A 481,793-nucleotide genomic window follows, 5' to 3' on the forward strand; every position below is an offset into this window, starting at 1 on the left:
TAGATCACAGATAGAGTGCTAAGTACCATTCTGATCTTTATAACTGGAAATATGTGAAAACACCAGAGAGGAGATTTTCATGAATGTTGCCTTTTCTCTCTGGAGTATTATTGTTATGAGGCAGGATGGGGTCAAGGAAAGAGAGTTGACGTTGAGACCCTGTTTCCACCAATCTTTCCATCACCACGCACAAGAAGCGACAAGACAGACACCATTGTATGCAGATACCGAGAAGTATGTTCAGCTCTGGCAGAACAACTAATCTTGTGTGTGGACTCAATAAGAAGAAGATGAGGCAGGATTAAGTAGACCTAGCATTGTTTTGTCTTGGAACAATGGTGCTGAAGAGAGGTTTGATATGTATTTAGCTATGAGGCTTACGTGAACAGTAAGGACCCACATCCTTCATCTGAAAAGACAATCCTGAGGACGCATATATTTAAAGTAGTATTCAAGGTATTTGCTGCCTGATAGTAGTAAAACTTTAACACATTTAAAGTACCTGGATGAGTACTTGTTTCATAACCTTCAAAGCAACAGGCCGAGCTAAGATACGGAAATGACTAGGTATTTATGGACCCTCAACACTAAAAGGCAGATGCCCTTCATTCTGCCACCAAATCTCAAGGATTCTATTTAATTTATTTCTGAAGATTATACACAACACATCTTCTGTTCATCCAGATCTGGTTTACATTAACTCAAGGCCAATGTTCAACAAGTCAAAGCCTTACACAAATCCCTGCTCCATTGCCAATATGATCAGGAGTGGAACAGAATTATATTGTAAAATATGACTATCTTTATTCTATGCCATGTAAGAAAATCATGTAAGAACAAGTTGTTCCAGAAGGGAAATCGATTGTTTGTCCATGTAATTAATGAGAAAAAGTTATAAGAGAAGCACTTAATATTATTTTTTTTATTTACTTTATTTGTTTCCTCAGTTTAGCATTGATCTGATACTCAAGTTTCCTTTGGTTGGATAATAATTGCCTGTACATCCATGACATTGGTACTTGTCAGGCCTGTCATGATTAGATCTGCTCCTTTGTTGAACTTGCTGAAGAAAGTAAAAGAATCATTGTTATTTAAGAAATCTTCGACATTGAGCCCTTCACTGAAAGCATTTTCAACCATTTCAGTGTAAGCGAATCCTCCAGCTGCTTCGGTAGGTCCATCTTGTCCATCGGTCCCACCACTGAGAAAAACAATTTCATGTTTTGCAAAGGGATCGCGCGGAGTCATTGACTTTGCTTGGTGCAGTTCCACAGCCACACGCAAGGCCATCTCCTGATTTCGACCCCCTTTCCCTCTGCCCCGAAGCTGAACTGTAGTTTCACCTCCTGCCAAAAGGCAGAGTGGTTTTCCAGAGCTCAGCGCGTTCTCCAAGAGCTCCAAGCAGCTGTCCAAACGAAAATCAGGGAGCTGCAGGCTTCCAATGATCTGCAGCATCTCATCTTTCAGACTGCTTGCCTGTGCACATTGTGAACCATGCACTGCCAGAACTGAACACAGGTATCTGATCAAAAGACTGAACAGTCTAGCCACAGTTGTGACATCTCCACTCACTCCAGTAGACAGAATAGAGGTAATGTAACCTAAGCTCTCAGATTTACATTTAGCTTCCTCCAAGGCAATTGCATTTGATCCCACAATAAAATTAAAAACATGAGCATAATCTTGGATTTCCTCTTGGTGCATTCTTGTGCTAGGTTGAGAAAGAACTTCTTTCACATTTTCTGGCATGGATGATACCAAGTTATATTTTGACAAAATTTTACAACTATCTTCCTTACTTTGCAAGTTAGGTAGGGTTGGGCCACTGGCTATGAACTCCAAATTGTCTCCAATGATATCGGATAGAATAAGGCTCACCACCTGTCAAACAAAGAATCATGAAGATATAAGGTGCTGGTTTACCAAAAAAGACACAGTGTTGAAGTAACTCAGCAGGTCAGGTAGCATCTGTGGAGAACATGGATAAGTGATTGATTGAAAATATTATCTTCTACAGAAAACTTGACTGTGTCCTGAAGGAGGAAATTTCTAAAAAAAAAGGTTAAAGCTGGCAATAGTGATAATGAAGATTTCTGGGCATAAGTCTCTGTGTACTACAAAGCTTTAGAATGGTTGGAATTCTAAAACTTTAATCAGAACTTTAAACTTTTTATACGTATTGACGAAGAGCAAAGTGACTTGCCTGCCCAGTACGGAGGAGAACGTTAGTCTCTAGACCTCTGTTTTGAATTCCTGAAAGAAGTTAACCAGGTCAATTCCCAGGATGGTGGGACTGACATATGATGAAAGAATGGGTCGACTGGGCTTATATTCACTGGAATTTAGAAGGATGAGAGGGAATTAACAGAAACATATACAATTCTTAAGGGATTGGACAGGTTAGATGCAGGTAAAATTTTCCCGATGTTGGGGGAGTCCAGAACAGGGGTCACAGTTTAAGAATAAGGGGTAGGCTACTTAGGACTGCGATGAGGAAAAACTTTTCCACCATGAGTTGTGAATTGTGGAATTCGCTGCCTCGAGGCAGTGGAGGCCAATTCACTGGCTTAGATATAGCTCTCAGGGCTAATGAAATCAAGCGATATGGGGGGAAAATGGTGCTGATTTTGGATGATCAGCCATGATCATATTAAACAGCGGTGCTCGCTCGAAGGGTCAAATGGCCTACTCCTGCACTTATTTTCTATGTTTCTAAGTGGGGAGTGGAAAGGCCTAGATATGGCCTGTAGATGTGTGAAGATGTTTCAAGTAGTGGGTGAGTCTAGGGCCACAGGGCACAGCCTCAGAATAAAAGGAAGTACCTTTAGATTGGGGACGAAGAAGAATTTATTTAGCCAGAGGGAATCTTTGGAATTCATTACAACAGACGGCTGTGAAGGCCAATAGATTGGGTATTTTTATAATGGAGATTAATTAGTACAGAGGCATCAAAGGGTATGGGGAGAAGGCAGGAGAATGGGGTTGAGAGGGTATAATAGGTCAGCCATGATCGGATGGTCGGGCACACTTGAGGGGTGGAATGGCCTAATTCTACTCCTATGTCTTATGATCATGAACTTTTTGCCCCCCACATTGTACGCAGCTCATTTTCTTAGGCCATTGACAGAAGATTGAATGTTGGGAGACAGCGGTGTTATGGTACAAACCCATCCAAAGGTTTATAATCAATTAACCTGAAATAGGAGAACAGGAAACAGAAGGATACAGACCTGTGCAGGATAGGCAGCTCTGGCCAAACCTCCACCCTTCAGCAGAGAGAGTGACTTGCGAACTGTGTTGAGTTCCTGAATAGTTGCGCCTTTGGAAGCAAGTTGTTTTGTCAGATACAGTTTCTCCTCCAAAGTGACAGGGGGGATAGGCGCCGGCAATAAAGCAGATCCCCCTCCTAAAGAAACCACATTTACAGATTATTTGGACCATTATGTAGCCTATAGCCAACTACTACTGCATAGCAAGATGAGCAAAGCACAATATTCATACAATTTAGGTTAGACATTGAAATTAAAAAAAAAACTACTGGACTTGTAAGCTCAAAGAGTAGGAAGTTGTAGTCACTGAAACGTGTGAGCTGCGCTGTAATTAAGGGTTTAGAATTAGGTTTTGGTTTATTTTTGTCATGGGTGTACAGTGAAAAACGTTGTTTGTGTGCTATCCAACTAATCATACACAAGTACAACAGTGCAAAGAGAAATATATCAGTGCAGCATATAGTGTTAGAACATAATAACATTAAGTTACAGCGAAAATGCTGATAAAAAAAATGCGATGAAGTTTGTTGGAAGATTAGGACTACATCCTAGTTGATGGGAGGACTGTTCAGAAGTCTGACAACAGTGCAGAAAAAGCTGTTCCTGATTCTGTCTGGTGGTACGTGCTTTCAGGCTTTCGTTTCTGCCTGACAGGAGATGGGGAAGAGGGAATGATCAGGGTGAATATCGTCTTTATTCTTCTTAAACTCCTTAAACACATGGTCTTTAATTATGTTGGCTGCTTTCCTGAGACAGAGTGAATTGTTTTTGGATGGAGGGGGTGGAGGCTGTTTTTGTAACGGACACCATTATTGTGCTTTCTTTCTCCAGAGAAGGTGCAAGGGTTCCCATAGCTGGTCAGTTTGTAATAAACTCCTGATAAGGTGTTCCTGATAAGGTCATCATTTGCGATTCTGGATTGAGTAGTTTGGAGGGCGGTTTTCTTATTTTCTTTTGTCTGCAATTTTTCAAAGTTGCAGTGTGAACGATTTGATGAAACACAATACTGTATTCTTTACCTGAGATAAGCACAAGTAACAAATCGTTTTCAGTAAGTCCTTCTGCTAAGTGATGGATCCTTTTTGCTGCCTTCAAAGCATTGTCATCAGGAAGATTATGTTGGGCTCCTTCCTGTACCTGTATCTTTGTCTGAGGTCTTAAAAGCATCTCCCTGTTGGTTTTTCAAAAATGAGGCAGTTAAAAAATGGAGACAATCTGGAATGCGTGACCAAGTTTGCTACTTGTCCATATATTTTGCAAAAGGTATACTTTGCAATGCAAACCTTTCTTGAATTGTTTCACTTCTCTACTGAATACATCTCCTGTTTTTAGAGCTTCAATTACTTCTTGCCCTCCATCACTCTGCATATTTTAGTGCCTACAATTGGTCTGTGCCAGTCCAAATTAACAATGAAGACCCCACAAGTTATGACTAAACTGAACCAAATCTGATGTGGAAGAAATTTACAGCACAGGTGGAAATTAATTGGTCCATTGTACTCTTGCTCTGTAGGCTAATCCACATTTCACAGAATAGTCCATAGCTCTGCAGATATGGATTCACGTCTCAAGGGATTCTGCCTCCATTGCCCTTGCAAGCAGTAGAGTGGATTATTTTCCTCAACTCCCCTCTGGAAGGACGCCCTTGGAAAGATGAAGAGAAATTTCTTCAGTCAGAGGGTGGTGAACCTATGGAATTAATTACCGCAGAAGGAAGTGTGGGCCAGGTCAAGTTATTTTGAAGACAGGGATTGACAGATTCTTGATTTGTACAGGTGTTAGGGGTAATGGGGAGAAGGCAGGAGAATGGGGTTGAGAGGGAAAGATAGGTCAGTCATGATTGAATGGCGGAGTAGACTTGATGGGCTGAATCGCCTAATTCTGCTTCTATAACTTATGAACACCGGTCAATATCGGTGGTCAATTGTAGCACGTCAACTGCATTCATATTTGGAATGGAATTGAAATACAAAATTAGACTCGGTACCATTTGATACATTCACTATTATTCTTCATCACACTGTACAAAGCTTGCAATTGCAACAGAATATTAATTGCTTATGTTTTGCTACTGTATGTTAATGCATTTATACTATTTGAAAGTTATGATTACATTTCACCATCTTTTCAGGCAGCAAATTCCAAATCACAATGACTGGAACCATAAAAAAAATGTAAATTAGTCGCAGAAATATGAAGTTTTGCGATTGTTTTAATGTGCGCTTAATGTTGTATCATTCTTTTAAACTACCTTTGCACCCATTGTCTAGTGGAAAAGGAGTCTAAATGATGGACCTTTATGTAGCTCCCTTCAGGACTTTATTGTAGCTCCCTTCAGGACTTTATTGTAGCTTCCTACAGCACCGTGTTACAGTATATAACACAAATGGTGTTAATGTTGTATAGACTCCTTAAGCACGGTGACTCCCCTTTTATGATCCTGTCACTAATTTGAATACTAAGATACAGCCTGGAAATAGGCCCTTTTCTTATCCCATCTCAGTCTAGCTAAATTGAATGACAGGATATAGCTTAATTTGAACCCTACAAACCCGCACGTTCTTTGGGACGTGGAAGGAAACCCGAGTACCCAGAGGAAACGCTCATGGTCACACAGAGAATGTAAAAACTCCACACAGACAGCACCCAAGGTCAGGATCAAACCCGGGCCTCTGGCCATGTGAGGCAGCAGATCTACCAGCTGCTCCACTGTACCACTCTAAGTGATTAGAAATTAGTAATTAAAATTGAGAAAATCACATTTTACTGTGAGTGCATTTAATTAGATTACAAATTAACCAGTGCAGGCATGTTCAATATCCAAGCATCCTTTTGCGTGACATCCCTTTTTGGACCTCTTGGGGAAGGGATATAAGAACTGATGGTTAGCACAAAAAAATATACGTGATAATTTTCCGTTTCTTACTCTTTCCCAGCCAGCCGAAGAACCTTCTGAATTCCAAGAGGAACACTGATCACTCCTTGGACCAAGTGGTCTCCCAGTATCTGTTCCACAGCAGCTGCCATTCCCATCACAGCCTTCCCAAATCCAGCAACATGGACATTATTATGGATTGGGAAAGACTGCTTTTTTATCAGCAGCCTATTTCCTTCCATGCTAATATTATTCTTGATTATGTTTTGAGGCAGAACGCTATTGATTGCAGTTCGAAATATCTCCAGACACTTCTGCTTCAGGGTCAATTCTCTGTTGATTACAGAAGCACTCATTTTAAATATTTTCGGTTGCCAGTTCTTGGAAATGAGTTGATGATTGGAACGAAGCCACAGGTATCTTCTAAATGAACAGACCATCCTTATTAATGAAGCACATTTATTCCTTGGAATGGTTTCATCCTGCCAGAAAACGGATGTGGATTAGAAACAATTCATATTAAACACAGATTGCTTCCACTATATCTCATTATGTAACTATAAGTGTTGTTTATACCGGTCGCCAGACATAGTTGTATCTGTAATCCCTCATATGCTGAGTCAGGATGGTGTATAATTGGCGTTAACCTAGAGGATGGTCTAAATTCTGGAACTCAATGTCATTCTTCGGGTACCTTCACCACTACACTGCTATGAGAAGATGGGTCATTACCTTCTCAAGGGCAATAATCAATAGCTAATAAATACCAGGCTTGCAAATAATACCCCATTTCCAAACAATTAATTTAAAAAAATTGCAAAGTACAGCATTCAGCCAAACTGGTCTTCATTAAGGTGAGCTCACCACATCTTTATAACCATCCCTCAAATCAGCATTACATTTACCACATGATCCTGTTTTTTTTATCGCCTCCAGTTGTCAACTCCCCTCCACCTCCCTCCCTTCCTCGTTCAATCTGAAGAAGGGTCCCGACCCAAAACCTCATCTATCCATTTTCTCCAGAAATGCTGCCTGACCCACTGATGGTGGTATACCACTATCTGTGGTATAAATCAGCATCTGCCGTCCCTTCCGATTATCGTTTTTCTTCACTTGTTTAATTAGCTTTGTCTTAAATATATTTATCCACTATGGTACCCTCAGTTAAAGGAAACTTCTACTAATATCAGAGGAAAGTTGACTTGATTTGTTGCATCAAATAAAATTTAGAAGAGCAATAGGTTTATGTAGGGTTGTGCTCAGGAATTTAAATTTGACTGTTTCTGGAAGGCCTGTTACTGCATATATGTTGTACATATAAAGCAAGTGTGAGTATTTTTCATCTGCTTAATAATTACAATGCCAGGTTGGAGGAGAAATGGAGGCTGAGCATGCCTATGCTGCCCTCACCCCTACATTGCACATCAATGTTTAAAACAAAGGAGAGAAACGCAATGAAAATAGACTCACATAAGCTACAAGATAGGTTGACAGATCGGAAAGATTAGTAAGGGTGTCATGGATTATGGGGAGAAGGCAGGGGAATGGGGTTGAGGGGAAAGACTGATCAGCCATGATTGAATGGCAGAGTAGACTCAATGGGCCGAAAGGCCAAATTCTGCTCCTCTGAATTATGGACTTAACCTATCAGAAGTCTATTCAAGAGTCTGATAATAGTGGTGAAGAAGCTGTTCTTGAATCTGGTGGTACATGCTTTTGTTTTTGTATCTTCTGCCCTGAAAAAGAAGGAGAAGAATAACCAGAGTGCGTGCTCCTTGATTATGTTGGCTGCTTTCCTGAGATGATGTTAAGTGTAGATGGAGTCAATGGGAGGGAAGGGTGGTGGAGAAGGCTGGTTTGTGTGAGGCCGTGTGTGTCCACAAATCTCCACAATTTCTTGTGACGTTGGGCAGAACAGTTGCCAAACCAAGCTGTGATGCCTCTCAATAAGATGCTTTCTATGGTGCAATGATCAGTCAGTGGAAACGTGTTGAATTTCCTGAGGAAGTAGTGGCATTGGTGTGCTTTCTTGGCAGTAGTATCGATGTGGTTGGCCTAGGACAAATTGTTGGTGAAAATGTTCACTTCCAAAAGGAAAAACAGAAGGTCAGATTAATAGTAATATTATAGATCTCTTCGATGGTAGGGAGGTCAGTATGTCCATGATGGACCTGGTGGTGTCCACTACTTTTTGTAATCTCCTTCATTCATGGGCTGAACCAAGCCACGATGCAACCAGTCAGTATGGCACAAAGCCAAACATGGTAATACTAAGGCAATTACCAAATGCTTACTTAGAAAAGTTTAAAATACTGCATTCAAGCTGGCAAGAGTGACTGAGGGATATCTGAAGGCACCACATCCACTGGGAGAATGATTAACTTCAGGGATACTCAGTTGGAGGCCGAAGTTCGAGAAAAGGATATATCTAATGAGGTGAAAAATAGAGTAGTTTTCACGAAAACAAAGAGAAATTATTTTATTTCGATGACCACAATTAAAATAGCTGAAAACCATGAAATGAAATCCCTCTTAACAAAAATATTAAACACACTTCCAATAATAATACAAGATCAAGATCACAGATTAAAAGGCACACTAGTTACAAAGTGACCAAGTTTGCATCTCCAACTGATGTCAATTCTAAAACCAACAGTTAATGATTGATAGAACATTGGTCACCAGCAGAATTTTACTTTGGAAAAGCATTGCGATTCCAAGTTACCACAACCTAGCCACATTAATGCAACGTTGAACTGTACATTAAAATATCAATATCGCTTTCTACCAAGGAGAAATCAATCGTTGTTCAATGATATTAACAATTTGGCAGATTGGTGAATTAAGAGTTCAGCTACGTCCGGGAAGCGGGTTGCCTTTCCGGCTGTTGTAGGTCGGACAGTGGATTGAATCTGGTGTGGAAGCGCAAGCAAAGATCATAGAGTGTTCTATGATCTTTGAGCACAAGTGTCGCTTCTGTCCACTTACATGATCGTTAGGAATCACCAGCGAGGAGTTGACTTCAACTGCGCAGGGCAGCACTCGACTCGACTGTGTAACGAATAGCATTGTGGGCAGTCATGAACTACCGCCCCCTTCTCCCTTCCCTCCACTCTTTTAATCCTTCTCTTCTCCACAAGGGAAACCACCCTTTCAGACAACTAAATGAACGCACCTCCATTCAAGAACAAACACGAGTATAGATTAGAGACAGTAGGGACTGCAGATTTAATTCAGAAACAAGGAACTGTAGATGCTTGTTTACCAATGAAAAACACGAAATGCTGGAGTGACTCAACGTGGCAGGCTGCATCCAAGGAGAACATAGATAGGTGACATTTCTGGTCGGGACTCTTCTTCAGGTATTTTGATTTAATTTAGTGATTAAGGATATATTTTTTACATAGACCTACAAACCCACGCAACTTTGGGATGTGGGAGGAAATTAGAGCACTGGGAGGAAACCCATGAAGGATGCCAGAAGGAGAATGTGCAAACTCCGCATAGACAGCATCGAGGTCAGGATTGAACCCGGGTCTGGTGTAGTGAGGCAGCATCTTTAACAGCTGCGTGCTGTGCCACCCTGTGCAGATGCTAGGATCTAAATGGCTGCAGGAAAACTCAGTGGATTGGGGAGGCCAGTCAACGTTTGGAGTGGAGTTCCTCAATCAGGACTGAGAGTGCAAAGATGAGATAATATAAAAAGGCGAGAGGGAGGGGTGAGGCACGTGATAAGTGGATTCAGGTGAGGATGGGGGCGGTGGGGGAGGGAGTGCTGGAGATAGGTACAGAGACAAGAAGGTGATTAATTGAGACAACAGGCTGCAGATGATGGAATGGAATTATTTATACCATGCTCATAAGTGAAATAAGTAGAGAGCTAGAAAGAGCAATATGTCCATAGAGTGAAATAAAATAGATAGGATGATGATTGCTGTTATTCTGGCATAAACATTCTTATCTGCTCCAGCTATCAGAATGCCCTGTCAAGACATTTAGAAAATATAAACATTATGGAGTAGAGTTAACCTGGGTTTATGAAAGAGAAGTGAGACACAACAAAGTGTAGATGCTGGAATCTTGTGTAAAAGTGCTTGAGTAACTCAGAGGGTCAGGAAGTACTTCTGGATGACTTGGATAGGCAATGTTTATGGTTGGGACCCTTCTTCAGACTGATTGTAGAGGGGGGAAAATCCTTGCAAGTGATAGGTGGAGAGGGGGTGTTGATTGGCAGACGGGTGGACGAAGGTTAGTGATGAGACAAAAGTGTGTCAGATAAGTGTTCATTTTGTCATCCTTTTCTCTCATTCTTGTTTCTAACCTTTGTCCGTCCATCTGCCAATCGAAATTTTGAAATATCTCTAACGTCAATTAACCCTTGCTTTCCCTCTCTCTCCATCCCTCCCCCACCCTAGTTCTCTGACTAGTTTCACTGTTATTCTGCTTAAGTTTACTGATTGTATGCCCCTTTCAACTAACACTGCACCATTCTACATTTCCTTATCATCGTCTGCTTTGATCTGTAATTTTCACACCTTACCCCTGCATATCTCTAGACTCCCTCTCCCCTGACTCTCAGTCTGAAGATGGGTCTCAACTGGAAACTTCACCCATTTGTTCTCTCCTGTGATACTGCCTGTCCTTCTGAATTACTCCAATATTTTGTGTCTATCTTTGGTAAGATCATATCTGAAATGTTGTGTATCATTTTGGTCATGTAAATAATGATATATTGGCTTCAGAGAGTGCAGTGAAGCTTATACGAAGTTGTTAGCTGATTTCACCTGTGCAAATGTGCACATGCATGTAAGTAAACTACAGGCTGGATAGTAATAGCCTTCAAGGGGGTATAGAAGTTAATAGAATGGATGGATAGGCAGCAGGACAAATTTGGTGTTTGGAAACACACGTTATATTAACCATATAACCATATAACAATTACAGCACGGAAACAGGCCATCTCGGCCCTACAAGTCCGTGCCGAACAACTTTTTTTCCTCCTTAGTCCCACCTGCCTGCACTCGTACCATAACCCTCCATTCCCTTCTCATCCATATGCCTATCCAATTTATTTTTAAATGATACCAATGGACCTGCCTACACCACTTCCATTGGAAGCTCATTCCACACCGCTACCACTCTCTGAGTAAAGAAGTACCCCCTCATATTACCCCTAAACTTCTGTCCCTTCATTCTGAAGTCGTGTCTTCTTGTTTGAATCTTCCCTATTCTCAAAGGGAAAAGCTTGTCCACATCAACTCTGTCTATCCCTCTCATCATTTTAAAGACCTCTATCAAGTCCCCCCCTTAACCTTCTGCGCTCCAGAGAATAAAGACGTAACTTATTCAACCTATCTCTGTAACTTAGTTGTTGAAACCCAGGCAACATTCTAGTAAATCTCCTCTGTACTCTCTCTATTTTGTTGACATCCTTCCTATAATTGGGCGACCAAAATTGTACACCATACTCCAGATTTGGCCTCACCAATGCCTTGTACAATTTTAACATTACATCCCAACTTCTATACTCAATGCTCTGATTTATGAAGACTAGCATACCAAAAGCTTTCTTTACCACCCTATCTATATGAGATTCCACCTTCAAGGAACTATGCACGGTTATACCCAGATCCCTCTGTTCAACTGTATTCTTCAATTCCCTACCATTTACAATGTACGTCCTATTTTGATTTGTCCTGCCAAGGTGTAGCACCTCACATTTATCAGCATTAAACTCCATCTGCCATCTTTCAGCCCATTTTTCCAAATGGCCTAAATCACTATATTTTTGGTAGGAAGAATGAGAAAAGGTCAAATAAATTGCAAAAGTGATATAACAGTGGAGTGAGCACAAATATGTATTTCATTAAACGTGGCTGGGGAGATTGAGAAAGTTGTTTAACAAACATGGGACTTTCAGCTTTATAAATTCTAACACCTGAAGCATTCTATCTAGTTTCAGATGCCACACCTTTGGAAAGATTTAGAGAAGGTGCAGCAGAGATTTAAGATATAAAAAGTGGTGAATTTAGGTCGAATGGAGAATCTGGCTGGTTCTCCTTGAAACAGAAGTATTCGATGCAGCAAATAATAAAGCTGTTTAAAATTACAAAGGCAGGAAATTAAAATTACAAAGGCAAGAGTCTGGAAGCAGAGAACAGTCTGAGAAGGGTGCCTACCCAAAACATCACATATTCCCTTTCTCCAGAGATGCTGTCTGACCAGCTATGTTACTCAATCACTTTGTGCCTATCCTCTACCTTGAGTATTTTGTGTTTTCTCCAAAACACGGAATCTGTAGTTTCTTGTGTCTAAAAATACAGGTGGTTGCATATTGTCCAGATGTGGGGTTTCGACAATTCCTTTCTCTCTCCACAGATGCTGCTGGACCTGCTGAGTTTCTCCAGCAGATTGTTTGTGAGTCTACAGACTCATGAGACTACAGATGCTCAGAGGCAAGAAATAAATTGGCAGATATAGTGATGGAGGCATACTCTACTGTAAGCGTGCAAAAACGAGGGCTGGTTAAGGATCAGCAAGCGGAGGTGAATTGAGACAGGTTGCCCTTACGCAAGGAGGTACCTACTCCACCTGCAGCCATTTTGCGTCAGGCTCACCCCATCTCCCTGGCAACCTCAACCGCCCTGGTTTCCCTGACAACCTCTGCACTGCCCCGCCCCCGTCACCCTGACAACCTCACCCTCTCTGACAACCCAAGTCCCCCGGACCAAGATCCTATTGGATCTTTGCCCCGGACAACCGCCCTCGCTCTGACAACCTCCCCCCCGCCCCATCCCCCCCCCCCCCCCGCATGACAACCCCCCCCCCCCCCATCTCCTCTCCCTGGCAACCCTTGCCCCGCCCCCGTCTCCCTGGCGACGGGCGGTGGGTATTCTGGGCTGTGGCATCTTCCCGCCAACCAGCGCCGTGCTCCCAGGATGCGCGGCGCGGAGACGGCGTGTGGCGGCGGTTGGAGCGGCCGGGCGGCCATTTTACCCGCTGCCTCTGGCGCGCCCGGCATCGGCATCGGGGTAGGGCGAGAGGGAGAGGACCCTTTCCCGCCGCGCTGCCAACCTTTCATCGTCCAACGCTCCTTCCTTCATCGCCGCCGCCGATGCTGGTGCCCGAGAAGGGGAGATGAAGCTGACGGACAACGTGCTGCGCAGCTTCCGAGTGGCCAAGGTGTTCCGGGAGAACAACGACAAGATCAACTGCTTCGACTTCTCCCCCAACGGCGAGACCCTCATCTCCAGCAGCGACGACGACTCTATCGTCCTCTACGACTGCCAGGAGGGCAAGTGAGTGAAACCATCGGCTCCCCTCGGCCCGGGTGCGAAATCGCGCCGACCACGAGGCCCGCGGCTCTCGGCCTCGATTTTCACAAAGGCCGGGCCCTGTCCCGGGGCTCCGGCTTCCGCCTTGCCCTAGCCAGCACAGCACGGGAAGCTGCAACATCAGCTGTCATTTAATATTTATGGAGCCTGTAGTGCTCGTGTTAACCCCATCGGTCACCTCACGGCCCGCTTAATCGGAATGAAAGCAAAGCGACCTCCATCCCGAGGGACCGCCCTACGAGAATGTTGGGTGATCGAGCAGTAGTAATAGATGAGTAGTAATACAGTAGTGGGATAGGAACAGTAATACAGCGGTAGGGAAATAAAGCATTTAGATACTGGCGGAGTAATATAGCAGCAGAATGAATATAGCAGTAGAGTAATATAGTAGTAGGATGTTATAATGGTAATATAGTAGGGTGTTATAGCAGTAATGTCGACGTGTTTGGAACAGGCAGGTGCAGAGAGGTATTACTAATAATATATTACAATGTAAGGGACATGTTAATGTCCCATCTTTGACCTTTAGTTCTCTGGATGTTGACCTGAGATCTCGCTTCTGTGGAAATTTGTACCGAGCTTCAGTTAGTTGTGACAAATGGGAATTGTGTATGGCAAGGCATTACATATGACAATATTCTGTGGTAATAAGACACATACATGTATACTTTCTGCGAGGAAGAGAACCTGCGTGTTTGTGGTGCTATCAACCTTGCAAAGCCATTCCCAAGGCACCTGACTAAGTAACCAGGTGAAATATCCATGCTGAGCTTAAGATGCAGCTACTTAAGTGGCGAGTGAGAGCTTGGTTGTTGAATTGGGGTTTAGAGGTGGGGGTGGGTTACATTTAGAGGACCTAGTTTCAGAGTTTTGGGCTGGGTTTAGAAACAAGGATTGGGGGGGGAAAGGTGTCTGCGAGTGGTAGTGTGGACCAAAGATCTTTGGTGTGGACGTTTGTGAGGTTAGAGTGGAAGAAATGCATGCTGGTTATTGGGCTGAAAAGGTTACTATTGGAAGAGACAAAGTTGTAATTGGACACAAGTACAAGTTCATGCAATGTGCTTGATCATATTGAATGGTGGTGCAGGCTCGAAGGGCCGAATGGCCTACTCCTGCACTTAATTTCTATGTTTCTATGTCCATTCTTTATTAAGATTTTTTTTTAAATGAGAAATGGTTTGTTCTATTTCCTTACCCATTCTTGGTTTGGCACTATGCTGTGATTGCTGCTCATTGCAGAAATAAATCTTGGCAGTTTTTAATGCTGGTGGTACAGTCATTATATCTGTTGAGGGGTTACAGTTCCTGATTATCTCAGTCCATAACCCCACTTGCAGTTTTCCAGTCATATGGGAGAGATGCATTGGAATATACAATTAAAGAAGGTTAACCTTGTGATTTCGGTGCAGGTATTAAATGCCCCAATTAATAGCATACAAATGCCTTTTTAGCAGATGGGAACATCGGAAAGTGAATGTTATCAGGATATGAATGTGATCTATGCCAAATTACTTGTTCCCTACAAAGGGTGTTTCAAGACTTTTCTTGGTGTAATTAGTTTACAAGAGGATGTGAATGATATAGGCACAGTGGGCTCTACATGTTGTTTCTACAATGATAACATTGATTTTTATTTGTTACTTTCATCATTGTAACCAAGATGGTCTATTGAAGGACTATGACAGTAAATTTTACGTGCTAACGGATAAAATAATATGCACTTACCGACTACCTTGGCTGTAATCATTATGCCAACTTACAAGGTATATTTTTGTTAGCATATCCAGAAAATAAAAAGCATCCTCACTGAATATCAACCCAGAAGGCTGTTACAGCTCTGCTGTATCCCCTTGCAAATATTGTCAGAAGGTAATTTTGAGCCATACATCTCGTCAGTAAGAGAAGTAAGCCAAAGGCTACCTATTTTAGAGTAATATACAACATATTTTCCACTAATTTCACGTTTAAATAAACACATAGGAGTAAGAGGAGGACTAAAGACAACTGTAAGAAAATAAATTGAAGTAAACTAATTTCAGTGACTGGTTTGGATGAATGGTTGAAGTTATAGTCAGAGATGTATCCGGGTCAGGCAGCATCTGTTACTAGAGTGGGCAAGCTACCTTTGGAGTTGAGGCGCTTCTTAAAACCCCAAGGTAAAGTTGTGCAGCACAGAATGCTCCCTTTGGTTCACCATGTCCACGTCAACCATTTTTCCCATCTTTGCTAGATGCATTGCCAGGTGAGGTGCTGGGTGCAGATACAATAGTGGTGTTTAAGAACCATTGAGAGGGATTTGGGTATGCAGGCAGTGTTGCAATATGGATCAAGTGCAGACAGGGAAGTTATTCATTTGACTTGGCATAGTCGGCACAGACATTGGGCCGAAGGGCCTGTTCCTGTTCTGTACTGTTCTATCAAAATACAGTTCACTTGAATTTTGCTAAGTTCATTCATATTTCACCTTCTACCTTATCCTCATGTACCAGTTTCTCATTTCCTTCTGTAAAGTATATGAGAATTGTTATTTTCAAAAAGAACCCGTTAAACTAATGCAAATGCTTCAACATAATTAGCTATTCATCTGAATCATTGCATCGCTGTATTGGATTGCAGAGATTTCATTGAATTAATATCTGACCTGTGCAAGCCAGCAATGTGATTGCTAGATTATTATTCCCTGCTTCCTTTGGGGTCAGTTGCAAGTGCCGACCAGACTAATCTTTGCTCTTTGCACAGAATAGAGGGGCATCTGATTTGTCGTAGGCAAGAATAGTAGTTGCTGTCAAATCTTAAGATGTTTATTTCAAAATTATTTATTGTAATCAATGCCATGGAGGACCCACCAGGGTGGTTTGCTGCTTATTATGCAATCAAGCCAATTACCTTTATCACACTTTTTCCACTTAATTCCTGGACACAAATATTCCAAACTAAAATCAAATTATAATTTTTTTAAGCCACCGCAAATGTCATCATTCAGTTGATGTATATCTTTCTTATCTGTTAGGCCAAAGAGGACATTGTACAGTAAGAAGTATGGAGTTGATCTGATTAGGTACACACATGCAGCAAACACTGTGGTTTACAGCTCAAACAAAATTGATGGTAAGTAATGTTTAAAATTCTGGCTTACAGGTACGTGCTGCTTTGACATTCTTGAGGCCTGGTTGTTCTTTGCTTTATAAAATAGTCACAATATAAAGCCCTTCTGTCACATAAATCCAAACACTAGATCTGATTAATAATTTGTACAGTAATGGCACATTCAATTAATCATTTACATAGTTTTAGACCCGTGATTTTCTATAGAACCCCAACTATGTTAACTAATCGCTTGTTTTTTCTTTTTGATTTTCTTTTCTCAGTAAGTTTAATGCTATAATGACGCTTGGAATAATGACGTTTCTGCCTTGTTGATGAAAAAAACATTATTTTGAAATCTTGTGATCAGTTGGATGTTAGGACTGTTTAATGATTGAATTGTATCTCCAATGTAAAATATTGATGTTGAGAATAATAGTTATGGAGGAAAGGGTGATTTGATGAATATTGGCTAGTATACTTGTTTATCGAGCCGCAATTTTGCGTTTTGTCTAATATTTGTTAGAATCCTCAATAAATACTGAACCTACACAGCAAATGTGTCTTAGTGATGTTATAATAGTAAGAGTTATAGGCAGCATGGACAGTCCTTAAGCTCAACTCATCTATGCCGACCAGCTGGTCCCATTTCCCTGTGTTTCCCCCTTATCCCTCTCAAGCTTTCCTATCCATGTCTGTGTCCCAGTCTTTCAACTCCTTCTGGCAGTTTGTTTCACATGCCTGACGTTCTCTTGTGGAAAATGTTGCCCCTCAGAGCCTCCTAAATCTTTTCCCTCTCACTTTAAGCCTGTGCCCTCTAGTTTTAAGGCCCTGTCCCACTTGACGATTTTCTTTTGGCGACTGCCGACATAATTGACTAACCATCAGGTCACCGAAAAATATGCGGCATGATGATGTCTGACGCGCGGTGTTTTTTTTAAAAAGTTTTGCAACATTTTTTTTGTCACTGCTGGATTTTGAAATGTTCAACATTTTTTGGCGACACTGATATGATGCCGGCAGTCGCCAAAAAAAATAGCTAAGTGGGACAGGCCCTTTAGGCACCTTTCTGTGCCCAAAAGACTAACCATTCACCCATTCTATGTCACTCATGATTTGGTATATCTCTATAACGTAACCCATGGTCTCGTACACTCCAGGGAAAAATCTCCGACTTATCCAGCCTCTTCATATAACTGAAGCCCTCCAGTCTTGGAATCATTCTTGTGAATCTTGTCTGCACCTCGTCCACCTTAAAGGCATCCTTCCTGTATCTAAGCAACATGTACTACATGAATATTCCAAGTGTGGCCTCAGTCATGTTTTGTACAATTGTACATTTGTTAGAAGACTATTTGCATTACATTTGGTAACTTTTGAACATACCAATTATTCTATGAATATAGATATTCCAATTCATGGTTTTGTTTCGCTTTTAATATTCAACATAAACCAACTCAAGACCTTTCTGTGACGATAGTCCACTGTGGGTGTACTTTGGTTATAAGAGCAATGGATCTATTCTGTAATTTATATCGAGGACAATGAAATGAAAACTTGGTTGTTAGCCTTGTGACCGACTGCAACACAATATATTTTCCTCTTGCTGTGTCTGGCTTGCTGCAGGTTCTTCTAGTCAGACTTCCCTGTCTCTTCTGACTGCACCATACTTTTGTGTGCTTTTTTTTAATAAGCATGCCAGCCAACAATCCCTTGAGCTACATTTTGTATTCTTCATTAGTAGCCTCCTTTATTTCACCAGATTAACTTTTTTCTTATCCCTATTTGCTTTCTTGCAGTCTGAACCAAAATGAAATTTTCACATTTGCTGTCTAGCATTCTGTCAGAATTGTCTTTTGTTTCAGTCACGGCTCTTCCTATATCTCAACTCATCCTTTTGTGCTCTTCATCTGTTAATCGGGTTTTATCTGTTTCTCTAATTGCTAATACTTTGTTGGATCTAATGTACTTGACCTGTCCTCAGTTATGTGTGCTTCCAACATAACACCAGTATCATTTACTCACCATCAATCCGAATGAGTCAAAAATGCTGCGTATGCAGCCATTCATTGTTAATATTTTTACTTAACATTATTTATACATACTGCGTTTCCTTTGCACAAATTTAATAATACTGTTCCATTATAACAAGGATATCAAAACTCCAAGACTTATTAGCAACACTTGAATAGCTTGTACTTTAAAACCTGGTTTTGTTTGTGCCTAATACATGGCTCTGATCATTGTAGACTTCTGTAGTTGAGATATTCCGTATCAGAAGCTTCATCTGTACGACAAACAAGACACCTGCCCTGTGGTTTTGGGATTGTTCAAGTTGTACAGAAATGCGATTGTTGGAAGCAGTTGATGTATTTGCTTAAATTTCATTAAATGTCATTAAAACCTCTTTCTTTCATCTCCGCAACATCGCCAAACTCAGACCCTCTCGCACCTCCCGCTGCTGAAAGACTCATCCATGCCTTCATTTCCTCCCGACTGGACTATTGCAACTCACTTCTCCTTGGCATCAGCTCCACCTACATCAACCGACTCCAACTGGTCCAGAACGCAGCCGCCCGACTCATCACCCACACCAAATCCTGGCATCACATCACTCCAGTCCTCAAACAACTTCACTGGCTTCCCATCTCCCACCGGATCACCTACAAAATCCTGATCCTCACCTACAAAGCCCTCCACCATCAGGCCCCCCCATATCTCACTGACCTCCTCTCCCACTACCAACCCTCACGGTCCCTCAGATCCAAATCAGCCGGTCTCCTCTCCATCCACAAGTCCAACCTCCGCAGTTTTGGGGACAGAGCCTTCTCCAGGGCAGCTCCCAGGCTCTGGAACTCCCTCCCCCAACTGATCCGCAATTCCGTGTCCCTCACCATCTTCCAGTCCCGCCTCAAGACCCATCTCTTCACCTCTGCCTATCCTTAGCCCCACGTCCCCCTCCCTTTTCACCTGTGCATTAATTGCCTCATATTGTGTTTTGAATTGTATTCTGTCTTTACTTTGTGTACTAGTCATGTCTCTACTATTTATTTCATTCCCCTTACATGTTTTTCCTCTACCTGCTAAATTTTTGTAAGGTGTCCTTGAGACTCTTGAAAGGCGCCCATAAATAAAATTTATTATTATTATTATTATTATTAAATTTGATAATGAAATATAATTGTGATTGAATCTGTCTTGACACTGTTCACTGCTGCATTAAGTTACATAATTTTGTTTGTCTGAATGACCAATAATATCATGATCTGATAATCCTGTGGAGAAAAAAAAATCATTATCAGCCAATGTTGATCTTTCCTGAACAATGAGGATTTTTAAAAGTTAATTATATGGAATTGTAAATTGGGTGCATTCAATGCCTTGAATATTATGTTTATCTGGAACACTTCTCCAGAAAATGCTAGACAATGTGGATCAATTGATTGCTGAATCAAAATCAATTACTGTTCTCTGCCTTTGAAAAGTTAGACTGGTCCAGTTGAAACAACTCTGATCAAATGACATAATTCACTTTTGAAAACCAACTTGTCATAGGTGTTCTGTATTTACAGAACTTTAGTATTGATATCCTGTTTCCTGTGTGATCAACCAATGCACCGGATGTCTATGCTACTATCTGTGCCTGTGCAGAGGTAGTTGTTTGTACAGTTTGAGGGTTTGTGACACCACCCGGTTGATGGAGTTAACTGTACAAGCCACTGCCTTGCCTGGGCCAGAGACTTACATCACCTGAAGAGACTGAGAGTTCTAGTTTGGATGTGCCAGGTATCTTCTGAAGATTAAAGGAGCCACTCTAAGTATATCAAGTTACTTTTTATTTGAAGCTACGAATAAACCTGTTAAGATTAGTATTTTAATGCGTGTTGGATCCTGCAGATTTTTGCAACCTGCAACACATAATTGAACTTGCTTCTTGCAGAAAAAAACCTTCAGATTTTTGTTCAAGGTGGGATGCAAATATTAGTTGGCTTGCAAATCTTGATCAAGCATAATTTGGATTCGGTATCTTCATTTGGGAAATCAACAGATTAATTTTATGAATCTTGTCACTATTACCCACAACACGAGATAAAGAGGGCCGATCAGTTTATGAATGATGGCCCTGTTCTGTAATTCATATGTTCTCTTTGCAAAATCTCTGTTGTTGCTGGAAGTGGGAGACTCTCTGCTCGTCTTCAGCATTAAAAATAATGCCTCCTTTGGAAATGCTCAAGCGTATCAGGTATGAGTGTTCAAGGAACAGTGTGCCACCTAATTCTTTATTGGGCCTCAGAAGTAAATTGTTTTTCATATTTTTCATATTTTTCATTATTTTGCCACGATGAGGAATAGCTACTTCCCCACAGCCATCAGGCTATTAAACCTGGCTCGGACAAAACTCTGATTATTAATAACCACTTTCTGCTATTTGCACTTTATCAGTTTATTTATTCATGTGTGTATATATTTATATCATGGTATATGGACACATTTATCTGTTTTGTAGTAAATGCCTACTATTTTCTGTGTGCTTAAGCAAAGCAAGAATTTCATTTTCCCATACAGGGACACATGACGATAAACTCACTTGAACTTGATAGTAGCTCAGGCCTAATAGAAGGTGCAGCAACAATTTAGCTTCAGGTAGTTTCAGAACAAGAAAAGGGTGCTGCCAGACTTATTCAATTCCCTAATGCCAAATTATGTCATGCAAATAATCTTCAACTAACCACCACTTATAAATGTCTTCAGGACCAAAATATGTTTGGAATAGAGGGAGCCAGGTGACCTTCAAACCATACCTGCGTCTGATAAATGCTGTTTTTAGTACAAAAAACTAAGGCTGGAATTAACACGCGGTGCATCACTTGTAGTGTCACATAAGCAAAGAACAACAAATAAGTTTTACTTTTAAATTTTAAAGCAAAGGTGATAATGTTATCCTTAATGTACTGTAGATATTTACTTTTAAATTGCCTATCTTGTTTCTTTTCAGATACCATTCGTTACTTGTCACTTCATGACAACAAGTACATTAGATACTTCCATGGTCACAGTAAGAGGTAAGCAAAAAATTCAATGGCCCACCAATTTGGGTGATATTGAGCTAGTGCCGACATCTAGTGGCCCAGCAGGTCGTCTTGGAGAGAACAAGTTTATCACCAGCTGCATCTTGACACAACTGTGGAGATGCACATGAACATGTTTGATCACATCCATCACCTTGCTCGCAGTCTTCCTACTTGCTTTTTTTCCATCTTACCAAACTTGATCACATCCATTCCATTATTTGCCCTCATCAGTTTGTCAATGTCAGTTTGAGCATCAAGACCTCAAGGAAACGGGTAGGCTGTTTGGTTCAAGGTTTATTGATTGGTGGAGCTTGCTGTCCATGAGATTTTGAGCAATCGTTCAAAGTTACTTTTCAAGTTAATTCACCAACTTTTAATTTTTGGAAAGTCCAGCTTTTACCTCTGTCATGTCACCAATGTAAAAATTATTCTTTTGGACAAAACTACAATATTAATCTGATCAAAAATGTATTAGGCTATTTTAGTGTGCAAAATAACAAACTGAAATTTCCAAAAGATAGACACAAAACGTTGGAGTAACTCCGTGGGTCAGGTAGCATCTCTGGAGAATTAAAATTCTCAGTAGAAGCTCTTGACTGTCTCACAAACCATGGTGCAGCAAAAGTGTCAAAGTAGGTAATTGTTGCAATCTATCTTGCTTTTATGATGTTACTTTATTCTTGAATGTATAATGTGATTTGTGTATGCTTTTTAGTTAAGTTGAGTGCATTGAAGTGTCACTGGTTTGTAAATGTTTTGCCATTTCTTTGTGTACATAGCACGTTTGACAGATTATTTGGTGAAAGAGCCACCATGGGGCTAAAAGTTACCTTCGAGGAATATCTTTGGAACCCATTCGGTGTTTACTAATTACAAATATGAGATAGCTATGTCTGAGGTTTTCCCCAGTAGGCACTAATTGGCACTTTTCCTTCCTTTTATGCCATTTGTTTTTGAATGAAACTCCTTATAACATGGTTATACGTATGATTGTATATCACATTTGTGCATTAAACCCCAGCCGATGTGAAATATTTGAAAGTGCAGTCGAAGGTAGATTGACAAGTATGGTTGAGTATTTTATCCAATGCACATTGCCAGTGGTACATTTGGGAGGGACTGAAGAATTCGGAAACCAATGCACATCTCGCTTTCAAAATAGAAAAAATAAGTCCTAATAAACTCATTATTTCTTGATGGCCTCTCTCTGTTGCTTCAGAAAATATTAAGAGTTAAAAAAAATATATATACCAGTCTTTCATTTGTTAGTCTGCTGAAATGTTCTATTTTGTCAACTTTTACATAATCTGAAAATGACTAATATTGGTAACTAATTGGGTACCAAAGTAAACTCCATTCAATTGCAGAAAATAGCTGTGTTTACAATTGTATTTTTTCTTGTGTGTTTTAGGGTTGTGGCGCTATGTATGTCTCCTGTGGATGACACCTTTATGTCTAGTTCTTTGGATAAAACTATCAGATTATGGGACCTCAGATCACCCAATTGCCAGGTATGTTTTATTTGCTGTAGACAAAAATGCTGGAGAAACTCAGCGGGTGCAGCAGCATCTACAGAGCGAAGGAAATAGGCAACGTTTCGGGCAGAAACCCTTCTTCAGCAATTGTTTCATTTGCTGTCATCTTTATAACTTAATTTCCATTTGGAAAATGGGAATTAGTTATCAATTTTGTTAGCTGGTGGACTGTTGTCTCTGTTTATATTTATACATTATTAATCTTATCTTACACCACAATTTGAGCATGTAACTAAAGTGCACACTTTTGTGTAATATTGTGTGCAGGTGAGTTAAGTGGCTGTGGTGGATGTAACTGAAAGGGGATCCTGGCAGAATATGCAGAATAACCTGGAGTTCCTATTGACTTGACTGAAGTCGTTAAACAATTGCCACTTGTTCGTCACTGTTGGCAAAAATAAGAAGAATTATATTTGAAGTATTCTTAACTGCAGAGGTTCAGTTTTAGGGTCTGAGCATTGCAAATATTTACTTAGCTTTTATGCAATCTAACTGTTACTTGCTCATGGGGATCATTTTTGGAAATGTGTCTTACGAACAAACAAATGCAGAACAATGAAGGTAGACAAAAATGCTGGAGAAACTCAGCGGGTTGCAGAACAATTCTGATTTATCCTTGAATGTTAAGCACGTTTTGTATTAAGAAAAATAGTCAGAGTTACTCTATTTTCGAGACAAGTATCTGTATTCACTGTTGTCAACACTTCAATAAGTAATTAGTTAGCTGCAAACTCTTGGACTGCCTTGTGATTGTGAAAGATACAAATAGTTTTATATATTTTCCCTCTAAAAATCCGAGGTCAAAGAAATAAATACTTGGCTTGTTGACTGGAAAAGTACAATTGAAGTAAGCTGTGTTGAATATTGTGTTTGAATATATTCCTGAAATGTTATCACAGGGTAAGCGTGTTTAGCTTTTCCAGAGAGAAGAGATACTTTTCCAAACATACCAAAATTGGAAGGAATCATCTTTCATTTACTTTCCAATGGCTAGTTTGGAGCAGGAGACATGGCAGATCAGTTGTTCTTTTTGCACAAACGTACAGTACAGAGAAACAATGGAAAGAGGAAGTTGACATCATAATTTAAACATAGATTCACCTTTTAAAGTGGCGTGGGTGCAGAAAAAACAGTGTAATCTGTCACAATTTTCCATCCTTAATCTTCTTGCCCTTTTTCTCATTTGTCCAGGGCTTAATGCATCTTCAAGGGCGGCCAACGTGTTCTTTTGATCCTGAGGGACTTATTTTTGCAGCTGGCGTGAATTCTGAGATAATTAAACTTTATGATTTGCGGTCATTTGACAAGGTAAACATTTTCAGCCATATCGGTTAACTTTGTCTTCAATAGTTCATCAGTTGCCTAGCATCTAGCAAAATTAAGTTCAAATTCTAATTCTCACCAGTTTCTATGAGTGTTAGAGAATGCAGAGTTTTTTTGAGACTGAAAGTGTCCACAATCCTGTTGTGAGCTGTTGCTTATGTTGCGTGTGGAAATCAATCATATATGCATTACTTGGCTGTGATTTCTGAATTGAGCAATAACTGACTAACAGTATTTGGTTACATTATTTGCCACCTTTCAATGTTTCACCGTATATGCAATGGATGGTCGAAGAATGCTTTGAAGCATCATTGCGTTATTGAGTTGCATGTGCAGATCCAATTTATATTTGGGTTCATTTGTTTCTCAATTCTATTAATGGTATTTTTGGGGGGGGGGGGCGGTGTGCGGTGTGCATATAGATGAAATTATAGTTTTGAGAAATGGAGCTTTGAAATGAAAGCAGAAAATGTGAGGATGACTTATCAGGAAGCATCAATGGAGAAAAGCAGCTAATGTTTTACAATGCCAACTTCATCAAAATTACAAAGAGTAAAAATAAAACAACTTTTAAATTGTAGACCAGTGGAGGGTGTTACTTTTCTCTAGCACAAGATGTAAAAACTTTATGGCTGTCTCTCACCAGTGGTGTAGAAAGGAACTTCAGATGCTAGTTTATACAGAGGTCTGAGACTCTGGATGTCCTTTTGGGACCTTCGGACGTCTTGCACTGCTGCTCTTTCCACAAATGCTGCCTGACTTGCAAGTTTTTGAATCTTCTGTTTTCTTTTATACTAATTCCTTTGTTTCTGAATTTTTGTTGGAACACCATTGACTCTTTGGCATATGTATCTTTATTTTTGTTCACATTAACCAATAGTGTGCCACTCTCTGCATTTTTATACCATGATCTCTTTGCCAAGCCTCTGATTTACATACCTTGGGTTTATTAAATGTTTTCTAGGAATGTAACCCTTTTGTAAAATGGTGATATTGCCAGTAAGGTACACTTCCTGTGAAGAAATATTTGTGCACTTGGCTGACTGCCTGCATTTGTAGGACGTATTCTAATAAAATATATTATTTCATAGGTGGTCAATTAGGCTTGTAACTGAATCAGTAATACATACCGTTTGGCAGTACAACTCAGTTAACGCCTTACTCAAGCTGACATGGAGAAAGGAGTGCTGAATTCAAGCTGAAGCAAACAATTTTATTCAATGACGTTAAAACTGGAAAATGATCCGATTTTCCAACTTGTTTTGTCAGGGTCCTTTTGCCACATTTAAGATGCAGCATGAACGAACTTGCGAGTGGACAGGATTGAAATTCAGCAATGATGGAAAGCTGATGCTGGTCTCTACCAATGGTGGCATGGTTCGACTCATTGATGCTTTCAAAGGAGCAGTACTGCAAACGTTTGGGGTAGGTGGTTTCTTGTTATGATGGTGACCAGTAAACTGATGGAAGAAGAGAAAACTGAACAGACTGTCAGGCATGCTGTCATTAAGATTATATTTTTAAAGAAAAGCAATGCAATTGAATGGCTTTCATTTCTACATGTTATTTGACCTGTAGCTTTTGGTCCTGATTTGCTGTCTGACCTCAGCCTTTTAGATTCCTAATTTATTTTTCTTTTTATACCCATGTGACAGGAACATAAGTGGCAACTTTCTCTCACAAGATATGACCTGCCAAAAATAAATCCCTGCAGCTGACCCTCATAGTAGAGCAAAGGGGCTCCATCAAACCCCATTATAATTTTAAAGGCTTTTTAAATACATTTCCATGCGGCTTCATCCAAAGTGAACTGTTAAGTCCTTTGTATTTGTGCCATCATCCTATTAGGTCTACTTTGCACTCGCTATTGTGGGGCAACTAAATTTCTGTGGCAATCAACTTTTATCTTTGATCTGATTTTGTGCACATTTATCAGGATACCTTCTTTTTATTTTTGTGAAATACCTTTCAGGGATTCATGCACTTAAAATCCTACCAATTGTTCATATGTACCTTCAGTATTTTCCTGCCACCTGCTATTTCCAGAATATTGCACCCCATTTCTTCAGTTTAAACACAATCTGCCTGCTCTCTGCCCATTCCACTGCCTCTGTCCTCCCAAATAATTTGCTTACCTTTTTGTTCATCAAATTCAAATTGTCACTTTGTGCTAACATGCAAATTGTGTGTGCGAAGAACATCACTGACCTATTGGTCCATATTTCAACTATCTTGGGTAACACCCATTTAAATTGGTCTGTTTTTATAAACCATTCCTTTATTTATACTGTTTGATATTTCATCAGAAACCACCTGGTGACCACCAGAAACCACCAATTAGGCTTTAAAAAACAAAACATTATGCAAATCATCTACTGAATTTCTTGAGTACACAGATAGCTAAAATGTATGTCAAATATCATAACAATTTGTGGCTGAGCCAGTGTTTTAGAAAAGTTTATCATAACTGTATTGCGCCTCTATTAATAAAGCCTTGGATCACAAAGTTTTTAACCACTTTCTCAGATTGATTACCTGAACTGTCTATTCTTATACCCCTTTTGTGATTCTGCACTTTGCTTTATTATTGCCTGTTCTCATTCATATCAAAATATTTCGCATCACATCTCTTAATATATGTTAACTGATGCCTGATCCTGCAATCTATTCCCTTGAAGTCTGTTACTGTCTACACAGTTCACTACTTTGCATTTTGTGTCAATGCTTGAGATAATATGGATGGGTGAAAAGAGCATATCGACTCGTTTTCTGCTTTGCTACCTCTGGCCTCAAATATGAAAAAATTATTTCTATTTTGACTGCATAATGTGTAAATGCAATATTCACTTCTGAGGACGATTGTACTTTTGGAGAATAAAAGATCTGCTGTAATTTCTCAATCAGTGAAAACTGGTGGCTATTTTATGCTGAAATGTCTCTTCTAATATTTTAGGGATTCAACAACAGCAAGGGTATTAGTTTGGAGGCATCGTTCACTCCAGATTCTCAGTTTGTGATGATAGGTAAGAAAATCTGAACATACTCATTCTAACAGCTTGTACTTGTAGCAATCTCACCTACAAACTGGAAATACTTCTACGTTTTGTTATTATTTTGTTAGATTAGCACCAATGTATTTTGTGATGTGCATCCCAAAGATGTGCAGGTTGATAGGTTTATTGGCTAAATCAACCCAATTTTAGATGGGTGGCAGGAGAATTGGGGAGAGTCGATGGCCGTGCAAGAGGAAATAAGTTTGGGAATTAGTTAGAAGAATTGTTCTGTGAGTCAGCATAGACTAGGTAAGTTTAATGGACTTTTACCATTGCAAGTAAGAATTTCATTGTTCTGTTTGGGACATTGACAATAAAACACTCTTGGCTCTCTTGACTGCTATTTTTTACAAGAATGAATGAGTCAGAAGAAGTATTTCAACTGTAGGGGTTGAATAAAAATTCTATTGCACCTCAATGTAACAATATGTCATTGTCTGCAACTCTGCTTCAAATGAAAAGCCATCCCTTCACTACATCTGTCACTGATGTTTATAGTAACTGTGAAGCAAATTGTCCGCATGGCTTGCATCTAAAGACAGCACTGTACTTCATTGTAATGCTGTTAGACTTGTTTTCATTTGACAGTATACTTGCAGAAGTGAAGTTTCCTCTCTTATTTTCCATTAAAATGCAATTGAATTGCTTTTTTGAACTGACAGTAGGCGGTGGGTTGAAAGACAAATTAAAATGCAATATTCTCTTCCTTCAAGGTAAATTAAGCACAGATCTTTTGATTTTTACCTCTTTATGAAGGGCCTTCCTATCATTTCAAAGAGACAATTGAAAGGAACATCCAGCATTTTACTAAACTTTTCAATTGTTTAGAGAGATAGTGTGGAAACAGGGACTTTGCCCACTGTATTCACACCGATCATCCATACTATTGCATCGTACTAGGGGCACTTTACAGAAGTCAATTAACCTGAAAAAACTTGCACATGTTTGGAATGTGAGAGGAAACCGGAGCACCCGGAGAAAACCGACAGGGAGAAAGTATAAACTTCACCGTCAGCTCAGGATCGAACCTGGGTGTCTGACACTGTGAGGCAGCAACTCTGCCGCTGTGCTGTCCTAATCACATAATTGTTCTTTATTTGGATCTTTTGTAGAATTTGGTCGTGACCACATTCCCCACAAATTAATGAAATGGCTGCCCAATTTAATCTCTATTGATTTGCAGGATCAGAGGATGGTAAAGTTCATGTGTGGAATGCTGAAAGTGGCTTAAAGGTGGCTGTCTTAGATGGAAAACATACAGGTCCAGTTTCTTGCCTTCAGTTTAATCCCAAATTTATGACATTTGCCAGTGCATGTTCTAACATGGTAAGTATGCATACATTTGTGCGATTCAGCACCCATAAATTGAAATAAGAACCAGTCTTTGGGGGTGGGGAAGGGACACATTTGCAGTAATCGTTCACCGTTGTCTCAAGAATATATGTTGCCACTTTTACTGCGGGAAGACACTTGAGTTGCTTTGGAAATTGACAAGCATTGCCTGACATATGGGCAAAATCAAATTAAAAATGTCTGTGAAAATGTAATCCAGTTGTAACCTGAGGGGGCAGCAAGTAATGACAATCACTCAAATGATCAGTAATCCTTCATTATAGTGGACCATGGGGAGGGGATTGGTGTCCATTATTTTCGATTGGCCGTTATAATCGAGTATGGTATTTGCTTCAACCACTCGATGTCAAACAAGTTGTTTTAAAATGCAAATTATTTTGAACAGCTAAAATGTATTTTTATTACCACAAGCTAAAAATATTAAAGGCTGTTTGTTACATTGTTTAATAGTATTAATTGTCGATTGGAGCGATTGTCAATTTCAATGCAGTGTCATTTTCAATAGCCTCTGCAGTGTAACTAGTAGCCTGTGTTCTTAAAGAGACAGTTGGCTATATCCAAAACCTATTATTGAGAGATCTCTAATTTAGAGGAATAACTATATATTTGAAAATATCTGTTCAATTTGAATGTGGCAACTCCCAGATGTTTCTATGATTTTTCTTTTGATTCCTCACTTATACTGTTACTTTTTTTCCATTGTTGCGTATTTAAACATTTTTCCCCAATGCATTTCTTTTCATAATAAAACTCTTTATTAAAAATAGATGAAAGATTTCTAAGAGTTTTAATATTCACTATAAACTGCAAAATCTTAAACTCTCATAGTAGTGTTGTTGGGATATTTGGTAAATAATTGAACTATAAAATAGGGTTTGGGTTAACTTTGGTGTACACTTACGTAAGTGTCTAATAACCGTATTAATTATTTTTGCAGGCATTTTGGCTACCCACGATTGACGACTGAAGTAAAATTTTGAATAATTTTTTAATAAACTCTTCGATCGGAGCCTGACTGAATCCAGAAAGTTTGGTGTCCAGGTTTTTTTTTAGAATTTCTTCGGTGAGAGTAGTTTGAACTTGATCACAGACCGATGATTCAAAATATTTTGCCTGGATGCTATTGGTAATACTAATGATGGTTACAGATACTTGCAGATACAAGAAATACAAAAAAATGAAGATGGTGTCTCCAGATCTTTTACATCCTCGCATGGTCTTTGGAATTTTGAGCTTCCATGACTTCATTTCTTTCTTCTGAGCATGTGGAAACTTCATTTACACTTGTTTTTAAAACTATTCCTTGAAAATATGTGGACATTATATGTGGGCCATCACCAATTGTCTAAAAGCACAGCTGACCAGGAGGTTTTCGTGGTCAGTGCCATTGCTATGGTGATTTTTGTGTCCAACAATTCTGCCGTTTCACGGTTTTAAGAGTCAAGAACCCATTACAGTGTTTTGTCAATGATCTTGTTTGGATCAAATGGACGATTTTTTGAAAGACTTGAGCAAAAAAACTGGGAAAATGCACAGTAGTACTATGATTAGTATTTTGGTTGTAGGTGTCTATCATTTGCCTAAAGGGGAAACTTTCTCTCCTGAGTTTTCCATCAATGTCTCGTCTTTTTGGAAAAATTGAGTTGGTTCATTTGCTGTGGTAATCAGACCAACTGATTATATTCCTTTTGCAGAGATATATATCCGTGTTACTATATTGTATATTTGTGTACAGTTTTAAATGATATTAATTCAGAACAAAGTTTGAAGCAGCTTTGGGATGTTTTATGTAAATATACAGTGGGTGGTTTGTTTTTGCAATTTTTAGCAAAAACAAATTACGTTATTCAGCTGTAATCTGTACTTGTAAAAGGTGTAGATGCGTTTTGCAATGTGGGTGCTTTAAAAAAAACAAAAACTTTGGGTGTTTTAATGTGCCAAAGATGTATTTTTGTTCAACCAGAATAATAGTGTGCAATGCAGAAACTTGAACGTCTGATTCATGGTATTAAAAAGTTGAGCAGCATATCCAAAGGAAAGTGGTTTATATTTCAGTGGAGATTGCAATATTGGAAATATACTAATTCTGTCTGGCAAATTGCCTTCTCTTTTGCTCTTCTGGGGAAAATTGAAATGGCTTAACATCCATTGTTTATGAAAATTTGCAGTCGGGGCAAATCTCAAATATAAAACATTTATGACTAGAAATGTATGGGCTTGGGAAAGAACCTCTTTCATTCTGTATAGCGGCTGACTCAAATGATGTTGCCCATCTCCTTTGAAATGTTAATGCAGGAGAGAATATTCAAGATTAGTGGGTGGAATTGGGGAAGTTATCGGATAAAATTTCAAGAATTCAAATTGTCCGATCAATTTTGCCTTTCTTTTCAAGTGAGCCCCACAGTTTTGATAATTGCATAATCCTGGTGGAAACTTGGTGTACAAAAAAAAAAGCCCACCTGATTTTGTGAGCAAGTTGTGTTGCAAAATCGTCTTGTAGCCAACATGAGATTGTGTTGACAAACTTTTGATCTTTGGTGCTTTCTAACATACAACCTTGTAAATACTGAACCATTGTCCAGTCGGAAAATATACTTTGTGTACAGAATATAATGAAAGGGAAGCGGCGATTACCATTGTAGACTTGAATTGATCCCTCTTTCACTATTCATGAATGAGATGACAACTCGCGCACTAACCTTCCATTTTGTGTCCAGTGCAACTCCATCTCCTTTGTAGTATTGATTTCTGTTTGTTTTCTAATACATGTTTGTAACTGAGCATGTTATCTTATGGATGTTTTGCCATTAAAGTACTGCATTGGTATTTTGTTTTTGAAAATACAGATTTGAAAACTGGATCTTTATTCAGTGATATGTAAAGTATAACTACTTATGGTTAAACAGCTATTTCTTGTATCGCACTCCCGCGCCATATCTCTCCTCTTTTCTCCATGCCCAAACAAAAAATATCTTCAGAAAAATGTCTTTATCTATTCCGCAGTGTTGCCCAGTCAGGGAACACTACTGTATTGTCGTCCAGAAGATAACAGCCCCTTTTGCTCCAGCATCTGCAGTTCCTTGCACTATTCAAATATTCTAAAAAATAATACATCAGTAGTGCTGTAATTGATGTTAATATCAATATCAAGGGAGGAGTAGAATATGTAAAGATGTGTGGAAAAATATCTCCTGGTCTAATCCCGGGGTGGAGGGGATATGTCAAATTTAGACGTCGGCAGGATACAATGCTTTGCTCGAGTTTGCAAACGACATCTGCTTTTGACCTGGTGTATCATAAATGGCTTCAATGGGTGTTATTCATATTGATTGAACATAATTCCCTACATAGATTAGGAATTATTTTAGAACACCCTTCCATATCACTGATTGATATAATAGTGATCAGAGCTGTGCAAATTTCAATATCCAAAGGTACTGCCTCATTTGGGTCCTGGTACTGTCTGGAAACACAGGATGATGATTTTGACACGTGTTATATTCTGCATGCTCTTCCAATACACTACAATACAATGAAATTAATGTGCCAAAATCTCAAAGGGGCATTTTGTAAGAGCCAAATCTTTACATTTTGATAGCTTATGTAGGAGTTTCTTTTGTATATTAGTTTAGTTTCCTACATGCTGTTAATATTTTAGTTCCAAATGAAATTTGTTTTGTAGAGTATGAGCACGCAATGCTTGTGCTGTTGAATATAGATTTATTGTCAGCATGGATCCTGGTCTTCCCAAGTTGCAGTAAGGAAATGGTAGGAGTCACGTCGTCCTTTGGTGTTTTGGCCAAGTTATTGTTCTTGACTGAATTGGGTCACTTTCTACTGTCGATCCCAAGACTATGTGCTTTAAAAGAGTTTCAAGAAAAGGAAAATGCCTTTGCTAATAAGTAAGGGAAGTTTTAATGAGCAACTATTGTGACTTGATGAATATGCTGAAATTGTCTTCATTTGGTGTGGGACTGTTGCATTAAAACAACTGTATAATGCTGTATATTGCTGATGTATAGAAGACAGATGTTTCACTGTAACTGGTAAAATTAAACTTGGCAAACATTTAGTTTATCAGTACGAGTGCTATCTGTCCAGATTTTCATCTTGCATTTAAATCCATTTATCAAGATACATATTAAATTGTTTGTTGTACATTTAAAACATGGAGAATTTCTCTCCCAAGGTCTGTGCATAAACTTTATATACCATAAGGTATTAAAATCAATTGCAACATGTATGCTTTCCACTTGCTTAGGAACTGCAGTTGCAAATATTTAATTCTGCAACAGGATTTCTACAAGTTTTTTATTCAACAATGCATACCATTCCCCGAGTAGAATTCTACTGAGGATGTTGATTTGGCTTGGTTTTGGTAGGTGGTGTTAAATGTATCGATCAATGTTGAATTTAGAAATCTATTAGTAAAATATTGGTGAACTAAATCTAAAGTACTGTATCTTTCCATGACTGTAACACAATTTCATTTTAAGGAAATCAATATTTTTTAAATCTGTGATCTTAATTTTCACTTATGCCATGCTTCTAAGAGACGGCAACAAAAGGTATGTACTGTTTTAATGCAACAAGTTGGTAAGTATGCTGAAGTTGTGCCATATTGAAGAAGCTAGGGAGTAAGACTGCCTTGTTTTACCTCCTAAATACATTGGATTTCTCTAGATTAATTGTCATGTTTCTCTCCACGTGACCCAACATGCCCCATCATTAGTCCCACATGCCAACATTTAGCCCATTTCCCTCTAAACTTATCCTATCCATCCTACTCCAGCAGCTCGTTCCATACACCTACCACCCTTCCTAGATTCCCCAACGCTAGGCAAAATGTCTGCTTTTACTCAATATATTCCTCGCTTGATTTTGTACACCTATAAGATTATGCCTTATCCTCCTGCACTCCAAGGAATGACATCCTAGCCTGCTAGCCTCTCCCTACAGCTTAGGCCCTCGACTCCTGGCAACATCCTCAAATCTCTGCACACTTTCCAGCTTGACGACATCACTCTTGATGCAGTTGTCTAGGCTACAGGTGCTGGTAATCTGCAATGTCCACAGCACAGTTGTCCCCTTGTTCCCCTCAAGATTAAATCAGTATCTACCATGAAAAGCCAAGGACCTTGGTTCTGCCAGACTTGGCGACTGGAAGGCTGTTTGCATTTGATGTGAAAATCACTCTTTGTTATTGAGCTAAATTTGGACACAAACACCTCCCCTTCAATCAATGGGCCAAATGGCCTAATTCTGCTTATATGTCATGGTCTTACAGCAGAGGCTTTTACTGGTAAAATAAGCTGCTCTGCTACCAAAAGCACAGCCTTGCAAACCAATGATAGAAGTGCATCTTAAGGTGCTTCTTGGGTGTAGCGCAAGACAAAACCTCACATCAAAACCATGCAGAACAACCAGACAGACAGATGGTTAAATATTTAAGTCTTAACAAACATCCTAAAGACAAATTACTCTCTTACCACCTCTCAAAAATTAAAAAAAATGTAATTGTACAATAAATTACAACATGTCATCTCTGGAAAAGATCAAACATAACACTTGTATATTATGGTTATAAATGGTGTTGGTATGTAGGCAGCAATTTCAGCTGGTGTGATGTGTAGATGAATTAAAATCTTTCCACTGTATTTACATCTAGATTCGAAGCAGCTTCCTGCATATACTGACTATTCCAGAGTGAATCTGGAATTCACCTGCTGTTGCACAGTAATTAATAATTGTAAGCTTGGTATGACTACCATAATTCAAACTCACATTCACTCTGTTCAGACATCAGCAAGGGCTTAAACTAACCATGGCTAAAAACATTATCAAATTGCTTTCTCTTAATACCAAGATTTAACAATTAGTTAAAAAATAATGCCATTTGATAATTTGAATTTTTGATTTAAAAAAATCCCTTATTTGATACTTGCATCGCACATGATATTGTAGTTAGGAAGACAATCGACTGGATTCTCATGCCAAACCTACACTTAAAATGGTTATCAAGAGCTCATGAGATGTATCTATTTCATACTAGCCAATTATAGTGCTTGTTAGTAGTGACTCCGCCCAGTATGTGCTTTATATTTTCAAGAGCTTGCCTACGCTAGTTAGTATCCGGTAGTTGCTCGGAAATGTAATGTCCTGCAGATCCTTGCTGTAAGTAGATTTAATAAACGTGGTGTATCTTGATATGTTTTCGACTCAACTCATTACAGTAACAGCACCATTTGTTTTTGACAGCAAAAACAATGGATGAGTCATGGCGTTAATTCTTACGAATCATTGTTGATGAGGGAAAGCAATTTAGTTTTCGAGATACAGCACAGGAACAGGCCCTTTGGCCCACCGGGTCTGTGCCGACCAGCGATCCCTGCATATTAACACTATTTTACACCCACTAGGGACAATTTTTACATTTGCCAAGCCAATTAACCAACAACCCTGTACGTCCTTGGAGTGTGGGAGCAAACTGAAGATAACGGCGAAAACCCACGCGGCCACAGGGAGAATGTACAAACTACAAGACGGCACCCGTAGTCGGGGTTGAACCCGGGTCTCCACGCTGCATTCGCTGTAAGGCAGCAACTCTACCTCTGCGCCACCGTGCAATCCTGATTGAGTGCACAATCTAGGCAGCCTTGCTGGGGCAAGGAGGTAGTTTTTCTCATGCTGATTTCCAGTGTTTTTTCCAATGTTGAATATCTTGTAGATCTTCTCATGTCAAAAGTTATGCTGTGCCTCCTTGGTTATGCAGTGGTATCACAAATACTGATATGTCATCATATGAGGCAAAGCTGCCATCTTCTAGTGTCCAGTTATTGTTAAATGGAAAGCCTCTTGCCTTAACTACAAGATACTGGGCCAGCATTGTGTACCTACGGGGAAAAAAAAATCAGTTCTCTTTTCTCTCGCCAGCTTACTTTCCCTTGAACATTCATTCTGATATTCTTAATCTATTATTAGACTATGTCTGGACTAGTTATTTCTCAACAGATTTCACCTGTGGTAAAAAAACACATTCTTGGCTAATTTTCTACCTCCCTTTCCACCACAGCCAATATATAGTATTTTGTACTACTACTTCAAAATAGGCAGAATTGAATTAGTGGTTTAAGTCTTAACATCTTGCATACAACTTTTAACAAACAGCAATTGGGGTAGTTAATTTGTGTTGTGCTCTGAAAACTTGATTAAGATGCAATCATTACACACATTATTTTCACTTCTAGTCTTTGCCACTTGCTCTCCCCGTCTGCCAATCGCTCCCTCCTTGCCTGCATCCACCTATCGCTTACCAGATTTTGTCCCACCCTCGCCTCTCTTCCACCATTCTCCCTCCCTACTTCTGTTTGAAGAAGGGTCCTGACCCAAAATGTCATCTGTCCATTCCCGCTGCAGACACTGCCTGACCTGCTAAATTCCACCAGTACTTTGCTCAGAATTCCAACATCTGCAGTTCCTACTCAAGTTAACTGACTTCACAAGCACAATTGAGCATTTACCTGCGTGCCTCGTGTTTCTGGTCTTCCAAAAAATTCTTTACGGCATCTGCTACATCCTTATTAGACATGACATCCCATAGTCCATCAGTAGCCATTATGAGGACATCGTTCAGTCCAAACTCTTCTTGTTCTAGATCAAAGACCGTCACCTTTTTAAAAAAAAATGTCATGTCATGAGCCATGAATGGTTCTTGAATAAAGTGTTAAGCAGTAACAGATCCTGTAATATCAGCCATACATACTGCTTTAAGATGTTTTTCATGTTTGGATTATTATTCTTAAATCAACATTATTGTCAGCTGGCTGGTGAAGTGCCCCAAATAAGGAAAAAAAAAAAAAGATGAGGTACTGCACAGAAACAGGCACTACAACCCACTAAATCCATGCCAACCAGTGATCACCCATATCCTAACACTAGGGCCAATTTTATTTTACTGAAACCAATTAACCTACAAACCTGCTCGTCTTGAGTGGGAGGAAATCGGAGCACACGGAAGAAAGCACATACAAACTGTACAGACAGCACCCATAGTCAGAATTGAACCCGGGTCTCTGGCACTAAGATGCAGAAACTCTACCATTGCGTCATTGCCTGGCAGCAACTCTGCCATTGTGATCCCAAAGGGACAATAGATGGTTGAACACATGACTAGCTTTTACTGTGTTTGATGTAAATTAGAAAAATATAAAGTGAATTGATTTGCTTTATACAACAAAAAGTCCAACCCCAGAATTTAATAACCATCTGCCAAGAACATTTTGTTTACATATTGTAAATTCATCAGAAAATTATTTTTCTCAACCAGCTCGAATGTTATGTTTTGATAAATTATGCAGTATTTGTTGCATGATAATTAAAATGCTTGTGGCCATTGGTTGGTTTTGTAATCTGCTGCCTATCGCACAACATGCCCAATACTGAGAATTACTCTGCTTTTGTCCAAGCTTGCTGCATTCAATTCAATCATAGCCTTCTAGCTCATCAAGCTGGGATTTGAGGATCACAAGACTAATTTCCTGAATAAAGCTCCAGATGTAGAGCAATGACAGACCACACTGGAAATTAAATCCATTACATATGCTTACAATCTCCTCTCCTGCAACTTTAACTAGTTTGGCACTGCTAAGTTGTAACCTCACTGTTCCACGTGGCACATTGAATACAAATGTAAAAGCCCATGGGTTGTGCATTGACAATTTGGGTCCAAAACTGGCAGTAATCGGGGACAAATAAAATTGCAGGAGAAACTGCAGATGCTGAAACCTTGAGCAAAACACAAAGTACCTCAACACTTAGGCAACCATTTGAAGAGAATGGATAAGCGACATTGCGGGTCAGGGCACTAAAGAAGAAGAGCTGAAAGGTCCCGACCTGAAATGTCATCTGTCCATTCCCACCACAGATGCTACCTGACCCACTGATCTTCAGTTTCCTCCCACACTCAAGCCGTACAGGTTTGTAGGTTAATTGGCTTGGTAAATGTAAAGATTGTCCCTAGTGGGTATAGGATAGTGTTGATATGCAGGGATCGCTGGTCAGCGTGGACGTGGTGGGCCGAAGGTCCTGTTTCCGCGCTGTATCTCTGAAACTAAATTGCTTTCCCTCAACGAGATGAGTTGAGTATAGGAGCAAAGAGGTCCTTCTGCAATTGCACAGGACCCTGGTGAGACCACAACTGAGTGTTGTGTGCAGTTTTGGTCTCCTAATTTGAGGAAGGACATTATTGCTGTTGAAGGAGTGCAACGTGGGTTCACGAGGTTAATTCCCGGGATGGCGGGACTGTCATGAAAGAATGGAGGGAGTGGGCTTGTTTTTACTGGAATTTAGAAGGATGAGAGGGAACTTATAGAAACATAAAATCATTAAGGGATTGGACACTCTTGATGCAGGAAACATGTTCCTGATGTTGGGGGAATGAGGAAAAAGATTTTACACGGATTGTGAATTTGTGGAATTCTCTGCCTCAGAAGGCAGTGGAGACTGATTCACTAGATGCATTTCAAAAGAGAGTTAGATAGAGCTCTTAGGGCTAGCGGAATCAAGGGGTATGGGGAGAAGGCAAGAATGGGGTACTGATTGTAGATAATCAGCCATGATCATATTGAATGGCCTAATCCTGCACCTATTTTCTATGTTTTTAAGTGGGGAGTGGAAAGGCCGAGATAGAGTGGATGTGTGATGATGTTTCAAGTAGTGGGTGAGTAGGGGCACAGCATCAGAATAAAAGGAAGTACCTTTAGATTGGGGATGAAGAAGATTTACTTTAGCCAGAGGGTATCTGTGGAATTCACTGCAACAGGCGGCTGTGAAGGCCAATATGGAGATTAATAGGTTCTTGATTAGTACAGGGGCGTCATAGAGTACGAGGAGAAGGCAGGAGAATGGGGTTGAGAGGGTAAAATAGGTCAGCCATTGTCCTGCACCTATTGTCTATGTATCAACCTGATGATAATCAATGATCCGTAAGAATTAAAGCCATAGCTCGCCCACTGTTTTTGCTGTTATTAATTCAGAAATACCTAATACATCTCATGTCCTCTTGATAACCATTTAAAGTGTAGGTTTGGCATGAGAATCCAATCCATTGTCCTATCTACAATAGTATGGGTGTTGCAAGTGTAAAAAAAAATGATTTTTTAATTGAAAATTTAAAGCACTTTTGGTCAATTGCTTCAGCATTTTTGTGTTTTGCAAATAAATGGGCCATTTGGCTCTTGGAAGAGATTTATCAGTAGAATTCCACAGGGGGGCAGTATAGTAGAATAGTAAATACAAAGCTGCCCTGTGAAGCCAAGGGAACATTTGCTGTGTACTTAGTAGCATCCTCATGGTCACGGTGGTGCAACGGTAGAGTTGCTGCCTTCAGCAAACGCAGCGCCAGAGACCCGGGTTCGATCCCGACTATGGGTGCTGTTTGTACGTTCTCCCCGTGATCTGCATGGGTTTTCTCCGCGATCTTCGGTTTCCTCCCACACTCCAAAGACTCACAGGTTTGTAGGTTAATTGGCACAGTAAATGTAAAAATTGACCCTAATGGGTGTAGGATAGGGTTAAGGTGCAGGGAACGCTGGTTAGCGCAGACCCGGGTGGGCCCGAAGGGCCTGTTTCCGCGCTGTATCTCTAAACTAAACTAAAATTACGCACCACTTTCTGGACAGGCAGACAGAATTGTTTGCTGTGCGTAGGGGGAGATAACCAACATCAGAAAGTGAAAGAAACAGAACACAAATGTTTGAGGAACGACTTTCACATAAATTGAAAATTTTCAGGTTATATTCATATTAGGTGCACGTGTAATCCACTGTGTGGCATTGAAAGTGCAGCAGATGACAAGGCCGTCGCAGGTTACAAGGGTTCTGATGAACAAGATTTAACTTAGCAGGGTTGGAATCCCTTTTACAAAAGCTGGGGCTAAAATTAATGTGCTATTGCAGTGATTTTACAGTGGGAACAGCATTTTGCATTTTCACAGGTTTCTTCTCCCCACCCCACCAGCTATTTGAGCTGATTGCATTAGATGGTGGAATGTTAAATTTTCTCCAATTTGTTTAAAATCAGTTTTTTTGGTGTTTAATTTTGAGCAGCACGTAATGGAAAATAAATTAACATACGAGTCAAGGGTGTAATTATCATATGTACCGAAATGGAACAACTAAATTCTTACTTGAAGCAGTACAACAGGCTTGTAGCACTTAATAGATAATGATGAACAGACAGAAAGTTCAATAAATTAAAAACAATGTAGTGCAAAACAAAGCGTAAGTGCAACCACGGCAGCCTGTAGGAACCTTGGGCTTTGCATTAGCTACTTAGAGGATCATTTCTCTATCTCAGCCAGGAACTAGTAGCGGTAAGTCCCTTAGTCACTATTTCTGTCAATGCATCGACTGATTGGAGTAAGCATCCTACCCCCTTCCAGTGCTCAGTCAATAGGCTTACTAAGTTCAGCATGTCTCCTACAACTCTCACCATCTTTTACAGATGCACCATAAAATATTTGATCAGGATGCATCATAGCTTGCTTTGGGAACAGCTCCATCCAAGACTGCGAGAAATTGCTGAGAATTGTGGATGGAGCTCAGACCATCACACAAACAAACCTCCCATCTATTGACACCATTCATACTTCATGCTGCCTCGGCAAGGCCAGCAGCATAATCACACCCTGGCCATTCCCTCTTCCTCCCCCCCCCCCCCCCCCTCCCATCAGGCAATAGGAATAGAATTGTGAAAATGCACACCTTCAGATTTAGGGTCAGTTTCTTTCCAGCTGTTATCAGGCAACTGCATCATCCTACCACACCAGAGAGCAGTGATGAACTATCTACCTCTTTGATGACCCTCGGACTATCCTTAATCGGACGTTGCTGGCTTTACCTTGCACTAAACATTATTCCCTTATGATGTATCTTTACACTAAATGGATCGATTGGAATAATGTATTGTCTTTCTGCTGACGGGATAGCATGCAACAAAAGCATTCAACTATGTGACAATAAACTAAAACATTACAATAGCTTTGAACGTATCTGATGAATAAATAACCCAGTCAATCTTAGCATTAGAGTATTACCCTGTAATGGCAACAACTGGCCTTGGAGCTCTGCCATCCCTTCAATATACGTAGAACATTTTTCTTTACCAATACCCCGCATCAAAACAGAAGGAGACCTTCTGATCCATTCTCTTTCACTATGTAGAGACTTTTCCAGATACTGTACTTGCAAGATAGATGCCCTCCCCACTATGTTTGAGGACAACTTGCTAGGATTAGAATGACAGGGGTGTCTATGGGTGGTGTGTGTAAGAGCAACTACAGAAAAGGGATTTACAGACAAGGTCTTGCAAAGACACTGTCCAAGCAGTTTGCCCACCATGGTAATAGCAATGTTCTGGTCTTGGTGAATGAGTCAAGCATTACATCAAGTTAAATGTAGCAGGAAGTGCTAGTCCCGTTAGAAACACTAGTACATTGCAGAGAAAATAAGGAACATCATGTGGAACAAAAAGTAAATGTTCAGCAAGATTGAAAGTGGAAAATGTAAATGAGTGCAAAGCAAGTTGGAAATAGAGGATCTCGTGGGTTTTTTTTTTAAAGGTACGGCAGAGGCAAAAGTTAGTGCAGGTTGAGGTTTTAGAAATTTAATGGAAAAGCAACTGATTAAAATTGCTAAATAAGGGAAACGGTAACATCAGGATCAAGTTGGGAGATGAGATGGAATTAAAAAGTGAAAATGATTAGTCATATAATGACAGAAAAATTAGTGAGTTTAACAATTAAAGTTGCAACTAAGGTAAAACAGGAAAAGATTTGCAAAGACCAAGAAATGGCAAGAAATTTATTGTCGGGGAAATAAAATAATGGAGGATAAAAGGAAAATAAAAATGAAGGAGTGAAAGGCAGGTCAGACGAACATCTTGGAACTCACTGCCAGGGGAAGTTGTGGAAATGGATATGATAGAAACATTTAAGAGGCATCTCCAAAGAAGCAAACATGCGGGAAACTGAGGGGTATGGACCACGTACAGACAGGTGTGCAGTTTAAATTGGCGTCATGATCAGCATAGGTATTGTGGATGGAGGAGTTGTTCCTCTATTCTGATCTGTAAATTCAAAAAACAATTGAAGTATTGGGCGATGCAGCAGTAGAACTGCTGCCGTACAGTGCCAAAGACCCACATTCAATCCTGCTGTCTGTAAGGAGTTTGTACGTTCTCCCCGTGACCGCTAGGGGATTTCTCCGGTTTCCTCCCACACTACAGGTCGTACAGGTTTGTAGGTTAATTGGCTTTGGAAAAATTGTAAATTGTTCCTAGTGTGTAGGATAGTACTAGTGTACAAGGGGGACTCGCTAATTGGCACGGACTCAGTGGGCCGAAGGGCCTGTTTCCGTGCTGTATCTCTTAATTCTACAGATTCAACAAGCGAAGAAGCATCCAAATTCAATGTCAAAAACAATGCACAGATTGAAAGATATGACAAAATACTTTACCTACCTCAGGAATACAAGATAAAAATGGTTTTATGCAGAGATCAGTGTCATGAACCATCAACTTATGGTCTCCTAGTCCACGTGTGACGGCGATTGTCCCCATCACTCGAGTCTGAAATAGAAACAAAAAGCTTTGAAACAAAACCAGCAGAATAACTAGGTGGATAACTAGTGCTAGTGAACATCAGGTCTGCTTGCTGACTGGGACTCGCTCCTGCTTGATGCAAACTCATTGTGCATCTGACATTTGTTACTTGCAGACATATGAAGCCGATGGAAACCATTTCACGACTTTCAATGCTATTGGCTGTGTAAACTGTTGGCAGATGACAGCATGAAGCACATTCAGACCACAGGCTGTGACAAGAGTTGGGCAAATGTTATCAAAAGATGTGACATATAAGAGAAGATTGATCATAATTTACTAAGCAGCGTCACAGAACTTAAAGTTCCCATCCATTCCTACTGTATGTACCTGAACAGCAGCTTGGATGCAGGGAAGAGAATACATTTCTGTATCCACCTGCACAAGCTCTACATTTCTGATCACAAGAGGAAAGCCATAAGCAGCTACTCTGATAACTATATAATGAAGAATACAAAACTACTGACGTCGGAAACTGAATATAAAGGAAGTGTTAAAAATACTCAGTATTCAGGTAGCATCTGATAAACCCTCAGGATTTCTATACACCTCCATAAGATCACCCCTCAGCCTCCTGTGCTCCTGGCCTGTCCAACCTCTCCCTATAGCTCAGGCCCTTGAGTCCCGGGAACATTCTCATTTTGGGTCGGGGCCCAAAATGTTACCTTTCCATGTTCTCCTGAGATGCTGCCTGACCCGCTGAGTTACTCCAGCATTCTGTGTCCTTTAGGGGGAGGTAAGACTGATGGGAACACACAGTAAATGCTGATAGGCAACACACAGTAAATGTACAGTGGGGCCTGCTGCATGTCACCAGAGAAATCGAGATACCGAAACCGTCCCTCAGCGACATTACACTCTCAATAACAATCTTTACAATGACTTTTCAGAGTCGTACCTGTCTACCATCTCCATGCACAACAGGATATTTGAGATCATCTTCCTCTGCAGTTTTATACCCCCTGGAAAAGATGGAACAAGGTCTGAGTATTATAATCTCAAGACAAGGGGGTTCACATGGAGAGGTTGTTTGCATTGAAATTTCAAACACTGCAAAATGATTCAATATTAATAATATTTATTATCAAACTACACCAAGTGGAGTTTGTCCTGTCAATAGCCCCCACGGGTGGTCTGGTCCCCCAACGCAATATCCCACCACTCACCCGTTCCCCCAATGCAATATTATTTCAGCACTCACCCATAGCCCCCAACTGCACAGGGGCAGCTCATTTCCCCTTATTCTCCATAGGCCCCCCAAAAAATCCAAATTGCGCTTGCTTGCTGTGAAGAATCAGTGATTTGCAAACATTGTAGTCAGTGAGAAGTTAAGTGAAAAGTAAATTGCCAGGTGTTTAAGAAGGAACTGCAGATGCTGGAAAATCGAAGGTACACAAAAAAGCTGGAGAAACTCAGCGGGTGCAGCAGCATCTATGGAGGGAAGGAAATAGGCAACGTTTCGGGCCGATAACCCTTCTTCAGACGGAACAGTTGACCGTCAATCAGCCACTTACACTAATCTAATCCAAGTTTTATTATTTGCAGCACCTTCTTTCTAGATAATTGGTGTGTTGTGCACTCACCAGCCAGACATGAAGTAATCCCTGTACAGGATCTTCTTTCCAACGTCATTTCTTTTCACTCTGCGAGGAAACTCGTATCTTGAAAACTCTTCACCAAGTAATTCGGGCTTCAGGAATGCCTACAAAGCAAGTTAACTTATTAATGAAATGCTTATGATTTGACTTTCCGTAACACCTGGAACCACAGCTTGATTGCTCCAAATTCCAAGGACTCTCCGGATCCCCCACCAACCTTCAAATCCAAACACCCCACCACCTACGACAATCCTTAAAACCTAAAGGGCCGGACCAAACCGGAAGCGGGGGCCGTGCGGAGGTCGAATGAGTGACGGGAAGTTCGCGCGTGACGTACGCCGTTAAGACGTTGCGTACGGCGTTGAGATACTGCGCACGCCCGTCGAGGTGGTGAGTGTGCCGTCGATGTGGCTGCGGGCCGGCAGGCCGCTGCCGCGCGGAATCTTTGAACACAGTCAGTTTTTCGGAGCCCCACGCGATGTCGGGACCACAATTCCATACGGCTCCGGTGATCGAAGTGGGACCGACCTCGCGAGGCTGTACAGCTCAAGCGACCACGTTAGGTCGCGCTTGCCGCGTGGAGTCGCATGCTGGTGGGACAGGCCCTGAATCCTTTGACAACGTCATCCTGCTAGTTCCACTGTTTGCATCCACATATCCCTTTGCTATCATCTCTATCACAGCCAACAATGAACCTTCGTGGGCTCCACCTTTCCTTGGTCATCAGTGCCAGCTCTCATTTGTTCTGAGCCTGGTTATACCTCTAGTTTCCCTCTCCCCTGTCTCAGACTGAAGAAAGGTCCCTATCCAAAACGTCAACTATCCTTTCTCTCCGGAGATGTTGCCTGACACGCTGAATTATTCCAGCACTTTGCATGAGAGGAATAGATCAGGTAGATTCATATTCACTTGCCCAGAGTGGGTAATTGAGAACCAGATGACATAGGTTTAGGATGAAGGAGGAAAGATTTAATAGGACTCAGAGGGGTAACTTTTTCATACAAAGGGTGATAGGTATATGAAATAAGCTGCCAGAGTAGGTAGTTGCGGCAGGGACTATCACAACATTTAAGAAACAGACAGCTACATGGATAAGACAGGTTTAGAGGGCCATGGGCCAAACACAGGTGTGGGAACTAGTGTAGAAGGGACATGTTAGGCCAAAGGGCCTGTATTAACGCTATTATGACTTTGTGTCTATCTTTGGTATAAACCAGCATCTGCAGTTCCTTCCAATCTTATGTTTTTAATTTCTTTGCTTTGAAAATGTACAGATTTCAATTAAGTCTTTCAATCAAATCTTTAAAGGATCAGCAGGATTTAAATGTAAATGTTGCATTTACCAGATGTTGAATCCTTTGTCTCTCGGTGATAGCCGTGAACTCGTTGGAAAGAGGTAGAACATCATTCTTCTGCACCACAATTGCTCTTAAAAAATAAAATTAAAAAAAAGTCATTAGCATTGAGTTGGCAATGTCCTATACAGGGGCATCACAGTGTGTTGCTGCCTTACTGCACCAGAAACCCAGGTTTGATCTGCACCAGATGCTTCAGGAGCATCAACTGCAAAACCAGCAGGATGCTACAAAGCTTATTTCCACAGGCAATAAGACTGGTTAACGGACTGTGTCCCCTCCCCATACATCATACACCAACACATCTAACCTCGCCCATACTTTGACAGCTCGGCACCTGTCAGCAAATCCCACTGTTCGGCCTGAATGTCTATTTTTATTTCAATTTTTAGGCCTATTTTAGATATGGTAATTTTACTTTTAAAGCTATATGTATTATTCTGTTTTTATTAACTGCACTGATGGGAACTGATTGAAAAACAATTTTTTGTTTCTTCTGTGTATGTAAGTTAATGTCAGTTAAAATGACATTAAATTAAATACTGAATACTGAGTTACTCCAGCATTTTGTGTCTATCTTCGATTTAAACCAGCATCTGCAGTTCTTTCCTACTCAATATATGGTATCCTGGTTATGCAGGAGAGAAACTGGATTCTAGCCCCTGTTGAATCCCAGTGTTGGCTGCTGGGAAGAGGGGGAACTGGCCAGAAAAAACACCTCACATATTTGAACCAAGCCTATCCTGGACAGTGTTGCCTGAGACCGCTCACGGTACATCTGTGCACCAGAGAGCAATTGGAAACTAACTTGGGTAAAAGGACGCCTGGTTTTCTTTTTGACTGTGGAAGGGTGTGCAAAATATTGTAATGAAACACTTTAGTTTAATTTAGAGATACAGCGTGGAAACAAGCCCTGCAGCCCACCAAGTCTGTGATCACCCGTATTTCTATGCACTGATTTGACTGACCCGGGTCTCTGGCGCTGCAAGGCAGCAACTCTACCAGTTTCTATGCACTGATTTGCTGACTGGCAGCCAAATGATATTGTGGACTCTGAGGGTGGCTTTGTGAATAAACGTGTTATCTTGAGAAGATAACTTTGATTTGCTGTAGCCAAAACAAAGTCAATATTGAAGGTTTACCTTAGCTGACACCCCGGCTGAAATTGATGCCAATGTGGAGAACTTTTGGTGTGTTTGTTATAGTATCGGTATTGGAGTTTTAGAAATAAAAATAACTTGCATTTTATTGAGATCCATCAGTCGGGATCGAGCCCGGGTCTTTGGCGCCGTGAGGCAGCAGCTCTACTGTTGCCCTACTTGCCTCTAGTTCCAAGTGGAATATACTTGGTAATGGAGATGATAGCATGGTGAGGACGTGTCCATTTCACACACTCACCTACTGTCTCCAGCGCTGGCCACAAAGAACTTTCCCTGAAAGTGAAGAACAACGAGGGCCGTGCACCCTCCGGTTTGGTTATGTGATGCCAGGTAGACTCCGATCTGCTCGTCCTGTGGAGGAAACGGACACAAAGATTAAATACCTAGTCTCTCTCCGAGCTACACGTTTCCCCAAGAGATTTTATGCTGTTGATCCTGACTACGGGTGCTGTCTGTACGGAGTTTGTACGTTCTCCCCGTGACCGCGTGGGTTTTCTCCGGCTGCTCCGGTTTCCTCCCACACTCAAAGACGCTCAGGTTTGTAGGTTAATTGGCTTCAGTAACGATTGCAGATTTCCCCTAGTGTGTGTGCAATAGGGTGTGTCGTTTGCTATGTCGCTCTTCAAGGGAGATGCTAAATGCATTTCGTTGTCTCTGTACTGTACACTGACAATGACAATTAAAATTGAATCTGAATCTGAATCTGAATAGCCTTAGTGTATGGGATGATTGCTGGTCGGCACAGACTTGGTGGGCTGAAGGGCCTGTTTCCACTCTGTATCTCTAAACTAAACTAAATTGAAGATTGCATCAGATTCTGTGACATTATTCAAACTATTTGTCCACTTTACTGGTTGACGACTCAATCAATGAGCCATGTGGTTGTTTGAGAGACTTGGACCCACCTTTTTGATAGGTATCTTGTTGTGGTGGAGAAGTTTGCATGTGCCTAAGATCCTGAGAGATTATCTGTTAGCAGCCTCTGTTAAATTGCCGCGCGTGTGTAGGAAGTGGATGCGAAAGTGGGATAGCATAGAACGCATGTGAACGACAGTCATCATAGACAGTGGGCCGAAGGGCCTGTTTTCATGCTGCATCTTCCAATCAATCAATATTCTCCAAATAAAAAGTGCTGGAGTAGGTGAGCTGGTCAGGCAGCATCTCTGGAGGACATGTAGATTCTGCCTGACCAGCTTAGTTACTCCAACACTTGGTGTCCTTTTTTTTTTGTTGTAAATCTGCATCTGCAGTTCCTTGTCTCTCCAATATCAATATTCTCAGATTGTTGCACGTACAAGAACCACACAAATTTGATTAACATTTCTTTAAAATATTGATAAATTGCCATTAGCACTGGAGAGGGACTACTTGCAGGTATTATCACAAATTTATAAAACACTTGGGCCAGTACATGCCTTGGATAGGTTTAGAAGGATATTGGCCAAACACAGGCAGGTGGGACTTGTCTAGATGCTGCACATTGGTCGGCATGGGCAAGTTGGGCCGAAGGGCCTGTTTCCGCGCTGTATGATTCTATGGAATGGCCGATCCTAAACCTACGCATTTTTTGAAGGCAATTTCCAAAGCTCCTTTCACCACGCTCTCCACGCAGATCTTTTTCTCCTTTGAATAACTGGTCTGACTCCCGTTGCCATTCTGTTCTCCCAGACGCATCGGGGGCGAGGCGGCGGTAGGGTTGCCGATGATGTCAAAGATGTCCTCCAGCTGATCTTTGATGCAGTGGTGCAAGTGTTTCGATGCCTGGATTGCAGCTGTGGGTCCACCGTGGCCATCAAACAATCCCCAGTAGGTGGCCATGATCTCTTGTGTTTGCTAGACGGTAAATGAAACATCCATAAACATTTTACTCTCCAGTAAATGCTTGTGCTCACACCAAGGGTCACGGGAGTACAGCGCAGACGGCCACTGAGCCCACTGTGTCCACACTATGGGACATCATTGTCACATGTACAGTGATAGCCTCCCCCCACAAGCTTTATGGGCTTGAGTTACTTCACTTTAGTTTATTGTTGCCACATGTACCGAGGTAGAATAAAAAGCTTCTTTTTGTCAGCAAAACGACTTTTCATAATTACAATAATGTACAGAAACAAGTGGAGAGTTTGTAATGAATAATATCAGCTCCATGTCTGGGACCAGCACACAAACAGTCGCCTTGCTTTGGTACCTTATTTATCATGGCTAGTTGGTTCCTTATATCCCACTTAGGTTCCATATATCCCATGCTTGACGTTAGCAGGACTTTTAAACTAACAAATTGATTCTTTTTTTTAGTGTATCTAAGACAACAAACCACGTGATACATACCTTGTCTTCATTCTGGCACAGAAATACCCAGTCTTCATCAATGCTGGTTCTTTTTTTAAGGATGACAGGTCTACAGGTCGCTTGATCCTCATTGGATAGACTTTTGCCAGCGTTTATCACCCTGGGAGGAGAACCACAATGTTAGCGACAAAAATAGTTCCTTCCAGTTTGTGTGGTTTGTTTGGGTCAGGGATACCCAGTGTGGAAATAGCATCTTCAGCCCACCAAGCCCACAATCATCCATGGACTAGTTCTACCCTACACACTAGGGCCAATTTACCCAAGCCAATTAACCCACAAACCTGCACGTCTTTGGAGTGTGGGAGGAAACCGGAGCACCCAGAGAAAACCTTTGCCGTCACAGGAAGAAAGTACAAGCTCTGTACAGATAGCACCCGTCGTCAGGATCAAACCTGGGTCTCCGACGCTGTAGGGCAGCAACTCTGCCGCTGCGCCACCGTGTATCAGCTCCAACTCCGCTCTCTGTTCCTTTGGTGGGCAGTAGGGGCACATTTCCAAAGGCACCCTCACCATTCTTTCTACATACTTGGCACAGTTTGCATCATGAAGCATCGCTGTCTGATCATCTTCTTCCCACCTGCAGCATTTCAGACATGAGCGAGTCATGTAAGGCTTCCTCCCTCCCCTCTTGATTCCTGACTAGCAAGTGGGCACCGTCAGCAAGACATGCAACCCATGCCCATCCACAATTGCTCCCCAACGTTGCATTTCCATATGTGTTTAAGAAGGATATGGGGAGTCTGCATCCTGGGGGCATGAACATCGAATTCTCCCAATTTTGTTAGTCCTTGCTATCTCCTCCCCTTCCTCAGTCCCTCTGCTGTCTCCTCCCACACCCCAGCCTTCGGGCTCCTCCTCCTTTTTCCTTTCTTGTCCCCGCCCCCCCCCACCCCCGATCAGTCTGAAGAAGGGTTTTGGCCCGAAACGTTGCCTATTTCCTTCGCTCCATAGGTGCTGCTGCACCCGCTGAGTTTCTCCAGCTTTTTTGTGTACCTTTGCGTTTCCATAGGCCTATCCAAAAGTGTTTTTAAATGCCACGACCGTATCTGCCTCCATCACCACCCTGGCAGCAGCACGTTCCAGGTACCTACCAATCTGTGGGGTTTTTACAACTTGCTCTGCACATCTGCTTTAAACTTTGCCTCTCTCACCTTAAAGGTAAGCCCTCTGGTATTGGGTTTTTCCACCCTGGGGAAATAGGTTCGGACTGTCTACTCTATCTATGCCTCTCATCGTTTTTTTAAAAATATACTTCTTGGGTTTCCCAACATCCAGCATTCTAGTGAAAATATTTGAGATCATTTTTTTTGTCTAGATTTATTTAATGATGTTTTTGTTTACAGGGCAATCTTTGATCTTTGCCCCTCTCATGTTATAGCAATGCCGTCTAGCATTTTATCTTTCAACCCTGAACAAAGGTTCTGACTGTCTACCCCATCAATGTCTCTCATAATGTTACATACTTCCTTCAAGTCTCGTCTCAACCTCTGGCATTCCAGAGACAAAACAAATCTGCCCAAACTCTCCTTGCAGACTCTCCCTCAAATCCAGACGACCTCTGCACCCGTTCCTAAGCCTCCACACCCTTCCTGTAATGGGGTGACCAGACTGGCACAGAATACTCAAATGCAGCCGAACCTAAATCCTATAAAGATGTGGCTCGATTCCGTCACTTCCTCAATGGCCATTACAAGCCAAGGTGTAACAGAGTAAACCACTTGAGCCTGCTCTACCTTTCATCAAGGTTATGGTTGATCTTCCATACTATCCCATGTTCCCCTATTCCCCAAATGACCAGAACTCTATTGATCCATTTGAATGAATTCAATGATCGCACCCACCCCAACCCCCCCCCCCCCCCCCCCCCCCCCCCCCCCCCCATCCTCTCATATGAAGAATCCCAAGGAATCGACACCATTACCCAACTCTCTATCCATGTGCTGCAACCCCTTGCGTTCCGTGGGGTTTGACTTCATGACAAACCTACTTTGTGGCACCTTATCAATGGCTTTTCGAATTGATCGATTGAAAGATACAGCATGGAAACAGGCCCTTCGGCCCAACGAGTCCATGCCGGTCATCACATTAGTTCTATGTTATCCCATTTTCAAACCCACTCTCCGCACCCCAGGGGCAGTTTGGTGACCAATTAACCGACCAGCCTGCAGGTCTTTGGGATGTGGGAAGAAACCGGAGCAGCCGGAGGAAAACCACGATCACAGGGAGAAGTTGCAAACTCCATACAGAGTTCAACTAAAACTAAACCAAGACCAAAATCAAAATCAAAATCAAAACCAAAACTCTACTGCAGTTCCCTTCAAACATGTCTCTATATTTTAGACCCAAAATGCCAGAGCAACTCAGTGGCTCAGGTAGCATCCCTGTAGAAAATAGATAGGTAACATTTTGCCTTGGCTCACTCATGCACTGACTGACTGATCAGTCATTAGGTCATTTGGCCCATCAAGTCTACTCTGCCATTCAATCATGGCTGATATATTTCTCCCTCCTAACCACAAGGTATAGATTCATTGACTTCTGTAAATTGTTCCTAGTTTGTAGGATAGTGCTAGTACGGGGTGATCGCAGGTCAGCAGGGACCCGGTGGGCTGAAGCACCTGTTTCCACACTGTATCTCTAAAGTCTAAAGTAAAGATAATGGATTAAGTCCTGTTGTGTTCATCCTGAAATTGCATTTAGAATTTGTACATATCCTGGTCATTATGTATTAGGAAATCTTTAACTACAAATTTGCTTATTACTCCTTCCTCATTAGTCACGACTAAGTCTAAAATAGCTTGTTCCCGAGTAGGTTCTGCATCATAATGTTCCAAGAGGCAATCCATGACGCACCCGATAAGTTTATTTTCTACGAATTGTTTGCCAGTTTGGTTCACCGGTCAATATTAAATGTCCCATGACAACAGCAGTTCCCTTCAAACGGATGTGTAGGGAGAGGCTGAGAAAGTAAGGTAACAGAACTAGTGTGAACAGATGATCAAGGGTCAGCGCGGACTCAGCACGCTGAAGGGCCTGTTTCCATGCTATATCTTTCAATTAATCAATGTACATCGGTGCTTGATAATCGGTGTGGGTCAATGGGACTGTCCATAGTGTACGACTCTGACTAACTATCCCGTTTCGAAGACTCTGCAAACATATTTAAGCTGACTCCCAAGTCCGATGCCTGATTTAAGATTCTTCCTTCAAATTTAGACCCGGTCATGGCCTCCCACCAGTTTATATAAGCAGCAGAACAAAACTAGATAACCGCTGGACAAATCTTGGCAGGTCAGGCTGCATTGCGGAAAAAAAATGGTCAATTGGCGTTTCAGGTTGAGACCTTCATCTCAATCTAGGTAAAGGGACCCAAACCAAACGCCGACATTTCTATTTCCCTCTGCAGATGCAGCCTGACCCAGAGTACCTCCAGCAGTGCTGCTTTACAAGCTACAGATTCTTGCATCTGCAGTCTCTGGTGCCTCTATTTACAGTTGGTTAAACAAAAAACCTCCACCCAAGTTCCTTGATGCCTCTTTGACAAGTCCCACTCTTTTTACCTTCAAATGTCACGGAATCCCCTCTGAAATTTCCTCCCTCAAGTTTAGTTTACATTCTCAACAAGCTTTGCAACTAAGGGGAAGCGTTGTTATTAATTTTATTAGTCAGCAGAACAAAAAAAGGTTAAAAACATTGGCAACCCAGAACTGCTAAAGGAAAATGCGGAACAAAAATATTTCCTCGACTCACAACGAAACACAACACACTGCGTAAACGCAATATTGTTTAATGGTAGAACAAGGTGCCATTGGAAATCAAGGAGACAATTCACTCCAACAGTATTGAAGGTGTCAGAGTGTCTCCGAGGATCCTACAGTGCTTCTACGCAGCGGCGGTGGAAAGCATCTTGTCCGGGAACATTACCATCTGGTTCGGGAATTGCTCTGCCAAGGACAAGAAGGCCATGCAGAGAGTAGGTGAACTTCACTCACCTCATCCCATTGGAGGTGCAATCAGAGCAAGGAGACAATTCAGCCGCTCCATGCAGTGAGAACGGAGACAGTAGTTTCTTCCCAGAGGCAATTGTAAAGGCCTTTCTCACCAGGACTAACTCTACACTTCAATTATTTACTTTTGGGTAACACAAAATGCTGGAATTACTCAGTGGCCAGTCAGCATCTCCGGAGTCTTTTGCAAATTACAATTTTCTTCAAAAGAACGTCACCTATTCCTTTTCTCCAGAGATGCTGCCTGACCCGCTGAGTTACTCCAGGATTTTTTGTCTATCTTCGGTGTAAACCAGCATCTGCAGTTCCTTCCTACACTACATTATTTACTTTGGCATCGGTCTGTTAATATCACAAGGCACTTCATTGCAGCGTAATCAGAATGAAAGAGACAGTCAAGGAAGCTAGGAGGTCAGGTGACTTAAAGACTGGCCAGACAGACAGGAGGAGGAGGAGCTTCTGCCTGGGGGAGGGGAGGGGGGGGGGAGCAATGGGGGGGGGGGGGGGAGTGAAGAAAGAGGAAGGGAGGGGGTTAGTCAGTCTGAAGAAGGGTCCCAACCCAAAACATCACCTCTCTATACTCTCCAGAGATACTCCAGCACTTTGTGTACTTGTGGATAACTTGGTTCTGGAGCGGTCATCGTGGGGTGAACAGGCTCCATTTGTTCAATGGTTAACTCCACTCCTGCTGGAAGTTTGCAGGAGGCAAGTTACAGCTTTATGGTGAGATAGATTGAAAACATTTAAGGGAAGTGAAACAGCCTTGCTTGACAACATTTGTCAATGCTGTAAACACAATGGCCAGGATCATAGCTCTATGCCATTGTGAAGCACAGGAGGTGGATATAGGAGGCACAGTGGCGCAGCTGGTAGAGCTGCTGGCTCACAGCGCCAGAGACCTGGTTTGATCCTAAACTCTGGTTCTGTCTGTGTGGAGTTTGCAGGTTCTCTCTGTGACCGTGTAGGTTTTCTCTGGCTGCTCCACATCCCAAGTAGTGCAGCCAAAGACATGCAGGTTTGTAAGTTAATTAGACTCTGTAAATAGCCCCTGGTGAGCAGCAAGCAAATACTAAAGTGGGATAAAGTAGAACCAGTGTGATAGTGGTCGTGGACTCGGTGGGCTGAGGGGCCTTGTTTCAATAATGTAACCCAGAGCTTAACCCAGAACTACAGTGGCGCAGCTGGTGGAATTGCCACTTGTTCACAACGCTGGTTGTGTGTGTGTGTGTGTGCGTGTGTGTGTGTGTGTGTGTGTGTGTGTGTGTGTGTGTGTGTGTGTGTGTGTGTGTGTGTGTGTGTGTGTGTGTGTGTGTGTGTGTGTGTGTGTGTGTGTGTGTGTGTGTGTGTGTGTGTGTGCGCGTGTGTCTCTGTGTGTGTGTCTGTGTGAGTGTGTGTGTGTGTGTGTGTGTGTGTGTATGTGTGTGTGTGTGTGTGTGTGTATGTGAGGGTGTGTGTGTGTATGTGTGTGTGTGTGTGTGTGTGTGTGTGTGTGTGTGTGTGTGTGTGTGTGTGTGTGTCTGTGTGTGTGTCTGTGTGTGTCTGTGTGTGTGTCTGTGTGTGTGTGTGTGTGTGTCTGTGTGTGTGTGTGTGTGTCTCTCTGTGTGTGTGTGTGTGTGTGTGTGCGTGTGTGTGTGTGTGTGTGTGTGTGTGTGTGTGTGTCTGTGTGTGTGTGTGTGTGTGTCTGTGTGTGTGTGTGTGATGGTCGGTATGGACTCGGTGGGCTGAGGGGCATTGTTTCCACACTGCATCTCTAAACTGGAAAACAGGTTACCATGTTACCCAATCAATAGCCAAAGTTAATTGGCTGTGCATTGCCATGTGGCACGGAGGATATAAATCTTGATTAACCACAAACACCATAGAAATCTTTCATCTCCTGCACTATATCACCCAAAGTCACCTTCATATTTTTCCCTCCTCTGGACTGGTCATTGGTCACAAGCGGCTGAAAGTACAAGTGTTCCTTTACAAGAAGCAAATGAGGCATTACTCATTGTCATTTGTACTGCACACTGAATGGACACTGGTTGAGCAACGTTTTTTTGTTTCTGGGTATGTGAGTACTCGGGAAATGATAATAAAGATATACTGATACTGATACTGATTATTTTATTTTCATCTTCACCAGACAGCCTCACAATGTCCTATGCTACGTGGTCTATTTAAAGCTAAGTACAGACACTGGGTCACAAGTTCTGGGATGTTTCCAGTCATGGGAGAGTCTAGGACAGAGTGCACAGCCTCAGAATAAAAGGACGTACCTTTAAAATGGAGACGAGGAGGAATTTCTTTAGCCAGAGGGTGGAGAATCTGTGGAATTCACTGCCATAAAAAAATGGCAGTAGAGACCATGGGTATTTTTAAAGCGGAGTTTGATAGGTTCTTGATTAGTAAGGGCATCAAAAGTCACGGGGAGTAGGCAGGAGAATAGGTGGAGAGGAAAAAATAGATCAGCCACGATTGAACGGTGGAGAAGACTCGATCGGTTGAATGGCCCAATTCTGCTTCTATATCTTATCATCTTATGGTCTATGATCATTGGAACAAACTCTTCTATTGTCCCACAAGCAGAATTCATTGTGGTTACAGATGGCCATGGCAGGACCAGAGTCATAGCTCTGGAAACATTTAAAAAAAAAAAAAAAATTTTTTAAATCTAGATTAAAAAAATGTCTTAAATGTTTTCTCTAGAACGCTGGAGGTTGAGAGGAGACCTGTTGGAAGTGTATAATATTATGAGAAGCATAGGTAGACAGTCAGAACCTATTTGCCCATGATGGAAAAATCAAATACTAGCTGGCATAGCTTTAAGGGGAGAGGGGCAAAGTTTAATGGAGATGTGTGGGCAAGTTTTTTTTGTTAAACACATAGAGGGTGGCGAGTGCCTAGAACGTGCTGCGGGGGGTGGTGGTTAGCGTAGAAATGATAGTGGCATTTAAGAGAATTGTGGATATGCAGAGAATGGAGGGATATGGATTGTAAGGATTGGTCTGCACAGACATTGTGGGCCAAGGAGCCTGTACCCGTCTTGTGCTATTATGCTGCACCATAGACAGTTTCATGTCTACGGTGACATTGAAACTACAGACAGTCTGGTTCACCAGGGCCCTTCAAGGAAGATGACCTACGGTAGACACAAAACGCTGGAGCAAGTCAGCAGGTCAGGCAGCATCCATGATGAAAAGGAATAGGTGACATTTCAGGTCAAGTTCCTTCTTCAAACTGAGAGTGAGGGGAGAGGGAATTTAGAGGTATGGAAAGGTACAGATCAGAGCTGGCACTGATGGCCAAGGAGCCCATAATGGTCCAATTGCTGATTTGTTCTGTACCTATATATTTACACACAGAAATAAGCAGATAAAGTGCAATGGGCTATTAATGTTCAGAGGTTTGTTTGAGTTGAGTTTAATAGCCTGATGGCTGTGGTGAAGAGCTATTCCTGAACCTGGATGTTGCAGATTTCAGGCTCCTGTACCTTCTACCTGAATGCAGCGGGGAGATGAGTGAGTGGCCAAGATGGTGTGGGGTGGGTCCTTGGTGATGCTGGCAGCCTTTTTGAGGCACCGACTGCGATAAATCCCCTCGATGGTAGGGAGGTCAGAGCCAATGATGGACTGGGCAGTGGTTACAACTTTTTCCAATCTTTTCCGCTCCTGGGCACTCAAGTTGCCGAACCAAGCCACGATGCAACCGGTCAGCATGCTCTCTACTGTGCACCTGTAGAAGTTTGAGAGAGTCCTCCTTGACATACCGACTCTCCGTAATCTTCTCAGGAAGTAGAGGCGCTGATGTGCTTTCTTTATTATTACATTAGTGTTCTCGGACCAGGAGAGATCTTCAGAGATATGCACGCCCAAGAATTTGAAGCTCTTGACCCTCTCCACCATCGACCCATTGATATAAACAGGACTATGGGTCCCCATCCTATCCCTTCCAAAGTCCACAATCAGTTCCTTCGTTTTGCTGGTGTTGAGGGCCTGGTTATTGTGCTGGCACCATTTGGTTAAACGGTCGATCTCACTTCTATACTCTGACTCATCCCCATCAGTGATAGGCCCCAAAACAGTGTTGTCGTCAACGAACTTGCTGATGGAGTTCGCACTATGACTGGCTATGCAGTCATGAGTATAGAGTGAGTACAGCAGGGGTTTCCATTTCAAACCATTGGATAGAATGCTGTCCTGTGTAAACAATACTTAGGTCAGCAGGGAATTCATGAGATGTACATGTGCGTAGATTTTTGCATCAATATATACCTCGTTTGGGTCTAGATGCTAACCATAACTAAACCAATAACGTCCTCCTGACATTGCCTATGCGAAAACCCGAGTTGTTGCTTCCTGGAATGGTCTTTTTGGTTTCATTTATTAATGTCGCATGTACCGAGGTTAGCAAAAGTTATTTTGTTGCATGCAAGTACAGGGCAAAGGTTGATCAAGATGATCAGATTGACCTTTGTCCGACTACTGACCATCAACCCTCCCTCGCCCTCACCTGTATCCACCTATCACTTGCCAGACCTTGTCCTGCCCCCACCTCTCTTCCAGCTTTCTTCTCCCCTCCTCACCACAATCAGTCTGAAGAAGGATCCTGATCCAAAATGTCATCTACCCATGTTCTCCAGGGAGAGTTAGATTTAGCTCTTAGGGCTAAAGAAATCAAGGAATATGGGGGGGGGGGGGAGCAGGAAAGGGGTACTGATTTTAGATGATCAGCCATGATCAGATTGAATGGTGGTGCTGGCTCGAAGGGCCGAATGGCCTACTCCTGTCCCTATTTTCCTATTTTTCTATGCTGCATGACCCGCTGAGTTACTCCAGCACTTTGTGTGCTTTTTTGTAAACCAGCATCTGCAGTTCCTTGTTTCTACCACGGACTTTGAACAATTCTGCACTATATACTTTGGCTTGTACTTTGATGACTTGGTTACCTGGTATTAAATGCTAATTCATTGTATTATGGTTTATTATATATTTATTTAAAGTGTTGCATTTTGCTTTCCTGTAAAGCTGCCGCAAATTTAAAAAAAATCATTGTAGAAATAAGAACTGCAGATGCTCGTTTATACCAATGATGGACATGTATTGCTGGGGTAACTCAGCGGGTTAGGTAGCATCTCTGGAGGAAAATGATGGGTGACGTTTCAGGTTGTGTCACTTGGGGGCGGGGGGGGGGGGAAAAGAAGAGCTCGAGGTGAAAAAGACCAGGACCAATCATGGCCAGCCACAAATGACCTCAGCCAGGGCATTGCCTGGCAAGTCCATTGGGGGCTAAAGAACAAAGTCATTGTGGCAATCCTGGTCCAATGACAACTAAACACTCATGACTCGATGGCCCATGAAGCACACATTCCTGAAGGCTAACTATTAACCTGCATTATGTTCATTTTCATTTAAATCAAATATCTCTGTTACTGATTCTCAGTGGTTTTAATTCAAGTTCAAGTTCAAGTGAGTTTATTGTCATGTGTCCTTGTATAGGGCAATGACATTCTTGCTTTGCTTCAGCACACAGAACATAGTAGGCATTTACTAGAAAACAGATAAGTGTGTCCATATACCACAATATAAATATATACACACATGAATAAATAAACTGATAAAGTGCAAATAACAGATAATGGGTTATTAATAATAATATTTAAAATTCCACATCGACCTGGTGAGCAGAGAAAAGAAGCAACATAAACAACATCATTTTATTGAGAGGAATAGAAAGGTCTATGGAACTGGTGCGCTACTATTTTCGGCACTCCAGCTTTGCTCCAGCTATTGTACTCGAGTTTGAACTGGTTGTTTCTGTGCAAGGTATATGTGATCTGTTGGGATAACATGCAGAATAAAGCTTTTCACTGTGCCCTGATACGTGTGACTATAATAAACCTAAACCAGTGTATGAAGAACATTTCCGCCAAACATTAACCTGAATCTTCTTAAAAATGTCTTAATCTATTTAGATTTAACATATTTTACAATGTAATATGTGTACAGTATGTACACACACTGAACGCAACTTTTTTTCTTGTTTATTATATTGTTTACAGTGTACTATGTTTACATATTCTGTTGTGCTGCTGCAAGTGAGAATTTCATTGTTCTATTTGGGACAATGCAATAAAACACTCTTGACTGGTTGAGATCAGAAGAATGTGAAGGAGAAAGGACTGCTTGGACAAGGGAGTCAGGAGACCCAATGGGGAGCGTAATTAATGGCACAGACCCGATGGGCCGAAAGGCCTTGCTAAGGCCTGTCATTATTTGGGTTGGATCATCCGGTAAACTGTCCACTGCTCAAACTGGGTAGGTGCACACTGTAGGGATCTGTAAGTTACCCCTTGGGTAGATTATAACTTAACAGTATGAACTTTGAACTTTTACCCACCTCCCCCATGTCCCACCCGGCTAGCACCTATTTTCCCCTCCCCCTCCACTTACATTCCTTCCTCCAGCTTCACTATTCGCAACACTTCAATCCTTTTGTCTCACTCCTTCTGTCTTTTCATCGTTGGTCTTTAGCCAACCACCTGTCTATCAAACATCCCCTCACCTGAATCTACAAATTATTTGCCAGGCTATTTCCTGCCCTCTCCACCCCCTCCCACTTCACAATTAATCTGATGAAGGGTCTCTAGCCAAAACATCACCTTTAGTTTAATTTATTGCCACGTGTACCGAGACGGTGAAAAGCTTTTTGTTGTGTGCTGTTCAGTCAGCGGAAAGGCTGTACATGATTACAATCGTGCTGTCCACACATACAGGATGAAGGGAATAACATATAAAATCTAGTAAGGTCCGATTAAAGATAGTCTGTCTCCAAAGGCCTATCCATGTTCTCCAAAAATGGTGTACGAGCTGCCTTACTCCAGCACAAAGTGCCCCTTTGTGTAAACCAGCATCTGCAGTTCCACGCTCCTAAATCTGATCTTCCTGTTTACTTTCCTGTAACCTATCTGAATTACCCATCGCCTCCCCTTCCACACCCTGCCATCTGATTTCCCAACCATCCACTCACACCAGGGCAGAGTTTACAGCAACTGAGTAAGTTTACAATAACTATCTGCAGTTCCTTATTTCTACAAAAAACTTTTTAGTTATTATTACACAGTTGTTCACATGCCACAAGTCTACCCAACACCATTTCCTGCTCTGGCCTCTGGTGCAATCCTGACCTCGGGTGCAGTCTGTGTAGTGGTTGCACTTTCTACCCGTGACCACATGGGTTTTCTCCGGTTTCCTCCCACGTCCCAAAGACGTTCAGGTTTGTAGGTTAATTGGCCTCTGTAAATTGTGTATTTAAATACTAGTGGGTAGGGAGTGGATGAGAAAATGGGACAACATAGAACTAATCGATGGTCGGCATGGATTTGGTGGGCTGAAGGTCCCGTTTCCACACTGTATCTCTAAACTAATCCCATGTCGGCAAAGCTCTGGGGAAAAAGCAGGGGTGGGATACTGGAGTGCTCTTCATAGATCAGCAGCAACACTAATTATCTGGGATTCCTGGAGTTAAACAAACATCACTTTTTGGCTATGGATGAACAGCGAGGTCAGGCTACTGCTGAAAGCACGGGACACCGCTTTCAGGTCAGGCGATGCTCGAGCCTACAGTTCATCCAGGGCTAACCTGAAAAGGGGCATCAGGAAGGCCAAGCACTGCCATAAGCTCAGGATTGAGGAGCACTTCAACAACAACTCCGACCCCCGATGCATGTGGCAAGGCATCCAGGCCATCACGGACTACAGACCCTCCAACACCACCCCCACATCCAGCGACGCCTCCTTCCTTGAGGAGCTTAATCACTTCTATGGCCGCTTCGACAGGGACAATCTAGAGACAGCCATCAAGGCTGTGCTACCTGCCGATCACCAACCCCTCACACTCACCCCCTACGACGTATACGTGGCACTGAGTAGGACTAACGCACGTAAGGCTGCTGGCCCTGACGGCATCCCCGGGCGCGTGCTCAGGGTCTGTGCTGCGCAGCTGACAGACGTCTGGACTGACATCTTCAACCTGTCACTTGCCCAAGCAGTTGTCCCCACTTGCCTTAAAGCCACCTCCATCGTGCCAGTGCCAAAACACTCCACTGCGGCAAGCCTCAACGACTTCTGCCCAGTTGCACTTACCCCCATCATCACCAAGTGCTTCGAGAGGCTGGTCCTGGCACACCTCAAAAGATGCCTACCCCCCACACTGGATCCCTATCAGTTTGCCTACCGCAAGAACAGGAGTACGGAGGATGCCATCTCAACGGCACTTCACTCCGCCCTCTCCCACCTCGACAACAGAGACACTTACATAAGAATGCTGTTCATCGATTACAGCTCATCATTCAACACCATTATACCATCAAAACCGATCACCAAACTCGGTAACCTGGGCATCGACCCCTCCCTCTGCAACTGGATACTGGACTTTCTAACCAACAGACCCCAGTCTGTTAGGTTAGACAAGCACACCTCTTCAACCCTCACCCTGAACACTGGCGTTCCACAGGGCTGTGTGCTGAGCCCCCTCCTCTACTCCCTCTTCACCTATGACTGCACACCTGTACATGGTACTAACACCATCATCAAGTATGCAGATGATACAACGGTGATTGGCCTCATCAGCAACAACGATGAGTTGGCCTACAGAGAGGAGGTCCAGCATTTAGCAGCATGGTGCGCTGACAACAACCTGGCCCTTAACTCCAAGAAGACCAAGGAGCTCATTGTAGACTTCAGGAAGTCCAGAGGCGGCACGCACACCCCTATCCACATTAACGGGACGGAGGTGGAACGTGTTTCTAGCTTCAGGTTCCTGGGAGTCAACATCTCCGATGACCTCTCTTGGACCCACAATACCTCAACTCTGATCAAGAAGGCTCACCAGCGTCTCTTCTTCCTGAGGAGACTGAAGAAGGTCCATCTGTCTCCTCAGATCCTGGTGAACTTCTACCGCTGCACCATCGAGAGCATCCTTACCAACTGCATCACAGTATGGTATGGCAACTGCTCTGTCTCCGACCGGAAGGCATTGCAGAGGGTGGTGAAAATTGCCCATCGCATCACCGGTTCCTCGCTCCCCTCCATTGTGTCTGTCCAAAGCAAGCGTTGTATGCGGAGGGCGCTCAGCATCGCCAAGGACTGCTCTCACCCCAACCATGGACTGTTTACCCTCCTACCATCCGGGAGGCGCTACAGGTCTCTCCGTTGCCGAACCAGCAGGTCGAGGAACAGCTTCTTCCCGGCGGCTGTCACTCTACTCAACAACGTAACTCAGTGACTGCCAATCACCACCCCCCCCCGGACACTTATTATTATTTATTCAAATCATTTGCTATGTCGCTCTTCCAGGGAGATGCTAAATGCATTTTGTTGTCTCTGTACTGTACACCGACAATGACAATTAAAATTAAAATCTGAATCTGAATCTGAATCTTACTGATGACCATGAAAAGTCTAGGTTGTGCACCAATTTGGCCTGTATTTTGATTCAGAACTTTTTGTTTTAATCAGAAACCACTCTGAATGTGTTTTCTGGAATGGACACTATTTCTTCATATACCACATAGGCAGTCCCTCTCCTCTCTGGTGTATTTCCAACTCTGATCTGTCTAATTGGTCCATACTTCCCAAATCTATATTACTAAAAGTCTGTTCTTGACCGGTTTTGGCGATCTGTGCTGCGATTTCCGAAAGAACGCCGCCACCTACGGCCGTCATTTTTGGCCACCTCGCTCAGAGCCCCCCTCCGCCGCATGTGTGCCGAGGATTTTTCCAGTCGATGAAAAATGACAGAGATATTAATGATTTTACAAAATTCCCCATTCTCTCTGCTGCCCCCGCTGGCGGCAGGGGGGATGGACTATAAAACCAAGAAGTGGTGCGCCTCAATTAGTCTGCAAGCTGGAGGAAGGCAGAGGGTCACGTTTCTCTGAGCTGTGAATAACACTGAACACATGTCCACACAACTGTGAGTAAGTACCCTTAATGTGGTTTGAAAATGAAAATATGGTTAAAGTAAAAAAGCACTGCCTGCAAATGGTTGTTTGGGAGGTTTGGGTTGAAATAAAAAAGGCCCTCTCTCTCTCCCCCCCCCCCCCCCCTCCCTCCCCCCCCCCCCTCCTCCCCCCCCCCCCCCCCCCCTCTCTCTCTCTCCCCCCCCCCCCCCTCTTCTCCCCCCCCCCTCTTCTCTCCTCTCCCTCCCCCCTCTCCTCCTCCCCTCTCCCACTCTCCTCCCTCCCCCCTCTCCCTCCCCCTCTCCCTCCCCCCTCCTCGTCTCCCCCCTCCCCTCCTCCCCCCCTCCCCCCCCCCCTCTTTTTCTCCCCCCTCCTCCCCTCCATCCCCTCCCCCACCGTCCCTCCCTCCCCCCACACACCCCTACCCTCACCCTCACCCCTCTCCCTCTCCTCAGAACCGCAGATATACACAACAGGACAGAGATGCTGGTTTCTACAAACGATAGACACGCAGTGCTGGAGTCAGGTCAGGCAGAAACGTTCACCTATCCAGGTTCTTCAGAGATGCTGCCTGACCCGCTGAGTTACTCCAGCACTTCGTGTCCATCTTCGGTAGAAACCATTTCTGCACACTCAGGTTTTCTTTAATTTTGAAAACACGAATAAAAGCCCAAATTGAACCAAAATATTCAAATAAAACTCCAGGACTTGCCTCTGGGCACACAAGTCTGGTTGACTCTAAACCGAGGATATCGGGGCAATGAAGACTGGTTAATGTAAACCCAGTCTTAATTGAGTTAATTGGGTAACTTAAACGTTAAAATAAAAGGCTAAACGGCGCTCGCACTTTTTGAATAAAACACAACAACAACAACACCACCTATAGGAAGGTTACACAGAAAAGCTGGAGAAACTCAGCGGGTGCAGCAGCATCTATGGAGCGAAGGAAATAGGCAACGTTTCGGGCCGAAACCCTTCTTCAGACTGATCAGGGGTGGGGGTGGGTGGGGACAAGAAAGGGAAAAGGAGGAGTAGCCGGAAGGCTGGAGGGTGGGAGGAGACAGCAGGGGAGCTGAGGAAGGGGAGGAGACAGCAAGGACTAACAGAATTGGGAGAAGTCGATGTTCATGCCCCCGGGGTGCCCCCGGGGGTGCTGTTCCTCCAATTTTTATCAATAACTGCCGTCGCGACATCAACCGCCTCAACTTCTCCACTCCCCTGTCTCACTCCAATCTCTCACCACAGGAACGCTCTGCCATCGACTCACTCCGCAACAACCCAGATTTGGTTATCAAACCCGCTGACAAGGGAGGTGCCGTGGTAGTCTGGCGCGCCGATCTCTACAAAGCTGAGGCCACGCGCCAACTATCGGACACCTCCTCCTACTTACCCCTGGACCATGACCCCACTGACGAGCACCAGGCCACCATCTCCAGCACCATCACCAACTTCATCCACTCCAATGCCCTACCCGACCGAGCCTCCAACCTCATCGTTCCCCAGCCCCGCACAGCCCGATTTTACCTTCTCCCTAAAATCCACAAACCTGATTGTCCCGGAAGACCCATTGTCTCCGCCTGTTCGTGCCCCACCGAACTCATTTCCAAATACCTTGACTCCATCCTATCACCCTTGGTTAAATCCCTCCCTACCTATGTCCAAGACACCTCAGACACTCTCCGTCGTCTCCGCGCATTCAATTCTCTAGGCCCTCACCCCCTCATCTTCACCATGGACGTCCAATCACTATACACCTCCATCCCCCACCACGATGGTCTCACAGCCCTCCGGTTCTTCCTCGACCAGAGAAGCAACCCATACCCAGCCACTGACACTCTCCTCCGCCTAGCGGAGCTGGTCCTTACCCTCAATAACTTCGAGTTCGACTCCTCCCACTTCCTCCAAATACAAGGCGTAGCTATGGGCACACGCATGGGCCCCAGCTATGCCTGCCTATTTGTAGGTTACGTCGAGCAATCCTTGTTCAATACATACCAGGGCCCCATCCCCAACCTCTACCTCCGCTACATCGACGACTGCTTTGGTGCCACCTCCTGCACCCGCACACAACTGACTGACTTCATCCACTTCACCACTAATTTCCACCCGGCACTGAAATACACCTGGACCATCTCCGACACTTCCCTACCATTCCTTGACCTCACTATCTCCATTGCAGGTGATAGACTTCTAACCGACATACACTATAAACCCACTGACTCCCATGGCTATCTGGACTACACTTCTTCCCACCCTGCTTCCTGTAAGGACTCCATCCCCTACTCCCAATTCCTCCGTCTACGCCGCATCTGCTCCACGGATGAGGCGTTCCACACCAGGACATCTGAAATGTCCTCACTATTCAGGGAACGGGGGTTCCCCTCCTCCACCATAAATGAGGCTCGCACCAGGGTCTCTTCCATACCCCGCAACACTGCTCTCTCTCCCCATCCCCGCACTCGCAACAAGGGCCGAGTCCCCCTAGTCCTCACCTTTCACCCCACCAGCCATCACATACAAAAAATAATCCTCCGTCAGTTTCGCCACCTCCAACGTGACCCCACTACTAGCCACATCTTCCCATCTCCCCCCATATCTGCCTTCCGCAAAGACCGCTCCCTCCATAACTCCCTTGTCAATTCTTCCCTTCCCTCTCGGTCCATCCCCTCCCCGGGCACTTTCCCTTGCGGCCGCAGGAGATGCAACACTTGTCCCTTTACCTCCCCCCTCAACTCCGTTCAGGGACCCAAGCAATCGTTCCAGGTGCGACCGAGGTTTACCTGCATCTCTTCCAACCTCATCTATTGCGTCCGCTGCTCTAGATGTCAGCAGATCTATATCGGTGAGACCAAGCGGAGGTTGGGCGATCGTTTCGCCGAACACCTCCGCTCGGTCCGCAATAACCTAGCTGACCTCCCGGTGGCTCAGCACTTCAACTCCCCCTCCCACTCCGCCTCCGACCTCTCTGTCCTGGGTCTCCTCCATGGCCACAGCGAGCAGCACCGGAAATTGGAGGAACAGCACCTCATATTCCGTTTGGGGAGTCTGCACCCCGGGGGCATGAACATCGACTTCTCCCAATTCTGTTAGTCCTTGCTGTCTCCTCCCCTTCCTCAGCTCCCCTGCTGTCTCCTCCCACCCTCCAGCCTTCCGGCTACTCCTCCTTTTCCCTTTCTTGTCCCCACCCACCCCCACCCCTGATCAGTCTGAAGAAGGGTTTCGGCCCGAAACGTTGCCTATTTCCTTCGCTCCATAGATGCTGCTGCACCCGCTGAGTTTCTCCAGCTTTTCTGTGTAACCTTCGATTCTCCAGCATCTGCAGTTCCCTCTTTAACACCACCTATAGGAAGATGTGTGACTTTGCAACAGTTTGCGGTGATTATTGCGAGTTCCAAGCGGCAACAATAGCGGGGAGAGTGGAGCGAGTGAAGAGGGCGGAGATTCGGGGAAGGGACGCTGTGACATTCACTGGTGATGCATGAACTGTGGAACATTTCCAACTCTTGGATGTCTTTGATTCGGATTTACAGCAGTTAACGTCTTTGTTTTTGCTCCAAACAACTGTGCAAAGTTGTAAATCGAACGTTAAACACACATTATACACACATATAACTGTTCTCCTACTCACTCTGCATATCCCGTACACCAGGGCAAATTTTTGTTCCTGGGAGGGAATAAGACGGGTCTGGTCATTTGATCCGAGTTCTGGCTCGTTTCCCCGGGGCTCTGGTGCAGGAAGTGGGGTCGGTGGTACACGTTCTCCGGCGGCTCCTCACAGACAGGAGCAGGGCTTCTCTTCACCAACGGGCTCCGGACCCTCAACCTCTTGAACATGCCGTCGCCGTGGTTCCCCGCGGCTGCGAGTGAATCGAAGTCTCGCCTTGGTTTCCTTCTCCCCCTCCAATCCCAGTCCAGGCTGGTGGGGCGAAGAGAGCGTCAAGAACAAAACAAAATCCGGGGCTGTGTAATGAGTGCTCAACGGATCCGCAAAATTAAGAGGAAGTTTCTGCGTCCCACTGCTGTTGATAACTAGTGTTGAAAAATCTGCAGTTGCTGTGTTAACTTTGAACCTGAATTACGTAAACTGGCTGTCCAATTACCATAGATGATCCAACTCAATAGACCAATGGACAAGGTTGAAGAAATAATCCTCTCTCCACAGTCATACTCAAAAATACTTGCCTCCAGCGTAGAAATAAATATACATACACACATAAAAAAACAATGGTGCAAAAAGACAAAATTAATGCTCCCAAGTCTATGTAGTTCAGAGCTTATTTTAATAGCCTGATGGCTGTAGGGAAGAAGCTGCTCCTGAGCCTGATGTAGGAACTACAGAAGGTACACAAAAAAGCTGGAGGAACTCAGCGGGTGCAGCAGCATCTATGGAGCGAAGGAAAAAGGCAACGTTTCGGGCCGAAACCCTTCTCCAGACAGTTGTTTGTAGGAACTACAGATGCTGGTTTGAACCGAAGAAAGACACAAAAAGTTGGAGTAACTCAGCGGGACAAACAGCATCTATGGAGAGAAGGAATGGGTGACATTTCGGGACTGAAGAAGGGTATCGACTCCAGCTTTTTGTGTCTGTCCCGAACCTGGATGTTAGTTTTCAGGCTCGCATATCTTGTTCCCAACCATTGAATTTGAATTCATTTGAAAACAAAACCAACCTCTCTTAGGAAAATCATTTGTGAAAATATACAGGTCCCATTGATTACTGCGATTGCTGTTTCAGAAGGAAGTGGGTTTTTTAAAATCCAAAATTTCCTTTTGAAAATGAAGCAGATGGATTTGCATTTACTTTTGCATTCCTGCTAAATATATTACTGCTACTTAAGTACATTTGCAGTGACTGTTACAAGTGATGCAACCCAAGGCCAGCTCCCAAACAATAGCACTGTATCAGAGTCATACAGCACGGAAATAGGTCCTTCGGCCCAACTCGTTAATGCTAGCCTAGATGCCCCATCAAAACTAGCACCATTGCCCATATCCCTCTAAACCTTTCTTATCCGTGTACCTGTCCAAATGTTTGTTAAACAATGTTATTGTACTGGCTTAACTACTTACACTGGCAACTCGTTCCATATACCCTTAATCTGGCTTTACCTTGCACTAAATGCCATTCCCTTAATCCTGTATTTGTACACTGTGGGCAGCTTGATTGTAATCATGTATAGTCTTTCTGCTGACTGGATAGCACGCAGCAAAAAAGCTTTTCACTGTACCTTGATACACGTGACAACTCTTAGGGCTAACGGAATCAAGGGATTTGGGGAGAAAGCAGGTACTGATTTTGGATGATCAGCCATGATAATATTGAATGGTGGTGCTGGCTCGAATGGCCGAATGTCCTACTCCTGCACCTATTTTCTATGTTTCTAATAAACTGAACTAAATCGCTGTGGAAGAAAATTGCCCTTAGATTGCTATTAAACCGTTTCCCTCTCATCTTGAGCCCATGGGTTCTAGTTCTTTATTCTTCTATCCTGGGTGAAATATGTGCATTCACCATATCTATTCCTCTCATGATTTTATACACCTCTATGTATCACCTCTCAGCCTCCTACACCCTAGTCTGCCCAACCTCTTCCTAATGCTTAGGCCTTTGAGGCCCGACAGCATCCTCAAAATTCTTCGCTGCACTCTCTCCAGCACCTCGAGCTGGGTGATTAAAATAAACACAATATTCGAAGTGAAACATAATATCCAAACATAATATACTGAATTCCCTGACTGTTAAACGTCAGCAAACCAAAGTCTTTCTTTACCACCCTATCTACCTGCAACACCACTTTCAGGGAACTATGGAGTTGTACTCCTAGATCCTTCAAATGCGTGTATATCTATCGCTCAAAATCCTCTTCAGTAACTTTCCTCCCACAGATGTGAAGCTTACTGATCTACAGTGTTCAGGTTTCTTCTTTGCAGTCCTTAAACAGAGACACAATGTTAACCCCCCTCCAGTCTTCGCGGCACCTCTCCCATATCTAATGATGATTCAGTTATCTCCACTTGGGTTCCTGCAATTTCTTCTCTAGTTTCCCACAGTGTCCTTAGATAAATGTTATCAGGCCCAGGAGATTTATGTACTGTCATCCATTTTAGGACATCCAGCACCTCCTCGACTGTAATAATGATCAGGTAACCTGCTTTAAAATAATTAGTTAAAGTGAAGGCTCCTCCAAAGGGCAGAATATACATAGAAACATAGAAATTAGGTGCAGGAGTAGGCCATTCGGCCCTTCGAGCCTGCACCGCCATTCAATATGATCATGGCTGATCACCCAACTCGGTATCCCGTACCTGCCTTCTCTCCATACCCCCTGATCCCCTTAGCCACAAGGGCCACATCTAACGCCCTCTTAAATATAGCCAATGAACTGGCCTCAACTACCCTCTGTGGCAGAGAGTTCCAGAGATTCACCACTCTCTGTGTGAAAAAAGTTATTCTCATCTCGGTTTTAAAGGGTTTCCCCCTTATCCTTAAGCTGTGACCACTTGTCCTGGACTTCCCTAACATCGGAAACAATCTTCCTGCATCTAGCCTGTCCAAACCCTTAAGAATTTTGTAAGTTTCTATAAGATCCCCTCTCAATCTCCTAAATTCTAGAGAGTATAAACCGAGTATATACAACAGAGCAACATTCACCTCTGCCTTGACTATTGTGCTCCAGTCTCTAAACTTCATTAACACAGAGGTAAGAATATTACCCACTGGGTCATTGGTATATTAAGTTATCATTTGCTTCCAGCAAATAGTGGATTCTAAATTCACTGTCTGGGCAGCTTACAACCCAGTGGTATGAATGTTGATTTCTCTAATTTCAAGTATCTCCAGGATTCCACACACACACACGCACGCACGCACATATACATACACATACACACACACACACACACACACACACACCCCCATCTTACTAGTTCCACTGTTCACATCCTTGTAAATCTGTCATTAGCACATCTTCCCCAGCCAACTCGCCCCTGCTTTGTTCTTCCCTTCTCTATCTTTCAGTTTGAAGAAGGGTTCCGACCCCAAACATCGCCTATTCCTTTTCTCCAGAAATGCTGCCTGACCCGCAAAGTTACTCCAGCTTTTGATGCGCACCTTCAATTCTAAATGGAACAAATTGGCCTCTACTGCCCTCTGATAGCGAATTCCACCGGTTCACCAACCTCCCTTCTATCTACTCCATTTACACCTCACGTTGTCTCGGCAAGGCCACCAACGTAATCAAGTCTCACCCCGATCACTTCCTCTTCTCCCCACTCCCATCAGGCAAGATGTACAGAAGTGTGAAAACACACACTTCCAGATTCAGGGACAATTTCTTCCTCGCTGTTATCAGGCAACCGAAACATCCAACCAACACTTAGAGAGCAGTCCTGAGCTACTGTCTATCTCATTGGAGACCCTTGGGCTATCCTTGATCAGACTTTAATGGACTTTATCTTGCTCGAAACATTACTCACGTTATTCCCCTTATCTTGTATTTGAACACTGTGGGTGCCTGGATTGTAATCATGTATTGTCTTTCTGTTGACCGGTTAACACCCAAAAAAAGATTTTCACTGTACCTCAGTACACTTGACAATAAACTCAAACTCACTTGGAAAATGTCAACACTTTCATTGTAATATGCTTATAAATCTAAACTTATTTACAAAAGAACAATATGTTAAATTGCCATTTTGAGTCTGTCCTGCTGTTCATCAGGGTCTTGGTTGACCTTCTCAACACTATTTCCAATACTATCACCCTATCCCTTGATTCCTTTAATGTCTAGAAATATGTCTATTGCTACATGAGCTCAATGACTGAGTCTCCACAGCACCCCCAGAGAATTCTAAAGGTCCCCAAACCCTCTGAGTAGAGATTTATTTTCTTCATCTCTGTCCTCAATGGTTCACATTTGCAAATGCACCATTTTTATAATTAGTCGAGGGAATCTTCCCTGCAGTCCCTCTATCTCCCCCGATCTGCTAGATCGCTCATTGTGGGTCAACATTTCCCTGCATTTAGTTTCTTAAGCCTTTTGAGAATTCTGTCAATTTTAATGAGACCTCATCTCATTCTTCTAAACTCCACAGGATACAATGCCAAAAAGTCCTCATTAAAAAACTTTTGGACAGGTTCATGGATAGGAGAGGTTTAGATCATAGAACAGTACAGCACAGGAATAGGCCCTTCGGCCCACAATATCTGTGCTGACATGATGCCACAGACAAATCTTATCTGCCTACACATAATCCATATCCCTCCATACCTTGCATATCCATGTGCTTATTCAAAAAGTCACTTAAGTGCCACTATCTTTACCCTATCTATGCCAAGGATATGGGTCAAACACGGGCAAATGGGACTAGCTTGGATGGGTATCTTGGTGGGCTGTAATGAGGTAAAATGAAGATCAGGAAATGTATCCCTAGCATATGAGAGGTCCATTCAAAAGCCAAATTATCAATGTAGATTTTCACATTATATTCCACATACTCATCACATTCAATATATTCTTTGCACCTCATATTCTGCTTGGGGGCATACAACCCAACATTTTGAACACTGAATTCTCCAATTTCAGGAAACTTTACTTACAAACACATCACCCCCTTTCTTCCATGTACCCCACACGGTTGTTGATTTCTCTTTCCCTTTCCCCTAGAATTCCTTCCCTTGGCTTCACATTTCATGTCTCTTCTTTCCTTTTGGCCTTACACCTCTGTCCTTTGTCCAACCATCTCCAATCAATAATCTCCTCATCTGTATCCAGCTGTCACTTGTCCGGCCTTGTCTTGCCCTCTCCGCCCTTCTAGCTTTCTCCCTCCTGACTTCAATCAGTCTGAAGAAGAGTCCTGCCCCAAAACATCGCCTATCCATGCTTTCCAGCGATGCTGCCTGACGCTGATGGTTTTATTCTGGCACTTTGTGTCTCTTTTCACTCGATTGTTCAGGTTTCAAAGTATCTTTAAGATGGTACCTGTAACCACTGAAACAATTTCAGGAGTTGTTTATTTTCTGACATGTCCAAGAGATACAGGGCAAGTGTTAAAGCCCTTCAGAGCATCAGTTCACCCTGTATATCGGGTTTGAAAATGCCAACTTGACTTCTCAACATAATCTTGTACGAAAGTGCAGAAACGAAGAACTGCAGAAGCTGGTTAATACACAAAAGGACACAAAGTGCTGGAGTAACCCAGCAGACCAGGAAGCATCCCTGGAGAACATGGATAGGTGACATATTGGGTTAAGTTCCTTCTTCAGATGGGTAGTGTGCAGCCTTGGGTAACATTAAGGTCAACTGAGCATGTGCAGTGTTTAGATTGGCGCTGTTCCAGCTGTTAGTTAGCTTATTTTACGTATCATTATTGTACAGGTGGAAGAGGTTTACCTGCAATATGCTTGAGAGGTGCAGGGTGCGCACACTGGGTGCTGTGTTCATGGTTTGAGAGTCCCAGCCAGCTGTACATTTGTCTGTTATCTCTACCACTCTTCCAAATCTTTTCCTATCTCTTCCAAAGCCGGGCCATTTCAAACATGCAAACTGGCAGGACACAGGCGTCACTTTGCGTCTATTAGGGAAATCAATAGTTAAGGGTTTAATGTAGGAAACTAAGGTAAAAGATTAACTATGATGTTGAAGTAGGAGTGAGTGTAAAATAATGGACTTTCCCATTACACTGAATCAGAACTCATCCTAAAGTCTTTAAAATTGGTCTAATACTTATCTATCCAATCCTTTACTTTGGCATCTCTTTAAAGTGGTAATCCCACATCCCTTGATTCTTTTAATATCAAGTAATCTATTGATTACAGTCTTAGGCAAAGTCCGTGACTGAGCCACCATTGTTCTTTTGTGTAAAGATTTGCCAAGATTAACTGCACCCTCAGTGTAGAAACTTTCCCCCCATCTCAGAACTTAATTCTATTTTGAAACTTTTTTGTTTAGCGTGTCAACATCTTTCTGCTCCTCATTCGTTAGAGATCAGACACTCTTTCCAGTTTGTTTTCTTGTATCTTCTTCCGCGAATGCATACTCAAAATATTTGCTTCACTTCTTAGCCAATTTTTTCCCATTGTAATTTTTCCTGTCTCCGTTTGTAAGAGACTCACATTAACATTTACTGATATTTTCTATTTTATTGTTTTATGGAGGAGGTTTCATCCTTTTAATTTATGGATTACTTACATTTTATTTTTCTCTTACATATCAATATCTTAGGTCCTCGTGTACAGAATTCTGAAATGTTCAGTCTTCATGTTTATGCTTTGTAACATAATATGCCTTTTTCTTTGATCTAATACTTTATTTAACTTTCAATTCGCTACAACATAGCAACTGTACAAGTAGAGAACAGCAAAAACCATACCTTCTATGCCCAGTCTGTTTGATTAGACAATTAGCATCTATATTATGGAGAGATTCCTTGAATTGCTATCGTGAGCCCAAGTAGAAGTGGAAATCAGTACAGATCTGGATCTGGCTCACCTGTGGTAACGGCAAGGGTGAATGATGTGCCAACAACCAAATGTCTAGGCAAAGATATTAATAATGGCAACTGTAACAAGGCTCTGAAGGTGAACAGGCATCCCAGAAATGCAATCCCATACACGAACAAACCTTGGTCATAGAGTGATACGGTATGGAAACAGGCCCTTCAGCCCACCTTGACCACAACTTGCCTACACCAGCCAACATGTCCCAGTTACACTAGTCCCACCTGCCCGCGTTTGGTCCATATCCCTCCAAACCTGTCCTATCCATGTGAGGTTTTCTGAAGAAGTCTTGCATTCATGTAGCACTTTTCTCATTCCACCTAAACCATTAAAAAGGACATTGCAGCTTACAGCCAATCATTGCAAAAATGTTGAATAGACTTCCACAAGCACCAATATTGGAGTGCAAAGAAAAACATTGAAATTTCCAGTGATGATGTCAGCGTTCTTGGATAATTGGTGAAACATAAAAGTGCAAATATCCAGAGTTGTTGACTGTTCTTTGCCAGCAATTCTCCGTTGCACCTCACAAGTTCACAAGTTATAGGAGTAGAATTAGGCCATTCGGCCTCTCGAGTCTACTCTGCCATTCATTCATGGCTGATCTCTGCCTCCCATTTTCCTGCCTTCTCCCCATAGGTAACCCTTGACACCCGTTCTAATCAAGAATTTGTCTCTGCCTTAAAAATATCCACTGACATGGCCTCCACAGCCCTATGTGGCAATGAGTTTCACAGATTAATTACCCTCTGACTAAAAAACTTCCTCCTCATCTCCTTTCTAAGAACGCCCTTTAATTCTGAGGCTAAGACCTCTGGTCCTAGATTCTCCCACCAGTGGAAACATCCTTTCCACATCCACTCTATCTATGCCTTTCATTGTTCTGTAATGAGGTCCCCCCCCCCCCCCCCCCCCCCCAACCTTCTAAACTCCAGTGAGTACAGGCCCAGTGCTGTCACACGCTCATCATATGCTAACCCACTCATTCATGGAATCATTCTCGTAAATTGCTGTTACCTAATGTGTTCCAAGTATGAAGAATGTGGAAATGTTTTTTCCACTAAAATTAGCAGAGGAACTGAAAATTTAAAGCAACATTTATTGTTCAAAGCATGAATTTGTGCAATTTTAATCAATATCGGTTATTCAAGGGGGAATTAGTGGTTCGCATAGCATAGCCAGAGATAATTTTTCCTTTAAAGTTTATTGGTGTAACAGGTATACAGAAAAATCTTTTTTAGTTGAGGCAGACCAGAGCAACATCACAAAGCACTTTGAGCACCCTGCAGATAAATCACATAACAGCAACTGAAACAGGTACAGGTGGCCATACAACACCATGGTAATACTTGTAAAACATTTTCAATCTGCTGCAAATGTTATGGAAGTAGGAACAAATACTGTGCATTACTGTGAAGAGCAGCAGCTGACCATATACAAAGCAGTTTACTGTTCCATGCGACTGGAAGAATATTAAACAGGCCCTGTTTGAAACGATATGAGAAGCAGCCCAGTAGGTGGTCCATATGAACAGATCCAGAGACACTAATGCATGTGTGTGTGTGTGTGCGTCTGTGTGTGGGGGGGGGGGGGGGGGGGGGGGGGGGGGGGGGGGGGGGGGGGGCTTATGCAGTGCTTTTTTGTAGACAAAGGGATGCTATAGATCGTTAGACAAGGAGCAGAATTAGGCCATTCGGCCCATTGAGTCTGCACCGCCATTCGATTGTGGCTGATCTAGTTTTCCCTCTCAATCCCATTCTCCTGTCTTCTCCCCATAACCTTCTCCCCGTAACCGGTACGGATACCATTCCTTGCTGTTGGTGGCAATGGCGGATCATTCTCCTATACGATGTTTGAGCCGTTTTAGGGGCCTGACCACCTAAAGTTAATTAATAAATGTTATCTTTTAAACTGTAGTATATTTTGTGAGGAAACTGATAATTTAAAGTCCTAAAATTTGAAAATCTTGTTTTTAAACTATCTTGAGGTGCTGTATTTTGCATTATAAGACAAACTGGCTGAGAAAAACAAAGAGGGAAATCGAATTAAAAAAAGTCACAATTTATTCCTTCAAGATAACAGTTAATTGCAAATGAAGATCATCATGCCAAATTGAGGAATTTAATATTTAGATTTCCCAAAATCTTTATCTTAATGGTAATCTGATACAGATGATGCATAATAATGCTAAGCCTGTCAATAGCAATGACACTGTAATGCAGTAATCTAATTCAATGGGTGGGTAGGTAGGTGCAGTGGGAAATGGTCAATTTATTTAATAGAGGTGTATAAATTTAAAAAAAAAAAAAAAAGTGTATAAAATCATGAGGGGCAGAAATAAGGTGTCTTTTCCTGGGGTAGGGGAATCAAAACTAGGGAGTACAGGTTTAAGGTGAGAGGGAAAATATTTAAAGGAGACCTGTGGGGCAACTTTTTCTTGTGCCTATCCCAACCACTTTATCCTGCAGCTCATTCCATATATGCACCACACAGATGGATCGAGCTGCCAGAGAACGTGATTGGGGCAGGTTGAAGAAGTTACCCCACAGGTTCTTCTTAAGTCTTTGCCCTCTCACTTTAAGCCTGTACTCGCTAGTGGCGTGTATACGGAACGAACTGCCAAAGAAAGTGGCTGTGGAGGGTCAAGAACAACATTTAAAAAACATTTGGACGAGTACATGGTAGGAATGGTTTAGAGCAAGGGTTTCCAACCTGGGGTAAATTTCACCTACTCAGGGGGTAAATTTGTTGATTTTGGATTTGTACATATTTTTTCTCATTGATTGACTGTATGTTCATATATAAGTGCAATATCATTGTTATGTGCTATTCAAGTTGCCAGGGGTAAATGGGACGAAAAAGGTTGGGAACCCCTGGTTTAGAGGGATATAGGCCAGTTGCGGGCACATGGGATTAGCTGAGATGGTCATCTTGGTTAGCATGGATGTGTTGGGACAAAGGGCTTGTTTCCGTTCTGTATTACACTGTAGCGAATTAATACAAAGATAAAGATTACATTGCTCTACTTTTAAGTGTAACAAATAATTAAATGTACATGGATGTAATTACAAAAAAGGGCGTACCAGACCCTCTACTTTCTTAGAGGTTTACAGAGATTCAGCATGTCACCAAATAATCTTACAATCTTCTTCAGATGCACCGTCAAAAGCATCATGAGCGACCGCATAATGGCCAGGTACGGCAATTTCAACACACAGGAACACAAGAGGCTGCAGAGAGTAGTGGACTCAGCTCAGTCCATCATGGGCACAGCCCTCCCCAATGACTAAAGCATCTACGTGTGGTGCTGCCTTAAGAAGGCAGCATCCATCATCAGGTATCCCCATCATCTGGGTCATGCTCTCTTCTTCTTGCCACCGTAAGGCATGAGGTAGGGAAGCCTAAAGTCCCACATCACCAGGATCAGGAAGAGCTACATGAACTGACCTGCACAACCCTAATCCTGCCTCAGCAACAGAACACTATGGACCTTCATGAACTTGTTTTTCTAATTGAGATTTGAATTTTGTTATCTTTTTATACTTGAAGAATTTATGTGTCATTTATGTTTTTGTATGTTGTTTGAGTCACTGCGTCAATGATGTTGTGCAAGCAAGATTTTCATTATGCCTTTAGCTCACAGTACTGTCAACTCAACGACTTAAAATGCACATAGGGGCTGAATCAATGATGTTCCGTTGAGATGGCATGTTAATTTGGTTTGGTAGGACAGTAAATGTCATGGAAACTACCAAACATAGTAAATGAATAAGCCATAAGAAGATAGCTCCTGAATAGTCCATTTTCCAAATCATACTGCACAGTTTTCTGTCATGCAGAAGATAACTTCAGTTGCAGTAGAACTGTCTGCATGATAATGTTCTTCACATTTCGTCAATTAAATCACTAAGTTGTCTGGTATAATTGTCACAGAGTTATGTAGCATGGAAACAGACCGCCTCGCCATTTATGAGGTGCTGTCTCAAAAAGAAAGGCAACATTTGCAGGTAATATCATATCATGCAGGTACTATCATAACATTTAAGAGACAACTGGACAGGTACAAGTATAGGTCAGATTTAGAGGGTTATGTGCCATTCGTCCAGGTTAAGGAACTTCTTCTCAACAGCCACCAGGCTATTGAACATTACGGTCTGCAAATAAGCTCCGTTACAAACGGCCTGGGCTTTGTTTTACTTTAGCACTATATTGTGTTTTTTACTCACTGAACTATTTTTTGTTTATTATAATATGTATTGAGCACTGTGTATATAAACCTGTTGTGCTGATACTGCAAGTAAGAACTTAATTGTCCTATTTTTTGGGGCACACAACAATAAAACACTCTTGACTTTCATTTAAGGAAGATGGATAGACAGAGCAGATTTAGCTCCGGCAGCAGATTTTTTTTTCTTTAGTCTGAAACAGTTGCAAGCGACCTCTTTTGGGAAGTTAAATTTCAGGCTAAAGGAAGGCCATAGATTCATGGTACATTTCTGGTTCTATATTGTTTTTTAAAAAAAGTCCCCAAAAAATACACCAAAGGAGGAATTTGTTTTCTCATAGAACATAGAAAAATACGTGCAGGAGTGGGCCTTCGAGTCAGCACCACCATTCAATATGATCATGGCTGATCATCTAAAATCAGTACCCAGTTCCTGCTTTTTCCCCTTTTCTCTTAATTCCTTTAGCCCTAAGAGCTAAATCTAACTGCCTTGAAAACATCCAGTGACTTGGCCTCCACTGCCTTCTGTGGCACAGAATTCCAAAGATTCCCAACTCTCTGGTGAAGAAGTTTTTCCTCATCTCAGTTCTAAATGGCCTACCCCTTATCCTTAAACTGTGACCCCTGGTTCTGGACTTCCCTAATATCGGGAACATTATTCCTGTATCTAGCCGGTCCAATCCTTTAAGAATTTTATATGTTTCTATAAGATTCCCTCTCATCCTAAATTCCAGTGAATACAAGCCTAGTCGACCCATTCTTTCATCGTATGTCAGTCCCTCCATCCCGGGAATTAACCTGGTGAACCTACGCTGCACTCCCTCAATAGCAAGAATGTCCTTCCTCAAATTAGGAGACCATAATTGTGCACAATACTCCAGGTACTGTCTCACCAGGGTCTTGTACAACTGCAGTAGGACTTCCTTGCTCCTAAACTCAAATCCTCTCACAATCAAGGCCAACATGCCATTAGCTTTCTTCATTGCCTGCTGTACCTGCATGCTTACTTGTGGTGGGGATAGGGATCGATCACTGGCTGGAGTATAGTCAGCACAATGTTATTCAAAATGAAAATATTTTATATTTAAAATGTTCATTTGTACCATTCTATGTCTCCAACAAGAGCGGAAATGACACAAAGTGAGGCAGCTTACCCAAAACATTTAAGTGGCATACCTCAAAGAATTAAGGTATTCTACCTTCTACCTTGTGAAGGTGTTGATCATTGTGAGATCCCTATCTTCAATGCCACTGATTGTATCCCAACAGAAGCTGAAATTTAAAGAATGAATTAAAGACTTACTTTGAGTCCAAGCCCGAAACGTTGCCTGTCCATTCTCTCCACAGATGGTGCCTGACCTCCAAGTTATTCCAGCACCTTATGTTTAGCTGAAGACTTACTCTGTATGCACATACCTAAATAGATATTCTGCCTTCAGCAATCATTTGACATTACAAATTTTAAAACTGATGTGATTTATACAAGTTAAAATTCATTTATTATTTTTCAGAAAGGACCAACTCTACACTGAAAGGAAATACCAGTGAAAGGTGCCGCGTTAAGCCTCCCTGATGCATACCTTGTCATTATTACCCAAATTCAGCTCTGGATTTATTTGAATCAGTTGTACCATGGTTTTAGTCCTACAGACACTTCAGCTGTAAACGCAGACACACGCCCTGTTTACAGTTTCACCAAAGCAAAGTGCATTGTGTAAATTAACTTACAGTACGGGAACCTACACTCCTTCAACAAAAACAAAACACATTCTGAATCAGGAACCAGGTTAGAATCAGATTCAGGTGAACATTGTGATCCATTTTCTTTCCTGTTCTCCTCATGTGGAGAACTCTAATTATATACAAAAGGTAAATAAAGTTGAGAAGCCAAACTGGCTTACATTGGGCACCTGTCCCTTCAAACATAAATCAGGAAGTCATGTTTCAAAATAACCAAAACTTACATGTACATCGAAGTTGAAGGGTAGTGTAGAGCTGGGGACAGCTCAATAGGCAGACATTTGAATGACATTTCTGGGGATGGTCTGTCTACTATTTCCACAGTTGATTATTATGATTATTTATTCCAACTCCCTCACTGTCTGTGGGAAGAGTATGTGGTTAATTCTCTCTGTGGTGAGTGTAGGAGTTTATGGATTTGTTCGGTGTCACTTTGGCGCAGGGATAAAAGATCAGATCCCCTGGCAGTACCACGGCAGTAAATGCACTTTGGCACTGAGTGGTCTTTTGCTGGGCTGCACACCAACCGTGTAAACTCAGACAATGAATTCCCAGGACCTTTTCCTTAAGAATTCAAATCTGATAATGGTGCATAAAAATAGATAATGCAATTTTGATAGCGCTTCTGAATATGGATAGCATGTAGTGTTGGCAATGAAATAATTGCATTTTCTGCCCATAGGTTGTCCTTCAAATTAAGCATTATGTTTTGGTCAAATCTTGAAAACATCACATTTAATTGTATTTTATAGGAATCTGACAAGACTGCCAATTGCCCACCTTAGATTAGTGGTAAAGCATTTGGTAGTGGATTGCCAACTGATCCTGATTCCAAGTGGGATAATAGACTGCTTGCCATCGTTGCCATGTAAATCCAGCAGTAATTATACAGATGCTATAAAACACTGCTAATTATTTTCTGTTTAGTAGAATGATGACATGACAGTCGTTGTACAGGTAAAAGAAAATTCTCCCAAAAATTCTGATAAAGCCGTCAGCAAACAAAGTTTAAAAAAATCAAAAAAAAAGGTGCTTATTGCATTTTGGGAGCGGAAGGTAAAAGTTAATTTTAACTGATGTAAATTAATATTCTATTATAATTTAAAAATTTAGTGTTAAAATAGAAAGTTCAAAGTCCCTTATTCTTGACTGTGCTTTAAAAGTCCTCTCCATTTTCAGCCTCGCCAGCTCCTTTAATGATCCGTTTCTGTCCACGTTTCCCTGCTGGGCCTTTGGGCTTTGCAAAGGCTTGTTTGTAGGCATGTTGCTTTGGATGGACTTCTTCGTAAAGGAAGTCTGGCGTTAACTCCTCACCATTATCTATCTCAATCTGAAAAATAAGAATTATTCACTGATTCCAAAAACAATTGCACACTGACAAGGTTTAAAATAAAAGCAAATTGTATGTTGAACATATTGGTTTCAAACGACAAAATGATAATGAGGTTCCAGTGGCAGGTAAAATCCACAATTGCTCATCTTGATGCTTTGCTTGGTGTAATACCAGGGTTACTAGATTAGGGGCGGCACAGTGGCGCAGCGGTAGACTTGTTGTCTTACACGCCAGAGACCTGGGTTCAATCCTGACCACTGGTGCTGTCTGTACAGAATTTGTATGTTCTCCCTGTGACCACGTGGGTTTCCCCCGGGTGCTCTTGTTTCCCACACTGCAAACACATATAGGTTTGTAAGTTAATTGGCTTTGGTAAAAAATTGTAAATTGTCCCTAGTGTATAGGATTGTGCTAGTGTACGGAGTGATCTCTGGTCGGCACGGACTCGGTGGGCCGAAGGGCCTGTTTCCATGCTGTATCTTTAAAGTCTAAAGTAAAGGTTAAATAAAAATTGTAGAACAACCCTTCTGAAATAGGCATCATTCTCACATTATTATCAATGGCTCACCTCAGCTCACCTGTTAGAGATCTCAATCAAGTGAACAGTGGGAAATAGAGATGGGCCCAAAAAACCTTCACTCAACTAGAGGGATGATCAGTCAGGGATCTCACGATTCAATACAGCCAATTGAATAGATATTCACAGATGCACAAAGGCGACTACCTTTTTGACGACTTTAAGTTGCAGTTGCTGTTCTACCACATCCAATAGAGGACCCTTACAGCTGGAGTACAGCATTCGATCTTTAATACCACATTTGTACCCTGGCATGGAGTAGATAAATACTGTGGAAAGAAAAGTAATCATTTCAGTACAATAGTGATCGGCCATGGCAAAACATCTGCAATTCAACTAATACTTTGTACATTTTTATTTGAACCTCTCTTTGCATTTATGAGACATACTTGCCAGGGCATCAGGGAAAAAAAGAACAGTTGGAGTCACTTTAACAGTAGACAAGTGATAGTAGAATTGACAGTATTAAAGAAAATGGGAAGTTGTTATGGTGTAATTTAACATGGTCAGCAGTGAGGAACACTGCCATTGCTTTAAATGTTTCAACATGTAACATTTGACCATAGTAGATCAGCAGTAATGTATATGTCGAGCTGCTGCCTCAGTGCCACTGACCCGGGTTCGATCCTGACCCGGGTGCTATCTGCGTGGAGTCTGTACGTTCTCCCTGTGGCCGTGTGGGTTTAACCCGGGTACACCAGTTTTCTCCCGCACTCCAAAGACATGCAGGTTTGTAGGTTAATTGGTTTTGGTAACAATCGTAAATTGCTCCGTGTGTAGGATGCAAAAGTGGGATAACATAGAACTAGTACAGATGATCGATGGTCAGCGTGGACCCGATGTACCGGAGGGCTTGTTTCCACGCTGTACATGCAAGCTAGATTTGGAGCTATTAATTGCAATAACTCACTACCATTTTTCCATACACAATTAAATGTACAAAAACATTGCTGTACATGAAATTAAAGCTGCAACAAAGTTCAGAATTGGTGATGGACAAAGTTAATCTTACTGACCAAGCATAGTGCAAATTGCGAGTGAATCAGGGAAATATGCAACTAAAGACATTTATTTTCATATGAAGTATGACTGTAGCGCTGACTTCATTTCCTGGTGCCTCTTCGAGGTGCACAGACCAGAAGAAAAACTCGACTGAATCAGCAGAACTCAACTGAATGAGGATTCAAATGCTATAATTAATTTTCCAAGTAAAAAGACGCAAAATAAAGCAAATTGCGTTAAAAACTGGAGTACTTGTTAAACAGGAACGAAGGGTGCAAAATACATCACATTATAATGCCTGAATGGTTTGTAAATGCTTCCATGAAAGGAGCTAAAATAAATAAGACGATAAAAATAAGCAAAACTCAAATAAGCTACATTCAGTTATAAACGTGTGAACTTACCGACAGATTCTATGTAGTCACCTTCATGCGAGTGTTTGTAGAGGAAAAAATGATAGCGAGGAGCATTATTTGGGATTCTCTTTGGCAAGTCAAGAATGTCAGTGACATCAGTATGCACCAGGTTAATGGTTTCCTTCCCTATATCTAGTTTCTGAAGGGTGGAGAAAATATAAAAAGAGCTCAGTTTTGTCATAAGCCAAAATGTGTGTAAGTAAATAATTTATAGAAAAATACCTTGTACAAAATACATCCGAGACAAAAAATAAGCTTTGAGCATCCCTAAATCATTGAACAATAACAAAACAAATAGGTCCTTTGACTTATCGTGGGAGTTACAGCGCTTTAGAAGAACAATCTTACTAATCCTAATTATTTTGAGTATTGTGAGCAGTTTTGGGCCCTATATCTGAGGAAGGATGTGCTGGTGTTGGAGAGGGTCCGGAGGAGGTTTACGAGAATGGTCCCAGGGATAATTGGGTTAACATATGATAGCTTTGACGGCACTGGGCCTGCACTCGCTGGAGTTTGGAAGGATGAGGGGGATCCTCATTGAAAATTACCGAATTGTGAACGGCCTGGATAGAGTGGGTGTGGAGAGGATGTTTCCACTAGTGGAGAGTCTAGGACCAGCGGCGATAGGCTCAATATAAAAGGATGTACTTTTAGAAAGGTGAGGAGGAATTTATTTTGTTGTGGAATTCTGTGGAATTCATCGCCACAGAAGACTGTGGAGGCAAAGTCATTGGATATTTTTAAGGGGGAGATTGATAGATTCTTGATTAGTACAGGTGTCAGGGGTTATGGAGAGATGTCAGGAGAATGGAGTGAGAAGGAAAGATAGATCAGCCATGATTGAATATCAGAGTAGACTCGATGGGCTGAATGGCTTCATTTTGCTCCTATAACCTATGAATCCCACTGAACTGTTATTTTTCCAATATCCTTGAAAAATCCCCAAATCACACCAATAAATGTGGTGTTTTGTTTTGTTCTGTCTGCCTGACTGAAAATGATTCAGGAGAGGAGATTATTTCTTTTTGTTTAATAGTGAATTTATTTTTAAATATAAACCATAACGCAGTGGGGAATGATTCTATTCCTTGCTTTGTGCATTTGCTCTATTTAATCACCGTCCAAGCATTTTAAAATGTTTCTCAGGAGCTTTATCAGAGAAAATTTGACACTGAGCTACATAAGGGCATGTTAGGAGACAGAGGTTCTGTTAAAGAGAGTTTTTAAGGAGGTAGAAAGATGCAATTTTGATTAGAAATTCCAGGCTTAAGGGCCTAAAGCACTGAAGACATAGAAGAAATTAGGGAGGCATAAAAACAGAAATGGAGTTCTCAAAATATTGTTGAGTTGATGAAGGCAACAGATTGGGAGAAGGTGAGGTTAAGGGGGTGGAGAAAGAATGGGAATGCTATCCACAGTTAATATGTGCTGTTTTTGGTTGTAGTGCTATGGGGTGTTGGGAGGAAGTTACTGTAGATCCAAGGGACTGCAGATGCTGGCTTAGAAAAAAAGACACAAAGTACTGGAGTAACTCAGTGGGTCAGAGCAGGATTTCAAGTCCAAGTTCAAATTTATTTGTCACATGCATTATAACGTGCAGTGAAATGTAATTTCTGGAGAATGTGGTAACGTTTCGGTTTGGGACCCTTATAAAGTTACTGTTCTTTTTTTAATGGCTTCATATCCATTCTGCTATTCCTAACTGAGACAGATAGGTGATGGTTTCTTGAGGTACCAGTAAATGTTTTTTTATATTAGTAGGTATGTTGCAAAGCCTACCTGAAGCGTCGCTGAAAATCTGTCCCAGCCCGTGTGCGCAATTTTGGCGCCGTTTAAAGGGGGGGGGCGGGTTTAAAATGCGAATTTCCCTAGGCTGTTCAAATCGAGGATGTTCAGCCTAGTTAATTACTAACGATAAATCGCTGGAAGATTCCGTCGCTTTAGCTATTATTACTTTTAAGGGCTTTATCTAATTGTTATAGTAGTTTAAAAATTAAGCTCTAAACCCCCAACCGCCGGCAACCGGCCGGATCTCATACAGGGGAAAACGGAAGGTAGGCTGTTTATTTTTACATTAAAAAGGGCTTCTTAAGATCCCTTTATACAAAGTTTAATGTTGCGAGTAGCTATTTTGGGCCCCATTATATCCCGCAGTTTTTCTGGGCATTTGAGGGCCCAAATCTACCGCAATGTGAACGTTCTATATCAGCGCGTTCACAGGATCCCACTAGAAAGCTGATTTAAATGGACTATAATTTACAGCAATTGAACACTAAATTCCTTCCATTTGGCCTATAAATTAATGTAAATGAGATTTAAAAATCATGTTTTATTGTGAATTATTTGTGAATATAATTTGGACACTTAGGCTATTTAAAAATGTTAATCATTTATTAAGAAATGGATAGATGTTTAGATCTAGTAATTGAAGTTTGAAATTAGCTACAATTGGGTAACTAACTAATTATATGATTTAATTTCAGGTCATCCAAGTAAGATTATTTTATATTTGTTTCAGAATGCTTCAATCTATGATAAATGAAAATTTCATTCAGTTCTCTTAATTTTTAAGAAAGTTATGGGCTTTTGACTGTCCATGATCACAGCTTTTTTGTTATGTCCATAGAAAATCAATAGGGAACAAGATGCTCATTTCCGAGTATGAAAATGGCCATAACCTTTTTAAATACTTGAGATATGAAAGTGAATTAGGTGTCAAATTAAACTTCTTTTTATGCTTTATCTGATGGGATAAATTGCAGACTTGATTTTTAAAATCTCAAAATGTTGTAACATTGCTAATATTAGTCAAACAAATAGGAGGAAGTATTAAAGCTGTATTTAACATTTGTTGCTCGCCTCCTGGTACCTTTGTTTGAATCTGGAGAATAATTAAGAATTATTAACTAGATTTCCATCTATTGTAAATATGCCAAAATAAGGTAATATTGATACAGTTGCTACTATTGGTGAAGGGTGAGGAGACCAGTTGTTGATCACAAAATGGATTTATAACAGCAAAAAACATTGGAAATACATAGCTGGCCAGTTTGTATCCAAAAGTTAAAACAATAGGTTATGCATCTTCTCTTGACATATGCTTATTGTAGCAATGTTACAAAATTTTGAGATTTAAAAAATCAAGTCTGCAATTTATCCCATCCGATAAAGCATAAAATGAAGTTTAATTTGACACCTAATTCACTTTCATATCTCAAGTAATAAAAAAGTTATGGCCATTTTCATACTCGGAAATGAGCATCTTGTTCCCTATTGATTTTCTATGGACATAACAAAAAAGCAGTGATCGAGGACAGTCAAAAGCCCATAACCTTCTTAAAAATTAAGAGAACTGAATGAAATTTTCAGTTATCTAAGATTGAACCATTCTGAAACAAATATAAAATAATCTTACTTGGAGGACCTGAAATTAAAGCATATAATTAGTTAGTTACCCAATTGTAGCTAATTTCAAACTTCAATTACTAGATCTAAACATCTATCCATTTCTTAATAAACGATTAACATTTTTAAATAGCCTAAGTGTCCAAATAATATTCACAAATAATTCATAATAAAACATGATTTTTAAATCTCATTTACATCAATTTATAGGCCAAATGGAAGGAATTTAGTGTTCAATTGCTGTAAATTAAAGTCAATTTAAATCGGCTTTCTAATGGGTTCCTGTGAACGCGCTGGTTTAGAACGTTCACATTGCAGTGGATTTGTGCCCTCAAATGCCCAGAAAAATACTGCGGGATATAAAGAGCCCAAAATGAACTATTCGCTATAGAAAACTTTATATACAGGGTTCTTAAGAAGCCCCTTTTAATGTAAAAATAAGGTACATACCTTTAATTGTTTGCTTTATAAAACCCTGGGGCTGCGAGAGGTCGCGGGTTTAGAGAGTGATTTTTAAACTACTATAACTATTATACAAGGCCATAAAAACTAATAATACCTTTTGCGACGGGGTCTTTCAGCGATTTTCCGTTAATGATTTACTAGGCTGAACATTTTCGATTGCAACAGCCTAGTAAAAATCGCGTTTTAAACCCGCCCCCTCTAAACAGCGCCAAAATCACACACACGGGGCTGGGACAGATTCTCCAAGACGATTCAGGTAGGTTTTGTAACATACCTACTTATTGAACTGCTGTGTCATTCTTCTATTTCATCACATATTTTACTATGAATTTGAATATGGAACTGTTATGATTGTACACTACAATGATTAAGAATGTCATAATATTCATTGATGTAAGTTTGATGTAACATGGTCTGATGTAACTTGGTTCAACTTTGAAACTACTGAGAAGTATGATCATACTACGTCAAATATCTCAATTGTGCCTCAGTTTCTATGTCATTTATTTTTATTCCATTGACACATCAGATTTAAATCACATGGCTTATTACTTGCATAAGCCACAGAGCCAAAAACGATTCAAATATTATGTAATACTATTAAGTAATTGGAGCTTGGCTAGTTGATAAAAAGAGAGCTAGTTTTACCATTAACGTTATTGGTATTACACCAGTAAAAAAAGGAACAGCATTTTCATTGTCCCATTGCAATAAAAAAAAATGAAGGAAGATATTTTAATTCCCTTTTTGTGCAACTAATGACTGAACTATTAGCACTCTTGCCCGAGTCAGCATGTTGTGGGCGGTACAATGTGTAGCTGGTTGAGCTGCTACCTCACAGCACCCGAGACCCAGCTTCGATCCTGGCCTCATGTGCTGTCTGCATGGAGTTTCCACGTGCTTCCTGTGATCACGTGGGTTTCCTCTGGGTGCTGTGGTTTTTTCCCACATCCCAAAGACGTGCAGGTTTGTAGATTAATTGACCCCCCCCCGTAAAATTGCCCCTAACGTGTAGAGAGTGGGAGAAATTGGGATGGCATAGAACTAGCGTAAATAGGCGATTAATAGTCAGTGTAGACACGGGGTGGCCGAAGGGCCTGTTTTCATTCTGTATTTCTAAACTAAACTTTAAATCCCATTCCACGGACTTTAGTAAAATAAACTGACACACCATGCATTGTTGAGAGGGCATCAAGCTAAGACTACATTTGCTCTCTCAAATGGAGGGATTATTTTTTTAAAGCAGACCAATACTTATTCCCCAATCATCACCGATGAAACAGATTAGCTAGCCATTATTGCAATGCTGCATGTGGGAGCTTGCACAGTACGAACTAGCTGCCAAGCTTCATACATTATACTGGAGTCTACACTTCAATACATTACTAGCTTTGTGAACGCTTTAAGTCAGGGTAGGCAGTCATAAATTAATTTTGAAGAAATCACGATTTCTTCTCGCCTCAGCCAGGAAGGTCATCAGAATCTTTAGATTCTGCTCGCCTTGCGCGATGGAAGGGGGGGGGGAATAATAGTTCAATGTTAATGGCCTGCTCTTCAAATGTAGCATAGTTGTCAACTGAACAAAGTTAATGATCTTTGAGAAACATCAGATCTGTTACAACTATAATTAAGTTAACCAAAGCAAAAGCATCATACTATACACTAATCTAATGCTTGTTATCATAATCCACCTATTTTGTTACCTGTAAGACTACAATTAACAAAATTATTTTGATCTACATTGATTAAAATTCAAGCCATGAAATGGGGATTACATACCATTTGGATGTAATTTATCTTCCTCTCTTTAAGTAAGAGAATAGCTGTCATGGCACTTTCCTGGATTGGAAATGCAATACCTTGCATTGTCTGGTGTTTACTTTGAATGCTGATCTCGGTCTTTACCTACAATGGCCAAACATTACATTAGTACATAACCATGTTAAAATTAAAGGTAACTAGGCACAACAAAAAACATAATTGACTCAAAGACACAATTCCAACATACTACGAACAGATAAGGAATACCTAAAGCAGTTTAGCACAAGCCTGAAATGGGCACAGATAGCTGTCAGAAAATGTTGTTGGGTTCTCAAGGACGACTAAGCTGTGTGGAATACAAACTTTGTCTTGCTTGCTCATGGTTATTAATAAAGACACCAGTCAGCATTAATCATGCTGTTCATTGATCGGCTAATCAGCAGGGAGTCAAAATGATAGCTAGTTCAGATTGAAACTAGTCTGCTGTACTTAATTCCAATTTACAACTCTTAATAGGGAAGTGCAATGTGACTATTGATCATTCTACAACTGAATCTGGCCTGGGAAATTATGTAGAATGGCATATAGAGAAGAGAAAAAGCTGGAAAGTTTTAGGATGCTGAAATTCAGGCCTGGGTGCAGGAAAATGAACCCAAACTTGAATGTGTCTGATAGTCAATGTCACAGTTTCCACTGCATCATCGGCCACAGTTACACAAAGTCTCAGTGTTATAGAGGAAGCTCTCAGTACTACCTTGCATGTTATCGTATAAGCTCAGGCAGTTGACATAATGGACTGTAGATTAAAATGTTGAAAGGTACTTCTGAGCAGTCTGTCCTCTGGTTTATAGGATTGTTGAGGTGATGCTTGGTGGAACTAATGGCAAGATACAAGATAGCATTTACCTTGCAATTCTGCCAGGACCTTTGCAGTTATCTATCACTACATATTGCTCTGTCAATTGTTGCCTGGCATTGTTTGCTCTAGATTGCCTCCCAAGGAAAAATATTATCTGTTAAAAAATATTAAAATGATTGAACCCATGTTGTGGTCATTGATGCAGCACAGCACTGGACAACAAGAATCCTGGTAACGTTTTTTAACTTGTGTTGAGCTTAGCCTCCAAATCTCATATCTCTACCATCTACAAGTCTACATATATCTACATCCAATTTGTTTTGCAAATGCAATTTACTACTCTGGGTCAATATCTGATTGGCACTGTTTTTGTACAGCGGCTTCAGCCATTTGTTCCATTTTAAATGAGCTATATAAATGGAAGCTCATTTATTAAAGGGCAGTCAAAGACATGTAGAAAGTGCAAATGCAAGGACGATTATTCAACTGCTCTTTGTAATTTTGGATGGTTTCATTTACCAGTTTGACTGGGGTTGATCACTTTGCGGTGGTTTTTATCTTCGCACATCAAAACAGATGCAACTATAGTAAACAGTTTTATCTATGCACCTCAAAATATAATTCTCACCCTTGCTATCAAATATCTCCACCCTCACAGTAATATCCAAAAGACCTATAGCTCCTTGATCGTATCTACACACCTCCATTTCTTGCCCCTTCAACATACCCACTGCAGAATTGACATGTAGTTATTGTTCTCCAGCTTGGATAGTTCCTTTATGGAGATGCTGAGCATAAAAGGGTTAATGGGTGCCCTTTTCTTCCTGCTTCTGCTCCTGCTCCTTGTTGCATGGGTGGTGGCAAGAGCTGCTCTCGTGATTGAGGCCATGCAGGATGCAGCAGACCATCATGAATGTGGACTACACTCGGTGGAGTATTGCAGGGTTCATCCAGAGCAGTCTAGGCAGTAGCAGTGATGTTTCACCCATATCGATCATCGGTTTCATTACCATGGGTACAGAAGCATGACGTCCATTGCATGCATGCTGCTCATGTGGTTGTGGGCTGCACACACACACGCAGACATTAGCCATTTTGTCACTGGATAGAACTTCTTGGCATGGCGGCTTACACATAGCTGGTGTAGTAAAATTCATAGAATACAGATATTACAAGTGCCAAGTATTGCATGATTCACCACTAGGTCACACGCTAGTAGAAGAATCATAAAGTACATTCCCTTTCACCTCTGGCATATTGGTCTCTGGTTGGACTAAATTGAAAATGAGCTGTTTGAATAAATTATTTAAGTGATCTCCCTCTCATGAGGGAGCAATTTGCTATATGTTGGAAATATTTCCAGATAATTAGACCTAGAAGAAGCCATATGCATGAAATTCATTATCACATTCATCTTGACAGCCACTGGCAACATATGCCTAGCCCTGCCCTGCCCTGACCTGTAATATGGCTCTGGAAGGGGATATATTTAAGCACAGATGGACAATATCTTTCCGCCAGCAGATGTTGCTTGTCCTGCTAAGTTCCTCCAGCAGATTCTTTGTTGTTCTTTGCAGGAACGGGCAATCCAAATTGTGCCGAGCAAGCTGGCCAAATTGTAAGAACTATGCCGAACCGCTTCACTTTATATGGAGGCAGAGTGTACAAAATAGTAATTCTAAAACCTGATACAGACACCAGCTTGTGTATTGTGTCCTTTTCTAGGCACCACACATTTGAAAGGATATCAGAGGTTGGAACAGTTACAGAGATGTCCTTTGATTATAAACGATTGCAGGGAAATATATATATATGTTTGAACAGGTTAATTTGGGAAGAATGCATTTCTCTTGTGTAATATTATTGGTGCATGTTCTAGATCTTGCATGGAATTAATTAATTTTAAAATCTGCACGAACGACTTGACTTAAACTGTAGGATAATATCAAGATTTAAAAGGCTTGGAAAGAAGTGGTAAAACAATTTGTTTCAGAGATGTGAAACCAGCACAAGTTTAAAGCCAAACTCTGAAACTGTGGCTAAGAAAGCACACCAATGCCTCTCCATCCTTAGAAGACTAGGAGCATCCTATCGGAATGCATCACAGCTTGGTTGGACAATATCTTTGACCAAACCGCAAGAAATTGCAGCGTTATGGATGTAGCTCAGTCCATCACACAAACCAGCCTCCCTCCCCTCCCAGGAACTTAATTTACACTTCATGCTTACTTGGCAAATCAGCCAACATATTCTAGGACCATTTTCACCTCTTTTCCCCCTCTCCCATTGGGCAAAAGATACAAAAGCTTGAAAGCACCTAGCAACAGATTCAGGAACAGCTTCTTCCCTGCTGTTACCAGACCATGGTCCTGCCATAAACTAAGGTGTAATCTCGATCTTCCAACCAACCTCACTGCAGATGGTGCACTTTAAAAAATTTACACTTTCTCTGTAACTGTGACACTATATGGATATAGCACTATATTCCAAATTCTGGTATTTTTCTGTTTGCACTATCTGTTGTAACTGTGTAGGCTTCATTGTACTCATGAATAGTATAATTTGACTGGATAGCACATAAACAACATTTTTCACTGTATCATGTACACGTCAATAATAAACCAATACCAAATCAAAGGGTGACCTGAAAGAAACTTAGCAACTTACAAAGGGTTTATTTCAATATACAATAATGCGTGGAAGCAGGAGATGCCGCAGATACTGTGATCTTGAGCAAAAAAAATAACTGGAGGAACTCAGCAAGTCAGGTAGCATCAATGGGGGAAATGGATAGATGACAGTCCATCTAGTACTGGACACTTCTTCAAATGTCTGAAGAAGAGTTCTGACCCAAAATATCTTGCACGGATGTTGCTTAACCACTGAGGTCCACAAGGGGTCTGTTTTTTGCTTTCGCGAATGCTAATTATCTTCGAAAGTTTTACCACTAGTATTGATGAGTTAGATAAATGACCAGAACTAAATAACTCAAATAACTGTTGCTCAACTACAACTGTTAACACGAGGGTCCGTACATGCTGGAATCGAGCAAAACACAAAGTGCTGGACTAACCCAGCAAGTCAGGCAGCATCTGGGCAGGGGATGGACAGGCAATGTTTCAGTCGGGATCGCTCTTCAGACTGATTACTAGGTTAGGTAATATTTAGGTGTCTGTAATTTTAGATTTAAACCAAAATTATTTAGGATTACTGAATAAATATTTATAACAGATTGTCTAGCTTGCTATTTGCATGATTGTTAAGGATTGTGTACAATCGAATACCAATATGAAGATAATAGATTCATTTTTCAGAATACAGATAGTTCAAATTGAGATAGTAAGACAAAGATGTTAATAGTTTATTTTAGAATCCAAGGAAGGAGGAGGTTAGAGTTGCTAGTGTGTGTGTGTGTACACCCCAGATCTATATTTTAAATAGATAGCTAATTTATTTAAGTAAAATACTGGAAAGTAAGTGACGTATGAAATAGATAAGCATGAGTGAACGTTTTAAAGGTCAGAAAGAAAGAAACATAAAAAAAAGAGGAAGCTGTACTTGTTTGCAGAATAAACAGAACTAAATGGAAGCATGCTCATTGTACACCTGGCAGCTGTTTGCTATCCGCTGATTTATTTGTAGAAAGCATAAAGAATGTGAACTAAACTGTTCATAGCAGATCAGCACAATTTTTCAAAGACCGTCAAAAGATAACGTTAGAATATTTGATACAGTTCTGAATTATATAAAATGTCGTTATTAGGCTGTTTGACACTAATACAACCTCCAACATAAACATAGTTCATGCTGTCGGTGACGTTGCTAGAATTATGAGTGAATTGGAGGCTGATGAATTTACTGAACTAATTTAAAAAAATAGTCCTTAACATTCCAATAAACAACTTTAGTTTTGATTTGCAAGTGTAGCATACAGAGCGTACACGCCATACTAAAACTGACGACATTATCCAATTGATTAGACAGTCAGATTGAAAATAGGCAACCGGCTACTAAGTCATAACGGAGTCAGATTGACTTCTCAGTCATAGGATGGATGCACTACTGTTTTTCCCAAGAAGACATGGACTAAATGCGAAATGTTTCAGGGTTGTGTAAGAATACATTTCTTGTCAGAAGGTTGTGAATCAAGCTGTGTTTCAGACACACAAGCACAAAATCTAGTCTTACTAATCACTCCCAACATCAAAGGATCCTTGTATTGCCAGAGACAATATCACCCTATCTCTTGGAAGCTCGGTTATTATTGAAGGACAGGCAAAAGCATGTGGTGGTCAGACATTAAGTGCACACAGAAGAGTGATTATTCAACTGCTGTTTGTATTTAATAAATGGTTTTATTGCAAGTTTGCTGCAAGGATGTGAATGCAAGTTTTTTTTTTCTATTTACTGAGCTCAGCCAGGCTGAAGGTGAATAATCCAAATATTTAATTAATTATATTTGGGCATGTGGGAGAATTTAGAAAGAGCTTTCAGAAAATAAGTTGGGGATTTATGGTAGAGAGTGATTTCGATGGAAAGAGATTCACCAGAATTCACCTAATTCCTTGGATGACAAGGCTGTCCAATCAGTATAGACTAAAGAGATTGGGCAAAAAAAAGTGCTAGAGGAATTCAGTAGACAAGGCAGCATCTGTGGAGGAAAATGGGCATTTTGGGACCTGTTTTCAGACTAGTTGGATCTGTATTCTTTGGTGTTTAGAATAAAGTTTGTATTAGTGATTTGGCTGAACTACCAAATAGAACATGGGACTAGAGATAGCTCAGTCTGTGTTGAGTAGGGAAAACAATGCCTAATTCGATGCACAATTTTCATTTTACTGCCCGACTTACTGTTTTTGCATTTTCTGGATAACAAGGACACAACATCAGACTCCTTTGACAACAACTTTTATCATTATGTACTAACATAATTCAATTAATTCAACTATGTCATGCATTTCACAATATTTCAAGGAATATGTAATGAACAGTGGACAGAAGAGCTGGATTTGTACCTGAATTACCTTAAGAATGTAGATTCACTCACATTTCCCTCAGATTGTTTATACAGTTTAAAAAAAAAATTACACCTAGAAACTTAATTTTGGTGCTGAACGAGTCAATGAGAAAAACATTTCTAATATTACCCATTAGTAGGAAATTTAATTATCATCGGTGCTTAAGATCCTTTTATTTCGAAACATAGAAACATAAAAATTAGGTGCAGGAGTAGGCCATTCGGCCCTTCGAGCCTGCACCGCCATTCAATATGATCATGGCTGATCATCCAACTCAGTATCCCGTACCTGCCTTCTCTCCATACCCTCTGATCCCCTTAGCCACAAGGGCCACATCTAACTCCCTCTTAAATATAGCCAATGAACTGGCCTCAACTACCCTCTGTGGCAGAGAGTTCCAAAGGTTCACCACTCTCTGTGTGGAAAAAGTTTTTCTCATCTCGGTTTTAAAGGATTTCCCCCTTATCCTTAAGCTGTGACCCCTTGTCCTGGACTTCCCCAACATCGGGAACAACATCGGGAACAAGTCCAGGACAAGGGGTCACAGCTTAAGGATAAAGGGGAAATCCTTTAAAACCGAGATGAGAAGAACTTTTTTCACGCAGAGAGTGGTGAATCTCTGGAACTCTCTGCCACAGAGGGTAGTTGAGGCCAGTTCATTGGCTATATTTAAGAGGGAGTTAGATGTGGCCCTTGTGGCTAAGGGGGATCAGGGGGTATGGAGAGAAGGCAGGTACGGGATACTGAGTTGGATGATCAGCCATGATCATATTGAATGGCGGTGCAGGCTTGAAGGGCCGAATGGCCTACTCCTGCACCTAATTTCTATGTTTCTATGTTTCCTGCATCTAGCCTGTCCAACCCCTTTAAGAATTTTGTAAGTTTCTATAAGATCCCCTCTCAATCTCCTAAATTCTAGAGAGTATAAACCAAGTCTATCCAGTCTTTCTTCATAAGTCAGTCCTGACATCCCAGTAGGCAATGACAGATAGAGCCACAGATACAAACATGAAGAAGTGAAGGCCTACCATTTTGCTGCTAGACTCCTGAAAGCATGTGGAAGAGGCAGAAAAAAATGCAGCAGAGAGTGAAAACATGATAGTAAAGGTCTTTAATAATCAGGCACCAAAATCCGATGTTGTTTTAGTTGCATCTACTGCAACTACTAGCAACGGTCCACAGATTAAGTGGCAATAATGGTGCCTTATCAGCTTGTTTTGTTATTGGTAAGAAATGAATTTGAACCATCAATCCACAAAGTCAAGTTGAAACAAGATTCAAAATGATGTTGGACATTACTTCTAAAGATGTAACATGTTTTGAAACATATTACCTAGATTTAAACAAAAAGCGATTTATTTGTCAAGTAAGATTTACTTGACCATTCCTGGAGGTGAACTTTGTTTCAATATGATTTGGTAAGTTTGAAAACTACAACAACCCCTTATCCAGTTCAGAGGTTAATCATTTAGACCACAAAAATGAACTCCAAATGGATGAAATTAAGTTCCTAATTCACACTTCACACTGTGGCTGTTTTAATGAAACTTTTATAGTATACAATCAGATATTTATTTACAGACATGTATATTTGAAAACAAAACATGAAAAATAAAAAAAACAACTACCCTGATTGTGAATGTAATTGGCTAGAGTTCACATAAACCCAGGATATTAAATACCAGGTAAATATAATTTATGTTAGAATTGAAATGCCTGTTCTCACTAACATTCACCCTTTAATTCTCATTCTCATAAATTCTGAATGAGAATAAAAAAGAAATACTATTTCAACAAGCTTTACAACTTGAATATAATAATTCTGAATTATGTTATAGTGACATCTTGTGGTATTCTGAACATCGCAATGAACCGTGTGTCCCTAGCAATTCCTTTTGAAGTAATAATTTAATTTCAATCTATTATCACCGACAAAAAAAACAAAATGGTGAAATATTACTTTAATTTAATGTAGTTTATTTTGTGAAACAGTTGCAGATGTGGTCAGGTTGAAGCTGAATACAATGAACATTTGTCAAGAACACGTATACACTACATGGCAGTCCACATACATATAACAAATCTAAAGGGCAAATGGTACTGCATCAATCAAAGTAACAACCTGCGCCATTCTGATAAATATTCTACAGCAAATTCTCGTACACCTTTAAACATTCCATCCAGATGAAGTGAAATACATACAAGCTGATTGTTAACCAAAGGCCAATTTTCAAAATTCCATCATCGATGAAAATATGCAACAACCTGACAATTGTAGTATCATCGAAAATTTCAATAAAAATGGAAAGGCAGTTACGTAACGTTACACTTCAGCCCACTGAGATTGCGCTGACCAGCGATCACCCCGTACACTAGCACTATCCTACACACTAGGGACAATTTACAGAAGCCAATTAACCTACAGACCTGTACGTCTTTGGAGTGTGTGAGGAAACTGGAGCACCCAGAGAAAACCCACGCGGTCACAGAGAGAACGTACAAACTCTGTACAGACAGCACCCATCAGTAAGGATCGAACCCGGGCCCCTGGTGCTGTAAAGCAGCAGGTCCACCTGCTGCATCACAGCAAAAAAGCTGGCAGAAGTCATTGAAAAAAGCTACAGAAATTAAAAAGGAATTGTTAAAAATCCCAGATTTTTGTAAAAAGAGACACACTGGACACATTGCTTTTGTGACATAAAAAACATAATTGTCAATGGGAAAAAATATATTTTCTCAGTTTATTCATTTTCCCATGTAGCTTAAACAAAAATAATGTTAATCAATGTTATTTGAAATTGTGTTAATTTGAACTCAATTTTCTGGGTAGAAATTAGCATATTGCTTGTTCTTAAAAAAATCCAATCAAATAAAATATTAATGTCATGTTGTGATGATGCTGGAAGATGCAAGTGATCTTGTGAAAATTGGCCTCACAAAACACACTACCTTGTAAATTTACAATTCTTATTTATTCTTAATTCCACATAGAAAATCACAACATAGATTAGATGTTAAATCCAAATGAAATAAATCCAGAGGGCATAAAGTGAAAATGAAAATGAAGAAATTAACATAATAGAATTCTGATGATCATTCATCAATTTAAAGCTGTTCAAATAAAAATGTCTAGGCTTGCTTTTCTGTGCTGTACATAGTACTGAGCCAAACATACTTGTTAAACATTCACTTTCTACTCTGCCAAGGACAACTCATGAACGAGATCCACACAGGGTTTGTGGAACACTGGATATGAGGTTGTGCATGAGGTACCTCCTTCAGGAAAGGAGTAGAATCGAATGGAATAATATGCTGTTTTGAATTTAAATACATCAATTTAGGGTTCAGTTTTGTATTGTCAGTATTTTTTTTGCCAAGCTTCATATCTGAAACTCGCCGGTTGGATTCAACATCAGCTCAAAAGACAGTGCTGATCATGATTGCGATCGGGTGTTCAAAGGCAAGACCGCTGTGGTACCAGAGGTCTAGCCTTTCTGGGAAACTGAATAGTTTTAATTTTGCTTTCAATTTGAAGTTAGGCAAAAGACAAAATGGCCAACTGCTTTTTTGATAAGAAAACAATCATTGCAGTATGCAAAGATTAAATTAAAATTTAATTATAATTTTAAAAATATCAATGACAACTGAAATACATATTTCAACACAAGGTCGTTCAGACAAATATAGAAAATAAAATAACTTGGAATACCAGAACAGGGGAGAAAAGTCACACACACACACACACACACACACAACATGAAACTTATTGAATTTGTCAAATATCTTATAATACTGTCTGTTTATGTGTTCTGTGCTCTGAACAGACGTTCAATGTTGGCAGGATGAGGAGCTCTACCTCCTTGCAATGTGACTGACTTCACTTCGAAAGGGAACTGTTGCCGTTTGCCAAGGATGTAAATGGGCTGGTGAAATGGACAGATGCCTGGCAGATGAAGTGCAATGCCAGAAATGTGAGGCCTTGCAATTCTGCAGGAAGAGTGTGGAGAGGGAATATAGAATAAAGAATATTGTTCTGTTAAGGAGTGCTAGAGTAGAGCAACTGTTGAAAATGAGTGCACAGATCATTTGCAGTGGCAGGACCAATTGAGACTAGTCTCCGTAAAGCAGACTATCAGTAAGGAATAGTCCTTCTGTGACTCCTTCGCTCACTCCTTCCTCCCCATCTATGCCTCCTCTGCAACTATAGATGTAACACCTATCTCTGCACCTCCAACCTCGCCATCCAAGGACCCAACCAGACTTTCCAGCTGAGGCAGAGATTCACATGTACCTCCACTGATCTCCTTTATTGAATTAGTTGCTCTCAATGTGGCGTCTTGAGACCATGCAGAGGGTGGTGAAAATTGCCCAACGCATCACCGGTTCCTTGCTCCCCTCCATTGAGTCTGTCCAAAGCAAGCGCTGTCTGCGGAGGGCGCTCAGCATCGCCAAGGACTACTCTCACCCCAACCATGGACTGTTTACCCTCCTAACATCCAGGAGGCGCTACAGGTCTCTCCGTTGCCGAACCAGCAGGTCGAGGAACAGCTTCTTTCCGGCGGCTGTCACTCTACTCAACAACGTACCTCGGTGACTGCCAATCACCACCCCCCCCCGGACACTTATTATTATTTATTCAAATCGTTTGCTATGTCGCTCTTCCAAGGAGATGCTAAATGCATTTCGTTGTCTCTGTACTGTACACTGACAATGACAATTAAAATTGAATCTGAATCTGAATGCGCAGACGAGGCAGCAACTGCTTGGCAGAGTACCCTCACTGACCAATGGAACTCAAGATTACTAGCCATTTCAATTCCCCTCCCAATTTCTACATTGACCTCTCTGTCCTTGGCCTCCTCCACTGCCAGAGTGAAGTCAAATTCAAACTGGAAGTACAGCACCTCATATTCTCCCTTTATAGTCTACAACCTGATGGCATGAACAATGCATTTTCTAATTTCAAGTGACCTGCTCCCTCTCTGTCACTCTATCCACCCACATCCTCCCACACCTATTCTTCTTTCCCACAAATCACTGTCTCCCATCATCCAATGTCTTCCCCACCCACACCGTCTGCCCATCACCCACACCGTCTGCCCATCACCCACACGCTCCTTCCATCGGGTTCCCTCCGCTCACTGTTCCATCATGCCCACCCCATCCCCCTCATTTTATATTCCACCTTCTTTTCCCATCACCTGTAGCCCCTTGTTACCTCCACCAATTACTTCCTAGCCTCTGTTGTTATCCCACTCCTCTCTCCCCCCTATCTGATTCTCTCCACCCTTCCTCATCTACAGCCACCAGATGCCTGTCAGCTCTGATGGGTATTTTAAGTTGGCTCTAAATAGAACAGAGGCATCAAAATCATAGGGATGTATTTGTTGCTTGAATGGTTGACAAAAGTCAAAATTTGACCCCTGCGATAACAACTCTGATGGCTTAGGGTCCATGGACTTGTTCGCTCCAGACTGGCTTAGGTAGGGAAAGAACATAGGAGGGTATCCTCATGCATCAGTCAGCACGATATGATGCTTCAGAAATGTATTAGGGCCAACATCCTCAATCTTACAGAATGTGATCTTATTAAAAATGTTGATGCAATTTCTGTGTCAAGCCTTTGACTTTTCAGTGCAGTCTCAAGGTTATAATGTGTTTTCTAACGAGTACTTGTAATTCTAGTGCTAACAGTTATGTAGAACTTATATTAAATTAAATCTTGGCAATATGTACAGATTTTGCTGGATTAAGATACAATCAAATTTAAAATAATGATAACTGCCAGTCTGCTAAAATGAAACGGACAATTGTAATGATATGCAAGCTGACAGTAGACGTATGATTTACCACTTAGAATCAAAGATTCCATCTGAATGTACTGAGGATGGACGGCACTTTTCCAGATCTACAGTCAAATAAGTTTCTTATTTGCACACAGGAATTTGGCATGCTTTAAATTATAATTTCAAAAATCACTGCATTTCTGTTCATGCAACACAGCATCAAATGATTTCAGTTGTTGTAAATGTGTTTTAGAAAATGAGTATTGAATGGTGATGCTACTTTACTGGAGAGCTTTGGTGCAGATTACATTTTTGGACAGTAAGGTGAATATCCTTCACTGCACTATCTATGAAAGTGCCCACTGTAGTCACAGCCAATGCACTTTCTTGATTTCTGTCTTGTGCATCATTTGTGTTGACCACAGAAAGACACCTTAGAAGGCAATTTACCATGGTAACACTGCCCCTTTAATGGTTCTTTCTGATCCTGCACCCTATAAAACGTTGTAGTGTATTGTATAAAAAAAACCCACTCTTTATATAAAATGTAAAGCTTTTCTACTTCACCTCAAATAGACACAGTAAAAAGCAAACAATGATAGATGTTTGATGTGCTTACCTGAATCATCTTGCCCTGCAAAAAACAATAACGTCACAGCAGCAGAAATTGGCTAATATGTCATTTTAAAAAGCTGCTTATTACCTCATGAGAAAAGTCTCCAGTGGTTTACAGATGTAAGAACTCTCAGTGCGGTTTTGTTAATTAAGTATGCACAGATGCATTCAACTGGAAGGCAATTAAATATTGACTACCAGTTCAATAATCTGTACTAAGTGCAGCAACTGCCAAGTTTGTAGAGTAATCTTTCATTTATATGCTCTCTGTTCAACTGCAGGTCTAGCATTATTCTTTCCAGTGATAGTTTTAAGTGCAATAATCTCTTACTTCTATATTACCAAGCACCTTATAATGCTCTGTATTCCATTTGTTTTCATTCAATTTAACCTAATCCAGAACATCTGACAAGAGCTTTTTCCCTTTTAAATTCTGTCTGCAGTATGCATTATTTGAGTCCAAGAGCTGCAATGGGATTACTTGTTAACACTATCATTATCCTTTATAATTGTAATTTGTCACCAAGAGGAAATACAATCTCAAGTCATAATCAAAGAGGAATATAGCACGGATATAGGCGCTTCCATCCATCTTGGTCATGCCGACCAAGGTGCACCTTATACGCTAGTCCCACCTGCCTGTGTATGACCCATATACCACTAAACCTTTCATAACTATGTACCTGTCTGCAGTGCTGGTGCAGGATGCTATTAGGGTTCTTCAGGGTCAGCCAATCATGACTGAGATGAAGAAATGTCATCACCCTGAGAGTGGTAAATCTTTAGGATCCACTATTTGATAAAGTGGAGGAGGCTTGTTCACTATCTTCAAAAAAAGAATCAATGTTTTTTTTATTATCAAGGGATTAGGGGGTTAATGTGGAAATTGTTGCTGAGTTAGAAGATCACTCCTATTTTTACATCGAGCGAGCACAATGAGCCAAATGGCCTAGTCCGGCTTCCGTTTCCTATGCTGTAATAATTTTCAATTAACCAAAATGTTTAAATTATGGTGACGATTCCTAGAATAATAAAAGCAATAATGCATCTGCCTTTACTGAAGGCATATATAAAATGGTGATGTAGCAAATGGGAAATTAAATAAAGATATTGTGTTAGAATTCATTCAAGGATGTATGAGTAACAGGGCAATCGTCCAAGATTGAAGATCAAATGTAAACTTCATATTCTTTCACAATGAAAAATCCAGGGGAGAAAAAATAAGATCAGTCAAAAACATGCACTGCAATACAGGATTGATGCTATTGTTACCTCATTAATCTTAATCTGTTTCAGTTCCTCCTCAGCTGCCGTAAGTGGTGCTGGCCCCAAGCGGGACTGGATGTGTTTCTGATAGCCACCTAAACAAACGTCCTCCTGTTGAGAGAAACATACCACAGTGTTTAATAGCAGCACACTAAACATTATTCGCTTCCCTTTACCCTGTACGTACACTGTGGATGGCACGATTGTAATCATGGATTGTCTTTCCGCTGACTGGTTAGCACGCAACTAAAGCTTTTCACTGTATGCCGGTATACGTGACAATAAACTAAACTAAAACTGAACAAAAGCAATATTAATCCTAAAATTAAAAGGTTTCATAAGTAAGATTAGCAGCATGTTAAGGCCCTTACCACACAGTAAGCTGCAATGTCAGTGGAATTACCTCTCCTCAGGTTAATAGCAATACTACTTTCTATAGTGCAAGAGTGTTTGCAGGAATAGCTATCCCATGGTCAGGAGAATATTATGTTTCAAAGCTCAATCACCGGTAATGTTGAACAAATATTTATGGAAAATATGAAGGTATCAGTGGAAGACCTTCAGAAACAAACTAGAAGAAGAGATGGTATGTTCGAAGGATAAATAAATTAGGCCATCAAGGTGGAAGCTAAAGGCCAAAAAATGGATGATTACATTTTGGGAGTGTATTATAGTCCTAAACACTATTAAATCATCCAAGGGCGATGGAAAGTTAAATCCGCAGGCAAAATTTCGATAGTGCAAAAGCATTAAGAGATTTCAATTATTCTATTAACTGGCAAGGTCGGAGTAAAAGGTATGTAGGATATTGATTTCCAGAAGAAAAAAAATTAGTTAGCATATAGCAATCCCAATAAAGAGGAAGAAGGGGGGCAGGGAAATCCTGTTTATTTAGTTTTAGGGATTGCATTTGGGCAGGAGCAAGGACATTTGTTTTTGTTCTGATCATAATTTGGTGTGATTTAGCATAGTTATGGAAAAAGACAAAAGATAATAATGGCTCTAAACTAGGATCAGGTCAAGCATACCAGACTGAAGTGATTCTAAAAATGGACTGGAAATGTATATTTGGCAGAGTAGTGGGAATATTTAGAAAGGAGATTTAGTAAGGGGTTCAGGGTAAACATGCTCCCACAAGAAAAGGAGTAAGAATGCCAAATCTAAACATCAAGATGAAAAGGTAGAGGTCAAATCAGGTAAAAAAGGAAGCTTAATCACAATAAGATAACAATCTAGAAGTGCTCAGAATGTGAAGGGGTGAGACTAAAAGGGAAATAGGGAAAGCAAAGTGAAGCTATGCAAAAATAATATAGAGCAAAATGAAAGAAAAATGCACAATTTTGCACGTACGTAAAGTGCAATTGGAAAATTAAATAGTAGGACCTATTTTCAACTAGTACCAGTTTGATGTGCTAGATAGCCTACTCTCCGTCTTAGATTTTCCATGATTCTAAGACGGATGTGATAAAGCAAGAAAGCTGCTAATGATGGGCTCTGAATCACTGGGTTGTTGGGGGTGGGAGATTGCAAACTTCATGTGGTTGACGAATGCAATCAACCTGGTGTGCACAATCAAATAAGATCAAATAGAACAAGTTGTCCTACAACTTTAGGCTGTGCACGCCATAAGCAAGGAGAAGACTGGGTTGTTAGTTAAGGCCCCTGGATTATTGTTTTGATTAACTTAACTACTACTGTTTTAACTAAAGCACTAATTTCATGTGTTTCTGCAATCCAGGTCAACAGAGTGAAATTTTGTAATTCTAGTCACTATAACTAACTGCAAATTCAGGAAAATAAGTGAATGTCAGTGATTATAAACACACCTTTCAAAGTCAGTTGTGAAGAATGTGTTGGTGGAATATTCATTATGTTCACATTTCAAAATTTCAAAAATTAAATTGTTTTAATTTTGTTGCTTTTGTGAAAATGTATTTAGTTAAAAGTTAAATTATTATTGTACCTTCATTGTTCCAAACAATTCATCCTTAATGTGTCCGCCACCAAACTCCTTTTTCACGGTGGCCCGAGTTGCCGCATACAACATCTTTTGTCTGACCTATGTAAAATAAAATTAGATTAGAGCATAATTTGGAACAGGATGCAGATAAAGGTTGGGGTTCCAATGGAATTTTAATACTCAGTTTCAGAGACATTATTCCGTCAGAAAGTTGCCTTTAATGTACTAAAAAAAATCAAAAACATGGGCAACATACGAATTGACTAGGATATATATTCGTCAAACCTCTTAACATAACCACTCAATGGAAAAACAACAGAGGACAATTCATAGTTCTGAGCAAGTGCACGTTCTATTTTGAGATAGTTTCATGTGGATAGTTAGCCATCAATCAATCTCATGAGAGGCTAGCATGAGAGTGTAGCTCTACATCTTTTGGGTTTTGCACTATCATATTACTTAGAATAACTGGTAATTTATTGTACATTTATTGTCATTGTTGTCGTAGCCGGGTTTATACCCGGACCATTTAAAAAATAAATAACTTGATTCTTTAAAGATAAAAAGATGAGGGCTATAATTCTGCAAAAAAATAATAAGACCAAGAACCGGAAAAGCAATAGGAATGGCAAAAGTTGAATAAAAAATTGGCAAAGATAAGATATGAACAAAGGAAAAGATTAGAAGAGTTCATGTCATATGAGCGGAATAGGCTATTCGGCCCATCAAGTCTACTCCACCATTCAGTTATGGTTGATCTATCTTTCTCTCTCAACACTATTTTCTTACCTTCTCCCCATAACCTTTAACACTCATACTAATTGAGAACCTATCAATCTCCGCTGTAAAAATACCCAAAGGCTTGGCCTCCACCATCGTCTGTAGCAACGAATTCCACAGATTGACCATCCTCTGGCTAAATACATTTCTCCTCATCTCCTTTCTATAGCTATGCCCTTTCATTCTGAGGCTGTGCCCAATGGTCCTAGACTTTCCCACTAGTGGAAATATCCTCCCCATATCGACTCTATCCAGGCCTTTCATTGTTTGGTAAGTTTCAATGAAATCCTCCCTCATTCTTCCAAACTCCAGTGAGTCAGGCCCATAGATGTCAAGTGCTTCTACAACAATGTAAAAAGTAGAAAAGTATCATGTTAGTTTTTATAGGCAAAGGCAGGATAAACTATGCTGAGGGAATAAAGAACTGACAATTACGTTCAATAAATATTATTGATCTATCTTCAAAAGACCCAGCATCCTCCTAGATACACATCTTTAAACAGAGAAAAGTAGTTTTAAAGCAAAAAGCCTGCTGAATCAGCTTGAAGAGCAATTTACAATTCACAAGAGTATAGTGTAGTGACAGACATGGCATGCATCAGAGACAAGCTATCCACACAGGTGCTTCATAACATAAGCCTACGTGACAAGATCACGAAGATTAACGGCATACATGATAAATTATTAAGGCCAACATGACTTAGGTGGCCATCAGAAACATGGCTACAGAAGCAGATAATAAGGATAAAGATCAGAAGGTATGCAAATCGACACTGTTGTGATAGGTGGCAGTTCGAACTGCAATTGGTGGTGCCAATCCAAACAGTCAATTTGATAAACAGTTTGGCACAGACTGATGATCTGAAGAACATTATCTATCAGCTAAGTAGTAGATCTGAAAATAGAAATAGTTTGTAATAGTTGCAAGGCCATCGTTAGTAGCAGGTAGAATACACAACGTTAAAGTCAAATAAATAATTTAGTTAAGGGACCCTAGTCATCCATTTTGATGCAAATCACAAAGATTAACTCTTATAAGGAACAGAATGGTTGGAAAAACCCAGTCCCAAATATAAATGAAACAAATAGAGGGGAAAAACAATGGTCAAATGGTTTTGAGGAACCGTAGCTAAACAGAAAGCACTGGATAGATCCATATGCCTTAAAATAAGTGGTTGCATAGATAATGGAAGCATTAGTGATGTTCTCCCAACGTTCTCTAGATTTTGGAACTGACTCAATTGATTACAAGATAAAAAATCAGGAGGGAAGAGAACAAAAAGGAACCAAAGATCAGTTGGTTTGACATTGGATGTCAGGTAAACCTTGGAGTCTGTTGCTATGCTAATAAAACATCTTGAAACCATAATATATTATTTATTTTCTTTCAATGTTGATAGCAGTCGCCAAACTTAATGGGCAGGATTGTAGCACTCATTAGTGAAGGTTGTGTGAAGCCAAGATACAAAGTGCTGAAGTAACTTAGCGGGTCAGGCGGCATCCCAGGAGAATATACGTTACGTTTCAGATTGGGACCCTTCTTCAGACTTCTGTAAAGCCACTCTGCTGCAGATGCTGGTTTAAACACAAAATAGACACAAAATGCGACATTCTGCATCCCCTTTGTCCTGTTTTCACACCTTACGCTTCCTTATCTAAGTATCTCCTTCCCCCGACATCAGTCTGGAGAAATGTCTCAAACCCAAAACATCACCCATTCCTTCTCTCCAGAAATGCTATCCGTCCCGTTGTGTTACTCCAGCGTTGTTTGTCTTAACTTCTGCGACTAAACGCTGTGGATTCACAAACATATTGCTGGGTGGATACTGACTGGTCTGACATCCCACCTCACAAGTAGACTCTACACATGTTCTGAGGTGAAGCACAAAGAACCTGTGTTGAGGGGTTGGATGCAGTCTACAGATGGCCCCTTATCTTTATGGCACTATAAACACATAACACGCTTCCATCAATTTGAATTGGAAAGGTGTTCAACTTACTCAATATTAATATTTTTAACTTATTTAAGTTAAATATATTTTTAAATAAATGTTTTATTTTTAACATTTTAAATGTTGGAATTGATTTCAATATCTGATTATCAGAGACAATTAGACATAGTTAAAAAGACCTTGACAGTGGCAAGCTTTGATAAGGTCAGGGGGGAAATGGGATTAGCTAGTGGCAGGGTCTCTGAAACCTATTGGTGCTTGTGGACTATTCCGCTTCAATGAACAACAGAAGCCATGAGGCTGAAGTTGTACGAATGGGGCTGAAAGAGGAACGTGCAGTTTAAAAAAAAATGTGGGGATAGAATACAAGGGGCCAGCAAGGACCTAGAACATAGAACAGTACAGCACAGGAACATAGCCTACAATGGTCGTGCCGAACCTGATGCTATTAAACTGCTCTCATCTGCCTGTTAAAGATCCATATCCCTCATTTCCCTGCACTTCCGTGTGCCTATCTAAAATCTTCTTAAACGCCACTGTTGTATTTGCCTCCACTACCACCACCTCTGACCCACCGCCATTCTCGCTGTAAATAACTTGCCCCACACATTTCCATTAAACTTTCCGCCTCACCGTAAATGCAAACAATACTCCAAATGTAAACTGGTGATTGAGAAGTTTGAGACTGATCCAGTTGAAATGCATATAAAGAGATAGTAAATACCGATAATCATACTACATCTTACCACAACAATTAAAAAAGTCGAACAAGCCAATGACAGAAACATGTAACGCTTATGGCATGCATTGCCACTGTCCCACTGATTCTATGGAATTCCAAGTCCATCTGCAAGTGATTTCTCTCCCTCAAATGCCTATCTAATTGCCTATTGTAATTGCTGACTAATTCTGTTTCCATCACCAACACAGGCAGTGTATTCCAGATCATAACATCTCGGTGTTAAAATGATTAGCCTCACAACCCCTTTGCATCTTTTGGTTAAAATTGATAGGCCCGGTTGTTGAACCAAGCACTAATGGGAAGAACCACCTTCAATTTACTGTATCTAATACTGCCACGATGTTGTACACAATTACTAAATCTCATCTCAACTTTCTTTTCTTCAAGAAATGTGGATTTAGGAATATCGTTTTTGCATATTCACCCAGTTTACAAGTTGAGTGTAAATTTATTTCCATGACTGAAAAGTTCACTTCCCTACATGGACATTCCTAACTGCAAAATTTAATAACGTGTATAAATTTGCCAGATGTGCATTAGCAGATATACTCCCTGCTGCTTTCATTAGATTTTGTTGCAGTAACTTGTGTCAGGTTAGATCTGGTCCATTCATTTCAAAAGGGGTCCCAGTAAGATTACACTGGGATCTAGACCAACTGGCCCAAAGGGCCCAGGATTGGCAGATGGAGTTTAATTCAGATAAAAGTGAATTGTTGGAAATTGGCAAACCAGGGCAGAATTTATAGAGTAAACTAGACCAAGTGCAGACCCGTTGGGTCTGTTCCCCCAACGTGCGGTTGTGGGGGGGGGGAGGGGGGAAGGCGGGAAGGCGGCACGCAGCATCACACACACTAACTATCCCCCCGCCCCGCACTCACACTAATTACCCCCTTGATATTATATTAATGTTATTAATTTGCTCCTTTTACCCCATAACCACCCTATCGACTGACGGACAGCCCCCAACTTGCAGGCACATCTAGAGAGCGGGGGGGGGGAGCGGGGGTAGAGAGTGAGGGCCGAGAGAGAAGGGGCAGAGGCAGAGAGAGAGAGACAGAGACACAGAGAGAGAGGGGCAAGAGGGGGGTGGAGAGGAGGATAAAGAAAGGTGGGGGAGGAGAGAGGGTGAGAGTGAGGGGGAGAGAGAGGGGGTGCTGAGAGGGGGGTGAGGTGGGGAGCAGGGAGTGGGAGGAGGGTGGAGGGAAGAGGGGTAGGGGGGGTGGAGGGGAGGGGATTTAGGGGAGGAATGGTGGGGGAGGGGATGGGAGGGGGGGGGGGGCAGAAAAAGAGGGGAGAGAGAGAGGGGTAGAGGAGGGGGGGAGAGGAGGGGGGGGAGGGAGAGGAGGAGGGGGAGGAGGAGAGGAAAGGGGGGAGAGGGGGGGGGGAGGAGGAGGGGGGGTGGGGAGAGGTGAGGGGAGGAGGAGGAGGAGGGGGGGGAGGAGGAGGGGAGAGGAGAGGAGGGGAGGAGAGGGAGGGGGGAGGGAGAGGGGGGAGGGGGGAGGAGGGAGAGGAGAGAGGGGAGGGGAGGAGGAGGAGGGGGGGGAGAGGAGAGGGGGGGAGAGGAGAGGGGGGGAGAGGAGAGGGGGGGAGAGGAGAGGGGGGAGAGGAGGGGGGGAGGAGGAGAGGGGGGAGGAGGAGGAGGAGAGGGGGAGGAGGAGGAGAGGGGGGGAGGAGGAGAGGGGGGGAGAGAGGGGAGGGGGAGGGGGGGAGGGGGGGGGGGAGAGGGGGGGGGGGGGGGAGAATCTAAAAAAAATTTTAGAACCAAAAAAAGACACATTCTGCAAGCATTGTAGAACCAAAAGAGACACTTTTTGCAACCATTTTAGAACCAATAGACACATCTGCAAGCGTTTTAGAACCACTAAGGACACTTACATTTGAGTAGACATGTGTTCAGTGTTATTCACAGCTCAGAGAAACGTGACCCTCTGCCTTCCTCCAGCTTGCAGACACTGATTGAGGCATACCACTTCCTGGTTTTATAGTCCCTCTCCCCTGCAACCAGCAGGGGCAGCAGAGAGAATGGGTAATTTTGTAAAATCATTAATATCTCTGTCATTTTTCATCGACGGGAAAAATCTTCGGCACACATAAGGCGGAGGGGGGCTCTGAGCAAGGTGGCCAAAAATGACGGCCGTAGGTTGCGGCGTTCTCTCGGAAATCGCAGCACAGATGGCCAAAACCGGTCAAGACCAGACTTTCATTAATATATAGATAGATAGATGATAGAGTCCTGATGTGTGTGGTACAAGAGAGACATTTTGGGTTGCAGAAATGAAGTTCCATGAAGGTGGCAACACAGATAGTCAAAGTTATGAAAAAGGCATTTGAACGCCTGCCTTCATTGTTCAGGTTATTGAGTGTAGGAATTGGAATGTCATGTTATAAGATGTTGGTTATATTTGGAGTACTGTGTACAGTTCTAGTTGTCTTGTTATGGAAAGGATGTTATTAAAATGGAAAGGGTGCGAAAGAGATTTATGAGGATGTTACCAGTCTGAAGGGTGTGTGTTATAAGAAGAGGCCAGACAGACAGATCTTTTTTCTCCCTGGCGTTTGGGAGGCTGACAATACTATACTTTATGGAGATAAACAAAATCATGAGAGGCATAGATAAGGTCTATGAGTCAAGAAGCCAGTCTTTTCCCTAGGGTAGGGTAGTCTAAAAGTAGAGATTTAAGGCGAGTGGGGAAAGGTTTAGTAGGGATCTGAGTGGCAACGTTTTCACAGAGGGTGGTGTGTATATGGAAGGCACTACTAAAGGAAATGGTAAAGGCGGGCAAAGTTATGACATTTAAGAGACTTTGAACAATTACATGGATAGGGAATGTGTGGAGGGATGTGGGGCTGGACAAGGCAAGTGGGAGCAGCTTGGTTAAGCAACTTGGTCGGCCAAAGGGCATATTTCCTTGTTGTTTAAATTCAATGACTGTACTTCAAGTAAAGCACGCCTTTTAATTATAATGTTGCATAAATCAAAAATATACAATAGGGACACAAGAAACTGCAGATGCTGGAATCTTAAACAAAACACAAAATGCTGGCAGAATTCAGCAGGTCAGGCTATATCTCTACAGAATCCGAGGAATCCCCTTCACAGATGCTGCCTAGCTCGAGTTCCTCCAGCACATTGTGTTTTGCTCAAAAATAAACAAGGTGTATAATTAAAAAAAAACATTGAGGACTGAGTTTGAATCTTTACCAGATTTTAAAATAGAGATAATGCCTAAAAGCAGAACTCCAACAAAGCAGATAATTTGTTATACATTATTGTAGCAGTTCATTCAATATGGATTTAGTACATTTATAAAATAAAATGGATTACCATTACAGTGGATTTCATCCTTACAGTGCTATATTGTTACACTAAAAGGAGAAAAATAAATCACAGCATGCAAAAATACCAATGTGTTTTTTACAAAATATCAGGACCTATATTCAAGAGATTGCTTCAAATATCATTTGTTTATTCACCGATTATACCAGTAGGTGGTAGCAGATATTCACAGATAGGTGGGTTATAGATACAAATCTTGGAAATAACATTGCTTCTTTTTTAAATACTGCTGGTGTTTGTTCATTATGCTGTGATCAAAGAAAATGTGGGATTAAAACTATGACTTCCTTTGATTTTAATTGTGAAATGCTGATTGTTTCAAAAGAAAATCCCACATTTCTCCTGTTTATAATCTTCTGAAAATGGCAGGGCAAAATAATCGAAACATTTGACTAGAGGAAATATATCTGTTACTGACAAACATATTTATGTAATTTGACATTTACTCATGAGCTATAACAGTTTGTAGCAAATAATCACAAAGTATGTATCATAGCAAGAGAATGTGCTCATGTGCAAGGTCATTTTCAAGGCATGTTTCCATTATAACGCCTTTTGGTATTAAACAGTTGTAAAGATGAGGTTTCATTAAAGGGAAACAGATTGTGTTCCATCCTTCAGCGAAGATAAGCCTTTTGGTGCCTTTCGTGGAAGAGCTAAGTCAGCAGAACTTGTTACCAGTAAATAAAAGCCTCTTTAAAAAAACAATCTCAAGACGATCTGAGGAACATAGGCAGCAGAAAAGGCAATATACTTTAGCCTTCCTGCTTTTCTCTGAGGGATCTGATTCTACTAAAATCATTTATAGTACAGAAATTGTCACATTTCATGAGATCAGATCGAGAATTATTAGACCTTTTTGAATTTAATTTTGCAACCTTCCATGACCGAATTTTGAGACAAACAGCTTGTTAATTCAATACATGATCAAATGGACCATCATTATTGCATCTGCCAAATTCACGATTTAGCCTGTTTCTGAATGAAAAGCAAAAGATGCCTAAGGAACACAGGTTTGTCAGCTTTTGATGACCAGAAGCAAATATGTTTTACAATTTTCTTTTCTATTAGATCTGATTTGCTTAGTATTTGCAATCCTTTCCTATTCTATTTCAAATTTCATGACTTCTGTTTTCATTTAGGCTACCTAATCTATGCCTTGTTTTTGGGGGCACATCGCAGGCAAAAACATTCTGCTATCATGGCTGAATTTTCTATACTTTGTGCAGCAATTTCTATTTCCTTTATGTTTGCTCTCCATGAAATCAGATTTAAAGTACACATTATAAATATACAAGAAAAGGTTGCTGAGCAACTGGACAAGCAACTCGTATATTACTACGGAAAAGGTGCAAGGGAAACTGAAAGGACTGAGACCTGAATGTCACCTGGACTTATTGAGTGCACTTTAGGGTTCTGAAAGAGGTGGCTTCAGAGATTGTGGAGGCATTAATAGTGATATTTCAAAAATCACTAGAGTCAGGAGTGGTTCCAGACAATTGGAAAATTGCCAATATTATTTCGCTGTACAAGAAGGGAGTAAAGCAGAATAGTGCGAACTATAGGCCGTTTAGTCTGACTTCAATGGTTGGTTAGATTTTAGAGTCCATTATATTCATTATAAGAGATGAGGTTATGGAGTACTTAAAAGTTTGTGATAAAGTAGGCCAAAGTCAGCATGGTTTTGTGAAGGGGAGATCTTGCCTGACGAATCTGCTGGAATTTTTTGAAGAAGTAAATAGTAGGATAGACGAAGGAGAGTCAGTGGACATTGTTTATCTAGATTTTCAGAAAGCCTTTGATAAGGTGCCACACATGAGGCTGCTAAAGAAGATGAGAGTCCATGGTATCAAAGGGCAGATACTAGCATGGATAACGTTGGCTGGATGGCAGAAGGCAAAGAATGGCAATAAAGCTTTTTCTAGTTGGCTGCCAGCGATTAGCGGAGATCCGCTGGGGTTGGCACTGGGACTGTTACTCCACATTGTATATTAATGATTTGGATGAGGGGATTGAAGGCTTTGTGGCCAAGTTTGCAGAAGATAAGAAAATAGGTGGTAGGGCACGTAGTGCAGAGAAAGCAGGGATTCTGCAGAAGGACTTGAACAGGTTGGGAGAGTGGGCAGTGAAGTGGCAGATGGAATATAGTGTAGTAAAGTGTGGAGTCATGCATTTTGGTAGTATAAATAATGGTGTAGACTATTTTCTAAATGGGGAGAGAACCCAGAAATCGGAGGTGCAAAGGGACTTCGGAGCGCTGTTGCAGGATTCCCAAAAATTAATCTGCAAGTTGAATCGGTAGTAAAGAAAGCAAATGCAATACTACCATTTATTTAAGAGGGCTAGAATACAAAAAAACAGGAATGTAATGTATTGTAATGTAATGTTATGCTGAGGCTCTATAAGGCTTTGGTCAGGCTGTATTTGGTGTATTGTGAGCAATTTGGGGCACCATATCCGAGGACGGATGTGCTGGCCCTGGAGAGGGCCCAGAGGAGGTTTACAAGAATGATCCCAGGAATGAGTGGGTTAACATTTGATGAGTGTTTGACAGCACTGGGCCTTTACTCGCTGTAGTATTGAAGAATGAGGGGGGACCTCATTGAAGTATCGAATAGTGAGAGGCTTGGATAGAGTGGATATGGAGCAGATGTTTCCACTAGTGGGAGAGTCTATGACTAGAGGTCATAGCCTCAGAATTTTACTTCGGAGTCACGTGAGTGATTCCGTGAAGATCCCAGCGCAGTGCGCATGTGCGGCATAATCGCACAGCTGTGCAGAACGCGGCCAGCGGGAGTCGGCAGCTCCCGCATCCAAGGAACGTGAGGTAAGTACTTACCTTAATCGGGCCTTGTGGTTTTTTGCTCCAGGGGGAGCAAAGTAGAGAGGCAGCGGCCCCCGTTTCGACTCCAGCGAAGGAGCCGACAGTGGAGGGGGAAAGGCGCTAACGGGACCGCACACGCTGCGGACCGCTGCAGGGAGCTGCGCTGATGCCGGTCCGCTGAACAGCTGTTTGGTGAACAGCAGCGGACCGGCGGGAAGTTTAAAAACCCGACCGGCAGCCCTGCAGACTCCTGACAAGGAGAATCGCTGCCCGGGAACCGCTACAATGCCGCCTGAAAAACGGCAGGCAGCCTCTACATACAGGTAAGACAAAAATCTTCCCAATTTAACAGGTTCTACAGGAGCCAACTTCCTCCAAAACTGGAACAGGTTGGAGACAGCAAAAATAAGTATGTCTGTCTCCCCAAGCCAGAGGAGGTCATGGAGTTCACCTCCAGGAAAAAAGGGGCACTGGCTGAATGCCAAGGGAGCTGACACTCCTACCCCAGTGCTATTGCACTAGCCATCTCCCTTGTCGAGGGATTGATGCAACAGCGGAGTTTGAGCTATGCCTCCTCCAATTTATAGCACACCCTTTTGCTCTCTCTTTTGAGGCTAGCTAAGGAGGCCAGGGCTGGGCTGGCTTAAACGCTGGGCAGGCGGACGAGAACAGCAGTATGCCAGGGGAGCAGGATCAGGAAGAGCTACTGGGTGTCGTGGGCCACTACATGGCTCCTCCACGCGACCATCTTCCCAACAAAGCCCTGCAGGAGCAGGCCTTTCTAGAGGCAAATCCGCAGGCAGCTGGGTCAGCAGACTCGCAGACAAGCAGCAAATTCTGAAGCTCCTAACAGAAGAGTCAAGATGTTACCGCCTTTGCTCGTTTTTTCCACGGATCATACTCACCTGGCAGGCGAGACGCCATGATCACCAAGGTGGTTCTCCCAGAATGAGACTATCCCGTTGCACTACCAGGGTGCTGACGCCTAAGATATTCCCAAATTTGGGATACTCGACTGAACAATGGTGCATATAGACCTGCCCGCAACCCCAAATATACGGGGCTATGCAAACCGCTGCTGCGGGAAGAGAGGCAGCTAAACCTGTGCGCCTCATGAGGGCAGGCCATGGAACGAGCAGGACATCGCATCCAACACCCAGCTGGCAGCACCCCTCGGCATCCACCAGCAATATCAAACAAGGACTGGTGAAAGCCTGGCGACCGCTTCACATTACCCCCAAAGTTCTTTTTAGACAGGGGCCCCAGAGCGGAGCCGTGGGAAAATGCGCCGCCCCACCGACAGCACCAGCATACCAGCAAACTAGGCCTTCATGAAAAAACAATAAACATGGAAGTAGGTAGTCTGGTTCCTCCCAGTTTACACTAAATAAGGGTGTTATACTAACTGCGGGGGGGGGCATTTACACTTGTTGATAAAGCATGGGATGCTGTCACAAATAACTAAAATATACTCAACAGTATTAGAGGATAAAAACGAATTCAAATTGGGCATATTACCGCCAGTTCAGCAATGCGCCCAAAGGGCATTTTCTCCCTCTAAGAAAAGAGAAGTGAGAAGGTCAAGCTGAACTAGAAAGGCTCATTACTAAACGGATCATGGGAGTAAAACATGAACCATTGGAATTTGTATCGAATATATTCACCAAAACTACAAAAGATGGTGAATGTAGCATCATCATTGATCTAATATCACTAAATAAATCTGTTGAGTATATACACTTTAAGATGGAGACGGGTTTTTGTCACTGCCAGACATCTGATCTCCCAAGGATACCTATGGGGAGCATTGATATGGAAGATGCTAACTATCTTATACCCATACACTAGGATCATTATAGATACCTAAAAATTTTTACCTGGATAATGGATATCCCGGTTAGGGCAACCATGGGAGCATAGAGCATTCCCTATGGTCTAACCTCAGCCCTAAACTATTATAAATATTTTTTTTTTTAATTAAAAAAAAAAAAAAAAAAAAGGGCCATGAAAATATTAAGAAAACAAGCATAATCATGGCATATATTGGATGATATCCTCATATTAGGGGAAACAAAGGAATTAGCTGTGGCAGCAGTTCTAGCTACGAAACAGCTCCCTAAAGCTCTGAGGTTTATCCCACGCCCAGATAAACCAGAATTGAAGCGTTAACTACCAAGGATTATCTGGGCTTCAATAATAATTCCGTCCATATGACTGTTACTTTGCCAAGGTACTTGGGTCACTATAATCAAATCATGAATGTACCCACTGAAGCTATATCACAATTAAGGTGGTGGGCAGACATATATTTGGCATAGTTTTCAGCCCTATTATCATCACCAATCCCAACTTGGTTATTAAAAACCGATGCCAGTACTTTAGGCTGGGGAGCAACTAAACTCCATATCCAGCACAGGTAACAGATGGACCAATTCACAAACATCGTTACTACACATACCGGGCATCAACTACTTGGGATTGGTGATCGCCTATTGGGCTAAAAAGCATATGCATTTCAAATGCAGCACGTACGTATGTGGTTACGGATTGATAATACTATGGTGGTGGCTTATATCAACCATATGGGGAGCATAATAATCATTATTGTGCAACAAATTGGTCAAACAAATCTGGCAATGGTGTGTCAAAAGACATTTTAACTATCAGCTGCCTATGTCCAAGGAAGCTAGAACACAGTGGGAGACACCATGTCATGGGGTAAAATTTATGATTACATTGAATAGATGTCAAACCCAAAATATCTGCTAAAGGTATTAAGCAGTTTGAAAGCCAGATATCAATTTGGTTGCACAAGACAGAATCACCAGTAACCTATGTATGTGACTTAGGAACCAAATTAGAGGCAGCAGCGATAGATGCCTACACGCTGGAAGGGGGAATTTCTGTTTTGCCTTCCTCCCTTCTGCCTCATCAGACGGGCACTTCGCAATACAGATGGGATCTGTCTCCGAGATATTGAACGTGCCCGACCGGCCTACACAGCCATGGTTCCCAGTTCATCACGACACGGTGGGCGAGTCACCTATGGATTTCCCTAGTGGACCATGGTTGCTGACTCAACCCAGTATCAGGCACAAGCCACCCATGCCAGGGAAACATCAAACTCCTGGGTGCAGGTTTTGAATAGACCTTACCAGGGACTGGGATTATCCAAAGGAACCATTACCACCATGTCGGCATCCCTGCGAACAGTCACTAAAAGCTAACATGGGTAAAATACTGCCACGACGCAGGGACAACGAACTATTCAACCACTGACGTATTGGAGTTCCTGGAACATCTACACCATGACTAAAAGGTGAGTTACAGTGCCGTAAATACAGCATGGAGCGCCTTATCTGCTTATCTAAAACAGCATGTCAGCAGAGCATGGGTTCCCATATCTCAGAGAAAGGCACCAGCCAGATCCCTCAGCTTGCTCAATCTATGTTAAAAACGCTCATGCTTATGGCTCTAGTACACGCTCACAGAGTCCAGTCACTCCATAAGACTAGACTGGATAACATGGTGATTACCCCAGACGCATCACGTTCATATTCTAGGTCTGGTAAAATCTAACTCGCAGGTATATGGGACTAGGCGAGGTTATGAGTTCGGCACGGACTAGTAGGGTCGAGATCGCCTGTGTTTTCCGTGCTGTAATCGTTATATGGCTATATGGACCAGGAACGCCCAATTCACTGGTGGGATTCCGGGCCTACCCACCAGAGTCCAGGTTGAGTGTGGTGACCCATCTACTACTATATATAGACACAACCCACAATCTTAGAGGGAGAGGAAAGCCTATGGGTCAACCACAGAAACCCCAAGACGGGGTACGAGCCAAACCACTCCAAGGTGGCTCAAACAGGTACTGAAAGCTGCCGGAATAGATAATAATACATTTTAATCCCATTCCACTAGGGCAGCATTGGTATCAGCGGCTGAACGAATGGACATCCCGGTTGACCACATTCTCAATACGGCAGAATGGTCAAGGGAACGACGTTCAGAACATTTTTTATTATAAACCGTTGATAAACCTGATTTAATTGCAGGAAGAATATTACAAACTGCAATATTAATTTAAGCTCAGGGGAGCTCTTTATGTTGTTATTGTTAACAAATACCTTTCTGTTTCTTGTGAAAGCAGATCCACTGGTTGATTACGATAACACTTCCTCCCTCAAAAACTTCGGCAGTGAGTGAAATAAAAACTGTTACACGGTTTGAAATCACAGACCTTTGAAGTCTTCACGGAATCACTCACGTGACTCCGAAGTAAAATAGTAAGATTAAACGAGTACTTACCAGTATGAAGTTTGATCTGTATTTTATGAGGAGTTACGGTGAGGTATTACGTGCCCGCCGCTCCCACCCTCAATATATAGATCAAACTAATAAACTGATGTCTCATGATCTTTACTATCTTACTTCAAATATTGTGTCTATCCTGTGATTGCACACCGCTGCTTCGAAGTATGCCGCACATGCGCACTGCGCTGGGATCTTCACGTAATACCTCACCGTAACTACTCATAAAATACAGATCAAACTTCATACTGGTAAGTACTCGTTTAATCTTACTATTAAAGGACGTTCCTTTAGGAAGGAGATGAGAAGGAATTTCTTCAGTCAGAAGCTGGTGAATCTGTGGAATTCTTTGCCACAGACGGCTGTGGAGGCTGTCAATTGATATTTTTAAGGCAGATATGATAAATTCTTGATTAGTACGGATGTCAGGGGTTATGGGAAGAGGGCAGGAGAATGGGGTTAGCAGGGAGAGATAGATCAGCCACAATTGAATGGCAGAGTAGACGATGGGCCGAAAGGCCTAATTCTACCCCTTTTACTTATGATCTTAGGACTTATTTCTACTCATGGAAATCGCGGGTTGATAGTTCCACTGTTACCTGCACATTCTGACTCTGCCATATGAGAAACTCGTAGAAAAGAAAGCTATGCACTTTAATGTGTTTTGGTAATGATTTTTCCCTTGGCATTATTCTGATTTTCATTTGAAAACAAACATTTAATATAATGTGCAAAGTCAGAATTAGAAACTGCAAAATCCAAACAAAAAAAGGTGACAAAATAACAAAAAATTAAATCTTGGGGTACTCAACATTTTCAATTGGAAAAGTATATCATCGTTGTTGGGAGAAACTGCTCACAGGATTTCAGCTTCGCTGAGGAAGCTCATTTGGTGCTTTGGACATAAGTTCATTACAGACTGAAGAGACACAAAATGTTGGAGTAATTCAGTGGGTCAGGCAGCATCTCTGGAGAAAAGGAATAGGTGACGTTTCAGGTCAAGACCTTTCTTCACTGATGATGCTGCCTGACCCGCTGAGTTACTCCAGCATTTTGTATCTATCTTCGGTGTAAACCAGCCTGCAGTTCCTTCCTGCACATTTCATTACATGCTGCACACTCGAGTCCACACTACAATTCCAGGTGCCAAAACTTGTTGCATTTTGTTGGATGGACACTTGCAAAACCACTGAGCCAATACTTTAAATCCAGATTATTGTGAGGTTATGCACAGTTGAAAATTAAATTCTGATAGGTAATAGTGAATAAATGGCAGGGACCCAACGAGTGTTGATGTACAGAGGGACCTTGGGATGCATGTCCATAGCTCGCTGAAGGTGGCAACATGGGTGGATAGGTTAGTGAAGAAGGCATTTGGTATACGCCATCATAGGTCGGGCATTGAGTACAAGAGTTGGGACATTATGTTGCAGCTGTACAAACCATTGTTTTACTACATTTGAAGTATTGCATGTCAGTTCTCATTGACACACTGAATGCTGAAGAGATTCACTAGCATGCTCCATGGAATGGAGGGCTGTAGTTATAAAGAGAGATTGGAAAGGCTGGGTGTGTTCTTGATGGATTCTAGAAGGCTGCAACATGACCTTACTGAGATCTACAGAGGGGCATTGAAAGAACAGAGAGTCAGAGTCTTTTTCCCACATCTGGGGAGTCTAGAACTATAGGACATATGTTTAAGGTGAGAGTGGAGAAATGTAAAGGAGATTCAAGGGGTAAGATTTTCTATACAGACAGTAGTGACTGAGAAGCATGGGAGAAAATCATTTGGCTATGGACTGTAATCTTTTAATGCTCTCTAGATGTGGGAGTTGTGCCAAAGAACAGAGAGTGACAAATGTTTTCCCTTAGTCAAAAAAGGGAATGAGAATAAGCATAACAATTACAGGCAAGTCAGTTTGACCCCAGTGCTAAGGACATAGATCTATAACAAGATTAAAAGATTCCTGCAGGGAAATGGATCAATTAAGGTGAGTCAGCATGCATTTGTTAAGGGCAAATCTTTAACAAAACTAATTTTAAAATGTTGATGAGGTAACAGATAGACTTGATGAGGGTAATGCCGTCAACATGGTGTACATAGACTTTTGAGGGCTTTTGAAAAGGGTCCCAAGTTACAGATTATCAGCAAAGCTGAAGTACTTGGCAAAAAAGGGATATTGATAGCATGGATACAAAGTTGGCAGAGTGAGAAGTCACAGAGGGTGTGGTATATAGTTGTTTATGAGAATGGAAGAAACTAAATAGTGGCATTCTCCATTGCTTCTGACCTATATTAATTACGAAGGCTTGGGGATGGAACCCACAATTCCTAAATATGATGATGAAACAAAGTCTGGCAGTAATGTGAAGTGTGAAGAGGATAGCGATAAACTGCAGAAAGATACAATCAGCCTGTTAAAATAGGGAGTCACGTGACACCTGAAGCTTAATGCTAAAAAATGCAAGGTGATCCATTTTGGTTCGAAGAATAGGAAAAGCAATATAGAATAAAAGGGGTGTAGGAGCAAAGGATTTGGGGGTATGAATGCATCGGTCATGTAAAATGCCAGAGCAGGTTGAAAAAGTGACCAATAATGCACACACAATTCTAAGCTTTATCAACAGAGATAGAGGATATCAAAGCAGGGAAGTTGTGCTAAACATTTATAAGACAGTGATCCAACCTCAGACAGAATAGACTGGTCACATCATTATAGGTAGGTTGGAGACAAAATATTTATGATAATGATTTCTAAGATGGGGTATCAAGAACAGTTTTGGAGGTTGGGACTGTTGTCTTTGGAGAAGAGAAGACTGAGGGGTGATTTGATAGAAGTATATAAAATGATGAAGGGTCCACGTGAAGTGTCTAATGGGAGACTAGTCCAATTAGTGGAGGGGTCACGGACTAGAACAGAGATATTTAAAATAAAGGGGATGTTGATTGGGGATGTCAGGACTGTCTTATGAGAAAGACTGGATAGACTTGGTTTTATACTCTGAGGGAGATTGAGAGGGGATTCTTATAGAACTTACAAAATTCTTAAGGGGTTATATAAGATTGTTTCCGATTTTGGGGATGTCCAGGACAAGGGGTCACAGCGTGAAAGGGGTGTCCTAAAACCGAGATGAGAGACTTTTTTCACACAGAGAGTGGTGAATCTCTGGAACTCTCTGCCACAGAGGGTAGTTGGGGCCACGGATTTAAGAGGGAGTTAGATGTGGCCCTTGTGGCCAGAGATATGGAGAAAAAATACGGGATACTGAGTTGGATGATCAGCCATGATCATATTGAATGGCGGTGCAGGCTCAAAGGGCCGAATGGCATACTCCTGCACCTAATTTCTATGTTTCTATGATGTGAATTAATGGTGACACGAGGAAATACTTTATTTTAAAGAGAACGTGACTGGAATCTGGAATGCTCTGTCTGCAGAAATCTGATAAATTTCCGACAGAGAGAGAAAGAGGGATTTCATAGACAAGACATTAACAATTTTTGCAGGATGTATTCTATGGCTTAACATAATGAACACATTTTGTACTTATTCAATACTATGCACTGATGCAAATTGGAATGAGAACCTACCTGCTGAAAAAAATCCAAAGTTTTGCATCTTTCCGGCTTCAAAAAATATTTTCCTTGTCAAATTTCGGTATGTTAAAAGAAGAGACCAAATTTGTTTTCTCAGCAGAAAGTAGGCACTGGTGAGTGATCAGCAGCTTCCTGCTCCATCCATCAGTGTAACCGGCAGCAAACTGATAAGCCACTTACCATTCTTTGCTGCCAACTGTTTGATAAATGTTATTTCTTTTGTGGCTTCTGCATTCCTGTCGAGAGTTTATTTTTGTTCAAAATATTTTAAAGTATTCGTGGGATACAGAAACTGTAAATTATAACCTTTCCAGAAATTTATTTGAAGCATGTGAACTAGAATAAAATGTTTTTAGTAACTGAGGAAAATAGGTATTTTTTCCCCATTTCACTTGCTGCCATTCCAAGTACATCTGTATGCACAAGTTATTACATATGGGGTTGTGGGTGAGGTGTAGCTTGCCTTAAAAGGAGTGTCTATACCAGGTAGAGCATGCACCAGCATGGTACAGTCATAGGGTCTTGTCAATATTCTGCCGATGTGTGGGACCAATAGCTTGAATCACTGAAATGTTACTATGGTCCATTTTGGCCCTGTGCAACTGTCCTGATCCTGCCAATGTTGTGTATAATGGACTAACTAGGTGAGATGGTTAACGTAATGCATTAATTGGAATTGAAAGCTGATGGTTTGGCTGTTGTAATGGCAGCACAACAACTGATCTACAGTATAATCGGTACAAATCTATTCCGGTATTTCTTCTGGACACTCTATTGCAAGGAACAGATTGCATCTAATTTTAATAAATTCCAGAAAACTTAATGACTACGTGGTATCTCTTGTGGAACCAAGATGTTTTCGTTTAAAGCTTTGGGGTTGATAATTTTAAACATGGGAATATGGACTAAAGCTTTTTAATCGAGGCATGTGGTAGCTTAAATGATATATCGGTATTCATTTACAATGAAGATAATGTACTTCCATTGGTCAAATATACTTCCCAAGAGACACATTAGCTGCATGAAAACTGGTTTCGATTTCCTTTGTAACTGAGGTAATTAAAAATGTATGAGCTGTTATGGAATACCTACAACCTTGCTTGATATATCCTTTACATTTACATTATCAAGATCAGAAAGAGGAAAAAAACAGAAAATAATATTAGAGAGTGCTGATATATTCTCAGACAGTACCACAACATAGCAAATGGCTCAGCTAGGAAACTTTGGACTGGACTCTCTACATTAGCTACTTCACACTAAAGCAGATCTGCACTGCTGCCAGTGTATATCTTTCAATACAATTTTTATATTTTAATATAAATAAAATGAAAGGATAAAGCTTGAACTGAAGCTTTAAGCTTTTCTCTAATGCCTGTACCCTCTTAATACTCCTAACGTTGCTGGTATTGGATAAAAAGGATATGCACTTACTGGGGAATAATCAGGCGACCAGGATATAAAAAGCCATTCGTAGCCCTGTGCATTCTGGCTGTCGAGGCGATATAGAATGTAGCACGGCTGCAGGTCCTCCAACAAGGGAAGGATGAAATTGTCATAGTCTCTATCCCATGTCTGTGATGGCTCTTTGTACATTCCCAATACCAATTGCTCTGGAAGAGAATAATACACATTTTAAATCGCACATTACAAGATTAACTCTTGCTCATTTTATTTACTATAAACAGCAGGTCTGCCAAACATATATTTTCAATTTTTATTAAAGATGCACACTTGACATTGTGTTGAAAATATACTGCGTGCATTCAGATGATCAATGATTGCACCATGATCTTAACCGGTTGTTTAAAATAGTTCCAAAAAAGCTTGTTAAATTTTAAAGCAATCACATACTACTTTATAGCTGCAAAACCAGAAGGCCAGCAACAAGGATACACATCACTTAAGGTGCGAAAATTAATCACTGCCTTCACATTTCTGCAGCTGTTCTTGAGGAGTACATGGTAAGCAGACAGTGACACCGAGGACTGGCTGATGTTTCCCAGATGGGTTGACTATCTATTCTCGACACAAAAGGACATGTGTAAACAAAACTGCCGCAAAATGGACCTGGGCTTGTTTGAGTTGACTCCATGTCAACAACATGAAAACCATTTAATTCCCTAGGACATAGCTGCTACAAAAATTACAACAGATGATGTTAGTAAATTTTTTGCATTAGCTTATGTTGCAGTCAAGTTGAGTTTATTGTCATATGCACAAGTACGGTGATGGTACAATGGACATCTGGCATGCAGTGTCTTTCAGACAATATACAAAACATAAATTAGACATAAGTTGCACAAATTCTACAAGAGAGTAAAACGAAAGACTGTAGGAAGGAACTGCAAATGCTGGTTTACACCAAAGATAGACACAAAATACTGGAATGACTCAGCGACACAGGCAGAATCTCTGGATAGAAGGAATGGGTGACGTTTTGGGTGGAGACCCTTCTTCAGAGATCCTGCTTGGCCCGCTGAGTTACTCCAGCATTTTATGTGTATCTTCAAAGGAGACTGCACATTCAATTAGTACAAGCAATAATACAATAAAAGACTTTGCTCAAGATGTTATATTCTTCAACTCATTAAAACATCAATAAACTCATGCTCAAAGAAAGATATTCAAAAATGGCTTTTAAAATTTGACTTTTGCTAGTAGCTATTTCTGGATATATTTATGTGCCTACACACTATGCTCTGTGTAATATACACTTACACCACATGTAAACATTGTAGTTTGAATATTATATTAAGCCATAAATTATTGGTCCCTTTGTTATTTGAACAAAGAGACCAATCTATTTAAAGTAACAGTGAAGCGAAATAATACTGAATAAATCCAAAGCCTTTTAACTGAAATAAACACTTCTATGCTTTTTTGATTTCTCTATCTTTATACATTTACATGGTTTTGTTTTCTAATCACAAGAAATAAGTAAATTTCAAATTCAAATCAAATTTCTAATTTATTTTGTCACATGCACCTAGGTGTGGTGAAATTCTTTTTGCCATGCAGCACATTAAAAAGAATACAACATGACAGTAATAGATAGTTTCAACATCAAAACATCCCCCCACAATGGTTCCCATTGTGGGGAAAGGCACAAAACTTATCTTTCAAAATTAATCAAACTGTGAAGGGGCTTCAAATGTTTCTTTCCAAAGAAAACTAATATTCTCATGCAGGGAATCATAGACTACTTATTTTCAAAAATCACTAGACTCCTGAGAACAACTAATGGTTTGCCATTATTTTGCAAGTACAAAGAAAATAGGAATGGGGTAGGCCACCTGGTCCGGAAAACCTTTCCTGCCATTTAACATAAACATTAGCTGATCTACACATTTCACTGTGCCAGTTCGCCATAGCCCTCATTTCCACGGTGATTCAAAAATGTATTTACATCATTCATGGGAATCTTCACCGATGCAAAAAGAAATTTCTATGAACTGATATACTCTTCATCAAGCTATGACGATGCCATATTTAGGCTGTATCTTTAAGGCAGTAAAATATCTCAAGGTATTTCACAGGAGCATTATTGGATAAAATTGAACATAACACTAAGAAATATTAGGTTTGAAAACATATCTTAAAGGAGTAGAGGCAACAGGATTTAAGGATGCAATTCCTTTACTGCTAATGGTCAGTAAAGTGCAGCAACTGGCATCTGTGAAGCACAAGACTCCAGAAATGGTGAATGTCAGAGATTTTGGAATTCCCAGGATAGTCCAATCTCTGTATTGCAACTACTCACAATATGATAATGGCAAGTGACAAATCATTTGGAATTATTATGGTTGATAGTGATACACAACTCAACCCATCCCGATAATGAATTACTGCATTTTGAACATTAAATAAGGCCTAATATTAATTTCTGTTGGAGTATTTCTCCAATGAACTACACTCAGTTTTGATGCATTCACTGGGGTCGAGGTGCCATTGATCTAAAAATACAGTGTGCAAAGCACAAGCGTAACTTGTTAATGGTGACCAGAAAAGGCCATGAGTAATGGAATCAGAATTTCAGAAAATCCCTGAATTTAATCATTTTTATTTATCCATTTGATTTAATCATCGATGTGATAGTACCCAGGACCATTTTGAGGATTTCATTTAAGCTGCATAATCCTGACACTATTTATAAATTGAAGAGCTATAGGTTAGTTGTGCATTGAAAAATCCTATTTTTGGTCGCTGTATTTCTACTTCCTCTGGAGGTTTGAACCATTGTGTTAATTAAGGCAAAGTATATCTATGTGGGATGATTGAGCGATTTTCCATTTTTCATTGACAACATCATTTTTCCTCAGTGTGAGTTACTGTAAAGTGCAGATTTGCTTTCTTTTGGAATTTGCAGTGTTTAAGCTGTAGAATAAATCATAACAATCTAGTTTAGATCATTGTAGGTAGAACGCTCTGACGCAGACTGAAGCAAGCTTAAATAGACTAACTAAATACTAGTCTCCAAACTATCAATTACTGAAAAACAGTGCGTGATGTTTAATAATACGTTACAGAAACTTTGATGAGCACAATTTAACATAGTCCACCCTTAAACTGAGGATCAGCTGCTGTTGATATTAACAGCAGATGCTTAATAGGTTTGCATGAAACAACTTTGCTTTAACATGAGAACTGTTCATTTAATATAACCACCATATATTAATATCACAAATAATTCTCCAGATTTAGTGATAGGAATGGCTCTACCTCTTCAATCATTTTTGATTGATTAATAAATTATAATATGTAGATTTTAACTCTCCATTTGAATGGGTTATAGGATTTTTCAAGGCAGTTTGATGTCAACACTGAGGCAAAGTGAAATGGTGAAATTGCACTTGTGCATTTTGAGGCATAATAAAACTAACAAATATCTTGATCTTGCCTACAATCCAAAACTAATTTAAACATACACAATGTATTAAAAAGAACCTGCAGATGCTGGTTTATACCAAAGATAGACACAAAATGCTAGAGTAACTCAGCGGGTCAGGCAGCATCTCTGGAGAAAATGGATAGGTGATGTTTCGGAAGGACCCTTTTTCAGACACAGGTTGTCCTCAGGCTACAGCAGAGATCTGCTCCTGTGAACTGTTCTGCAAGGCAGAAACATGGTGGCAAACAGAGTTCCCAGGCAGCAGAAAATGCCAGCATCCCCACAGCAGCCAGCAAATCCACCATCCATCCAAAACATTTGTTCCTACGTACAAGCTGTACATATGTCAGTTGTTTGTAAGCTGGGAAGGACCTGAACCGCCATTTGTTATTTTAGATTATTTTGTAGAACATGACAAGGTACATTAGCATTTCAAATCTTGAATTGATTTTTTACTTCATCTTTGACCTAATGCTTAGAAGAAAAGACAAGTGTGCTTTAAATACAGTGTTTTCCATGTGTGTGTGTGGTGAAGTGGAAGCTACTTACATACCTATTTTCAAGGTAAATGCCCTTTTAATATATTCACTACATATTCAAATTGAACACGGAAAAGTTTAATCCGAGTAGCTCAAGGGAAGTAAATTTGATTTATCATAAATCAAAAATGTTCTGTGTATATGCTTGCTCCACATTTGTGCTTGGAAGAGGAATTTAATTAGTGAATAATATTCTCCATTGTTTTAAATTTTATTTGTATAGCAAACCAGCTTCGATATTTTAGAAAAAAGTGCATTTTAATTCCTCATATTTGTAATGCAGTAGGAAACAAATCCCCCGAGATGGCACCGCATGCAGCAGCCTCGCCAGCAGCTCGTGTGTTTCGGTGTGTCTTGTGTGGGGGGTGCTGGGGGGGAATAGGGGAAACCGTTCCAAGTCACTTGCATCGAGGGAGATGCGACTTTTCTCCATGTCGCATTTTTGCCCTTCTCACGGCCTAACAACTGGATTGGTGCGGCCTTTCGACCGGAGACCGGCCCAGAGCTTCAGCAGTGGGTGCAGCGTGGACTTTAACATCGCAGAGCTGCGATCCTTTGCCAGGGATCGCCAGTGTTGGAGCTCCGACTTTGTTGGGGCCTGCTGACTTTACCCGAGTCTGTGGAACTTCGCGGACTTTAACATTGCGGATCTGCCTGTGATTCCATGCCGAGGATCGCCAGAAGACGTGTTCCGACTGCGGGGCCTGTGGTCTTGGCATCAAGAATCCGCGGTCTCCGGTAGGAAGCGGCCGATTCGGGAATTCTACACCGCGTTGCAGTTTCAATCACCCCGGCCAGAGGCCCTGTACATTGGAGCGTCCGTAGTGGCGACTGCGGAGGGTTCACGGCCCCAAACATGGGTGAAAGGAGGAGGAAGATTGACTGAACTTTTGTACCTTTTACCCACAGCGGGAGGTGCTGGTTCCACTGTGGTGGATGTTTATTTTTTATGTTGAATTCTGTTATGTATTGTGTTCTTTCTTTCTTGCTAGGTGAGGACTGCTCATCCGCCTAGCTTACGTACGAGTGAAACTGCATCATGACGAATGGCTAACACAGCACCAGCACATCATGAAGCAGATGGCACCACTCAACCCCGAGTTGGAGTAAACGCCATAGACAGGTAGGAAACAAATGTACACATTGGGCCAAAACTTGCGCTCAGCAGTAGGTCAGTGCTTGCCATATATTCAGGTGAAAATGAAATGCCTTTATTTGTCATTGTAAGCACTGCATACAACGAAATTGTTGTTGCCACTCCATTGGTGCATAATATACAAACATAAAAACACAGGACACAATTTAAAAACAATGTTAAAAACTAGGTATTAAAATAAGTAAGTACAATCAGTACTGTACATGGGGATAGTAAAAGTTCAAGGTGGGTAGCAGCATGGAAGAGTGCAGCATGAATAATAGTGGCAACTGTGTACTCTTATTTTGTTATGCTGTCACTGTTAATTACTGTTCCAATCTTAATGGGATGGCTGTGCATGGTAATGTGTACCTGCTTGACATAATACAGTCATGTGGCTAGGCCAGAACAAACCATGGCCACTAAACAACTGAAGAAAATAAATAATAGCCATCCAAGTCAAACATCCTGGCTAAAAGTAAACAATTAAAAACATTTAATTGATCCAAAAGTAGAATGTAAAAATACCTATTTCATCTCTGTTTAAATGCTATTCCTGCACCAGGTCTAAATTGGCACAGGTTTAACAGACAGATATCCACGTGTCAAGTGCTGGAAAATTGCAGCAAGTAGAAAGCTGCTGTTGAATTCCCACTGGGAAGTTATTATATTTGGACTTTATTATCTGGTATTATTATCTAATATTATCTGGGCTTGCAGGCTTGGGTTGTAGGGAGAGATTTGTCAGCCTGGAAAGCTGAGGCATTTTGTCTATTGAGGTTTATTCTTTGTTTATTTTACTTTATTGAGGTATATTGTTTCTATTTGGTGGAAGTTTCTCGATTGGAAAGAGAGTCAAGGGTTATGGGAAGAAGGCAAGAAAATGGGATTAGAAGGCAGAAACCAGGCATGATTGAATGGCAGAGAAGACACGATGAGCCGAATGGCCTAATTCTACTCCTATAACATGAACTTGTGAAGTACAACAGAGAATTGCTGGCAAAGAACAGTCAACAACTCTGGATATTTGCACTTTTATATGTAAATTCCAAATTTGCTGGCCCTCATGTAGATATATCTTGGCAGTTCAGTATATAACAACCAGCTTTTCCCAGCAGGTACTGGCCCATTGTTTTCTACGTTCCGTTCCCATTTGATATTGTATTGCTCAATATACAATATCTCCATTTACCCACATACAACAGAGGAACCAAGTTAATATGGCAGGTTCCCCCAGCAAAATCCATAGTGCAAATAAAATATATATTCCATAAAATTCAGCCTTTTAAAATCCAGTAATTAGTTTCCTGGATGCTGATGGTTCCCTAAAGGCCTGTGCTGGAGCCAGTTTTCTATATAATGTATATGAATGATTCATTTTATTTTATTCATTTTTAATAGACTTGAGTATTGCTAGGAAGGCAGGCATATAATTTCCCCACCCCTTGAACTGAGTGGCTTGCTGGTCTATTTTTGAGGTATTAAGAGCCAATGACGTTGGTGAGATTGCAGTCACCGAGAGGCTTGGATTAAGTAAGGACGTAAGTTTTCCTCCCTTCGGAATTGTATTGAAAAGAAAAAAAGCCGGCCCGGGTGGGACTGGGAGTGGGAAATGCGAGCAGGTTTTTAAAGATTATTTTAAGTGATAAAGTATACCTCCAATCTTTAAGAAAACTCAGTAACTCCAATGTCAAAAATATTTTAGATTTAATAAAGACTTTAAAAAGTTGATGAGTACTCTGCAAGTAACTGTTTCTACTGTTGGATGTTAGCTAATGAATTACAGTACCAGTAAATCTATTAACTCAGCAAAATTCAGATTGCTACAGGTACAGAGGTACAGCCGGAATAGTGAGTTGTGAAATGCTGTTCAATGGACACAGATGACATCTTACATGGCTGCTTTAAGTCAGTGGACTGGTCCATATTCAGGGATTCTGCAGCTAACCTGAATGAGGACGCCACCACCGTGACTGACTGAATGCGTAGAAGACTGAATGCCGATGAAGTCAATCTGAGTTCCAAGGATGATCCGCGAGGTTCATTCACAGGTTAAGGGCAGGTCTGCGGCATACAAGTGAAACGACCTCGAGCGGTGCAAGAAGGCCCGCTATGATCTCCGCAAAGCCATCAAGGATGCCAAGAGACAATATCGGGACAAACTTGAGTCCCAGTATAATCACTCGGACACGGAGAATGTGGCAAGGTCTGAATAAGATAACTTGCTGCAAACCAAGGTCAGGCAACATCATTGGTGATAGTGCAACCCTACCCGATGAACTGAGTGCTTTCTTTAAGTTTCTATGCTCGCTTTGAGCAGAAGGCCAACAGGGCAGTGACACCTGGCCCTTCAGACTACAGTGTGCCTTTCCACAGGGTGACTGTAGCAGAGGTTAGATCGGCCTTCTTGAGGGTAAACCCATGAAAAGCAACTGGCCCAGACGGAGTTCCTGGCCGCGACCTTAGTAGCTGCGCGGACCAGCTAGCGGGAGTATTTGCGAACATCTTTAATCTCTCCCATCTCCGTTCTGAGGCACCCACCTGCTTCAAGAAGACCACCATCATCCCTGTGTCGAAGAAGAGTAAGACATCATGCCTAATGACTACCGTCCAGTGGCCTTGACATCCACCATCATGAAATATTTTGAGGCTAGTTATGGAACGCATTAAATCCAGTTTACCTGATGGCATTGTTCCACTGCAGTTTGCCATCGTCCTAGCCCTACACTCATCCCTAGAACACCTGGATAAGAGAGACACCTACGTCAGAAACTATTAATAGACTACAGCTCAGCCTTTAATACCATTATACCATCCAAGCTTATCACCAAACTAGCGGGATTTGGTGTTAGCACTCATGGATGCAACTGGATCCTCGACTTCCTGACTAACAGACCCCAATCAGTGAGGATAGGAGACAAATCATCCTCCACGATAATCCTCAACACGGAGTCTCAGCAAGGATGCGTTCTCACCCCCCTTCATTACTCCATGTACACCCATGACTGTGTAGCCATGTACAAATCTAATTCAATTTTCAAATTTGCAGATGACACTACCATTGTGGGCCAGATATCAAATGATGAGACGGAGTAGAGGATGGAGATTGAGAACCTCGTGTCCTGGTGTCGAGACAACCACCTTTCTCTCAATGTCAGCAAGGAGATAGTGATAGACTTCAAGAAGCGAAGCGGTACACATACCCCAGATTACATTGACGGTGTTGTGGTAGAGATGGTTGAAAACTTCAAATTCCTAGGAGTCAATATCACCAACAAATTCTCCTGAACCACCCATATTGAAGCAACGACCAAGAAAGCACACCAACGCCTCTACTTCCTAAGAAGGCTTAGGAAGTTTGGCATGTCCCCTACAACTCTCACAAACTTCTGCAAATGCACCATAGAAGGCATTTTATTAGGATGCATCAAAGCTTGGTTTGGGAACAGCTCCATCTAAGACCGCAAGAAATGCCAGCGAATTGTGGTCGCAGCCCAGACCATCACACAAACCAACCTCCCTTCTATTGACTCCATTTATGCCTCACGCTGCCTTGGCAAGGCCAGCAGCATAATCAAGGACGAGTTGCACCCTGGCCACTCCCTCTTCTCCCTCTCCCATCAGGCAAAAGGTATAGAAGTGTGAGAACGCACACCACCGGATTCGGGGACAGTTTCTTCCCAGCTGCTATCAGGGAATTGAATCATCCTACCACAACCAGAGAGCAGTGCTGAACTACTGTCCACCTCTTTGATAACCCTTGGACTATCCTTGATTGGACTTTGCTGGCTTTACCTAGCACTGTACGATATTCCCTTATCATGTATCTATACACTGTAAATGGATCAATTGTAATCACGTATTGTCTTTCTGCTGACTGGTTAGCACTCAACAAAAGCTTTTCACTGTACCTCGGTATATGTGACAATAAACTAAACTGAAACTGAATGCAGAGTTAATTTAAAAATGTCTAATGAAAAATTGCTGACAGATATCATTACAGAGGCTACTAGTACCTTTTCCACTGAACATCGTTAGTGGAGGTTAGTGATGGGGAGTGAGACAACCATGCGTGACTAACAATGAATAAACACAAAAAGGTGGAGTAACTCAGTGGTTCAGGTAGAATCTCTGGAGAAAAGGAATAGGTGTGTTTCAGGTCGATACTTCTTCAGACAGAGAGTCAGGGGAGAGGTAACCTAGAGATATGAGAAGGTACATAGAATACAATCACGAAAGATATGCAAAAAGACATATCAAAGCCAGCAACGGTGATCAAAGGAAGGTAGAGCCCACAATGATCCATTGTTGGCAGTGGGAAAGGTGTAATAAGTAATACAAACAGTGAAACTCAGCAGGACGACAGTGAAACTAGTACAGCGACTAGGGTGGGGGAGGGACAGAGAGAGAGAGGGGATGCAAAGGTTACTTGATGTTAGAGAAATCAATACTCATACTGAAGATAGACACAAAATGCTGGAGAAACTCTGCGGGACAGGCTGCACCTCTGGATAGAAGGAACGGGTGACGTTTCAGGTCGAGACCCTTCTTCAGACTGAGAGTCACAGAGTTATAAAGTATTCAATTCAATTCAATAGAGTGATACAGCGTGGAAATGGGCCCTTTGGCCCAACTTGCCCACATTGGCCAACATGTTCCAGCTACACTAGTCCCACCTCAAAAGTTCTTAATAGTCTTATCTTCTTGCAGCGGCACCAGGCCTGCCACCGCATGTGTCCCCTGGGTCCCTCTTCGCTCTGGGCGGTCCTCTACCGGGTCCCTCTACATTCTCGGCGGCCCGCCTGCCGGTTCTCTCTCAGCCCGCCTGCTGTTCAGCTCTGTAGTGCGACACATTCCAGGAGCTTTCTGCTGCCACACGGCACATCCTGGGAGCCCCAGGCGCATCTCATTTGTATTGGCATCTGAAAATGTTTATCTAGTCGTAGTTTCTTTGAATACGCATAAGTTGGCCACATACTACATCTCTAATATTGTTTAAACTTTAGATGCCAAGTTATTTTTAGTTATCGACTGCTTTGATGTAAGGCTATTAGAATTGTGAACCTAATTCTGCTCCAGCTACGCAGAAGCGAATTTCAACGGAATGATGATCTGAGAATCAATTTACATTTACTTTTTTGGACATGACATAATTCATTTCATATGCCAAATGCGCAGACATGAGCCATCAAACTGCATTTGATATTTTGAGTAATCCAACTCCAAAAAATCTTGAAACAGTGGGCTCAACCATGTCATGAAGATGCCAATGAAATGATATCATGTCACCATCACATATCCTAATAAAGAAAACTGCAGAAAATATGTCTCATGCGGCTAAATGTCAGTGGAATTGCACTGATATTTGTATTTCTTAAAGTTGCAAAGCTTTTTAATAAATGTACTTTGGGCTTTCAGAGAACATTTGATAAATGCGGAAAATGTAAAGACATGCCATTAAAGAAGTAGAATGGATAGAGGGATGAAAAATAAAGTGATTAACATTTTAGAGTGGGGCTGGTGGGATGGGGGAGGCAAGCACTGCGAATAGTAATACATATTGAACAACCTGATTCTCTGTGGAATACAGAAACAGAGATTCAGTGGTACAGATAAACACCTTTAAATAAAAGCACGATTGTATGTGAAAGATGCTGCAAATGGATTAAATAGAACTGCAGGCAGTTCACTGAATGTAAACCAAGCAATATTTATGAAATGGTTAGTTGGATCGACATTGTTTGCACCATTTGACAACTGTTATAAAAAGAGATGTAGAACAGAAACAATGCACAGTACATATAGTGATGATGGCAGACAAAGAAAATCACTGAAAATACTGGAGTGAAGGCAAAGCATTTAAATTTGTAAAATAAGAGGCTGCAAAATTATTGAAAATAATTTTAGGATCTGGGTTGGGGCAATAGTTTTACTACAAGATTATTTTTAACATTTGCTAAACTACTATTAAAAGAAACTTGAAGCTTTAAAAAATGTATGTTTTATTGCAAATAGCTATTAAAGTTTAGTCAATGAAAGTGGTTGTGACAATTAAACATTTAAAAAATAACCTTTTAAAACCAATGTGACCAAGTAAATAGTATTAGAGGCACAAGAGACTGCAGATGCTGAAATCTGAAGTAAAAGGTAAGGAGAGCCGCTGGGAAATTTCAGAGGATCAGGCAGCATTTGTGGAAGGAAATGGTCAGACAATGTTTCAGTTCGAGATCTTCATCTGATCTAGGATTATAGATCAGTACAACTGGCATGTTTGGGATTTCAACTAGAATAAATAGCACTAAAAATTAATCAAATGAACACCTAGAATGATGCAGAACAGCTATCATTTTGCCCTTCATACCTCTGGTGGCTGCCTGGCAGAATAATCCAGTTATAAGATCATAAAAATGACAAATCTATGCCTTCTACTTACTGACCGCTCTGCTGCTAAGTTTTACTATCTATTCCACTGAAGTTTTCATTGAAGTTTTCATAATTTTATAAATCTGGATTAAATAGCTATTCCCCCACCTAGTCAAAATGTTCAATCTTCTCTGCAGCTTTTCCATGGCTAATATCTGTAACACTGTGACCAGAACTGCACCTGATAGATGCTGGAAGATAATTAAACCAAAGTTAGAGGTTTAATCAATATCCAGCTTCTTTCTCGTATTTGTAAATCAGTAATAAAAATAATATTCACCACCTTATCCATTCAAGGAAAGTATTTCATTCTTCTTTTCATCCTTCAATGACCATGAACATCCGCTACAGAGGTCCTTACTTCTTCCATACTTCTAAGTCTACAGCATTTATTTTGCATTCCCTTGCCCTGCTTGCCTTCTTCTTATGCATTAACTTTGCACTGTTCTGGATTGAATTCCATTTCTGACTTTTCCAGCTCAAGCCATCTGCAACTATGCTAATCAAGTCCCTTGCTTGCAATCTAAATCATGAGTCATATCAAAAAGGAAAGGGTTGCTGTTCATTGTGAACCCAAATCCACTTCTACCAATTAATCGCAACAATCTGCTGGATAAACTCCGCACATTGAACAGCATATGTGGGTGGAAAGGAGTTTAGTTTAGAGATGCAGCTCGGAAACAGGCCTTTGGCCCACCGAGTCTGTGCTGATCAGCGATCCTTGCACACTAACACTACCCTACACACACTAGGGACAATTTACAATTATACCAAGCCAATTAACCTACATACCTGTACTTCTTTAGTGTGGGAGGGAAACCGAAGATCTCGGAGAAAACCCACGCGGTCACGGGGAGAACATACAAACTCCGTTCAGACAGAACCCGTAGTACAGTCAAGTGCTGTAAGGCAGCAACTCTACCGCTGCACCACCGTGCCGACCGACTGACATTTTGGTCAAAACACTGCATCACCTGCAGAAGCTACAGATTGCTTGTTGCTCCAGATATCAGCACCTTCAGTCTCTTGTGTCTCTGTCAATCAATTACCTTTTATGCCCTATTCGTGCTTCAAAGTTACCTTAAATAGCAGCATGGTGTGTACGATGAGAGTAAATGGAACTAAGACGTCAGGATCTATTCTCTTCAAACAAAATTAAAATGATGCATCCTTAAAGCTTGCTATGAAGTAATGAGCTTGAACAAGTCTGATGTAAATGGTCCAGTTTAAATCCCCAGTTGTTGGTGTCCATAAGTTAACGTAATATGATGCACGTGTGTGATCAGAGCAACGGGAATGTAAATATTGCAAGATTAAATAGGATCACAGCAAAGTTGACCTTCCCAGTTGGAGAACCAAAACAAAAGTAGAAATGCACATGTTATCCCCTTTTCTGGATTCTCTGTAACTCAACATACAACATAGATAACATCATAACAGGAATCTGAAGAAGGGTCTCGACCCGAAACGTCACCCATTCCTTCTATCCAGAGATGTTGCTTGTTCCATTGAGTTACTCCAGCATTTTGTGTCTATTATAGATCACATCATGTGCCAGTTCTGAGTATGAACACTAAAAGTGCCTGAAATTTTCAAATGAATTGGGTAAATCTGACCTTGGAATGCTATGTCAGTTTTGTATATTTTATTGAGATGGATAAGCAGCAAATCGACAATAATCATTTTTAATCATTCTACATTTGGTGTACATGGTCGCCCTGCTATATAAGAAGGATATCTGGACCTGGAGGGATTGAGTTATAAGGAAAGGCTGAATAGGGGTGGGTCCTTATTCCCTGGAGGGTAGCATGCTGAGGGTTAACTTTATACAGGTATATAACATCATGAGGGACATAGATAAAGTGAATAGCTACAGTTATTTTCATGAGGTACAGTGTCCTCCATAATGTTTGGGACAAAGACCATTCATTTATTTATTTGTCTCTGCATTCCACAATTTGAGATTTGTAATAGAAATAAATCACATGTGACTAAAGTGCACATTGACAGATTTTATTAAAGGCCATTTTCACACATTTTGGTTTCACCATGTAGAAATTACAGCTGTTTACACATAGTCCCCCAATTTCAGGGCACCATAATGTTTGGGACACATGGCTTCACAGGCGTTTGTAATTGCTCAAGTGTGTTTAATTGCCTCCTTAATGCAGGTATAAGAGAACTCTCAGCACCTAGTCTTTCCTCCCGTCTTTCCATCACCTTTGGAAACTTTTATTGTTGCTTATCAACATGAGGACCAAAGTTGTGCCAATGAAAGTCAAGTAAATCATTATGAGACTGAGAAACAATAATAAAACTATTGAGACATCAGCCAAACCTGAGGCTTGCCAAAATCAACTGTTTTGAACATCGTTAAGAAGAAAGAGAGCACTGGTGTGCTTACTAATCGCAAAGGGACTGGCAGGCCAAGGAAGACCTCCACAGCTGATGACAGAAGAATTCTCTCTATAATAAAGAAAAATCCCCAAACACCTGTCGGACAGATCAGAAACACTGTTCAGGAGTTAGGCGTGGATTTGTCAATGACCACTGTCCGCAGATGACTTTATGAACAGAAATACAGAGGCTACACTGCAAGATGCAAGCCACTGCTTAACTGCAAAAATAGGATGGCCAGGTTAGTTTGCCAAGAAATACTTAAAAGAGCAACCACAGTTCTGGAAAAAGGTCTTGTGGACAGATGAGATGAAGATTAACTTATATCAGAGTGATGGCAAGAGCAAAGTATGGAGGAGAGAAGGAGCTGCCCAAGATCCAAAGCATACCACCTCATCTGTGAAACACAGTGGTGGGGGTTTAAGGCCTGGGCATGTATGGCTGCTGAAGGCACTGGTTCACTTATCTTCATTCATGACACAACTGCTGATGGTAGTAGCATGATGAATTCTGAAGTGTAAAGACACATCCTATCTGCTCAAGTTCAAACAAATGCCTCAAAACTCACTGGCCAGCGGTTCATTCTACAGCAAGACAAAGATCCCAAACATACTGCTAAAGCAACAAAGGATTTTTCAAAACTAAAAAATGGTCAATTCTTGAGTGGCCAATCACCCGGTCTGAACCCAATTGAGCATGCGTTTTATATGCTGAAGAGAAAACTGAAGGGGACTAGCCTCCAAAACAAGATTCAGCTAAAGATGGCTGCAATACAGGCCTGCAGTGCATCACCAGAGAAGACACCCAGCAACTGGAAATGTCCATGAATCGCAGACATCAAGCAGTCATTGCATGTACAGGATTCTTCTTCGGCCCCCTTCAGTCATGGCTGCCCATGGGTGTCTCCAAGGTGCTATTGGAGGACTTTGTGTGTGTGACTTTGTTTAACGTGGGAAGACTGGTGCACAGACAGCCACCCCACGGTCCTTGACAGATCTGGGTCAAGATCCAGTGGTATGGAGTCCAAGACAACCGGAGAATCTATTCTGCTGCAGCTTTCATCCGCATTCCCAGCCATTGTGACGCTCCACTAATAGACAATAGACAATAGGTGCAGGAGTAGGCCACTTGGCCCTTCGAACCAATGTGATCATGGCTGATCATCCCCAATCGTACCCCATTTCTGCCGTCTCCCCATATCCCCTGAATCCATTATCTTAAGAGCACTGGCTCTCTCTGCCTCCACCGCCCTCTGAGGCAGAGAATTCCACAGACTCACAACTCTCTGTGAGAAAAAGTGTTTCCTTGTCTCAGTTCTAAATGGCTTACCCCTTATTCTTAAACTGTGGCCACGGTCAGCCATCGTCCTCCGCCTGTTCTACTGTTGAGGTCTTGGTTGGATTTCTCTTCGTCAGAGACCTCCCCCTCGACCTTACTGCCATGGGTGGCCCTACCAGGAGCATAGCTCCAGACGGCATCACTCTCAGGATCTCAGGTTTTCCACAACACGGTGACAATCCACAAAAGGATATGGAATAAAATACTAAACATGACTACTTTTATTTACATGATATTGCTGGCTCCCAAATATTATGGTGCCCTGAAATGGGGGGGACAATGTATAAACATTGCTGTAGTTTCCATATGGTGAAACAAAATTGTATAAAAATGGCCTTTATTAAAATCTGACAATGTGCACTTTAACCACATATGATTTTTTCTATTACAAATCTCAAATTGTGGAGTACACAGGCAAATAAATAAATGCTGGCTTTGTCCCAAACATTATGGAGGGCACTGTAGGAGAGCCAAAAATTAGAGGACATAGGTTTAATGTGAGACAGGAAAGATTTAAAAAGAACCCAATGGGCAACATTTCACACAGTGGGTGGTGCATGCATGGAATGAGCTGCAAGAGGAATAGATGGCGGCAGATACAATTTGGACACGGAAAGTACACTTGCATAGGTACACGGATAGGAAAGAATATGGGCCAGGCACAGGCAAATGGGACTAGCTTGGTTGGCAGGACAAATTGGGTCAAAGGCCTGTATGGCTCTGACTTCATTAGGTGTTAACAGATTTTGAATAGTAAGGAAGCATTGATTGCAAGTATTAACGAGAGCCAGAATGTCACGGAATTCATGTTACTACATCTGGAAAATCCTAGATGAGGCTTCAAATAATTCAGAATGGAAGAAAGAATGAAGATGGTTCTGCTGACTTAACTGCATTCATTAGTCAGCAAGTATAATCGCCTGATTAACAAGCATCCATGCATTTTAAATGGTGGAAGCTGCACCACGCTCTACAGGCATAGAAGACAACCATCTGATTCACTTTCTACTAGAAATAGATGAAAAGTTAAACTCAGAGACACAAATTTCTTGATGAGGAGTTTCATGTGCGTGAATTATTATTTTCAGCCCAAATGATAAACAGGCATTTGCGGAACTCTACCACTATATGTCTCACATGATTTTAATTATATTGATCTGGGCTTAGATGTTTAGTTTAGTATAAAGAAAGAGCATGGAAACAGGCCTTTAGGCCCAATGAGTCCATGCTGACCGTCAATCATCCGTTCACATTATGTTAACCTATTTTCTCATCCACTACCTGGAGTGCCCACCTTGGGGCAATTGTACAGAGGCCAATTAATCTACAAACATGCACGTCTTTGTAATGTGGGAGGCAACTGGAGCACCCAGAGGAAACCCATGAGATAACAAAGAGAACGTGCAGACTTCACACAGACAGTAGCTAAGGACAGGATCGAACCATTGTGAGGGAGCTGTGCGACATACACCTTCATAGTCGCCGTGAGTTATCTTGTTCAATGTTCTTCAACCAATATTTTTGAATCCCTAAACACCGGGTTCCACTTAACACTATCCTTCAGAGTGTTGATTGTGAATATTTGGGACTCTGTAACCATCCCCTCCACCAAACGTTAAAAGAAGTCATCCACTGGGACAGGATCCTTTTGTGCCTGAAATCTGCAGCAAAGAATCACCCCATGGCTCAGTAGGGAGAGGATGACTGTAGAGTTATGTCATGAGTGTTGAGGGAGGGTGGGAAGAGAACAAGCAGCACAACTGCTCAGTGGTCAGATGAGGGACTCAGAGCTGCATTTTGGTTGGCACGGTAAGCACGGGCCATTTCTAGAGACTGGAAGCATCTGCGTTGACATATTGCCCATTTCAGATGTTTTCTCTCATCATTACCAGTAGTCCCTATAACTGCATGGGTTGTCCAGTTTCCTCTCATCCTAAAGACAGGCAGGTTAGTACATTAATTGGCCTTGGTAAATTTGCCCCCAGTATGTAAGGGACCAGTAGAACCCAAAGGGAATTGAAGATATGGGAGGAATATCAAATGAGATTACTGTCGGATTAATGAAACATAATTGCTTGATAGTTTGGACAAAGAGCCTGTTTCATTGTTGTATCTCTGTTGTATAAAGTCCCACTTGGGCGTTATTTGCGCGTCATTTACGTTTCATCATTTACCCGTCATGACGCACAATTCGCACATGGCGCGTGGTAAGACGTGGTGGTGTAGGCGGTGACGTGCGGTAGCGTGCTGCACTGCAGGATTTTGGGATTCTCAAAATCCTCGCACGCCACCTGCGTGACGCGGAAATGACGCCCAAGTGGGACAGGCCCTTTACTCTTTAAAGGGCCTGTCCCACTTACGTGTTCTTGGCACGCAAACTACGCGACGCGTTGAGCCAAGACAGTCGAGCGAAGGTCGGGCGCGATTACATGCGTACGCACAGCCGTCTGGAGCGCGTGACGTCATTTGAAGATGGACACAAAGCAGGAGTAATTCAGCGGGACAGGCAGCATCTCTGGAGAGAAGGAATGGGTGACGATTCGTATTGAGACTCTTCTTCAGTCTGAAAGAAGGGTCTTGACCCGAAACGTCACCCATTGCTTCTCTCCAGAGGTGCTGCCGGTCCTGCTGAGTTACTCCTGCATTTTGTGTCTATCTTCAATTTTCATGGCCCCGCTCTGGGAGTAGAAGTGGGGGTGAACCCAGACCGCAATGGCCGCGAGCCCCAGGCCGAGTTCGGCAATCGTTTGCCTGCTTCTGCTGCTGTTGAAGGTGAGATGTTGCGTCGCGCCAGGGTCTTGGGTCTGTCCCACTTTGGCCGTCAGTTCCGCGACAGGCCGTTGGCGCGCAAAGATTTAGTTCGCTGCAAGAATTTCGGAGCCCCGCGCAATGTCGGGACCAGCCCCGCACAACTCCATACCCCTCCGCGCTTCTAAGTGGGACCGGCCCCGCGCGGCCATATGGTGCCCATACGTCTCAAGTGACCACGAGGTTGCGTAATTTGCGAGCCAAGGATGCGTAAGTGGGACATGCCCTTTACCCTCTATCTGAAACAGCATCTGCGGTTAACCAAGTCCCACATTTGTTATTTTATGTATCAGAGAAGTTACGCAAGTTTAAAACATTACAACATTCCATAATGCATCTAGGCTTTTTAACAGCCTTGTTCACTGTTTATAATCCAAGCTCTAATATGATTATATTTATTCTTTATCTATCTGAAGTCAGGAGTCAGGAGTAACGTGGAAGACAAGTGACACATTCAGGAAAGTCAATGCCCTTTGCTGTATGATTCTATGCCTTTAAAATTATGTCTTAAATCTAAACTGGCACTAATATAAAAATTGCAATCCCTATTTCCTCTACAATACTGATCCAGATTTATGCAATCAGACCAATCTCTCTTTGCACACATTAAATACCTCCCCGTACTGTGGTCTAAAGCTCTTAATTCCTTGTCAACTGCTACTGCTCATCTGATAAAAACAAGACTGTCATGTGTAATTTGCACACATCTATCGTCTATGTCTTCATCCATGAGAAAGATACAGTGTACAGCTTCCCAACTATAATGGTGTCGTGTAATAGGGGAAGCTTTACTAACTATCCTTGCAAATTTGATATAGTTCAGATTACATTGCATATGATCTTCGTAAAAGCTGAGAGCAGCAAAGCCCTTAACTAATAAAGAATTTACTGGAGAGACTCTGAAACCTGATCAACAGTTGATGTAATAATGACGCCTAATAATGAGTCCTTCTACTCATTAATTAAAGAGCAGAACAGGAACGTTCATACTGCAGATTATTTATAGGCAGATTAACCTTTGATTAAAATATCAAATCGGTTAACAACCTTCCATTAAAACTGTAGATTGGTTCTCTATCATTATCTCTTTAAACAATGCTTTTTGTTACCATCTTAAATAGTCCATAATGTTGATACAAAGAAAGTAGGTATCAAAATGGTACAAAAAGATGCAAAGCATTTGGAGATTTATTACTAATAGACCAAATGGGACCCATTGGGTCCCTGTCACACAGGAGGCCGGTTTCCCCAACGCAATATTACACCACTCACGCATAGCCCCCACGGGAGGCAAGGAGAGATTTAGACCAAGGAAGATGCGGAAGGGGGAGGGGGTCAAGAGTGTTTTATTGTCATATGTCCCAGATAAGACAATGAAATTCTTGCTTGCTTGACTGTAGGGAAGAAGCTGTTCCTGAACATGGACGTTACAGTTTGGAGGCTTCTGCACCTTCTTCCTGATGGCAATGGTGAAATGAGTGTATGGCCAGGATGGTGTGGGTCTTTGATGATGTTGGCTACCTTTTGGCTAGCTTTTTGAGGGGGGGGGGGGGGGGGGGGGGGGGGAGGGGGGGGGTGGGGGGGGGGGGGGGGGGGGGGGGGGGGGGGCTTCTCTTGAAAGCCTCCAGAGAACCTTCCTCCACAACCCTCTGAGGCAGAGAATCATCCATTTAAGATAGATCCAAGGTGAAATATTTTCACGGTGGGTTTTTTTCTGTCTTTGAATATGTTTGAGGCAGATAGAGATTTCTGATAAGCTGGAGGCTGAAAAACCATCAGGGGTAGACAAAAAAAGCAGACATCGGGTTACAATCATATCGGCTGTAATCTTTTTAAAAGGCAGAGCAAGCAAGGTGCTGACGGGTCTTTTTCCACTCCTAAATTTGCTATATGTTTGTATGACTTTGCAAGGACAACTGGACTGGAAGTGTCTTGGCTGAATCTGAATTTCATTACTATTATAATACCAGTTAATCTATGTTTTAGATTCAAAGAATCATAAAAAGATACTGCACAAAAATAGGGCCTTTGACCCAATTTATCCTTGCCAACCAAGTATCCTAACTGGGCTTAATGCCACTTGTCTGTGCCTGGTCCATGTCCATCCAAAGCTTTCCTATCCATGTAACTATTTTATGATGTAATTTTATAAAGATGCCATCCTAACTTTAATTTAATTACCCAGCGGTACATTGAGGTCACACGATTAGTTTGCCAATTATCCGAATCACTTTCCTTCTACACAATAATCCACTGTGTAAAACTCTCAGAGACACAAAACAGAGAAATTGTTCTAAACCACTGGATTAAAACACGAGTACAGCATGGTAGGAAACCATTCAGACCATGAAGTCTGTACGTGCTCTAAATTACAGTAATCTAATTAATTCCTGTTCCCCCCAACCCCCTCCTCCTTGCCTTGCAAAATATTTCCTTTGTCATTTATCCAGCTTTCTTTTGAACCCTCCCCCTGATCTGCACCACCTCTACTATTACTGATGTAAAACACCAATTTGTGTAAAAAACTTTTTTTTTTCATTACTTTTGATTCTTTTGCCAATTCCCTTCATTCTAAATCCATTGTTCTAAACCCCTTCCACCAATGGGAACAGTTTCCCTCCATCTACCCTGTCTATACCCATCATGATTTTTAAAACATTTATCAGATATCCTCACAAACTGCCTTGTTTTGAGGAGAAACAGTCATAGCCTTTTCATCGCTCTTGACTCATTTTAATATATGCATTCTGCACCCTATTTAGCCTCAACCTCTTTTGTAAAGGTTTGCAACCTAAATTGGATACAATACGTACTGTGATTGAACCTGTGTTTTTTAAAGGATGATTAATTTACTACAGAGATATGCCACCCAGTTTATTTGAGATGGTGGCGCATAAGACTGCAGATGCTGGAATCATGAGCAAAACACAAAGTATTGGAAGATTTCAGCAAGTCACGCAGCATCTGTGAAGGGAATAAGGGTCAAATATCCATTCCCTCCACAGATGCTGTCTGATCAGCTGAGGACCTTCACACTTTCTGTTTAGGCTATTTGAAATCATCAGTTTAGGGGTAATTGAAGGGTCTCGCTACAAAACGTCACCTATTCTTTCACTCCATAGATGCCGCTTCACCCGCTGAGTTTCTCCAGCATTTTTATCTACCTTCGATTTTTCCAGCATCTACAGTTCCTTCTTAAACAACTTAGGGGTAATGGACATTTTACTATGTTTTTGTCATAATGCAGCATTAATCAAGATTCAGTTATTCAACAATTAACAATGCCATAGGTTGTATTGTAAATCAATGTAGGTACAAGAAGGTTTGATAAGGGAGTTTAATGCCATGAATTGTTGAGATAGGAGTAAATATAAAGAAACAATATGCTGTGTCAGATACAGCACAGCAAAGTTGTCATGGCTACTCTTCCAGAAAAGGTGTTCGGAGGAGATAAAACAGCAACTAATAGAACTGGATAAATAAAAAGGTAAAACATTTATATAGCTTGGGGAAAGAGCAGCAAAGCCAGATTCATTGCAAACTCTACCAAAGAGTACCATAAGTACAATAGATCAAATGGTTTCTTTTTATACAGTGTCATTAAATGATTCCATGAGATTGCTTGAGTATCAATTGTCACCACTCTGAAGCCAGTGACTGGAGGGAAAAGCGACTGATCTTATGTTCACCTACTTGTTTTGAGATATGTCAAGTTGGCAGTTCTGCATCATAAGCAGACGTCAAAGCAAATTCTACTTTACGGGCTACATTTCAAACTTAAAGGAAATAAATGTCACTCAGTAAGAAGAGCTCGCTTGTGAAAGCTCCTGTCAGCTTATTGGAACCAAGAGAATTAAACTCAACCCCCTAATAAGGCACCTGCAAGATTCCTGAACGTTTGCACCTTCATGGATTATCAGTCTCATATACCAGTATACAATTTAAATACATGATCCAATAGGTTTTTGCCAGTGCTATGAAAGCACAGTGTTTAGAAAAAGCAAATGGGGTTGTTTCCTTCATAGCAGAAGCATCTGGTACAAAAGCATCAACATTATACTTTTATAAAAGTATACTTTTATTCAGCCTTGCCCAAACCTGAAAATGAATATTTAAAAATCCTAACTAATTAGAACTCTAGTTTCTACGCATTGAAAATCCTTGTCTCAGAGTTGTAGAGTTGGAGACATTGCAGTGCATCTGGAAAAGCAAGAGTTACCTGATCTAATTAAAAAGTGGTCAGTGATTAAGAACATGGTGGTCTAATTGATTTAAGCAGAATATAGAAGTGGAGAAGCCATGGCTATTGACTTTGTCTAAACGATTCAGAAATGTAATTATTTGTTTCGACACAGACAAAAGAGAACGATCAAACTGACTGTGGCACTCTGTGCAGGTCAATGGTGGGGATGAGAAGAAATACGGCAGTTATAGGGAAACATCGAAACATAGAAATTAGGTGCAGGAGTAGGCCATTCGGCCCTTCGAGCCTGCACCGCCATTCAATATGATCATGGCTGATCATCTCATATACAGTATAGATAGCTGGAGGAGCTCACTAAGGTGTATTCCAAAATGTTTCTATTTATATTATATATTTGAAAATAATGCCATAGACAGAAAATAACTCATTTGAATCTGTCACTCCTATATATAGCAGAAATAATGCACCATTTTACAAGTATTGTAAAAAAAGGCTAAACTCATGAATTAGCAAATTACTAACAAATGGACAATGTTAACTGTCTCAGACATTTTTATTAATCAGCTGATCTAGACATCTACTAGCGATCTCCAAACTACAGCAGAAACATAAATGAATCCAGATTTTGCATAATTTAATTATCGCTAAAATGTACTGACCTAAATATGGACATTCCCAAGTATTGATGTGTTCATTAACTACTCCTGCACAGTAATATTTTCCATTGCCTTTTTCAGCACAAAACAGCTGACAGAGAAATGGAGTTGGTGTTCAGAGAATAGAGATGGCATTGGATCTTGGTGGGGGGGTTTGGGCTTGGGTGCCACAATTATTTGGAAGAAATTTCTGCTCATCTGGAAATCAGATAAATGGCATCAATGGTAGTAACTCCACTGCGCAAGTTGTTTTGGTAAATCTGGGTATCTTCAGTAAACTTGGAATTTGGCATGCTTTTGGATGTTATTGCCTAATATACATGAGAATTAGAGGGAGAAAATCCTTGGAAGAAAGGCAATCCTTAGCAACAAAAGGAGAAGCATTACAAATGACATCTTAGTTATGCCTGGACTGGAATCAATCAAAGATAGTCCAGTCGAACTGTAGTCCCGTCCCTGGAATCAGGAAAGGATAGTCCAGTCCAGCTGTATGCAGAGGATTGTGTGGTTAACTATGTCAAGAGTAAAAGACAGGCTGTGAAAGATTAACTTACTATGATCACAGTCATATAGAAAATAATTTGTGATTTTGACATTTCAATGCTTTAGAATGATTAGAATGACACAGAATATTGAGTTATAAGCAAGAAGGATTTATGAGGGTAAATATCAGCAAGACTACAGAAGAAATCTGAATTTCCCAGATATCATCAGGATTTATTTAAAAAAATCAGTAGATTCTACGTTATTTTAATGCTTTCCTGAGATAATTTAATCAATCCTTACCAGAATTGCCACTGATGTAGACTTAAGGAAAACATTAGTAAAATCTGCCATAAAGTACTCTAAGATGAGTTTTCCATTCAATAGGACAAATTATATGGTTTTGTTCGGTAACACACAACATAAAATATATTTCACTCAATGTAACAAAATGGTGATGCTCTTGGTTCATCCCAGATTAATTTAGCACAGATTATGTTTGTAGAAGTGCGCCTTTGCTAAATGCAATGCATGAAACATCACTAAAAATTAAATCTAGGTTTATGGCTGTGAGTGAACAACCTTGGTATGGTAATGTTAAGTAGATCAATGCATAATACGCAGATTAGTGTAGAACTGATATGCATGTTTATATGGTAACATTCATATGGTAATGTTAATATTGGCCACTCTGCCCATCAAATTCACATCAGCTATCTGTTGAGTAATCAGTCAATTCCATTCCCCGATTTTTCTTCAATAGCTTTATTAATTATTGTCTCTTGTGCATCACATCAGTTCCCCTTTGAAAGCTAGTACCCTTATTGACAGTGAGATCCAGATTGCCAGCAACCTCTGCTTTCTCCAACTTAATTATTTTAAAAAACTGACCTTTTTATTCTGATGTCTTAATTTTGTTAACCAGCTTCTTAACTGGGATTTTATTAAATGCTTTCAGAAAATTTATGCCAATGAAATCTACAAATGGCACAATGATGCTGCCTTACAGGTCCAACAATCGTTCCGAACCTCTGATGCTGTTGGTATGAAGCTTGCATGTTCTTCCTGTTATTAGCATCATTAGCATTTTGTTTTGGCACTGCAGTTTCCTCCCATAATACAAAGACAAGCTAGTTGGTAGATGTTTAAGAAGGAGATGAATAGGTTAATGTAAATTATCTGTAGTGTAGGAGTGTAATTAGAGAGTGAGGTGGAGTTTTGGGGCATGCATGAGCAAATACATTACAAGGAAATAAATGGGGAAATGGGATGGATGGGAGGTGGCCTAGGCTCGGACAAACTGTAATATAAACAAAATGACATATCACTTTCCCTTCTTCAACTTCCCTTATTATTCATCAAAATATTTAACCAGTGATATGTTTTGCCCTAAACAAATCCATGCTGGCTTTCCTTCATTAGCTCCAAACTTAGGCAAGAGCCCATAATATTTTCCCTGACTATTCTTTCTAAAAGCTTTTACATTACCAAGGTTAAGCTGACCGATCTGTAACTGCCTGGCAGTTCTGCACAGTTTTTAACAATAATATAACATTTACCATTTTCATGTAATCTGATCCCTCCTCTGTATCAACAGAAATTTTGAACACTAATTTTGAACAGCTCAAAACTCATCATTCATCTTCTGTTCATCATCTAATTTTGTATCCATGCTCCTTATATCCGAAGGGCTTCAATTTTGCTAATGAGATTCAAATGTGATTAAAAGAGAAAATGCTGAAAATATTCTGCAAGTCAGGCAACATCTGTAGAGAAAGAAACACAGCCAACATTTCTAACATTTAAGATTTGTCACAAGAAGCTTATTGATGCCTCAATATCAATCTGTTGTACAATCATCTTATTCAAATTTCAATTAAGTTTGACATATAGCATCCCAATAAAAGCTTAATTATTTTTGGAATGTTATCAGCACAAAAGAATCAGTTGGCTTGTGTTCTATCACTGCAATTTCTATAGATGCAATATTCCATTTCTGGCAATGACTAGCTGAATAAGTAACCAATCCAAACTTGCTACCAATTATCTACCCAGTGCCCAGAACATGAGATAGAAATTAGCATTGGTAATTTAGTGTCACTTCCTTGAAATACTAGTAGGGTTTTATGTTTACTGGTTGATTCTTACCGATGTACAAAACTGCTCAAAACCATTGTTATTATCCAATTTCCTGGAGAGATGGAGTTTTTTTATTGCGGAAAACAACCGCTGGATTGGCCCGAGGTTTTATCTTTAAACACACGAAAGGAAACAAAGTGCTGGAGTAACCCAGCAGGTCAGGCACCATCTCTGGAGAACATGGATGGGTGATATTGTGGGTCGAAACCCTTTCTCATATCTTTAAATATATGACAGAAAATGTTTAAAGTCAAAAAAGTTCAAAAACTTTTTTCTCGACTTTTATGTCACAGGCCTTCCCCTCTTAACCCATGTCCCACGTCAAATCCTAGAAGCAAAAGGAAATCCTGCAATGTTATTCTTTAACCAACTTGAAACAAAGAATGCACATTCACGGTCTTAGGAGAACAGATATCTTTACCAAGTTCAGCAACCTTGTGCAAGCTGTCAAAGACAAGGCCAAGGGGCACTAAAATGTGCAAAGAATATTGCTGACTCCAACTGTAGTGGGTCATTCCACGTGTTAGAAGTTTATCTTTTAACGTTTAATGAAGCAGGATGGAAAAATAGCAATCCAGTAAGGTAACACTTGCAAGTAAAGGGAGCAGAACCACGATGAACAACTGATCTGTTATAACGGCAACTTAAATCTGGTTTATGGGTCTTATCATAAAATGTGTTATATAAGTGTCAAAGAGTCAAGGAAACAGGCACTTCAGCCCAACTTGTCCATGCCTACCAAGATGCCCTGTATAAGCTTGTCCCATATCCCTCTAAACCTTTCCTATCAATTATGTTACTGTCCAACTGTCTTTTTTATGTTGTTATTGTACCTGCCTTAAGTAGCTCCTCGTGCAGTTTCATTTCACATACTCATCCCCTCTCAATTATTTGGACCCCCGAGAAAGGTTGCCATAGCAATGATGCCTACTTCAACATAATAACAAGCGAGAAGGATGAAGAAAATGCAAATATTTGGGAGCTAAGATGCAAAGAGGGAACGTTGAAAGGATGATTCATCCCCTTTACACAAACTTCTGTTTTCCTTTTCATCCTTAAAGTCCAAACTACTATTTCCAACATTTTATAGTTTTAATTAAGATTTCCACCATCTAGCTTTTGTTATTTTGAAACACAGATTAATCCATTGCATTTCCGATATAAATACTATTCAATCTATGAACCATCACAACATGACATTATGAATCAGACAATATATGCTGGTATTACTAATAAAACAAATTCAAAATGAAAAATTCCAGTGGCTGATCACAGCAACAGTGCCAGCAAGTGCCAGCAACAGACCTGTAAATGCACAGACATTGATAGATAGTCATCAAAGCCCAACGCCTGTCTTCGAGAGTTGTATAATGTTGGCAAGGAGATTGTAGGTGGAATGGACATATCAAGAGGATAGTTCAAAACATGAGACGATGGACAATTTAAGAATTAACAGGATTTTTCAAAACTTTGGGGATGCATGATGATCAAGTAAATATTAATATATATCTGAATGTGGAGCAGCTGTAGGCAACTTACACTATCAAATGTCTATCACTGCCATAAAAATATTTAAAGATACTACTGCCAGTGCCCTGTGAGGAAGCTACTATCTCACAGCGCTACAAATCCAGGTTAAATCCTGACCTTGGGTGTTGTCTATGTGGAGTTTCCTCCGGGTGCTCTGTTAATCTTCAAGATGTGCGGGATTGTAGGTCAATAGCCCTCTGTAAATCGGCGCTAGTGTGTCAGGAGCGGATGCAAAAGTGAGAAAACATAGAACATGGATAGCATGGACTCGACGGGCTAAAAGCCATTTCGTTGCTATATCTCTGAAACTAAAACAAATTCCTTTGATAATAATGATTTCACCTCATCAATTTCTTAGGCAATCCTTTATTTTAAGAGTGTTTGTAGAATACCACATGAAAAAAACAAGCTCTCTATAGCCACCTTATCCAGATCCTATCAGGTACAAAAATACATGAGAGGACTCTTGCAAAATCGAATTTCCAATTAAAATGGTAACCACTATACCCAAATGAATTCCACGCAAATTTATACTGACACACAAACTTCACTGTTTAATCCATGCTTTTCATGGGCACCATGTAGTATTTACGTCAGAAGCAGCAACATGCTTTCATTATGATGTTGTTCCACCTCAGAGTCCAGTCCAGCCAAGCCCATTAGCTGCAGGCACTATTTTAAGCACAGCCTGCAGCTGTCAACACTTTCCAGAGGAAGGTGACAAGTCACATCATGCAGCTCTTGTCACCTGACATCATTGCTTGTTCAGTATTGATCCCTCCAGATTCTGAGTTGCTTCATACTGCTCATACATCACATACAAAATTCAGACAAAAACACGTGCTATTTTTAATTTGTTTTTCATTGTATTGTAGCAACGGACTTGGTGCTAACTAACTGAAAGACTATCTCTTAAATTAAAAAATGCAACAACATTCAATCCAGATCATCCAGGGCGCAGATGGCAGAGCTACTGCCTCACAGCATCAGAGACTCGGGTTCAATCCTCGGGTGCTGTCTGTGTGGAGTTTGCACATTCTCCCTGTGTTTACAATTGTTTTCAGTTGATCGCACTCTAGCGAAGTAAAATGTTTATAGGTTAACTTTCCACTCCAACAATCGTGCACATAAATGTGAGCTGATACTTAAGTACTGATGGATCGCCGCACTGTTCAAGATGCCATTTTGCAGCCAGTATAAACAGAGACAAGAAACTGCAGATGTTGGAATCTTGACTTAAAAACTGGAAAATATAGCTCCTCATATTCCACTTGGGTAGCTTACAACCCAATGGTAGGTACATTGAATTCCAATAACAGTCAAGTAATAATTGCAGAGAATTGTGGTCGCAACCCAGATCATCACATATTAACCAACCTCCTTTCTATTGAATCCATTTACTCCTCATGCTGCCTTGGCAAGGCTACCATCACAATCAAGGATGAGTCGCACCCTGCTACTTTCCCCTCCTTCATATGCTTATCCCCCTATCCCGAGTTCCATATTTCCTTTTAATTCTTCCATTTCCCCACCTTCCTCCCTCGCCATGCATATCCTTCCCTCTAGCTTTCAATTCACGCCCCCACTTCTTTCCTTACCTGACACAATTCTTTCTCCTTTTCACCTCTGGCATTTGTCACTTACTTCATCCATCTGCTAATCAATCCCTCCTCTTCACCTGTATCTATCTGCCAGACTTTGTCCCATCCCCACTTCCCTTTTCCAGCTTTCTCTTCCTCTACTCTGAAGAAAGAACCTGGCCCAAAATGTTGATGGTCCATTGCCTCCACAGTTGTTAGTTGACCAGCTGTGTTCCTCCAGCACTTTATTTCTTTATATATTAAACTGAGATACCTCATCTCAGATGGAATAAAGATCCCACAAGACTATTGAGAAGAGCATGAATGATCCTCAGTGACATGGCCTATATTTATACTTCAAAATTTCTGCAAAAATAAAGATTATTTTGACATTCATTATAATACTGCATATTACAGGACTGAGGAATTTCCAAAAGCATTTCAGTGTCTGCATTTCAAAATTACTGCACAGTCCACAGTATTTTGGGATGTTCGAAAAGGATGCAAGCGTTTCAATCTTTCACTTTTCTTGTGAGCTGTAATGATGCTGCTTAAACATTTTTCATGTGGTTTAAAAACACAGATTGATAGTCAGAGTTACACAGCACTGAAACAGGTCCTTTGGTCAAACATGTCAATGCTGACCAAGCTGCTGGTCCCATTGTCTGCATTTGGCCCATGTGCCTCAAAACCTTTCCTATCCATGTACCTACCCTTTAAAACATTATAATTGTATCCACCTCTACAGCTTCCTCTGGCGGCTCATTCCATATATCCACTATGATGGGGGAAAACGATACCTCTCTGATCCCTTTTAATTCTTTCCCCATTCATCTTAAATCTATGCCTTCCAGTTTTATATTTCTTTACTCTGAGGAAAAAATAGCCATTCACATCATGTCCCTCATGATTTTACATACCTCTATGAGGGCATCTATCAATCTCTTATACCTGTGTGTCTCCACTCTGGGAACCAAGTACCTGTACCCCTAAGACTTATTGGTTTAACATACTCTTCAAGACCTTACCATTTACTATGTAAATTCTGCCATGGCTTAGTTTATCATAGCGAAAAACCTTGCATTTGTCAGAGTTAAATTCCACCCAACATCCTTTGACCCAATCCCCCAGTTGATTTAGATCGGTTGGCTGTGCGACTCACTGTTGCAGCCTGTCTGTCTGTCTTTTTTTTTTTGTCTAAATAAAAGTAGTTGTTGTGTTTTTTTTAATACTGTTTTTAACTGTGTGTTTATGTGGGGGGGGGGGGGGGGAGGGGGAAACTTTAAAAAAAAAATCTCTTCCCTGCACGGGAAACAGAGTTTCGTTTGAGCCTCACTGAGGTTCAAATGACAGTAAATATTGTATTGTATTGTATAGTAATGTAGTCTTAGAAAGCCCTCTTCGTTCTCCATTATACCACATATTTTGTTATTAAAAGCAAACTTACTAACAATGTGATCAACACTGTGATCCAAATCGTTATTGTAGATGACAAACTAGTGTACCCAGCACTGATTCTTGCAGCACACCACTGTACACAGATCTCCAATCTTTAAAACAAATCTCCACTACAATCAGCTGACATCTTCCACTAAACCAATTTTGTATCCAATTGGCTAGCTCATCCTAAATCTTATGTGATTTAATCTTACAGACAAGCCTACCATGTGGGACATTTTGTCAAAGGCCTTGCTGAATTGCATGAAGACAACATCTACTACCTTGCCAGCTTCAATCCTTTTGATCACTTCCTGAAAAACGTCAAACAATTCAGTAGAAAGTACTTTAACTTTAAGAATTGCTGCTTGATATGAGTGCTTGCCTCCTCTGTTAAAGAACAATATTGAAACAGGATTTAATTGGGTATGAATGATTATGCAAGTATTTCAGTGGAGATGAAAAACGGACTGAGCTGGTGTCACAAAGTAACTAGAGGCTTCAGGCATTCAATAATTTAGAGGGGAAGTCTGATGAAAATTACCTCCTTAAAAAGATGCACTTAAAAGTTAGGAATACATTAAGCAGACAGCAACTTCTTTTTTAACACAACATTCTTAATTTGCTTACTATACTTGGTATACAACATCCTAATCTATATACAATGTGCATATTTTCTACAATGTTATACACACATTCACATTTTTAAATACAGTTGAATGTTTTGTTTAGGTATATTAAATTTTAAAGCAAAACAAGGCCAGCAAAACTCACCATCTCTGATTATGACCTTCACAACACGAATAGATCCATTCCGGGCCTTTGCAAAGAAATCCTTTAGTTCCCTGGTAGCTAAGAGAACCAAAAACATGTTGATTAAAGAACCTGTAAATTTCTCTTCCTAACAAAACTTGACAACCAACTTAAATGTTATGTAGACTACAGTTTCAGTCTGTACTGTGGAAACTATGAAGCACTCAGTAAAGCACTAATGTTCTGTACGAGTCCCGTATTAAATACTGTATCTGCATGTGACCAAGAAAACCTGACACCATCGTGAGTGAACATAATCCCCAAATTTAGCCGGGGATGTCAAGGCCAATGCTTGTAGGAAGAGCTCCAGTGATCAATTTACACATATATATATATAGGCTTATATTTTTCCTTTATTAAATGAATGGCAAAAACATACACAATTGCATTAATGTACATTTATAGCACACCTTCACTGTGGGAAACTGTTTACTTCACAGAAGGATGTTTGAAATAAAACATTAAGCAAAAGAAGATTAGTAAATGAGACTGAAAACTTGATTTTGGAAGTACGGTAATGTGTAAAAGTGCCTTTTGGACTGGATGGCTGGAGACAGTTACAGATAGCGAGACAAGACCATGAACTACAAGCATAGAGCTGACAGATGGTTGGGACTTTGTGCAGAACAGAATACAGGCAGCTTAGATCTGTTTATTAGAAGATGAAATGTTTAAAGTGCCACTGGATAATAGCAATGCTATTACACAACAAGTTCCACTCTGTAGCTTGGTCCAGAATCTGTTTCTCCCCAAATACTCATTCTCTACCCACACTGATTTTCACAACCTTAAATCATTTGAGTTGAGTTTAGTTTATTGTCGAGGTACAGTGAAAAGCTTTTGTTGCATACCAACCAGTCAGCGGAAAGACAATACATGATTACAGTCGAGCCTTCCACAGTTACACGATAAAGGGAATAATGTAAATAATGTTCAGTGCAAGATAATGTCCAGTAAAGTCCGAGGATCTCCAATGAGGTTGATAGTAACTCAGGGCTGCTCTCTAGTTGTTGGTAGGATGGTTCAGTTGCCTAATAACAGCTGGGAAGAAACTGTCACCGAATCTGGAGCTGTGTATTTTCTCACTTCCGTAACCCCTGCCTGATGGGAGAGGAAAGAGGATGGGGATGACCGGGGTGATACTCATCCTTGATAATGCTGGCGGTCTTGCCGAGGCAGCGTGAAGTGTAGATGGAGTCAATGGAAGGGAGGTTGGTTTGTGTGATGGTCTGGGCCGGCAGCTCCTCTGACGACGGTGGAGACTGAGGATGGAAAGGTTGCTATGGCAACAGGGAAGGGAATTAAAATAGCTCCCAATCAGGAGCTCCTGCAGGCCCTGGCGGACAGGGCAAAAGTACGTGAACAAGACAGCTAGTATCAAAGATCCACACAACACTGGGTACACACCACGTTCTTATCCTGCTGATTATTGGGTAATGTGCACCTTTAACAACAAAATTGGGTGTCCAGAATTAATACTTGTTTACCCTGCCAAGAAATACCAGTAATTACAGTGCCTGTTCTGCAAATGCTATTACTGTGACCTGATTAGACATTGTTCTTTGAGCTCTAGCAATCTACAAATCAAACTTTACCACACCTAGTTTCAAATGTGAGCTGTGCCTGTTTAATTATCATTTCACTCTGAAGGAGAGTGGGAAAAATGCGCAACAGGAAAAGAGCTCAGAGAAGTTGCCAAATAATGAGTCAATCTGATAACCAAGTTCTAAATTCTACAGAACATTTTGTTAAGTTGTACACTTTATAAATTAGGAAAATCATAGATAAAATGTAGCTCTACTTACATGAACGGCAAATTCAAAATAACAGGTTCAGTGTGAAGCTATAGCCAAGTAACTATATTATGGAATTATACACTGTCAGATAATACAATTGATTTAGATGCATCCGGTTTTGGGTATTTTTTCTTGCACAATTATACCATACCAAAAAAGACAAGAAAATACAATCATTAACTTAAACTATTTATGAAATATGATACATTATAAAAATTGCACCAAGACCAGGATATCCAATCATGTTAAAACAATTGCAACATTGCAAAAGTGTTTTATGTTTTGGTATATTCTGAGAATATTAAGGTGCTTTCTAATTGCAAATTATTTCCTCCTTAGTTAAACAGAAAATTCAGACGAGAACCTAACAGATGCAGCAGGAGCAATCTATATTATACTGAACACATGTCCACTAAACTGTAAGTGGTTTTACTGACATGTCAGTGCCCTTAATGTGGTTTGAAAATATAGTTTGGAAATGCTAAAGCTGTGTTGCCTTTGATTTGGAAATGCTAAAGCTGTGTTGCCTAATTAAAGTTGCCTTGCCTAATTAAAGTAGCCTTGCCTTCGATATAATTAAAAGTCTAATCTTGATCACTTATATTGATTTTAGACAAAACGCTACCGCGTACGGCTGTGATTTTTGGCCATCTTACTCAGTCCCCCGCCGCTCATCAGGTGCACAGGATTTTTCCCATCATTGAAAAATAAAAGAGTCATTAGTGTTTAAAAAAATGTTGCGATTCTCTCTCCTGTCAATCATGCCATGAAGGCCACTCCCCTTCTGGTGGGAGGGGGAGGGACTATAAAACCCAGAAGTGTGGGCGTGGCTCAGTCTCTGCAAGATGGAGGAGAGGACACGACTCACTGTCTTTAGTGGTCTTGCAACCTGCTTGAAATGGAATTTCAAGGAATAGCTGTGTCAACTGCCAGCCCACCAGCCGTGAGTGAGTGAGCTGCCAGCACAACAGGCTTGAGTGACTGAGCTGCCAGCTCAATAATCCATTCGGCCCACAATGTCCATACTAGCCCTCTGGAAACCGGTCCCTTCAGCTTACAACACTCATACTAGCGCTCCAGAATGCCCCCCACCCCCCCCACTGGCCACCAATATTGGAATTAGTGGAGAGGTGGAATATTGCATTGGGGGACCAGCCCTCCCGTGTGATGCTAGGACTCAACAGGTCCCACTTAGTCTAGTAGTGTTATAAAATCCGGGTGTATGGAATAACAGGGAGAAAAATTATGGTTCGTTGTGGATAAACAAATGACGTAGGAGAGAATTATATACAAGGTTGGAAAGAGGTAGAATGAGGAGTTTCTGGCAACATGTGCGAAAAATGCCTCTGCGTGACGTGACGTGATAGGCATGGTAAGGTTAGATTCAGGTGTAGCTTGAGAGATGGCACATAAGAAAAGATTTCCTTCACTCTAACCTAATTATAAAGTCATAGAGCACGGAAACAAGCTCTTCGGCCCAACTCATCCACACCGACCAAGATGCCTCAAATAAGCTGGTCCCATTTGCCCAATATATCAATAAACTTTTCCTATCCATGCCTGGAATCTATTTAGGGATAACTTCACCTGAACCAGATGAATGTCCAAGTGCTTATCAAAAGACTTTGATCACCATACTAGCTACCTAGTATCTGGTTAAAATATGTTAATCAGGAATTTTAGATATTTTTCCATTTTAATCTGAATTACAGAATCTGTATGTATTTTGAAGGGGCCAAAGCTCCACCTACCAAAAGATAATACCATGGATAACTAAAGCGACAAAATAAAGCTTAAAAAAAAAATCAAAAAACATGCATCTTGATGACTGGAAGAGATAATCAGAAAGGCGATAGAGAAGAATTGCCAAAATAAAGGTGAAGAGATTTGCAAAGGGTGTTAAAGTCAGCACTTTTTTTTCATCAATTACATAAGATAAAAAGGTCAAATGCAATACAGGACCTTGAAAACTGCAATCAATGACATCTATACTATTACTAAAACTCTCTTGTCCTCTTCCGGTTTGCTTTTTTTTTTAAATTGTGCAAACAATGGCACCCTATATCGCTAGGATGTTTTCACCACCTTACTCACCACTCTCCTCTGCTCCAAGAGCATAAGCTTTGTTCCGATCGGTGGAATATTCCAACAGTTATGAATGTTTAAAAAATCGTGGGATCAGCAGATTGGTCTTCTCGCCTGTCAGTCACCACGAAGGTAACACCCCTTCCGTCCACAAGCCGTGCTGATTGAGTCCGCAAGAGTGGAGTCAGGATAGCCGCTGTGTGGTGTCGGGGAAGCCGCTGTGTGGAGCCGGGAGGTGCTGTGTGATGCTGCTGCCGGTGGCCGCTGAGTGGTCCCCCCCCCCCCCCCCCCCCACACAGACCCCTACCACCCACACCCCATTTCAACCCTTCCCCCCCCACACACCCACACCCCTGCTTTACCCCTCCCCCATTCCTCCTCCCTTCCCCCCACCGCTCCAAACCACTCCACCCCCCCCCCCCCCCCATACCACCCCACCCTCCCCACACCACCCCATCATACTGCCACAATGTAAAGCTGTGATTGGACTGTCCCTAGAGTACTGCGATCAGTTTTGAATATCACATCTTGGACAGGATACATTGGTCTTTCAGAAGGTATTCTAGAAAAATATCTGAACTCCAAGTGTTAAATTATGAGAAACGATTACACAAATTAGGGTATTCATTGGAACTTTAGAAGCGAAGTCATATTATAGTCACATCGTCTTTCAGCGTGGAAACAGACCTTTTGGGTAACCTAGTCTAAGCCAGGCATCAAGCACCCATTTACACAAATACTATTTTATTCTAGCTATATTCTTAGAAACAACCACCTTCCAACATTCTACCATTCACCTACATGCAGTTGTTAATTTATATTGGATAATTAACATACCAACTTGCGTGTCACTTGGGACGTGGATGGAAACAGGAGACCTCAGAAAAAACTGTACAGTCGCAGGGATAATGTGCAAACTATACACAGACAACCCCAGAAGTCAGGACTGAACACAGGTCATTGGATCTACTAGCTGCACCATTGTAATTTGATCAAAGGTGTACATTTTGATGATAATCAGCCAGAAACTACCTCCTGTAGTTAGAGAGTTTAGGATGAAAGGTCATGCAGTCATAGAGCATGGAAACAGAACTTCATCCCAACTCATCCATGCCGTCCAAGTTGTCTACCTGGACTGGTCTAATTTGCCTGCGTTTGCCCCTCAAGTCTTTTTAAATCTTGCTGTATGACTATGTAAAATTGACAAGTCCAGCAAAACCTTGTTATGATGGACCATGGGGAAGGGGACATGCTGATTGTCCGCTATAACTGAGCAAGTGATTATCATTGTACGTAAAATAAATAAAGAAATGCAGACCCAAAAGGACACAATGTGCTGGAGTAACTCGGCAGATCAAGCAGCTTCTCTGGATAGGCGACATTTCGGGTCAGGATACTTCTTCAGATTGATTCAGTCTGCTGAGTTACTCCAACATTTTGTGTCATCGCGCCTTAAACCTAGACGCTGCATCAGCGAGCCCTTCTCCAAGAGCTGCTGCATGGTCTGGTTGAATTGGCTGTCGTTACGGCTCATGTTGTAGCTTCTGGCTGGAGCCCATTCTTGAGGCCTTTGCCACTGACAGGATGCGCTCCGTCACTGTAGTGCTCACTCCCCTCTCACCAGCTGCTGCTTCTTTCTGTTGGCCGTTGCTTTGTCTGCTCCTCCCTCTACCATTGCCTCTTCCTCCTTCTCCCATTGCTTTGTCCGCTCCTCTGCTCTCTCCACTGCCATATCCTCCTCCTCCCCCACAATCGACGACATCTACCAAGTGTAGTATGTTGGCGACTCCGGGGGAGGAGGAGGTGGTGGTGATGGAGAGCGGTGGCACGAGGGGTCAAGAGGCCAAATGCACAAAGTGTTGGCCAACAGGAAGAAGTGGCAGCTGGTGAGAGGGGAGGAGTCCCATGGTGATTGAGCGCGTCCTGTCGGTGGCAGTGGCCTGAAGTAAGCACTGCCGGCCAGCGGCTACAATGCGCGCTGCAACGACAGCATCAACTGCACCATGTGGCAGCTGGTGAAGAACGACTCACTGGTGTACCTTGTGAAGGAGGTTGGCAACTCGCCGGAGCTGTAAGTGGCTGGAGAGGCACTGCAAGCCAGGGGTGGCGTGGCAGCCATTGGTAGTTCCATCCGCTATAACCAAAATCCGTTATTAAGAGGTCCGTTAAAGCAAGGGTTTACTGTATTACAAATGGACAAAATAAAATTTAGAAATATCTGCCAAAACATTTCTAACAGTTGAACATTCGAAAAGTTATTAGCTCAAGCTAAGCAATTTTTACTTCAGAGTCCCTTTGAGAAATCCTGATATTTAATCAAAAATCTACAATTAGAATTTGTGCCATATTACCAGGCTAATACAGTTTGAATCGAAGAACAATTTCAGGAAAACACAAGACTCTATGTGACTTGTCATTGAGGCACCAATATTGATTTACATTTTGTGAACACACATGAAAGTATTGCTTGAACAAGTTAATTATTAAACAGATAGCAATTAATGCATAGTGCTGGTTCTCCTTCCTGTATTCGTTCCAGGTACAAAATCATACTGTTTGATAGGGTACAAAATCACGCTGTTTGGCAGCAAGAATCAAAGTAAAGAAGGTTTGTGTTCATTCTAAAAGTACATATAAACCTCCTTACTATGCTTCACTGCTCAGCAAATCAAATTCTAGTTTCAGATAAAAAATATTCCTTTAATCCAATAATAAAAAGGCCATAACAATTACCCATTTCACTCGGTTGCAAAGATGATAAAACTGTTGTAAATAGCTCTCGTGAAGTTTAATGGTATAAGGTATTTGAAAAAGATTTGAACTAAAGCACACCAGGTTTTGAACCTAACATCCATCTACTCTTGTGTAGGAAAGAACTGTGCAGATGTTGGTTTAAATCGAAGGTAGACTCTAAAGAAGGGACTCTACCCGAAACGTCATCCATTCCATCTCTCCAGAGATGCTGCCTGTCCCGCTGAATTTTCCCTCTACTTATCTATGGACCAGAACTAGCCCAGCCTACCAACCAAGGGTGTACCACCTCCCTGATGTCCCATAACTAACACAAACATATATTTGATACTGTTAATATTGTTTAAAAAAAGTTACCATACAGTACAACGTCACATGTGAACATTAGTCTGGACCTCAAACTGAGAATCACCATGGGTTTCAACATCAAAGGTTTTAACAGAATTAGCTTGCAAAAAGTAGTGCTTTCTCTTCAGTATAAGGTTCTCACTCCAAAGCATAAATTCTGATTAGCTTTAGACTTTATAGCTACAGCATGGAAATAGGCCCTTTGGCCCATTGAGTCCGTGTCAACCAGCGATCACTCCGTACACTAACACAATCCTACACGCTAGGGACAATTTTTATAACTTACCAAAGCCAATTAACCTACAAACCTGTATGTCTTTGGAATGTGGGAGGAAACCAGAGCACCCGGAGATAACCCACATGGTCATGGGCATAGAAAAGAAAATAGATGCACGAATAGGCCATTCGGCCCTTCAAGCCAGCACCGCCATTCAATATGATCATGGCTGACAGGGAAAACCAATTAACCTACAAACCTGTACGTCTGGAATGTGGGAGGAAACCGGAGCACCCGGAGAAAACCCACGGGGTCACAGGGAGAACGTACAAATTCTGTACCTGTAGTTAGTCTAGCACCCGTAGTCAGGATTGTACCTGGCTCTCTGGTGCTGTAAGACAGCAACTCTTCTGCTGCGCCATCCTAAGTTCTCAGCTCACTTTTCTGATGAAGGATATTTGATCTGAAACATCAGCTCTGTTCTTCTTTCCCTAAATGCCACCTGACCTGCCAGATGTATCTTGCATTTTTTGCATTTATTTAGCATTTTTTTCCTATCCCTATTGATTGTGAAGTCAGGGAACTCCAATTGGATGTGACCTCAATAAAATGGACCGAGATAATATGACACATTAATACAAAACCAAAATACTGTCGATGCTAAATATCTGAAAAATAAACAGAAAATTTTGAATTTCAGCAACTGTAGAGAGAAATCTGTCAACATTTCAAGTCCGTGGTCTTTCATCAATTCTGAAATATTATCTGTTTCTCTCATTCTCGCTGCCTCTTTGTTGACTATATCCAGCATTACCTTACTGTGTGTCATAGGGAAATCCGTCAACCATTTTGAAAGATCGACGTGTTGTTGACACAATAGTCCAACCTATTTTACTACCAACCTATTTTACTACTTCTTAAAATCAAATTTAACTCTTCAAAGTAATTTGCCACATTACTGTTTCTTAACCCTCTATGCATCACAATTGTGTGGGAAAAATCCTATTTTCCCCTCAAAGTTGAAATATTCCTTTCAATAACAGGTATGATAAAGCATGTACAAACTAATCATAATTAATAGAATGAGAGCATGTTGACAGCCCGACAAAATACAACACCAATGCATTATTCAGGTACAGAGCAAATAGTATTAATTACTAAGTACAACAGGTGGCTCAATCTTAGTCTGAAAGTTCCTCTCAACAGAGAGCCAAACAATAATGATGAATGGTGCCCATCATGGTGACTGATGTCTAACACTGTTTTGAGAGTAATGTGAATTTTCTGAATTATGTATTATTTTAACCAAAGCCCAGTTATCTTGTGGGCAAGGTAAGACAATGCTAACTCATGATTATTTATCACTAAATGCTGCCAGGTGGCATCCACCGGATGTCTTCTTCCAGTTCTGCAATCAGTCATGCTCTTCATGGTGAAATTAGAATGCAAATAAATAGGTAACATGAGCTGGGATGTACATGTGAGCTGGGATGTAGATGTGAAGGGATTAATTTCAATTCTTGCATAATTATTCTACAGACGGCAACACTACATTCACGCTGTTATTGATCAAAAAGTCATACCTTAGCAATGAGTTGGAACACATTTGTTCCATCAACACATTTGTTCCATTGGCACATGATGAGTCAGTCATTTTCAAAGTAAGAAACTTCTGGGAAGTTTCACAAGAAGGTGCCAAATAACATTTATGCCTAATGGAAAACAGGATCTGGTAGATGTGGATTCCAAGTATTCAAGGCACAATTGCAAAGCATGACTTGCCAAACACCGGTACATTTTAAATTAAACACACTCTCCCCTATCTGCTTTCATCTTTTGGTATCTAGTTGTGATATGCTGTATACACTTTTCTTGGAGCAAAATGGAGCTTTATTTTTATTTTCTTTCAGTTCTTACAGGTAGCAATCTGCATCCAAAAATAGATTGTAGGTTGCATTCTTCCCAGCCATTGCTAACAATCCTCTGTGACATTTATATCAACACTACCACCAATTCCATTCTCTTCTCTTCCCTCACCAACCTTAGGACCCTAATGACACACTGTGATCTAACGGGTGGGTGAAAAGATATTGATAGAACATACACCATCTTGAATATATTCCAAACTAAATAGCTTTAACAGAGGTCAAGACTAAAATTACCATTTAGCCATAAAACAACTTTGTAATGCTGTAAAACAGTTTACAAACTAAATCCCAAATTGGCACAGCATACTCTTAGATTTAATAAAAACATATCTACAGTTAATGAATCTATGTTAAATTTGGCCAAGTGAATTAACTCTGAAAGATTATATCTTAGTTATCCTTAAGTTATTAGGAGAAGAAGCATAATGTTCAGGTGTAGACCTGCAATGAGATAAATTAAAGCGATCTCTGGTTTCCAGAGGATACAAGGAGAGGTTGTAAATAATAACATGTTTATATTAAACTGTGCAGATTACGGGGACCTTCGATTTTAAGAAATTGCTTACAATTTCATAAAACAAGCTCAACTCACCTGCCTAATATTCTACAATGACAGTATGTGATGAAATTGGAGATGGCAATATCACATCTTGCTATCATAACATTAAATTACACTGTAATGAACAGGCTATTCAGCACAAGTAGTCCATGTAGGTGTTATGCCACTTCCTACCATTTCATCTAACCATATCAGCATTTCTTTCAATTCATGTAAGTAATGTAACATGCATAAAAATCACAATACCACAAAATAGAAGGTCCACCACCATCCCATTTAATGTATGTAAAGGGAAAAGGTGGTGCGGCTATAGAATGTATGTATGCACCCATCCCTGTAAAGATTGGCACGCGGTGTTTACTTCATCAAAATATGGGTGGCATCGGACCACCTATCAAACTGATAGGTGGAGAGTATATCAAAACCCAAACGAGAAATTGCCAGGACGCGTATATGTGAGCATACAGAGTGTTCAGATACAGGAAAGTGGTAGGTATTGGATATGTGCAGATAAAACAGGGAAGGACGCATGTCTGAAGTTTGAAATAGAAGTCAAGCGAGATGGGAAGATGGTAATATACGAGGATAGGGGAGAGGTGTTCAAGATAGATGACAGTCAGAATAGGGATCCCAGGGCAACACCTGTACCACCAGTAGTCAGCAATGTCACCAGGGAAAATGAGTCTAAGAAGCTGAAGATAATGATAGTAGCAGGAGAAACAGGATTAAGGCAGTTATATGAGAAGGGAATACCAACAGGGGGAAAAGGAGCCAACACCTGGCTTGCCTGGATGATGTACACAGCCAGAAGTATGCAACGAACCAATTGTTACGCCTGCGCTGGAGCTAGGCCTCAGCTGGTCCCAGTACCATTTCCCCTGAATTGGGATAGAACACCTAGGGCTATGACATGTATACTACAGCTATTCACGAATCCCCTCTTACCAAAAAATGCGATATGCCAGAGTTATCATTACCTATTTCCGGCCAGCAACAACAATACGAAGGGCCGAAGGGAAGACCCTCGACCTCCTCCATTTACCATTCCTTTTGGGGAGGAGGGGTTTGAGTGCTATACAAGAAATAACCCAGAGGGACAAGACATGGGGGAGGTGCTCAACTGCAATCAGACGTATAACATAACGGCTGAGGAACAGGGCCCACTGTTCAATAGCTCCTGGCTGAAAAAGCAGATAGTCAGTAGAGCCGATGTCTGGTGGTGGTGCGGGGAGAATACCCTGTGGCCCCGGTTACCAGGACCATGGACGGGAACCTGTCCCCTCATACAACTGATGATGCCCTTCACCATAGCAGTAGAACATGCTGTAGAACTCAATAAAGGAAGCAGACGACAAAAGAGAGAGGTAAAAGGATCATTCGACACACACATCTATATAGATGCGATAGGGGTGCCAAGAGGGGTACCCGATAAATTTAAAGCCAGAAATCAGATAGCTGCGGGCTTTGAGTCCATGCTCTTCTGGTGGTCCACAATTAATAAAAATGTGGACTGGATCAACTACTTATACTACAATCAACAACGCTTTATAAATTACACTCGAGATGCAGTTGAAGGATTAGCGGAACAACTGACAGCTACCAGCCAAATGGCCTGGCAAAAATCGCATAGCCTTGGACATGCTACTGGCTGAGAAGGGAGGGGTGTGTGTAATGTTTGGCGAACAATGTTGCACATTCATCCCCAACAACACTGCTCCGGATGGGTCAGTGTCAAGAGCCCTAGCAGGGCTCACCTCTCTGTCTATCGAATTGGCTGAGAACTCTGGAGTTGACACCTCCTGGACCAGGTTTCTAGACTCCTGGTTTGGAAAATGGAAGCACATCTTTACATCTGCCCTAACATCAGTGATAGTCATGGTGGGGGTTACTGTGTTTGTTCGGGATGTTGTATCATTCCCTGCGTACGGGGATTGGCTCAGCGATTGATAGAAACAGCCCTGACGAAGAACAGTGCAGCCACCATAATGGCCCTCAGAACACAGTATGACCTACGAGAGGAAGATATAGGAGGTGAAGAAACCTTCTGCTAGCATTAGAAAAAAGGAGGAGATAGTATAAATCAAGGGTGCGTAGCAAAAAGAAAAGGATGGATTGTGAGGAAAGAGTTAACAGGCATAGTTGATTTAGACTAGGGATAGAAAAATAACTTAGAAAGAAATAAGGCAGAAACCAGACTGCTAGTAGATTAGAAAGTAACGATATAAGAACAGAGAGAAATTCTAGATAAAAAGTAACAGAGAAAGACTTCAGCAGGAGATAGTAAAGAAATTAGAACGAAGGGGAAAGGGACACGAAGTCACGCTCAACTACGCATGCTTGATGAGATTACATGAATATGTATGCACACCCACTATGACAAGATGCCTAATTTAAATGCACATGCGATGCATGATATGGGAGGTGTCTTTGACGTTAGGTGGGCGTTCCGAGACGTTCTCGTGGGAAACAGGGCTTTATGTTATGATTGGAAGAAGCTCAATGGGGAGGGATGAGAATGTGATAATAATGAAATGAACTGTATAAAGATAGAAAGCATCTCCATCTTCTTTGTGCCTCTAGTGGACCTCAGAGGAGGGGCACCTATTCTGCAGAATATGAAATTAATAAAAACACTTCTTTGTCTGAATTTGTCTCAAGAGCATTTGTGATTTTTGAATCTCACACCTCCATCAAGTGTTTTGAACTTTGTCATAATAACAGCTATGTTATTTGCCACAATTCCGAATTCCAAACAAAATGTTATAAAAGACATTGAAAAAAATTAAAGACTCAAATTAACAAGCTAAATCCAAAGTCTAACTGACAGGTATCACCATCAGAACACATACTGCTATTATAAGTAAATAGAACAAGGGGGACCCGTTGGGTTCCGTCTCCTCAATGACCGAGGGAGGGGGAGAGTAGTGGGGGGTGGGGGGAGAGAGGGACAGGGGAAAGATGGATGCCGGGGGGGAAGAGAAAGGCTGGGGAGAGGTGGTGGAGAGGAAAAGGGGGGTGGGGAAGAGCCCGAGGGGGGGGGGGGGGGGGCATGGAAGGCTGGGAGGGGGGGGAAGGCAGAGGTCAAGTGGGACGGGAAGAGAGCCGGGGGTGGGGGGGAAATCGTGCCCAGGGGGGAGGAAGAGAGAAATCAAGGGCCACAGTTTAAGAATAAGGGGTAAGCCATTTAGAACAGAGATGAGGAAACACTTTTTCCACACAGAGTGGTGAGTCTATGGAGTGCTCTGCGGTGGCAGCCGGTTCGCTGGATACTTTCAAGAGAGAGCTAGATAGGACTTGAAGATAGCAATAGCGGAGTCAGGGGATATGGGGAGAAGGCAGGAACGGGGTACTGATTGTGCATCTTCTTCTTCTTGTGAATAAAACATAAACCAAAGGAATCTCAAGCCAGGTGTTGAGCAGCCAGGTTGTTGTCTCTGCGTCAATGTCTGCCAGACCCTGAGCTCCATTTGGTGGGTGGTAGAGCAGGCACCCAGAGATGACATGGTTGCTGTCTATTCTGCTCCACATTCAAAGGCTGGGCTCTGGCGGAGCACCCACCTCCACATGCTGGCATTTAAACCCCTAACTCCAGTATGAAGTCTGTTGAGCTTCACCCATGCTCCTCTGGGGAGGTCAGACCCTGGACAGCTTTTATCTGGTGATGAAATCTCTTGTGGATGATCAGCCATGATCACATTGAATGGCGGTGCTGATTTGAAGGGCCGAATGGCCTACTCCTGCACCTATTGTCTATTGAGTACAGTTCATAAGTACTTACAGCCTGTAAAGCACTGAGGTATAATGAGGTTATGAAATGCACTATAGAAATACAATACATTTTTGAATCCTTAATTTACCGTTTTGCTTCTGATTGTTTTTTTTTTTTAATTCTACAATCGTTCCCAATCATTAGTTGCATTTTATCATGTGGTGCCAAGGATCATTCATTATCAGTGTTCCAACCGGTTACCATGTTGTTTTCTAAATAGCAGCTGACAATAATGTTTCCACACTTTCCTATGGGCCTGCCCTTTCATCGCCCAGGCTGCTGGTTTCTGATTAAGAAGCATCAGAGAAATCTCCTCCCCACCATCGATGGGCTCGACAGGAGTTGCTGCCTCAAAAAGGCAGCCAGCATCATCAGAGACCCACACCACCCTGGCCACACTCTCATTTCACTCTTGCCATCGGGAAGAAAGTATAGGGGCCTGAAAACTGTAATGTCCAGCTTCTTCTCTACATTAAACAACCTCCAACTGGGCTCCAAATTATATAGACCTAAGAGTATTTCTTGTGTCTTTGCACTATTATTGTTTTTTTTAAATATACCGAATTTATTTTTGTTGCATATCATGGTGTTTACAGAGTACTATGTTTGCATATCTGTCGTGCTGCTGCAAGTAAGAATGTCACTGTTCCATTTCGGGACATTTGACAATAAAACACTCGACACCCAACGAAATGTGGCTCACCAGCCACTTTACTACTTCAACAGAATGCCAAGGGGAGAAGGGAGGGAACCATTGTTCTGGAATCCAGTGTTCTGTTTGGTTTCAGATGACCAAAATAAAAGCCCAGAATATTATACTTTGTCTTTTATATATCAACTGTTTATCTTTTCCACAAGAGGAAAGTGGACCTTGAGATGTGCTGAGAGAGGCCGAAAATTATTGCAGTCTTTCCAGAGATTCTTGATGCGACGCGTCAGCTGCTGGTCACAGCGTTTGCTTTCACGTTGAAGTAAGTATTCTGGAGAACGGTGATGCAAAGAGGATTATTCTCCATCAAGAAAGGGACAACTCAATTAATGTAAGCACTTTCAGGAGTAATTTTCACCAAGCAAATCAAACAAACTTATTTTATTGTTGCCATAAAACTCCTTATTCACTTCAGATGGGAAAATATCAAGTCAGGAATCGAGTGTCTTACTTACAGCAGCACAACAGATATACAAACATAGTAAATACCATAATATGCAACAAAAATAAGTTCAGTATATATTATAAAAAGAAACAATAATAGTGCAAAGACAAAAGAAATGTCCCTAAGTCTTTGTAATTTGGAGCTTAGTTAGAGATGGTGCTGAGAAGAAGCTGCTCCTGAACCTGGACGTTACAGTTTTCAGGCCCCTACACATAAATAATAATAGTGCAAAAACAAAAAGAAAGGTTGGAAGACATTTATGACTCTATTTGCCATATTAAAGCCCGTTGTTTTATCCTCCATTCAACCTGCCAGGTTAGCCGGCTCTGGGCGTGATGGACGGCATTGCCGGCCAATCACCGAGCGCCCCGCGGGGCCAGTGCGCGGTTGACCAATGGACGCTGCGGGGGCGGGACTTCCAGCGGCGGCTGCCCCGGGTCAGACGCCGGGTTTCCCCAGCAACCGGACCGGGGGCGACGGTGCGAGGGCAACGGCCGCGGCTCAAATGTCACCGCCGTCACACTGATCGCAACATTCGACCTCCCGATACCGCCGGCGCATCTTACCGGGTATTCCAGTCTGGTGCGACATTGCAGAGCCGCTGCTTTAAACGCTGGCTGCAGGGAGAGAGAGAGAGAGAGAGACGCTAACAGTAACGGTGACGCCCGCCGGTGACGTAGGGAGGGGGAGGGGCGGCGCGGAGCATGCGCACACGGCACGTCCGCAGCCCCTCCCCGCGGCCAACCGCCGCCACTGCCAGTTGCTAACGCAGCGACATCCAGCGGCCAAACACCGCCACTGCCACCTCTGCCAGTTGCCAATGCAGCGACATCCAGCGGCCAAATGGGTGTATCCCCTCTATTCTTCCCCCCCCCTTGGAGAGGTCATAAGTGATAGGACTGAAGAAGGGTCTCAACCAGAAACGTCACCCATTCTCTCCAGAGATGCTGCCTGTCCCGCTGAGTTACTCCATCTTTTTGTGTCCATTTTTGGTTTAAACCATCATCTGCAGTTCCTTCTCGCTCATGTGATAGGATCAGAATTAGGCCATTCGGCCCATCAAGTCTTCTCCGCCATTCAATCATAGCTGATCTATCTCTTCCTCCCAACCCCATTCTACTGCCTTCTCCCCATAACACCTGAGGAGACATAATTCTGAAGCTGTCCCATGGGTTCTGGGAGCTGGGAGAAACTAGTTTTTCAGACACAACGAAGTGCATACACTACGACCTGCCATAATTGCTGCAGAGACTTTGTTTATTGTTCTTTTTTTATTCATTGAACTTTATTTGTTTGTTTTATTATATTATTTATTGAAAATTGTGTTTAAAACCTGTCATGTTACTGCAAGTAAGAGTTTCATTGAAGGACACAAAGAAATTGGAGTAACTCAGCGCACAGCGCAGCATCTCTGGAGAATAGAATAGAATAGTTTCTTTATTGTCATTGTAGCCAGTCAGTGCACCATTCAAACATTTCTAAAAGCTAACGATACATACAAGGTAAAATATTAAAAAAAGATAAACAACTAAAATAAATATGAAAATAGCACTCTCGATTTCACAGTGTACCACAGTCCTTTAGTATGTATCGCCCCTGCGTTCCTTGGCAGCTACATTTAGTGCCTTTATAGCAGTGGGGTAAAAACTGTTTTTAAGTCTGTTTGTCCTTGTCCTTGTAGATCTGTACCGTCTGCCTGACGGCAACAGTTCAAACAGGGAGTGTCCGGGGTGGGAAATGTCCTTTATAATACTCTGGGATTTTTTGATGCAGCGGGAACTGTGTTGGTCCTCCAAGGTAAGGAGAGGGCAGCCGACAATCCTCTGGGCGTTGTCAATGGCCCTCTGGAGCGCTTTCCTCTGAGCCGCTGTGCAGCTGGTGTACCATACGCATACACAGTATGTTAGGATGCTCTCAATGGAGCACCGATAAAAGGACAGCAGCAGTCTCTGAGTGGAGTGTGGGTGTGTGATGTTTTGGGATGGGATCCATCTTCAGACAGCAATCTGAAGCAAAGATCATACGATCTATGATCTTTGGTCAGAAGTGTCCCATTCAGGAACATGTGCCATTGTTCTGCACATAAGGGAGCACATCCCCCCCCATGATTTGAGGGGTGGGGGACAATTCCCCCCATGTTTTGTAATCCGGATTTTGAGATTCGGTGAAAAAAAATCTATTAACAATCTCCGCTGTCCGTGAGACAGTGGGGGTGGGACTGATGATCGAGGGCACTGATTGGATGAGAGAGACATCAGTCAGCAGGCAGTGAGGGGGGGGGACATGACTGCCCAGCTGTCAAATTACTGCGTCGAGGCTCCCGGTGTTGAAGCCCCCACCGGGCGATGGAAGATCCCGCGTCCGATTTTATGCCACGCCGGGCGATGAAAGGCCGCGCGAACTGGTCCATTGAAGCTCCACGATTCGGGGCGGACGAAGCTGCTGTGGCTGAAGTTCGGAGTCGGTCACCATCCAGGTCAGCACCCGATGTTACCGTCCACATGGCCCACGGCAGGAGCCTCGTATGTATGTGTGTGTGTGTGTGCATGCGCGTGTGGAACCAAGAAATTGTGTGTGTCCCCCATTTTTTGATAACGATTTCCGCCCCTGGTTCTCCAGACATGCTGCCTGACCTGCTGTGCTACTGTGTCCATTTGTGTAAACCAGCATCTACAATTCCTTGTTTCCACAAGAATTTCACTGTTCCGATTCGGTACATATCTACTATTACTAAAATTCTCATCTTGTCCTTTACCGGTTTGCGTTGTTTTTAAATTTGCACAAAAACAGTACCCTATATCGCTAGGATTTTTTTCCGCCATCTTACTCACCATTCTCTGCTCCAAGCGCACCAAGTTTTGTTCCGATCGATGGAATATTACAAAAGTTATGAAGGTTTAAAAAATCATGAGATCAGCAGATTGGTCTTCTCGCCAGTCAGTCACCATGAAGGTAACGCCCCTTCCGGCTCCCACTGTCAATCACCGGGCGAGGAGAATAAAGTCCCGGAGGCGGGGCTGAATCCAGAACTCGTGTGAGAGAGAGAGAGCGTCGGGGAGAGGAGTCCCGAGGTTGCATAGGAGTACCGCCGAGGACAAAGGGGTATCAGGAGTGGAGAACAAAGGAGGACAGGGCGTGGGAGGAGGGGGTTGAAAACTAACATGTGGCGTAGAGGGGGACCATTGGGATGAAAAAAGGGGTACTTTGTAACTTTATTGGTGACTCTTTGTATTCCTGGGTATGCAAAAACAAAGCATCTCACTGTGACGTCACATGGGACAATAAAAGTAATCTAATCTACCCCATAATAGTTTGTTGTTGAGGTGGGGTTGTAACTAGGGTTGTACATTATTATTCAGGAGCATGATAGATGGGAAGAAGCTGCCCTTTAACTGGGAAGGAACAATTCTCAGTAGAGTTGCCAACGTTCTCACTTCCAAATAAGGGACAAACAGTCAAAATACGGGACAAATTCCCGACAGCAATTTGTTGAATGATGAGTTGTCCCAGGTGCGGGACTGCACACAAAGCCCAGCCGGCGGGCCAGCTGAGGAGTTTTGGCCTGCGCGATGTTGCGCGCAAAGTCTGGCACCCCATCCAACTCATGAACCAATGATCAGCCATGAGATGGAGCGGTGGTGGTCGGCGATAAGCGAAGGTCCAAAGGTTGGGCAGCTGGCCGGGCTGCCAACCGACGGGGCCACGGGCGAGGCGCTGCTGCTGCACTACATGGACTGCACAATGTCGGGATAGGTGAGGTGGCGCCGGACGCGGTGCTCTGACCCAACAGTCCCCTCGACCCGAGTAATAGCAGTCAAATATAGGACAAGGGCGATCCCGTACGGGACAAATCAATTTGGCCCAAAATATGGGATATCCCGGCTAATATGGGACAGTTGGCAACCCTAGTTCTCAGGCTCCTCCTGTAGCTTCTTCCTGATGGCGGTATTGCACCTGTGAACATGGCATCAATGACTTGCAGATCAAGTTCTGAATGCATGCATACACATTGACTGTGTATGCCAGACACTATTGATGCTGGGGTAGCCTCGGTTCTACAGAGGACATGACATAGTAAACAGTTTCCCATTTGTCCTGTCTGGTGTCTCTACTCCAGTAGGCAGCGTGTTGTGCAGCTGCAGAATTATGGCTGCAGAATATGAATCCACATACCGGAATTACAGATTATTCTATCCAATCTCTCTTTAGGTCTCTCAAAGAAAACAATCCCAGCCTCTAATCTATCCCAGTAAATATAGTTCTTCTAGTTGGGAACAATTCTTGCAAATCTTTTATTTTACGTTTTTTTAGTTTAGTTTACTATAGTCATGTGTACCGGTACAATGAAAAACATTTTGTTTTGTGCTATCCACACTATATATGATTACAATCAAGCTGTCCACAGTGTACAGATATGAGATGACGGGTACAATGTTTATAGACAATAGACAATAGTTGTAGGAGTTGGCCATTTGGCCCTTCAATGTGATCATGGCTGATCATTCCCAATCAGTACCCCGTTCAAGCCTTCTCCCCATAGCCCTCTCACTAGGGCTCTGTACAACTGCAGAAGGACCTCTTTGCTCCTATATTCGATTCCTCTTGTTATAAAGGCTAACATGCCATTCGCTTTCTTCACTGCCTGCTGTACCTGCATGCTTACTTTCATAGACTGATGTACAAGGACCCCCAGATCCCGTTGTACTTCCCCTTTTCCCAACTTGACGCCATTTAGATAGTAATCTGCCTTCCTGTTTTTGCTACCAAAGTGGATAACCTCACATTAAACTTCATCTGCCACGCATCTGCCCATTCCCCCAACCTGTCCAAGTCACCCTGCATTCTCATAGCATCCTCCTCACAGTTCACACTGCCACCCAGCTTTGTGTCATCTGCAAATTTGCTAATGTTACTTTAAATCCCTTCATCCAAATCATTGATGTATATTGTAGTTTAGTGTCAGACAAAGTCCATTAAAGTCCTTCTGAACCTTCTCTAGTGCCCTGACATCCCTCCGCTGATGTGGCAAGTGGAATGGTAGACTAGGGTTTTATAAAGATTCAGCATAATTGCCTACTGAGTTGTTATTCCATTTCCTATAATCCCAACCAAATCCTCATGCTGATCAAATGTGGTATAGTGTTCCCCATTTCCTTTTGCTTTAATATCTTTAACTTTATCTTCTCCATTTTGCGCTATCCTATCCCTTTTGAGACATCCAGGGGAGTTTTCTTGCCAAGGAGGTGCAGCTAATGTTGGAGTTTAGAAAAAACATCAAGTTTTCACTGAATGTGGGTATTTCTGATAAGGTCAGCATGTACTTTACGTGCCTCTAATCACCCTTGATTTTATTGATTTGTTGGGCGATATCAGACCTAGGATTTAATCAGGGTTTTGTGGGTTTGGTGTTACAGTTTGGTCGAAGCACGTAGGGTAGCAGATTTTCTCCCCTGAAATGAACCAGATGTGTTTTGATGACAATTCTTCAGGTTCCTGACCATCATCACTGATTGTTATGTTTTTTAGTTCCATAAATTGTCTTAGTTTTGGTTTTTAGCTTTAGAGATACAGCGTGAAAACAGGCCCTTCGACCCACCGAGTTTGCATCAACCAACAATCACCCAATTAACCTACAAACTTGCACGTCTTTGGAATGCGTGAGAATGTACAAATTCCACGCAGTCATCACCCGTAGTCAGGATTAAACCTAGGTCTGTGGCACTGTGGGGCAGCAACACTATCGCTGCGCCACTGTCTGAATTGGAATTTTTTAACTGCTGTGAAGAATCTGAATTGATCTTTCAGTTCGGCTTCTGGATTGATGGATGCGTAACTTCGCCAATAAATACGATGAGCATACAGCAGAGACACAAGGAACTGCTGGGTTCACTGGAAGTTTGAGCAAATTGCTGGAGGAAGTCAATTGTGGAGGCAATGGATACGTGACGCTTCTGGTGAGGCTGAAGAAGGGTCCCGACCCAAAACGTCACCGATCCAATTCCCTCCACAGATGCTTCCAGCACCTTGTATTTTGTGTGCGTATCCACTAAATGGGTTTAATTGAAACCTATTAATAAACATTCTCTTTGGTACAAAGACTTTTAATAAACAAATCCTTTGTTACAGTGAACCCTTTGATATAAAGAAGCACTAACACACCAAGCATTTGATACAACCTCTCCTTAATATAGTATATCGCATGATTGGATATAAATAACTGTCTAAATTTCATATGGCCATGATTAACCATTGTCTAATATCCCTCAGAAGCAGGAACAGAATAATTTATTTTTGTTATTGTCAATATTACCCACACTCCCATTGGGAATTTTAATGTCATTTTTATACGGGCTGAGGAATCTTCTATTTATGAAAGCTGGCTGATGTAATGATGGCAGAATTTAATGGCCCAAGCTTTGACATTTCAAAGAGTCTGTTGGAAAACTGAAAACAAATCTTCATTCTATCCATAGAGCCTCCACACAATGTTCAACGGCTAGATTGTTAATAGCAGTTTGTTACTGACCATTGTTGACCAATGGCTTTAGGGGGGAGGGGGTGAGCTGTAGGGGATGGAGGGGATTGGGCAAAGAAGAGAGTGAAGTGTGAGTGAGGGGGAGGTGATAGATTGGGAAAATTAGCCCTTAATTTCTCCCTCTTTGTGTTTTCAGGAGCTCTGTGTCCGGAAATGATTACAGAGACATAAGGGAGACAAAGGAAGCCCTTGAGGTGAAAGGGGGGGATTGATTCATAGTGGGTTGGTTGTAAAAAAAAGAAAGAAGAAAATTGGGCTTTATAGACTTAAATGCAGCAGGAACAGGAGTTATCTTTGTAAGTTCGAGTGAAAATAACAGACCCACTGGTCAATGCGGCTTTTGCCATAGGACTGTGATGCCAAATGGACTATGACTCATGTGTAGTATAGTGGTGCAGCAATAGAAACATAGAAAACATAGAAATATAGAAAATAGGTGCAGGAGTAGGCCATTCGGCACTTCGACAAAGAACTGCCATTCAATACGATCATGGGTGATCATCCAAAATCACTACACCGTTCCTGCTATTTCCTCATATCCCTTGATTCCGTTAGCCCTAAGAGCTAAATCCAACTCTCTCTTGAAAACATCCAGTGAATTGCCTCCACTATTTTCTGTGGCAGAGAATTCCACAGATTCACAACTCTCTGGGTGAAAACGATTTTCCTCACGTCAGTCCTAAATGGCTTACCCCTTATTCTAAAACTGTGATCCCTGGATCTGGACTCCCCCAACATCAGGAACATTTTTCCTGCATCTACCCTGTTCAATCTTTTAAGAATTGTATATGTTTCTATAAGATACCCTCTCATCCTTCTAAATTCCAGTAAATACAAGCCCAGGTGACCCATTCTTTCATCATATGACAGTCCGGCCATCCCAGGAATTAACCTGGTGAACCTACGCTGCACACCCTCAATAGCAATAATATCCTTCCTCAAATTAGGAGACCAAAACTGCACACAGTACTCCAGGTGCGGTCTCACTAGGGCCATGTACAGCTGTAGTAGGACCTCCTTGCTCCTAAGCTCAAATCCTCTCATAATGAAGGCCAACATGCCACTGGCTTTCGTCACTGCCTGCTGTACCTACATGCTTACTTTCAGTGATTCCTTCTTGATGTACAAGGACTCTCAGGTCTCATTACACCTCCCCTTTTCCTAATGTGACACCATTCATATAATAATCTGCCTTCCTGTTCTTGCCACCAAAGTGAATAACCTCACATTTATCCACATTATACTGCATCTGCCATGCATCTGCCCACTCACCCAACCTGTCCAAGTCACCCTGGAGCCTCATAGCATCCTCATCGCAGCTCACATTGCCGCACAGCTTTGTGTCATCCGCAAACTTGGAGATGTTACATTTAATTCCCTTGTCTAAATCATGAATATATACTGTAAATAACTGGGGTCCCAGCACTGGGCCTTGTGGCACCCCACTAGTCACTGCCTGACATTCTGAAAAGGACCCGTTATTTCCTACTCTTTGCTTCCTGTCTGCCAACTAGTTCTCTATCCATGTCAATACCCTACCTTCAATACCAGTTTTCTCCAGTTGCTCCGGATTCCTCCTGCATGCGAAAGACATGCAAGTTTGTAGATTAATTGGATTCTGTAATTTGTCCCTAGTGTGTAGCATAGAACTAGTGTACGGGTGATTTCAGATTGATGTGCACTCAGTTGGCCGAAGGGCATGTTTCCACACTGTATCACTAAAAGTAAAACTAAAACTAAACGCATTTGTCTAGTTTGGTATAGTTTATAGATACAACGCCCAAACAGGCCGTTCAGTCCACTGAGTCCGTGCAGACTAGCGAGGGCTGTACACTAGCACTATCCTACACACTTGGGACAATTTAGAATTTTACTGAAGCCAATTGACCTACAAACCTGTACCGGGAAGAAACCGAAGCACCCAGAGAAAACCCACGCAGGTCACGGGGAGAAGGTACAAACTCCATACAGACAGGACCTGTAGTCAGGATCTAACCTTTTTCAGAAGGAGCAGTTAAAGTTTGCAGCAGATATCCATGCAACTCAGAAATAATTTAAGAATCAGCGGGAAGCTGTAACAGGGGCTGTAACAGTTTTACTTAAGGTGAATGATCAAAGATAAATTGAATGACCTCCATACTTGCACTTATCTTCTAAGGAGTTTTAGAGATATAGCGTGGAAACAGGCCCTTTGGCCTACGGAGTCCGCGCTGATCAACGATCACCCGTACGCTACTTCTAACCTACACACTAGGTGCAATTTACAGAAGCTAATTAATCTACAAACCTGAACATCTTTGGAATGTGGGAGTCAACCGGAGCATCTGCAGAAAACTCATGCAGTCACAGGGAGAACATACAAACTCCATACACACTGCACCCATAGTCAGGATGGAACCCGAGTCTCTGGAGCTGTATGGTAGTGGATGTACCAGCTGCATTACTGTGCCGCCCTGAGGGTCTTCCTGATTTACGGTAACTTTCTTGTACTGTGTCCTGACAGGCTATGCAGCGAAGATTAACACCATCTTGGGAGGACATTTTATGCAGTCAGATTTCTCGTTTCAATTTCAGATAGCGATACACTTCTTCCAAACCTTTTCATTATTTTTCCAGTCTTCCCTCCTTTCTTCCTACCCCACAATTAACGAAACTTACTGGCTAGTGAACACAAGTCCTAAATTATCCGAAGGTACATTGTGTTTTGTTGGATGTTGGGCTGATGTAAGGTTTAGACTTTAAGTCAGTACTGATTGATTGAAAGATACAGCAAGTAAACTGGCCCTTCAGCCCAACAAGTTAGATGTGGCCCTTGTGGCTAAAGGGATCAGGGGGTATGGAGAGAAGGCAGGTACAGGATACTGAGTTGGATGATCAGCCATGATCATATTGAATGGCGGTGCAGGCTCGAAGGGCCGAATGGCCTACTCCTGCACCTATTTTCTATGTTTCTATGTAACAAGTCCACACCAACCATCAATCACCTGATGACACACTACTTTACTTCGGTATAGAGATACCGCATGGAAACAGGCTATTTAGCCCACCAAGTCCACGCCTACTATCGATCACCCATTCACACTAGTTCTATGTTATCTCACTTTCGTATCCACTCCCTACACACTGGGGGCAATTTACAGAGGCCAATTGACCTCCAAACCTGCACGTCTTTGGGGTGTGGGAGGAAACAGGAGCACCTGGAGATAACACATGAGGTCTCAGGGTGCAAACTCCACACAGACAGCACCCGAGGTCAGGATAAAACTTGGGTCTCTGGTGCGATGAGGCAGCGGTTCTACCAGCTGTGCCACTGTGCCGCACCTAGGCTCAGGTGTAAAATTTAGACTTTCAAGTAAGTTCTGTATGTTGTAGTTTAACTTTGACAGCATGTTAAACAGACAGATATTAGGCACAACATTACACCATTTACTTATTCTATGCATCATAAAGGATCTAATGATTGTAGCGATTTGCGTTCTTGCTGATAACTCTTCCCCAACTAACAGCCCAGTGTTACATTATGAGTTCCCCTTTCTGTCCTGTACTACTTAATGAATCTATGTGAATCTACTGTAAGGAGATTCATGATCAAAACACAAAGTGCTGGAGTAACTCAGCAGGTCATGCAGCATCTGTGGTGGGAATGGAATGACAGTGTTTTGAGTCAGAACCCTTCTTCAGGTTGATTATGGTAGTGGGGAGAATATGGAAAAGAGGTGGAGCGGGACAAAGCCTGCTGAGTGATAGGTGGCTACAGGTGAGGGGGTTGGGGGTGACGTGGGTTGATTGGCAGATGAGTGGAGTAAGTGAAGAGAGGAGTGCAATGTAAAGCCAGAGGGAAGGATATACAGTAGCTGGAAGATGATGGGGGAAGGAAAAAGGTATGGGATAAAGAGTGTCTGTCTGGGGTGCGAATGGAGTCACAGAAAAGAGGGAGAGGGAAGGGTGGGATGTTACTCAGAATTGGAGAATTCAATGTTCATAACATTGGGTTGTATGCTACCCAAGCGGGCGAGATTCATATTTGCTTCTTTTCCATCCCGGCAGAAACCTAAGTTTTCTCTTCATCCATTTCCATCCACTATTATTATTTTGCTTTGTGGGGGATGCAAGATAGAAACAGGGGTATGTTGTTCATCCAGGAGAAGACACCAGAGACCGCGGATGCTGGAATCTATCGCAATAAAGAATCTGCTGCAGGAACTCAACGGGTCAGACAGCATCTGCAGGGGGAAAGGAATGGCTGATGTTTTTGGGTTGAGACCCTCCATCGGGACAAAGAGTGGAGGAGGAAGATAGCAGGTAAAGAGAGGAGAGGGGCCAGTGGCCAGTGGATGACTGGTGGATTGTGGAGGGGTAAGGATGACATGCAGATGGAGCCAGGTAGGGAGGAGGAGCGGTGGGATTGGGAGAGACCAACAAAGTTATAAAACACCAGCTGCCTCTATTATTTTCCATCCTGTCTTAAGCTCGGGCGGCAAAATAACGGTAGAGCTGCTGCCTTACAGTGCCAAAGAACCGGGTTTGATCCTGACTACTGGTGCTGTCTGTACGGAGTTTGGACCTTCTGCCTGTGACCTCGTGGGTTGAATACGGGTGCTCCGGTTTCCTCCCACATTCCAAAGACATTGTTAATTGATTAATAGGTTAATTGGCTTCGGTAAAATTGTAAATTGTCCCTAATGTGTATAGGATAGTGTTAGTGTAAGGGGTGATCATTGGTCCGTGCGGACTCAGTAGGCCGAAGGTCTTGTTTCCGCGCTGAATCTCTAAAGTCTACAGTCTAAAGTCTAAACTGAGGAAGAAAGTAAGCTGAACCAACCAATTTGTGGTGACAAAGCCACAGTCAGGTGGCAACATGTTGCTACTCTGTCTGAAGAAGGGTCCAGACCAGAAATGTCGCCTATCCATGTTCTCACCCCAACCATGGACTGTTTACCCTCCTACCATTCGGGAGGTGCTACAGGTCTCTCCGTTGCCGAACCAGCAGGTCGAGGAACAGCTTCTTTCCGGCGGCTGTCACTCTACTCAACAACGTACCTCGGTGACTGCCAATCACCACCCCCCCCGACACTTATTATTATTTATTCAAATCATTTGCTATGTCACTCTTCCAGGGAGATGCTAAATGCATTTCGTTGTCTCTGTACTGTACACTGGCAATGACAATTAAAATTGAATCTGAATCTGAATCTGAATCTGAATCTGAAGTTCTGGAGTAACTCAGAGCGTCAGGCAGCATTTCTGAAGAAAATGGATAGCTGATGTGTTGGGCCGGGACCCTTCCTCAGACACTGCCTGACTGCCTGAGTGGCTCGAGCTCCTCTGACCCAGTTACCAGCATTTATCACCTCATTACTTCCTATCCTTAAAAAAGCAATGAGATAAAACGTTGTGTATTACTGTTAAACCATTGCACCAAGGCTCAATAGGAAAAAACACAGTTCTTGACGGTTAATGATTCCAAAACAATAGCACAACAAGCCTTAAGCACATGTGAAAACATTGGACAAACTTGACCAGATCACTAATCTCATTCATTCACAGCCTCACCCTATCCAGACAATCTGATCTCATCAGATTTTTGATTATATTTCATTTCACCTCGTCTGTTAAAAATAACAAAGGTGTTAAATTACTTGGTGTCAGTAAAGTGTTTAGCAGGCCAGAACAATAAATATTACAAAGTCGGTAATATATCAATTAAAAATAACAGGAAGGCCGGAAAATTGAGCAAACCTTCAAAAAATGAAACATTATTTAACAGGGACTCCTTTTTGTGATTGTATTTGAACTGGAGATAAAGCTGTGGTTAAAAAGGCAATTAGATTTAGGAAAGTACAAATGTGCAGCAATGTGGAAAGCAATTGCAGTGAGGTATATTGACCACTTGGGGGCAAAGAAGCCACACTGGAATCAGACTGAATCGTTACTAAAAAATTAGTATTTTGCTTCAGGTATAGAATCTGGCGGCATGCAGGTGACTTAACGTTTTGGTTTGTTAGAAAGCCAATTTGCTGCCGTTTGCTGCTCAATAACTGGGATAAATTAATTCTGCAATGCATAAGGTAAGTTTGCAACATTCCTATTTTTGTATGGCTTTGTGGCCGAATATGTGGTTAAGTAATTAATGTTGCTAAATTATAAATTGCAGATTATCTTTGCCTATGTCAGCACAACTAGATAGCGTGGTAAAGAAGGCATGTGGGTTTCTTGCCTTCGTTGGTCAGGGCATTGAGTATAGGAGTCAGAAAATCATGATACAGTTTTATGGGACTTGGTTAAACCGCATTTTTGAGTATTGCGTGCATTTCTGGTTGTCCTAATACCTGTACAGGAACAGTGTGGAGGCTTTGGAAAAGATGTAGAGGGGATTTACCAGAATGACGGTTGGATTACGGGGGCATTAGCTACAAGGACAGAATATAGAACAAAGAGCAGTACAGCATAACAGGCCATTCAGCCCATAATGCCTGTACTGAACGTGATGCCAAGACCCGCACTTATCTACTTGAACATAAACCATATCCCTCCATTGCCTATATATCGTCAAGAGTGTTTTATTGTCAGATATCCTAGACAGAACAATGACATTTTTACTTGCAGCTGCACTACAGAATATGTATACAATATAATAAATGAGAAAATAAGTTATATATGTATAACGTGCATCTCCTTTAAACATTGCCCCTTTGATCATCACAGAACATATTTCCCTGGATGTAAATATCAAATACTAGAAGGCCTATGATTAATGGAGAGGGGCAACATTTAAAGAAGATATGCAGGGCAATTTTTTTACACAGTGGCCGGTTCTTCTTCTTCTTGCGTATGGCGTGCCCAGCCTAAAGTTGTAGAACAACTTGTTCTATTTGACCTTATTTGATTGTGCACGCCAGGTTGATTGCATTCGTCGAAACAGGGCGGACCACATGAAGGTTGCAATCTCCCACCCCACAGTGGGCGGTGAGTGCCTGGCACATGCTGCCAAGGCTGGTGGTGGAGGCAGACCTGATAGTGGCATTTTGGAGACTTTTAGATAGCCCATAAACATGTAGGGAATAAAGGGATATTGATTATGTGTACACAGATAAGAGTTGGTCTTGGCTTCATGTTCGGCACTGACTTTGTGGGCCGAAGGGCCTGTACGTCTGCTGTATTGTACTATGTTCAATGTTGTATGTATGTCCTATATTGAAACTCAAATCTCACCGCACCTTAATTGGTAAACGTGACAATTAAATTGAATCTTGAATCAAATCTGGATAAATTTGATGAATTCAGTTTCATTATGCAGGTTCATGGTGCTGTCATTTCACTGTATATTCTCAACTCGTATACTTGATGATACTTTTAACAATTGTTTTTTCTGCTAATGAGAAAATCATTTAACACAACAAATTCAACCCTATGTAAGATCCCCGAGGGCAGCTCATTCTTTATTTTTTAAAGTGTGAAAGTTTTGAGTGAAGTAGGAAAAAAAAATGTACAAACTCTACCCACCCAGCCTGGCCTCAAATAATAAAGTACTAAATGTCTCACGAAAAGCCCAGGGTAGGTGGGTGTGCCTTCCGGGGAGATTTGGCTGACAAAATGTAACACGGAGACGAATCAAGTTGAAACACTTCACCGCCACACGCGCCTCTATCTTTAACCACGCGACTTACCACTTATCCTTGAGAGAGATCAGGGCAAAGCTCCCAGCAAACAGAACGCTCTCTCATTCAGCTCTGTAGACCCACCCACTGCTGGAGTCTGCTGGGAATCAATCCAAGCTCTTTAGGAGCCTCTGGTTAAATTGAGAAATATTATATTTGCAGGCAAATCTGAAATCAAACGATTTTCTCTGTGGATACATCAGGAATTAGGACGGGTTAAAGAAGTCTGAAGTCTGAGACAGCCTAAGGAAGGGTTCCAACTCAAAACGTCGCCCATCCGTACCTTGACCTGTCCCAGGACTGGTGTAAATATTAGATGCCTTTGCAGTTAACAGCCTTCAATGTGCACTGACCTGGAACCACTTCTGCAGCTTTGATTATTTGGCTCCAGTCCATGACTTTTTAACCAAATTTCCTTTATTTCTTGAACTAAAGAAACAAGCGCTGGAGGAACTCAGCGGGTCAGGCAGCATCTGAGGAGGGAGATGGACATATGATGGACAGAAGCTGTGTTTGAAGAAGAGTTTCAACCCAAAATATCACATTCCATTCCTCGCAGATGTTGCCTGACCCACTGAATTCCTTCAGCAGTTTGCTTTTGGCTCACGATTCCACCAGCTGCAGTCTCTTGTGTCTCCGTCTTCCTTTAAAGGCGCCACAGTGGTGCAGCTGATAGAGCTGCCGCCTCACGGCGCAAAAGACCCAAGTTCGATCCTGACCCTGAGTGCTCTCTATGGGGAGTTTGCACGTTCTGCCTGCGACCGCGTGCATTTCATCTGAGTAATCTGGTTTCCACCCACATCCCAAAGATGTGCGGGTTTGTAAATTAATTGGCCTCTGTAAATTGTCCCTAGTGTGTATGGAGTGGATGCGAAAGTAGAATAACATTGAACTAATGATCGAACGAGTGATGGATGGTCAGTATGGACACGGTTTACCGAAGGGTCTATTTCCACATTACATTTTTCAATCAATCAATCTGTTGCACTACCTTTCTTTCTTCCTATGTATAATTTTTAGAAAAGTGTCGTATCATGGGCAAAGTTTGTAACGGAAACTCCTTTTGTCAGCCATGCAGTTAATTGCAATCCACTTCCACAATTTGTTAGGTACAAAATATGTTTCTTGTTAATACCTTTGCTTTAAGAGACATTTCACAGCTGGACATGACGACGGACTCCAGAAGTGTTTATATCATCCGATATTAGTTCCAATGCTTTTCCTTGTAGACACGAGGAATTACAGATACTGGCTTACATGAAGAAAAGATACAAAGCGCTGGACTAACTGAACGAGTCAGAAGGACACAAAAAGCTGGGGTAACTCAGTGGGACAGGCAGCATCTCTGGAAAGAAGGAATGGGTGACGTTTCAGGTCGAGACTCTTCTTCAGTCTGAAGCTATTTGTGTCCATCTTCGGTTTAAACCGGCATCTGCAGTTCCTTCTTACATATCTCTGGAGAACATGGATAGGTGATGTTTTGGGTCGTGATCCTTCTTCAGACCGATTGTGGTGGGGAGAGAAAATAATCAGTGCATTGTAGTTAATATTCACCTATTTGATAGATTGGAAGGTATTGAATATTTTGTATCTAGAAATATGTGGAAGTGGACAGCAATTGACTCTACAGATAATAAAAAAGAGCTTCCATTAGAAACTTTGCACGTCTCCTAAGGACCAACATCTTTCTAAAAAATATATACAGAGCAGAACATCATCACCTTGGGAGCCGGAGATACGACTCTGAAGGCTATCAGATGATTTAGGATCAGTAAGCTCGGTCAAGAGTCCGAGCCAGTTTCTTCCCAGCTGTTATCAGGCAACTGAACCATCCTCTCACCAGCTAGTGTGGTCCCAACCTACTGTCTACCTACTATCTACCTCATTGGAGACCTTTAATCAAACTTGCACTAAATGTATACCCTTTATCCTGTAATCATGTATAGTCCTCTCATTGACTGGATAGCATGCAACAAAAAAAGTTTTTCACTGTACACATGTGACAATAATAATAAACTAACTCTGAAAACTAAACCAACTGGTACAAATGCTTTGTATCTATGCCTTATATTCAGAGTATATGCTACTTGTAAAATTGCAAGGGCAAATAATTTTCACAGCAATCACTAAAGGATAAATGTCCTACAGTTATGATAAATCTGACTTGTAACGTGTAATCGATGCTCTATATTAGAGCTAACATTCTGTATTGAAATTTCCCATCGATTAAAGGCAATCGAGATGGACAACATATTAAATTAACATTGCAAATTAAATGGATAATTTACATGGTATTGAGCAAACTGCACGTAGCGCTGTGGACTGTAAATTAGGCAGTCGCCACTACCCGGTCCATCACAGGTATTCACCTCCTCACAATCCAGGGGTTCTGTATGAGGTACTGCCTCAAAAAGGCAGCCACTATCATCAGAGACCCAAGCCACACTTTGCGTCTACCGACTACATCACCTATCCATGTTCTCCAGAGATGTTGCCCGACCCGTTTAGTTATCCCCGCACTCGGTGTCTTTTTTATAAAGAACTGAATTGTTCCATTGAATTTCTTGATTCGGCTCCTCCCCTCCCCTCCCCTCCCAATCTGCAGATCTCTCAACGCCACTTCTCACCCACCCTTACCAATATCTCCAATCCACTCTCTGTATCATCTTAACTGGGAGCGTCACAGAAAGTTTGTGGAAGACAAGAATACATGGTCTCAACAATGTCCGGGCTATTCCAGGGATTTCCCATAAACTGTGCGACGGTGAAAAGCAATGGGGACTTCACCCGGAATCCCCATTAAAAACCCTTCAGACCGACAAGTCACTGCGTTGCCATCAGAATTCGAGTGCATTCCCGGACCATCAACTCTGCACCCTCTTTCTAAAATTACCGCTGTCCACGGATAACACATGTGGAGGCGCTTGGGGGGAAAAAAAGTTGCTGATTCTTTATTAATCTAATGCAAACACCAGATTTAAATACACCGATACACAATATAATGAAAACCTTCAGAAAGATGCATTTTTGAAACGAAAGTACTTTGGCTTTGCACGTGGAGACAGGGAGGCGCTGAAGAAAAAAGTTGCTAATTTATTATGAATCTTATTGCAAACGTCACCAAGTTTAATTGCAACATGTGAAGAACTTCGGGACATTGCATTCAGGAAATTAAAGAAATTTGGCTCCACATGGGGAGGGAGGCACGATTAGAAAAAAAGTTGCGAATGCATTATTAATTTTATTGCAGTCTCTACCACGTTTAAACGCGTTTAATTGCAATATTTAAGAACTTCTGAAAAGTGCATTTATGAAATTAAAATACTTTGGCTCTGCACTTTGGGAAGGGAGTTGCTAGGAGAGGAAAACGTTGCAAATACATTATTAATCTTATTGCAAACTCTGCCAAGTTTAAATGCAATATTTTAAGAACTTCAGAAAAGTGCATTTGTGAATTGAAAGTACTTCGGCGCTGCACGTGGAAGGAGTTTTGCCGGCCCCTCCGTTGACACTTGGCGTAGTGTCAAATTTTCCACGTTGTAAGTCTCTGTAATATATTCCGGGATAAGGTTACAGGGGCAGGGAATTGGCCCGGTTCTCCCTCTGGAGGATGGACTTGTGCAATGACTGGCTGTTTTCAAAGCAGGGTGGGGTGACGGGGGCGGACCCTACGAAGGGGTATGTGTATATCTATGTGCACAGAGGTTTTAAGTGAGCTTGCCTGAATTATAAAACACAAAACAAATTGAGACAGAGAAGGGGTAAGAAAAAAGAGTGAAGCCAGTTTTACATCCCAATGTAGGACTGAGATTTTCTGGAGGGAGACGGCACGGGAATGCAGGACGTTAAACTCGATGATTTCATTTGCCATCTTCGGAAAGAAATGGTGAGTTCAGAAAATATGAAATTTCTTCCGACGAATTCGTGTTAACTGCAATCATCTGAATGTCCCTTCATTGGGGGGCGGGAGTGGAGTGGGAGGGGGGGGGGGTGATGTTTTGTAGGGTGCTATCTGGAATTGGGATGCTATGGTTCATACACGCAGCACGGGGCTGGACGTGATTATTTAAACAAATTTGAATTGCCTTCACTGTACTAAATGCATGCAATATCAGACAAGGACTGCAGCACTGAACACTACGGGCTTACAGATTTGTTATGGTTTCAGGATTTGGGTTGCCTTTGAAATTTTCCAATCGGGGTGTCCCGTCTTGGGCTGGTGATTGCATCTTGAGTCATTTGGATGTACAGGGGTGATGGGTTAGTGGAAGGGTAGAGGGTGAGGTTTGGCGGGAACTGGGGCAATAGGGGGAGAATCAGCTGGGCTAAACCCCAACAGCTGCTGTTTTCTTGTTCAGAGAAGGGCTGGGGGTGAATGAACGATTGGCTTCACATCAGTAGCTTGAATGTGAACTGTGAAAAGCGAGATTGAGGGAAGAATGCGGAGGCTTCCTTTTGTGAAACAGGCAGGTGAGTGTCCAGGTGTTAGCCGCCGTTTGCAAGTCCCTACCTGCCCGCAGTCTCCACGCTACACAAGCTGGAATGTTTTACTGGAACGAGAAGAGTCTGCTCCACCGCTTACTCATCCCTGAAACTACCAGAAGCAGCAAGGGCGATGTTTACTTACCAGTGGAGAAAAAACATTTTATTTCCTCCCAAAACTTACCATTTTTAACGTGAGAGGCAGAAATGTTGAGAGAAAGAGAAACAGACTTAAATTAATTTTGAGTTACTCCAGCACTTTGTATTCCTCTCAAGATCCCAGCATCTACATGTCCTTGTATCTCCTTACATTTAATTTGGTGGATGAATTTTTGTTTTGTTTTATCTGCATATTCCTTTCTCTAACTTGGGAGGTGGGAGACGGGGTTGAGTTGGTCCCGTGGAAGGAGTGTGGGGGTTTGGCAGTCTGGACATCTTCATTGGCAATTCGTATGCAGGCGTAATTAAAGTTGAACTGAGGTGGATTTGGGACCCATTCGCGACAGCTCACGCTGTAGTTAGCTACAGAGACGCGAGAGGGAGGCTGTTAGTCACATCTATTGCCCACAAAGGACATTTGAGCATCGCCTCCACACAGCAGTGATGGTCTGAAGAAAGAAAAGCAAATCCCTAATTTTCTTAGTACAAGTTCCAGATGCATTGCTGAACAGTGCAAACATCTACAATCTCATCTCACAATGGTCATTGTTCTGTGTGCAAAAACAAAATTGGTTGAGCAACAGTTGGAGTATTGTGTGCAGTTCTGCTTGCCTCGCTAGAGGAAGGATGTGATTAAGTCAGAGAGGCTGCAGAGAAAAAATAACAATATTGTTACCGGGACTGGGGGGACTTGAGTTATAAGGAGAGATTAGATAGGCTGGAAAGGACACAAAGTGCTGGAGTAACTCAGCAGGCCAGGCAGCGTATCTGGCGGACATGGGCAGGCGACGTTTCTGGTCGAGACCCTTCTTAAGATAGACTGGGGCTGTTTTCCCTGGAGTGTATGAAGCTGAGGGGTGACCTTATAGACTTGTTATAAAATTATGAGTGGCACAGAGAGGGTAGATGGTCTTTTTCCTGGGGTAGTGGAGTCTAACCCCAGAGGACATAGGTTTAAGGTTCGAGGGAAAAGATTGAAAGGGGATTTGATGGGGCAAATTATTCACAGAGGTGAGGTGTTAGTAGGTATATAGACCTTGAGCTGCCAGAGGTAGTGGTAAAGGCCACACCATTAAAAAAAAAACATTTGGACAGGTACATGGATCGAAACGCTTGGAGGGATATGGGCCAAATGCAGGCAAATAGTTTGGTTTAGCTTAGTTTATTTATTTAGTATGGAACAGTGAGAAGCTTTTTTTGTTGGGTGCTATCAGGGCAGAAGAAAGACTACGGGATTATTACAAGCGAGTCGTGCACAGTGTACAGATACATGATAAAGAGTAAGAAATACTGCTGCTGGAGTAAAGGTTTAAAAGTGTAGTGTGATTGCAACGAATGATTGCAGATCCACCTCTGGGATCGGCACAGAGAGAGACTCGCCTCACTTAGGTGGAATTAGTGTATATGAGCATCTTGGTCGGTGTGGACAAGTTGAGCCTGTTTCCCTGTTATATAACTCTATAATATTAAAACATTCCCAAATGCCAAAACATCCATTGGAAGAAATCGAACTTCATGGGAAATGAGTTAAAAATAATTCTTATTGAAACACACGTTTACAATTTCAGCAGATGTAGATTATTATCGGAGATAATCCATTGCACACAGTAGGATGCACACAACAGCTATTGAGCAACTGGAGGTCAAAATGTCATCTTGACATTGGCACTTGGATTGCAGCAATGATTCTTGTTATTGGATTAAAAGGCTTATTCTGGTCTGTGAGCAAAGGTGCATGTAACACATCTTGGTGTACATGGTCAAAGATTAGCAAAAATTTGGGCATGGTAGGTCATTCTGTCTCGAGTCCGACATCTCACTCTTTGGCTCATGAAGCATCTCTGGAGAATATGGACAAGCTTTCTTTGGTATTAACCTGAGTACACGTGAAAATAAAGTACTGTTCGAGCCATTGGAACTGGAGCACCCAGAGGAAACCCACGCGGTCATTGGGAGAACGTGTGAGGTCCACACTAAGTCGTGGCTGAACCAAGTTTTGTTGAGAGATACAGCTTGGAAACACCAAGTTACGCCGACCAATAATCGCAAACAGGGATGTAAATGCTGGGTCTATAAGGCGCTGGCCAGACCGCATTTGCAGCATTGTGAGCAGTTTTGGGCCCCATATCTGAGGATGGATTTGTTAGAGCTGGAGTGGGTCCAGAGAGTGGTTTACGAGAATGACCCCAGAAATTATTGAGTTAATATAATGATGAGCGTTTCATGGCACTGGGCCTGTACTCGCTAGAGTTTAGAAGGATGAGGGAGGGGGACCTCATTTAAACTTACCGAATAGTGAAAGGCCTGGATTGAATGGATACAGAGAGGATGTTTCCACTAATGGGAGAGTGCCATAGCCTCAGAATAAAAGGACGTACCTTTAGAAAGGAGATGAGGAGGAATTTCTTTAGTCAGAGGGTGGTGAATCTGTGGAATTCGTTGCCACAGAAAACTGTGGAGGCCACGTTAATGGATATGTTTAAGCCAGTGATTGATAGATTCTTGATTAGTATGGGTGTCAGGGGTTATGGGAGAAAGCAGAATGGAGTTGAGAGGGAAAGATAGATCAGCCATGATTGAATGGCGGAGTAGACTTGATGGGCTGAATAGCCTAATTCTACTCCTATAACAGATGAAATACTCATACATTAGATCTATCCTATACTGTAGGGACAATTTACAGTAGCCAATTAATCTACAAACCTGCACGTATTTGGAATGTGGGAGGAAACCGGAGAACCCGGAGAAAACCCAAGCGGTCTCAGGGTGAACGTGCAAACTCCATACAGGCAGCACTCGTGGTCAGGACAGGCCAAATGTGGTTGGGTTTAGGCAATAAAAGCAGATCCTGACAAAACAATGACTTTTCCCCGCTGATTATGAGGACTTGAATAAGCAGTTCCTTGTGTTCTCTCTCCTTGCACAGATAAATATGAAGGAGGCGGGAGCATGCCTTCGGGATCAGATGCAGTGCATGATGCAGGCTCTGCAGGACCTGAAGCAGATCCACAACATCAGCAGCCTGAGCCTGAGGGAAGAGGAGGGACAGAGACCTCTGCCACCTCCCAAGGGCAGGACCACGCACAGCTTCACGTCCGATATCTCAGAATCAGACACGTACGACTCGGCCTGTTGCCTGGCATCTCCCAGGAGCGAGGAGGAAGGGAGCCCTTCAGTATTTGCATCAAACTCCAGTGACAGGAGCTTGGAGTTCGACTCGGGCTATTCGGAGGCCTCTGGGCCAACACTGACGAAGGCCGCACGTGTTGGAAGCTCACCTTGCCTGAGAGAAAACAGACTTCCCCCTGTTGGGATTTTGAGAAACAAGATTGGCCTTGGGCCAAACAAAAAAATAAGACCCAAGTCTACCTCCGATGTTTACTCAGAACGGTCCACTTGGAAGATATTTGACTATGGGGATCCCAATGACTGGACAGTGAACTTGCTCTCCCAGAGCAGGAACAGGCAGCCCTTGGTACTGGGAGACAATTGCTTTGCCGATCTGGTGGAAAACTGGATGGATCTACCGGAGGAGGCGGACGAGATGGTGGAACCAAGGGGCAGGGATCACTCCAGCAGGTGGCTTGGGAAGCCTCACGAGTTCATCCTCAACATCTCGGGAAATGTCAGGCGCAAACTGGCCAACATCTCCAGATCTGATAGGTCAAAGAGCACGGATCCAAAGCACCAAAGCAGCAGAGACAACAGCCATGCGCACATGCAATCAAAGAGACTCTCTTGTCCGACAAATTTGGCTAATTATATGCCAAAGCTCTCTTATCTCCACCGTTCTCACTCTAGTCTACCCCAGACACATGAAGCATCAACAGACTTTGATAAATTCATTGCTTTGATGAAAAGCAGAAGTCGGAAGCCAATTATTTGCAAGGACACAATTAGTTATGTATAGAATAAACAAAACGGACATTGAAGCTAATGCTTGCAATATGAGGCGTATATTTAATCCCATTTTTTATATCTCTTTTTTGATATAAGCCAAAATGTATAAACCCATTTAGTTTGTGTCCACCATACATTTTTATATTTTATACATTGTCTTAAAATAAACACGAAGAATTATTTTAAGATTTTGTTTGACAGAAGCTTGTTTATTTGGGTATTTTGTTCCAGCAGAGATAAAGAGTGACAATATATAACCCTTTCTGCAGATATTTAACTTCATTACTATTTTATGGTGCGTCTCCTCCAAGCGAGATTTCCAATTTGATTCAGAGCAGAGCCGCAGTCAATCACAAACGTAATTGATTTTCCATTTTGTAAACAAGTAGAACATTACGAAAAACAGCTATTTCAATTAGCTGTAGGTTCCCACAACCTCGTTGACAATTATTTAAAGTATAGGTTTAAGTAAAGGGTGTGTGGAGATTGCTGTTATCAATTAAGACACAAACAATTCTAGTTGGTGCAGGAGTTATTAAACGGAGGGCTTTCTTGATAAGAAAGAATCGAGAGGATGGTAGTTTCAAAAATGGTACAAACCAGCTAATAGTTTTATCAATGCCTGTGGAATTATATAGACAGCATGAACTACAGTTCTAGTTTACAGACAAAGACACAAAGTGTTGGAGTAACTTAGTAGGTTAGCCAGCATCTCTGGAGAACATGGATAGATGACATTTTAGGTTTCGTACTGAATATCCATATCCATGTTCTCCAGAGATGTTGCCTGAGCTGCTGAAATCTTCCAGTACTTTGTTTCCCAGTGGAATTATGTTAGTCACTACTTTGGCACCATGCTAATTGAGCAGGGTAGGGTTAAATAAGGTACACAATGGTATTGCAAATTTCATTCAAAATCTAAAGTCTACACTTCACGGATATATCCAATATTGCACCGTGCTTATCAAATGTATTTCCCACTCAGTAAAGGTGGATGGATGTACTTACAGTGTAAGGCGATCAAAAATGAAAAGTATAGTTCTGGATGAGTGACACAGAGGCTGCACAGTGTGTTCACATTATTGATCAGAACTATAATGGTCAGCAATGGCAACGAACGAGGTGAAAAACATTTGTTCCCTCACGAATATCTGCACTCACTCTTCACCCAAGTAGTACAGGACCATGTGACTTTATATGGTCACATATAAACTTATAAAGAGCTTTTCCATTCACCATTACATTATTCATATTCAATTCAACATTTTCACTCTCATACTTCCACATAATGTTCATACTTTCAAAGGGTCTATTTATTTCTATTTAAAGTCCATCAGATAAGTGAAGAAAGCCCTCTCCTGACATGAGTCACAAGCTCCAAATCTGATGTACATGGTTGCTTTTTTTGTTTGTTTGGCTGACATTTTCAGATATTGACATTTTTGTGATTACATTTCAACCATCTTATCTGCCAAGATGAAGTGTGTGATTAGTACTTGGAGAGTAAAATGTAGCCTTTTTTTTTCTCAACTCGCTTCTGTTTCCTTGTGATATGGAAGGAGGCCCATAACTCCACCCCAATTATACCACCACCACCACCCACCCACCCACACTAGGGGTGGTTTACAGCGGACAATTAGTCCACCGCCCAGCATATGTTTGGATCTTGGGAGTAAACTGCTGCATCTATAGGAACTCGTGCAGTCACAGGAAGAACATGCAAACTCCATACAGTCAGCACCTGAAGTCAAGATAGAACTTGGCTCACTGCAGCGCTTCCTCCTGCATTTTTAGTCGGTGCATTTGCATTCAAAGTCTTTACACTTACATTGAAATTTGTGCTCACCAAGTGCCTGCGCTGAATATATCGCATGTCCTATCCCGACATCAAGTGTGAAGTATTCTCAAGTATAGCAAATTCTAGGTTAAATCTATTCTTGACATTCTGACGGAGTGGGGGCCTTATGTTTCTGACAATGTGGTGACACAATGGCACAGCTGTTGGAACTGCTGCCTCACAGCGCCAAAGACCTCAGGTGATGCCTGTGTGGAGTTTGCACGTTCTCCCTGTGAACGCTTGGGTTTCCCTCCGGGTGCTCCGGTTTCCCCCAACCTCCCAAAGAGGTGCGGGTTTGTAGGCTAATTGGCCCAAGTGTGTAGGGAGTGGATGCGAATGTGAACTAGTGTGAACGGATGGTCTATGATTGGCGTAGACTCGATGGGCTGACGGAAAAATGTGACGTTTGCACAAGGGCTATGGGGGGGGGGGGGGGGGTCAGATTTCCGAACTATTACTGAGCTTGGCATTGTGAGCATTGTGCAGTAAATTAATTCATGGTGCAGGACTGATTTGCAGCTCGTCTCGTTCATACCACGAAGGATCTTCATCACGACAAGACTGACAGATGTGGAAGAAATATTTATCCTCTCAGTCTGTGTTCGACTCAGACGCAGACCCTGAGATGAAAGGATAATGCAGCCCAAGATAACTTGATGGGGGTTAATTTAAAAGCAGGTTGCCACAAGTGTGAAAGACACAATCTCTGTCCACTATCTGCACTTCAGTGTCATGTTTCAATTATCTTTAAGATATTTGCAGATGAAAGCAAAGACGTAAACCATTAGCCAGAGAGCTACATTGCATTAGAAAAAAAATGTGCTTTGTGAGTCATAGTTGGATTCCTTAAAAATTTAATATTTTTTAAGAGGATAAAGTGAATAGGATACTTGCCTTCAAAAAGGAAAAGAATATTAACACACTAATGGGGCAATTTTACAGACACTAATATGTTTTTGGGATCTGGGAGGAAACTGGAGCACCCGGGGGAAACCCACGCAGTCACAGGGAGAAAATGCCAATTCTGCACACAGATAGCACCCGAGGTCAGGATTGAACCCGGGTCTCTGGGCAATTCTTGCAACCCTGCTTGCAACCCTGCGAAGGCAGAGAATCAATGAGCATGCAGATAGCAGCACAAGGCTTAGTGGTGACTTGGGAGGACGGGAGGAGGCTGTGTGAATGGGGGAGTGGATGGAGTGGTCTCATTCTGCCACAGGTTCACCGGATCCAGTAGCAAACAGGGGGATAGCCAGACATTTCTTCTTCTCCTTCTCCATTGTTTTCAGCACTGCAGTCGATCTCAAATCTTAGGAGCTTCACATGTTCCTCAATCGCCTTTCTACGGATCTTTGCCACAATTTCTGAGATTCTGAAGCAAAAGCAACAATTGTTAATAGTTAGTTTTAGTTTAGTTTCGAGACCCTGTTTCGATATACAGCATAGAAATGGGCCCTTCGGCCCACCGAGTCCATGCCGACCATCAACTACCCATTCACACTAGTTCGACATTATCTCACATTTGCACTGCCTTATATGGTATAAGGTAAGTCTTGATACTTTAACCCTTTGGACACTAAACGTTGAATGATTAAAAGAGGCAGCATGGAAACACGCCCTTCAGCCCAGCAAGTCCACGCCATCCATCAGCCATTCACACTAGTTCTATGTTATCCCACTTTGTATTCCCTTCACACTAGGGGCAATATGCAGCGGCTAATTAACCTACAAACCCGCACGTCATAGGGGCATGGGAGGAAACCAGAGCACCTGAAGGAATCCCATGTGATCAGGGCTATCGCCTCAGATCAAGTGGCAGATGAACCCGGGTCCTGAGAAGAGTAAGGAGTATACAACCTACATCTGCAATGAGTGATAGTCATTAGGGCATACAGTGGGGAAACAGGCCCTTCTGCCCAACATGCCCCATCTACACTAGTTCCACCTGCCTGTGTTTGGCCCATATCCCTCTAAACCTTTCCTATACATGTATCTGTCCAAATATTTATTAAACCTTCATTAGTTGATAGGTTATAGGAGCAGAATTAGGCCATTTGGCCCATCAAGTCTACTTTACTGTTCAATCATGACTATCTTTCCCTCTCAAACGCCATTCTCCTGGCTTCTCCCAATGCCCCTGACACCCGCCACAAATCAAAAATCTGTCAGTCTTTGCCTTAAGAGTATCCATTCACTTGTCCTCGACAGCCGTCTGTGTGGCAATGAATTCCACAGATTCATCGCCCGTCCCAATTCCTGTCTCAACTACTTCTTCCGGCATGTCGTTCCATACACCTATCGCTCTTTGTGTAAAACGTTGCCCCCCAGGTTGCCCTTACTTCTCTCCCCCCTCACATTAAACCTATGTCTTCTGGTACTCAATTCTTCCACTCTGGGTATAAGACTGCATTTACCCTACCTATTCCAGATTCTGTGTATTGACCTTATCCATGCTAACGTACCTAGTGATGGCAAGTTAATGCTGCCAAACATTGAGGTGGAACAGTTGATGTTGAAATAGCAGATTGGAAATCTATACTATTACTAAAACTCTCATCCTTCCCCCACCACCACCCCCCCCCCACCACCACCACCCCTTCTCCCACCCCCCCCCCCCCCCTTCCACCTTTGGGTTGTAAGGCAGCAGCTCCACCACTACGCTACAGTGTCATCCCACAAAACGCAAATAATTCTAACTCCAATCATAATTAATTGACAGTTCCTTCAATTAAATAGTATAGGGGAGTGATGCAGATTGCTTCATGCAAGGGTTCACTGTGGAGGTAGGAAACATGAAGAACAAAGCCATTGATTGATTGTTCAACTCCACTCCACAAAACTCCATCTTCAGACTACCAATTTCATCCGCCACCCTGGATACACTCTTGCACTCCTTCTACAGGTGTACGGGAGAGAGCATTCGGCTGGTTGCATCACGGCCTGCTTTCGGCAACTGGAACACCCAGGAACGAAGGAGATTACATAAAGAGGTGGACGGACACTGCCCGGTCCATCACAGGTACTGACCTCCCCACCATCGAAGGGATCTACAGGAGGCTCTGCCTCGAAAAGTCAGAGACCCACACCAACCTTAGTCAAATTAAAGCCGATTCTTAATCTCACTTCACCTGAAGATTGCGGTTGGATGTAACTCCCTTTGAAAGTCACTTAGATTTAGTGTGATCTTGTAAAATTGGGGCTAAGTTGTTCTGATTTTTATTTATTTTCTAGTCGATGGACATAAAACTAAGGGGAGGTTGGGGAGATGGATTATTGACTCGCAAACACTCATTGCAAGAATCAAAGCAGTTTAATTCCCTCCTTACAGATTTGTTGGAGAATTTAATAAAACGCTGACCAGCAGGAACAGAATAAAGTGGTTCTCTGACATTCTACACTGTAGATCCACATTTGCAAACCCTTGTCAGTGCACACTGAAAGTGAAAATGAACTTGCTGAACTTCAGTGAGACTGGAGAATGTCTCACAGAGTGCACAGACACACACACACCCGCTCTGTAGCAGGGTACTGCTATGGTCTGGTGTATGTGATCATTTCAAGAGATCCTCTGCTTTATTTTTAAAGCTGTAGGAAATGTCCTGGAGCTGTATCAGAGAGGAAATAGCCGCAGGCGGATGTTTACTTCATCAGTCAACCTGCAGCTAAGACTTTACATCCTTCAGCTGCTGGCTCAGAGGGCAACCTCCAGCCTCTGCAACCACACACATGAGCTGAAATGCAAGATTCCTCCAGCAGTTACAACAAGCAAGAAAAATCCCAGGCAGTGAAAATTAACTTCAACGGGACAGGAAAATCAGCAAGTTTGTTTTCGGAAGACTCCTTAAGGTAGCAGCCGAGGTTTGTGCACCTCAGCTCACTCGCTCCCTCCTTGGTTTAAGGAAGACTTCTTCACTTCAGGAGGGTGGGAGGGGGAGAGGAGACGTGAAGGATTTGAGAGTGCTACTCATTCACTGCAAGTGGGAGGGAGTCAGGAAATCTTCGACCCAATCTCCTTTATTCCAACCAACCAACCAACCAAACAACTAACTAACCAACCAACTAACTAAGAAATTAAAACTTACAATGCTTAGTAAAGTTCATAACAAAGCATGTTTAAATAGTTGGTAGACAAAAATGCTGGAGAAACTCAGCGGGTGAGGCAGCATCTATGGAGCGAAGGAAATAAGCAACGTTTCGGGCCGAAACCCTGCTTCAGACTTAATCCAATCCAATCCAACTTTATTTGTTAAGCACTTTAAAACAGCCAATGTTGACCAAAGTGCTGTACAAAAGAATAAACAAGACATCATAAACAGACACCATAACAGCTCACATGAGGCGCAAACAATAAATTAAAAGACATAACTGGTTTATAAAACATGAGTAAAAATAATAGCCACGGAATAAAAGCAATCAAAAAATAAGAAATTAAATCAAGTAAATAAATAAAGTCGACATCTTACTGGGTATCAAAGGCCATGGAGAAGAGATGGGTTAAATAGTTGTTTCTCATGCCGCTATAGTTATTAAATATGTTATTATATAATTTATATTCATTAATGCTCTCATTTACTGTATGCATTAAACAAGGTTTCATTAAATTAAGTAAACCACACGGCAATAAAATGGAGGCAATGATTAATTTCTCGCTTGAGATAATCTAATTATTATTACATCCACATTTAGATACTTGGAACCATTAATTCCATCATTAAGAAGCAAAACAATTCTTTACTTTTTTTTCTGAACATTATATAGGGACTTCAGGGTGAAGGTCTGGGTTTAATTTAACTGGCAATCACTTGACTCTAAGCAGAGGCCAGTTAGTAATCAATAACCTTGTGAATTTCTAGCGGAAGGGGACCTTCACATAGAAGGACATCTGTTACTTTGTTTTGTAGAGGTGTATTGTGGCAGCTCCCACCACAATGCCTATGGTCCTTTATTAAAGTAATTCCAAGCAGTTTGCTGCACAGACGATGCTGAGACTCATAATCTTGCGATCAACACAATTGCTTGTAATCACAGAGCCCTTTAAATGATGACGTCCAAGATTTATTACCCTCTTTCTTTAAACAGGAACCAGGTGGGGTCCTGTGCCTCCCTACTAACCATTGAGGGAGTTGAAAGTGAACACACTTGTTCTTCATTAGAGGCTTTTCATATCATCAGAGTATTGCGAAAATCCAAAAGAAGATTATTAATTTAGATACATAGAACAGTCCCGGAAGATTGTCGTTGGTCTTTAAGTCTGCATAAGGATACACTTTATTCACTTATACACAGCACCTGTAATATATGCAAAAGGAGTTTCACTCTGCAGTTGGACATGTGACAAATGAAGCAGCATTGAACCATACACTTTAGAATGGCTAAAACATATGGAGTCATAGTCACGTGGTCATGGAGTCATGCAGCACTTAAACAGGCCCTTTGGCCCAACTCGTCCGTGCCGACCGAGGTGCACTATCTAAGCTAGTCCCACCTGCCCACTTTTGGCCATCATCCCTCTAAACCTTTCTTGTCCATGTACCTGTCCATGTGTCTTTTAAATCTAGTTTAAATTTCCTGCCTCAACTATCTCCACTGGCAGCTTGTTCCATATACCCATCACCTTCTGAGTGAAAATGTTGTTCCTCAAGTTCCTATTTAATCTTTCCCCTCTCACCTTAAACCTATGTTGATTCCCCCACCCTGGGTAAAAGACTGTATTCACGTCATCTATTCCCTTAATGATTTTATGCATAGCTATAAGTTTACTTCTCTGCCACCTGCACTCCAAGGAAAAACATTCTAGCCTGCCCATACTATGGAACTGATATGTTATAATGCTGAGAACTATATTCTGCACTCTGTATCTTTCTCTTCGCTCCACTTGACTTTTGCTTGATTGTTTTTATGTATAGTATTAGCTCAGGCCCTTGGTAATACGAATATCACGGTACCTTAACTAGTGCACGTGACAATAAAAGACCTTTGATACCTTAGAGTCCTAGCAATATCCTAGTCAATCTTCTTTGCACACTTTCCAGCTTAATGGCATCCTTCCTGTAACAAGGTGACCAAAACTGAACACAATATCCCCAATGTGGCATCGCCAATGTTGTGAACAACAGTTAATTAGCTTCTGTAAATTGTTCCCAGTGTGTAAGACAGAGCTAGTGTATGGTTGGTCGATGCGGACTCGGTGGGCCTGCTTCCACTGCTTCCACACTATATCTCTAAACTAAATTAAGCCAAAGTAGGCAGGAGTGCAGAGACTGTAAAAACATAAAACGATACTCTGCCTTCATTATGTTTGCAAACATGTCTCCTTTCCTACTCCCTGTCCAGTCTTTACAATGGGTTTTTAAGGGCCCTGGAGCATATTGAGATTGTGAAAGGCACTGGATAAACGCAAGACTTTCTTGTTAATGAAGGAAGTATAACAAGAAAGCTTCTTGATTAGTGAGGGTGTCAGGGGTTATGGGGAGAATGGGCTTGAGAGGGAAAGATAGATCAGCCATGATTAAATGGCAGAGTAGACTTGATGGGCTGATTGGCTCCTATGCCTTAGAACTAATGAACACATGGATTATTTTATAAGAGTCTTTACACACTATCCAGATTTGAGACACAGTAGTAAACTCCAGCTCATTGCCTACAGTCAGATGTTACTTTCACTTCAGTCTTTGTGATCATACCTTTCAGTTCCTTGACAGCTATGGAGGCCGAGATTGCCAGATTCTTGATTAGTAAGGGCTAATGAACTAATGAACTTATGAACAGGTACTCACCTCAGTGCTAATCGCTCCTTTAGCTTTGCCGGAGATTGGTGACTGGCATACACCACCAAGGTCCCACAGTTAATCATGGTAACCTCCAGACTATGCTTCATCTGCAGAACCATAAAGAGAACAGGTCAAGAGAATTATTCTTCAGAGAGTAAGACAGGGAGGAAACTGAGGAGGAGTTTCCCAATCTCTCCATCCCTGCAGCATGTGTGGGAACACAGCATTCATTGTGTTTTGTGCGAGGGGAAAATCCCAAACGTTGTGGATTACAATTTAATTTTCTACGAAAAGGGAGCAGTTTCCATCTACAGGCACCTCGCGTTTTACACCCGGGTTACGTTCTTGCAAAGCAGCACGTTCTTTAAGAACCATATTTTGTTTTAATTTAGAGATACAGCGCGGAAACAGGCCCTTCGTCCCACCGAGTCCGCACCGACCAGCGATCCCCACACATTAACACTATCACACACACACTAGGGACAATTTACATTTATACCGAGCCAATTAACCTACTAACTTGCAAGTGTGGGAGGAAACTGAAGATCTCGGATAAAACCCCAAGCGGTCACGGGGAGAACGTACAAACTCCGTACAGACAGCGCCCGTAATCAGGATTGAACCCAGATCTCCGGCGCTGCAAGCGCTATAAGGCAACAACTCTACCGCTGCTCCACCGTATCTGAGGAAGGATGTGCTGGCTCTGGAGAGGGTCCAAAGGAGGTTTACAAGAATGATCCAGGAATGAGTCGGTTAGCCTATGATGAGTGTTTGTCGGCACTGGGTTGGAGTTTAGAAGAATGAGGGGGGAACTCATTGAAACATAAAGAATAGTGAAAAGCTTGGATAGAGTGGATGTGGAGAGGATGTTTCCACTAGTGGGAGAGTCTCGGACTAGAGGTCATACCCTCAGAATTAAAGGACATTCTTTTAGGAAGGAGAAGAGGAGAAATTTCTTAAGTCAGAGGGTGGTGAACCTGTGGAATTCTTTGCCCCAGAAGGCTGTGGAGGCCAAGTCAGTGGACATTTTTAAGGCATAGATAGATTGATTCTTGATTAGTATGGGTGTCAGAGGTTATGGGGAGAAGGCAGGAGAATGCGGTTAGGAGGGAGAGATAGATAGTCATGATTGAATGGCGGAATAGACTTGATGGGCCAAATGGCCTAGTTCTGCTCCTATCACTTATGATATGATCTTATTTGAGCGCATTATTCCAAAAATTAGGTTTTGATATTTTTTTGTAGAGATACAGCGTAGAAAAAGGCCCTTTGGCCCACCGAGTCCGCGCCTTCCCCTGATCACCCCCAGACTCGTTCTATTCCACACACTAGGGGCAATTTTAAAGAAGCCAATTCACCTACAAACCTGCACATCTTTGGAGTATGAGAGGAAACCAGAGCACCCTGAGAAAACCCAAGCGGTCACCGGGAGAAGGTACAAACTCCGTACAGACAGCACACGTGGTCAGGATCGAACCCTGGTCTCTGGCGCTGTGAGGCAGCAACTCTACTGCAACGCCACTGTGCCACATATTATTTAAACAAGCACATTATTTGAAAAAGACATAAATCAAACACGTATAAAGCACGGGGTACCTGTACTCATAGAGCACGTGCGCACCTTGTCCATGCCAAACTGGGCTGGTCCAACTTGCCTGCATTTGGCCCATTCCCCAATGAATCCTTCAATTCATGCACTATAGGCTTTTAAATAAAAGCTTGAGGGGAGAGGAGGGAAGTTCTTTTCAAACCGCCACACCTGGCTTATGAACATTTCAATACGAATTTAATAATTATTTCGTCAGTTGTGGCAACTCCAGCTGATAATTCTTTGATCTGTAAATTACCAAAAACCCAAAGAAAACACTTTACAGGCTTCAAGGCTTTCTTTGTGTTTTCCTTGACTCCAGGGCTTGTTTTCCTCGATAAAACAGAACCACTAACAACATTCTGTCATCATTTAAAGCCTCTCTCATCCACTAATGGTGGAGCGGTCCAGTTCAGATGTAGCAGCTCAGTGGCATGTTCACACTTGTAACAAGTGTCAATGTCAGTTTAGATCCTGGCCTGACAGCAATCTGCTGAGGTTCACCCACTTTGTTAGAACACTAGGGGCGGCCTGGTGGCCCAGTAGCAGAGTTGCTGCCTTACAGCGCCAGATGCCTGGACTCGATCCTGACTATGGGTGCTTGTCTGTGTGGAGTGTGTACGTTCTCCCCGTGACCTGCGAGGGTTTTCTCCAGGTGCTCCATTCCAAAGACGTACAGATTTGTCGGCTAATTGGCTTGGTCTAATTGTAAATTGTCCCCAGTGTGTGTAGGATAATGTTAGTGTGCAGGGATCGCTGGTCGGCGCGGACTCGGTGGGCTGAAGGGCCTGTTTCCGCGCTGTATCTCGAAACTAAACTTGCCCCCACTGACATTACATGAATGATGCCTGCCAGATTGTTACTCCAGAGCAAGTTATTTTTTCCAGACACTCTGATAAAAGTGGGTTGAAAGATTCAGTTGGCCTTGTCATCTGCATTGAAGCAGCTCAGTTTGGCTCTCGTTCATGTTTCACAACTGGTTGAATTACCTGGGAACAGATCACATATGGATAGTCTTTGCTTTGCTCCTTGCCTTTACCCTGATTTAAATAAAAATTCTACCATTGCTATTCTTTACAAAACTAAATAGACAAGGCCTGTTTGGCAAGAGTGTTGAGCATTAAAACCTCAAGTGTTTTATTATCATATGTCCCCGACAGAACAATTACATTCTTACTTGCAGCAGCAACAAACAATAATAGTGTAAAAAGGCAAAAACCAAAGTGCCCATGCCTATGTCATTCTGAGCTTATTTGGAGGTTATATTGTTTAATAGCTTGGTGGCTATAGGGTAGAAGCTGTTCCTGTAAAGGAGAGAAATGAGAGTGTGGCCAGGGTAGTGTGGGTCTCCGATGATGCCGGCTGCCTTTTTTAGGCAGAAGCTCTTGCAGATCCCTTCGATGGTGGGGAGGTCAGTGCCCATGATGATGTGGCTGTGCTCACCACTTTGTGCAGTCTTCTTTGCTCCTGGATGGTCAATTTGCCGAACCAGGCCATGACACATTTCAATCCTGGTTCGGCTGAGATACCAATTTGACCACTGGCACAGTGGGAAGTTTGCCAAAGTAACAGCCACTGCAAATAAATGCACACCAGCAAACTGCTAGTGCAGCCCTGGGCAGGTTGTGTTATTGACAACACTATCTGTGTCGATCTAACAAGTATTACTCTGCTCTGCAACAAATGCTACCATTGAACCCAAGATGACCTGTCAGTCCATAAGACGCCAGAAAAAGCTCCACTAACTAGTTTATTAGGTTCCCCAATAAGTCCTCTTGATGGTCTATTTATTTTTCCATCTTCTGTCTATTAACTCTTTACCTCTGTGGTGTCACAACAATCCTGCCTCGGCTTATAAGGTAAACCTTGTTACTTTAACCCTGCGGACGCTGAAATATGATTGATGAAAAGATGCAGCATGGTAACAGGCCCTTCGGCCCACCGAGTCCACGCCGACCATCGATCACCCGTTCACACTAGCCTTTATTTATGCCACGTTTGCATTAATTCTCTACACACTGCAGATCAGTCAGTATTAGTTGACCTGATCCATGTCAAGTTTTATTGCATATCGCTGTGTACTCAAACAGTCATCTGGTTGAAGCCTCATATTATCTAGTCTGTAAAGGGCCTGTCCCACTTGGGCGCCATTTGCGCATCACACAGATGGCGAGCGAAGATTTTGTCATTCCCAAAATCTTGGGGCGCTGCGTGCGACCGTGTGTCACTGCCAACGTCACCACGTACCACGCGCGCGTAATGCGCATCATGCGCGTGCGTCATGACGTGTAAATGATGTCGCGTCAATTACTCGCAAATGACGGCCAAGTGGAACAGGCCCTTTAGTCCAGCCTCTAGTTAGATTCGTTGCTGAGCTCGAGCTTACAACACCCATGTATTTGAGCTCTGTGTGTTTACTATAATAAACAACTTACACTTATGTATGGATCCGGAGTTATTACACATGTTAATACACACTAAGGGGCAATTTACAGAGGCCAATTAATCTTTAAACCCACATGTCTTTGGGATGTGGGAGGAAGCCGGAACACCCGGAGGAAAGCCACATGGGCACAAGGAGAATGTTGGCAGCCCCCGAGGTCAGGATCGAACCTGGGTCTCTGGCGCAGTGAGGCCACAGTTCTATCAGCTGCACCACTGTGTCGCCCCCTTCCTGTTTGTGGTTCATGGCAGATTTGATTAGGCTTCCTGTTTATGAGTACTCAGTGGGAATGGCATCAGTAATTACGTCACAGGCAGTGCAAAGACCCTGCGTACACCCCAAAGACCCTGCGTACACCCCTACAAATGAAGTGGGAGGTTGGACATAACTTACACACACACACACATGCAGAACCCACCAGGAAGTCCCGGCTCACTCGCTGCGGACCGGGGTCCAGCCTGGAAGGTCGAAGGGCAGGGAGCCGGCAACGGCGGTTGAGAGGAGCAAGGCTGATGACCTCTTCACGGCAGTAAGTCGCCCTCAGCGTGCCGTAGTAGCCACACCTGACAGCTGGCCTTGCTCGCCCGCCAGGTGAGAGTCGGACAGGGGGGGACGGTAAGCAGACCGGCGGCAGATGGGAAGTACAGGACCTCAATGGTGAAGTGGGCCGCTAGAGGCCCAACAACAGCCTGGGGCTCGGTGGACCGGGTGCGCACCATGAGGCCGAGCATGTGGACCGGACACGGCCTACAGCGGTGGAGGACACCGTGGCTACGCTTGGCCAGGCCGACCCTGCAACACTGCCAGGACAACAGGCCTTCATGGTCAAGTCAAGAACCCTGCACTTTCAACAACTGGGACTTCAAAATTTGACCAAAAGCTGATGACTTTGTATACTGTCTCAGTGTACTGCTGCTGTACACTTGTACGGTGTCTGAGATGCTTATCTCAGAGGTATCTAAGTGCTTATGTATGGTGATAGTGATGTATGGGTGATACTTACACTGAATTGTATTTCACTGCACTACGGTACATGTGACAAATAAAGTGCCGTTGAAACGTCCAGCAGAGAAACAGACCATGTAGCTCAAAAGGTCTTTAACAATATTCGCACATTCATTTTCCACCTGAACTGCTTTACGAAATATGTGACGATTGAGAGGAGAGTGTATTTGGTTTGTAATTGAAGAGTGGGGGGTTAAAACAAAGATATGGTGTGCTGGAGGATGTGTATTTGAGCAGGTTGGCATTGGGAAAGAGGTACTACAATGATAGAATAATTCTCAGTTTATATTTATATCGTGCACCCGGCCTGGTGATTCTCCGTGTGCTGGTCCCAGAAGTGGATCTGCGACCACTCATTACGATCGCTCAACTCGTTTACAGGACTTTATCCTGCACTAAACATTGTCTCTTTACCTTGTATCTGTACACTGTGGACAGCTTGATTGTTATCATGTCTAGTCTTTTCGCTGACTGGATAGCACTCAACGAGAAAGCTTTTCACTGTACCTCGGTACACGTGACATTAAAGTAAACTAAACTAACTTAAAATAAACTAACCTATCCTTCACTCTCATTTGGTCTCCTTTATTTTAAAATACATAGTTAGACCCATCAGATATTATTTTAATTTAAGGTACACAAACATGCTGGAGAAACTCAGCGGGTGCAGCAGCATCTATGGAACGAAGGAAATAGGCGACGTTTCGGGCCGAAACGTCGCCTATTTCCTTCGTTCCATAGATGCTGCTGCACCCGCTGAGTTCCTCCAGCATGTTTGTGTACCTTCGATCTTCCAGCATCTGCAGTTCCTTCTTGAACACTATTTTAATTTAGATGGGCTTCTCATAGTATAAACATCTTTCTTTATTTTTCTTGATTCAAACTACGCGCATTATTAAGGGCACTGGGTGCCTCTAGTTCTCTCTCTCTCCCTCCATGTACATTAGCCCACACTGCCTAGCTCAAGATAATAAAACAAAAAAATTAACACAGACATTCGAATCACCTTAAAATAATCCAGGAATTCTGCCACTGTCATCTCATCGCCGTTAGGTTTGATGCCGTTTACGTCAATACGATCCCACAGAGTCCATTCCTTGTCGAGGTACTGCAGGATTGAAAAGAGGAAGTTACTCTCAGCATCACTGCCTAGCTTTTTAGAGTCTAGTTTATTGTCATGTGTAGCAAGGTAGACATGAAAAGCATGTTATTGTTGTGTGCTATCCACAGCTTACAGACACAGGATAAAGGGAGTAATGTTTAGCACAAGATAAAGTCCAGTAAAGTCCGATAAAAGATAGGGAACGAGATGTAGGCTTTATAGATAAAGCGTGAAAACAGGCCCTTCAGCCCACCGAGTCCGTACCGACCAGCGATCACCCCATACACTAGCTAACACTAATCTACACACTAGGGACAATTTACAATTTTACCAAAGCCAATTAACCCGGAGAAAACCCACGTGGCCACAGGGAGAACGTATCAATTTGTACACACAGCATCCATAGTCAGGATCGAACTTGGTTCTCTGGTTCTGTAAGGCAACAACTCTACTGCTGTGCCACCATGTTGCCCTTGAGATGGCTTCTAGTTTTCTCCCTGTCTGTGCATGGACTTTGGAGACACATCCAGCAGTTGGTAATACAGTTCAAGGGCAGCGTTGAACTCTAATAGTTTATTGTTGAAAACATTTCTTCAACTTAATGTAATACAACGCAAGTTTACATTCCAGAGCAGATGTCTTTATTTACTTTTAACTGCCACATATATGGTTCACCAGAGGATAGGTATCTTTGAAAGGCTTTTAAAGCATACAGTGACAGAGTAAACAGTAACTGGAACACACGTCTCTGATAAACCTAGAATGAATCACCTCAGGATCAGCCTCCTGGGGTAATTTATTTGACTTTTGCCTCCTTAGTTAAGCCGTAATCAACTCTCAGTAAGTGAAGTGCTCCTTAGAGAGTGATCGGTTTGATTACAGCATTTTTGCATAGAGGGGTTTTAATTCAGTTACCAGTCCCATATACCTTCACCAGTGGAGCCGCCCTCATCAAAGTCTGTCGTCTGTTTTACCTGGAATGTCATATAACCCAGGTCAGTCTTAAGCTGCCAGTACCAAGAATGGTGTACTCTGCATGGATACACCCTGGGTAAGGGTTGTACAGTAGAGTTGCTGCCTTACAGTGCCTTGGTTCCTCAAGCACTTTGTATTTTGGTCTGGCTCAGTAACGGGACCCAGAGAAACAGATTTACTTGGCTGTAAAATAACATCCAATTTTTCATGAAATTCTGTTACTCCAGTGCCAAGCAGTGCTAAGGACCCAGGTTTGTACCCAGTACAAAGTATACATTAGTGTGTGCGATAGTGTTAGTGTACGGGGCGATCGTTGGTTGCCACCGCCTCGGTGGGCCGAAGGGCCTGTTTCCGCGCTGAATATCTAAAGTTTCCAGTCTAAGAGAATGTCTCTACTTCTCTCCTTTCCCTCCACATTAACTTGCTATCAGTACAATTATCCATTCCTCCCACAACCTTTCTGCAGGATGAGAGAAATCGTTATTGAGATATATAAATCTCCTGCCTCCAGTTAATGTCTCAGCCACTGTTATTTCATCTGTCTCTGTGCCGCAATATATATTTTGTTACTTGTCTGGCTGGGGTGATGCATCTTTTGCAAAAGGTTGGGTGGAGATTGGGAGTGGAGGGGGGGGGGGGGGGGGGTGGGGATGGGGGGTGAGGATGGAGGCAGGGGGAATGCTTCCTACAGCTGCTGCCACTACCTCCAGTCCATTTCCTGTCTCCATCAATCCACACTTGAAGTGGGGGAGGATGAGGGAGGTGGGAGCGGAAATACTGCCACAGTCTGATGCCCAGTCACTACACTTAACACACCACGGTAACGTTAAGATTACTACAGGCCAGAACATCCAAATAACAGTGAGCAGGCCCTTAATGAGGAACAGACCTTAGCAGCAGCCTCTCTCTCTCTCTCTCTCTCCTTCTCCCTGCTCAAAGGTGAAACCGAGTCCATTTCACAATTTGTAAATTAAATGCAAACCAGCTAAATTGTTCAACATCTTTGCTTTCTTTAAAGCGCACACACAGACACACAAACACACACACACACAATTGGATCATTTGGTACTGAGCACAGACTGGGCCTATGCAGAACCAAATAAATTTTGCAAGGTTTGGTGGGGTTGGGGAGCAGTGATATTAACTGATAAACAGAACCTCCCAAATGTTGAAAAGCTTGAAAGCAGTGTCTGGACTATCTAGGGGGAAGATGGAATTCTCCAAAGTAATGAGATCTTAATACTCCAACATGAAAATTCACCATCATTACATAGGACTTGAAAAAAACATAGAAATTAGGACAGGAGCAGTCGGTCGAGCCTGGATTCAATATGATCATGGGGGAAGATCAACTCAGTATCCCTACCTGCAAAGTAATCTGATCCCCTTAGGACCACATCTAACTCAACATGAAAATAACTGGCCCTATACCCTCTGTGGCAGAGAGTTCCAGAGATTCACCATGAGTTATTTAAAGTAGGGAGAGCTTAACATCCCAATGGAAACATTAGCCACCTTCACAGAGAAGGACACAAAGTGCTGGAGTAATTGAGCAGGTCAGGCAGCATCTCTGGAGGACATAGACAGGTGACGTTTCGGGTCAAGTCCCTTCCTCATACATCTCCAGGGATGCTGCCTGACCTGCTGAGTTACTCCAGCACTTTAATCCCTCTAGTTCTTGATTCCCCAACTCTGAAAGTGTGTGTGTGTGTGTGTGTGTGTGTGTGTGTGTGTGTGTGTGTGTGTGTGTGTGTGTGTGTGTGTGTGTGTGTGTGTGTGTGTGTGTGTGTGTGTGTGTGTGTGTGTGTGTGTGTGTGTGTGTGTGTGTGTGTGTGTGTGTGTGTGTCACCTTGTGCCTATTAACCGGCATCCACAGTTTTTGTTTATACATTTTAACAGAAAAACTAATTAGTTTAGTTTATAGATGCAGCATGAAAGCAGGCCCTTCAGCCCATCGAGCCCACACCGACCAGCAGTCACCCAAACACTATTTCTATCCTATACATTAGGGACAATTTACAGAAGCCAATTAACCTACAAACATACACGTTTTGGGAGTGTGCAAGGAAACCGGAGCACCCAGAGAAAACCCACACGGTCACAGAGAGAACGTACAAACTCCGTACAGACAGCACTGGAAGTCAAGATCGAACCCACGATGATGGCTCTGTAAGGCAGCAATTCTACTTAAGGAGATCTTATTATCCCAAAAGGAAAATTAATCATCTTCACATAGAAATTCAGATTTTAGGTACGTTTATCGGTCTGTTCATTCGCTGAAGCTGGGGAAGGGTCTCGACCTGAAACGTCACCTATGACTTTTCTCCTGAAATGCCGCCTGACCCACTGAGTTACTCCAGCTTTTTTGTGCCCATCTCGGAAGCTAACGATGGATAAATGCTGGAAGAGTGTGCGGGGGCCATTGTAATAAAGTGCATTCATAACACTTGTCATTCACAATTTCAGTTTTATTATGTTTAGAAAGCAATTGGTCTTTGACTCCTATTTTAAAAGGTGAAAGCATGACATCTGAATTTGGTCCCAGCAAGGACGGGAATCAGGAACTGTTCCTAATGAGCATCTGCGGTCCCAGAGGTTACAGTCCATTTCTTGCGGGGGCTGCCCACCTCCCCTGTCACAGTTGCCCTCTCCTCCCCTCTAATCAATCACACCGGCAGCTTTAACATTGCACACATTTAACTGTCGGTTAATGGGGTTTAACCTGCAATTGCCGCGAGCATTCCAAGGCACCACTGGCTAACAATCTAAGTTACTTTTATTTTTAACCAAAAATTGATTTATTCAAGTATTTACAATACTAAATGATTCAAAACAAAACCCACCACCATAGTACAATGAAAACAAATATTCTTAAATAACTATTTCTCCCATCCTTATTGAGGATGCATTCCACCCCACCCCCTTCACCCCCAGGAATCCCCCAGGGCGCATGTGGACAGTGCGTAGTCCCTCTCCGTTACCATCCGGGCGTGGACATAACCCTGGAAAAGGGCAAGGCAGCCGGCTTGGGCAGACGCCTGACTCACGGATGGCCAGCTTGGCCAGGCCTGGGAGCAACCCAAGCAGCACTACTCTCTCCCCTACGCACAGGGTGTCCAAAGATGAGGATGGTGGGTGCATCCGGAAGGCAAGGAGCAGCCCCTTTAACAATCTAAGTTCCTTCCGCTGCTGGCCATTGGGTGGAGATACCACCCTAGGGCAGCACCTGAGGCAAAGGTTATGAAATACTACAAAATATAACGCTAACGAATGTACGTATAGCCATGGAGAGTGTCGGAGGAACTTTGCACAGTTCTTATTTTGTAGGGCAGCGCGGTGGCATGGTGGTAGAGTTGCTGCCTGTCAGTGTCAGAGACCCAGGATCGATCGTGATTACGGGCGCTGACTGTACGGAGTTTGTACGTTCTCCCTGTGACTGCGTGGGTTTTCTCCGGCAGTTCCGGTTTCCCCCCACACTCCAAAGACCTGCAGGTTTCTAGGTTATGTGGCTTAGTTAAAATTGTAAAATTGTTCCTAGTGTGTAGGATTGTGCTGGTGGTACGGGGATCGCTGGTCAGCATGGACTCAGTTGGCTGAAGGGCCTGTTTCTGCGCTGTATCTCTACACTAAACAAAACTACATATTTTTAATTCTGAATAAAGTTTATTTTGATGAGAATGAAAGGTCTTTGCCTGAGCCTTCGAATGACTGGGGATTAGTTTCATGATCATGTCCAAACATGTGCGTGGCTGCACCCTACAGCAGCCACACATACACACACGGAACTCTGTTCGGGCAAAATATGAGCATGAGTGGACAAAACCTTTCTATATTTTTGTTCTCGGTTAAGGATGGGTGCTTTCGTACAAGATGGTTTTTGAAACAAGTCTCCCGCTGGTCCACAGAGGGGAAGTTCCTCAGAATGGGACGCAATTATTAAAATAATACTTCAGGAAACAAGTAACGATTCAGATGTGGGTGTGAGACTTCCCGAGGAAATTAGGGTCATAAGAGTGATACAGTGTGGAGACAGGCCCTTCTGCCCAACTTGCCCATACCGACCAACATGTCCCATTTACACTAATCCCACTTGCCTGCGTTTGCCAAACTTGTCCTATCCATGTACCGCTTCTTAAATGTTGCAATAGTTCCTGCCTCAACTACCTCCTCCAGCAGCTCGTTCCATACACCCACCACCCTTTGTATGAAAAGGTTACCCCTCAGATTCCTATGAAATCTTTCCCCCTTCACCTTAAACCTACGCCGTCTGGTTCTTGATTCCCCTACTCTAGGTACGAGACTCAGTGCGTTTACCTGATGTATTCCTCTCATGATTTGTATGCACCTCTACAAGATCAACTCCTATGCTCCTGCACTTCAGGGAATAGAGTCCCTGCCTGCTCAACCTCTCCCTATGGCTCAGACCCTCAAGCCCTGGCAACCTCCTTGTAAAGTTTCTCTGCACCCTTTCCAACTTGACACCATCTTTACTATAACATGGTGCCCAGAACTGAACACAATACTCTAAATGCAACCTCACCAACATCTTATATAACTGCAGCATGACCACCCAACTCCCTTGCAGATATTGGGCTTGGATCAGGCAAGCACAAATCCCTCAAAACCCTTACTCTGCGAATGAACTCCCACTGCGATTACAATCGAGCAGCTAGTTAATCTTAGAAAACAATTCTTACAAAATTTTATTACTGAATGCATCCACACTCTGTTAGCTAAAGTCATTGCGATGCCCAGATATGTCATGCATTTGAGTACCTTGCTCCACACAGGCTTTCATTTCATTTTCGATAATTGAAAATATCAGTGCATTCCAGGCACTCAACACCCTCTGAATAAATTTACGTACTCTGCACTTCTCCTTTTAACTTTGCCACTCTCACCTTAAAGATATGCTCTCTGGTATTTGATTTTTCCATCCTGGGAAAAAGGTTCCACCTCATAATTTTTATATACTTTCACAAGGATTTCTTACAACATTTGACCACAAAAACAAACCTAGGGATCAGAGTGCCTGAATTTGCATTGGCACAGCTCTACATTGTTCAAATGTGCAAATAAATCGTAGGGTAATCGTTAGTTTCCTTTTAAATGACTCGAGTATATTGCATGGCGAGCCTCCAGGATTAACGTGCAACGTCACAGTTCCATTACTAGGGACAATAATGTTAATGGTGAACGAACTAATTTCCGTATCTCAATTACTTCAGACGATTTACTTTGGAGATACAGCGTGGAAGCAGGCCCTTCGGCCCACGCCGACTCGTGATCACCCCTTACACTAGCACTATCCTCACACGGGAGACAATTTACAATTTACCGAAGCCAATTAACCTACAAACCTGCACGTCTTTGGAATGTGGGAGGAAACCAGAGCACCCAGAGAAACCCCACGCAATCACAGAGAAAACGTACAAATTCCATACAGAAAACCCCCGTAGTCAGTATTGATCCTGGGTCTCTGGCAGCTGCAAGGCTGCACCACTGTGCTGTTCTGGTTCGATCCTGACCACGGGTTCTGACTGTGGCGTTTGTATGTTCTCCCCGTGACCTGCGCGGGTTTTCTCCGAGAGAACCAGCTAAATGTAAATTGTTCCTGGTGTGTGTAGGATAGTGCGAGTGTATGGGGACCACTGGTTGACATGGACTCGGTTGGGCCCGAAGTGCCCGTTCCCTTGCTGTATCTCTAAACTAAACTAAACTCAACTAAACATTGCCGACCAATTACTAGCCAGTAGTTTATACAATTTCCTGCCTATGACCTAAACAAATAAATACATGGGGTGTTTTAGAAAGGAAAGAGGAGTGTAATCTCCACACCATCATTTCACAGTACAGTAGTGCCAAATTAGGTTCTAATTAACATTGGCGGCACAGCCTGACCCTGCTGGGAATCCAGTGGACATCCTAAGGTGACCCCCAGGGGTCAGAGTCCCAATAAACCTCTCTCACACTCCCAGCGGCAAACCGGTTAATTAAGTCAAATTATAAACTGACTTACTTGAGGGTCGCCAAGAATGCAGGCACGGTGCCTTATGAAAGGGCTGCTTTCAACTGTCGAGTGGAGACAAAGACCTCAGCACACAATTGAGATGCTCATTCAGAGCGAGAGGAAGCACGGGTTAATGTACCGGGCACAAATGCAGCATTTTGCACAAGACATATATTATATTTTCCGCTTCAGCTTTTATCTGAACAAGTCATCCTGTTCTTCAGCCAGATGCCCTGGGGGATTCTTTATCATGGCCACCCTGTGACCCCCTTGTGTCACTCTGGTGCGCCCTCTCTTCTGACTGCTGTACAAAGACTAAGCATTTACTCCAAAAAATTAAAGCGGCTGAAATAATCAAATGGCCAAACACCCTCCCGAAATAAAATGGGTAAAGACATTATAAGGTAGACAAAAGTGCTGGAGAAACTCAGCGGGTGAGGCAGCATCTATGGAGCGAAGGAAATAGGCAACGTTTCGGGTCGAAACCCTTCTTCAGACGTCTCAACCCGAAACTTTGCCTATTTCTTTCGCTCCATAGATGCTGCCTCACCCACTGAGTTTCTCCAGCATTATTGTCTACCTTCGATTTTCCAGCATCTGCAGTTCCTTCTTAAACATAAAGACATTATAACCTTTGCCTGAGATGGTGCAATTCCAAATTAGATAAATTGTGACAAAAAAGACCCAAAGTGCTGGAGTAATTGAGCTGGTCATGTCTTTGGAGTGCGGGAGGAAACCGAAGCACCCGGTGAAAATTCACGCGGTCACAGGGAGAACGTGTAAACTCCGTACAGGCAGCACCCGGAGCAAACCCGGGTCTCTGGTGCTGTAAGGCAGCAACTCTACCACTGCGCCACTGTGCAGCCTCTCTGTAATGGGATTGTAGGAAGAATAAAAATCAATTTGTTGAGGAATAATGTACTTGGTGTAGATTAAGTTGGTGTGGACTGAGTGGGCCCGAGGGTCTGGTTCTGTGCTGTTTCACTCCATGTCTCTCTGTAACTGTGATTCAATAGTTCCAAGGCTTCAAACACCACTAATTGCCCACTGGTCATTTTCTTTCATACTCTGAAAGGACAATGTCAGGCCTTGTCAGAGTCTGATTTTGGATGCCTCTGGGAGAGACATCCCCAGTTCCAAAATAATTATATTAGGACAATTATATTGTTAAGTATGAGATGAAAATTAGTTATCAGCCTGCTCCTGTGCTGCATTCTTCTATGTTCTATGCTATAAAATTCATTTTGCTCTTGAAGTTGATTGAAAAAAACCCAACATCCTTAGGCATCTGATCATATTGATGAGCCCATCAGACCAAACATTATAAACTCTGAAGAAGGGTCTCAACCTGAAACATCGCCTATTCCTTCTCTCCACAGATGCTGCCTCACCCGCTGAGTTTCTCCAGCATTTTTTGTCTACTTTTCCAGCATCTGCAGTTCCTTCTTAAACATAGTAAACTCCATTCTGGGTCTATTCAGTCTATGCACTTTGTGTGGGGTTCTCCATTTCATCTCAGATGGTAAAGAGGTTGTCTGGGGCCTAGTGGGGGAGGGGTGGCATGGCGGAGGTCAAGGTTGGAGAAAGGCCAACAGTGAGAATGGCTACATCAATTTGGGATGGAGTCCCTAATGGAAGGATGGAATAAGGATGGAAAATCACTGGTTTGGACCCAGATTTGCAGTGTCCCTTAGATTGAGGTTTAGGTTGAGGTTTATTATTGTCACATGTACCGAGGTACAGTGAAAAGCTTTGCTGTCCAAATAGGTCAGATATACTATACATAGATACCATCAGTTTAGTACCATAGATAGAGCACAGCGGAAGATGGAGAGAACAGAATATAATTCTCAGCATTGGGCTCTACTTTATCTACTTTAGTAAGATACAGGGGGAAAGTGGCCCTTCGGCCCATCGAGTTTGCTGCAACCAACAATCATCCCCTACACTAGCACTCTTCTACACACCATGGGCAATTTACAATTTGGATGCCAATTAACCTACAAACCTGTCGGTTTTTGGAGTGTGGGAGGAAACCGCAGCACCTGGAGAAAGCCCACGCGGTCACAGTGACAACGTACAAACTCCGTACAGAGAGTACCCGTAGTTAGGATCGAACCCGGGTCTCTGGCACTGTGAAGCAGTAACTCTAGCGCTGCACTACTGTGCACGCCCTACTTCAACAAACCATGATCCCTCAAAGCTGAACAATAACATCACGCCCAACAGGATAAATTTGATTCATTGCAAGATACAGCATGGAAACAGGTCCTTCGGCCCACCGCGTCCACGCCAACCAGTGATCACCCGTTCACACTAGTTCTACATTATCACATTTCCTCATCCACTCTCAATACAATTAATCTACTAACTCTCACGTCTTGGCAATCCAGAGGAAACCCACACTGTCACTGGGAGAACATGCAAACTTCACAGACAGCACCGGAGGTCCACTGGTCTCTGACGCTGTGTGGCAACAGCCTTAGCATCTAGAAATGCCTGCCCGTTTAATGTTAAAGTTGATCAGTATGATGCTTTGTCAATTTGATGCCACTTTGTTGGCGTACTGGAATAATTTAATAAACAAGATATTTGTGTCCATACATTTTCAAACAGTTTTTGTGGGTAAGCCATTCCTATCGCGTTTTAATTGATCTTTTGTGCTGTCAGAACATTGAAGGTTGTACAGCTACCTCAGGCGCTGAATGCAGAATCTACATTGATAATTCACTGGGGTATTCAGTGAAATAGTCAAGTCAAGTCAAGTTTTATTCATCACATGCACATAAAGTGCAGTGAAATGAATTTGCCAGCAGCGATACAATAAAAAAAGAACACACAATACACAATAAAAATTTAACACAAACATCTACCACAGCATTCATCACTGTGGTGGAAGGCACTACATTTGGTCAGTCCTCCTCCATTTTCCCCGTGGTCGGGACCACAACCCTCCGCAGTCGCCACTGCGGGCATCCAGATGTGCAGACAAGGTAAGTCCAGGTAAGTCCTGAATTGGTGCCTCCCCACCGGAGACCGCGGCTTCAAGATGGCGTAGGCCGCAGGCCGGTGGTCGAAGATCGAATGTCCCCGCCGTACTGCAGCCAGAAGGTCCGCAGACTGCAGGGCCGGCGGTCGGAGATCCTCTCCAGGGATCCCCGGCGAGGGATCAGGCACCGACGGTAAGTCCCCGCCGCAAACGCAGTTAGAAGTGGGCCGCGGGCCGGCGCTCGGAGCTTCTTCTCCTCCGGGGTTCCCAACGAGGGATCCCAGGCTCCGGACGCCGCGCCAACTGGAGCTCAGCAAACCGCGGCTTCAGGCTGCCTCGGGCCAGCGAACGGAGCGCTCCCTTCCGGCGAGGGCTCGCCCGCTCCGCGACGAAAGAGTCGTCGCTGCGCCCGCTGCTGTAGCACCAGGCACGTCTCCGGGAAAGGCCGCACCGATCCTCGATGTTCGGCCACGGGGGAGGCAATATGGAAAAAGTTGCGTCTCTGTGGAGGAGGCGACAGAAGCGGTTTCCCCCTTACCCCCCCACACAAGACACACAGAGAAACATTAAAAACACACATTGGGACATACTAAAAAAACAAAAAAAGTAGCAAAAACTACCACGTTGCTGGCAGGGCTGCCAGCTCGCAGCGCCCGCACATACTGATGTAATCCATAATAAAATCCAACTGGAAACATATACCCAGATCTTTTATGCAAGAATCAATCAATTTTACAATGTGGTGAAATTATAATCTGTCTCACTCTTATTTGGTGCCTTATTAGGTGAACGAGTTTCAACAAAACGCCTCTTACATTTAATTGATCAAAAATATGGCTGTTGTAGTAATATTGGCAAAACATGGGCTTGTTAATTTAACCTTGCACCAGCAAATGCTCTGCCCCTTTTCCACATCATTCTGTACAGTGGGCACAGCTGGGGGGCCATGAATAGACTCCTGGCGTTCCATTAATCCTTGCGTCACAGCTGGAGAGTTCTTACTGTTTACCTTCACCCCCCCCTGGTTCTAAGGTGCAGTCGATTCATACTGGCTAATCTTCTTTATTGGGCTCCAATGTGGGAGTTGCCCAAATGTCTTCTGAAGGTCCAAATATATTACATCTGGTGGATTTCTTCCTCTTTAGTTTAGTTTAGAGATAAGGCATGATAATAAACAAAAAAACCCCCAGTAAATTAATAACTGCAATACTAGCGGAAAAAAGCCCAAAATTGTTTCTGCAATAAAAGACAGAGCATAGTTCATGGTTTAGTGTCTTCTGGAGTTCAGGAGCCTGATATTTGTTTGGGAAGAAGCTATTCTTAAACTTGGTGGTCACAGTTTTCAAACACTGGTACCATCTTCCCAATGGTAGGTGTGAAATGAGTGTGTGGCCAGGGTGGTGTGCATCCCTGATGATGCTGGCTCCCTTTTTGAGGCAGTGACTCCTGTAGATCCCTTCGATGGTGGGGAGGTCAGTGCCCGTGATGGACTGGTCTGTGTCCACTACTTTTTGTAATCTCCTTTGTTACTGGCCGTTTGAGTTTAGTTTAGAGATACAACACGGAAATATGCCCTTTGCCCCACTGGGTCCGTGCCGACCAGCGATCCCCGCACACTAGCGCTATCCTATACACTTGGGACAATTTACTATTTTCACGAAGATAATTAACCTACAAACCTGTACATCGTTGGACTGTGGAAGGAAACCAGAGCACCCAGAGAAAACCCACGCAGTCACAGGGAGAATGTACAAACTCTGTACAGACAGCAGCCGCATTCAGGATCGAACCCAGGTCTCTGCCGTTGAAAGGCAGCAACTCTAACGCTGCACCACTGTGCCACCACTTGAGTTGCTGAACCAGGCCGTGATGCAACCAGTCAATGTGCTCTCTACTGTACACCTGTAGAAGTTCAATAGAGTATTCGTAGACATGCAGTAACAAATCTTCTCAATCTTTGGTTGAGATGTTAAACTGTTTGACTTTTCAAATCAACAAAAAAGATCCCACGGGTTCATGTTAGAAGATAGAATGTTCGCTGGTGTCTTGGCCAATGTAACATTAAAGAAAGTCGATTATTTGATGATCATCTCTGATGTTTGTGGCAGCTTGTTGTATAGAAATAACGACTATATTTTGTTAACATTCCTACAGTAACTGGGCGGCACAGTGGCACAGCTGGTAGAGCCGCAGCTTCACAGTGCCAGAGACCCGGGTTCGATCCTGACGCCGGGCGCTGTTTGTGCGGAGTCTGCACCTTCACCCATGGGTTTCCTCCGTGTGCTCCGGTTTCCTCCCACATCACAAAGACGTGCGGGTTTGCAGGTTGATTGGCCTCCGTAAAATGGCCCTTAGTGTGTAGGGGGTGGATGAGAAAGCGTGATAATGTAGAACTAGTGTGAACGTTAGTGGGACAAAGGGCCTGTTTCCATACTGCATCTCTAAGCTAAACTAACATCTCAGAGTACTTCATTAGTTGTAAAGCACTCAGCGACAAGCCAGGATTATTAAAGGTGTTTTATAAGTGCAGGTGCTTTTATATTCTCCTACAGTTCCTGCAGACTGTTTACTTCTGGATAAATTATACCTTCATTAGCCCGAGGCTACAAGCTTCTAAAGTAATAACATATGGCTTAAAAACAATTAACATTCTTAGTGCTCAGATGTATTTCTGATCTCCACTTTTCTTATGTCAGATGCAAAAAGAAGAGAAAGTTGAGCATTCATTCGATCTGTAGAGCCACACGTTCGTACTTGCCTGATGAAAGCGGCACTGTGTTAATGATTTGAAATGCCTGCCTGTTTATTGTTGGAGATGACCCGGTATGCTGCCGTCTCCTTTGCTACAAGATGAACAATGACTTTATTTTGATGCTGAACAAGACCAAACTCAAGATAGCAGGCTGCTTGCTCCAAGGAATTAAACACAAAGGGTTTCATACATCGAAAGTAAAATTGAAACGGCCACAAATTGCACTGTGACAATCTGTCAGTTATCTGGACCGGGAGCGCTGATCCAATGGAATAAAAGTGTTTCTTTCACAATTCTGATTGCAAGACTCACACAGTGAACAGAACTATGTAACCATTCAAAAGGCATGGGACCTCTGAAAGTACAGTTCTGGTCCACTATTGAGAATGATCCTTTGTTTCTGGGAATAGAACACAAGACTTCATTCAGAATGCATCTTATTTTTAGCACCAGAACAGTGGACTTCCTTGGAGTAGATTTGGTACTGTTAATTGTGGAGAATGAACTCAATTCATTCTACCTAACAATAAATAATAGAGTGACCCATATAGAGCGCTCAATTAATTGAAGGGGTGCCTGTCTGCTGAGTCGGTGACAGACTCCAAAATGATTGTGTTTTACATCCCGGTCATAAAAGTGCCGAACTCCTGTTTGAAAGGACTTCTCGTTCCAGCGTAATGCGAGTGCTCTTCTGTTCTGAGGGTTCGATATCTAGAGCAATAAATAACCCTGCTCCCATTATAGGGACTAATTGCTTCAGGGATAGAAAGCCAGATATCATTGCAGATGGGCCAAAGAGCTTCGATCAGGTAATGGATGCCACTTCAAGCCGCCCGTTAGTTCCGGTGTCACTGGGCCGACACACACTGACATACAACAACCACGTGCATTTAGATAGCACCTTTGACATCAAAGAGATCTCGACGGGCTTAACAGATGGGACAAGAAAAGAAAAAAAGAAAGCCCTGAAGGAACTGTTAGTTCATGGATCAAACGATTGAGCAAAAAATATGGGCCAAGGAATTTTTTTTTTTAATTAACTGTTTTTGCATTGATTTTATATTTTGTGCTGCAAAGAATTTCTAACACATATTCACAGAAACCAGTCCTTTACCAAGGTGGGGGAATCCAAAATCAGAGGACATAGGTGAATAGGAACCTGAGGGGCAACTTTTTCCACTCAGAATGGGATGAATATATGGAATAAGCTGCCAGAAGAATTAGTTGGGGAAGAAACTCGATACAGCATTTAAAAGACACATGGACAGGTACATTGATAGGAAGGGTTTAGAAGGATGAGGGCCAAACGTGGGCAAATGGGATTCGTTTAGATGGAGCATTTTGGTTGGCATGGATGAGTTTGGCTAAAGGCCTGTTTCCTGTAGGACTCGAATGACTCTAAAGACAGTGTGTCTTAGTGGAAATCCATTTTAATCTGCACATGCAACAAAGATTACTGACAAAGAGATTTTAGTTTAGTTTAGTTTGGAGATACAGGCCCTTCGGCCCACCAAGTCTGCGCAGACCAGTAATCCCTACACTGGCACTATCCTACACACTAGGGACCCACTGAGTTACTCCAACTACGAGTTTCATTTTTGGAAGGGAACCTGCACGGTTCTTCATGAGTTCTTTATGGTGGTAACAGACCACAGGTTGGAGAAATCATTCGGCAATTCTTTCAACTCTACAGTAACAAAAACAATAACTGCTAGAAATATTCACCAATCTGATGCACTTTTGCTATTGTGTAGTTTCACTGATTGTTTATCCCCACTGGATTCCACAATGCATTACCTCATGGTAGCAGTCTTCCAGGTATTCATTATGTAAGAATTATTACTTCCAATTTACAATCAAATTGGAAGGCACCGCAGTAACAAAATATCTACGTGACTGCATTCATAATTGGCGCTACACATAGACCCAGACGTTATAATTAGTACCAAATCCCATGGCAGCAAACATCTCCCATCTAATTGTCAGCAAGAATATTGCCCCATTTCCTTGTCAACACATAACATCCCTATTGCACAAATCTACTGTGATGGAGCCAAGAGTCTGGAAGCAGGTTTAGATACTGCAGATATAACAAATCATTTTCTTTCCTGTAGACCAAAGCAGACATTTGCAGTTTAAAAAAACCATTATGTAGAGGTGGAAAGAAGGAACTGCAGATGCTATTTAATCCACAAAAGGACACCAAGTGCTGGAGTAACTCAGCAGACAGGCACATCTCTGGAGAACATGGGAAAAGGTTCTGACTGTGTACCCTATCTCTGCCTGTCAGAATTTGATATATTTCTCTTCGGTCTCCCCTCAACCTCTTTCTAGAGAAACCAAGCCCAGTCTGTCCAACATTTCCTTGCAGCTGAGTCTGAAGAAAGGCGTCGATCCAAAAGTTCATCAATCCATGTTCTCCAGCGTTGCTGCCTCACCTGCTGACTTACTCCAGAACTTTGGTCAACCATGAAGAAGTGGTGGACACTTGGTCAGCTACGTAGATATGAAAGGTTTGAAGGGATATGAGCCAGGCACAGACAAGTGTGATTTGGTTTTGGCAACTTGGTTGGTATAGACCTGTTGGCTTGAAGGGGCTGCATACAGACAACAACTGTAGTCAGGATCAAACTCGGGTCCCCGGTGCTGTAAGGCAGCAACCCTACTGCCGTGCCATTGTGCCGCTGGTGTTACTCCAGCAATTTGTGTCTTTCATACAAATAAAGTGTTGGCTCCCACATCACATACCCAACAGAAGCAACTTGAGGGCCGTTGAGAAAACAGGGGAGAGGAATAAGTTGAACACTTATTCCGATACAGGAGGAGAAGAGACAGAGATTTGGGGTGAAATGCTCAGAGGTGCAAAAGCAAACTGTGCCGCCGCAGAAATTATTTTAGTGAGGCTTAAAAGGGGCCTGTCTTTTGTTGTCCCCGTTCACAAGAGACGCAAAATGGCAGCATAACCCGCAGACGATGACAGAAATTATAATAACTTGCCTGTTTTATTTAATGTTCAGAGAAGATTACCTTACTCTTACTTGTTTTGTTAAAACTTCTACAGCTGGGGAAATGTTCAAAGAAGCCAATGATTTGTAGACTTATAGACACTGTAACCCTTAAAACACCAGTCTTTTTCATTTGTTATGTTAACCGGGCAGTTGCCAGCCTGTTTAGAGTGGTCAGGGCTAAGGGGCTTTAATTTTATATGAGGGTCAAGGGTTGACACAGTGGTTTAGAATAGTTCTATCAAAACAGAAATCAAGGCTGACTTAAGAAGTAAGGTTTATCTGAAACCTTGGCCCTGGCGAGGTTGCCACATCTTTATATTTTATTGCCTCTTGGCCAGGATTAGGCTCATGAGAGGGGCCTGGAGCACCATGGAGCCGAACGTCGCGGTGCTGCCAAGAGCGACAAAGGACTGGTGGCGTTGAGAGGGGGGGGGGGGGTCCCGGTGAGCGGGGCCAAGAGGCTCGCATACCCCGAATCCGGTGTCGACAGGCCCGGCGCTGCCGAGAGCGAGGGGGGGACGGGGGAACCTCTGAACAACCGTGCACTGTGGACGGCTTGATTGTAATCATGTATAATCTATTCACTGACTGGACAGCATGCAACAGAAAGGTTTCACTGTACCTCGGTACACGTGACAATAATAATCTAAACTAAACATTACAGCCTATTTCACATAGGCCAATTAACCTATAAACCCGCACATCTTTGGGATGTGGGAGGAAACCGGAGCTCCTGGAAAAGGCCACACAGTCACAGTGTGAACTCTGTATGACACAGCACCCGAGGTCGGTATCGAACCTAGGTCTCGGCACGATGGGGAAGCAGCACTACCATCTGTGTCACTGTGCCACCCTAATATATCCTGAGGTGAAATTATATCCTTCACTGTCGCTGGGTCTAATTCCTAAAACCCTACCCTGTGGAGCACTACCCAGTCAGTGAAAAGACTGTGGCACGGTGGCGCAGTGCTGCCTCACAGCGCCAGGGACCCGGGTTCGATCCTGACTACGGGTGCTGTCAGTACAGAGTTTGTACGTTCTCCCCGTGACCTGCGTGGGTTTTCTCCGGGATCTCCGGTTTCCTCCCACACTCCTAAGACGTATAGGTTTTTAGGTTCACAAAAATGCTGGAGAAACTCAGCGGGTGCAGCAGCGATGAAATATAGTTGTGGTCCGTTGCAGGTATGGGGTAGTGAGGCCTGAAGTTCCGGGAGAGTCAATGCGAGGTCCTGCTGGTGCCGGCGCATCGCGGCCAGGGTGGGTCTCAGTGCCCGGTTGGAGAATTGTTGAGTATGCCGGTGGATAGCCAGTCCGATGGTCCGGCTGGGGTCTGAACTGGGAGGTAGGGAACTGGAGCTGGAAGCCGTGAGGTATGAGATGGAGGCTCAGGCATGCCCCGAGGAAGCAAATGTGGCTGTGGTATCTAGTCTGGGTAAGGATGTGGTCGTACAGTTGGAGGGCAGGGGGGATCACAGAAGGGGCGCAGTTAGAGAGGAGGTTGCGAAACTGTCTCCGGAGAGAGGAGAAGAACTTCTTCAAAGTCGGCATGCCTTGAGGAGTGTAGGCAAAGAGTTCAAGAAGGAACTGCAGATGCTGGAAAATCGAAGGTACACAAAAATGCTGGAGAAACTCAGCGGGTGCAGCAGCGATTTTAGGTTATTTGGCTTGGTATAATTGTAAATTATCCGTTGTATGTGTAGGATAGTGTTAGTGTGCAGGGATCGCTGGTCGGCGCGGAACCGGTGGGCCGAAAGCCTGCATCTCTAAACTACACATGATTACAATCAAGCCGTCCACACAGTGTACAGATACAGGATAACATTGGCGAAGGTGGATCATCTCCTGCTTCTCAAGGGCAATTAAGAACAGGCGTAAAACTTCCGGGTTTCCACTAACACTCAATCCTGACTGAAAATAATAAAAACTCAGCTAAGGTAAAGGCTCACTGTTTTTTTCCAAGATTTCCCTTGACTTTAATGCTCAGCTTCCTTGTGTGCAAGGTATAAGTTTTAACACCCTTCCATCTGTGCTTAATCAGCAAAGCCATTCCCTGTCCTGAGCCTCTGATCTGAATGGCAGATCATTAAGCCCTTTGGTCCAGCCATTTGTTTACTTTGATGGCAGCAGCCCAGAAGGGATCACCAAATGTTTCTTTGTCTGAAGCTGATTACACACTGCCCTTCACACCTCTAAGTAGCACAAAGTCTCTGCTCATTAACACCTTTGAGCAGTGGAGTCTGATATAGCGTCCCCACTTTAAAGCCAGTCCAACCCTGTGCCAATGTTCCCATTCGCCTACTGTGTGTTTTGACCAGCTTATGACCTACACTGTTAACTTTTGCTTGCAGATGTACGAGTTAACAGTGAATGTACTGATGATGTAAATTGTGAGATGGTCACTGAAGCACCACTGGCTTTAGATTTGAGACTTTAGGCATACAGCGCAAAAACAGGCCCTTCGGCCCACTGAATCTGTCCGCACCGACCAGCGAATTACCCCATACATGCTAGGGACGATTTTTTTTCACAACTTACCGAAGCCAATTAACCTACAAGCCTGTACGTCTTTGGAGTGTGGGAGGAAATTGGAGCACCCGGAGAAAACCCACCTGGTCACAGGGAGAATGTACAAACTGTGTACAGACAGCACCCTTAATCAGGATCGAACCCGGGTCTCTGACACTGTAAGGCAGCAACTCTACCGCTGTGCCGCCACTGTGCCGCTCTCAGAAGGCTATACTTCTGATTTGAATATTAATTATCACGAGCACGTACAATTGCAAGTCTGATATAGACAAGACAAACTGCAACCATACTTAATTTAAAATCACTGCACAAAATGGGAATCCATATCTGTAGAGATTAAAATTGAACATGGCATATGGACAGAATATCTGTAGCCAACATAATGCCAAGATAAACAATTCCCCTCTCCCTGTAAATGATCTATATCCCTCCATTCCCTGCATGTCCATTTGCCCATCTAAAAGCCTCTTAAACATCACATCTGTCCCCACCACCACCCCTGGCAGCCTATCCAAGGCACTCACCACCCTCTGTGTAAAAAACTTTGCCTCACTCATCTCCAACTTTGTCCCACTCATTTTAAAGCTACTCCCTCTAGTCTTTGACATTTTCTCCCTGGGGAAAAGGTTCTGACTGTCTACCTTATCCATGCCTGTCATAATTTTATACACTTATAACCTCCCGGTGTCCTGGAAGAAACAATCCATCTCTCCAACTGCTCCTTGCAGCTGACAGTCTGAGGAAGGATCTTGACCCAAAACTTCACCAATCCATGTTCTCCCGAGTGGCTGCCTTACCCACTAAGTTACTCCATCACTCTGTGCCCATGCTATCAGGAGAGGTTGGACAAACTTGGATTGTTTTCTCTGGAGTGTCAAAAGCTGAGGGGGGTGACCTGATAGAAGTGTATACAATTTATGAGAGGCTTTGATATGTAGAAATCGTTTTCTCAAGCGATAATATTAAATACTTGAGGGCATACAGTAACTTTAGAGTGAGAGCGGGGAAAGTTTAAAGGACGTGCAGGGCAAGTTTCTTTAGCTTAGTTTAGTTTAGTTTAGTTTATTGTCACATGCACCGAGGTACTGTGAAAAGCTTTCTAGTTGCATGCTGTCTAGTCAGTTGAAACACCAAACTAGATTTCAACCATGCCGTTCCACAGAGTACAGATGGTAGTTGTCTGGAACGTGCTGCCAGGGAGGTGTTGGAGGCAGAGAGGATACCGTTAGAGTTGCTGCCTCACAGGGCCAGAGACCTGGGTTCAACCCTGACTACAGGGGCCGTCTGCATGGAGTTTGTACATTTCCCAGTGACCGTTTGAGCTTCTGGTTCCCTCTCACCAGTCCAAAGACGAAGGTTAATTGAAGGTAAAAACTGTAAATTGTCCCTAGTGTGTGGGATAGTGCGAGTGTACGGGGATCGCTGGTCGGCGTGGACTCTGTAGGCCGAAGAGCCTATTTCCACGCTGTAGCGCTAAAGTCTAAAGTAAATTCTCTAAAGTCAAGTTAATTGTCCTCTGTAAATTTCTCATCCCAGTCACGCCCTCTTCTCCCCTCTCCCATCAGGCAAGAGGTAAAGAAATTTGACATGAGGGACAGTTACCCTGCATCCATAGTCCAGAGAGATTATGGTTGTCAGGATGGAATACGGGTCTCTGGCGCTGTGAGGCAGCAACTCTACTGCTGCACCACTGTGCCACCATACTACTGTTTCAGAGGATTTCAGGACTGGGAGAGATCACAGACCAAGGACAAGGAGGCCATGGAAGAATTGAAAATTAGGATGGAGGCTTTGAAATAGACATTGGTAAGTTACAAACCTAACATAGATCAACCCAGCATCTTCAGCTCCTTCCTCAACAAGTACAAGGACAGTTCAGGTTAGTTTTAGTTCATTATTGCCACGTTGTACTGAGGTACAGTGAGAAACTTTTGTTTACGTACTCTCCAGTCAAAAAGACTATACATAAATATAATAAAGCTGTCCACATTGCACAGGTAAAGGATATAACATTTACTGCAAAGATATAACATTGAAATCTGATTAAAGAAACTCTCCCTGAATCTAGAGGTGTGCGTTTTCAAACTTCTGTACCTCTTGCCTGATGGGAGTGAGAAAGGAAGAGGGAGTGACCAGGATGAGGCTCATCATTGATTATGCTGGTGGCCTTGCCGTGGCAGCGTGAAGTGTAGATAATAGTCAATGGAAGGGAGGTTTGTTTGTGTGATGGTCTGGGCTGCGTCCACAACTCCCTGCACTTTCTTGTGGACTTACATGGAGCTGTTCCCCAAACCAGGCTATGATACATCCCGATAAGATGCTTTCTATGGACTTCCTAAGCCTTCAAAGGAAGTTGAGGTGTTGGTGTGTTTTCTTGGCCATCGCTTCAATGCAGCTGGACCAGGACAAGTTGCTGGTGATAATTATTCCTAAAGACTTAAAGTGTTTGACCATCCTATATCTCCTGTACATCGGCGAGACCAAGCACAGGCTTGGCGATCGTTTCGCTGAACACCTCCGCACAGTCCGCCTTAACCTACCTGATCTCCTGGTTGCTCAGCGCTTTAACACCCCCTCCCTTTCCCAATCTGACCTTTCTGTCCTGGGCCTCTTCCATTGTCAGAGTGAGGCCCAGCACAAACTGGAGGAACAGCACCTCATATTTCGCTTGGGTAGCTTACACCCCACCGGTATGAACAATGACGTCTATAACTTCAAATAGCACTTGCTTTCCCTTCCTCTCCATCCCCTCTCCTTCCCAGTTCTCCCACCAGTCTTACTGTCTCCGACGACATTCTATCTGTCCCGCCCAATCACGACATCAGTCTGAAGAAGGGTCTCAACCCGAAACATCACCCATTCCTTCTCTCCAGAGATGCTGCCTGTCCCGCTGAGTTACTCCAGTATTTTGTGTCTGCTTTTGACCATCTCCACTTTGGCACCATCAATATATACCAGGGTGTGTGCACTGCTTGTCTTCCACAAGTCAATCACAATCTACTTTGTCTTGCTCGCATTAAGGGAGAGGTTGTTGTCTTGACGCCAAGTTACAAGGATCTCAATCTCCTTTCTGTACTCCGACTCATCATTATTTGCTATCCAGCCCACGATGGCGGTGGGTGAACAGAACGTGGTGTGAGTTGAGATATGGACACAAGAGACAAGCGTCAAGATGATATGATATTGAAGGCATTGGAGTAGTTGAAAGAACACCAAGGAAAGAAAGGGACGTTAGGTCAGGGTAAACATTGTTTATAGGATGTTAGGGAGCAGACTTGGTGAAGAAACAGATCATTAAATGGAAGCAAGACTTGGGTAACATAGCGCATCCATTTTAAGATTAAACCTCAAGCTGTTAATATGGAAAAATGTTTAGTTTAGTTTCGAGCCACAGCATGGCAACAGGCCCTTCAGCCCACCGAGTCCACGCTGACCATCGATCGCCAGTTCACACCAGTTCTATGTTATCCCACTTTCTCACTCCCTACACACTACCAGCAATTTACAGAGGCCAATTAACCTACACACCCACACGTCTTTGGGATGTGGGAGGAAACTGGGGCTCCCGGAGGAAACCCACGCTGTCACAGGGAGAACGTGCAAACTCCGCACAGACAGCACTTGAGGTCAGGAACGAACCCGGGTGTCTGGCGCTGTGAGGCAGCGGCACTACCAGCTGCGACACTGTCTCTTAAGCCCAGCATTCAGCGACAGAACGCCTCATCTGAGGAGCAAACTTGAGTTTTCGTTTGGCATAGGAAGAAAGGGAAAGAACTGAGATTCCTTGTCATGTGAGTCTGGCCACTCCCAATGACTAATAACTTTTGAGTGCAGTCCAGGCCATATTTACTCATTGTTTACCATCAGTTCACAAAAAGGCCGGCTATTTTAATGTTTGTGAAGCTCTTTCCTTTCGATGACAGGTGCCCTCGTGATGTGTTATTTTGTTCCACCTTACAGTTTGGAGAAAAACAATTATAGGACAAAACTTCCCTTTATACTCACACAATAAGCTGCAAAAACAGCCCCAACGGATTTTAACAAAGAAATGTGGAGATTGAACCTCTGAGGGAGATATTTTGGGCGACTAACACATTGTTCAAGGTCTAATTGTCTAAAGTTCATGTCATAGGAGCAGAATTAGGCCATTCGGCCCATCGGGTCTACTCTACCACTCAATCATGGCTGATCTATCTTACCTTCTCAAAGCCTATTCTCCTGCCTTCTCCCCGTAACCCTTGACACCCTTACTAGTCAAGAATCGGTCAATCTCCACTTTAAAAATACCCAGACTTGGCCTCCATAGCCATCAATGGCAAGTGAGTGGCACAGACTCACCACCCTCTGACTAAAGACATTTCTCCCCATTTTCTTTCTAAATGTATGTCCTTTTATTCTGAGGTTGTACCCTCTTGTCCTAGACTCATCCACTTGTGGAAGCATCCACTCCACATCCACCCTGTCAAGGCCTTTCACTGTTCGGTAAGTTTCAATGAGGTCCCCCTCCCCCCCTTCCTTCTAAACTTCAGCGAGTACCGGCTCAGATTTGGCCCTTCGAGCCTGTTGGCCCTTCGAGCCTGCACCGCTATTCAATGTGATCATGGCTGATCATCCACAATCAGTAACCCGTGCCTGCCAACTCCCCATATTGCTTGATTCCGCTGGCCATTATAGCTCTATCTAACTCTCTTTTAAATCCATCTAGCGAATTGTCCTCTATTGTCTTCTGTGGCAGAGAATTCTACAAATTCACAACTATGGGTGAAAACATTTTTTCTCATCTCAGTTTTAAATGGCCTCTCCATTATTCTTAGACTGTGGACCCTGGTTCTGGATCCCCCCATTAATGGGAACATTTTCCTGCATCTAGTCTGTCCTCATATGACAGTCCCGCCATCCCGGGGATTAACCTCGTCAACCTACGCTGGATTGCCTCAATAGCAAGGATGTCCTTCTTCAAATTAAGAGACCAAAACAGCACACAATACTCCAGATGTGGTCTCACCAGGGCCCTGTACAACTGCAGAAGGACCTTTTTACTCCTATACTCAAATTTCTCGTTATGAAGGTCAACATGCCATTAGCTTTCACTGTCTGCTGTACCTGCATGTTTACTTTCAGTGACAGGTGTACAAGGACACCCAGGTCTTGTTGTACTTCCTTTTTGCCTAATCTGAAACCATTAAAGTAATAATCTGCCTCCTTGTTCTTGCCGCCAATGTGGATAACCTCACATTTATCTACATTATACTGCATCTGCCCACTCACTCAACCTGTCCAAGTCACTCTGCAACCTCCTAGCAACCACTTCATAGTTCACACTGCCACCCAGCTTTGTGTCATCTGCAAATTTGCTAGTGTTACTTTTAATCCCATCATCTAAATCATTAATATATATTGTAAATAGTTGCGGCCCCAGCACCGAGCCTTGCGGCACCCCACTTGACACTGCCTGCCATTCTGACAGGGACTCGTTTATTCTATGTTATTCCACTTTCTCATCCAATCCTTGCAAATTAGTTTAGTTTAGTTTATTATTGTCATGTGTACCAAGGAACAGTGAGAAACGTTTTGTTGAGTGCTATTCAGTCAAGGACAAGGCTACAATTACAACCAAGCTGTCCACAGGGTGCAGATAAAGGATAAACGTTTAGTGCAAGATATGGTTGGCTAAAGTCCAAATAAAGATAGTTCAAAGGTCTCCAATGAGGTAGATGGGAGGTCAGGACCGCACTCTAGCTGGTGAGAGGACGGTGCAGTTGATAACAGCTGGGAAGAAACTGTCCCTGAATCACGAAATTCAACGTTTCTCCAGCATTCTCCAGCATTTTGTATCTTTTTCTTTTAAGAGTAGAAATGTCTTTACTCAGATGATGGCAAAACACATGGTGTTTAATAAATATTTGTAAGAACGAGGATTTAAGGGACCTGTGAAACTGGCCGAGAACTGAGCTGAAGTCTGCAGAGGTAGACCATGTTCATATTGATTGGCAAGGCAGGCTAGAGGGATGCGTGTTTAGTTTAGGGATACAGTGCAGAAACAAGCCCTTCAGTCCACACTGACTAGCGATCACCCATATACTAGTTCTATCCTACAAACTTGGGACAACTTACAGAAGCCAATTAACCTACAAACCCACACTACCACAAGGACAACGTATAGACAGCACCGTAGTCAGGATCGAACCTGGGTCTCTGGCGCTGTAAGGCAGCAACTCACACACTGCACCACTGGAGTGGCCCTCTCCTATTTCCTTCTGAGATCAGTGTTTTGATTCTGGAGATTAAAGGCCCACTTGGCTCAAACCTTCCTGATCAGACAATCCCTTCATGCTGAGAATAACTAGTGAATCTTAACGTTATCCCTCTAAGGCCAGAATAACTTTCCTTACATAAGGAGACCAAAAGCAATTGCAGCACTCCTGACATGGTCTTATCAAAGGTCAATGACAGCTGCTGCTGTTTCTATATACCATCCAAGCTACCCGAGGCTTTCTTCTGACTTACTAATAATATCATTTGTTCATTATAATGAACTGGCAATGACATTTTAGATTTATTAAGATGTCTTTTATCTCATCAAACATCCCACGGATCCCACTAGGGCATTCGGACAAAGGTTTAGCCAAAAGATGTATGTCTGAAGGAAGGCTTCTCAGAAAGAGAAAGCGAGAGAGATTCAAGGGGAGAATCTCAGTCATAGGACTAAGCATCTGAAAGCAAGTGAACATGTGCTCGTTCAACTAAATGCCAGGGTTGTGCAGGAGGCCAGAATTGAAGGAGTGAAAATAAATAATTTTGTAGTTTTACAGATAAAGCATGGAAACAGGTCTTTTAGCGCACCGCATCCGCGCTGACCAGCGATCACCCAATACTCTAGTGATACAGTGTAAAATCAGGCCCTTCGGCCCAACTTGCCCACACCGCCAACATGTCCCAGCTACACTAGTCCCACCTGCCCGTATTTGGTCCATATCCCTCCAGACCTGTCCTCTCCATGTACCTGTCTAACTATTTCTTAAATGTTGGGATAGTCCCAGCCTCAACTACCTCCTCTGGCAGCTTGTTCCAAACACCCACCACCCTTTGTGTGAAAAAGTTACCCCTCAGATTCTGATTACATTTTTTCCTCTTCACCATAAACCTATGTCCTCTGGTCCTCAATTCACCTATTCTGGGCAAGAGACTCTGTGCATCTACCTGATCTATTCCTCTCATGACCTTATATTCCTCTATAAGATCACCTCCCATCCTCCTGCTCTCCAAGGAATAGAGCCCCAGCCTACTCTACCTCTCCCTATAGCTCAGACCCTCTAGTCCTGGCAACATCCTAATAATCTTCTCTGTACCCTTTCCAGCTTGACAACATCTTTCCTATAACACGCTGCCCAGAACTGAACACAATACTTTAAATGAAGCCTCACCAATGTCTTATACAACTGCAACATGACCACCTAACTTCTATACTCAACATGCTGGCTGATGAAGACCAATGTGCCAAAATCCTTTTTGATCTACCGATCTACCTTCAAAGAACCATGCACTTGCACTCCTCTGCTCTACAACACTCCACGGAGCCCTATTATTCACTGTGTAGGTCCTGCCCATGTTAGACTTCCCGAAATGCAACACTTCACGTTTCTCTGTATTAAATTCCATCAACCGTTCCTCAGCCCACCTGGCCAATTGATCAAGAACCTGCTGCAATTTTTCATAACCATCTTCATTATTTGCAAAACCACCAATTTGGTATCATATGCAAACTTACCAATCTTGCCGTGTATGTTCTCATCCAAATCATTGATATTGGAAACATAGAAAGGAGGAGGCCATTCGGCCCTTCGAGCCAGCACCCTTCACCCCCTATTCATTGTGCCTGATCTCTTGACTCCCTACTATCCCACGATCCACTCTCTCCTATCTCCTCTATCTACCTATACCTCTCTCTAATCCTTCCATGATTTGGCCTCCACCGCCCTCTCTGGCAAATTCCTCGCCACCTCAATTCCACAACTCTTGGGTGAAAAAAGTATTTTCCACCCTCAGTCTTAAATGACCAAACCCCCCTTTGATTCCTTGACGTATCCCACTTCTTCTTCCAACCCGTAACCATCCTTCTGGCATCAATTGGTCATAACCATCCATCATGACTTATAGGCAATCCCAAAGATCCCCCCCCCCCTTGTCCCCTCCCCTAACCCGTGCCTGACTCTCCCCATATCCCTTGACTCCACTAGCCCTAGAGCTCTATCTAACTCTCTCTCTTAAATCCATCCAGTGACTTGGCCTCCACTGCCCTCTCTCTGGCAGGGAGTCCATAAATTCACAACTCTCTGGGTGAAAAAGTATTTTCTCACCTCAGTCTTAAATGACCTCCCCTTTATTCTAAGACTGTGGCTCCTGCTTCTGGACTCGCCCAACATTGGGAACATTTTTCCTGCATCTAGCTTGTCCAGTCCTTTTATATATGTCCAGTCCTTTTATAATTTTATATGTTTCTATAAGATCCCCCTCATCCTTCTAAACTCCAGTGAATACAAGCCTAGTCTTTTCAATCTTTCCTCATATGACAGTCCCGCCATCGCAGGGGTCAATCCCAGGGATATTGATGACAAACAGTAACGGGCCCAGCACCAAACCCTGAGTTCTATCCTACAGACTAGGAACAATTTGCAGAAGCCAATTAACCTATAAATCTGCACGCATTCGGAATGTGGGAGGAAACTGGAGCACCTGGTGAAAACCCACGCGGTCACAGGGAGAACGTACAAACTCTGCGCAGACATCACCCATAGTCAGGATCGAACCCGGATCTCCGGCGCTGTAAGGCAGCAACACTACCGCTGCGCCGTTGTGCCGCCTGAATCTTAAAATTAGAGATTTATTCGGAGTGTAATCAGCCAACAGTTTTGCCCCTTTGGGGGTTAAAAAAAAAAAATCAGGAATTCACACTTCAAAGGGTTAACAAATGTTTTGGACAGAGTATTTGATTTTTGTTGGGTTAGGGCATTAAGTGATAATGAACCCAGACAGGAGTGAAATGAAATGAAAGCATGAATCAGCAGTGATCTAATTAAGAGGGTAGTGGGAGCAGATTGATAATTTACACGAAGCATTCCTTCTAAATACACTATCTGATTCACTCACTGTCTCACCGGGAAAGTCATCTGTTTCCATTGTGACTTTCTTCTCGATGAAAATTGACAGATCAAATATAAACTATGTTCAGCCCAAGTGGCAGCTTTAAGCACGGTGCCAAATAATACGAGCCTGAAACTTATTCATGATAATAACACCTGGGTAAGCTCTAGGCCGCATTGATGCAGGGTCTAATTCGACAAGAAGAGCAGCAGAGGCCTTCCAAAGATTGAAAAATAATGCATTTTTAAATGGAAAGATACTGATTCAGCAGCAAGAAAGGTTAACGGGGCTACTGGTGAAAAGCCTCACTTTGCCTCCTCCAGCTTAAGTGAGAAATGCATTTGCAGCATAATTCACAGAATTCAAAGAGTGGTAATTTAGTGGGGCTTAATAGATCTCCCTCCCCTACACAGCATCCTTATGTGATGTGCATGGGTGTGTAATGGAGATAGATGGCTGTTGTATTACCTCCCCTACATGACAGGTCTATCAAATCCCTTTTATTTTAAGTGAGATTCACTGTCTTGTCCCTTGTGCTCCTCTGCCATAAAGCTCAACGCTATTCACATTAATGAGTTTCCAATCCGACTCGCCAAATGAAACGAATCCAGCCCAATTACTTTTACTCAGTCCCACGTTAGTGGCACTGTAGTTAATGCACCACTTTGTTGAGAAGAGGTTGCTATTTGTCTCACTGTATGAACCCCCTCCCCCCCTACACCCACCCCACTCTTGCAAGCTGTTTCAAAGTGGACCCAAAACAATCTCTCTCCTTCCCTCCCTCTCCCTTTCTTACGTTTCGCAGGTTCTGGTGTTTTTTTATTTCACAGATTAATCAAACCTAAACCACCGTGCTGGCTTGTGGAAAGAGGTATCCCTTGTTCCCGATGTTGGGGAAGTCCAGGACAAGGGGTCACAGCTTAAGGATAAGGGGGAAATCCTTTAAAACTGAGATGAGAAGAACTTTTTTCACACAGAGAGTGGTGAATCTCTGGAACTCTGGCCACAGAGGGTAGTTGAGGCCAGTTCATTGGCTATATTTAAGAGGGAGTTAGATGTGGCCCTTGTGGCTAAGGGGATCAGGGGGGTATGGAGAGAAGGCAGGTACGGGATACTGAGTTGGATGATCAGCCATGATCATATTGAATGGCGGTGCAGGCTCGAAGGGCCGAATGGCCTACTCTTGCACCTAATTTCTATGTTTCTATGTGTCTATGTATCATAAATTTACAGCACAGAAGGAGGCCATTTGGCCCACTGTGTCCATGCTGGTAAAAACACTTCCACCAACTCTCTTATAGATTACTGTTTTCTAAAGTGGACACCCAAATACCTCTCAGGGATGAGGGCTTCTGTTTCCACGTTTAAATTATGTGGTTGGAAAGGATATCTCCACTCATTTTTGCATGATATTTGTTTGATAATAGTCATATTGTAGAATCATGCCACTCGGAAACAGGCCCTTCGTCCCAACGATGCCCCATCCATGCTAGTCCCATTTGCCCGTGTTCGACCCCTCAGCCTCCGGCGTTCCTTCTCCCAAATCCCCTATAATCTTCAATCAATGAGTTCTAAGACTCCAAGACAGGAGTGCAGAGAAGAATTTACAGTTATTGCCAGCATTTGAGGGCCTGAGCTATAGGGGGAGGTTGGGCAAGCTACGACTTTATTCCTTGGAGCCCAGGAAGCTGAAGGGCGATCTTATAGAGGTGTACAACATCATGAGGGGAATGGATAGGATGAATACTAAGTCTTTTACCCAGTATAGAAGAATCAATAACCAGAGTGATCAGTTTAAGGTGAGAGGGGAAAGATCTAATAGGAAACTGAGGGGCAACTTTTTCACTCAGAGGGTGGTGAATGTATGGAACAAACTGCCTGAGGAGGGAGTTGAGGCAGGGATTACACAGCATTTAAAAGACACTTGGACAGGTACAAAGATAGGAAAGGTTTAGAGGGCCATGGGCCAAATGTGGGTAAATGGGCCGAGCTTAGATGGGGTATCTTGTCCATTATTGACGAGTAGGGCTGAAGGGCCTGATTCCATGCCTCTATGATCATGCTTGATTTGCCCCAGCTATGAACTCTACTGCGAGGCCAATTCTCTATAGCCCTTCCTCTCCAATCTTTCAATGAATGATCTACCTTTGGGGCATCTTGGTCGGCATGGCCGAAGGGCCTGTGTCTTTGCAGCTTGACTGTGACTTTATGACTCTTTAAATACCTCTAACGAATCTGAGAAAATTAATTGCGTTCTGAGTTCTGATAAGATCAAAGCATGAGATTGAGTTTCAGAAAAGTCTCCATTAGTAACAGTAAACAGAGCAGTAATGATATTGTCCCAGGCTGACACTATTTTCAGACTTTTCACCACAGGGCTATTGGGAGGGGGAAGCATGAGTTAACTGATAGTTATGTCAAATTTGAGAAGGAATCTTTCCAATATCATTGTAAAGTCATTGCGACACAGTGGTGCAGCGGTAGAACTGCTGCCTCACAGTGCCAGATAACGGGTTTTATCCGTGCTATGTGTGCGCAAGGGGGGAGGAGTTTCTACGTCCACCTGCGACCGCACGGGTTTCCACCAAGTGCTCCAGATTCCTCCCACATCGAGAAAACGTGCGCATTTGTCGGTTAAAGGCTTCTGTAAATTGCACCCTGGTGTACAGGATGAGAAAATGGGATGACATCGAAATAGTGTAGGAAGGAACTACAGATGCTGGTTTATACTGAAGATAAATACAAAATGCTGGAGTAACTCAGCAAGTCAGGCTGCATCTCTGGAGAAAAGGAATAGGTGACGTTTCGGGTCGGAACCCTTTTTAAAGATGAGTACGGACCCAAAACGTCACCTATTCGTTTTCTTCAGAGATGCAGCTTGAACTGCTAAGTTACTCCAGCGTTTTGTGTCTATCTTTAACATAGAAAAAGTGGACGGGTGATCGTTGGTCGGCATGAAGTCGGTGGGCTAAAGCGGCCTGTTTCCATGCTGTATCTCCAAACTAAATTAATTAACGCTAGAAGATGCCCTATTTCAGCTTCCTGCGAGTCCTGTTAATTGAAGCATTTAATGCATTTGTAAAGCTCAAGAAAGTGACTTATTGCAAAGTTAAAGCACTAAAAGGTAACATCCAGGGAGACTCAGTGGATCTGTGACTGCAGTCTTTATTGTTATTAATGAAAGGATATTAAAATCGTTTTTTATTGTACCATTAGTTTTTGGAGCGTGCTAGAAAGAATATTTGAAATTAATACGGTGTGGACAAAAGCTCATGCATGATATAACCCAACTTAATGCAGCAAACCAAAGACTGAGAATCTCAGCTTTTTTCTAGCCTTTCATAGAACTATTCAAATAGCAATCAAAATGGTGGCCCAAACAAACGTAATATTTTGCCGGTGGTTCCACAGAGAATGTCTGGGTGATGTTTTCCACGGGACAGCCTGTTCTATGATGGTCATATACTTTCGTTTACTTTAGAGATTGCAGCATGGAAACAGACCATTCGGCCTACTAAGTCCACGTCAACCAGTGATCACCCCGTACACTAGCACTAGCACATGGGACAATATACAATTTTTACTGAAGCCAATTTAGACGGTGGTGATTATATGGAATAATCTGCCAGAGTAAGTGATAGAGGCAATTACATCGTTTAAGAGGTATTTTGGTAGGTACTTAGAAAGGAAAGGAGCAGAGGATTCTGGGTTAAATGCAGACAAGTGGGATTAGTGTGGAGAGGCAGCGTGGTTGGCATGGCATGGTTGGGCTGAAGGGCCTGTTTCTGTGCTGTACAACTCTATGACTCCCTAGCTCAGTTTGATTTAGCTTTGATTTGGGAATCTGGTCTGCGATTTAGCCAACAAATCTCTAAGGAGGTGAGGGTTAATCCATGAAGTAGTTCCACAGTGCCTGTAGGAGCAACTTCACCATCAGCACAAACCTTGCCTCCAAGATGAGACTTCTATTTATTGTTCCGCCAAACCTCCCTCAACGTTGCATTTCTCCAAATGCCTGTGATTTAGCAAACTCAATAATTAAGGACTTAATTATATACATTTACACAGAACATAATCTTGTAAGTATTGCCAGTAAGTCACCAAGATATAATTGATAAAATCCTGCCAGCTTTAACTCGTTTTTGTGCGGCACAGTGGCGCAGCTGGTAGGGACCTGGTTTGGATCCTGACCTCAGGTGCTGTCTGTGTGGTTTTTTTACATTCTCCCTGTGATGGAGTGGGTTTCCTCCGGGTGCTCCAGTTCATCCAACATCCCAAAGACGTGCGGCTTTATAGGTTAACTGGCCTCTGTACAATTGCCGAAGTGTACAGGGAGTGAGAAAGTGGGATGACATGGATCCGGAGTGAATGGGTAACTGATGGTTGGCGTTAATGTGATGGGCCGAAGGAGCTGCTTCCATGCTGTATTGCTAAAGTAAACTAAACATATGCATTGTGTCTGTACAGTCATGCAACTGTTTGGAGTTGATGTAATCCTGGGGTGCGATACAGTTTCTATAAGGCTATTAAGTTGTCCTTTTACCACTTGGCATGAGTCAACAAGCATGAATTCATCACAACATCCCATCCAGCACCACAGAGCACTGGGCAATTATCACAGCCTGGTTGTGGGCGGCACAGTGGCGCAGCTGGTAGAGCTGCTTCCTCACAATGCCAGAGACACAGGCTTCATCTCGACATCGGGCACTGACTGTGTGGAGTTTGCACGTTCTTCCTGTGTCCGCGTGTGGTTCCTGTAGGTGCACTGATTTCCACCTACATCTCAAATACGTGCGGGTTTGTAGGTTAATTGGTCCTGTGTAAATTGCCCCAAGTGTGTAGTGAGATAACATAGAACTGGTGTCTACGGGTGATTGATATTCGGTGTGGACTTGGTGGGTCGAAGGACCTGGTTCCATGTTGTATCACTATCAACTAAACTCAGTTACTTTTACAACCTCTCTGAATTTCTAAAGGAATCTTCTGTGTTTAGTCTCCTGTAAGGAGAATGGTCTGGTAACTTGAGAGGGGATTCAAGGTGCAGACACTCTCTGTTAATAAGTTGGCCCTGGTGTGGGATGATGATGTGTGAAGCAAGATCTAGTCTGCGCACTGTCGTTTCCAAATTACCTCAATTCACGGTTTACACAACTGAATCTCTACATCAGCAGACGGCTCTTGAACACACTCTGCTTCCTGCGGAACAAGCTTGAGGGGAGAGTCATCTTAGTTCGTAAGGTTTAGAGTTTAGGGATATAATGTGAAAACAGGCCCTTTGGCACACCGAGTCCACGCCAACCAGTAATCTTCCATGCACTAGTTCCATGTTATTTCACTTTCGTTTGTTACTGCTTTTAAGGTGAGGGGGGCGGGGTGGGTGGAACCTGAGCAGCAACTTTTTACACAAAGGGTAGTAGATACATGGAACTAGCTGCCGGAGGAGGTAGTTGAGGCAGGTATTATCACAACGTTTGGACAGGTACACGGATAGGACAGGTTTAGAGGGATATTGGCCAAATGCAGGCAGGTGGGATGTGTAGGTGGGCCAAAGGGCCTGCTTCCATGCTGATAGCTCTATGTCTACGCAATAGGGGCTATTTACAGAAGCCAATTAACCTACGTCTTTGGAATGTGGGAGGAAAGTGGAGCACTCAGAGAAAGCCCACATGGTCACTTGGAGAACATGCAAACCCCGTACAGACAGCATCCGAGGTTAGGATTGAACCCGGCTCTGTGAGGCAGCAACTCTACCGCTGCGCCACAGTGCTGCCACCAGGTGTTCCAGCTCCTGAAAGTTGACTACACAAGTTTGGCTGCAATTACAGAGGGGGCTCGTGGCAAAGACCAAGAACACATGGTACAGGAGTTATGTCAATGTAAAAGAACACAACTTCAATGCTTTTAAGCAGCAGTTTAGTCGCAAGTATCATAGCTATATATCTCCTTTGCGGCAGCTTGTTGGTGATAAAGGTTTCTGACAATCTCATGCACTGTTAAGATGGTCCCAATGAGCTGTGTAACATCCCTGTAGTTGGTGAGACTCTCACATATCTAAAGCGTGAATCTCAGAACGTTATCACACTTGTGCCAACTCCTGCCCTGTTCCACCTCAAATTTAGCTTTTTCATCCGTTATTTTTAATTCCCTTTCTAAAGTTATTTCTGAATGTGCCTCCACCTCACTTCGATACAGGGCATTCCAGATTTATCTTGCACTAAACGTTATTGTCTTTACCCTGTATCTGTGGTCAACTCGGTTGTAATCATGTGTAAGGAGGAACTGCAGATGCTGGTTTACTCTCAGTCTGAAGAAGGGTCTCGACCCGAAACGTTACCGAAACCTTTTCTCCAGAGATGCTGCCTGACCCGCTGAATTACTCCAGCATTTTGTGTCTGTCTAATGAATTCCGAGCCTGCCATACCTCTCCAGATAACTCAAGCCCTTGAGGGCTGGGAACATACTTGTAAAATGCTTGCTGCACTCTCTCCAACTTAATGGCATCTTCCCTAAAGCAGGGTGTGCTGAGCTACACACAATCCTCCAAGTGCAGCCTCACCAATGAAGAGGTGGAGTTCAGGGTTTGGCAGCTTAAGATCTGGCTGCCAATGGAGATGAGGCCAGACTTGGAGGAACATGGATATCTTGGAGAGTTATTAGCCCAGAGGAGTTTACAGAGGAAGGGAAACAGCCAAACAAAGGGTCTGGACTTTATTGAGGCGCTTTATTTTACTGGCCAACAGACCGCATTCTTTCCTCGTTATTATATACACTTTGGCTGGCTCGGAGCTATGTTTAGAGAAAGATGTTTTTAGGTGGAAATGCTTTGATCGATGGAAAAGATCAGTATTCCAGAGAGAGGGAATGATATCTCAAAACGAAGTCCAAAAATTAAAAGATTCCATCATCAGTTCACCAGATGTGAAACTGCATGTCTCAGCCAGGTTCCGAAGGTAATCAAAAGCTGCTTCTAATATCGGGCCCAGCTTTCTCTCTCTCTCTCTCTCTCTCACACGCATTCCCTCTCACACACACATTCTGTGTCCCTCTCTCGCACCTACTCTCTCCCCTCTCTTGTTTTCTTCTCTCTCACACACTCCTCCTCTCTTTCCTCCCTCTCTCTCCCCTTTCCCTTTCCCTCTCTCTATCTCACACCTCCCCCTTCCCACGCGCTCTCTCTCGTTCTCACTCTCCTCCTTTTGTTCCCACTCTCTCTCTCTCTCTCTTCCCCCCCTCTCACACTTTCTCCCCCTCTCTCGTTAGTCTCTCATATCCCCCCCCTCTCTCTCTCCCATTCTCACATGCTCTCTCTCCCTATATTTTCTCTCCTTCTCACCCCTCGCCCCTCTCTCTCTCTCTCACACACACACTCCCTGGTACTGTGAAAAGTTTTTGTTGCGTGCTATCCAGTCAGGGGAAAGACAATATATGATTACAATCGAGATCCTGGGTTATATATAAAGAGGCATAGAGTCCAAGAGCAAGGAGGTCACCACAAACATTTATAAAGCACTGGTTTGGCTCCATTGCCAGAGTGAGGCTACACGAAAACTGGACAAACAGCACCTTATATTCTGCTTGTGGAGCTTACACAGTGGGGCATTGGGTGGCACAGTGGTAGAGCTTCAGCCTTGCAGCGCCAGAGACCCGGGTTCGATCCTGACTATGGATGCTGTCTGTGCGGAGTTTGTACGTTCACCCTGTGACCCCGTGGGTTTTCCCCAGTTGCTCCGGTTTCTTCCCACATTCCAAATATGTGCGGGCTTGTACGTCAATTGGCCTCTGTAAACTGTCCCCAGTGTGTAGGATGTGAAAGTAGAACAACACAGAACTAGAGTGGGGGTTTCCATGGTCGGTCTGCGTGGACTCGGAAGGTCAAAGGGCCTGTTTCCATGGTGTCCGTCCAAACCAACCCAAACTAAAACCCAAAGGTATGAACATTGAATTCTCCAATTGTAGGTAACCTCCAACTAACTCCTGCCTCACCTGGACACCCAACTATTTCTCCCCTTCCCCCTTCACCTACTGTTCCTGCCTCACAATCCTCAACACAAACCTTCTATCTTATCTCTGGCCTTTGTTCTAACTATCTGCCTATTAAATCACCCCTGCTCCCCCCTCATTTATGTTGCCCCCTTTTCCAGCTATCTTATCCTCCTGTACAATCAGTCTGGAGAAGGATCTCAACCCAACTCGTCACCTATCCATGTTCTCCAGCGATCCTGCCTGACCTGCTGACGTACTCCAGCTCTTTGTGTCTTTTGTATAATTGCCAGCATAATATAATAACCTTGTATAGTAGCCAGTATAATAGCAGTTCTTTGTTTCTACATTTGAACTATTGTGTCCAGTTATATTTGCTCCAATTATTAAACTTGTAAAGGCTTTAGAGATGATGTAAAAGAGATTTACCAAAATGATTCTCGAGTTGATGAACTTTCATTATTTAGATAGTCTGGAGAAGCTGGTTTGGGGTAGAATGTCACATTAAACGTGATTCCCTTCATCCTGTATCTGTGCACTGTGGACGGACGGCTCGATTGTAATCATGTACAGTTTTTCCGTTGACCGGATAGGCACGCAACAAAAAGATTTTTATTGTACCTCGGTACACATGACAATAAACTAACTGACTGACCAACTAACATAACCCAAATAACCTACAAACCTGCACGTCTTTGAATTGCGGGCGGAAACCAGAGCACCCGGAGAAAACCCACGTGGTCACAGGGAGAATGTCTAAATTCCATACAGCCAGTGGCCGTGGTCAGGATCGAACCCTGTAATGCAGCAACTCTACCAGCAGCGTCACCGTGCCGCCCATAAGAACCAAAAATTCAATAGGTGAAGATATGTCAGAGAAAAAAAAGTCTGAAGAGGCTTCAAAGTTAAGAATGTCCTGAGGAATTTGAAAATGAGGAAAATACTTTTAAAATTGTTTCCTGAACTAAGATCCCATGTGGTTCTACAGGCACTGGGGCAGTGGGTCAATAGTATTTGATGCGAGTTAGGATGTAGACTGCAGGGCTCTGGGTGATCTACAAACTTACAGGGAGGCACGAGTGCACTGGAATAGACCATCACACCATAGACCGAGCAGCAGAATTAGGCCATTTGGCCCGTCAAGTCTCCTCTGCCATTCGATCATGGCTGATGTGCTTTGCCCCCTCAAACCCATTCGCCTGCCTTTTTCCTGTAACCTTCAATGTGCTTATTAATCAAGAATCTATCAATCCCCGCTTTAAAAGTATCCAATGACTTGGCCTCCACTGCCATCTGTGGCAATGAATTCCATAGATTCACCACCCTCTGGCTAAAGAAATTCCTCCTCATCTCTATCATAAAGGTCCTTTTATTCTGAGGCTGTGCCCTCTGGTCCTAGACTCTCCCATTACTAGGAACATCCTGTCCATGTCCACTCTATCTGGGCCTTTCATTATTCGGTAGGTTTCAATGAGATCCCTCCTAAACTCCAGCGAGTGCGGGCCCATTCCCCTCATACATTAACCCAATCATCCCAGGGACCATTCACGTAAACCTCCTCTCTGGTCGTCAACAGGCAAGAAAAACACAGACGAGTATTTGCTAGCCGTTACCTGAGGCGTGACAAAGTCAGATGAGGTTAAAAGCAAGTATCTCCAGATGTGCCACAGGCATGGGAGAAACTCTAATGACAATGAAGACTTTCTTGTAGATAGCTCCAGTCAAAATCTGACAGGGTTCCTTTAATAGCATGAATGCAAAACCATATGAAAACAAGGCATCACCAGATACTTTCCTCCCCATTTCCCAACCTGTAAACACACAGTGGGGAGGGGTAGCTGAATGCGAAGATTGGGTTCGGTGAGGGGAAGACCCCCTTTGCAGGCAATCCCTAGAGTAGAGATGCATGACTTGGTGTTAAGACAACAACCTTTCTCTCAATGCCAGTAAGACAAAGGAGATAGTGATCGTCTTCAGGAAGGGATGCGGTACACATACCCCGGTATACATTGACGGCGGCCAAGGTAGAGATGGTTGAAAGCTTCAATTTCCCTGAAGTAAATATCACCAGCAACTTGTCCTGGACCACCCATATTGAAGCAATGGCCAAGATAGCACACCAACGCCTCTACTCCCCAAGAAGGCTCAACAGGTTCGGCATGTCCCCAACAACTCTCATCAACTTCTACAGATGCGCCGTAGAAAGCATTTTATCACGGTGCACCACAGCATGGTTTGGGAACAGCTCCATCCAAGACCGCAAGAATTTGCAGAGAATTGTGGACGCAGCCCAGACCATCACGCAAACCAACCTCCCTTCCACTGACTGCATTTACACCCCATGCTGCCTCGGCAAGGCCACACAGCATAGTCAAGGACGAGTCGCACACCCACCACTCCCTCTTCTCCCCTCTCCCATCAGGCAAGAGGTACAGAAGTGTGAAAACGCACACCTCCACATTCAGAGACAGTTTCTTCCCAGCTGTTATCGGGCAATTGGCTGATACTATCAGGCAATACTATCTACATTATTAGAGACCTTCGGACTATCTTTGATCAGACTTTATCTCACACTAAATGCCATTTATGTTTTCCCTTTAACATGTATTTGTACACTGTGGATGGCTTGATTGTGTAATCTTTCCGCTGACTGCTTAGCACACAACAAAATCAAAAACTAAACTCAAACAAAATGATTTATATATGAAGTAAGGTACGATGTTATATCTCCTAACGTTTGACTTTTGCCATTCATCGGATGAACGGTTCAGTCAGACAAACATAGAATCTGCCATCAAAACCATCCAAGTGCAATGGATCAGGCAGTTTTGCATGACACAAAAATGCCGGAGTAATTTAGTGGGTCAGGCAGCATCTCTGGAAAAAAGGAATAGGTGACATTTCAGGCTGAAACCCTTCTTCTTCAGACTGAGGACGGTCTTGTCCCAAAATGTCACCTATTCCTTTTCTCCAGAGATGCTGCCTGACTTGCTGAGCCACGCCAGCATTTTGTGGCAGATTTACAGGCTAAGTCTCTCTTTCCCATTTTGTTTCTAACACCTAAAAAAAGACATTGCATGGGAATTTGAAAAACTGCAAGTTCGATGAACAGTGCTATTGTTATTGGCACAAAAAACATTTTCAGGGGAAATTTAAATTTTCAGTACAGCTTCCAACTTTTCACAACAGAATATCCAGCAAGACAGCAAAAGGTGAAAAAAAAATTGTAGCAGTGTGTGTGTGCTCGAAAGAGATAAAGCATCCATTGAGATCCTTCAACGTGCCTGTTTAACAGAGTTTGTAGTCTAAATACTCCAACTTTGTTCTGGTTGGTAAATATGGAACTAATTTTCTCTTAGACTTCCTTTGCCCAGTAGGTGCATGAAGAGAGGACAGCACGCTTAATTGGTTTCAGTAATAAACTCCTTCTGAGATGGACTTCAGAAGGTTTTCATTGTAAGTTACAATGTGAGAGAAGAGGCATTTCCTGCTGTAGGCTCGACACATATTGAAACCAGATTGTCATGGGCTCCTCTGATCTCTGGTTCACTTCAGATACATCACAGACACACTGTCTTAAAACAGACCCTCATCACTTTTTTTAAAAGAAAGATTGGATTCAGTAGCATCTTACTGTGTCTCTTTTAACACTTTCATTGCCACGTTCCTGCAGGGGGATAATTGTACTTTTAGTGCAGAAAGCCACATTGACCCTGAGTGCGGCACAGTGGCGCAGCGGTAGAGTTACTGCCTCACAGCGCCCACACTCCAAAGACGTACAGGTTTGTAGGTTAATTGTCTTCTATAAAATTGTCCCCAGTGTGTCGGATAGTGCTAGTGTACGGGGTGATCACTGGTTGGTACAGACCCGGTGGGCCGAAGGGCCTGTTTCCACGTCGTATCTCTAAACTTTAAAGTGAAGTCTAAAGTCTAATCGCCATAATCCTTTACCACCTTTAAGGGGGTGTCCCACTGCGGCGACCTAACCCGCGAGTTCGGAAGACTGTCTTTGACCTTTAAGCTCGAAGGGCACTCGCCTGAAAAACCTCGAGCTGGATCGACCGTCAGCGATGAAACCGCGAGCTGGATCGACCGACCACACCCACACACATCGCAAAGGCGGGGGCCAGGGAAAGCGGGGGAGCGCTGTCTGAAATTCACACCCACGATGAATAGGAAGGTTAAAGATGGCTGCACAGTCCTTTAAAAGAACGGGGAGGGGTGGAGCGAAGGGGAGAGAGGGGGAGAGAAGGGGAGAGAAGGGGAGAGAAGGGGAGAGAGAGGGGGAGAGAAGGTGTGGAGACACTTTTAAGAAGTATAATAAAGTTTAGCGGGCATTTAACCTACCGGTCGGTTTTCCTTGTTCCTGAAAACTCCAATGAGTCAATTAAAATGCCCGGTCAGCGAAGGAGATTGCCTTCGGCTGCCCTTGACTGCCTGTAACTACATAGCGACCCCACTCCACTGCACTACGAGTTCAAAAAAACAATGCCGACCAATTTTTACTTGCAGAAAACTTTTCCACATGCTGACAAATTTTCCTTGACCTAACTGAGGCCGCGAGTATTCGGGATCTTCCCTCGAGCATGAACAAGAGCGGAACTCACTATCAAAACATGGAGGGGACGGGGGACACAATGTTTTGGCGGCCGCGCTCGCATGCGCACACGGCTTCGGAAGCTCAATCCAGCGCTAAATGCAGCTCAACTGCGCCTGTCTCACCGGGTTAACTAGAGCCCTGTCTGGACTGACGGGATACCAGCGCTGCTTCTCCGCGCTGGCCATATTTCCCACAAGCCCAGGCAGGTTAACCTGGTGGGGATGTCGCCCACCTCTCAAAACATGGGGGGGGACGTGTCCCCTCTGGCCCCCCCCCTGGAATTTCCGCCCCCTGAGCATGAAGGAGAGTTCCAGTGACCTCATAGGACCTCCTAGGACCACGTGTTGACCATGCTGTGAGTTTGAGTCGAGGGAAAACTCTTCTAAAGTCGCAGATTAGGTCGCCACAGTGGGACAGCCCCTTTACTATTCAAGAATCTGTCAATCTCCACCTTACCCACTGACTTGGTCTCCACTGCCGTCTGTGTCAATGAATTCCACAGATTCACCACCCTCTGGTTAAAGAAATTGCTCCTCATCTCCTTTCTAAATGTCCTTGTATTCTGAGACTGTGCCCTCTGGTCCTACGCTCTCCCACTAGTGGAAACATCCTCTCCACATGCACTCTATCCTTGCCTTTATTTGGTATGTTTGAATAAGGTCCCCCCTCTTCCTTCTAAACTCTAGCGGAGTACAGGCCCAGTGCCTGATCACATTGCTTCCCCCGTGATTTCATCTCCCTCACACACTCACTGCTGCGTCGATGCTCAGATCAGATGTTCGGAAAAATTAAATAAAAAACCATTTCATTAAAAAGTGAGGATCAAGAAATGGAAAAATGGATGTTAATTGAAATGTTTAAAATCTGCAGGAACATCGTGATCCACAACCCCTGCGGAGTAACTGGGAACTAAAAGGACAATAAAACTCTGAGACTCCTGGAAAAGTTGTGACACTTGCAAAGCCTGCACCAGCCAGCATCAGTTCCAAAGCCCAGGCTATTTATTTCTTTTATCAAAGAGCTAACGGAAAACTTGGGAAGAAAGTTGTTACAGTATGGAAGGCATTGCCTGGAAGTGTGATTGATTGAATTGAATGATACAGCATGGATACAGTGCACACTAGTTCTATGTTATCCCACTTTCTCAATGTACCCTACACACTAAGGGCAAGTTTACAGACACAGGTCTTCGGGATATGGGAAGTAAACAGAGCACCCGGAGCAACCCACAAGGTCAAGGGAAACCGTGCCGTTATACTTTAGGCTCGAGAGCTTTCGAGATATAGTGCAGAATTTTTTTTTTTATTACAATTTTTTACCGAAACCACTTAACCTACAAATCTGTACGTCTTTGGAGTGTGGGAGGGAGTGGAGCACCCAGAGCACTCCGTACAGACAGCACCCAGAGTCAGATTAAACTCGGGTCTCTGGCGCTGTAAGGCAGCAACTCTACCGCTGTGCCACTGTGCCGCCCCACAAATGATCACTTGTCAGCCGAAGCAAAGATGCACCTGTCACAGAGTGTGCTTCTATCTGCGTTGTTGTGAGTCTGAGGATGTGCCTTCACATGTCTGTGACTGCATGCTGCCCTGTGTTTGTGCGAGTGTGTGTGTGTGTGGGCACACATATGTGTATCTGCACGTGTTCTTGTGTCAGCGCCCCTGTATCTGTAAGCGTGCTTATGCAGGAGTGCTTATGCGTGTGTATATGTGTTTGTTCATTAAATGGTGGAGATAGATTCATTTATGCTTCTGAATATATTTATGTTATGTGTGTACATCCATATCTGTGCATGCATGTATCTGCTTGCGTGTGTGTATATATATTTGTGTATGTATGTATGTTTTTATGCGTGTGTATGAGTGAGAATGAGGAGGACACGTGACCATCTGCCACACATGCAAGTGTGTGCGTGGCTGTGTTTCTCTTTACGCCCCATTAGCCTCTCATATGGTGAAATTCTTGGGTTGAAATGTAAAGATATCATGCCTCAAGATCGCTTTCCATTTGGGCTGAAACCCAAGACTCCAGAATCCTAGAGCTGGCACAGTGATAGGTTCAGCATGTTTTAGTTCAGATAGACAACCAAATATTTTGGCACAGAATTTCCAGCTGAATACTATTACAGTCTTCACTATAACGGAGATACTGATGCAACAAGTCTTTGTAGTTTGATCCCTTTCCTGAATCCAGCTGTTAACATGTGTGTGTATGAGAGAGAAAGGGAGAAAGTGAGGGGGGGGCTGCAGAGAGAGACAGGGAGAGGGGAGAGGGAGAGAGAGAGTGAGGGAGAGAGAGAACGAGAGAGAGAGAGAGAGAGAGAGAGAGAAAGAGAGAGAGAGAGAGAGAAAGAGAGGGAGGAAAAGAGAGAGAGAGAGAGAGAGAGAGAAAGAGGGGGAGAGATAGAGAGATTCATGGATGTATATCTATTTTTTGGAAACTTCATAAAATGACTTTAATTACACCAAGCCAGCCAACTATTAACCCAGTTCTGGTAATAAACTGTCATTCCGATTCAATTAGACTGTAGCATAAATGGATTTTTCTGTCATTTAGTAAGGGAGTGATTTTTTCAGGGTTGTATATCTGAAATAATGGTGACATGTGCAATAATCAGCCTGAAATCCAATCACCACTGTTGCTTGCTAACTGCAGTAAATTAGCTCTAAAGCATGAAACCGATCTCCAGCCTCATGGGACACGGCTACATTTTACAGACCCACTGGCAGTGCTTCTGCTCACCTTCCATCTACTAATCATTTTAACCCTGCGAGTCCTGGCACACATTCGGAGCCGCAGCCTCTTGGTTAGTTTCAATGAAAGCTCCGACCTCCTTGAAGGTCACGTTTTTGTGGTCAATGTGTTTGGTTGTCATAGTCTGGGAACTAGCCATTGTGCTGTTGCCTGTGCCACTGAACTGGGGAATCTGTATGAGCTGGTCGAAGGTTGAAATTTCTTGGTCAATGCACAATCATCCATCAGCCAAAATGAAGACGCAGAGGTGATATTCAGCTGGAAATTATGTGCAGGGTCTATATGTTTGGCCTCGTCTCTCTTATGACCTCCTGTGCTCTCTCTGTTCAACTAATTGGGCGGCACAGTGGCGCAGCTGTAGATTTGCTGCCTTACAGTGTCAGAGGCCCGGGTTCGATCCTGACTATGAGTACTGACTGTACGGAGTTTGCACGTTCTTCCTTTGACTTCTCTGGGTGCTCTGCTTTCCTCCCACATTCCAAAGACTTACTTAGGTTATTTGGCTTTGGTAAAAAATGTAAAATTGTCCTTAGTGTGTGTGGGATAGTGTTAGTGTGCAGGGTGATCGCTGGTCAGCGCAGATCAGTGGGCCGAATGGCCTGATTCCGCGCTGTATCTCTAAACTAAAAATAAATGAATTTAAAACATTTTGAGCATAAAGATGAAGTGCTCAGCCACAGGATGCAGATCACACTAATTCTTGCCCCTTCATGTCTCCTGTATCACCCCCATCATCTCCTCACGCTACCTAGTCTTTGTATGCGGGCAATAAAATTCTACAATTCAACATTAGTGAATTAGCAAAAACGGGGAACACGATGAATTGGTTAAAAAATCCATTTTAAAACAAAGTCACTGTGACAGGCTCTCTGGTCAGGCAGCAGATACAAAAGCTCGAAAACACATCCCATCAAATTCCAGAACAGATGCTGAAGAAGGGTCTCAATCCGAAACGTCACCTATTCCTTCTCTCCATGGATGCTGCCTCACTCGCTGAGTTCCACCAGCATTATTTGTCTACCTTCACTGCTGTTATCAGACTTAATGGTCCATAAATGATCTGATGGTGTAGTCCCATTCTCCCAACCTACCTCATTGCAGTGCTTGCAGTTTTCTCTGCACTTTCTCTGTAACACTATGATGATGCAACACTATATTCTGGTATTCTCCTCTGTGCAACACCTGTAGTATCGATGCTTGGCCTAATGTACATATGTATGGTACGATTTGATTGGAGAGCTTGAAAAGTTTTTCACTGTGCCTCCATACATGTTTAGTTTAGCTTATTTATTGTCACATGTACTGAGGTACAGAGTAAAGCTATTTTGTTGCGTGCTATCCAGTCAGCGGAAAGACTACACATGGTTACAATCAATCTGTCCACAGTGTACAGATGCAGTACAATGGGCATAATGTTTAGTGCAAGATAAAGTCCAGTAAAGTCTGATAAAAAGTTAGCCCGAGGGTCTCCAATGAGGTGGCTTGTAGTTCAGGACCGCTCTCTAGTTGGTGATAGGATGGTTCAGTTGCCTGATCACAGCTGGGAAGAAAGCGTCCCTTTATCTGTAACCAATCTGTAACCATCAACCAAACCAATCTATTTACTGCTGAGCAGCAGTGGAAGTTCAAGACCAATGATACAAAGTTTGACCAAAACTGACAAGAGGATGAGACAAGCTGAACGTCATGATGTGGTAATGCGGTAATGGGAAACATGTGGCTTAAAGACATCAAAGGGCTGGAAAATCCCAGAGCTTTCAGTTCTGGAAAAGAGGATACCGCAATAAAAAACATGAATATCCAGCATCCCTTTTCATAGCCCAACCAGTGTAACGAAAGTGCTCTGCATCAATATATTAAAAAAAAATTGGAACCACAGGGCGGCTCATTAGCTCAGCTGTAGAGTCACACACAGAGAGTCATCGAGTCATACAACATGAAAACAACAAGCCACTTGGTCCAATTTGCCCAAGCTGACCAACATGCCCCATCTACACTAGTCCCACCTTCTTGCATTTGGCCCATATCCCTCAAACCTTGTCCTATCCATGTATCTTAAATGTAGTGATAGTACCTGCCTCAACTACTTCCTCTGGCAGCTCGTTCCATACACCCACCATCCTTTGTGTTGAAATGTTGCCCCCAGGGCTCAGAGTAAATTGTTCCCCCCTCACCTACTACATTTTGTGCAAACCAGCATTTGTAGATCCTTAGGTACACAAAATTGCTGGAGAAACTAAGCGGGTGCAGCAGCATCTATGGAGCGAAGGAAATAGGTGACGTTTCGGGCCGAAATCCTTCTTCAGACTGATCTGTAGATTTGTAGATTCTTGTTTCTACAGTAAATGCAGGCAGGTACTATCCACTCAATCTCCTCAACAGCAGTCCCTCCATCCCAAGAAACAGTCTGGTCTGCACTGCCTTTCATGGGGCAGTGTGTTGCATGGCTAGGTTTTTGTGATCAAGTCTCCGATGTGGGATTTGAACCCACAACATTCTGACTCAGAAGCAATACTGCTATACACAAAGCTGCAGCTGGCACTGCAGAGAGGAAATGCCCTAGTCCATTGAGATTCTATTAAACGTCAGGAGACAGTGAGTGTGTCTGGCGCTTTAGAATTTATCACTCTAAGTCTGGGCCAATATCAGAGCACCTTATCAAATGAACTACGTTTATATACATGCACTGTTTAGTTGTGACCGGGCCAGACATCTGTCTGAAGCCGTCAGATGCACATTATAGGAGGCTGTCAGTGAAATAATCCCACAGCAACTGACTAGAGGCAGCTGAGCAGGGATAGGAACACGTACACAGGCAGTCCCATAAAATGTTAGGATGTGGTAAAATTTTCAAGTGCATAAAGCCAAAACTAAAAGTACAGATAATTGCAGAAAAGTCAGGCAATGTGCATGATATCCCACACTGTCATGGAGGCAGAAGGACCAAGCCCGGGGCAGACACCTAAAAAGCTCCCAAGATGGCGGCTGAGAGTGGCATCTCTTCATCTGGTCTTCCCAGTGGAGGATCTACATTCACAGAGCCATTGCATCCTACAGCATGGAAACAATTTCTTAGGCCCAACCGGTGGTCCATGCCAACCAAGATGCCCCGCAGGTCCATGTTAGATCTTTTGCTTCCCACCTTAAACCTATGTCTCCTGGATCTTGATTGCCCTACACTTGGTAAAAGACAGTGCATTTATCCCATCTCTTCCCCATGATCTTACACCCCTCTATAAGATCACCTCTCTTCCTTGTGTGCTAGAAGAAATAAAGTCCCAGCCTGCCCAATCTCTCCCTAGAGATCAGGTCCTCAAGGCCTGGGGACATCATCATAAATCCTCACTGCACACGTATAGTATTATCTAACCTGTTTGGACGGCGTGCGGGACAAAGCTATTCACTCTATCTTAGTACAATAGATCATAGAACAGTACAGCACAGGAACAGGCCCTTGGGGCCACAATGTTTGGGCCAAACATGATGCCTAACTGAACTAATCTCATCGGCCTGTACATGATCTACATTCCTCTCTTCCCTGCACTTCCATATGCCAATCCAAAAGCCTTCTAAATGCTACTATCTTACCTGCCTCCACCACTACCCCTGGCAATGTGTTCCACGCCCACGCCCGCGCCACCCTGTTTAAAAAACTTGCCCTGCACATCTCTGTTAAATTGTCCCCCTCTCACCTTATAGCTACGGCCTCTAGTGTTGGACATTTCTACCCAGAGTAAAAGGCTCTATCCATGCCTCTCACAACTTCATATAGACTTTAGAGATATAGCGTGGAAACAGGCCCTTGGGCCCACTGAGTCCATGCCGACCAGCGATCACTCCGTACACGAGCACATTCCTTACACACTGGACACAATTTACAATTTTTTTTATGGAGGCCAATTAACCAACAAACCTGTGTGTCTTTGGAGTGTGGGAAACATGCAGAATATCTGCATAAAAAACCCCACATGGTCAATGGGAGAATGTACAAACTCCGTATAGACAGCACCCATAGCCAAGATCGAACAACCCAGGTCTTATGTAAGGCAGCAACTCTACCACTTTGCCCCCACTTTAACTTCTATCAAGTCTCCCTTCAACCTCCGATGTTCCAGAGAAAACAATCCAAGACTATCCAACCTCTCCCCATAGCTGAAACCCTCTAATGCAGGCAGCATTCTGGTAACCCTCCTCTCCAAAGCTTCCACGTCTTTCCTGTATAGGGGGCGACCAGAACTGCACGTAATACTCCAAATGCAGAGTAACCAACGTCCCGGAGAGCTGCATCATGACTTCCTGAACTTGTGACAATAATTAAGCTAATCTAACCAAACGTGGATTCATGGCAGCAGTGTCATCTGTTGCAAACAGCACATAAAGCTGCCATTTTATTTTAAACAGAAGGGGAATGCTGATCCTGGAATTATGACTGTCTGCTGCCTTCACACAACTTAAGGGGCTTTACGTTCACTCCCCCGTACCTTATTTCCAAGTCCCGAAGGATTTATAGCAGAGACACGAAGAAAGAAAATATACCGACAATAAAATGCAGGGCAGAAATCAAATCTACATCCCGTGTCAGTGTCTCTACTTGGCATGAAGGTGCTCATCCCCTCCATGGGTCCACAGGAGGATACGCATCAGGAGCACAGAGTCACAAGCAGAGAATGCTCTCAGAAAAAAAGGAAAGAATTATATATATATATATATATATATATATATATATATATATATATATATGTATCACCCCCCCACCCCCCACCGATGTTGAGCGTCTACCACTCTCAACAATCAACGAATGTCGTGAAATGCTCCCCACCTATTGGCACAAGGGACTTTTAACATCTAGTCCTGTGTATTTGATTCTTCTATATACTTATAATTATTATAATGCACCAGAATAATCAATAATCAATAATCTTCTCCCCTCTCCCTTCGGGCAAGAGGTACAGAAGTGTGAGAACGCACACCTCCAGATTCAGGGTAGTTTCTTCCCAGCTGTTATCAGGCACTGGACCATCCCATCAACAACTAGAGAGAGGCCCTGAGATACCATCTACCTCACTGGAGACCCTCCGACAATCTTCAATCAGACTTTACTGGACTTTTTCTTCCACTAAACGTTATTGCCTGTTCTTATAAACGTCCTGTATCTGTACACTGTGGACCACTTGACTGTCATCATGTATAGTCTTTCCGCTGAAGAAAGACACAAAAAACTGGAGTAGCTCAGCGGGTCAGGCAGCATCTCTGGATAAAAGCAATAGGTGATGTTTCGGGTCAAGACCGTTCTTCAGACTGAGAGTCAGGGGAGAGGTCTTGGTTAGAGAGGCGTGGGTTAGCACGCAATAAAAGCTTTTAACTGTACGTTGGTACATGTGACAATAAACTAAACTAAACTAAATAAGAATATTGGCATGAGTATATATAAGTACATGACATTCAGCATAAAACATGATGAGTTGAAGGGCCAGTTTGTATGAACCTATCTCCTAACACACTGTACTTGCTCTGAGGTATGGTTACAGTTACAACATCGATCAACAAACTATAGCTACAGTTTTAGTTTTGTTTAGAGATACAGCATGGAAACAGGGCCTTCAGCCCACCGAGTCCATACTGACCATCGATCACCCATTCGCACTAGTTCCATGTTATCCCACTTCCTACACACCAGGGGCAATTTACAGAGGTCAATTAACCTACAGACACACACGTCTTTGGGATGTGGGAAGAAACCGGAGCAGCCAGAGGTAAATCACGCGATCCCAGGGAGATCATGCAAACTCCGCACAGACAGCGTCTGATGTTGGGATCAAGCCTGGGTCTCTGGTGCTCTGAGATAGTGGCCCCACTAGCTGCACCGTTGTGCCGCCCACCTGTGTCACTGTGCCACCCATAGATATGTACTTGACATTAGGCAAAGAACATGGTGGGCTGAAGGGTCTGTTTCTGGGACTCTATCTCCCAATACAGTCAATATACAATGTCATAGTCATAGAGTGTGAAAACAAGCCCTTTGGTTTAACTTGCCCTGACAACCGACATATCCCTTCTACACTAGTCCCACCTGCATGCAATGGGCCCCATATCCCTTTAAATCTATCCTGTCCATGTACCTGTCTAATGTTTCTTAAACATTGTGATATACCTGTCTCAACTACCTACTCCGGCAGCTTGTTGCATACACTGATCACCTTTTGGATGAAAAATTTACCCCTCAGAATCGTATTAAATCTTTCTCCCCTCACCTTAAAATGCAGTAGCTATGAGATATGGTTACCACTGCAGAGTAATCACTCAATAATCTGACAACAACAATGATTAGAAGATCTGTTTCAGTGGTAATTCCAGAAGAAATATTGAATGTGTAGAAAGGAACTGCAGATGCTGGTTTACACTGAAGGTAAACACGAAATGCTGGAGCAACTCAGAGGGTGAGGCAACATCCCAGGAGAAAAGGAATAGGAGACGTTTCGGGTCGAGACCTTTCATCAGACGTTTTGGTCCAGCAAGTCTACTCAGCCATTCAATCATGGCTGACCTATCTTTTCCCTCAACCCCATTTTCCTGCCTTCTCCCCATAACCCCTGACATCAGTACTAATTAAAAATCTGTCAATCTCCGCCGTAGAAATATCCATTGACATGTCCTGCACAACCTTCTGTGGCAATGAATTCCACCAAGCCAGTTTCTGAGGCAATAAATCCACCACATTCCATACCAAGGTGCAATTGAGGATCTTCTGAAGGGTTTTGACTAGATCCTACCACTTTGTGAGTGATCCCATTGAGAAGCCAGTGGGCTTTGACCTGTTCTGGAGACAAGGATGCAAGGCATCAATGAGAAATATGGCAAGACAAACATGCTGGAGAAACTCAGCTGGGTGAGGCAGCATCTATGGAGCGTAGGAAACAGGCACCGTTTTGGGTCGAAACCCAGTTCCTTCTTAGAAATATGGCTAAAGCCTTTTTAACTGGGATTGGGACTAAAAACAGGGGCGGTGACTGTGGTCATCCAGTACAAATGTTTGACCACATTGTCCAAAAGTCCTCTTCATTCTTTTGTTGGGAGTCCAACAAGACATCACCCAGCTTATTGCTGATGTAACCGTTGGCAATACTCCAGTCTAAACCAGGCCAAAATCCAACTTGGTTGGATCAAAGGCAGCATCGGAAGTTTAACTTCTCCCAATTCAACTGACGAGTGGGAGTTTTTGGCAACAAGGGAACATATACTGTATCCCCAGGTTGGAGGCAGGCACAGCTCCGTCCACGCACACACTCGCAATGGTCTCAGAATTCCCCGATCGATGTTAGACCCTGGAGTTCAAAGTTCAGGGGCCAGCTGGGGTCATCCCATAGAAGAACCAGTTCTGTCTGTTCCTTTGAGAAATCTGAGTAAAATCAGATGGTGGGAGAATGAGCTTCTGGCACTCTGCCAGTTCTGAGTTGTCAGGGCAAACTGCCCAACTGCACTCTGTGCTTCCTTGCGCAGTGTTGAGGGACAGAGGTATTCAAGATATGCTTAATTACTTGGCCCCTTTCTGCTTTCCAGACATCAAGTCTCAGGTGACACTCCTGCACCGTACGGAGTGCTGCACATTTTGCCTCCGTCATCGAAGAGATCTACAGGAGTCGCTGCCTCAGCAAGGCAGCCGGCATCATCGGACACCCACACTACCCTGGCCACATTCTCATTTCCCTCCTTACATCGGGAAGAAGGCACAGGAGCTTGAAAACTGTAACGTCCAGGTTCAGGAGCAACTTCTTCCCTGCAGCTATCAACCTATTGAATACTACAACCTCCAGATAGGCTCTTAACTGAAGAAGGGTCCCGAACCGGCACCCATTCCTTCTCTCCAGAGATGCCGCCTGTCCCACTGAGTCCCAGCATTTTGTGTCTGTCAGACTCTTAACTATGTTGAGACTTGGGGGTATTTTTGTCTTTGCACTATTATTGTTTGTTTGGTACAGACACACACACATTATATCTCTCTCTCTCCTCTCTCTCGCTCTCTCTCTCTCTCTCTCTCTCTCTCTCTCTCTCTCTCTCTCTCTCTCTCTCTCTCTCTCTCTCTCTCTCTATCTCTTTCTATCTCTCTCTCTCTCTATATCTCTCTCTATCTATCTCTCTATATCTCTCTCTCTCTCTCTCTCTCTCTCTCTCTCTCTCTCCCTCTCTCTCTCTCTCTCTCTCTCTCTCTCTCTCTCTATATATATATATAGAGAGAGAGGGGGGGGGGGGGGAGAGGGTGAGGGCAGAGGATGAGAGAAAGGGAGAGAGGTAGAGAAGGGAGAGAGATATTACGCTGCATTTATTCGTTGTTTGTTCTGGTGTTCGCAGAGTACTATGTTTACACATCTGTTATGCTGCTGCAAGTAAGAAATGCATTTCAGGTAAGCAGCCCCCCCCCCCCCCCGCAACTGAGCGTTGAGGGGACGGGACCCAACGGGTCCCACTTGGTCTAGTATAACAATAAAACTCTCTCTCTCTCACATGCCTCAAGGTGCTACAGGTGCACAACCTTTTATCCGAAAGCCTTGGGACCAGACACTTTTCGTAATTCAGAATTTTTCGGTTTTCGGAATGGAAGATTTTTAGCGTAGATTTTAACGGCTGGCTCAGTGGTAGAGTGCTCGGCTCGTATCCGCAAGGTCGCGAGTTTGCGCCTCGATCCCGGCAGTTACTCGATCGCGAGTTTGAGTCTTCAATGTAGGTTTTTCTTGCAGAATAGGAGAGAATAGGGAGGGTTAGACTGGGATCATTCTCTGCGAGATGATCTTAGTGCGGGAGACAAGTGTAGGAGAGGTGTACTGACTGTGTGGGCAGAACTTTGGAAGTGATTGCCCACCATTCTCAAAAGCCGCTGTGTCTTCCTGTCCCTCCAACTCCAGAGGAATCCGCTCCCCGACGGGCCGCTACGGCGACAAGTGGCAGTTCGCCCCCAGCCCGAGCTGCGCCCCCTCATCCGCAACCCGGGTTCCTCTGGAGCTGGAGCGGGGCTGGGCTAGAGTTGTTGCTGGCTGTGAGTCTCTGGGATCTCTGTGCTTGCAGTGGGCCTGGGGGTCGGTGTCCCGATGAGGGGGCGCAGCTCGGGCTGTGGGCGAACTGCCACTTGTCGCCGTAGCGGCGCATCGGGGAGCGGCTTCTGGTGGTCCTGACCTCTCTCAGCTCCTGTCCAGGGGATCGGCCGGAGACGTCAGGACCAACAGGAACCCGCTCCCCGATGGGCCGCTACAGCGACAAGTGGCAGTTCGCCCACAGCCCGAGCTGCGCCCCCTCATCCGCAACCCGGGTTCCTCTGGAGTTGGAGCGGGGCTGGGCTAGAGTTGCTGCTGGCTGTGAGTCTCTGGGATCTCCGTGCTTGCAGTCGGTGTCCCGTTGGTCCTGACGTCTCCGGTCACCCCCTGGAATGGAGCTGAGACTGGGAACTGTACCGCCCTTGCCCCCTCCCTCTGCAACTGCAAACAACCCCACAGTTCCCAGTCTCAGCTCCTGTACAGGGGGGTGGCCGGAGACGTCACAGCCCGAGCCATCAGCTTCTGTCCCTACGGGGGGGAGCGTGTTCCTCTGGAATTGGAACGGGGCTGGGCTGCTGCTGGCTGTGGGTCTCTGGGATCTCCGTGCTTGCAGTGGGCCTGGGGGCCGGTGTCCCGTTGGTCCTGACGTCTCCGGTGATTGGCACTAGCTCCGACGTGAAGACAGTGCAAAGCCCCCGCGCCGGTGCAATGGGCGGGGAGCTGGAGAGGGGAGGGAAGGGGTCACACACATGGCCGGGAAGCAGAGGGGTGTAGGTGGGGTGAAACTGAAGGGAGCGACAATTTGCTGCTGCCTGCCCGCTGAGTTAAAAAAGTTCCCACGCAAGACTCACGATACACTGTGTATCGTGAGTCTACCGTGGGAACTTTTTAACCTCAGCGGGCAGGCAGCAGCAGATTGTCAATTATTAACCCTCCCGCGCAATATACCCTCACCTTCTCTTTTATGAATGGGGATTTAGTTCCCCTTTCTTCGAGGACCGACCGGAGGTTCCGCTGCCACCTCTGCGGGCTGCCCTCGGTGAACGTTTTCAAGGACCTTTCTTCAAGGACTGAAAAAATGTCGCTATTCGGAGGTTTTCGTTATTTGGATCTTCGGATAAAAGGTTGTGCACCTGTATATAATTGTACAACTTTTCCTTTAATATCAGCACAGTTTAAATCCACGTTTCCCCAGCTTATATCAACGTACAGGATGGTGAATTAAACACATGGGAGCTCATTCTATTTTACAAGAAGATTTCCTTTAATTGATGTTGTTCTTAGAATATGCCCGATGATAACCTGTAAGGTGGAGCTGTTATAATGGAAGGTACAACTGCCATCTGCACTGCCATCTGGTCGTTTTGGGCCACCACAACAAAAATGACTTCAGGCTGATCCTGAACAGAAGTCATGATGTGATATGATCAGGAAGAGACACATCTGTGCTCCTACACTCTTTCCCTTCCACACACTACGTGGATCACATGATATTTGCCAGATGGGTGTCCGATTTCACCGTCTGCTTCAGACAGACTTACCGAATAACGAAAGGCCTGGATAGTGGATGTGGAGAGGATGTCTCTACTAGTGGGAGAGTCTAATACCAGAGGCCACAGCCTTAGTAAAACGACGTACCTTCATAAAGGAGATAAGGAGGAATTTCTTCATTCAGAGGGTGGTGAATTCGTGGAATTAATTGCCACAGACAGCTGTGGAGGCCGTCATTGGGTATTTTTAAGGTGCAGAATGACAGGTTCTTGATTAGTACGGGTGTCAGGGGTTATGGCGAGAAGGCAGGAGAATGGGGTTTGAGAGGGAAAGATAGATCAGCCATGATTGAATGACAGAGTAGACTTGTTGGACCGACCTCTGCTACTATCACTTATGAATGTTCCTTATGCTGCCAAGACATCATTTGGAGTATTATGTGCAGCTCTGCCCATCATAGTACAGGTCCTGCGCAGGTTACGAACGCCTGCCTTATGTACAGCCCCTTGGGACTGCAGGCACCTCTGTCATGTGGGCATTGAATCTTGGGCAACATCAATGTATCGTGTTGAGGACTCTGAATGGTTAAGCTCAATGCCCTGGTTTAACCTACACATAGGCTCTTGTTTCCTCTAAGTGTGGAGGGAATGGACAGGGTTGGGATCTTTCTGCAGTCTTCTTCAACCTAACAACACACATGTCTTAGGGATGTGGGAGGAAACCAGAGCACCAAGAGGGAAACAACTTGGCCACAGGGTAAAAGTTTAAACACCACACTGACAGCATCAGAAGTCAGGATTGTTTTGCTTAGTTTAGTTTAGTTTATTGTCACATGTACTGAGGTACAGTGAAAAGCTTTTTGTCATGTGCTATCCAGTCATTGGAAAGACTATACATAATTACAATCAAGCTGTCCACAGTGTATAGATACAAGATCAAGGGAATAACCCTTGTTGCAAGATAAAGTCCAGTAAAGCCTGATTAAAGATAGTTCAAAGGTCACCAATCACCATGGGCAACCCAGTGTCTACAGTGTGTCATCTGCAAGATGCATGGACATTGCCAACCAAGGAGGCTCTGATGCCTCCTTGTAGATCCCCAATGGTTACCACCAAGAAGATCAAGGAAACTGGCACATAGGACCATCAGCACTCATAATATTCTCCCCAATTGGTGAACTATCTTGACTTGGAAGTACATTGGTCATCGTCACTGGGTGTAACCCTGGACCTCACTATCCCAGAATGATCTGGGGAATACCTTAATCAATTGCCTGACCGTGGTGGAAGAAGGTGATTTACCATCACCTTTTTGAGGGCATCAAGGATGATCAATCAGCCTTGGCGTTGCCAGCGGCAACTACGTCCCACAAATGTCTAGCAACTAAATAGCAAAAAAGCCCAGAAAGTGACTTGGGAATATTATGCTTTTACACGGGACAATGCTGTGATACAGAGTGCACGACTGGAAGAGATTTGGGAGCAGATTCATCACTACAATTCCAAAGGGAGTTGGATGAATAGTTGAAACGAAAAGATTAACTGGAGTGGGATTAATTAGACAATCAACACTGAGATTAATTAGACATTGGCACAGAAATGGTCTGAATTGGCACAGAAATGGTGCTCCATCGTTCAATGATTCCATGTATCAACATTATCACTGGATTTACTTCTTAGATAGAACATAGAACAGGCCATTTGGCCCACAATGTCTGTGTCAACCATGGTGTCAAGTTGAACTAAATGTCATCTGCCTGCACATGATTCATATCCTCCATTAACTAAATTCATGTCCCCATCTAAAAGGTTCTTAAATGCCGCTGTTGTATCTCCACCGCCACCCCTGGTGCACATTGCAGGCCCACATCACTCTCTGTGTAAAAACTTGCCCAGTACATCTACTTTAAGTTCTCCCCCCTCAGATGTTAAAGCTATGCCGCCTTGTCTTTAATGTATTTACCCTGAGAAGAAAGGTTCTTACTGCCTACACAACCTATGCCTATGATAATTTTATATACTATCAGCTTTCCCCTCAACCTCCAACGTTCCAGAGAGGAATACCATGATATGCCTTAGGAAGGAGTTTCATTACATATTGTGTACTATTTCTGATGGAGCCTTCCTGAAGCTTCTACCTGGCATGTCTGGGGAATGTGCAATGGGTGTGTGCTGGAAGATGGTCCCAGAGAGGAGAGAAACATGCAGTATGTTGAAGTGAATGAGTCTTGTTAACATGAGTCTTTTGCTGCAAATTTTGAGATCACTCGATATTTCAAACAAAGTATTTTTTCCAGGTACAGTTTTATTAATTTTATATTATTCCAACCCATTCTTCATTTTGAAATAGTGGCCCTGACCTGAAAAGACTGAGAAAGGGTCCCGACACGAAACATCACCCATCCTTTTACTCCGGAGATGCAGCCTGACCCGCTGATTTACTCCAGCACTTTGTGTCTATCTTCGGTATATAACCAGCATCTAGAGTTCCTTTCTACACAGGTCACCCATTCATATTCAGTTTAATTTAGTTTAGAGATACAGCATGGAAACAGGCCCTTCGGCCCATCGAGGCAATGTCCCATTACTTTAGAAGTAAATGCTTCTTCTAATATTATTGTTTCTTTGAATGAGGCTCCGTGGACCAAAGCCAAACGTGGATCAAGAAAACTTTAAATGAATAAAAAAAACCTTCTGTCCGCTGTGAATGGGTAATCGATGGTGGGTCAAAGGGCCTGTTCCCATGCTGTATCTTTCAATGATGGAATGATTCAATGACTTCTGGAAATCTTAAAAGGGACGAACAACAAAGATTGACGTTTCGTCAACAATACTCCAGACTCCCACTGGCTCATCCCACTCTCCTCCAGGTCTCTGGTTTGTATCTGTTTATGAGTCAGGATGGGCTGTGCAAATGGATGCCAGAGGAAATAGTTTAGTTTAGTTAGGGATGCAGTGTGGAAACACAGACGCTTCGGCTCACTGAGACCGTGCCGACCAGCAATCACCCCGTATTTGAATGAATGAATGAATACGTTTATTGGCCAAGTATGTTCACATACAAGGAATTTGCCTTGGTGCTCCGCTCGCAAGTGACAACATGACATACAGTGACAATTAAGAATGACACATAAAACATTAAACATTAATAATAAAACATTATTAGGACTATCCTACACACTAGGGACAATTTACAATTTTTTACTAAAGCCAATTAACCGACGAACCTGTACGTCTCTGGAGGGTTGGGGAAAACAGGATCGCCTGGAGGAAACCACGCAGACATAGGGAGAACTACGTACAGGCAGCACCCAAAGTCAGGATTGAACCCGTGTCTTTGGCACTAAAAGGCAGCAACTCTACTGCTGCGCGGCCCCTTCTCCAGGATTCTCTAAGCTACTCCAGCATTTTGTGGCTTTTTTGGGATCCAGAGAGGTCCAGAAGTAAAAAAGGAACAAAGCGCAGGTGTAACTCAGGCAGATCAGGCTGCATTTCTGGAGAACATGGATAAGTGATGCTTCCGGACAGGTTGGGAGGTACACTGCCTGTTCTGCAGTGCTCTGTGGCAGATGCTGACTTGTCCAACATATCTCAGGTTAAAGATGTCGTGGAGGCTAGCCCACTTACATTCTGTTTAGCTCAGGCTTCAGGCATCGGGGAAACGAGCCTACTCACCTTGCGCTTGGGAGGAGGAGCAGGATACGAGAAGGCAAACAAGGGCAGGGCCAAGTTGAAGAAGCCATTCCTGTAGGCAGATCTTGGCCTGTCACCTTGCACCACCTTGTATAGCTCCAGGCAGACCAGGCCGGCCACCGCTGCCGTGGCAGTGGCGATCGCAGGGATGATCCTTCCAGCAATCAGTCTGCTCTGCAAGACAGAATGACACAACAAAGGTTGAAGGAATGTGTAGGAAGGAACTGCAGATCTTGGTTTAAACCGAAGGCAGACACAAAATGCCGGGGGTGGTGGTGGAGGCAGATATGATAGTGGCATGTATGAGGCTTTTAGATAGGCACATGGATATGCAGGGAATTAACGCACATGGTTCGTATGCAGGCAGGTGGGATTAAACGAAGAGACAGAAAGAGAGGAAGGAGCACATACATAAAAAGGAATGAGTTTGGAAATAATTAGAATTCAAGAGACAAACTGAGACAACGATGTCAGTAGACAGACCTATTTATTTCTGTTGATGAAGAACCCTTTGGGAAATCAATTGATCATTTATAAAGATTGCAAATAGAAAAATCCAATTAATGTTCATGCTTTCAAAGCAAGAATGTGCAGCAGGGACTACATCCTTACCGCTGCATCAAATTAAGACTTTTATAATTTTTGGAAGCAGTCGTGACAAAGAGAGTATTAGGTGTTATTCTTGCCCCTAGGATTTAAACCCATGTGTCATGCAGGTTAATAATTACAGGCAGGACTGTCTGCCTTACACAAGGTATCCTCCACTGGTGTTAGTTTCTGGGTGACATCATCTCTCTGCATGCAGGCACTCAATTAAGTGGGAACAAATTATTGGTAAGACACAAATTGCTGGAGTAACTCAGCAGGTCAGGCAGTAACTCTGGAGAACGTCACCTATCCATGCTCTCCAGAGATGCTGCCTGTCCCCGCTGAGTTACTCCAGCATTCTGTGTCTTTCTTCGGTAAATTACAGTTCCTTGTTGTTACAAATCATCTGGGGCGGCACAGTGGCACAGCAGTAGTGTTGCTGCATTACAGTGCCAGAGACCCGGGTTGGATGCTGATTACCGGGGCTGTCTGTACAGAGTTTGTATGTTCTCTCTGTGACCGCGTGTATTTTCTCCGGGTGCTCCAGTTTCCTCACCCACTCCAAAGACATACAGGCTTGTAGGTTAATTGGCTTTGGTAAAATTGTAAATTGTCCTTCCATTGCCCATTTATACCTCACGCTGCCTCGGCAACGCCAGCAGCATAATCAAGGATGAGTCACACCCTGGCCACTCCCTCTTCTCCCATCTCCCAACAGCAAGAGGTACAGAAGTGTGAAAACATTCAGGAACAGTTTCTTCCCAGCTGTTATCAGGCAACTGAAATATCCTACCAACAACTAGAGAACAGTCCTGTTCTGCTGTCTACCTCATTGAAGACCCTCGAACTACCTTTGATCGGACTTTACTGGAATTTATCTTGCACTAAAAGTTATTCGTGTTATTCCCTTTATCGTGTATCTGTACACTGTGGACGGCTCGTTTGTTATCATGTATTATCGTTCCGCTGCTGGTGAGCATGTAACAAAAGCTTTTCACTGTACCTCAGTACATGTGACAATAGACTAAACTGGTGTGTAGGATAGTGCTGATGTACAGGATGATCACTGGTCGGCACAGACTCGGTGGGCCAAAGGGCCCCTTTCCTCGCTATATCTCTATCCCGCTGTATCTCGATCAATATCACGCGGTGTCTAAAGTAAAGCAGAAAGCAAGCAGCAATTTCAAAGGAAATGTCAGCGAAGTGCTTATATTTCTCCTGCGGTTCAGGAGCACCTCGAGTGCAAGGACAGCTCAGCTGTGGAGAGCAAAACAGATATTTAATTTGATGAATTAGTTTGTCTGCAAAGGAACATTAGCAGCCGCGGAGAGTCTGGATCTCGGCGTGAACTTTATCCTCTTACTGTAAGCACTGAGTGATTCTACCCAGCTGTGCAGAAGGGGCCAGTTAGCAGACAAGGGAGAGTCACCTTCCCCAGGATTCATGGTTACTGTTTGTCTGCCCACTTCCTTTTCCCATCAAAGCTCGTTAATATTATTTGGCTGATGGGGTGCAGAGTCCTCTTAGCTTGCTTTGTTTTATGACCAGGGATAAGATAATGCCCGAGTGCCTGGGAAGGAAGGCAGTTGAATATTAATACCAGATTCCAAAGCAGTTCCTCCACTATGTACGGTTGTCGTTTTCTGCAAATAAATTGAAAATCCCACAATCAACTTGCCAAAGAGATTTTCAATGGTTCCCAAACCTCCCACTGCACTCTGTTTTTTTTTCTAATAATGTAATCCTCCCCCCCCCCCACCCCAATGTACAGCATGGAAGTTTAGCCCTTCTGCCCAATTTGCCCCATCTACACTCGTCCCACCTGCCCACGTTGGGCCCAGGCCCCTCTAAACCTATCCTGTCCATGTACCTGTACAAATGTTTTTTAAACATTGCGATAGTACCAGCCTCAACTACCTCTTCCAGCAGATTGTTCCATACACCTACCACCCTATCTGCAAAAAAAAGTTGCTCCTCAAGTTCCTATTAAATCTTTCCCCCCCTCACCTTAAACCTATGGCCTCTGGTTTTTGATCCCACTACTCTGGGTAAAAGTCTGTGCATTTCCCCTATCTATTCATTGTATGATCTTATACTCCTCTATAAGATCATCCTTCTGTGCTCCAAGGACTAAAGTCCTAGCCTGTCCAACCTCTCCTTATAGCTCAGGCCCTCCAGTCCTGGCAACATCCCAGTAAATCTCCTCTGCATCCTTTCCAGCTTAAAAACATCTCCAAATAAATTGAAACTTCCCAAAGAGATTTTCAATGGGTTCCAAACCTCCCACTGCACTCTAGTCTTTTGTCCCATTTACTTGTGTAATACCCTCCCCCTCCTCCTTCCCCCCTGGGTCTCTCCCCTTTGTATTCTTCCCAGGTGAGGCACCATGTGTGGCTGAGAGACATTAAGTCCTTGTCCCAACATCTCAGCAACATGGCGATACAAGGAACTGCAGATGCTGGAAACTTGTGTAAAGCAAAAAAGTGCTGGAGTAACTCAGCTGATCAGGCAGCAACTGGGGAAGGAATGGATTGGTGACATTTCGAGTTGGGACCCTTCTTTCATTTCAGACTCATTGTGGTGGGGCGGGGTGGGGGAGAGAAAGCTGGATCGCTGGCCGGCACAGACTCGTTGGGCCGAAGGGACTGTTTCTACGCTGTATCTCTAAACTAAACAACACATTGTTTTTTATCTGAACCGATGTAGCAAGCAGGGTGGGGAATCACTCAACCATTTGTTCCCATGAGGAGAGCTGCACTAGCAGAACAAAACCTTAATGATCATTGGAGACTCTGTGCATTTACCCGATCTATTCCTCTCATGATATTGTGCAGCTTTACAAGATCACCCCTCATCCACCCGCACTCCATGGAATATAGGCCTCGGCTACTCAAACCACTCCCAGAAAGCCAACCAAATTTCTTACACACGATCATAAGAAATAGGAGTAGTAGTGATTTCAACATCTCCTGCTAGTCAAACATATTCTTGCAGATAATCACAGTCAGGCCAGCTGGAGACTGAGTATTTCATGGCCGTTCAGGGCCTAGAGATTTTGGGTTCTGTTTTGAAAAGCAGGAATGTCGATTAAGTCACCAGAAAATCAGCTGTACCACTTGTCAGCTGCAATATGTTCCATGTAATGTATTAATATCCAAGCGCTGGGTTACATCTACTCAACAAGATGCATAAAACAGTCATGCAGGCACCAGATCCATTGGTACAGTCCCAGTCAAATTAATACTGGAGACAATGTACTCAGAATGGCCGAGACGAGACCTCAGAGATACAGTGTGGAAACAGGCCCCTCGGCTCACCGAGTCCATGCTGACCAGCGATCACCCCGCACACGAACACTATCCTACACACGAGGGACAATTTATAAATGCCAATTAACCTACAAACTGTAGGTCTTTGGATTGTGGGAGGAAACGGGAGCACCCAGAGAAAACCCACTCAGTCACAGGGAGAACGTACAAACTCCATACAGACAGCACCCGTAGTCAGGATCGAACCAGGGTCCCTGGCGCTGTGAGGCAGCAACTCTACTGCTGTGCCACCGCGCCAAGTTGACTAGCTCATTATTACACTTTCCTGCTATAGTCCTGAGTTACTCACAAATTCACCCCAGTTTTCCCCTTGACTCAAACTCGGAGAATTACGGAAACAGCCAGCAGTAGGTACTTGGGGTTCTTTTTTTATTTGTGGACATTTTTCAACATGCTGAATAAACGTCCTGACTTACCTGATGCCCCGAGTACCTACGGCTGGCATAACGAGCCGCTACAAAATATCTACGGACTCGCTACGGACATTCTCCGAGTTTGAATCAAGGGGAAAACTCGGGAGAATTCGTGAGCAACTCGGGAAAGTGGGACAGGGGCTTAAAACTCATGTCACTGATAGTTTACTCAAGGCAGGAACCACTTGGTTGTTTTATTTATCTCTGCTCAGAAAATTCAACATGAAGGAAATCAGTTGCAGAGACTCAGATTTATCATTCTCTCAGCTCCATTTCAGGGCTGCAATGCTATGGTTGCTGGGTTAGAGTCTTAGAGTCATACAGCACAGAAACAGGCCCTTCAGCCCAACTTATCCATGCTGAGCATGGGGTCCCATCTGCACTAGTCCCACTGCCTACATTTGGCCCATGTTCCTCTTAACGTTTCCTACCCATGTCCTGTCCAAATGTCTTTTAAATGTTGCTATAGTACCCGCCTCAACCACCTCCTCTGGCAGCTCTTTCCATATATCCATCACCCATTGTGTGAAAAAGTTGCCCCTCAGGTTTTTACAAAGGTCATGTGATAGGAGTAGAATTAGGCCATTCGGCCCATTCGGCCCATCAAGTCTACTCCGCCATTCAATCATGGCTGATCTATCTTTCCCTCCTAACCCCATTCTCCCGCTTCTTCCCATAACCTCTGACACCCGTACTAATCTTTAGCCCATCTATTCCCCTTATCACCTTTCTCCACCTCTATAAGATTACTACTCATCCTCCTTCACTCGAAGGAATAAAGTCTTAACCTGCCCTTTAGCTCAGGCTCTCAAGTCCTGGCAACATCTAACGCTTTGGAGAAGGTGCAGAAGGGGCATATCAGAATTGCTGCCTGGATTAGAGGGCCACAAATGCTGGAGTAACTCAGCTGGTCAGGCAGCATCATTGGAGAACATCAATAAGTGATGCTTTGAGTCTAGACCAGAAGAAGGGTCCTGACTCAAAACATCCAGAGATGATACGTTGAGTTACTCCAGCATTTTGTGCCTCTTTTTTTTAAAACAAGCATCTGCGGTTCCTTGTGTCTGAATTAGTGTTTAGCTATAAAGAGAGGAGAGGTTGAACAAATTTGGATTATTTGCTCTGGGGTGTCGGAAGACCTGATCGAATTATAAGAGGCGTAGATAAGGTAGATGATTAGAATATTTTTCCAAGGGTGTTAATGTCAAAGGCCAAAGCTTTAAGGTGAGATGGGCACATTCTAAGGGAGGTGTGTGGGGCAGGTTTTATTTACACAGAGAGTGGTGGGTGCCTGGTATATGCTGCCGGGGGTGGAAGTGGAGGAAGATACGATACGGTGGCATTTAAGAGGCTTTTAGATTGGCATGGATATGCAGGGAATTAAAGGAAATAGATCACGTGCAGGTAGAGAAGATTAGTTTAATGGCATCTTGTTCGACTTGGATATTCTGGGCCAAAGGGCATGTTCTTTTGCTGTACTGTTTTATGTTGCATGGCCATTGAAGAGCTTTTAAGTTGCAGATTGCAATACATACAGCGTAAGTTCCTAAGTTCAGCCACATGACATGAGAAGACTATTTGTTTTGGTGGTGATGGTTGAACGACATATATTGGAATTCAAATGCTGAACGCTCCTGTTCTGTTTTGAAATGTTGCCATACAGGGTGTTAGAACCATCTGAAACTGAGCAGATAGGACCTTGGTTTAAGGTCCTATCAGAAAGATGGAATCTCAGACGACAGCAGCAACCCCTCAGTATTGTATTCAAGTGTCAGTGGAAACAAAGGTAACCATCTCAACTGCATCGAACTGGTTTAGCGATTCAACCTGATTGAGAGTACACGGATAGGACCTTGGTTTAAGGTCCTATCAGAAAGATGGAATCTCAGACACAGCAGCAACCCCTCAGTATTGTATTCAAGTGTCAGTGGAAACTCCGCGAATGTTGGGGTAACACATCTCAACTGCACGGCGAACTGGTTTAGCGATTCCAAACCTGATTGAGAGTATTTTGTGTTTCAGTTTGGTCATTATTTTGTAGGGGACTAAGATGTTTATCACCCCCCTTCACTGAAGACTTGACTACATTTAAGGCAATGATTTACAGATGTTTAAGTGATTCGGGGAGAGCCGCTACAGTGAGACCTACAGGGTCGTGGTTGAACAGGCTTTGGTAGACGACTCTGGAAAAAATTCTCTGGAGCGGTTTCAGGAGGATGAGGTTGTGATCTTATTAGAGTTTTTGGTGTGTAAAAATCATGAGAGCTGAAAAGTGTGTTGCTCGAGAGTGAGCTACAGGGGAATCTAAGAACCAGAGGACTTATAGGGTTTCATAACGTGAGCGGTGGGAGAGGAGATTTAAGGTAACATTTTCATACAGAGGGTGGTGGGTGTATGGAACGAGCTGCCGGAGGAGGTCATTGAGGCAGGGAGTATCGCGACATTTAAGTAACATTAGACAGCTACATGGATAGGACAAGTTTAGGGGGATATGGGCCAAACGCAGGCAGGTGGGACCAGTGTAGATGGGACATGTTGGTCGATGTGGGCGTTGGGTCGAAGGACCTGTTTCCACATTGTATGACTAGTTGAGATCATTGAACTGAACTTTCACTGTAGTTCACCTTTCTAACTTAAAGACCAGACGATAGAGATGGTTTGTCCGGTGAATCATTCAGGGAACATTTTCTGCTGTAATGCCAAATTAGTCTCTGACCAAGATAATTAGTCAAAGGACTTTCATTGAAGATACCTTTATGAATTAAATTTGAGGCTGGGTCATTAATATCAACAATTCCCAATTTCCCATCTATTAATGAAGAAGCCCTCAGCTCACATGGATGAAGTGACTGTGAGAAGCCCATCGAGTGGGTGGATAGTGAAACCATATACAATCAAGTCGGGCTGGCACCCAGGGATCATAACACAGTGAGTGAAGTAATTGTTGTAATTACAATTAATCTTTCCATACCATTATATTCAGCGCCCAAACCGGTTTGGGTCACTCCCGATTCACAGCGGTGTAGGGAAGATGTTTTCACCGTTGGATATTATTGTGACGTTGGGGCAGCGGTAGAGTTGCTGCCTCACAGCGACAGTGACCCAGGTTCAATCCTGACTACGGGTGCTGTCTGTACGGAGTTTTGTACGTTCTCCCCGTGACCTGCGCGGGTTTTCCCCGGGTGCTCCGGTTTCCTCCTACACTTCAAAGACGCGCAGGTTTGTAGGTTGATTGGCTTCGGTAAAATAGTAAATTGTCCCTAGTGTGTAGGAAAGTGCTAGCGTACGGGGTGATCGCTGGTCGATGCAGACTCGGTGGGTCGAAGGGACTATTTCCTTGCTGTATCTCTAAACTAAACTAATAAACACAGTATCCGGTTACTCAAGCCAACAATTCTTGACCATTCTTAACTTCCTTTGAGTAGACAGTGGTTGAGCTGCCTCAGTTTATTTTTTAATTTTAGAGATATAGCTGCAATTTATGCTGCAGTGTCTTTGACAGGAATGGTTTTTTTTGGGTTTTTTAAATTTTTTTATCAGAAGTACAATAATGTGGTACCTTGTAGATACCTAATATATATTGACATGTTACATTTTATGAAAGAAAAGAAAGAGAATAGTAGAAAAATAGAGAAGTGCGTGATACCGAACAGTGAGAAGAAGGAAAGACGAAAAGAGAGAAAATAGAGAGAGAGCAAAAGAGGAGATAGAGAACAAGAGACTGAAGGAGAAATAGCTATTTATTATTCTTCACCACCCTGCATGGGAATGGTTAAAGTAAACTATTTCCTTTGGTGATCCAATCAAGGGCAAAGGGATGTTATCTTGGTTTTAGTTTTGGAGATACAGCGTAAAAACAGGCCCTTTGGCCCACTGAGTCCGCTCCGACCAGCGATCACCCATACTGTAGTTCTACCCGACACATTAGGGACAATTTTACAGAAGCCAATTGACCTACAAACCTGCATCTCTTTGGAATGTGGGAGGAAGCCAGAGCTCCCGGGGAAAATCTACAGGGAGAACGTACAAACTCTGCACATACAGCACCCGTGGTCAGGATCGAACCGGGGTCTCTGGCACTGTGAGGCAGCAGCCCGACACTAACTCGCCTTCTCACTTTCCCGGTTCTGATGAAGACCTCTGAAATGTACAGTCTGTTTCATTCCCATCTATGCTGCCAGACCAGCCGTGCATTTCCAGTTCTAATTACAGCAGAACCCGATGGGTCTGACAGAAACAGGAAAAGCAAGTTAACTGAAATCAGTTGAATATTGCTCATCCATGTTTAACAGATCCCTCCAATTGCCTCGCCCCTCCATAACTGTCACCTCATTCTGCCCTTCAAACATCAGCTGATTCAGTTCCTCCCATCCTGGCCTCCAGCACGTCCCAGAATCGCCACTCCTCACCGTGGCTGACTGTTCCTTCAGTAGCCAAGGTTTTTATGTTTGGGAAATCATTCCCTGCATTCCTCCACATTCCTCTTCCTTCTCGTTTTGCTTGTTAAAATCTTCCACATAACATAGAACATTTATTTTACAGATACAATGTGGTAGCAGGCTCTTCGTCCCGCGGAGTCCGTGCCGACCTGCGATCATCCCGTGCACCACTATCCTACACACTAGGGGCAATGGGCAGAAGCCAATTAACCTCTAAACCACCACATGTTATAGAAGCAGAATTAGGCCATTAAATCCATCTCCGCCATTCAATCATGCTGATCTATCTCTCCCTCTCAACCCCATTCTCCTGCCTTCTCCCCATAACCCCGACACCATTGCTAATCAAGAATCTGTCAATTAGGTTTAAGGTAAGAGGGGAACAATTTCATAGGAAACTGAGGGGCAATTTTCTTTTCACAAAACGGTGGTAGGTATATGGAATGAGCTGCTAGAGGAGGTAGTTGAGGCACGTACTGTCACAGCGTTTAAAAACATATGGACTGGTACATGGATAGGATGGGTTTTTGAAGGATATGGGCCAAATGCAGGCAGGTAGGACTAGTGTCGATGGGGCACATTGGTCAGCATGGATAATTTGGGCTGTAGGACCTGTTTCCAAACGCCTGTATGAGGAAGTATAATGTATACGTCAGGAAAGGAGCCCAAAAAATGAATATTTAGGAGCCAACGGCTCAATGGCATGTCAGCAGACCAATGCTAATGATGAGGCTGTTGTATTTCAATAGCCAGTAAACAGAGGCACGGTCAATGAATGGACGGTGATGCAGGAAGATGCTGATGTTTAGTTTAGTTTAGAGAAGCAGCATGGAAACAAGCCCTGAGCCCAACAAGTCAATCGATCACCCGTTTACTCTCGTTCTGTGTTAACCCACTTTCTCATCCACTCCATACACACTAGGAGTCAATTGATAGAGGTCAATGAACCTACAAATCTGTGGGATGTGGCTAGAAACTAGAGCACCCGGGAGGAAACCCACACGGCCATAAGGAGAATGTGTGAACTCCACCCGATGTCAGGATTCAACCTGGGTCTCTGGGGCTGTGAGACAGTGCAGAGACTGATGTGCCACTGTGCCACCCTTTATGTTTGAATTATTCAGGATGGGCAAGTAGGGCATGGAAGCTCATTAGATGATTATAATGCCCCAGAAAACTGTGCAGTGCAGCATTAAATAAGCAGTATGTGACCGATCCATCCAAATTGTACCACAGAACAGCACAATGGCGCAGCAGTAGAGTTGTTGCCGTGCAGTGCCAGGGACCCAGGTTTGCTCCTGACTATGGTTGCTGACGGTACGGAATCTGTACGTTCTCCCTGTGACGGTGTGGGTTTTCTCCGGGTGCTCCGGTTTCCTCCCACATTCCACAGGCGACCAGGTTTGTAGGTTCATTGGCTTTGGTGCGGACTCGGTGGCCCGTGCGGACCTGTTTCCATGCTCTATCTCAAAAGTAAAGTCTGAAGAGTGAAGGGAACTCCTCTGTGTGAACTTGCTGGCACAAGGGAAGCCCTTTGTATGCTGAATATGTGGGTTGCTGCGTTGGTGCTGTTTGTGCAAGCACAGATGGCTCTAGTGGACTTTAAACTTAGCCGATTGCATGCATCCAAACCACCTGGCAGATCTGGATGTGTGCTGCTGTGCCTGAACCATCCCCATCTTGTTTACAAGGCAGTAACAAGAGCTCTGAACGAAAGGAAAAGAAAATCCTTCCAAAAACTGCGGGGTCTTAAATTCATTAAGATTTGAAAGGAACAGGAATTTGAAGCTCAGAAAGACACAAAGTCACCCAGAGTCACTCAGCAGATGAGTCACTCCAGACTTTGGAGAACATCACTGGAGAACATGGGTAGGTCACATTTTGGGTTGGGATCTTTCTTCAGATTGATCAGTCTGAAGAAACGCCACCTATCCATGTTCTCTGGAGATGCAGCCTGATCCGCTGAGTGACTTTGGCACTTTGTGTCCTTTTATATAAACCAGCAGCTTGTTTCAACATGGAACTAATGTGAACGGGTGTTTAAGAAGGAACTGCAGATGCTGAAAAATCGAAGGTACACAAAAATGCTGGATAAACTCAGCGGGAGCAGCAGCATTTATGGAGCGAAGGAAATAGGCAACGTTTCGGGCCGAAACCCTTCTTCAGACTGATGGGGGGATTGGGGGTGGTAGGGGTGGGGAGAAGAAAGGAAAAAGGAGGAGGAGGAGCCTGAGGGCTGAGGAAGGGGAGGAGCCAGCAAGGGCTAACAAAATTGGGAAAATTCAATGTTCATGCCCGCAGGATGCAGACTCCCCAGGCGGAATATGAGGTGCTGTTCCTCCAATTTCCGGTGTGAACTGGGGTGATTGCTGATCAGCATGGACTCGGTGGGCTGAAGGGGCTGTTTTTATGCTGTGTTGCCAAAGTACATAGCAACTGCGATATTGGATAAGGAGAATTTCCAGGAAAAGTAACTAGAAATATTGATGTTTAGTTTAGAGATACAGCATGGAAACAGGCCCTTCAGCCCACGCCGAACGTCGATCATCGGTTCACACTAGTTCTATGTTATCCCACTTTCTCATCCACTCCCTACACACGACGTGGATGATTTACAGAGGCCAACTAACCCACAAACATGCACGTCTATGGGATGTGAGAGGAAACCGGAGCACCCGGAGGAAGCCCACACGGTCACAGTGAGACCTGGCAAACTCCACACGGACAGCACTCGAGGTCGGGATCAAAACCGGGTCTCCGCCGCTGTGAGGCAGCAGCTCTTCAGCTGAAAACAAAGCTTCACACTACACAACGGTACAGTTGACAATAATAACAATAAACTAAATAAACTAAACTGCCTTCTGGCATTACCACCCACATCCTTTGTCGAGCATCTAGCATTGACCTCCTGCCTTTACATGTAACAGCAATGTCAGCTGTACATAGGATCTGTGCCTGAGGAATTAGCAATGGAAGCAAGTCGCCCACACAGAAGCCTTGCCCCACTGGAAACACTCACAGTACCATCGCACTGCATAACACATTGTTTATGCTACAGCAGAAAGGAAACATTCAGGCACCAAGCATAAGGAGTTATTTTACGAGTGAGAAGGGCCGGCGGTAGAAAGGAACAGCTGCTGTTAGTCTGCGGGGCTGGTAGATATTCCGACATGTACATCGCTGGCAGCCTTTGCCGACCTTTCCTGGCTCCGAACATGACAGATTCCTGGCTCTGCCTCTGCTCTGGATCGCCGGCCAGCTTTGTGCTCTCCATGGCTCCCTTGCAGGACTGTGGGAAGTTCATTAAGGCTGATCATCTGGAAAAAAAGCAGCGATCCCTCAGGAACCTCTCTGGCACATTTACTGGCCGAGCTCTGGAACAATGGGCAAGTAGAAGCTAGAACTAGCCGCACTGTCGCCTTATGTGTAAAAGAAAACCATCAAGGCTGACAACCTGCATCAACTTAAAGGCCAAGCTGCCCAAAGTTTACTCTGTCAAATCTCTTGTCACTGCAGTGCAGATTGCTTTCTTATCTTTGCAGACAGCACAACGCACAGCATGGGCTTTCTGCATGACTTCCTCCCAGGTATCAGGTTAATCCTGGAGGATTCCAGTATCGTGGAATATTGAGTGCAAGCCCATGGCTATTTACTGCCTTCACTTCCACCACTGTTTGCAACAGTCTGAAGGCCGGCACAGCGGTAGAGCTGCTGCCTCACAGTGCCAGAGGCCCGGGTTCGACCCTGACCACGGGTGCTGTCTGCACAGAGTTTGTACTTTCTTCCTGTGACCACGTGGGTTTTCTCCAGGTGCTCCGGTCTCCTCCCACATTCCAAAGAAGTACAGGTTTGTAGGTTAATTGGCTTCCGTAAATTGTCCCTAGTGTGTAGGTTAGTGTACGGGGTGATCGCGGGACGGTATGGAATCGGTGGGCCGAAGGGCCTGTTTCCACGCTGTATCGCTAAAGTCCAAAGTTTAAAAGGTTCATTTGCTTCAAACGATGCCCAGTGCAGAGACAAGTCCATGTCTCCTTGGAGAGGGATAGTTACAGTGGCTTGCAAAAGTTTTCATAACCCTTGAACTTTTCCACATTTTGTCACGTTACAACCACAAATGTAAATGTATTTTATTGGGATTTTATGTGATAGACCAACACAAAGTGGTGCATAATTGTGAAATGGAAGGAAAATGATACATGGTTTTAAAATTTTTTTACAAATAAAAAACTGAAAAGTGTGGCGTGCAAAAGTATTCAGCCCCCCCCCGAGTCAATACTTTGTAGAACCACCTTTCGCTGCAATTACAGCTGCAAGTCTTTTGGGGTATGTCTCTACCAGCTTTGCACATCTAGAGACTGAAATTTTTGCCCATTCTTCTTTGTAAAATAGCTCAAGCTCAGTCAGATTGGATGGAGAGCGTCTGTGAACAGCAATTTTCAAGTCTTGCCAGAGATTCTCAATTGGATTTAGGACTGGGCCATTCTAACACATGAATATGCTTTGATCTAAACCATTCCATTGTAGCTCTGGCTGTATGTTTAGGGTCGTTGTCCTGCTGGAAGGTGAACCTCTGCCCCAGCTCAAGTCTTTTGCAGACTCTAACAGGTTTTCTTCCAAGATTGCCCTGTATTTGGCTCCATCCATCTTCCCATCAACTCTGACGAGCTTCCCTGTCCCTGCTGAAGAAAAGCATCCCCACAGCATGATGCTGCCACCACCATGTTTCACAGTGGGGATGGTATGTTCAGGGTGATGTGCAGTGTTAGTTTTCTGCCACACATAGCGTTTTGCATTTAGGCCAAAAACTTCAATTTTGGTCTCATCTGACCAGAGCACCTTCCTCCACATGTTTGCTGTTTCCCCCACATGGCTTGTGGCAAACTGCAAACGGGACTTTGTATGGCTTTTTTTCAACAATGGCTTTCTTCTTGCCACTCTTCCATAAAGGCCCGATTTGTGGAGTGCACGACTAATAGTTGTCCTGTGGACAGATTCTCCCACCTGAGCTGCGGATCTCTGCAGCTCCTCCAGAGTTACCATGGGCCTCTTGGCTGCTTCGCTGATCAATGCTCTCCTTGCCCGGCCTGTCAGTTTAGGTGGACGGCCATGTCTTGGTAGGTTTGCAGTTGTGCCATACTCTTTCTATTTGCGGATGATGGATTGAACAGTGCTCCGTGAGATGTTCAAAGCTTGGGATTTTTTTTATAACCTAACCCTGCTTTAAACTTCTCCACAACTTTATTAACACAACTTAACAGGACGACAGATAGCACAATGGGCTAAGAGTTCGGCTGGCGACCGGAAGGTAGCCGGTTCAAATCCCGCTTGGAGTACATACTGTCGTTGTGTTCTTGGGCAAGACACTTCACCCACCTTTGCCTGTAATGGAATGTTACGGCGGCAGGCGCGGGCACACCGCGACGCCCTGTGTCTCCCTTTCAAGGGAGATGCTAAAAATGCATTTCGTTGTCTCTGTACTGTACACTGACAATGACAATAAATTGAATTTCATTTCATCATTTCATTTCATCCCTGACCTGTCTGGTGTGTTCCTTGGGCTTCATGATGCTGTTTGTTCACTAATGTTCTCTAACAAACCTCTGAGGCCTTCACAGAACAGCTGTATTTATACTGAGATTAGATTACACACAAGTGGACTCTATTTACTAATTAGGTGACTTCTGAAGGCAATTGGTTGCACTGGATTTTATTTAGGGGTATCAGAGTAAAGGGGGCTGAATACTTTTGCACGCCACACTTTTCAGTTTTCTATTTGTAAAAAAAACATGTATCATTTTCCTTCCACCACAATTATGCGCCACTTTGTGTTAGAAACATAGAAAATAGGTGCAGGAGTAGGCCATTCGGCCGTTCGAGCCTGCACCGCCATTCGATATGATCATGGCTGATCATCCAACTCAGTATTCTGTACCTGCCTTCTCTCCATACCCCCTGATCCCTTTAGCCACAAGGGCCACATCTAACTCCCTCTTAAATATAGCCAATGAACTGGCCTCAACTACCTTCTGTGGCAGAGAATTCCACAGGTCTATCACATAAAATCCCAATAAAATACATTTACGTTTGTGGTTGTAACGTGACAAAATGTGGAAAAGTTCAAAGGGTATGAATACTTTTGCAAGCCACTGTATATTTCCCTGAGATTGACTGTCAAGGAAGGGGTTGTTTATTAAATTGCATCCAGATTCTCAGGCGCACAGGGACCAGAGTTTCAGATCAAAATAGCACTAATAATCGTACTTACAAGAATGAGCAGTTAAAACCTGACCCAGTTTTGTACCGTCTGGCACTGACACAATTACTTAAAATTCAGTCAGTTAATTACCATTTGGTGCATTAAATACCTGCAACCAATATACAGCTGAAGCCACAATGATATGGTCTTCAGTGTGAAGAAGAGCCCTGATCTGAAACGTTACCTACCCTTTCCCCACATTGAAGAAGGGTCCCGACCCGGTTCCCCGGTTTGAACCAGCATCTACAGTTCCTTCCTACACATCCCGACCCAAAATGTCGCCCACCCATTAACTCCAGTCGGAAGTACAGTCCTGACCCAAAGGGGACAGTGACAGGGGGTGTACGTTGGTTCCTGGTTTCAACAGCATACACACAAGGTGAGGGTGACACAGTGACGCAATGGTAGAGCTGCTGTCTCACAGCACCAGAGACCCGGGTTCGATCCTGACCTCGGGTGCCGTCTGTGCATGAAGTTTGCACGTCCTCCCTGTGATCCTCGTGGGTTTCCTCCGTCCGGGTGCTCCCGTTTCCTCCCACATCCCAAAGACATGCAGGTTTGTAAGTCAATTGACCTCTGCAAATTGCCCCAGTGTGCAGTGGGATAACTGGTGTGAACAGGTGATTAATGGTCGGTATGGACTCAGTGGGCCGAAGGGCCTGCTTCCATGCTGTATCTCTAAGTTAGAGATGACCTGAGATACATTACTGTAAAGAGCGCCTTCAAACAAGCTGTAGAATTCCAGGTACTTGGCCAGTGTATATTATTGACTTTACTTTCATGACAAACTTTCCTACTGATTCCGTATGTCCAAGGGTATCTTCCAAACAAGTAGTAACCCTCACAACATCCTCCTGTCTGCACTCCCCACCAACCTCCTATAAATGCATGAGCCCAGATCGCACCCTCCTCCATCTCATGAGGAACACAAGCGCAGCTACAATTATCTTCCAGTTTGTTGTTTCATTAAATCGGTCAGAACCAGTTAGTCCACCAATTAAAAACAAAAATCAAAAGTTCCCGTAAGTTTAAACGAAAGTTCCTTCAGAATTTGAAACCTCAGCTAGAAACCTACGGTGTGGTAAACCCTAGGTGACTTTTTACAAGGAATGAGTCACCCTCTGAGCTTCTTGGACAGTGGCCAATAGGTTTAGCAACTGCTTTGAGTCAAAGGAACCACGTGCCGCTAAAAGTCGAAGTGTCATGGTCATAAAGCGTGGAAACAAGCCCTTCGGCCCAACCTGCCCATGCCGACCAACATCCCAGGTACACTGGTCCCACCTGACTGCATTTGGCCCATATCCCTTTAAACCTGTTCTATCCACGTACCTGTCTAATCTATATCAACATATCTATATCTATAATATATATCTTTATCTATACACACATATTATTAAAACTCTCATCTTGTTTGTTTGCAGTTCTATTTGCGCAAAAACAGTACATGATAGCGCTACAATTTTTGGCTCACCTTACTCACCATTGTCCTGTGGTGTAAATGAAACAAGTTTTGTTCAGATTGATGGTATATTTTAAAAGTTATTAACGTTTAAAACTTAAATGAACAAAACACGCCCCCACCCGTGCATGCGCAGTTGGGGGAGGGTTCCCATCAGGTCCTCAGTCGCACCTGCGCAGTTGGGACCTTTCCAGAATTCAGATCGTCATCTTTATTTCACAACTGCGACACGGGTAAGATTATTTCCATTTTACTGTTGCCCCGGGCCCACGGGGATCCGCCGCCTTGGCGCCGAGGCTGGGGCTGCGTCTGCAACGGCGTTCGGGGGCCTGGGCGCTGAGGCGGGCTCTGAGGGCGACGGCGCTGCTGCTCCAGGCACGCAAGGAGGGAAGGGAGCACATCCTTGAAATCCTGGGGAAGTGAGGAGGGATTGAGGGAGAGGAGGGGGTAGGGAGGGAGAGGGGGGGAAGTGGAGGATGTGAGGAGGGAGAGTGGCGGAGGAGGGGGAATTGAGGGAGAGGAGGGTAGTGGGGGAGGTGAGGAGGGCAGTGGGGGGGGGGGATAGGGGGAGATGAGGAGTGGGGCAGGTTGGGGAGAGAGGGATAGGAGGGGTTAGGGAGGGGAGAGAAGTTATGGAAGGAGGGAGTGAATGAGGGTAGGGGAAAGGAGAGGGAGGGAGAGGTAAGGGAAGGAGTGGGGGAGGGGAGGAGGAGAGGAGCAGAAGAGGGAGGGTAAAGAGGGGGGGGGGAAGGAAGTGCTGGGGATGAAGAGAAATTAGCCGAGCCTGTGCAGTTGGGGGCTATGGGTGAGTGGAATATTGCGTTGGGGGAACGGGTTGTGTTAGGGGAACGGGTGAGTGGTGGAATATTGTGTTGGGGAACAGGTTGCGTTGGGGGACCAGGCCTCCCGTGTGACAGGGACTCAACGGGTCTAGTCTAGTTGTTTCTTAAATGTTGCGATAGTACTTGCCTCAACGACCTCTTCCGGCAGCTCATTCCATACACCCAACACTCTTAGTGTGAAAAAGTTACCCCTCATATTGAATCTTTCCCCCTTCACCGTAACATATTATCTTGTTCTTGATTCTCCCGCTCTGGGTAAGAGACTCTGTGCATCTATTCCTCTCAAGATTATATACAGAGATCACCACTCTATATGATCACCCCTCATCCTCTTGCGCTCCAAGGAATAGAGTCCCAGCCTGCTCAACCTTTCCCTATAGCTCAGACTCTCGAGCCTGGAAACATCCTTGTAAATCTTCGCTGCAGCCTTTCCAACTTAACATCTTTCCTATAACATGATGTCCAGGACTGAACACAATACTCTAAACACGGCCCCACCAATGTCTTGTATAATTGCACCACGACCTCCAAACCTCTATAATCAATACTCTGACTGATGAAGGCCAATGTGCCAAAAGTTTTTTTTGACCAAAAGCACAATCTCCACATTACTTGACATGGGCATTGCTTAATTATCAACTTCAGGAAGCATGGTGGAGTACATATCCCCAATCAGTATCAATGGCGACAAAGTGGAACTGGCTGAGAAATGGCTGCCATGGATCGACCATTTTGGTGCAAGCACATTGAAGAAAGCACATCAACGCCTCTACTTCATTCGTAGACTGAGGAAATTCGGCATGTCTCAATGACTCCTACAGTTGCGCCATGGAAAATATACTGTCAGATTGCATCAAAGTTTGGTTTGTGATCATCTCTGCCCATCACTACAAGAAATTGTAGAGTTGTAGATGCAGCTAGCCCAGTCCACCACACAATCCAGATTTCCCCACATTGACTCTATCTACACTTCATGCTGCCTTGGAAAAGTAGCCAACATAATCAAAGGCGCCTTACCTTATCATTCCTTCTTCATCCTGCTCCTATTGTGCAAGGACTTCAAGGTGCGCACCACCAGATTCCAGAACAGCGTCTTCCCCTCTGTTCCCCTCTGTCATGTACTTCCATAAGCTAGGGTACTGTCCGATTCACCTCCACCCCATTGCGGACATGGGACTTTGTCAATGGAACTGTTGTGCTACAATGCTGAGAACGATATTCTGCACTCTGCATCTTCTCCTTCGCTCTTCCTATTGTACTTGACTTTGACTTGATTGTGTATATATATATATATATATATATATATATGTACGGTGTTATCAGCTACACATGGATTCAATGGAGCCAGGTTTTAGTCTATTCGCAAGGAGGTCCAAGACTATTCCAGATCCATGGACTATTCGCAAGGCGAGGAGACCCAACGTAACACAAGGAACTGCAGATGCTGGAATCTCGCATAAAAAACATAAAACTCGCATAAAACATAAAAAGTGCCAGAGTAACTCAGTGGGTCAGGCAGAATCTCTAGAGAACATGTAAAGCTCTGAAGAAGGGTCCCGACCTGAAACGTCGCCTATCCATGTCTTCCAGATATACTTAGGAAATGTGTAGGGAGGAACTGCAGATGCTGGTTTAAATCGAAGATGGATACAAAATGCTGGAGTAACGCTGTGGGACAGGTAGTCTCCCTGGAGAGAAAGATTGGGTGACGTTTCGAGTTGAGACCTTCTTCAGGCTCACCCATTCCTTCTCTCCAGAGATAGTGCCTGTCCCCGCTGAGTTACCCCAGCATTTTGTATCTATTCCCAGAAATACTGCCTGATCTGCTGAGTTACTACAGCACTGTGTGTTCTCTACAGGATGTTCCAAAGTACTTTAAAGCTAATAAAAGTGCTCTTTAAGTGAAATAACTGTAATAATGTGGCAAATGTTTCCAGCCAAGTTTTATGCTCTGAGCTGCAACAAAGGGCAATGCAACAACGTTAAAATAACCAGATACTTTGTTTCAGCGATGTTGACTTAGCAGATAATTATTGGTCAGAACAATTGGTACAGCTTTCTTGTAATCGTTGCCAGTCTGTGGGTCATGAAGGCAAAATACCGAGACTATGGATAAACTCACAACACAGTAATCGCAAAGAGTCTTGGGACCTGTCATTTACCTTCACTATAAAGTTTCTTACCACCATGAAACCAGGACGAGTAGCAAAATCCCACAGTGAAGGAGACCACTCCCATCAAAAATGTAAGAAGGCAACAGAGAACAGGGTGAATAATTCTTGTTTAGTTTAGAGATGTAGCGTGGAAACAGGCCCTTCGGCCCACTGAGTCCGTGCCGACCAACAATCGCCCCGTACACTAGCACTACCTTACCGTCAACGTACAAACTCCGTACAGACAGGACCCGTAGTCAGGATTGAACCGGGGTCTCTGACACTGTAGGGCAGCAACTCTACCACTGCGCCACCGTGCCTGCCGCATGTCTTCATATGATGAAGGTAGACAAAATTGCTGGAGAAACTCAGCGGGTGTGGCAGCATCTATGGAGCGAAGGAAATAGGCAACGTTTCGGGCCGAAACCCTTCAGGAAAATTGTAGAAGGTGCAAAATAGATTTATTAGAATGCGAGCATAACTAGGATGTTCTTTAGAGATACAGCATGGAAACAGGCCCTTCGGCCCACTGAGTCTGCACCCGCACACTGGTTCTATCCCACCCACTAAGGACAATCTTTGGAATGTGGTAGGAAATCGGAGCACCCGGAGAAAACCCACATTGGGAGAATGTATAAACTCCATAGAGACAGTAACAGTAGTCAGGATGAAACACGGGCCTCTGGCGCTATAAGGCAGCAACTCGACCGCTGCGCCACTGTGCTGTGGTTCGGGAGCTCAGGAAACACTGAACAAGCTAGGGATCGATTTGTTAAAAATAAGAAGATGGAGTGGTGTCTTTAAATTTGGGGTTTTGGGTGATGCAAACTTTGAGATGTTCCTATTTCTGCGAGAAACAAATACTTGGGGCAATAAATACTAGATCAGTACGAAGAAATCTAACAACATAAAGTATTTGGAAGCACAAGAAACTGCAGATGATGGAATCTTAATCAAAACACAAAATGCTGGAAACGTCTGTAGGGGAGTCTTGACCCGAAACATTATCCATTCCTTCTCTCCAAAGATGCTGCCTGTCCCGCTGAGTTACTCAGCTTTTTACATCTATCTTCGGTTTAAACCAGCATCTGCAGTTCCTTCCTACACACATCATCAGTGGAGGAAATGACCAGGTGAGGTTTTGGGTCGGAACTCTTCTTCAGACTCAAGAAGTATAAAGAAGGGTCCCAACCCGAAACCTGCCGATCCACTCTGACTGACCCACTGAGTTCCTGCAGCAATTTGTGTTTTGAGTATAAACTATTTAATTGTTCCATTGCCGGTACATGGGACAATTAAACACTCTTGACTCATCAAGGAGGATTGTCTGATGGTGGAACCTGCTTACATTGGTAGTCGTGGTAACAACACAGATGTGCTAACAACACAGATGTGCTACAGGGAAGGGCTGAATGAATAAATGAGAGAGAAAGTAACAAGGGGATAGGTTGATTGGATTTTAGTCATAGAGCTCTACAGCACCGAAACAGGCCCTTCGGCCCACATTGTCCATGTGGACTAAGTTGGCATGCTTGGCTAGCCCATTTGCCTACATTTTGTCCATGCCTCTCTAAAACCCTTCCCATTTATACAACTATCCAAATTCAAAAGAGAGTTAGATAGGGCTAGCGGAGTCAAGGGGTATGGGGAGAAGGCAGGAACGGAGTAGTGATTGTGGATGATCAGCCATGATCACATTGAATGGTGGTGCTGGCTCGAAGGGCCGAAAGGCCTACTTTTGCACCTATTGTCTATGTATCCACAGTGCCCTCCATAATGTTTGGGACAAAGACCCATCATTTATTTATTTGCCTCTGTACTCCACAATCTGCAGTTTCTCCCTATACATTCAGGCAGATTGGACTTGCCTAGATGGGCAGCTTGGTTGACATCGATGAGTTGGGCTGCAAAGCCTGTTTCCGTGCCAGATGACTCTATGACTATATTACCTTGTAATCAGGGACAGGGCCTCAGGTGCAAATGAACTATGATTTTTAGAAGCAGAGACACAAGTAACTGCAGATGCTGTAATGTCGAGCAAAACACTAAACTCAGTGAGTGAGGCAACATCTCTATAGAACATGGATAGGTGACATTTCAGACTAAAGAAGGGTCCCGACATGAAGCATCACCTATCTGTGTTTTCCAGAGATGCTGCCTGACCCGCCGAGTTACTCCAGCACTGTGTTTTGTTTCATAAAGCATGTGGATTTTACATTTTACCTATCCTTTTTAGCCAGTCACTGCAATGAATGTCCTTCAGTAGTATTTAATAGTGTTTAGAAATTTCTCTGTCAATAATTTAAAATTCTAACGGACTGGGAACTACAGTAAACGTTGCCATTCTAGAACTTGGTTCTCTTTAGCGTTACAAAACAATTGTGGGAAATCATGTGTCAATCTGGAAGACTGGATTATCACAATGAGGTGGCAGAGGAAACGTACGATGGGATCAGACAATAAGAGCTTTAATTAGATTAGCGAGAGCACTTACACCACTCAGCGCAGACTGTGTGTGCATAATAATAAAATTATAATATACAATGTGATTTTGACAATCCACTCCCTGTCCTGAAGCTGCTAATCTCACAAATGTGTGTGTTTGTCTGCTTGGTCGGCGATCAGCTCGGTTCACAAAGCCAATTTACTGATAAGCTTCCCCTCCCATCCTGGGCTGACCCTCAGAGAAGGGGAGGGAACACACAAGGATATTCTATACTTAGTTTTCATCAGAACTCTCTGCGTAAGAGATTCAATGGAGTAGAAAGAATGGAAAGAAAGTTTGCTCTCAAGTGTGTGTGTGTGTGTTAGTTGTGTGTGCGTGAAGTGCTTGTGTTAGTTGTCTGTGCGTTATGTGTGTGTGTGTGTTTGTGTAATGTGTGTGTTAGTTGTCTGTGGGTGAAGTGTGTGTGTGTTAGTTGTCTGTGCGTTATATGTGTGTGGGAGGAAAGGAGAGAAAGGAGAGAAGGGAGGGAAGGGAGGAAGGAGAGAAGGGAGGGAAGGAGAGAAGGGAGGGAGGGAGAAGGGAGAGACAGATGGGAGGGAGAGGGAGGGAAGGGAAAAGAAAGAGAGGAAGGAGAGAAAGAAAGGAGGAAGGAGAGAAGGGAAAAGAGAGAGAGAGAAAGGAGGAAGGGAAGGAGAGAAGGGAGGGAGGGAAGAGAAGGATAGAAGGGAGGGAGAGGGCCGGTGGCGGGAGTGGATGGACAGACGGGTGTGAGCTGAGGCCGAGGCTCGTACACGTTGCTCCAACCCCCGGCCCAGCTCTCCCTGTATTGTTCACCGTGTCTCCCCGGGGAGAGAGAGGGGTGGAGCCGGGGCTGTATGCGTGAAGCACGGCGACTGGAGGGGCGGGAACGCTGCCCCGGGAACGTGAGCAAACGACCCACCTCCCACTTCTCCATTCCCCCTCCCCATCCACCCCTCTCTCCCCCCTCCACCTGGCGTAGATCTCCCTGAGTCGAGAGTAGCGGTGCTCTGGGATCTTTTGATTACTCTAGCACGGGGCCCCCTTAGACGAGGGGCCCAATTGGGAGCAATCAGTCCAATCGGCTTAAGGCCGGCTCTGGTGGGACAGTAAAATGGCACCTCTTGCATATGGACTCAGTGGGCTGTATTGTGCACACTGTACTGACCGGGATGATTGTGCTTATGTACAGGGATAGTCTAGCTGAGCTGTATGCTAAACTTCTCTATCGAAACATAGAATATATGTACAGGAGTAGGCCATTCGGCCCTTCGAGCCAGCACCGCCAATCAATATGATCATGGCTGATCATCCAAAATCAGTATCCCTTTCCTGCTTTCTCCCCATATCCCTTGATTCAGTGACGACACAAAAAACTGGAGTAACTAAGCTGGTCGACTCAAATCATCACTTATTCCTTTTCTCCACAGATGCTGTTTGACCCGTTGAGTTACTCCAGCTTTTTGTGACTATCTTCGGTTTAAAACAGCATCTGCAGTTCCTTACAACACATAACCACCACTAGTGTAGATGGCACATGTTGGTCAGTACAACATATGTTGGGCCGAAGGGCCGAAGGGCCTGTTTTCACGCTACAGGTGCACAACCTTTTATCCGGAGTTCCAGAAACCGAAAAGCTCCGAAAACCGGCCATTTTTTCCAGATGTCGTCTGCGCACCAAAGCTCGCGTTTGGCGCCAAACTTGACCCAAAACGACCCACGGTCAACCCAGGTCTGTACTACTGTAGCGGTTGCCTCCTCCCTGGAGACCGGGAGACACTTAAACATCTGTAAATCATTGCTTAAATGTTAGTCAGTTAGTTTGGAGGGCTTTTATGTGAAGGGGGGTGAAGGGGTAAACGTTAATTCTTAGTCCCCTACCTGGTCGGAGAGGCGGGGAGCGGTCAATGCCTTACCGGGTCGCTGTGCAGTAAGCTCCGCAGCGCTGTGGCCGGTGGGGCCGCGGGCGGCGCCAGTTGTAGCTCCGACCCCGGCAACTCTACCCCTGGCTGCGAGGCGCTCCAAATCCAGCGCGGCCCGCGGCCGGACGCCCCAGCTCCGCGAATGTCAGGAGTCGGCGGCGTCGCAGCGCTGGGACACCAGCGGGGAGCGGGCAATGCCTTACCGGGTCGCCGTGCGGCAAGCTCCGGAGCGCTGTGGCCGCCGACACACAACATCGCGGAGCGTCGCTGGATTTGGAGCCGCGCAGCCAGGGGAAGAGTTGCCGGGGTCGGAGCTCCAACCGGCGTCGCCCGCGGCCGGACGGAGCCCCCAGCTCCGCGGCGCCAAATCCAGCGGCGCTCCGCGAATGTTGGAAGAAGGCGGCCACAGCGCTCCGGAGCTTGCCGCACGGCGACCCGGTAAGGCATTGCCCGCTCCCCGCTGGTATCCCAGCGCTGCGACGCCGCCGACTCCCGACATTCTCGGAGCTGGGACGTCCGGCCGCGGGCCGCGCTGGATTTGGAGCGCCTCGCAGCCAGGGGTAGAGTTGCCGGGGTCGGAGCTACAACCGGCGCCGCCCGCGGCCGGACGGAGCCCCCAGCTCCGCGAGGTTGGGAGTCGCCGACCAGGTAGGTAGGGGACTAAGAATTAAAGTTTCCCCCTTCACCCCTACACCACCACCACCACATAAAATCCCTCCAAACTAACTGACTAACATTTATGCAATGATTCTCCCGGTCTCCGGGGAGGAGGCAGCTGCTCCAGACTTTTCAAGCCGCCCGCGCTACCTACCTAATCTACGCAAAAAAATCTTCCATTCTGAAATCCGAAAATGTCCGAAATCCGACAAGTGTCTGGTCCCAAGGCTTTCGGATAAAAGGTTGTGCACCTGTATATGATTCTATAATTGTGAAATTTGCATTGAAGCAGATGTGAAAAAAATTGCGACTACCATTTTGACTCACGATTTTAAGCATTTATTAACTGACTCACTTAATATTTCCTGTACGAGCCAGGGGCGGAAATCCTGGGGGGGTACAGGGGGGACACTCCCCCCCATTCTTTGAGAGGTGGGGGACAATCCCCCCCATGTTTTGTCATCCGGACTCTATCAGCCGCTTTCTAAGGGCCAAATTGGCCCATTCGCGGGGCCTTTCAGTGCCCGTTGAGGCTTAAAATCAAACTGCTGCATCGAGACGATCAAGGCTCCCAATGGTGAGGCCTCCGCCGGTCGATGAAAGACCCCGTGAACGGGCCGATTCAAGCCCACGGCCGAAACCTCGCACTAATGCATCTCGCTCTCTCCGCCAGCTCAGCGCGGCGCTTGACCCGGGGGTGATTCATTACAGCGTGGAGTCTGCGCCCGATGAGCAGAGGGAACCGGGACTGGGTCACCGTCGCTGCTGGCAGGTACACAGAGAGAGAGAGAGGCCACTCGGCCTGTGCGTTGCTGCTGCTTCACAGTGCCACGGGCACGGGTTTAGATCCTGACTCCGGGCGCTGTCTGTATGGAGTCTTTTTCTCCCCACTAGTGCCTTGTCTGATGTTGATCTCACCCTTGCTGCTGAACAGACCGAGCACCAGCACCGAGTGCTCACTCTGCCACCTCTCTCGCTTAAGTTTAATTTGACAGCGTGTCTCCACAGGGCCCGCGGATGAAGCCTCCGAAGCTGTGTGTGTGTGTGTGTGTGTGTGTGTGTGTGTGTGTGTGTGTGTGTGTGTGTGTGTGTGTGTGTGCGTGTGTGTGTGTGTGTGTGTGCGTGTGTGTGTGTGTGTGTGTGCGTGTCCATGTCCATGCTCGTGCGGCCGCCAAGAAATTGTGTCCCCCTGGTCCCCCCCATGTTTTGGTAGCGATTTACGTGCCTGGTACGAGCTGTATAGGAAATATTTCTGTAGCACTCTTCACAAACTCAGGAATCCAATGCAGTATTCATTTTAGACTTTAGTCCAAAGACTTTAGACAAACAGCACGGAAACAGGCCTTTCCACCCACCAGTTGATCACTGACCAACCTGCACACCAACACTGTCCTATACACCAGGGCCAATTTACAATTTTACAGAAGCCAATTAATCTATAAAACTGTATATCTTGTCTGAGGAAGGGCTTCGACCCAAAACGTTGCCTATTGCCTTCGCTCCATAGATGCTGCCTCACCCACTGAGTTTCTCCAGCATTTTTGTCTACCTTTGATTTTCCAGCATCTGCAGTTCCTTCTTAAATATCTTGTAGCTTAATTTGGCCTTGGTAAAATTGTAAATGGTCTCTAGTGTGTGGAGTTCTAGTGTATGGGATGATTGCTGGTCGGCACAGACTCGGTGGGCCGAAGGGCTTGTTTCCGCGCTGTATCTCCAAAGTCCAAAGTTGCTCACACTCAAAGAGGTTAAGAAAGGGAATTTCAAAACTTTTTGCTCCATGGCTGCATTAACAGTGTGGGCAAATATGGGAGAGATCAGATATCTTGGAGGGTTCTGGGCTGGAGGAATTTACAGAGATGGGGAGGGCATGAGACTCGGAGGAACTTTGAAACAAGGATCTCAAGCAGAGAGAGTTTGGAAGTTAGAGTAAATAACTGGAAATAGCAAAAGGTGAAATTAGAACTTAACACAAGATATAGGAAGAGTAGGATTAATGGCAGTCGTTTCATCCAGAACCATAATGTAGACTTTCTTCCAGCCAACCATCGTTAGGAAGAGTTTCAGAGAGTGCTTTTACAGGAGGATTATAAATCAATACAGAGACTCTATCTGCCTGCCATCACTTTTAATATTATTATAAACATTCTGCTTTAGAAGCTGTGTGGATGTTAAGTGCACTGGCACTGCGCCAAGCTTGTTTTCACTTTGAACGTTGGGAACTTTGGCAGAAGGGGAAGGCTGGATTTGACATTACTCCTCGTTGAAGCCAGGCACAGGGTGCTCACTGCCCACGGCTAAAAGTTAGTCTAGAATACTTTGCTCCTGACCCGCTAAGTAACTCTGGACTTTTTTCTACCCTTTAAAATAAACACAAACACAAGAAACTGCAGATCCTGGTTTACAAAAAAAACTAAATGCTGGAGTAACTCAGCAGGTCAGGCAACATCTTTGGAGAATATAGATAGGTGACGTTTCAAGCCGGGAATCTTCAGATCAATTTTTAAAAACCTGTTCATCCTGCACTGCATAAACTGCGACCTGCACGGTGCCCAACAGCAGTGCTTGCAGAGACTGCAGAAGGAATGTTGCTGGAGAACACTGGGGGGCACAGTAGCGCAGCGGGTAGAGCTGCTTCCTCACAGCGCCAGAGACCCAGGTTCGATCCTGACCTCGGATGCTGTCTGTGTGGACTTTGCACGTTCTCCCTGTGACTGCGTGGGTTTCCTCCGGGTGCTACGGTTTCTTCCCACACTCCAAAGACGTGCGGGTTTGTAGGTTAATTGGCCTCCGCAAATTGCTTCTATTGTGTCGGAGGCAGATCCGAAAGTGGGATAACATAGGACTAGTTCTGATGGACGATCGATGGTCAGCGTGGACTCTGTGGGCCGAAGGGCCTGTTTCCATGCTGTAAACGAATAATATGCAGGAGGTAGGGACAAAGATAATCAGGAAAGATCGGACAGGCTGGGGTTTGGTTACAGACCGATCTATTAAACGCTGGCCGTGATAAACACGGGCCTGGAGATATTCTCACTTGTGGGAGAGGCCAGACTCGGGTCTTTAAATATAAGACAGACGTTAATAAATGCAGACTCGTTTAGAAACTAATTTAGACGGTGGTTACCAGTGCCAGGGAATGTTGGGGTACAGAGTACTAAAGCACCAAATCAGCAAGGAAGGGTCACAGCTTAAGGATAAAAGAGAAGAACTTTTTTGAAAAGTAGATCTCAGCCACAGAGGGAGTGAGGCCAGTTCAGAGTTTAAGAGGGAGTTAGAGTGGATACATTTCGTTATGGAGAGAAGGCAGGTACGGGATGTAATGCATTTCATATTGAATGGCGGTGCAGGCTGTAAGGGCAGAATGGCCTACTCCTGCACCTAATTTCTATGTTTCAATGTTTCTAAGGTGAAGGTGAAAAGTAGACACAGAGAGTGCAAGAGTTACAAGTGGATAGAGCATAACACTTAGAACAATACAGCCCTTCGGCCCACAATGTCCGTGCAAACACAGGCACCGTTAACCTGATCTCCTCTGCCCGCAGGTGATCAATATCCCTCCATCCCCTGCACATCCATGTGCCTATCCAGAAACCTCCTAAATGCCACTGTCGTACATGCCTCCACCACCAACCACCCCTGGCAGTGCGTTCCAGGCACCCACCACCCTCTGTGGAAGAAAACTCAGCCCCACACATCTCCATTAAACGTTGCCCCTCTCAGCTTAAAGCTATGCCCTCTAGTCTTTGACATTTCCACCCTGGGGGAAAAAGATCCTGACTGTCTAACCTATCTAGCTCTCTCATCATTTGATATATTTCTCAGTACCCAGCAGCCCAGTCCATCACACAAACCAACCTTCCATTGACTCCATCTACACTTCACTCTGCCTCAGCAAGGCCACCAGCACAATCAAAGATAGACAAAAGTGCTGGAGAAACTCAGCGGGTGAGGCAGCATCTATGGGGCGAAGGAAATAGGCAACGTTTCGGGACGAAACGTTGCCTATTTCCTTCGCTCCATAGATGCTGCCTCACCCGCTGAGTTTCTCCAGCACTTTTGTCTACCTTCGATTTTCCAGCATCCGCAGTTCCTTCTTGAACAGCATAATCAAAGACCAGTCTCACCCTGGTCACTCCCTCTTCCATCAGGTAAGAGACACAGATAAGTGTGAATTCGCACACCTCCATATTCGGGGCCAGTTTCTTCCCAGCTGTTATCAGGGAACTGAACCATCCTGTCACCAACGAGAGAGTGGTCCTGACGTGCTATCTACCTTATTGCAGACCCTCAGACTATCTTTAATGGGACTTGCACTGAATGATATTGCCTTCATCTATCATGCACTGAATGATATTCCCTTCATCTATCATGCACTGAATGATATTCCCTTCATCTTGTATCTGTACACTGTACGGATTAATTGTAATCATGCATAGTCTTTTTTCCCTGACTGGCTAGCACACTCCAAAAAAGCTTTTCACCGTACCTCGGCACAGGTGACAATAAACGTAACAGAACGAAACTATCAGAATGAGTGACCTGTCCTCAGCACTAAAACACCAGCATGGACTATCTGGGCTCTGTGCCTCTGTGCTGTAAATCCTAAAATACAAAACAGCTTAACCCAACATGTCCCCCAGGTTTAATAACTGCTGGCAGTTCTAGCTGCTCCCTGACTCTTCCCTCCGAGTATCCTGTGCATACAGTAATTGTTGGCATCGATCTTGCTGCGCAGATGTTCCAGTGACAGATCGCCTGTGGTGACAGGTAAGGTGAAAGCTGGGGACCAACATTCAATCCGTCCCGGGGAAATGGCCGAGCGCACTGATTGATTGCTTCTCTGGTGTTACTAATCCTGCAACTGTTAGTTCGGGGCTCAGAGATTCCGCCTCAGTTCACTCGGCAAATATTAGACAATGATCAACATGCCCTGTGGTTTTTGCGTCCCCTCCTCTTACAGCGGAGGATCGTGTTCGCTGGCTTGTCTGTGCGTGCCACTGCACGGTGATCTCCCCAGGTGCCTGCTCCCTACCTTGTGGAGGGTTGCCGGTGGAATGTTGTAATTCTCTGCCCTCAGGTTAGAAGCAGCCATGATGAAATCCATGTGGAAGTTAGTGTCATCGTCCTGCAAAATAAAACACACAAGAACTTGTGCGTGAAAATAAATCAACCATTTCAGTTTAGTTTATCGTTTACATGAGAGATACAGCACGGAAACAGGCCCATCGGCCCACCGAGTCCGCGCCGACCAGCGATCCCATTACACTAGCGTGCACCACACACGAGGGACAATTTACAATTTTTTACCAAAACCAATTAACCTACAAACCTGGGGTTTGAGATGCTGCTGCACCCGCTGAGTTTCTCCAGCATTTTTTGTGTACCTTCGATTTTCCAGCATCTGCAGTTCCTTCTTGAACAACCTACAAACCTGTACGTCGTTGGAGTGTGAGAGGAAACCGGAGCACCCTGGGGAAACCCACGCGGTTACGGGGAGAACATACAAACTCCATACGGACTGCACCCGTAGGCTGCATCAAACCCACGTCTCTGGTGCTGTAAGGCGGCAACTCTACTGCTGTGCCACTGTGCTACCGTAGATCACGTGCAGGCAGAGCAGATTAGTTTAACTTGGCATCATGTTCGGCATGGGCATTGTGGGCCGAAGGTCCTGTCCTTCTGCTGCACTGTTCTGTGTACTATCTTCTATTTCTGCTGTTTTCTCTCTTCCCCTTTAAGATACTCGTTAAAACATTCTTCCAACGATCAAGATCATGAGCTATGACATTCATGTCAGTGCTTATTCGTGGAAGGAGAGGGACAGGAAGCAGCAAATTGTAGGCCCGTCAGCCTAACATCTGTTCCATGTTCTTTACCCAGGATTTATATTTGATCTCTGTTTAGAATGAGCAGAATAACTGAGCCTCCATGATCCTAGGTAGAGAAGTCCAACAGTTTCCACCCTCCATGTGAAAAAAAATCTCTTTATTGCCATCACACGGGATGGCACAGTGACGCTGTGGTAGAGTTGCTGCCTTACAGCGCCAAAGACCCGGGTTCGATCCCGACTACTGGTGCTGTCTGTACGCAGTTTGTACGTTCTCCTTGTTACCCGTGTGGGTTTTCTCTGGGAGCTCCGGATTCCTCTCGCACTTCAAAGACGTCAGGGTCTGTAGGTTAATTAGCTTCTGTAAATTGTAAATTGTCCCTAATGTGTAGGATAGTGCTATTGTACCAGGTGATCGCTGGTCGGCACTGACCCGGTGGGCCAAAGGGCCTGTTTCCATGCTAAAGTAAAGTCTAAAGCAACTGGCAATTTGAAAAGAAATGTCAGTGAAGCGCTTATATTTCTCCTGTGGTTCAGATAAGGCTCATGTACAAGGCTCGTTCAGCTGTGGAGGGGAAACAGATATTAAATTTGATTAATTAGTTCAGTGCAAGATAAAGTCCAGTAAAGTCCAAATAAAGATGACTGGAAGGTCGTCAATTAGGTAGATGGGAGGCCAGGACTGCTCTCCGAGTCATAGAGCGTGGAGACAGGCCCTTCAGCCCAACGCGTCTACACCATTGTTGGTGAGAGGACGGTTCAGTTCCCTGATTACAGCTGGGAAGAAACTGTCCCTGATTCTGGAGGTGTGCATTCTCAAACGTCTGTACCTCTTGCCTGATAGAAGAGGGGAGAGAAGAAGGAGTGACCAGGGCTAGACTGGTCCTTGATTATGCTGGCGGCCTTGCCGAGGCAGTGTGAAGTGCAGATGGCATCAACGGAAGGGAGGTTGGTTTGCGTGATGGACGGGCCTGCGTCCACAACTCTCTGCAATTTCTTGCGGCCTTGGATGGAGCTGTTCCCAAAACCAGGCTGTGATGCATCCTGATGAAATGCTTTCTAGGGGGCATCTTTAAAGGTTGTTGAGGGTTGTTTGGGACATGCCAAACTTCCTCAGCCTTCTAAAGTCCTCCAGCACTTTGTCTTTTTGTTCAAGATTCCAGCATCCAGGGGCGGAAATCGCTATCAAAACAGAACTGTAGATAGATGCTGGTTTAAACCAAAGATAGACACAAAAATGCTGGAGTAACTCAGCGGGACAGGCAGCATCTCTGGAGAGAAGGTGTCTCTTGTGAACCAATCATCCCTTTCACACGCCATTCTTGGAGATGTTGCCACTTACTCTGACTCTTAACTCCACCTCATTTGGTTATTCCGTTATTGCACTTCAGTATTTTTTTTGCATTAATTCAATTTGCACCTCAATCTTTGCTTCAATCTGCTGCTTTGCATTTGTCGTTGTATTTATTGTTGTGCTTATTGTATTTATTGCTTTCCCTGTGACCTTCATGCAAACTAGGATTCTCATTGCACCACGGTGTTTATGACAATAAATTAATTTACTTTAGTTGAGATTAGGGATACCATGTTTGTTGTATGATAACCAATTCTTGACCCACATTGCTACACCAGACTCAATTCCACATGCTCTAATCGCTTCTGTTGAAACTTTATGATAAGCTTTCTGAAAATCCAACAGGGTCACATCCATTCCTTCCCCCTTATCTATCCTACTAAACACTTTGTTCAGTTCAGAGATACAGCAGGGAATCAGGCCCTTTGCCCCACCGAGTCCACACCGACCATCAATCACCCGTTCACACTTCTGTGTTATTCCACTTTTGCACCAACTCCTTATACACCAGGGCAATTTACTCCTTATACACAGGCCAATTAACCTCCAGACTCGCAGGTCTTTGGGGTGTGGGAGGAAACCAGAGCACCCGGAGGAAAACCACGTGATCAGAGAGAACGGGCAAACTCCATATAAATAGTGCATGGAGTCAGGATTGAACCTGGATTTCTGGCAGCTGCTCTGCCAGCTGCACCACTGTGCTGGCCCTCTTCCATAAAGAAATGCAGCAGATTAGTAAGAACATGATTGTCCTTTGGCAAATCACCTCTCCTCAATCCTATTATTCTTTGCATGGGATTGCAGATAATGTTTTATTAATGTTTCAATAATGTTTTATTATTAATGTTTAATGTTTTATGTGTCATTCCTAACTGTCACTGTATGTCATGTTGCCACTTGCGGGCGGAGCACCAAGGCAAATTCCTTGTATGTGAATACTTGGCCAATAAACGTATTCATTCATTCATTCAGATGCTGGAATCTTGTGCAAAACACAAAATACTGGGGGAACTCAGTGGGTCAGGTAGCTTCTGTGGAGGAAATGGACAGGTCATATTTGGGTTGGGCCCCTTCTTCAGACTCAATTCAGATTATTTTCAAGGTATTCTGTTATTGCATCCTTCATTATAAATGCCAACATTTTTCCTGAGATTGCTGCTAGCTTAACTGGTCAATAGGTTTCCGTTTTCTCATTCCCTCCTTTCTTACGCAGTGGGTTCACATTTGCTGCTTTCCACAAAACCTATTCTGGAATCTGCACAAATTTGGACCATAATTATCATAGAATCATATAGTATGAAAACAGGTCCTTCAGCCCAACTTGTTCATTCTGACCAACATGCACCATCTACTCTAGTCCCACCTATCCCTCTAAACCATCCATGTACCTGTCTAAATGTTTCTTAAACTTTGACCCAACCACATCCTCCTAAAACTAGTTCCATACACCCACCACCCTTTGAGTGAAAAAGTTGCCCCTCAGGTTCCTATTAAATCTTTCCACCCTCACCTTAAACCTGTGTCCTCTGGTTCTCGACTCTGTGCATTTACCCTGTCTATTTCTCTTGTGATCTTGCACACCTACATAAGTTCACCCTTCATCCTCCTGCACTCAGAGGAATAGAGTCCTAGCCTGCTCAACCTCTCTCTCTATAGTTCAGGCCCTCGAGTCTTGGCAACATCCTTGTAAATCTTTTCTCTACACTCTTTCCAGCTTCACAACATCTTTCCTATAACAGGGTGACTAAAACTGAGCACAATACTCTTGCGTGGCCTCACCAATAGCTTGTACAGAGCATGCATCTAATTCAAAACTCTGGGGAATAGCTGGTCAGTCCTTGGGTTATATAAGCTGTCATGATTAATAACTTCAGTTCCATTTTTTGGATTAATATTTACAATATGACCTTAACATAACACATGTATCAGGGGAATTTTTTAACAAGCATTCCAAGCTATCCATGTTATGAGAAATTAATATTTACCCAATTCCCATCTTGGGCTAAGTCTAAAACTACAACATAACAATGCATGGCAGCATCTGAAGACTGAAGAAGGGTCTCGACCAGAAACGTCACCTATTCCTTCGCTCCATAGATGCTGCCTCACCCACTGAGTTTCTCCAGCATTTTTGTCCACCTTCGATTTTCCCAGCATCTGCAGTCCTTTCTTAAACATAATAAGGCATAGTAATTCCTCCAGTTCCTCATTCTTGCCCTAGTTTTGTTTCTCTGATATATCTGTTAGAGTTGTATTGCCTTCCTTCTTGAAGACAGATATAAAGTAATTGCTTAATTTATTTATCCTTTCCTAATAAATGAGGACAGGGCAAGCTCGGACTTTATTCCTTGGAGTTCAGGAGGCTGAGCGGTGATCTTATAGAGGTGTATAATATAATGATATGGTGAATGCACAGTTTTTTACCCTGGGTATGGTAATCAAGAAACAGGTATGAGGTGAGAGGGACAAGATTGAATGTATATCCAAGGGGCAACTTTTTTTACTCAGGGACTGGTGGGTATATGGAGAGAGCAGTGAGAGGAGGTCGTTGAAGCAGGTACTATAATAGTACTTAAAAGACACTTGGACAAGTACGTGGATAGGAAAGGTTGAGGGATATAGGTCAAATGGGACTAGCTTAGATGAGGCATCTTGTTTGGCATGGGTGAGATGGGCTGAAGGGCCTGGTTTCCGTGCTGTATGACTCCATGACATTTTTATGATTTCTCCTCTCAGTCTGTTAAATGACTCGCATTCGCCCTTGAAAAACGTTTTGTTTTCACATGCCAGGCTAACAGCCGGCTTTTATTATACTCGCCAGCACGCTCTCACAGTTATCTGGCATTTACTTTTATCATGTTCTCCGTCTTCTTTTGTTGGACTCTTACAACATTTTCATTCCTCAGGCTTAATGCTTTCTCTGGCAACTTTGCAATCATCGTCCTTTGATTTAATACTATCTTTCATTTCTTTGGTCAGCCACGAATGAATCATTTTTTCTTTCGGGTTTTTGTAACTTAAAGGAAGATAACTTTTTATGCATTATTTCTTTAAATGCATGTCTACTGTCATCCTTTCAACACATTCTATCTCTAAACCGCAATCCTTTCATAGATCTAAACTAAGGAAACTATGAAGTTAAGACTTGTTTTTCTATTGAACCTACATGACTTAAAAAAAAGTCGTAAAATTCTATCATTGTATGATCATTCTTCCTCAAAGGCTTGTGAACAGCACATTTATCAATTAACTTGCGTTAGAGTTTAGTTTATTATCACGTGTGCCGAGGTATAGTGAAAATCTCTTGTTGTGCGCTGACCAGTGTTCCTCTCTGCAAGAATCAAGAGTGTTTGTCCGATGTATTGGAAATGGAACAATGTAATTCCTACTTGCTACAGATTTACAGTCCATTTATATAATCACACATGCTACAACCAGGGGATTAAGGTGAGAGGGGCAACATTTTATATGAACCCGAGGAGCATCCCATTTCAAATCCTTTTAACATCTCAATCAGATGTCCAATCTTCCATGCTCATGGCCACACAATAAATAGGGTGGCGCAGCAGTAGAGTTGCGTTACAGCGACAGGGATCCGAGTTTGATCCTGACTACGGTTGTTGCCTGTGCGGAGTTTGCACATTCTGCCCGTGGGTTTTCTCCGGGCGCTCTGGTTTCCTCCCACATTTCAAAGACGTGCAGGTTTGTAAATTTAACTGCCGTCTGTAAATTGTCCCTAATATGTAGGATAGAATTAGTGAGCGGGTGATCGCTGGTTTGTACACTCGGTGGGCTAAAAGGTTTGTTATATCCATGTTGTATCTCTAAAGCCAACGGAAACTAAAACACACAAATAATTATACGGTAATCAATAACGTAATAAATTAATTATCAGTAAAACAGGTAACCAGACTGTAATAGAGCAAAATATAAGTCTGTGGTGCAACCAAAACAAAGTCCATAGTAGATCATATTTGCTGAAGTGCTGGTTCGTGTTGTGTTCAAGAACAGGATGGTTGCCGGGAAGCGGCTATTCTTCAATCTGGAGGTCCCGCATTTAGTTCCTGTATTTTCTTCCCAAGGATAATCGTGAGATGAGAGTGTGGCCAGGGTGGTGTGGGTCTTCGATGATATTAGCTGCCTTTTTGAGGCAATGCCTTCTATGCATTCCTCCAATGGTGGCAAGGTCGGCACCTTTGATGGACTGGGCACTATCTACCACTTTCAGCAGCTGCCGTTGTTCCTGGATGTCTGAGTTACTGAACTAGCCCGTGATGCAATCAGTCAGCATGGACTCTGCTGTACACTTGTAGAAGTTTGATACACCAAATCTCCTCAATCTTCAAGAAGATTAGGTAGCACGGTGGCATAGCAGTAGAGCGGCTGCCTTACTGCGCCAGAGACCCGGGTTCGATCCTGACTACGGGTACTTGTCTATATGGATTTTGTATGTTCGCCCTGTGACCTGCTTGGGTTTTCTCCGAGATCTTCGGTTTCTTCCCACACTCGAAAGCTGCACAGGTTTGTAGTTTAAATGGCTTGGTGTAAATGTAAATTTGTTGTGTGTGTGTGCATGTTAATGTGTGGGGATCGCTGGTCAGCGCGGACTCGGTGGGCCGAAGGGTCTGTTTCCGTGCTGTATCTCTAAACTGAACTAAACTAAGTAAAGGCGTTGATTTGTGATGGCATCAATGAGCTGGGCCCAAGACAGATCATCAGAGATATGCACGCCCAGGAAGTTAAAGTGTCGACTGTCTCCACTGCAGACCTGCCAATGAAGACAGACTAATGAATCCCTGGCTTTGCCTTTCCTTCCTGAAGTCACCAATCAGCTCCTTAGTCTTGCAGACGTTCAGAGCAAGATTGTTGTTCTGGCACCATTCGATCAGATCATCAATCTCCCTCCTGTACTTTGACTCATTGTTACCTGCTAATCGTCCAACAATGGTAGGATTGTCGACGAATTTAAAGATGGAGTTGGAACTATGTCTGGCCACACAGTTATGTGTATAGACTGAATAGACCAGGGGACAGCATGCAGCCTTGAAGTGCTCCTGTGCTGATGGCTATCGATGAGGAAGTGTTGCTGCCAATTGGAAGTGTTGTTGAGGTTCAAACAACTCTTTCCTTTGGACATCCTGCATATATTCTGTGAATTCATTATTCCATCAGTTATTAAGAACTTAAGTAAGAAAAGTAAGGCAAGACCATATGGCTTATCAAAGTCAATTCCACCATTCAATAAGATCATTGCTTGTTCAGTCTCTCGTGTCCCCTTTCTCGTTGATCCCCAGATCTCTTGATCGAAAAAAATCTTCCAGTCTCAACATTGAGTGTCCACAGTTCTTTGGGGTGGAGAGGTCCAAAGTTCAGCAGTGGCCACCACATGGATCTACTGCCCAACCTTGAGATGGGGCCAAGGTAGCTCAACCAGCTCCATGGCAACTCCCAGTAGGGTCATCCTTCACCTGTGGAGATCATTCAGGAATGGGAATCTGCAGCCTTATTATAATTCTACCCACAGTTCCATCCAGTGTGCTGATCTCTGAATCTCCTTGTACCAGAAACATTGTCCAACTGCATCAAGTCACCAATTAATTTCCAGTTTGATTTTTGACCCACTGTTTTAGTACATGAACAATGGATTCTTTAATCCCATCCAAGTGGGGCTTCTAGTCAAAGTTTCCAAGCTTCACTTGATCTTAAATTCATGATAGGGGATGAATTCGGCCATTGGGCCCATCAAGTCTACTCCGCCATTCAATCATGGATGATCTATCTATCTCTCCCTCCCAACCCCATTCCCATGCCCTCTCCCCATAAACCTGAAATCTGTACTAATCAAGAATCTATGTATCTCTGCCTTAGAAATGATCCTCCATCTGCAGGATGAGATCAGCATTAGACGTTTCTGACTTTCTAGTAGGCAATATATTTTTGCAGTATCCCATTAGGTGGGATTGTGCCACAGCCACCAGAGCTCCAGTGACCCAGGTTCAATCCCGACCTCCAGAGTTTGCGGGTTCTCCCTGTAACCGCGTGGATTTCTTCCGGAGGCTCCGTTTTTTTCCACATCCCAACAACGCATGGATTAGTAGGTTAAATGCATGCTGCAAATTGCCTCTAGTGTGTGATATTTGTGTCCATCTTCGATTTAAACCAGCATCTGCAGTTCCTTACTACACATTTCATCTGCTCCACTGAGAAACCTCAAGGTATGTCTTCCTCTCTCCGATGAGAGTACATTTGCTCTCATGATCATGAGATGCATTCATTTGTTCTATATCTCTCTACATCATCGTCTCTGTCTCTCGTTTCCCATTCCCGTGACTTTCAGTCTGAAGATGGGTCTCGACCCGAAAAGTCGCCCAATCCTTCTCTCCAGAGATGCTGCCTTTCCTGCCGAGTTACTCCAGCGTTTTGTGACTATCTTCGGTTTAAACCAGCATCTGCAGTTCCTTCCTATTGCATTTATGATGTATAAGTGCAAGACGGCCCGAGATTGTGAACAGCGCTACATATCCATATCTCCATACTGTTAACTTCATCTAAACCCGTTTCATTACAGCCACTGGTACAGCCAAGGAAACATCTTTTTAAACATAGTACTTTTTAACTCAAATAGGATTGCAACAATCAGACCTGTACAATATCCTGACATGAAACCTCTTCATTTCCTGCAACAAGTTCCAAATTGGTTGGGATCCAGCCCCAGATCTAAGCCATCGTCCCAGTGCAAGTTGGATCATTTGCAGCTTCTCCACCTTTGACCCTAAAACATCCGTTTAACCTCTGGAGCCAAATGAAAGAGTTTAATGGCTGCAGGTCAATTGTGATGTCGCAGATTGATGTGTTACCTTCGCAATAAGAAAATAAATCCATCAGGCTAGTGACAGCACTGTAATCTGCCACAGTCTCTATTTTAATAATAACATTCGCTCGCCTTTCCCCTTAAATACAAACCCTTCACTTGCAGGGGTTTTGATTTTCATTTTGGTTAGACAGACACTGCTTTGGGGTCAGATGTTCTTAAGTGTACTTGGAAAGTAATCACCTCGTGATAATGTTATGGAGTGAGAACATAAGAAATAGGAACAGAAGCAGACCATTCAGCCCTTAACACTGTTCTGTCGGTCAACAAGATCATTGTTGGTGTTCCACATCGCACACCATTCCAGGGCGGCACAGTGGCACAGCTGGCAGAGCTGCCTACTCACAGCTCCACAATCGATCCGAACCTCCGTTGCTGTCTCTGCGAAGTTTGCACGTTCTCCCTTGTGACCGCGTGGCCTTCCTCCCAGGACCCAAAGAAGTGCGGGCTTGTAAGTGAATTTGCATCGAGGCGATCGAGGCTCCCGATGTTGAACCCCCTCCCACTGGCCGATGAAAAGCCCCGCGAACGGGTCGATTCAAGCCCCGCGATTCAGGGCGGACGAAGCTGCTGTTGCTGGAGTTCGGAGTTGGTCACCAACCAGGTCAGCTGTTACCGTCCACAGGGCCCACGGCCGAAGCCTCACATGTGTGCGCATGTGCACGCGGGCGCCAAGAAATTGTGTCCCCCCCATGTTTTGATAGCGATTTCCGTGCCTGGATACACCAGCATCATTCGGACTTTGTTCGTGCTGAACTTTAGGCTTTACATTTCGAGGTACAGTGTGGAAACAGGCCCCTCGGCCCACTGAGTCCACGGCGACCAGCAATCCCACTGTACACTAACCTACACACACTAGAGACACATTTTAAAAGTTACAGAAGTCAATCAACCTACAAACCTGTACGTCTTTGAACTGTGGGAGGAAACTGGAACACCCAGAGAAAGCCCAAACGGTGACAGGGAGAATGTACAAACTTCGTACAAACAGCACCCGGAGTCAGGATCGAACCCAGGTCTCTGCCGTTGTTTGGCACTGGAGTAACAGATTTGCTAAAACATTGGATGTTATTTTACAAATAAGTAAACCTGTTTCTCTGGTTCCCGTTACTGATCCAGACCAAAATACAGTGCTTGAGGAACCCATCAGTTCAGGCAACATCTGTGGAGGGAAATGGACAGATAGGTCATGTCCGAAGGGTCCTGAAGCTATGTCATCTGTATATTTCCCTGCACAGATGCTGCCTGGCCTGCTGAGTTATTCCAGCACCTGGCCTTTAGCACCATATTCCTGCTCCTGTTCCATACTCATCATTGTCTTTGCATCAAGAAATCATCTTCTTAAATGTGTTCAGTTGTCCTAGCCGTTTACTATCTTCTGAGGCAGAGAATTCCACTCTGAGTGAAAGATCTTCTGCAATGCCTGACTCAATATCCTGAGACTGTGACCCCTGGCCTTAGACCTCTACCTAGGAAAATATCCACCTTGCATCCAGTGTGTTGAGTCCTGTCTGTGATAGTAGTTTGGGGTCAATAACACCAACACAACAAAACTATTCAAGAAGGAACTGCAGATGCTGGAAGATTGAAGGTACACAAAATTGCTGGAGAAACTCAGTGGATGCAGCAGCATCTATGGAGCGAAGGAAATAGGCGACGTTTCGGGCCAAAACCCTTCTTCAGACGGTTTGTTTTGTCCGCAGTGGTGAGAGCACGCCACTGAACTAATTGCATGAGAGCACCACGGGAGTAGAAGTGAGCTGTAATCAGGATTACTCCACTGAACTTGTCAACACAGAGGGTCTACAATCCGGGGCGGCGACTGCGGGTGCTCGGAAGGCCCCGACCACGGATGAACACGGAGGGGAGGCTGGCTGGACTATGGTGCCATCCTCACCTTGGTGCCATTTATGTTATGTTGTGTCGTGGACTTTCTGTGTTTGTGCTTTTTTTAAATTCAATTTCAATTTTATTTTTAATATGTTTTATTATTTATTTAGTATTTATTTATTTTTTGGTGATTTTTTTTTAATGATACTGCCAGTAAGGGAAATTCATTTCGTTGTCTCAAATTGAGACAATGACAATAAATTTGAATACAATACAGAATACAATACAATAGAGCTGCTGCCTTACAGCACCAGAAACCCAGATTCGATACTGACTACGGGTGCTGTCTGTACGGTGTTTGTACGTTTTCCCTGTGCCCACATGGGTTTTCTCCAGGTGCTCTGGTTACCTCCCACATTCCAAAGAGATACAGGTTTGTAGGTTAATTGGCTTCTGTATATTTTTCTTAGTGTGCAGGATACAACTAGTGTATGGGTGATCGCTGGTCTGTGGCCCGTTTCCACGCTGTATCTCTAAAACTAAAAAAAAAACCCAAATGGAATCAAAAGGCCTGGATGGATGGAGGATCGAATACCAAGAACACGAGTTGGGTAAAAGGAGGAAAAAAAATTACTTGTTTAAGCCAAACTTTCCCATTGAATCAGCAGTAGGTGTGGCTGGATTTACCTTCTCAAACTCAATGGGGTGCATCTCACATCCACTGAGAGCTTCACGGGAAGAAAGGTGCTTCTTCAGTTTTTCCAAATGTTTGTTATCTGCACAAGGAAACAATAAGAAAGTGAGTTACATAGAAACATAGAAATAAGGTGCAGGAGTAGGCCATTCGGCCCTTCGAGCTTGCACCGGCATTCTATATGATCATGGCTGATCATACAACTCAGTATCCTGTACCTGCCTTCTCTCCATACCCCCTGATCCCTTTAGCCACAAGGGCCACATCTAACTCCCTCTTAAATATAGCCAATGAACTGGCCTCAACTACCTTCTGTGGCAGAGAATTCCACAGATTCACCACTCTCTGTATAAAAAATGATTTTCTCATCTCGGTCCTAAACGACTTCCCCCTTATCCTTAAACTGTGACCCCTTGTTCTGGATTTCCCCAACATCGGGAATAATCTTCCTGCATCTAGCCTGTCCAACCCCTTAAGAATTTTGTAAGTTTCTATAAGATCCCCCCTCAATCTTCTAAATTCTAGCGAGTACATGCCAAATCTATCTAGTCTTTCTTCAAAGTCCTGCCATCCCAGGAATCAGTCTGGTGAACCTTCTCTGTACTCCCTCTATGGCAAGAATGTCTTTCCTCAGATTAGGAGACCAAAACTGTACGCAATACTCCAGGTCTGGTCTCACCAAGACCCTGTACAACTGCAGTAGAACCTCCCTCTCCTATACTCAAATCCATTTGCTATGAATGCTAACATACCATTCGCTTTCTTCACTGCACCTGCACCTGCCTACTTTCAATTACTGGTGTACCATGACACCCAGGTCTCGTTGCATCTCCCCTTTTCCTAATCGGCCACCATTTGGATAATAGTCTACTTTCCTGTTTTTGCCACCAAAGTGGATAACCTCACATTTATCCACATTATACATCTGCCGTGTATATGCCCACTCACCCAGCTTATCCAAGTCACCTTGCAGCCTCCTAGCATCCTCCTCACAGCTAACACTGCCCCCCAGCTTTGTGTCATCCGCAAACTTGGAGATGTTGCATTCAATTCCCTCGTCCAAATCATTAATAATATATATTGTAAATAGCTGGGGTCCCAGCACTGAGCCTTGCGGTACCCCACTAGTCACTGCCTGCCATTCTGAAAATAACCCGTTTGCTCCTACTCTTTGCTTCCTGTTTGCCAGCCAGTTCTCTATCCACATCAATACTGAACCCCCAATACCGTGTGCTTTAAGTTTGTTTACTAATCTGTTATGTAGGACCTTGTCGAAAGCCTTCTGGAAGTCCAGATAAAACACATCCACTGGTTCTCCCTTATCCACTCTACTAGTTACATCCTCTAAAAAGGTTCAGATCAAGTTAATAGGGAAAGAAAATACACTTGCTTTTCTATTACGCGTTTCACATTCATTTAAGATCTTCTCCAAAGCACTAGGCCTCAAGTGACTACAATTCTTGTTGTGGAGTCACCTTTGATTAATTGTTTGATTCATTAAAAGATACAGCATGGAAGCAGGCCCTTCGGCACATTATTTCTACAACCCCACAATTATTTCAGATGAGGGAGCAAACCCGAGCACCCGGAGGAAACCCATGTGGCCACAGGGAGAACGTGGAAACTCCACAAACAACAGCCGAGGTCAGGATCGAACCTGGGTCGATGGCGCTGTGAGACAGCAGCTTTACCAGCTGCCTATGTCAAATCTATTTTATTATGTTAGAGAGAAAATGTAGAAACAAGTAAATGCTGTTGCTAGTTTACATAACAAGAGACATAAACTGCTGGGGTAACTCAAATGATCAGGCAACATCATTGGAGAACATGGATTGGTGGCATTTTAGTTTCAGACCCTTTTTCAGACAGAACTTCTTCATAGTAGGCTTCCTTGAGGAGATACAAGGAACTGCAGATGCTGGGTTACCAAAAAAGAGACACAAAGGGCTGGATGAACTCAGCAGGTCAGGCAGCATCTCTGCAGAACATGGATAGGTGACGTTTTGGGTCGGGACCTTATTTCAGACTGCAAGACTACTTCAGTGTATAGGAAGTCTGGCCATAGTACCTTTTACACAAACTGATTAGAGCAGTCTGACCAACATCCCTTCTGGAAGACAGTCTCTATAGCAATGCCGAGCTGCCTGGAATGGTATTTAGTGATACAGCTTAACCCACCGAATCTGTGCTGACCATGATCACCCGCACACTAGTTCTACCCTACACACTAGGGACAATTTACAGAAGGTAATTAACCTACACTTCTGTATATCTTTGGAGGCAACCGGAGCACCCAGAGAAATCCAACACGGTTACAGGGGGAACGTACAAACTCTGTACTGACAGCACCCATTGTCAGGATCGAACCCGGGTCTCTGGTGCTGTAAGGCAGCAACACCACCTCTACATCACAGTACCACCCAAACTAGAGGTCTAGAAAGCTGTCAACTCAACAAAGTCAGTACACCATACGTTGGAACTAACGAGAGCTCAGTCCTACTACTTTGTAAGTAGAGTATACCTTAGCTATATCCTTTAAATATCCTTTAAATAAAGTTTTGTCTTCTTGCAGCACAGTGGCACGGCTGGTAGAGCTGCTGCCATACATCAACAGAGGCCCAGGATCGATTCTGACCTCGGGTGCTTGCTTTGGGGAGTTTGCACGTTCTGCCTATGACCAGATGGCTTTTTGATCCAGATGCTCTGGTTTCCTCCCACATCCCAAAAGAATACGAGTTTGCACCTTAATGGACCACAAAATATAGCCCCAAATGTGTAGAGAGTGGATGAATAAGCGGGATAACATGGGACTAGAGTGAACAGGTGATCGATGGTCAGTGTGGACCCTGTGGGCTGAAGGGCCTGTTTCCGTACCTGTAGTTCAAAACTAAAACTAAAACAAAATCAGGAAAAATCACATGGCCACAAATAATCAGATATTTGTGCATTTAGGGTTAAATAAGATTATTTTGGTTTCTGTCATCTGTTTGAGTCAGCTATTTTATTGCCTGCACTCCAATACTGGACCAAGGTGTTGGTGAAATGATACAGAGGGCAGTAAATAGATATTCTCGGCCCCCTGAGGCGGTTAATGAAAGGCAATTGTGCTCCAGTCTGATAAACTGCTGATACTCTGTTTTGTTGAATTCAGCCTTGGGAGTTTAATGTCCGTTCAGCAGGAGAAAAATCACTCAGACATTTAGAGAAAAAATATTAAAGCATTTGAGTCTGCAAATGAGCATGCTCACATATATCAGAGTGAGCGCTCTGACAGTAATGAGAACTAGCTACACTCACCCAAGGACATCACCAGAGCGTGTCCACTTGACTATTTACATAGCCGATCTCATCACTTGCAAACTCAATGGAAGCTTTTTAAAAATTTAGTTTAGTTTATTATTGTCACCGTGTACCGAGGTACAGTGAAAAGCATTTTTGTTGCATGCAATCCAATAGGCGAAAAGACTATAGATGATTGCAATCTAGCCGTCAACTGAGTACAGATAGAGGATAAAAGGAATAACATTTAGTGCAAGATAAAATACTGTAAAGTCTGATAAAAGATAGTCCGAGGATCTCCAGTGAGATAGATGGGAGGTCAGGGCCGGTCTCCAGTTGGTGATAGGATGATGGTTCAGTTGCTTAGTTACAGCTGGGAAGAAACTGTCCCTGAATTTATCCATTTTCACGGTTCTGTACAGTGAAAGACTTTTTTGTTGTGCTGGAATAACACAAGGAACTGCATGTGCAGGTTTGTGGGGGAAAAATACACAAAGTGCTGGAATAACACAAGGAACTGCAGATACTGGTTTCCATAAAAAGACACAAAGTAGCAGAATAACACAGCGGATCAGGCGACACCTCTGGAGAACACAGAACAGTGACGTTTTGGGTCGGGACCCTTCAGTCTGAAGAAAGGGCCCAACCAAAATGCCACCTATCTATGTACTCCAAAGATGCTGCCTGAACTGATGAGTTACTCCAGTACTTTGCATCCTTCCTTGTTCTTGCTTTTTTGAGAAAGAAATAGTGCTGGCATTCACATCGCGACCAAGGCACCATAGTCTAACTCCAAACCCTGGACATCGATATTTAAAGTTGCTGACACAATTTGATACGGTTTTGTAATATAAATCACGATTGCTACAAATCTGTGGCTCTTTCACAAATTACGAACACAGAACAAAAAGACAATCCTGGCTCAGTAATTTTCAAATATTTCGGGGGAGAATAAGATTATTAAGGCTTAGAACAAATGTTAGGATCACAGTTCAACAACTGGGCTTTCTTTCTTACAAGTGACTAACCCCCAGGCCAAAAGGATCTGGTGCAGGAAATAGTGTTGGTCAACCATTTTCATTGAAAAGAGAGGAATCAGTGAAGACCATTCTTGATGCATTTTCAGGCAGTTAGTTTGCTCGGCTTGTTTTCAGAGGTCAAAGAACAGATTATCAGCCCGACTGTTTTTTAGGTCATCGTTTGTGGAATCCAATGAGAAGAATAACATAGAAGTAGAAACAAAGAAAGTCTAAGGAAGGGTCTTAACCCAAAACGTCAACGGGCCTTCATGGCCAGGTTACGAACTCGACACCTATAACAACTGGGACTTGAAAATGGCGCCAAACTTGGCAACTTTGTACGCTATCTATTCCTGTACATTTGCACTGTATTTAAGATGTGCTGTGGGGTGATATTAGTACTGAACTGTATACAAAAATGAATTTCATTGTACCCCGACAAGTGACAATAAAGTACCATGGAACCATTGAACTACCCATGTACCCCAGATATGCTGCCTGACCTGCTGAGTTACTCCAGCACTGTATCCTTTTGAGAAAAGTAATAATGTGGCCTGGACCACCCATATTGAAACAATGGCCAAAAAAACACACTAAAGCCTCTATTTTCTTAGAAGGCTGAGGATGTTCAGCATGTCCCCTACAACTCTCACCAATTGCTACAGATGCGCCGTGGAAAGGATTTTATCGTGATGCATTACAACATGGTTTGTGAACAGCTGCACCCACGGACGCAAGAAATTGCAGACAATTGTGAACGCAAACCGGACCATCACACAAACCAACTTCCCTCCATTGACTACATTTACACCTCACAGGCCACAAGGCCACAGGACGAGTCACACCCCAGACACTCCCTCTTCCCCCCTCTTCCATCGGGCAAGAGCTGTAGAAGTGTGAAAACACACACCCCCAGATTCAGGAACAGTTTCTTCCCAGCTGTTATCAAGCAACTGAACCATCCTACCAACAACTAGAGAGCAGTCCTGAGCTATTATCTACCTCATTGGAAAGCCTCGGACTATCTTGATTGGACTTTACTGGACTTTACCTTGCACTAAATGTGATTCCCATTATTCCCTTTATCATTGTACACTATGGATGGCTCGACTGTAATCATGTATAGTCTTTCCGCTGACTGGTTGGCTAAACTCAGCTCAACTCTGATGCAAACCAAGGCTTTTGATGCAACTTTGCATTGTTACACAGCTCAAAGGGAATGCAAGTGTCATCGACTGAAGAACAGTGGAGAGTTACCACCATCTACCACCCGTGTGTGATTACTAACAGAGCACTCCCAAAACACAAAGAATGGTCATAAAGGGAATCTTACCGACTGAATCATCAGCTGCTTCCATTTCTTGGTCAGTGGTGTAGATTGCGACCCCCGACTTTGGGATGAATGGAAGAATGTCGACAGACTGAAGGATCTGCTTGATTGCACCTTTGTCCTTCGACCCTTTAATGGAATAGTTTTCCGCGTATAGGTTTGCTGCGGCCACAATGTAGTCCATGTGGCGACACTATTAAAAAAGGGAAAAGAACAACATATAATTAAAGATAAGCACTGCATGGAACACTGGTTAAAATAGGGGGTGCTACTTCATGAAAGAAACAGGATGAAACCAATTAACCTCTCATCTTGTCCTGTGGTTAGTCACTCATAGAACTATGTGGGTAAGAAGGAACTGCAGATGCTGGTTTAAAGCGAAGATAGACACAAAAAGTACGAGTAACTCAGTGGGACAGGCAGCATATCCGGAGAGAAGGAATGGGTGACGTTTTGGGGCAAGACCCTTGCTGTGACCAACTATATGGATTGAAACAGGCCTTTTGGCCCAGCTTGTCTGTGCCGACCACGTTGACATTCTAGGCGTCCCATTTGCCTGCATTTGATCCACATTAAACCCTTCTTACCACTATACTTGTCCAAATACCTTTTGAAAGTCGTTATTGTATCAACTTCTATAACTTCTCCTGGCAGTTCATTCCAGATATGGACCACCCTCTGAATGATAATGTTCCTCAGAGGTCCCTCTTAAATCTCTTAATTGTACTTATTGAGAAAGAGTTTTATCTAGTCATTCAGAATGTGCTGTAACAATGCAAATTGATCTTTCCCACCCTGATCATTCCTTCTTCTCCCCACTGCCATCGGGCAGAAGATGCAGAAGCTTGAAGTGCGCACCGTCATACTCAGAAACAGCTTCCCCCCTCAGCAATCAGGTTCCTGAACAGTCTTTCCTTAAACTAGGATGCTGTCCTGATTCTCCAACTCTAACATTGAGGACATTGGACTTTGTCTCTGGAATTGTTACACTACAATGACGACAACTATATTCTGCACTCTTATCTTTCTCTCCACTCTACCTGTTGACTTGAGTTTGGCTTGATTGTATTTATGTATAATATTATCTGATCTTTAGTTTAGTTTCGTTTCCAGATACAGCGCAAAAAACAGATCCTTTGGCTCACCCAGTTCGTGCCGACCATCGATCACCTGTCCACTAATTCTATCTTACACACCAGGGACAATTTATAGAAACCATTTATCCCTATAAAACGGCACATCTTTGGAATGTTGTTGAAACCAGAGCACCCGGAGAAAACCCATGCAATCACAGGGAGAACGTACTCCGAACAGATAGAAGTCAAGATCGAACCGGGGTCTCTGGCGCTGTGAAGCAGCAACTATATCGCCCTATTTGGATAGCATGCAAAACAAAGCTTTTCACCGTATCTTGGTACTTGTGACAATAATAACACCTAAACCTAAGTATTGTGATAAGCTGTCTTTTGTCTCAAAATGTTTTTGTTCATGTCAACTCAATCGGACGCTACCATTCACCAGAAGAGAAAGGGGGAATACTTAAGGACATTGAAGGATGCCATTCAGCCCATCAGATCCTGGGATAGCATCCCTTTGGTCTCATTCCTTGTCTCCTTAGTTCCTGTATCTCCCTCATCTGTCTGAAGAGGAATCTTGACCAGAAACGTCACCTATCCATGTTCTCCAGAGATGCTGCGGGCCTGCTGAGATACTCCAGAGCTTTGTGTCCTTTTATGCACTAGTGGTATACATTAGGCTCCATCTTTCCATGTCAATCAATACCTTCGATCTGACAAGGAATGCATTACTAAAAAATACCATTCAGAAGTGACAATGTGATACGTAAAACCAATCATAAAGAATCCTTTTTTGGAAATCTAGAGGTACTGGGTTTGTTCATGCCATGTTCATTTGAAGTGGGAATTTGTTTTGCTATTTTTTGTAGGAGATGCATCGTGGAAACAGGCCCTTCGGCCCACCGAGTTCACACTGACCATGATCACCCACACTAGTTCTATCCTGCATGAGGGACGATTTACAGAAGCCATTTAACCTATAAACCTGCACACCTTTGGAGTGTGGGAGGATACCGAAGTACCCGGAGACAAACCACGTGGTCACAGGGAGAACATGCAAACTCCGTACAGTCAGTACCCGTAGTCAGGATTGAATCCGGGTTTCTGGCGCTGTAAGGCAGCAGCTTTACTATCATTCAAAAGTTGACACTTAAACAACTTTTTGGAAACCTTGAGATACTGGGTGGGACCTGTTCACGCCTTGTTAATTTGAAGCGGGGAATTGAAAACAGACAAAATATGAATTACGTAGGCATTATCATGGAGGAAGGGTATATGGCGGGATTATGAAAATCTAATGAAAGAATACTGATGAATCATTGCAACTAACCACAATCTAGCGCCCACACTGGTGAATTCTATTTGACAAAAGGTAGAACCAGTCAATCTGGAATAAATGTTGAAATATGGGGCTTGGGGTTGATGCAATAGTTTAACAGAAAATACATTGGTTCCAGGAAATATTTGTGGGGAGGAGTGTTCAAACTAGTATTTTGCAGTTAGAACAGAGAACAGTGCAACACAGGCACAGGCACTTCAAACCACAAACACTGTGCTGCACATCACATCTGCCTGCCACTGCATTCCATGCCTCTCCATTCCCTGCATAAAAAATAGCAGGGAATGGAGAGGCATTTATCCAAAAGCCTCTGAAATGGCACCTTCATATCTTCCTGGCAGTGTGTTGCAGGCACCCACAACTCTCTACAAAAATAAAACCTTGCCCTGCACATCTCCTTTAACCTTGCCCCTCTCAACTGAAAGCTATGCCCTCTAGTCTTTCCACCCTGGTAAAAAGCTTCTGACCATCTAACCCTATCAATGCCTCTCATAACTTTCTATACTTGAATCAGGTCTCCCCTCAGTCTCTGACACTCCAGAGAAAACAATCCAAGTTTGTCCAACCTCTCCCTATAGCCAAACCCCTCTAATCCGGGCAGCATTCTGGTAAACCTCTTCCGCACCCTCTCCCAGGCCTTTGTCTCTCTTTCCAGTTACTGCCTGATCGACCGAGTTTTCTCAGCAATTTTTGGTTTTGTTTCGAATCCATTGCTTTCTTACTCAGAGACAACAGTGGTTCTGACAAGCCCTGGTCGTCAGAACCAGACGTTATTTTCAGGTCGTTGGTTTCCAACCACTAGAAAAGGGAAACGAGCACCGTCGAGGGTTGCACTGAGCTCTCAAGGTGCATTGAGAAACCGCTGCAAAGGTCAATGTGACCTCCGTCAAAGCAAGACATGGGTGGAACCTCACTTCAGAACCCACTGAATGAGGTAACCAGGAACAAGAAAAGGAGAAGTGGGTCAATACCCTCTTCTGCAAAGCAAATAGTGCTGCAGTAAATGAAAGTGGAACCAATTGAGGCTTCTCCACCTTCAGATGTGGCCTCATCTCCTAGGTGTAGGGGAGAGGCCATTTAGCGTGTGAATTCCGCTATGTATCCATAAGTTATAGAAGCAGAATGCCATTCCACCCATCAAGCTTACTCTGCAATCCAATTGTGGCTGATCTATCTTTCCACTCTCCTCCCCATAACCCCTGACACCCTCACAATCAAGAACCAGTCAATCTCTGCCTTAATAGTATCCACTGATGGCCTCCACAGCCGTCTGTGGCAATGATTTCCACAGATTCACCACCCTCTGGACTACAGAAATTCCACCCCACCTCTTTCCTAAAGATCCATCCTTCTATTCCGAGGTTGGGCTTCTGATCCTACAGAGGTTTGTAGGTTAATTGGCTTCTGTAAATTGTCCTTCATGCGTAGGATATTGCTAGTGTATCTGGGGTAATCGGCAGTCAGCTCAGAATCGGTGAGCCGAAGGGGCTGTTTCCACGCTGTATTTCTAAAGTCTAAAGGCTGTTGACACTGAACACTGTGCCTGCCCACAGGATTTGGTTTTGATTATTGATTATAAGATATAGTATAGGGACGGGACCTTCGGCCCATCGGGTCCATGCTGACCACCGATCACCTGCTCACACTAATTCTATCTTATCCCACTTTCACATATATTCCCTACATACTAGCTGCAAGTTACTGTGGCCAATTAACCTACAAACCTCCATGTCTTTGGGATGTGGAGGAAACCGCAGGGTCACAGGGAGAAAGTACAAACTCCACACAGACAGCACCCATAGTCAGGATAGAACTCGGGTCTCTGGCACTGTGAGGCTGCAACTCTACTGCTGCGCCACCCCAACAATGAGTTCCAACTCTTCATCACATTTTAGGTAAAACAGAGATTCTTCTCATCTCTCCTCAAATCGGTCTGCTGGAGCATGCAGACAGTCCTAATTGCTCTGTATTGGCATGTGGACTCTATAGCAAAAGCCACAACTGTTTTGGCAGCACGGTGGCACTGCGGTAGAGTTGCTGCCTTACAGTGCCAGAGACCCGGGTTCAATCCTAACCGGGTCATGCCTGTACGGAGTTTGTACGTTCTCCCTGTGACTGCGCGGGTTTCTTCCTAGTGCTCCGGTTTCCTCCCACACTCCAAAAACATACTTGTTTGCAGCCTAATAGACACAAAGTGCTGGAGTTACTCAGCGGGTCAGGCAGCATCTCATGGAGAAAAAGGATGAGTGATGTTTTGGGTCGGAAGAAATCTGAAGAAGGGTTCCGACTCGAAGAGTCACCCATCCTTTTACTCTAGAGATTCTGCCTGACCCACTGACTTACGTTAGCACTTTGTGTCTATCTTTGGTATCATCCAGCATCTGCAGTTCCTTCCTACTCCAGGTTTGTAGGTTAATTGGCACTGGTAAAATTGTAAATTATCCCTAGCGAGTAGGATAGTGCTAGTGTGGTCGGCACGGACTCGGTGGGCCGAAAGGCCTGCTTCCGCTCTGTATCGCTAAAGTCTAAAGACGCAAAAGCAATACAGCTGGCCGTCAATATACACCTCTATAGCTCTGAGAAAAATGTTTGCAAAACAACAATTTACAAAGACAGGAACAATTAAAAAAAACAAAGCTGAAAACGATAACTTCACAATGGCAAACCTGAAAGAGAAAGAGCTATTTAAAGACCCATTGCTGGGAGTAACACATTGTATCAGTTTCTACAATAATGGACAAGTCGCAGCAAGCCTGCACTGAGAGGGTGTGATCGCTTGAAACCTAAGAGGAAAACAGAATTGGAGTTCAGCTGGCAGTGGGAGACACCAGTCCAGGAATTCTACAAACAATTCAGCTACAAAGAGTGTCTGTGCTACAAACTGCCAGCCCTCTGTCTCCAGATTCCATTGCTCAGCTTCTGAACGGCTGCATGGAGCATAAGAACATGGGCAGCATGGTGGCGCAGCGGTAGATCCTGACTATGGGTGCGGTCTGTGCGGAGTTTTCACGTTCCCCCTGTGACCGCCTGGGTTTTCTCCGGGTGCTCCCACATTCCGAAACGTGCAGGTTTGTAGGCTAAATTGCCTCTGGAAATTGTCCCTAGTGTGTCGGATGCGAAAGTGGAATAACATAGAACTAGTGTATGGGTAGACAAAAAATGCTGGAGAAACTCAGCGGGGTGAGGCAGCATCTATGGAGCGAAGGAAATAGGCAACGTTTCGGGACCCGAAACGTTTCCTATTTCCTTCGCTCCATAGATGCTGCCTCACCCCGCTGAGTTTCTCCAGCATTTTTGTCTTCCTTCGATTTTCCAGCATCTGCAGTTCCTTCTTAAACACTAGTGTATGGGTGATCGTTGGTCGGCGTGGACCAGGTGGGCCGAACGGCCTCTTTCCACGCTGTACCTCGAAACTAAATAAACTAAAAATCCTACAGGTGATCATTTCAGGTGTAGAGGCTCAGTGGTACGTATGACACAGAGCAGTACGGTGCAGGAACAGGCGCTCTGACCCATAATGTCTGTGCCAAACATGATGCCAAGATAACTGATCTCAATTGCCCACATCTGACCCATATCCCCCGAATCCCAGCATATCAATGTGCCTATCTACAAACCTCTATAATGCAACTCCAGTTTCTGTGTCCACCACCACCCCGGGCAGCACGTTGCCAGGTACCCACCGCACACTGTGTCAATATAACACTTGCCCTGCCCACCTCCTTTAAACTTTGCCCCTCTCACCTTAAATCTATGTCCTCTAGTCTTTAGATTTCTTAAGGGCCTGACCCACTTTCGCGACCTTTACAGGCGACTGCTGGCACCTGTGATAGGTTGCCGAAATGTTCAACATGTTTGGAACGACTCTTTGGAGACCTCTCACAGCCATAACGGACCCCTGGCGACATGTAGCAGGTGATTCAGATTCAGATTCAGATTTATTGTCATTGTGCAGTGTACAGTACAGAGACAACGAAATGGTGACCTCTCACGAACATGGGATAGTACAAAATCAGATAATACAAAAGATAGACGCAAAAACCTGGAGCAACTTAGCGGGACAGGCAGCATCTCTGGAGAGAAGGAATGGGTGACGTTTCGGGTTGAGACCCTTCTTCAGACTAGATAGTCCTTTACATAAACACAGTCAAGCCAAACTCATGTACAATAGGTAGAGGGAATGGGAAGATACAGAGTGCAGGATAGAGTTCTCAGCATTGTAGTGTTACAGTTCCAAAGACAAAGTCCCAATGTCCGCAATGGGGTGAAGGTGAATCAGACAGTCCACTAGCTTATGGAAGTGGACCATAAATCTAGTGGATGACCTCTCACAGGAGGTCTCCAAAGAATCGTAGCATCTTTCTGCTCCCCGCTGAATGTTCAACATGTTGAAAATTTTGGCGACTTATCACGGGTGCAGGCAGTCGCCCTGTAAAGATCACGAAAGTGGGAAAGGCCCTTCACTTTCCAAAGGCAATAAAACTTCCCCCCCCCGTCTACCTGATCTTTGCTTCTCGTAATTTTATATATTTCCACCAGAGGAATCATGAATCATGCCTTTTCTCTTTGCAGGTTCCGAGGAAATGCGTGGCATGATACTGCACAAAAGGAGGCCATTCAGCCCATCGTGCCGTGACGGACCTTTAAAGGACCTCCCCCCTTTCAGCCCTTTCGTAATGGCTCTGCAAATGTTCACCCTCTCCAGCTTTCATTCAAGTCTCTTTTGAATGTTATTATTGGTGTCAGATTCCACTGCCCTTTCAGGCAATTGAAAAGAGTAAAGAAAGCTTCCTCATCTTCTCGGCCCTGCCTGTAGTCTATGTTTTCTAGCATCTCGCATCACGAGTACACCAGTCATTCTCCCGCTCCCATCAAGCGGAAGGTACAGAAGCCTGAAACCGCGCACCACCAGACTCAGGAACAGCTTCTTCTCCTCTGCAATCCTCTGGCTTTTGAACGGTCCTTCCATTAACTGGTGGACTGTCTGATTCACCTCCAGTTGGATTTTGTCTTGGGAACTGTAACGCTACAATACTGAGAACTATATCCTGCACTCTGTATCTTCCCATTCGTTCTCCCTATTGTACACGAGTTTGGCTTGACTGTATTTATATATAGGACTATCTAGTCTGAAGAAGGGTCTCTCCAGAGATGCTGCCTGTCCCGCTGAGTTACTCCAGGTTTTTGCGTCTATCTTTTGTATTATCTGATTGGATTGATTAGCATGCAAAACAAAGCTTTTCCCTGTACCTCGGTCCACTTGGCATTAATAACCCGAAACTTCAACTTCATTTTGTTCCATTTTAACTGCAAATTGCAATACTCACCTTATTGAAGATGGCTCGGCCTTATATTCTTGTTACAATTCCTACCCTAGTGTGGTGAACACTAGATACCAGCATTTCCACGCTGAATTAAATTTCTCCGAAACATCACAATAGGACTGAATCACACAGGCCTTTATTTTTCACTGCCCCTCTTTCATTTAAATCATTATCTCTGTTCACGCAGTTTCCAAAACAGTTCCAGTTAATTACACTTGAAAACAGTTTTGGTGGTCACAGACTTCTAACTTAGAAACCTGATACCAAAGGCGAGGCATTATTTATAAAAATAATCATCCCACATCGCTTTTGAAGTCCAATAATTTTTTCATTCACATTCAAGTCTAAGGAAAAAAAAGTTTTTGATTCTGCCGATGAATAGTTTTACAGCGTACGCCGCAGTCCCTCTCCTCTGTTCTTGCCTCTCCAACGTCACCTGCTCTTACTTTGCCATCTGCTTGTCTCAGATCTGCAAAAAGGCAGAAATCTGACACATTATTTCTCTCAATGGGCAGGCTTGTGGTTTATCGCCTCCACCCATTTTCCCGAGCAGGTGCTTAAACAGAAAATGCTGGGGTCATTAAGAAGTTGCAAAGGTTCTCCCTCCTTGTTGAGACGGTGGCACGGCGGTAGAGTTGCTGCCTTATAGCTCCTGCGACCCAGGTTCGATCCTGACTATGGGTGCTGGCTGCACGGAGTTTGTACGTTCTCCCTGTGACTGTGTGAGTTTTCTCCAGCTGCTCCGGTTTCCTCCCTCATTCCAAAGACGTACTGGTTTGCAGGTTAATTGTCCCGAGTGTGTAGGATAGAACTAGTGTATGGGTGACCATTGGTCGGCGCAGACTTGGTGGGCCGAAGGGCCGGTTTCCGCGCTGTATCTCTAAACTAAACTAAGAAAGACACAAAATGCTGGAGTAACTCAGCAGGTCAGTCAACATATCTGGAGAAAAAGAACAGGTGATGTTTTGGTTCTCTGGAATTCTCTGCTACAGAATGTAGTTGAGGCCAGTTCATTGGCTATATTTAAGAGGGAGTTAGATGTGGCCCGTGTGGCTAAAGGGATCAGGGGGTATGGAGAGAAAGCAGGTACAGGATACTGAGTTGGATGATCAGCCATGATCATATTGAATGGCGGTGCAGGCTCAAAGGGCCGAATGGCCTACTCCTGCACCTATTTTCTATGTTTCTATGTTCCAGACCCTTCTTCAGACTGAAGAACCTATTCTTTTTCTCCAGGGATGCTGCCTGACCTGCTGAGTTACTCCAGCATTTTGTTTCCATCTTCAGTCTAAACCAGCATCTGCAGTTCATTCCTACACATTTTGTCACCTGCTTGTGAAAAATTGATTTGATTTGCCCAGGTACCACTTTCCAAAACAACAATCACCTATTAAGTTGCAGAAGTACATGCCTCATGTGGAGGCCAAGTCATGAAGCAAACCATGATCAGGTATAGGAAGAGCATTAAAATGTTAATAATGTCACATAGTGAGAGAGAGAAGGGGGCAAGGGGGGGTGGGGATTAAAATAGAAGGGGAGAGAGTTAATGGAAGGGAATGGGGAAGGTGAAAGGGAAGGAGAGGGAGGGGAAGTGAGGAGGGGAAGAGAGGGTGGGGAGAGAGGGGGGGGCAGAGGGTGGGGGGGGTGGGGGGGTGGGGAAGAGGGTGGGGAGAGGGTGGGGAAGAGAGGGTGGGGAAGAGAGGGGGGGAGAGGGTGGGGAAGAAGAGGGGGGGGAAGAGAGGGAGGGAAAGAGAGGGTGGGGAAGATGGGGAAGAGAGGGAGGGAAGAGAGGGAGGGGAGAGGGTGGGGAAGAGAGGGTGGGGAAGAGAGGGTGGGGAAGAGAGGGTGGGGAAGAGAGGGTGGGGAAGAGAGGGTGGGGAAGAGAGGGTGGGGAAGAGAGGGGGGGGAAGAGAGGGTGGGGAAGAGAGGGTGGGGAAGAGGGTGGGGAAGAGGGTGGGGAAGAGGGTGGGGAAGAGAGGGGTGGGGAAGAGAGGGTGGGAAGAGAGAGAGGGAGGGGTGGGGGGGAGAGGGAGGGGAAGAGAGGGAGGGGAAGAGAGGGAGGGAAAGGGGAGGGGAAGAGAGGGCAAGAGGGGGAGGGGAGGGGAAGAGAGGGAGGGGAAGAGAGGGCGGGGGAAGAGAGGATGGGGAAGAGAGGCATGGGGAGAGAGGTAGAGAGAGCATGGTGGGGAAGAGGGTGGGGAAGAGAGGGAGGGGAAGAGAGGGTGAGATGAGGAAGAGGGAGAGGTGGAGGAGAGAGGGCGAGGGGGCATGAGGGGGAAGAGGAGAAGGCAAGGAGAGAGGTATAGACAGAGCATGTGTGAGCACAAACACGTTCTGAGTAACCACATCACTTCCCTATTGCGTAGCAAATCCATGAACTGGTTTGACGCACTTACAAGCAAGGATCAGTGCCAGGGTTATTAAACAACGGCTATCACCTCTTGCCAGGAATCTCAAACAAGTATGAACGAGCACACTTGCATGACTCCAGTGAAAGATGCATTCTGTGCAGTGACTCATACCTTTTTAAGAAAAAGGAGTGTTTAAATTTGAAACAGGACAAGATTGCTACTAAGGCTGACATTTAGTTCATACACTGGCATTAACTAATAGACGCTCTTCCAGTAAACACACTCGAATCTACTTGACAAAATGGAGAAATTCCTACAGGTATGTCTGCATGTGTAGAAAGCAAAGATAGACACAAGGTGCTGGAGTAACTCAGTGGGTCAGGCAGCATCCCTGGAGAAAAAAAAGTTGGGTGACGTTTTGGGTCGGGCTGAAGAAGGGTCCTAACTTGAAAAGTCACCCGTCCTTTTTCTACAGTGATACCGCCTGACCTGCTGAATTACTCCTGCATTTTGTGTCTATCTTTGGTATAAACCAGCTTCTGCAGTTCCCTCTTTTTAAATTCTATGTAAGAAACAAATTCAGTCGGCCAATTTGCACCCAATCAGCCTTTCCTGAAAATAAACACAGTTCAGGACATAAGAGTTACATCTACCGAGGAAGTACAGATTAAAATAAAGGGCAAGTGCTTCCACAAAGTAGATTGGAAGGCCAGGAATTTGTCCTCAGCAAATTCAGTGTCCGTACAAGAGTCTGGTAGCAGGCACTTGGACAGGTACATTGGTAGGAAAGGTTTGGAGTAAGGGTTCCCAACCTGGGGATACATTTCACCTACCCAGGCGGTAAATTTGTTGATTCTGGATTTGTGCATATTTTTTCTCATTGACTGACTGTGTTTGGTTCTGGTGTACCGGTATCGTTCATCATCAGTTGTTCATAAATAAGTGAAATAAGATTGTTATGTGCTATTAAAGTTGCCAGTGGTAAACTGCACAAAAAAGGTTGGGAACCCCTGGTTTAGAGGAATATGGACCAAACTCGGGCACCTTGGGTGCTGTTTGCGTGGAGTTTGCACATTCTCCCTGTGACCATGTGGTTTTCTTCAGGTGCTCCGTTTTTGTTCCACATCCCAGAGATGCGCAGGTTTGTAGTTTAATTGGCTTCAGTAAATGGCCCCTAGTATGCAGTGAGTGGATGAGAAAGTGGGATCATGTAAAATTAGTGTGAACGGGTTGGCATGATCTCACTGGGTGGAAGAGCCTGTTTCCGTGTTGACTGATTCTGTGACTCATGAGGAGCGGCACAGTGGTGTAGTGATAGAGTTGCTACCTCTCGGTGCCAGAGACCCGGGTTCAATCCTGACTATGGGTGCTGTCTGTACGGAGTTTGTACGTTCTCTCAGTGACCACGCGGGTTTTCTCCGGGTGCTCCGGTTTCCTCCCACACACTAAAGACGTGCAGGTTTGTAGGTTAATCGACTTTGGTAACATTGTAAATTTCCCCCAGCGTGTAGGATAGTGTTAGTGTGCGGGGATCGCTGGTCGGCGTAGACTTAGTGGGCCGAAGGGTTTGTTTCCGAGCTGAACCTTTTCCTGAACCTGGTAGCGCTTGCTTTCACGTTTTTGTATCTTCTGCCTGACAGGAGAAGGGAGAAATGGGAATGACGGGGACGTGGGAGCACCCGGAGAAAACCACTTGGTCACAGGGAGACCAAATTCCTAGGGTTCCTTACCAAATAATACTATGGTACAATAATACAGAAACGCACTGCAGCAACTCAAGGGAGCTCACCATTACCTTGGGGTGGAAGATTGCAACCTTCACGTGGTCCGCCCTGTTGCGACTAATGCAATCAACTAGACGTGCACAAACAGAAGATCAAATAGAACAAGTTGTCCTACAACTTTAAGCTGTGCACGCCACACGAAAGAAGAAGAAGACCATTACCTTACGGGCAACTGGAGATGGGCAATAAATGCTTTTCATCTCATGAATAAACAGAAAATAATTACCTTCAGTAACTCGCAGTTTTTAAAAATTCCAATACAGTAAAAATTAAATCCAATTTTTATTCTAGATTGGACGTTAACATCGGGTTAGCCAATAAACCTGTGCCCGATGACTATACAGTTAGTCATAGGGTCATGGAGTTAAACGGCACGGAAACGAGTCCTTCGTCCCAACTCGTTCATGTTGATCATGTTGCCTAGCCCTGTGCCTATATCCCTCCAAACCCTTCCTATCCTAACACGTACCTGTCGAAATTATTCTCTTAAAATGTTGTAATCGGACCCACCTTTTAGTTTTTAGTTTAGTTTAGAGATACAGAGCGGAAAGAGGCCCTTCGGCCCACTGAGTCATTGCCGACCAGCGATCCCCGTACACAAGCACTCTCCTAAACACTAGGGATAATTTACAATATTACCCAAGCCGATTAACCTACAAATCTGTACGTCTTTGGAGTGCGGGAGGGAACCAGAGCACCCGGGGAAAACCCACCCGTACAAACAGTTCCAGTACAAACAGCACCCATAGTTAGGATCGAGCCCAGGTCTCTCACACTGCAAGGCAACAATTCTACCATTGTGCCACCATGCCACTGCCTCTGGCTGGTCGTTCCAAATAACAATCACCATTTGTGTGACAAAGTTGCCCCTCATGTCTCTTCTGAATCTTTTTGCTCTCACCTTAAATCTATGTCCTCTAATTTTAGACTCCCCTGCACTGGGGAAAAGACTGTGGCTCTTCACCTAATGTACTGTATGGCTCTGATGATCTGATACACCTTTGTAAGGTCACCTCTCAGCCTTGTGAGACTCCAGGCACAACAAAGACCAGCCTATCCAGCCTCTCTTTCTCATTGAAGGCCTCTAGACTTGACAACATCCTGGTCAATCTGTTTTGCATCTTGTCCAGTTTAATGACATCCTTACAGCTGGATGGCCAGAATTATACACAGGGCGGACACAGTGACGCAGTGGTAGAGTTGCTGCCTTACAGCGCCAGGGACCTGGGTTCAATCCTCACTACGGGTGCTGTCTGTACGGAGTTTTTGGCTTTCCTTGTGACCATGTGGGTTTTCTCCGGGTGCTCCGGTTTCCTCCCACACTCCAAAAATGTGCAGGTTTGTAGGTTCATTGGCTTCTGTAAATTGTTCATAGTGTCTATGATAGAACCAGTGCATGGGTGATCGTTGGTTGGTGTGGACTAGGTGGGCCAGAGAGCAAGTTTCCACACTGTATCTCTAAACTTAAGCTTATAACTAAACTACACATATATTACTGTATCCGTCTGAAGAAGAGTTTCGGGCCGAAACGTTGCCTATTTCCTTCGCTCCATCGATGCTGCTGCACCCGCTGAGTTTCTCCAGCATTTTTGTGTACCTTCTATTACTGTATCAACATCTATTACAGATGCAACACAATGCCCCAACTCCTGTACTCACTACCCTGCCTGATGAAGGCTAGCGTGCCAAATACCTTCTTTACAAACCTGCTGACCTGTGTCATTACTTTCAGGGAACTATGTACCTACATCCCAAGGTCTCTCTTTAAACAATATACCTCAGGGCCTTACTATTTAATGTAACATAATGATGCTTCATTGTCACATGAACATAGGTACAGTGAAATTCGTTATTTTTACATACAATACACGAAGTACGCAAAGAGTCATCACACATCTGGCGCTGACAAACTTACAAAAGTACTCATTAGAATCCTGATGGTCCCTCCTTGTTCTCAGTGGCCCACTATGTCGGGTCTTTCCCTTGTCCTTGGCGGTCCCCCACCACCCCACAGGGTCACACTAAGTTCAAAGTGGCCCTTTGTTCAGCGGCCTTCCCCCCCTGGGTTCCTCTTTGTTCTTGGTAGTCCCCCCTGACACCGGGTCCTTCTTTGTTCTGGGCGGCCTGATTGCCCCTCTGCGGCTTGTCCTTGGCCTCTCCCTCTCATACGGTTCGCCAGCAAGCATCTCCTCTCCTCTTTGGTCCTTCAGCCTTCATGCCCAGGGCGGTGCCACCCGCAGCCCACCTTGAAGGCACGGGAGGTTAGACCCCTCCCGGACCTCCCCCAACCAGCCCGTTGTCCAGGTGTCCATTGGTGTCACCGACTCTCTCCTCCTTCCGGTTCCCTGTCTTCGGGGCGAGTGGGATGTAAGACTTGCTTTGAACTATCTTGCCAAAATGCAACACCTCACCTTTACCTGAACTAAACTGCATCTGCCACTCCAGTTCAACAAGATCCCGTTGAAATTATAAATAATCTTATTCGCTGCCTACTAAACCGCCAATTTTATTGTCATTCGCAAACTTACTAACCAGTCCTCCAAAATCCACACGGTGATGTCATTCACTGTGGAATTTTATTACGCTTTCCAAATCTTGGAGGACATCGAAGATAGAGACAAAATACTGGAGTAACTCAGCAAGGCATCTCAGGAGAAAAAGGATGGGTGATGTTTCGGGTCGGAATCCTCGTTCAGACTGAAAGTAGAGGGGAGGGAACTGGTGGTAAGAAAAGGCCAGAACAAAGCAGGGCTGGCAACAGATGACCGAGGAAGGGTGGAGCCCATAATGGCCCATTGTTGGCAGGGGAAGAGGTGATGACGAGGGGATACAAGGATGTGAACAGTAGAACTAGTAGGACAATTAGGATGGGGGAGTGAGGGAAGAGCACGGAGAATGCAGGGGATAATTTGGAAGGCAACATTGGATATGAAAATATTTTAGAGATTAAATTCATAATTTCCACACTTCCACCTGACAAGCTATCCGACTTGTTTTGAAATTGGTACCCACATTTTGTATTGTAAGAAATGCCGAGAGCATGAAAATATGAAAAGAAAAGCTGGCAAACCTGAGATCCCGGTTCTTCAAATCCCACTTTGCACAATATTGGGATAAAATTCCAGAAAAATATTGGTTAATTCACTTGAAAAATGAAGGCCCACAGCATTTCAGTATTTCACCTGGCAAAACTTTGCAGAAAGTTATGGAATGGTTCCCTCAACAATGCATGGCTAATATTTGACCAGGAATCTTGTTTTCAGGATGTGGTGACACCTACTGCCCATCCCCAACTGTTTGGACAGCGGCTTCTGAGACAACTCCTGACCGCCCAGGGTGAGCCCAGGGCTGTGTGTCCGTGTTCACATCACTCCCCAAACATTGTGTGTTGGCGCAGGTAGGCAGTAGCAAGGGGCCAACAGGACATCCTCTGCACATTCTTTTTGGCAACAGATAGCGACAGTCCAACTATTCTCCAAGTTTTGAGCAGTGTGAATGTTATACAGGCCCACCATCGATTTTCCAACACCATTGGTTCCAGAGCCTTGCTATCTTCCCCTCTCCCCTGCCTCTCAGACTGAAGGGTCCCGAACCAAAACGTCACCTATCCTTTCCTCCAGAGATGCTACCTGACCTGTTGAGTTACTCCAGCATTTTGTGTCTATCCGTGCTGGATTGTTTGTTTTAGACAATAGACAATGGGTGCAGGAGTAGGCCATACAGCCCTTCGAGCCAGCAACGCCATTCAATGTGATCATGGCTGATCATCCACAATCGGTACCTTATTCCTGCCTTCTCCCCATATCCCCTAACTCCGCTATCTTCAAGAGCCCTATCTAGCTCTCTCTTGAAAGTTTCCAGAGAACTGGCCGCCACCACCCTCTGAGGCAGAGAATTCCACAGACTCACAACTGTGTGCAAAAGTGTTTCCCCATCTCCGTTCTAAATGGCTTACCCCTTATTCTTAAACTGTGGCCCCTGGGTCTGGGTTCCCCCAACATCGGGAACATGTTTAACATACAAACCTGCACATGCTTCTAGCGTGTCCAAACCCTTAATCATCTTATATGTTTCAATATGATCCCCTCTCATCCTTTTAAATTCCAGAGTATACAAGCCCAGCCACGCCATTCTCTCAGCATATGGCAGTTCCGCCATCCTGGGAATTAACCTGGTGAACCTACGTTGCACTCGTAGCGGGCAGTAGAGGGGGCAGCAGTAAAGTTGTTGCCTTAAAGTGCCAGTGATTCAGGTTCGATCCTGATGACGGGTGCTGTTCTGTACAGAGTTTGTACTTTCTTCCCGCGATCGTAAGGATTTTCGAGGTTGCTCCGTTTTCCTCCTCCAAAGACGTGCAGGTTTGTAGCTTAATTGGCTTCTGTAAAAACTGCAAATTGTCCCTAGTGAGTAGGATAATGTTTGTGTACCGGTTGATCGATGGTTGGTTTGGACTCAGTGGGCCAAAGGGCCTGTTTCTGCGCTGTATCTCTAAACTAAATTAAACTAAAATAACTTAGGCTAAACCCCATCTTATTGAGTAATATCCTCTTTACTGAGCTAATCTCTGGCAGTGTGAATATCCCATCTCAGGGGATTCATTAAGTGGGTGACGGAAAGCCGAGGGATTTTAGTTGTGAAACTCCACTGTGCAGAGCAGGAAACTCCCCTGCCTGTTTTCTTACAGGGGAATTGTTGCCGTCTTCCGACCCCTCTCCTCTCCTCATATACGTACATTTTAACTATTTTCCCCTATCAGGAAGCTATGGTCCAACAATGAACCACTGAATGCACTTTGTAGAGAAGATAAACAGATATGGTTGAAAGAAAAGCACTGAGACGAGACTTTCATTTGGGAATTTCTAGCAGGGCAGCACACTGACAGAGGTGCTGTCTTGGAGCACCAGAGACCCGGGTTCGATCCTAACTACAGGAGCTGTGTGTGCGGAGTTTGTACGTTCTCCCTGTGATTGCGTGGGCTTTCTCTGGGTGCTCCGATTTGCTGATTCTCACAACACTGGAGCTACTGAGTTCCTCTGGTGATTTTTGTGCCTGATCTTATTCCACTCCCACCAATTCCAAATAAATATATTGCAAGCCCATCTTTACGAGGAACTGAAATGACAGTTGATTTAAAATCTTGGCTCATTTCACCATCAGATTTTAGATTTTAGAGAAACAGTCCGGAAATAGGCCCACAGATTCCACACAGGCCAGTGACCATCCGTTCACTATAACCATATAACAATTACAGCACGGAAACAGGCCATCTCGGCCCTACAAGCCCGTGCCGAACAACTTTTTACCCTTAGTCCCACCTGCCTGCACTCATACCATAACCCTCCATTCCCTTCTCATCCATATGCCTATCCAATTTATTTTTAAATGATACCAACGAACCTGCCTCCACCACTTCCACTGGAAGCTCATTCCACACCGCTACCACTCTCTGAGTAAAGAAGTTCCCCCTCATGTTACCCCTAAACTTCTGTCCCTTAATTCTGAAGTCATGTCCTCTTGTTTGAATCATCCCTATTCTCAAAGGGAAAAGCTGGTCCACATCAACTCTGTCTATCCCTCTCATCATTTTAAAGACCTCTATCAAGTCCCCCCTTAACCTTCTGCGCTCCAGAGAATAAAGACCTAACTTATTCAACCTTTCTCTGTAACTTAGTTGTTGAAACCCAGGCAACATTCTAGTAAATCTCCTCTGTACTCTCTCTATTTTGTTGACATCCTTCCTATAATTGGGCGACTAAAATTGTACACCATACTCCAGATTTGGTCTCGCCAATGCCTTGTACAATTTTAACATTACATCCCAGCTTCTATACTCAATGCTCTGATTTATAAAGGCTAGCATGCCAAAAGCTTTCTTTACCACCCTATCTATGAGATTCCATCTTCAAGGAACTATGCACGGTTATTCCCAGATCACTCTGTTCAACTGTATTCTTCAATTCCCTACCATTTACCATGTACGTCCTATTTTGATTTGTCCTGCCAAGGTGTAGCACCTCACATTTATCAGCATTAAACTCCATCTGCCATCTTTCAGCCCATTCTTCCAAATGGCCTAAGAGTAGACTTTGGGAACCCTCTTCATTATCCACAACACCCCCTATCTTGGTATCATCTGCATACTTACTAATCCAATTTATCGCACCTTCATCCAGATCATTGATGTACATGACAAACAACAAAGGACCCAACACAGATCCCTGAGGCACCCCACTAGTCACCTGCCTCCAACCCGACAAACAACCATCCACCATTACCCTCTGGCTTCTCCCATTCAGCCACTGTTGAATCCATCTTGCTACTCCTGCATTTATACCCAACAGTTGAACCTTCTTAACCAACCTTCCATGAGGAACCTCGTCAAAGGCCTTACTAAAGTCCATATAGACAACATCCACTGCTTTACCCTCGTCAATTTCCCTAGTAACCTCTTCAAAAAATTCAAGAAGATTAGTCAAACATGACCTTCCAGGCACAAATCCATGTTGACTGTTCCTAATCAGACCCTGTTTATCCAGATGCTTATATATATTATCTCTAAGTATCTTTTCCATTAATTTGCCCACCACTGAAGTCAAACTAACAGGCCTATAATTGCTAGGTTTACTCTTAGAACCCTTTTTAAACAATGGAACAACATGCGCAGTACGCCAATCCTCGGGGACTATTCCCGTTTCTAATGACATTTGAAATATTTTTGTCATAGCCCCGGCTATTTCTACACTAACTTCCCTCAATGTCCTAGGGAATATCCTGTTAGGACCTGGAGACTTATCCATTTTTATATTTTTCAAAAGTGTCAGTACTTCTTTTACTTTGAAACTCATAGTATCCATAGCTACTCTACTAGTTTCCCTTACCTCACATAATTCAATATCCTTCTCCTTGGTGAATACCGAAGAAAATAAATTGTTCAATATCTCCCCCATCTCTTTTGGCTCTGCAGATAGCTGTCCACTCTGTCTCTCCAATGGACCAATTTTATCCCTCGTTATTCTTTTGCTATTAATATAGCTGTAGAAACCCTTTGGATTTACTTTGACCTTACTTGCCAAAGCAACCTCGTGTCTTCTTTTAGCTTTTCTAATTTCTTCTTTAAGATTTTTTTTACATTCCTTATACTCCTCAAGCACCTCATTTACTTCATGCTGCCTATAATTATTGTAGATCTCCCTCTTTTTCCGAAAAAGATGTCCAATTTCCCTTGAAAACCAGGGCTCTTTCCAAATTTTACGGTTTCCTTTCAACCGAACAGGAACATAAAGATTCTGTACTCTTAAAATTTCCCCTTTAAATGTCCTCCATTTCTCTTCTACATCCTTCCCATAAAACAAAATGTCCCAGTTCACTCCTTCTAGGTTCTATCCTGCACACTGGGGACAATTTACAGAAGCCAATTAACCTACAAACCCATTACGTCTTTGAGATGTGGGAGGAAACCAGAGCACCAGAACAAAACCCACGTGGTCACGGGGAGAATGTACAAACTCCGTACAGACAGCACACATAGTCAGGATTGAACCCGGGTCTCTGGTACTGTAAGGCAGCAACTCTACCGCTGCGCCACCATGCCTCCTTTCTCTGTGGAAAAAGCTTCTTATTAAATATTTTGCCTCTAGCCTTAACCCACCTATGCCCTCTAGTTCTTGATTCCCCAACCCCAAGAAAAAGATTGTGTGCATTCACCCTGTATATGACCCATCATTTGATACATACACTCAGTCTCCAAGAAATATAGTCCAATGTCTCCATATAACGCAGCCCACAAACCCTGGCAACATCCTTGTAAATCTTGTTCTTAGTTGGGAGATACAGCATGGAAACAGGCCCATCAGCCCACCATCGATCACCTGTTCGCGCTATTTCCATGTTATCCACCTTTTTCATTCACTCCCTACACTTTAGGGACAATTTCACAAAGGCCAATGAACTTAAGAGGCTCGCCCCACTTGGGCGACCTAATCCGCGAGTTCTGGCCAGTTTGCCCTTGACTCATACTCGCAGCATGGTCGACACGAGGTCGTAGGATGTCGAAGGTAGGGAGGTAGAAGGGAGGTCGATGGAGGTCGATGGAGGTTGTCTTCACTCTCCACTATTCGGTGTCCAATTTTCCCGAAGTTAGTCGTAGCTAGTCGAAGCTGGTCTTCAACATAGTCGAAGGAGGTGGAAGGAGGTCTTCCACATAGTCGAAGGTCTTCAACATGTCATTTTTTCAAACTCTTCTAAACTCCCTTCACAAATCCACATGTCTTTGGGATGTTGAAGGAAACCGGTGCACCCAGAGGAAACCCACATGGTCACAGGGGGAACATACAAACTCCACGCAGGATCGAGTCGGAATCTCGTGTGCCGAGAGGCAGCAGCACTACCAGCTGCACCAATCTGCACTCTTTCCACTTCAATGGCATCTTTCCTATAGCAGACTGACCAAAACTGAACACAATACTCCAAGTGCGGCTCGCCAAAGTCCTACACAATTGTACCATAACGACCCAATTTCAATGACAGTGCCTTAATTGATGAAGGTATGTGCTTAGAACGAGCTTTCAGAGGTAGCAGTTGAGGAACGTTCCCCAACAACATTTAAAATACATTTGGAAAGGTAAATGGATAGGAAATATAAAGAGGGATACAAGTCAAAAGCAGGCAAATGGGATTAGAGTAGATATGCATTTTGGTTGACATGGCGTAGATGGGACAAAGGGCCTGCTTCCATGCTGTTTGACTCCAGGACTATAATTACTACATTCCACTCATTATGGTTCTATGTTACCCAAACCGTATGCATCATAAAGGCTCGGGCATTTTCCTTCAATTGTTCTTCACTGGGCACTTCACTACCGATGGGACTATAGGAGATGAGGCAGCCGACAACATCAAGGACCAACACCACCCTGGCCACACTCTCATTTCACTCCTGCCATCGGGAAGTTGGTTCAGGAGGAGTCTGAAAACCGCAACCACAAGGTTCAGGAACTGCTTCTTCCCAACAACCAGGAGTCTCTTGAACTCTACAAACACCAACTAAACTTTGGTCTACAAACTGTCTTGGTTGTACCAGGGACTTTGGTCTGATGTCTTGCACTAATATTGTTTTTTAAAATAATTTATCGAACTTTTTTTTGTTTATTATGTTATCTGGTGAGTACTGTGTTTACAGGCCAGTTATGCTGTTGCAAGTAAGAATCCCATTGTTCCATTTTCGATACATTTGACAATTAAAACACCCAGTTGGCAGCAACATCGGATCATAAGACCAGAAGACATAGAAGGAGAATCAGACCATCGAGTCTACTCTGCCGTTCAATAATGGCTGATCTACATTTCTTTCTCAATCCCATTCTCCTGCCGCCTCCCAGTAACCTTTGATGACCTTTCTAATCAAGAACCTATCAATCTCCACTTTAAAAATACCCAGGCTTGGCCTCCACAGACATCTGCGGCAATAAGTTCCGCAGATACACTACCCTCTGGTTAAAGAAAATCTTCCTCATCTCAGTACAACTTTGCTTTTTATGTTCTAGTCCTCTCGAAATGAACACTAATATTGCTTTTGCTTTCCTTACTACCGACTCAATCTGCCAATTAGCCTGTAGAAACCCCAGCGAGTAGAGGCCCAGTGCTGTCAAACACTCATTTTCTTGCACAATTACAGAATGGGACGTGGCTTAGCCGTTGCTGAGACTGTGGTTAATCGGCACATACACCGGGGTCTGCTTCACAGAGAGTCTTGGGCAGGTTAATCTTTCACACAGCCCTGTCTCTGAGCACCACAGATAAGCAGGTATCTGGCTTTTGTTTCCTTTCATTTATTCAGCTCAACAGACACAATGGGCTGCATGGTGGCGCAGCGGTAGAGTTGCTCCCTCACAGCACCAGAAACCCAGGTTCGATCCTGACCACGGGTGCTGTCTGTACTAAACCTGTCTGTTCTACCTCTGACCGCATGGGATTTCTCCGGATGCTCTGGTTTCCTCCCACATTCCAAAGACGTGCAGGTTTGTAGGTTAATTGGCTTCTGTAAATTGTCCCTGGTGCGTAGGATTGAATTAGTGTATGGGTGATGGTTGGTTGGTGCAGACTCAGTGGACTGAAGGGCCTGTCTGTTTCCATGCTATATTTCTAAATTAAACTAGACACTGCTAGTCTCAAGTTGTGGTTCTCTACCAAGTGACAATGTCGTCTCTTGCAAAACAGCTTAGGATATTTTGCCGTCTTAAAGGTGCCGATTAAATGCAGGCAGTTGCTGGCTTTGTGGTTTGCTCGATAACCTTTCGTCTGAGGTCAGAAAAAATAATGGATCGGAACAGAATAATGAACTCAAAGGATGTGCTCTCTGGTCAGTATTGGTTTAAGTTGTTCACTAATGTGTATGTTGCTGACAAGGCCATCGTTACTTCTCATTGTAAAGTGGCCCTCGAATTGAATGAGCCACGGATGGAGACTCTGGAATCACTTGCCTTCGTTGGGACAGGACACTGAGCACCAGAGCTGGTACTCTGGCCTCTGGCTCACTAATGTTAACCTACAAATCTGCACATCGTTGGAGTGTGGGGAAGGAAACCGACGCACCCAGAGAAAACCCACGCGGTCACAGGGAGAACAGACAAACTCCGCACAGGCAGCACCCGTGGTCAGGGTCGAGCCCGGGTCTCTGGCACTGTGAGGCAGCAACTCTACCGCTGCACCAGCGTGATGCCCAAAGTCATGTGGGAAGTTGAGAATGTGTGGGAAATATTCGGCAGCCAGAGGCTGAATCATTGGCGTTTCCAAATAATCAGGGGGCAGATTATTTGAGTTGTACTACTATAAAGCCCCAAATATTACGAGGTGAACCGTCTGTAAAGGGAGAGTTTCCAAGTTTCCCATCACTTTGTGGGAAAGAAATTCCCCTGGACTTTTTAAACAAAATAGTTGGACTGTGATTTTATGCACAACCCCTCTTGTTTTCCTCTATCAAAGCAAAATATTGTCCTGCACCCATCCCATTTCAAAATCCTTTAACTAATCTCAATGAATCAGATGTTCAATTTTGTTTCTCATGGCCACAGTAGTTCTCATGGCCTGGGTTAGATGCTGACTACAGGTGCTGTCTGTATGGAGTTTTTCTTTCGCAGTCATTGTGTTGGATTTCTCCGGATGCTCACGTTTCCTCCCACACTCCAAAGACATTCAGGTTTGTAGGTCAATTGGCTTTTGTGAATTGTCCCTAGTGTGCAGGATAGAAGTAGTGGATGGGGGATTGCTGGTCGGCATGGACTCGGTGGGCTGAAGGGCCTGTTTCCATGATTTATCTCTAAACTAAACTAAACAAACAAGCTGGTTACACACAGTGTAACTGCAAGCCCCACATTAATCTATCAAGCCCTACTGATTGACACAGAGTGCTGGAGTAAAAGGGATGGGTGACATATCAGGTCGGGATCCTTCTTCAGACCCGATCGGAAACATCACCCATCCTTTTTCTCTAAATACTGCCTGACCCTTTGTGTCTATCTTTGGTATAAACCAGCATCTGCTTCTGGCCCTGTTGCTTGTTGCATGGAATTGGAGTTGATTAACTAACTAATCAAAGAGTTTAAAAAAAAAACATTAGCGTCTTATGAGGGTAAATTGATGACTGAATACTGGCAGGATTCCAGGTTTGAAATGGATTTTGTTTACTGAGAGAAGTGCTGCGATTTGTTTTTTGAGGTAATTCTCTTTCCAAGCATCTTGACGGAGCTGTGGCTTTGTTGCTGCTTGCGGCAGGCACCTCCACCTCACCTCCACTCCTCAGTGTCCTGCGGTGCCAAGCAGGCAGTCGCAGTGTCAATGATACAATGTGGAGGAAACAGGTAATAGTTGGTTTAAATTAAGCACACTTCCTGGAAAGCCTCAAACTTCCTTGCAGCTGAAGGTTTTCACAAGTTAAAAAGGGTAGCTATTGCCACGGCTACACAAACAGCAGACCTATCAATCGTAGGAAGGAACTGCAGATGCTGGTTTAAACTGAAGATAGACACAAAATGCTGGAGTAACTCATCGGGCCAGGCAGCATCTCTGGATAGAAGGAATAGGTGTGGATTCAGGTCAAGACCCTTCTTCGGACTTATCTATCTCTCTATCTATGGAATGAGGGCACAATGAGGAGATTTTTAGTTTAGTGCAGAGATACAGCATGGAAACAGGCCAGTCGGCCCACCAGATCCGTGCCGACCAGCGATCCCTGCACCCCAACACTATTCTACACACTAGGGATGATTTACAATTTTACCAAAGCCTATTAACCTACCGGAGCATCTGGAGAAAACGCACGCAGTCACGTGGAGAACGTACAAACTCCATATAGACAGCGCCCGTAGTTAGGATTGAACCCGGGTCTCTTGCGCTGTACGGCAGCAACTCTACCGCTGCACCACCGTGCCACCCCAAGATACTCCATTGCGGTGCACCAACCCCTCCACTTCTCTCCCTTGAAACGCTCTCCCCTACCCTCACTCTTCCAAAAGAAGAAATGGTCGTCTTTACGTATTTCCATAAAACCACAGCACAAGGTGTGGGGTTGCCTTAGGGTGGAAATCATAGATATTTAGCCTTTTGAAAGTCATGCAAATCAACAGATAACTGACATTCAATCTTGAGAGAAAACGCAGCATTCAATGTTTGGATTTCAAATAATTCAGATGTCCCCTCTTAAACATAGATCTTCTTCTTTCGATCCAGAGATGCCTCCTGCCTCACTGAGTTACTCCAGCATTTTGTGTCTATCTCCAGTGTAAACCAGCATCTGCAGTTCCATCCGATACATAGAACAGTACAGGAATGGGCCCTTCAGCCCACATTTTTTGTGCCGAACATAATGCCTAGTTAAACTGATCCCATCTGCCTGTACATGATCTATATCCCCCTATTCCCTGCAATTTCATGAGTCTATCTAAAAGCCTCTTAAACGGCACTATTGCGTCTGCGAGTGAGGCAGTATCTCTGGAGACGTTGCCTCACCCGCTGAGTCACTCCAGCATTTTGGGTCTACCTTTGATTTAAACCAGCATCTGCAGTTCTTTCTTCCACAAACTATTTTGTCTGGCTCCACCCTCTCACCTTGTAGCTATGCCCTCTAGTGTTGGACATTTCCATACTGGGAGAAACGTTCTACCCTATTGATGCCTCTCATAGAAGCATAGAACACAGAAAATAGGTGCGGAGGAGGTCAGCACTGCCATACATTGTGATCATGGCTGATCGTCCTCAATCAATAACCCGTGCCTGCCTTCTCCCCATATCCTTTGATTCCACCAGCCCCTAGAGTTCTATCTAACTCTCTCTTAAATCCATCCAGTGACTTGGCCTCCACTGCCCTCTGCGGCAGGGAATTCCACAAATTCACAACTCTCTGGGTGAAAATGTTTTTCTCACCTCAGTCTTAAATGACCTCCTCTTTATTCTAAGACTGTGGCCCCTGGTTCTGGACTCGTCCATCATTGGCAACATTTTTCCTGCATCTAGCTAGTCCAGTCCTTCTATAATTTTATATGTTTAGTTTTAGATAGTTCTATCAAGTCTCCCCTCAACTTCCGATGGTCTGGAGAAAATAATCCAAGTCCATAGAACCACTCCCTGTAGCTGAAACCCTTTAATTCAGGAAGTATTCTGGTAAATCTCCCTCTCCAATACATCGATGCTTGTCCTGTAATGGGACAATTAGAACTGCATGCTCTATTCCAAACATGGCCTAACTAAAGTCCCACAGAGCTGCATCTGGACCCAAGTGTCAACGGGTATATGCAATACTCTTAATGAAGGAGTACCCGTCATAACAAGGCAGGTGAGTGAAAGGAACTTACATTGTTGGCATCAAACTCCAGAGGATGAGGACATCTCTTGGGACCTGACCAAAACGGAGCTCCTGATGTTGTAACCTGGAACAAGATGAAGAAGACCATCATTTGAAGTATAGCACAGACCAGCTTAATTCATTCAATCTACTCTGCTATACGGGTAACTGCCGGCTTTCAACATTTCATGCTAAGTGAATGGGATAAGTTTTTGATATCAAAACCCCTATGCCAAATCTTATCACTTAAATCTCCAAACTAAAATCAAGCTCCAACACCTGGGTGGGTGGCAAAGCAGATAGTCACTGCCACACACAGTGTCAGTGACTCAGGTTCGATCCTGACCTCGAGTGCTGTCTGTGTTGCTGCCTTACAGCACTTGCAGCACCGGAGACCCGAGTTCGATCCTGTACGGAGTTTGTACGTTCTCCGCTTGATCGTGTGAGTTTTCTCTGAGTTCTTCGGTTTCCTCCCACCCTCAAAAGATGTACAGGTCTGTGGGTGATTTGGCTGGGTAGAAACGTAAATTGTCCCCAGTGTGTGGAGGATAGTGTTAATGTTTGGGAATCGCTGGTTGTTGTGGACCCGGTTGGCCGAAGGGCCTGTTTCCACTTCGTATCTCTAAACTAAACTAAACACATGTACTTTTCAGTAGTTACCATTTTTTTAAATTGGGGAAAAACATATTTGTGAAACGTTCCTGGAGAGTGGTACAATTGGTGCAATTGGGAACCATTTGTAATAGTCATATAATGATACAGTGTGGAAACAGGCTCATAGGCCCAACTTGCCCACACTGACCAACATGTTCCATCTACACTAATCCCACTTGCCTGCATATGGCCCATAATCTGCTAAACCTGTTCTATCCATGTACCTGTCTAAATGTTTCTTAAACGTTGCGATAGCGCCTGTATCAACAACCTCCTCTGGCAGCTCATTCCATACACTCACCACCCTTAGTGTGAAAAAGTTGCCCCTCAGCTTCCTATTAAATCTTTCCCCCCCCTCACCTTAAATCTGTTTTCTCTGTTCTCGACTCCCCTATCCTGGGCTAGAAACTCTGTGTGACTACTTGATCTATTCATATAAAAGCACATCTGTCCTAAAGCTGATACAAGGACACCCATACTAATCAATAATCTGTCAATCTCCACCTTAAAAATACCCAATGACTTGGCCTCCACAGCCGCCTGTGGCAATAGATTCCACAGATTCAACACCGTCTGTCGAAAGACATTCTTCCTTATTCTTCCTTCTTCTTTAAAGGATTTTAGGCAAAGAATCCATTCCAATTAAGAAAGAGAGTAACAAAGGTATATCATTAACTGAGGTCTAAGATTGATTTGAGTATATACTGTAAGATGGATATCTTCGGCAAAACGAATTGCAAGATCAAAAAACATACCATGGAACAGATTGTCATACGAAAGTTAAAAACAACCTAACCAACGTTGATATTGACACATGCTAAAAGCCTGCATTAAGTTTAAAGCAAAACAATACAGTAAACATCCCAGGGTATAATTCAGTGGAACAGTAGAGATGATTAAAGTTCTTGGTTGTATCCTGTTCTTTCATCTGCTCTCACACCCTGACTCATTCCTTGAACAATATGCGGGTGAAAATAGAATCTTGATCCTTGCAACAAATGGGGGAATATGGGTTATGTGCAGATAGATAAGTGATGGTGTTGGGACCATGTACAGCACAAACATTGTGGGCCGAAGGGACTGTCGTTGTGCTGTATTGGGCTTGTATTGTTCTATGTTCTCAGTATTAGTAACTTCTGCTGCTATTCAAGTGAGTGACCACACAAACATCTTGGCAAGCAGGCATCAATTTAAACATCAAATCTCACTGTGGGATTGTTAACAATTCTGAAGGAATTAACTTTCTCCCTCTAACTAACTTGGAACTAACTAAGAGTTCCTGGAAAAACAACCATCTGGGCAGACGTGGGTATAAAAGGGCAGCACAATGGAGCAACAGTGGAATTACTGCCTTAAGGGCCTGTCCCACGCAGGAGAAGATTTTTTTTTGGCGACTAGGCTGTTGCCACATGGTCGGCGGGTGTCGACTGTATGGTCGTGAGTTGTCTCCTCATTCGCCCAAAGAGTCGTAGCGTCTTTCTGGTCACCGCTGGATTTTCAACATGTTCAAACTTTTTCGGCGACAGTTGGCTTGATGTCAATGAGCGTAGCTCAGATTCAGATTCAGATTCAATTTTAATTGTCATTGTCAGTGTACAGTACAGAGACAACGAAATGCATTAAGAAGCTTGACTTCTCCTGATGTAGGTGCTGCCGTAGGTTGTTGCCAGGTGACGTAGGTACCCGCGACCGAATTGTCTTCAGTCGTCGCCAACAGGGTCGTAGCTTGTCACGGGTGGACGTAGGTTGACTTCGGTTGTCGTAGGCGTGATCGTAGGTGGACGTCATAATGGGTCTGCAGTTGTCAGTAGCTTGCCGTAGACGAGGTGGTAGGTTGTTGTAGCTTGTCGTAGACATTGTCGTAGGAGGGGGTCCAGTCGCCGGTTTGTCCACGACCTGCTGCGACCATGACAGTCGCCTAAAAAAAAACCGCCTAAGTGGGACAGACCCTTTACAGCGCTAGAGACCCGGGTTCGATCCTGACCACGGTGCTGTCTGTACAGAGTTTGCACATTCTCCCCGTGACTACATGGGTTTTCTCAGGGTGCTCCGGTTTCCTCCCACATTCCAGGTGCACAGGTTTGTAGGTTAATTAGTTTTGTAAATTGTCCCTTGTGTGTAATATAGAACTAGTGTACGGATGTTCACTGTGGACTCAGTGGATTAAAGGGCCTGTTTCTGTGCAGTATCTCTAAATTAAACTAAACTAATATATGGGCTAAACATGGGGCATTTTGGTCGGCATGGATGAGTTGGGCTGAAGTACCTGCTTCCATGCAGTATGACTTTGACTCTGAATCTCTGACTGCACCCAAGATCAGAATTGAACCTGGGTCTCTGGCACCATGAGGCAGCAGCTCTACCAGCTGCACCACTATGCCGCCCGGCCTAAAATCATAACTTTTCTATCCTAACTGAGACCCATCCAATGGAAGGTTAATGCATGGTGAAGATGGCTTGATAGGAAATTTGATTATTTTATAACTGTGAATAACCATAAACGGGAAAAAATTAATGATGATCCCTGCATGGCCAACCTAACGGTGCCAATCCCCTTGCTAAAATATGTTTTTCTTTAGAAAATATAACTTCCCTTTTCCTGATCCAAAGTTAAGCTTTGCTTAAAGTTCAGGTATGCAATAAAAGTAAAAATACTTTAAATTTTATTTTAAAAGCAGTACCCACATTAAGACAATATAATTTTTTTCCCCAAAGCTGCAAGAATTCTGTCTCTACATCTGTCTGCCTCGCACAAGTTAGAAACCAATTACGTCTTTGTTTTGGGATACAGGAGTCCGCAGAGACTTAGTTTTGCCAGATTACATGGCGCTTTTAAATCTGCAATCTATCCCCAGCAGGACATAATGGTCCACGTGCCAAGGCAAAGCCTCTTGTTTTCATTCTGGATTAACCTTTACTTGTCTTGCCCCCTAAAGCTACTCAGCAACAAGCCAGAGTCTTACAGCTCGCAGAAGGCAGATAGGCCTCAGCAGCTGGTGTTAATTTAGTGCTCCCATTCATTAGAAAAAAATCTGCATTTCAGCAGCGGCACCAACTCTGTGCTCATGCATTAGAGGCGTGGGTACGATGATGGAATGACCAAAATGAAATCTCTTGACTCGTTTAGTTTAGATCATAAGACATAGGAGCAGAATTGGGCGATTCAGCCCATCAAGTGGATAGGAGAGGTTTGAGGGATATGGGCCAAACGCAGGCAGGTGGAACTAGTGTAGATGGGATGTGTTGGTGTGTGTGGGAAAGTTGGGTCGAAGGACCTGTTTCCACGCTGTATAACTCGAAGTCAGCTCCGCCATTTGATCATGGCTGACCTATTTTCCCTTCTCGACCCCATTGTCCTGCCTTCTCCCCATAACTTTCAACACCCTTACTAATCAAGAACCTATCATTCTCCACTTTAAAAAAAACAATGACTTGGCCGCCACCGTTCTGTGTAGCAATAAATTCCACAGATTCTCCACCCTCTGGCTAAAGAAATTCCTCCTCATCTCCATTGGACAAATTGGAGGAACAGCATCTCATATTTCGCTTGGGCAGCTTACAGTCCAGGGGTATTATTATTGAATTCTCTAACTTTAAATAACCCCTGCATTCCCTCTCTTTCCACCCCTACCCCACCCAAGTCTTCTATTCTCGCCCAGCTACAGCTAACAATGCCCGTTTCCTTTATCATTTTTACTTTTTTGCATATCTTCCATTCATTTGTTCGATATCGCTCTACACGGTGGCGCAGCGGTAGAATTGCTGCCTTACAGCGAATGCAGCGCCGGAGACCCGGGTTCGATCCCGACTAAGGGTGTTGTCTGTACGAAGTTTGTACGTTCTCCCCTGAGATATCCGGTTTCCTCCCACACTCCATAGACGTACAGGTTTGTAGGTTAATTGGCTTGGTAAATGTAAAATGGTCCCTAGCGGGTGTAGGATAGTATAAATGTGCAGGGATCGCTGGTTGGCGCAGACACGGTGGGCCGAAGGGCCTGTTTCCGCAGTGTATCTCTAAACTGAACTAAAAATCATCATCTACATCTCTCGTTCCCCTTTCCCGTGACTTTCAGTCTGAAGAAGGACCTCGACCTGAAACGTCACCCATTCCTTCTCTCTAGAGATGCTGCCTGTTCTGCTGAGTTACTCCAGCATTTTTTGCCTATCGATGGAAGGGAAGGGAAGTTGGTTTGTGTGATGGTCTGGGCCACGTCCACAACTCTCGGCAATTCCTTGCTCTTGCATTGTTCCTTGTATCTCCAGATTCCTTACAGGCATTAGTTTAATAACACTCTCATCAAGCTACTTTAAAGGCTTATATAGGACATAGAACTGTACAGTACAGGAGCCGGCCCTTCATACCACAATGTCTGTACCATACATGATGCGAAGTTAAACTAATCTCCGTCTCCACACCATCCATATCCCTCCATTCCCAGTATGTCCATGTGCCAATCTAAAATCCCCTTAAACACCACTGTCATGTCTGCTTCCACCAGCAGCCTGTTCCAGTTACCCGCCACTTTCTGTTTTAGAGATACAGCGTGGAAACAGGCCCTTCAGCCCACCGAGTCCTCGCTGACCAGCGACCACATGTACACTAGTTCTAACCCACACACTAGGGAACATTTACAGAAGCCAATGAACCTACAAACCTGCACATCTGGATTATGGGAGGGAACCGGAGCAATCGGAGGTAGCCCACACGGTCACAGGGACAGGGACAGCACCCGTAGTCAGGATCAAACTCGGGTCTCTGGCGCTGTAGGGCAGCAGCTTTACTGTTGCGCCACTGTGCCGCCCACTAATTCTATGTTATCCCACCTTCACATAGTCCACATTAGGGGGACATTTGCAGAGGCCAATTAATCTACAAACCAACACATCTTTGGGATGTGGGAGGAAACCAGAGCACCTGGAGAAAACCCGTGTGCTAATTCTGCTCAGGTAGAATTCGTAGCCATGATTGAACCCGGGTCTCTAGCGCTGTGAGGCAGCAACACAATCGCTGTGCCACTGCGCTGCTCTTGGCAATAACTACTAAGAAACGATACCAATAATAACGTTGTTGGTAACAATTGGTCCTCGAGCAAATGATTGCCATTGGCAGATTGGGATGGTTTTGTTCTAAAGATAGCCCAGCCTTTAATAGAAAGTAACAAGAAGTAGAAGAAAGCGTTTGGGAAGAGTGGGACGATTGAGTGTTTGGACAAAGATGGCACAGGTTCAGTGGCCTGCTATCTGTGCGGCAAGATTCCACGCTCCAATTCTGCATAACATTAGCTGGACACAAATTGACCGATCAAATGCCCACCTTCTATTAAAAAAAAGTGAAACATTTGTTCATATTTATTTGCAATCACAGCTTTTCCATGCACTGATTTATATTACATTCAGTGCAGTTCTTGAATATTGTGCAAAAGCTGCTCATAATAAATCTGTTCTTACCAGGATATTTTGCCACCATTAAGTTGATTCATTAGGAAGATGGAGAGGGTGGGGGGGGAGGAGGTTCGCAGACTTTCCACTCATCAAGATAAGAGATGATCGTTCAGACAAATTAATTTTATTTACATGGAGAACTCAGTATCAGGGTCAATTAGTTCAGGCCGTGTATAGAAAGGAGGCTATACTACCTAATAAAGTCTGATAAACCCAGGCTCTGGAAAGCATTCTGCATGTGCGAGTACTGTGTACTTAAACCGAACAAGGATTTGAACAACAGCTCCCCCAGTGTCGGTAGTTGTCAAATGCACTATGGGGTCAATGGGGAATGCAGACCCGATTTGCCCCACGGCAACTACAGCAAAGGTCTGAAGAAGGGTCTCGACCCGAAACATCACCCATTCCTTCTCTCCAGAGATGCTGCCTGTCCCGCTGAGTTACTCCATCTTAGTCACTGAGTTACTGCAAGTCCTGTCTGGAGCCGCTCTAAACATGCACGCAAGGTGGACTGTGCATTGAACACTGCCTGCAGGAAAACCACAGGATGCCTGAAGCCGACAAAGGTTGAACATCTGTACGGGCTGGCAGGCATCGACGAACCATCTCGAAGACGTGATCGGGCAGCTGCAGTAGAACGCTCCAATGCGGACACAGACTCCCACCACCCCTTGCACAATCACCAACATGCCAAGAAACGCCTGAAGAGTCAGAACAGCTTCATGGAACTAGAGCCAACCGTGCCGGGCACCAAAACCAAACAACAGATGGCAACAGGACACCACCTGCCTTATACTTCCATGAAAGCCCTAAACCGCCTCCGCATCTCGAACTCTGACAAGTGCAACTGTGGAGAGGTACAGACAACGGCCCACCTACTGACTTGTGGCGGAGAGGAATGCACTGCGGACGATCTCTGCAGAGGCACAGATGCGGCACTGGCTGTGGCAAAGCGATGGCAGAACGTCGTCTGACGCACGAGCAAACAAACTCCAGCTCTTTGTGTCTATCTTCGGTTTAAACCAGCATCTGCAGTTCCTTCCTACAGCAAAGTAATACTGTGCAGTGCAGGGCAGTCAGTAATCTAACGGACAATAATGGGCTTGGAGGTGAGAGTTACAAATAACATATAGGAGCAAGCGGGGGGGACCTCATTGAAACTTGAAAGGCCTGGATAGAGTGGATGTAGAGAGGATGTTTCCACCCGTGGGAGAGTCTAGGACCAGAGGACATAGACTCAGAATAAAAGGACGTACCTTTAGAAAAGAGATCAGGAGGAAATTCTTTTGTCAGAGGATGGTGAATCTGTGGGATTCATTGCCACAGTAGGCTGTGGAGGCTGTCAATTGATATTTTTACGACGCAGATTGACAGATTTGTATTTAGGAAGGGTGGCAGGGGTTAAGGGGCAAAGGCAGTAGTAAGGGATTGAGTGGGAAAGATATGCTTGATGTAGGCTTGAAGGGCAAAAAGCCTAATTCTGCTCCTAGAACATATTAACATGAACAAAGGGCTGCAGATAGAGACACAGCGTGCAGGAATAATTCAGTGGGTCAGGCAGCATCTCTGGAGCAAAGGAATAGGCTATGTTTCGGGTCGGAACCCTTCTCCAGACCTTCAAACTCTTCTGACGAGGGGTTCCAACCTGAATGGTCGCATATTCATTTTCTCCAGACCCTTAGTGTAACTCCACCTGACCCTTGAGTAACTCCAACATTTTGTACCTACCAGCATCTGCAGTTCCTTCCTACACAAAGGGCTGCAGATTATGGAAAAGTTGTCTGGCTTCTTAAATATGTCTCTACTCCTTCTCCTCCCCCATCTCCCTCTTTTAAAGGACTTGCCGTACACTGTGCTAGCCGTCTTAACCTCCCTGTTTATCGTGGTGTGTGTCTGTATCACCTTGGCTTTGCACCATGTGAATTTCACACAGCGCTCCCCGTGCATGTGCGTGTGTGCGTCCCGGTTTTTCAGGCGAGTGCCGCAAACTTGACAGTCGCCGGCAGTCTGCTGAAAAATCGCCTAAGTGGGACAGGCCCTTAAGGCGACCCTGATAGCACTGAGAGGAAGGAAATCTGCTATTAAAAAAAACTCTTCTGTCCATGACAAGTCTCCATATAAAGATCTCATCACTGCACCTGGAGTAATTACTTGTGTTCAATTGCAGTGTTGAAACACAGAGTGATTCCAATACAGCAGACATCATCAATTGCTCCCCATTCCTACACTCCCCACTCCCCCACTCCCTCCAGCCTTAACCTGTTACCTGGTCGACTGGGAAGTTGTGTAGAAGCTGCTGGAGGTTGTTATTGTACTGCGTCTGCCAGTGTCTTCTGGCCCAGGCCACACAGTCGGCCCAGGATTTGGGCTTATCGACAACCAGACTCTTGTAAAGGCCTTCCAGAATTTCCAAAATCTGACCTTCCTGGAGCGTCATTGTCTGATCAATAAAAGACGAGCCTCTGTTCAATGTAAAGAGACAGTTACCATTAGCGTCTGAGCTCCAGTCAAGAAGCAAGATTATGACGTGTGCTGTAATGTTAAGATGGTGCGTAGTGGATGTGAAGGGACGTCGTTACGATGTTAACAGGCCAGTAAATGAAACGCATGTCGTGTCCTGTAGGTTTTCATATGAGGGCGACATGGTGGCACAGCGATGGAGCTGCTGCCTCACAGCGCCAGAGACCCAGATTCAATCCTGACTATGGGTGCTGTTTGTACGGAGTTTGTACGTTCTCCCTGTGACGTTTCTCTGGGTGCTCCGGTTTCCTGCCACACTCCAAAGATGTATAGGTTTGTAGGTTAATTAATTGGTTTCCGTAAATTGTCCCTAGAGCGTAGGATAGAACAGGTGTATGGGGTGATTATTGGTCGGTGTGGACTTGGTGGACTAAAGGGCCTGTTTCCGTGCTGCATCTCTAAACTAAATTCTAAAGCTCTAATGCTGTGAATAAATCCAGTTTGTGGCAAATTCCACCACCAAAATAATGGACTTCTTGGTGCTAATGAATCGTCTCGTTAATGGCTGCACTGTTAGGTGGGTTCCCATTTAGACGATGGAGTCATAGAATCACACAGCACCATAAAAGGCCCTTCAGCCCAATGCATCCATGCTGACCATCTCAACTATTCCCATTTGCCTGTATTTGGCCCATATCGCTCTAAACCTTTCCTAATCATGTATCGATCCGAATGTCTTTTAAATGTTGTTACTGCCCCTGCCTCAACTACCTCCTGTGGCAGCTCAATCCATAAGCACAGATAATCTCGGCCCAAATGTTTCCTACTGGTGCTGTGTTGTGGAATGTGCACTGGACTACTCATCTATCTTGAGAATTGGTCCTTGGTGACCAGACACAGCAACCTAATAGCACACGTTCAGCTGGAAGCTGGTGACCCCATTACATTCACTACAACTGATAAACAGGGAAGGGGGGAAATGTAAGCAAAGGACTCGAGATGGAGGGAGGAAAAGTCCACGTAAATCACAGGTGCAGAATTACTATCGTTTGACAGGCTCGATGTTTATTGAAGTTCCACCTACTTAACTTACTGTCAGCAGACAAGATAAACAATCTCTTCAATAGACTGCGAGGTTGAAACTATTACCTTTTTAAGACAATTTCTTCGCTCCAAGCTCAAAGAGGGAGAGGGACCTAACGGCTAAGAGGAAACCCTGTTCAGACTCAGTGAGATGCCATGTGGGCAGAAAGCCCAGCAAGAGAACTTGCTTTCAGAGAGAGAAGCCAGATATTATTGACTTGTACTTGCCTCAACTAGTGCCTTCTGGAGATTCTGGCTCGTTTGACTGTTACAAAGGGGAAGTACTTGCTCTGTGAGATTTCCAAACTCGCCATAAATTGATACAGCTCAGAAACAGGCCCTTCGGCCCCACTTGCCCATGCCGACCAAGATGCCCCTTCTACACCACTCCTACCTGCCCACGTCTGGCCAATATCCCTCTAAACATTTCCTATCCATGTACCTGTCCAAACGTTTTTTTAAATGCTCACAAAGTGCAGGAGTAACGCAGCGGGCCAGGCAGAACATGGAGAACATGGATAGGTCACGTTTTGGGTTGGCACTCTTCTTCAATCCGACCCGAGACGTCACCTATCCATGTTCTCCAGAGACCCTGCCTGACCCGCTGAATTACTCCTGCACTTTGTGTCCTTTTGTGTACACCAGCATCTGCAGTTCCTTATTCCTAGTCTTTTAAATGTTGATATGGGAATGCCTCATACTATCTGTAATAGGACTTTATCTTGCACTAAACGTTATCCCCTTTATCCTGTGGGCGGGTTTGATTGTAATCATGTATAGTCTTTCCACTGGCTGAATAGCACGAGAAAAGCTTTTCACTGTACCTCAGTACACATGACAATACACTAAACTAAGCCATGTACCTGCAGCAACTCCCACCTCTGCACCATGTTCCATGTACTCACCATCCTCCGTGCGATAGGTTTCCCCTCAGTTTCCAATAAAATGTTGCCCCTCTCATCTTAAACCTATGTTCCTAGCTTCTGAATTCCTTGTTACTCTGGGTAAAAGACTCTGTGCAATCACGTGCGTGTGCATGTGCGTGTGTGTCCAAAAAGATGAAACGTTGTGGATTACATCTCTTCTGATTCCGAAAGCATTACAGGTCTATTGTTTTGTACTGAAGAAATTATTCATTTTTTTTCGGTTTATCAAAGTGACATTTCTATGTTATGCTGACAATGTTTGTTTACGGTCAGAGGTAACGTGTGTGACAGTTTGGTTCACTCTCCAGAGAATGGGTCTTACGAACCTCCATAAGATCACCCCTTAGCCTTCTGTGCTGCAAGGATTAAAGTCTTTGCCCTGCCCAACGTCTCCCTATAGCTCAGGCCCTCGAGACCTGGCAACATCCTCGTCGTTCATCTCCGCAAGATCCCCGACACTCTAATCTTCCTCAGATCCAGAGTGATCATCCCAATCTTCTCACTGCACTACGACCATCTCCCACGCAATATCACCCTTCCTCCCCTCCATATTATCTCATCTTTTCTCCTCTACTCCCTAAACACACCTCAAGCAGAGGAGGATGAGGGGTGATCTTATAGAGGTGTTTAAGATCACGAAAGGAATAGATCAAGTAGATGCACAAGTCTCTTATCCAGAGTAGGTGAATCGAGGACCAGAGGACACAGATTTAAGGTGAAGGGGGGGGAAGCTGAGGGGTAACTTTTTCACACAAAGGGTGGTGTGTGTCTGGAACGAGCTGCCGCAGGGGGTGGTTGAGGCAGTTACTATCGCAACGTTTAGGAAACATATAGACAGGTTCATGGATAGGATAGGTTTAGTCGAATATGGGCGAAACACAGGCGGGGTGGAACATCAACATAGTGTAGATGTGACATGATGGTTGGTGTGGGTAAGTTAGGCTGAAGGGCCTGTTTCCACGTTGTATGACTCTATGACCTTACACCTCCAGTCTTCTGCTTCCACACTTCCAACCTTTGCGACCCCACCCCACTCTCTGCAACCCCCTCACCCCTCTCGACACTCTGTGCTCCCCACTTTCCCTGCCCCCTCTCATGCACTTTCTACATTTGGGATGTGGGAGGGAAAGGGACTTGGTGCTTTGGTCTACGTTGTGACAATGATGGGTTTCTTTGCACGCTCTCTCCTCTGCCGGAAGAGATGAGAATGAAGAAGTCTACTTACTCCAAGTACTTGTTGACGTTCTCTGCTGGCTGCTTGAACAGGCCTTCAAACTCCTCCCGGGCCCACTGCAAACAAACACATCCAGTACATCACTGTCTCATCCACGGGATAACCGCATGCGCCACCCTTGAACCCAGGGGACAAATTCATTGACATGTTGCCATAGTGTGAGATCCTGACTCGAGCCCTGTTCTCAGCTTTAGAGATTTGGACTTTAGGGATACAGTGCGGAAACAGGTCTTTCATTCCACCAGGTCCGCACCAAACCACTGGCACTATCCCACACACTTGGGACAATTTACAGAAGCCAATTAACCTACAAACCTGCACATCTTTGGAGTGTGGGGGGAAACCAGAGCACCCGGAGAAAACCCACGTGGTCACAGGGAGAATGCACAAACTATGGCGCTGTACGGTAGCAACTCTACTGCTGTGCCGCTGTGCCACCTCCATAGTTTGGGGGAGGGAGGTGGATGGGGATGGAGATTTTACTGGAGAGAAAGGAAACAAAAGGGATCTTGTTCCTGTTTTTTATCCACTGACTCCTTCCTGGTATGCATTGTGAGCAACATACATTTTAGGCTCAGCTGAGATGCCCCAAATAGTTCAACAACTTAGTGACTCTCAATACAGTGACATGGCACAGTAGCACAGCTGATAGGGTGTGACTCACGGCGCCAGAGACCCGCGCTCGATCCTGACCTCAGGTGCTGTCGGTGTGGAGTTTGCAGGTTCCCCCTGTGGCTTCAGCTTTCCTCCAGTGCTCCGGTTTCCTCCCACAGCCCAAAGATCTGCAGGTTTGTAAGTTAACTGGCCTCTGTAAAATTGCTCTGAGAGTGCAGAGTGAAGATAAAGGAGGGGAACGAGCAAGTGCAGAGAGAAGAACGAGAGCCACACGAGAGAAGAAATAAGAGCAAGATGGAAGGCAGAAGAGAGCGCGGAGAGGCAAGGAGGAGAGCAAAGAGGTTGAAGGGCAAGGAGAGCAGCTGGCAGTGAAGAGCAAAAGAGGAGAAGAAAAATAGAGAAGCATCAGAAAAGATCAAGTTGAGGAGTAAGTGAGAGAAAGAAGGGAGAAATCAAGAGAGAGGGACAAAAGTGAAGGGAAAATCTATCAAAAGGAAACGGATGGAAGGGGGAAAAAATGGAAGTGGCCAGATATTTGTCTTTATGTTGAAGTTGACAGAGGGATAAATGGTGGACAAAGCAGCTGGGGTAAGGTACGATGCTTACTGTGAAATGCAGTAAGGAACCTCTTGGAGTCACTTCAGGGAGAAGAAAGTGCTTTACCATTCCACCCAAAAGAGAGAGCCATTGTCCCACAGTACTGCATTGTACTAGCAGCCTAATTACCCGCTCATCAAAACAAAAGTGAGAAGAATGTTCCAATATACACTGACCCCGATGTAATCCCACAGGGAGGAAAAAATGTAATGGACTCTCTGTTAGAAAATCTGCTCGAACACCATCACGCACGGAGGATGTGAATATCCATTTGTTTAAATTAGTTGGATCTGGAGAGTTGACATATACCGAGAACCTCACATAAACACAGACTTCCCTTCATCGGTATACGGCGATCTTGACAGGGACTGCACCAGGGAGTACTTTAATATACATAACATACATGTCACATTGAACCTTATCCTGCAATGTGTTTTAATGTTTACAAAGTGCCACAGTAATAAGAACAGCTTTCCCAGGAATCCAATTAACCCCATATATACCAACTATCAGAGTGACTGTGTGGTCCATAATAAGTTCATGAGACATAGGAGCAGCATTAAACCATTCGGCCCATTGAATCTGCATCGCCATCCGATCATGGCTGATCCATTTTCCCCCCACATAACCCCATTCTCCAGTCTTCTCCCCGCAACCTTAGATGTCCTTACTAATCAGGAACCTATCAATCTCCTCTTTAAAAATACATAGAAACATAGAAAATAGGTGCAGGAGTAGGCCATTCGGCCCTTCGAGTCTGCACCGCCATTCAATATGATCATGGCTGATCATCCAACTCGGTATCCTGTACCTGCCTTCTCTCCATACCCCCGATCCCTTTAGCCACAACGGCCACATCTAACTCCCTCGTAAATATAGTCAATGAACTGGGCCTCAACTACCTTCTGTGGCAGAGAATTCCAGAGATTCATCACTCTCTGTGTGTAAAAGTACCCAATGACTTGGCCTCCACTGCTGTCTGTGGCAATGAATTCCACAGAGAGGGAGAAAAGATCTTTGTGCTATCTTAGCTTCTCCCTGTAGTGGCTCCAAAAGGTGTCTCACAGCATTTCAAAGTGAGTATTGGAGTGCACTCCAGCTGCCTCGACCACCATTTCTTTCTCTGTCAACTTCAGCCACGCCGATTATCTGGCTAGTTTCTTTATCTTCGTCCCCTTTCATCTCTCATTTTCACACCTTACCCTTCCATATCTCTATGTCTCCCTCTCCCCGGCTCTTAGTCCGAAGAAGGGTCTCGACTCGAACGTCACCCATTCCTTCTCTCCAGAGATGCTGCCTGTCCTGCTGAGTTACTCCAGCATGTTGTGTCTATTTTCAGTGTAAATCAGCATCTGCATGTCCTGCCTACACCCTTCCTTTATTGCCCTCCCTTTTTTTTCATAAATGTTTTTGTCACTAGTTCCCCCCTCTTTCTTGCTTTCTCTCTATTCTTTCCCTCACTCACTTTCTGGTTTGAGTTAAATCTTTGATTTCTTCTTTCTGCTGTTTCACTTGTTGATATTGTTGACATGTTGATATTTTAACGAGTTCCAGTTCTTGGGACGATCATAATCAAACATGCGGTAGGCTTCCTAATCAAGAACCGATCAATCGCCGCTTTGAAAATACTAGGTTTCAATGAAAATCCATGGGTCAGGTTAATAAGGCTTTAACGTTTCCCTGGATGGCTTTTCTATTTTAAAACCTTTTGGACTTTTGTTTCAAGGGAAAAAAATGTTCACTTATTACATAGGACAAGATATACCAGACAATAATAAACGTAGATACAGATTGAGACAAGATCCAGACTCTAGATTCAGGGAGTTATAAGACAAGTGTACAGACCTCTCACTAGCTAGAGAGTGGTCCTGACCTCCCATCTACCTCATTGGAAAGCTTTGAACTACCTTTAATCGGACTTTAATTTGCGCAAAATGTTGTACCCTTTATTCTTTATCTGTGCATTATGGACAGCTTGATTGTATTCATGTATAGTCTTTTCATTGACTGGATAGCACACAAACAAAAGCTTTTCAATGCACCTAGGTACATTTGACAATAATAAACTAAACTAGATCAGTGATATCTGACCGGTTCTTTTTGTCTCGGCAGTCGCTCTTGTTCAGGCCTGTAATCACCATCGATTCAGTGTCAGAAATCAGAAATTATGTTGGGTTCTTTGTCGACAATGAATCCTGCAATGGATTCTCTTCCCACGCTAGCTCCATGACCCACAATTGTGTCCCCTAGGATCCATTCTCGACCTCTGCCCCCATCCTTCCTCTTTCTCATTCCCATGGTCCTCCTCAGAGACTCCAGCTAACAACACAGGGCCGGTTTCCAACGGCAGACCGATGACACTCAGCTTGTCCTTCCCACCACTTTTCCTTTCCTCCGCTGTCTATGTTTCATTGGGCTGATTATCTTCACTGAGAATGAAGCCGACACTTTGCTTTTCCACGCTTAGTTATAGTGTCGTACAGCATGGAGACAGGCCCTTCGGCCCAACCTGCCCATGCTGTACAACATGCACTAGTCCCACCTGCCTGCGTTTGGCCCAAATCCCTCTAAACCTATCCTATCCATGTACCTGTCTAAATGTTTCTTTAACGTTCTGATAGTACCTGCATCAACTACATACTCTGGCAGCTTGTTCCATATACCTACAACCCTTTATGTAAAAAAAGGTGCTCCTCAGGTTCCTATTAAATCTTTCCCCCCTCACCTTAAAACTGGTTTCTGGTTCTTGATTCCCCTACTCTAGGTAAAAGACTGTGAATTTACCCTGTCTATTCCCCTCATGGTCTTATTCACCTCTATAAAAATCACCCCTCATCCTCCTGTGCTCCAAAGAATAAAATTCTAGCCTGCTCAACCTCTCCCTAAAGCTCAGGAGAAATGTCTATAGTTGGAGAAATGTCCAATCTAAATCACGAGTTGGCTTCATCCCCGACCAAAACTCTCTTGCTAAGCTATCGGTTCCATTGGTCTCCATGGCAACCATCTGAAACGGAACATACTGTTTGGTGGTGTTAATTTGGATCTTGAAATGAGCTTTGAGCACATCCTCCATCACCTGGACATCTCCTCCACTGTCGGAGTGAGGCCACTCGCAAATTGGAGGAGCAGCCCCTCATATTCTGTTTGGGAGCTTATAACCCAGTGGTATGAATACCGATTTCTCTCTTCAAGTAACCCTTGCTTTCCCTCTTTCTCTGTCTCTCCCCCACCCTAGTCTTCTTGCTAGTTTAATGTTCGTATCCCTTCGTTATCACCTCTTCCTCAGCCAACAATGGCCCATTGTGGGCTCCTCCTTTTTTGGGTCATTGGTGCTCGGTTTTGTTCTGCACTTTTTCCATACCTCGAGTTTCCCTCTCCCCTGACTCCCAATCTGAAGAAGGGTCTCAACCCGAAATGTTACTTATTCCCTTTCTCCAGAGATGCTACCTGACCCGCTGAGTTTATCCAGCATAGTTTATCTTCGTTATAAACCAGCATCTGCAGTTCCTTCTTACACCTTTCCACCCTGACTCGCTCTAGCCTTTCCTCATCTGCTTCTGCAACTCCTCATCCCTAACTTTGTTATAGACTTGGTTATTCCAACACACTTCCTTCTACCTCTTTGGAGACATTCAAACTATCTTTAACTAAACTTTACTGGACTTTATCTTGCACTAAAAATTATTCCCTCTCTCATGTATCTGAATACTGTGGACGGCTTGATTGTAATCATGTATAATCTATTCGCTGACTGGATAGCATGCATTGTACCTCAGTAGACATGACAATAATGAACTAAACCAAACTAAACTAAATCTGACTTGCTTCTTGTAGCATGCTCATCTTTTAATTATTCTCTATGAATTGGTTGTAAAATCTAAAACAAACGGAAACGTGGGAAGTTTGCTACTTTTTCAATCAAATATCATTCATTCTACTTACACTGAGACTATTTTAACTTTACCGCTGCGCCACCGTGCCGCTCCCCCCCCCCCCCCCCCCCCAAAAGCTGCCGAACATGAACATGACCAGTGGATAAGCTCACCTCATTATTCAGCCCCACTTATCGAGTCTTCTATATATCAAACCCATGAGATGTTTATGCTGAACCACTACCTGCTTATGGAGCAGTGTAGTGGCAGAAAGGGCTATACAATTATAATAACCAAGGGTGGCCGACAGGTTTGTAGGGTAGATTCCACACAAAAAAGCTGGAGAAACTCAGCGGGTGCAGCAGCATCTATGGAATCTTTGTGTACCTTCGATTTTCCAGCATCTGCAGTTCCTTCTTAAACAAAAAGGTTTGTAGGGAATATGGTTTAGTAAAATTATCCCGTGTGCGTAGAATTAGTGCACTCCACACCCTGTCACAGACAGCTGCGATGTTGCTTGTTTCATTCAGTTAGATTTAGAGATACAGCATGGAAACAGACCCTTTGGTCTATCGACTCCATGCCAACCATCGACCACTCGTTCTACATTGTCCCATTTTCGCACCCACTACATACTCTGGGCAACTTTTTTTCACAAGGACTATTTAACCTACAAACCCGTACATCTTTGGGATAGTCATAGAGACATCCAGCATGGAAACACGCCCTGCCAACTTGCACTAGCCCCACTAGTCTCACCTGGATATTTTTACGGCAGAGATTGATAGATTTTTTTATTAGTACGGGTGTCAGGAGTTATGGGGGAGAAGGCAGGAAAATGGCGTTGGGAGGGAACGATAGATCAGCGATGATTGAATGGCGGAGTAGACTTGATGGGCCGAATGGCCTAATTCTCCTCCTTTCACATTAACTTACATTCTTCCAAATGTGAGATGAAATCAGAGCACCCAGAGGAAATCCATGTGGCTACAGGGACAATGCTTTCCTTTAAAAAAAGAGGTTGCTTTTCTCTGTGTAAAGGGCTGTCCTGTCCCACTTACGTGATTTTTTCGGCGACTGCCTGTACCCGTCATTAGTCGCAGCAGGTCGGCGAAACTTTTCAACACGTGGAAAATCCACCGGCTACCAGAAAAAGGTACGACTCTTTGGGCGACTACTCACGACACATGTCGCCAAAAAAATCGCAAAAGTGGGACAGTGCAGCAAGCTGACTGCAGTGCAAATGCAACTATCCTGATCGTTAAGGGTTAACACCTACCCTCGAGTGAAGTGAACAAGCTGAAACAAAGGCAATTGAGAAATATCATTCACAGCCCATTTCTGGCCAGTGGCCTGTGTTCCCTTTTGGGACAGCACACATCTACTGGACTCTAATGAGCAAATCTAGGAGAGATTAAACTTAGCATCAGCCATTAGGGAGGAGACAGGGGGCCCAATAGTCAAATGATGGAGTAGCAAGAGCCATATTGTTCCATTTAAAAATCTCAACAGTGCGATATATCTTTCTGCCGCAGAAACCCCAGAGGAATAGTACGCTTTAAAAGTTTTACGTGGAGAGGTGGAATGGGGGTTGCATGTGGAAAGGGAGAGAGAGGTGCCAGTTTTTTTTGTGTGTTGGATTTGAGTGCAGGCAAGGGAGACAGGAAATGAAATCAGACAATAACAAACACTGAGTGGTGCCTGGGAACAAGTATTGAAACAGCCAAGGCCAAATCAGATCTTAATACAACTCAGACCCAAGCCACCTGCCCCCCACAACAAATAAATCTGGTGCTGTTTAAAATATAGCAGGGAGAGCAGTTTTAATGAGCCCGTATTAACAGCTGTACAGGCACAAAGATTTACTAATGCTGTCTCATCCAGGTGTGCTCACAAGCAATTCTGACCCCCCACCCACCCCACCCCCCCAACCCAATGTACGCTGAAATAAACAAACTTGCGCTGACATTTTGCATGTGAGAAAATCCCTTTCCAAAACTCCGATGAAAAGCCGAACTGAAAACGGTCTCAGTACAGTTGTCCACTAATCCCTGACCACCAGACAACATCAAACCCACTTCCATTCAGAGAATATGTGCAGCAGAAGATTGCTCAACAGAACACCTGAACGACACGTGTTGGATGGAGCTACAGATGCTGGTTCACACCAAAGATAGACATGAAAAGCTGGAGTAACTCAGCGGGAGAGGCAGCATTTCCGGTGAGAAGGAATCGGTGTCGAGACCCGCCAGCATTTTGTTTATCTTCAACACCTGAAGGACAAGTTGCTTTAGCTGTTGTTCAGCCCATTTCTCCATTTTGTCATCAGAGAGGCTGCACGGCTGATAGAGCTGCTCCCTCACCGCACCACAGACCCGGGTTTCATCCTGACCTCGGGCGCTGTCTGCGCTGAGTTTGCACGTTCTCCCCGAGGCTGCGTGGGTTTCATCCGGGTGCCCTGGTTTCCTCCCACATCCCAAGGACGTGTGTGTTTGCAGGATAATTGGCCTCTGTAAATTGCCCCTACTGTGTGGTAAGTGGATGCAAAAGCGGAATAACTGGGAACTAGTTTTTTATCCTTTTTTTATTAACTACACTGAATGGAAACTGATCGAGTAACGTTTTTTCGTTTCCTCTGTGTATGCAAGTACTCAGTGAAAATGATAGTAAATAAATACTGAATACTAGCGCGAATGGACTTGGTTGGCAGAATGTAGTTCACAGTATTTCAGTCCAAAGTCCGCAATAGGGTAGAGGTGGATCAGACAGTACCCTATTTTGTGGAAGGACTGCTGAGAAGCTTGATAATTGAGGGGAAGAAGCCGCTCCTGAGTCTGGTGGCGTGTAATTTCAAGCTTCTGTACCTTTTGCCAAACGGGAGCAGCGACAAGAAAGAACGACCGGAATGAGACGAGTTTTGAAGGGCCCGTTACCATGTATCTCTAAACTAAACATCTCTTCAGTCTTCTCTGGAATGAACTGTACTGGCCACACACAAGGTGAATTTGGTACCATCCTCGAGTTTCCATGTTGCTCTATCTCTGTCTCCATCCAAATCCTTGATATATGAAGTGAACAGGAACTTGTCCCAGAACTGACCCTGTGTGAAATCTATTCCAACTGTCACCCTGAAAAATTGTACTCTGTTCCTGCTCTTTTTCTTTGCATAAACTTTTAATCAAATTTGATATCCTCCCTTGAATTCAACATCATTTAACATGGTTCAGCAATCTGCCTTATGGCACCTTGTCAATAATTGCTGAAAGTAAAATATAAGTCAATCTTGGTTAATGTAGCCACTATAAGATCATTTATTCCCTCTATCATGTATCTGTACACTGTGGATGGCTCGATTGTAATCACGTATGGTCTTTCTGCTGACTGGTTAGCACGCAACAACAGCTTTTCACTGTACCTCGGTGCACATGACAATAAACAAAACTAAACTAAACTATCCCGACTTAAAACCCCACCAGAGAAAGAAATTTGCCCTATTTACCCAGTCAGTTCATATGTGGCCTCAGATCCACTAATGTGGTTGACTGTTAAACAAACAACAAACTGCCGGAGGAACTCAGCAGGTGAGGTAGCATCTGTGGAGGGAAATGGATAGACAACTTTTTGGGCCGGGACCCTTTAGTTTAGTTTAGACATACAAACTTTTGTTGCGTGCTAACCAGTCAGCAGAAAGACTATACATGATTACAATTGAGCCATTCGCAGTGCACAGATACACGATAAAGGGAATAGATGGTCTTATAATGGCTCCATTGACCAAGACTGACTTTTATTTTACTTTCAGAAATTATTTACAGCGTGAAAATAGGCCCTTTGGCCCACTGAGTCCACGCCGACCAACCACCACACACACGTGCACTAGTTCTGTCCTACAAACTAGGGCCAATTTTAGTTTTACAGAAGCTAATTAACCTGCACGTCTTTGGATCGTTGGAGGAAACTGGAGCACCTGCAGAAAACCCACGCGATAACGGGGAGAACATACAAACTCCCTTACAGTCAGCATCCGTCGTCAGGATCGAACCCGGGTCTCTTGAGGCTGTAAGGCAGCAACTCTACCACTGCGCCACCCCGTTCCTCAGTTAAGTTCATAAGTTGTAGGAACAGAATTAGGCCATTTGGCCCATCAAGTCCACTCCGCCATTCATCATGGCTGATCTATTTTTCCCTCTCAACCCCATACTTCTGCCTTTCTCCCCGAAACCTCTGACACCCATACTAATCAAGAATCTGACAATCTCCACCTTAAAAATATCAGTTGACGGCCTCCACAGCCTTTTGTTAATATAGAAACATAGAAAATAGGTGCAGGAGGAGGCCGAGGGCCAATAAGGGCTGGACAATAAACAGCGACAATAACAACATTCCAAGAATGATAAAAGTCCACGTATAATGCTTCCACTTCTCCACTGTCTTTCAACGATTAACTCAATACTAAGCATTTATTTCCTAATCTGGAAAGACAGCTATTCACCGTGACTGAAAATGATTCAGCCATGGTATCTTAAGTTAGCTCTTACTTCTCCGTGGACAATACACTGGTCATTTTCAAGTGTCCTAGTATTAGAAGCAGAGTGCATTACACAATAGATGGCAAAACGATGGCAAATGGACAAATGCTAGGTTATCAGTTTTAAACCTTAAAAAGTGTTTAAAAATAGTGAAGCAGCAGCTATCTAAAGAGGCATAGAATTCCATGCAGATCAACTATTAAAGTGTCGTGGACAGGAAGTAATCAAAAAAGATAATGGCTAACACATCTTACCATTTATACTGAAGTATAAGGGAATAGAAAGAACGTTACAGCTGCACATAGTCCCTGTTTACAGCAGAGCCGTGAGCATTCATGGATGATGCGCCCTTGGACTTGGGGGAGTAGGATATCAAGGGTTACGTTTTGAGGAGACATTATGCAAACTGAGATTGTATGTTCTGTAATTTAATAGCAAGGGAGCGATTTGAGCAAGGTTTTGAAGATACTGAATGAAAATGTTTGAGATGTGTTTGCGGTGTGTGTTTGCGGTGCGTATATATATATATATATATATATGGCGCGGCTTCAAATCGGCTGGCGGGGGCTTCAACATCAGGAGCCTCGATCGCCTCGATGCAGCAGTTTGATTTTAAGCCTTGCCGGGCGATGAAAGGCCTCGCGAACGGGCCGATTCAGCCCTTAGAAAGCAACTGATACCCTCTTGAATTTTTCAAAAGCTACAATGTGATAAATAACACTTAAACAAATAAAACTGAAGCAAATAAAGGCAAACCGGAAGAACCAACCTTGGAGGGGGGGGGGGGGGGGGGGGGGGGGGGGGGGGGGGGGGAGGAGAGAGAGAGAGAGAGAGAGAGAGAGAGAGAGAGAGAGAGAGATGGGAAAACAATAGTAAATAACGTGAGTGACCGTGAATGAGGGACTTGCGTGCAAGCCAGCCAGGAAACCCGTTCAACCGGAGCCCTTAACGACCTGACCCATTTAAATCCAAAACCCGTTTAAATCTTTCCCATCCACCTATACATCCAAGTAGTTCAAATGGTAATTCTACCTGCATCAGACCCACATCGGAGAGGGAGGGGGTAGAGTTTGAGGGGTGGGGGGGACGGTGGAGGCGCACGTCGTCACAGGGGAGGGCTGGTTCCCGAACGCAATACTCCCTCGCTCCCGGCTCCATTTTACCGTTAGCGAGAAGATGTGATTATACACAAACGCACAAATCAATAAATACACATACTAGATCAGACTTTTAGTAGGTATATGATGATATGGAAATGGATATCAGAAGCCTAGAAACAATGAACTGCAGATGCTAGTTTACAAAAGTAGACACAAAGTGCTGGAGTAACGCAACATATCAGGCAGCATCTCCGGATTATATGGTTAGGTGATAATTCCATTTGAGACCCATCTTCAGACATATCACAAGCCTGAATGTTCAACCCTGACCTCTATAGTTCTGTTGTAAATTAGCTTATAAATATTTCCTTGTGAGGATTAAAGGTCTTCTGGAGGCTTGGATGACAAACTACACTGAAGGTATTTTTGTGAGACCATTTAGTCTTGTCTGACCCCAGTCTTGAAACCGCCGCACTCAGGTGGCATCTGACTGTCTCCATGTCCTTACTGCCGGCAGTACATGGAGCAAACTACGAGTGGCTTGGCAGCAAGACCACATTGTGCTGTTGTTACTGCTTGTGTTTGTTCCTCAAGAATGAGAAACAGGCCAAAGAATCCAGCGGGAATGGCAGGCATTTCCGTTCACACAAACAATGACTGAATTTACTAAATTTTTCTGGGAAGGTTCTGAAGCTGCATCAGTTTCTGGAATAGACCCTTTAAATACAATTTCAAATTCCTCCAACTACATCGACTCGGGGGGCCTTGTTTTTGTCTTTGCACTGTTACTGTTTGTTTAGTTTAGCGACCAGAACTGTACACAATTCTGCAAATGGGGCCGAGCCAAAGTCCCATAAAGCTGCAACATGACTTCCTGACTCAAGCCCTGACCAATAGTTTCTTAAGGTTAATTGAAGCAAGGCTTGAAACTCAGACCTCTGCCTCCAGAGGTGAAGCCAAGTTGAGAAGTAGAGAAAGGGCACAAAGTAGCAGATCACCCAGTAACTGAACGGGAAAAGTTGCACTGCAGAGTCCGAGCAGTCTCTGACAGTGGGTCACATTTACCCAAGTGAACCATGAAAACTTTACATTTTCAAATTTTCCATCTTTCCTTTCAATATGGGCGGCATAGGGGTGGAGTTGCTGCTTTACAGCGCCAGAGACCAGGTTAGATCCTGACTACGGGTTCTGTCTGTACGGAGTTTGTACGTTATCCTCGCGACCGTGTGGGGTTACTCCAGGTGCTCAGGTTTCGTACCAAACTCCAAAGACGTGCAGGCTTGCAGGTTAATTGGCTCCTGTAAATTGTTCGGAGTATGTAGGGCTGAACTAGAGTACGGGTGGTCGCTGGTCAGCACGGACTTGGATGGCCGAAGGGCCTGTTTCCACACTGTAATACTAGAAACACTAAAACTACAAAAAAAAATCTATCAAACTTGGCCCAAAAGCTTACGACAGTATGTGATTCTGGCATTTCAGCTTCTCTTCAGCCAAGTTAAGAGGACCTCACTGGAATTTCTAGTTCCCTTTTGATTCTCCTTAACCCCAGCTCCTCAGCAATATATTATGTTTAGTTTAGTTTAGAGCTGTGGAAGGTGGAAACAGGCATCTTTGGCCCACTGAGTCCCTGCCGACCAGCAATCCCCGTACACTAGCACTATCCTACACACTAGGGTCAATCTACAATTTTATCGAAGACAATTAACCAACAAACCTGCACATCTTTGAAGTGTGGGTGGAAACTGGAGCACCCGGAGGAAACCCACGCAGATCACGGGGAGGATGTACAAACTCTGTACAGGCAGCACCCATAGTCAGGATCGGAACTGGGTCTCTGGCGCTGTAAGGCAGCAACTCTACTGCTGTGCCACTGTGCCGCTCTTACTCTAGTAGTACCCCCTATCCCCTTGTTCTTTCCTGTGTCCTCTCTCCCACTCTGGCATGCTGCCACTTCGCACAACAACTCCCACCTGGCAGGTCACAGGGAGCACATACTGTGCCACACTTATCGCCTGTGCAAGAACCTGCATCTGCAGTTCCTTAACTTGCTAGGCTTTGTCCCGTCCCTCACCTCTGTTTTTCAACTATCTCCCACTGACTCCAAACAGACTGAAGGGTCCCGACCCAGAACGTCGTCTGTCCATTCCCTCCACAGATGCTGCCTGATCCGCTGAGTTACTCAGCATTTTGTGCTTAGCTCACGATTCCAGCATTCTCAGTTTCTCATGTATAACACTGCTGACTTTGGAGTGAACATTAGCCCCTCATCCTCTTGCACTGCAAGGAATAGACTCCCAGCCTGCTCAACCTTTCCCTATAGCTCAGACTTGCGAGCCCTGGCAACATCCTCGTAAATCTTCTCTGTACCCTTTTTCCAACTTGACAACATCTTTCCTGTAACAAGGTGCCCAGAACAGAACACAATACTCTAAATGCGGCCTCACCAACGTCTTACACCAACTGCAACATGACCTCTCAACTTCCATGCTCATTATTGAAGGAAAAATGTGTTAAAACATCACGCCATGTTATTCATTCCAGGACCAGTTCGCCTTGCAAACCATTCTCGAGCGGCACATTCCACTACAATCTGCCGAGCCACACAGAGTGTAAGCGTCACAGCTTCTAAAACAAATATCAGCTTTCACATGATTCTGAAACATCCATTGACTGGGGACTTGGAAAACACGATTGTTTTCCCAAATTGCACAAAATGTGTTGCGGTCACTAAGGTCTGATATGAGATCTCGGAGGGGTGATATCTACCCCATCTCCCCTCCCCCTCCACCACTGCAAAGGCTATTCAGGCTGACTCGCCGCAGACTGCAGTTCTACAGAGATTACACTCCTGTAGTTTAAGTGTCTGCATTGAGAGGTTGTGTGTGATTTTTGGTGCAGTGTTAACTCATTTATTCTAAACAAGCCGACCATCAATAATGCGTGCACAAAAGGAATTTTTACCTGGGCTTAAATACCCCAGTGCATCTGCGGTTGATTAGGTGCTTGCTCCCTTCTCTAGAGTTGGTCAGCTCGATGGTACGAACATTGAGAAAAAATAAAAGACACAAATTGCTTGAGTAACTCAATGGGTCAGACAGCATGTCTGGAGAACATGGCTAGATGATGTTTTGTGTCAGGACCCTTCCTCAGACTGATTGGAGGAGGGAGGGTGGAAGAACGCGGGGTGTGCTACACAAATGGACACAAAGTGTCGGAGTAACTCAATGGGTCAGGCAGCTTGGATAGGCGACTTTTCAGGTCGGGAGCCTTCTTCATAAATTTCTCCATCAAACTTCTCCATACATGTTACTTGGGTCGACGCATATCTTCAGACTGGATAGGTGACGTTTCGGGTGGGGATCCTTCCTCAGATTGTGTGAACATTGAGATAACACTTTTGGGCTGAATAGCCTGTTTTGATGCCGTCTCTCTCTATGACTTTAAACATAATATTAAGCATGCATCCATTGCTCACAGTGGCTCAGCCGGTAGAGCTGTTGCCTCACAGCACCCAGAGACCCAGGTTCAATTCTGCCATTGCGTGCTGTTTACATGGAGTTTGCACGTTCCCCCTGTGACCACGTGAGTTTCCTCGGGGTGCTCCGGTATCCTCCCACATCCCAAAGACATGCAGGTTTGCAGGTTAATTGGCCTCTGTAAAATTGTCCCTTGTGAGCAGGGAGTGGATGAGAAAGTTGGATAACATGGATCTAGTGTCAACGGGTGATCGATGGTCGTCGTTCACTGGGTGGGTTGGCAGCACTGTGTCCACGCTGTATCTCTAAACTAAATGAAACTAAACGTTGTACTCCAACTTGTTTACATATAGAAGGAAAAGTGTTCGCTAAAGACATTTTACCTGCATTATCTGCTCCTTTAATCAGACATATTTTGGAGAGACAGACATCAGTGAATGTCCCTTGAATGGAAATGCCTGTTTGGAAGTGAAGGCCCACTCCCCCTCTAACTTCAGACAGCACTCTTGTGATTTGTATTTTCACTCTGGGTTTACCTTGGAGTCTGTCATTTTAAGGACTTGTTTGTCGAAGCTCGGAGACAACGGTGTGCTTCACTGAGAACTCCAGTGTTTCTGGGTCACTGATGGCATCGTAGCGGGAGAGAGTGCTCCTTCACAACCGAGACCCTTACACACCACCATGGTTGGCCGGCCTCATAGACAAGTCATTCATTCTGTTTCTAACTCAGTCGCCCGCATTTATTTATAGATGGCGAGACTGTGGGGACAGATTGACACAGTCTGGATCTTAAAGAGGGGAGGAAATGATAGTCAAGTAAAATGTATGGAGAAGTTTATGGAGAGGAAGGGTCCCGACCTGAAATGTTGCCAATCCATGTTCACCAGAGATGTTGCCTGACCTGCTGAGTTATTGCAGCTCTTTGTGTCCTTTTGTGTAGCTCTCTCAGCTTTCTTTCACCCTCCTGCAATCAGTCTGAAGAAGGGTCCTGACATGAAACGTCACCTATGCATGTTCTCCAGAGATGCTGCCTGAGGGGCTGAGTTACTCCAGCACTTTGTGTCTTTTGTTCCAAGATTTCAGCTGCTGCAGTTCCTTATGTCTAAAATTTATGGACTACACGAGACACGCCTTAGAACGAAACCTTTTAGCCACAATGAATGGGACTACCCTTATACTGTGAATCGGACTGTACTTAAAAACAGACCCAGAAAGGCTCAAGTGTGGAATACAGCATCTTTAGAGATTCTGTATCTTTTCATATCGCTAGTTTCCCTCTCCCCTGACTCTCAGTCTGAAGAAGAGTCTCGACCTGAAACATTACCTATTCCTTTTATCTAAGTGCTAAGAAGGAAGGAAGTGCAGATGCTGGTTTACACCGAAGATAGACGCAAAATGCTGGAGTAACTCAACGGGACAGGCAGCATCTCTGGATGGAAGGAATGGGTGATATTTTGGGTCAAGACCCTTCTTCAATCTAGTCAGGGGAAAGGGAAACGAGAGATATATAAAAGAAATGAGAGGTATAGAAGAAATTAATGAAAGAATGAAAGATAAAGGAAACAGGCCATTGTTAGCCGTTTGCGAGGTGAGAACAGAAACCTGGAATCTGGGAGGAAACTGGAGCACCTGGTGGAAACTCACCCAGTGTGCAGATTCCACAGCACTAGAATCATAACGTCACACAGCACCAAAATCAGGATTGAACCTGGATCTCTGGAGCCAAGTGTTAGCAGCGCTACCAGCTGTACCACTGTGCTGCTGAAAATGATAGTATTTGTAGTCGTATCTGCTGACTTTGATGACATACCCACTCAAGGTTTAATAGCCTTGTGTCCCAGCATCATTTTACTTTTAGAGATACAGCATGGAATCAGGCCCTTTGGCTCAGCGAGTTCACAATGACCATTGGTCACCTGTTCACGCTAGTTCTATGTTATCCCATAGTAGTATCCACTCCCTACACATTGGGGGTAACTTGCGTAGGGCCAACTAACCAACAAATCTGCACGTTTCTGGGATGTGGGAGTAAACCTGGAGGAAACCCATGTGGTCCGCGGGGAGAAGGTGCAAACTCCACGCAGACAGCATTGGAGGTTTGGATCAAACTGGGGTCTCTGGCACTGTGAGGCAGTGGCTCTACCAATGTGTCGCCCTAATGATCAGTTAGCATATGAATAATGAATACCCCAAAATGTTATTCCCTGGCATCTCAGTACTCTTCAGACATCCTATTTACATTGCGTGTGTCTGCCTGGAAACTTACTTCTTCACTTCAAATTCTCGGCCCCCTCATCAGCATCCTCCTCCTTCCCACTGAATACCGAACATTGATTGGCCCCGTGAGACCCCCGGCCTTTCTCCCGAATGATCCCCTCTCCTGACCTGAACTTCCGATACTCCTTGCCCCTTTCTACATTCTCGACACTGACTTGCAAGAACATTTACCCAACGATTAATCAGCGTGATTTGCAATTACTGGATCCGACAGGACATGGGGTACGTTTAGGGAAACTAAACATATTCATTTTCAGCCGGTTCCTAATTTAGTTCCGGCCATTCAGTTTTGAAATGTCTGCTAAGCACCCAAAGGAAAAACACAATGAACAAGAACATCTGTGATTCTAATTTGATCCCACATATCCCACCCTGTTTCTTTCATAACATTATAACCTGGCCTTCCTAGATCTAGATTCCCTGACGCGATCACAGGAGCAGTTTGTATTTACAGGAATATAAGTAATCAAAGCTGTTTAGGGCATCCTCTCCATGTCCTCCCCACCATGGGCCGAAGGGCCTGTTTCCATGGTGTACCCTTCAATCAAAACACACACCTGTATTGCCTATTGACTGTATTGAGGAGCCATCCTTCTTTCTCCAATTAACCACACACGTAGTTGTGTTAAAACTATTTTCATAATGGCATACATATAATTACTGTAAACAAAACCCTGCAGCAATCTCTTCAACACTCTCTTGAACTTCTGCAGGTGTATAGAAGAGAGCATATTGACTGGTTGCAGGAAGGCCTGGTTCGGCATCGTGAACCCCCAGGAACAAAGAAGATTGCAAAAAGTGGTGAACGCTGCCCAGTCCATCGCGGGTACCGACCCTCCCCACCATCAAAGGCATCATCCACAAGAGGCGCTGCCTCAAGGGCAGCCAGCATCATCAGACACCCACAAACACCCTGGCCACTTTCTCATTTCATTCCTGCCACCGGGAAGAAGGTACAGTAGCCTGAAAACTGTAACATCCAGGTTCAGGAACAGCTTCTTCCCTACAACTATTAGGCTATTAAACACTACAAATAAGTTCGAAACGATATAGACTTGGGGCATTGCTTTTGACTTTGTACTATTATTTGTTTATTTGTCTGCTTGTTTTTTATGAAAATATATTTCATATATTATACACACACACACACACACACATATGAAAAACATATTACGTATATATTTATACAATATGAAAAAATATATTTTCATATGGTAATTAAAAAAATGTATAGATACTGAATATTTTTGTTTATCGTGGTGTTTACAAAGGTACATATACTGTTGTGTTGCTACAAGTAAGAATTTAATTGTTCTGTTTTGGGACATAGGACAGTATAACACTTGACTTCAATCTGGAGCAGTTTAGGTGCAGGATCCAGAATTCCCAATCAATAGAATGATAAATATTTGGTTTATAATTACCTGCAATGTGTGCTCAATGGCGTTGGGGAAATTCTTCAAGGTGCAGATGGGTATCGATGTCTGGGTTGGATCCTGAACGGTTCCATAGGATTCGGTCATGTGAGGTATGATGACCTGGACATTTGCCTTTGTGCCCAGAGTGCCCGATTCCAGCAGAGGTTTCTGATACAGCACACACTGGCCATCCACGTATTGTCCTGCAAGCAAGTCGCCATGGTTACACGCAATGTTGACAGGGCAGGAGCATATTTTGATCCCAGCCTGTGCCTCGTGGTCACCGATACCGATCTCCCTCAGACGCATTACATAACTGCTTCAATGCAGTTTCTTCCCAGCTGTTATCATGCAACTGAACAGTCCTCTCACCAGCTAGAGTGCTGACCTCCCATCAAACTCACTGGAGACTTGTGAACTATCTTTACTCGGACTTTATCTTGCACTAAATGTTGTATCTTTTTTCCTTCATATGCACACTGTGGACGGCTTGATTGTAATCACGTATAGTCTTTTCTTTGACTGGATAGCATGCAAGCACAAACTTTTCACTGTACCTCGGTACACATGACAATAATAAACCAAACTAAACTGGATTAAAACCAGGCCTGAGGAAGTTGGATCTGAGGCTCTGACTGTGGTTCCCTTGGTCTTTTCGCTAGGAGTAGGCTAATAGATCTCCTCAAGCGAGATTAGGGCTGATCTTATTCTGGGCTCCATTCCAGGACCTTACCTCGGTAACCTATCACCCCTTTCCTTATCAATATGGTATAGATACACTTGCCTTAAAAATATTAAGACACAGCTTCCCAGCAAAAACAATCTATTGCACTAGGAGGAGCTGTTTCCATAGACACAGAACAGTAGAGCCCAGGAAAAGGCCGTTCAGCACACAACGTCTGTGTCAAATGTGATGCCAGGCCAAGCCAATGTTATCAGCCTGCACATGATCCATATACCTCCATTTCCTGCATATCCATAGATTCACAACCATCCAAGAGAAGAAAAATACACCTCAACTCCGTCTGACGTGGATGACCCCTATTTTAGGCCGGAGAGATTTAGCACGGAAACAGGCCCTTCGGCCCACTGAGTCCACGCCGACCAGCGATCATCCCGTACACTAGCACTATCCCACGCACTAGGGACAATTTACAATTAACAGAAGCCAATTAACCTACTAACCCGTATGTCTTTGGAGTGTGGGAGGAAACCAGAGCACCCAGAGAAAACCACACGGTCACGGGGAGAACAAACAAACTCCATACAAACAGCACCCATGGTCAGGATCAAACGTTGGTCTCAAGCGCTGCAAGACAGCAACTCTACCGCGACGTCACCGTGCCGTCCAATGAAACAAAAGGAAATTGCGGGAGTCGGGGTGATACGTAATAAACTATCGTGAGTGAACTTGCAGAGTGCAGTTGGAAAGTTCATGACAACCCGTGCCACAGTTCACCAATCTCACGCAAAGACCTCGTTGTGACCCTGCCCGGAAGCATAGCTCTCCCATTTACCCATGGGAATAAAGAGGATTATTATTCCTTAAATGCTTTAATTAATGGAGAGACAAGATTGCCATGAGGTTTAAACCAGTGAATAAGTCAAAAGGAAAAAAAAGTTTAAAAACAGACAGAGTGCTTCTCTGATACGGTCCCATGACCTGTACAGATTTATGGGGCAACGAACAGTCTCTTTTGCTATTGATCCCAGGCAAGGTTTTCTCCAGATGTATTCTGCAATCCTAGCTAGCTGCATCACCTGACACCATCTGACTCCGCTTCAACTTTGCTCTGTCCATTGAAGATCCCCATCTCTGGTCATTTACATTGTCCTCTTAAACCTCCAATTGTCCTGCCTTTGGTTTCCATTTCATGTCCATCAATTAACACCTCTCTGAGCTCCAACACCGATGTCCTTGCCTGGGAGAAGGCCTTCCTAATCCTCATCCTACAAACCTGGACGTCTTTGGAGTGTGGGAGGAAACCGAAGATCTCAGACAAAACCCACGCAGGCTACGGGGAGAACGTACAAACTTCGTACAGCCAGCACTCGTAGTCAAAATCGAACTTGAGTCTCTGGCGCTGTGAGGCATTAGCTCTACCGTTACGCCGCCATGCCGCCATAAACCTATCTTCTCGGGAAGACTAGTACTAGAAGACTCGGGTATACACTCTGAATGGTGAGTATTGTAGAAAACAAGAACCTTGTGTACAAAGATCTCTCTGAACGTGGCAGCTTAGGGTTGGTTCAGTTTTGATCACCCTGCGACCGGGCGGATATCGTTAAGTTGCATAGAGTGCAGTGAAGATTTATGGGGATGTTGCCAGGACCCGAGCTATAGGGAGAGGTCGGGCAGACTGGCACTTTATTCCTAGGAGCGAATGCAATCTTTTACCCAGAATTAGGGGAATCGAGAATTAAAGGTCATTGGTTTAAGGTGGGAGGGGCAAGATTTTAATTAAAAGGAACTACAGATGCTGGATTATACCAAAGATAGACACAAAATGCTGGAATAACAGCAGGGGGCAGGCAGCATCTCTGGAGAAAGTGGATAGGTGACGTTTCAGGTCGAGTCTGAAGAAGAGTCCCAACCCAAAATGCCACCTGTTCATATTCTCCAGAGATGGGGCTATCTTTGGGGCTATCTTTTATTTCCATAGAAAGCATTTTATTGGGATGCATCACAGCATTGGTTTGGGAACAGCTCCACCCAAGACCGCAAGAAATTGCAGAGAATTGTGGATGCAGCCCAGACCATCACACAAACCTCCCTTCCATTGCATCCATCTATACCTCACACTGCCTCGGCAAGGCCACCAGCATAATCAAGGACCAGTCTCACCCCGGTCACTCCCTCTACCCCCCTCTCCCATCAGGCAAGAGGCACAGAAGTGTGAAACTGCACACCTCCAGATTCAAGGACAGCGTCTACCCAGCTGCTATCAGGCAACTGAACCATTCTACCAACAACTAGAGAGCAGTCCTGAGCTACTATCTACCTCATTGGAGACCCTGGGACTATCTTTTATGTGATTTACCAGACTTTATCTTGCACTAATCATTATTCACATTATTCCCTTCATCATTTATTTGTACAGTGTGTGGCTCGATTGTAATCGTGCATTGTCTTTCCTTGGCCTGGTCAGCAAGCAATAAAAGCTTTTCACTGTACCTCGGTACACGTGACAATAAACTAAGCTCAAACTCCCCACAGCTCCCCGGCTTCACACCAATCTCAACACAAACAATCTCACATGGTCTCTTTCCCTCACTGTGATGTTACCCCAAAAGGACTCTGTCTTTAATGTTGATTTATTTTTGCACAGGAGTCTTTGCCTTCTTTGATACTTGCAGTCTGCCTGGGGGAGGAATTGGCTACATCCCAATGTCTGCACAGCAGTGGAAGTCCAGCTGTATTGTAAACTACTTATGAAGTGCCAACTGGTGCCAAGTACGAGAAGCTGCCTCTTTTGCTGTTGGGAACAAGGTTGGGATTATCAACCCAATTTAGGACTTTACACAGAAGACTCATTTAACTTGTGAGGTGACGACACACAATGTCAAAACTGGGCATAACTCCAAATGTATGTGGATCTTAAATAATCTTCCATTTACTGAGAGGAGACTTACACATCAGATACGAGCTCAGATTGTGAACAATTTCAGCACCCACTGGGAGTGAGAAAATACTTTTTAAAGGACTGTTTGCTGCCTCCAACTCTTCCAGCTTTTTCTCCCCACCCCCCCCCCCCCCCCCCCCCCCCCACCTCCCATTTGCCACAATCAGTCTCACGAAGGGTCCCGACCCAAAACGTCGCCTATCCTTGTTCTCCAGAGACAGACACAAAGTGTTGGAGTCAGGCAGCGGGTCAGGCAGCATCTCTGAAGAAAATGGATAGGTGACATTTCGTGTCAGGTCTCCTCCTTAGACTGAAGAAGCTTCCCAACCTGAAACGTCACCTATCCATTATCTCCAAAGTTGCTGCCTGACCATTGAGTTACACCAGCACTATGTCATGTTATAAGTGATAGGAGTAGAATTAGGACATTCGGCCCATCAAGTTTACTCTGCCATTCAATCATGGCTGATTTATCTATCCCTCCTAACCCCAATCTCCTGCCTTCTCCCCATAACCTCTGTCACCTGTACTAATTAAAAATCTATCTATCTCAGCCTTAAAAATATCCACTGACGGCCTCTGCAGTCTTGTGGCAAAGAATTCCATAGATTCGCCACCCTCTATCTACAGACATTTCTCCTCATCTCCTTCCTAAAATAACGTCCTCTAATTCTGAGGCTATGACCTCTGGCCCTAGACTCTCCCTTTAGTGGAAACATCCTCCCCACATCCAATCTATCCAAGCCTTTCACTATTCTGTACGTTTCAATGAGGTCCCCCCCTCATTCTTCTAAACACTAGCCCAGTGCCGACAAACGCTCATCATAAGTTAACCCACTAATTTCTGGGATCATTCTTGTAAACCTCCTCTGGACCCTCTGTAGAGCCAGTGCATCCTTCCTCAGATTTGCTGCCCAAAATTGCTCACAATATTCCAAATGCGGCCTTACCAGTGCCTTATAGAGCCTCAGCATTACATCCCTGTTTTTGTATACAAGCCCTCTTGAAATAAATGCTGGCATTGAGTTTGCTTTATTTACTACTTGCAGATTAACCTTTTGGGAATCCTGCACCAGGTCCCGTTGTACCTGATTTCTGGATTCTCTCCCCATTTAGAAAATAGCCTATGCCTTTATTCCTACGACCAAAATGCATGACTCCACACTTTGTTATACTATATTCCATCTGCCACTTCTCTGCCCACTCTCCCAACCTGTCCCTCCTGCAGAATCCCTACTTTCTCTCCACTACCTGCCATTCCACCTATTTTCGTATCATCCACAAATTTCACCACAACGTGAAGAGTCTGTGTCTTTGCTTGTGAGAGTTTGCTGACTCCTGCATTTCCTTCACAGTGACCACACACGTCAAAAACATTTCACAGACAGGGAAATTCATTGAGGAGGCACAAATTGCTGGATGAAAGGCAGTCATAGAGTCATACAGCATGGAAACAGGCCCTTCAGCCCGATATGCCCATGCTCAGTGGCGGACTGGCCAGGGTGTTAGCTTGCCCGATGAAGTGGGCCCCCTATATCAAGTGGGTCCCCTTTGTCTCCTGGCAACCAATATCTTTAGACCCAGTCCGCCACTGCCTTTGCTGACCAAGGCACCCCACCTACACTAGTCCCACTCACCTGCTTTGGCCCATAGATCCTCCTCCTCCTTTTTCCTTTCTTCTCCCCACACCCCCACCCCCCATCAGTCTGCAGAAGGGTTTCGGCCCGAAACGTTGCCCATTTCCTTCGCTCCATAGATGCTGCTGCACCCGCTGAGTTTCTCCAGCATTTTTGTGTACCTTCGATTTTCCAGCATCTGCAGTTCTTTCTTAAACACTTTGTCTACTCCACTGCGAAATCTCCTCAAGGTATGCCTACTTTGAAGAAGTTCTCCTCCTCTCTCCGGATACAATTTCACAACCTCCTAGGAACAGCACCTCATATTCCGCTTGGGGAGTCTGCATCCTGCGAGCATGAACATTGAATTCTCCCAATTTTGTTAGCCCTTGCTGTCTCCTCCCCTTCCTCAGCCCTCGGGCTCCTCCTCCTCCTTTTTCCTTTCTTCTCTCCCCCCCACCATCAGTCTGAAGAAGGGTTTCGGCCCGAAACGTTGCCTATTTCCTTCGCTCCATAGATGCTGCTGCACCCGCTGAGTTTCTTCAGCATTTTTGTGTACCTTCGATTTTCCAGCATCTGCAGTTCCTTCTTAATCCCTCTGTGCACTTTTCCTATCGGTGTACCTGTCCAAACGTATTTTAATTTCTGTTATAGTACCTGCCTCAACTACTCTGGCAACTCGTTTCACATGTTAGTTTTGTTTAATTTATTGTCACGTGTACTGAGGTAGAGTGAAAAACTATTGTTGTGCTAATTAGTCAGTAGAAAGACAATACATGATTACAACTGAGCCTTCCGCAGTGTACAGATACAAGATAAAGGGAATAACTTTAAGTGCAAGATAAGTAAAATCTGATTAAAGATAGTCCAAGGGCCTTTAATGAGGTAGATAGTAGCTCAGGACCACTCTCTAGTTGTTGATAGAATGGCTGAATTGCCTGATAACAGCCGAGAAGAAACTGTCCCTGAATCTGTATGTGTGTCTTTTCACACTTCTGTACCTTTTGCCCAATGGGAGAGGGGAACCTTCCGTTATGTAAAAAAAAGTTGCCCCTCTGGTTCCTATTGAAGCTTTCCCCTTTCACCTTAAACCTATGACTACTGGTTCTTGACTGTTCGTCAGTCAGAGATTAGTCTAATGGTGGACATTGCTGCTCCAACAGCAAGTGGGTGGGTTTGAACTGAAGGAGCATTCAGCCTGAAACACTCACGTGTGGGCACATTGTCCAAAGCGTTTGCCACCCCTGTCAGCTCCTTGTAGAAATCCTGGTTGTAGATGTTCTCCGTTTCTTCTCCCACCCGGTTCTGGTGAGCAATGACATTCATGAAGGGATTCATCTTCTTCACTGCTGCTGCTGCCGTCTCCGACTTCATTTTCTGTCCAGGTTTAAGACAAAACACAGAGACGGGATTATCCTGGAGGTCGTCTACAGTGGGACCAACTGAATGACGTGCGTTGGGAACCATGCTAACTAACACACCATCACGTACATGTAGAACCGTGCAGCGCAGAAACAGGACGTTCCGCCCACGATGTGCCAAACATGATGCCATGTTAAACTGATCTCTACTGCTTGCACATGATCCATATCCCTCCATTACATTTGCCTATCCAAAAACCTCTATTGTATCTGCCTCCTCCACAGGGGACCTGGCAGCACATTCCATGTCCCCACCATCCTCTGTGTAAAAAACTTGCTCTGGCACAGTAGTAGAGTTTTTGTCTCAAAATACCAGAGACCTGGGTTCGATCCCGACTACGTTTGCTGTCTGTACAGGGTTTGTACGTTCTCCCTGAGACCACGTGGGTTTTCTCCGGGTGCTCTGGTTTCCTCCCACAATCCAAAGACGTGCAGGTTTGTAGGTTAATTGGCTTTGTGAATTGCACCTCGTGTGGAGGATAGAACTAGAATACGGGGGTGATCGCCAGTCGGCCCGGACTCGATGGGCCGAAAGGCCTGTTTCAACACTTTATTTCTAAAACAAAAACATTTCCATTAAACTTTCCCCATCTTACCTTATACCTATGCCTTCTAACATTGGACATGTTCACCCTAGGGAAAAAGGTTCTGACTATCTACCCTATCTATGCCACTCATAATTTTATATGCTTCGATCGGGTCTTCCATCAACCTCCGGAGAAAACAATCTAAGTTTGTCCAAACTCTCCTTATAGTTAATACCATCCGATCCAGGCAGCATCCTGGTAAATCTCTGCTGCACTTTCTCTAAAGTCTCCACATCCTTCCTGTAATGAATGGGGTGACCTGAATTGGATTTAATATACGGCCAAATGTGGCCAAACCAAAGTACTATAAACCTTTATAGGTGCAGTTTTTTGTGCTGTATCTCTTAGTTTTATTATCATGTGTACCGAGGTACAGTGAAAATCTTTTTTGTTGCGTGCTACCAGTCAGCAGAAAGACTATACATGATTACAAAATGCTGGAGTAACTCAGCGGGTGAGGCAGCATCTCTAGAGAGAATGAATGGGTGACGTTTCAGGTCGAGACCCTTCGAAGAAGGGGCTCGACCTGAAACGTCGCCCATTCCTTCTCTCCAGAGATGCTGCCAGAATTTTGTGTCTACTTTGATTTAAACCAGCATCAACAGTTCTTTCTTACACATACATGATTACAATCCAGAGGTCCACAGTGGACAAGTACAGGAGAAAGGGAATAATTTGCAAGATAAAGTCCAGTAAGGTCTGATTAAAGATAGTCTGAGGGTCTCCAAGGAAGCAGATGGGAGCTCAGAACTGCTCTCTCGTTGATGATAGGATGGTTCAGTTGCCTGATAGCAGCTGGGAAGAAACTGTCCCTCAATTTGGAGGTGTGCGTTTCCACACTTCTGCACCTCTTGCTTGATGGGAGAGGGGAGAAGAGGGAGAGACTGGCCCTTGATTATGCTGGTGCCCTTGCCGAGGCAGCGTGAGGTGTAAGTGTAGTCGATGGGAGGGAGGTTGGTATGTGTGATGGCCTTTTTTTGATGAAGGAAGTTGCATTTTAAAGCAGGTCCCTGCAAGTCCACCCTCTGGTGCGGAGGGTGGAACAAATTCCTCACGGCCGCAGTGCAAGGGTCCATTGTTGACAAAGAGCTCGAGGCCATTGCCCCACGTAGGGTTAAAGCAGAGCAAGACACAGACCCGGCAAGCTGGGGAGGGGAGGGGGAACAATCGTCAGCAGAATGTCTGCACAACATGTGCCTTCAATCAACTTTCAATTAGATTTGGAGTTACAGTGAACAAAGCTGGAGAAAGAAAGAATTGGCAGCGACCAGGCCTGGCGAAGATACAGAGCTGGCTGGATAAGCGGCAAGGGATCAGTCCAACCCGGCGCCTGCTCGAGTCCTCCTCTGAGAGAGACGTGGAGCCCAATCCCCACAGGGTCACAGATGGTGCAGGGTACACGGCAGACCAAGTGAAGGAACATTCAACATAGAACAGTACAGCACAAGAACGGGCCCTTCTGCCCACCTTTAGTTTCCTTTATCTTGCATATTTATGGGTGCTAATTATAAAAGGACTGGGCAAGCTAGATGCAGGAAAAATGTTCCCAATGTTGGGCGAGTCCAGAACCAGGGGATACAGTCTTAGAATAAAGGGAAGGCCATTTAAGACTGAGGTGAGAAAAAACTTTTTCACCAAGAGAGTTGTGAATTTGTAGAATTCCCTGCCACAGAGGGCAGTGGAGGCTAAGTCACTGGATGGATTTAAGAGAGAGTTAGATAGAGCTCTAGGGGCTAGTGGAGTCAAGGGATGTGGGGAGAAGGCAGGCACGGGTTATTGATTGGAGACGATCAGCCATGATCACAATGAATGGCTCGAAGGGCTGAATGGCCTCCTCCTGCACCTATTTTCTATGTTTCTATCCAGTCAGCGAAAAGGGCATATGTTAATTACAATCAAGCCGTCCACAGTGTACAGATGCAGGATAAAGGGCATAACGTTCAGTGCAAGATAAAGCCCAGTAAAGTCCGATTAAGGATAGTTTGAGGGTCTCCAATGAGGTAGATGGTAGCTCAGGACCGTTCTCTAGTTGGTGACACGATGGTTCAGTGGCTGGGAAGAAGTTGCCCCTGAATCTGGAGGTGTGCATTTTCACAGTTCTGTAACTCTTGCCTCATTGAGAGGGGAGAAGAGGGAGTGACCGGGGTGAGACTGGTCCTTGATTATAATGTTGGCCTTGCCGAGGCAGCGTGAAGCATAGATGGAGTAATTGGAAGGGAGGTTGGTAGCGTGGTGGTCAGGGTCAAGGGGCCTAATTCTGCTCTTATGACCTGTGGTCCCTCAATGTCCCCAAGGGCATTTCCAATGACCTCATGCATTTAACCTTCCAAGGTGCAACACCTCATACTTGTCAACATTAAATTCCAATAGCCAATTTTCCACCCATATTTCCACCTTATTATTTTTATATCTTCCTGCATCCTTTGACAACCTTCCTTGCCATCTGCGATTCCACAAATCTTTGTGTTGAATGCCAACCTACTATTCAGACCACCAAGTGGCAGGCGTTCCATCCTGGCATTGTCCCATCCTGGGATTTCTGGAGGACATCGAGGATTATCGCTGGGAATGTGCCATCCTACTGGTACCCGAGCAAAGAGGCCATTCACAACGAGAACGGAGAACTAGTAGACTATCTTCCTCTGCTTCGCAAGGGGGTATCAGAGAATGGGGTTGAGATGGGGAGAAGGCAGGAGAATGGGATTGAGAGGGGAAAACAGATCAGCCATGATTGAATGGCAGAGTAGACTTGATGGGCCGAATGGCCTGATTCTGCTCCGAGAACTTATGAACTTCCCACAGAGAGCACGGCAGTCACAGTGACAACACCTGGGCACAAGAATGGCAGTTTCCAAAGGGGTAGCTGGATGGTGCCCAGGGAGGGTTCATCTGCTTGGCCACTGCACTCAACAGCCCTATGACTGCTCCTTCTCACATTCATCAGCTCTCCAAGATTTGAAATGTGGGGTGATGCTGCCACCTTGTGGATGTTTTACAAGGAAGAATGACATGGGTTTAACACCGGCCCAACACATGGGCAGAGAGGCACCGTGTTAATGGGGCAACATGTAGGCTGGCAACCGGGATCGCCAAGCAATATGGTTATTGCTTGGTCAAAAAAAATATCTTAAATGCTTTATTTATTTCCTTCATTAAAAGATGTGTCTGTGCCCATGTTATGTACTCTCAACTCTGGACAAGATGCTCGTTTCACTTTAGACTTTAGAGATACAGCACAGAAACAGGCCCTTCGGCCCACCGAGTCCGTGCTGACCAGCAATCACCCCGTACACTAGCACTATCTACACTCTAGGGACAATTTACAATTTACCGAATTTTACCAAAGCCAATTAACCAACAAACCTGTACTTATTTGGAGTGTGGGAGGAAACCAGAGCAACTGGAGAAATCCCATGTGGTCACTGGGAGAACGTACAAATGTTGAGCAGACAGCACCCGCAGTCAGGATCTAACCCAGGTCTCTGGTGCTGAGAGGCAGCAGCTCTCCGTCCTGTCTCACAGCGCCAGTGACCCGGGTTCGATCCTGACCTTGGGTGCTGTCTGTTGTGAGTTTGTTTATTCTCCCTGTGGCCGAGTGGGTTTGCTCCCGGCCCTCCCACACTCCAAAGACGTGCAGAGTTGAGGAGTTAATTAGCTTCTGTAAATTGTCCCTAGTGTGTAGGAAAGAACTAGTGTCAATGGGTCGGTGGTCGGCGTGGACTCGGTGGGCTGTATCTCTATTTTATAGGCTGCATTTCCATGCTTTATCGCTAAACTAAACTGTCCTGGGCCTCCTCCATTTCCAGGGTGGGGCCACATGCAGACTGGAGGAAGGGCACCTCATACTCCACTAGGGTAGCTTACGTTTAAGAGGCATTTAGACAGGCACTTAAATAGATGAAGCAAGACAGATACAGTTGTAGTACGGGAAAGCGGGATTAGCGTCGATGAACAAGAAAGATCAGCATGTACATACATGGTGGCACAATATTGAATTCTACAATTTTAAGTAACACCCCTCTCTTTCCTCTGCCCTCCACCCCACCCCAATACACACCCATTTCTCTCCCTACCCCGTCCCTTTTTTGCCCCTCCTCCGTCCCCTCCCACCTATTTTCCTACCTCTGGGCCTTGCGGTTCCCTCCTCATCTCTCATTATTTGACACCTTTTCGTTTCGATAGGACTAGAATATATAGGCAAGGATTTAATGCTGAGGCTTTATCAGGCACTGGTCAGGCCACATTTGGAATATTGTGAACAGCTCTGGGCTCCATATCTGAGGAAGAAGGGTTCCGACAAAAAAAATGTCACCTATTCCTTTTTTTCCAGAGATGCTGCCTGACCCACTGAGTTACTTCAGCATTTTGTATCTATCTGAGCAGGGATACTATGGTTTTGAAGAGGGTTCAGGAGAGGCTTACAAGAATGATCCCAGGGATGGATTGGGTTAACCTATGAGGAGCGTTTGAAGGCTCTGGGCCTGTACTCACTTGAGTTTATAAGGCGGGGGGAATCTCATTTAAACTTACCAAATAAAGAAAGACCGAGATAGAGTGGATGTGGAGAGAATGTTTCCAGTAGCGTGACAGTAGGACCAGAGGGCGCAGATTCAGAATAAAAGGACGTACCTTTAGAATGGAGGTGAGGAGGAATTTCTTTAGCCAGCGGGTGGCGAATCTGTAGAATTCATTGCCACAGATGGTGGTAGAGGTCAAGTCATTGAGCATTTTTAAAACGGAGATTGATAGCTTCTTGATTAGTAAGGACATCAAAGGTTACAAGGGTGAAGGCAGGAGAATTAAGTTGAGTGGGAAAAATAGATCAGCCATGATTGACTGGTGGAGCAGCCAGTCAGAGACTCGATGGACTAAATGGTCTAATTAGGCTCCTGTGTCTTATGGCCTTTTGTCTCCTTATCTCTGGCCTTTGTCCACCCATATGCCAATCAAAACCCCCTCACCTGTACCCACCTATCACTTACGATATGACACAAAATGTTGGAGTGACATAACGGGACGGGCATCTTCTCTGGAGAGAGGTAATGGGTGACACTATGGGTCTCCACCTATCACTTTCCTGGCTTTGTCCCGCCCACACCTCTCATCCAGCTTTCTCCCCTCAACTGCAATCAGTTTGGAGCAGGGTCCTGACCAGAATCGTCGCCTGTCCATTCCCTCCGCAGATGCTGCCTGACCCTCCGAGTTCCTTCAGCGCTTTGCCTTCAGGCGGAAAGGTAAGGGCGTTTGTTTGGACTCACCCCGATGTCGTTGGTTCTGAAGAGGAACTGCCGGTTGAGATTGGACAGCGAGATGGTGTCCATGTCTGTAATGGTGATGCTCCCCTCTGGTCCCGCTCCCAGGCCAATCATGGCGAAATTCCTCAGCAGCTCGCAGCCGATGGCCCCGACACCCACCTGCAAGGGTTCAGTCAGACTTTACTTTAGACTTTACAGATAGTGCGGAAACAGGCCCTTTGGCCCACCAAGTCCCTGCTGACCAGCGATCACCCCGTGCACTAGCCCTATCCTACACACTCGGGACAATTTAGAATTTTACCAAAGCCAATTAACCTACAGACCTGCACGTCTTTGGAATGTGGGAAGAAACCGGAGCACCCGGAGAAAGCCCACGCAGTCACAGGGAGAATGTACAAGCTCCACACAGCAGCATCCAGAGACAGGATGGAACCCGGGTCTATGGCGCTGTGAGGCAGCAACTCTACTGCTGCGCCACCGTGCCACGCCTCCCACCTATCTCATGTGAAATGCGTGCGATTGAAATATTTTTTGCTGGACGTCAAAGAATAATATTGCAATGGTTCACTGGATCTTTATAAGCGAGTTCGGTATTTCAACTGCGCATGCTCAGGTCATAGGTCAGTCAAGATAAACATTCTCGGCAGCTGTGTTGCTGCGTGAATAGAGACCTGGACTGACGGGACATCGGCCCGGAGCAGTGGCGGCCCCAGCGCGGAGCAGATACGCAAACTCCAGCTCGACTCTGCTCCAACTCCCGAGCTACTGCTCTGGGCCGGTGCCCTATCAGTCCAGGGTCACCCTGGACATCTCCGGTCTAACCCGCACAGGGATGGGACACTCGGGAGGGGACAGGGACGGGGACGATCCAGTAGCAATTCGACAGCGCTTGCAGCCGGGTTCGATCCCGACTACGGATGGAACGCAGGTCTGTCCACACGCAGCATCTCAGCTGCTGAAAATGTCTCTCTGCCGGTCCAGTCTCTCCCCCTTCTCTCTCCCTGTTACACCCCACTCTCCCGCTACCTGGCGCCCTCGTTCCTCAGATTGAGTACATTTTTACACATAAATGATAAATAAAGATAAGAAAATGTTTCAAACACAAGTACTATTTTCTAATTCCAGCAGCAAACACATTAAGGATTAAATGAAAATAATAAATTCTTTAACTTTTTGAATATCTCATAATTGCAGATGAATGAACTGAACTAGAACTGGGACTGTGTAAGTCGTGTGTGAACAGCAGAACAAGAAAGGAAGCTATTGAGTTGACAGAATTCATTGGTGGAATAGTTTACAATTTATACACAGTTTATACAGCGCAGCGTTAGCTTTTTTTAAAATCCCAAATGACCTTTGACAAATCTCATGATTCCTTGCGTTTATCGGAATACCAAACTGGCTTATTGTCACATACGCACAGCACAGCAAGATTCTTTTGCATGACCAACAAACACACAGTCGCCGTGAAACAGTCAATCTCAGGCAGTCTCAGACTGTGTTCTCCACTCACCAGGAAATATTTCTGTGCCTTCAGCTTCTCCTGAAAGTCCGCTCCAAAGATCGCAATCTGCCCATCATATCGACAACGTTTCTGCACAGAAAAACAGGCCGGTTCAGTTCAGTTTAGTTGAGAGATACACCTTTGAAACAAGCTCTTCATTCAGCCCACTGGGTCAACACCAACCATCGATCGTCCGTTAACACTAGTTCCATGTTATCCCACTTTTGTGTCTATACCCTACACACAAGGGGAATTTTATAGAGGCCAATATTCAATTTTATATTCCAATCTAAACTGTTCTTGTACTCTCATTAAGCGTACTAGAACATTCTAGTGTTGAACCCAGAAAGGGGTTCTTCCACTAATCTGTCCCTTCATCACAGCCCCGCCACATTCCGTCACCATCCACTGATATCCCTCCCTCTGGGTTCACATTTCATTCCTCTTCTCTTTAGTCTCCCTTTTATGTCTGGCCTTTGTCCAACCATCTGACAATCAACCCCCCACATCACCCGTATCCACCTATCACTTGCCAGGCTTGTCCTGACCCCACCTCACTTCCGGCTTGCTTCCCCATTTTCCATCTCCTTCCAACTACATGGTCCAAAAGGCTTTTGGTACATTGGCCTTCATCAGTTAGAGTATGGAGTATAGAAGTTGGGAAGTCAGGTTGCAGTTGTCTAAGACGTTGGGTTCTGGGCACCGTGTTAAAGGAAAGATGTTGCCAAGCTGCAAAGGGTACAGTGAAGATTAACGAGGATGTTGCCAGGACTGGAGGGTCTGAGCTCTAGGCTGAGGTTGAGTAGGCAGGGACTCTATTCCTTGGAGCAAAGGAGGATGAGGGGAGATCTTACAGTGTATAAGATCATGACAGGAATAGATCAGGTGGATGCACAGAGTCTCTTGTCCAGAATACGTGAACTGATGACCAGAGGACATAGGTTTATGGCGAAGGGGAAAAGATTTAATAGGAGTAGCTTTATCACACAAAGGGTGCGGTTGGTATATGGAACAAGCTGCCAGAGGAGGTAGTTGAAGCAGAGACTATTCCAACAGTTAGACAAATATATGGATAGGACAGGTTTGGAGGGATAAGGACTAGTGGGGCTGGGACATGTTGCTGGGACATATTGGTCGGTGTGGGCAAGTTGAGCCGAAGTGACACACTGTATCACTCCATGACTCTATATGCCTCCCTCTAACTTTACATTTCCCTCCTCTCATCTCCTTTTTATCTCCTTTTCATCTCCAGCCTTTGTCATATACCCTGCCAATCTGCCAATGAAACCCCTCTCCCTCACCTATATCCAATCATTTAAGCTTGACATAAAGCTGGAGTAACTCAGCGGGACAGGCTGCACCTCAGGAGAGAATGAATGGGTGACGTTTTGGGTCGAGACCCTTCTTCCGACAACCACCTCCTCCTAACTATCCTTGGACCATGATCCCACAGATGAGCACCAGGCCATAATCTCACAGACCATTTCTATTACACATTCCACCCACCACTTGCCAGGCTTTGCCCCACCTCAAACTTCCTTCCAGCTTTCTCCCCATTGCTACAATCAGTCTGAACAAGGGTCCCGACCCACAATGTCACTGATCCATGTTGTTGCCTGACCCACTGAGTTACTCCAGCACTTTGTGTCTTTTTTCAGAAAGGGGCGACACATTTCACACTCCAATGTACCGTCCAATCAGCAATGTTTGAACGTGTTTTGGGACTTCCATCAATATTGTCCCTCATGTTTTACGCTGACTGTTAATTGTGTCAAATGTGAGCAATGATTACAATGCTTTTTTTTGACTTCTTACATTCTTACTGATTCCTTTGAGCGCAGGAGGATGAGGGGTGATCTTATAGAGGTGTATAAAATCATGAGAGAAATAGATCGGATAAACGCACAGAGTCTTTTGCCCAGAGTAGGGGAATCGAGAACCAGAGGTTTAAGATGAAGGGGGAAAGATTTTCTAGGAATCTGAGGGGTTAGGAGAATGGGTGGTGGGTGTATGGAATGAGTTACCGGAAGAGATCGCTGAGGCAGGGACTATCGTAACATTTAAGCAGCAATTAGACAGGTACATAGATAAGACAGGGTTAGAGGGAATATGGGCCAAACGCAGACATGTGAGACTAGTGTAGATTGGACATGTTGGACGGTGTGGACAAGTGCCTGTTTCCACCCTGTATGGCTCTATGAATTGGAAACAGCCAATCTTTCACTGTTATCAGCACATACTCCAAACACTTATCAGATACACAAATTTATCTCATCCACCGATGCCTGTGACAGACAAAGCAGGCCAGTTTAACTCAGGAACTTGCGTTAACACACTCTGGTCCAAGATAACAAACGTGCAATCAATTAACAACCATGTTTAGCAGCTCGTTCTCAGAATCTGTCATCAAGTAACCCAATCCTGAGTCAAGATACTGTGAAAAATAATCTGTCACAATATACATTAACAATTTGTATTCAGGCGATAAGTCAATATCTGCAGACAGCAGGAAGGCTTGCAGAAACAAAGAACTGCAAAGTACTCGCAGTCTAAAGAAGGGCCTCAGCCAGAAGCATCACCTATTTATTTTCTCCAGAGATGCTGCCTGACCTGCTGAATTACTCCAGCACTTTGTGTCTATCTTCGGTATAAACCAGCATCTGTAGTTTTTAGGAACAAAGTGCTGGAGTTACACAGCAGGTCAGGCGGCATCTCTGGAGAAAAGGCATGGGCGACCTTCGAAGGGTCCCAACCCAAAATGTCACCCATGCTTTTTCTCCAGAGATGCTGCCTGACCTACTGAGTAACTCCAGCACTTTGTGTCTATGTTTGGCACAAAGTCTTCGATGGAGGGGAAGTGGAGAGAAGGACAGTGATGGACTGAGAGGATACGGAGGAGATGGGCAAGCACGTGGCCATTGAAGGTTAACGCACAACAATGGAAGGTGATGCATTTTTATAGCAAAATGAGGAAAAGACCATCTTATATGAGATCACAATTCTAGGAGGGAGCAGGAACAGAGAGATATGGGGGTGTTTCAGGCTAACATTGTGGGATGCAGATTCAGAAAGTAATTTAAAAGAGCACAGGACTCAAATTATAACTTATGTTTGTACTGGTCAGATGGGCGGCAGGTTGAAGCAGCGGTAGAGTTGCTGCCTTACAGCGCCAGAGACCCAGATTCAATCAGAACTATGGAGTCTGTATGGAGTTTTCCCTGTGATCGCATGGGTTTTCTCCGTTTGCTCTGGTTTCCTCCCGCACTCCAAAAGTGTACATTAACATAGGTTAATTAATTCTGTAAATTGTCCCTAGTGTGTAGGATAGTGTTAGTGTATGGGGTGATTGCTGGTCGGCGTGGACTCGGTGGGCTGCAGCGTCTCCCTCTCCCGACTCTCAGTCTGAAGAAGGGTCTCGACCCGAAACGTCACCAATTCCTTCTATCCATAGATGCTGCCTGTCCGGCTGAATTACTCCAGCATTTTGTGTCTATCTTCAGTATAAACCAGAATCTGCAGTTCCTTCCTACGCATCCACTCCACATCTACCCACAGGTCATTGAGTCATCGTCATAGAGTAATACAGTGTGGAAACAGGTCCTTTGGCCCAACTTGCCCACATTGGCCAACATGTCCCAGCTGCACTGGTCCCACCTGCCTGCACTTGGTCCATATCCCTCCAAATCTGTCCTATCCATGTGCCTGCCTAACTGTTGGGATAGTCCCAGCCTCAACTACCTTCTCTGGCAGCTTGTTCCATACACCCACTGCCCTGTGTGTGAAATAGTTACCCCTCAGATTCCTATTAAATATTTTCCCCTTAACCTTGAACCTGTGTCTTCTGGTCCACGAATGCCCTACTCTGGGCAAGAGACTCTGTGCATCTACCTGATCTATTCTTCTCATGAGGCGTCTTGTACATTTCTATGAGATTATCCCTCAATTTTGAGTGCATCTGCCCAATCTGTTCACTGGGTCAGCCTCCGAAATCACGACACTGCACACCCTCGATTGCAAGAACGTCTTTGCTTCCACTGGTGAAGTTTGAAAACGCATACCTCCAGATTCAGGAACAGTTTCTATTCAGTTGTCATCAGGCAACTGAACGGTCCTCTCATCAGCAAGAGTGGGGTCCTGACCTCCCATCTATCTTACCGTATACCTTTGGTCTTTTAATGGGATGTTATATCTTTGTATCCTTTATCTATCTGTGCACTGGGCGGATTGGCAGTATTCTCATATGGTCTTTTTTCTGACTGGATAGCACGCGAAACAAAAGCTTTTCACTGTACCGCAGTGAACATGATAATAATAAAGAAACAAACAGAGAAACAAGACAAGCAGGCAGAGAATCAAGATGTAAAAGGCATTACAGAATGGTTAGCAAATGGATAGGATTGCTTGCCAGGGCGTTGGAGGCAGATCTAGGTGTGGCTTCCCAAAAGTAATTGGATGGGATTAGCAGCAGAGTGAATGGGATTAGCTGCACTGCAAGACGGACAGATTTGTAAATTATTTAGCGTTGAAAATTGTAAATTGTTCCTAGCGTGTCGGATAGTATTAGTGTACGGGGTGATTGCTGGTCAGCGTGGACTGAAGGGCCTGTTTCCACGCTGTATCTCTAACCTTAAATGCGTGCTGCATATGGAAGGAGTCAACAAGAACTCATGGGCCTGAAAAAGCGCCTTGCACACTGTTACTGCTGCAGAGTTCCATAAAATCAGAGACAGCTCCGGTTTCAGGTTTAGCTGAATAGACAGCTCGCTTAAACCCAGATTAGGTCATGGCTTCGAATTCCAGTCCTGAGAGGCATGCGCATGATGCAGACTTTCTACATGTTAAACCCTCTCAGGGGGTGTTTGGATTGGTTTAGTTTAGATTGGAGATACAGCATGGAAGCGGGCCCTTTGTCCCACCGAGTCCTTAGCGATCAGTGATGGTAGGAATGTGGGCTGAAGGGTTTGGTTCCTTGCTGTCCGACTCTCCGACTTACGGGTTGGAAGTTCTCTTCGTTGACATCGCCCTTCACTTCACTTTCTTCTGGCAAACACTCGAGAGCATCAAAATACATCCACTGATTGAGAGGCAGGAACTTCCCCGTGCAGGCCTGGAACAGCAGGGAAGAGAGGTATAAGGTGGCGATTGCATTAATTAAACAGCATTTGCTTTATTCCATTTGCAGAGAGCCTAGAATGCAAGTCGGCTTACGGGGTTTACTCTGCTGAATCATACAACATAGAACAGTACAGACTTACAGAGTGGAAATAGGCCCTTCGGCCCACCAAGTCCATGCTGACTACCGATTCCCACACACACCAGCACTATCCTACTCACTAGGGACAATTTACAATTGTACATTTTTACCCAAGCCAATTAGCCTACAAACCTGTATGTTTTTAGCGTGTGGGAGAGAAACCAGAGCACCCAGAGAAAACCCACTGGGGACAGGGAGAACGTGCAAACTCCATACCGTAGTCAGGGTCGAACCCGTGTCTCTGGCACCGTGAGGCAGCAACTCTGCTGTTGCACCACAGTGCTGCCTATTGTGAATGTAGCCCAGTCCATCACGCAAACTAACAACCCTCCCCTTAGAATCGACTCAGTTTACATATCACACATGACAATAATAAACCAATACCTTCAACACTTCCTGAGCAGCGACCCCACCAATGAATGCATTCATGGGGTTGAGGTCCCCAGTGGCAACAAAGGCCAGTTTTCGCACCAAATCTTCATTCAGAGGGTCTTCTCCAAGCATGGACGGCTTCTCTTCACTCAGTCTCCTTGCGATGTTCACGAGGGTCTCAGCATCGGTCTACAAGGGAAATATAACAGGCGGCAGAGTAGTTTGATATACTCCATTTTGATTTTAGCACAGTTTATTTTAGAGATACATTGTGGAGACAGCGAGTCCGCACCGACCAGCAATCACCAAAATATTAGTTCCATCCTACATGCTGGGGACAACTTACAGAAGCCAATTAACCTACAAACCTGCACGTCTTTGAAGTGTGGGAGGAAACCAGAGCACCACGCGGTCACGGGGAGAATGTATCAATCCGTACAGACAGCATCCGTAGTCAGGACCGAACCCGGCTCTCTGGCGCTGCACCACTGCGCCGTCTGGTTGCCAACATTTGACCTTTTTGCATTTTTCAATGAAGGTCATACGCCTTCATTCTCCTAACCTTGCAGCATCTCAAAGTGCTCGTCACCCAACAGCATCTGCACTTCCAGATCTTCCAACAACACAAGAAGGGGCCACTTTGACCAATTGAGTTCATGCCAGTTCATGGAGCAGTAACATTGCCCCACTAACTTCCCCTGTGATCCGTCCTCTCCATCGTTAGTCACCAGCCCCAGGTACGGCCACTCACCTCCACACCAAGTACAATTTAAGTGGGCAACAAGCCAGCCTACATACACATCTATCCATGTCCCCCAAATATGCTTCCTGACCCGCTGGGTTCAGGGACAGTTTCTTTCCAGCTGTTATCAAGCAAATTAACTATTTTATCACCATGCATTAGAGAGTGGTCCTGAACTACCATATACCTCATTGGAGACCCTTTAATTGGACTTTACCTTGCACTAAATGTTATTCACTTTATCATGTATTTGTACACTGTTTGATTGTAATTCAGATTCAGATCAGATTCAGATTCAACTTTAATTGTCATTGTCAGTGTACAGTACAGAGACAACGAAATGCAGTTAGCATCTCCCTGGAAGAGCGACATAGAATATGATTTCAATAAATAAATCTATTTACATGTATACAGACATAGTGTTTTTCCTGTGGGAGGAGTGTCCGGGGGGGGGGGGGGGGGGGGTGGGGGGGGGGGGGGGGGGGGGGTGATTGGCAGTCACCGAGGTACAGTGTTGAGTAGTGTGACAGGGAAGAAGCTGTTCCTGGACCTGCTGGTCCGGCAACGGAGAGACCTGTAGCGCCTCTCGGATGGTAGGAGGGTAAACAGTCCATGGTTGGGGTGAGAGCAGTCCTTGGCGATGCTGAGCACCCTCCGCAGACAACACTTGCTTTGGACAGACTCAATGGAGGGGAGCGAGGCACCGGTGATGCGTTGGGCAATTTTCACCACCTTCTGCAGTGCTTTCCGGTCGGAGACAGAGCAGTTGCCATACCATACTGTGATACAGTTGGTAAGGATGCTCTCGATGGTGCAGCGGTAGAAGTTCACCAGAATCTGAGGAGATAGATGGACCTTCTTTAGTCTCCTCAGGAAGACTAGACGCTGGTGAGCCTTCTTGACCAAAGTTGAGGTATTGTGGGTCCAAGAGAGGTCATCGGCGATGTTGACCCCCAGGAACCTGAAGCTGGAAACACGTCCACCTCCGTCCCGTTGATGTGGATGGGGGTGTGCGTGCTTCCCCTAGACTTCCTGAAGTCTACAATGAGCTCCTTGGTCTTCTTGGAGTTAAGGGCCAGGTTGTTGTCAGTGCACACCATGCTGCTAGGAGCTGGACCTCCTCCCTATAGGCCGACTCATCGTTGTTGCTGATGAGGCCAATCACCGTTGTATCATCTGCATACTTGATGATGATGTTAGTACCATGTACAGGTGTGCAGTGGTAGTTGAAGAGGGAGTAGAGGAGGGGGCTACTCCACTGATTGGATTGCATGCCACAAAAATTTTCCACTGTACATAGGTACATGTGACAATAAACTAGAGTTACTCCAGCACTTTGCGTTTGAGGCAACGTTCCAGCATCTGCAGTTCCTTGCTATCTGTGCTGAACCTATCCCATTGATCACTATCCCTGCTGCACTCCGTTTTTGATGCAACTGAGCAGAGCGTCCGGATGCACCACATCTGGCCCCTCAGTCTTAGGCCAGTCATAGCTGGGACACCCATGTTTAAAACAGCATTACTGAGTTTCCCCATAAAGGAAAATCAGCCCATGCGGCTTGTTTATTTCTGCTTTATTTGAGTGAATATTAATGGTTTTACTGATTGGTTAGTTTAGTGATGCAGCACGGAAACAGGCCCTTCAGCCCACCGAGTCTGCACCAACCAGCGATCCACGCGCATTAACACTATCCTACATACACTAAGGACAATTGTATATTCTGCTTTTAGTTTAGTTTAAGTAGACACAAAATTGTGGAGTAACTCAGTGGGACAGGCAGCAACTCTGGAGGGAAGGAATGGATGACATTTCGGGTCGAGACCCTTCTTTAATTACACTTTAATTATTTGTTTGTCTTTCAGACATGTTCAGGTTGAGAAAGTTTTGACAGCCAAGGCCGTTGTTGGACTGCGGGGATTCAGAGTGTGCCTGTCCCGGCCTAATCCAGTCATTAAAAATACTAATATTTAATTTAATTTAAATTTGGACGGCACACTTGCGAATTGGGTGCAGGGATGATCGATGGTCGGCGTGGACTCGCTGGGCCGGAGAGCCTGCATCTTTCAGTCAATTCTATCGATCGACTCTGCCCACAGGTAGTGGGAACACTCACCTTCCCCCAGGGTTTGGGAAAGCGGCTGAAGTCTTGGACAAACCGGTGCAGAGCCTGGAATGCAATGTGTAGCGTCCCCTGTCTGTCCATCTTGCCGAAGTCAGTGGTCTTATAGCTCGGAGTCTGCAACGCCTCGCCCAGGCTTTTCTGCAACGCAGGAGGTGACAGTCAGCAAAACATTGGCTGGACCCAGCAGCGGGGATTTAAGTTTAGAGACACAGCGTGGAAAACGTCTGCGGGGACCAGCGATCACCCCGTCCACTAGAACTGTCCTACACACTGGGGACAATTTACAGTTTTTACCGAAGCCAATTAACCTGCAAATCTGTACGTCTTTGGTGTGTGGGAGGAAACCGGAGCGCCTGGAGAAAACCCACATGGTCAGGGGAAGAACGTACAAACTCCATACAGACAGCACCCGTATTCAGGATCGAACCTGGGCCACCCATAAGCCACACTAAAGCAAGGATGTGACTGCACTGGAGAGCAGTGTCGAGGAGACACACCACCACGATCTAGAGCAGACTGACCCTTCTGCCTGGCATCCTCTCACAATTATGGAAAATGCCTGGAGTGCAAAGCTGCTCTCACTGGCTAGAAACTGGCTTTTGGACAGCACAGTGACACAGCTGGAAGAGCCGCTGCCTCACAACGCCAAGTTCGATCCTGACCTCGGATGCTGTCTATGTGGAGTTTGCACGTTCTCGGTTCCTGCTCCCTTCAGGCACCTGAATTGTCCTTCCATCGGTTAGGCGGGGTACTGTGCAATTCACCCTAGGCTCATTGCAGACATTGGACTTTGTATCTGGGACTGATGTGCTACAATGCTGAGATCTATATTCTGCACCCTGTGTCTTCTCCTTTGCTCTACCTATTGTACCTGAGTTTGGCTTGACTGTATTTATGTATAGTATTATCTGATTAGGTGGGATAGCGTGCAAATCAGTGCATTTTGCTGTACCTCGGAACTCGTGGCAATAATAAACCTACTCCTAAACGTAGCCGGGACCAAACTTACGTAGGCTTTACGTCGCGGGAACTTTATTTCCCTCGCAACGCCACCCTTCTCGTAATCACTAAAGTCACTCGTATCACAGATGGAGAAAGAAAAAAACGACCTGAAACACAAGCAACAACCTCTGTAAATCAACAAACTTCACAGGTGAGACCGCAACAAGACGGGAGAGAAGAATTTTGAAAAACGCAGGAGTGAACGAGATGTTGATGAAACCACATCCTCCACTGTCAAGGGCGAGGCCAGACGCAGATTGGAGGAAACAGCACCTCATACTGCGCTTGGACAGCTTCCAACCCAGTGGCCTGAGCCTCGCGTTTTGACGGAGCGCGTGTCCAACGGCCCCTTGGTCTGCGGAGCCTATGGCTAGTGCCTGGGTCGGTGCCATCCGGAGAGGACACGGCAGCGTTCGTGGAGAGGTCGGCGTGGCGGACGAGGATGGACTCGTGAAGTGAGGACGTCACTGCCAAGGGAAGGAACAAAGGACCCAGCGTGAGGTGACTGGCGTGGGGGAGGGGGAAGAGCAACGGGAACCCAGGGGGGGGGGGGGGGGGGGGATGAAAAATGGGGGAACTGGTGTGGGGGGGGGGGGGGATTTGTAACTTTGTAAACGACCTTTATGAGCGACTATTTGCATACCATGGCAAGGTAAACAAGCAAAGAATTTCACTGTGACTTGTCACGTGACAATAAGTATTCAATTCAATATGAATATTGATTTCCCTCAGTTTAAGTAACCCTTGCATTCCCACACTCTCTGTCCCTCCCCCACCCAGTTCATTCTGCCGAGTTTCACTCCCATCCTGCTGAGTTTCACTGTTGATCACCACTCGTTATCACCTTCTCCGCAGCCAACAATGGACCATTGTGGGCTCCACCCTTCCTTGATCATCGTTCCTGGCTTTGATTCATACCTTTCATCCATATTTCTATGTAAATTTTCGGATCTTAATTTCCACCAACACGCTACCCGAAACGTTACCTATTCCTTTTCTCCAGTGATGCTGCTTGACCCCCCCCCCCCCCCCCCCCGAGTTTTCTTTATCAAATTTGGTTCATTGGACAAATCTAAATCCAGAATTGCCTTTTCTCTGGCGGGCTCCATTACAAGCTACTCTAAGAATCCATCTCGGAGGCACTTTACAAACTCTCTTTCCTGGGGACCCAAGAAAGTGTTTTCCAATTTAGTGTTGTCCAATGAACCAAATTTGATCAGAGAACTCGAGGTAAAGGAACTACTTGGAGGTAGGGATCATAATATGATTGGTTTTAATCTGCAATTTGAGAAGGAGAAGGTTAAATCGGAAGTGTCAGAGATGCAGTTGAACAAAGTGGACCATGAAGGCATGAGAGAGGAACTGGCCAAGGTAGACTAGAAAGGGATACTAGCAGGAATGATGGTGGAACAGCAATGGCAGGAATTTCTGGGCATAATCCGGAAGACACAGGATCATTTCATTCCAAAAAGGAAGAAAGATTCTAAGGGTAGTAGGAGGCAACCATGGCTGACAAGAGAAGTTAGCGGTAGAATAAAACTAAAAGAAAAGATGTATAACACAGCAAAGAGTAGCCGGAAGCCAGAGGATTGGGAAACTTTCATAGGACAACAGAAGGAAACAAAACGGGCAATACGGGCTGAAAAGATGAAGTACGAAGGGAAGCTGGCCAGGAATATAAAGAAAGACAGTAAAAGCTTCTTTAGATATGTTAAGGGAAAAAGAATAGCAAAGTCAAATATGGGTCCCTTGAAGGCAGACACGGGTGAAATTATTATGGGGAACAAGGAAATGGCAGAAGAGTTGAACAGGTATTTTGGATCTGTCTTCACTAAGGAAGACACAAACAATCTCCCCACCGTGCATAGTTCCTGGAAGGTGGAATCTCATATAGATAGGGGGTAAAGAAAGCTTTTGGTATGCTAGCCTTTATAAATCATGAGCATTGAGTATAGAAGCTGGGATGTAATGTTAAAATTGTACAAGGCATTGGTGAGACCAAATCTGGAGTATGGTGATAAATGTTGGTCGACCTGATATAGGAAGGATGCACAAAATAGAGAGAGTACAGAGAGATTTACTAGAATGTTGCCTGGTTCAACAACTAAGTTACAGAGAAAGGTTGAATAAGTTAGGTCTTTATTCTCTGGAGCGCAGAAGGTTAAGGGGGGACCTGATAGAGGTCTTTAAATTGATGAGAGGGATAGAGTTGATGTGGACAAGCATGATGTGCATTAGAGTTGATGTGGACAAGCTTTTCCCTTTGAGAATAGGGAAGATTCAAACAAGAGGACATGACTTCAGAATTAAGGGACAGAAGTTTAGGGGTAATATGAGGGGGAACTTCTTTACGCAGAGAGTGGTGGCGGTGTGGAGTGAGCTTCCAGTGGAAGTGGTGGAGGCAGGTTCATTGGAATCATTTAAAAATAAATTGGATAGGCATATGGATGAGAAGGGAATGGAGGGTTATGGCATGAGTGCAGGCAGGTGGGACTAAGGGGAAAAAAAATTTGTTCGGCATGGACTTGTAGGGCCGAGATGGCCTGTTTCCGTGCTGTAATTGTTATATGGTTTATATAGTTTATAAGTACTGGAGGACAGAGGATCTAGGGGGATAGAGGAACTGAAATAAATTTTCATGGCGTGAAATAGTATTGGGTAGGCTAATGGGACTGAAGGACGATAAATCCCCTGGACCTGATGGACTGCATCCCAGGGCCCTCAGGGAGGTGGCTCTAGAAATAGTGGATGCATTGGTGATCATTTTCCAATGTTCAATAGATTCAGGATCAGTTCCTGTGGATTGAAGGATAGCTAATGTTATCCCACTTTTCAAGAAAGGAGCGAGAGACAAAACAAGGAATTACAGACCAGTTAGCCTGACTACTGTGGTGGGAAAGATGCTGGAATCAATTAATAAAGAGGTAATAATGGGGCATTTGGATAGCAGTAAAAGGATTAGTCCAAGTCAGCATTGATTTATGAAAGGAAAATCATGCTCGACTAATTTTCTGGGATTTTTTGAGGATGTGATAAGTAAAATGGATGAAGGGGAGGCAGTGGATGTAGTGTATCTAGACTTTCAGAAAGCCTTTGATAGGGTCCCGCACGGGAGACTGGTGACTAAAATTAGAGCACATAGTATTGGGGGTAGGGTGTTGACATGGATAGAAAATTGGTTGGCAGACAGGAAGCAGAGAGTAGGAGTGAACGAGTCCTTATCAGAATGGCAGGCAGTGGCGAGTGGAGTGCCGCAAGGCTCGGTGTTGGGGCCGCAACTGTTTACCATATATATTAATGATATCGAAGAGGAAATTAGGAGCAACACTAGCAAGTTTGCGGATGACACAAAGCTGGGTGGCAGTGTGAACTGTGAAGAGGCTGCAGGATGGCCTGGACAGGTTGAGTGAGTGGGCAGATGCGTGGCAGATGCAGTATAATATAGATAAATGTGAGGTTATCCACTTAGGTGGCAAAAGCGAGGGGGCAGATTATTATCTCAATGGGGTTAGGTTAAGTAAGGGGGAGGTGCAGCGAGACCTGGGTGTCCTTGTACACCAGTCACTGAAAGTTGGCGTGCAGGTACAGCAGGCAGTGAAGAAAGCTAATGGAATGTTGGCCTTCATAACGAGAGGATTTCAATATAGGAGTAGAGAGGTTCTTCTGCAGTTGTATAAGGGTCTGGTGAGACCACATCTGGAGTATTGCGTACAATTTTGGTCTCCTAATTTGAGGAAGGACATCCTTGTGATTGCGGCAGTGCAGCGTAGGTTCACAAGATTGATCCCTGGGATGGCGGGACTGTCATATGAGGAAAGATTGAAAAGACTAGGCTTGTGTTCATTGGAGTTTAGAAAGATGAGGGGGTTTCTTATAGACACATATAAAATTATAAAAGGACTGGACAAGCTAGATGCAGGAAAAAATGATCCCAGTGTTGGGCGAGTCCAGAACCAGGGGACACAATCTTAGAATAAAGGGGAGGCCATTTAAAACTGAGGTGAGATAATAAATTTTCACCCAGAGAGTTGTGAATTTGTGGAATTCCCTGCCACAGAGGGCAGTGGAGGCCAAGTCATTGGATGGATTTAAGAGGGAGTTAGATAGAGCTCTAGGGGTTAGTGGAATTAGGGGATATGGGGAGAAGGCAGGCACTGGTTATTGATTGAGGACGATCAGCCATGATCACAATGAATGGCGGTGCTGGCCCGAAGGGCTGAATGGCCTCCTCCTGCACCTATTTTCTATGTTTCTAAGATACCACGGTGGGGTGTCACTGCCATCTGCTGGAACTTGGAGGATCTGCACCCTCTGCCGAGCAGCTGCTCACCAGTGTCCACGATTTCCACGGGAACGCAGTTGTTCAGCTCCGTCATGCCCTGAACCTCCGAGAAGGTCACAAAATCCCCCGTCTGAAATCCATGATACGTCGCGTCTGGACAAATCACCTGTCCTGGGTTCTCCTGAGTACACAGAAAAAGAAGGTTAGCAGGGATTTAATTAAAACAAGTTACATTTATAATGCTTTTCATAAACCAAGTCTTCCTCCGTCCTCTCATCTATAATGTCTATCTTCGGTTGAAACAAGCACCTGCAATGTGATGAACACAATGCCAAATGAAACTAATCTCCTCTGCCTGCATGTTTAGTTTAGTTTAGAAATACAGAGAGGAAACAGGCCTTTTGGGCCATCGAGTCCAAACAAACCACGATCACCCGTTCACTAGTTCTACCTTACAAACTTGGTGCAATTTACAAGGCCAATCAACCTACAAACATCCATGTATTTGAAATGTTGGAGGAAACCAGAGATAGTAAGATAGCAGTATTAAAATTCAAGTTAAATCAAATTATCTCCGCAAGAGTTATCAGGCTATTTCAAATGACTAAACAGAAACATTTTGAATTTGGCGACAAACCGCATAAACTTCTGGCACGTCAGTTGAGAAAAATGGAAAAAGATCATACTATTCAAAAAATTTGATCAGATAAAGATGAATTGTTTACACTCCCTAAAGGTATTAACGAAAGATTTGTACAATTCTATCAAAATATATCCACATCTAAAACTTCAGTAGAAACGATAAAAATTAAAAACTTCCTCGACAATTGTAATCTTCCGTCACTTAGCGTGGCGGAACGTGAAGAATTAGGAGCGCAGATCACAATAAAAGAAATTGAAGAGACTATTAATTCATTGAAGAATGGTGACGCGCCAGGCCCAGATGGGTTTAGTAATGAATTTTATTAAAACATTTATGATTTATTCTCCCCGCGTTTACAAGCCCTTTATACATATGCATTTAAAGAGACGCTACCACAAACTTTAGCTGAATCAACTATTACACTGATACCCAAAAAAGATAAAGATCTCGAAGAGCCGGGATCATATAGAGCAATTGCTCTGCTAAATACAGATCAGAAAATATTAGCTAAAACCCTGGCAAGAAGACCAAATCTATCCCTCATTGCTGGCACCTGATGGGAAACGGCTGTATAGTGGGAGGCAACTTTAAAAGGACTGCACCACTGGGGGGGGGGGGGGGGGAAGAGATCCTTTCACAGTGTGTGGGGAGTGTGCGGGAAGGGCAGGAGTGTTGAGAAAGAGGAGGTCGGGGATCATGGCAGCAACCAGAGCGGGCAGAGCGGGTAGTGGGAGATGGATAACAGGACAGCGGGCGGTGGAGCTTACTCCTGTGTCAGCGCGAGTAACCTCAATTGGTCCCTTGTTCGCACTGACACCGCCCGCTGTCCTGCTATTGATCGCCCGCTGACCCGCTCCACTCAATGATCTTTGCTCTTGAGCTGGTCCCTTCAGTGCCGGTCAACATTGAAAGACACAGACCCAGCAGTGAATACCATGCAGTGTCACCCAGTGCAGCAATTGAGGCTATGTCCTGCTCCCGGCAGCAGTCGGAATATAATGATTTGCGGTAAGCGGCTGACAAGAGCAAGGCCAACGACCGGCAGGTGAGAGATGCTCAGACGGAGAGCACTGCCAGAGGTGAAGCAGGCCGGCAGCAGCGCTGAGATCTCGGCAGCCACTCGCAGGTACTTCCCTGCCTGGGCACAATGTGGTGGCTCCGTGCCCGGAGAGGTGAGTGAGTTACTGGCATGATCCCCGACCCCCTCCTTCTCAACGCTCCTGCCCTCCCCATAACTTTCGCCCTGGCCAGATTCCCCACACCCTGTGAAAGGAACTCTCCTCCCAATTGGTCCCTTGAACTAGTATTGTTATTCAATAAGATCACTTGTCCCGGTGTACTCCTGTTTTTCCAACCATATCTCCACCTGCCATCACCCTCCACCCCCAACCCATTCAGTCATTCAGAATGAAGGAGATTGGAAGCCTTGGGCAAATTGATTTGTTACTTTCTTTATTTTTATTTTTTATTTTTTGAGCGTGAAAAATCCCACCAGCCTTCTTTCAAAATTTAGCAACTCAAAATGGGGGTGAGTCCTCATTGCCGGGAAATACGGTAATTTATTAAGCGATATGGCTTTTAAATACTTTATAAAAGTCGACTGACAGCTTACGGAGAGGAAAACAATCTGCGATTGGACAAGGGCGCCGGATCCGGATTATCCAGGTTACCCTGATGAACCACCTCCCCTAGAACCAAGTTCCCCAAGACAACATTGGAGAGGGAATAAAGTATTGGGGCCAGACCAATGTTATACTTGTGGTGGATTATGTCACTGGAGTAGGGAGTGCCCGACACAAAAACTACAAAGTTGAACAGAGAGAGCAGAGAGGGAACTGGCAAATAAATCAGAGGCAGAGAAGATAAACACCCTTCTCTCAAACTAATCCATTCTCACCATCCTGATCAGCAAGTCTGTCCAGATTTAAGGGACAAGTTTGCCAGCACCCTATCCCCGGGCCAATGGAAGTAGTGTACCAAGACAAAACAGTAAAACATACAGTCGTAGTAACCACTGAAAATTTTGCAAGGAAAGAATCACTGGGAAATACCCCAAAATGATGGAAAAATAACAGCCTATCCCATGTTTCCCTGAAAGCACATTTTAAAGTCAGCAAAGTGGTAAAATTGGATGCAAAAAAGACCACCAGGGGCGCTGGGGAGATGGCAGCCCTGCCTGGAGTCTGTTCGTTTTTTCATCTTTTTGTTATTTTTTTAGTGTTTGTTAAAAGTTTGTTTTAATGTACTTCGGTTTGTTTTATGTAGGGGGAGGGGGGAGGGGATCGGAGGAAACTTGTTTTCAAGTTCCTACCTTCCCGGAGATGTGATCAATTTTTGGATCACATTCTCCGGGCTCTGCGGCCTAACATCGCTGGAGCTGGAGGCCTCCTCGGACTGTCGTGAGCCCCACCATCAAGGGCTCGCAGTCTCGGGAGAGGCAAGTCGGGAGCTCCAACACCGCAGAAGGTTCGACCAGCCCCGACGCGAGGTTCGATCCGGCGCGGGGGAGCTGACAACCCCCCGATGCAGGAGCTGAACACCTCGACATGGAGGGCCCGAACGCCGCCGGCTACAGGAGTCAAGACCGTCCCGTCAACGGGGGGCTCGAGGCCCCTGACCGAGGAAGAAAAAAAGGAAGGACAAAGTTTATTTTGCCTTCCATCACTGTGAGGAATGTGTAGGAGTCACTGTGGTGGATGTTCATGTTAAAATGTGTTTTTGAGTCTGTTGCTTTTAATTGTATGACTGACCTGGCCAGTGAAATTCCTCGTATGTTGCAAAACATACTTGGCGAATAAAATCTGATTCTGATTGCTTTAACTGTGGTCAGCAAGGCCATTGGAGCAGGGAATGCCCATCGCAAAGACAAAAAAGAAGGGACTATAACAAGAGCAAAGGGGAGGCTAGAGAGAAACTAAGAGGGGAGACAAAATAACTGCTCCTAAGATGACCAGTTAAAAATTGTAATGTGAATATTTTGGCACTGGTAACAGGACAACAAAGTGTTAAAAAACCGTTAAAACCGTTTCGTGAAAAAACCCCAAGACATATGGAAACGAGCTTCAGAGGTTGCTTCACACATCACGAGGAAGGCGAATTTTCCAGCAAGTGAGAAAGACTTGGGAGCAATGGCAAAGAAAGCAATTGATCTGGCAGATCCGAATATATATGAAGAACAAAACTTGTTTAACCAATATAGTGTTAAGTGTGATCAGACCCCAAGGACAATTGTTCCACAGCTACGCCAGCATGTGGGGAGTGAGGTATGTGGACCCTCAAGTGTGGGCAGAAGACTCAACTCTGATAGACACACACACACACACACACACACACACACACACACACACACACGATTACAGAGTACTATGTTTGCATATCTGTTGTGCTGCTGCACATTAGAATTTCATTGTTCCATTTCGGACAAATGACAATAAAACACTCTTGACAATTCTCCCGACAAGCTGGTGAACTCAATGCGGGAGGAGGACGGAGACGGTGGAGGGGCTGAATGCGGACGTGAGTGGAGAGGGCTTACCTTGGTGATGCAGGATATATTGGCACGTATGGGTTCCTCGCCATTCTCATCCTTCACCTCAAAGTCTTCCCCAAAGTCACAGAACAGCTGACTGTTTAAATGAACCAGACATAAATTGTTGGCGGAGCAGTGAGACAGGAGGTGACCCACAAACACAGAATCAATACCACCCACTGCCTCAACGCTTATCGGAAAACCCCTCACCAGTTATTGGAACAGAACGCTGCCCGAGGGGACGACTGTATCCCTGAGGCACAAAGAACTGCAGGTGCTGGTTTACAAAAAAAGGCACAAAGTGTTGGAGTAACTCAGCAGGTCAGGCGGCATCTCTGGAGAACATGGATGAGTCTAAAGATGGGTCCCAACCCAAAACATCACAGTGTCATACAATGCGGAAACATGCCCTTCTGCCCCACTTGCCCACACCAACCAACATGCCCCAACTATACTATCCCCACTTGCCCACACCAACCAACATGCCCCAACTATACTATCCCCACCTGCTCATGTTTGGCCAATATTCTTCTAAATTTATCATATCCATGTACCTGCCCAAATGTTTTAACCATATAACCATATAACAATTTTTATAAATGTTGTGATGGTACCTGGCTCAATTACCTCTTGTGACAGATTGTTTCACATACCTACTACCCTTTGGGTTAGAAGCTGCTCCTTAGGTTCCTATTAAACCTTTCCCACCTCACCTCAAACCTATGTCCTCCGATTCTTGATTCCCCTACTCGGAGTAAAAGACTGCGCATTTACCCAATCTATTTTCCTCTCATGATCGTATACCTATCCATGTTCTCCAGAGTTGCTGCCTAGCTGTTGAGTTACTCCAAACACTATGTGATTTGATTCCTGAGCTTAGAAGTGTACCACCTCAACTGGGTGGCCAGGTCTGTGCTGAGCTACAATGAATTTGAATCAGGTTTCTGCTCACCTCACTTAATATAAAGCATTATCTTCAACTCTAGCAATCTCCCAGACGGTCAGGTGTTCAGTCTTTAGAGATACAGTGCAGAAACAGGCCCATCGGCCCATTGAGTGCTCTCTGACCAGCAATCACTCTGTGCGGCAGCACTATCTTACACACCAGGGACAATTTTACTGTTGCCTGATGTAGCCTGATGAAGCTAGTGCTGTAAAGTACCCACCCTGCTATCAAACCCTCAAGCAGACAGAGAAAATCTACCTTAGTTTGGTTAATGTCATATATCTATACAGCAAGGAAACGCCTTTTAGCCCAACTTGCCCATACTTGCACATGTTGCCTTCCTGGGCTAGTCTCATTTGCCTGCATTTGGCCCCACATTCCCTAAACCTTTCCTAGCCAAATGTATTTACACAATTCCTGTACAAATGTATTTTCAATGTCACGCCTCTATCATTCAACATTCAAGCGGTAGAATTGCAGTGCCAGAGACCTGGGTTCCATCCCGACTCGGCGCGCTCTTTTAGAGAGGAGACGAGGAGGAACTTCTTTTGTCAGAGGGTAGTTAATCTGTGAAATATTGCCAAGTCAGTGAATATTTTTAAGGCAGAAATAGACAAGTTCTTGATTGGACAGGGTGTCAAGGGTTATGGGGAGAAAGAAGGAAAATGGGATTATCAGGCAGAGATCAGCCATGATTGAATGGCAGAGTCGACTCCATGTGCCGACTGGCCAATTTCCACTCCTCGAACTTGTGAAGTGACTACGGGTGCTGTCTGTACGATGTTTGTATGTTCTCCCTGTGACTGTGTGGGTTTTCTCCGGGTGCTCGGGTTTACTCCCATACTCCAAAGACATGCAGGTTTGTAGGTTAATTAGCTTGTGTAAATTATCCCTGTAATGTATAGGATAAAACTAGTGCACTGGTGATAGCTGATTGGCACCAATTCCATGGGCCAAAGAGCCTGTTTTCACACTATATCTCTAAAAGTAAAAACTTCCTCCGTCTGCTCGTTCCAGATACACACCACCCACTTTGCAAAAAACATTGCCCCCTCAGATCCTCTCTAAATCTTTCCCCTCTTACTTCAAACCCATGTCCTCTAGTTTTGGACTCCCACATTCTAAGAAAAAGATTGTAACAATCTACCTTATTTACATAACTCATGATTTTATAAACCTCTATATGGTCACCTCTCAGCCTCCTAGGCTTAAGGGGAGTAAATACCCCAGCCTATCCAGCCTCTCTTTACACCATAAGACATAGACGCAGAAGTAGGCCATTTGGCCCATCAAATCAATGTTAGATTTGAAATGTTGGCTTCTGTCTATAACCCTCATACATTGAGTGGTGCTTATTCTTTATTCGTGGATTGGATTCTGGTCGCCCCGGTTATAGAAAGGAATTGTAGGCTCTGTAAAGGGTGCAGCGATTTACCAGATTGATGCCTGGATTAGGGGGTATTAGCTATTGAAAGAAGTTGGACAGATTTTTTTCTCTGGAATACCAGAGGTTGTGGGGAGACCTGATAGAAGTATATGTTCAGAAATTAATAGGAGGGGAATTGGGCCATTTGGCCCATCGAGCCTGCTCCACCATTCATTCATGGCGGGTATATTTATCCCATTCAACCCCATTCTCTGCTTTCTCCCCCTGGCCTTTGACATTAACTCAAACCCTCCAGATTCGGTAATACTCTTGTGAAAATTCCTTGCACAGCCCCGTGACGGGAAAGAATTCTTACCCAAATAGTCCTTTTGTATCTGCAATAATGAACTTGATGTCGTTCTGGTGGCAAAAGGTCCCGACATCCAGCTGCTCCTCCAGCAAGGAATTGGTCAGCACCACCACCTGAGAGTAAAACCATCCACAATTAACACAAGTGGAATCAACTCTGTAATAATTCACCAAGTTGGTGCAGCAGGTATGTGTTGCCCAGTCAGTGAGGGACTCCCAAGATCATCAGTACACATCAGTAAGGGCCTGTCCCACCTTCACGACCTAATTCACGACCTCTGCCGAGTTTGCCCTCTACTCGTACTCGCAGCATGGACGTCATGAGGTCGTAGATAGGTCGTAGCAGGCCGTGATGCTAGTCGTAGGTACTCGTGGCATCAACTAGGTCAGGGCGTTTTTATAGCATGATGAAAAATGTCCATGTGTAAAAAAGGTCATGAATAAGGTGGTGATAGTGGGACAGGCCCTTTAGGATGATCCTAGATTTGAACGTGTCAAAGAGCATGTTACTTGGTGTTTAGTTTAATTTATTATTGTTACATGTATCGAGGTACAGTTGTGTGCTATCCAGTCAAAGGAAAAAGCTAAACATGATTACAATCAATTCATCCACAGTGTACAGAAACAGGATAAAGGGAATAACGTTTAGTGCAAGATAAAGTCCAGTTGTTGCCTATATTGGACAACTAGTTAAGGGGAATGATTACATAAATGGGCTTGTATTCCTTGGCGTTAAGATTGAGGGCTGACAGTATGAGTATATAAAATGACGGTGGACAATAATACTAAAGGGCATAGCTTTTAGGCGAGAGTGAGATAGTTTAAAGGAGATGTACTGTTCTATATTCTGCACTGTATGACTCCATGACCATCAGCATTAACAGAAATTTAGTCTAACCCCATTCCCCACCCACAGTGGCATCTGATGATCACCTTTTTATTACTCACTGGCCTATGCTTGCTCTCAACAGAACTCCCCATCACTTCCATTCCCGCCTCAGCAACTTGTCTGCAACTTGTCGTCCTTCACATGTCCATCACCTTCTCCCTGGTCATCCCACCCCCCACCTTCACAATGACCAATTAACCAAATCACCCAACATAATCAATGTCCACATGCAACCAGATCGCTCGCTCCTCCCCTCGCCCGTCAGGCAGAAGACACTGAATTTTCTGACAATCGGTGATCTTCCTTCGGCACTTCCTTTGATTGGGACAAAATTACGATAGAACCTTGAAATCTGCCCCAGAAATCCACCCAGAAATGTGGTGCCTAGGCTGGGTGAGTCGGCCGATCTCAACCCCATTAGGACTTCCGCGCCGATCAGCGGGTCGGATTCACCCCCTGCGGCCCGGGCATCTGGAACGCTGGCCCAGCCGGAGCTGGCAGATCTGTTCCCATAGCCGACTTCCGAGGCCACATTTGCCCTCGGTGGTCTGTTCTGATACTGTCGGACTCCTCTCGGAAACCGTGATCTCTGTTGGTCCGTCAAAACGGATAAACCAGAAAGGCTCTGGAACCAAGGGTGCCGGACAATTTGGTGGTGAACCTGCACAACGTCTGAAGGTAAACACCACCAGATTCAAGAATAGTTATTCAACTATTGAATGGATCTCCCATATACTAAGGATGTATTCACAATCCCCCAATCTGCCTCGTTGTAAACTTTGCACTTTTTATGTGCACTTTCTCTGTAGCTGTACTGTTTCTTTCTCTTTTTGTACCACCTGATGTACCCATGTCTGGATGATTTACTACATATCATTGAAAATAACGTTTTTCACTGTATCTCGGTACACGTAACAATAATAAACTGGTGTGGCAACTGGGGCGCAATGGTAAAGTTGCTACCTCACAACGCCAGAGATCTGTTCGATCCTGACAATGGGTGCTGTCTGTACAGAGTTTGTATGTTCTCTTTGTGACTGCGAGGGTTTTCTCCGGATGCTCCGGTTTCCTCCCACTTTCCAAAGATGTGCAGGTTTGTAGGTTAATTGGCTTCTGTAAAGCTGTAGATTGCCCCGAGTGTGTAGGATAGTGTTAGTGTACGGGGTGATCGCTGGTCGGCGCGGACACGGTGAGCCGAGGGGTCTGTTTCCGTGCTGTATCTCTAAAGTCTAAAGTGAAATCTAATCAAGTGCATCATGATCACTGGTCGGCACAGACTCGGTGCCAGGCTGTGTCTCTAAACTAAACTAAAAGTGTCAAACATCATCACTGCACATCCTCGTGACGTAGGAGGAAACCCATGAGATTGTAACTCCCCGAGGTCAGGATTGAACCTGGGACTGTGAGGCGGCGAGGCAGCTGCACCAACTGCTCCACCACTGCACTGTGCCAGGGTTGAGGCTGTGATTGCAGGAGTCAACGTCAGCACAGATCCCAGGCCATGAAGTCCTGTACCCTCACATTTTATTCACTTTCCAATGAGGAAACATAGGTTTAAAGAGGCTCCGTTCAGAGATACAATAAGCCAGCAAAAGCAGGGCAGCTCTCCACAGACACATCCTCCTAACTGAAGGTTTGCTTTACTGGAGAGGTATCAATCGATCAACATAGTTACTCAGGGCTGTCATGAGACCCATTAGGAATGGGCCACTGCACATCAATCTGTAAAAAGACGTCATAAAAACCTTACATAAGAATTCTCCCTGCTATTAGACACTAAAATTCAATGATTCCCATGGCTGTTACAGCCACTAAAGTGCATGAACAGGCACTGTTCCTCTCTTCCAGTCATTAGTACATGCCTCACACGTGCCAGTCAGTCGCCAGTCTCCATCTAAACTTGGATCAACATGGGATATGCTCCATTAGTCTCCATTATTTATGTTGTTTGCTCCTCTTGCCTGTCCTGCCCAACAATTAAGATCCATTTTGCGAACGATTTTAAGTACCTCCAAATGCAACAGAAAACCATAGCTTCTAACAGCAGATAGGATTGAAAGTCTCAATGTGAACAGAGAGCATGTTACTTGGTATTTGGTTTGGTTTAGTTTAGTTTAGTTTACTATTGTTACATGTACTGAGATACAGCATAAAGCTTTTTTGTGGCGTGCTATCCAGTCAGTGGAAAGACCATGCATGATTACAATCAAGCCGTCCACTGTGTACCGATAAAGGGAATAACATTTAGTGCAAGATAAAGTCCAGTAAAGTCCAATTAAAGATAGTCTGAGGGTCTTCAATGAGATAGATGATAGATCAGAACTGCTCTCTTGCTGGTGAGAGGACAGTTCAGTTGCCTAATAACAGCTGAGAAGAAACTGTCCCTGAATCTGGAGGTATGTGTTTTCACACATATATACCTTTTCCCTGATGGGAGATGGGAGGAGAGGGAGTGACTGGAGTGAGACTCATCCTTGATTATACTGGTGGCCTTGCTGAGGCAGCGAGAGATGTAGATGGAGTGGATGGAAGGGAGGTTGGTTTGTGTGATGGTCTGGGCTTCATCCACAACTCCCTGCTATTTCTTGCTGAACAAATGCCCGTCTATGTTGGGTGAAAACCAGGGCTTAGTATTAAAATCCACAAGCACAGGGTTCAAGACCTGAAATGTTAACTGTTTCTCTCACCACAGATGCATCGATGGTCTGCATAGACCCGATGGGGCAAAGGGCCTAGTTCCATGTTGTATCTCTGAACTGAATCAGTCTCGGGCACAGCACATTGATGTAATTACAAAGATGTGAATGTGGGATAACATAGAACTAGTGTGAACGGGTGATGGGCGTGGACCCAATGGGCCTGGTTCCATGCTGTATCTTTCAATTACCCAATGCTCTGGATCTCACATGATTCCTAGGAGACTATTAAAGATCAGCAAACTTATCCTTGCAATCAAAAAATCCCAGAGTATCATAAAGGACATTTCCCACCCCGGACACTCCCTGGTTGAACTGTTGCCATCAGGCTACGGTACAGATCTACAAGGAAAAGAACAGACTAAAAAACAGTTTTTATCCACTGCTATAAAAACTAAATGTAGCCGCCAAGAACGCAAGGGCATACAGATAAGGGACTGTGGTAACTGTGAAATCGACTGATGCTGAAGCTAATGATATTTATTTTTTGTTTATCATCTTGTATCGTTCTTTTAGAAATGTGGTAACTGGCTGACATTTTTAAATTTTGTTGTACATGGTTCATGTTACAATGACAATAAAGAAACTATTCTATTCTAAACTCAGTGGAAGTCTCTGCAAATGTTTTAACTTTACCTGATGCTGAAGAAGTACATCTTTGGTCAGTATCTCGGTGTACGTGGAGACTGGAACATAACTGTTCAGCCCAATGAGATGCCTTTTCGAAGCATCTGCCCTGTTCTTCCCGATATCCTTCTCCGACAAATAAAACTGAAAATAGAAAATAAACTGATCAAGATATTCTTCTATATTCTGATAGATTTCTCAATGGCACTTTCCTAGATTTCAATGAGTTGCTTGAAGGAGACAGTTTCGGAGAGGTGAAAGTCATCTGAATTTCTCTCATTGGAACAACTTTAATTTAATGGATGCACAAGAGGCTGTCGATCCTGGAATGTTACGTATAAACCAAATTTGTGGATGTCCCGGGTTCGATCCTGACTAAGGGTGTTGCCTGCACGTAGTTGGTACGTTCTCTGTGCTTCAATGGAAGCAGAATGCACACACACAAGGTTGTAGGAATCTACTACTGCGACTCGTGTGAAAGCATACAAGAGGCAGATCTGTTCATTTTGGGGATATTGATGTATTGTCCACCTACCTGGGAGGAGAGATCGCTCCACTCTGTGGTACCTTCGTCGTGTATCGTGACCGACTTGACTCCACCCAGGATGATGTTCTTGGCGATCTCCACCCCAAGTCCTCTCATCCCAGAGATCAACACGTTGGTTTTCTTCATTCGCTCCATGGCATCGTAGCCCAGCACGTACCTAGAGGGGAGATTCCGGCTTTTATTCCTCGATTGGAAACTGGGGGACCGCCATTTTTAATGCTGCAAGATTGGGTAGTGCTGATTAAGTTTAGTTTACAGATACAGTGTGGAAACAGGCCCTTCGGCCCTCCGAGTCTGCGCCGAACAGTGATCCCCGCACACTAGCATTATCCCGCACACTAGGGACAATTTACAATCTTTTACCAAAGCCGATTAAACTACAAACCTGTAGGTCTTTCGAGTGTGGGAGGAAATCGGAGCACATGGAGAAAACCCATGTGGTCACAGGGAGAACATACTTGTTTGCAAGAGGTACAGCTCTTTGACTATTCAGGCAAGTCTTACAGTATACGAGTACAATCAGACTATGCAAAATGTCACCTATTCTGCTCTATGGTCGTTGCTTTCGTCCATCTGTCCGCGCGTTCGCTCGCTTTTGGTGCCGGTGCTTCTCCCATCAGACACACACACACACACACACACACACACACACACACACACACCACACACACACACACACACACACACACACACACACACACACACACACACACACACACACACACACACACACCACACACACACACACACACACACACACACACACACACACACACACACACACACACACACACTCCTCCAAACACACACAGCACGCGCACACACACACACACACACACACACACACACACACACACACACACACACACACACACACAGCATGTCCGGCAGATCAGTGCAGGCCGAGACCAGGAGCAGGCCGAAGGATGACATCAAACGGGTCATGGCAGCTATCGAAAAAGTACGGAAATGGTAAGGGGGAAATTAAAAAAAACCCAAAGGAAATAGATGTTTAACAAAAAAACGGGGGGGGCTAACTATCGCTCCGTGTCCGTGTCGGAGAGAAGGGGGTGGGGAGGATGGTTTGAGTGAAGACGGATCTCGACCCGAAATGTCACCTATTCCTTTTGTCCAGAAATGCCGCCTGACCCGCTGCAGTTTGTGTCTATCCTTTAATCTGTCAGCCTGATATAGCAGAATCTCCCCGAATTAGCTTGACCCCATGATAGAAGCTGGTTACGCAAATGGCGCTGAAGATTATCCATGATCCTACTACGGCTTTTTTAGCGGAGTGGACCATCTTGCTCGCTATAGGATCTGTGCTCTAAAGTCTAATGCACGTCTGGGGCAGTTAAATGTGGGCCAGCCCCAATTCAACACATCATAGAAGAGGGCAGCACATTGGCACAGCTGGTAGAGCTTCTGCCACACACCGGCAGAGAACTAGGTTCGATCCCGACAATGGGCACCGTCTGTGTGGAGTTTGTACATTCTCTCCGTAACTTTCCTCCGGTTTCCTCGCCCATCCCAAAAAAATGTGGGTTTGTAGGTTAATTGGCCTCTATAAAATTGCCCCTAGGTTGTAAGGAGTGGATGCGAGAGTGGAATAACACAGAACTAGCATGAATGGTTCAGAGTGCACTCAGTAGGCTGAAGAGCCTTTTTTCCCCATGCTGCATCCTTCAATCAATCACCATCAACATATCACATGTAATAATCACATCATGGGCAAAAGATTAATTTTACTCTATTGAAGGCTGCTCCTTAATGGGGAGGGAATTTAGGATTTGGGAAGTGAGATTGGGGACTGTTTTTGAAACTTATCCAGGTACAGGTATATGGATGCTTAAACTGTACTGAATAAAATTTGGTATGAATGATTTAAAAAAACCAAAACAGAATTGAATGATACACCAGAGGATTTAAGAATATCCAGGCATCCCACAGAATAAAATCATGTATTGCAGTCTCTTTAAACTGCTCACCCAATACATTTTGACAGGACCATACGGTGGCGCAGCAGTACAGCGCCAAGGACTCAGTGCGATCCTGACTGCGGGTGTTGTCGTACGTTCTCCCCGTGGCTGTTCTCCGGGTTCTCCGGTTACCTCCCACACTCCAAAGACGTATACCTTTGTAGGTTAATTGGCTTTAGTAAAGTTTGTAAATTGTCCTTAGTAAGTACGACAGTGTTAGCATACAGGGTGATCACTGGTCGGCACGGACTCAGTGGGCTGAAGGGCCTGTTTCCGCGCTGTACCTCTAAACTAAACTAAGGTCAGCTTTTCTCATATAGTGACCTTGCATATCCACCCTTGAGTGCCATTCTCTTAATGGCTTTGCTTTCAATTCTACTTACAGCTGCCGGGAATATAATCCTTCATCGATCTCCATTGTATCCACTTGAGTTTCCACGATCACCAAACCTGAAGGCAACAGAACGTGGGTTAACATTTGGTTAAAGTCGGGACTGAAACTGAAATATTCCTGATGGGGAAGGGACGTTGCATTGCATTTGCTCCAGGATTGGGTACAAACGCATCGCTTGGAGGACAAGAGAACTGGGTGATCCAAGAATTGTCCATTTAACGGGTTATTTTTTTTGGCTTTGGATTGGATGCATCATCTCTTTGCCTCACACTCCATTGTCTGGGTTTCAGGCATCTGAATCATGTGCTCTGAAACTTTGTTCCTAAACCGTTTTACCTTCCCGCTCTTCATACAAGTCCCACTTACTGCCTTCAGCATGCCCACCCTCTTTCTTGGCCACCTATTTTAATGCTTCCTACCACCACCTCTCTTTTCCAGCTTTCTACCTCCTCTACTCCTGTCAGTCTGAAGAAGGGTCCCAACCCAAAATGTCACCTATCCATTCTATCCACAGATGCACAGAGCAGAGAACAGTCCAGCACAGGATCAGGCCCTTTGGCCCACAATGTCTGTGCCAAACATGATGCCAAGATTAACTCTTATCTGCCTGCACATAATCCATATTCCTCCATTCCCTGCATATCCATGAGTCCATCCAAAAGCCTCTTAAATTCTACCACTGGATCTGGTTCCACCACCACCCAACACATTCCAGCCATCCACCACCTTCTGTGTAAAAAAAAACTTTCCCTTCTCATCTCCTTTAAACTTTTCCCCTCTCACCTTAAAGCTGTCCTCTCCAGTCTTTGACATTTCCACTCTGAGAAAATGGTTTTGACGGTCTAGCCGATCAATGGCTGTTAATGCTGCCTGACCCACTGAGTTCCTCCAGCACTTTGTGTTTTGTTCAAGATTCCGGCATCTGCAGTCTCTTGTGCCTCCTTTCTAACATCTTATAAGTTTATAAGTTGATAAGATGTTCTAAAAACATGTGCGGACCAACTGGCGGGAGTTTTTACGGACATTTTCAACCTCTCACTTCTGAGGTCTGAGGTCCCCACCTGCTTTAAAAGGGCATCAATTATACCGGTGCCCAAGAAGAGTAAGGTGACGTGCCTCAATGACTATCGACCAGTGGCACTAACGCCGGTGGTGATGAAGTGCTTTGAGAGGTTGATCATGGAGCAAATCAACTCCTACCTCAACAAAAACCTGGACCCACTGCAGTTTGCGTACCGCCACAACAGATCAACGGTGGATGCGATCTCGCTGGCCCTCCACTTCGCACTGGACCATTTGGACAACAAAAACTCATATGCCAGGCTGTTATTCATTGATTACAGCTCGGCATTTAAAACAATCATCCCCTCCAAACTGATTACCAAACTCGCAGAACTGGGTCTCTGCGCATCCCTCTGCAACTGGATCCTCGACTTCCTCATCCACAGACCAGTCTGTTCGTATTGGTGGAAATGTGTCAGCCTCGATAACAATCTGCACGGGAGCACCTCAAGGCTGCCTGCTCAGCCCCCTGCTGTACTCACTCTATACCCATGACTGTGTAGCGAATCACAGTGCGAACTCCATCATCAAGTTCGCTGACGACACCACTATTGTGGGGTGTATCACTGATGGGGATGAGTCAGAATATAGAAGAGAGATCAAGCAACTGTCCATATGGTGCCAGCGCAATAACCTGGCCCTCAACACTAGCAAAACCAAGGAACTGATTGTGGACTTTGGAAGGAGTAGGAGGGGGACCCACAGCCCCATTTATATCAACGGGTCGATGGTTGAAAGGGTCAAGAACTTCAAACTCCTGGGCGTGCACATCTCTGAAGATCTTTCCTGGTCCGAGAACACTAACGCAATTATCAAAAAAGCTCATCAGCGCCTCTACTTCCTGAGAAGATTACGGAGAGTCGGATTGTCAAGGAAGACTCTCTAACTTCTACAGGTGCACAGTCGAGAGCATGCTGACCGGTTGCATCGTGGCTTGGTACGGCAACCTGAGCGCCGTGGAGAGGAAAAGACTACAAAAAGTAGTAAACACTGCCCAGTCCATCATCGGCTCTGACCTTCCTTCCATCGAGGGGATTTATCGCAGTCGCTGCCTCAAAAAGGCTGGCAGTATCATCAAAGACCTACACCATCCTGGCCACACACTCATCTCCCTGCTACCTTCAGGTAGAAGGTACAGGAGCCTGAAGACTGCAACAACCAGGGTCAGGAATAGCTACTTCCCCACAGCCATCAGGCTATTAAACCTGGCTCGGACAAAACTCTGATTATTAATAACCACTTTCTGTTATTTGCACTTTACCAGTTTATTTATTCATGTGTGTATATATTTATATCATGGTATATGGACACATTTATCTGTTTTGTAGTAAATGCCTACTATTTTTTTTCTGTGTGATTAAGCAAAGCAAGAATTTCATTGTCCTATACAGGGACACATGACAATAAACTCACTTGAACTTGAACTTGAAGATGTAAGAAATATAAGATGCAAGGTCAGAATTAGACCATTTGGCCAATCCAAACTACTCAACCATTCAATCATAGATGATCTTTCTTTCCTCTCAACTCATTCTCCTGCCTTCTCCCCATAACCCCTGACACCCATACTAATTAAGAATCTAGCAATCTCTACCTTAAAAAAAATCTTGGTCTCCGCATCCGTCTGTGGCAATGAATTCCATAGATTCACCATCCACTGACCAAGGAAATTTCTCCTCATCTCCTTCATAAAGGTACATGCTTTTATTCTGAGGCAGTGGCCTCTGGTCCTAGACTTTCCCACTAGTGGAAACATCCTTTCCACATCCACTCTATTCAGGCCTTTCATTATTTGGTAAGTTTCAATGAGGTCCCCCTCAACCTTCTAAACTTTAGCGAGTAGAAGCCCAGTGCTGTCAAACGCACATCATAATCCAATCATCCCTGGGATCATTCTCGTAAATCTCATCTGGACCCTCTCCACAGCAGTACATCTTTCCTCAGATATGGGCCCAAAACTGCTCACGATGCTCTAAATCTGGTCTGGCCAGTGCCTTATATAATGCCTCTGCATTACATGCCTGTTTTTATTCTAGTCCTCTCGAGATAAATGCTTTGACACCCTTACTAATCAAGAACCTGTCAATCTCCACTTTAAAAATATCCGATGTCTTGGCCTCCACCACTGTCAATATGGGCAGCACGGTGGCGCAACAGCAGAGCTGCTGCTTTACAGCGCTAGAGACCCGGAATTGGTCGCGAGTACAGATGCGGCCTGTACAGAGTTTGTACATTCGCCCTGTAACCACGTGGGTTTTTCCCAGGGTGCTCCTCCCACACTCTAAAGACATGCAGGTCAGAAGGTTGATTGGCTTCTGTAAATTGTCCCTGGTGTGTAGGATAGAGAACTAGTGCACGGGTGATCGCTGGGTGGCATGGACTCGGTGGGCCGAAGGGCCTGTTTCTACATTATCTCTGAACTAAACTAAAAGGAGAGTAAAGGGCAAGAGTGGGAGTGAGCAGGGGAAAGAGAGCGGAAATATATAGGAAGCACAGAATTTTCAATGATAACAAGTTTCCCTCTCTCAGGGTGCCCAAGTAATAAATGCACCTTTGCCAACACCGCACCAGATCTGGAGAAACAAAAGGCATCTGTAGCAACAATACTGAGTGCAGCTGAGTGTCTGAGCAAGGTTATGGTAGTGCGGTAGGTGAGAAAAAACATTCTCAGTTTCAGATATTATCCTTTCTGTTTGTTGTGTGCAAAATGAAGTTCGTCCCATATCTGTGATTAAATCGTGCTACATATCGGGGGCTAGTCGTTGAGGTGTAATTTATTTTTATGTAACCTCCTTCCCCTTAAAAACTAGCAGTTCATCCCACTTAAAAAGGGATAACTGACATTAATATAGGGCTGTTTCTTGCAATTGACATTGGGATTTCCACAGAAGCACAGGGCACTTTCACTTTCGTTTTCAATGGTTTCCAATTGCAAGAGCATCAATAAGTTTCACTTTATTTTCCAATGTGGCATCTGTAATTTGGGAATCATCAAACAAACCAACCTCCCTTCCATTGACTCCATTTGCACTTCACGCTGCCTCCTCCGCAAGGCCACTTGCATATTCAAGGACCAGTCTCATCCTGGTTATTCCCTCTTCTCCTCTCAGGCAAGAGGTACAGAACTGAGAAAACGTACAACAGATTCAGGGCCAGTTTCTTCCCATCTGTTATAAGGCAACTGGGCCTTTCTATCAACAACTAGAGAGTGGTCCTGAGCTTCTATCTACCTTATTTGAGACCGTTGGACTATCTTTAATTGGACTTTACTGGACATTATCTTGCACTAAATTATATTCCCTTTATCCTGTTTCTGTACACTGTTGATGGCTTGATTGTAATCTTTCTGCTGACTGGTTAGCATGCAACAGAAAGCTTTTCACTGTACCTCGATACACGTGACAATAGACTAAACTAATAACGGCAGGAAGGAATGGATGGAGTTCCCACATTCCAGAGGAAAGGGGTGAAATAAAAAAAATGAAAGAAGGGTTGGAAAATGGTGAGAGATGTCGCTGGTTAGAGAACTAGAGTCACGTTTTCGATACAACACTATTTGGAACTGAGATGAGGAAGGAGTTTTTCCAATTGGAAGGTTACATTTCTTTCCGCAAGAAGACTGTTTTTTTTCAACCTGCTCTCATGTGTCTCAATCTCTGCTATAACTACTTTACAAATGTTGTTTCTTATGAAGAAGATCGCGCAGCAAGCATTACTTTTATGATTGGTATTAACTTAGTCGTAGGCTACAAGAAAGATGTGGTGAGAGAGAGAGAAAAACAATGCTAATTTGGCTAAGATTGTTTTGGGAGCCACACCCTTTCCATTAATAAACCATTTGAAATCGAACATTAGCAGACACAAATGTAGACCTAATGAAACAAATTGTAAATGTAGGCTACACAAATGCACCTAATTTTTATGAGCCTTGCTTCCAGCAATCAAACTCAGACGATGAACACAGTTAGCCTCTAAGTGTGAACGCATTTACAATAATAGAAATTTGAAAATGAATGAATCACAATATTATAACACTCGATATTTCATAATGCAAGTTGCTTACATGTCGCAGCACATCGAACAGCGTCACTCATTTTTCACTTGCTATTATCATGAATAAGGGAAGGGTTTCGTGATAGCTGTGGCACACAGAACAACTGACCAGAATCAAGTCAGCAGTTCATTATTATTTACTATTCTACATAGAAGTGGATACCTAAAATAGGTCAGCTAACATTAAAATAAAAGACAATAACAGAGATACAGGACTTTCAGCAACCAGTCCCAATGTGTCTACTAAGACTTTCAGAAAAACAAGCTTTAAAAAAAAAACACCTGGGAACTCAGTTCAATCATCATCCAGTTCAGAAATTCACAACTGCCTTTTTGGACAAGATATTGATATTTTGGAGTCCATATTATTCCTTTCCAATGTGGAACATGAATGGTTAACATGCAGAGAAACATTCCACCACTCCATTCCCTGCACACTGGTTGGTTTTAACCAGAGAGACTGCAGGCTATGCCAAACAGCAGGGTGGTGGGAACAGGTTTAACAACTTTCTTAAAGAGATGAAATACAATATTCCAAGTTACCAACTTGAGGGGCATCAACAAACAGTGTCACTAACACACAGCAGAAGCGTCACCGTTACGGGGCTGGAAACTGGAAGTATCCCGAGCTAAATCTGCTACCACCATCATCTGTTGCGACAAATGATGGCTTCCATTGATTGTCGCCGGAAACTTGCGTTCTTTTCGGGATGCACGACGACAGCGAGGCCAGCATTTGTAATAAGATGGACACGAAAAGAAGAAGAGATCCATTTAATTATCACGCCTCTGTATTACATAAGGGGGGGGGGGGAGAAGGATGTACATGGTTTGATTTTTAAAATGTCCCTCCAAATTCCGCGTTCCCCACATCTCGGGTTATTCAACACCATTGTGCCAGAGCTACTACACTCCAAACTCCCCCAGTTGGCTGTGCCTGAAGCCTCTGTCTGTGGATCACCAACTTCCTGACAGACAGGAAGCAGCATGTGAGGCTGGGAAAGCACATCTCGGACCCGGAGACCCTCAGTATAGGAACACAGCAAGGCTGCGTACTCTGCCCTTTCCTTTACTCTCTCCACACCAACGACTGCACCTCCACAGACTCCACTGTCAAGCTTTTCAAGTTTGTAGACGACACAACCCTGATTGGACTGATCCATAATGGGGAGGAATCTGCCTACCGACAGGAAGTGACACAGCTGGCGGCCTGGTGCCATCGCAACAACCTGGAGCTCAATGCTCTAAAGGTGGTAGAATTGTTAGGACACTTTAGGAGAGGCAACCTCTCTTCCCCCCACCCCCATCAACAACACCACAGTGACATCTGTGGCCCTTTAAGTTCCTTGGAACCATCATCTCCAAGGACCTTAAACGGGAGGTCACCATCGACTCCAGTCAAAAAGGCCCAACAGAGGATGTACTTCCTGCAGCAGCTGAGGGAACACAATCTGCCGCATGCAATGATGGTCCAATTCTATACTACCATCATAGAATCTGCCCTCACCTCTATCACGGTCAGCCACCAAGCACGACATCCAGAGGCTGCAGCGAATCGTTCGCTCAGCTGAGAAGGTTGTTGGCCCCCCTCCTCGCGGCCTACCACTGGATCGGAGCAGCCTTTCCTACCGGAGACCGGACCAGAGCTTCGGCAGTGGCGGTGTGGCGCTGGATTCACCACGGAGCGGGCAATACCTACCTGGATTGCCGTTTGAAGCTCCGGAGCGTTGGGCCCGATGCTCCAACATCATGGAACTCTGGTTCGTGGAGCTCCCAGCGCGGGCAGTGCTGAGCAACATCGTAGAGTCCCTGGGGCCCTTTGCTGAGTGCCGCCAGCGTGAATCTCTGCCCTGCGTGGCCTGGGGACGTCGGGAGCCGCGGACTCCGGTGGGAACTGGCCGATTTGGAGGTCCAAGCCGCTGAGGTTGTCCTCCAGTCCCGACATCGGAGTTCCAACATCCCGGCGAGCGGGCCTGAGCGGCGGGCTGCCCGTAGCGGCGACTGCGGAGGGCTCCTGAGGCCCCGACCACGGGTGAACATCAGGAACATTAGAGGAAGATGACTGACTTTGGTGCGTTCCCTCACAGTGGGAAACCTTTTGAATCTGCTGTGTGGGGATGTTTTATGTTGGACTCTATTGTGTGTTGTGTTCTTTATTTTTATTGTAATGCTGTATGGTGATCACATTTCACTGAGCCAACTGGCACATGTGACAAATAAAAGTATCTTGTATCTTTGACCCCTCTCACCCTGGCCACAAACTCTTTGAAGCACTTCCCTCTGGAAGGCGAGTCCGGACTGTCAAAGCCGCCACAGCCAGACATAAAAACTGATTTTTTTCCCATGAGCAGTAGCTCTACAAGTCTGTAGCCTCCTTTTGCTCTGGCATTTTATTTCATTCACATGTTTAAACTGTAATGTTTTATTCTTAATGTTTTAATGTTTTATTCTTAATGGATTACTGAATGTCATGTTGTTATTTGCGAGCGGAGCACCAAGGCAAATTCCTTGTATGTTGGCAAATAAACATATCCATTATTATTATTATTATCATTCTAATTCAATGACAACCCGAGATGCAGTCTCGACACACCCAATGGGTATCATCGACTTCACCCGTCACATGCTGGAGGAGTGAGCCGAGTGAGGTTTAACATTAAAAAGGTGGAGTAGCAATTCTAAAACAAAAATAACGAATGAGTCGGGCAAAAGTAAGACTAACCTCGTCAGCTGATTTTGCCAGAGTTTCATTTTAGCGCATTTTACATGGTACCCTCAAATAACACTCAAAGCAAGACTGCTCCCCACCCCAACGCGGATACAGGGGGGGGGGGGGCTCCAAAGAGACAGGCACCAAAAGTATTCCTAGCATTATACTGAACGTTATTTGGTTTAGGCCTAGTTAAAAACAAAACACCAGTTTTCTCTCCTCTCTCTCGAGTGTAGTACATGAAATGCACTCACTTCACCCCCAGCGCCTAAAGAACACCTACATGTAGATGGATTAGAAGAGGAAACACAAGAGACTACAGATGAAGCAACGAAATGCTGGAAAAACTCAGTGAATCAAGCAGCATCTCTGGAGGCAAAGGGACGTGTCAGTCCTGACTGATGTAGGCACTCAACACTTAAACCGACTATCTCTTTGCCTCCACACGCGCAGACTGACACACGAAATACTTTCACTTTAAAACGAACGCGCTGGTTTCAGGATCCTCATTCCTTTAACTAATATACGTGGGGGAAGTTGTAAAGTAAAATCCATTTAGTCATCGATTAAAGAGGCACATTTTGGACCAGATTTAAATGGAAGAAATGAACCCTGTTGAGGGGTTGCAATTATAACAATGAAAGAATGAGGGGGAAGTGGTGTAAAACGATAGGGCAAGGTGCAACAGTCGGTGTGCGAGTTCCTGAACAAGAGTTGACCCCTTGTACTGGTGGAAGGAACCACGACTTTCTGCGTTGGAATCACAACAGAATTTAGCTTTTCCTTCCCACCTGAATGATTTGCAAACCTTGGACTTCTCGGTTATTATTTCGACTTCAGCTGCTCAGAAAACGCAGAGCCTGCCCACCCTGGTGCTGAGGTCAGTTTGAGTGAAAATACTGATGAATGCTCGTTAATATAGCCAGGAGCTATACTGGCTCCTCTATAATATTTGGTTAATACCGGCATCATTACCATAGCCCGCACCGATCGCTGCACGGTTACCTGCTCTTGTTTCTCTCTGCTCCGGGAATCGCGGATCCAAGCGACACGACACTTCAACCCAGCGACAGCAGCTGACTGATCTCGATTGGACAAGAAACTGAAGCGAAAATACTTCCTGTCAAATTCTGCTCCGCTTAAAAGGGCAACGGAGATTACAGAGCCCTGGTGAGGATGAAGGCAACGAAAGATTGCAACGTTAGATAAAAATACGGTGTTCACAACCCCTCCCTCCCAACCTGTACATTGTATCCGCGTGTATAATGTGGGCAAGGGACCACAGCACAAAGTATGGACCAGAGACCATAAAACAAAAGTTAAACTTCTAAGAACCAGAACCAGAAATGTATTTATTTTCCTCCAGAAACATGTTTTATTGTTTGCCCCACAAATCATGGGGGGATTCTGGAATTAAGACAAACCCACACCCCTCCCGGCTCCCCCTCCAGTGAAGTCAAATAATTAATTTGAGTATCTAAATTAAACCCGTCCTGTTCCCTCCAGTCAAAATCAGGCATGGTGCCAAATTCAAAATTAGTTTGTAAAGATTAAGTCGATTTGAATAATCTCCATAGGCACAAGTATTGTGAAGGAGAGGCACAATTAAAATCTTGCTTGCATCATTAGATTAGCCATGCGTTGCAGAGAATGGAAGATGTGGATCACATTCAGGGAGAGATTAGTTAAACTTGGCATCACCTTCCGTGCGGATGTTGTGGGTCAAAGGACCCGTTCCTGTTCCGATTGATTAAATTGAAAGTTGCACGACCCATGACCCGTACTATTGCCACCCTACGCCAACTGGAGTACACGCGGTGTACTGCAGGTAAGCACTGACCATTGTTTCCAGCTTAGCGGGCCCGTTAAAACCAGCCGAAATGGTCAATTTTTTGCGCTGTAAATAATTATGGAAATCGGGATAAGCGTGAGAGACATGTATCCTACTTCAGAATTCCAAAAGTGAGGAGAAATGACAGTAGATAGAAGCAAGAGTTGAAGGGACACCAACAGCCAAAGAGCTTGGCGAATATTGGCCGTGTAGATATCCAATTGAAAATATTGGGAATTATCGCGTTTGCTCACTGCATTTCATCAACAGTAAGGCATTATGTGTGTTTTTTCTTGATTCCTTTGGCATCTAAAATGTTTCAGAAGTGATAAATCTGGCTGTAAAATCTGGCGGAAGGGGGTGGTGTTGGTGGGAGGGGCTCAACTCAGCCTCCATCGCACCATACAGCTGTTTTCCTGACTCCACTCTTGCGAACTCAATCAGCACGACTTGTTTACTCAGCCCAGCCTCTGGGGTTTTATTCTCCAGTGGGTGCCGGAAGAGGCGTTACCGTCATTGGTGAATGACAGGCGAGAAGACCAATCTGCTGATCTCACGATGTTTTAAACCTCCATAACATTTCTCATATTTCACCGATCGGAACAAAACTTGGTGTCTTGGAGTAGAGAACGGTCAGTAAGGTGGCGAAAAAAATCCTAGCGATATAGGGTATATATTTAATTACAACGAAGACCAGAAGTGGTCAAGATGAGAGTTTTAGTAGTAGTATATAGGTATATCAAAATTAATACAATAAAATCAATTGTGCAAATGAAAATTTTCAGATGTATTGGTCCGCCTCCAGATCCGATCACCGCCTCTAACTTTTCACAGGGATGGATTCAGTGTGTAGACTGAACTCGCCTCTCCCCATCCCCCGTTTTTCCCTGCTCGCCCCATCCCTCCGTCTCCACTCCCCCCCACCCTTCTCCCCCTCTTCCTTTTGGCCCCCTCTTCGTCCCTTCACCCCACTCCACTCTTCTCCACTCCCCCCACATCCCCTTCTCCAACCCATCGAGTCCGCACCGACCAGTGATACTATCCCACACGCTAGGGACAATTTAAACTTATATCAAGTCTATCAACCTAGAGTTAGGGTTAGGATTAGGGCTAGTTTCCTCCCGCACACCAAAGGCACACAGGTTTGTATAAATTGTCCCTAGTGTGTGTGGGATAGTGTGCGGGGGATCGCTGGTCTCAGGCTGGGTCCACAAATGGGGAGGGGAATGGGGCAAGGGTGGAGAATGGAAGAAGGGAGAGAGAGGGGGAGAAGGGGATGTGAGGGGGAGAGTGGAGACGGAGAGAAGGAGAAAGTGGAGACGGGGAGAAGAGTGGAGCGGAGATGGGGGCAGGAGGGGGGAAGAGGGGAGAGGGGAGTTCGATCTACAATCACTGAACCCATCCCTGTGAAAAGATGGATTTGATCTGAAAGCGGACCAATACATCTGTAAATAAAACTGAACAACTCGGAATTCCTTTCATTTGCATAATTGATCTTATTGTATTAATTTTAATGTATTAATGTTTAAAATCCATGCATTGGAGGAAGAATATTTTACAGCCCATCTGTGGTCCCTAACCCTAACCGGGCGTCACCCGCAGGACAACATACGTCAGCGTGTGACAGGGCGCACGACATGATAAGACACCCATATGTCGCCCCTGAATTTTGAACATTCCGAAATCCAGGGGCGACACCGTGCGTCACGACCCGAGCCCAACGCGACAACCTCTTCAGGCTGTCGCCGAAAATGTTGCAGAGTGGGACAGGCCCTTAACAAGTTGACAAAAGCTGCCCAGGCAGTTGCAATGAATGAATGCTCTCCAGTCATTTGAAGAGAAGACAAGACGCAAAATTCTACCTGGAAGTATTTATTGAGTTTGGGTATTTTACAACAAATATAAGTAGCCCCACAGATTTATGCCCAAGAAAGATAAAACCCAGACTGGATTCAGCAATGGGATGAACACACACATTCAGCTTCAGTAAAGAGGAACAAAACCAGTGCAATTACAGTTAGGATTATAGGAAGAGGCCAAAGTATGTCAACAAATTAAATGCAGATGTGCAATGGTGCAAGGTTGTGATAATTGCTGTGTGAAGATAAATGTGTGACCATATTGCAATTTTAATGCTAAAATACTGCATTAATTTCACACATGGTCACTTCTACAAATTTCCAGGCTATAGTAAATGGCAACTGTAATCTTTTTGAAATAATGGATCCCTCTGAAGCTTTCACTCAATCAGCACATGAAATCAGTGACCAACTATCTTTGTTTCTGCTTATAAATAGATTTTGAATGGCAAGAGATGTTTAGGAGGTTTTTGATGTTGCTTAGTCAATTACAAACATGCTGAGTGTGTAGGAAAGAACTGCAGATGCTGGTTTATACCAAAGATAGACACAAAATGCTGGAGTAGCGGATCAGGCAGCATCTCTAGAGAGAGATACTGCCTTTCCACAGATGCTACCTGACCCACTGAGTTACTCCAGCAGTCTATCGACAAACATGTTGATGCTATGCAAACACATCCCAGTTTGTGACCAGGCAAATAAAATCGAGAAAGCTGTTCCCGGTGAAGTTTTCGGGGTAAATACAAAAGACAATATGTTTTAAAAAATTAAAAATTTTCAAACAAAACAAAGAGCTGGTGGAAAGAAACTTGACCAATTCCACCAAATTCATTCTGTTCTTCTGTAATTTCAGTCCAAAACTGCACTTATACAAGTCCATCAAAAATACAATCCAAATGTTATTGCGCAGCAAAATGACACAAACACTTGCCAATATCCACTGCAAGATATCAGGAGAGTCTCAACATTAATTATTCTCTACGTTCAAATCACTCAACGTAGACTTTACAAACAAGCCAATTAAAAAAAATAATTGTGTCAGGCCATAGTTAATCTTTGGTTCTAACAAAATCTTGATAAATATATAATTTTTCATGGCAAAATAGCTCTGGATTTTAGGAATGAATTACAGAATGCAAGACCATTAAAATGTTACAAAGTAAGTAAAGGAAATTAAAGGGCATTCCTTGTTCCAAAGGGTGACACTCCATTCATCAAATATTTCTCCTCACGCTCAGAGACGAGCAGTAAATGGTGGCTGGCACAGGCACAATGGATTGAATAGTCTTGAGTATAGAAACAAGGAATTGCAGATGCTGATTACTATACAAAGGGACACAACGTGCTGAAGTAACTCAGCAAGTCAAGCAGCATCTCTGGAGATCATGGGTGACATTCTCAAGAGATGCTGCATGACCTGCTGAGTTACTCATGTACTTTTTGTCCTTTTCCACTTATTTGACTGCTGTAGCATTCTGCACACCAAGGCAAGATTGTAAGAACAGAAATCACTCTTTGATTTGCAATGATTTATTAGGCTTCTCTGAAATACTCAAATTGAAACACTCATTTCCTGAATCAGCAAGAGCCAAGGAGATGCCCATTTAGCTGGGCACTGCCAGCAGGCAGATGGGATGTCATCACCTGGAAGGGGAAAGCAGGCCGATAGCTTCAGCAATTCCACACAGAAGTAAAACAATTCAAAAAAGATTTGGCCCAAAGAAGGATCAATACATATCGAGGCAGAGGAGGTGAAACAATTGCAGGAGAGAAATGTTGACACATTAAAAACAAGCATGCCCTTATGTTTTGATAAGATGTTCCCAACACAAGGCACAAGTGGGTTTGGTTTACAATACAATATTAATGGAATATTTTGGAAACAATTCAAGAGGGCAGGTTCTTACTTCCACGTTTTCTTGGGTAAGTGCTCTTTTTATAGAGATACAAATATGTAGTATGCATCAGTTTTCAATCAACTAGGTTTCAATCAACCAAAGCATTTAAGGCATTTTTAACATCACGGAACTGCTTCTGAGAAATCTGTTAAAATTAACAATTGTGAAAAACCAGTTGAATCTTTGTGTTTTACAAATTACCACCAATGATTAAATTTGATTGAAAGAATACCTGAAGTTAACAGGGCAGAGGACCTGCGATCATTAGAGCTGCAAAACTGTTGAACCACCCTGCCTTAACTGGCTATCTCTAAAAATGTTTGGTTGGATTCTGTACACTATCATGTCATCAATACCAGCAAGTATCCTCAATGCCATTGACTGTCACATTTAAGGAAATAAAAAGCAAGGTCAAACCTAGCACCTTCATAGATTATAAACAAGACCTCCTTTTCACTTTGCTAAAGAGCTTTAAAAACAATGAGACTGAAAGATTGAATACAGAGAAAAGGCACTGATCAACATATATGTACACAACAAGACCCCTGCCCGACTAAGACACTGGACACCACTGAACATTGTTTAAAAACTGGTGTTTCTGCTGTGACACTAACAAAATAGCTATCAATTTAAATTCCTAAGTCAGCAAAAACACCCACAGTACAGGTGCACAACCTTTTATCCGGAGTTCCGGAAACCGAAAAACTCCGAAAACCGGCCATTTTTCCAGATGTCGTCTGTGCACCAAAGCTCGCGTTTGGCGCCAAACTTGACCCGAAACGACCCACGGTCAACCCAGGTCTGTACTACTGTAGCGGCTGCCTCCTCCCCGGAGACCGGGGAGACAGTTAAACATCTGTAAATCATTGCTTAAATGTTAGTCAGTTAGTTTGGAGGGCTTTTATGTGAAGGGGGAGGGGAGGGGGTGAAGGGGTAAACTTTAATTCTTAGTCCCCTACCTGGTCGGAGAGGCGGGGAGCGGTCAATGCCTTACCGGGTCGCCGTGCAGTAAGCTCCGCAGTGCTGGGGCTGCGGGCGTCCGGCGCCGGTTGTAGCTCCGCCCCGGCAACTCTACCACTGGCTGCGAGGCGCTCCAAATCCACCACCGCCCGCCCGCAGCCCCAGCTCCGCGAATGTTGGGAGTCGGCGGCATCGCAGCGCTGGGATACCAGCGGGGAGCGGGCAATGCCTTACCGGGTCGCCGTGCGGTAAGCTCTGGAGCGCTGTGGCCGCCGACTCCCAACATTCGCGGAGCTGGGACTGCGGGCGTCCGGCCGCGAGCGGCGCTGGATTTGGAGCACCTCGCAGCCAGGGGTAGAGTCGCTGGGGTCGGAGCTCCAACCGGCGCAGCCCGCGGCCGGACGGAGCCCTCAGCTCCGCGATGTTGGGAGTTGCCGACCAGGTAGGGGACTAAGAATTAAAGTTTCCCCCTTCACCCCACCACCACCACCACATAAAATCCCTCCAAACTAACTGACTAACATTTATGGAATGATTTACAATGATTCCCCGGTCTCCGGGGAGGCAGCCGCTCCAGACTTTTCAAGCCGCCCGCGCTACCTACCTTATCTACGCTAAAAATCTTCCATTCGGAAATCCGAAAATGTCCGAAATCCGACAAGTGTCTGGTCCCAAGGCTTTCGGATAAAAGGTTGTGCACCTGTACTTGAAGTGAGACTGTAAATCAACACAAAGAATGTCAAAATAGAGGCTTAAAACTGTTCCAAAAGTGATTAACTTTACAGTCAATGACAGGAATTTGAAAAATGCAATTTGAGAGCTACTCCTTTAGTGTGTGGTGCTGTATAAGGAAGTTGGTGAAGGATAATTGGGCCAGAGCTAGGATCAAGCTAAATGGCCGGGGTAATGTAGACCAGAGGACACCAGACTCAAAGAAACATTCAAATTAATGATATTTAGTTAAACATCAGCATTTCAAATCCAGCGTAGACTTGAGACGAAAGCCTCCTCTATTTGTCGACAGCATGATGAAATAAGGTAGGACTGGGTGCAAGATATTGAAAGAATGGTATTTATTAATACTTACTTAGTTTCTAAAATTGTGTAGACCTAAACCAAATTGCTGCTAAAATGATAACACATTTAGAAAAGGATATCTGTGGCAGGAAATAGGAAGATGGTTGAATAGATAATGCTTGCTGCAGTTAAAGCAGATTCGGAGGAGCAGTAATTTACTCTGCAACTAACCCATGCTACACGTGACTTGGGAATGTTTTACTCTGGGGCGGGGGGGGGGGGGGGGGGGGGGCCGGGGCGAGATGTAATGATCTCTTGGCTGGGAGATGCAAAATCTTTGCCAACAACAAGTAGAAACAAGGAGCTGCAGATATCGGTTTACAAAAAAGGACACAAAGTGCTGGAGTAATGCAGAGGGTCAGGCAGCATCCCTGGAGTAGATGGATTGGTGGCATTTCAGGTTGGGATCCTTCTTCAGGCTGAAGGAGGGTCCAAAACCAAAAACGTCACCAATCCATGTTCTCGATAGATGCTGCCTGACCAGTAGACCTACTCCGGTACTTTGTGTCCTTCTTTGCCAACATGAGATAATTTCATTTGAAGATTTTCCCCATGCTTTCACTATCTCCAGCCCTGACGATGGCAGTTACTATCATGCTGCCTCTTTCTCTCTGTAGTGCCAAGTGATTTGTGCTCTCAACAACCAGGGTAGTTTCAGTGGGTTAGCAATTGTTGAAACAATTCAAATGCACTGGTGAAGAAATCGTCTTTTTTCTTTTCGGATCAGTAGGTTTGAAGATTTTTCATATTGTACGTATATTCCTTAGCAGGCCAGCTGCACTTTTCCAGGAAGGGTTCAGGCAGTGCTACCAACCCTAACAGTCAATTCCCGCTTGTTATCCTGGCACTCAGTACAGTTTTGCTTCATCCAATTGCCTTGTCTCGCTGACATTTGGGAATCATTTAAGGAAATCCTTTAGTTTGGGCTGATTGCTGTTTACAGTCATCCGTGTCACTTTCTTCCTCTTTACCTTTAACAACAGTGGACGTATTTCAGTCATTTTAGTCTGAAGGAAGTAAAGTTAAAGATAATCTTGAGGAAATGTGTAATATTTAAAAGCAAAACCTTTCCTTTCGTTTTGAAGTCACATGGGCACACAGTGGATCCCTCTAGATTTTCAACACAGGACTTGAACACAAATATTCTGACAATGGAAATGTTAATTTTGAATTTAAAAATATACTAATAGTTCAGAAGTTCTAGGACCAGAATTATGACATTCGGCCCATCGAAACTACTCCACCATTCAATCATGGCCGACATATCTTTCCCTCTCAACTCCATTCTCCTGCCTGCTCCACAAAACCCGACACCCTTACAAATTAAGAATACATTCATTCTTATTTCTCAAATAATAGGTTACATTATGCTACACAGGTTTCTCCAGCAATGTCCTCTTTTTCTTACAACTGCCTTGATGCCGGATTTTTCCCCAGAATCTATTCTTTGTCAATTCCTTATTTTAACATGCTATTCCACAGTAGTGTGAACTGCCGTCGATCACACCCTCAACAGTTTACAGACTATCATTCTGATGTGCAGTCTCCGATTTATTCTAGCCTCTACATCAATTGATGCAATATCACCTCACGGAGTCGTTCCTCGACAAGTCCTACAGTACGATTGTTACACCTAAGGTACTGGAAGAGAGAAGGTGGGAGACAGTGAGAAAGGGAGGGAAGCATGGAATGCCAACGTCCCCGGGTGATGTACCTCTTGTAAACAGGTTCATCCGCTTAGAAGCTGTTGGGACAGAAGACGTGAGCGGCGGACTGGCCTGTGATGCGAATAGGGCTGTTGAGCCAAAACCAAAAAGGCCTAAGGCAGGCAAGGCCATTGTAGTGGGAGACTCCATCGTGAGAGGTACGGACAGGGGTTTCTGTGGCAACAGACGGGATGCGAGGATGGTGTGCTGCCTTCCCGGTGCCAGGATCCAGGATGTCACGGACAGAGTGCAGAAAATCCTCAAGGGCGAAGGTGAACATCCGGAAGTGGTAGTGCATGTCGGCACAAACGATGTCGGAAAGAAGGGGATGAATATTCTGCAACGTGACTTTAGAGAGCTCGGAAAAATGTTGAAAAGCAGGACCTCCAGGGTTGTTATCTCCGTTTTGCTTCCAGTTCCCCGTGCTGGCGAGAGCAGGAACAGGGAGATACGGGACCTGAACGTGTGGCTGAGGATCTGGTGCACGGGGCAGGGATTTAGATTCTTAGATCACTGGGATCTGTTTTGGGGTAAGGGGGAACTGTACAAAAGGGACGGATTGCATCTTAACAGGTGTGGGACCAGCATTCTGGCAGGCAGGTTTGCCACTGCTACACGGGTGGCTTTAAACTGAATAAGGGGGGTGGGGTGTTGAATGGGACAGCGGAGGATGGAGTTAAAGGGAAAGGGTTTCTTAAATGTGTGAGCGTAGAGACCGAAGGGTGCAAAATGAGGGTAGAAGAAATAGGTAGCAAGGTGAAAAGTAAAAGTGGCAGGCAGACAAAACCAGGGCAAAAATCAAAAAGGGCCACTTTTCAACATAATTGTGTAAGGGGTAAGAGTGTTGTAAAAACAAACCTGAAGGCTTTGTGTCTCAATGCAAGGAGCATTCGTAATAAGGTGGATGAGTTGAATGTGCAGATAGCTATTAATGACTATGATATAGTTGGGATCACGGAGACATGGCTCCAGGGTGACCAAGGCTGGGAGCTGAACATCCAGGGATATTCAATATTCAGGAGGGATAGACAGAAAGGAAAAGGAGGTGGGGTAGCGTTACTGATTAGAGAGGGGATTAATGCAATGGAAAGGAAGGACATTAGTTTGGAGGATGTGGAATCGGTATGGGTAGAGCTGCACAACACTAAGGGGCAGAAAACGCTGGTGGGTGTTGTGTACAGGCCACCTAACAGTAGTAGTGAAGTTGGAGATGGTATCAAACAGGAAATTAGAAATGCGTGCGACAAAGGCAAAACGGTTATAATGGGTGACTTCAATCTACATATAGATTGGGTGAATCAAATTGGCAGGGGTGCTGAGGAAGAGGATTTCTTGGAATGTATGCGGGACAGTTATCTAAATCAACATGTAGAGGAACCAACGAGAGAGCAGGCTATTTTAGACTGGGTATTGAGTAATGAGGAAGGGTTAGTTAGCAATCTTGTTGTACGTGCCCCCTTGGGCAAGAGTGACCATAATATGGTTGAGTTCTTCATTAGGATGGAGAGTGACATTGTTAATTCAGAAACAATGGTTCTGAACTTAAAGAAAGGTAACTTTGAGGGTATGAGACGTGAATTGGCCAAGATTGACTGGCAATTAATTCTAAAAGGGTTGACGGTGGATATGCAATGGAAGACATTTAAAGACTGCGTGGATGAACTACAAAAATTGTTCATCACAGTTTGGCAAAAGAATAAATCAGGGAAGGTAGTACATCCATGGATAACAAGGGAAATCAGGGATAGTATCAAAGCGAAGGATGATGCGTACAAATTAGCCAGAAAAAGCAGCATACCGGAGGACTGGGAGAAATTCAAAGACCAGCAGAGGAGGACAAAGGGCTTAATTAGGAAAGGAAAAATAGATTATGAAAGAAAACTGGCAGGGAACATAAAAACTGACTGCAAAAGTGTTTATAGATATGTGAAAACAAAGATTAGTTAAAACAAATGTAGGTCCCTTGCAGTCAGAAACAGGGGAGTTGATCATGGGGAACAAGGATATGGCGGACCAATTGAATAACTACTTTGGTTCCGTCTTCACTAAGGAAGACATAAATAATTTGCCGGAAATAGCAGGGGACCGCGGGTCAAAGGAGTTGGAGGAATTGAGTGAAATCCAGGTTAGCCGGGAAGTGGTGTTGGGTAAATTGAATGGATTAAAGGCCGATAAATCCCCAGGTCCAGATAGGCTGCATCCCAGAGTACTTAAGGAAGTAGCTCCAGAAATAGTGGATGCATTAGTAATAATCTTTCAAAACTCTTTAGATTCTGGAGTAGTTCCTGAAGACTGGCGGGTAGCAAACGTAACCCCACTTTTTAAGAAGGGAGGGAGAGAGAAAATGGGGAATTACAGACCAGTTAGTCTAACATCGGTAGTGGGGAAACTGCTAGAGTCAGTTATTAAAGATGGGATAGCAGCACATTTGGAAAGTGGTGAAATAATTGGACAAAGTCAGCATGGATTTACGAAAGGTAAATCATGTCTGACGAATCTTATAGAATTTTTCGAGGATGTAACTAGTATCGTGGATAGGGGAGAACCAGTGGATGTGGTGTATCTGGACTTCCAGAAGGCTTTCGACAAGGTCCCACATAAAAAATTAGTATACAAACTTAAAGCACAAGGCATTGGGGGTTCAGTATTGATGTGGATAGAGAACTGGCTGGCAAACAGGAAGCAAAGAGTAGGAGTAAACGGGTCCTTTTCACAATGGCAGGCAGTGACTAGTGGGGTACCCCAAGGCTCAGTACTGGGACCCCAGCTATTTACAATATATTTTAATGATCTGGATGAGGGAATTGAAGGCAATATCTCCAAGTTTGCGGATGACACTAAGCTGGGGGGCAGTGTTAGCTGTGAGGAGGATGCTAGGAGACTGCAGGGTGACTTGGATAGGCTGGGTGAGTGGGCAAATGTTTGGCAGATGCAGTATAATGTGGATAAATGTGAGGTTATCCATTTTGGTGGCAAAAACAGGAAAGCAGACTATTATCTAAATGGTGGCCGATTGGGAAAGGGGGAGATGCAGCGAGACCTGGGTGTCATGGTACACCAGTCATTGAAGGTAGGCATGCAGGTGCAGCAGGCAGTAAAGAAAGCAAATGGTATGTTAGCTTTCATTGCAAAAGGATTTGAGTATAGGAGCAGAGAGGTTCTACTGCAGTTGTACAGGGTCTTGGTGAGACCACACCTGGAGTATTGTGTACAGTTTTGGTCTCCAAATCTGAGGAAGGACATTATTGCCATAGAGGGAGTGCAGAGACGGTTCACCAGACTGATTCCTGGGATGTCAGGACTGTCTTATGAAGAAAGACTGGATAGACTTGGTTTATACTCTCTAGAATTTAGAAGATTGAGAGGGGATCTTATAGAAACTTACAAAATTCTTAAGGGGTTGGACAGGCTAGATGCAGGAAGATTGTTCCCGATGTTAGGGAAGTCCAGGACAAGGGGTCACAGCTTAAGGATAAAGGGAAAATCCTTTAAAACCGAGATGAGAAGAACTTTTTTCACGCAGAGAGTGGTGAATCTCTGGAACTCTCTGCCACAGAGGGTAGTTGAGGCCACTTCATTGGCTATATTTAAGAGGGAGTTAGATGTGGCCCTTGTGGCTAAGGGGATCAGGGGGGTATGGAGAGAAGGCAGGTACGGGATACTGAGAGTTGGATGATCAGCCATGATCATATTGAATGGCGGTGCAGGCTCGAAGGGCCGAATGGCCTACTCCTGCACCTAATTTCTATGTTTCTAATTCTATCTGTTCTCCTGGCTGCTGCTTCTTGTTGAAGCACACAGTGTGTAGCCTTGGTGTCCCATATACCACAGAGCTGAGGCTCCAATTCCTTAACCCTCCAACACAAAACTCACCAACTTCCACCTCCAACACACCTCCTATCTCCTTTATCTATCATTTCCATTTTTTTCTTTTCCCATTGTGCTCAAGCAAATCCAGCAAAGGATACAGGTTCAATAAACTTGCTTCTTCCTCCTAATCCATCAAAGCCAATCCGCACCTAAGGAGGAAAACGGATTAAAGAAGATCATCAACAGATAGTGAAGAAGGTTGTGAACGATTGCCGCAAGATCTGGATCGATTGGCCAGGTGGGCGGAGGAATGGTTGATGGAATTTAATCCAGAGAAGTGCGAGGTATTGCATTTTGGGACATCAAAAAAGGGCAGGACCTACACAGTAAATGGGAGGCCTCTGGGTGGTGTTGTAAAGCAGGTGGGCAAAAAGGCTTTTGGCATTTTGGCCTTCATCAGTCAGAGTACTGAGTATAGAAGTTGGGAGGTCATGTTGCAGTTGTATAAAACGTTGGTGTGACCACATTTAGAATATTGCGTTCAGTTCTGGACACATTATAGAAAAGATATTGTCCAGCTTGTAAGGGTTCAGAAAAGATTTACGAGGATGTTACCGGGATTAGAGAGTGTGAGCTATAGGGAGAGGTTGAGTAGGCAGCGTCTCGATTCCATGGAGCGCAGGAGGACGCCCCCCGGGGGGGGTAGGAATCTTATAGAGGTGTACAAAATCATGAGGAATAGATCAGGTAGATGCATAGAGACTTTTGCCAAGAGTAGGGGAATAGAGGACATATAGTGCCCTCCATAATGATTGGGACAAAGACCCATCATTTAATTATTTGCCTCTGTACTCCACAATCTGAGATTTGTCATGGGGAAAAAAATTCTCAGATTTTATTAAAGGCCATTTTTATACATTTTGGTTTCACCATGTAGAAATTACAGCTGTGTTTATACATAGTTCCCCATTTCATAACGTTTGGGACACAGCAATGTCATGTAAATGAAAGTAGTCATGTTTAGTATTTTGTTGCATATCCTTTGCATGCAATGACTGCTTGAAGTCTGCGATTCATGGGCATCACCAGTTGTTGAGTGTCTTCCCTGGTGATGCTCTGCCAAGCCTGTATTGCTTTAGCTTATGCTTGCTTTGGGGGTTAGCCCCCCTCAGTTTTTTCTTCAGCATATAAAAGGCATGCTCAATTGGGTTATTGACTTGGCCACTCAAGAATTGACCATTTTTTAGGTTTGAAAAACTCCTTTGGTGCTTTAGCAGTATGTTTGGGATCATTGTCTTGCTGTAGAAAGAAACGCCGGACAATGATTTTTGAGACATGTGTTTGAACTTGAGCAGATAGGATGTGTCTATACACTTCAAAATACATTATGCTACTACCATCAGCAGTTGTGTCATCAATGAAGATGAGTGAGCCTTCAGCAGCCATACATGCCCAGGCCATAACACCCCCACCACGTTTCACAGATGAGGTGGTATGCTTTGGATCTTGGGTAGTTCCTTCTCTCCTCCATACTTTACTCTTGCCATCACTCTGATATAAGTTAATCTTCGTCTCATCTGTCCACAAGACCTTTTTCCAGCACTGTGGTTGTTCTTTTAAGTACTTCTTGGCAAACTGTAACCTGGCTTATTTTTGCGGCTAACCAGTGGTTTGCATCTGGCAGTGTAGCCTCTGTATTGCTGTTCATGAAGTCTTCTGCAGACAGTGGTCATTGACAAATCCACACCTGACTCCTGAAGAGTGTTTCTAATCTGTCGGACAGGTGCTTGGGGATTGTTCTTTATTATATAGATTGGCCTGCCTATCCCATTGCGATTAGTCTCTCCACTGCTTTCTTTCTTCTTAATGATGTTCCAAACAGTTGATTTTGGTAAGCCTGAGGTTTGGCTGATGTCTCTCAACAGTTTTCTACTTGTTTCTCAGTCTCATAATGGCTTATTTGACTTTCATTGGCACAACTTTTGTCCTCATGCTGATAAACAGCAATAAAAGTTTTGAAAGGCGATGGAAAGACTGGTGGAAAGACTAGGTGCTGAGAGTTCTCTTATATTTGCATTACGGAGGCATTTAAACACTCCTGAGCAATTATAAACACCTGTGAAGCCATGTGTCCCAAACATTATGGTGCCCTGAAATGGGGACTATGTATAAATACAGCTGTAATTTCTACATGGTGAAATCATAATGTATAAAAATGGCCATTAATAATATCTGACAATGTGCACTTTAACCACATGTGATTTTTTTTGTGGAGTACAGAGGCAAACAAATAAATGAATAGTTTTGTTCCAAACATTATGGAGGGCACTGTAGGTTCAAGGTGAAGGGGAAAAGATTTAATAGGAATCCGAGGGGTAACTTTTTCACACAAAGGGTGGTGGGTGTATGGAACAAGCTGCCAGAGGAGGTAGTTGAGGCTGGGACTATCGCATCGTTTAAGAACAGTTAGATAGGTACACGGATAGGACCGGTTTGGAGAGATATGGACCAAGCGCAGGCAAGTGGGACTCTTGTAGCCGGGACATTGTTGGCTGGTGTGAGCAAGTTGGGCAGAAGGACTTGTGTCCACACTGTGTCAATCTATCGGCCTGGACACAGCTTAACAGGGAGGCTATTGATGCACACGGGGTTATCATAAGACAAAGGAGCAGAATTAGGACATTCAGTCCACTGAGTCTGCTCCACCATTTCATCACAGCTGATCTATTTTCCCCTCTCAACCCTATTCTCCTGCCTTCTGTTTGTATAGAGTACATTGGACAGTAACATCACACAAGCATTGGGATGTTTCCAAACTAAAGGTCAGGATGTTGTAGACTGATCTATACTATTCCTTCACATGTTTTGACACATCACTGTGTGACAGATTAGTGTGAACTTTCCCCCTTGATGCCATTAATAATGGCTGATAAAATTAGCACACAACATGGATGGATTTTTAAACACAGCAAGTCTTAATTACTGCTAAACAACCACATTGGAGCTGAAATTTTCATTTCACTGTGGTCCCATTGCAAAACATTTGGAATGATGTTACAAAATATTTATTTCCCACTTTTCAATGCTCCCTCTCATAATTGGGGAAAAGCAATAAATGTCAGAACAAAAGGGAATGCTGATGAACAGAGTACATAGTCCCCTGATAGTGGCATCGCAGTAGAGGGTGTTGAAAGCATATGGCATACTTGCCTTCATAGGTTGGAGCATAGATTAAAAGAGTTAGTACATTATGTTATAACTTTACAATACACTGTTTAGATCACAAGTGGAGTACTACGTGTAGTTCTAGTCTCCATGCCATTGTAAAGATGTGGCTGCACTGGAATGGAGGTACATCTAGATGTTCAACATGATCCCACCAGTCACCTTTTTTCCATCCCCATCTCCTTTCGCTTTCTGTTGAGACCAATCTTTGCAACTCTTTGGTTTGCTTATCTATTCCTACACAACCCCAGGAGATACCACCTCTCTCACTTCCATCCATGGACCCCTGGACTTCATTGGTTGTGAATTAGTTTGGGGTCTCACAAGGATGTATAAAGTGCCAAACAAAGGTTATAATTTTCGAGCATTGATTTTGAGGTTGTGCCTCCCTCAGAGATGCACTTACTGATCCTTGGTTTCCTTGTTGATTCAAGGAGCTACCATACGACTTCTTTTGAAATAACACAGAATTTCGGAGGAATGTTGGGAGAAGATGGTCATCCTCATCTCTGTTCATCATCTTAAGTATAACAAAAAGCAGTGAGATTACTTCAATTCATACATTAAATGCTCGCGTAAAGTGAAGTGAAATAAGATATACATTCCCCAGAGTTCTATCCCATTTATCAATATATTTAAGAAGAGGTTACAATTTTCTTCTAGACATACATGGCTGCAGAACAATCAAATAAATTCAAAGAAAGCTGCTAAATATAAAACATGTGAAAGAGATAGCCTTGTCTGACATTAATTAGGAAGAGTTGTTATGTCTCCACAAAACCCTTTGTTTAACTATGGGGCTTATGGGTGACAAGACTTTCAGGAAAAGTCAGCAGTAACACAAATACTAATTGATAACTATAATTGAACAAATCATCATACAACGAGGGAAGCTAATCAGATGATATCTTTGGAAATGTTAATGAATTCAGTTTGAAAACTCCTGTGACAAGAACAATCTCACGGGTATTTTTTTTATTATACAGAGGAGAACTTCAGCTCTGAATTGCAAGCTTGCCTACAAACCATAGAAGCTAACTCAAAAGGCAGAGAGAAGCAGAGCTGTCATCTCTGTGCCTCCCACACCCACACTCACTCAAATCAAAAACTAATGGGGGAGTTAAAGGTGACAAAGGAACGGAAAGAGAGGGCAGTGTTTTAACTGTTAAAGATGTAATTGCAGAGTGAAGTGCATCATTAAATTTATGGTCACCAAACTATTTAATATTTTGTATATGCAGCCAAATTACACATTTACGTACAACATCAATACCTAAACAATTTCTATTATTATTAATGTACCAGTAAACTGGTACAAGCAAGAAACCCCTTAGATCCATTACGTATGAACAGATCTACAACCATATTAAACAAGTTTAGTGCTATATAGGGTGGAATACAGGCACAATTAAAATCTTAGAAACAGGTAGAAACAAGTCCATGATGGTATTGTTATGTGTTTCAACACAGTGAAAAACTTTGTTTGAGTGCTATCCACACGCACGTATAATTAAGCCACCCACAAATGCAACAGGTAGTGCAAAGAGAAAAAAATATCAGAGTGCAGAATATGGTGTTAAACAGTTTTAGTGTTATATTACAGAGCAAGTGCAAATAAAAAAATGTAAGGGCCACAATGAGGAAGGCTGGAAGATCAGGACTACATGAGAGGACCTGTCTCATGAGAGTTCATGACCAAACAGAACTGTCCTGGCAGACCCATTGTTTCTGATTGTTCATGTCCCACCAAATTAATTTCCACATACCTCGACCAGTCCAAACCCTCCTTCTCAATGTCCAAGACAGCTCGCATGCTCTTCGTCTCCTCAATGACTTTCGTTTTCCAGCCCCCCTCTCCTTCGTCTTTCCTATGGATGTCCAGTCGCTCTACACCTCCATCCCCCTCCAGGAAGGTCTTAAAGCCCTCAGTTGCTTCCTCGACCGCAGAACCAGCCAATTTCCGCCCACCAATACTCTCCTCCGCCTGGCAGAACTAGTCCTTACCCTCAACAACTTCTCCTTTGACTCCTCCCACTTCCACCTAATCCAAAGCATATAGCTATGGGCATTCGCATGGGCCCTAGCTATGCCTGCCTCTTTGTAGGGTACGTCGAACAATCACTGTTCCAGGTGTACACCGGTCCTATCCCCAAACTCTACCTCCGCTACATTGACTGCATTGGTGCTACTTCCTGCACCGATGCAGTACTCACTGACTTCATCAACTTTACCACTAATTTCCAACCTGCATTCAAATTCACTTGGATCTCCAACATCTCCCTACTGTTTCGAGATCTCACCATCTCCATCACAGGAAACAGACTAGACTACACTTCTTCCCACTTTGCTTCCTGTAAAGACCCTATCCCCTACTCCTAATTCCTTCGTCTACTCTGCATCTGCGCCAAGGATGGCGTTTTCCCATACCAGGGCATCGGAGATGTCCTCATCCTTTAGGAAACAGGGATTCCCCTCTTCCATTATAGATGAGGCTCGCACTAAGGCCTCCTCGATATTCCGCAGCTCCGCTCTTGCTCCCTCCTCCCTTCATTCATAACAAGGGCAGAGTCCCCCTTGTCCTCACCTTACACCCTATCAGCCGTCGCATACAGCATATAATCCTCCACTCCAATGTGATCCCGCTACTGGCCACATCTTCCCATCTCCACCCCTTTCTGCTTTCTGCGGAAACCATTTCCTCCAAAACTCCCTGGTCAACTCGTCATGAATATGGTGGTGTGGAACTTAAGGATTCTTTACCTTCTGACCAACAGTAGCAACAAGAATTGGGCATGGCCTGGATGGAGGGGATCCTTGATGAGATATATAGCCTTCTTGAGACAGGGTCTTTTGTAGATGCTTGTGATAGTGGAGAGGGCTGGGCCCATGACTGACCAGGTTGAATCCACCACTTTCTTCAGCCTCTTGTATTCTTGTGTGTTACAAATTGCTGAAACAGGCCCTGATGCAACCAGTCAGGATACTTTTGACCTAGCATTTATAGATGTGTGCTGCTGTGTGTAGATGAGTTGCTGCCTTACAGCTTCACAGACCTGGGTTCTATCCTGATTACGGACGCTGAAAGTATGGAGTTTGTATTGTGTCCATGTGGGTTTTCTCAGGCTGCTCCGATTTCCTCCCACATTTCAAAGAAGTGCAGGTTTGTGGGTTAGTTGGCTTCTGTAAATTGCCCCAAGGGCATAGGAAAGAACTAGTGTAGGAAAGATGGTGGTTGGCATTGTTGCAGTGCTAATTCTTTAGGTGCTGGAGTTGTCAATCAGGTTTTGCTTGGGGGGAGGGGGGGCAAGAGGATCAAACAAGATTATAGCCTATCACTACATCCCAGTGTATAACTAGTACAATGGGGTCAAGGAAAGAGCGTTCACATCGCAGCCCTGTTTTCACCAATCTTTCCACCACCACGCACAAGAAGCGCAACACAGCCACAATTGTATGCAGATGCCAAGAAGTGTGTTCAGCTCTGGCTGAACAACTTCTAATCTTGTGTGTGGAATCGATAAGAAGAGTAGTACAATAAAACATATGATACTTAATTAAACAATATGACATAATATTGCACGGTTGCACTCATTAATTATGAAATATAATTATCAAGCAAGTAAAGAAAAAGACGGTACTCATGTATTTTTAGAGGTGCCGGCCAGGCACCAAATCACCACGACTCTCCCACAGCTCTGGGCCTTCACACACACTCACACCTGCAATGGACCACAACTGTACATTGCCAGATTGACACCCTCAACAAACGCTTCCTCGCCTACCTGGACTCTACCAAGGATCACAACCGACACTCCTCGACTCGAGCCTCCAGACCGGTCCCTCCACCGACTCTCCTCGACTTGACCGCCCACCCACAGGCCCGGAGTTCCACCGCTGGACTGCAGCGCCGTCTGCACGACCACCATGAGGCCGAGATGGCCACCACCAGGACTCTAGCCCCCCAGCGACTCCGCCGACTCTCCCCTCTCCATCGGCCACTAGCGGGCCAGAGCTGTCACCTCAACAGAGTTCCAGCCTCAGCACCAGGCCCCCAACCTCCACGATGCAGACAGCACGTGGCCTGACTCTGCTGGATCCTACTGCTCCCCCCTCCTGCAGGGAATCTTCCCCTTCTTTTACCCCGACAGCACACCCGCTAGTTAAAATTCACGCCGTTTATTTTGGCTTTTTTAATTTTAACAGAGGTGCCAGAGCAGCGCTCCAGTGAGCTCCGGCAGCACTGCACCCCTGATGGTCTGCACGGACTCGGTGGATTGAAGGGCCTGTTCCATACTGTATCTCTAATCTAAACTAAAAGACAGGCTGAATCTCCTTAAACTTCTAGGAAAGTAAGAATGAAAATGACAATGAAAATGTGCCTTTAACTACAATTACAACCACAGTATTGAGCAGCACACATTTTTTGTTCCAATAGTTATGAAACTACTCATAATTCAAAGTTATGTGTCACCAACAACTATTTCACATTGCTTTATTGCAGTGATCTAATTTATTTTATCAATCATTAGTCTTTAAATATAAATCATGTCACATAATGCCTATGACACTATTTCAACATATTTCTTAGTAGGTCGATAAATTCATGCCTGTAATACATCATAAATGCTCTTAATTCTCAAACTAATGTTGGAAAGTGAATTTCATATGAATTCCTGATGAGTAAATCAGATGCCACCCTTCAGTATGCTGTCAAAGTTTTCCACAGTAACTCTGAATACCCCTTTCACTTGTTTTTTGGCACCACTTGGAAGGCATTTTAAGGGGATGACACTGTTTATGAAATCTTAAGAGCTTTAGAAACATGCTCCAGAATTTGGCATTGAAAGTCAGGCTCTCAGGTGCATATGTATCACAATATTGAAACATACATGACGCAAAACGCACTAATTCAAGGGGAACTTAGAGTCACAATATTGAGTAGAATATTTTTTCCTTTAAAATGTATTTACCAATTTGAAAAGAAAGCATGGCAGTTTACTGGAGAAAAATGAGCAATTTCCAATTTTAAAGACCCCTTGGTGTGCTTAAACTATGAGTTAGCGTTAGAGATCTGGGCTGGGAACCAATACAGAATGCGATATCAGGACCGTGGCAATATAGAAATTAATCTTCTGTCCATGCTCGTGTCTGGGCTGAGGTACAATATCATACCAGCTCTGTTCATTCGTTGGTGACGGGCAAAAAAAAAAAAATTCTAGTCAGGATATTTCCCAGGTAGAGTAAAAGGACTATAATTTTGCTGGGTTTTTTCGATAATCAAATGTGATAGTATGGGTCAATAAATGGGACCAAAAGCTGAACACACAAAAAAAACAAAATTATAATATGATAGAACTTAAGTTTAAAACTATATAAGATTCCATGGATCATAAGGTTGGGTGTTTAAACAGTTTTGCCATTGTACTCCCTGGTATATTCTGAATTCCCTGATTAATCAGGCCTGCTAAGAATCTGTGTCAGTTCATCTTGGTATAATCACGAACCACCAGTTAGATTACACGGAAATGTATTTGTTCATTTTTTGGATAATTTAGAGACGTTAGTCTTCAATGTCTGCATTAGGATTACTGGCTGGTGGAAGGTTGCAAGTACTCACCTTTGTGTTGTACAGAAATTTAGAAGATCGATTTGGTGTGGATGACCTATAAAAGAGGGGGGGGGGGGGGAAATAGGTTTATGACTACAAAAATCAGTTTAGTGTGACAAGCTTCAACAAAAAATATTTTTCTGAAAGCATTGCATTAAGTTCATTACAGAGTCTATAAAGTATTACAGTGGATAGAAACATTTCCGAAAAGTCATTCATACAAGTAATTTATATAAATCAATATTATTTCCTTCCCCAGTGCCTGCAAAACCATGCTTATATTACTGAAGTGCATTACCCAGATCACAGAACTTGAAACATTTTAATAACGGGAGCATCACCTCAAGGCTTACCAGCAAAGTCTCAGCGAAATGAGAGGTGGGTTTAAAAAGCAAACATTGCAAGTAGGGAGCATTTATATTTTTCATAAAAGCATAAAATGCATTAAAACCATAAAAACATCCTGGATCATATATAGCTCCTTGATCAATGTTGGATAGTGACAGTCGCGGAGATTTATTGTAAATTAGGATGGCTGATTGAAAACCATTTCTTGCTGGACCCAGATAATAAATCAGTACATGAATCAAGCAGACAAAGTTATTTTGCTGATGGTGCTACTCCTGATTAGATTTATAGACATATATATCCACAAGATTTACAATGATTTCAAAAATACATTCTGAAACAACCTCACAAAATTAGATGGAACTTGAACAATACTATAGAAGCAAAGGTCTGTCTGCTATTTACTGGTACACTGCAAGATTCAGCCTTTGATGAGCTCTTGCACTTACCCGTCTGTGTCTAGCTTGATTTTCTTAGATGAGGTTCTCTGAGATGTTGGGGGAATACAATCAGGTGTGTCGAAGTCGTATGCCTGACAAAGATCAATATCCTCCCCAGCGACTGGCTTGTGTAGTTTAGGGTATTGTAAATCTACAGGAGCAGGGCTGCAAGTACAACAATCATTTACGTTTGCAAGAGAACAACGCATAGTATTGTACCAATGCAAGGCCAGTAACTATACAGTCTGAAGAGTCGCAACATGAAACGTCATCTATGCATGTTCTCCAGAGATGCTGTCTGACCCGCTGAGTTATTCCAGCACTTTGTCATTTTATTGTAAACCAGTATTTGCAGTTTCTTGTTTCTAAACTATACAAGTTAACTTTCACAGGTTATTCCACACAAAGATCACTTCATTTTACTGTTAGAAGGGCTCCAAAACAATTCAATGCAGGAAGCATTATGTAAATGTAGACAATTTCCAAATAACGCAAGGTTTGAGGTACTGAGTAAGTTTTTCAACACTAGAATGTTGAAACAGGACATTATAGAATTGTATGAGAAGAAAGCCATTTTGCTTATCCTGTATGCATAGATTGTTGCAAAGAGCTAGCCAATTTGTCCTATTCCTCAACTCGCACGTTGCTCTGAGAATTTCACCTTTTCTAGTACATAATCAACAAATGGACACTGCGGCTACTGCAGTGTGTTCAAATGACTGTTTTTCAAATGTTGGTGTAAAAGGCAAGTGTCAGAATCAAGGAGCTTTGGTGGGTTGGAACATGTACAGCATGTTCCAAAGCATGCACATGCAAATCTGAGAGGCGAGATGGTTTCCATAGGAACAAAGATGACAGGAGGGAGAAAGTGGGAAAAAATGATTCATGACAATTAGATGGGTGCTTTTGCTATCCCCCAGGGTAGATGGGTGCAAAAAAAAAACCACAGGACATAATTTAAGAAACCAAAGCGAGTAAAACGAGGCCATTTGGCCCCTCCTGTTTGTTCTGCTATTCAATAAGATCAGAGGTTTTTACTTCAGCACCATTAACCCATTACACTCAGAGATCAAGGAGCTACAGACTTTGCATAGAAAATTCCACTACCATTTGAACCTCATTGAAACATACAGAATAGTGAAAGGCATGGATAGAGTGGATGTGGAGAGGATGTTTCCACCAGCGGGAGAGTCTTGGGCAGGGGTCGGCAACCTACGCCCTCCGGGTCGAATGTGGCCCGTAACCCGAAATCATCCGGCCCGCAGGCGTATTTTTTTTTTCCTGTATTCATCCGGCCCACAGACATCCTTCATCTTCAGTACCTCCCGTGCCCGAGGGCGCGGCGCCCAGGCATGGTGATGCAAGGAGGCGTTGTGTTTAAGATTAACACAGTTTAAGTGGAGCAGACTTGGCAGAGTAATGCCACCCCAGCGCCTTCTGCCAGCCCGCCCTGTCCTTTGGCACAGGCACAATCGGTGGAGGTGGTAGTTGGCGGGTAGCTACTGGGCTGGCCGCTCCATCCTAGGCTCTCTCACTATGTTATGTGATCTTCCTGAGCCAGGAAGTCCCCGGCCCTCAGACCTGAACTGCACAGCGCATTGTGGGACAGGTGAAGTTGGTGGCTCCCCGGTCGTCATTGCCTCCTTGAAGGAATTTCACATCTTCCTTTCTACTGAACCAAACTCTTAATCCTGTCCTGCCAGCTTTTCCCCCAAAATGTAGCAATTTAAAATGGGGGTGCGTCTTCGTCACCGGGAAATACGGTAACTCAAATTTCACCGGTTAAGTGACAATAAACGCGAATGTTGAGAGTTGTTTCAATACCAGTGTCTCAAACTAATTCCTATGTTCAGTAGACATAATATTCCTTAAATATATAAATGTCAAAGTTTATTAACTATGGCGATAGATGTGGCCCTTCAACCGCCCACAGACCCGGGACCCGGCCCCTATGCACAACAAGGTTGCCGACCCCTGGTCTAGGACTAGAGGTCATAGCCTCAGAATTAAAGGACATTCTTTTAGGAAGGAGATAAGGAAAAATGTCTTTAGTCAGAGGGTGGTGAATCTGTGGAATTCTTTGCTACAGAAAGCTGTGGAGGCCAAGTCAGCGGATATTTTTAAGGCAGAGAAAGATAGATTCTTAATTGGTACTGGTGTCAGAGGTTATAGGGAGAAGGCAGGAGAATGCTGTTAGGAGGGAGAAATATCAGCCATGATTGAATGGCCGCTTAGACTTGATGGGCCGAATGGCTTAATTTTACTTCCATCACTTATGACATGACTGAAGAAATTTCTTCTCATCTATGTCCTGAAAACCAAACCCAATTCTGAGACGGTTAATGCCAGCTAGGGGAACCATCAACTCCACTTCAAATCGTGGCCTGTAGTAAGAATTGTGTATGTTTGAATGAAAGCATCTCTCATTCATCCAGACCCAAGTGAATATAGGCCTAATGTAATAAAGGTGCTGGTTTATACAAAAGAATATAGGCAGAGTCTGCTTATTTTTCTCATGTGACAATCAATCTAGCAAACTTTGATGCACTTTTATGACAAGGATATCCTTCCTTAACTAGGGAGATAAGATCTGAACACAATATTTCAGATACAGTTATGCAAGTGCCTTATATAATTGAAGCAAGATGCCTGTACTCATATTTTCTTGTAATGATGGGTGAAAATAAGACCAGAAGACATGGGCACAGTATTAGGCCCTTCAGCCTATTGAGTCTACTCCACCATTCAATCATGGCTGATCTACTTTTCCCTCTTAACCCCATTCTCCTGCCTTCACCCCATAACCTTTGATATTCATACTAATCAAGGATCTATCAATATCTCCTTTAAAAATACCCAATGATGGCCTCCGCAGCCCTCTGTGGTAATACATTCCACAGATTCACCACCCTCTGGCTAAAGATATTCTTCATCTCCATTCTGAAAGAATGTCCTTTTACTCTGAGGCTGTGCCCTCTGGTTCTAGACTCATCCATTATTGTAAATAACTTATCCACATCCACTCTATCTAGGCCTTTCATTATCCGGTAGGTTTCAATAAGATTTTCCCCTCATCCTTCTGAACTGCAGCGGGTACAGGACCAGATACCTCAATGGGTGACCTCAGGTGCTTCCACTTTTTATTCCATTTGCCATGTCTTTATCTTTTCAATTAGCCTATCTACTATATATTACTGTGAAGCCTCCCTATATCATCCTCACACTGCCACCTAGCTTAATATCAACAATAATTTAGGTAAAATGAATTTTAAAGCATTTAATAAGATGGCTTCTTGAATATTTCAAAATATATGTTTTGTCAGAAGCCGGATGACCCGATTCACCCACCTCTCAAAGATTAGACGGTTGATGGCTTCATTGGTACGATTCGGTGTACTCAGGGACTTCTGTAGGAATTCCACTTTCTTCTTTAAGTTCTGCAAGACAAATATCAAATGTATTGATGAAGGCTAAAAGCTCATGTGCAAGAACGGAAAGGAAGAGTGTTAAGGACAGAGGCATGTTATATTTTCTTATGATTCATGAGGCAAACATTTGGCCTGGAGTTTATGCCAGTTTTCCAACCACTCTCAATCACCTATTTGTCCCACTTATTTTCCTGCGATCTATTTTTGGCTCACATGTCCATCAACTCTATCCCAATTCTCCAACCACCCACACAAGAGTAATTGAAAGTGACTAATTATCCCATCAATCAGCAAGTGTTTTCAGATGCGTAAAACAGAGCGCCCAGGAAACTCGCAGTCACAGAAAGAATATGCAAACTCAAGACAGACAGCTTTGATCTCAGGAAAAGATTTTAAAAATTCTGGTGCGTACAGTGAACAACTAGCAAATGAGGAAGCTGGCACAAGTATTAAGAAGGACCCAACCTAAAATCTTACCTGTACATTCCTTCCACAGATGGTGTCCCCTGACCTGCTGAGTTATTTCAGCACTTTATGTTTTATTCAAAATTTCAGCAGCTGCCAATATAGGACTTCCTAATTGCTTGTTGGATCTTAAATTAACTTTGAATGATTTCATATTGGGAGGGAATAGATGGTGATACAAAGCTAGGTGGCAGTGTGGGTTGCGAGGAAATAGAGAGGCTTCAAAGTAACACAGGTGCTTCGTTTTATTCCATCTGCCCTGTTCTTGTCTCAATTATTCAATTAGCCTGTGTGTTCCTCTGAAGCCTATTTGTATCCTCCTCACAACCCACAGACACCAAGCTTTGAATCAACAATATCTTTGGTAAAATTGATTTTAAAATAATTATTCATAAGACGACTTGAATATTTATAAATATTTGGCGCAAATAACCTACAAAGGAGGGGGCAATAGTTTGTGAGTAAAACAATTATTTTAATCTGAGAAACTTCAACACAAAATATTTCACTGAAAGCATCGCATTTAGATCATTGAAGTCCAAAGTAGTGCGGTAAATAAAAACTTGATTCAGAAAAGTCATTATTTATACATCTTATTATTCCCTTCTCTGTACCAGCAACACCATGCATATACCACTGATCCTCATTACCCAATCACAGAACTTGAACAATTTTAATAGTCGGAGCTGGAACTCAAGGGCTACCAGCAAAGTCTCTGAGGAAGGAGCGGTGGTTAGAAATTCAAAACTACCAGTGTTAACATTACAATTAGATCATTTAAAAAGAAAAACTGCATAAAGTGCATTAATGCTGATCAAAACATCTGCACGGTGTTTTACTCAACATCTGCCAATATATAAGACTTCCTAATTGGCGCGCCGGTAGAGTTGTTGCTTCACAGAGCCAGAGTCCCGAGTATGGCTCCTGTCTGTACAGAGTTTGTGCGTTTCCCCCATGATTGTGTGCGTTTTCCCCGGGTGCTCCGGTTTCCTCCCACAAACCAAATCCAAACTTTGGTAAAGATAGCAAATTGTCCCTAGTGTGTAGGATAGTACTAGTAATGGGTATCGCTGGTCAGCACGGACTCAGTGGGCCAACGGGCCTGTTTCCGCGCTGTATCTCTAAACTAAACAACTTATTTCCCAATTGCTTGTTGGACTTTATGTTAACTTCCAGTGATGTCACCTTGGATGAAAATGAATGACCACAGGTGATTCCACCTTTTATTCCATCTACCATGTGCTTATCTGATCAATTAGCCTATCCATATTACTCAGAAGGTTCTCTGTATCCTCCGCACAACCCTCACTGCCTCCTAGCTTTGTGTCAACAACATTTTAGGTGAGATTCATTTTAAAGCAGTTGTTCATATTCAACTTGAATATTTATAAATATGTGCGATGCCAGAAGGCTGAATTCCTGGCTCACTCACCTCTTGAAGATTAGTTGACACATTGGTACTGCATCAGCAGTCTCCATCGTTTCTCCAGGATGTGCTAGAGAACTGCAAAGCTAGTTGTTGCATTGGCAATGTGGAAACTCTATGCTATAGCGGTGAAAGACTGGAAACAGGGCGCCATTTCCCAGCACAGTGTATTGTACACATTAACTGGTACTCTTTATCATTGGTGAGCTCACAAGCACTGTTACACTGATTGTGGTCCATGCTCCAAATCAATACTTGCAACCAACATGTCTTAACAATGTCAAACACGTAGAGAGAAAGAGAAAGAATTGTGGTTTCTACTCGCAGTAGTACTTTTGTCTGTTGTGTCTGTGAACTTCCTTAAAAAAAAAATTGTATTAAGTTAACACTACAGGCAGAGGGGGCTGCCAATGCTGGATTCTGCAATAGAATTCTAATGCAGTCTCGATCCGAAATATCAACTTGCAGTATATCAAGTTTGACTTATGTATGTATGGCATATCTGATCTGTTTGGATAGCATACAAAAGTTTTCACTGCACCTCGATACACATGACAACAACAAACTTAAACCTACACTTGTTGTCTTCAGAGTGGTCGATTGACCCCGAGTTCTTCCACCGTTCTGTTTTTGCACTAGAATTGAGCAAACCGTCTTCAAATAAAATGTAATTTGATGCTTGAAACAGGTTGGAGTGTACTATTTATTATTCATTTTAATCCATGGATGGCAAGAGTACTCCTCTTCGGTTTGTGTCTTAGCTTTTGGGATATCTGCCTCAATATCTCCTTTGAGGTTCAGCATCAATTGTTTTCCCCTCAGTAACCCTCCTGCACTTTGCAATATCAACGATGCAAAGTAAAAGGTGCAAACTAAACAAAGTAATGTGTTTTCCCACATCTGTGAGTCCATCTACTCATCAAATGTAGCCAAGTCTCTCATGGTTTTCCATTTTTAACCATGACTTCTATTTTGAGTCATAATCAAGACTCAAGGGCAGCACAGTGGCGCAGCAGTAAAGTTGCTGCCTCATTGCATCAGAGACCCGGGTTCGATCCTGATTACGGGTATTGTCTTTCACTGTGACTGCGTGGGTTTTTTCCCGGGACCTCTGGTTTTCTCCAACACTCCAAAAACGTACTGGTTTGTAGGTTAATTGACTTCAGTTAAATTATAAATTGTCCCTAGCATGTAGGATATTGCTAGTGTACGGGGTGATCGCTGGTCATCGCAGACTCGGTGGGCCGAAAGGCCTGTTTCCAGGCTGTATCTCTATAGTGTTAAAGTCAAACTTATCACCCATACTTGCCTGGCAGTCTAATTTAGTAATGAATCTTTCAGAGTTCGAGCTTTTCTGGTGTTTCAGTGCCAGTAAGTGTGGGCAATCACATTATATGCCGTTACCTTTCACTGATTCATACAGTTTCTTCCCAACTGTTATCAGCAACCGAACCACCACATCATCAACTAGAGTGCAGCCCCGACCTACTACCTACCATCATTGGAGACTCTTGGACCATCTTTAATCGGACTTTACCTTTCACTAAACGTTATTTGTCTTATTTGAGGAAGGACATCCTTGTGATTGAGGCAGTGTAGGTTCGCGAGATTTATCCCTGGAATGGTGGGACTGTCATATGAGGAAAGATTGAAAAGGTTACGCTTGTATTCACTGGAGTTTAGAAGGATGAGGGGGCATGTTATAGAAACATATACAATTATAAAAGGACTGGGCAAGCTAGATGCAGGAAAAATGTTCCCAATGTTGGGCGAGTCAGAACCAGGGGCCACAGTCTTAGAATAAAGGGGAGGCCATTTACGACTGAGGTGAGGAAAAAACGTTTTCACCCAGAGTGTCGTGAATTTGTGGAATTCCCTGCCACAGAGGGCTGTGGAGGCAAAATCATTGGATGGATTTATGGGAGTTAGATAGAGCTCTAGGAGCTAGTGGAATCAAGGGATATGGGGAGAAGGCAGGCACGGGTTATTGATTGGGGACGATCAGACATGATCACAATGGATGACTGTGCTGGCTCGAAGGGCCGAATGGCCTCCTCCTGCACCTATTTTCTATGTTTCTATGTTTATCCTGTGTCTCCACGCTGTGGACAGCTTGATTGTAATCATGTATAATCTTTTCAATGATTAGATAGCATGCAACACAAAAAGCTTTTCACTGTACCTCGGTATATGTAATAATAAATGTACCTCGGACAATAATAATAAGCTAAACAAAACCGTCCCTCCCATGAGATTCAAACAATCCGTGTACATAAGCGAGTATTCAAATTGACAGGAGACTGACACTTTGTTATTTACAACAGTATCATAAGCTCTGCTGTTGCAGCAATAGTTAGATTTGCCTCAAATTCAGTAAGTTTATTATGTAGAACTTAAGATTCTTTCCCAGAGGTCGGCCAAAATTTTGAAACTGCGTTAAACATCACCAAGTGATGAGTTTTAAACTTAAGAATTTTCAATCTAAATTTGATTCAAAGTAGTGTCGAAATAAACACCCTTCACGTTAAAATAAAACTTGACAAAGACCTGTAAAAACATCGAGACACAAGGAAATGTTGTTTTTGGAATCTTGAACAAAGCACAATGATGGAGGAGCTCGGCAGGTCAGGTAATGTGCGGAGGGAGTGGACAGACCACGTCATGGATCAGGATGTGTAGGAAAGAACTGCAGATGCTGGTTTATACCGAAGATAGACACGTGATTGCCCAATCATGGTATCTCACAGGTTCAGGCAGCATGACGCTTTCAGTCATTCAGTTCAGTCAGGGTCACGTTTTGGGGTTGGGACCCTTCTACAGACTGATGAGTCTAGGCCAAAAATGCTGTCTGTCCATTTCCGTCACAAATGCCGCCTGACTCGCTGAATTCCTCCGCCATTTTGTGTTTTGCCCGTGTAAGCGAAGTTGCAAATCAAATTAATAAGATTTGGTTCTACCCCTCCAAAGTGCATCAAAGCCAAGTATACCATAATCTCTCTGTCGGCATTTTGCAAATCCTCCTGTGACGCCCGCAAGTCCTCTTTCAGTTTCTCCAGTTGCGACACGCACTTTTTCAACTAAATGATAGAGAAAAAGCAGCTTTAAATTAAAAATAATAATGGCATGATATAAAGTAATGAATAAAAGATCGAATAGGGTAAAGGAAAAGCAATCAAGGAACTTTTTCAGCTTTTGGGTATATCCCCATCTCATCTCAAATTATCAACATTGAATAAAAAACTGTTTTTTTAAATAATTGTTCTTCCCCACCCCACACCATATGAAAGCCGAAGGTCTAAGCGTCTATAGCAGAGTGATGATTAATGGTTGCTAATACTGAATAATCCAAACACATTTATCTCGAAGGTAGACATAAAATGCTGGAGTAACTCAGTGGGACAGGCAGCATCTCTGGAGAGAAGGAATGAATGACGTCACGACCCGAAACGTCACCCATTCCTTCTCTCCAGAGATGCTGAGATACTCCAGCATTTTGTGTCTACCTTCGATTTAAACCAGCTTCTGCAGTCCCTCCCTTACATTTATCTCAATTGCTCAGTTTGATGTTCTTATTGGATACTTATCCATCAAAGAGGCAACACCAATTAAACTAGCTATTTCCAAACCTTCAGGCTTAAGACATTTTAGCGGGGTAAACCGGATATTAGAAATGCAATCACAGATAAGATTCATCAAATCGCTAAAGCTGCAAGCAAGAATCAAGTCCCGAGGTCATCTTTACAGCAGCTGGTTGCTCTACGAGGAGATTGCATTCAAAATGCCAACCTTGCCCCAGGTGTCCTGTTCATTGTGGTTTAATATCAGAACAGGATAAAGAAAATATCATTCAGCTTTGTTCCTCTGCAATTCAGTGCCATTTGAAACACCACGTCAGTTAATTCTCAGCTGAACAGATCTCCTTTTATATATTTTTTGATGAAGAGCATGCACAGAAATGCGATCAGCTATAATTGAATTGATGGAGAGAGGCACAGTAAAGCTGCAGGCACTGGCAGTGAAAGTCAGAACATTTTTCTTCCTAATGTAGGATGTTAAAATCAAGCCTCGACCTATCTAATGTTATCATATACAACAACATCTATGCTTAATATGAATAACAGACACTACCAGTTACAAAAGATAGTGTGGTTAGCTTCATGGTCATCTATTTTGAACAGAAGATTCCATCTATTATGTAGAAACAGAATGTATATCCTGTTTATCTAGTTCTTTCAATACTGATATTTTTAAAGTGAAATATGACAAAATGATGTCTTGCCACGAACATTGCTCATACAGATTACTTTACCCGCATGATGTCTGAAATAAGTTTATTAGCTACATACATATAAAAGTTAGTGTGAGGCTGTGGGGGAAAAAAAAAGTAGGATCGTGGGACTAATCAGCTAGCTCTCTCAAAACATCAGCACAGGCATGTTGGACCTAATGGAACAATAAGAACATACTATAACATTTTTGTTTTATCATTTTAATAAAACTAAGCAGTGTGGTTGGTAAGAGTTATTTACTAGCTTTTAAAACCTATAATGAAAGGTTATGTTCTGCGTATTCTAGAAATTGTAGTGATCAGTGATAGAAGCTGTCTTCTGTTAGTCTTGAGGCAACACTAACCTTGCAGCTGGAAGTAAAATTTTCTTTCTTGAGCTTCTCAGATATATCCATAGAGGATTTAAATGTTGCCTTCAAGTTTTCATATTCCCTGTAGAAAATTTACACAAAGATAAGGAGCCACATTGAAGATTGCTTCCTGGCTTATTTTGAAGTAAGGTTTTAATTTATCAAAACATCTAGAACAGATTACTCATTAATCCATTTGGCTGAAATAGCAGAGTAAATTCCAGAACAAGGTTATTTAGCAGTTTGCATCTATATAGATGTATGATGAAACGCATATTTGTCTGAAACCAACTACAACCAACCACCCAGAGGGGCAGACTGGGCTTTGTTGGAATATCTCATCTGAAAGACCACCTAATTGACAGTGTGGCATTCACCCGACATTACTGTGAACCATCAGTCTAGATGTTTATGCTCCAGTTCTGAAGAGGGATTTAAACCCACATCCCATTGACTCAAAGGAATAAGTGCCACCAATTGAGCCACAACTCACATTTTCAATATTGCCAGTGTTAGTCATCCATAATTCTATTGGGATTTTTTTGATGTTCTCCAGGAACAATGAGAGATTTAATGTCTAGTATTCACTGTAAATTATTCTCTGGTGCTTTTCTTGTGACAGGTAATCTAGTTCTGAGTTAATTTCATAGCCATTGTGTGTAAGAACTATTGATTCCCAATAATAATGCCAGTCAGTGCATTAAAAGCACTTTTATAACAAATCTCCTGTCATTTCAATGGTGTTCCTACTCGCTTTAAAGTCCAAGAATAGACAATTTATACTTAATTTTTTTTTAAATAGTCACCGCTACTTCGCTGTCCAAATTAGGTTGCAGGACTGTGAATTTATTATGCAAAAGATAGCATTAAATATTTATCAGTGAACATTATTATTTTTATAATTATGGTGTTTTCTCTCACAACACTTGGTCAATATTAAAAGGCAGAACAAAATACTTTTCTTAAATTCATTTTAAAATATTAATGGGAAACAAGGATTTTTTTCCCCCAAGAAAAATATTTCATTGTATCTTCCATATATACATAGCATTTTGATTAATTCCATTTGAATAGCAAATGTGTTTAAATATTTTAATTAGACATTTTTATTACAAGGTACTCATACTTCAAAGATTGACACAAAGCATTAGGTTTGGGATTCAGAAAATAATCAATCTTACTTTGCAACATTAGACAATATTAAAAATGACACGAGAGGTTAAAAATTGCTAATTGCTGATGTACTCAGCAAAGCAATATACTGTTTAAATTGTTCATAGACGAGGGGTTTGCTCCCTATGTAGTACTCCCAATCTGCTGCACATCAATATTATACAGCTGGTGAGGTCTGTATGACAATGGCAGTCCCTGCTGCATTTGATGGTGGAATTAATAGCGTCTGTACATTGTTCTTTTTAGAGGCATTTCTCTCCCCACAGTGTTAGCTTCCCTCCACGCTCGTTTTGGAGGGCCTTGCAGAGTGTGTGGTTCCACTGTGATCTTAAAATACTCAAAGCTTAATCATCTTCATTTCTTTCGAATCCCAGCTCAGGAAAAAATATATACTTTGCAAATAATATTAGCATTGCCCAAACATTTGCTACTTTTTTTTTGACATTTTCCAGACATTCAAACTCAAGAATGTTGTAAATTTGTGCATCTGACACACGCTTGTTAAATAAAACAATCACGTTGCATAAGGCGGATCATCATAAAAGGATTTTATTGGTAGAAACAAGGAACTGCAGATGCTGGTTCACAACGGAAAGATACAGAGTGCTGAAATAACTCATGCAACATCTCTGGAGAACATGGACAGGTGACGTTTTGGATCAGGACCCTTCTTTCAGACCATTAAAAAATATATATATTTTATCAGATGCCTTTATTGGTACTTCTTTGGATTGATATCTTATTTGAATACAAAACAATGCTTCTTACTTTTTCAAGGATACGCAGTAGATGGACAGTTGCTCAATTGCCGATTGTCCTATTCCCACTTCCCGAATCATTTCTTCAACTTCTGGCCTCTGTGTTTGAAGCAGCAGCTGGATACTGAAAAACAAACATGGGCCAGGATACAATTTTGTGATTCTATCATATCAATAACACAACTAAAAAGTAAGAATGTAGAGTTTTCACCACATCTATCAAATGAGCAAGTGGGCCATATAGACCTGCAAGTTTGAATTCTGATCCACACTGCTTCGTCTTATTTTGCAAAACACTGGAAGTTGCCAGCATGCTTGGAATATGTATTGACTGAGTTTCTTGTTTCTGACTGAAGTCAAATGACTTGCACTGCAGGAGCAGTCACAGCGACACGAGAAGCAGACTACAAGGAGGATAACCGCACACGCCATCATGTATGGGAAGTGTGGCACTATGGGAAGGGGTGGGGGTGTCTGAACATAACAGTCATCAAATCTTTAGGATAAAATTGGATGGCAAACGGTTGATGAATATCAAAACAATGTTTCTTTTCTCCCCGATCTGGGAACAAGAAATAAGCAGTAGAAACAAATAACTGCAGAAGCTGGTTTACCAAGGAAAGACATCAAATGCTGGAGTGACTCAACGGATCAGGCAGTATACCTGGAGGACATGGATAATGTGCTCTCCATGGATGCTGCCTGACCTGCTGAGTTACTCCAGCATTTATGTATTTACAAGAAATAAATAACCTGATCTGACTCAAGAATTGTGCTTGCCATACCAATATTATTATGCACAGATAAATAGTCTAATAAATAAGCACAATTCTCGAGTCAGATCGGGTTATTTATTTCTTGTAAATCCATAAATGCTGGAAATGGCACAAAATGTATTATTTTGTGAAAAGAAGAATCATATACTTTCATGACTCAGTGCTAAGGAACTGATGGGAGTATATCACTACTGTGATATAGAATTCAAGACAATTCACACACGTCAAACTCTCACAGAACCATTTAATAATGACCACATAAGCTGTTTCTCATATATCAATCAGTGAACCAGGGAGAGCTCCTTGGCTCTTTCAAATTAATGCTGCAGGACCTTTGACGTCAACCTGAGAGCAGATGGGACCTCAGTTTAAACTGGATTTTTGTATTAAAACATTGTGATTTTATTGCCCTGTAAATCTTATAGTATGTTTAGTAATGGGGGGAAAAAAATTGAGGTGTTGAAATAGTACCAGAACATAGTACTCAGTAGATTATGCAACATCTGTGGGGATATACAAATAATCTCAGGTAGATGATCTTTCATCAAACAAAGAAAAATTATTAATCAAACAGTTTAAATTACAGATAAAGCAAAGCAGTGGAAAGAGCACAGGGAATGTTTGTGATAGACTGGAGACCAAGAATGAGACAAAAGGCAGTGGTGCTGAGGATGGCGAAGGCTTGTTCATCATAGATGACGTCTGAATGAAATGAATGAGAACAAAGGAGAGAGGGGAAAAAGGCAAGTGGGAACCATGTATTGCAAATCGCTGCAGTTGCTGGAAATCTGAAATAATAGAGGAGGCTATAAATTTACAAAAGTTGAACATCACGTGCAGAGTGTAAAACAAAATTAACATTACCAGTTATCTGATGTGATGCTCTGGTTTTAAAGATACAGCGTGGACAGTTCCCTCAGCCCACCCAGTCCACACCAACATTGATTACCCATTCACACTAGTTCTGTTACACCACTTTTCCATCCACTCCCTACACACTAAGGGCAATTTATAGAAACCAATTAACCCACAAATCCACATATCTTTGAGGTGTGGGAGAAAAATCAGAGCACCTGGAGGAAATCCACACTGTTACAGGGAGAACATGCAAACTCTAGATAGCACCCGAGGTCACAAATGAACTGGTCTCTGGTGTGGCGAGGCAGCAGCTTTACACGCTGCACCTGTATATCTCTCTTGAGACCTGGTCTACTACAACCTCAAGGTCGGCTGCAGGAGGAGACCAAGCGCATAATGGTGGATGGGCGAGGAAAGGGAGGTCATGTCCAAGGAAGGTGATGGCTAGAGGCCCGCTGCAATCTGGGGCTTGCCTGGATCAAGCACCTCTCAAAAGAACTACAGCTTGGACTGAATGTTAAAGCAAGCCAAAACCTGGTGCCTCTTGCATGCGGGCTCAGTAGACTATTTCTGTACATTTTGCTAATCAGGGATCGTGCTTAAGTATGGCATTATTTTACTGGACTATGCAAGAAAATAATTTCATTGTGCAATTGCACGTGACAAATAAAAGCACCATTGAACACATAGCGACTACATTAAGTGGTTAATACATTCAACACACAGACTGCAAACTGGAAGGCAACATCTGAATGTCGGATATTAGATATTTTTGCACTTATGTAAACCAAAAGATGTCGGGGGACTCTCACCCCCGAATTTTATGTATTATTACTGGGCATGCCAGTGCATATTAAGAATATAATTTATTGGCTGGATAATAATAATAATAATAAACTTTATTACGGACTCAAGGTCCAGACAAGGGGCAACATTACATTAAAAATGCATTGAATATCAAATATCATAAATATATATAAAATCATGGTATATCACATAAAAACATCATAATTTATATTTAACAAAACCCACAATACTTAAGTTAAAAATCCAGATTAAAAAATGATCAATGTCCTACAACGAGACAACGATACCAGTGTCTCCACGACTGGGATTCGTAGCGTGTAGGGCTAACCCTTATGTTTGTCAAGGCCACAATAAGCACATTTTTAGATTCATTTATCCTGCAAATGAATTTATACATGTGGTGTCTTAGGATAGCTTCTAAAGTACCGACTCCTGCAGCCACAAACATATTACTGGCACTACACCATCTAGTTTGCCTTAGCAGTGTTCTCATGGCATCGTTATATGCCACCTTTAGTCTCTGCATACTTGTCTTTAAATAGTTCGACCACAGGTGCGCAGTGTAGAGTGGTGTGCAGTATGCTCTAAATAGCGACATCTTCACCACATCTGCACACGCACCAAATTCACGCAAGAGGATATTTGCCTGTACATACAGCATGCATCGTTGCCTATAAATATCCTCATCATCTGTCATTTGTTCTGTAATAATATTAGGCTGTGGGCCGAGGAGCTTTATTCTGCAGTTTCGTGACCCAAGTCACCAAACTACATGAAATTTTCACATATTGTGTAAAAAAATGTATATAAATCGCCCTGAAACTCGATATGAAGAAGACTTGCACATGTTTATTAAATTAGAGAAAAACCAGGAAAATGTCGGGAATCTTTTAGTCCTTTTGCTGATGGTAGTAGCATAATGAATTTTAAAGTGTATGGACACATCCTATCTGCCCAAGTTCAAACAAATGCCTCAAAACTCATTCCATAGAAAGGCAATAGAAAGGCAATGATCACATATTGCTATAGCAACAAAGAAGTTTTTCAAAGCTAAAAAATGATAAATTCTTGAGTGGCCAAGTCAATCACCTGATCCGAACCCAATTCAGCATGCCTTTTATATGCTGAAGAGAAAACTGAAGGGGCCTGCCCCCAAAATCTTTAGCATAAGCTAAAGATGACTGCAATACAGGCCTGCAGAGCAACACCAGAGAAGACACCCGGCAACTGGTGATGTCCATGAATCGCAGACTTCAAGCAGTCATTGCATGCAAAGGATATGCAACAAAATACTAAACATGACTACTTTCATTTACATGACATTGCTGTGTCCAAAACATTATGGTGCCCTGAAATGGGGGGGAGGGGGGGGGGGCTATGTATAAACGCTGTTGTAAGTTCTACATGGTGAAACCAAAATGTTTAAAAATTGCCTTTATTAAAATCTGACAATGTGCACTTTAACCACATGTGATTTTTTTACCATTACCAATCACAAATTGTGGAGTACACATGCAAATAAATAAATGATGAGTCTTTGTCCCAAACACTATGGAGGGCATTGTTGATAGAGAGGGGCAAATGCATCATAAACACAAGCCACAGAACCGTTGAAGATAATGAGCTGTTTTGTGCTGTACATACTCTACAATTAACAACAGAAATTTGCAGGGCTGTTGTAAAAAATGCCCACATACTTTTCTACGGTTCTCAATTTCTGTTGAAGCCTGTGTGCCTCCTCCTTTGCAGATTTTGAGTCATTTGTCTGGTGTTCCAAGTATCTCATCTGCTTCTGTGAAAATAAAACTCATGGTCAATGTAAAGAAAGATTAATGCACCAGTGAATGGATGCACAAGGTGAGTTACAGTCCAATCAGACAGATGAAAACAAATGTCTGGATAAAATACCTTGAGAGTTGAGCACAGCATTTCTGCCTCACTCAGCTCCTTTGTCAAAGATTCTACTTTTGCATTGCGTTTATCCAGTGTGTCTCTCAGTGTATCAATGATGGATTGCTGGTCCTTCTTTTCTTTCCCTGAAACCAAATGCAAAGATGAACAGATAAATACTCTAACTTTCTTAATGCATACCATAAATAATGTCATTAACTTGGCTTAGTCCATAGAAACCCTTGAGTATTTGACCTTTTACATATATGCTCTACTCGCTCTTTTAAGTCAGATTTTAATTTAATAACACTTCTGGAAAATTCTCTGAAGAAGGATCCTGACCCAAAACATTACCTATTCCTTTTCTCCAGAGATACTGCCTGACCCGATGAATTACTTCAGCATTTTAGGTCTATCTTTGGTACAATCAGCATTAGCAGTTCCTTTTTATTACTAATTATTTTTTCAAATGACTTTGACAGCAAATTGAATGCAGCATAATCCTACAGACAGGAAAGAGTAAGTTTGCCTTTGAAAAATAATTTACTTTTCTGAGGGATTTAAGTTTACATCCACAAAAAGACAAATCCAAATCCAATCTTCCCCAGATAACCATTTTTAGGGTTTATTAGAAGAGGATGATGGCACCAATACGACATATTTTAAATAGGAAGTTTAATGCAAACATGATGTTAATTGCAAAAGGAGAAATTGACAAGGACAACCTCAGTTTTCCGCTGTGGAGTGATGGCATTTCAAAAGCATGACAAATGTTAGCAGCACCTAACAGAGACACCATTGGAACAAGAAAACTTGCCTCATATTTGAAACAATAATTTATTTGCAATAAGACCTATATTTTTGGAACAAAACTACAATAGGGCAATGGACAGAGTCTGAAATGATAGAATATCAAGTGAACTCAAAGCATTTTGGATTTGGAGTGCATCTGAGGAATAGATAGCAGTGCCTGAAAGATGGAAAAATACAGATATTTAACAGAAGTGTTATTTTAGGGATATAAATATTGAATGGGATTTTCCAGTGACCAGACTTGAAGCCATTATTATTTCTATTTACCTGATTAAAATCTCAGATTACTAACTGCACTTTACCGTTTTTTAAACAGTAAAGTGATTAAAGTGCAAATTTCAGATTACTAAAATCAAAGGAAGTAGCTGAAAACTGATTGAATAAACTACAAAATATGCAAAAGGACTAAATAATGGTAGATGATGCAGCATGCAAACAAGAGGAAATTTGACAACATGCAACTTAAAGATTAGTAAAATAACTAAACATGAAGTTGGGGGAAAAAATGTAGGAAAGTCTTAATGTTCTGGCATTTGCAGTCAGAGCTCAAAATGCTCAACCAAAGTAAAAATTAACTCAAAACAATTACACCATGACATCATGCAACTAAAGTTCGAGAATACAAGTCAGTGGAGATCATGATTAAAGTGGAGTGCTAGGCCAGAATAAACCTACAGGAGAAATGTTCTCTGGCTGTTGCTTTAATGCTCTACTGTTTGCAAATCAGAAAATAAACAAGTAACGTTCTGCCATATAACCTGCGTATTAGAAAAATTGATCAAGTTCATCATTCAAGAAGGCACATCTTCTTGATTAGTAAGGAGATCAAAGGTTAAGGGGAGACGGCAGGATAACAGAAGGGAAAAATAGATCAGCCATGATCGAACGGCGGAGTAGACTCGATGAGCCGAATGGCCTAACTCTGCTCCTATGTCTTACGACATTTGTAATTGGGAACAGTGTGTAGGACAGATGAAGTTCCCTACATTTTATAGCAGCCAGCAACATCAGCAGCGTTTAGGGGCTGCATGATCTGCCCTGTCAAATACCAACCAGTAACTTAAATTTAGAAAGACAGCAAGTTATTAAATAGAAAATAAGTTATCTCCAAGGTCTAAAGGTGCAATCCATATATCATAACCGTTCAGATTTATTGGACAACATTCCACGTGAAAAGACAAACGCAGTTCATGCCCAAACAAAACTTTTTTTGAACAGATACAACCATAATAGATCATGATTTTTAGATATCATTTGTATAGACATGAAAGTAACGCATGTAGCACAATTTACTGTGTTACATAGTCCATTTAAACAAAAATTTGACCACATTTTACAAACGTGCCTCAAGATATGAATGGGCATGCTGAAGCAAAGTGCAATCCTACCTTTCAGTAACAGCTGAGATTTGATATTGTCCAACTCATTCTGAAATTTTACAAGAAATAAAATTTCAGTCCAATGGATGCATAGAGCACAGATCTATAAGCACGGATTTCAAACTCTACAACACATTAATTTTAAAAAACGATTAAATCAATTGTTGGAACAGCATGCGATCACTCTGATCCAAGTAATACAAGGAAAAATTGGCAGCTGTGTCTTTATTATTTCTGATTTAAATTAAAATGTGACATATCTCCGGAATTAAATAGGAACTAAAATTGCAAACGTCTCGCCCCTTATACAACTAAATTACCAATTGCTGAGAAAAATAAAAATTAAATGAACAAAAATAAAATATTAAAATATATAATTGGGACAATTTCATTATAATAGCTCAGGAACAGTTTTGTCCCCTCTTATCAGGCTTCAGAATAGTCCTTCCATAAGCTAGGGTACTGTTCGATGCACCTCTACCCCATTGTGGACATTGGACTTTGTCTATGGAATTGATGTGCTACAATGTTGAGAACTATATTCTGCACTCTATATCTTCACCGTTGCTATTAATTGTACTTGAGTTTGAACTTTTTGTATGGTAGATCTGATCTGTTTGGATAGCATGCAAAGCAAAGCTTTGCACTGTACCTCGTTATGTGACACTAATAAACCTAAACCTAATTCATTATTATTGAACTATTCTGATGAATACTGAAACACAAATTAAAATAACTTCTAACTAAATTTAGCATGTTAGACAGTGGCTGTGGACTTTGCATTAAAGCTAAAATGAAATCTCAACAGGGCAACTTAGCATTTAAAGGTAATTGACCTGAAACATTGGCTCCTCGCCACTGATGTTGCCAGCTTCCCAAGTATTTCCAGCAATGTAGTTTTTAAAATCTATTTTCCAGCAATTGCCAGTTGATCAATTTGTCACATGGTTTTAATTTCAAATTTTCAATATTCATATTTATCTCAACGCAAACAATGCAAAACATCACTAATATCACTGCCTACATCCATCCTCTGAATTTATCCACAACACAATTCGCAGCTCCATGGAATCAATCTATTTCGAAGCAGTGATAAACCTTCAAAGCGGAGTAGGTGCGATGGGTGCCCAGGCCTGACTCAATAGATCCTGAAGCCTGTCTACAAACTGCTGCCAGAGATCTTTTAAATGGTTTACAAATATTTTTGATTACCAGATGTTTAGAAGCGATTCAAATTAACTGGAAAATAGATGTGTTTAAAATAATATCAGCGACCAATAATTAAACAAACTGCATAGTTTAAGTTAGAACATAGACCAGATAGGTACAGCACAGGAACAGGCCCTTCGGCTCACGATGTCTGTGTCGAACAAGATGCCAATATAAACCAAACTAATCCCCCTGCACATGATCCATATCCTACCATTCCATGCATATCCATGTGTCTATCTAAAAGCCTCACGCACCACAAAAACCCTTGCACAACCACCCCGCGTAGCATATTCCAGACACCCAGCACCCTCTGCAAAGAAATGTTCCACACATCTTTAAAATTTGCCCCTCTCGCCTTAAAGGGCCTGTCCCACTGTACGAGGTAATTCAAGAGTTCTCCTGAGTTTTCCCAATTCGAACTCGGAGAATATCTGTAGTAGGTCTGTAGGAGTTCATGGATGTCTCATAGCAGCTCATATAAGTAAAAAGTAACAGTTTTTTTCATCACAAGTATTTTTTTTACTTGTGGACATTTTTCAGTGTTGAAAAAACGTCACGATTTTACTGGATTTCCCGAGTACCTACCGTTAGCATTACAAGCCACTATGAGACAACCACGAACTCCTGCGGACCCGCTACAGACATTCTCAGAGTTCGAACCAGGGGAAAACTCGGGAGAACTCTTGAATTACCTCGTACAGTGAGACAGGCCCTTAAAGCTATGTCCTCTAATCTTTGACATTTCCACCCTTGGAAAAAGGTTCTGAGTGTCTACCCTCCCTATGCCTCTCATACTTTTATATACCTCTATCAGGTTTCCCTTCAACCTCGGATATTCGAGAGAACAAAAGACAATACATGTAGGCACATTGTTAATTGCAGTCTGTTCTCTTATAATGAATGGGATCACGCTATTTCTACCATCCAATCCCTCATCTTAGCACATTTGTGCTTTGCCATTGAACTTGGTGATCCACTCCTTGGAGGAGTAGGAGTTCAGGTAAGCCTTTTATGTCTCAACGTGCATACACACATGACCACCTGTGAGGAAGATGTCAACAGCTGTTTTCTATGTAAATTCCAACAAAAGATTGAGTGTCCATTACCAAAATAAATTAAATAAAACCAACTGATACTGGAAATGAGTACCAGAAGTCTTTTTTTGGTCACTACGTTACTTTCACTAAATTAATCTTTCAACAATATAGTAACTTCTATTTTCTTTTTACATCTTTGTGTACATGTAATTGTAAAATGTTTCCTTGTGTCAAATTTAAGAACACTTCAACTTTATATTAAAAAAAAAAAAATTTAAATCTCACTTTGGTAAATTATTTCACACCAAAACTCCCTTCTTAAATTCTTGAATGAGTATTTTTAACATGTCAGGTATGTAGCTATTCCAGGCTGATTTCCATATAGCTCCTCACAGAATTTATTGAAAGCTAAATAAAACAGAAATGCTGAAAAGATTCCAGGCAGCATCTTGAAATAGACCATTTATCTCTCCAGAAAGATTCACCCTACATGCTGAATATTTTTTTATTAATTTCCTCTTTAAGAATTGTGGCATTAAAAATATTTTCTTTTGTATGACTTTTTAAATATCTCTGTAAGTAAATGATATATTTCATCTATTCTTTGCCAGGTACAATATTGATTGATTGCCTTCAGTGAAAAACATAAAAACATTGACACTTGTTAACAAAAGCTTTGCCGGGTCCAGAATCTGCCTAAGATAAAATGAAATAAAAGCACTGAACCAAACGTAGCCTTACCTGGAGAGTTTCTGCATCCAACACTTGCTCGCCCTCACCTACGTCAAAGAACAGCTTGTTGACAACGTACCTTGCACTGACCTGCAAGATAACAAGTGCAGCTCACTCAGCCATAATGAAATCTATCTAATTAAAAGTCTCATCTTGACCACTTCCTGTCTGCGCTGTATGTTGATTTTAGATATACGCGACCATATATCGCTATGATTTTTGGCTCTCTTACTCAGTCCTTCTCCGCTGAGCGTGCCCCGAGGATTTTTCCCAACAATGAAAAATTAAAAAGTTATGAGTGTTTAAAAAACCTTGATATCCTCACCTATCAATCACCGCGATGAACGTAACTCCCCTTCCGGTGGGGGGGGGGGGGGGGGGACCAGGACTATAAAACTCCAGATGCCTAGACATGAATCAGTCACTCTGCAAGATCGCGAGGGATAGGCTACGACTCTCACTCTAAGCTGTGAATCAACTGAACTGTGAATCTGCAATGTACTTGCAATAAATTATTTGTTAGTCTTCAATGAAAATTAAATGAGTTGTTTGGCCTGCCCTGTGCTTGAAATTGCAATGGCAATGGAAATGAAATGAAAATGCAATGAGCTGTTTGGCCTGCCCTGTGCTTGAAACTGCAATGGCAATGGAAATGAAAAAGCAATGAGCTGTTTGGCTTGCCTCGTGCTTGCTGCAATGGAAATGCAATGCAATGGCAATGGAAATTAAATGAGAAAGCAATGAGCTGTTTGGCCTTCCCTGTGCTTGAAACTGCAATGGCAATGGAAATTAAATGAGAATGCAATGAGCTGTTTGGCCTTCCCTGTGCTTGAAACTGCAATGGCAATGGAAATGAAAATCCAATGAGCTGTTTGGCCTGCCTTGTGCTTGAAACTGCAATGGCAATGGAAATGAAATGAAAATGCAATGAGCTGTTTGGCCTGCCCTGTGCTTGAAATTGCAATGGAAATGAAATTAAAATGCAATGAGCTATTTGGCCTGCCCTGTGCTTGAAATGGAAATGAAATTAGTTATTTGGCCTGCTTGAAACCACTAATTTTGGCCCACAAGGCCCCTATTAGCCGAGAAGCCAGTCCCTTTTGCCCAAAATGCCCATATTAGTCCAGGAGGAGCATTTTGGCCCAAAAGGCCCGTTCCAATTCAGGAAAATCAAGAAAAAGTGCCTTTCACTGAGATTTCACTCCATTATTTATTGTAAAAAGAGCCCCTTCAGCCCATCAGGCCTGTACTAGCCCAAGAGGAGTCCCTTCAGCCCATCAGTAAGTATTCCCCCTGCAAGTATCAAACCTCAGCCTGGTATTTTTTGCCCTCCCTTCACTGTGAGATCCAGGCTAAGATAGACCTGCATTGCTGTGATCTGCAGAAAATGATGAAAATTGTCAAATTGATTCTCCACCCTCTCCCCCTTCTCTCTCACAGTCTCTCACCTGTTTTGGGCAGAATTTCTGGCAGTTTCTGAGCTGCCAGCCCACCAGGCCTGAGTGACTGAGCTGCCAGCCCACCAGGCCTGAGTGACTGAGCTGCCAGCCCACCAGGCCCGCGTGATCGAGCTGCCAGCCCAAGAATACATTCGGCCCACAATGCCCATACTAGCCCTCTGGAACCCTCCCCCCTGCTGTCCACCAAGGGTGAACATGGGACCCAATTGGTCTAGTATTATTTAAAGATAAACACAACCAGTAAAATGACAGTGCAGAAAGAAGAAAGTCCTCTGCAAAAGTCTATGGTGAGTGGGAGTTCTGATGAAGAACAATCGGCCTGAAACATTAATTCTGTTTCTCTCTCTCCACAGATGCGGCCTGACCTGAATGTTGAAGTTAATTTATTTTATTTTTTTTGAAAACAAATTGTACCTCAACGGTGGGTTACAAGAGTCATGCAACAATTGCATGGCCCATAAAATCTAATGGGGTCATTGGGGAAAACCAAATTCATTAAGTTAGGACTATATGTAACTCCAGAACAGGAATCATTTGGTTGTAGTTTGAAATGGTCCCAAGCAACTTATGAGGGATGGGGTCAGGAGCATAATAAATGCTGACCTAGTCAAACCTGTCCATATACTCAGTTAATTTCATTGCAGGTTACAAAAGTTAGGGGAAAAACCCATCAGTCAAAAAAGGTCTACTTTGAAATCATGTAATGGCACACAATATTTCTGTTGTGAACATCACTTCTCTAGCAATACTACTACTAAAAGTTAATTCAAATTGTTTCCCAATAAATGTCAAAGGATATAGTGAAGAAAATAACTTAAAACGGATGCTACAATTCCACTGCTGGGAAAGTGTAATTCCACCTAATAAATTACCATAACAGTGGACAGCATCATTCATTTTTATAAAAGCATTTAGGAAATGGAAGAAGCAAATGTTTATATTCATACTAAAATAAGACATTTTAATTTCTGAAGCTCATCAATATTTTGCATATTCCTTTGTAGTAGTAATGTTTTATGTTGGGGAGAATCCTATGGGAGCAGAAATATCAGAAATATTTGTTTAGAAATTCAAAATGTGAGAAAGATTGGGAGTTATATCGGCACCGAGACAATGAACTATTTTAATACACTACGCCAACTCTTCAGGCGAGATAGAACCAAGTAAAATGCAGATGGTGGCCCCCTGCATTCAGACGAAAACGGTGTTCCTTAACCCGATCTCTGAAGTGCTGGATGTTCCCAAAAAACTTAATCGTGAGCCCTCTCTGCCTTTGTGTAGCACAGTCTCGAGTACACTCTGACCACATCTGGTTTAGCCTTGGTTTGCTCTTTCAGTGGTAAAAGAGATTCAACTTACCATCAGACCGTACATTTTTTTTATTTAACAAAAATAAGATTCAAACAAAATATTAATGGATTAATATAATATTTGCACACAGACTACAATCAAATACTGGTTTAAAAGTATCTCAGAGCATCAAAATTTAATAGTAAAAGATAACAGCACTTTAATAGATAATATTACATCCTGCACATCAGAGACAGAATTAATGCACTTTTCTCGTCTTTTACAAAATAAAGGATCTTAACTATTATCCACACTAGAAGCAGATAAATAAGTAGTTTGCAAACATCTGCCTCATGGGAGAAGTGGTTGATCTTTATTCAATTGCTTTGTACAACACAATTGAAATATTATTCACTGAGTAAATTATGTCCCCTTCCATAAACTCTTTCCCTTTGATCTTCTCAACCACCCTTAATCTCAACTTTATTTGTTTGATTCTGCCTGATGCTGAGAATTTCTTGCATTTACTTCTATTTCAGATTTTCAGCAGCAATTATGTTAGGACGCAGGATTAGTACGTATGCAGACCCTGAGCTCACCTATTTTAATTTACACACAAGTATATTCTTTCATAATTATATGGACGAGTAATCTGCACAGAAGAGCTGGTGGACTCTCCCAGCCGAGAGATATCAAGGCAAAGACAGTATTTACTATACTGTCTGTCTGTCTATCTATCTATCTATCTATCTATCTATCTATCTATCTATCTATCTATCTATCTATCTATCTACCTATCTATATCTATCCATATCTCTCTTGTTTGTGTGTATCTATCTATCTGTCTCATCTACAATCTGGTTATCTATTTTTCTTCTAAACGCTAGGCCACATCGCATTTTCCATGTTTCCCATCTATAAATATCTTCCCGTCCATTCCACCTATATTTCTGTTTTTTAAATAGTTTAAAGTATAAAACTCTTCTCTTTTGTTTGTGTGTATGTCGCAAAGCAGGATACATGTGTGTGTCATCTGGGCACAATCTGGTTAAGCCTGGTCCTGAGAGCCGAGCCCGGGGCTTGGAATGGAAGCCCAATGGAAGAACCAAGGACCGCGAGTGCTGAAAGTGGTGGCTGCGGCCCGCGCCCGACACGATAGTCCCCACCAGACTGGCCGGGAAGCTACTGGAATTGAGGCTCAACACCTCCCTGTGTGCCTGGGTCCGACTTTCTCAAGGCGTAGTCAAGATGTGAGGGAAATATCTTCCCACCGTCATCGCCCCAGGGTTGCGTCCTCAGCCCCCTATATTTACACACATGACTGTTTTTAAATCAATAATTAAGTTTTGATGACAAGTATCTCAGACAATGAAAAAATCTAGCACCTGAAAACTCCTCTTGAACATCAAAAAACAAAGGAGCTTTCTTTAGGAGGGCACATCATCCGAGGAACACTCCCGATCCTGTGGCTGTGAACACAATCTGCACTCGCTCTGAGCAGGACTGGACACTAACTGGGAGGGCAAGGCAGGGCACCTCAGGCAATTGAGGAAATTCAGTGTCTGATCCTCATGTGGCAGCTGTGGAAAGCATCTTGTCCGGGCTGGCTCGGGAATTGCTCTCCTGCTCGCGAGAGGTGGTGCCTCAGGTCACTGGCTGGAGCTATACAACAAGCCTGGTGCTCGAGCAAAATGGAGAGAGAGCAACGAGCCGCTACGTCAGGGCCTCCGTTGCCATGCAATGAGGAGAGGTTGAGAAGCCCAATTCGGACTGTAAACGCCTTTCTCACCAGGGACTAACAACGTTTTTCCCCGCGAGTGTTATGATTGTGTTTAAAGTGGTGTTGCTGCGGCCCGCCACTTTCATTTCCTGCACACCTGGTATGGACAAATAAACTGACTTGACTTGACTTGGTGGCGGGGGTGGTGCCGCGGGTCCCGGCTGGAGCCGTGGTCAGGGACGAGCCCGGAGATGAGGTCGCAGCCTGCAGGGCTGGAGTCCGCAGCCAGGACTAGGCCAAGTACAAAACCAGGCCCTGGTGCTGCTCTACGACCTGGGTACTCCCCTCCACCTCCCTCTACCCCCTCCCCCTCCTTCTCTACTCCCCTCTCTCTCTTCCCCACTCCCCCTCCCTCTCTGCCTCCCTCCCTCTCTGCTCATCCTCCCGCCTCCCTCTCTAGGGATTGAAGGGGGAGGGTGAAGAGGAGGAGGAGGGAGTGCTGGGGGATGAGGAGAAATGAGCTGCGCCTGAGCAGTTGGGAGCTATGCGTGAGTGGTCCAATATTGCGTTGGGGGTAACGGATGAGTGGTGGAATCTCGTGTCGGGGAGCAAACCCAACGGGTCTGCATTTGGTCTAGTTACCATTAATAATCACACCTTAAAATCTGTATTATGATGCATGAGGCACTACAAGAGACATACAGTTAATACCATTGATTACCATACCTTTATTCTACATTGAGGGCAGGTTCGAGAAGGAGCACTGTGGAACCACTGAGCGAGACTAGAGGCACAAAATTGAAAAGCAATCAGATGGAAATAAACATGTTTTAATTAACATCCATTTATTCTAGTGAGTAATGAATTAATCTCAAGAGTCATACGAGCTACACAGCATGGAAAAGGGCCATTTGGCCCAGAATGTTCCATTTGCCCATATTTGGCCCTTATCCCTTCATATCCATATATCTGTCCAAATGGCTTTTGCAATTGTATCCACTTCACACAGCTTTCCCAGGCAATTTGTTCCAGAGACAGATTACTCTCTTTAATCTCTCCCCTCTCACCTTAAGCCTTTGCCCTCTAGTTTTAGTATCCTCTACATTGTGTGGGGAAAAAGACTGCAAATGTTATTTTAATCATTCTGCTCACAATTTTTGTATACTTCAATATGGTCACCTTTCACTCCTCTACTCTCGATTCCGATGGCTGCTGACTATTTGGGGGCTATAATTTTGCTCTACCCTCGGCCAGGTTTCTGTCATGATTTAATATCCTAATCCTCTTGTGTTGCTCTTATCCTTTATAAAACAGATGATTTTTTAAAATTGATTTAGAGGACACAGACTTTACTATCAAGATCAGCATTTATTCCCCATCCCCAATTGCCCTTGATAAATACCTGTTCAATTTGCTTGTAAACTGTACAGAGTGGCTGTTTCCTACAAATCTCTGGCCAAGAACTGTACAAATGTAAAAAATGATTGTGCTCATGTTTTGAATTATTATATAAATGACACAAACTTCCTGCTGAGAGCTCGTTTGACTTCTACACTGCAAATATAATTCATTCATTTCCACTGGTAACCACTAATTCACAAATTACTATTAGACTGGTTTCACATCAGTGGAATAAGTGATTTTTTGGGAATCAGATGGCCCAAATTATAACACGAGGGCATGAATTGATCTTCAATGCTGGGTGGTCCTGATCCCACAGATAATTGCCCAACAAGAGTTTTTAATCCTCCATTTTGACATTTTGTAAATACCAACTCTACCTCCTGATGTGGCCCCCTCCCTGAACCCCCTGTCAGAAAACAGGTCTGTAAAATGCTAAGCAGCAAAGATAAAAGCATCTGGTCAGGATATGCATCAACCCAATTTTCCTTTCATCTGTGTTCCGCTGGCCATGCAGCAACTGTGTACAGCAAGACACTCATCCTTGATCTCTCTGCCAGAGCTGTTCAATCAATAAATGCAAAATAGTAATATATAATATAGAAAGGCACAGCACAGAAATAGGCCCACAATATCTGTGCGGGACACGTTTGGTTTAGTTTATTGTCACGTGTATCGAGGCACAATGAAAAGATTCTGTTACGTGCTAACCAGTCAGCGAAAGACTATACATGATTACAATCGAGCCATCCGCAGTGTACAGATACATGATAACGGGACCGCCAAAGTATCTGCCTACACATGATCCATATCCCTCCATTCCTTGCATGTCTAGGTACCCATCTAAAAGCCTCTTAAGCATCTACCATCCTCTGTAAAAGATAAATTGCCCGCATATCTACCCTATCTATGCCCCTCATAATTTTCTACACTTCTATCAGGTCTCCCCTCAGCTTCTAACATTCTAGAGGAAACAATCCATGCTTGTTCAACTTCTCCTTGTAGCTAACCCAGGCAGCATTCTAGTATAAAAAGACAAAGTGCTGGACTAACTCATCAGTCAGGCATCTCTGGAGAACATGGATAGGTGACCTTTCGGGTTGGGACCCTTTCTTCAGACTGACTAAGGTGGTGGGGTAGAAAGTTGGAAGGGGGGAGAGGCAGAATAAAGCCTGGCGAGTGATAGATAGATACAGGTTGCTTGTAGCCTCACTCTTGAAATGCAAGAGGCCCAGGACAGAAAGGTCAATATGGGAATGGGAAGGGGGGAGGGGTTAAACTGGTTAGCAACCAGGAGGACCAGTTGGCCTTGGCAGATCAAGTGCAATGCGTTCAGTGAAATCATCGTCAAGTCAACGCTGGGCTTGCTGATGTAAAGGAGACCACATCAGGTACGCTGGATGCAGTAGATTTGGTTAATGGAGATGCAAGTGAACCTATGTCTCACCTGCAAGGACTGCTGGGGTCTCTATATGGATGCGAGGGAGGATGTATAGTGCCAAGTGTTACATCTTATGTGGTTGCAAGGGAAAGTGCCTGGAGGGGTGCTTTGGGTGGAAAAGGATGAGTGAACCAAGGAGTTGCGGAGGGAGCGGTCTCTGAGGAAAGTGAAAAAAAAAGGGGGGGGGGGGGGGGGGGGGAAGATGTGACTGGTGGTAGTATCAGATTGAAAGTGGAGGAAATGTCAGAGAATGATGATTGGATGGGGAGGCCGGTAAGGTGAAAGGTGAAGGCCAGGGGAACAAGAGCAGAACCATGAGACACAGAGGATACACGGGCGAGGGATCTAACTCTAATAGCAGGTGGGAAACCACGTTTACTAAAGAAAGAGAACATCTCAGATGTCCTTGAATGGTAAGTCTCATCTTATAACCATATAACAATTACAGCACGGAAACAGGCCATCTCGGCCCTTCTAGTCCGTGCCGAACACTTACTCTCACCTAGTCCCATCTACCTGCACTCAGACCATAACCCTCCATTCCTTTCCCATCCATATACCTATCCAATTTTTTTTTAAATGATAAAATCGAACCTGCCTCCACCACTTCCACTGGAAGCTCATTCCACACAGCTACCACTCTCCGAGTAAAGTTCCCCCTCATGTTATCCCTACACTTTTGTCCCTTAATTCTCAAATCATGTCCTCTTGTTTGAATCTTCCCTACTCTCAATGGAAAGAGCTTATCCACGTCAACTCTGTCTATCCCTCTCATAATTTTAAAGACCTCTATCAAGTCCCCCCTTAACCTTCTGCGCTCCAAAGAATAAAGACCTATCTTGTTCAACCTTTCTCTGTAACTTAGGTGCTGAAACCCAGGCAACATTCTAGTAAATCTCCTCTGTACTCTCTCTATTTTCTTGACATCTTTCCTATAATTTGGCGACCAAAATTGTACACCATACTCCAGAATTGGCCTCACCAATGCCTTGTACAATTTTAACATTACATCCCAACTTCTATACTCAATGTTCTGATTTATAAAGGCCAGCACACCAAAAGCTTTCTTTACCACCCTATCTACATGAGATTCCACCTTCAGAGAACTATGCAGTTATTCCTAGATCCCTCTGTTCAACTGCATTCCTCAATTTGCTACCATTTACCATGTACATCCTATTTTGATTTGTCCTGCCAAGATGTAGCACCTCGCACTTATCAGCATTAAACTCCATCTGCCATCTTTCAGCCCACTCTTCCAAATGGCCTAAATCTCTCTGTAGACTTTGAAAATCTACTTCATTATCCACAACACCACCTATCTTAGTATCATCTGAATACTTACTAATCCAATTTACCACACCATCATCCAGATCATTGATGTATATGACAAACAACAGTGGACCCAACACAGATCCCTGAGGCACCCCACTAGTCACCGGCCTCCAACCTGACAAAGTTATCCACCATTACTCTCTGGTATCTCCTATTCAGCCACTGTTGAATCCATCTTGTTACTCCACTATTAATACCCAACAACTGAACCTTCTTAACCAACCTTCCATGTGGAACCTTGTCAAAGGCCTTACTGAAGTCCATATGGACGACATCCACCGCTTTACCCTCATCAATTTCAATAGTAATCTTGGGGGCAGAAGAGGCAGAGATGGCGAAATTGAGAGTAGGACATAACATCTTCACAAGAGGCAGGGTGGGAGGAGGTGTAGTCAAGATAACTGTGGGCGTCGGTGGGTTTGTAGTGGAACTCAGTTGATAATTTGCCCCAGGCTAGTTTCTGTGGTTTATTTCAAAACTAACACAAGAAAAAAAACAATTGTTTGACTACTCACCAGTCACCGTGAAAAGTGTGGCCGCAATGAATGGCAGCCACATCCCTGAAATTATCAAAGTAGTCTGAACAAATCGTACAATAGGCACGAATTGGCATACTTTCCACCTACAATTAACAGGTATGTTTATCTGTGTTTCCGATTTCAACAGCAGAGGTCTCAGATCTAAAAGAGGGAAACGTTAGATTTTAGCGGACAAGAGGTCACAGACTGAAGATAACCAAAAATGACCAATTTGGGGCAATAACGCAAAGAGCTTGCATCAAATCGTTTCGTTTTGTGAGGGGGGGGCTAGTGACCGGGCGCTGGGGGTAGAAGGGAATGCGGGCACGGTCTCCTTCCCTCCCGCCTCACCCCGTGTCCAACCGGCCTCTCTCTCCCCTCACCGCGCGTGTGTGTGTGTGTATGTGTCTCTCTCCTCCCCCCCTCCCGCCATTCTCACCCTCACTCCGCTCGCGGCTCCGGGCGCTGCCGCCAGTTGGTTTGAAATCCGCTCCTCACTTCCGGCGCCACCGCGCGCAGCTTCCGGGGGATGCTCAAGGGCGAGCGGAGAGGGGAAGGAGTGGAGGCGAGAATGTTTCCAGCAGGTTCTTTGGTTTAGAGTGGGTGGAGGACGGTAGGGGAGTGTGGGATAAAGGGGAGGGAGGGATCCCTGAGGGGGTTTGGGTCAAAGTAGTCTGATCAATCGTGAACAGGGGTTTGGATAGGGGACGGATTGGCATACTGATCCACCTATTGTAATTGTAACAGGTAAATCTTTATTGTGTTTCCGAGTTTCAACAGCAGAGGAAACAAAAAAAAGATCTAAAAGAGGGAAACGTTAGATTTTAGCGGATAAAGAGGTCACAGACTGAAGAAATACAAAAATGAACCAATTTTGGGGCAATAACGCAAAGAGCTTCCGACCGGCAGCGGCACAATCGTTTCTCTTGCAGTGTGGGGGGTTTGTGGGCGCTAGTGGCCGGGGGCTGAATGCGGGCACAGTCTCCTTCCTGTCCCGAACTCAGCATCCCGTGTCCAATGCTCCTGTCTCTTCCCAGATGGGAGGATGGAGAAAATGTCATGCGATGGGTGGTAAGGGTGTTTGTATGTGGAGATGGCTCTCATCTCTTCCTGTATATGTCCCCCCCCTCCCGCCATTCTCACCCTACTCCTGCTTGCGGTCTTCGCTATCCGGGCGCTGCCGCCAGTTCGTTGGTTTGAAATCCGCTCCAGGAAGTCACGTATTCCGGCGCCACCAGCGCCCTATAAAAAGCTTCCGGGTGATGCTCAAGGGCGAGCGGAGAGGGGAAGGAGTGGAGGCGAAAATGTTTCCAGCAGATCTGTGGTTTAGAGTGGACGTCAGGAGGACAGGTAGTCCTAGGGGATTCATGGCTGACCCTTTCCACAGGGATCCGTTGATGTGCAGGGTGTATGGTGTTGTCCCTGCCCTCCTGAAGTTGATCACCATCTCCTTAGTTTTTTCCCACGTTAAGATGGATGAGGTTGGGGATTTGCACCAAGGTGAGGGGCTCCACCTCCATCCTGTAGGGCCGATTCATCATTGTCACTGATGATGAGGGGGGATTGTGTCATCAGCGAACTTGTTGATGAGGGGTTGTTATTGAGGATGAGTACAGGCGTGTGTATTGACTAAGGGGGGTTATTAGGACACAGCCTTGGGGTGAGCCAGGGCTCACGGATGGTTTTTGATGTCCTACTGGGGTATTGATGAGGGCGGTTAGGAGGCTGAGGGTGCCAGCATCAACCCCCATGGGCTCCAACTTCTCCACCAGCTGCTGGGATGATTGTATTGAAAGCAGAGGGTCTATGAAGGGGGAGGGGTATTTTGAGGGGAGTTGTGAGGATGAGGTTCAGGGGAGGCGTCCTCTGATGATCGGTTGGCTCTGTATTGAGGATGAGGGGGGGGATTGAGAGTATGGGGTATTGATGAGGGGGGTTATTGAGGATGAGGGTAGGGGTTATTGATGAGGGGGGTTATTGAGGATGAGGGGGAGGGATTGAGATGAGATAAAAGGAGTTGGGGAGAAGAGTTTGATGGTAGGGGAGGAGAGGGAGAGTAGTTCGCGGGGAGGGAATGAGGCACGGGCAAAGGGGTTTGAGAGTGAAAAGACAATAGGTGGAGGAGCAGGCCGTTCGGCCCTTCGAGCCAGCACCGCCATTCACTGATGTGTTTAAGAAGGAACTGCAGATGCTGGAAAATTGAATGTACACAAAAATGCTGGAGAAACTCAGCGGGTGCAGCAGCATCTATGGAGCGAAGGAAATAGGCAACGTTTTGGGCCGAAAGAAAGGTTTCGACCCGAAGGGTTGCCTATTTCCTTCGCTCCATAGATGCTGCTGCACCCGCTGAGTTTCTCCAGCATTTTTGTGTACCCGCCATTCACTGATCATGGCTAATCATCCAGAATCAGTACCCCGTTCCTGCCTTCTCTCCATATCCCCTGACTGCTATCTTTAAGAGCTTTATCTAACACTCTCTTGAAAGCATCCAGAGAATTGGCCTCCACTGCCTTCTGAGGCAGAGAAATCCACAGATTAACAACTCTGTCCTAAATGGTTTACCACTTAATCTCAAATCCCTGATTCTGGACTACCCCCAACCCTCCTGTCTTTAGTGTGTCCAAACCCTTAATATATGTTTCAATAAGATTCCCTCTCATCCTTTCAATAAGATCCCCTCTCCTAAATTCCAGAGTATATATGCCCAGCCGCTCCATTCTATCAACATATGCCATCCCGCCAACCCGGGAATTAACTTCGTAAACCTACGCTGCATTCCCTCAATAGCAAGAATGTTCCTCAAATTTGGAGACAAAAACTGCGCACAATACTTCAGGTGTGGTCTCACTAGGGCCCTGTACAACTGCACAAGGACCTCTTGTTCCTATACTCAACTACTCTTGTTATGAAGGCCAACAAGGCCAACGCTTCACTGCCTGCTGTACCTGCATGCTTACTTTCAGTGACTGATGAACAAGGACCCCAAAATCTCTTTGTACTTCCCCTTTTCCCAACATGACACCATTCAGATCTGCCTTCCTGTTTCTGCCACCAAGTGGATAACCTCACATTTATCGACATTAAACTGCATCTGCCATGCATTTGCACACTGACCTAACCTGTCCAAGTCACCCTGCATCCTCCTCACAGTTCACACTGCCACCCAGCTTTGTGTCATCTGCAAATTTGCTAATGCTCCTTTTAATCCCTTCATCTAAACCATTAATGTATATTGTAAATAGCTGCAGTCCCAGCACCAAGCCTTGCGGTACCCCATTAGTCACTGCCTGCCATTCTGAAAGGGACCCGTTAATCCCTACTCTTTGTTTCCTATCTGCCAACCAATTTTCTATCCATGTCAGTACCCTACCCCCAATACCATGTGCTCTAAGTTTGCCCACTAATCTCCTATGTGGGACCTTATCAAATGTGTTCTGAAAGTCCAGATACACTACATCCACTGGCTCTCCCTGGTCCATTTTGCTAGTTACATCCTCAAAAAATTCCAGAAGATTAGTCAAGCATGATTTCCCCTTTATAAATCCATGCTGATGGACCGATCCTGTTACTGCTATCCAAATGTGCCGCTATTGCATCTTTTATAATTGACTCCAGCATCTTCCCCACCACCGATGTTAGGCTAACTGGTCTATAATTCCCTGTTTTCTCTCTCCCGCATTTCTTAAAAAGTGGGATAACATTAGCTACCCTCCAATCCACAGGAACTGATCCTGAATCTATAGAACATTGGAAAATGATCACCAATGCGTCCACGATTTCTTAGAGCCACTTCCTTAAGTACCCTGGGATGCAGACCATCAGGCCCTGGGGATTTATCAGCCTTCATTCCCATCAGTCTACCCAACACCATTTCCTGCCTAATGTGAATTTCCTTCAGTTCCTCTGTCACCCTCGATCCTCTGGCCACTAGTACATCAGGGAGATTGTTTGTGTCTTCCTTAGTGAAGACGGATCCAAAATACCTGTTCAACTCATCTGCCATTTCCTTGTTCCCCATAAAATATTCACCTGTTTCAGTCTTCTAGTGTCCAACTTTGGTCTTAACTAATTTTTTCCTCTTCACCTACCTAAAGAAGCTTTTACTATCCTCCCTTATATTCTTGGCTAGCTTGCTTTCGTACCTCATCTTTTCTCCCATATTGCCTTTTTAGTTATCTTATGTTGCTCTTTAAAAGTTTCCCAATCCTCTGAATTCCCGGCTCATCTTTGCTATGTTATACTTCTTCTCTTTGATTTTTATACTGTCCCTCACTTCGCTTGTCAGCCCTTACTCCCCTTGGAATCTTTCTTCCTCTTTGGAATGAACTGTTTTTGCACCTTCTGAACTATTCCCAGAAATACCTGCCATTGTTGTTCCACTGTCGCCCTACTAGGGTATTTTTCCAGTCAACTTTAGCCAGTTCCTCTCTCATGGCTCCATAATCCCTTTTGTTTAATTGTAATATTGACACTTCCGATTTTCCCTTCTCCCTTTCAAATTGAAGATTAAAACATCATATTATGGTCACTACCTCCTAATGACTCCTTTACCTTGAGTTCCCTTATCAAATCAGGTTCATTACACAATGCTAAATCCAGAATTGCCTTCTTCCTGGTTGGCTCCAGTGCAAGCTGCTCTAAGAATCCATCTCTCTTATCCCTTCTTGAACTTTCCTTCCCATCAATTCGGGAGTCTTTTTCAACTTTTCCTGTACTCAATTCCCCTTTAACTCCATCTTTAAACTCCCAATTTATCAATCCCCCCCCCCCCCCCCTCCCCCCACTATTTTGTTTAAACCCACACGTGTAGCACTAGCAAAGCTGCCTGCCAGTACGTTGGTCCCCCTCCAGTTAAGGTGTAACCCGTCCCTTTTGTACAGGTCACCCCTACCCCAGAAGAGATCCCAGTGGTCTATAAATCTAAATCCTTGCTCCATGCACCAGACCCCCAGCCACACATTCACATCGCCAATCTCCCTGTTCCTGCCCTCACTAGCACGAGTTACTGGAAGCAATCCAGAGATAACACCCTTGAAGTCCTGCTTTTCAGTCTTTAACCTAATTCTCTAAATTTTCAGTGCAGAACCTCCTTTCTCTACTTCCCGACATCGTTTGTGCCCACGTGCACAACTACTGCCGGCTGTTCACCTTCCCTCTTAAGGATGTTCTGATGTCAGTTTGTGGTATCTTGAATCCTGGCACCAGGGAGGCAACAGACCATCCTCAAGTCTCGCCTGCTGCCACAGAATCTCCAGTCCACACCTCGGACTATGGAGTCACCCACCACTATAGCTCTGCCTGACGTTCGTCTCCAGTTGAGTCTCATCATTAGGATTGGAGTCACCGACCTGTACGCCGCTTGGACTGGAAGTGTCATCTGCCCCGACAGCTCCCCAAAGGGTGTACCTGTTTTCATTTGGCACAACCACTGGGGTCTCTTGCACTCCCCTTTCTCCATGTCACCCACCTTCGCTCTTCCTGTATCCTTGGACAACCTCACTGTAGGTAGTGTCCACGAAACTCTCGTTGTCCCGGATGGCCTGGAGGTCATCCAGCTGCTTCTCCAGTTCCCCAACACGTCCGTTCTTTTCTACATCTCTCCCTCCTTGTTGTGAGAAGCATGGCCTGTTTTGGAGGGTGAGGGAGTAGAATTGAGGAGAGGGCCAGGATGAAACAGAGGGGTGAACGTGGGGATGACAATGAGAGGGAGCAATAAGATGGTAATGTGTGGAAGGAATGTCAGGGTGCTAAGGCAACTACAAACCCCCTTGGTTAATGGGCGATTGGAGAAGGGGTTACAAGGTAACAATAGCATATGGAACAAATGATAATGTGGTCTTGTTATAATTTATCCTGTACACTGTGGACAGCTTGATTTTAATCATGTACAGTCTTTTCGCTGACTAGATGGTATGCAACGAATAGCTTTTCACTGTACCCTGGTACGTGTGACAATAAGCTAAACCAATCTAATGGTGAGAATAGAATGAGATAAGGGAGACATGTTTGGGGGTGAGAGGACATGTTGAAACTATAGAGAATAAAGGGCAAAATAGTGTTGGGGTTTGATCGGAAGGGACGGAGCTCTATGGTAGTGTGGGTTGTGTTACAAGGAAGTGAAGTGAAGGGAAGATGGTAGTGGCCTTCTGAGTTGAGTGACGGGATTTAAGTTAAACTTTAGTGACTAGAGCACACAACAATATAATACAATAGCACAACACTGTTATGAGTTTTTCTTTGGATAAGTGCAGAATAAGAAAATTTGCCGTTTGGTCCAACACATCCTTTGGACTTTAGTGATACAGCGCATAAACAGACCAGTTCGGCCCACTGAGTCTGCCCGGTCCAGCGATCACCTCTCCAATCTGCTTCTTCTTCTTGCGTATGGCGTGCACAGCCTAAAGTTGTAAGACAACTTGTTCTGTTTGATCTTCCGTTTGTGCATGCCAGGTTGATTGCATTCGTCGAAACAGGCTGGACCACGTGAATGTTGAAATCTCCCACCCCACCCCTCCAATAATACTATCCTACACACTAGGAACAATTTGACAATTTTTACTGAAGACAATTATCCTGCAAACCTTTACATCTTGGAATGTGGGAGGAAACCAGAGTATCCAGAGAAAACAAGCAGTCACAGGGAGAGCATACAAACTCCATACAGGCAGCACCCATAGTCAGGATTGAAGAGTCAGTAGCTGTTGTGGGGGGGGGTGGGGGGGGGGGGGGGGGGGGGGTAGAGGGGAATACAGAGAAACCAAATTATGGGCTCAACTTCAAACAGCCACAAGTCTTTTCCCCTCACAGATGCTGCTCGGTCTGTACAGTTTGTTTTTAACTGCAAGCTATCTTGGGGTATGCTGAAAGGGATATTAAAGATTTTTTAGAAATGTAAATCCTGCAGAATTAATGCTTTGTATTCAGCCTTCCCACCCGCAAGCTGGTTATGCAGTCTTTTCTTGGACTACATTGCTGATGCAATTGCATTCAGATTTGAGGTTGACCAGTCAATGAGCCCTGTACCACTGCACTTCACTGAGATCAGCAATCAGACCAGCATCATTCTGAGCTTCAGCCCTGACTTGGATTACAAAAATGTGCTCAATGCAGGCTCAGTACAACAAACAAAGGGCAGAAGGCTACTTGTTTATTACACTTTGTTTACACTCCATGTGGCAATTCATTTCAATAGAAGGTCAGGGATTACAGGTTTACAAATAAAATATAAACAAGCTCGACAGTCGAAAATCAGAGACCGGATGCATTTATAACTAGAGCGAAAAGATTAAAAATATAGTGACTTGTAACCATAACAACTGCTGTGAAAGTTGAAGCTGATTCATCCCTGCGCTTGGGCATTCGATTTTAGTTGGTTGCTATGGGGCTGTTTTGTTCCAACCAGGTTTCAATGCATAGAATGTATTTTGTTGGATAGTTTCTGAATAATTCAGCTCCCCATTTTTACAGTAAAAAAACCCAAGGCCTTTGATTGTGTTCGTAATTAAATAAAACTTCTGAGAGTGCTTCACAGCAATGGAAAAAAAAATAACTGGAGGCAAAGAAAGAATAAATAAAGTTCAATGGTGTTGACCAAACACAGATAATTATATTAAATAATTGGATTTCTGTATCTGGAGGCTCTAAACATACCTGTCATGGTTGTGGTATTAATACTAACTCATATTACTGCTTGAAATTGCCCAGAAATTTGCCCTTGGACTGCACTCCTAAAAAATGCATTATAGTAATAGCTATACTTCTCTTTTGAAATTCCGTGCGGTTCAAGTTTATGGAATGAAATTTAGCAAGAAGAGCATAGCCAAGATTAATTTATTATTGCCATGTGTATCGAGGTACAGTGAAAAGCTTTGTTTTGCATGATCATACTATAAAAATATGTACAATCAAATCAAACTCAAATTTAATAGATAGTGCAGAGGGAAGATTCAGATTCAGATTCAGATTCAGATTCAGATTCAATTTTAATTGTCATTGTCAGTGTACAGTACAGAGACAACGAAATGCATTTAGCATCTCCTTTGAAGAGCGACATAGCAAACGATTTTGAATAAAAAAAAAAAATAATAAGTGTCCGGGGGGGGGGCCCGGAAAGAAGCTGTTCCTCGACCTGCTGGTTCGGCAACGGAGAGACCTGTAGCGCCTCCCGGATGGTAGGAGGGTAAACAGTCCATGGTTGGGGTGAGAGCAGTCCTTGGCGATGCTGAGCGCCCTCCGCAGACAGCGCTTGCTTTGGACAGGCTCAGCAGACAGCGCTTGCTTTGGACAGAATACAGAGTGCAGAATATTATTCACATCGTTGTAATGCACCAGTTCCATAGACAAAGTTCAATGTCTGCAATGGGCTAGTACCCTGGCTTACTAAGGCTGAGATATATAGATTTTTGATTAGTACATATATTAGGGGTTATGGGGAGAAAGCAGGAGAATGGGGTTAGGAGGGAGAGATAGATCAGCCATGATTGAATGGTGGAGCAGACTTGATGGGCCAAATGGCCTAATTCTGTTCCAATCACTTATGACCTTACGGTAGGACTTTTTCAGAAGCCTTATAACAGAGAGAAAAAAGCTGTTCCTGCGTCTTGTGGTGTGCAGTTTCAAGCTTCTGTATCCTCTGTCCGAAAGAGCAGGGAGAAGAAAGAGTGACCAGTGTGGGACAAGTTTTGATTATGCTTGCTGCTTTTCCATGGCATTATGAAGTGTAGATGGAGTCAATAATAATATCCCATATTTGCAGCTATTCTCCAGGGATCAATCTCAAGCCAAGTACACTACTGTCAGGACCTTTTCCCCAGGGTGGAAATGTCAAGGACTAGAGGGCATAAGGTTAGGTGAGAGGAGCAAAGATGTGTGGGGCAATTTTTTCAATACAGAGGGCGGTGGGTGCCTGGGACACGCTCCAGGGGTGGCGATTGGGGCAAGGTACGATGGTGGTGTTTAAGAGGCTTTTAGAAAGGCACATGGATGTAGAGGGATGTGAATGCAGGCAGAGCAGATTAGTTCAATTTGGCATCATGTTCAGCAAAGGCATAGTGGGCCAAAGGGATTGTTCCTGTGCTACACTGTTCTATCTTCTTGCAGGATTCTCTGAGAAAAGTGAATAGATCTTTGTCTTTCATTGTAAATCGCAAAGTTGGAAAGTTGAAATAAAAACTAGGAATGCTGAGAATACTCGGCATGGTAGGCAGCAACTATAGAGAGAGGATCAACGTTTACCTCTGTGGTCAATGACCTTTCATCAGAGCATTGAAATGTAATTGACGTGAAATATTACCTCTCCACAGATGCTGCCTGACCTGCAGAGTATTTCCAACATACTCTGTTTTTTATTACTTTTGCTCTCATCTCGGAACTTCACTTTATCAACAATATTGTAAACATTGAGGGTATTCTCAGATAATATGTGATATATCCTTCCACAGGCTTCCTTCCACAGGCTGTGAGGCTCTAAACAGTCATTCCACCTGATTCTGCTGCTTTTGCACTGACAATTTAATAACTGGCACTGAGTAATAACTCTGGCACTGGCTCAGGTCACTTAAATCAGCTGCCCTGGACATTTTATGACTTTTAAAAAAAATTGTATTATAATGTTGCTTTTTTACCTGCACTTTTTTTTTAAACTATTCGTACTGTTTTTATCAGGAACTGGATTGTTTTTATTTATGTGTGAAATGTTTAAGTTTTTACGTGCGATGCTCCGGTATTCCCTGAGAAACGTCTTCTCATGTTGCACTGTACAATTTGTTGCTTTGCATGATGACAATAAAGAATGATGATGATGATCTCTGATTTATCTATAGATTCTTGTGGAATTTGCTTGCAACCATACCTTGGCGATTATTCTTCGATTCCTGGGCAATCTTGAAAGGCTGGTGACTAGAGTTAAGAAGGATTACTGAGGAGGCAATAAAACACTCAGTAAGTTGACCAGCATCTGTGGAGGGAAATAAATTGTTGACATTTCAGGTTGAGACCCTGCATCAGGACTCATTTGCTGAGGAGCAAGCTGCAATCTGTCAGGCCCAAGTTGGAAAAGTTGATGTTCAGGAATGATTCTGGTGTGTTGTCAATCATTAGTATTAGCTTGTCAAGGAATCACATCCCTTCCATTCCCCCAGCTTCTACCATCAAAAATATCACCACCAAGATAGTAGAACAGAATGAATCAGCTATCTTTAAATGACAGTAACGACTGTCCCCTATCCAGTGATGGACAAGTGGCTTAAAACCATCTTACATCTTAAAAAGAGAAACAAAAAAATGCAGGATCATTTCAACTGTCGTGCTCAAATCTGTTCTTAATAATGAAAAATATATGAGAAATCATTTAAAAATAGATACTGTGGTCTTTGCGGTTTCATTCTTAGTGCTATTCTACACATCATTTCTTAGCTGGCAGCTTTTAAGAGACAGTTATGGGTCAAACATGGGCTAGTGGGAGTAGTTTAGATGCAGCATATCAATTGACATGGATGGGTTGCGCCAAAGGGCCTGTTTCCGTGCTCTATGACTCTGACTCAATGACACAGGTTGTCATAAAACTTGTGGTGGATGTTTGCATCATTTCAAGTATTTATTTCCTATTTCTATTTCATTCTGCCTCAATACATTTTTGCTCATTCACTGAATAAATTCAACCCTTGCTGGGAATTTTCTCAAAGTCTGATGCCGTATTATTGACGTTCTCCATTCAATAGACAGATGATAGATGCATAGAGTTCTGCAGTTGACATTGCCTGGGAGAAACATACAGTACACATCTCATGTAACCTTGGGGTTGTGGAATTCTTGGATCATGTTCTATAATTTGGCCTATTTTATTCCTGCAACTTTAGGTTTTGGTTTATTATTGTCACGTGTTCTAAGGTACAATGAAAGGCTTTGTTTTGCATGCTATCCATTCAAATGAGATATTATACATGAATGATCGGAGCCAAATACAGGCAGGTGGGATTAGCGTAGATGAGGCATCTTGGTCGGCATGGAGAAGTTGGCCCGAAGGTCCTGTTTCCATGCTGTATGACCATGGTTCTCATTACAATCAAACCAAATTCAAGTACAATAGGTAGAGAGAGAAGGGAAAGATACAGTGTGCAGAATATTGATGAGCGTACTGAAGGTGAGAATATTGGTGAGGTTTGCCGGGCTTTGTTGAGACACAATGGAATGAATGCTACAGTTTGAAGGCGTGGGCAATAGGCAGGCCACTCATCCTGCAGCCTTCTCTCCTTCATGGTTTTTCTGCACTGACCTCATCTGCATCTACCATTCATGGCTCTGCTCCTAAACAAGTCCAACCTAAGTCAGCATGGCCCTCCCACAGCCAGATCCCTCGTAGTTCATCTAGATTGAAATGTAAAGTATGAAAACTCGTTTAGCTTGATGGACAAATGATGCAGAGCATCTTGCAATATGGTGACACAGCAGGACTTCCTTCATTGGAGTAGGATGTTTCAAAATCCTTCTGCAGCAGGAGTTGCTTTACAGTCATCATTCCCTTTCCTGTTTCAGTGCAAATCACACCTGGTGGGACATATCCAAAGGCAGATTTAATTTGTTCACATCCCAGAGGGAAGCCTGTGACCTTTTTGAAATTGTTTTTTATGCATCAAGACCACCTATTGCCTGCGTACTTGGGTTCAATCCTCAAACCGATACTGGTGTTGTGACTCCATCACCAAAGGCAAACCTCCTGCAGAGTTGTGCTCCTACTTCCTCTCCAGGACTTTCAGATGTCATTTTATTGTTTAATATGATAAGTGAAGGGGAAGAACAATTATTAGGACTGAAGGCAATCTTATACGCAAGCAGGGCGCTTCAGCATATAACACAGAGATTCCATTTTGCAAACTTACTAACTTCAGCTTGAATTCACTCTCCTTATGTCACTTTTCCATTCATACACCTGAGATGCAACACTTGCTCTTTTACTATGTTCCTTCCCACCATCCAGGGACCGAAGCAATCCTTTCAATGAGGCAGCGATTCACAAGCACTTCTCTGCGCACCACACCATTCTCCGACATTTCCGCCACCTGCCATGTGATCCCACCACCAGTCACATATTCCCATCCCCACCACTGGAGACCATTCCCTACACTAGGTTCACTCAGTCTTTCCCACCAAAACCTCCCTCCTCCCCCGTACCTTCCCCTGCAAAGGCAGGAGATGTAACACCTGTCCCTTATACCTCCTCCCTCGCCTCCATCCAGGGACCCCAGCTGTCCTTCCAGGTAAGGCAGAGGTTCACATGCAGTTTCTCTAACATTTCCTGCATTCGGTGCTCCCGATGTGACCTCCTTTACATCGGTAAGTCCAAATGTAGACTAGACGACCGTTTCACCGAACATTTGCGTTCGGTCTGCTAGAGCCTGCCGGATCTCCAGTTGCTAAGCATTTTAGCTCCTTTACCATACCCATACTGACCTTCCTGTCATGGGCCTCAGCCATTGTCAGAGTGAGGCCACATGCAAACTGAAGGAACAGCACCGCATATTTTGCTTGGGCAGCTTGCAACCCAACAGTAGGAACATCCAATTTTACATAACACCCTTCATTTCCCCCTCGCCTCTCTGCTTTACTCTCATTTATCTCACTATCCTGCCCCCACCCTATTTGTCCCACTGCCTTTACTTTTCACTCATCTTTCACTCTTCTCCTTATCTTAAACTGTTTTGTCACCATTTTTATTTCTAGCCTTTGTCCACCCATTTGCCAATCAATACATCCCTCATCTGCATCCAACTATCACTTGCTCGGCTTTGTCCTGCCTCACATATCTTTTGACTTTCGAAATACAGCATAGAAACAGGCCATTTGGCCCACCGCGTCGGTGCTGACCAGCGATCACTCCGTACACTAGCACTATTCTACACACCAGGGACAATTTACAATTTATGGAAGGCAATTAGCCAACAAACCTGTACATCTTTGTAGCGTGGGAGGTACCTGGAGAAAACCCATGCAATCTCAGGGAGAATGACAGTACCTGCAGTCAGGATTGAAGCCCGGTATCTGGCACTGTAAGGTAGCAGTTCTACCGCTGTGCCACTGTGAAGCTCCAAATGATCTATCTACTGTATCACTTGCCTGGCTTTGTCTTGCCCCTCCCCTCTTCCAGCTTCCCCTTCTTCCCCCACCACTATCAGTCTGAAGAAGGGTCCTGACCCAAAACCTCACTTACCCATGTTCTCCTGAGATGCTGCCTGACCTGCTGAGTGTTACTCTGGCACTGTGACCTGCTGAGTTACTCTGGCACTGTGATATTTTCTGTAAACTAACATCTGCAGTTACCTGCGTCTTCCACATCCCTTTCAGCTTAATTCCACTATTTTCTGTGCTACCACGGATTTGTATCTGTGTACTTTTGCACTGGTACTTTTTAGGCACAGACGTCTTCAGTTTTAGTTTGGTTTAGAAATACAGTATCGACACAGACCCAGTTTCACGTTCTCTCACTTTCACACCCGACACACTAGGGACAATTTACAGAAGCCAATTGACCTACAAACCCACATATCTTTTGATGTGGTAGAAAACTGGTGCACCTGGAGAAAACCCATGTGGTCACAGGAAGAATGTGCAAACTCCTGACAGCATCTGAGGTCAGGATCCAACGTGGGTCTCTGGCGCTGTGAGGCAGCAGCTTTACCACTGCGCCACCATGCCCTGGACACCGGTGGACATTTGTGATATGCGTGCGATTTGTGTAATTTAAGAGCAATGTATCTGTAATTTGTTCAATTTATATTTGTGTGTGTCAGTATCGTAGAAACCTAGGAAAATAGGTGTAGGAATAGGCCATTCGGCCCTTCGAGCCAGCTAATCATGGCTGATCATCTAAAATCAGTACCCTGTTCCTGCTTTCCCCCCACATCCCTTGATTCTTTTAGCCCCAAGAGCTAAA

General features: G+C 43.7%; 7 protein-coding genes and 2 long non-coding RNA genes across 15 annotated transcripts; 3 read left to right on the top strand and 6 right to left on the bottom strand.

Moving 5' to 3' along the window:
* Nucleotides 1–878: 878 nt before the first annotated feature.
* On the bottom strand, nucleotides 879–13,355 carry glyctk (glycerate kinase). Of its 4 annotated transcripts, XM_055648040.1 has the most exons (6): nucleotides 9,133–9,265; nucleotides 6,196–6,626; nucleotides 4,289–4,440; nucleotides 3,231–3,406; nucleotides 1,800–1,881; nucleotides 921–1,201 (listed from the first exon to the last, which is right to left on the bottom strand). In XM_055648040.1, exons 1-6 carry the CDS (start codon nucleotides 9,211–9,213, stop codon nucleotides 1,092–1,094), a joined length of 1,032 nt encoding a protein of 343 aa, XP_055504015.1. In that variant the 5' UTR covers nucleotides 9,214–9,265; the 3' UTR covers nucleotides 921–1,091. The 4 variants fall into 4 exon arrangements, with proteins under 4 accessions (XP_055504012.1, XP_055504013.1, XP_055504014.1 ...); XM_055648037.1 differs by having other exon boundaries at nucleotides 879–1,881; XM_055648038.1 differs by lacking the exon at nucleotides 9,133–9,265 and adding an exon at nucleotides 13,219–13,355 and having other exon boundaries at nucleotides 889–1,881.
* Nucleotides 13,282–31,724, top strand: wdr82 (WD repeat domain 82). The gene is made up of 9 exons (XM_055648042.1): nucleotides 13,282–13,442; nucleotides 16,489–16,586; nucleotides 21,559–21,625; nucleotides 23,046–23,145; nucleotides 24,361–24,477; nucleotides 25,762–25,917; nucleotides 27,446–27,515; nucleotides 28,729–28,871; nucleotides 29,836–31,724. Exons 1-9 carry the CDS (start codon nucleotides 13,282–13,284, stop codon nucleotides 29,863–29,865), a joined length of 942 nt encoding a protein of 313 aa, XP_055504017.1. The 3' UTR covers nucleotides 29,866–31,724.
* Nucleotides 31,725–31,745: 21 nt separating this feature from the next.
* LOC129704730 (protein phosphatase 1M-like) lies at nucleotides 31,746–67,836 on the bottom strand. The gene is made up of 10 exons (XM_055648041.1): nucleotides 66,598–67,836; nucleotides 48,999–49,119; nucleotides 48,231–48,503; nucleotides 46,909–47,021; nucleotides 45,499–45,583; nucleotides 44,141–44,259; nucleotides 43,456–43,519; nucleotides 42,417–42,524; nucleotides 36,419–36,567; nucleotides 31,746–35,791 (listed from the first exon to the last, which is right to left on the bottom strand). Exons 1-10 carry the CDS (start codon nucleotides 66,801–66,803, stop codon nucleotides 35,644–35,646), a joined length of 1,386 nt encoding a protein of 461 aa, XP_055504016.1. The 5' UTR covers nucleotides 66,804–67,836; the 3' UTR covers nucleotides 31,746–35,643.
* Nucleotides 67,837–74,652: 6,816 nt separating this feature from the next.
* Nucleotides 74,653–169,177, bottom strand: LOC129704733 (twinfilin-2). 3 transcript variants are annotated; one of them, XM_055648043.1, is made up of 10 exons: nucleotides 168,989–169,177; nucleotides 153,777–153,854; nucleotides 122,877–123,055; nucleotides 103,899–103,994; nucleotides 101,942–102,046; nucleotides 95,297–95,314; nucleotides 88,410–88,535; nucleotides 82,749–82,899; nucleotides 81,490–81,611; nucleotides 74,653–80,762 (listed from the first exon to the last, which is right to left on the bottom strand). In XM_055648043.1, the coding sequence occupies exons 1-10, from the start codon at nucleotides 169,011–169,013 to the stop codon at nucleotides 80,589–80,591; spliced, it is 1,074 nt and encodes a 357-aa protein (XP_055504018.1). In that variant the 5' UTR covers nucleotides 169,014–169,177; the 3' UTR covers nucleotides 74,653–80,588. The 3 variants fall into 3 exon arrangements, with proteins under 3 accessions (XP_055504018.1, XP_055504019.1, XP_055504020.1); XM_055648044.1 differs by lacking the exon at nucleotides 95,297–95,314 and adding an exon at nucleotides 100,674–100,688; XM_055648045.1 differs by lacking the exon at nucleotides 95,297–95,314 and having other exon boundaries at nucleotides 168,989–169,148.
* A 17,106-nt stretch (nucleotides 169,178–186,283) lies between these two features.
* Nucleotides 186,284–191,342, top strand: inka1a (inka box actin regulator 1a). The gene is made up of 2 exons (XM_055648046.1): nucleotides 186,284–186,501; nucleotides 190,183–191,342. The coding sequence occupies exons 1-2, from the start codon at nucleotides 186,451–186,453 to the stop codon at nucleotides 191,164–191,166; spliced, it is 1,035 nt and encodes a 344-aa protein (XP_055504021.1). The 5' UTR covers nucleotides 186,284–186,450; the 3' UTR covers nucleotides 191,167–191,342.
* Nucleotides 191,343–193,830: 2,488 nt separating this feature from the next.
* On the bottom strand, nucleotides 193,831–416,322 carry LOC129704922 (ubiquitin-like modifier-activating enzyme 1). Its single transcript, XM_055648331.1, has 26 exons — nucleotides 416,249–416,322; nucleotides 415,553–415,632; nucleotides 406,712–406,778; nucleotides 404,341–404,509; nucleotides 403,815–403,949; nucleotides 399,601–399,707; nucleotides 396,919–397,009; nucleotides 392,785–392,921; nucleotides 388,466–388,565; nucleotides 387,448–387,594; nucleotides 384,604–384,780; nucleotides 383,959–384,072; nucleotides 378,975–379,055; nucleotides 377,465–377,620; nucleotides 371,410–371,575; nucleotides 364,966–365,162; nucleotides 347,067–347,131; nucleotides 343,639–343,834; nucleotides 335,287–335,361; nucleotides 309,572–309,761; nucleotides 303,934–304,022; nucleotides 292,397–292,489; nucleotides 262,825–263,016; nucleotides 205,806–205,907; nucleotides 199,770–199,870; nucleotides 193,831–194,365 (listed from the first exon to the last, which is right to left on the bottom strand). Exons 1-26 carry the CDS (start codon nucleotides 416,320–416,322, stop codon nucleotides 194,215–194,217), a joined length of 3,252 nt encoding a protein of 1,083 aa, XP_055504306.1. The 3' UTR covers nucleotides 193,831–194,214.
* A 1,912-nt stretch (nucleotides 416,323–418,234) lies between these two features.
* On the bottom strand, nucleotides 418,235–421,963 carry LOC129704737 (uncharacterized). The gene is made up of 2 exons (XR_008724767.1): nucleotides 421,700–421,963; nucleotides 418,235–419,881 (listed from the first exon to the last, which is right to left on the bottom strand). It is a non-coding gene; the product is annotated as an uncharacterized LOC129704737 (long non-coding RNA).
* A 33-nt stretch (nucleotides 421,964–421,996) lies between these two features.
* Nucleotides 421,997–458,862, top strand: LOC129704736 (uncharacterized). Its single transcript, XR_008724766.1, has 3 exons — nucleotides 421,997–422,133; nucleotides 436,781–436,899; nucleotides 458,581–458,862. It is a non-coding gene; the product is annotated as an uncharacterized LOC129704736 (long non-coding RNA).
* On the bottom strand, nucleotides 422,405–468,424 carry traip (TRAF-interacting protein). 2 transcript variants are annotated; one of them, XM_055648048.1, is made up of 16 exons: nucleotides 468,306–468,424; nucleotides 467,864–468,028; nucleotides 463,898–463,955; nucleotides 458,711–458,791; nucleotides 455,730–455,769; nucleotides 453,547–453,674; nucleotides 453,336–453,430; nucleotides 449,208–449,321; nucleotides 447,261–447,348; nucleotides 445,616–445,705; nucleotides 440,658–440,746; nucleotides 437,319–437,474; nucleotides 436,531–436,576; nucleotides 431,320–431,433; nucleotides 427,847–427,897; nucleotides 422,405–423,179 (listed from the first exon to the last, which is right to left on the bottom strand). In XM_055648048.1, the coding sequence occupies exons 2-16, from the start codon at nucleotides 467,959–467,961 to the stop codon at nucleotides 423,072–423,074; spliced, it is 1,356 nt and encodes a 451-aa protein (XP_055504023.1). In that variant the 5' UTR covers nucleotides 467,962–468,028; nucleotides 468,306–468,424; the 3' UTR covers nucleotides 422,405–423,071. The 2 variants fall into 2 exon arrangements, with proteins under 2 accessions (XP_055504023.1, XP_055504022.1); XM_055648047.1 differs by lacking the exon at nucleotides 468,306–468,424 and having other exon boundaries at nucleotides 467,864–468,113.
* Nucleotides 468,425–481,793: the final 13,369 nt, after the last annotated feature.

This window comes from Leucoraja erinacea, chromosome 16 (genome assembly GCF_028641065.1).
Source record: "Leucoraja erinacea ecotype New England chromosome 16, Leri_hhj_1, whole genome shotgun sequence".
Taxonomy (NCBI): Eukaryota; Metazoa; Chordata; class Chondrichthyes; order Rajiformes; family Rajidae; genus Leucoraja; species Leucoraja erinaceus.

Excerpts from the sequence above, each read along its gene's own strand:
- glyctk (XM_055648037.1), bottom strand. The coding sequence starts at position 9,213 with ATGCTATTCGTTACACAGTCGAGTCGAGTGCTGCCCTGCGCAGTTGAA. Across the intron at positions 3,407-4,288 it reads GTTACTTGTGCTTATCTCAG|GAGGGGGATCTGCTTTATTG; the intron begins GTAAAGAATACA and ends TGGTTTCTTTAG. Across the intron at positions 1,882-3,230 it reads GAGCTGCCTATCCTGCACAG|GTGGTGAGCCTTATTCTATC; the intron begins GTCTGTATCCTT and ends TTTGTTTGACAG.
- wdr82 (XM_055648042.1), top strand. The coding sequence starts at position 13,282 with ATGAAGCTGACGGACAACGTGCTGCGCAGCTTCCGAGTGGCCAAGGTG. Across the intron at positions 16,587-21,558 it reads CAGCTCAAACAAAATTGATG|ATACCATTCGTTACTTGTCA; the intron begins GTAAGTAATGTT and ends GTTTCTTTTCAG. Across the intron at positions 28,872-29,835 it reads CCAGTGCATGTTCTAACATG|GCATTTTGGCTACCCACGAT; the intron begins GTAAGTATGCAT and ends TTATTTTTGCAG.
- LOC129704730 (XM_055648041.1), bottom strand. The coding sequence starts at position 66,803 with ATGTTCAAGAGGTTGAGGGTCCGGAGCCCGTTGGTGAAGAGAAGCCCT. Across the intron at positions 44,260-45,498 it reads GACAAAGGATTCAACATCTG|GCATTCCTGAAGCCCGAATT; the intron begins GTAAATGCAACA and ends CTTGCTTTGTAG. Across the intron at positions 43,520-44,140 it reads GATTACTTCATGTCTGGCTG|GGGGTATAAAACTGCAGAGG; the intron begins GTGAGTGCACAA and ends CATCTTTTCCAG.
- LOC129704733 (XM_055648043.1), bottom strand. The coding sequence starts at position 169,013 with ATGTCGCACCAGACTGGAATACCCG. Across the intron at positions 102,047-103,898 it reads AATTGTTTGGAACAATGAAG|GAGGACGTTTGTTTAGGTGG; the intron begins GTACAATAATAA and ends TTCTCTCAACAG. Across the intron at positions 80,763-81,489 it reads AACTTAAAGTCGTCAAAAAG|ATTGAGATAGATAATGGTGA; the intron begins GTAGTCGCCTTT and ends CTTATTTTTCAG.
- inka1a (XM_055648046.1), top strand. The coding sequence starts at position 186,451 with ATGCAGGACGTTAAACTCGATGATTTCATTTGCCATCTTCGGAAAGAA. Across the intron at positions 186,502-190,182 it reads GCCATCTTCGGAAAGAAATG|ATAAATATGAAGGAGGCGGG; the intron begins GTGAGTTCAGAA and ends CTCCTTGCACAG.
- LOC129704922 (XM_055648331.1), bottom strand. The coding sequence starts at position 416,322 with ATGGGTCGTGCAACTTTCAATTTAATCAATCGGAACAGGAACGGGTCC. Across the intron at positions 379,056-383,958 it reads ACGAAGAGAACTTCCAACCC|AAACGTTGTCGATATGATGG; the intron begins GTAAGTCGGAGA and ends TTTTCTGTGCAG. Across the intron at positions 343,835-347,066 it reads AACGTCAACAAGTACTTGGA|AGGCTCGTCTTTTATTGATC; the intron begins GTAAGTAGACTT and ends TACATTGAACAG.
- traip (XM_055648048.1), bottom strand. The coding sequence starts at position 467,961 with ATGCCAATTCGTGCCTATTGTACGATTTGTTCAGACTACTTTGATAAT. Across the intron at positions 453,675-455,729 it reads ATCTCAGCTGTTACTGAAAG|GGAAAGAAAAGAAGGACCAG; the intron begins GTAGGATTGCAC and ends ATTTGGTTTCAG. Across the intron at positions 445,706-447,260 it reads ATTTTACTTCCAGCTGCAAG|TTGAAAAAGTGCGTGTCGCA; the intron begins GTTAGTGTTGCC and ends TCTATCATTTAG.